At 47.2% G+C, this 576,716-nt stretch overlaps 3 protein-coding genes and 4 long non-coding RNA genes across 9 annotated transcripts; 4 read left to right on the top strand and 3 right to left on the bottom strand.

Annotated features, from left to right (window-relative positions):
* Positions 1-124,947: 124,947 nt before the first annotated feature.
* On the bottom strand, positions 124,948-570,335 carry LOC142584089 (uncharacterized). The gene is made up of 6 exons (XM_075694266.1): positions 570,246-570,335; positions 450,967-451,051; positions 281,457-281,521; positions 153,975-154,133; positions 141,192-141,278; positions 124,948-125,066 (listed from the first exon to the last, which is right to left on the bottom strand). Exons 1-6 carry the CDS (start codon positions 570,267-570,269, stop codon positions 125,016-125,018), a joined length of 471 nt encoding a protein of 156 aa, XP_075550381.1. The 5' UTR covers positions 570,270-570,335; the 3' UTR covers positions 124,948-125,015.
* On the top strand, positions 330,707-333,799 carry LOC142584638 (uncharacterized). Its single transcript, XM_075694786.1, has one exon. It carries the CDS (start codon positions 330,786-330,788, stop codon positions 333,717-333,719), a length of 2,934 nt encoding a protein of 977 aa, XP_075550901.1. The 5' UTR covers positions 330,707-330,785; the 3' UTR covers positions 333,720-333,799.
* Positions 334,412-340,044, top strand: LOC142584637 (uncharacterized). The gene is made up of 3 exons (XR_012828847.1): positions 334,412-334,884; positions 335,982-336,083; positions 339,288-340,044. It is a non-coding gene; the product is annotated as an uncharacterized LOC142584637 (long non-coding RNA).
* Positions 399,814-417,970, top strand: LOC142584636 (uncharacterized). 3 transcript variants are annotated; one of them, XR_012828845.1, is made up of 4 exons: positions 399,814-401,254; positions 401,331-401,389; positions 402,349-402,418; positions 414,889-417,970. It is a non-coding gene; the product is annotated as an uncharacterized LOC142584636 (long non-coding RNA). The 3 variants fall into 3 exon arrangements; XR_012828844.1 differs by lacking the exon at positions 414,889-417,970 and adding an exon at positions 413,255-414,687; XR_012828846.1 differs by lacking the exon at positions 414,889-417,970 and adding an exon at positions 403,359-403,499.
* On the top strand, positions 485,943-495,209 carry LOC142584635 (uncharacterized). Its single transcript, XM_075694785.1, has 5 exons — positions 485,943-486,206; positions 488,476-488,618; positions 489,584-489,652; positions 490,701-490,781; positions 493,053-495,209. The coding sequence occupies exons 2-5, from the start codon at positions 488,570-488,572 to the stop codon at positions 493,163-493,165; spliced, it is 312 nt and encodes a 103-aa protein (XP_075550900.1). The 5' UTR covers positions 485,943-486,206; positions 488,476-488,569; the 3' UTR covers positions 493,166-495,209.
* On the bottom strand, positions 498,424-501,634 carry LOC142584634 (uncharacterized). Its single transcript, XR_012828843.1, has 2 exons — positions 501,562-501,634; positions 498,424-498,520 (listed from the first exon to the last, which is right to left on the bottom strand). It is a non-coding gene; the product is annotated as an uncharacterized LOC142584634 (long non-coding RNA).
* Positions 558,248-562,066, bottom strand: LOC142584633 (uncharacterized). Its single transcript, XR_012828842.1, has 3 exons — positions 561,699-562,066; positions 561,280-561,456; positions 558,248-559,301 (listed from the first exon to the last, which is right to left on the bottom strand). It is a non-coding gene; the product is annotated as an uncharacterized LOC142584633 (long non-coding RNA).
* Positions 570,336-576,716: the final 6,381 nt, after the last annotated feature.

The following is a 576,716-nucleotide window of genomic DNA, read 5'->3' as shown; positions in this document are numbered from 1 at the left end:
GCCACCCCCGCTGCACGGCCGCACCACTCGTTTCAAGCACAGCACACCAAACACACATTCAGCGCTGAACAGTGGGCGGTCGACGCAGTTGCGTTTACATGACTTGCAGCGAGCAGCACATCCCTCGATGTCCGTTAAGCAAAGTCGGACACGGCGACGCCACATCGCGGTTCGCAGAACTTCGCTGCCGAGGCGCTAGGCCACTTCGATATTTCAATTGTCACCACCGCCGGGTTCTCAAGAAAGCACGGGTCACACAACGCACATTCTGTACTGCCAGAGCTCATCGAGGCCAAAGCCGCACTGCCGCACCGCCACTACTCACGGCTTTCCTCCAAGTAACACAGAACCTACAACCAACACACAAGTAACGCAAGCATAATCACATGTGCAATGTTGAACAACGCGCGGTCCAGAGAACGACAACGCCGAGGACGAACACGCCACGGCGTCGCTCAGCGGCAGCATCGCGCCTTCTCAAAAATCCCTAAACGATGCTGTCCCTAGGCCCCTAGGATCAGCTCACGTGAGGCATTTTTGTACGACAAATAGATGCACGCTTCCAGGATAGGGCGCGTAGAGCGCGCTCCGCAATCACGCACCGGAAGTCGCTTTTTAGCCGGTAAGTTTAAAAGAGCGCAGTGTGCTGGCTAGATCGTGCTCGAGCGCCTTAACGCGCCCAATGAAGGCGTGCCAGCACACTCTTCGCCTAGCTTCTCAACAGTTTCAATTTCACTTATCAGTCTCGTTGTTTCTTCTTTGTGCTCGCGCATATCGAAAACGTAACTTTCTCGGAAAAAAGGCGAGCAACCGCACAGGCTGCAGTTGGCCAGCCGTCAGCGCCTTTCTTTACATTGTTGCAGCAATGTGTATCGTTTAGACACCGCCTGGTATGCCCGACGCAGCGTCCACCACACAAGAGTGCGGTCTCGTGTACGACGCCTTCTTGACATGCTATGAACCACGTTCTATGGCTCCATTCATAGCTTACCCTCTTTTTAGAAAGTGGGTTGCTGCTTTTGCATAGCTTTCTCAGATTATTCGAGGCCATGAAATCTACCTAACGTTTGCCTGAGCACCCACCTTTTTTACAGCGGAGTGGTATATGGCTAGGGTACTACACAATTTTCGTGTCCACAAATAAAAACATTCATCATTAATGGCTCAAACCCCCGCAAGCACTCGTAGCAGGCCTGATTAAAGTCCTGCAACTGTTAACGTGAGGAGAACCAGCAGCCAACTTTTTTTCTGGAAATACAGTTTCTGAATTGCTTTTGCACCCATATTATCAATATTTTCTCCTTTAATGAATGAGTGAATGCAGCCCCAGATATTTTACAGCTTTGATGCTATTTAGAGAGGAACGGTAAAGCTGAGCACTGAGCTTGAACAACATCTTCAACAGCCTTCGTGTCTTGAGTGGCACTAAAACTGCTCTTGTGTTTTGCGTGTATATAAAGCAACCTATGTGTTTTCCGGATATTATAGAAATAGTGACTGAACATGAAGAAGTCCTAAGGAAGTAGCAAAAAGTGAAATGGATTTTATACAGTGTGGTGACGCAGGCATACTACAGGACACAGTAGCAGTAGGTAAAGTTTAGCGATCGTAGGTTAGTAAGAGCGAAAATTGCCCTCAACCTGAAGAGAAGAAGAACTGAACTAATCGCAAAAAATGGGATAACCTCGATCTAGTAAGGTAACAACAAGAATTTAATATTGCCCTTGAGTAGCAATATGATTCCGTAGAACACGAATAAAACGATGACATAGAAGAAATGAACGAAACTTTAACTAGACTGGTTTCCTAAGCAGCAATTAAAGTCGGTAAAGGTGAAGGTAAAAGATCAAGACAAGAAGTAAGCAAGCTCTCTTAAAGCACAATAGCGTTAATAAAGAAACGACAACTGATGAAAGTACATACTTTAAGAGATAAAGTAGAATCTGCTGAGCCATCTAAGCTGCTGAGCAAGCAGAAAGTCGTAGACATACCACGCAATTAATTATGTCCGAGAGATTGAGGCAGCAATAAAAAAAGGGAGCCAGCATAAAAGCGGCCCAAAAGAAAATGTGTACAGCTATGGCGCACGCAGTAAATAAGAAACATCATCATCATAATCATCATCAGCCTGGTTACGCCTACTTCAGGACAAAGGCCTCTCCTATACTTCTCCAACTACCCAGGTCACGTACTTATTGTGGCCATGTTGTCCCTGCAAACTTCTTAATGTCATCCGCCCACCCAACTTTCTGCCGCTCCCTGGTACGCTTCCCTTCCCTTGGAATTCAGTCCGTAGCCCTTAATGACTATCGGTTATCTTCGCTCCTCATTACATGTCCTGCGCATGCCCATTTATTTTTCTTGATTTCAACTAAGATGTTATTAACTCGCGTTTGTTCCCTCACCCAATCTGCTCGTTTCTTATCCCTTAACGTTGCACCTATCATTCTTCTTTCCATAGCTCGTTGCGTCGTCCTCAATTTATGCAGAACCCTTTTCGTAAGCCTCCAGGTTTCTGTCCCGTACGTAAGTACTGCTAAGGCACAGCAAATAACAAACAAGGCAACCTTATTACCATTTTCAGTAACATAGTGACTCACCGTGGTTGCTTAGTGGCTGTGATGTTGGGCCACTGAGTACGAGGTCGCGGGATTGAATCCCGGCCAAGGCAGCTGTATTATAATGGGGGTGAAATGCGAAAACACCCGTATACTTAGATTTAAACGCACGTTGACGAAGCTAAGGTGGCCCAAATTATTCCGGAGTCACCCACTACAGTGTGCATCATAATCAGATCGTCATTTTGGCATGTAAAACCCCATAATTTTTTTAGTAACATAGGGAAGGTGGCTGAAGACTTCTATTATGATCTGTTCAATTCGCAGATAAGCCTTCCAACTTTGTAGCCCGAAAAAGACGGTATAACAGTCGACTTGGCAAGATGGGGGAATTTTAAAGCGAAGCTTTCCTTGCCTTTTCCTTTCCCACTGCTGCTGTGGCTGCTGCTGTCTGGCGCACCGCGTCGCGGGGTGATTCAGAGCGTGCTTCGAAAGAGCGTCGTAGAGAAGAAAAGACAAGCGAGGACATTGCTTGGACTGCACCGCGTCGAATGTGCGCAATGCCCTGTGTAGCTCCCGGGTCGTCGCCACATTAGCCTCGTGACAGCTGTAATTATCCGTGACCCCCGCAAGCGCTTACCTTTCTACGGACGTGCTAGTCCAGAGGTAAGCTAGATAGAATGGAAGACAGGAGACGGAAGAGGAGGCAGAGAATGGGCAGAACTGACGCTGCGCGAAACGAGTGCATAACAGCCAAGCCATTCTTCGCTCGCAGTTACCATACAACTACAAGGGAGGGTGGATAGGAAGAAGGTGACGTGAAAATTCAAGGAAACGCAGAATAAACTTAAGTTCGAGGTACTACACGGTTCACTTCTGATATTTCTGGAAGTCGCACGTCAAATAAACACTTCTGTGCCCGCCGTGGTAGCTTTGAGGCTATGGAATTGCTCGAGGTCGCGGATAAAAAACGATCGCGCACTTTGATTTAGGGACACGTTAAAGAACACAACGGTGACAAAATTAATGAGGAGTGTGCCCCTATACGACCTGCCTCATATTCCGATTGTGGTTCTCGCACGTTTTCTAGTTTCCCTGCTGGTTGATGTACATTGACTTCGTTAAAAAATTATGGGGTTTTACGTGCCAAAACCCCCTTTCTGATTATGAGGCACGCCATAGTGGAGGACTCTGGAAATTTCGACCACCTGGGGTTCTTTAACGTGCACATAAATCTAAGCACACGGGTGTTTTTGCATTTCGCCCCCATCGAAATACGGCCACCGTGGCCGGGATTCAATCCCGCGACCTCGTGCTCAGCAGCCCACCACCATAGCCACTGAGCAACCACGGCGGGCCTCTTTTTGGCTTCGTTGCCTGTATTATTATGTATGAATGTACTACTGCTATTCTTGTATAGTCTCCAATCATTATGTGCTCTTTTTCTATATAATGTTTTAGTACCGTTCATTGATGAGTTGTGACATGTTGTTCACCCTTGTAATAATCCCTCCCCATCGAGGATTGAAAGTATTCTATAAATAAATAAATAAATAAATGAATAAGTAAATAAATAATAAATAAAAAAATAAATAAAATATTTCAATTCAAATTTAATGCTTCCGCCACGAGGCAATGTGCCATGTGAGGCAGTGACAATTCTCAAACCTCTCACAGGTTATGAAACATGGCGCACAACTACGCCTCAAGGAAACACCTCTCTCTTTGTGTTTTGTGTACAACGCAAACAAACAGCAGTGGTGCACACAAGGTAACGTTTAACGTCAACTCACCGCTCTCGTATTGGACAAAATGTTGAAGAAATTAAACATTCGCCGTCAACATCTTCACTAATTATCGTCAATCAACGCAAACAGCACAGAAAATTTCGCTTACATCGATTCCCACAATGCGGGGGATCTGAACAATTTTCATATTGAAGCATGCAGCGCGACACACAATGTCTTGAGACCTCAACTGTACTAGAGAGTTGGAAGAACGCCATTATTATTTTGTACCAGAAGAAGGGCGATGTAAAAAAAATTGAAGAATTTAGACACATCAGCTTACTTTCAGCATAACACAAAACATTCACGAAGGTAATTTCTGATAGGCTGAGAGAAGCACTTGACTGTAATCAACACCAAGAACAAGCCGGCTTCAGGAAGGGGTACTTTATGATGAATCATAGCCACGTAATCAATCAGGTAATTGGGAAATGTGCTGAGTACAACAAAACTCTTTATACAGTTTTCATAGACTGTGAAAACGCATTACATTTTGTAGAGATACCAGCAGTCTTGGGCGCATTGCAGCGTCAATGTGTACTTGAAACATATGTGAATACCGTCACCAACATATACAAATACTCCACAGCTGCCTTGCTTCTACACAAGAAAAGCAAAGATTCCGATAAAGAAAGGGGTCAGGCAAGGAGATACAATCTCTCCAATGCTCTTCACTGCCTGCTTAGAAGTATTCAAGCGACTAGGTTGGGAAGAAATGGGAATTGAGTTGAATTGAGGATTTCTCAAAAACTAAAGATTTAGAGATGACATTTGCTCTTCAGTAATGATGGCGATATATTGCCACAAATGATAGATCTCAACCAAAAGAGTATTAAAGTGGGGGCTGAAGATAAGTAAATATGCGAAAGAGGAAAATGATGCTAGGTGGCCCGGCGAGATACTGGAGATTCACGATGGGCAACCGGACCCTAGAATATGCGCAAAAGTATGCACATCTATGTCAAATAGTAACAGGGGAGCCAACTCATGTAAAGGAAATTCACCGTAGAATAAGGGTGGGCTGGTGCGCATATGGAAGGCATTCCCGACTCATGACCGGCAACTTGCCCGCTGTACAACTATTGCATTTTGCCTGTACTAACATATGGTGCAGAAACAAGGGGGATAACAAGGAAACTCGACAAGAAACCAAGAGCCATGTAGCGTGCGATGGAACGAAAAATTATAGGCGTAACATTAATAGCACGACAACAGAGCTGATCACAGGACAAACAAATGAAACAGACATTCCAGTCTACATTAGGAGACAGAAATGGACTTGGGCAGATCATGTAATGCGAAGGACGGATAACCCGTGGTCAGTTTGAGCGACAGAGTGTATACCAAGGTAAGGGAAACGCATCAAGGTATGGAAATGTCATCTGTGTACACGGAAAAATATAATAAAACATGGTGCATGCAAACTAACAAACAAACGTGGAGGGTGGTAAGTAATAATCAGGGAATCTGTTTAAATAATTCAATATCATATTGGAAGAAATGAAAGCGGTGGGAGGCCACTCCCTATATTTTGTGGCATCAGCTGTTATGGTGACTGAGCCGCTGTAGCAGTCTACAACTGAGTGCCAGGCAATGGCTTAATTTCTAACAGTAGTAACAGCATATGAATTCCTAAGGCTGGAATGCGAGAACTTCCAATTTCAGTGCACAAATAAAAAGCCCTGCCTATAAAACATGAACAGTTCTTATTAAAAATGCCAATATGAGAACTTTGAATTCATAGCTCAGTGTTTATTTCTGCAAAAGCCTGACTGTCAAGTTTTAGATCTCCCAACAATGATGAACACAGGCCTGACACAGACATGTAGAAGGTGTTGCATTATTATATAATACAAGGCCTAATGCTTTATTGAATGGCCCACAATTTCGCTGCTGTTTTTCTATTAAAATAATGAAGGATATAAAGCAAGACCTGCATAGCCTCGGCTGCGAGATCAGTAATCTGTCAATTTAAAAATATTTACATTGCTCATGCCAAGCTACTCATTTGCAACAAGATCACTTTCAGTTGCAGCATGTGTATAGCCTTCGAGTATTTCTTGCCCAGTCTGCACATGCGTGGATCAGCCCTTAGAGAATTCATTTGCATATGTGTTTGTTCCATCTACTGGTCTGGTAGTGCATGCGTTCGGGTTTAATATGCGCATCCAGTAGTAGTGGAATTCCTGTTTATTTGAGCCTAATTTGGTACCAAGCAATATTAGGTATCAAACTGACATGTAATATAAATCTGAATAAGAATGGGTTGTCAGTTTTCGTTCAGGGTATACAGCACACATGTTTTTGTTGTTAGGCAAACTTTAAGCACTAAAGTGTGGATATCAATAAAAGTGGCATTCTCATGAAAAATTCATAAGGTGGCTATCTAATAACTCATTTTTGTGTTTGTCGCAGAACCAACCGCCGTATCCTGAGTCCGGAGCCACAGTGGCTAAAACCTTCTTCTGGTTATGGGACACAGCCTTCGTCATGATGCGTCAAGGGAGGCTACAGAAAACCTGCTGAACTTACTAAATGCTTACCTTCCAGAAGGAACAGCCTTGCCAACATCAAAGTACGTGTTCTTCAGGCATTTATGCAGCGTAGACCGCAAGATCAGGCGCTTTTACTGCAGTGGCTATTGCAACTATTTAGAACTCCTAGAGAATGTCACAAATCTTGTTCCCAGCAAGTGCAACATCGAGCATCATGTAGCTAATCTTTTGAAAACATTATCATTTTTTGTATTGACTTAGAAGGTCAAATACGTAATGTGCTGAAATCAGGGCATGCTAAGCCTTTTCAACAGTCTGATGCATATGACATCAGTGACATAACATAGAGTGTTTGTTACAGGAAACTACCTTTTGGTTCTGATTACTTAGCATGAACTTTTAATACTGATGGCCTGACTTTTTTGAGAGCAGTGCATTTGGCATTTGGCCGCTCCTTGTCCAAATTAATGAGCTGCCATACAAAGAAAGCGTGCAGAAACTTCTTCCTGGTTTGTGGTTTGGCCCACATAAGCATGCCATGAACAGTTTTCTTTTGCCTTTTGCGTAAATAGCGAATGAGATGTCGGCTAGTGGTTTAACATATGGCGATACTAAAGGTAGTTGGAAGGCAACAAAAGTGTACCCGGGACCGTGTACTGTAGATAGTGTGGCTAGGTGTGAACCGATGGGCATAACCCAGTTCAATGGTAAGCATGGGTGCAGCTGGTGTGAGATGGTAGGGTAGGTTGTTGCCCATGGCAATGGGCACTGTCGTATCTATCATACACCTAAATCCTTTCCAAAGATGCGCACACAGCAATCATTCCACCAGCATGCTTTAAAGGCCCGAACACACAATAAAGGAGCAAGCTGTGAAGTAAAAGGCGCAAGTGTTCTTACATGAATTTTTTTCAGCTTCAGTTCTGGCGTTGCAATAGATTGGATGCACGCTGTTTGTTCTAGCTTTAAAAAGGCTTAATTTGGCTTAAGTCAAAGCAGAAGCATAGCTTTTACCTCTGTCATCGCCTTCAGGAAGCTGATGAAAGCTAAAACGATTGTGTCCAGTACGGGAAATTTCAAGACCGCCACGGTCACCGAAAGGGGGAAAGTACAGGAAGTTAGCAGAATGGCGCGACTGGCCATTGTTGTGTTCACCTGCTATGCTGGCTGGCTACATTCCGTCAAAGAACTTCAAGCATTGGTTGTCATTCGTTGACATGATGCATTACATGTTGGGTAAGTGCACTGCACTTGAAAAGATCCATGCTATGAAGGCACGAATGGGGAAATTCCTGAAGGAATATGAGAAGCTATATGGGATCAAGTAATATGACATTAAAGCCCCACTTGCTCTTACACATTGTAGGCATCGTGAAATACTGGGTTCCTCTGTGAGCTTATTCAGTGTTTTCTTTTGAAGCAATGAACCGCAAGCCTGTCAAAATGGTGAGGGGTAAACGCTACCCCGAAAAGCAAATAATTGAGAAGTTTGTCTGGTGCAAGCGCTCCCCAGGCACCGTGACATGTGACAAAAATAAGGGATGGTGCTGATGTTGAAAAACTGTTCAAACGTCTTGGGAAGTGCTATGCGCTGAGGAAACAGTACACTCAAAATAGTGATGCCACATTCTACGGCAAGTCAGTATACAGGAATGATGGGTTGCATTATAAGTAAGTGAGTATTGGTTCCTTCATGTTTTGCATTGCCAAGCTCGACAAGGCTCGCAGAATGAATTCCTTCATTGAGATGGATGGCCTCTTTTGCCATCTAACGGATATAATTTTGGTTTGCCCTGAGCGACGTGTCGAATGTACATGTTTGAAAAAGGCCATGCTAACTGTCAAATATACAGGGTATGCCGCAGGCTGGTGACTACATGTTGTAAAGATAGTTCCATTCAAATTTCTTCAGGCTGAGTGCACAAGAGAATATAGCACAATACTGACGACCGAATTGAACAAATGTGTCGGGCTGATTTGTGGCGGCAGCACGTATTTGTGTACATTGAATGCCCACTATGGCATCGGACCTACTTTATGACAGAAAAACAGTGCTGAGAGAAAATTTGTGTCGTCAGTACCATTATCAGCCTGGTTACGCCTACTGCAGAGCAAAGGCCTATCTCATACTTCTCCAACTACCCCGCTCATGTACCAATTGTGGCCATGTTGTCCCTGCAAACTTCTTAATCTCATCCGCCCACCTTACTTTCTGCCGCCCCCTGCTACGCTTCCCTTCCCTTGGAATGCACTCCGTAACCCTTAATGGCCATCGGTTATCTTCCCTTCTCAATACATGTCCTGCCCATGTTCATTTCTTTTTCTTGATTTCAACTAAGATGTCATTAACTCGCGTTTATTCTCTCACCCAATCTGCTCTTTTCTTGTCCCTTAACGTTACACCCACATTCTTCTTTCCATAGCTCGTTGCGTCGTCCTCAATTTAAGTAGAACCCTTTTCGTAAGCCTCCAGGTTTCTGCATCGTACGTGAGTACTGGTAAGACACAGCTGGTTATATACTTCTTTCTTGATGGATAATGGCAACCTGCTGTTCATGATCTAAGCATGCCTGCCAAACACCCTCCAGCCCTGTATTATTGTGTAATACATCTTTCATAATCCATTCTTTGTATAATACATCATAAACAATGAAATTGAGGCTTTAAAGTTCATGACAGTGTTAGGGGAGCGAATCGCCCCGGCGGCTCGACAGCTTCCCAACTACAGTCGTCTTGCCACAAAGCAATAGACGCACTCGACATTGTACAGTTTGTAGCGCAGTACGCCCACGTTGTGCTTGAGAATAGGTGTAGCCAGGGCGCAGTGTATGCTTGGCTTACAGCATCGCGAACGATTGTGTGTAGTCCTCACTGGCTGTGCGGCGCTTTTCCAGCAACGGTGTATACCGCTGAGAGAGCAAGTGATGTGACACGAAACGCTTTGCTTTCTTTGCCACTGTACAGATGGTTATACAGGCACTACTATATACTTCAAAGCAGAGGCAACCGAAATAGAATTGTGTCTAGTGGCGACCAGGATGTACCGTGCGGCTTCTACTTTGTACAAATGCCTCGTAAACGTCTGTGCTTCTATATACCAGCCCGAATGCGAGTGTTTCTCGTGTTTTTTGTGCTTGTGCAGATTTGTTTTCGCGCTACGATTTCTCTCTTGCCTAATATGGTTCACCTATGTCAGCTGTGATATACTGTCACGTAGTGGTGACGGTGAATAATGCAGCAAATCTGTGAATGATGAAACTAACTTTTCTGGGGGGAACTTGCGCCCACAAAAGCAAGTTACACTCAAAGCACAGCGATAGCAGCAAACACGGTCGGCGATAGTCGAAAACCTGATCTGGCGGTGAAGCGCGTAGGCTTTTATACACGAGTCATCGAAGGTTCCAGAGTAAGCAGTTGTGCCCGCGTGTCTTCCCGACAGTTCTACGCAATTCGCGTCACACGTGCAATCAGATTACACAAGGTTCGGTGACAACAGAACCATCGATAACATTCGAGAAACTTCCGATACGTGCGGGCGCGTCCCGCTCTAAGCGATAACATTTGTTAGGCGGGGAAAAGCGCTCACCCGTAAAAGATAACCGAGTCCACGTGTCATTGTTATTATCTTATGCACGTTCTTTAAAAGGACTGTCTACCACTTGGTTCCATAAGCATAAAAGGTGTAAGAACAGAAAATTAAGTGACAACATGGCACATTTCTTTCGGGGCATTTATATGTCTGTTTGCTGCAACTGGACCTTGTTCTGCGTTCGTCATCATCATCATCATCATCAGCCTGGTTACGCCCACTGCAGGGCAAAGGCCTCTCCCATACTTCTCCAACAACCCCGGTCATGTACTAATTGTGGCCATGTCGTCCCTGCAAACTTCTTAATCTCATCCGCCCACCTAACTTTCTGCCGCCCCCTGCTACGCTTCCCTTCCCTTGGGATCCAGTCCGTAACCCTTAATGACCATCGGTTATCTTCCCTCCTCATTACATGTCCTGCCCATGCCCATTTCTTTTTCTTGATTTCAACTAAGATGTCATTAACTCGCGTTTGTTCCCTCACCCAATCTGCTCTTTTCTTATCCCTTAACGTTACACCTATCATTCTTCTTTCCATAGCTCGTTGTGTCGTCCTCAATTTGAGTAGAACCCTTTTAGTAAGCCTCCAGGTTTCTGCCCCGTAGGTGAGTAAGAACCGATTATCGGGTTAGTTGGCGCTATGAGTGTCTATTCTTGCTTAGTCCACATCTCTTGTTCTGTAAAGTTTTTGGAGTGTATGTACTTTGTTTACCTTTCATGATGTTTTGTTTAAAATGTATCAATTTTTATGTCAGAAAGAAAACTATTTTTTAAAAGCTGTTCAAGTACTTTCTATTAGAACTGTATCGATAATTAAGAACGTTATTTTTATTGCAGAAGTCAGATAATTATAGAACTGAGGGGCATTTTAAATAAATACTGTTCATGAATACCCCCATCTGCTATATGTCACATGAAAATTTACTATAAATAGAGTCAGTGCATAAAGGAGCAGGCCACATTGGGAGTTACTAATCACAACAGGAGCAGGCCAAGTTTGAATCAACATGTTGAACTTTGCACTGTAAGCTTGTTATTCTCACTATTGAAAAGTGCGTGCAATACAAAAAAAAACGAAAACAAACCTTTTGTGGCCTTCCTAATTAACGAAATTGTTTTATAGTTTAAACGACAGAAGGGCATTACGTGTTACATGCTCCATGGTTTGTGCATGTGCCCATTGACCATGTTTATTAATGGCCAGGATTTACATGTATCAATATAGCTCACTGCAAATTTTAGGTTAAATCACACGTTGCCAAAGTGTGTCAGGTTTATGTATTATACATCATAAGGTTGATTTTTCCTACGAAAAGCTTCATTTAAGGGTGCGATGGAATGCATTATTCTAGGTTTACTAAACCAAAAAGCCGTGTTGTAATTGGAACTGGAACTCTTATCTGGATCTGGATCTGAACTGGAACTCTGATCTTAGTGTGAAAAAAAAAGCACATTTTCTGTTCAAGTTTTTGTGATGTAGTTTGACATTACGAACTACATGAATAGTCTGATGACTTCCGTCTGCAGAAATCCTCAGGTACATTGTCATTTGAGTTCCTGATGTACCCGTGATGCTAAAGGACATTGGCATTGCATCCTTAATACCTACCTAATACTTAATGCATACTTAACACCAAAGGTCGCGGTTTCGACTCCCACCAAAGGTCTTGAGTTCGAGTGGCTTAACTAACTATATCCTAATTAAATGTGCCATAATTAGTATAGCATTGACTAGTACCACATGTGGCAGGTTCGACTGCCACGAAAGGTCGTGTGTTGGAGTGCCCTAATTAACTCTATGGTAATTAACTGTGGCTTAATTAACATCACAATCCTTAACATGACATGTCACGGGTTTGGCTCCCGCCAAAGATCGTGGGTACGAGTGTCATGATTCACTCCACCTTAATTAATTGTGCATTAATTGCCGCATTCATTAACACCACAGATGACGGGTCCCACTCCCACCAAAGGTCGTGGGGTCGAGTGCCTTAATTAACTCCATCTCAATTAACTGTGCCCTCATCAACTTTGCCTTAATAACACCAAAAGTCGAAGGTTCGTAGCCTTTTGTATCATCGTGTGGTCACGCCGACAACACCGAATTATCCGACTCAGCCATTTAACACTTCCGCATTAAAAAACTTTCACGTCATACTCGAGCAGAGTGTTGGGAGGCTAGTTGGTAAGACATTTCTTTGTGAACTTAAACTGCGATAAGGAGGAGGCACCGAGGTAGAAGACAGTTGTTAATCTGCGTTTGTCTTGTCGTCTTCTACGTCGGTGTCTCCTCCCTGGAGCTGTTTAGGTTCAGAAACAAATTGGCGTCATACACATTGTGTGATCTCCTTCGACATTAGCAATAACAAAAACAAATAGGCTGTCTACGCGTCTCATCAGAAAGCTTAAGGTGCATTGTCATTTCAGTCACTGATGTACTTGTGATGATAAACAACAAGAAATGATGCATTTCTGATGCCTGTCTCATGCCCCATTAGGAATGCATAACGTCCTCATCAGAAACTCATCGTTCGTTTCCGTAAGGGCAGCTCACCCTCGCACGCTTTAACTCGTACATAAAGCATATGGCGCGCGGCGACGATTTCATCGCCGTTGGACTTTATACGCAACCTCACGGCGATGGTGACGCCGACGGTAGAAATGCGACCGGAGTGCCCATATAATTATTATCGCAATAAAACAAAAAAATAACACATAGTGGAGTGGTCTCATGAGTGGTATATCGCCATCCATCCTCGCTTATAAATGTTTCGCACAGGATTGCTGCGAGCACCAAACGGAATCGATTAGAAAACTAACCAGGGACCTCGTGGCGATCGTTTTTCTTTGGCACCAGTATTGCGTTGTACGAAGCGTGCCGCAGCGATTGGAAACGCGGCCCGACAGTTGATACGGGAATACGAGGAAATCAAGACTGGACAAAACTCAATGACTGGAAAGCGAATGAAACTTAAAAAACGCACCTCGTAAGACCGGATGTACTCACGCGGCGTGATCTTCAGCTTTGACAGGGCGCAGTAGAATGTGGATCCAGCTCTGTACGGCACCACAGCACTACACCTACCCCTAAATACCTTCACCGAGAAACTCCTCCAGCTAGGCCTACATAACACGATAGGTGAGCTTATTGAGGCCCACAGACAGACACAATACATACGTCTCGCGAGAACCACCACCGGCAGACACATACTACACACCCTCGGTATCAGGATACCAGCCACGGATCCCACACAGCTCCAGGTGCCCCACCACATTCACCGCGAACTTCTCATTAAACCTCTCCCTAAAAACATGCACCCCACCTACCATGAACCCCGCCGCAGAGCTCGCGCACGGGCGCTCCACAAACACTATGGCACGGAACCGGATGCTGTGTGGGTGGATGCCGCATGCACAGGTGAGGACGCGGTTGTTGCCATCACGAACCCCTCCCTACAACCGATTACCACCCTTCACATATCCCCAACTGCCACTTCGGAGGAGGCTGAAGAGGCTGCCATTGCCCTAGCTATTACGCGCACGGAGGCCCGGTATATATTATCAGACTCTAAAACTGCGATACTAAATTTTGCTCGCGGGAGAGTTCACGTCCCTGCATTTCGCATACTGAACTCTCTCGCTGCATACCCGCCCCGCCACATGGAGCTCATATGGGTGCCTGCCCACTCTGGGAATCCTGGAAACGAGGCTGTCAACGCTTTAGCCCGAGGTTTTCTCAACCGGGCAGCGGCGGCCTCCGATCCAGGGTTCTCACGGGAGCGCATGCATTCATTCACTGAATTGACGCAAGCCTGCAAAACTGAGCGTCGGCTCTACCCCCCACCCCATCCCTCCCTCGACAATTATCACCAGACACTGTGGAGGCGGCTCCAAACACGCACCTTACCCTCCCCTTATATACGCTTGCGCTATCACCACGTCCACACCGACCCCTCCTGTACCCTCTGCCACCACCCCAAAGCCACTCTCGATCACATTCTTTTCCTCTGCCCGGCGGATCCTCCCCCGCGGGGCCTGGAGCACCTTACTACTTGGGAGGCTTGGGAGACCCTACTGCGCTCCGAGGACCCGGCCAAGCAAGCCATCGCCACAGGCCGGGCTGCCAGCGTCATGACCCTCCGGGACATGAACGTTTGAGTGCAGTGGGGCCGTGCGGGGGCCCAAGGACCTGCGTGTCCGCAACTCCCCTGTGTGCAATAAAGTTATCACCACCACCACCACCACCTGCGTAAAAATATGTGAGCGACGCTTCAGTTCAACTGGGTTTTCGAAGTTTTCCTTGCCATGCTTTGCGGAAGTTAGCCTTCCTGAGTGAGCTAGAGAACCAAATTAGGTAAGCTTTTGGGCCTATTTGCCTACCTGTTTGCACATTTACGCTTTCAATCACCCTGTACTTGACTGCCAACTTTCTTTACTTCACACGCCAATCCGTGTTCACTCTTTTGAGATAGATGTGTGTGTTAACGTTAGGCAGTCATTTCCTTTCTTTTATGTTTATTAGTCTTTCTTTAAAACAATTCTTGCTCTGCGCTTCTTTGGCTTAAGGAAACGTCCAACCGATGCCTGCCCTGCACGGTCTTATTTGGGGTTATGTGGTGCGGCCTCCCTGGCCTACTGTCTTTCGGTGAACTTCCAACCGCGGCACAAAGTCTGATTTTAAGCAGGAAATGGCATTTACGAATGACAGCGCAGGCACCTTCACTCTTTTCCAGATTCCGCGCCTCATTTTAGATTTATTGTAGCCACAACGTGTTCTAAGTTTTAATATTGCTGCATTCTACTACGAGACAGCTGGTAAATCTCGACGGCTCATTTAACAGGTCTCGTGCTGAAGAAAATGACGCTGGCCATTATGATGAATATATACAGATGAAAAAGGTGAGAAGTAATATAATACACAATTTCCCCCGTGCGTGGAAGCGGTCAACCTGGCCGTTGGTTATGGCGGCGAACGCCGTATAAAAGGCTTTTAAACGCGAGACATGCACAATCTCTTGGCATGGCAGCGGCCTTTTAAAGGCGCAACAACGGGAGTGACACGGTAGTTACCTGGAGAAGTCCGTTCCCGAACAGTGCATGGCCCGATAAAACGGGACTGAAATTTCTCGCATAAGCCAGGAGCGTGAACTGGGGTCCACAAGAACACTTCGTCTCCAGGCCGGCAGGAAACGATAGGGTGCGATGCATCATAACGAGTTTTGCGATCTTGTTGAATAGCGTTGCTGTTGAGGCTGGCACGTTGGCGACACCGGGCAATGCGCGAAACGAACTGCACACACATTGATGTGGACGAGGGCACGGATACACCAAAGAAAGAAACGTCGAGGATAGTGATCGGTTGACGACCATATACAAGGAAAAAGGGCGAGTACCCCGTAGTGCGCTAGACGGCTGTGTTGCTTGCGAAAGTGACGAATGGCAGAATGACATCCTAATTTGTGTGGTAAGGATTGACGCACATGGATGTCATGTCGGACAGCGTGCGATGAAAGCGCTCTGTGAGGCGATTAGTTACAGAGTGGCAGCTGGAAGTCGTTTTATGGATGGCATTGGACGCATGGAGAACATCGCCGGGAAGTTTAGACGAAAAGGTCCTGCCGTGGTCACTCAAAAGGACACGTGGGGTTCCCTGCCGTAAAAAGATGGCTTCCAAGAAGAAGGCTGCAACCCCCGCTGCGGATCCCGAAGATAGAGCGGCTGTTTTGTGTATCGTGTCAAGTGGTCTACAGCTGTGACGATCCATCGTTTACCGCCAGCGGATAAAGGCAGTGGTCCATAGAGGTCGACACCAACGACTGCGAAAGGAGCTTCAGGAAACGGGGCAGGTTGGAGCAGTCCAACCGGAGGTTAGGTCAATCGTTTGAGGTGTTGCCAAAGCGAACAGGAAGCCACGTATTTCGCTACGATGGTTGCAAGTCCAGGCCTAGAGAAGCGACCGTGGATTCGTTTATAGGTTTTTGAATACCAAAGTGACCGGGAAAGTGGGATCGTCGTGAAAGGTCTCCAGTATCTGGGCCCGAAGTGATCGGGGAACGACAGGAACCCAACGATGTCCTCCGGGATGAAACACGTACCAGTATAACACCGAATTTTCTATCTTGAAGTTCAACTGCCAGTGGAGCCGAGCGTCAGGTGTGCGATAAGATCTGCGAATACGTTCCATAACGGAGTGGCAGTAGGAGTCAGTACGTTGGCAAGATGCGATCGTATGAGAATGTCTGGATGGGAGCCGGTCGAGAGCTGCGAGCGAAGGAAATGCAGAAGACGCGTCCTGTGGTTTGCTTATGGAAGGTGGTAAGCAAGCAGCGGTTGAAGACGGTGGCAGGGGACAACGAGAGAAATCATCGACATCCTAGTGTTTCTTTCCAGACTTGTAGGTGACGTCGAAGCGGTATTCTTGTAAACGAAGTATCCAACGGCCGAGACGTCGCGTTAAATTCTTTAGCGTTGCCAACCAGCACAAGGTGTGGTGATCAGTAATGACCGTAATGTGGCGGCCTTGCAGATGAGGCTGAAATTTTTGGACGGACCAAACAACGGCGCGACACTGTCGCTCGATAATCGTATAATTTTTCTCCGCGGCTGTTATTTTCGACTTGAGTATGCAACCACACTTTCCTCGGAATTTTGCTGACGTTGCAGAAGAACAGCGCCGATATTGTGGCCGCTGGCGTCAGTATGTAGAAGAGCGGGTGCGGTTTTGTCGAAATGACAAAGCACAAGTTCGGACGTGAGAGCACGCTTAAAAGCGCCAAAAGCAGTTTGGAATTCGTCCAACCATACGTAGCGAGCTCCAGAAGGAAGGAGTTAGGTTTGAAGCGCCGGAAATCCGAAGCTAGCCCAAGGAAGCTACGCAAGTCTTTTGCGCGCTGAGGCCTGGGGAAGCGGAGGACAGCGGTAATCTTATCGGGGTCAGGTCAAAGGCCCTCTTTGCTGACAAGGTGTCTGAGTACTTTAACCGTTTTGCTCTCGAAGTGGAATATTTTTGTATTCGACTGAAGGCCAGCAGCGGAGAGGCATGTCAGGGCTTGGTCGAGGCACTGCAAGTGCTGATGGAATGTCGATGAAATTATGATTATGTCTTCAAGGTAGCATAAGCAAGTCTTCCACTTTAGGCCACGTAGTACGGTGTCAATCGTCCGCTCAAATGTGACGCGAGCATTACGCAGGCCGAAAGGCAAAACGTTAAATTCGTAAAGTCCATCGCGTGTGGCAAAGACAGTTTCTTCCATGTCTGATTCGTGCATGGGGATCTGCCAGTAGCCGGAGCGTAGATCATGGCTGGAGAAATACTCCGCGCCAATGGATCTAATGCATCGTCGATTCGGTGCAGTGGAGATACATCTTTGCGGGTTATCCTGTTAAGGTAGTCTACGCAAGATCACAATGAGCCGTCTTTCGTACGCGTGAAAACGACAGGTGACGACCGAGGGCTTGAGGATGGGAGGATTATACTTCGTTTCAACATGTCAGCAAAGTAGGTACCGATGATCTGGCGTTCGGCGGAAGAAACGCGATATGGCCGCCGGCGCACGATGGAAGTTCCATCTGTGTGTATGCGATAAACCGTCGCAGAAGTCTGTCTCAGAAGAGGAGAGTGCACGCCGAAGGAGTCTTTATGCTTGGATAACAACGCCAGTAACTCATCCGTCTGCTGTGGCGTTAGTTCGGTGCTGATGGTATTAATGAGACCAGAAGCAGGGACCGCATCTGCGCAGCTGTGGGTGGTTGTGAAACAGCTGTAGTTAATGTAAGCACAGAGGCAGGCTGAGTGTCCAATTCGCACATTACAACAGCGCCTTTACGAAACATGACTGGCTCACTGGATGTGTTGATCCTGCGTCGAGCGCCGGCGGGATCGCTTGCGCATCCTGTACTAATGAACCGCATGTACCCTGCGGATTACAATATGCTCTGTCCGTAAAAATTTGTTGAATATGAATTTTCCGCTTACCTGTCTGTCGGGAAGGAACAACGTCCGCATTGAACTTGCCTTTAAATGCAAACGTGTCCAAGTGGCGTCCCTGCCCTGCAGAAGTTCCGGACCATAACGGAAGGCATTACGTGCGAAGTGCCTACCGCAAACGCCTAGCGTCTCCGTGGAAGGAAGGCCAATGCGCTGTAGCCAAGCACACCGCAAGGAGTCATCCTGAGGAAGCAAATACCGAGACTTCACGGATTTTCTGTTGCTGGCTTTGTACCCGATGACATGGGAAGATGCATCTCGCTTACTCATTGCTCCCAGAAATAGCTGTGGGCGCTTAGCGCGCTAGGTTGGCGATGCAATCTCCGGGCTAAAATTCACTTCTGTCGAATTGAGCCGAGCGGAAGAAACCGAAGCTAAAGTCAGCTCTAGAGAACCTGCAGTTACTGCGCTGCAACGTCCGGAGTTAGGTATTGCATTGCGGAGCCTCGCCAGGCTGAGCATTTAGTACTGTATGGCTGCTGGAGCTCAAAGTGGCAACCCCACTTCAAGGTCAACTAGGGAGAGAAGATCGCTCCTCTTAACCTTGGCGGGTCCCTGCCACTGGCCTTAGGAGGTCGCGTTTGGCACATTTGCCGCTGCGCGAGAACGACAGCGATCGAAGCGGCGACAGGAGAGCCGTAGTGCCAACAACCTTAACTCTGTCGGGATGGAAGGTCGTGCGCGTCTGCGTTGCGCTCGTGATATACAGACGTTTTCGTGTACTTAGAACATTACTGGAAAGAAAAGTGCGCCTAACGAGTTGACAGTCGACTTCGGGTTGTAGTTCAGACCGTACCGTTGGATCCACGAATTCACAAGCGCAACGCTGATCGAAATGTGTTATTCTAGGTTTATATAGTTTGCCAAAAAGTATGTTGCCCTAATATTCCTGTTTTATTAGGCGCGGTTCACAGGCCTTGGTCACCAATGGACTCGCTTGCATATATATATATATATATATATATATATATATATATATATATATATATATATATATATATATATATATATATATATATATTATACTCATGCACACTGACCAGCACGGGATCCGCCGCGTTGGAATTAAGCGGCAGTGCCGCATCATAAGCTTCGTATGGTTTGGCACTACTTCTGGCGTTCAAGACCACTCGAAACAAACGAGGCATAAAGGCGGCGATGCCGAAAAGGCAGTGCGGTCAAAAATTGTTCCGACGTACGCGGGCGTGCTGGCTCTGGGCACCGCTGAGCGATGGGTGAGCGTCAGAAGACGACAGTTGGTTTCGCCCCGAAGTGCGTTATCCATATGAAAATTTAAAGCGAAGTTTTCGCTTACTTCAGCTATACTTTAGCCCGTTTAGTTAGCTGTGTCAATTATTATGCACGGTAACGCAGGAACAAGTACACTGATCCAAACACCCTTCTTGATTGACGTCAGTGATCGGCCAATAGCAGCCGTCTAACGGAATGTCCTTTAAAAATTCTGAGGGTCCGCGGTTCGTGTTAACAAAGTATTCGTCTTCAAACTAACCCATTGCACTGAAATCTATTCCTTATGTTGTCCACTCTAGCGCCAGCAGTACTCCCAGTAATCTCTTACTACTATCTCTTCGCAGACTAGTTACATTTTCTTTAGCTACCCCTAAATCCCCTCGCCGCGGGCAGAATTACCGATTGACATCTAGATGCATACTCCGACACTCATTCCACATGTGGTTAACGCGCTATCTCTCCTATAACATCTTGTTCTCAGGCATCCTAATCTGGCTTCTATTAGCACTGCAGTGTTCCCTGGTCTTTGAATTATGGTAAATATTTTCTATCCTGATTTCATTCTTCACTATCTCATATATTTCTATCGCTGACTTCTTCGCCATCGCGCTTATGCAGTATACTGTTACTGCCTCTTTACATTTTGTCCCTTTTTCTTTGCCACTATCCCCGCCCTTAATTTGGTATTTACTGGTTAGTTGCTTGTTAAAAACTAACGTACAGCGCGCAGGACAAGGACTGCGAGAGACGACATACACAGCGCTGACTTCCAACAATATTTTATTGCGTTTCCACATCGTGTGTATATATATACAAGGGGGCATGCGCAGAACATGAAAGGCAGTCACAAGGGGTGTGCTTACAGCAAGCCACTGTACTGAGAACATGGTCACTTGAAAAAAACGAACATTACGATTTATATCTGTTTAGATACGTGACTTCACTAGGGGTCAGCGTGATAGAGGGGGCACTAACGCACATACTCCCCAATTTTCTGATGAAATCAGCTTCCACAGTTTCCCGGGTGAGCTGTGTCTCGCTAAAACTTCCGTATCTTCAAAGAGGGGCACGCAGCCGCAGTCCTGGCAATGGATGACCAAGTTGCCTTGAACAGTGTTATGGACGTTGTTACAATGCTCTCTTAGACGATCGTTTAAGCACCTGCCAGTCTGTCCAACTTATTTACTGCCACAAGACAGGGGAATTTGGCAAACCTCATTCGTTGTGCACGCCACAAAACGTTTTCTGTGACCTACAGAGCAACAACTCTGACGTGTTTAGGCGCGTTTACACGCTTACGAAGCCTTTCCAGCTTTTCCGGGCTGAGAAAACGACTGCAATTCTTGCAAGCTGCCCAATCTTCTTTAGCCTATGGGAGACATCATGCACATACGGTAGCACTGCAAACCAGCGTCTTTTAGCCGGCTGGTTCCTTGACTGAGCGAGCTTATCATATTTTGTGCGCCTCAGAAGCTGTTCCGCTATGGCTGACATTAAGGCTAAAGGGTAGCCAGCCCAAGAAAGGCGATCAACCTGTGCAGCAAGACTATGTTGCATCTCGTGTGGGCAAGATTTATTGAGGCTGTTAACGAGGCATAACTTTATAATACTTCGTTTAACGAGCTCTGAGTGTTTGGAGTTAAAGGGCAAGAGTGGCTTCTTACTTCTCGGTTATCAGCACCAGCACGCAAGTTTTTCAGCAAGGCACAGCCTGAAATCTAGAAAGCGCAAGGAATCATCAATGGGGACCTCATGCGTAAGTTGTAGAGGCTGCAGCTCTTTCTTAAAGATCTCCAAAACTTCCGAAACAGCAGGCTCGAATGCGTGATCAGTGCACTAAATAAATATCAGGTAGTCGTGCACAAGCCTGCCCACTTTGAAAACAGGGGACGCGGTTGGTGACCATGAATATTGCGATCATAATGATCTAGATAAATATCACTTAGTGTCAGCGCCAGGCATGATCATATACAAACACCGTTCCTTTGTATGTAATTTCGTTCATTCCATGAGGTGAAACTTGATTTCAAATAGAAGGTCACCAGTTCAAGAAAGCCGCCAACGGAAATGCCTGCAGTATTCTGAAATCCAACTGATCCAAAATCATCAATGCATTCTTCAACAACCAGTAGCAACTTGTCATGCGGAAGTGAATAGTACAGATCTTTAACGTCGATCGAGAACATCTTGTGTACCATTTTATTCTCTTTCAAAAAAACTAATAACTTCACCAGAATCTCTAACAAGGAAAGGATCGTCAACGATTAGAAGGTTTAGTTTATCTTGCTAAAACAAGCCAACAGCTTTCTGCCGAGTCGCTGCTTCAGTTACAATAACCCGCCGAGGGCAGTAAATCTTATGCGTCCTAGCTGAAAAGAAAATATCTAAGCTTATCTTTTTAGTTTTTTCTGTCACTTTTGCTAGCTTGGTCAAGGCTAAGGGATTCGCATAGATTTTTTTGCTTTTAATTTCACGTTTGCAAAGGAAACACTGTCATCACGCTTAAAAACTTAATCAATGGCAAAGGTGGCCTTCGAATTGAAGTCATCCAACGACAGGACAGCGAAACCACCTTCTTTGTCAGAGGGTAACAGTGATAACGCGTTCGCTTTCAGAAACGATGTAACATATCCGATCGGGAGTACCTTTGTGGAAGGTTTGTAACGCGTCAAAACATCCACACCTTCTGCAACACACCTTTCAGATTCGGTATCCAAGGCACGTCCTGCAACTTGCCTGACAAGGGTGAGAAGTTTGTGTGGCGACTTTCGAGGTTCCACGGCGAACTTAGGCCCAAGGGCTAACACATGCTGCGCCTTTTCTGGAAGCGTCACATCTCCAACACGGTGCACATCGTTCCTCGGCAGTGGTTGCTTCTTTGGAGTGATGGTACGTAGTTGCAGAAGCGCATGCTGCCAGAGATATTCAGCAGTTCTGTCGACGATAGCAGTCAACTCACGCCACTTTTTCTTTGCCGTAGACGGTCTCTCAGAACTGTGAAGTTGAAAAAGCGGGCCTGGCGGTGCCCTTCCGAGCGTAGAACCTTGCAGATCCTCATGCTATGCCCACAAGAGGGTTTGAACCCACCACACAAGGCTGCCACTTCTGGAAGTAGGATCTTGACTCGAATGCAGTAAGCGAATGAACGAGCTCGGCACACGGCAAGAGCAATCAAGCTGTCCAAGGCACTAGGACTTGCTGAGGAACAGGAATAAGACGAAGAGAAAGGGCCCATTGTACTAGAACTGAAGTGAACTAGGGTGGTTGCTTGGGCTAGTTGGTAATTCACGAAAAAAAAAAATAACGAACAGCGCGAAGGACAATGAGTGCGAGAGACGACATACACAGCGCTGACTTCCAACAATTTTTTATTGCGTTGCCACATCGTGCGTATATATACAAGGTGGGCATGCGTAGAAAATGAAAGGCAGTCACAAGGGCTGTTCTAACAGCAAGTCACTGTACTAAGAACATGATCACTTGGAAAAAAACAAATATTGTTGGAAGTCAGCGCTGTGTATGTCGTCTCTCGCAGTCCTTGTCCGTCGCGCTGTACGTTATTTTTTATCATGAATTACCAACTAGCCCAAGCAACCACCCTAATTTCTTGTTTTTTACTTCCAGTGTGAGTCGACATTGTTTTGATGTAGTAAGTACGTATAAACCTTAACCTCCCATTGATTTTTCTTAATATCCCTCGATCATTCTCAAAAGGAGATCTTGCTTTGGGCCTCCCATACTTCGCGCGCCCACCCCATGCCTCCTTGCAATTCCCTATTTGGAGGTTTAACAAAAATGAAACAAAACACGTGCTGTACATTTTTGTCTGACCAATCTAAGGTGTGCGCGTCTTTTAAAACTGCAAATACGAACCGAATAGCCCAGGACCACGTCCTAAATATTCCTTATTTGTTGTTTTCCCGGGCGCCGCTAAAACCAACAGATCATCAGTTAATCTCTGGTTTCGCGCAGATTACCTACCAAGCTTTAACCTGTTGCTAAACATGTGCAGTTCCCCGCGGGCATTTGTGCTCCAAGTTTTACATATTATCGTGGCAGTGAAAAGCTGGCCTGACGACGACGTTACACTTACGTCGGCGCAGCAGAAAAGGACAAAGTGGCAAGTTCATTACTGATGTCGCAGTCAAATTAAGTCATTGAGGGGCATCGTTTCCATTTATTGTCAACTGAAGCTTTTGAGGTTTATATACGCGGTGTAAATTATGTTGTGAAATATTTTCGCTGTGAACCATTTGTAACCCATGAGAGCAGGTTTTACGCAAAGGCTAGGAGAAAATAACACGAGAACTTACTGCTCACTTACCTGGGGCTCCACAACCAATTGATATGAACTAGAGCTGTTGGTGCTCTGGAACGCATCGCTTCAATGATACCATATTTCCGTAAAAAATTAGGTATAGATTAGTTCCAACAAACCTTCTTTATAAAAAGGAGCGCTCACTCTATATTCTTTAAGCAAAATAAAGAACACTGGGCGAATTTTGAGTCTGATCGTGAAAGAAGGTAAGACGTGCAGATACGGCCACAAAAGACAACACAAACGCCCTGTTGTTTTGTGTCCTTGTCTGCACGCCTTTCACGATGAATCAACATTCTGTAGTTTTGAGTCTATTTATTTTCAAACGACCACAGACCGAAACTTTCGCGTGATTACCTGTAATCTACCTACTATTAGATCTAATTATGTAGTGCAGAGCTTGAGGTATGGAATTCGTAAGCTGTTAAATGAAAACGACGAACCTTTAGACCTAAGAAAACTATGTCTTTCAATAAAACTGTATAAAAAAAATACGTATCTGAAGATAGTTCGTTGGTGGGATGTCGGTTCTCATGCTAATTCTGCTTGTTCTTGCGTTGTGAATGCTTAGTCATGCCAGTTTGAGCACAATGAATACTGTAGTGCTTTTACACGTAAGACAGTAATGACATATCTCTGCTTTCTTTCCTGACTCCTATGTTTGGTCCCGAATGTTGTAAATTGTTACTTTAAAAAATTGGAGGACGCTTAAGCTTCGCCTTCAAGAGTGGAACGCGATAGCGTTATCGCACCCCGTTCGCACCGCCCACTCATTCGCTGGGCATGCTCTTGAGTCACATAAAGACGAAACGTGCGCCTGAGCAAGCGGAACGAACCAAAGAACTTGGTGTCTCGGAGGGAGAAATGATCTACGCGAGCCAAACGTCGTGACCGGCACGGACAGCCGGGCCGCGACGTGCCATGAAGGCGGACGCGATCATGGGGCTGACGCCTCGATGGGATCGTCCTCTAGAAGCGGGCGAGTGGTGCGCCAGCTGTCGGGGCAGCGCCGTACATTGCGAGGAGGGGGCCTTCTCTGTTTGCCGCAAGATGGCTCTGCGTGCGCACCAAGTGCAGAAGAAATGTAGCGGCAACGTACTTCGCTATGCGTTTAACTGCGACTTTTGTAATTTACATGCTCATAATTACCGATATACACCGCAGTATAACTTTGTACGGCATCTTTCTAATGCAACATCGTATTCGCTAGAGACGCTTTTGTCCCGCTTTGAAGCATCGAACTCATTGCTGAGTGGCAGCGTCTCCGTCTCACACTCTGGAGACCCTGGTTCGATTCCCACCCAGCCCATCTTGCAAGTCGTTTTTATTTATAAATTGCCCTCCGCCGTTCTTCGCTCACGCTCAACGCTGCCGACGACACCGGCCTTTCTGCGACACGAGCTCCTCCACGCTATCGCGTTAGAAATGAAATGAAAGTCTTAAGCTGCTCGAGGCCGGCGAGCTTCCGCGCCCGTGGGCAGAACGAGAGCAGTCAGGCTACGGGCCCGAGCTCAACGCCCAGCTGCCTGGTCAGAACGCCGCCGCCAACTGATCGTGCCGCCAAGCCGCCTGCCTTCCCTTTCCAAGCCGGAGCTGTCGCGCTCTGGTCGCCCGATCAGTGGTCCAACACCCCGACCTTGGGTGAGACCGGCGCCACTTCTCTCGTCATCTTGTCGCCGCTTCTCCACGTCGACAGTAGAGAGCTTTAGTTTAGGGGACGCAAGCGGCTTGCGTACGCGAGAACTAGGGGCGGCGGTACTGCGCATGCGCAGACCGAGACGTAAAGGTCTGAGCATGTGCGGGTAACGTCGCCCCCGTTCTTGCGTACGCAAGCTGCTTGCGTCCCCTAAATTAAAACTCTATTAATATGCGTCCTTGCGGTTGTGGTCAGCCTGGACTCGCCTACTGTTAACATCATCCTAGCCCTTAGTGCGTTTCTTGCCGTGATGTCTATTTGAGTGTTTATCTTATGTTTTATCCTCTTTCCGGTTTTATTAAAATTTTGTGTGTGTGTTTTTGAAACAAACAGCTTTGTCTTCAATTGGGCTCAACCGTCTGAACCTTTGAATAAAAGAACCTGATTCACAAGTAGTAATCGACATGTCACGCATTTCATATACTTTTGTGCAGGTTTACAAGTTGTTGTTTTTGTTGGTATGGCTGTCACTAAAACAATCTTACCATATTATTCTATGTTTAGGTATTTTTCGTGTCATTGTTCTTGCCATTACCAGTGAATTTTCCTTTTCTTTAGCTGTCATGACTCTGTCATACGCGTCGTCCAGTTTTGTACAATATCTCAGGGAGTATAAGAAGCTCTCAGTGCGCATATCGGAAGCTGTCCTCCACTTTGGTGTTTAGGGCATTATATAAAATATCGTTTATATGTGTGTACATGAAACGGCCATCGCGTATTCTTCCGTTTTATTTATTTTTGTTTTTTCACTGTCTGTGAATTTTTGTGTCCTTTATTAGACATGTACATTTCATGTATTTTTAACTTTTGTTCATTTTCTGAGCGTGTATCATACCAAGTTATGCGAAAATATTTGTTTTCGGAAACGGAAGTCTGTAAAACAAGGCCAAACAGCTGTTGTGTTGGAAGTGGGATTTATATATGTCGTGGCATATGCTGGCATACTCAAAGTATGGACTAGACTGCGTGCGTGATGACGCATAATGAACCCATGATGCACCACGCGCCAGTTCACAAACAGTGCCTTGGGTAGCGCACCCACACTATATAAAAAAAAAAAGATACCCGCCGCGGACAGGCAAAAAGAAAGCAAAAGCGAAGTTGCGCGGGGCATGGCGAAGAGTGGAGAAGGAGCGCAGCGGTCGTCATGATTAAAACAAAGAAAAAACAAAGAGCGCTAGGGTGAGGCGCCGCACGGCTGCGGTTCCTGTTACCATGTCAACGTAAACACGCCGCCATTTTAAAAAAGTATTGCCCTCCTGTTAGGGCCGTAACTGAAGGGGACCTTGGCGCTAGCGTCGAAAGAGCGTCTGCTTAAAAACAGCCCATGGCAGCCATGCTGGGGCGCTGTCACCTTGTCGACGTCGGCGTCTGTGCGCATGCTGCTCGCTGCGGAAATGTTGGTCCACGCGCAGAGCTCTTCGACGGCAGCCGGCGACACTCGGAGGCTGGCTCCGGATGTGCGTGTTTCTATTTACGCCCAAGCCCAGCGCTCGATCGCTGCGCCGCCATGCGCTGCTCGCGTGTACCACGTTTCTAGGTACTTCTTCCCCAAAGCTTCACGGCGAGCGCCCTAGATCCTTGTAGGTTGGTGGGCCTAGGGAGATGTGCCTGGGCGCACAATCTGCTCACCCAGCTGTCGCTAAGAGCAAATAGGTGTTTCAAAAGAAGCCGCCTATAGGCTGCTTCGAAATAAGAGTTGCGTGCGGACGCTCAGTTTGGATAAGCGGATAAAGGGATGTGATAAGAAGTTGGTTGTGGTGTGCGAGGCGCTTCGATCTACAAAAGCTGGGATAATCGTGGGGCATGGAGGGTTTCTCGCACCACGAGTCACATCATCGCTGCGCTCAAGCTTCCTTATTGATATCACTATCGCTCTTCCAGCAGAAACAATAGCAGTGCGCTGGCGCCATACACGACGCATATTAAACGACCAGGAACAACAACAACAACAAAAAATCTCGCAGAAACTCCTCTGGGAGTTAGACTATGCGTAAGCATTGTGCCACTAGCTCACCTCCGCGCAGCCCGGTGTCATTACCAATGTTATGTAACTTGATTAGGCCATTACTAACGACAGCTGAGTGGCGACACGAACTAGTGCCGACGGCGGCGCAAGGAGCATTGATGACGCAAGCAATTAAAGTAGTGCAGGTGGAGGCCCGAGGTGCGCTGATGACCGTTCCGATCATTTTATAGGCCGTTATCGCTCTTCAGCGGATTATTCATCCGCGTGACACAATTTTCTCTTAGCGACAGCTGGGTGAGCAGATTGTGCGCCCAGGCACAACATCTCCCTAGGCCCACCAAGTACCTACAAGGATCTAGGGCGCTCGCCGTGAAGCTTTGGGGAAGAAGTACCTAGAAACGTGGTACACGCGAGCAGCGCATGGCGGCGCAGCGATCGAGCGCTGGGCTTGGGCGTAAATAGAAACACGCGGCCCGAACACACTGCGCGCCCTGGCACAGCCAGGGACGCAAAACCCAATACATCTAGGGCGCGTACCATGGCGCTTCGGCGAAAAAGTACCTAGAGATGTAGTACGTGCGGGCGGCGCATGGCGGCGCAGCGATCGAGCGCTGGGTAAAGCCCCTCAATCTCCCAAAGTAGCGCCATTCGCTTCCCTCCTCCTCCGCTCGGCGCGGCCTCGACGGTGGCGCCGCCGGTGGTGGGCCTGCCGTAGCAGACGACGGCTAACACGCTACGGGAGGAAATCCGCAGAAAAGTTCGTTCGAGCCCTGCGGAGCAGTTTTTTTCAATCGAGATCTTTCTTCGTCAGTCGGAAACTGGCCTTTAGAATTTCGTCTTGGAATTGCGGAAGAAATACAGAAAATTACCATTAGTCAAGGAGTATTTAAGGCGTAAAGCGCGCGACGTTGAGAGTTCGTGTTGCTGAAACACGACGCAAGCACGCGGTGCACTCAAACACGCGCGTAATTACCAAAGTATCAGGTGTTGACAGCGTGAAAGTATGTGTACGTGGTTTCGTAGGTTCATTCACGTACCTGCAGGACACTTCTGTTCGGTCGGCGCGTCAGAGATTCCGGCTGTGTGCGGTCAGCAATGCCTGGCAACAGGGCCGTTTTTTTCATTGCGGGGTGCTTTGGTAATCGTGACAATATGTTGTTTTTTTTAACAAGTACTGCTCCAGTAGGACACATGTAATGGCTAACGGAGGCCTCTGAAGAGCACGTAACATTACACTAATGCAGGCGTCGCAGGGAGTGTTCGCATACAAAATTGGCTGTCCGCGATCTTATACCCCCTTGGCATGCACAGGCTTCGGCGAGCCCCATCCAGCCCTGGTTCTAGCTTTGGTGTTCCCGTTGCCGCTTTGGTGCCCTGGAGGCGCCGTCAATAATACGAAATAATGACAAGTTGTTACAACTAGTAAATAAAATTTATTGAAGAAGTACAATCGCGCCGAGGCGCCAAGTTCTAAAGCAGCACTAGCGCGCGAGTACTATGAAACGCCAACGAGGAATTTACCGGCCCACGTACGACTCTACGATCAAAGTGCACGTTAAACATCCCCAGTCGAGCTAGATAAGTTATCCGGAGCCATCCACTACGGCCTCTTAGCTTTAGTCGCTTCGGAACGTTAAAAACGTTAATCACCACAAACCAAATCAATACATGCGGGCGTACATTCGAAGCTAAGACTGCGTCGTAAGTCATAGCGGGCCTTGCAAAAGCGTCGAGAATGTGCTAACTTCTGATGGAGCTCAAAACACACCCTGAATAAAGTCGCTTTTATGTCACAGGCCAGCTGCAGATGCGTGCATTTCACCGCAAGACGAAACTACATGAAACAAAGAGAGCAACGAAACTACATGAAACAAAGAGAGCACATTCGAAAAAAAAGTCAAACAACGCGCTAAAAACCACGTAGAGCATGAACACACACTTTTTCGAAGCGGAAGGCGTGAACTAGGCTCAAAATAAGAGGTTGTGAGTAGCCGTGGCCCTTACTTCACTAAGCCGTGCGTTCTTTGCCACTTCCTCGAAGTCATCCCGCCCGATCCTGCGACTCCACACTTATTTTTGCGTAGCGCCCGCCGAACGGCAAAGCAAAAAACTTTTTGCCCTCGCTGTGTCTGTTGCGGCAACCGAAGGCGCAGCATCATGGCATCGCAATTATGTTCTCGGCGCTGCACATTCTATTACGCTAACGCACTCCGTCAGTCCGCCTGCCGTACTTTCGTCGCGCAGGCCCAACAATGGAGGTCGGCGCGCGCTGGAAAGAAAAAAATATACAAAAGCGTGGCTCTGGCTTCCACGTGACACAGATTGGCCAATGGGGGAGCGGAGGAGTTCGGGCAGACAGGAGGCGTGGAGGAGGACGCGCCAGGGTGAGCGGGGTGTCGGAAAGATCTAAGAATGGCGCTACTTTTGAAAAATTGAGGGGCTTTAGCGCTGGGCTTGGGCGTAAATAGAAACACGCCTCCCCGGCTTCAAAGCAGTGCGTGGCGCGCTCCGCCATCTGAGCACACTGCCCCTATTCTAGTACACTGTACCATGGGGTAAGGCGGGTAGGGCACGGAGGAAGGAAACTGTTTCCGTGCGGGTAGGGCCTCTCCCACCTCAGTTTCCTTCCTCCATGGTTGCCTCCCTGTCGCCAAAGCGAACGCGGACCTATGCCTGACCCTGGACCTGGGAGAGCTGGCCAGCGTAGCTGCGCAGCATTACGCCCGAAGCCGCGACGGACACGCCGGGCAAAGTACCGTATTTACACGATTGTAAGTCGACCACTTTATTTAAAATTTGAAAATCTGAAGTGGGGAGGTCGACTTACAATGGAAACCAAAACATGGCACCGTCAAAAAAAAAGCGAAACCAACGGGAGCTACAACGTAGTTACAATATTATGGTTTCTCTATGGCCCTACCCGTAGCTTTTCGCTATCCCGCGTATTTTTTCGCTTTTTGGAAGGGTTTTTCAACATTTTGAAAATTTTACAGTGCACGCAACACTTATGTGGGGGAGGGTCGATAGTTGATGGAAGCGCCGCTATTCCCATTCGCGGCGGCGCTTGCGCCATAGAGTTAGGATTTAGATTTTGTGGCGGATGGACGTGCTTTTCAGGGCTCCGTGGCGACGACGAAATCATAAGTTTTTGTGCGTGCTTTGAGCTTGCTTCTTTTATTTGCTGTTTTTTTTTTTGCATTTAAATAGTAATTGGGGGGTTTTCCTTTTCTTTCCTTTTTTTTGTCTCTCGTATTTGGGGTGCGCGGGTGTGCTTCGTGTACATTTGTTTTGCAGGATGATCAGAGCGTCCTTTCGTGCCATGTGTCCCAGCACGCGCAGCTGAGTGGGACATTGAATGTTTGTAGTCTTTAAATAGAAGCTTGGAAGTGGCAAGACAAATTAGTGGTTTTACTGTGCGTGTTTGGTAGAAACGTTAGAGCGTGGCCGCGTGGTTGAGCGCGTGCGAGAAGTGTCATACCTTCGGTCTCCGCGACATTGATTGTTTTTGAAACAGTGGTGAGAGTTGCTTTGCGGCATTTTGAGGATTGGATTCTGTGCGTATCGGTTTTTTCTAAAAGGCACGTGCTCTGCATTGATATAGTATTATTGTATTTGCAAAAAGCCGTGCAATACATGGCGAGAAAGCCGATAAAGCAGGCAGTACGGGGGGGTCCTTCAAGGCAGATGAGGAGACGGCTGAGATTGGAGAGGGCGTCGAAAGAACCGGCACACAATGTGATGTCGATACTAGGCTGCAGAAAATGGAGGCTTTCCAGGAAGAGCTTCTCAAAGAGGTGCAAGAGCTCAAAAGTGAGCTAAACAGGGAGCGTGAGGCACGGAAGGTAGTTCAAAAGAGACTTGCAGCAGCCGAGGAAAAGCTGTACAGGGCCGCCATTGTGAACGAGAATTTGCGTGACAATGGAACGCAGACCCACGACGCGACACGCGAGGGAGGGTCAGAGAAATACGTGGAACGCAGGCAGGGTGATTAAGGGTTAGCTGGAAAGAGCAGCACCTACCTTGAGGCCGCTACGCGGAAAAAGCAGGAGCCCAGGGGACAATGCCCCTTGTCGAGTCCGAATCACGCGGAAAATGACAAAGGGAAGCAGGGAGAGGTAGGAGAAAGTGAAAGGGTGATTATCGCTGGCGATTCAAACCCTGGCTGGGTGCTCGAAAGCAATTGTGGAGAGGGTGAAAGGCGACAGAAGAGTGGTGGTAGGGACATTTCCAGGGCGCACACTGGGTGCTGTCATGGAGCGAGCAAAAGAAAAGCTCGCGGAAAATGCCCACGTGCGCAGCCTCGTCACAGTAGCAGGTGGGCTAAATGACGTCCTAAACAGGAAGGGGCCAGGACTAGCCCAGCGCTTGGCGAAGGGGGTGGACGACTTGCGCGAGCTATCCCCTCAAGTGCAGATCGTAGTGTGCTCGGTGCCGGAGGTGCCTGCGCGTGACAGTCACGTACAAAGAGCCGTAGTGGCTGCTAATGAGGAAATATGGAAAATTAGCCGAGAGAATTATAGGGTTCGAGGTTGTCGAAGTAAACAGGGAAGTCAGAAGTTGTGGTGGTTTTAAACGAGACGGGATCCACTTCAATTAGAGGTTAGCACGAGAAGTGGGCTCGCGAATTGGTGGTCGCGTTGTTGCTTCTTTAGTGGGCCCGCGGGCGCTCAGGTGGTCAGAGCAGATAGTAATGAAGAAGGTCCCCTAGGGGAACATCAGAAGAGCATCGCCGTCGATAATAGAAAAAGGAGGAAAACAAGAAAAAGAGCTCGCCATGCAATAGGCTACATAAACATGCAGGGCGGCAGAAGAAAGGAAAAATGGGCAGAGATTAAGGAGCAGTTACACAGAACAAATAGGGGTATATGCGGTTATAGAAACGCACCTCAGAGACTCAGAAGAGCCGCCAGTTATTGAGAATTGTGTTTGGGAAGGGTGCAACAGAACTAAGTCGGAAAGAAAGGGAGGGGGAGTCGGAACGCTCATCCATCAGGGAGCCAAATGGAAAAGAGTAAATTCACAATGTCAAGAGCATCTTTGTTTATTAGGTACAATGAGTGGGAAAGAAACTTGGCTGGGCGTTACGTATTTGTGGATCGGAAAAAATTGCACAGAGAAGAATAAAGAGTTAGTGGAATGCATAAGCGCTGATATTAAGGGATTCGGGAGTGGTGCTGAAATTGTACTATTAGGTGACAATGCCCACATACAGGATTTAGATGGCTATACCGACAATAACGGGAAGTCAATGCTGGACCTTTGTGAGCAACATAACCTCGTGATCGTGAATACAGGGCCTCAGTGTGAAGGACAGATCGCGTGGGAAGTGGGAAACTGGCAATCGAACATTGATTACTGTCTGATGACAGAAGGAATTCATGATAAGTTGAGAGAAATGGTCATCGATGAGGAAGGGTTTAACAGCATAGGGAGTGACCATAAACGCATCATATTGAAAATAGGATATGTAGTTGGGAACGAGAGCAAGGATATCAAAATGGCCAGTCCAAATTTGAAAGCTGAACAAATAGCAAATACAGTCACTAGAGTTGAGAAAGAACTTGGCAAATGGCCAAGTAAAAAGTGGGAATATAATGAGCTTCTATGTTTAATAACGACAGAAGTACGGAAAGAGAAAGAACATGTTCGTTGGAAAGGAAAAAAGAAACCGAAAAGCTGGTGGAACAAGGAGATACGAGAAGCGATCGCCGAACGACAGAAAGCATCTCGAGAGCACAGGCAAGCAAAGAAGGCGCAGTTGCCACAGGATGAAGTAACTAGTAAATGGGAAATATACCAGGAGAAAAAGTCTATGCTTCAAATACTGGTGCAAGCAAAATTAAAAGGTGAAAGTGAACGTTGGTTGTCAGAAATACGTGAGAAAAAGAAGGCCGCACCTAGAATATTTTGGAACCACATAAAATTATTAGGCAGGAAGTGAAGAACAATACAACAACATATCCTAGACGAAGATGAAAACAGACTGGAAGGAGAAGCGCCAAAAAATTACATCCGAAAAGTAACAGCCGAATCTTTCCAAGGCAATGACGAGGTTATACTTGATGAAAAAAAGAGCATGAAAGAGACCCAAGGGGAAAAACAGCTGGTGCTGACAAATTTAAACTGGAAGAAAGCGGAAGAGAAAATTCCTATGCGCACAGCCACAAGGTTCCCGTTAGGCTGATAAATGAACTAGGACCAAAAAGTAAGGAAGCTTTGGTGAAAGCAGTGGAAAAAACTTTAAAAGATAGACGAATACCAGACAGTTGGCGACAAAGTAGAATCAATTTAATTTATAAAGGTAAGGGGGAGAAAGACAGAATTCACTCGTATAGACCGTTGACCATTACATAGGTAATATACAGGCTAGCAATGCAGGCGATCAAATTAAAGCTTCAAGCATGGACAGAGAATAATGGCATTTTGGGAGAGCTTCAGAATGGCTTCAGAATAGGTAGGCGTTTGGATGATAACTTGTTTGTTCTTACTCAGTATATTGAAATATCAAAAGCAGAAAGCAGACCATTGTATGTGGCCTTTTTAGACATTACAGGAGCCTACGACAACGTAAACCGCTACATTTTGTGGGATATTCTGGAAGGGGAAGGCTTAGGTAACGATTGTATACAGCTTTTGAGCGAGATATACCTAGAAAATACCGTTTGCGTTGAATCGCAAGGGATGAGGAGCGCGGATAAAGTTCATATCAACAAGGGACTGAGGCAGGGGTGCCCTTTATCCCCGCTGCTGTTTATGATGTACATGGTGAGGATGGAGAGGGCGCTAGAAGGAAGTAATATCGGGTTTAATCTCTCATACAAACAGATGGGTACAGTAATAGAGCAGCAACTCCCAGGTTTATTTTATGCGCACGACATTGTGTTGCTAGCTAACAATCAAAGTGATTTGCAACGTCTGGCTGATATCTGTGGCCAGGAAGGCAACAATTTAGGTTTGAAATTTAGTGCTAGAAAATCAGGTGTTATGGTATTCAATGAAAATAGTGAATAGACAGTGGAGATACAGGGCCAAGGAATACCTCGGGTAACAGAATATAAATACCTTGGTATATGGATAAACGAAGGTAATGGATATATGGAAACACAGGAAAAAACCACAGCAGTAAAGGGGAAGAGAAATGCAGCCATAATGGAAGCACAGAGCGCTATGGGGATACAATAGGTACGAGGTCCTCCGAGGTATGTGGAAAGGTGTAAGGTTCCAGGACTTACTTTTGGAAATACGGTTGTTTGCTATAAACCAGGCGTACAATCAGGACTCGACGGGAACCAAAGGTCAGTGGGTCGCCTCGCATTGGGCGCTCACGGGAAGACTACAAATGAAGGTGTGGAGGGTGATATGGGCTGGACTAGTTTTGAAGTGAGAGAAGCTCGCAGTAAAATTGAGTATGAAGAACAGCTGAGGAATATGGAAGAAAGTAAATGGGCTGGGAGAGTGTTCAGGTATCTGTACAGGAAAAACATTGATTCACAGTGGAGGAAAAGAACTAGGAAGCTTACCAGCAAGTATGCGGCCTGTAGGGTGGACAACACAGTAACAAAGACGGTCAAGCGGAAAGTCAGAGAGGTTGAATTAATCTCATGGGTGGCGGCAATGGAAAAAAATAAACCTGCCATGAGTAACAACTTAAAGGAAAAAACGAAATCAGGAAAGAAACCATTTATGATAACTCAAAGGGAAGCTCATTACTTTTCGAAGCGAGATCGGCATGTCTTAGAACACGCACCAATAAAGCGAGATATAAGAAGGAAGAAGAAGCATGTGCTTGCTGTGGTAAAGCTAGGGAAACTACGGAGCATGTTTTATTAGAATCTGAAGACGTCTACCCAGTGGTCCATTTAGGCACCACTGGTGTCCTTGAAGGCCTTGGGTTCAGAGGGAGCAGTGGTAAAGCAAACATGCCCGCAATAGACATTAGTAAGAGGCGATCGGAGGATTGGTGGAAGAAAAGTAGGGAAACGACAAAAGACGGAGACGTACAAAAGCACAGTTCGCAATAGGGGATCAGAAAATTTGGGCGTGGTTGTTCATAGTGTTTTTTTTTTCATTGTTTAACCTAGGTAGGATATTAGGAAGTATAGTAGCAAGAGCTTGGTGGCGCAACCCACCGCCCCGTTCCAAAGGGGACGCTCATAATATCCATCCATCCATAGTATACCAACTCTAGAGGAAAAGCTTGCCCGAAAAAGTGGGAACCTCTAGGGCGCCGCCCTGTTGCTAATGCTCAATGTGGCCAGCGCAGTTACTATTAAAAAAGCTGAAAGCAAGTACAGGTCACCTTATGCTTTGTCTTTTAAAATCGCATACTTTATGGCTTTATGAAGGTGATGCGTTAATATTAAGTGTACAGAATGTGCTTGCTAAGTGCGTGACTTATGTAAACCACGATGTACGCATTCATGCAATAAAGGTTGACACGAATTTCGGTTTCAACTCTTTGTTTTTTGGATTCATGGTAGTTTCGTAGAGTTTAGGTTTGACGTGCGATCGTGCGTCAACATCGGACACCATGGTACATTCGTGCCTTTTGTGCCACCAAAGCCCCGAAGTGCTCTGGCATATACCATCACATGTAAGTAAACGAATATATCTTCTTGTTCAGAACATCAGGCGAGTAGACAGCTCTTGTGATGCATCACAATCGTTTGAGAAGCGTCAGAGTAGAGCATTTTTTTACATGCGGAGCGGTGTTTTTATTTGCATGTTTCCCTTCAGTGGGAAATTGCTGGACAGGCGGACCAGCGCACCGGAACTGTACTGGCGAGTCCACAAGCAAGTCGTAGAATCTGGTTAATGGTTGCACTTTGAACAATCATGTTTTTACAAAGGCCACAGCTGAAAAACAGCCTGATGCCGAGTATCTCTGTGCCACGAAGCAATCAAGAGGCGAGTGCTTAATACGGACGAAATCGAGTGCATGAACCCACATATTAAGAGTGTAGGCGTTTTAATAACTGTGCAATATTTTCAACACTTACTTGCATGCCATTTGATGTATCTTTTCTGGTCACAAATTCGTGCAGCAAATCTATTTGCATGATGGGCTCCGGGCCTGTGGGACCGTTCACTTGTACTTGATGCCGAGTCTTTTACATGCATCCACAAACTGCAGATATGCACATCAGATCCCTACGAGCATTTTCAAAATTCAATTATTTTAGGTAACACGCACATATATGCAATACTGACATAATCTCAAATGCCACTTAGTAGCTGGGGCACATTTTTATTGAGTATACTCGCAGGTAAAATAAGTAGATCGCGTGGACAGCTCCAGCTCAGTTTCCTTAAATCAGTGTGTACAAGGGGTATGCAAAAATAACTTTTTTCTCGCGCACCGATTATTTTGTTGTATAAGCAAGAGAACCAACCACGTTAGTGTAACATACTGACACGTGTACTTGTCTTTATCGGGCGACACGTTTCACCGCCTAACAAATGTTATGGCACAGCGCAGGACGCGCTTGCATGTGTGGGGAGTTTCTGGAATGTTATCGATAGTTCCATGCACTGTCTGTGACCGAAACTTGTGTAATCTGATTTCATGTGGGCGTGACGCGAATAATGTAGAATTTTGTGGAAGGCGCGCGGGTCCCAGCGATTAGTCTGGAACATTCGACGACTGATCTATAAAAGCCGAAGTGTTTGACCCGCTGATCAGATTTTCGACGATCGCCAACCGTGTTCGCCGCTATCGTCTTGTGGGCACAGGTTCGCCCAATAAAAGTTAGTTTTGTCGTTCACAGTATTGCTACTGTGTTCTTCTACGTCACACCACGTGACATCTGGTGGAGGTGTTTGTGCGTTCATGTACCAAACGCCCCCGCAAAGCCGCGATCCAAGCCCGAAGCCCGAGGACAAAACCAACATCGCCCAAGACCAGCGTGCTATCCGCAGACTGCAAGGACTGCCCCCAGAGCACAGATTTCTACCTGAGACGACAAAGAAGATTGTGGTAAAGACAACCCCAATGGCTGCCCCAGCGTCCCCCGTTATCCTACAACAAACTCGGGACCCACCGACCTTCCATGGAGCAGCGACTGAAGACCCGGAATCCTGGCTGGAGACGTATACGAACGAATTGCGACATTCAACAACTGGGACGCCGACGACAAGCAGCGGCATGTCTACTTCGCCTTAGAAGACGCCGTCAGAACGTGGTTTGAGAACAGGGAGTCGACCTTGATAACGTGGGACCTGTTCCGTAGCGGCTTCCTGCGCACCTTTACAAGCCTCGTGCGCAAGGAAAGGGCCGAAGCTATGCTGGACGCCCAAGTGCAGCTACCAAACGAGAACCTTGCCATCTTTACGGAAGAAATGAGCCGTCTATTTCGCCATGCCGACCCTGAAACCCCTGAGGAGAAGAAACTCCGCCTACTCATGCGTGGTGTGAAGGAGGAACTTTTTGCCGAAATGGTACGAAGCCCACCGAAAACCGTCGACGAGTTTCTTCGCGAGGCCACCAGCGTCGAGAAGACACTCGAGATGCGAAACCGGCAATTCGACCGCCGCCCGAACTCGACAAGCTACGCGGGAGTTCAGTCACTGCCCACCGACGACCTGCGCGAGGCTATCCGAGCGGTCGTGCGGGAGGAGCTACAGAAGCTATTCCCGTCATCACAGCCTCAAGTGACTTCGATTGCCGATGCCGTGCGTGAGGAGCTCCAACAACAACTCGGAGTAGCCCCTGAATCGCCGCAGCCTCAGCCGCAAGCGATGACATACGCCGCTGTAGCCCGCCGTCACGTTCCCCCTCCGCGCCCACAGCCGGGCCCAGTGACGACACAATTTCGTCGTCCACCACCACCCCCGCCGCCAGCACGCCAACCCGTCAACCCACGCGGCATTCCAAGAAAGACTGACGTTTGGCGCCCCCCCCCCCCTACCACCGCCCGCTCTGCTACCACTGCGGAGAAGCCGGCCATGTGTACAGCCTATGCCCATACCTGGAGATGGGACTGCGAGGTTTCGCTGTTAAGGCGCCGCGGCCACAGATTGGCGAACGACCTCGCGATATCGCCGACTACCTCGCCGTCACCAAATAGAGCCCTCGGCGACCTTCCCGTTCGCCGTCACCAGGCCGCTACCTGTCGCCGCAGCGCCGACCATACACTGGCCCAGTCCGGGGCCGGTCCGTCAGCTCATATCTGGAAGGCTAGGGGCGGCAGCCGATGGAGGTGCGGTTGCTGTTCGTCGAACTGACGAGGATCCTCCGCCGCCGACGAAGACGACGGGGAGACCATCAAGACGACATGATGGCGACACGCCACCGTCCCGACGGGGTCCGGAAGCCAAGACTACACCGACGGGGGACGACTTGAGGACGCGACGTTCCAACTTCAGTTCAACACGACGCAGCCGTGATCCGACGCCAAGATCTAACTGTAACGCAGGACAAAGAGCCACCGACCTCGACGTGCTTCTCGACGGCCACGCAGTCACCGCCTTAGTGGACACAGGGGCCGATTACTCCGTCATGGGTGGACCCATCGCCACCCAGTTGGGGAGAGTTGGGACTGCATGGGAAGGCCCTCAAATTCGGACCGCTGGGGGACACCTGATTACGCCGAATGGGATCTGCACGGCGGGAATTACCGTTCATGACCCGACTTGCCCTGCCACCTTCGTTGTCCTCCAGCGGTGTTCACGAGACGTCATTCTCGTTATGGACTTCCTGAACCAACACGGCGCAATCATTGACCTGAAGTCGAAGTCAATAACGCTGTCGGAAGATAAAGCGATAGCGCCGGAGAGCCCTCGTAGTCACCACGCCTTGAGTGTGCTCGAAAATCAAGTGAGCATCCCGCCTCGCTCCAGCATTGTTATTTCGGTCGGCACCAAAACATCCGATCATGTAGAAGGCGTCATCGAAGGCGACCAGTGTCTACTGCTAGACCGTGAAATTTGCGTCGCAAGAGGGATCGCTCGGCTGCATGGAGGGAAAAATGAAGTGTTGCTGACAAACTTCAGCCAGGAGTTCAAGCACATCAACAAGGGCACGACGATCGCGTACATCGAGGAAATTCTGGAAACCAGTAATGCGTTTGTCCTCTCGGATTCCACCGCATCTAGGCCGACGACCATGGTTCTCGAACCAGAATACGAAATTAATCCAAGTCTCCCCGTGATTAAGCAACAGCAGCTCAGAAGTCTGCTCCGACGATACAAAGGCTGTTTTTCGACATCATCGAGGATACGACAAACACCAGTCGCCAAGCATCGCATAATCACCGAGGAGTGCGCTCAACGACTCCGCCAGAGCCCTTACCGAGTTTCCCCGCGAGAACGTGAAGCCATTAGAGAACAAGTCGACGAAATGCTGCGCGACGACATCATCCAGCCGTCGAAAAGCCCGTGGGCATCCCCTGTTGTAATGGTAAAGAAAAAGAACGGAACCGTACGTTTCTGCGTCGATTATCGTCGACTGAACAAGATCACGAAGAAGGACGTATACCCCCTCCCACGGATAGACGACGCATTGGGTCGGCTCTGCAACGCTAAGTACTTCTCGTCGATGGACCTCAAGTCTGGCAATTGGCAAATAGAAGTCGACGAAAGAGATCGCGAGAAGACCGCCTTCATCACCTCAGACGGCCTCTACGATTTCAAGGTTATGCCATTCGGACTGTGCTCGGCTCCTGCAACGTTCCAGCGCGTGATGGACACGGTTTTAGCAGGATTGAAGTGGCAGACCTGTCTCGTTTACTTGGATGACGTCGTTGTCTCCGCCGGAAATTTCGACGATCACCTTAGGCGGCTTGCAACAGTACTCGAGGCCATCAAGTCATCAGGGCTCACTCTGAAGCCAGAAAAGTGCCGCTTCGCTTACGATGAGCTTCTGTTCCTAGGCCACTTCATCAGCAAGTCTGGAGTCCGCCCCGACCCGCAGAAGAAGTTGCCATCGCAAAGTTCCCGCAGCCCATCGACAAGAAGGCAGTGCGTAGATTTCTTGGCATGTGTGCCTACTACAGGCGATTTGTCAAGGACTTTTCAAGCATCGCTGAGCCGCTGATACAGCTAACTAAATGTGACATCGAGTTCAAGTGGGAAACGCCGCAGGCCGACGCATTTCAAGAACTCAAACGACGCATGCAGTCGCCGCCCGTACTTGCGCACTTCGACGACCACGGCGATACCGAAATCCACACTGACGCCAGTAGCCTAGGCCTCGGTGCCATCCTAGTCCAGAGAAAAGATGGACATGAAAACGTGGTAGCTTATGCTAGCCGGTCGTTGTCAAAAGCGGAAGGCAATTATTCTACAACGGAAAAGGAATGCCTCGCCACCGTTTGGGCTACAGCGATATTTCGCCCTTATCTATGTGGCAGGCCAGTCAAAGTGGTCAGCGACTATCACGCGTTGTGTTGGCTAGCTAACTTAAAGGACCCTTCAAGACGGCTGGCACGGTGGAGCCTCAGACTACAAGAATACGACATCACTGTAACATACAAGCCCGGACGAAAACACTCAGATGCCGATTGCCTATCACGCGCCCCCATTGACCCACCGCCGCAAGATGACGAGGATGACGACGCCTTCCTTGGAATAATAAGCGCGGAAGACTTCGCCGAACAACAACGAGGGGACCCGGAGGTAAAAGCTCTAGTCGAGTATTTGGAAGGGCACACCGACGTTGTCCCTAGGGCATTTAAGCGTGGATTGTCTTCGTTCACGCTTCAAAACAACCTACTCGTGAAGAAAAACTTCTCACCAGTCCGCGCCAACTACCTTCTTGTTGTTCCGTCGGCGCTGCGTCCAGAAGTACTACACGCCCTACATGACGATCCGACCGCTGGGCACCTCGGTTTCTCCCGGACGCTATCGAGGATACAAGAAAGGTATTACTGGCCGCATCTAACCGCCGATGTCACCCGTCACGTCAGGACATGCCGAGACTGTCAGCGACGCAAGACACCACCGACAAGGCCAGCGGGATTACTACAGCCGATCAAGCCTCCTTACCGACCCTTTCAGCAGATCGGGATGGACTTGCTGGGACCGTTTCCGACATTAACTTGCGGAAATAAGTGGATCGTCGTGGTGACGGAGTATCTCACCCGCTTCGCTGAAACTAAAGCTCTAGCGAAAGGCAGCGCAGCCGACGTGGCGAAATTTTTCGTCGAGAACATCCTGCTGCGACATGGTGCTCCAGAAGTCCTCATCACCGACAGAGGAACGGCTTTTACAGCTGAGCTCATGCAAGCCATTCTGTAATACAGCCAGACAAGTCACAGGAGGGCAACTGCCTACCATCCGCAGACGAATGGTCTCACGGAGCGCCTGAACCAGACCCTCGCCAACATGCTAGCAATGTGCGTCGACGTCGAGCACAAGACGTGGGATGCAGTCCTGCCGTACGTAACATACGCTTACAACACGGCGGTGCAAGAAACAACACAGATCACAACATTTAATCTGGTCTACGGCAGGAACCCGACGACGACGCTCGACGCCATGCTGCCGCACGTCACTGACGAGGACAATCTTGACGTCGCTACCTATCTCCAGCGCGCCGAAGAAGCCCGACAGCTCGCCCGCCTGCGGATCAAGAACCAGCAGAGGACCGACAGCCGACACTACAACCTCCGACGACGCTTCGTCGAGTACCAGCCCGGCGACCGGGTTTGGGTATGGACCCCGGTACGCCGACGAGGACTCAGTGAGAAACTACTCCGACGCTATTTCGGACCCTACAAGGTCATCCGACGCATTGGCGCTCTGCACTATGAAGTCGCGCCAGACGGCATTTCGCATTCACCGAGGCGCCGCGCACGATCTGAAGTGGTCCACGTGGTGCGCCTTAAAGCCTTTTACGGAAGCTGACGAACTTCCTATTTTTGTTGTTTTCTTTGCTACGAGTGCTTTTGTTTATTACTTTCGTTTGTTTGCAGCATCGGGTCGATGCTTTTTAAGACGGGTGTATTGACACGTGTACTTGTCTTTATCGGGCGACACGTTTAAGCGCCTAACAAATGTTATGGCACAGCGCAGGACGCGCTTGCATGTGTGGGAAGATTCTGGAATGTTATCGATAGTTCCATGCACTCTCTGTGACCGAAACTTGTGTAATCTGATTGCATGTGTGCGCGACGCGAATAATGTAGAACTTTGTGGAAGGCGCGCGGGTTCCAGCGATTAGTCTGGAACATTCGACGACTGATCTATAAAAGCCGACGCGCTTGACCCGCTGATCAGATTTTCGACGATTGCCGACCGTGTTCGCCGCTATCATTGTGCTATAAGTGTAGCCTGTCTTGTGGGCACAGGTTCGGCCAATAAAACTTAGTTAAAGAAGACATCTTTAGTCAGAAACAACAAGAATGGTGAATGCATAGTATCAGAAGCCCAAGGTACACAAATTATGAGAAGTGTCGAATGATTTTAAGGAAAGAATGGTATTTGAAAAAGCAAGACTTTAGTGGAGGTCAAGCAAGTCAATATAGGTGGAATACCCTGCAAAATTATGCGAGTGATGGGATGGCAAACAATGGGTCAGGAAATGCTTTGTTTTTCTGCAAAACAAAAGCTGATGATTGTCATTACATTAGTCACTTTAGCATCATGAGACTGCTGCTTGATAAATTCAGAAACAAACCAGGACACGCAAAAATAAAAAAAACAATTTAATGATGCTGTCTCCACACTGGGATAAATAAAAAGAAACGGATCACATCTAATGTGGACACATCAGACGCCTTGTGAAACACTAAAGGAAAAATTCAGTTTCGAGCTATGGCAGTTGGCACATAGATGTGGAGGGCCTTGCACCAACAGTGATAGTTACCACTGCATTTAAAAATTGAAAGCAGTAATGCAGACAAGGATGATTTTTAATAATTTTGGATACCACTTCAAATGCCTCCACCAAGTGTTACAATGCTGCACGCAGCCATACTAAGGATTTCACAGCAACACCTACAGGTAAAAAGAAAAAGAAGTCAAAGTGCTGGTGTATTATGGACGCTATGTTTGAAAACTTTTAGGCAAAAAGAGTTCAAGAAGCAGACATAAGAACTGCATTTATTTCCATAATTCTCCATTTGAATGACCCTTTCTTTTTGCTTAGACAATGCCTACGCCTAGCCACAGTAGCTCCCTCATGCAGACTCCACAAGCCAAGAGGCCATGGAGGCAAATGCAGGTAAGAGGCTAGAAGCAATAGCACCGGTATTGACATTCATCTAATTTCTTTTTTCTTACATTTAGGCAGCCAGCACTCCTCGAACAGCCACCTTGACTGCGGGTGTGTCACCCTAGTCTGCAAGGGAGCATTTGAGGGAAAGCGACAGGCAATGTGAACAGCCACTTCACCATGCAAACGATACTCTTTCTCTCGGATGACTCCTACGCCTCGCCACGTCAGCTAATCTGTGCAGACTCCCAACAAAGATGCCGCGGAGGCATGTGCAGGTCAGAGGCAAGAAGCAGTGGCACTGGTGTTGACATTCACCCAATTTCTTTCTTTTTCTTACACTGAGGCACTCAGCACACCTCGAACAGCCACCTTGACTGCGGGTGTGTCCGCAGATTCCTGTTGTACATATGCACATAATAAACTCCAGTAAACTTGAACTTGATAATAAACTTGTAGGCAAATGGAACATTGATGCACTGCTTTTTTGAACATTTATTGTACACGTACAATATGTTATACTTTGCAGCACTAAAGGGCATATTTTGAAGCTTCCCTCTATATTTTGCGCCTTTAATTACGTATGTGTTGTGTGGCCCTCAATGCAGTTCATGTTGTAGCAGCTGCTTTGTCTGTGTATTGCACACTGGATTAAGCTTGCGATACCCATATGTGCAAAAGGCCTATAGTTCTCTCACATATACAAAATAAGGTTCTAGGTAGTTCTCAGTGTTAAAATAAAAAAAATAAAAGTAAGTAATCCGATCGTGGAACTGTGTTTGTTTCAGTAATTCCTATGGGTTATTGACAAGTTGACTACTTGAACTGATCAATCCGTCATGGTAAGGAATTGTATGTATTCATATAGGGAAAAAGGGGGTATGTGTGTGTGTTTGTAGGGGGGGGGCATAGGATTAGGGCTGTACGAAAAAACGTACCTACACCGTCGTTTAGACCCATTCCTTTAAGGTACCGTAACAAAGCGTATTATGCATAAAGTTCATACATAACTCTGATATTACTACCCACGCCAGGCGACGCGAGCTACATTTGGCATGACTCGCATTCGCGACTGCACCGGATGCCCTACATATTATTCTGGTTAATCTTGCTCACTGCGCCGCGGCAAAAGGAAGATCATGGGCGCACGTGCCTTAATGTATCTCGACCTTGCGAGGCACCGCTGCGCGTGCCAGGGGAGCTGTCCGTGCGAACACTCCCTGGCACACACCTGCCTCGGCGGCCCCAACCTACGTATCGCTCTGCTTCGAGCTTTGATCCCCCCACTGTCCCTTGGGTGCCCGGGAGTTCCTGCGCCGCCTGCTTTATTATAATCTTAGGTGCTCTTCTGAGACTTCCGTCTGTCGGTTACATGCACCCTAGAGCTGGATCACTACTTGTAATAAAAAAAAACGATCTATCGTCGCGACGATAGATCGCGGCAGCAGCTTCTGCAACATACCGCGCCCGTGCGAAGAGAATTATGGAGCGCCACCGAGGAGTCTGACCACAGCTTCGAGCTCCTAACTCGTAAGCTCGTCGAGTGACACTCCTGCCAGTGGCGTAGCTAGGTCGTCTGGCACCCGGGGCCCATAGGTCTTCTGTCACCCCCCCCCCCCGGGTGTAGTCGAGGAAGGCGAGGATATAGACAATTTCCGGGTGTCTTCAGACGTATATGACACCCCCCCCCCCACTGGCCCCTTGCACCCGGGGCCCACGGCCCCCCGGCCCCCCCGGTTGCTACGCCACTGACTCCTGCAACAGGTGTGACCGCTGAAAACCGGATACCACCGGAAACTTCAACAGGATCATCCTTCACTTGCATAACTGCCACCTGCACGGCCAACATGGACCACACCCACACCATTCCGCAGCATACAATTAAAGGGACCCTGAAACGCTTTTGACAATTTTCTACAAACGTACTGAGTCGTTAGAGTAGGTCCTTCTGTTCATTAATTGACACATCTAAGTGCCGCGCGTAAAGCGTATAATTTATTATAAGGTTTTAAAAATGCACATCGCTGCCGATCGCAGCGCACTGCTCGGCGGAATTTTAAGCCGCCCCTACCCATATGACCGAAATCACCCATACGACGTCAGTGGGGCGAGCTATTCGATTGGCTGACAAGGGCGCGTGATCGATAATTTTTCCAACTTTATGGTAAACAAATGATCTTCGTAATAGTTGGAATGTTAGTTAATTTGTTTTTATGGAAAGAAAGTACATAAAGAGAATACACAAGAATAATTTTTCAGTACACTTAAGCACTTCCGGCACACAGCAAGTGTCGTCTGCTTGTGTTACAACGTACTCCATTTTGACGAGAGCTCCGCGGTCAGAGTCGGTCTCAGTCTTTTCGCGAGCACTATGATTCGACTTTGTTGCCTTGCGGATTGCAAACGTAGCGATTGGCAATATGTCAAGCTGCTACATCGTGTCCCTCTGCAAGGCAGCGTACGAGCGAACTGGCTGCTGCGCATCGGACTGCCGCGATCCGATCGGCGCCAGGATTTGCGCGTTTGTGGCCGTCACTTTACACCGGAAGATTACTAACGCAATAGCGTTTCGCGAGTCCGGTATTAGGGCAAACGCAAGCGCAAGGGGACAGAGTCTGGCCGTTTAATTGTGCCGTAACGGGATGAGCCGTGAGATGAGCAGAAGGGCAAATGTGAATGGTCTAAGGTCCCTCTATAACAAGGTAGCGACATCTGCCGCGCGCGCCACCTAGGAAGTTCCTGTAGCAGACGGCGCCCAAGCTAAACCGCGCCGCTGCGGCATTCGTGAGGTGAAAAAATATCTGCACACGCGCGGAAATAAAACGCCACTGGTGCCTGACTGTGGTGAAAAACGAAAGAAGGGCCCGAATTGCTAAACCTAGTCCTTTAATTTCAAATGAGCGCTGAAATAAAAACGCTCAAGAGAGCGGAATGAGTGCTTGATCGCCTCGCGATTCCGCATGTTTACGTTTCGTTCGTTTGCGCTCAATCACCGCGCGAGCCTTGGTGATTTTTTGCGCTTAATCCTGTTTGCTCTGTGAATTCTTTTGCTCGTAACTGTGCTGCGTACACATAGCGGTTACTTTGAAAGAAGAATTCGGGTAAGAAAAGAAGGCTGACAGTGGCTTGGACCGAAAAGATTCGACATAACATCGCTGAAACGTGCGACCCTCACGGCAACTAAACAACATCTTGTATGCGTGTGGAAACGAGTGCGCCAACAGTCTTCTCGCCGCTGAATGTGTTTCTCGTGTAGCGATTACACGGCGACTGTTTTGTTTTGTGGTTCAGTGCTACGAGCCAGTGCAACTGTCGTGACATTCTAAACCGGCGGTATGGATCATGTCAGCGAGTGTCCTCGATCGTGTTCGGGCTGCTAGCGCGATCTAAGTCGCGGCACACCAACATCGAGCGTAGTGTGTGCGCGTGTGTGAATGCGGTTGACTGTTCGCGTGAACCGTGCGACATCGCCACCTAAACTTGAATCATGACGCGCATTGTTGCGTTTATGCCTTTTCGCCTGCGTGCACGGCTAAAGCCGCGTAAGAATGGCGCCCTTATACGAAACGCACGCGGATTGGCCTAGCTATTACTGCACTGTGTTTTGCTGGCGATCCGTGTATCGCTTCTGGCGTTTTTCTTAGGCTAATTTGCAGTTGTGTGTTTTTCATCAGTAAAATGGAACCGCCGATTACTGAAACTTCTTCGAGTGTAAGGGAAACTTGTAAGGAACGAGGTCGCAGCTGTATGCAATGCGCTTTGATAAATTGTATTATACTATTACACTTGATTATTTGATGACCAGTAGCGGTGGCTATGCAGTATTTGTTTTTAAAAGCAGAGTAATGCAGGCACTTAGGAATATATTTATTCACATATGCAATGGAAAAAAAAACTATTAGTATATGCACAGTTGGAAATGACTTTTTGGACATATTGTAAAGCGCAGTTAACAACGCGCGCAAACACAGGAAACTGTGAAAGTAGAATTCGCTGCTGAAATTTATTTTTTATCGCACGTAACGCAATGCGGATATTTGTCAGCGAGTTAATGCGTTTCTGCTCCACTATTTACTTGCATGCTAGGTCATACTGCACTTGCTAAGTGAACGGGCTCATAATGCACTAAAATCAATAATCTCCACAAACTTCGGCCGTCAACATTCATGCGCGTGAATGAAATGCTATCGCAGCTCTGCACGCGCACGCGTGTATACTTTCTCTCGCACCTTCGTATCGCTCTACGTTACTTTCCTCGCATAGTCGTGCAGTTACCGACGGTTCTGTCTTTCTGGCCGATTCTATGCGACCACATTTATCTTCTGGTCAGGTTTTGTTTGCCGCGCGGAATGCAAAATAACTTCTTGCCGTCCTCCGTCTGATCTTGGCACTCACCCGCACAGCGACAAGGCATTTCGGTCCTTTACATCTTAGATCATACTGAGCTATTCAGCGGGCTTATAACGAACTAAAATAAATAATATCCACAAACTTCGGCCGTGAACATTCATGCGCGCTAGTGAAATACTATCACAGCTCGACGCATGCACGTGTATACATTCTATCGCACCTTTGTATCGTTCTGTGTTTCTTGCGTCGCATAACCGTGCAGTTACCGGCAGTCCAAAGTCTTTCCGTCCGATTCTGTGCAAGCATACTTTTCTTCTGGTTAGGTTCTGGTTGCCGCGCGGGATGCAAAATAACTTCTTGCCATCGTTCTTGCGGTTTCGGCACCCACCCGCAAAGCAACAAGGTCATTCGGCCCTCCCGGAACGAAATTATCGCAGCAATGTGCATAGCACAACAGGCGAAACGCGCGCACACGGCCGGCACGCAGGAACTTTCATGGCGGCAAAGGGGCGGAGCAAGGTCACATGTCACCGATCAGCCTATCGCTGGCGTCGTCGGCTGGATCAAAGCCTGTCTGTACATTGGAATTATTGAGGGATTTTAGAATGGTCTGCATGGTGCAGCCACCTGGTGGCACAAAGCTCAACCATACACAGTAGCAGCAACGAACTGTATTCTTCTTTGCTGCTGGTGTGTATTTTTCGCTGGAGTGTAATCATCAACACGTTGTTTTTATAAATGTTTAAAATGTTTTACACTTGGTTAGAGCAATATTAGCGCTTTGTTTGGCTGGTTAAGCGCTGCGCCAACAAGTGTATGGACCGTGCAGACCGGTCAGGCCGCTCACGTACGTCTACGCTAAAGTTCCTTCATCAGCTTGAGTTTATGCCTCCAGTCATTTTCCGAAATGACCAGCTTGCCTGTGGTTACCGGAATACAAAACACGTTCGGCGCTACGACAGAATGCTCGCAACGCACGTTGCTTCGATAGCTCTCGCTTGGGGTCGACAGCCAAGCGGCTAGCGGAGAGGTATCGCGCCGGCGGGGGCGGGCTCCAAAACAACCGGAAGTGGACGATGTGACGTCGCATCGTGACGCTGAACCAGTGAAGGCGGAGCTTAGCCCTGCTCGCTCGGCGAACGAGTTGAGGAGGAAAAGCATGGCTAGGGAGGAGGGTAACTTCTAATCGCTTGTAGCTCCATTAATACATAACGCTTCACTTAAATTGTGGTGCGAATGTTCTACTTAAGCTGTACCCTACGCGTCTACAAAATTTGTCCGAGCCGTTTCAGGGGCCCTTTAAGAACCAACTTATAAAGCCCCAAACACAAAGCTGCATGCACACCGTGGGTGCGATCGCGCAAACAGCTCACTTTTCCGTTCGTTCGGTCTGGCTGCGACGTCACAAAGTAGGCCGTCCGCAAGATTTGTGAGAACGGGAGGGAGAGCACAGCCAATAAACGAGCGAGCCCAGCCCCGGAAGTTTGCGTCACCAGTTTGAGCTTCGATCGGGGACGATACATTAAGTGCAGAATGTTTGTGATGCTTTAATAATTAAACACGTAATATAAGAAAAAAATTCTTACTGTTGCAACATATAATCTACCTCGGAAATCTCATGCGAGAGCAGAAAACTAATTTAAGCGGCATATATTTTGGTTTAGTCCGCTAGGTGGTATCGCACACGCCAAAACAAATTGGCGGGAGCGCGCAGTTCAATTGCAAAATCGCTGTTCGTCGGTTGCAAAATGTCGTCTCACAAGAACGTCAGGCTTGGCCCTCACGTGTCGCCACACCAACGTGAACTGTTGGTGGCGTTCATGGAGGGCCATCCGTACCTTGTGCGGACATCGTGCGCACTCACACAGGAGTGCACGGTGGAACGGAGGCGGCAGCTTTGGAGTGAGCTCGCCGCCCTGCTGAACACAGAGGGCCCGGCCGCCAAGACAGCCGAACAGTGGCAGGTGTTTTGGCGGAAGGAAGTATTTCTTTCCCGCCAAGATGCCGCCGCAGCTTCCGCAAGTCAACGGTGAGTGCGAGGAGCGGTTCTGTTGCTCGCGATATTTACAATGCTGTCCGTAATTGCAGCGGCACGGGTGGAGGCCGTCTGCCCGGCCTTCGTGGCCGTGTCATCGCCTTAGTGGGCACCTCCACGGTGACCGGAGTGTGCGAGCCCTTCTACCAACCGCTCGACGAGGTAAGCCATTGACAAACGCACCAAAAAACGGGAGGACGCGGCAGTAATTTACAGTAGTTGCGCCGTGTATACTGCATCGCGTAAGAAGTGTTATACCCCAGTCACGCAGGCTGCTTCATTCGCGATCGCGCCCAGTTTAGATAGAATTTCTCGACAGCCACTGGCTCCTTTCTTCATTCCGCGAAGGGAGGCAATAGAAATAGAGAAATTTTGCCCCGATCGGGATCGATTCAGATCAAAAGTGCCTGCGTGACACTGGTATAACAGATATAGTTTTTCTTCCTTTATGTGCACGTGTTTGCTGCTGGCATGCACAAGATGGTTTACTACTGGGATTTCAAGATATTTTTTTCTGCTGTCATAACTCTACGTTAGTGCATATTGGGAGGAGCAGATTACGCAAACTTGACAAAACTGCTTCTTCGCATCTTATACATAATGCAGCCCGCCATGGAGGTGACCGTGCAATCTGTGGGCACCACCGCTGGAACAAGCGGCCTTTCACGTACGTGAAGGTAAGCTTTTGCTCTTCCCTGTTGCCTTCCTGTTTGTGGAATCTGTTTCGTATATAAGGAACGCAAACTATTTCTACTCTAACCGTTGAGTGAATGTACCCTCTATAACCAATATAGGAGCACTGCAGCAGCCAGGAGTGGTCCCTGTTGAGCCACTGCCCCGAAGCCCTCCAGCCACTGCACAGCCTGCAGCTGGCCCTGGCGGAGTGAGAACCAGTAAGTGAAAAGGAAATATCCTGCAATGTCACAGCTTGAATGCACTGGACGTAACGTAGGTGTGCGTTTAGTTCATTAAAAAGTGGTACTTTTTCCAGGCTACGAACCCCGGGTGCAGCGCCGGTCTCGAGGCCCTCGTCGGGTATCCCACCGGGACGCCTTGGTTGAACGGCTCGCGGACGACTACGCCAGAACCGTCGTACAGAACGACGAGACAAACGAAGTGCGTGTGCCCTTGCCTGCTTTATATGGTGAAGCGTAATAGAATGACAGTAGACAGGTGTAACATTTTTTAGCAATTTGATGAGCTGCACAGGTCACTAACTCACATACATGGCTAACACGTGTTTCAATAGCTGAACTGAAAAAAAAAGACTAAGGGAGACGGACGAGAACATATTCATACATTACGTACATGGTCATAAACACGGTCACTTGCAATCATTAACACGATGTAACAGCTTCAAACACAGTAATCACTGCCATTAGCGTTTCTGTAACAGGCAATAACTGGATGGACTAGACAACAGGGACACTTGCAATCAATCACACAATAACAGCTTCATACATTCCTATTTCCACTAAAGCTCTTTCTTTTGAGCAGTTTCATAAACATGGCAAGTTGCCTGTAATTAAATCACTCGTTTTAAAACACTGCCTCATATGACTTACTCGTTTCAAACCTTGGCCGCCCACTTTCAAGTATTAGCTAATGAATTTTTCCGCATATGCTGTAATTGCACCACACACATCGGATTGCGCATGCTGATTGTGATAGTTCTCCCCCATCACACAAAAATATTCATGTCTGAAACATTTTTCCCAAGGTAGCGGGGTAAATTGAGTGGCATATCTAAAACACCTAAAATGCTCTGGGCCCTTCATCTTCATAATTATTTGCAAAGGCGGTAGCTAACTCACAGTTCAAATTTAGCCTGCACATCGCCGTAAAGTTTCCTTTATTTTGACGCACTTAGAAACACTATAGCTTGCATAGTTCATTGAGGACGATGGAGAACACAAACCTCAATAAACTATTGAAACATAAAAAAGGAGAACACTGTTGATTAATGAGTTACAATGGTTGTAATTAAGGCAGTAAGAGGAAAACTTTGCCACAGAATACACTCAGGACTGTGGCTATTTCCACAAAGTTTGAAGTTGCTAACTTAATTGTTCTGGAAGGCTGGGAAACATCACATATAATGGCAGTGCGACAGCTTGCAATGCTTGAATAACAATTTATATACAGGGTCCAATACGTGCTTTTGCAACAAAATGCAACATAGGGCCTAGCATTCTTTGCTACAGTGATACATGTCATGGTCGCTTGCTCATTTGCAATCCCAAACTTATTGCTATGCCATCTGTTAACTTTCCGGCGGCTCGACAGCATAAAAGTACATATGGTATTGATATTTCTTTGCACAACTACATGAAAAGCAACAACAAAAAACAGATACAATAGTGCAGACAGACAACAACATAGAAAGTGTTTGTCCTTGTCCCCATAACTAATGAACATATGGTAATCTGAATGAGCATACATGCAATTGAGCGCCTTTATACCTAAAGTGCTTGGGACCACCAAAATCATCCGTTTTACAACTCACTTTGTAAACATTGTGCACAGCACGCCTCACACTAGGAACCGACGGAACATAATTACTCTTTCGTTATGCAGGTCACTTTGCTGTAGAGGTGCTTGACCGATTGTGCGGGAATGGATGCTGATGTAATGATTTCTTTCTAGCTCCTTCGTGGTATCCGCCAGGGCGTAGACCGGTTGGCTGCAGCTACTGAGCGGGTCGTGGCTGCTGTGGAGCGGCAGGCTGACCAAGTAGCGGAGGCACTGCGGCCAGTGGGGCAGCTTTCGCAGCTCTTGGGCCAGCTAATGCAGGAGGCAGTGGCTGCAATGAGGGAATAGACAATTTGAAGTTTTATTATTTATTACTTGTATTTTTTTGTACTATTCATTATTATTTGTTCATTATAACTTTGACCTTGTTTTGTACATTTAAATATTTTTTTAGTGATCTCTAAACTTTGAGATGTTACTCGAAGGTAGCAGAAATTAAATAGTTACCTTATTTCCGTTATGTGCACAAGAAATTGCATACTATTTTTGTAACTTTATCGTTAGTATGTTTTAGTATTTTTTAGCAAGTATCATTAATATGTTTAGGGTGTTTCAGTCATATGAGTTAGGTGGCAGTCATGCTAGCGTTGCTCTCTCTGTACTCTCTGTTGTTGCACTGAGGTCCAATTATTTTTCTTGCAAGGTTCCATATCCAGTGTCTACCTGAAATCACTAGATGGCTGCTTTAGAATTGTGTTACACATTACATATAGTGAAGCTAACTCTTGATTTGGCGCCTGACGGGGATTCTCCAGCTAACAGCTGATGCCTTGTACGCGGAGAAAAACAGTATTAGTGATATTGTTTTCAACTAGGTCATGTTATTCCTGCCATTTATTTCGAAGTACAGAATGCTAGTCAGGCTTGCATGATGCTTTTTATTTGTATGCTTACCACTTTTATAATGAGAGGGTAATAAGTGTTACCCTCTCATAATATAAGCAAAAGAAAAAATATTGCCTGTAAAATGGACTGCACGTGGTGTACCGTGTACTATACATTTTTTTATACTTGGTAAATACGTGCAGATTTCTTTTTATGTCAGATATACGTGAACAAAAATAAGAAACAGATCTTTCATTAAAGTGTAACAAAAATTTTATTTATGCGTAACAACAGTCCATCGCAGGCATATAAGACAGCTCTAGATGAGATAATGCACACAAACATGAAGAAAATAGATCGCGCAGTGACGCAGTTTAAGGAGCTTCTGCCGTTGCCTTTGCGCTTCCCTCTCTTTGTTGATGCCTTTTACAAAAAAAAAACCGAAACCTCAAGAAAATAAAGAAGTTTGCAAGCGCTGTCAAAGCTGGCTTTTCATGCTCTGGGCACCCTACTTGGGGAAAGGCCAGCTGTCTGCAGCTGACCTGAAAAATCAGCTACACTCGCTACATGTAACTTGTTTCTGCTGAGAACACAGTAAAAGCATCTTCCACGGCCTTCACAGCGGTTGACAACGTCTGGCTAAGATAGACAAGCAAGGCCTCCATTGTCAAAATGGGAAGTGCAATAATGAAGCAGCGTCGTTACTAGCTTCAGCTTTACTTACGCAAAGGAAGCCTGCACAATTTGGTCAAGAATTTTGGGCAGTGATCTTTCGTGCAACATAACCTGCAGTATAGTAGATCAAAGCACTACTGCTCGTTTTTTCTTGTTTTTTTCCCCCTGGTACTCAGGAAAAGTAAGCTGAATGCTTAGCATACTCAGGGAATATCGTAGGTATAGCTAAGGGTTTCAGGCGTGGTCACGATGGAAGAATACTTCCACCGTGGGCGTGTTTTATCGCGGGGAATCTCGTGGACAACGTCATTCACGGTGATAGAGAACGCGCGCTCGACTAAGCTGTTTTCGAAATGTTTTTCACAAACCGCAGCAGTTGGTGCCAGCCTTCTGTCCATTCTCCTGATCATTCTTGCCCATTCTGCTGCCGGTTCGTATCAGATGGTAGAGTGAACAAGGACACACGCCCTTTGTTCGAGCGGTAACCGCTTCTACACAACGGCACAAAGCAGGTCCTCTCCTTGCACTGTTTCTATAGCTTCGGCATTTTTTCACCGCCGCCGCATAGTTCTCGCAATGACAGGCACACGAACATAACAGCCACGCACTCACTCTTTGACAACACCAAGAACAAGCACGCAACACTGCTATAACACTGAAAACGCAAACACAGAAACCGACGCAACAGCTGCGAAACTGATATGCGAAGCAGACGACACGCGCAGTCTGCACCCACCCGTGTGGCAGCGACCTCTGCCGGCCATAGTGGGCATTCATTGCAGGCGGCGCCACGCTCGTCCATTGAAAAGAGCTGGTGCACGGCACACTAGCCAGTATATTCTAGGCACTATAGCACTGCCGTCCTAGAATCACAGAGCACAGTCGTGCACTCGGAGTCGGCGTTGGCCAGGGCAATGGCCACCACCTCGGCTGGATGCGCCCCTCGAGTCCGCGCACTCGCCGCTGTTCTCGTTGCACCGGTCGATGCCCGGACGACTGCAGCGGCGAATGCCTTTCAGTCATGTGGATACTCTGCCGCGTCCACAAACACGGCACCCCTGTCTTTGGCATAGATATATAAGTGAAAACTTTCCCACGTGTAGAAGTCTGGACGCTTTCCGGAGCTGTAGGCTAAGCTTGCGGCGTACGTCGCTGAAATGCGTGATCGGTCCCTGCCAGTGAAGTGCGACATGGTCATGAAACAAGACCGGACCTTCGCCTTTTAAGGACCTGCTCCGCCGCGAGTACGAGTGGCTGGCGGCAGAAGACCGCGAAATTACGCCAACCGGACCTGTGAAAAGAGCCTCCGTGACGGCTGCGTGTGGTTGGGTGCGTACGGCGTGGGCTGCTGTTCCACAAGATGTCGTGGTGCAGTCCTTTGCCAAATGTGAAATATCGCTGGACGACGACGCGCTGTGGGACCGTAGCAACGATGACGATGGCAACACTAGTGAAGACGAGTAGTCCAGTGATTTCCAGTGACCATGTCAGTTACTAATAAATTTTCGTTATCGAATGCGCCCTCGGGCATGCTTTTTTATTTTTTTCCTGTCGCGCGATATGGGGTACATTCGAGTCGACTTACAGTCGTGTAAATACGGTACGCTTGGAGAGTTTCCCGGCCATTACTAACACGCTGGCCCCTGGGTCCAACTCCAGCTTAATGGGGTGCCCGCAGATTTGACGATCAGCTTGTACGGCGGCACAGACGACGGTACAAAGCCTGTGTGCCACATGTCGAAAACCGGCGGGTCCTCGGCCACGACGTGGAGCCTGGCCGCGGAAAAACTTGAGCCTGCTGCCGCACGCCGCCGCCATGGCGTACCCTTGGGACGGCTACCCTGGCCGCGGGCTTGTGTGGTACCTGGGCTTGAACCAGGCTGCTTCTGCTGTCGTCGTCCCCCTTCAGCATACCCGTGCCAGCCCAAGCAATAGAAAGTCCCCGTTACAAAATCGGCCCGACGTTTCTGGCCGACTGCAAAACGGTGGCCCGACCTCGGCGCCCGATGGAGGACCGGTATTGGGGATTGACACTGGCCTCACGTCCGCCGACCATCGGCAAGTGACTTAGGCCCGACCGCTGTAGCCGACGTGGCCGAGTGCACACTGCATGACTGCGGCCCAATATTTCGTAAGCACCGGTTTGCCGTAGGCCATCGGTCGGGCGCGGACGTTTTTTTGTTTTTTTATATTAAAAACACATCAGGTTTTTTTTCTTTTTTTGCTGTGTGTTGTGTTTTCAGGTCAAGGACATACAGTTTATTAGAGGCATTTAACTCGCACTGCCAATTAATATACGCGATGTGCGCGTAATTCACAAGTGAAACATTATTCAACGCCTCTAATTCTCTGTACTCGTTAGTGTAAATACGCAACACGCAACAAAAGAAACGCGAACGCAACGTTTTCTCTTTTTAGGTGTTTATTTTGCAATCATAACATACATTAATATTTTCGTGCGGCAGTGTTAACAATTTGCAAGTAGTCTTTGTTCCCCGAAATAGTATGATGCAGCTAAAGGACAGAGCTGGTCTGCTGTGTTCCCCATACTACAGTGTACTAGAAGAGCCCATATTCTAGTGCACTGTACCCATACTGCCCGGGAGGCTCTCTTTCAGCCGTTCCCATGTTATTGGCTCTGAACGGTATTGCATTGGGCATTTCTCTGTCACCGTCGAGAGTGAAGCTTGGATAGTTACAGTGCTCATAAAAACTGGAACAAATGAACAAACAAATAATGTAGTAACGAATAACTCTGTGAACCATGCAGATGATTTATAGTGGACTTCTTTCACAGTCGTGTGCAAGAAATCCTGACACAGCCACACACAAAATAATTATTTTGTCGTTGCACATGCATGTAATGAACATATACATAGTATGCACGTACGTCATTCAACGATACTCCGCGACTTCCGGTTTACGGCAGCGCCATCTTGGAGAACCTATAGGCCTATGCGCGCGCCTGTTTATAAGGTACCTCAAGATGGCGGAAGGTAGCGAAAGCAGACAACAGCAGCGGATGTGACGTCACGTGCATATATGTATACTGTACACTTTCAGTGAAAATTAGTGCGTTCAACTTCTGCCATGTGATTCACGCTTTAGAGCCGCCCAAGGAAACATGAGGACAGGAAGGACAGATTTACTGGCTTGGCTCAGAATATCATTACAAAAAACATCCAGGCGGCGCGATAAATGAATATATCACGAAGAAGTATGGTGAATATAACACGAAGAAATGACTGGAAAATGTAGAGAGGTCGGCCGGATAATGGAGCATCTGGCCTGCTACTCTACGTAAGGTAAGGGGAAGAGGGGAAGAAAAAGGGTCACAATGGGGGATGATAATGGGAGGAACGAGGTGAAGGACACATTACACAACTGGTATCACAGGCGTGATTCTAGGCCCGTATCACCTAGGAAACTTGAAAGAGCACGCATTGTCTCTGTCGTCTGCCAACTCTGTGGCCATGCGCCTAGCAAGAGGTCCTTCGACAGTTGTCCATTGTGTAAGTGTCTCAAGGTATCTGCCATTGTCAGCCTTTCGCGCGCATACTCAGGGCACACCACGAGCACATGGTATATAGTTTCTACAGCGCCACAAACTGAACAGTCCGGGGAGTTTGTTCGTCCAATAATGTGCAAATATTTGCGCGTGAAGGCGTCGCCTAATCGCAGTCTGTGTATCAGGCATGTATGAGGGCGTGGAATTCCACGCAGAATAGGAAATTTCATATCGGGATCCAGCCTTTTAAGGCGGACGTGACGAGCGTCTGGCTGGACCCAGTACCTTCTCGTCGCACTCCTCATTAATTCCGACAGGAGGCATGTGATGTCCGGTCTGGAGAATGGCATTACAGTTCGCAGGCCATTGCTGAGGGCGCGCCTTGCTGCAGCATCGGCCATCTCATTACCGTTGAGCCCACAGTGTTCCGGGATCCATTGGAACACTATGCGGTGGTGTTTTTCTTGAGCGCATGAAAGTAGCTCGGTGATCTGCAGTGCCAGAACCTGATATGCGGTGTGGCGCAGGAAGCATCCCAAAATTTGCAGCGCGGGTTTTGAGTCCGTGAAAATGCACCACTCTTGAGGTCTTTCCTCGCAGATGTGGCGAATCGCTTCCCGAATAGCCACAATCTCTGCTGCGGTTGATGTAGAACTATGATCTAGTATAAAACCTCGAGTCATCTGTTGGGCTGGTATCACCACAGCTGCTGTCGATGCCTTTAGTGACGCGGAGCCGTCTGTGTAAACATGAACATATGTCTGGTATTCTGACCAGATGTACGCGAGAGCAAGTTGTAGTAGTCCACTGACGGGAACCAATGATTTCTTTAGTATGCCGGGGACATGTACGCATACGGAAGGTTGAACCACCACCCACAGTGGTTTGACAGGGTGATATGGAAGGGCATAGCCTGATGTTATGTGGGGTAGATGGCAGCGGAGTGCACTTGTGAAACTGCTGTGCGCCCGCTCATGTAGAACCGACGTCAATGGATGGCAATGGTGTCGTGTCAGTAAGCGTAAATACACACTAAGTGGTTCGTGGGACAGGTATATCGATAATGGGCATACGCGGGCATCCTCAATTGTGCCTTTGTTGGAGGCACGCCGTGGCAACCCGAGGCATACTTTGAGTGCCTGCGCTTGAACGCTATCTAATGTCCGTAAGCAGGAAATGCTCAAGTTCGAGAGTATCGGAAGGCTGTATCGAATGTAGCCTACGAAAAGAGGCTGATAAAGTCTTAGTAATAAGCCTTCCGTGGGGCCCCATTTCATGCCTGCTACGAAGCGAAGAACATGGCAAAACAGATTAAGTTTTTGCTTCAACATATTAACATGCCTCGACCAAAGCAAACCACGGTCGATGATAATGCCCAAGAATCTGTGGTGGGAGACATAAGGTATGTGTGAATACAACACATTGTTGCACAAACAAAGTAGCACGCAGACTGCCACGGGACAAATGTATAGGTATACATAACGTCGAGAACGCGGTGACAAATGATTACACGTAAACTATGAAAATGCGACAACAAACCAATTGAGGAACAACTTGCATATCGGTTGTCCGCAGTGTTTCAGGTACGTGTATTTTTGTCTGATGTTCCCACATCTACTGAAGTCCATATGCGGAGAAGCGCCACTCACAATCCATTTTTACCTGCAATGCACCCGACGTATATCGTACAGTACAGGGTATTTACAGTTTTGTTTTTCATCTGTGGGAAGGAGCGAAAGCAATTTCTAATTAATTATGACTTTTCCGCAATGACAACCAGACAAGCAAGCGTCTTACCTGATTTCTTCCCGAATGGTGATAACAGTTCCGAGCGTAGCAGGTTATTCGCACACTGTGCTTCAATTTAAGCAGTGTCGTTCCAGTGTTTCCTAGAGAAAAATTAAGGAAAATACGTCACGCTTACAAGTCGAAAAAATAATATTAGAAATGTATACATGAAAGTACGTCTCGCATTTCCCTGCCCCAACTCTCGAGCGCTTGATCTGTTCTCATATAAAGCCTCTTTTCTTTTTCTTCCTGTCAGAAAAAATAAACACAAAAAACAAGGAGTTTATAATACGTTGCAAAACCATTTACGCAATACAAAGCGAGTTTTGTTTACTTGAAAAAGACGGTCATGGATCTTGAACGGCGAGATACGGCGGCTCTACTGCATGGAAAGGGCTTGCACTGTTCTTGTCCATGTCACTTTTGGGTAGTTTGCGTTTATATGCGCAGTCCACTATAACAGAAATCCACCAACTAGTCTACCAAGAGACGCGGAACGAGCTGGCATCCAGAGCTAGCATTTGGCGGCAACTCACGCCATTGACTGCGTCCCCGCGCCATTCGGCGGGAACTCACCTGCGCCCCTGCGAGCAGGCGGCGTTGCGCCTGACGAAGAAAAAATAGACAACAAAGAAAGTCCCGCTTCGCTTTCTCGCCCCGTCCTCGCTGGTGCGAGCTGATGCTGAAGGAGAGAATCGCCCGTCCCTGCTTTCCAAGAACCTCTTCATTCCTTCTGAGAGAGGGAGATGCGACCGCGTAAGACTAAAGAAAAAGCTTGGAGGACGCTTAAAGGGACACTAAAGCTTACTATTAACAGAGTCCTTCCATGTTTTTTGGAAGGACTCTGCTGTTAAGTTAACGTGGACTGTTGAAATACTATCCCAGAAACCTCGAAACGCTTGTTTCGTGCCAAGGAGAGACTTATTTTAAGAGAAAATGCGTTCTGAAGCGTCCGCGTACCTCTAGCGCAGTTCAAATCACCCGCCCTCCGATCGAGGAGTACAGACATCATGGTCTCATAGTGACGTTGCGCCGTCGGTGAGTAAAACGGCGTCCGCAGACGGCGCTACGGCTTTTCTGCGCAAAACGCAAACGCGCGGCCAGAAACAGAGCCAAGACAGAGCCGACAGCAGAGCGAACGCGGGAGTATGGTGGCTAGCGGAAGGAGAAACGTGCGACCATAAGCTGGTACTTCATTCTATGACGCAAACTTCGACGCTCGTCGCAATGGACCCTGACAACGACAGATTGGCTCGCGATGCTGGGCTCAACTTCAGCGATTTGAGCACTGACGAGCGCGACCTGCTGCTGAGGGCTCGCGCTGCCGGCGTCGTTGCGTACTACGACGGCGGCCTCGACACCGGCTCTCCGGAGCGGGAAAGCAACGAGGGCTTCCCACGACATCACATAGACGTGGCATTCTCGCTGCTTCTTCCAAATGAAAGTTTCGCGAACCAGCAGGACAACCGCAGCACGACGCGATAACGAAACTACTGAAACTCCAAAGCGTGCGCGGCGCAGAGTCGAGTGCGCATTCGAGCGGAAACGAAACCTTTCGACCACTCATATTACTGAAGGGTAACGTCAAAATGTTATTTTTTCTTAGAATCGAATAGACATAGTCAAGTAGCATTTTCTTCCGTCTTATCATGGAATGAAATATTTTTAATACGAGTAGTTGAGTATTAGTAACACAAATTATGAGGAATGCTTTCGTCATCGGGCTAGCAGGCCCCGCACACTCTCAAGTTCAACAAATGGCCACAGAGGGCGAAAAATCAATCGAGGCGCGTTTCAGCGTAAGCGCACAAGTGGAGCTACTGTAATTTGGTCGAATACTTTAATTGGTGCTTTCTCTGCTAGGGGCGCTGAACATGCTGATTTTTTTAATTTACACAAACCATTGACATGAACAATCGAGGTGTCTAAGGATGTTTTTTTACCTCAGGCAAATAGGCAGTTGATTTTTTTTAAAATTTGATTGTTGAAGCTGCTTTTTAGTCGTAGCGTCAAGGTTTTTGTACTTGATTAACCACCGACAGCCGACAGCCTATTGGTATCGATGTGTTTCCTGGCCGTTGGCGTTCGAATACTACGGCGGCAAAACATTTTCGAAAGCATGCTGGTTTCGTCTGCGAGTCATTACACAGACTTGCTGTAAAGAGGTCTACTCTTGGCAGAAAATAGTGCCTCATTTTGTTTAGGCGTTGATTATCATAATGAATGCGGCGGAGGTTGACGGAATACGCTTGAAGGTACGTTCTTATGCCGTTGATCTCCATAACACCGTAAGTACGCAAACAGATGTCACAGAAGACCCGATGCATCATTGTGTGTTCTCCGTCATCGCTTGTTTGCTGTACGCCTACTAATTCTTCACTTCTTCTTCAAGTGTTGCATCCTCCTTTTGTCCTTGTTCTCTTGTGCTTCACTTACAGTATGTCGTTCCGTCAGCTGTAATGCGCATTTGCAAAACCAATACGTTTGATCAGACGCAGTGGTTATCATAATTTCACTACACATGTATTAAGCTGGCACATGTGGTTCAGATACAGATACCTGTATGCGGACTTGCACGACGTTGATGCGGAGATTAGGATAATTATGACACCCGTAAGGAAGAGGCAGCTGACGGCCGTAAGCTGTTGCGTTCTTTCCGCCAAATTACCCGGCGTGGTAGTGCTCTAAAGATGCTGTATAAAAGTGACACGCGGTGACAGGGAAATTATTATGTTTAGCAGCCGACTGTACGTTTTGTAGCTTAGGTCTTCTTCCTTGTGCGTTTGTGCTACCCTTATTAATGAGCCATTTCTTGACTATGTTCTTGACTATGTAACCGCGTTTGTGTGGATCCGTAGACGTGTGCTTTTTGTTGTACTTGTAAAATGCAAATAAAATATTTTCAAGCTTACTCAATCTTTGGTGTGTGCGTTTATTCCAGTCGAGGCCATCGTGCCACCTGGTAACCGCACTCTGTCAGTAGCCCTACACGAAATGCAACAGCTGGAGCGCGGCGGCACAACTCGGGGTAACGGCGGCGTAATAAACGAAAAACCGCTCGGGATGCCCTTAAAAGTCAGTTCAGAGTGTGCCTTAACTCGATATGACTCAGCGCTACATATATTCTGCTGCGCCTTGATCGTGCTCCCGCCAGTTTGGTTGCTGTGTGGCAAACGTAGCGCCTACATACACATGTAGGCGCTACGTTTGCCACACAGCAACCAAACTGGCGGGAGCACGATGGCACGATCGATGCGCATCAGCCAGAACCCAGTAGGTACAGCGACCATACTGTGCAAAACCCCGTTTCCGTTTCCTGTTGTACAGCGCCACCCGTGGTCACATACTTTAGTTCACGACGCCACCGCTACGCTTATTTCCGTAGCACTGTGGAAGGTACAGTTTCCCTTCTCTAAGTTTGTATAGGTGTTCTGTGGGGCTAGTACCGGAATGTCGCTGGAGGGTCTCAAATAGTGCCATGCATTTACCTCAATTTCTCGGTTACTAAAGCTCTGTTCGCGATTATATTGACGCCTTAGACGTTCTAGAACATTGCTCTACCACTTTAACTTGACTTTCTCGTAACCTTTGGTGTCCCTTTAAGCTTCGCCTTCAAGAGTGGAACGCGCGTTATCGCACCCCGTTAGCACCGCCCGCTCATTTACTCGGCATGCTCTCGAGTCACACGCAGCGTTCGGCGCGGCAACGAAACGTGCGCCTAAGCAAGCGGAACGAACCAAAGAACTCGGTGTCTCGGAGGGAGAAACGATCTACATGAGCCAAACGTCGTGATCGGCAAGGACAGCCGGGCCTCAACGCGCCATGAAGGCGGACGCGATCATGGCGCTGACGCCCCGATGGGATCGTCCTCTGTCTCGCTTGGGAGCACCACGCAGACACATGACTCCTTGGAAGTAGCTCGGCACACATCGCAGGGGACGCTTTCCCATCAGACGCGCTACGGCGCAGCGATCACGTCATAGTCGTCCCGCATCGGACGCTGCACCTAGGAATCGCGCTGTGAGCCGAAAGAGGAGCGGCGTCACCTAAACACGAGGGTTCGAGTGACGCACGCTGGAAGTTGGAAGGGGAGAGAGCGAGAAAACTTATCATACGCAAGGGTATTGGGACATCCTCACACCGGTCTCCGCTAAGTCTCCGCACGCTTCGCACGACCCGAAGGTATGGTGGCTAGAGGGGGAGGTGTAGGCACAGAACACCTATACAAACTTAGAGAAGGGAAACTGTACCTTCCACAGTGCTACGGAAACAAGCGTAGCGGTGGCGTCGTGAACTAAAGTATGTGACCACGGGTGGCGCTGTACAACAGGAAACGGAAACGGGGTTTTGCACAGTATGGTCGCTTTACCTACTGGGTTCTGGCTGATGCGCATCGATCGTGCTCCCGCCAGTTAGGTTGGTGTGTGGCAAACGCAGCGCCTACATATGTATGTAGGCGCTACGTTTGCCACACAGCAACCAAACTGGCGGGAGCACGATCAAGGCGCAGCAGAATATATGTAGCGCTGAGTCATATCGAGTTAAAGCACACTCTGAACTGACTTTTAAGGGCATCCCGAGCGGTTTTTCGTTTATTACGCCGCCGTTACTCAGAGTTGTGCCGCCGCGCTCCAGCTGTTGCATTTCGTGTAGGGCTACTGACAGAGTGCGGTTTCCAGGTGGCACGATGGCCTCGACTGGAATAAACGCACACACCAAAGATTGAGTAAGCTTGAAAATATTTTATTTGCATTTTACAAGTACAACAAAAAGCACACGTCTACGGATCCACACAAACGCGGTTACATAGTCAAGAACATAGTCAAGAAATGGCTCATTAATAAGGGTAGCACAGACGCACAAGAAAGAAGACCTAAGCTACAAAACGTACAGTCGGCTGCTAAACATAACTTCCCTGTCACCGCGTGTCACTTTTATACAGCATCTTTAGAGCACTACCAGGCCGGGTAATTTGGCGAAAAGAATGCAACAGCTTACGGCCGTCAGCTGCCTCTTCCTTACGGGTGTCATAATTATCCTAATCTCCGCATCAACGTCGTGCAAGTCCGCATACAGGTATCTGTATCTGAACCACATGTGCCAGCTTAATACATGTGTAGTGAAATTATGATAACCACTGCGTCTTATCAAACATATTGGTTTTGCAAATGCGCATTACAGCTGACGGAACGACATACTGTAAGTGAAGCACAAGAGAACAAGGACAAAAGGAGGATGCAACACTTGAAGAAGAAGTGAAGAATTAGTAGGCGTACAGCAAACAAGCGATGACGGAGAACACACAATGATGCATCGGGTGTTCTGTGACATCGGTTTGCGTACTTACGGTGTTATGGAGATCAACGGCATAAAAACGTACCTTCAAGCGTATTCCGTCAACCTCCGCCGCATTCATTATGATAATCAACGCCTAAACAAAATGAGGCACTATTTTTTGCCAAGAGTAGACCTCTTTACAGCAAGTCTGTGTAATGACTCGCAGACGAAACCAGCATGCTTTCGAAAATGTTTTACCGCCGTAGTATTCGAACGCCAACGGCCAGGAAACACATCGATACCAATAGGCTGTCGGCTGTCGGTGGTTAATCAAGTACAAAAACCTTGACGCTATGACTAAAAAGCAGCTTCAACAATCAAATTTAAAAAAAAAATCAACTGCATATTTGCCTGATGTAAAAAAACATCCTTAGACGCCTCGATTGTTCATGTCAATGGTTTGTGTAAATTAAAAAAATCAGCATGTTCAGCGCCCCTAGCAGAGAAAGCACCAATTAAAGTATTCGACCAAATTACAGTAGCTCCACTTGCGCGCTTACGCTGAAAGGCGCCTCGATTGATTTTTCGCCCTCTGTGGCCATTTGTTGAACTTGAGAGTGTGCGGGGCCTGGTGTAGGCATCGGAGCGCCCGAGAAGCAGCATTTATTCAGGACGATGCGGCGGCGCTGCTGTCGGCTCCGAGATGCCTCCCGTACGCTGGCTAAGGTCCGCTGCGAAGTGCTTTCTCGCTCCGCGGCTTCTTGGGGCGCAATACGCGTATCAGAAAATAATTTTAAAGGCTAGGCGACTTTATCACTGCAGCTGGCCCAACGTACTACTAAATTTTGGTCATTTTATCGCCGTGCTTTAGATTCGCGCTCAGTGTAACAATTACGAAACTCATAATTGCACCAAACAGAGAAAGCTTCCGCAGTAGGCGGTCATTTGCGGTTTGCCAGTGCCGCTTTTACATTTTAAGGGACTATTATGGGGTGCCGTATGCAGTTCTGTCTGGCGTGACTTTATTAGTGCCTTGAGCTACAGGCGCTTGTCCTAATAGTCCACTGGATGGTGAGCGCCTCAGCACTTGAAACGGGCTGCTCGGGTGAACCAGGATTATTTTAATTTTATTTAATTTTGCAATGAAAGGTAGAACTGTAGGCACCAATGGTCAAAACTGAGCATAATGAGAGCGCAAAGGGAAATTCGGTTTCCAACATTAGAAACCTGCAAAGAACTAAGTGCGTGTATGTAGTACCGCTCAGATAATGCCAAGAACGCCTTAGAAAAAATGACTATTTATTGTTAATGAAATAATGCACACGACTGTATATGCATAGTTGTTAGCGCTCAAACAAACAATATGACACGAAATGGAGCGCAAATCCAATATATAATGGAGGTATATACCCAGAAACAGTGAACAAGGTGCAGTGCAAACAATAATAATTTGTTGAGCGCGAAGTTATGTTCAGATATGCAGATATTTCTGGTCATACAATGTGATGTGAACAATTCCTCTTCTATATACATATACAGGCGCTTTGTGTTGGTCTTGCTGATATAAACGTTTCAGTTATGCATTTTATATGGTGTGTGCCTCAGCTTGAGGTACTTCATTTTATCTCGCTTCCCTTGCTTCGATGCGTTCTCTCCTGCAACAAGGAAGTGCAACTTCATGATGACAAAAAGCCGTATCACTTGGTTGGTGATTTCTATGCTATGTTGCGCACAGCCAACCATATCCAGCTTATTTATTGACAGGCAAGTAATAAGGTCCATGATGCTGTCAGCCTTCAACTTGTCAAAGCTGAAACAATGCGTGAAGGCATCTTCCATTGCAGCAGCCAAAACTTTTAGTGCCTGAGATGGGTAAAGTAGGCCACCTCTATCCATGTGGTTGGTAAGGCACGACTCTTCCGGAAGCAAGCGCGAGTCTTTTGCTTGAAGCAACAGCTGAGCGCACTCTTCGCACTTTGTTCTCATTAGCATTTTCCTGGCCACATACCCACTAACGTAGTAGGTTATGAGCGAGTCGCTATTTGATCCCACCATTTCACTATGACCTGGTATCGCATCGCATACCATTACCATCTTGTTAACTTCATTTAGGTGGCCCACATCCAGGAGATCATCCAGCTTACTCTGCATATCGACCAAACTTTTGCAGTAGCGTGTGTCAAGAAGGCTATTCAGAACTTGTGACAAGCAAACAAAAGCGAGGCAGGCGAAACTAACTTCACGACGCGCGCTTAGAGCTGGAGAGATTGCTCAAACGCAACCTCGCGCTGGGCATCTCGGAGACAACGAGCGCGCCGCCTGTCGTTGTCATGAAAAAAATGCCGCACCGCCATACGCGGCGCAGCCCAGCCGATGCTGACACATCCCCTTCTAGCCACCATACCGAAGGGTAGAAGCGGTAAGGTCCCTGAGTATTCTAGCCACTGTACCCTGAGCATCCCTGAGGGACTTTAACAAGCGGGCGAGTGGCGCGCCAATGGTCGGGGCAGCGCCGCACATTGCGAGAAGAGGGTCTTCTGTGTTTGCCGCAAGATGGCTCTGCGTGTGCGCAGAGCGCAGAAGAAATGTAGCGGAAACGAACTTCGCTACTCGTGTAACTGCGACTTCTGTAATTTATATCCTCATAATTACCCATATAAACCGCAGTATAACTTTCTACGGCACGTTTCTAAGGCAACACCGCATTCACTAGAGGCGCTTTTATCGCGCTATACTCCTCGTGCGCTCAGTTGGTGGCGCCACCGCTCTCCAAGTGCGCAGCGCCAATGCGGCCACATCACGCATTTTGTCCCTGTTCCCTTCCCGGCGCGCAGCACGAAGTTGTGTCACGTTGTGTGCGGTGAACGTCGGTGCGTGAAAGTGGCAACGCAAAACGAGCCCCGCTTGCTGTTTTTTTTTTGTTGCTACAGACGAATAACAAATGTTCAGAAATACTTCAAACGAAGTAGTTTGCTTCGTGGTGTTCTTGTACGCCGCTAATCACGTTTACTTTACGTTCACGTTAGATCAATAGGCACCCTTGAATTCACTATGCCAAACACTTTCAGACTCTGTATTGCTCTTTCAACGTGTATACGCACTTGTGCGACATGATAGGTTTGCTCCAGCTCTTCGTGGGTGAACTGAACATTTTCTTTCAAAAATGGCGGTAGCACAAGAATTCCCTTCTGGCTTTCAGTGGGTGCTTTAATTCCAGGGAAACCCTTGTCCGCTAATATAACATCTCCTGGTTCTATACAATCAAGAAACCCCGACTCCAGCGTAATGTGAGTGTCTGAGGTGCGGCCACCATACGCCTGTGACACAAAGGTGACTGTACCATTTGGCAATATACCTATCAAAAACTTCAACGTGTAATGCGTTGTAATGCGAAAACAGGGCACGTTTCTGTTTTGTGGTGGGTGGTTCTTCTGTGCGAAGCTCTGTGCAATCAATTATGTAGCGGCAGCGTGGAAAGTGCAGCTTAAAACATGAGGGCCCCCATCGTGGCTTGTACTGCTCCAAGCGATGGCTCCAGTATCCTTTTCTGCATTGTATTTAACAGTTTAGTTAATACGAAGTAGAATATGCGGCTAACTGTCGTGCGATGAAGGCCAAAAAGCACTGCAATGCCGGCAAATGAAACGCCCAACTTTATCTTCATCAGGAATATGGACAACTTCTGGGAAATCGGCACGTCCACTTCTCTCACAGCAATGGGTGAAAACACAGACAATAACAGAGAAAATACGTTTGCGCTAACGCCACACAGTTCACGAAAGGCATCCTTTCTCTGGATCAGAGAATTGTAGCCAAGAAATGCACAGCTGCGTCCGTTCGGTCCAATAGCTGTCGATCTCACAGAGGCACTTGCTTGTACACCTTTCTCAACAATGTTGGTATGGCAAACTTGTGTAGATGCGGTGCCTTCTGCTGTCACAGAGAGGAACAGAGTGCAAACACCTCCGTTAAAATCAGCATTTGTCTGGGTCATCTGAAAAGTTGTAGGAGAGCATCTTGTCAAGCTTTGTTTTAAGTGCTTGGAACGAACTTGAACGCATTGAAATGTTGCGTTAATCTCAAGCAAAAGAATAATGTCTTGGTTGACAGGAACAATTGAGTAATGAGATATTAGTTAAATGAAGTCGCGATCGACTGCATGTTCCCTGCCATTAGGACCACTTATGATCATTGGTGCATGAAATGAAATGCCTCGAAAGACTGCTTGAATTCAGACATAACACAGTGCTTTCAGCAAACAACTGGGGTGTCGCCTGAGGGTGGTACATCAGGGCAAGTGTCACTCCCAAATAATTTTTTTTCTGTTTACTATGGGACACCGAGCACGAGAGGTAAACACCTGTCTACCCAGCACCTATTCCGTGTCAAGGGCGTGCCTCATTAGAAATTTCTGGCTAGGCCACTGATGCAAACGAAACACGCCTGAAGGCTAGTCTCCCATGATAATAATAAATATATAACACTTTTGCTCACCACGGATGCGGATGTGCCCGTTTCTTCTGGTGATGCAATAGATTTCGTCGGCGAAGTCAGTCGAGGAGTTCTCAAAGGAATCCGCAGTCGCCGTGATCGCGCTCTTGGATGTCGGCGCTTGAAGCACTGCGCGACGTCGCTGAACCCTATATAAAAAACAGCTGTAAGCACGCTTAATGAATACTGCAACACATTTTCAGTTTTCATGGAGGCGCAACAATTTCTTTGAACTATCGGTTCAGCCGCGCTTCAAAGTCGTAAAGAACTGTAGCATCGCAGCAATTTTTTCTCACAGCCGACTCTAACCACTTCACGGGTAACCTTTCTACTAATAACACTCACCTCTCATACCTGTCGAGCTTTTATGCCGGTAGTACTGCATCACTTCTGTAACGCGGCGGAAACACAGTTGGCACATAGGCGGGATGGCCGGCAATCGTGCTCCCTTTGTTAGCGACAAAGTGAGCACTGCAGATGACTGTCTTGCGTTGCACTGGTTGCCACAAATCTCCATTCGGGCTAAAAATAATAAAAGAAAACAAGGGAACCAACAATATGTTAATATTACCTGGAGAGAAAGCGATAGAAACCGCGCGAAGACAGGACGCGCTGGCTTACCGGGTGCGCCGAACGGCAGCGATCCAACGTTGTCGCCGATCAGCCTCGTACGATTTCCAAGGAAAATGATAAAACTGCACCTTCGGCAGTTTCCTGGCCGTGTTCTTGTAGCTGTTATGACATCCGCACACGCAACAGTAGATAGAGGTCGACTGTTTTCGCCGCGTACACACACTTGCGTTGCTTGGGGCCATCGTCCACCTGCTGCGGCTAGGCGCGGCTGTGTGGATGGCACAGGGACATTTCGCCAGCCGCCGCCGCAGTGGCGCTGCAGGTCTGACTTGAAACAGCAGCGCTCGAGGCCTATTCTGGACGCGTGCGTCTACAGACCGTTTCATCGGGCGAGGAGGATAGGGCGCGCGGAGAGCCTTTCCTCCTCTCTGGCTTGGGCGATCCGGCGTGGCGCTGCTTGAAAGTATTGCTGTCGCGTGCTGCGGAGCGATTTTGAGATGTTTTAGATGGTATTTTGTGAAATTTACGCCGTGTCCGTTCAAGGTCGTCAGGGAAGCCTTTCGGTGCATCGGTAACTACAGTAGGCGGAAATATCTTTTGGGAGCGCAGAAATGTGACGCGTTTTATAAGCCGCGGTGTACGCACATTATCAGTCGCGGTGTGTGTATGTGTTGTGAACTATTTTACTTATATCGGTTTTAATTCAACAAAGAAACCCAGTGTCTCTGTATTAGCAGCATGAAATGGTAAATCTGCTCAATATCTGATCGCTTGGCGTAGGGAGCAAAGCATAAACATAAGAGCGCATGCTCGTGCACGGCCAACCTAACTAAGGCAACCACAAAACATCTAAGCGGCAGGCGCAATCAAATATTTGTGATGCACCGGCATCGTTCTCGCGCATTTCAAGTCTAGTAGGCTTCAAATTACCATATGTCTATGCTGGCCTTCCTGCATGAGGCCGATGGCGCTGCTCAACGCAGCGATCACTGCGGTTTGCGAACCAGCACGGTACATATGTAAGCTGTGCGCTTCGGCATTGCCTTTTTTGTCTGCATACAGCCATAATATATGAAGGATCGCATAAAAAGAATGCGATGCCTATTTTTGAGGACAAAATTTCCGTAATGCGTGTGAGTGCGTCGTAGTGAACGGAACAAACACAACCGAAAAAGAAATTCGGTGATTATCCTCTCTCTCGAAAAAGCAAGAGAAAACGGGCTAACGCCGCAATAGGGCCTCGCATAGTCACGCCGCACAACGTTTATAAATATATAACCGCTGATGCCGTATGCTTGGACCATGCGGTGTATAGAACAAAGATATATGTAATCCAGCACTTACCACTGCTTAGGACGCTGGCGCAGTTCGTAAACAGTCCCTTTGCTGGACAAGCGTAATTCAGACTGTAAGGTATGCTGCTATCACTTGCCAAAACTATTTTATTCAGGTGCGGAAACCTCACCCATCGAACCAAGTAGTCACGCAATGTAACCTGCAGCGAACAGTTTGAACGCTTGCCAAAGTATAACATCACAGCTCCTATCGTAGCAGAACGGTACCCACGATGACGCTGTTATGATCGCCGCGTATGTTTCCGCAGCTTAGAAATAGAGGATAATACTGCAATAAGGTCACATTAGTGACTGGAACATTCAGAAATACACAATTCATCTCCGAGGCTGATTGCAGACTCGAATATGCGCGCACACATAGCGTTGCGTGTTCTGTTCACCTCAACGCCAAAGAAAATTCCGGCCATGATGCCTTAAACCACTTCAGCAAGTCTCACAGAACCGTTTACTACGTAGAAGACGCACGTCATACTAAACAGACCGCACGACCGCGAAAACAAACGCTAGAAACTGCCGCCAAGCGTATACCTGCCATGCAAAAGACCGCTTTCACCCAAGCCAATATGGCGCTGCTCATAGGCGGCGCCACTGCTTCGCAATATGGCGGCGCCTACGAAAAAACGGTCTACAAAAATCCCTCACGTGACATGATCCTAGGTGCCTAGGGACAGCATCGTTTAGGGCCGATTTACGCTCAAACCGCCCATCGCCGCACGCCGCACCGCATGCATGCGGTTCGTGAAAAACGGGCGGTCGTCGCGATCGGTCACAAAATTGCATTTACGCTGAAACCGCATGATGCGGTGCGGTTCGCATGCGCCCTCTGGTTGTCCAAATAGGTAACCAGCAACTGGCAACATGCATCAGCGAGTTGGCAGCCTCGTGTGCTGGCGACCAGCAATATTTCGCATCGTGCCAGGATATTGTTATTACATTTGCTGTGTTATTAGTTATTTTTTTATTAGTTAGCTCGAGCGGTTCGAATGAGCCTGCATCCGCACTTCGGTTTGGGGACGCGACGTCTGTTGAAAGCTGGCAAACATTCGGCAGTGCGCAGAGCAACACTGTTCGAAGTCGGCAACTATCGCCAACAGCAGACGACACTGTCATATTTTTGTCGATGCAGGTTGAAGCTTTCGCGTCATGGTGAAAACGCGACTCTTGCACTGTCATATTCTGTGCTGCATGTGTGGCATTGACGTGGTGACCCACCTTTGGAACACTGTGCAGTCGTCTTACCTGTGCCGCTTTTTTATTATTTATTTATTGCTACCGCGTAATGTTGCGACAACATACGTCACTATGTGCTCGGTTATGTACGGCGCGATGGCGCACTTTTTGTAGCTGTGCTAGGGAAAGCTTGTGTTGTGGAGAAGCGACGCACCATCGCTCCTCGGCTGGACGAAGCACCAGCGCGGAGAAACGGGAAGCGACTCCATCCCGAGTCGAGTTCTGAGAATCCTCCGTCGCCCTCAGCGTCTCGGCTACCGGACAGGGACCGAGAGTTTGCCTCCTCGAACACATGCAGCTCTCGCCTGCGTCTTTTGTAGAAAATAAACGCAGTCTGTTTTCTGCCACCAACCGATGCGCACTCCTTTCACGGATGGGGCCAGACCCCGTACGTAACACTGGCGATGAGGCAGGAGTTGCGAAGCGGATCTATAAGTTTTCAAAGTTAAGGCCATGGCTACAGGACGAATGCACGGCGCTGTCGAGTCTTTCTCGGCCAAATCATGGGAATCGTGGATCCAGCGCCTCGACTTTTACTTCGTGGGGAGCGACGTCAGCGAAGAAGCGGGCACTTCGCCATAGGCTTTGTGGAGCCGACACTTTCGAACACCGTGTGCGCGCTGATATACGCCGAAGATCCCGGCAGAAGTCAACTTAAATGATTTAGTGACACTTCTTAGGCGGCATTTCGACACCAGGACATCCGAGCTTTAGAGCCGGTACGTGTTTCAAAGACCCGACCAACGGCCAGACGAGTCGATCAGCAGCTAAGCTGCGGCCCTCGGAACGTTGACAGCCGACTGCAACTTCGGAGCGCTGCCTTCGGCTACAATATCGACGACGTCACCTGGCACCCAAACGACCACTTCAGCGGCGAACCCAACTATGCCGCCCCAAGATGTGATGCTGCGGGACAAGTTCGTCCGCGGCATCTGCTGGGACGAACGTCTTCCGTAGACACTGTTCGCAGAAAAAGCCTGACATTTCAATGCGCTGTGGCCTTAGCCTTGTCAGCGGAAAGTGCGTCAAGGCATCAGCGAGATATCAAGGGAGTGGCAAACTCGGAGGAAATTAACAGGACGTCGCAAATCAAGCCAGGAGGCAAGCATACGTCAGCGTGAAATTGCTATCGATGCGACGGCTTGCACGACCCTGAAACATGCAAATTCAAGACAGCCGAGTGCCGTTTCTGCTCCAAGGAAGGTCACATCGAGCATGCCTGCATCTCAAAGAAAAAGAAAAACACGGAACCACGCTCCGACAATTAACAGCTATGGGCACACAGTGTCAAACCACCACCTGTCAGCAAATCCTGCTGCAAGCTGCACACAGATAGCGTACGTACACACTGCCCCAAGTTGCTCGTGGACTTGATAGTGGAGGGAAAGCCAGCCCAGTTTGAGGTGGACACAGGTACAGCATGCTCCCTGATAAGTGAAGACACGGACTACAAAAGGTGGAAGAAAAACACTCCGTGGCTTTCATGCGAGCCGCTCGATTTGTGCACATGGTCAGGTAATCAATTACATGTCCTGGGCTCCACACAAGTTCATGTGATGTTGAGATCAAAGGACTATCTGCTGCCGTTGTTGGTTATGACGGGCACCGGGTGCAGCCTCCTAGGCAGAGATTGGTTTTTGGCACTTCAAATTCAGGTGAAAGGGATCAACCACGTTGGAGAGCCAGCACTAGAAATTACAGAGGTCGTGGAATGACACCTAGATGTCTTCAAGGAAGACATTGGAAGCTATACAGGTCCTTTAGTTCACCTGGAACTCGAAGACGGTGCGACAGCAATGTTTTGCAAGGCTCGTCCGATTTCAGTGGCGCTGCAGGCGCTTATGGAACATAAGCTTGACCATCTACAGCGCCAAGGCATTCTAAAACCAACGCAGCGTACCAAATGGGCAACCCCATTAGTACTTGTTCAGAAGACCGACGGTACACTCAATGTCTGTGGTGACTACAGGAGTACTGTTAAAACTGTTACTGTTAATGCAGCAGCGAAGAAGGCATCTTACCCGCTACCAACTATAGATGAAGTGTTTGCAAACCTGAATGGTGGAACCCTCCTCTCAATGTTGGATCTTTATCAAGCATATCAACAACTGAAAGTTGATGAAAAAACAGCAGCACTGCTCACAGTGAACACCACAAAACGACTATTCAGGGTGGAATGCCTCCCGTTCTGAATTTCCGCTGCACCAGCTATCTTCCAGTGCGTGAGGGTGACAAAGATACCTGGAATTCCAGGGGTGAGTGTTCCCCTTGACGACATCATTGTCAACAGGAAGAGTGCAAATGAGCACGCACAGCGTCTGAATCAGGTTCTGTCGAGACTGAGAAAGGCTTACGCCTCAAGAAAGAAAAGTGCAGGTTCGGAATTACGTCAGTTTAGTTTCTGAGACATCGAATTGATGGCAATGGTGTTTGCAACACCGAGAAAAAGGTTGAGGCTATACTTCAAGCACCCAAACTATCTGACATGACATCCCTAAGGGCTTTTCTGGGCCTTATTTCATTTGACGACTGCGTTTTGGAGAACAGAGCAATGGTCGTGGTGGAATTGTATAGGCTCCTAGAGAAAAACACGCACTGGAAGTGGAAGAGCAAGCATTAAGCCAATTTCGAGGCACTTAAGGAGATGATTCATGCATCTACAGTGCTCGCTCACTACGACAGGACGAATCCCCTTCTTTTGTCTGTGGACGCATCGCCGTACAGCGTTGATGCCGTCCTCGCTCGGGAAGATGCTATTTGCCGAGAGGCGCCCATTGCATTCAGTTCATGAACACTGGGAAGTGCCGAAAAGAGCTACTTCCAGCTCAACAAAGAAAGTGCAGCAGTAATCTACAGCATCAGTCATTTTCACAAGTACGTAGCTGGCCGGCATGTGACCATAACAGATCACCAGGCATTGATTGTAATCGTGAGTGAAACAAAGCAAGTCATCATCATCATCATCATCAGCCTGGTTACGCCCACTGCAGGGCAAAGGCCTCTCCCATGCTTCTCCAACAACCCCGGTCATGTACTAATTGTGGCCATGCCGTCCCTGCAAACTTCTTAATCTCATCCGCCCACCTAACTTTCTGCCGCCCCCTGCTACGCTTCCCTTCCCTTGGGATCCAGTCCGTAACCCTTAATGACCATCGGTTATCTTCCCTCCTCATTACATGTCCTGCCCATGCCCATTTCTTTTTCTTGATTTCAACTAAGATGTCATTAACTCGCGTTTGTTCCCTCACCCAATCCGCCGCGGTGGCGCCGCGGTGGCGTAGAGGTAGAACACCCGCCTCGCGTGCAAGAGGTCCGTGGTTCGAATCCCGGTGCCGGCAATTTTCCACCGGATTTAAAAAAAAAAAAGAAAAAAATCCGCGTGTTGATAAAATTGCACAAACAGGCCTGGAGTGTGGCCTGATCCCGGTGACCAGAACCGGTAACGCACTCCCTCACCAGAGCAGGATTGGCCACCCTGGTGCAGTACTTGGCCACAACCTCCTATGAACACAACAATCAAAAAGCAAGTACCCCGGGTCTTTTCATCAAAGATTATGCAATGGTGCCTTAAGCTAGCAATGTACGATTACAAGTTGCTGTACAGGCCTGGCCTACTGCACCAAAATGCAGACACTCTAAGCTGACTTCCACTACCGGCACAAGATAAACCTTATCCCCTAAGAGACGTGCTCATGTTGGCTACCATTCCCAGCTTCGAGCTTTCACCGCGTCAACTAGCACGAATGACTCGAGAAGACTCAGTTCTGTCCCAAGTGCTGGAGGCTGTTTCAAATGGTGAAGTTCATAAACTGCCAAAAGAACAGTTTTCATCGTGCCGGAAACTGAAGACTGAGCTTTCAGCGCAGGAAGGGTGCCTTGTTAGAGGCTTCCGGATGGAAACTCCAACAAAGGCAAGAAACTACCTTCTTAAACTCACACCTGCAAACCACCATATAATTGTGGTCATGAAGGCATGTGCATGAAGGTACTTTTGTTGGGCAGGCATTGACTTTTGTTGGGCAGGCAGGCATAATGGGCCATTCTTCGTTTCAGTAGAAGTTGAGAGCTTCCTAAAGAAGAATGGGGTGGTCCATGTAACAAGCACACCGTACCATCCTACAACAAATGGCCAAGCAGAAAGGATGGCTTTTGAAACAAAACGAGCATTAGCCAAAAACAAGCACGAAACATTCGCATGTAGGCTGGCCCACTTTTTCTAAAGCAACACACCACAATCTGCACATCAACGGGTGAAATGCCAGCTGCACTTGTGTTTGGGCGTGAGCTGGATACAGCTCTCACGTGCATTCAGCCCCAAGCAAACGCGAACAAAATCCATACCAACTGCAACAGGGACACAAAGTTGAGAGTACTCGCTATAGGACAAGCAGTTTTGTTTTGAAACTTCGGATGGAATCTGATCTGGACAGAGGGAACGGTTTTGGGAAAGCTAGGCCACAGATTGTGGCTCGTTAAAGGCCCCAACAGGTTAGTGCGATAACAATGTGACCACATCAAGCCTGGTATTTTGAGACACCCCACAGAAGATTCGGCGACACAGGATAAGGGCTGTACGCTAACCGCGAGCAGTGTCCCGCTCCCATTTATGCTTGGGATAAAAGCAGATAACTCCACGTCGTCAGAGGCCACTCTCAGGAATGCTGGAGCCTTCGCAATCATCGGTGACCAAACCAGAGATTGGCACTGCCCCTGAGACCGTTCCAAACACAACTGCAGAGTCATGCCCGCAGCGAGAACGACACCCTCTGGATCACTACGGCGACTCCATCTGAGAAGGGAGGCCAGTGTTTTGTACAAGCGATGCACCACCACTCCTCGGCTGGATAAGGCACCAGTGCAGACGAAACAGGAAGCCACCCCGCCCCGAGTCGAGTTCCAAGAATTCTCCATCACCCTCAGCGTCTCGGCCACTAGACAGGGACCGAGAGTTTGCCCCCTCGAACACATGCGGCTCTCTTCTGCATCCGTTGTAGAAAATAAACTCTGTCTGTTTTCTGCCACCAACCAATGCGAATTCCTTTCACGGATGGGGCCAGACCCTGTACGTAACAGCTTGGAAGAACACGCATACACGAACACACAGGTGTATCTAAGCCAATGAGCAAGGGATCTGTCACAGCAACAGCGTAGCACGCTGAAGCGCCGCAGCATTATCTATTAACATACTCCTATACAGATGTTCTATTATCACGGAATACAGCTGTGTTGATTGACAAGTCACTTCATCACCGAGCACGCATGTGAATCATCAACAGTGGCTTGTTGATTTAGTTGCACTTTGCTGCTGAGGTCTCTTTAGTAGCTGTAAAGTTAATAGTGAGCCTACAATTGCTTACATGATGTAATATGGCATTGCACTTCTGAACAATGATGTTACACCGAACGAACGCACAGGGGCGCACAGAGCTAGCATTTGTTAAATCTATGTTACATCATTATTTCAAAGTGCACTGCCATGTTAAGTCATGACTAAACAACTAGCCATCAATACGTCTTGAGCAATTGGTTACAATTATGACATACATAAAAGTGATATGTACATATCACAGTTACTTCTTCAGGCAGAGATGCTTGTCAGATATGTTTTCAAGAGAAGAACGTTTGCATGAAAACAAACATTAATTCATATTGTTGAAAAGACACCACATATAGGCGTGAATTAACCTAATGTTTACATTTCTTGTTGGTGCTAAAAATGTCCCTCCCAATAGAAGTAGTGTTATGCAATTCATGCCTTAAGAGATGACAGAGCTTTACAGCGCACACAAGGCAGCAATGCCCATGCATAGAGGCCTGGGTGGCCAATCTGCTGCCCCTTCACTATTTATCCATACTTCTATCAGCATTTAAACAATGTACAGCCTGTGGTCAAAGTGAATACAGGCATGCTTGCTCTCTCAGCAATGGCGACAATCAAGGATGATTGCCTTGAGACCGTTTGCTGCTGTCAACATCATTTATGCATGCATTCTCTTTTTATTCTTTTCCCTAGACAAAAAAGAAGCTTGCACAGTCAGTGAGCTATAGCAAAGTAATGTTACTTGATTGCGTTGGGCTTGGCCCAAACGTCATTCATGTAGTGACAACCTAGCTAGCTGATGCACAGCCACATTAAAAAGAAAGAGAAGTGCATAGGCTAACAAACAGGTGCACAGTACGTGTACTTCATCTCAAAGCAAAGCAAGATTATCAAGCGACTATATAGAGATCTAGATTAAGGGGACGCAAGCATTGAGGCCCCCTAGTACTTCGAGCCTCAACGATTGCATCCCCCTGATCTAAAACTCTCTAATAAGCATTGCAATGAGTGCAAGGATCTTGCATGCAAAATGGTTGACTTATTAAGTCATTTTATATTTGCCTTTCTGAATCAGTAACAGCTTAAACAGGTACATGACAATGAAATGAAATGCTGGCTCATATGGTGCACAAGACACAAGTAGGGGAGAACATTTGCCATGCCTGCTGTAACACCGATTCCAACATACAGTAGCTTGTGGGCAATGAATGCATGTTCATTGTGTCAGGGCAACTTGCACCTTCCCCTAATGAAAGAACAGAATGTCTGCATTGTAGACATTAGTTAATTAGCAGCATGTGCGGGGCAGCACAAGAAAGTAAGGGAATGTTTGTTGCCATTTTTTATTTTCATAACCAACAGACAGTTTCTTGGGTGGAGCTTTATGATGAATTCATATTATGTTCTGTGTAAATCTGTAATGTGGGCATGTTCTATTATGCAATCACTTCATAAGTTGTCAAATGAATGCAGATAGCCCCATAAACACTGTGAAACGGAACGAAGAAATTTCCAGTTAAGAAGCCATAGTAACTCACACTTTGTGCTGAACATAAAATAGAAAAAATGCGTAGTGGCAAATTGGGTGCACATTCTCATCTGCCATACAAATCCATATATTACAAGTAATCTTTTACTCGTTCTCGTATTACTTACAGTTGCACGAACCTTACTGCAGCATCCTCTGTGGAGTAAAATAAGCTTGCCAGTCACAGCTACTTGTTCACTCTATTAACATATATTAGCCCTCAGGCTCTCCTGTATCCCTTCATGCATGCTACAATACCATGGCTGTGCTCAATCACCTCTTTCCGTTCCACTGGAATGAAGATGGCATATATTTGTTACCGAAATATGCTGTAAAGCATAACTGTTCATCATTCTTTAAGCCTCTGAGAAGCAAGGATGGATGTTCAGCCTTGCTGTTGTGGGATTTCATAGGTTCTAACCCACCGTCGTATTTCTAAACAAGCAATGATGAAATTATATAATCAAGCCATACCATCAGTACAACTGAGGTATTGCTTCCCCAGGGAGTCTCACTGCTACCCAAATTTCGTAAATACTTAGACATGTTAACAACCTAGACATGCTGAATTTAACTTCACAGCCTGTGTTTTAACACGGCAAATAAACCAGATTAACCCAACAGCCCTTATATCATTCTCTTAATCACTTGAAATACTAACTAGCACAAGGCATTATAGTCATATTATATTCTGTTTGTATGTTTGGTGAATTGCACAAATAATTTTTGTCGCCCTTACAGCCTAGCTGATGCTGCCTTTCTTTATAACAATTAAGCAACAACCTTACTTGGTGCATTGCGGTGAGAACTATAACTAGCTTCACAGTAGCACTGCACATGTACCCTCACACCACACCGTAGACATGCTTCTATAGATGCTATAGGCTGGCCACAATCAGCATAATTTTGAAATCTAGATGAACAGGGTGCGAATTCATGTGTATCAAATAAATGTCTGTTCCATTGAGAGGCTGTGTATTTGTGTAAACATAGTTATTAATTCACTATACTTATGGTAGAAGAACAGAATACACAGAACAACAAAATCAAGTTCTCTCTGAAAAGCTGCTTTTTGCCACTATTATATGCAGCAAAGTAAGACTTCAGAAAGCGCAAATATGGCTTAGAACGACAGAAAGCTGAGCTAGTTGGTAAGGATTCATTATGCAAAAAAGAGGTGAGGTGTGCAGACAGGAAACAAGAGTAGAGAAGTCCACTTCTCTACTATTGTGTCCTGCCTGCATGCCTCATATCTTTTTTGCATCACAAATATGGCTTGGGGGCCTCTTCATGCATTGTGAGGTGGGCGAATGTTAATTTTTTTCAAACAGAAATTGAACAAAAATAGTAAGTGTTAAATATTGAATAGTGACACGACGACGTGAGTACTTGTAGTAGCAATATTTATTTCCGTATATTTAGGTACTACACCTTAACCAACTAGTGCGAAATAGAGCTAACTATTGGGGACAAAGGATAAGTTTTAAATGCAAGGCTACTAATGTTATATATAAAAAAAAAGATACTTGAATAGTGTATCAAAAACTTTAGAGCCTCGTTGCAAAGAAGCTTTCCAAGAAATAATGGCTGCTGTATGAAGAGCTTCCAAAAATGCAAAATAAGTTGTTTCCAAAAAAACATGAAAGTTGTAGAAAAAACAAACATAACGAAGGGCCAATGTTTTGCGGACACATGTAAAAGGACTTGTTGCAAGGAAAAGCAGAGACTTTTCACATAAAAGATAAATCTGCTAGATCGAGATGGGTGGTTGGCTTTAGGCAAAAAAAAGCCTATGGAAAAGTTTTGTGCCAATATGGCTAAAAGATACATTCGTTACCGTGCTTGCCTTCGGAAGGCTGCATAGGCTTGTTCACATGCAAGTACTTGTCACATATTCGTTGTTATAAAACTTCCAATTTATATATTGACACAAAAGCCTGCTCTGATCACGGAAAAAGAATAGAATTGTCATATAGTATACATAACATTTAGAACATCAGGGTACTATTTTTCACATTACACAAATACTCGTGAAAGACAAAACTGCAAGAAACAGCATAACACTGGCATAATCCATAACTGATTATGTCAATGAGTTTCCCATTTAATGTGGCAAAGTTGCATAGGGCAGATGGGATGTGACATCTGTGATTCGGAGATGCGTTATTGTATCTGAGTACAAGATTTATACAATTGATCATTCTGGGAGTAAAGAAATAACAGGCATTGATTACCAGTATGTCATCATGTCACTTCTATCTGAAAAGTGACTATCATTTCAAGTCAAAGTTGCATTGAGCACCATGTTTATGTGCCCGTATATGTGTATCGCGTGAACCGTTGCTTTAAGTTATGGCCAGTGTCATGTTATTCGTGTATGTAAATGTGGTTTTGCACTATACAACTATAAAATTTTTTATCAGCATCCTAGTACATTTCCTTGAATTTGCACCACAGGCTTCCTGTCGCAACACCCTCTTCGCACCCATGATAAATGCTGCAGTCAGTAAAATAGAGCTTTAGATTATTTCCTAAACTGCTTTCATTCCAGCAAGTAGACGCCGAGCAGACGCTGCGCCGCAAGTGAACATTTATGAGGGCGTTCATACTTCCTGTTTATTAAGGTGGCTACAAGGTAAATGGAGGGAAAGTGTACAGGTGAAGCGAAGCTCTGCTGTCGCATGCACGTAAACAAAGCTTCTGGTTATGGCATCAAAACATTTTTTCATCAATCCTCCAACAATGGAGCATGTACTGACAGGATGGAAAGCAGACACCAAGCAGACGGTGCGGTGCAATGAAGACACCTTGAGGGGCATTCAGCCTTCCTATTAACTAAGGAGCCCTGCAGCTTCCCCAGTGCGGCAAGGAACTACTGAGATGGAGTGCAGCTCACAGAACACATTGTTAGCGTGAAAGGTTGGTGTCGTGTTCCAGGGCTTCCGTGAACGAAGAGGCAGACTGAACTTGAAACATGTTTTATTGCATGGCAGCAACTTAACGTGGCAGAATGACAGCCAAGGAATATAAGGACAAAAAGTACACCACAGCTTGGCGGCCAATGATTACATACACATAGTGAGCGAGGTTGATGTGATCGTAATATGGCCCGCATGACAGAAAGGGAAACGCTATCACACACGTACACGTGTACAGATATGCAACAGTTGGGCAGTGGCAGAGAGGGTGTTTTGCTGTGTCACCACATGTGCGAAAAATTGCATAAGGAGCATTTGCATAGCTTACATTACAGCACATGACACCTAGCACAAAATGAATAATTGCAATACGTGGAGCAGTGCTATAACTTCTAAGCTGTTCCCTAGCCTCCCCTCTTCATAAAGTGTAAAATGTTCAGAGACAGCTCTGGAAACAAACATGTGCAAAGCAAGGAATCTGCTTTGATACAATACCTATATTGAGAGGCATAAGAGCATAAACGATCAGTGATGCTTCTGCAATGTTTATTACTGCAGAGCACATGCAATTGACAGAAAAAAATCACAGATGATTACGATACTCCCTAATACGAAATTTGAGTGCAGCTCTACATGTGTTGTCATTTCGTTGGCAAGGACAATCGGTCTCGTGTCGCATGTTGCAAACGGAGCGAAGTATGGCGCCACTGCCTTGCCAATCTGGAGATCGCGTGAGCCAGCGCATGGGTGACGCATGGGCATGGTTCACAGAAGCCACCGCCAACAAACCTCCCAGACATTGCGTGCTACTCTGGCACCATCTCGTTGCTACCGTCACTGCATTTCGCTTTTATTTGCACACTTTTACCATACACTCCTCTCCTTTCTGCCTCATGGTATGCTGCACCTTCCTATCCACTTTCCTCCTCATGCCTCTTCTCACTTGCTGATTTTTTAATCTCCCACTGCATGCTGCCTTCGCTCTCATCTTTTGCTGAACTCGTTCGCTCAGTTTAGCCGAGCGAACGAGTGGTCCTCACAGCACGACAAAAGCTAAAGGAAATGCGTTCAAAAGTAAATGGAATGACCAGCGAAAGGAATACCCTGAATGCATGCACTATAAACCACGTTAAAGGATTGACTCAATGCACGATAGACATGGTCTACAAGATACCTTTGACACGTGGGGCTGATTACATGGGCCAAACAGGCAGGTACGTAAACCATTGATTGTGCAACCACCTATACAACTGCAGTCTGATACAAGCACCCAGAGACCTTGCCATACACTGCGCTTCATGCCGTATCTTCCACAGGATGGGGATCTTGCTCAAATGTAGTAACCAAAGAAAAAGAAGTCATGGAAGCCTACAACATCAAGATGACCCCATGTGCCATCTATATCAGTCAGCAAAGAGATTAGCATAATGACTGACAATAGATGGCATGGTTAGACTGGGAAGAACATCCTTGAACATGCGAGTAGGCTATATGAAGGTCTCATTGTCCGAAAAATAAAACAGTTGTTAGTTTGCACTTGGGTGTCGTGCATTGTTTTTCTCTCTTAAGTCCTGTCCCTTCGTCACTTTGTGCAACAGTGTTATGCCTCAAGGATTTCCCGAGTTAGCCTATCGTCGTTCCTTTTCAGGACTTGTACTTCATGAAATTACGAGTTACGACAAGAAAAGTTTGCCAAAGTCTGGTGCCTACTGTCAGTGGCCTGTGTTCGTGTAGTGTCTGCGTTTCTCGTTGGACGGGGTGAAGCAATGGACCAAGACCATTCTCAGGAGAAATGAGAAAAGCGTGCGCGCATGAAACAAACTTACGAGCGTCTCAACAGAAAATATTTGCAACAGAAGCCTCCAACGCAAAGATTTCTCGCCATCAACTTAGCGTGAACGATCATTGTCAGCAGAGATAGCCGAGCGTCTAACGGTGGTGTTCGAGCATTGTGTAGCACCGTCGATTGATTGCTTTCCACCAGTGCTCACCACACGCGCAAGCTGTAGAATGTGTGCTGTGGCACAGTCACGCATAAGTTGTGTTGCCAGCGCTCGATATGGTTTCCCGCAACATAGCTTCACGCTGCTTTTCGATTCTTGTGATATGTTGCAATTAAAAATTCCTAAGACAGTGTTAAGAGAGCGGTTAAAAAAACATACAAGAAGTTAGGTAAAGCAGCTTGTGAACCCACTCCTATAATACCTCTACCTGCGACTGTTTGTAAATGTGTGTTTTCTTGCGTTTGTCGATTTTTTTTAATTTCCCACATTTCTTTCTATTCGAGTTTTTCTTAGTTTTCGCATTTGTGTGCGAACACGTGCCTGCTACCATGCGTATTTGCGCTTACTCTTATTTCTGTCCTTTTATTTTATATTAGCATTTGTTTTTGCTAGTTTTCTTTTAGCAAAGTCTTTACACATTTTCATTAACCAATCTCATTCAAAGCACTAATTCCTGTACACTGCAGGGCTGGCCTCTTCCATCTTATTAAAACCTGTCTCGCTGGTCTACCTCGTCTTTTCAATCTGCCTACTCGCTGTGTTTTCTGTCCTTGCTTCTTGTGTTGTTGCTGCAATGTGATTAACCAACTTGCTCAAAACAAATTTTGGTCGCCTATGAAAACAGAAAGGTTTAGAGATACATTTTCTTCAAAGCGTCATGTGGGTTGCACAGTACTTTGCCTCTTACCTCTGTTCATGCTTATGCATCAGTGCATGTGGCAGCTCGCCAAAAGTGCACATGAAAGGCTGAATATTGCAAAACAACACCTTGCTATGCTGTTGCATTTTTCATGCATTCAGTCTTAGTTAACAGACGGTTTCACTGCCCATCAGATATGATGGTAAAAATATTCAACATGAATAACATTGTGCAGTGGGGTATCATTTCCTGTCTGATGCTTTCGTCGTTGCAAAGACATTTTTCAGTGAATGGAGCCCGGCGAAGCAGTGCACTGAGAGCTTATGCAACTTTCACCAATTATTACTTCACAAATGTCATTGTCTGAACCTGGCTGTCCATCACTATGCCGATGACTTGTGAATTAAATAATTGCCTCAATAAAACGCATTCAACTTCACTCAGCACTTTTAGTACAAACAATGCTAGCAGAGCTATTCAGGTTGAATAATTGTGCTTACATTGGTGTTACTTGCCCGGTCAGATAAACAAATACAACAATGGCTGCGGCATGACTGTGATTTGAAGTGCAGACTGCAAATGGTGCCTTTCAAGCGTGCCCTCGACTACTGCTATTAATAGCTACCCGACTGAGTATTTTGGGCCTAACTAAGCTAATGATGTTTGATAATTGTTCTCTTATTCGCATTACTTGCCTGGGCCAGGTAGCCAAAATAAACAATGCCACCACATTAATGTGTGTTTGCATGCAAGCTGCCAACAGTAGCTGTCCTTTTTGCGTTGATTGCTGCCATTTCACTGACAGTGGCGACAGCTTGACTGTGCTCTGACATGCAGACTGCTAATGGTGCCTTTCAAGCGTGCCCTCCACTACTGCTATTAATAGTTACCCAAATGAGTATCTTGGTCCTCACTAAGCTAATGATGTTTGATAATTGTTCTCTTGTCCATATTACTTGCCTGAGCCATATAACCAAAATAAAGAATGCGACCACATGAATGTGCTTTTTCATGCAAACTGCTAAAGTGACGGTCAATTTCGCGTTGACTGCTGCTGCTTCACCTACAATGTCTACGACATGGTTGCGCTTTGAAGTGCAGATGCTAAAGGTGCCTTTCAAGCATGCCCTGACGACTGTTATCTCATCACAGAGCCCGTCATGCTCGTAGGTGGCTGCCCAATAGAGTATTTTGGGCCTTCTGACATTGGCATTGGTCATCTCAATGGGCTGGAAATAACAGTAGGGGCAGCACAACTGCACGCAAAGCACAATGTGCTTTGGCGTGCACATTGGTGTGGCTGTCACTTTCACGTTGACTACTGCTTTTTCGTGTGAAGCTGGATAGTGGCTGCCCGAATGAGCATTTTGGGCTGCGCATAGTTATTCAGGGTTAACAACTGTATTTGCATTCAGATTTTCCAGCATTTCAGCACGTTTCCATGCCAATACTTATATTGAGCACGATCTGTGCAGGACGTTGCTTTTTCAGAATTGGGCTTCCATTAAAAGGAATATGTCACCAAATGAACTGCTTATTTATTTGAGAGGTCACGGCAGAATGCTTGGCTGCTGCGAATCCACTGGCAATATTTTGGTCGCCCTAATAAGAGCTGTTCTTTCATTAAAAAGAAGCCGTTATGCTTCATCGAGTGGCTCAATGCCGGACAGCTCGCAGTCGGAGTCGCTTTCTTCACTGTCATTTTCACCCAGTTGGATGATGATGGATTGCATGTGGTCACTTCCAGACATACCAAGCCTGAACATTGCCTCCAGGTCCATCACATGGTGAAGTTTTTTCCTCCAGTCTTCCGCTGTTACGTGCTTGATTTTTTCCCTCAAAACGTCTCTGACCATGGACAGCTTGACGCCTCTGTTGTCCTCAGCTATGCCATTTTTTACCTTTGCCCACACGAGCTCGATAGGATTAAATTCGCAGTGGTACGGTGGGAGCCCGAGTACGATGCAACCGGCCCTTTCAGCTGCATTGTCTACGATGTAGCTAAGAAAGCGTGGCTTTACAGATGCTACCAACTCAAGCAGCTGCTTTTTAACCACCCTTTGGCTGTAGGTGGGGTTTTTGCTTTTGAGTCACTACTGTATTTTTTTCTTCTTCCAAGCTGTTGACGGCAATTTCTCTTCTTGCCGGGAATGGTAAGGTGCATTGCCCAAAATAATGACGCTACCAGCAGGCAACTTCTGCAGAACGTCATTAAACCATCCCTCGAAGTGATTGCCGTCCATTTCTTCATGGTAGTCGCTTGTTTTTTGGCCTCAGAATATAACTAAGCAGCCATCGACGAAGCCATCCTCGCTGCCAATGTGCGTCACAATCAGGCGCTGGCCTTTTCCAGAAGGTTGTTTCAGACCCGTTGACAGGCCATTTGCTCGAGCGTATAGGTGTCCGCGCTTCTGCACCACGATGTCTGTCCACACGATCGATCCAGTGTGTACTGCCGTCACCCATGTCTCGTCCAGGAAAAAGATCTTTCGGCCTTCTGCCCGTAGCGCTCCACGTCACAAAGGTAGTGATTCTGCCATTCAGCGATGTCATCCTGATCGGTCAGCAGCGAATTGTGGCTCCTCTTCTCGTGCTTGAATCAGATCTCAACAAGCAGGCAACGCACAGTACACCGCTTCAGTGATGGGAGATCCATTGTTGCATGTGTCTAGGTATGTGTGGCTGGCAGGAGGTCTGGACCCCACTTCACGCAGAGTCAGAGACGAGGAGAGCTTTCTCGGTGAAGAATTCTTTATATAATGTTTACATGTTGTCGTCGTTATCAGGAGAGAGACCAACAGAGTAGCTGCAAGCTGCTTAAATAACATCCCTCAGTCCACAGATTCGCCAGACAGTCCCTAAGGACAAAACAAGGTCGAGAGAGAGAGGGTCTGGGCAGCCTCCGTGGTCCTAACGCCGCTCTCGGTGGCCGGCACTTCCTCAAACCGCGCTGCGGCGTCGGGCCGATCTGGCGGTCGGTCAGAATGGTGCGCCGGGGAAGTTTTATGGCCTGCATAGGACAAAGGGACAACGGTAAGGCACAGGGTCGAAACACAGGCCTCCTTTGGAAACCGTCCCAAACACAGTGGGAGTCGTTCGTGGTGCGGGCACTGCTGGACAAAGGAGGGGGGGTTGCATTGCTGCCGGCACGGGGAGGGGCCGAATAGCAGTCCGTGATCCGGTGGCCGCTTCCGTCGTGGACGCCGTGCAGCCACGGGGAAACCCGAGCCGTGCACGTAGTCGTGTGCCCGAAGCAGGGACCATGCGGGGATGAATGCTGCCTCCACAGTCGACACACCATAGCACTGGCCTTCCGTCAGACAAATTCCAGGGCACAAACATAACACCATATACGCTTCGAGAACTCGTTAGTGATCTTCTCGACCGTCGATATCTCGTTGCGGCGAAAGAAATCGTGCACACGACCTCGGTGTGCACAATGTGTCATACTTGCTGCTGTGTCTTCTTTTCTCTGCATTTCGTGGGCATTTTCGCGAGTGTGTCGATAGTTTGCCACCCGAAATATTCAAAGCTTTGACCTCCCTCCTCACCTTGAACACTGTGCTTTTGCTGACACCGAGCATCTTGAGTTTGTAATGGTTGCGATAAATGCATTGTTTTATATAAGTACTTGTTCAATAGCAACTGATTCATTTGAAGCTCGGAACAGGAGTAGTAAGTGTGCCATGTACATGCAAACAAGCACAAAAGCCAGAGCTGCTCTTTCTACTTTTGTCACTTGCATGAAGCTAAAGAGCAGACGATGGGCAGCATTGTGGAAGGCAAGGGGTTATTTTTCGGTCGCGATCCGGCATGTGCTGTAGCACGAGAGCTCTACTAAACCAGTTATCAAAATACGAAAGTCTTTATTTATACCTAGAATTGCGCGTTTTAGAAGCACAATTTTTTGAGTGGAATTATTTTAGTCACGGAGGCAATCGGACATCGCGCTTTGGTCATCTGGGCGAGGCCTCCCCTTTTTTCTAAAGTTGTATCCGACTATAGTTGTTCCTTCTGTGCCCGCATTCTTTAAGTTTTTCAGCTACAATCCTCGAACCAGTTGTGTTGTCATCTTCATGCTTTGTTAAAACATGCATATAGCTTTTTATCAAAAAATGCAAATTGTCAAGAATCAAAATGAAGTATCTAGTTTTCACATTATATGCTTATCATGCTGTGCCACTGGTGTTGGCACTAACAGTGTGTACTCAGACACAAGAAACAACCAGCTGAATTTCTTGCACATGCAAGGCGCTCAAATCTCTCAGTATAAAAATGTATACTTTGCTTAATCTAGAAATACGCCTCAGGATTTCTGCTGTTTACACCAATGTCCCTATAACAAAAATGAAGAGTGCCCGAAATTTGCGTTCATGAGAACAGTGCACACGCGCGTCCACATTTCACGATAGCGCGCATGTACTTATGTAACTTTTAAGCTGTTCCTTATATTGCCCTCAGCGACTATAAACACCTTCATAGCACAGAAATAACTTCTGAAAAACCCACAAGATACGTGAACGAGACAGAAAGGGCCGGAACCAAAACTCGCCCGCAACGCTTATGCACTGTTCACTTCAGCACATATGCATATTGCATGAAACGAACACTTATACGCCTAGTACCACTGCGACACATTGCACGTGCATATCACAGTACACTTACGCTTCGTAAAAGTAAGAACCCTAGCGCTCGAACATTCTGTACGTGTTCGCGGTCACCAATGCGCATCGCAGCCGGCAAAACAGCTCACACGAAGCAAGACACAAACAGCACATTACGAATGCCTGCAATGAGACGACAATGAAGCTCATCGCTACACATCGTGCCATCACTTCTGAAACACAAGCCAGCACTGCATAAACGTGCAATCTTCATATCGATGAAGCGCGCACACACAACACCTACGAACACTACATGCTGATTTGGGCGATCGCAAATCTTTTCATTTTGGCGCGTACCGAACTAGTGTCATGCTTAGAATGCAGGTGTGTGCGATGGCCTTCACGTTTGTAATGCACATGCAAAAAACGGCCTAAAACACACGAAATCGGCGGCTTCATTCCTTCCGATCCTCGCGTAAACACAACGCACATACGTCTGTTTCCTTTGGCGATCGCACGTACTGAAGACTGTCAGGAAGAGTACAGCTGCTTGTAACGTTAGACAAATAGCTTTGCAGGTGCTGAATAGCTCTTGCAATCATCACAATAAACCACACAAAAAACAAACGGCCGCTGAAGCCTAGGGGTCTAGGGCTTGCGCCCCGCTTCGCTTCGAACCAGCGCCATGTTTGTGCGGGCGCCGCACGGATATGGCACGGAGGCAAAAGTTCACGACCGCCTCTCGTGACGTCACATCGGCCATTACTGGCGGACCGCTGGCTTGCGGTGCGGCGTGCGGCCATGGGCGGTTTGAGCGTAAATCGGCCCTTAAGGATTTTTGAGAAGGCGCGATGCTGGCGCCGAGCGACGCCGTGGCGTGTTCGTCCTCGGCGTGATCGTTCTCTGGACCGCGCATTGTTCAACATTGCTCATGTGATTGTACGTGCGTTGCTTGTGTGTTGGTTGTAGGTTCTGCGTTACTTGGCGGAAAGCCGCGAGTAGTGGTGGTGCGGCAGTGCGGCAGTGCGGCTTTCGCCTCGGTGAGCTCTGGCAGTAGAGAATCTGCGTTGTGTGACCCGTGGTTCCTTGACAACTGAAATGTCGAAGTGGCCTAGCGCCTCGGCAGCGAAGTTCTGCGAACCGCGATGTGGCGTCGCCGTGTCCGACTTTGCTTAACGGACATCGATGGATGCACTGCTCGCTACAAGTCATGTAAATGCGACTGCGTCGACCACCCACTGTTCAGTGCTGAATGTGTGTTAGGTGTGCTGTGCTTGAAACGAGTGGTTCAGCCGTGCAGCGGGGGGTGGTGGAGGAGCAGAGTGGCTTAGGATCTCCATTTCCACGTTCACAGATATGTGCTCCCGTTTTGGTCTCATTAGCGGCTGTCGCGGGATTGTGGTGTGCTCCTTGCCTAGTATGAAGTTTACGATGCTAGCACACAGCATGTTCACGTTTTTCCGTGCTATATGTCATTTGCATGACGACCGAGTTGAAAACAAGGCAGATGTCTCAGTTGTTTGCGTTTGTGTGTTGTAAATTACTTCCTATTGTGGAAGTTCTGGAAGTCTTATTACGCAAGGAGTACGAACGTAAACATATAAACATATTTCTGTGTGTGTGAAATTTTGAATTACCCATAATAGCCTTTACGACTGATAAGTGGGCTACACAGCCTGTGTGAATCAGCTACGTTTTGTTGCGACGCTCTTCCATGTGGTAGACTGATGCATGGTGCGCTTTTATTTCTGTACTGTTGTAAAAACCATTTGTTTATTCACTCAATACAAATGTACTGCTTCTTCGCCGCAGTACATTTTAGTTACCCGGTAAAGGATACTAAAAGTGGGAGGGGGCCGCTATTACCCAGCATAGTATGTCCACTCAGGCGACCTGAGGGGCGGCGGTTGCACGAGTGTATAATCATAGGGTATAATTAAAGAACTCTTTTTATGTCCAGTGACAGTGGCCTCTTTCCACTTTTAGTATGCTTCACCGCAGTACATTTCTTAGACTTCACCGGAGAACATAGGTCTATTGCAAAAAAGGTAATCTTAAAAAGCTCAATTATGCAACGTTTCTTTCATACCTTGCTACACCGCAATACAGAGGTGGAAATAAGCATCGTGCAGTAAAGCATACTAAGAGTGGAAAGGGCACATAGGTTTACACTGTGCTCATTATATTCAATTGTGATATAATTTGTAAGTGCATCTGTGCTCTTGGTAAGCTTAATTGACAATTCTTTGTACATTACAAATTCATATTGCAGGGAAGCTTACTAAGGCACATTCGCCATTTTGTAACGCATTATTCACCTTCAATGCAGGAGCACAATGCGGATTCACGCCTATGCTTCTGGCTGGACTGCACATGCTCTTTGAGAATTGATTCGTTGTTCATAAGTGCACTGGTACTTTACTCTAAACTGGAGGGCTGAACTTTATACGGAAGCACAATTTTATTAAGGGGACAAGATGTTGCCAAGATGGCTGCAGCACAGCTTTTTTTTCTTCCAGGCACCTTTGCTATTAGAAGCTTCTATTGCAGTGTTTCGAGCCTCTTTGGGCCAGGACATAGTGTATATAAAAATCGGACACTGATTGGGAACATCACCCATGCTCTCTGCAGTAAGCTGTGCACAGGATAAGTTCATGCCTATCTATAGAAAAAAAATGTAGCATGACCAGACAAAATAAAAGCGGGTGGGCTGCGGCAATACTAGGTGTTAAATGGTGCCTTTTTCTTTCCCTTCAGTTTTCTGTTTTGTGCTTTTCATTATGGATCCTCCACAGTAGCCACACGAGTGCTGAACTTGAGCTTGTTGGTTTCAGATCCGATAGTTGTTACTAACAGAACAGTGTGATAAACGAACAAGGGCTTGGAGGCATCCGGTCACCTTGCTTGTCTCATGGTGTCGCTTCGTGAGCACCATGAGCCTCCAGAGCAACTCGGAAGAGAGGTTTCTTGCAATCGCTTCTGAACTATATTGCCACCAAACCAACAGTGCTCTCAATGACAACTTTTGGACAGTAGAATGCTTGCACCCAGCAAAGTCGAAGAAGGAAGCATTCAGGATGTGCCAAGTGGGCCTTTTGAAGCTGGCAGCATTGCTGAAGGGGCTTTGCCTATCCGCCCTCTTTATGGATGCACAAGGATGATTTCTTCTTTCAGAAGGATTGTTTCAGTGGTGTCACATGGCACCAGTGTTGGGTGTTTAGTAGCAGATAAGCTTGCCTTTGGCCACTGTCAATAATCTGTTTCTTCTCCAGTGCCCCTGTGAAGTGCCTACTTTTTCGACACAATGTGCTCTCCATGCATGCCTATTACCCCTTGCCTCAAGCCGGCCCTTGCTGATGTCAACCAAGAAGGCAGTGGGGAGTATGGCGATGCATACTTACAAATCACTGCTGATACCAGTGAAACCAGATTAGTGGAACTGCCTTTTTTTTTGTCCACTCCATCTCCATCAGTTACAATGAGCAGTTCTTTGTCCAAACAGAAGGCATATGTAGTTGGTCATGCATAGCCTGCGCACTAAGATTTGTTGGCGTGTTACAAGAGACATACCTGAGCACCTTAGCAGTGTCTGTACGCAAAAACCTTCTGATGTGTTGATTACTTCCTTCTCTTTATCGCAGTTTGCCTGATGAAGCCAGCAACTTGGTCAATTAGATGTTCAACAGGCTTCCCACTAGTATTCCCAGCGTCTCCTTTACCAGTGTGCTGCTCATAGATATGTTTTCTTGGCCTTGCACTGCACTTCAACCATGGCCACACCTGCTGAACCTATAGTATGCGATCAGGAAAGTGCTATACATCACGTTGCTCCAAACTCATGACGTGCTAGAAGGCCTTGAGGAACACACTCATTAATTTCCGTCCTCATCATACTGTATGAAGCTTCGCATGACAAGTGCGACAATTAACATCTGCTGGTTTTTCAGTGCTATTCCTGTCCAGCTTGCTGAAAGCTATCCTGACTGTTTCAAAAGCAAAACTGCTGCCGGACAAAAAGTGCATAAAGCAAGGGTAGCTATAACCATATATGTCACACAAAATGAAGGCCACCGAGTGTACAGGCGGTTTAATTCATATCCAACAAGCTTTGTTGTCTCTTTGGAAGTGAGTAAACCCAACTTGCCCCAAAGACATGGCCTGTGACAAACTGTGCCAGATGCTGTGTCCTCTGCAAAGCTGAAGATGTGTACAAGATCCTGACACCCGCAGTGGCTTCTACACTGGGCAAACAGGCTACTATAAGAACGACTGCCTCCACTAATATGCTAATAACATGAAAACGGGCAGAAATTCGGCTATTCATTGGGCTCAACTGCAGGTGCAAGCCACTCTTCTGCCAGATGCGTGTTGTTCACAGGAACTGGAGCTATACAAATGCAGATAAAAACAATGATGCTTGAAAGTAGTAGAGTTTAACTATATTCTGCACAAACAGTGCTACTTGCAGTGCTGGTAACTTATAGCTACAATTCATGGCTGCCCCACCATGCAAAGGCACTATTCTTGAATAATTAACTTCTATTTATGGTGGCCATATATTGCAAGTACATATCATCCACATTGTGTGTAATATGGTTAAATGATGTCAAATGTGATAGCCATTCCTAATCTGAGATACAACAAAAGAACTAATATAGGCAACAAATTGTAATTCACAAATACAACCAGTGCACAGGATAAGTGACAGACTTCCTTTTATTCAACAAAAGTCACATGTGTGGCACATGTCAACAGCAGAGGGTAGCAAACTTGCAAGCTTGGGTGACAGAGTCAAAACTTAGCGAAATGCTACACTCATACTCAAATGTAAAACGGCCTACGACACAAAAAATGACATTATATTGTACTGAATGAAAAGGCAAGATTCCATCCAAGAATACACTATGGCACCACATAATTGACATGGTGTAAAAGATGTTAACATGCCCCCTCCATAAAAAAAGAAACACTTAAAACACGCCTTAAAAGGCAATGTGCAGAGTCTGAAAGCAATGAGAAACAACCCAAAAAAGGTTTCGCCAAGTCTTTCAATGATTAAAATTGTCAAACTGTTTTGTCACTTCTTAATGACAAAAGCGTGGCAGTTTGGGCGAGTTGGTATGTCATAACTGTTTAAGGCTATTAGCGCAGCTCAGGACGAGCTCGTCCTGAGCTGCGCTAATAGCCTTAAACTTCTTAATGAATCTGCACAGCTGAAAAGGATGAAAAGAAAGCCCAATAGCTGGGCCACAGAAAATGGCACCAAATAAGTAAAGCTTGCTTACCAAGGATACTGGTTTAGTTGTCTGACTCTGCACAATAATTATGTATGAGCTTTTCTTGTTTAGAATGGTTTTGCAGATAGCGAAAAAATGGACATGAGAGCACCAGGTGCATGCATAGTCGATGCGCAAAAAGCCACTGTTTTCTTACTTTTTTTCTCTACTACTGTTCACGAATATTTAAGTGCCTTAATAGCACTGCTAACATCCTACTGCAAAACACAAGATTGGGCAAGTTGTGGCATAACGAAAATTGGAGTTTCACTCATACTGTGAAAGTGATGCAATAAATGGTGAAATATGCGCAGGAAGCTTGCTTCATTGGGTGTTTGTTGAAGTGAACACTTGCCAGTGCAAGTCAGTAATCACCTTTAAAGAAGTAAAATAAGTAAGCGTCGTACTTATTTGTGGGAGTTGTGCCTCCTAGTGTTGAAGTGGAAAGACTAGTTTTCTTCCTCCTCTTTCACATCCAGACTTTTTCACTGGTCTCCAGAAAAACAACCCTTTAGCTTCTTACTGCTGAAATTATTTGGTTTTCTCAAATCTATATTTGAGCTACCCATTGCTAGGTCTCGCGCTCTGCCCCATCAACCAGCCCTATCGAGTAAATCTGAGAAGCCAAGCACTAGAAGATTAATAAAGCAGATGCACCCAATCACTGTCATTACATGTAAGAAGAAAAATTAACATAGGACTGCCTTCACAAGCGGGGAAAGTGATGAGTAAGAATTTGAAGGCGTGGACGCCAGCTCTATATACAGTACGCAGACATTGAACGGGTGTTAGCCAATCGTGGCACCTGTTGGCTAGATCGCACTCTCCAGGATCAGTATTCGCCACGACTGTACCTTCAGCAGAGTGGCTGAAATGTAGAATTGTGGACTGCCAATCTTTTGAACATACGTTTGAATCCACGCATCACAATGAGAACTTTATCTGCAATATTCTGCAATAAATTTGGGAATTAGAGTGACAACACCAGTAGACATCAGAACCAGGGGAGTTGGCCCATAGCAGCTATTGGAGTAAAAAAGAAGACTGGCATAAGAATTGAGATGTGCACGCTACATGCCTTTGTTCGGTAGTGTTCCACTACTTTGGTGCTACAGTTAATGATCTCAAATGAGTTCAAGGAGCAAGAATTTAGTCCATAAAAAATATTACGCTTAAGAGCTGTATCTAGTTGTATCATTTGCCTATGCCGCTTTATATAACCCTGTCCACACTGCTAGGAAGGGAAGCGTAGCAGAGGGCGGCAGAAAGTTGGGTGGGCGGATGAGACTAAGAAATTTGCAGGGACAACATGGCCACAATTAGTACATGACCGGGGTAGTTGGAGAAGTATGGGAGAGGCCTTTGCGCTGCAGTGGGCGTAACCAGACTGATGATGATGATGTCCACACTTACCTAAAGCACATGAGTGGCATCCTAAAAAAAATTGAGCTTTTGGTATTGCTTTGGAGAAAATTATTCTGTTTCAGCCTAACAGTATGTATACATACTGCGCATACCTGCATTCGGTGTACCTTATCACCAACTATTAAGTCACCTTCTTACCTCCATCAGCGAATCACTCCTGCAACCAAGTGTGCTGGTTCGGTTCCTACCTGCATTTCCGCCTGTGCAGTTGGTAAAAGTTCTTTGGCTGTTTACTGTAACTTAATATTTCAAACATTTGGTCGCATAAGAGGCTTTGGCAATACTGGCAACCCTAATGCGTGGGCATGCTTCATGAAAGGCCACCAGTACCTTCTCATTAAGACTGTGCTCAACATTATCCTTGGTTCGACTACGACTAAAAAAACCCACATATCTTTCCTCCGAAGCGGCTAGTATTGGTGATGCTTTGATGCAGAAAGAGGCTATTGTCACACGTGTCAACTTTAGGCCAGAAACCAATCTGGCACAGGTGGAAATTATTTCCTCGCGAGGAGCATTCCTTCAGTCAATATGTACACTGTCAATGTGAGTGAAAATGATCAAAGATTGTCTATGGTGTCAGGTTTCTTGCCTGGTTTCGGTAGTGGCATCATGACCAAGTGTTTCCACTCTGTGGGGAATTCCAATATTCCAGATTTCATTGATTACAAGCAACAGTGCTTGCTTCCTTGTTTCGGCAAGATTCCTCAACATCTGAAAAATGACTCCATCTTTGCCATGTGCACTTTAAGTGTTGACATGCTCGAGAGGAACAACAGGTTCTGCCATCGTATATAGAGGCTTTCCATTCCTTCCTTGGCAAGTGGTCATTAAGGTGCGTACAACTCAGGTGACGGTCAGTCACTATGAGGTGGTCGGGAAAAGCATCTGCAGCTTGTTCCTCAAATTTCTCAGATGTGCACTGAAAATCGAGCAGCGTGTTTTCAATAGTATTAGAGTATTTGGTGCATCCTGTTATAGCCGAGAATGTGTTACAGCTTACTGAGGCCTATATGTTTAAATGACGCGCCCAGTAAGCTCTAGTTAGCATGTCGCTTTGCAGTGTGTAAAAGATGCGTGTTGCTAGCGATTCTTCAACACCTCCACATTCTGCACACTCAAGTGCATCACGGAAATGGTCCCAGCCTGAAACCCCGATTTTGTGAATGTGGCACATTTTCACCCCTACATCAAGTATTATATCATATAATGGTCGCTGCCTCTTGGGGCAGAGTCGCACTGACACTCTGGATGAAGGCCCTAGTTGCCCATACTAGGTAAGTGTACTGCCCTTCTGGTTTTGAATGGAGTGTATACCAGTTGGGATAGTTGGTGTCATTTGTTAATTCGAGGTCTCTGGTGTCTGCTTCGTCAAGGTGGCATCCTCTTGGCCGTATGTCTTTGCATCCCCAATGTGGGTGATGTGCATTGAGCTCACCTCGACTGAGTATTACGTGCTTGTGAAAGCGAATTTGAAGCTGTAAAAGCCAAGTGAAGTCGCCTTGGCTGTGGTGCCTGGTTTTGGGATAGAGGTAGACCAATGCCAAAACGGCTTTTAGCCTGCAGCACACCACCGCAACTTTCTGATGAGACATACGTTTATTCAAGCCGTTTCTTCCTTGCCCTAATTCAATAATAGCCAATTTTCGCAGCTGCAAATCAAGCTGACTTCAGAAGACTGCTGATTTTTTAGCCACTTCTAGTAGATTATTGCGTGGTTAATTTTTTAGTAGGGCATGACATGCTTCGTGCTTAAAAAATGAACTGTTTAAAGAATTATTGGAGTAATATTAGGACAGGCAACTGTGACTGAATCGTCACTGCTTTTGTCGCAAAATGTGGCAATGAGCTAGGCAGATGCTGTCACGAAACCGTAGGTTGTACAAGTACAGAAGAAACGAAATTGGAGTTGTGAAATTCAAAGCCATATTTTTACAGCCTCTCTTTATACTGCTGACATTAGAGAGCTTTAGATTAGTGGACGCAAGCAGCATGTGTAAACAAGCACCATGTTTGGGTATTGCTGGCACCCATGTGGTTTGCATAACCAAGCAGCACACGAGTCGCTTGCGTCCTCTTATGCAGTACTATTATTTTCATTGTAAAACAACCAATATCAAAGTAAGTCTGATCAGCCTGCATCAATATGCTAGAAATATTTAAGCACTTAAGGTGTGTTCGTTGAATGTTTAAAGCACTTCACCACACCCTTGGCCACTAGACTTGTACTTTCCAGTATTACTTGCTAATCAACTCTTGAGGTGTTTACGTTGTTTTTCTGTGCTGTAAGATTAGTTTGACAGTCCTAATAGAATTGTTAAAGTGAAGGTGTGAGCTGTTGTATTGGCCATGTCATTCTATAACTGTTAGATCTGACACTGTCAAAGCATTTGGCAACATTAATAAGCTTCACCTAACCATATATATGTATTGCGGTAGGACCACTCAGCATGTGAAAATAAAGATACCGGCAGATAGAGAGTTCGAGAGCACCTGAGATTATAGTAAAGCGGGCGGGGCAGTATCTTCCGGGAAACAAATGAAGTTATTGCAGACGTATATACACATTCATTTGTTCCAACTTTGCACCGAACCCTGCGTCCCATTTCTAAAACTAAGAGCGCGAAAAACGGGCAGAAATGCAGCTGAACATCACAGGGCACAGTATTAAGCTCCACCTCACTGTGCTTATCGCGCCCTTAGTACGAATAACATTAAACATCTACTCTGCATTTCGTGGAATTCTGGCAGATCATGTGACGTCACTAAAGCTCCGTTATGTTCACAGCACTACGCGATAATTGTCGTAAAGCCCACGATAAAAGTAAATCGCATGAAGTCACGGATAGTGCACTAGCGCTGAACACGATTGAAAGCATGCGCTGCCCTATTTCAAGGACGCGTTAACAGTTGTGAGCAAACACCACCTTAAGCATTATATTACTTACGGAAGTCGTGGCGAAAAACACGTGCAATACCTCCGCCTACGAGTCCTGTCAAGTAAAGGTGCATGTGCGATGTGATGACGCTGCCGAAAAGGGGCGAACAAGACGAAGCTGCTGCACAGCGCCGGTTCGCAAATTGCATTGCCGAGGCGCTACGCCACTTCAATATTTCAATCGTCAGCACCACTGAATTCTTCAGAAATACGGATCTCACACCACCAGACTTCACCGAGACTTAAATCCGACAAGCCACACCACTACTACTGCACGACTTTTAGCCAACAAATACTGAACCCACTGCGGAGACAAACGACCAGCGGTCGGCGTGGGCCGGAGATTCAACGCACGCCACGGCATCGCGGTTCGCAGAACTTCGCTGCCGAGGCGCTAGGCCACTTCGACATTTCAATTGTCAAGGAAGCACGGGTCACACAACGCAGATTCTGTACTGCCAGAGCTCACCGAGGCGAAAGCACAGATGGCGAAAGTCGCACTGTCGCATCACTACTCGCGGCTTTCCCGCCAAGTACCTACAACCAACACACAAGCAACGCAAGCCCAATCACATAAGCAACGTTGAACAACGCGCGGTCCGCGCGAGCCGGTGAACGATCACGCCGAGAACGAACACGCCACGGCGTCGCTCGGCGCCACCATCATGCCTTCTCAAAAGTCCCTAAACGATCCTGTCCCTAGGCACCTAGGATCAGGTCACGTGAGGGATTTTTGCACGACAATTAGACGCACGCATTCTGGACACGCATGGCTATAGTGTACTAGAATAATGTGTACTAGAATAACATTATTCTAGTACACTATACGCATGGCAGCTGCGCGGCCGCCATTATCCGCCATGTTTACTCTCTGATTGGCTGTCGAGAGGTCACGTGCTTTGAAATTTGTGCCGTGAAGCGCAAGATCTGCGAAATGTCATTTTGCGTTTTCATCAAGGTGACGAAACGTGACGTGAAGCTGCAAATTTTATGGACTAATACATTTTTTTGGTCCTTGGCAGATATATTGTGATGTTAGTGCTTCAAAAATAATGTGAGCGGTAGCGTGCAGAAGCCAGTATAGTGCATCTGCAATTGCGCGAATATGTGGTGGCGATCCAAGATATGCACAATGCCAGCTTGCTGATTGGCTGAAGGAATATCTCGTGAGGAGCGTCACAGTAAGGGCTGTTTCGTAAACGTCATTTTGACGATGCGTGACGTTGCGCTGGGCCGCCATTGCTGAGATTTTCCGCCATAATTTTTGCTGCGACGAGCCGCGCGAATTATGCTAATGAGCAGCCATATGCAATGGCAGCCGAGAGGAATGCGTATCGCCACATTTTCCCCGTCGTTTGGCGCCTCGAAAATCTTTTGTTCATAACGCGTGCTCATAGTATTTGCATCGCTCTCAGGTGGTGTTGACATTTGTGTTTGGGGCCACCGTTTTTTAGAAGAACGCGTTTATACGAAATAATATTGGTTGAACACAGCAAACTTTCGGCAATTTCCACTTTTCACTGCTGCATTTGTATTGTAATCAAGATTAATGCCTTTTCGCACAATCAGAAGTTATGACAACGGCCTCTTTCTAATTTATAAAAAGAAATGTACGCAAGGCGGCGCCTTGAAGTTTCCTCCCGCAGTGCGAGTAACCAGCGAAATGAACAAGAGATGGCAGCGCCGGCGCTTGCGTCGCGCTAGTGGATATCGCTGGCGCGCGCAACGCTATCGGTGATATTCGGCCGTTTTTCAGCCAGCCGAGTCGGGCTGAGTCACTTGCGTTTCACGAGATAGCGATAACGTTGCCTAGAACGTGCGCGCATTACCACTGGTAGGTCGAGTATGTTGTCTCAAGCAAGAAAACAAGTGCGTTGGCGCCAACATGCGATGACTCATTCCATTTTCCGGGGACACGCATCCTAGCTATTGAAGCAGACGACGTCTTGTACGCAGCAGACGACGGAAGCGAGAAGCGTTTTCGACGGAATAATCATACGCTTTGAGATAGCTGCTTTATTTTTACTGCGGAGCAAAACTGTTTTGCTTTACCGATAACGCAACATTCCGTGCCTTCATTTCAGTTTCCTAGGCGAAACGTCAAGTTGGCGGCACGTTACTAGCGCGGCTAGAATTGGGAGGTGTGAAGACCGCGGCGCCGCCGCCATTGCCTAGGGAGGCCCCGCTACGCGTTCCTCCCACTGGGGTAACATTTGGCGCTTCCGTCGGGGGCGCAGTTAGGGTGGCTAGCGCGGGAGCGCCGTGAGCATGTCAGTCTCGTAGGCTACGGTGCAGTGCAAAGTAACTCTCGTGGTCGGTATAGTGCAGCTGTATTTTTCTCGCGTTTCCTAAATTTCGGTCGCTTCACAACACAGCGAATCTAAGTGGCACAGAATGGGATGACGTGAAGGTCAGAGTGCGTGAGTGCGTCAGGTCTTGGGGCAAGGCCGCTATAACGTAAAACTATTCCAAACTTTCCTATTCCAATTCTGCTATCAGCCCTCCGCGATTGGTCAAAAACTTTTTTTGACTACTCCCACTTCACCTGTCTGTCACGCGACGTCACGAAAACCGCAATACCTCCCCATCTGATATGATGTGTTTATGCATGATTATGCATGACACACTGATTATGCATGATTTGACAGAAAAAAAGAAAGAACAGTTATTTCTGATTCCACCCCTTTCCGCCATTAGCGCTCGGCTATTGGTAAAAAGTTTTCGGGCTGCACCCGCTTCACCTGCCTGTCGCGCGACGTCACAAAACCGCACAAACTCTCCACGTCAAAGTGACGTGTACGCGATAAAGATGCATTAATATGCCGAACAAAACTGAATTTTTTTCGGAATAGCCGCAGGCTGCCCCGTTCCGGAAGGAATAAAAGATGGCTGCCGCCGATCGCTGAGACGCTGGCTACTCGCACCTGCCGGAGAGCATGGGTGTATTTGCGTATAATAAAACTTCTTGCGTGACCATGTAACGTTTTCAAGCACTTTCGGCACGTTTACTACCTCCTTCTGCCAACTCTTCTTTGCTGAGGGTCAGTTTTAGCGTCATTCTTAAGCTTTCGTTGCATGCCGCCGCGATTTTCGACCAGCCACCACAAGCTAAGTAAGGGAATGCCGACCAATCGCAGACGCCGGCACCACCCTCTTCATCCGGTTATCAATTTTTGTGCACTGGCTCTGCCCCAGTGAATCCCTCTCTACTTGAGCGTTCTCCTCGCCTCTTGTCAGCCAATTAGACACGACAAGCCGCTCAGTGTAAGCAATGTTATTCGTTTTTCAAGCAAACAAAAGTGACCTCCTATGAACGAGGAGAGCGTTTGATTGGTCCGTTCAGACAACCCTGCGGGTGACCGCCCGGTGCTTGCGTCGGTGGTTACGCAAATTTGACGTCATGAAATTGGAATAGAAACATATTGGAATAGTTTTACGTTATAGGGCCCCAAGCTTCAAGCGCACGAGGAGCGTGGGGAGATTAAAATCGTCTCCGACGCGATCCTCCTGCTCTCGAGGCCACTGTCCGGCGGGCCTGGTGTTGCTTCGGCTCTGGCCTCACTCCGAAAGGAACTGCGGATTCTCCTGCAGCGACGCTGGGACGGCTTGAGGGCCACAGCCTGAGCAGAGCTGTGGGAAATGGAAGCGTGGTGCAGCAGAAACGACCTACGTAAGCATCTTTCAAGGAAGAACACAACTCTCTTTTCCCTAATAGATCCAAGTGATGGTAGCATAGTCGACTCACCAGATGGAATTCTTGCACTGGCGAGGCAGTTTTACATGACCTTGTGTGCCTCTCCAGTTGCCTCTCCAGCTGTCTTTCCGTTTGCTTCGCCAGCTGAGCCGCCACAAGCATGCGACTCAGCCATAGATGAGCACGAGCTATTTTCGGCCTTGAAGTCTATGAAGCGTAATCGCAGTCCAGGATCCGATGGTCTGACAGTCGAACTTTATGTTAAATTTTGGACACTGTTAGCGAAGCCGTTCATATCACTGGTGAACAGGCTACTCGGTGAAGGGACTTAGCGTCTCAACAAAGGGGCTAATCACTCTCCTTTGTAAGGACGAGTCGAGGAGCTCCGATCTGAGAGCATGGCGTCCAATCACGCTTCTGAACTGCGATTATAAGCTCATAGCAAAGTGCATGTGTACGCGACTCACAGCAGTGCTCAGCACTGTTTTGGGTCCATACCGGGCATGTAGAGTTCAGGGGCGCTCTACTGAGCTTCACGGTTTAGCAGTGAGGGACCTTCTCCTGGAGGGAAATACCAGGAAACTTCCGGTATTCTTTGCTCCTTCGATCAGGAGAAGGCTTTCGGTATCATTAGCCATACGTACCTTTTCCGTGTTCTGTAAGGGGCTGGTTTTAGTGTGGGTTTTCGGCAGATGGGGTCCAAGCTTTGTATTCTCGACCGACTTCTGCTGTTGTCATACGGGACCGCGTCTCGGGGGCTTCTGTATCCCTCAGCATGTCTATACAACCTCATTCAGGCACTCGAGGACAGGTTCACTCGTGCATTTAGCACTACGCGACTGCACGCAAAAGTTGTGAAGAATTTCTTGTTTTTAGCAGCCAATGTGCCACAGATTGGCTGCAGGAGGCATTCCGCTGATCTAACAGGATCGGTGTCTAGGTTTTATTGTATAACACGTATTCACTTTTCCTCAAAAGCTTAAATCAGTGTGTCATCCACAACAAAGCCAAGAAGGTTAAGCCCTGCGTTTTGTAAGAATGTGATGTTATGCAATAACTGTGTTATTTCCAATAAACATGTATTAAGTCGCAAGCGCTTTGTACTTTCTAGAATTTCTTCACCACAATGTTGATATATTGCATGAACTTCCTCCATTTAAAGTAATGTTGCAATGCCAAGTATGTGACTTATGTGCGGGCAACACATTCAAGGTTATTCCAATGCGCTCGCCTTGCGCGGCAATTCCTATGAACTATATTTTCGGTAAGGCATAAGCGCGCTAATCTCGGCAAGAGGTGGTCGCAAAAACCGTTGCTGTGTCGGCTGCGTAGTCTATGCTCGCTGTTCCCATGTGGAATGAGAGCAGCGAAACATCATTAAGCTCTCTCAGCATCTACAATGTAGAGAAAAAAGTCTGGTCACATTTTAACGCATTCGAACGCAAAAACTAAGCGCTACCAAATCATTTTCCCGCTCGGAGGTATGCAGACGCCCCGAGAAACTACGGCGCCCTAAACGGCGCCCCGGCCGGCAGCGCCGTCACGTGGCAGGAACGCGTTTTGGGACCAGCTTCCGGAGGCCGGTCTTAACACCTCCCCATTCTAGCCATAGAGTTTCCTACAAAATTACTAGAGGGAACTCTGGCGCTAGTGTCTACGGGAGCTGCAATGCGAGCGGTTGTCCCAGCATGGGAATTATGGGAAGTACATGGATTTGCCTAAACTTCGTCCTTTTGGCTTCAAACGGCTTTGTGACTTTGTAAACTCGTCATTTTCAGCATTATGTTGCGCAAGAAATAATTAAATAAACATCATTAAAATTACCCGACGGCAGGATTCGAACACAGGGACTCTAGCACAGTAGCCTGATATTGAAACCATGAAGCCACGGGCTCATGTATCGACAAACGAATGAGATGCCCTTATGAATTTATCGCGGGCATGCCAGTGCCTTGAGACGCTTGGCGCGTTTCGATTTGGCCACCTGGACAAGCTCAATCGTTGCAATTAATAGCAATTGTACGCGTTCCCGTCGTCTTCTGCACTTCGAAGAATATAGATTGCGCCGAAATATACGACAATAAGGTTTATATAGCGTAATATACAAAGCCACAAGAACGTTTGAATGCACAAGCACGAAGATCAGACAAATCCATGTACTTCCCATCATTCCCATGATAGGACAACGACTGCAGCGCCAGAGTTCCCTCTAGTAATTTTGTAGGAAACTCTATGATTCTAGCCACCCTAACGTTACGTAAGCAAAACGGGGCCACCAGCGCCATTTTGTTTGCGTCGCGCCTACGTCACGCATCGAAGAAAACGGCGGAATGTCCAGAATAGTGCCCCTAGTGCATAGAGAAAGGAATAGAACAAGAGCGGACACTCGGCGAAAATTGGAAACAGGAAACACGTCACGCTATCGTATTAACGCCGACGAATTGCGGCCTCGAGCATAGAAAAAAAAAGTGAAATGAGATTAACAGAAATTGTTTTATTTTTTTAAAAATTCTTTCCCGGTGCCAAGGTGGCCATCCCGAGAGAGACGAAGGGACGATTGGTAATGCGGCTCCTGCATTGCCCAGGGGACGCTGCGAAAGAAGGTGCTAAAAAGCGCCCTCTGTCCCAAAATGGGTCGTACCAAGCTCGGTCGTCTGCTTCGGAAAGCACGTTTGCAATATGGACCCGCCTCTTTCGGTTGTGTTGTATCACGGCCTGCAGCGAATATCGGGCGCCGAAGATTTTTTCAGGGGTGGCACGCTGCGTAAAAGCAAGAAATTATGGAGTGCCGAATACGTGTACGCCGTTCAAGAATTAAGCGGCGAAGTTTTAGCGCGGTGTCAATCGCAAATGAAGCAAGTCGCGTACGAAGGGAAACTTCAGGTAAGGTTTGCACGCTGCTTGATTCAGGCGTACAAACGCGAGGAAATGCTTCCTATATATGAATCCACAGCAGCGATAAGGAGACATCATGTGTACGGAACTGTTCGAGCACACGACGGTGCAAGCCGCGATGTACGAACTGCTCGAGCGCACGATCGTACGCGCCGCGACGGCAGCGGTCTTTCGACATGCCGCGAAACGGCGGGCCTCCTGCAATCTTTGTTGACTCTATGCCGCTGAACAAGTAGTTATGCCTGCGTTGTAGTAGCGGCCATCTGTCCCTTTTAGTAACTGGTAATAACTGATGCAATGCATATGAGCTCGCACGTACGTGCGAATCGTGCTGCAGCGCGAGCTCGGGCGCTGCTCGCCTGATGTAGCTTTTAATGACAGCGCTCGAACATCGATCTGCTGTAATCAATACTACCTTGCTGCGCTGCCTCAATATGCTGGCTTGAGGTCAAGTATGAGCACATTTAACTATCTAACCGGTGCGTCTCGTAGTGGGGTACTGAATTGTCACCGAATCGTCCCGGCCATTTGTGGTCATTTGCACATACCTGGTCACTTCACCACTTCGCATCGATCGAATTTTTAATTGTCGCTGTGGCCGAGTCTCGAATCGTGAATTACCAGCGATGCCTGCTGCTATGTCGGTCTGCTGTCGGGACTGTAGGTGCAAAAGACCGAAATTTTGAAGGCAGATAATCAAGCAAGCTTCAAGACAGGCGAAGCAGTCAGCATGGCGCGAAGTTTCGCTTACTCAGCGCGACGAACTGCAGCTAAGCAGCGCGCCCGACGCTCCACTTCGTGAGGCCTTGAAGGAAAACGGTAGAATCTGATGTTGGGATTCAGGCCTTCTTGTTCATGGCAGCCCACGACGCAGAAGTAATGACGGTGACGCCTTTTCGAGGCTGGGCTAGGTCTCTCCGGATCGGCGTCACAGATTCCTTCTGCTCCCAGCATTACGTCCCACGGCACACGGAGAGTCCGTTTTCGTTAAACTATAGGCTGCAGCGAGGTCGCAGCGTGGTCGGCATGGTCTGTGAGAATTGACGAGCCTTTTCGCGCTCGCAACAGGGCAGAAAAAAGTGGGAATCGACGCAAAACTCGGCCTAGAAACGCGCTTCGCCACAGCCAGGGCTCGATACGACCCAAGCTTGTACGACCCAGATGTCGTTTCCCGCGCCGCCACCAGGCGCCGCTACTATACCTCAAACTCCAGCGCAAGACACCCATACCTCCCATACCAAAGAACATGCACCCAGAACACAATAAGGACAGAAGAGAGAACAGAGCGAAGCAAATACAGAAGAAATTCGGCAGCGACAAGGACGCAGTGTTCGTAGACGCGGCTCGATACAGTCGCAGACGGGGGTTTACGGCAGCCGTAATCGATAGGGAGAAACGGTGCAAGACGTCCGCGACGATACGCACCACAAGTAACGAGATAACTGAAGAAGTAGCCATAGCGCTGGCAGTAGCTCAGACTAACGCAACCGTGATAGCGACTCTCAGACGGCAATAAGAAGCTTTGCCAACGGCCGAATCTCTCCGGAGGCACTACGCATTCTTCTTGCAGGAGGCCAAAATTACAAAAGAAAGATATACATCACCTGGACACCCGCTCACACCCTCGCGGGGGACGGCAACAACGAGGCGGCACACGACGCGGCTCGAGGGCTTACGGACCGAGCCGCAGTCGCAAGTGACGCCCCGACACCCTCCGGACGTGACGGTGCGGTAAATAAGTGGGAGTGGGAGGACGGAATGACAACATATAATGACATTACGAAACACTATAGGTCACAGAGGCGCATATTCCCGCGACCTCACGCAAAATTGACAAAAAAGCAGTCTGTCGCATGGCGCGAGTTACAGACTAGGACGTATCTGAATCCTGCGCTCTCGCATATCATGTATATCCAGATGTATATGCTACCGACAAATGCAAAACATGTGAATCCAGAGCCACTCTGGAGCATATATTATGGGAATGGCGAGGGATAAATAACAATAAAGAAAACGCGACCTCTAGCAGCAGCCTTCGCACGCGCTGGCAAGCCGCGCTGCTCAGCCCCGCCCTCGAGGATCAACTATGGGCCGTCCAGCAGGCCGAGGATGCCGCCAGGACCCACGAACTCCTGGCCGTCGCCTAGGCGGGGCCTTTGACCCTCCCCACCAACTCGCAGGGCACACGATAAAGTTCTTTCCTCCTCCTCCCGGAAAAAGTAAAAATATCTGCGTATAAATTAAATTAAACTTTGCGGCTTACTTCCGTTGCCTAGCGACAGGTGAATCGGCGAATGACGAGCCAGCTGTTTGCGTCATTCGTCAGACACACCGCCGAAGCGAGAGAGACCGGCCGCGCCTCTGATCGTTGGACTGTTCGGGCACCCGTCTGCCTGTTTTTCTATTTTGGGATTTAGCCTGGTTTGGTGGCCTCCCGGCGAATTATTGCGTTCCTTCGGAACTTCGGCATGGCACCACTGCACTACTGGACTACGGGAAGGTGAGAAACTTTGTTGGCCAGTCTGCGACGCACTTCAAGCAATTAGGCTTACTGCCCGGCACCTAGGCTAGACTTGTGACGCAGTTAACGAAAAACAGCGTGGCCGTCGTGGAGCAGTTAATTTGAATTAATGAATCGTACTGGAGATGTTTGTGACGCTTTCTATGAGCCCCAATATTATTTTAACTAATTTCGGTAGTTTTTGGGCACGCTAGTCGCACAGGGTGCTGTGACGCAGTTTTGCGTGTACTGAATTTTATTGCGACAAGTTTTGGTGCTTTCTCTGACTGCCAAGATTATTGAAACTGATTTCATTACTTTTTGGGGTACCTTTCGAGCGCAGTGAGGTACCATTACTTATGGGGTACCTGGCGCTGTAACGCATTAGCGAAAATCAGCTCAGCCGTGGTGCGCCGTTTCACGCTTTAATGCACTGACAAGTTCATGGCGCTTTCTCTGACGCCCAACATTACTGAAAATTATTTTCGGTACTTTTATCTAATGAGGCCCGCTCGCCGCGCCTGTTGTGACGCAGCGAAAAGCAGCTCGGCCGTGGTGACAAAGTTAGTTTCGCGCGTACTGAATCTTACTGCGACAAGTTTGTGGCAATTTAAAGCTTCTTTCGGTACCCACGCTTGTCGAAAACGCGACGAGCAATCGTAAAGAGTGATAACACCGGAGTGCGTTGCTTGCGCCTGCAGAACGCACACGGGATAAGCCAAGGAGCTCAAACGCCTGGAACTAGTAACGCGAAAATTCGGTCTTCTGAACGGCACCCACGCATTTGTCTTGAGTGCGAGTAGTAGGAATTCTGCGAGCGTCCAGCATGCCCTGGTTGAGAGCCTGTGTTGTCGCCACCTCTGTGTATTCGTATCGTGCTATCGCGTCGGTTGTAGCCAAGTTCGAAGGAATTCTTCGAGCGTCCAGCATGGTCTGGTTGAAAGCCTATGTTGTGGCCACCTCTGTGTGTTCGTAGCGTACTATCGCATTGGTTGTACTCAAGTTCGCGAAACGCGCTGTAGCCCGCGCATTCGTGCTATTAAAGTACAGGAAATAAGTCTTGGGAAGAGGGGAATGCTTGGAATTAGAATGTGTTTGTGGTATGTCCGGTATTGCTCGGGATGAGTCGGGTATTTTCTACGCCTTGTGTGTGAATACGAACTGCTTTTGTTTGTAATGCCGCCCTTTCACCACTTTCGCACATTTCGCCTCTACAAGCATTATTCTTACATGTTAATACCAAAATAACACTTGCTTGTCATTTTTTCAGCTCACGTCGTCTGGTGGAGCTTCCTGCGGAAACTACTGCTGCTTACCTGGTGCCACAACGTTGGATGAATGCGCAAAATGCCCGCGACGAGCATTTATAAAGAATAAAATAAACATTTCCTAATTTCACAAGGTGTCTTGCGTCTTTATGAAATTGCACGTGTCACATATTCAATGGAGGCTTGTGAAGATCGTTCGCAAGCAATTTTACTTATTAAGATGATTTGCAAATAAATATTTAATAAATAGAAAATAAATATATTACTAAATATTTGCTGCAAAACCAAAAAAAAAAAACGGAGCCGGAGTGACGCGCCCCAGCTGGTATTCAAAACGCGCGCGCACAAAACCGAAACCGGAAGTGTGCTTCAGGTATTAACGCCCACGGCTTGGTGCGCTGTAGCACGGCCGCTCGATGCAAAGCAAGGTGCGGCCAGCTACGTCGCGCTGCGGACAATAGGCGGGCGCGTCTCGGCCGAGTTTACAGTTGCGACCGCTTTTCTAAGGGCGCCACCCGTCGGGGATGCTTTCGCGACTTCGCGCCGGGGCGAAGCGGGCGTTGGTTCTCGCGTCAGAAGGTGTTTGCCTCGTGCTCTACGCACTAATCTCGTGCTTTTTGGCGTGCGTGTGTGTGAGCAAGTTGGTTCACGTCAGAACGTGTTTGCCTCGTGCGATATGCATTAATCTCGTGCTTTTTCGCGTGCGTGTGTGTGAGCAAGTCGGTTCGCGTCGGAACGTGTTTGCCTCGTGCGATATGCATTAATCTCGTGCTTTTTCGCGTGCGTGTGTGTGAGCAAGTCGGTTCGCGTCGGAACGTGTTTGCCTCGTGCGATATGCATTAATCTCGTGCTTTTTCGCGCGCGTGTGTGTGAGCAAGTTTGCCTGTGCTTGCTGTGCTTTGTCAAGGCTTTTCGTTGTGCTTGTGTGCCGTAGCCAGTCTCGTTCATGTGGCGCGATGACGCGCAACTGTTGTGTGCCACACTGCGACACAAATGCCAAAAAGGACCCGACTGTGAAACATCACGAGTTCCCATGCGACTTGGAGCGTCGAGAAGCGTGGCTAAAAATATCTCTCGCCAAGGAGTGTCGGGAAAATGAAGCAAGTGGAAACTGAGCGATAGATCTCCGGTATGTTCCCTGCACTTTACACAAAGTGACTATAAAACGAACACGGAACTTAGGCTCCTGCTTCCGAATGCGGTACCGACCGTGTTTTGCAAATATCCACAGTACCTGCAAAAAGGGAATGTGCAGCCCAAAAAACGTCATCGAGGAAACTTTACTGATCATACAGTAGTTGAGGCAAGCGATAATTGCGGCAGCTCAGGAGAAAGCCCCAACATCGAAAGTGCCTTGCAGTTTCTCAGCGACGAGGTGGAAGCTCTAGTTCCAGAGGCTGCCTTAGAATCATGCTCTGAACGTTGTTTTTCTGTTGACCAGGCCTGCCAAACTACATTAGATATTGTGGACGTCCTAGAACAGTCAAAGCAAGCAGTCAAGAGATTGAAAAAAAAAAGTTGCCCGTCAAGGAGAAGAGTTGAAAAAATTGCAGTCCGAACGGGACGAAATGAAAAACCGCCTCTTAGGTTATGAAAACAACAACGAAATTCAGTCCTTTGTTCAGGTATTACAAAGAGCGGAAAAAGGAGACAAAGCTGCTGTTTTTATCAGCAACAAAGTGGCCACTTCAGGGGAAAAAAACCTGCCTACAATGAAAGAATACTGCGGGAATGTGTTTTATGGAAAGCGTGCTCAAATAAAGGGCATGAGCATGTTCGAAGCAGAGGCCTTTTGAAGCTTCGTTAAAAGGGACGCACTCCTTAGATAACCTCTAGCATCACTAAATATGCTTCGTTTTCATGAGAAACAATCTACTGATGATTATTCGCAATGATAAGCGTTTTTATTTCATCTAAGTTAGTTTGAATTACTTGGGAAACTCGTACAAGTTCTCCCTATGTAAAGTTTTTACTTCGCGTACGTGTTCACGAGAAGTGAATAAAAGTACTGATAGATTGCTTCAAGCAGAACCTCTCGATGGAAGTGCACCAACCAGTCGTGCATCGTACGGGCAACGGTCACGGATAGTGTTCAGGCGTATTCTAGAACAGATTTTCACCCCTGTGACAATCTGTTGGCGTTTGTGGCGTAATCAGCACTTCCATCGACGACTTAAAAGATTTTGTCTGCAATTTCCAAATATAAAACGCATTATTTACGCCTTGACTGGAGTGGAGATCGCGCGTGCCGACGCAGCTGTGAAGGCGCTCTCTATCAGCAGCCATCCCCGAGCGGTGGCGCCGCAGCGGGCGCACGGAGAACTAGGCCCGAGACGCCGTTCAGGCGCGACGAAGCGGGCCGCACCTTGTGCTTTTGGATCGAGCGGCCGTGGCTGTGGTCAATTAGGCCGCTGGGCTCTATGGGAGTGTCCGCTCTTGTTGTATTCCTTTCTCTATGACTCGTGGCTCAGTCATTCCTTCGTCGGCTCTCGTGCGCGTCGGACGCTGGGATCATGTGCTCTCTCCGAGCGGCGTCAGCGGCTTCGGAACGTGGTTCTACTGTATCTGCCGAGGACTACAAGGTAATTCTGCCCCAACTGCCAACTGGAAACGTTTCCCTGAACACTGTATTTCTTCCTTGTGATGTGACTGCCAGGCCCTACCGAATCAACGATTTCGAAGAAGAAATTGAGCGCCTACAAGTAGTCAAGGATGTAGCGTCGAGCGGTGCCTACTAGATGAATCATGTCTGGGCGCTAACGACATGGCCGCAAAACAAGTGCTCGTAGATGCAAAGGAACTTCGCATCAAAGGTAAAAGATGCGTTGTCATTGATACCTACGACAGTCAGGTGAGAGTCAAACTTCACTGGCTTCCTTACCATATCAGTGGCGACGCCGTACGAAAAGCGTTGGAACCATATGGGAAAATTTAAGAACTGAGTAGAGAAACTTGGCTGACCAGAAAATTCAAGGGAGCGCGAACCTCATCTGGGTCGGTGATTTTGAGACTGAAACACGGATTTACTGTCGAATCGCTCCCGCATCAGATCCGTATTCAGGGCAGCAACACTCTTTTAATTGTGCCTGGACGACCACCGCTGTGTCTGAGATGTAAAAAATCTGGCCATATAAGAAAGGATTGTCGTATCCTGCGGTGTTCTGCATGCCGCAAATTTGGTCATGAAGCTGACGACTGCAGGAAAACTTACGCTACCATGACACGGGAAGACGGCGAGAACGACGACACAGATGCGCTCATGGACGAGGATGAAGCTGTAGAAACATTGCCGCCTCGTAATATTAATCTTTCCTCGTGGGTGCCGGAAGGCAGGAAGGAAGGAAATAAACTTTATTTCAAAAAGTAGGCGAGCGTGGTTGGGCCCTTAGTACAGGGCTCCATGGCGCGAGCGGCTCGCTGTGCTTGGTCCAGAAGAGCCACTTGGCTCTCCTTTCCCTCGTCCGCAAGCCATGCCTCCCATTGCCTATGTAACATGAGTGGATGAGTGGGCTAGTAATATGTGAAGGCCTTTCCAGGCACTCCCATGTGATATGCTGTAGTGTGGGTTTATTAGAACACCATGATCTAGTTGGGTTTATTTTACTGAGTTGATGCAGGTTGGGGAAGCTGAATTTGTTTGGATGCGTCGCCAGTCCCTACTCTGATGTCGGTGAAGGGTCTTGTGTGGATGACCGTACTCTCTGCGTTCCTCCCGCTGTTGAAGAATATCACGAGTGCTTGGAAGGAGTCCCGCGCTGGGCTCGGCCGCAGCTCGGTTGTTGAATCCTCGAGCTATACGGTCTGCCGCAACGTTGCCCTCCAAGCCCTCGTGAGCCGGACACCAAATAATGTCGTGGTGTTCTGTCAGGGTTCGTCCCATAATTATACGTACCATTTTGGGTACCGTCCCTTTGAGAAACAGGTGACACGCTGTCTGCGAGTCAGAGAGTATGACTGCCGATTCGTTTCTGTGTTCCGCGTCTGCAATGGCCCCGGCCATTGCAGCCGCTTCGGCCGCACACGTAGACCGAGTTATGACTGTGGCCTTTACGACACGTTGTTTTTGAGTGACTGCTAGCGTGTGAGTCTCTCTACTGGCTGTGCTAGGCTCCTGTTGGTCGCACCTCGTCCGCACGCCCATTCCGATTCTTCGTCCTCCGAGGAGAACCAGCGAGGTGCTGGCTTGTGTGGTTTCCTGGGTGGTTTCGCTGCCTGGTTTCGTACAGGCTTGAGGCGTTTTGGGCAACTGCGGTCTCCAGTTAGATGGTACCCAGAGCAAATTGCGCATGTCGGGGTACAATTGTGAGTTACTTCTGGGTTGCGCACTCCGCAGGTACGGCACGTGGGCATATCTGGTTGCGGGCACACGTCGGTGCGGTGGCCAACTTCCCCACACGCTCGGCAGAATTGGACAGTGTTATGAAAAGGAATGCACGCCTTCTCACCTCCTCTGTAGTAAATGTATCTCGGTAGGACGTCTCCGAGGAACGTAAGGAGAGCACTCTGAGAGTCTCCCAACATCCGAGCCTCTACCAGCTCCACGCCCTGGGTGCCAAATTGGATTCTCGCTTTGAGAGTCTCACACGGAGTGTGCGGCTCTATACCGTGGATAACACCTCTCCTGGTTCCTTCGCCTGGTGTGACGTAGACATTGACTAGGTGTGGTCTTCCGTTGATCTTCAAAGACGTGACGCCGCTCATCGCCATTGCGACGGTCGCGTCCGGAGTGGACGCTAGTGCTATGTTGGAGCCCGACCGGATGCGGAGAATGAAGTGGTCCCACTTGATTTTTCCTTGACAGGCCTCCACTATTGCGTCGGAAAGCGCTTCGGTGGTTACATTCCTCAGTGGCAGTCCCTGGTGAGGTCGAAAGACCACTTTCAGGTCGTCCTTGGGTAGCGGTGGCCGCCTGCGTCTCGTGGGCCGACCCCGGCGTTTTGGTTGGTTGTCCGCTGTACGCTTACTGTCCGCGGAGAAGTCTCCTCCTCGCCGTAAGCTCCGCTCCTTTGCCTGCTTCTTCCGTGCTCTGAGCGATTGGGATATCTGCAAACTGTTGGCCAGAGACGCCCTGAAGTCAAGCATTTATTCTGATAGCAATACGAACATAACAGACAGCAACGATTAAGTGGCTTCGCCTTATAAAGGGAGCATGGGTGCAGCCGAGGCATGCGATTGGCTAGCGATACAATAGCACATGTGAACAGTGACCGCGTGCACCAGATACGCGGCGCACAGTGACAAGAGACAATACGCTTGATAAACAGCACAGATACAACACTTCCCCTCCAACAAGATCAGAATCTGTCATACGTCAGATGATCCGGCTTCGGCTTATCACGAGCGCGTAGCACAGGTGAACCGACATCGTTCTGTTCAAACGTTGATGCACATTGACGTTGTTGCACATCATTCTGTTGACGTTGATGCACAGATATGCGCCATCTAGCTTCCGATACAAATGCACTGCTATTCCACTTTTTATGAAAAAGGTATTTTATGCGTTGAAACACAAAAGTAACTGCAGTGGCAGTTCATTTCGTCGGACACTTGCAAAAATTTGTCTCTTGAAACTGGTATAGTCCTGAGAATTCATTCCAAGTGGATGTACCTAGCAAACTCACTAGCCACAATTAGACAAGTGAAATATGTGCAGCCAGCCAGCCAGCCAGCCAGCCAGCCAGCCAGCCAGCCAGCCAGCCAGCCAGCCAGCCAGCCAGCCAGCCAGCCAGCCAGCCAGCCAGCCAGCCAGCCAGCCAGCCAGCCAGCCAGCCAGCCAGCCAGCCAGCCAGCCAGCCAGCCAGCCAGCCAGCCAGCCAGCCAGCCAGCCAGCCAGCCAGCCAGCCAGCCAGCCAGCCAGCCAGCCAGCCAGCCAGCCAGCCAGCCAGCCAGCCAGCCAGCCAGCCAGCCAGCCAGCCAGCCAGCCAGCCAGCCAGCCAGCCAGCCAGCCAGCCAGCCAGCCAGCCAGCCAGCCAGCCAGCCAGCCAGCCAGCCAGCCAGCCAGCCAGCCAGCCAGCCAGCCAGCCAGCCAGCCAGCCAGCCAGCCAGCCAGCCAGCCAGCCAGCCAGCCAGCCAGCCAGCCAGCCAGCCAGCCAGCCAGCCAGCCAGCCAGCCAGCCAGCCAGCCAGCCAGCCAGCCAGCCAGCCAGCCAGCCAGCCAGCCAGCCAGCCAGCCAGCCAGCCAGCCAGCCAGCCAGCCAGCCAGCCAGCCAGCCAGCCAGCCAGCCAGCCAGCCAGCCAGCCAGCCAGCCAGCCAGCCAGCCAGCCAGCCAGCCAGCCAGCCAGCCAGCCAGCCAGCCAGCCAGCCAGCCAGCCAGCCAGCCAGCCAGCCAGCCAGCCAGCCAGCCAGCCAGCCAGCCAGCCAGCCAGCCAGCCAGCCAGCCAGCCAGCCAGCCAGCCAGCCAGCCAGCCAGCCAGCCAGCCAGCCAGCCAGCCAGCCAGCCAGCCAGCCAGCCAGCCAGCCAGCCAGCCAGCCAGCCAGCCAGCCAGCCAGCCAGCCAGCCAGCCAGCCAGCCAGCCAGCCAGCCAGCCAGCCAGCCAGCCAGCCAGCCAGCCAGCCAGCCAGCCAGCCAGCCAGCCAGCCAGCCAGCCAGCCAGCCAGCCAGCCAGCCAGCCAGCCAGCCAGCCAGCCAGCCAGCCAGCCAGCCAGCCAGCCAGCCAGCCAGCCAGCCAGCCAGCCAGCCAGCCAGCCAGCCAGCCAGCCAGCCAGCCAGCCAGCCAGCCAGCCAGCCAGCCAGCCAGCCAGCCAGCCAGCCAGCCAGCCAGCCAGCCAGCCAGCCAGCCAGCCAGCCAGCCAGCCAGCCAGCCAGCCAGCCAGCCAGCCAGCCAGCCAGCCAGCCAGCCAGCCAGCCAGCCAGCCAGCCAGCCAGCCAGCCAGCCAGCCAGCCAGCCAGCCAGCCAGCCAGCCAGCCAGCCAGCCAGCCAGCCAGCCAGCCAGCCAGCCAGCCAGCCAGCCAGCCAGCCAGCCAGCCAGCCAGCCAGCCAGCCAGCCAGCCAGCCAGCCAGCCAGCCAGCCAGCCAGCCAGCCAGCCAGCCAGCCAGCCAGCCAGCCAGCCAGCCAGCCAGCCAGCCAGCCAGCCAGCCAGCCAGCCAGCCAGCCAGCCAGCCAGCCAGCCAGCCAGCCAGCCAGCCAGCCAGCCAGCCAGCCAGCCAGCCAGCCAGCCAGCCAGCCAGCCAGCCAGCCAGCCAGCCAGCCAGCCAGCCAGCCAGCCAGCCAGCCAGCCAGCCAGCCAGCCAGCCAGCCAGCCAGCCAGCCAGCCAGCCAGCCAGCCAGCCAGCCAGCCAGCCAGCCAGCCAGCCAGCCAGCCAGCCAGCCAGCCAGCCAGCCAGCCAGCCAGCCAGCCAGCCAGCCAGCCAGCCAGCCAGCCAGCCAGCCAGCCAGCCAGCCAGCCAGCCAGCCAGCCAGCCAGCCAGCCAGCCAGCCAGCCAGCCAGCCAGCCAGCCAGCCAGCCAGCCAGCCAGCCAGCCAGCCAGCCAGCCAGCCAGCCAGCCAGCCAGCCAGCCAGCCAGCCAGCCAGCCAGCCAGCCAGCCAGCCAGCCAGCCAGCCAGCCAGCCAGCCAGCCAGCCAGCCAGCCAGCCAGCCAGCCAGCCAGCCAGCCAGCCAGCCAGCCAGCCAGCCAGCCAGCCAGCCAGCCAGCCAGCCAGCCAGCCAGCCAGCCAGCCAGCCAGCCAGCCAGCCAGCCAGCCAGCCAGCCAGCCAGCCAGCCAGCCAGCCAGCCAGCCAGCCAGCCAGCCAGCCAGCCAGCCAGCCAGCCAGCCAGCCAGCCAGCCAGCCAGCCAGCCAGCCAGCCAGCCAGCCAGCCAGCCAGCCAGCCAGCCAGCCAGCCAGCCAGCCAGCCAGCCAGCCAGCCAGCCAGCCAGCCAGCCAGCCAGCCAGCCAGCCAGCCAGCCAGCCAGCCAGCCAGCCAGCCAGCCAGCCAGCCAGCCAGCCAGCCAGCCAGCCAGCCAGCCAGCCAGCCAGCCAGCCAGCCAGCCAGCCAGCCAGCCAGCCAGCCAGCCAGCCAGCCAGCCAGCCAGCCAGCCAGCCAGCCAGCCAGCCAGCCAGCCAGCCAGCCAGCCAGCCAGCCAGCCAGCCAGCCAGCCAGCCAGCCAGCCAGCCAGCCAGCCAGCCAGCCAGCCAGCCAGCCAGCCAGCCAGCCAGCCAGCCAGCCAGCCAGCCAGCCAGCCAGCCAGCCAGCCAGCCAGCCAGCCAGCCAGCCAGCCAGCCAGCCAGCCAGCCAGCCAGCCAGCCAGCCAGCCAGCCAGCCAGCCAGCCAGCCAGCAGCCAGCCAGCCAGCCAGCCAGCCAGCCAGCCAGCCAGCCAGCCAGCCAGCCAGCCAGCCAGCCAGCCAGCCAGCCAGCCAGCCAGCCAGCCAGCCAGCCAGCCAGCCAGCCAGCCAGCCAGCCAGCCAGCCAGCCAGCCAGCCAGCCAGCCAGCCAGCCAGCCAGCCAGCCAGCCAGCCAGCCAGCCAGCCAGCCAGCCAGCCAGCCAGCCAGCCAGCCAGCCAGCCAGCCAGCCAGCCAGCCAGCCAGCCAGCCAGCCAGCCAGCCAGCCAGCCAGCCAGCCAGCCAGCCAGCCAGCCAGCCAGCCAGCCAGCCAGCCAGCCAGCCAGCCAGCCAGCCAGCCAGCCAGCCAGCCAGCCAGCCAGCCAGCCAGCCAGCCAGCCAGCCAGCCAGAGAACTTCATTAAGGTCCTGAGGAGTTTTAAGCCGTTGGAGATCCCATGCGAGGAGCTCCTCGGGCCGAAACCGTAGGCAATGCCCAAGTCGGGACGGGAACGTGGTGACGCTTCGCCAGTTCTTGGGCCCTCACGACGGCCTTGAGCTGGAGTTTGAGGTCCGGGCTTTTGAGGGCTTCTTCCCATTCGAGCTCACTGGAGAGAAGGCCCTTTGGTGACGCGGTACATTGCCATAGCATGTACCAGAGTGAGCAATAGAGTTCTTGGCAGTCTGGGCAATTTGCCGGGATGTCTGAGATATAGTGACTCAGTAGGCCTCGTGACGGATACGAGTCCGTTTGTAGCATTCGAAACGCGCGCCCGCCTGCGCGCGTTCAAGTTTGGAGTGCGGGAGCGGGTATTTTATTCTGCCTTTTCGATAGTGTGAGGTGATTTCCTGATAAGTGAGTAGCGGGTCATTAAGCTGCATGTCCAGCCCCTCGGAGGCCGTGGGACCGTCGCGGCGGACTAGTTCTTGTGCACGGTCGTGGGCCGTTTCATTGAGGTTTGGTTTTCTCGAGTGAATGTCTTTCCCCATTGAGCGGGGAACCAGGAGAGGCGTCATTTGCTCTCCTTTGAGCTCGCTAGTATTATATGTGCTACTTCTTTACATACATTGCCACTTTCGTAGGCACTAATTGCGGCACGCGGGTCCGTGAGAACATGGGTAAATGTGGGGTCTGCCACGGCGATGGCTACGGCTGTCTGTTCTGCTTTAGGGCTGGTGGTCGTTTTAACCAGTGCGGATGATCCTAAGGTTCCGTTGCCGTCCACGACTGCTATCGCGAAAGCGGATGTGTTGCCGTACTGGGCCGCGTCCACAAATGCGGTGGCTTCACGATCTGTGTCGGTGCGGTCGAGAATCGCGCGGGCCCGCCTGCCCACGTTGTGTTGTGGGTGGACGTTTCTAGGAAACGGTGAGACTTTGTAGTTGTCTCTAATTTCGCTCGGTAGGGTAACCGCGTGCTCGAGATAGGGAGATGTGGAGACATTAGCTTTGTTTAGGATTAGTCGACCGGCTTTGGACGAGGATAGGCGGAGTATTTGCGCCATAGTCTGAGCCTCGATCACTTCGTCGATGTTGTTGTGCATGCCTAGCTGGTCAACCTTTGCTGTACTTGCTCTTTGTGGAATGCCCAAGACCTGTTTGATGCTCTTGCGCATGAGTGTGTTTAGTTTCGTCTATTTTCGTCCAGTTGTGGGCAGAGGCGACGTAATTAATGTGGCTCATAAGGAACGCGTGGTATACGCGCAAAAGGTTATCTTCGCAGAGACCCTCCTGCGCCCCGAGACTCTGTGGCTGAGTCTGATCATGCTATTGGTTTTGGCGGTTAAGTGTTTGATCGTGTGTCCGTGGCATCCGGTGGCTTCGATTAGGAGTCCAAGAATGCGTATGTGGTCGACTTGCGGAATCTGTTGTCCGTCTCTTGTGTGTAGTGTGATCGGAAGTTCGTCTAGAGGGATTAGGTAGCGGACTCCTTGGCAAGACTTACGAAATAGTAAGAGTTCAAATTTCTTGGAGGATAGTTTCATTCCTGTGTCTAGTAGGTAGTCTTCCGTGGCATCTAGGGCAGGCTGTAATGCCTGCTCCATGTCTGCCAGGGAGCCTCGCGGGCTCCAGATGGTGATGTCATCTGCGTATAAAGCGCAGTTTACGTTCGGGATGTCTCGTAGTTTGTCTGCGAGTCCCTTCATCACTATGTTAAATAGCAATGGATAGATGACTGAGCCTTGCGGTGTTCCGACGGAACCCAGTGTGTAAGGGTCCGACTTAAGTTGCGAGACTAAGGTAATCAATTACAAATATGATTTGTGTAATTATGTTATAAATTATTATTTTTATTATTATAACTCACGCGCTTGATATGCGCCTTACGGTAGTTATTTAAAAGGTTAATTAGTGCAGTTATGTTAATTATTGAATTTTGCATTTTGATTTCTCGTAGAAGTAGTGGCCGCCTCATCGTGTAACTCAGCTCAAGGGTTAGAATTGCGCTCTCCCGCAGGCATTGTTTAAAATTTTCCAGCAGCTAAAAGAACACCTGGTATAAAAATAATAAATTAATGACCCACTAAATTTCGCTAATTATCACCTGGCAAGCGTGGTCCTACCGTAACTACCCCTTGGCCAGGTCGGCCATTCACGTCGGCCAACGGGAGGCCAGTGTCAATCTCACCATGGGCCGAGTTCGCCGTTGTACCGAGCACTTTAAGTATGGCAGATGTCGTGCAGAAAAAGGCAGTACATGCTCAGCGGCCACCTTGCGCCGATGCTCGTCAGATGCTTCGTTTTGAGCAACCATAGGGGAACACACTAGCCTCCCGCATTGTGCTGAACACACGAGCGCTGGCATCGCGCGGCTCCTGCGTCCCTCGAGGGCGTAACGCGATGCTCGGCGCCTGCCGTGTGAGACACGTGGCACTGCGGTAGGGCCCCGTGACAAGTGGCGCGCGCCGCTGCGGCCTTGTTGCAATAATAATAATAATAATAATAATAATAATAATAATAATAATAATAATAATAATAATAATAATAATAATAATAGTAATAATAATAATAATAATCAGCCTGGTTACGCCCACTGCAGGGCAAAGGCCTCTCCCATACTTCTCCAACTACCCTGGTCATGTACTTATTGTGGCCATGTTATCCCTGCAAACTTCTTAATGTCACACGCCTACCTAACTTTCTGCCGTCCCCTGCTACGCTTCCCTTCCCTTGGAATCCAGTCCGTAACCCTTAATGACCATCGGTTGTCTTCCCTCCTCATTACATGTCCTGCCCATACCCATTGCTTTTTTCTTGATTTCAACTAAGATGCCATTAACCTGCGTTTGTTCTCTCACCCAATCTGCTCTTTTATTATCCCTTAACGTTACACCCATCATTCTTCTTTCCATGGCTCGTTGCGTCGGCCTCAATTTAAGTAGAACCCTTCCCGTAAGCCTCCAGGTTTCTGCCCCGTACGTGAGTACTGGTAAGACACAGCTGTTATACACTTTTCTCTTGAGGTATAGTGGCAACCTGCTGTTCATGATCTGAGAATGCCTGCCAAACGCACCCCAGCCCACTCTTATTCTTCTGGTTATTTCAGTCTCATGATCCGGATCCGCGGTCACTACCTGCCCTAAGTAGACGTATTTCCTTACCACTTCCAGTGCCTCGCTACCTATCGTAAACTGCTGTTCTCTTCCGAGACTGTTAAACATTACTTTCTGCAGATTAATTTTCAGACCCACTCTTCTGCTTTGCCTCTCCAGCTCAGCGAGCATGCATTGGTGAAAGCGATAGGTGAAGCAGAAAACCCGGCGTCGACCGTCTTTGGACGAAAAATCATTCCCAACCTAGCATACCCAACGACGCAGGCCCTCGGTGTAGCGCAATGACTTTGCTGAACTAACTGAATTTACTTTCCGAAATTGTTTCGGAAAAGTGGTGCCCCTCTGGCGAGTTTTCTTCGGCGCCAGAACACTTGCTCTGCGTCTCGAAGCTTAAAACGCCTGGTATTCTCGAACGTCACCCAACACATGACATGACAAAAATTTCTTTGAGTCCTGTGGGACTGAGATCTTGGGGAGCTAAAACCGAAGGCTCCCGAAGATCAAGTCGGTGGTGCCACCCACGATGGGACCGGGAGATGAAGTTCTGCCACAATGTCGTGGGCCCTCTGGACAGCCTGGAGTTGCATGTGGAGATTGCTGCTCTTGAGAGATTCCTGCCATTGTTCTTTCGTGATGGGTGGAGAGGCGTTAAGGGCTGGGCACAGCCAGAGCATGTGTTCAAAAGAGCATGAGTCATGACCACATTTGGGGCACGACTGTGAGTGGGCAGGATCTATCCTGTTAAGAGACCGAGGAGTGGGATACGAACGGGTTTGCAGAAGTCTGAGTGTGCTAGCCTGAGGTTTGTTCAATTTAGGGTGATGGGGTGGAAATGTCCTCCTGGCCAGTCGATAATGGGAAACAATTTCGTGGAAAGTACATAATGGATCTTTGCGGATGTTGACTTCGTTACAAGCCTGGCTACCCGCGACAGCGCGGTACGTGAAATCGTGCGCTCTCCGGTGGGCCTGCTCGTTAGGATTACATCCAAGCGGGTTAATTGAGCTATTTAAATGGGCTGGGAACCACGAGGTGTGGTATCCTCCTTCGCTTCTCTCCGTAGTCCTTTCAAGTGCTTTAAGCAAAATACTGTTCGCCTGTTCAGATACGAGAGCGGACGAGAAGGATCTAACCGCTGTGCGCGAGTCCGAGAAGACGATAGGGAGCATCTTTGAGCTGTGAAAAGCCAGATCGATCACCGCTTTCTCCGCCACATGGGCAGACTTTGTACAGACAGATGCTACATTAACAAGGTTGCCCCCCGCGTCTACAACTGAGACAGCGAACTTATCCCCACTGTCACATCTGGCAGAATCGACAAAGAGGGCATCTAGTTTCTGCTGATTGATCTTTTTAAAGGTGGACTTGGCTCTGGCGAATCTCCTACCCTCGTTAAGCACTGGGTGGATGTTTCACGGGACGGGGTCAACCATGATGCGAGTTCTGGTTTCCCGGGACAAGCTAACTTTGGTCGCCGGTTCATGTCTTGGTGGGATTCCCGCTTGATCTAAAATCTTGATCCCTGGCTTAGTGGATGAAAGCCCCTTTATTTGACCCGCTGTGTGAGCTTCTATTAGCTCATCGATGGTGTTATGGAGTCCTAGCTGCAGCAGCTTCTCAGTGCTTGTGGACTGCGGAAGGCCGAGCACGCGCTTGAGGCCGGTTCTGATTAGGGAGTCGAGCTTGGCCTTTTCCGCTTTACGCCAATTAAGGCACGGCGCTACGTAGATAACATGACTCAGGAAAAATGCTTGATAAGCTCTGAGCAAATTGTCCTATTTGAGACCGCCTCTTCGATTTGAGACGCGGGCTACCAGTCTTAGGACATTACTAGCCTGTCCGGTGAGCCTGTTGAGGGCCGTCGAGTTACAGCCCTTGGCATATATGAGGAGACCTAGAATTTTGACCGAGTCCATCCTCGGTATAGGATGCCCATTTTTAGCTCGAATTTCTATCGGCAGAGTTTCCAGAGGCGCAAGGTTTCTGACCCCCCGTCTGGACTTGCGGTATAACAATAGCTCTGATTTAGCGGGGGGAGTTCAAGGCCCGTGTTTGAAACAAAGTCTTCAGTAGCCTCCAACGCACTTTGTAACGAGTGTTCGAGCATGGCTAGCGATCCGCCCGGCGCCCAGATCGTGATATCATCCGCATAAATGGCGTGACCAACGTTTGGGATTGCAGCGAGGCGAGTGGAGAACTTGTGCATGGCTATATTAAATAAGAGTAGGGACAGGACCGAGCCCTGCGGGGTGCCGCAGGTGCCTAGTTCGTACGGTCCTCCTGTGACCATGCCTAATTGGAGGTGTGCCTTGCGATTCGCGAGGAAATATCTGGTGTAATCATGAAACCGCTGGCCCAGGTTGAGAGACGAAATCACCGTCAGTATGTGTTTATGCGCGACTCTGTCGAAGGCCTTGGAGAGGTCCAGTGCGAGGATCCCTCTCACGTCGCGAGTAGGGTTATCAACATCACCCAAAGCTCCTGAAATGTCTATGTGAATTGTAGGAGAACTATCGTGACTGTGAGCGCAGTACACCGCGCAGTGTGCGTGTTGTCAGACGATATAAATGAGCGCTTTTGAAGATTCCTCAATGCAGCACGAAACCTCGTACATTTATGCTCTCTCTAAACATAATTTAATAATTTCATTTCAGGTTTTGCTGGGAAAAGCAATTATTTTATATATGACAGGTGCATAATAAGAATAACAAGACTCAGTATTGCAGCCGACGCACGTTTTGCGACAGCCCTCGGACCACAGCGCCACTCCCTCTGCCTCGGAGAAGCAGTGAACTACGCCGGTGGGCACGCCTACGCACCTGGCCGCCGCCCATAGGCTAGGCGACGACGCAAATGCCGACTTATTGGCGGCCCCCTTTGTAACGTGGCGGTGACACATAGCCGCCTGCCCTGCTTGATGTTTGCAGCCAATGTGCATGTTTTTCATTCTCGCATTTTATTGCGATGGCAATTATAGGACACTCCAGGCGCATTTCTGCCATCGACGTAGGCGTAGCCCTCACGTTCCGCATTAAGTCTAGGGGCGATAGAATGGTCGCCGCACGGGCGAGTGAAAGAGGGCGAGCCGGCGCTCAATTTCGCGCGTGCGAGCGATTCTCCTGCGAGGCTGAGGCGAGGGAGGTTGTTCTCTGGCGGCTTAGCCTCATTTCTCCCGGGCGCATATTTTAGTGCGAGCAAAATAAATTGACGTGTTGTTAGTCAGCACTCGTCCTGTCTGGTCTTTCTTCTCCCGTGTTTTTCTGGCGCTGTATGTTTAAGCCATGGATCAATACCAGCAAGCTGAGTTTCAGGCACTTTCAAGTACGAATTCCATGTTTCAGCGCTGTAGAGATTCAGCAGAATATAGCGCTGTGTCGTACATGCTTCTCGAACACCTACGCTAGATGTCTCAACACAAAAAGCATATCAAACGGGGCGTTCTCAGTTGCGCAGCAGCACTGTGCGCAGAAAGGCGCGTGCACGCAGCGCCGCTGTCCGAGATTTGTGGAGCAAGTGGAGTAGACTTGCGACAAGCGGCGCAGTCTTCTTGCAGATGGCCAACAAAGAGATGGGCGCGTCGAAACTAGAACGCCTGGATCCATACTCACTGGATGACTTTAGCCATACGCCTTGATGCAGATAATTTTTCTTTTACGCGGCAGCTTGAGCATGCGCTTTGCAACATGACCGAGAACTCCGACGCGTTTTATTGCGCGCACACTCAGCAAAATCCTCACAGCTGCGCGGCTGCCATTTTTTTTTCAGTCTGGTCAGTCTTCGTGCTCCGGACCGACGAGATTCTTGTAGTCCTTGTGGCAATCCTGCACAGACATTTTGCATTGCAAGAAGGGAAGCATATTAGGCATTAGATTGTAGCAAGGAGTCTGATTAACTAATAAAAACAAAATGAGACATACACTCAATCGTAGCAATTGCTACAAAGGAAGCACATACTGGTTCCTCGTTAGAAAACCCTTGCAGTTGAAGGAAAGATCGTCCTGTTCTGGGACTCCAGCCCAGAACCATCGCATTTTTAGGGCTGCCATGCTCCCATCTGGGCTAACCAGGTGGTTAGCAGATGGCAGGGCCAAGTCCAACTTATCAACAACTCGAAGGCAAGAGTTTGTCGTAATCGCTCAGCGAAAACCCGAAAGGTGGAGAGAAGTAATTAATAAAGGGAAAATGAGACATCCACCCAATCGTAGCAATTGCTAAGAAGGTTTCTCGAATGAGGAACCCGTGTCGGTAGTGGTGCCGTTTCGTATCGGCTTCCTATGTAGCACTTAGCTACGATTGGGTGGATGTCTCACTTTCGCTTTATTAATTACTTCTTTCCACTTTGCGGGTTTCCGCACAGCTATCACGCCAGTCTAATTAACCATTGGGGCCAGTTTGAATAGCAGTAGCAGAAAACAGTGCTGTTTACGAGACACGCAACTGGATCAGTGGCACACGGGCCAATCACAGGCTTGGGTGAATACATTTAGAAGCTTACGCTATGCTTTCGGCAACGCACAGTAACTGCGTAAGCTCGCCACCAAAATCTGAAGCATGTGTACGTTAGCATTCTCAGTTCCGACAGTGGAATCCGAGGCTACGATTAAAGCTCGCACGTGATATGAAGAAGACCGTCATTTATATAGTGCTTTAGCGCGGAAACGTTTTTTCACACGGACGCAGGAAGGACAAACAGAAGCGCTAACTTACAACAGAATATTTATTAGAATCAGGATCACTATTTACGTGCCGTGCAACAACTCAGGCACGCGCAGACATACATCGAGATACGACATTCTTTTCCTTGCTAAACATAATGGGCGCGTTAAGTTAGCGCGCTCCGAACTCCACAGGAGCACGCCCGAGTGCGCTCGAGTGCGACGCCTTCGGAGCTTAACGGTCATTTTCGCCGACTGTTTTCGGGTGCACGAACGCCGTAACTGGCGAATGCTATGTTGCTTCCGCATCCGCTATCGCACTTCGCGCGCTTTTCGAAAATGGCGCCACCGACCGTACTCCTGCAGTTTTTATTAGACGATGAAGAGGTAGAAGAATTTGACGCGCGGCGACGGAGGCAGCAGCAGCGTCTTACGTATGCGATGCAAGCTCAACGTTCGCGCCAAGCTCAAAGCGCGCCAACACGTTTCCGATCTTGCTTGAGAGCAGCTTCAGACGCCCGGCTGCGCGGCGGCGGGAGGAACGAGTGGTCAAGAAGAACGGACTACGCAAGTGGAAAGAGTAGGAAACACGTCATCTTTCCGGAAGCCGTAGCAGGCGCGCGCTCTCGCGCACCGTTTCCAGGATGGGGCGCGTAGAGCGCGCTCCGCAATCACGCACCGGAAGTCGCTTTTTAGCCGGTAAGTTTAGAAGAGCGCACTCTGCTGGCTAGAGCGTGCTCGAGCGCCTTAACGTGCCCAATGAAGGCGTGCCAGCACACTCTTCGCCTAGCTTCTCAACAGTTTCAATTTCACTTATCAGTCTCGTTCTTTCTTCTTTGTGCTCGCGCATATCGGAAACGTAACTTTCTCGGAAAAAAGGCGAGCAACCGCACAGGCTGCAGTTGGCCAGCCGTCAGCGCCTTTCTTTACATTGTTGCAGCAATGTGTATCGTTTAGACACCGCCTGGTATGCCCGACGCAGCGTCCACCACACAAGAGTGGGGTCTCGTGTACGACGCCTTCTTGACATGCTATCAACCACGTTCTATGGCTCCATTCATAGCTTACCCTCTTTTTAGAAAGTGGGTTGCTGCTTTTGCATAGCTTTCTCAGATTATTCGAGGCCATGAAATCTACCTAACGTTTGCCAGAGCACCCACCTTTTTTACAGCGGAGTGGTATATGGCTAGGGTACTACACAATTTTCGTGTCCACAAATAAAAACATTCATCATTAATGGCTCAAACCCCCGCAAGCACTCGTAGCAGGCCTGATTAAAGTCCTGCAACTGTTAACGTGAGGAGAACCAGCAGCCAACTTTTTTTCTGGAAATACAGTTTCTGAATTGCTTTTGCACCCATATTATCAATATTTTCTCCTTTAATGAATGAGTGAATGCAGCCCCAGATATTTTACAGCTTTGATGCTATTTAGAGAGGAACGGAAAAGCTGAGCACTGAGCTTGAACAACACCTTCAACAGCCTTCGTGTCTTGAGTGGCACTAAAACTGCTCTTGTGTTTTGCGTGTATATAAAGCAACCTATGTGTTTTCCCGATATTATAGAAATAGTGACTGAACATGAAGAAGTCCTAAGGAAGTAGCAAAAAGTGAAATAGATTTTATACAGTGTGGTGACGCAGGCATACTACAGGACACAGTAGCAGTAGGTAAAGTTTAGCGATCGTAGGTTAGTAAGAGCGAAAATTGCCCTCAACCTGAAGAGAAGAAGAACTGAACTAATCGCAAAAAATGGGATAACCTCGATCTAGTAAGGTAACAACAAGAATTTAATATTGCCCTTGAGTAGCAATATGATTCCGTAGAACACGAATAAAACGATGACATAGAAGAAATGAACGAAACTTTAACTAGACTGGTTTCCTAAGCAGCAATTAAAGTCGGTAAAGGTGAAGGTAAAACATCAAGACAAGAAGTAAGCAAGCTCTCTTAAAGCACAATAGCGTTAATAAAGAAACGACAACTGATGAAAGTACATACTTTAAGAGATAAAGTAGAATCTGCTGAGCCATCTAAGCTGCTCAGCAAGGAGAAAGTCGGTGACATACCACGCAATTAATTATGTCAGAGAGATTGAGGCAGCAATAAAGAAAGGGAGCCAGCATAAAAGCGGCCCAAAAGAAAATGTGTACAGCTATGGCGCACGCAGTAAATAAGAAACATCATCATCATAATCATCATCAGCCTGGTTACGCCCACTGCAGGGCAAAGGCCTTTCCCATACTTCTCCAACTACCCAGGTCATGTACTTATTGTGGCTATGTTGTCCCTGCAAACTTCTTAATGTCATCCGCCCACCCAACTATCTGCCGCTCCCTGGTACGCTTCCCTTCCCTTGGAATCCAGTCCGTAGCCCTTAATGACTATCGGTTATCTTCCCTCCTCATTACATGTCCTGCGCATGCCCATTTCTTTTTCTCGATTTCAACTAAGATGTTATTAACTCGCGCTTGTTCCCTCACCCAATCTGCTCTTTTCTTATCCCTTAATGTTGCACCTATCATTCTTCTTTCCATAGCTCGTTGCGTCGTCCTCAATTTATGTAGAACCCTTTTTGTAAGCCTCCAGGTTTCTGTCCCGTACGTAAGTACTGCTAAGACACGGAAAATAACAAACAAGGCAACCTTATTACCATATTCAGTAACATATTGACTCACCGTGGTTGTTTAGTGACTATGGTGTTGGGCTACTAAGTACGAGGTCGCGGGATTTGATCCCGGCCACGGCAGCCGTATTACAATGGGGGCGAAATGCGAAAACACCCGTGTACTTAGATTTAAGCGCACGTTAAAGAAACTAAGGTGGTCCAAATTATTCCGGAGTCACCCACGTACTACTGTGTGCCTCATAATCACATCGTCATTTTGGCACGTAAAACCCCATAATTTTTTTAGTAGCATAGGGAAGGTGGCAGAAGACTTCTATTATGAACCGTACAATTTGCAGATAAGCCATCCAACTTTGTAGCCGAAAAAGACGGTATAACAGTCGACTTGGCAAGATGGGGAAATTTTAAAGCGAACCTTTCCTTGCCTTTTCCTTTCCCACTGCTGCTGTGGCTACTGCTGTCAGGCGCACCGCGTCGCGGGGTGATTCAGAGCGTGCTTCGAAAGAGCGTCGTAGAGAAGAAAAGAGAAGCGAGGACATTGCTTGGACTGCACCGCGTCGAATGTGCGCAATGCCCTGTGTAGCTCCCGGGTCGTCGCCACATTAGCCTCGTGACCGCTGTAATTATCCGTGACCCCCGCAAGCGCTTACCTTTCTATCGACGTGCTAGTCCAGAGGTAAGCTAGATAGAATGGAAGACAGGAGACGGAAGAGGAGGCAGAGAATGGGCAGAACTGACGCTGCGCGAAACGAGTGCATAACAGCCAAGCCATTCTTCGCTCGCAGTTACCATACAACTACAAGGGAGGGTGGATAGGAAGAAGGTGACGTGAAAATGCAAGGAAACGCAGAATAAACTTAAATTCGAGGTACTACACGGTTCACTTCTGATATTTCTGGAAGTCGCACGTCAAATAAACACTTCTGTGCCCGCCGTGGTAGCTTTGAGGCTATGGAATTGCTCGAGGTCGCGGATAAAAAACGCTCGCGCACTTTGATTTAGGGACACGTTAAAGAACACAACGGTGACAAAATTAAGGAGGAGTGCGCCCTTATACGACCTGCCTCATAATCCGATTGTGGTCCTTGCACGTTTTCGAGTTTTCCTGCTGGTTGATGTACATTGACTTCATTAAAAAATTTAAATTATGGGGTTTTACGTGCCAAAACCATTTTCTGATTATGAGGCACGCCGTAGTGGAGGACTCTGGAAATTTCGTCCACCTGGGGTTCTTTAACGTGCACATAAATCTAATCACACGGGTGTTTTCGCATTTCGCCCCCATCGAAATGCGGCCGCCGTGGCCGGGATTCGATTCCGCGACCTCGTGCTCAGCAGCCCAACACCATAGCCACTGAGCAACCACGGCGGGTCTCTTTTTGGCTTCGTTGCCTGTATTATTATGTATGAATGTACTACTGCTATTCTTGTATAGTCTCCAATCATTATGTGCTCTTTTTCTATATAACGTTTTAGTACCGTTCATTGATGAGTTGTGACATGTTGTTCACCCTTGTAATAATCCCTCCCCATCGGGGATTGACAGTATTCTATAAATAAATAAATAAATAAATAAGCAAATAAAATATTTCAATTCAAATTTAATGCTTCTGCCACGAGGCAATGTGCCATGTGAGGCAGTGAAAATTCCCAAACCTCTCATAGGTTATGAAACATAGCGCACAACTACGCCTCAAGGAAATACCTGTCTCAAGGAAATACCTCTCTGTGTGTTTTACTGCGCTGCACTTTGCCCCAACCTTTCCTTCCCATATTCAAGAATCTCCTTCTCTCTCTGTGTTTTGTGTACAACGCAAACAAACAGCAGTGGTGCACGCAAGGTAGCGTTTAATGTCAACTCACCATTCTCGTGTTGGACAAAACGTTGAAGAAATTAAACATTCGCCGTCAACATCATCACTAATTATCGTCAATCAACGCAAACAGCACAAAATTTCGCTTACATCGATTCCCACAATGCGAGGGATCTGCACAATTTTCATATTGAAGCTTGCAGCGCGAGACACAATGTCTTGAGACCTCAACTGTACCAGAGAGTTGGAAGAACGCCATTATTATTTTGTGCCAGAAGAAGGGCGATGTAAAAAAAATTGAAAAATTTAGACACATCAGCTTACTTTCAGCATAACACAAAACACTCACGAAGGTAATTTCTGATAGGCTGAGAGAAGCACTTGACTGTAATCAACACCAAGAACAAGCCGGCTTCAGGAAGGGGTACTATATGATGAATCGTTGCCATGTAATCAATCAGGTAATTGGGAAATGTGCTGAGTACAACAAAACTCTTTATACGGTTTTCATGGACTGTGAAAACGCATTACATTTTGTAGAGATACCAGCAGTCTTGGGCGCATTGCGTCGTCAATGTGTACTTGAAACATATGTGAATACCGTCACCAACATATACAAATACTCCACAGCTGCCTTGCTGCTACACAAGAAAAGCAAAGATTCCGATAAAGAAAGGGGTCAGGCAAGGATATAGAATCTCTCCAATGCTCTTCACTGCCTGCTTAGAAGTATTCAAACGACTAGGTTGGGAAGAAATGGGAATTGTGTTGAATTGAGGATATCTCAAAAACTTAAGGTTTAGAGATGACATTTGCTCTTCAGCAATGATGGCGAAATATTGCCACAAATGATAGATCTCAACCAAAAGAGTATTAAAGTGGGGGCTGAAGATGAGTAAATATGCGAAAGAGGAAAATGATGCTAGGTGGTCCGGCGAGATACTGGAGATTCACGATGGGCAACCGGACCCTAGAATATGCGCAAAAGTATGCACATCTATGTCAAATAGTAACAGGGGAGCCAACTCATGTAAAGGAAATTCACCGTAGAATAAGGGTGGGCTGGTGCGCATATGGAAGGCATTCCCGACTCATGATCGGCAACTTGCCCGCTGTACAACTATTGCATTTTGCCTGTACTAACATATGGTGCAGAAACAAGGGGGATAGCAAGGAAACTCGACAAGAAACCAAGAGCCGTGGAGCGTGCGATGGAACGAAAAATTATAGGCGTAACATTAATAGCACGACAGCAGAGCTGATCACAGGACAAACAAATGAAACAGACATTCCAGTCTACATTAGGAGACAGAAATGGACTTGGGCAGATCATGTAATGCGAAGGATGGATAACCCGTGGTCAGTTAGAGCGACAGAGTGGATACCAAGGTAAGGGAAACGCATCAAGGTATGGAAAAGTCATCTGTGTACTCGGAAAAATATAATAAAACATGTTGCATGCATACTAACAAATAAACGTGGAGGGTGTTAAGTAATAATTAGGGAATCTGTTTAAATAATTCAATATGACATTGGAAGAAATGAAAGCGGTAGGAGACTACTCCCTATATTTTGTGGCATTAGCTGTTATGGTGACTGAGCCGCTGTAGCAGTCTACAACTGAGTGCCAGGCAACGGCTTAATTTCCAAGAGTAGTGACAGCATAAGAATTCTTGTGGTTGGAATGCGAGAACTTCTAATTTCAGCGCACAAGTAAAAAGCCCTGCCTATAAAACATGAACAGTTTTTATTAAAAATGCCAATATGAGAACTTTGAATTCATAACTCAGTGTTTAATTATTTCTGCAAAAGCTTGACTGTCAAGTTTTAGACCTCCCAACAATGATGAACACAGGCCTGACACAGACATGTAGAAGGTGTTGCATCATTATATAATACAAGGCCTAATGCTTTATTGAATGGCCCATAATTTCGCTGCTGTTTTTTTATTAAAATAATGAAGGATATAAAGCAAGATCTGCATAGCCTCAGCTGCGAGTTCAGTAATCTGTCAATTTAAATATATTTACATTGCTCATGCCAAGCTACTCATTTGCAACAAGACCACTTTCAGTTGCAGCATGTGTATAGCCTTCGAGTATTTCTTGCCCAGTCTGCACATGCGTGGATCAGCCCTTAGAGAATTCATTTGCTTATGTGTTTGTTCCATCTACTGGTCTGGTAGTGCATGCGTTCCGGTTTCATATGCACATCCAGTAGTAGTGGAATTCCTGTTTATTTGAGCCTAATTTGGTACCAAGCCATATTAGGTATCAAACTGACATGTAATATAAATCTGAATAAGAATGGGTTGTCAGTTTTCGTTCAGGGTATACAGCACACATGTTTTTGTTGTTATGCAAACTTTAAGCGCTAAAGTGTGTATATCAATAAAAGTGGCATTCTCATGAAAAATGCATAAGGTGGCTATCTAATAACTCATTTTTGTGTCTGTCGCAGAACCAACCACCGTATCCTGAGTCCGGAGCCACAGTGGCTGAAAGCCTTCTTCTGGTTATGGGACACAGCCTTCATCATGATGCGTCAAGGGAGGCTACAGAAAGCCTGCTGAACTTACTAAATGCTTACCTTCCAGAAGGAACAGCCTTGCCAACATCAAAGTACGTGTTCTTCAGGCATTTATGCAGCGTAGACCGCAAGATCAGGCGCTTTTACTGCAGTGGCTATTGCAACTATCTGGAACTCCTAGAGAATGTTACAAATCTTGTTCCCAGCAAGTGCAACATCGAGCATCATGTAGCTAATCTTTTGAAAACATTATCATTTTTTGTAATTGACTTAGAAGGTCAAATACGTAATGTGCTGAAATCGGGGCATGCTAAGCCTTTTCAACAGTCTGATTCATATGACATTAGTGACATAACATACAGTGTTTGTTACAGGAAACTGCCTTTTGGTTCTGATTATTTAGCGTGAACTTTTAATACTGATGGCCTGACTCCTTTTGGGAGAAGTGCATTTGGCATTTGGCCGTTTCTTGTCCAAATTAATGAGCTGCCATACAAAGAAAGCGTGCAGAAACTCCTCCCTGCTTTGTGGTGTGACCTACATAAGCATGCCATGAACAGTTTTCTTTTGCCTTTTGCGAAAATAGCGAATGAGATGTCGGCTAGTGGTTTAACATGGCAATACTAAAGGTAGTTGGAAGGCAACAAAAGTGTACCCAGGACCGTGTACTGTAGATAGTGTGGCTAGGTGTGAACTGATGGGCATGACACAGTTCAATGGTAAGCATGGGTGCAGCTGGTGTGAGATGGTAGGGCAGGCTGTTGCCCATATGGCAATGGGCACTGCCGTATCTATCATACACCTAAATCCTTTCCAAAGATGCGCACACAGGAATAATTCCACCAGCATGCTTTAAAGGCCCGAACACACAATAAAGGAGCAAGCTGTGAAGTAAAAGGCACAAGTGTTCTTACTCACATGACTTTTTTCCAGCTTCAGTTCTGGCTTTGCAGTAGATTGGATGCACGCTGTTTGTTCTCGCTTTAAAAAGGCCTAATTTGGCTTAAGTCAAAGCAGAAGCATAGCTTTTACCTCCGTCATCGCCTTCAGGAAGCTGATGAAAGCTAAAACGATTGTGTCCAGTACGGGAAATTTCAAGACCGCCACGGTCACTGAAAGGGGGAAAGTACTGGAAGTTAGCAGAATGGCGCGACTGGCAATTATTGTATGCACCAGCTGTGCTGGCTGGCTACATTCCGTCAAAGAACTTCAAGCATTGGTTGTCATTCGTTGACGTGATCCATTACATGTTGGGTGAGTGCACTGCACTTGAAAAGTTCCATGCTATGAAGGCACGAATGGGGAAATTTTTGAAGGAATATGAGAAGCTATATGGGATCAAGTAATATGACATTAAATTCCCACTTGCTCTTACACATTGTAGACATCGTGAAATACTGGGTTCCTCTGTGAGCTTATTCAGTGTTTCCTTTTGAAGCAATGAACCGCAAGCCTGTCAAAACGGCGAGGGGTAAACGCTACCCCGAAAAGCAAATACTTGAGAAGTTTGTCTGGTGCAAGCGCTCCCCAGGCACCATGGCATCTAGTGACAAAAGTAAGGGCTGGTGCTGATGTTGACAAACTGTTCAAAAGTCTTGTGAAGTGCTATGCGCTGAGGAAACAGTTCACTCAAAATAGTGATGTCACATTCTACGCCAAGTCAGTATACAGGACTGATGGGTTGCATTATAAGTAGGTGAGTATTGGTTCATGTTTTGCATTGCCAAGCTCGACAAGGCCCGCAGAATGAATTCCTTTATTGAGATGGATGGCTTCTTTTGCCGTCTAACGGATATCATTTTGGTTTGCCTTGAGCGACGTGTTGAATGTACATAAATGAAAAAGGCCATGCTAACTGTTCAAATATACAGGGTATGCCGCAGGCTGGTGACTACATGTTGTAAAAATAGTTCCATTCAATTTCTTCAGGCTGAGTGCACAAGAGAATATACCACAATACTGACGACCCAACTGAACAAATGTGTCGGGCTGATTTGAGGCGGCAGCACGTATTTGTGTACATTGAATGCCCACTATGGTATCGGACCTACTTAATGACCATAAAACAGTGCTGAGAGAAAATTTGTGTCGTCAGCACCATTATCAGCCTGGTTACGCCCACTGCAGAGCAAAGGCCTATCCCATACTTTTCCAACTACCCCGCTCATGTACCAATTGTGGCCATGTTGTCCCTGAAAACTTCTTAATCTCATCCGCCCACCTAACTTTCTGCCGCCCCCTGCTGCGCTTCCCTTCCCTTGGAATGCACTCCGTAACCCTTAATGGCCATCGGTTATCTTCCCTTCTCAATACATGTCCTGCCAATGTTCATTTCTTTTTGTTGATTTCAACTAAGATGTCATTAACTCGCGTTTGTTCCCTCAACCAATCTGCTCTTTTCTTATCCCTTAACGTTACACCCATCATTCTTCTTTCCATAGCTCGTTGCGTCGTCCTCAATTTAAGTAGAACCCTTTTCGTAAGCCTCCAGGTTTCTGCCCCGTACGTGAGTACTGGTAAGACACAGCTGGTTACATACTTCTTTCTTGAGGGATAATGGCAACCTGCTGTCCATGATTTAAGAATGCCTGCCAAACACCCTCCAGCCCTGTATTATTGTGTAATACATCTTTCATAATCCATTCTTTGTGTAATACATCATAAACAATGAAATTGAGGCTTTAAAGTTCATGACAGTGTTAGGGGACCGAATCGCCCCGGCGGCTCGACAGCTTCCCAACTACAGTCGTCTTGCCACAAAGCAATAGACGCACTCGACATTGTACAGTTTGTAGCGCAGTACGCCACGTTGCGCTTGAGAATAGGTGTAGCCAGGGCGCAGTGTATGCTTGGCTTACAGCATCGCGAACGATTGTGTGTAGTCCTCACTGGCTGTGCGGCGCTTTTCCAGCAACGGTGTATACCGCTGAGAGAGCAAGTGGTGTGTATGTACTTTGTTTACCTTTCATGATGTTTTGTTTAAAATGTGTCATTTTTTTGTCAGAAAGAAAACTATTCATTAAAATCTGTTCAAGTACTTTCTATTAGAACTGTATCGTTCTAAACGGAACGTTCGGATCGTTCGGAACGCACGGAAGCACCTTCTCGCTTTTGCTAAAGAAAAATCTGGTCCTTTTCTTTTACGATATAAAACATTATTTATGGGCTCCAAACGCTACGTATTCGACAATGCAACCGAAACTATCGAAGAAAAATCATAGCAACCCCCTCCCCGCCCCAAATCATTAAATGGTTCCGTTTCTGGTCACAAAGCTAATCTCTCTATTTCGATTATTTTCACAAACATTCGCAGCTTTCTTTCTAAACGCCACCACGTGTCAAGCCTTGTATCTTCATCCAGTAGCAACTTACTTATTCTAACTGAAACGTGGTTGACCTCTGACGTCACCGATGGCGAAGTTTTATCCGACTTGCCCAACTTTAATCTTTTTAGAAAGGATCGTCTCGGCACACGTGGCGGTGGCGTCCTCATTGCTGCAAACAAACAGCTTTCGTGTTCTGTTATCAAAATATCCTCCGACCTTGAAATATTATGGTTAATCTGTCGTTCCGCACCACAGTCTGTGCTCTTGGGAGTTTGCTACAGGCCTCCTAGACACACTCCAGATTTTTCACGCGAACTTAATAATATTTTAACCAAACTTTCGACTAAATACCCTAATGCTCGCGTCGTTCTCTTTGGAGACTTTAACTTTCCGAATATCGACTGGATGACCCTAACCTCGTCAGCACCCAATGCGAAAGAAGCTAACGAATTTCTTGACGTTTGCCTAAACTTTAATCTTACTCAGCTAGTATCACAACCTACACGAGTCACTTCCGATACCGCCAATATTCTTGACATAATCTTAACAACAGATCCAGGGAGCCTATCTTCTATAACATTTCTAAAAGAAATAAGTGACCACAAAGTAATTCATGCTAATTTTGCCTTTGTCCCCGAAATACGCCACGCTTGCAGGAAAACAATTCGACTATATGACAAGGGGAACTATGGGGCCATCATTAGTGAACTTAATGCCTTTTTTCCCTCGTTTCAAGATGGTTTTTGGGAACGACCTATTAACGAAAACTGGTCACTCTTCAAGAACAAAATGAACCGATTAGCTGATGGCTTCATCCCTAAGGTAACTTTCCGTCCTACCCGCCAAAAACCTTGGTTTACTAAATCATTAAAATCGCTTGAAAACAAGAAGAAACGTCTTTTTCGTATCGCCAAGACTAGAAACAGTGTTTGCGCATGGGACAAGTACAACATTGCAGAAAAAGCATACTTAACAGAAGTGCGCAACGCTAAATACTCATTCTTTCACACTGAGCTATCAAAAATCCTTGCTGATTCACCCAAACGTTTCTGGCAAATTCTAAACCCACATGACACCCCTCCCGTTATCCTTACTAATCAATCTGGTCAAGAAGCAAGTTGTTCAGAAAGTGCCAATATATTTAATACAGCCTTTTCGTCTGTCTTTACAAATGAACCTAACCCTACTGAAACAGAACCGTTTTCCGCTAGTTTACCAGAAATGCCACCCATAAGCATTAGTTTCGCTGGTATCCTGTCCTTAATTGAAAAAATGAAATTGTCATCTTCTACTGGTACGGACGAAATAAATTCCAAGCTCTTGAAAAACACTAAGCACATATCTGCCGAATTTTTACTGTTACTGTTTTCCCAGTCACTTTCCTCAGGAATTCTCCCTTACGACTGGAAGTGTGGGAAGGTCATTCCAGTTCACAAAGCAGGCAACAGAGACTGTCCGTTAAATTACCGCCCCATATCTCTAACCAGTGTGTGCTGCAAACTCATGGAACATATCATATACTCTCAGGTCATGCATTTCCTTGATTCTAACAGCTTTTTTAATCCCTCTCAACACGGATTTCGAAAAGGCCTCTCATGCGAATCCCAACTAGCCCTTTTTCTTCACGACCTGAATGCTAACCTCGACACTAACCTACAAACAGATGCCATTTTTCTTGACTTCACCAAGGCTTTTGATAAAGTACCACACAAGCGTCTGCTAATGAAGCTCTCTCAACTCAATCTGCCACACGACGTTCTAAACTGGATCGCCCAATTTCTGACTAACCGCTCTCAGTTTGTTTCCCTTAACAATGTCAAGTCTGACTCGCTCCCTGTAACGTCCGGCGTGCCGCAGGGATCTGTCCTCGGCCCACTTTTATTTCTAATATATATCAACGACTTGCCTAATAATTTATCATGTAACATCCGCATGTTCGCTGACGACTGTGTTATCTACCGCAAAATAACTAACATATCTGACCAAACAGCCCTACAAAATGATCTTAATAAAGTGTTAGACTGGTGTAACCGCTGGCTAATGACCCTTAATCCTAACAAATGTAAATTAGTTTCCTTCCACCGCCGCAAAAACCCACTCCAATTTCCTTATAAAATCGCTAACATACCAGTTGGAACAAGTGAATCCTATAAATACCTTGGTGTAACATTAACCCCTGATCTTTCCTGGCGCACCCATGTCACGAATATCATTTCATCGGCTAACCGATCATTAGGATTTCTAAAACGTCATCTGCGTCACTCACCCTACCACGTAAGACTTTTGGCTTACCAATCATTAATTCGACCCAAACTTGAATACGCATCACCAATCTGGAGCCCTCACCAAGTTTATTTGATTAACGCTATCGAAGCAGTGCAAAATCGTGCTGCTCGCTTCATTCATTCTTCTTATTCATATGATATCAGTGTGTCATCCCTTAAGAATGACTCTGGTCTGCCCACTCTTTCGTCTCGCCGCAGGATCGCCACACTATCACTTTACCACAAGTTTTATCACAGTTCTTTCAGCCATCCACCTTACATCGCTCCCGCCGCTCGCACATCCCCCCGCACGGGCCATCCACTTCAAGTCACCCGACCCCGTTCTGGCACCACTACTTTTTCTGCATCATTTTTTTGCCGCGCAGCTTCAGAATGGAATGGCCTTCCCCACGACATTGTTTCAATCACCTGTCCATCACGTTTTATTCAAAGTGTATCCATATACCTGTCTTGTTAAATACCTGTGGCATTTGTAACATCTCTGTACAACCCACCCCTTATGTAACACCCCCTTGTGGGGTCTTTAAGGAAATAAAGTGAAGTGAAGTGAAGTTATTTTTATTGCAGAAGTCAGATAATTATAGAACTGAGGGGCATTTTAAATAAATACTGTTCATGAATACCCCCATCTGCTATATGTCACATGAAAAATTTACTAGAAATAGAGTCAGGCATAAAGGAGCAGGCCACATTGGGAGTTACTAATTACAACAGAGCAGGCCAAGTTTGAATCAGCATGTTGAACTTTGCATTGTATGCTTGTTATTCTCACTACTGAAAAGTGCGTGCAATACAAAAAAAAAAGACGAAAACAAACCCTTTTGTGGCCTTCCTAATTCACGAAATTGTTTTATAGTTTAAACAACAGAAGGGCATTACGTGTTACATGCTCCAGGGTTTGTGCATGTGCCCATTGACCATGTTTATCAATGGCCATGATTTACATATATCAATATAGCTCACTGCAAATTTTAGGTTAAATCACACGTTGCCAAAGTGTGTCAGGTTTATATATTATACACCATAAGGTTTATTTTTCCTACGAAAAGCATCATTTAAGGGTGCGATGGAATGCATTATTCTAGGTTTACTAAAGCAAAAAGCTGTGCTGTCGTTCTGGAACTCTGATTTTAGTGTAAAAAAAAAGCACATTTTCTGTTCAAGTTTTTGTGATGTACTTTGACATTACGAACTACATGAATAGTCTGATGACTTCCGTCAGCAGAAATCCCCAGGTACATTGTCATTTGAGTTCCTGATGTACCCGTGATGCTAAAGGACATTGGCATTGCATCCTTAATACCTAACTAATACTTAATGCATACTTAACACCAAAGGTCGCGGTTTCGACTCCCACCAAAGGTCTTGAGTTCGAGTGGCTTAACTAACTATATCCTAATTAAATGTGCCATAATTAGTATAGCATTGACTAGTACCACATGTGGCAGGTTCGACTGCCACGAAAGGTCGTGTGTTCGAGTGCCCTAATTAACTCTATGGTAATTAACTGTGGCTTAATTAACATCACAATCCTTAACATGACATGTCACGGGTTTGGCTCCCGCCAAAGATCGTGGGTACGAGTGTCATGATTCACTCCACCTTAATTAATTGTGCATTAATTGCCACATTCATTACCACCACAGATGACGGGTCCCAGTCCCACCAAAGGTCGTGGGGTCGAGTGCCTTAATTAACTCCATCTTAATTAACTGTGCCCTCATCAACTTCGCCTTAATAACACCAAAAGTCGAAGGTTCGTAGCCTTTTGTATCATCGTGTGGTCACGCCGACAACACCGAATTATCCACCTCAGCCATTTAATACTTCCGCATTAAAAAAACTTTCACGTCATACTCGAGCAGAGTGTTGGGAGGCTAGTTGGTAAGACATTTCTTTGTGAACTTAAACTGCGATAAGGAGGAGGCACCGAGGAAAAAGACAGGACGAACGCAGACTAACAACTCAGCAGTTGTTAATCTGCGTTTGTCTTGTCGTCTTCTACGTCGGTGTCTCGTCCCTGGAGCTGTTTAGGTTCAGAAAGAAATTGGCGTCATACACATTATTGTGTGATCTCCTTCGACATTAGCAATAACAAAAAAAGGCTGTCTACGCCTCTCATCAGAAAGCTTAAGGTGCATTGTCATTTCAGTCACTGATGTACTTGTGATGCTAAACAACATGAAATGATGCATTTCTGATGCCTGTCTCATGCTCCATTAGGAATGCATAACGTCCTCATCAGAAACTCATCGTTCGTTTCCGTAAGGGCAGCTCACCCTCGCACGCTTTAACTCGTACATAAAGCATACGGCGCGCGGCGACGATTTCATCGCCGTTGGACTTTATACGCAACCTCACGGCGATGGCGACGCCGACGGTAGAAATGCGACCGGAGTGCCCATATAATTATTATCGCAATAAAACAAAAAAATAACACATAGTGGAGTGGTCTCATGAGTGGTATATCGCCATCCATCCTCGCTTATAAATGTTTCGCACAGGATTGCTGCGAGCACCAAACGGAATCGATTAGAAAACTAACCAGGGACCTCGTGGCGATCGTTTCTCTTTGGCACCAGTATTGCGTTGTACGAAGCGTGCCGCAGCGATTGGAAACGCGGCCCGACAGTTGATACGGGAATACGAGGAAATCAAGACTGGACAAAACTCAATGACTGGAAAGCGAATGAAACTTAAAAAACGCACCTCGTAAGACCGGATGTACTCACGCGGCGTGATCTTCAGCTTTGACAGGGCGCAGTAGAATGTGGATCCAGCTCTGTACGGCACCACCTGCGTAAAAATATGTGAGCGACGCTTCAGTTCAACTGGGTTTTCGAAGTTTTCCTTGCCAAGCTTTGCGGAAGTTAGCCTTCCTGAGTGAGCTAGAGAACCAAATTAGGTAAGCTTTTGGGCCTATTTGCCTACCTGTTTGCACATTTACGCTTTCAATCACCCTGTACTTGACTGCCAACTTTCTTTACTTCACACGCCAATCCGTGTTCACTCTTTTGAGATAGATGTGTGTGTTAACGTTAGGCAATTTCCTTTCTTTTATGTTTATTAGTCCTTCTTTAAAACAATTCTTGCTCTGCGCTTCTTTGGCTTAAAGAAACGTCCAACCGATGCCTGCCCTGCACGGTCTTATTTCTGGTTATGTGGTGCGGCCTCCCTGGCCTACTGTCTTTCGGTGAACTTCCAACCGCGGCACAAAGTCTGATTTTAAGCAGGAAATGGCATTTACGAATGACAGCGCAGGCACCTTCACTCTTTTCCAGATTCCGCGCCTCATTTCAGATTTATTGTAGCCACGAACGTGTTCTAAGGTTTAAGATTGCTGCATTCTACTGCGAGACGTTGGTAAATCTCGACGGCACATTTAACAGGTCTCGCGCTGAAGAAAATGACGCTGGCCATTATGATGAATACATACAGATGAAAAAGGTGAAGGAGTAATATAGTACACAATTTCCCCCGTGCGTGGAAGCGGCCAACCTGGCCGTTGGTTATTGCGGCGAACGCCGTATAAAAGGCTTTTAAACGCGAGACATGCACAATCTCTGTGTCATGGCAGCGGCCATTTAAAGGCGCAACAACGGGAGTGACACGGTAGTTACCTGGCGAAGTCCGTTCCCGAACAGTATAGGGCCCGATAAAACGGGACTGAAATTTCTCGCATAAGCCAGGCGGGCGAATTGGTGTCCACAACAACTCTTCGTCTCCAGGCCGGAAGGAAACGATAGGGTGGGATGCATCATAACTAGTTTTGCGATCTTGTTGAATGGCGTCGGTGTTGAGGCTGGCAAGTTGGCGACACCGGGCAATGCGCGAAACGAACTGCTCACAGATTGATGGGGACGAGGGCACGGGGACACCAAAGAAAGAAACGTCGAGGATAGTGATCGGTTGACGACCATATACAAGGAAAAAGGGCGAGTACCCGGTAGTGCGTTAGACGGCTGTGTTGCTTGCGAAAGTGACGAATGGCAGAATGACATCCTAATTTGTGTGGTAAGGGTTGACGCACATGGATGTCGTGTCGGACAGCGTGCAATGAAAGCGCTCTGTGAGGCGACCAGTTACAGGGAGGCAGCTGCAAGTCGTTTTATGGATGGCATTGGACGCATGGAGAACATCGCCGGGAAGTTTAGACGGAAAGGTCCTGCCGTGGTCACTCAAAAGGACACGCGGGGCTCCATGCCGTAAAAATATGGCTTCCAAGATAAAGGCCGCAACCGACTCTGCGGGTCCCGAAGATAGTGCGGCTGTTTCAGCATACCGTGTCAAGTGGTCTACAGCTGTGACGATCCATCATTTACCGCCAGTGGTTAAGGGTAGCGGTCCATATAGGTCGATTCCAATGGCTGCGAAAGGAGTTTCAGGACACGGGACAGGTTGGAGCAGTACAGCTGGAGGTGAGGTCAGTCGTTAGCGGAGTTGGCAGAGTGAACAGGAAGCGACGTATTTCGCTACGATGGTTGCAAGTCCAGGCCAAGAGAAGCGGCTGCGAATTCGCTCGTAGGTTTTTGAATACCAAAGTGACCGGCAGTGGGATCGTCGTGAAAGGTCTCCAGTATCTGGGCCCGAAGTGATCGGGGAACGACAGGAACCCAACGATGTCCTTCGGGATGAAACACGTACCAGTATAGCACAGAATTTTCGATCTTGAAGTTCAACTGCCAACGGAGCCGAGCGTCAGGTGTGCGAGATCTGCGAATACGTTCCATAACGGAGTGGCAGTAGGAGTCAGTACGTTGGCAAGATGCGATCGTATGAGAATGTCTGGATGGGAGCCGGTCGAGAGCTGCGAGCGAAGGAAATGCAGAAGACGCGTGCTGTGGTTTGCTTATGGAAGGTAGTAAGCAAGCAGCGGTTGAAGACGGTGGCAGGGGACAACGAGAGAGATCATCGACATCCTAGTGTTTCTTTCCAGACTTGTAGGTGACGTCGAAGCGGTATTCTTGTAAACGAAGTATCCAACGGCCGAAACGTCGCGTTAAATTCTTTAGCGTCGCCAACCAGCACAAGGTGTGGTGATCAATAATGACCGTAAAGTGGGAGCCGTGCAGATGAGGCTGAAATTTTTGGACGGACCAAACAACGGCGAGACACTGTCGCTCGATAATCGTATAATTTTTCTCCGCGGCTGTTATTTGCGGCTTGCGTATGCAACCATACTTTCTTCGGAATTTTGCTGACGTTGCAGAAGAACAGCGCCGATATTGTGGCCGCTGGCGTCAGTATGTAGAAGAGTAGGTGCGGTTTTGTCGAAATGACAAAGCGCAAGTTCGGACGTGAGGGCATGCTTGAAAGCGCCAAAAGCAGTTTGGCATTCGTCCAACGATATGTAGCGAGGTCCAGAAGGAAGCGATGACGCGGCGCGGCAATGGTGGCAAATTTAGGTTTGAAGCGCCGGAAATCCGAAGCTAGGCCAAGGAAGCTACGCAAGTCTTTTGCGCGCTGGGGCCTGGGGAAGCGGAGGACAGCGGTAATCTTATCGGGGTCAGGTCAAAGGCCCTCTTTGCTGACAAGGTGTCTGAGTACTTTAACCGTTTTGCTCTCGAAGTGGAATATTTTTGTATTCAACTGAAGGCCAGCAGCGGAGAGGCATGTCAGGACTTGGTCGAGGCACTGCAAGTGCTGATGGAAGGTCGATGAAATTATGATTATGTCTTCAAGGTAGCATAAGCAAGTCTTCCACTTTAGGCCCCGTAGTACGGTGTCAATCGTCCGCTCAAATGTGACGCGAGCATTACGCAGGCCGAAAGGCAAAACGTTAAATTCGTAAAGTCCATCGCGTGTGGCAAAGACAGTTTCTTCCATGTCTGATTCGTGCATGGGGATCTGCCAGTAGCCGGAGCGTAGATCATGGCTGGAGAAATATTCCGCGCCAATGGATCTAATGTATCGTCGATTCGGTGCAGTGGAGATACATCTTTGCGGGTTATCCTGTTAAGGTAGTCTACGCAAGATCACAATGAGCCGTCTTTCATACGCGTGAAAACGACAGGTGACGACCAAGGGCTTGAGGATGGGAGGATTATGCTTCGTTTCAACATGTCAGCAAAGTAGGTACCGATGATCTGGCGTTCGGCGGAAGAAACGCGATATGGCCGCCGGCGCACGATGGAAGTTCCATCTGTGTGTATGCGATAAACCGTCGCAGAAGTCTGTCTCAGAAGAGGAGAGTGCACGCCGAAGGAGTCTTTATGCTTGGATAACAACGCCAGTAACTCCTCCGTCTGCTGTGGCGTTAGTTCGGTGCTGATGGTATTAATGAGACCAGAAGCAGGGACCGCATCTGCGCAGCTGCGGGTTGTTGTGAAACAGCTGTAGTCGAGGTAAGCACAGAGGCAGGCTGAGTGTCCAATTCGCACATTACAACAGCGCATTTACGAAACATGACTGGCTCAGTGGTTGTGTTGATCCTGCGTCGAGCGCAGGCGGGATCGCTTGCGCATCCTGTACTAATGAACCGCATGTACCCTGCGGATTATAATATGCTCTGTCCGTAAAAATTTGTTGAATATGAATTTTCCGCTTACCTGTCTGTCGGGAAGGAACAACGTCCGCATTGAACTTGCCTTTAAATGCAAACGTGTCCAAGTGGCGTCCGCGCCCTGCAGAAGTTCCGGACCATAACGGAAGGCATTACGTGCGAAGTGCCTACCGCAAACGCCAACGTTTTTCGCGTCTCCGTGGAAGGAAGGCCAATGCGCTGTAGCCAAGCACACCGCAAGGAGTCATCCTGAGGAAGCAAATACCGAGACTTAACGGATTTTCTGTTGCTGGCTTTGTACCCGATGACATGGGAAGATGCATCTCGCTTACTCATTGCTCCCAGAAATAGCTGTGGGCGCTTAGCGCGCTAGGTTGGCGATGCAATCTCCGGGCTAAAATTCACTTCTGTCGAATTGAGCCGAGCGGAAGAAACCGAAGATAAAGTCAGCTCTAGAGAACCTGCAGCTACTGCGCTGCAACGTCCGGAGTTAGGTATTGCATTGCGGAGCCTCGCCAGGCTGTGCATTTAGTACTGTATGGCTGCTGGAGCTCCCAGTGGCAACCCCACTTCAAGGTCAACTAGGGAGAGAAGATCGCTCCTCTTAACCTTGGCGGGTCCCTGCCACTGGCCTTAGGAGGTCGCGTTTGGCACTTTTGCCGCTGCGCGAGAACGACAGCGATCGAAGCGGCGACAGGAGAGCCGTAGTGCCAACAACCTTAACTCTGTCGGGATGGAAGGTCGTGCGCGTCTGCGTGCGCTCGTGATATACAGACGTTTTCGTGTACTTAGAACATTACTGGAAAGAAAAGTGCGCCTAACGAGTTGACAGTCGACTTCGGGTTGTAGTTCCGACCTTACCGTTGGATCCACGAATTCACAAGCGCAACGCTGACCGAAATGTGTTATTTTAGGTTTAAATAGTTTGCCAAAAAGTATGTTGCCCTAATATTCCTGTTTTATTAGGCGCCGTTCACAGGCCTTGGTCACCAACGGACTCGCTTGCATATATATATATATATATATATATATATATAATACTCATGCACACTGACCAGCACGGGATCCGCCGCGTTGGAATTAAGCGGCAGTGCCGCATCATAAGCTTCGTATGGTTAGACACTACTTCTGGCGTTCAAAACCACTCGAAACAAACGAGGCATAAAGGCGGCGATGCCGAAAAGGCAGTGCGGTCAAAAATTGTTCCGACGTACGCGGGCGTGCTGGCTCTGGGCACCGCTGAGCGTTGGGTGAGCGTCAGAAGACGACAGTTGGTTTCGCCCCGAAGTGCGTTATCCATATCAAAATCCAAAGCGACGTTCTAGGCGCATGACCACAGAGTTGGCAGACGACAAAGACAATGCGTGCATTTTCACGTTTCCTAGGTGACACGGGCCTGGACTCACGCCTGTGATACCAGTTGTGTAATGTGGCCTTCACTTCGTTCCTCCCATTATCATCCCCCATTGTGACCCTTTTTCTTCCCCTCTTCCCCTTCCGTTACGTAGAGTAGCAGGCCAGATGCTCCAATATCCGGCCGACCTCTCTACATTTTCCAATCATCAAAATACTCCTCCTAAAGCGAAGTTTTCGCTCACTTCAGCTATACTTCAGCCCATTTAGTTAAGTGTGTCAATTATTATGCACGGTAACGCAGGAACAAGTACACTGATCCAAACACCCTTCTTGATTGACGTCAGCGATCGGGCCAATAGCAGCCGTCTAAGGAAATGTCCTTTGCAAATTCTGAGGGTCCGCGGTTCGTGTTAACAAACTATTCGTCTTCAAACTAACCCATTGCACTGAAATCTTTTCCTTATGTTGTCCACTTTAGCGCCAGCAATACTCCCAGTAATCTCTTACTGTCTCTTCGCAGACTAGTTACATTTTCTTTAGCTACCCCTAAATCCCGTCGCCGCGGGCAGAATTACCGATTGACATCTAGATGCATACTCCGACACTCATTCCACATGTGGTTAACGCGCTATCTCTCCTATAACATCTTGTTCTCAGGCATCCTAATCTGGCTTCTATTAGCACTGCAGTGTTCCCTGGTCTTTGAATTATGGTAAATATTTTCTATCCTGATTTCATTCTTCACTATCTCATATATTTCTATCGCTGACTTCTTCGCCATCGCGCTTATGCAGTATACTGTTACTGCCTCTTTACATTTTGTCCTTTTTTCTTTGCCACTATCCCCGCCCTTAATTTGGTATTTACTGGTTAGTTGCTTGTTAAAAACTAACGTACAGCGCGCAGGACAAGGACTGCGAGAGACGACATACACAGCGCTGACTTGCAACAATATTTCATTGCGTTTCCACATCGTGTGTATATATATACAAGGGGGCAGGCGCAGAACATGAAAGGCAGTCACAAGGGGTGTTCTTACAGCAAGCCACTGTACTAAGAACATGGTCACTTGAAAAAAACGAACATTACGATTTCTATCTGCTTAGATACGTGACTTCACTAGGAGTCAGCGTGATAGAGGGGGCACTTACGCACATACTACCCAATTTTCTGATGAAATCAGCTTCCACAATTTCCCGGGTGAGCTGTGAGCTGTGTCTCGCTAAAACTTCCGTATCTTCAAAAAGGGGCACGCAGCCGCAGCCCTGGCAATGGATGCCCAAGTTGCCTTGAACAGTGTTATGGACGTTGTTACAGTGCTCTCTTAGACGATCGTTTAAGCACCTGCCAGTCTGTCCAACTTATTTACTGCCACAAGACAGGGGACTTTGGTAAACCTAATTCGTTGTGCACGCCACAAAACGTTTTCTGTGACCTACAGAGCAACAACTCTGACGTGTTTAGGCGCGTTTAAACGCTTACAAAGCCTTTCCAGCTTTTCCGGGGCTGAGAAAACGACTGCGATTCCTGCAAGCTGTCCAATCTTCTTTAGCCTATGGGAGACATCATGCACATACGGTAGCACTGCAAACCAGCGTCTTTCAGCCGGCTGGTTCCTTGACTGAGCGTCACCCAACGACAGGACAGCGAAACCACCTTCTTTGTCAGAGGGTAACAGTGATAACGCGTTCGCTTTCATCATGTTTTGTGCGCCTCAGAACCTGTTCCGCTATGGCTGAAATTAAGGCCAAAGGGTAGCCAGCCCAAGAAAGGCGATCAACCTGTGCAGCAAGACTATGTTGCATCTCGTGTGGGCAAGATTTATTGAGGCTGTTAACGAGGCATAACTTTATAATACCTCGTTTAACGAGCTCTGAGTGTTTGTAGTTAAAGGGCAAGAGTGGCTTTTTACTTATCTGTTATCAGCCGCAGCACACATGTTTTTTAGCAAGGCACAGCCTGAAATCTAGAAAGCTCAAGGAATCATCAATGGGGACCTCATGCGTAAGTTGTAGAGGCTGCAGCTCTTTCTTAAAGATCTCCAAAACTTCCGAAACAGCAGGCTCGAATGCGTGATCAGTGCACTAAATAAATATCAGGTAGTCGTGCACAAACCTGCCCACTTTGAAAACAGGGGACGCGGTTGGTGACCATGAATATTGCGATCATGATGATCTAGAGAAATATCACTTAGTGTCGGCGCCAGGCATGATCATATACAAACACCGTTCCTTTGTATGTAATTTCGTTCATTCCATGAGGTGAAACTTGATTTCAAATAGAAGGTGGCCAGTTCAAGAAAGCCGCCAACGGAAATACCTGCAGTATTCTGAAAGCCAACTGATCCAAAATCATCAATGCATTCTTCAACAACCAGTAGCAACTTGTCATGGGGAAGTGAATAGTACACATCTTTAACGTCGATCGAGAACATCTTGAGTACCATTTTATTCTCTTTAAAAAAAAACTAATAACTTCTCCAGAATCTCTAACAAGGAAAGGATCGTCAACGATTAGAAGGTTTAGTTTATCTTGCTAAAACAAGCCAACAGCTTTCTGCCGAGTCGCTGCTTCAGTTACGATAACCCGTCGAGGGCAGTAAATATTATGTGTCCTAGCTGAAAAGAAAATATCTAAGCTTATCTGTTTAGTTTTTTCTATCACTTTTGCTAGCTTGGTCAAGGCTAAGGGATTCGCATAGATTTTTTTGCTTTCAATTTCACGTTTGCAAAGGAAACACTGTCATCACGCTTAAAAACTGAATCAATGGCAAAGGTGGCCTTCGAATTGAAGTCACCCAATGACAGGACAGCGAAACCACCTTCTTTGTCAGAGGGTAACAGTGATAACGCGTTCGCTTTCAGAAACGATGTAACATATCCGATCGGGAGTACCTTTGTGGAAGGTTTGTAACGCGTCAAAACATCCACACCTTCTGCAACACACCTTTCAGATTCGTTATCCAAGGCACGTCTTGCAACTTGCCTGACAAGGGTGAGAAGTTTGTGTGGCGACTTTCGAGGTTCCACGGCGAACTTAGGCCCAAGGGCTAACACATGCTGCGCCTTTTCTGGAAGCGTCACATCTCCAACACGGTGCACATCGTTCCTCGGCAGTGGTTGCTTCTTTGGAGTGATGGTACGTAGTTGCAGAAGCGCATGCTGCCAGAGATATTCAGCAGTTCTGTCGACGATAGCAGTCAACTCACGCCACTTTTTCTTTGCCGTAGACGGTCTCTCAGAACTGTGAAGTTGAAAAAGCGGGCCTGGCGGTGCCCTTCCGAGCGTAGAACCTTGCAGATCCTCATGCTATGCCCACAAGAGGGTTTGAACCCACCACACAAGGCTGCCACTTCTGGAAGTAGGATCTTGACTCGAATGCAGTAAGCGAATGAACGAGCTCGGCACACGGCAAGAGCAATCAAGCTGTCCAAGGCACTAGGACTTGCTGAGGAACAGGAATAAGACGAAGAGAAAGGGCCCATTGTACTAGAACTGAAGTGAACTAGGGTGGTTGCTTGGGCTAGTTGGTAATTCACGAAAAAAAAAAAATAACGAACAGCGCGAAGGACAATGAGTGCGAGAGACGACATACACAGCGCTGACTTCCAACAATTTTTTATTGCGTTGCCACATCGTGCGTATATATACAAGGTGGGCATGCGTAGAAAATGAAAGGCAGTCACAAGGGCTGTTCTAACAGCAAGTCACTGTACTAAGAACATGATCACTTGGAAAAAAACAAATATTGTTGGAAGTCAGCGCTGTGTATGTCGTCTCTCGCAGTCCTTGTCCGTCGCGCTGTACGTTATTTTTTATCATGAATTACCAACTAGCCCAAGCAACCACCCTAATTTCTTGTTTTTTACTTCCAGTGTGAGTCGACATTGTTTTGATGTAGTAAGTACGTATAAACCTTAACCTCCCATTGATTTTTCTTAATATCCCTCGATCATTCTCAAAAGGAGATCTTGCTTTGGGCCTCCCATACTTCGCGCGCCCACCCCATGCCTCCCTGCAATTCCCTATTTGGAGGTTTAACAAAAATGAAACAAAACACGTGCTGTACATTTTTGTCTGACCAATCTAAGGTGTGCGCGTCTTTTAAAACTGCAAATACGAACCGAATAGCCCAGGACCAGGTCCTGAAAATTCCTTATTTGTTGTTTTCCCGGGCGCCGCTAAAACCAACAGATCATCAGTTAATCTCTAGTTTTGCGCAGATTACCTACCAAGCTTTAACCTGTTGCTAAACATGTGCAGTTCCCCGCGGGCATTTGTGCTCCAAGTTTTACATATTATCGTGGCAGTGAAAAGCTGGCCTGACGACGACGTTACACTTACGTCGGCGCAGCAGAAAAGGACAAAGTGGCAAGTTCATTACTGATGTCGCAGTCAAATTAAGTCATTGAGGGGCATCGTTTCCATTTATTGTCAACTGAAGCTGTTGAGGTTTATATACGCGGTGTAAATTATGTTGTGAAATATTTTCGCTGTGAACCATTTGTAACCCATGAGAGCAGGTTTTACGCAAAGGCTAGGAGAAAATAACACGAGAACTTACTGCTCACTTACCTGGGGCTCCACAACCAATTGATATGAACTAGAGCTGTTGGTGCTCTGGAACGCATCGCTTCAATGATACCATATTTCCGTAAAAAATTAGGTATAGATTAGTTCCAACAAACCTTCTTTATAAAAAGGAGCGCTCACTCTATATTCTTTAAGCAAAATAAAGAACACTGGGCGAATTTTGAGTCTGATCGTGAAAGAAGGTAAGACGTGCAGATACGGCCACAAAAGACAACACAAACGCCCTGTTGTTTTGTGTCCTTGTCTGCACGCCTTTCACGATGAATCAACATTCTGTAGTTTTGAGTCTATTTATTTTCAAACGACCACAGACCGAAACTTTCGCGTGATTACCTGTAATCTACCTACTATTAGATCTAATTATGTAGTGCAGAGCTTGAGGTATGGAATTCGTAAGCTGTTAAATGAAAACGACGAACCTTTAGACCTAAGAAAACTATGTCTTTCAATAAAACTGTATAAAAGAATATACGTATCTGAAGATAGTTCGTTGGTGGGATGTCGGTTCTCATGCTAATTCTGCTAGTTCTTGCGTTGCGAATGCTTAGTCATGCCAGTTTGAGCACAATGAATGCTGTAGTGCTTTTACACGTAAGACAGTAATGATATATCTCTGCTTTCTTTCCTGACTCCTATGTTTGGTCCCGAATGTTGTAAATTGTTACTTTAAAAAATTGGAGGACGCTTAAGCTTCGCCTTCAAGAGTGGAACGCGATAGCGTTATCGCACCCCGTTCGCACCGCCCACTCATTCGCTGGGCATGCTCTTGAGTCACATAAAGACGAAACGTGCGCCTGAGCAAGCGGAACGAACCAAAGAACTTGGTGTCTCGGAGGGAGAAATGATCTACGCGAGCCAAACGTCGTGACCGGCACGGACAGCCGGGCCGCGACGTGCCATGAAGGCGGACGCGATCATGGGGCTGACGCCTCGATGGGATCGTCCTCTAGAAGCGGGCGAGTGGTGCGGCAGCTGTCGAGGCAGCGCCGTACATTGCGAGGAGGGGGCCTTCTGTGTTTGCCGCAAGATGGCTCTGCGTGCGCACCAAGTGCAGAAGAAATGTAGCGGCAACGTACTTCGCTATGCGTTTAACTGCGACTTTTGTAATTTACATGCTCATAATTACCGATATACACCGCAGTATAACTTTGTACGGCATCTTTCTAATGCAACATCGTATTCGCTAGAGACGCTTTTGTCCCGCTTTGAAGCATCGAACTCATTGCTGAGTGGCAGCGTCTCCGTCTCACACTCTGGAGACCCTGGTTCGATTCCCACCCAGCCCATCTTGCAAGTCGTTTTTATTTATAAATTGCCCTCCGCCGTTCTTCGCTCACGCTCAACGCTGCCGACGACACCGGCCTTTCTGCGACACGAGCTCCTCCACGCTATCGCGTTAGAAATGAAAGTCTTAAGCTGCTCGAGGCCGGCGAGCTTCCGCGCCCGTGGGCAGAACGAGAGCAGTCAGGCTACGGGCCCGAGCTCAACGCCCAGCTGCCTGGTCAGAACGCCGCCGCCAACTGATCGTGCCGCCAAGCCGCCTGCCTTCCCTTTCCAAGCCGGAGCTGTCGCGCTCTGGTCGCCCGATCAGTGGTCCAACACCCCGACCTTGGGTGAGACCGGCGCCACTTCTCTCGTCATCTTGTCGCCGCTTCTCCACGTCGACAGTAGAGAGCTTTAGTTTAGGGGACGCAAGCGGCTTGCGTACGCGAGAACTAGGGGCGGCGGTACTGCGCATGCGCAGACCGAGACGTAAAGGTCTGAGCATGTGCGGGTAACGTCGCCCCCGTTCTTGCGTACGCAAGCTGCTTGCGTCCCCTAAATTAAAACTCTATTAATATGCGTCCTTGCGGTTGTGGTCAGCCTGGACTCGCCTACTGTTAACATCATCCTAGCCCTTAGTGCGTTTCTTGCCGTGATGTCTATTTGAGTGTTTATCTTATGTTTTATCCTCTTTCCGGTTTTATTAAAATTTTGTGTGTGTGTTTTTGAAACAAACAGCTTTGTCTTCAATTGGGCTCTCTCAGGCGGAGCCTGAGAGAACCGTCTGAACCTTTGAATAAAAGAACCTGATTCACAAGTAGTAATCGACATGTCACGCATTTCATATACTTTTGTGCAGGTTTACAAGTTGTTGTTTTTGTTGGTATGGCTGTCACTAAAACAATCTTACCATCTTATTCTATGTTTAGGTATTTTTCATGTCATTGTTCTTGCCATTACCAGTGAATTTTCCTTTTCTTTAGCTGTCATGACTCTGTCATACGCGTCGTCCAGTTTTGTACAATATCTCAGGGAGTATAAGAAGCTCTCAGTGCGCATACCGGAAGCTGTCCTCCACTTTGGTGTTTAGGGCATTATATAAAATATCGTTTATATGTGTGTACATGAAACGGCCATCGCGTATTCTTCAGTTTTATTTATTTTTGTTTTTTCACTGTCTGTGAATTTTTGTGTCCTTTATTAGACATGTACATTTCATGCATTTTTAACTTTTGTTCATTTTCTGAGCGTGTATCATACCAAGTTATGCGAAAATATTTGTTTTCGGAAACGGAAGTCTGTAAAACAAGGCCATACAGCTGTTGTGTTGGAAGTGGGATTTATATATGTCGTGGCATATGCTGGCATACTCAAAGTATGGACTAGACTGCGTGCGTGATGACGCATAAAGAACCCATGATGCACCACGCGCCAGTTCACAAACAATGCCTTGGGTAGCGCACCCACGCTATAAAAAAAAAAAAAGATACCCGCCGCGGACAGGCAAAAAGAAAGCAAAAGCGAAGTTGCGCGGGGCATGGCGAAGGGTGGAGAAGGAGCGCAGCGGTCGTCATGATTAAAACAAAGAAAAAACAAAGAGCGCTAGGGTGAGGCGCCACACGGCTGCGGTTGCTGTTACCATGTCAACGTAAACACGCCGCCATTTTTAAAAAGTATTGCCCTCCTGTTAGGGCCGTAACTGAAGGGGACCTTGGGGCTAGCGTCGAAAGAGCGTCTGCTTAAAAACAGCCCATGGCAGCCATGCTGGGGTGCTGTCACCTTGTCGACGTCGGCGTCTGTGCGCATGCTGCTCGCTGCGGAAATGTTGGTCCACGCGCAGAGCTCTTCGACGGCAGCCGGCGACACTCGGAGGCTGGCTCCGGGATCGTGGCCCGACACGTGTGCCAGCAGGCATTCTCGGAGCGCCACGTGCATGCCCTGCGCCAAGCGAAAGGAGGCCCAGAGGCGCAGCACGTGAACCCAGTGGATGACGCGATTTTAACCCCTGGCTAGAGCTGTCTTTCACATTCGTTTAGGCACGGCCTGTGAGCTGCAAATGAACTTAGATTTACTATATGGAGCGAAATATTGCGGAAATACTGTTTGTCCTAGAAGATAAAAATAAACGCTTTACTCTGGAGTAGACCACTTTCGTGTAGATACATGACCGGAAAGTGTAGGGCCTAGCTTGGCTGAAGATAAATATATAACCGACCAATCGACCGCATCCTTGCACACCCTTTTGCCATTATTTTGGCAATATTACAACCTTTCAGTAGGCTGCTTACATCGTTAGCACGCTTCGAGTGGCAACAAGAATGTTTGTGCTCTAGAAAGGTGTGCATTGCATACACTCGTAAAGATGTATAATAAGTGTGCGCACGAGTCTTTCACAAAGGCTGTAGATAACATAACCCTATAGCATCAGTGATAATAAAGGTACCTAATTCGGCAATGCCCTATTCGACGCAATTAACGCCAGGTGCATGTCCTGGTACTAAACTACATAGTGACACGTGTAGTTATATTTAACGGGGGACCACGCTTCGCCGCCTAACAAATGTTATCGCACAGCGCGGGACGCGCCTGCATGTATCCGAAGTTTCTTGAAAGTTATCGATGCTTCTACCCGGCTGTCTGTTGTCGCCGAAGCTTGTGTTATCTGATTTCATCGCGTGACGCGAATGGTGTAGAACTTTTTGGAAGGCACGCGGGTTCGAACGATTAGTCTGGAACGTTCGACGACTGCTGTATAAAAGCCGACGCGCTTGACCCGCTGATCAGATTTTCGACGATCGCCGACCGTGTTCGCCGCTATCGTTGTGCTATAAGTGTAGCCTGTTTTTTTTTGTTTGTGGGCACAGGTTCGCCCAATAAAAGTTTTGTCTTTCACAGTATTGCTACTGTGTTCTTTGACGTCACGACCACGTGACATCTGGTGGAGGTGCTTTGCGTTCATGTACCGGACGCCCCCACAAAGCCGTGACCCAAGCCCTCACGCGGAAGACACCAACGTCGCCAAGAACCAGCGAGGTAGCCGCAGGCTGCAAGGACTGCCCCCGGAGCACAGACTTTTGCCTGAGACGACTAGGAAGATGGCCACCAAGTCCACCCCAATGGCAGCCCCAGCGTCCCCCGTCGTGCTGCAGCAGCCCAGGGAGCCTTCGACGTTCCGCGGTTCAACTTTCGAGGACCCGGAAAGCTGGCTTGAGACGTAGGAGAGAGTCGCTACGTTTAACAACTGGGACAGCGACGACAAACTCCGATATGTCTTCTTGGCATTGGAAGACGCGGCCAGGACGTGGTTCGAGAACCGAGAAGCCACCATAACGACCTGGGAACTTTTCCATAGCGGCTTTCTGCAAACATTTACAAGCGTCGTGCGAAAAGAGCGAGCCCAAGCTCTACTGGAGACCACAGCACAGCTGCCGAATAAGACGATTGCGATCTTCACTGAGGAAATGAGCCGTCTGTTCCGCCACGCCGACTCAGAAATGTCCGAGGAGAAGAAAGTCCGCCTGCTGATGCGTGGTGTGAAGGAGGAACTTTTTGCCGGAATGGTACGAAGCCCACCGAAGACCGTCGACGAGTTTCTTCGCGAGGCCACCAGCATCGAGAAGACACTCGAGATGCGAAACCGGCAATTCGACCGCCGCACGAACTGGAGAAACTACGCCGGAGTTCAGTCACTGGCCACCGACGACCTACGCGAGACTATTCGAGCTGTCGTGCGGGAGGAGCTACGAAAGCTGTTCCCATCATCACAGCCTCAAGTGGCTTCGATTGCCGACGCCGTGCGTGAGGAGCTCCAACAACAACTTGGAGTGGCCCCTGAATCGCCGCAGCCTGAGCCGCAAGCGATGACCTACGCCGCCATCGCACGCCGTCAAGATCCCCCTCCGCGACCACGCCAGGGCCCTGCAACGACGCAATTCCGTCGTCCGCCGCCGCCAGCTTGCCCACCCGTCGCCCAGCGCACCTACGCGAGGAAGACGGATATTTCACGAGCCCCCGACCACCGCCCGCTCTGCTATCACTGCGGAGAAGCCGGCCATGTGTATCGCGGATTCCCATACCGGTAGATGGGACTGCGAGGTTTCACCGTCAACGCTCCGCGCCCGCAGCAAGGTGAACGCCCTCGTGATATCGCCGACTACCTCGCCGCTACTCAGTGGAACTCTCGACGACCGTCGCGTTCGCCATCACCAGGCCGCTACCTCTCGCCGCAGAGCCGACCATACACTGGCCCAGCCCGGGGCCGGTCAGCGAGCCCATATCAGGAAAACTAAAAGCAGCAACCGATGGAGGTGCGGTTGCTGTTCGTCGAACTGACGAAGATCTTCCGCCGCTGAGGAAGACGACAAAGAAACCATCTCGACGACCTAATGACGACACGCCGCCATCCCGACGAAGTCAGGAAGCCATGGCTACACCGACGAAAGACGGCTTGACGACGCGACGTTCCAGCTTCAGTTCAACACGACGCAGTCGTGATCCGACGCCAAGACGCAACTGCAACGCCAGACAAAGAACCACCGACCTCGACGTACTTCTCGACGGCCACGCAGTCACTGCCTTAGTCGACACAGGGGCCGATTGCTCCGTAATGAGTGGACACATCGCCGCCCAGTTGAAGAAGGTTAAGACTGCATGGGAGGGCCCCCAAATTCGGACCGCTGGAGGACACCTCATTACGCCGACTGGAATCTGCACGGCAAGAATAACCGTTCATGACCGGACTTACCCTGCCACCTTCGTTATCCTCCAACAGTGTTCACGAGACGTCATTCTCGGCATGGACTTCCTGAACCATTACGGCGCAATCATAGACCTGAAGTCAAAATCGATAACGCTGTCGGAAGATCAAGCGATACCGCCGGAGAGCTTTCGCAGTCACCACGCCTTGAGTATTCTCGAGGATCAAGTGAGCATCCCGCCTCGCTCGAGCATTGTTATTTCGGTCGGCACCGAAACACCCGCTGACGTAGAAGGCGTCGTCGAAGGCGACCAAGCTCTACTGCTAGACCGTGAAATTTGCGTCGCAAGAGGGATCGCTCGACTGCATGTAGGGAAATATGAAGTGTTGCTGACAAACTTCAGCCAAGAGTTCAAGCACATCAACAAGGGCGCGACGATTGCGTACATCTAGGAAATTCTGGAAACCAGTAACGCGTTTGTCCTTTTGGATTCCGCCGCATCTACCCGGACGACGATGGTTCCCGAACCAGACTACGACATTAATCCAAGTCTCCCCGTGAGTAAGCAACAGCAGCTCAGAAGTCTGCTCCGACGATACAAAGGCTGCTTTTCGACGTCATCGAGGATTCGACAAACACCAGTCGCCAAGCACCGCATAATCACCGAGGAGTGCGCTCGACCACTCCGTCAGAGCCCTTACCGAGTTTCGCCGCGAGAACATGCAGCTATAAGAGAACAAGTCGACGAAATGCTGCGCAACGACATCATCCAGCCGTCGAAAAGCCCGTGGGCATCCCCTGTTGTCCTTGTAAAGAAAAAGGACGGAACCCTACGTTTCTGCGTCGATTATCGCCGTCTGAACAAGATCACGAAGAAGGACGGATACCCCCTCCCACGAATAAACGACGCATTGGATCGGCTCTGCAACGCTAAATACTTCTCGTCGATGGACCTCAAGTATGGCTATTGGCAAATAGAAGTCGACGACAGAGATCGCGAAAAGACGGCCTTCATCACCCCAGACGGCCTCTACGATTTCAAGGTTATGCCATTCGGACTGTACTCGGCTCCTGCAACGTTCCAGCGCGTCATGGACACGGTGTTAGCAGCATTGAAGTGGCAGACCTGTCTCGTTTATTTGGATGACGTCGTCGTCTTCGCTGGAAATTTCGACGAACACCTCAGGCGGCTTGCGACAGTACTTGAGGCCATCAAGTCGTCAGGGCTTACTCTGAAGCCGGAAAAACGCCGCTTCGCTTACGATGAGCTTCTGTTCTTAGGGCACGTAACCAGCAAATCTGGTGTCCGTCCAGACCAGACTACTGCGACGATATCTCGGACCCTACAAGGTCATCCGACGTATTGGCGCACTGGACTATGAGGTCGTGCCAGACGGCATTTCGCATTCACAGCGACGCCGCGCACGATCTGAAGTGGTCCACGGGGTCCGTCTTAAACCCTTTTACGGACGCTGGCGAACTTCCTTATTTTGTTGTTTTCTTTGCTAGGAGTGCTTTTCTTTTATTACTTTCGTTTGTTTGCAGCATCGGGTCGATGCTTTTTAAGAGGGGGGTATTGACACGTGTAGTTATATTTAACGGGCGACCACGCTTCGCCGCCTAACAAATGTTATCGCACAGTGCGGGACGCGTCTGCATGTATCCGAAGTTTCTGGAAAGTTATCGATGCTTCTATCCGCTGTCTGTTGTCGCCGAACGTTGTGTTATCTGATTTCATCGCGTGACGCGAATGGTGTAGAACTTTGTGGAAGGCACGCGGGTCCGAACGATTAGTCTGGAACATTCGACGAGTACTGTACAAAAGCCGACACGCTTGACCCGCTGATCATATTTTCGACGATCGCCGACTGTGTTCGACGCTCTCGTTGTGCTTTAAGTGTAGCCTGTTTTGTGTGCACAGGTTCGCCCAATAAAAGCTAGTTTTGCGTTTCACCGTATTGCTACTGTGTTCTTTGACGTCACGACCACGTGAACATAGATACTAAATGGAACCAGCTAGCTTTCGTTTTTACTTAAAAGAGCATGCTGTAACTACAAGTCGGCCTGTATGAAAAGTGTACCCAATAAGTGCAAATTCGTTTAGCGGCACAACTTTTAAGTCATTTCTTCTAAAACATCGGGCATGGTATACTTCATGACCTACTATTATCTGTTTTCTAAGAAAATCTTTCTAGTGCATATACCACACATCAGGTGCATGTTAAACTAGCCGTGGTTGCTTAGGGGCTATGGTGTTGGGATGCTAAGCACGAGGTCACGGGATCGAATCTCGGCCACGGCGGCCGCATTTCGATGAGGCCGAAATACGAAAACACACGTGTGCTTAGATTTAGGTGCATGTCAATGAACCCCTGGTGGTCGAAATAGTTTCGGAGGCCAGCACTACGATATGCCTCATAATCAAATAGTGGTTTTGACACGTATAGCCACGTAATTTAATTTAATTTTTAGGTTATATTAGGGCGGAAAACTTAGATGACTCATGGGTAGGAAAATAGTATGTCCAGCGTTATCGTATCAAAATTTATAGTGCCAGCAACAACGGTCTTGGGTTGGAGTGCCTTAATTATCTCTACCTTAAGATATATTTGACCCACTGCATTTAGTGGGAGTCGAACCCATTACCTTTGGTGTCAGGGTGACGTTAATTAAGGCACACTTAATTAGGATGAAGTTAAGTAGGGCACTCGAGCCACGACCTTTGGTCGGAGTTAAACCCGCGTTGTTTGGTGTGAGCAATTGCGAAGATTATTAAGGCACAGTTAATCAAGGTAGATTAAAGGACTCGGACACACGACCCTTGGTGGGATAAAACAATAGGAAGCTACAGCACATTCGAATGAAAATGCCAGGTAATTTATTTAATGTCTCGCGAGCCTACAGACTTCTGCCTTCATCCTGTTTAGGGTATGGTAAAGTGACTGTAAAATTTTTTTTGAGGCTAGTACTGACAGCATTTCTGCCAGATGGGTGAATTCACATATTGTCCGGCTTGAATTTTGGTATAACGATATGCCTTTAAAAGACGCGAATGAAAAATAAGCAGTTTTGTGGATATTAGTAGTCCTAAAATATACCTTTCATAGCCGCGAGCATGAATACCGCAATGGCAAGAAAATGACCTCTTCGTGCGTTGTTTTCTTTTCTCTTTTCCTTAAATCTTCGGTGAAATGCCTGAATGCCTGGTATGTGACATGTACATACCACAAATAGGAGCCGAAACGAAATGGACGTGGCGCCGAGCGTCAATACAGGCCACGTGTGGAAAGGCGCGTGGCTCAGACATCGCCATCCTTGTCACTGAAACGCGTGCAAGCGACGATTACGGTGTTTGGAGAAGGTTGTTACATTCTTTGTGTTTTTCTCTCACAATAACACTAACTGTATTTCTCATTCAGCTTGCCTGTCCTTAATGGAATTCTGCAGAAACATCGCGTTTTATGTTCCGGATCATTTACTGTGACAATTTACACAGTCGACTAAAAATAGAAAGAAAACGAACTTGTCGTTGTTTATGGTGAAAGCAACGCCCTATCGATGCGGCGCTAGCATAACTTCGTTTAGCCGCCTGTTGGCCGCTGCGGAAAGCAGCCATTTTGGTAGAGTTGTCACGTGTTCTAGAGGAGTGGGAAACATGCGCAAACCCGCACGGTACTGCTTTCGCAGCTGCCATTAGGTGGCGAAATACGTCTACGCTGACACTGTCTGAGCAGCAGCTTTATCTTCAATTTTATTGCTTAAGGCCTTCGCAAGTAACTATTCCAACTTTTGCGGTGAACAATCCGGGACACCAGATTCGATCTTTCTGCAAAACTTCGGTGAGCAGGGAGCTGCGGTGACAGCAAAAACATTTTTCTGTGATTGCAAGAGAAAAACGCGTGTCCCTGTACGAGTAGGTCACAATCGGCTAACAAGCAGACGCGGGGACAAGCAGACGCGTCGGGCGGATGATGCTCTCGGTGGGCGCTGAAAGCTTCGCCCTTTTTCGTTTTTACACACAAGTGCTGTTGAAATTCAGCGAAAATATATCGTGTACTTGGGCGCGTTCGAGAGGCGTGCATACGTGAGATTGGGGAAGCAAGAAGTTGGGACCACGGAGAATTGACATTATATCGTGCAACCCGGAAAGAGCGGACATATCAGCGGATCTGTTAGGCATGTAGGGCCCTCTGGGCCGTGCTTCCTTTCAACAGCACGTGACTGGAATTGTCTCTCTGCAAACATTGTAAACTCCAGGACCCGCGAGCAGTTTTCCGCACTTGTGTCCGAATATTTTCAACAACAGGGCATATATCGCCGTATCACTGTATTGTATTGTTTCGTACGCTGCTTGCTGTATGTTCATGTATTGTTACCACTCCTGTCTTGGTCCTGATGTGTACCGGCAGTATTTGTAAATAAATAAATAAATAGGGCAGGATGTAGAAGTCATAGGTAGGGTAACGCGCTGAGATTATAGTATAGTGAGGGTTAGGATTCACCTCAATTTGAAGAGAGAAAGAGCAAAATTGGTCAAGAAGAAACAAGTCAACTTAGAGGCAGTAAGGGTAAAAGCAAACAAATTTACGCTGGTACTTGCAAACATATATGCAGCCTTAGAACAGAGAGATGAAGATGAAATAGAGGTAATGAATGAAATCGTGACTAGGCTAGTTTGAGAGGCAGCAATTAAAGTGGGAGGCAAGGCACCAAGGCCACCAGTAGGCAAGCTCTCCCAAGTAACAAAGGATCTAATAAAGAAACGACAAAGAACGGAAGTGTCCAACTCAAAAGATAAGATAGAATTCGCGGAACTGTCAAAACTGACCAACAAAGCAAAAATAAGTTACATTCCAAATTATAAAGTGAGAAACACTGAAGAAGCCGTAAAAAATGGACGCAGCCTCAGATCAGTGAGAAGGAAACATGGCATAGGACCAACCAAGATGTATGCGTTGATGGATAGCAGGCTAATATCATCAGAAATCTCGAAGCATAGAGTTTCTAAATAAATACCTAGAGGGAAATGTGGCGCTAGTGTCTACGGGGGTTCTCTTGAGCGTTGCCTCAACCTACATGGGAATGACGGGAAGTACAGGCTTAGGATTGACTTCGATCTTTACACTAGCGGCGTTTGGTTGCGGCGCAGTAAACGAAACTTTACTGAAATATTATCGCGTAAAATCTAATTTTATTTCTGCAGTATGTTACATAATGTACAACACGCTACATAAACTTTGTATGACTTTGAGATGGAAGCATGGTTTACTATGGTTTGACACCAGGACACACCAGGGTATTGTTACGTTTCGCCTACGACGCGCGGTTTAGCCGGCGCGATTGCAACAAAGCGGCAGACATTTTGGCCCGTTTGGCGTCGCCGCTACGCTCCCCGCCAGGCGTTTCCAGGCGTTTCCAGGCGTTTCCAGGCATGTTCCGATGCCACGTGTCTTCATGTGCGTGTGTGAGTGTATGTGCCATTGTGCCCGACCGGCGGCGATGCGACAGCAAGAAGTCACCTTCTCCTTCCAGTCATTGTGCCTGACCAGAGGCGCTACGAGAGCCGAGGTTACCTTCTCCTCCCAGTCATTGTGCCCGACCAGAGGCGCTACGAGAGCAGAAGTTACCTTCTCCTCCCAGTCTTTGTGCCCGACCGGCGGCGCTACGACAGTGTGCGTCACCTTAGCCCATTGTACAATCACGTGCTCGTCTATTGAGGGGTTCCTTCTTGCCCTCAACTGCGAGAGTATAAAAACAGCTGCCCCCGGACGCCAAAAGGAGGGCTCCGATTTCTTCTGTTGAGTAAAGTGCTCTCCCGTCTCTCTACTTCGGTCAACCTGACCGCCAACTCTTTGCGATGTTAAAATAAACAAGTTGTTTTGTTGTTACCAGTCGACTCATGCTTTGCCGGGACCTTCGGATGCTTCCAGTTGTACCCCAGGCCGCCAGGCCAACGCTACCCTTGGGGCTTGCGACCCAGGTGCAACCACGGGCGTCAGCGCCGAGTTCCCAACAAATCGCACCAGCGGTGCGACCACAACAACTCGTACCAGAGGTGCGATTCAAACAGTATGCATTCTTGTGCGCTTCTGTTCCTGATTTAACCCCAGAGAATAATTATTTATTTATTTTTGCAACAGCAATAAAAACCGTACATGTACTTATATATAAATACTCAACAAGTATTTATGGAAATAATAATGTTGTATTGTGAGAAAGTGTTGCGCCCTTGAGCGGAATGTTATAAGTGTCATCTGCTACGACACGTGCTCGCTGTAAACGCAAGACTTTTCTTGCAGACGACCGGCACTTGCGAACTCTCTCGCTCTTTCGATGGGCTGCGTCAGCTGTCATGATTGCTGAACGTCTTCAAGTACTTTTAAGCACATCTGCTGCAGTGCTAGCTAGGACGCTATAGTGGCCTCCTACGAGTATGATTCATCATATGTTATATTGACGTACCGCTTCCGAAGCGCTACGGCGTGGCTTTGCACGTACCCATTTTGCGACACTAGACTACAGCCAGGAAGCAGCAACCTTTCCTACCACAAGTAAGTTTGTGTTCTCAAAGACCTAAAACACCCATTTCAATGAGCACATAAACGAGCAATGCATAACGAAGCATTCAATAAAATGTGATTGTCAAGCCACTAGAAGTACAAATGTATATGTCTTGTCTCAATAGTGCCTTCTTTTTCCTATTCTGAAGTTTCATAAAGCACGTAACACTACTGTGCCAACCTAACCCACTTAACAAACCAAGGTCCAAACGCTCAAAACGTGTTCTTTCAACGTTTACGATGCCGCCGCTTTCTCGTCAGGGCTTCGACGCCACACCGCGACACAAACATCGTCCCAGTCGCTGGCCCAGCGCGCTGTCGCCACTTCGGGCAACAGTACAAAGGCAGAGAGCTTTGCGTTGCACTGTCCCACTGCAGGTTATAGCAATTGCGCTTGGAGCGAAACCAAAACTTCCAAAAAATACTTGTAGGCTAGTTCGCTAGTCAATAGAATGCCAATCCGAAGCCTGTACTTCCCATCATTCCCATGATGGTTGAACGATCGCAGCGCCAGATTTGCCTCTAGGTATACTAATATGAAACTCTATGTCTCGAAGGCATAATAAAAGCAGCGGAAGAACTCTATCCTGCCCTGAACAGTAAGTACCAAGAGGACTCAGGAGTACTGCATTCGAAAAAATAATGAACAGGATACAGAAACTCGTATAACTAGACATGAGGTCAAAAGAGCCTTGCAAGACATGAAGCGGGGAAAAGCGGCAGGAGAAGATGGAATAACATTCAATTTAATCAAAGGTGGAGGAGACGTAACGCTAGAAAAACTATACTCTATACAAACTGTGTACAAAGTGTCTGTCGATTGCAAGGGTGCCACAAAACTGGAAGAATGCAAACGTTATACTAATCCAAAAAAAAAAAAAACGCAGACGTTAAAGAACTGAAAAATTATAGGCGCATTAGCTTACTCCCAGTATTATATAAAAAATTACCAAAATAATTTCGAATAGAATAAGGGCAACACTGGACTTTAGTCAACCATGGGAACAGGCTGGCTTTGGGAAGGGATACTCTACAATCGATCACATCAATTGTATCACGATCAGGTTATCCGGAAATTCGCAGAGTACAATAAGCCTCTTTAAATGGCTTTCACAGATTACTAAAAGGCATTTGATTCAGCAGAGATACTAGCAGTCATAGATGCATTGCGTAATCAGGGAGCACACAGACCGCTTACGTAAATTCCCTGGAAGATGTCTACATAGATTCCACAGCCACCTTAATTCTACAAAGAAAAGTAGAAAGATACCGATGAAGAAAGGGGTCAGACGAGCAGAGACTATCTCTCCAATGCTGTTCACTGCGGGCTTGGAAGAAGTATTCAAGCTATCAAATTGCGAAGGTTTAGTAGTAAGGATCGACGGCGAATACCTCAGCAACGTGCGGTTTGCCGATGACATTGTTTTATTCAGGAACACGGCAGACGAGTTACAACAAATAATTGAGGACCTTAACAGAGAGAGTGTAAGAGTGGAGTTGAAGATTATTATGCAGAAGATGAAGATAATGATGAACAGCCGGGCAAAAAACCAAGAATTCAGGATCGCCAGTTAGGCTCTAGAGTCTGTAAAGGAGTACGTTTACCTAGGTCAATCACTCACAGGGAACCTTGGTCATGAGAAGGAAATTCATAGAAGAATGAAAATAGGTTAGATCACATACGACAGACATTGTAAGCTCCTTACTGGAAGCTTATCATTGTCATTGAAAAGGAAGGTGTACAATCAGTGTGCATTTTACAATTAATTGCTAACTTATGGGGCAGAGACTTGGAGAGTGACAAATCGAGAACAAGTTAAGGACCGCGCAAAGAGCGATGGAATAAAGAATGCTAGGCATAACATTAAAAGACAGAGAGAGAGCGGTTTTCATCAGACAGCAAACGGGTATAGATGATATTCTATTGACATTAAGAGAAAAAATGGCGGTGGGCTGGTCATGTATAGCGCAGATTAGACAACCGCTGGACCATTAGGGTGACAGAACGGCGACCAAGAGAAGGAAAGCGCAGTAGAGGACGACAGAATACTAGGTGGTGGCACGAAATTAGGAAATTTGCGGGTGCTAGTTGAAATCGGTTGGCGCAGGAGAGGGGTAATTGGAGATCGCAGGGAGATTCCTTCGTCCTGCAGTGGACATAAATTAGGCTGCTTCTGATGATAATGATGACACTCCACTCAAGAGTAGCATGAGAACATGTGAGTTTACTTGCGGAAACAGCCGCAGCATAGAGCGAGTGCCATAACAGAAAAGCAAGCATTGCATCATCCATGAATCTCACAACTGCAGACCCCTGGAGGACCGCCCCCCCCCCCCCCCCACCAGCATGCCCCGCTATGGCCACACTGTTGATACGTTCACTTCATTTCTTCTGCTGAGGGACGGATAAAGAGTGTCCTTAAATCTGCAGTTTTAAGCAGTACTCCCCCGTGTTACTGTCCTACATCATATTTCAACGGGCACAACAGGGGTGCACCTTCAGAACTGGGGTGGCCAAAACGTGGTTTGCGAGTGTCGCGGCGTCGTCTGCTCATGTTGCGCGTGCACTAACAAAATAGTGCTGGCAACCACTGATTGCTCGAAGGCTTAATTGAATCGAATCCTCTTTATGGGCATGACGCCGGGTATGTGCAAATTGGTAGCGAAGCTTCCGTTGAAGCCCGCATGTCAAGTAAATGGCTCGATCGATGGTTGGATTTTAGAGCGTCCCCTTTGGAACGGGGCGGTGGGTGGCGCCACCAAGCTCTTGCTATTATACTGCCTAATGCCCTACCTAAGTTTAAAAAAAGAAAAAAAAAGAACACTGTGAACTACCACAACCAACTTTTCTGAACCCCCATTGCGAACTTTGCTCTTGTACATCTCCGTTCTTTGTCGCGGCGACTCGTTGCAACCGTGCTATCTACATACCGAGGGGAGAACTAACAGCAAGCGAAAAAAACTTGACGTCAGAAACGGAATTGGCAGCAACGTCAAGATCTTATGCTACTTCGCGCGAATGTATGAATTTAGTGTCTGGCATTTCGACCACTCCGGCAGCAGTTATTTTTCATTTGAGGCTGAGGCGAGCTTGCGACTCACCTAAGCTGAAGCACCAGCGTGTCATAAAAATTTAGGAGTGGCGTATATCTCAATCTGAAAATATTTCAGCTGCTACTGATGGAAATTGCTCCTGTAGGTTCCTTAGAAAGGTGAACGATTAGGATGCAAATAAACGACAGTACCACAGAGGTTTCAAAAGCAACTTCACTTTTATTCGCCTAGAAGATTGCAGGCAATAAAGATAATCGCCCAAGCACTCCGTACATATGGTTAACCATCAAAGCTGAAAAATAGGGCCCCGGTGTTTCTTACTGGGTTAATCCAGACGGTTCATTAAACCACGTGGCAGGCTGCTGCACGAGCCTGTTCTTGTGCCTGAGCTGCAGCATCGGCATGACGTAGACGACCTCGTTACCGGTTCTGCTCGCGGCTTTGCGGAAAGCTGCCTGCTGCTCAGGAGCTTTCCGCTCCTGAGCAGTCCTTTCCGTCGCCTACCCATCGCGGAGCCGGAGAGAAACTGCAGCGCGCGCTCTCAGCTCAGTGTGGCCAGGTCGGACAAGGCGGCATAGCCCAAAGCTAGAGAAATGGTAGCGAAAACACAGCCAAAGAGAAAAAAGAGCAAGAAAAATTGTAGGCAAATCTAGCCATTTTAGTAACTCAGTGCTTAGTAACTCAGGGGACCAATAGCAATGCATGCTCACTGACCTGGAGATTCAAAGCAGAAGGGTTGGTCTAAAAATTAATCTGCAGAAAACTAAAGTAATGTTTAACAGCCTCGGAAGAGAACAACAGTTTACGATAGGTAGCGCGGCACTGGTAGTGGTAAGGGAATACACCTGCTTAGGGCAGGCAATGACCGCGGATCCGGATCATGAGACTGAAATAATCAGAAGAATAAGAATGTGCTGGGGTGCGTTTGGAAGGCATTCTCAGATCGTTAACAGCAGGTTGCCGTTATCCCTGAAGAGAAAAGTGTATAACAGCTGTGTCTTACCAGTACTCACGTACGGGGCAGAAACCTGGAGGCTTACGGGAAGGGTTCTACTTAAGTTGAGGACGACGCAACGACCCATGGAAAGAAGAATGATGGGTGTAACGTAAAGGAATAAGAAAAGAGCAGATTGGGTGAGGGAACAAACGCGAGTTAACATCTTAGTGGAAATCAAGAAAAAGAAATGGGCATGGGCAGCACATGTAATGAGGAGGGAAGATAACCGATGGTCATTAAGGGTTACGGACTGGATCCCAAGGGAAGGGAAGCGTGGCAGAGGGCGGCAGAACGTTAGGTGGGCGGATGAGATTAAGAAGTTTGCAAGGGCAACATGGCCACAATTAGTACCTGACCGGGGTAGTTGGAGAAGTATGGGAGAGGCCTTTGCCCTGCACTGGGCATAACCAGGCTGATGATGATGATAGCCATTTCTAATTTGCAGTTTTATTTTCATATACATTTTCACATTCGACTACGGCAATCCCTTTTTTGCGCAACCCGTCATAGCAAAAAGTACGTCACGGTCGACCCTTCACATCAGCAACAGCGACATTATGGTTGCACACAGAAGGCTTTTTGGATGGCAACAGAAACTGAAGTTCCAAGCAAATCGCTGCATAGGGCGAACGTATCGAGATAAATCTTGAATGGAAACACGAACAAAAACGAAAATGACAACCTTTTCAATCTGTGAAGATGGAATGGCAGCGAAAGCTCAGGACAGTCAAAGCTGTCAAACGAAAAGGAAAGTGCTTTCGCTGCCATTCTACCTTCACAGAAAGGAATGGTTGTCATTTCTTTTTGTGTTGCGAGTCTGGCATCGTTGTTCGTTCTGAGGTGCCCGGGCTCACGATTGTCGCTTTCGTTCAGCATCGCGGGAACTTTCTTCGTCGGTTGTCGTTTCGTGCCGGCGCCGTTTGTATTCTCGTTACTGTTCTCTGCGGAGCTCCTCGTACACGCATATTGTTCTTCGGGTGTATTATTTATTTATTTATTTATTTATTTATTTATTTATTTATTTATTTATTTATACAATACTGCGGGCCCAAATGGGGGCCCTAGCAGGAGGGCAGGAATACATAAATCTTTACATATGCACGTATATATATATATATATATATACATACACACAAGAAAAGGTAATACAAAAGCAAATCAACGTATGTACTTATCAGAAAAAGAAATGAGAGCGACCACTAAATAAGATTAAGAGGAAGTACACTGAAGGAAGACAACTCGACAAACAGTATCACACGCATATATGAGCACTTGCAACCACTATCGCGAGAGGGAAAGAAAAGAGGAAGTACCAGAAGTTGAACGAGCGACCATTGAAATATGCGGAAAATAATAGAATAAAGAATATATGGAAAGTATCAAACAAAATTAACGTGAAAAAAAAGAAAACAGTTACAAGGCTTGCCGACATGGCAATAACCTTAGTATTAAAGGGACACTAAAGTGAAAAATGATTTCTTCTGCGTCAGTAAATCACCATTCTACAACAGCAAAAACACCACTCTTACAACGATAAGACGTTTGGTAAGTCAGAAAAAGCGCAAGAACGAAACACGGGTGGCGACGCCTACTTAAGTTTCCGCACCTGGTAGCTGTGACGTCTTCGATTTTGATGGCATCTTTTAGGGCCTGCTAATTATATATAGCGGTACAGATTGACTACATTGTGTTCTAAAAGAACCAGATATTAAACATGGCAAGTTTCGGGAACCTTTATTCAGCCAACGCGGCCCAAATGCCGAAACATACTTTGGAATCCCTGACATCACGCTGACGTGCCGGCGCTAGGGTTTCGGCGCGAAATTCAAATACTGATACTTGGACCTTCATTTTCTCATCTAATAATCAAACTAATTTTTTGAAATGACTGCTTGCAGGGTTCTAAAACAATGATTCATTAGTCAAAACTGATTTATTGTTTCACTTTGGTGTCCCTTTAAAGACACATGCGTTCAATAGAATCGGTGTTTATCAATTGTGATAATGGCAGGCTGTTCCAATCTGTTACAGTGCGCGGGAAGAAAGAAAACTTAAATAGGTTAATTCGGGTGTTATAAGGTGTCAAAGAATCAGCGTGAAGATGCCGTGTTTGACGCGCTGTAAGTGGTTTAACGTAAGTCTGTGGGTGGAGGCACAAACAGTTGTTCTTAAGCAAGAAAAGAAATTGCAGTCATTGAATTTTTCTGCGTAGTTGTAGCGCTTGAATATTATGTCGATTCATTCGGCTAGTAGAAGAGTCACTCATTCTATATTTAGAAAAACAAATAAACCTGACAGCTTTACGTTGGACCATCTCTAAAGCGTTAATGTCAATTTTCTGATAGGGACCCCACACAATGTATGCATATTATAGTTTCGGTCGGATGAGTGAAGTGTAAGTCAGTAATCTAGTACCAGAGGGAGCGTGCTTTAGTTTGTGCCTGAGGAGACAAAGCTTTCTGAAAGACGAGTTACATAAGTTAGAAATGTGGCTATTCCAGCTGAGGTCACTGGTTATTGTGATTCCAAGTTATATATATTGGCTGACTTTGATCAGCGGTTCAGAGTCGAGGTTATAGAAAAACATTTTTGTTATGGACATGTAAACAGTTTTTTCTCTGTTCAATTCCATGCCCCACGGACTGCACCAGGAAATAATGTTTTGAAGGTGAGAGTTAAGCATTAATTGATCTTCGTGGCAAGTAACCTCGTTAAACAACACACAATCGTCAGCAAATAGTGTAACTTGAAAAGGATGAGAAATTTCGTCAGTGATGTCACTTATGTATATCAGAAATAGTAAAGGTCCCAGCACGCTACCTTGGGGTACTCCATAGGTTACTGAAAGTTCGTTAGAAGAGTAATTAGAAATTAAAACAAACTCCTTGCGATTAAACAGATAAACCGCCACCCAGTTGATAATATAGGCTGGAAGGTATATCGACTGCAGTTTTTCTATAAGTTTATTGTGAAGGACAAGGTCAAACGCTTTCTTAAAGACTAAAAATATTACTTGAATTTGGCTTGACTTGTCAAGAGCACTTGCAAAGTTGTGAATAATTGTCGTTGATTGTGTCACAGTAGAGAAACCCTTCCGGAAACCATGCTGATGAGGAGACAGTACGTTGTTGTCACTTAGGAATTTGGTTATTTCATTAGCTTTAATATGTTCGATGAACTTGCAATATGATGAAGCTATTGATATCAGACGACAACTAGTTACTAGGGCATTGTCACCTTTTATCGTTATGGGAAAGACACGTGCAGGAAGATTAGCCGAAGATAACGAGGAACAGAAGATAACAACAAGGGGCTAACGTTATATATTTCGTGTACGAAGTATACTTGTACAACCCATCGATAACGCAGGTATCTTTAGCGCCGATACCCCTGCTGTGCACATACTGCGATAACCTTGACGGCACGCCATTGTTCACAGCGACCATTCTGATCTCTTCCGTATTTTCACATCTGCGCCGCCGCACTGCACCCGTGTGGGTTTGCAAGAAATCGCTAAGTCCGTTTCTGTTGCCGGACGCCGAAAAAACTACGAAAGGTTAGTCATACAGAGCTTTCGCTGTAAAAACTAGGACACTTCGCCTTTATGAGTGGAACGCGATAGCATTCAAAGATCCCTGAGCGCTTCTCACGCTTCCTGGCAAGTGCAGCTTATAAAACCGTAATGCTTACCTAACCCTATGCACGAAGGTGGGCTTTCTTTTGTCTTTCCCCCACACGGCGGCGGCCGCGCTGCCGAGGATGCGAGCACCATTGGTGTCGCAAGGAACCGAGCTTCCCACTAGTGGCGCATTCGGCAAATCGCTACACACCGGGCTACCCCAATACGCCGTTTCATCCAATCATCGTCGCCCGATGGCAGCCCGGCGCGATTCGCCAAAGGGTTCGAAAATGGTTCGCTGAAAAGGGTTCGAGTTTCCGGGCAACAAAAATGGGTTTTCTCATCTATTGAAATTACAATCGGACGCTATCATGTGTGTACAAATTTACAAATTTTCTGATGGATTTTACTTTGAGAAATTCAGCTCGTTCGGTAACGCTCCACGCGCGAAGCCTGCATCCTTCGGCCTCATTTTTCTCGCACCGACAACGGCGCCGACACCGGGCGCGAACACCTGATTTTTTGCTGCACGGTGCCCGTAACGCTGTCGTGTTAAAATTACTCTCGCAGGCAAAGGAAAATGGCAGTAAAGCTTACCGTAAGAAACGTGGAGCAAGTCGAAAGCGGTACGCGGCGCAATACTCCACCCAGAAACGGTGGCCATGAACACACTCGAGCCTGTCATCTACCCGTGATACCTTTCTTTGGTGCCGGCGCCACGATCTCTCCCTTTCTGAGCATAACCATGTTAGTACAGTGTACTGTGAAAGATCCTCGACTTCGAGGCTCATCCGGATACCTTGTGATCGGGTGTCTGAAGAGTGAAACAGATAAGACGAAGGTGAGACGACGTTGCTGGCGCAGATGTTTGCACGGTGAAGCGCGGTTTAAATTTAAGGGCATCAAAGACCAAATCCACCGGCTCACACCACGGCGCACTGAGGGGAGTGTGGACATTTCGCACACGCACGCACGCACTGCCGGCTAAGCCATCTAAAACAGAGCCTTCGAGATTTGTATGTGCTAGAGTCACCTCTGAAGCTTGGAATAGGGCGTCCCGTAAAGCCCAAACAAAACCAAGTCGCCGCAGATTTTCAGTAGCCTAAATATAGCCACATAGCCAACTCGGCCAAGCCGATGCCACAGATTTGTTTCTGTAGCCCAATTTGGCTATATATAGCCAAACCTAGTAACACTGGCTCAGCTGCGACGGAGACCATCGACGTCACTACTGGCGCAGCCAATCGCGCACCTCTCTTCCTTTTTTCCGCATGTGCATTCCGTGGCACCGGAGGAGTTTTCGGCGTACAGGCGACAGACGGATGGACGAATTGGATGTCCATAAGCAGCTTCGCTGCAATAATGGACAAAACAAAGCGTGCTTCAGTGAATGAAAATTACTATGGCGAGCGCACTATAGTAATGTTTCGTAACACATGCCAAACATTTTCGCACAATCATTCGCAGTTCTGTGACATTTTGATACACCATGTATTCATCACAACAGTTATCAGGCAAGACAACATTGCCCCACACTATCATTTAGAAAAAAAATTACATACTAATTTTGCTGCACGTCGGACACTCATAGCCTTTGATAGAGAGTGAACGAACAAAGCGACGTTTCTTCGCGGAGCGTTCCGAATTTATCATCACCACGAGACACAGCGCATCAGATGCGGCTGCTTGAACTTGCACGATAAAAAAACCCCTTCTGGCAGTAGCAGCGGGGAGGCCTGGCACGCTGTCTAAATCTGCTGAAAACTTTTTGCAGGTTGGTTGTTTACACTTGCTGATTTATGTAGCAGACACTCATGTTAACCTACTCTGCCGCTGCCACTCTGGTTCTTCTGTATTTTTTATGTTCTAAGTGCTCCTAGCTCTTGTCAGATGCACTTCCGAGAAGTTTTTTCCTCTGTACCAGATAGCCGTGCTCTTAAATTGCAATGAGCGATCTCAGCGATACAACCTGTGCGAACTGCATGGGAGATATTTCGTCTGGTACCCGGTACATGGTGTGCTGTGAATGCTTAGGCCTTTTCCATTTGGGCTCTTGCTCCGGAATCTCAGAGAAGACTTTTAGGTCGAAAGGCGAGGACTATGAGAAATCGTGGAAATGTACACAGTGCCGAAAGTCTGAGCCAAATGTTTCCCGTCCCAAAGATGCTGAAGATACTTCTGTTGCTGCCCTGCTTCTTGAGATCAATAGAAAGCTTGACGAGCTGCTTCCCTTGAAGATGGTTCATGACCTAGAGGCATCGGTCAAGCTTATGTCTGACAAATACGATGCCATTCTTGGTGACGTAACCAGGCATGAAAGCGAGATTAAATGTCTTACCGCTAGGGTTTCAAAGTAGAACTTGTTGCTGGGCGAGTTGGTTGGGATCTAAAAAATACATTGTTGCGCCAAAAAAGGAAAACAAAGACTTGGAAAGGACGAGTACGAAACTGTCGTTTCGTACTCGTCCTTCCCAAGTCTTTATTTTCGTTTTTTTGACGCAACAATGTATTCTTTAGGCTTTCAAAGCTCGAAAAAACGGACGGCTTTGGTGCGGAACTGCAGCGCATTGCTTCTTCTGTAAATGACATTGAGTATCAGAGCAGAAAGCTGAACCTCGAAGTTCATGGTCTTAAGCACGTTCGAGACGAATGCCTGTTTACAGAAATAAACGGTATCGCATCCAAACTCAAGTTAGACATGCTGAATGATCAGTTAGTTTCGGCAATCCACAGGCTGCTAGCTGGAGCGGATAAAATTCCAGGTGTCTTGATACGTTTTGCGAATCAGTCGGTTAGAGATAAGTGGTTAGAGAAAAGAAAATCGTTCCCGGGTCTTCAATCTGGCCTACATGTGATGGAAAACTTGACAACGTATAACAGGGCTCTACTTAAGGAGGCCAAGGAATGGGCGAAAGCGAATGACTTCCGCTTTGTCTGCCACCGTGGCGGCAAGATCTTTATTAGGAAGGAAGGACATAGCGCCCATGTGGTAAAGAATGTAGCTGATCTAAACAGTCTGAAATGACGAGTCAATCTGCATATCGTCAGTTCACCGTGTCAAGTGGGGATTGGGTATCACCTACAGAATTACTCGACTTGATCGGTTCGGAACACTGGCTATCCACTAAATGTTTTCATTTAAACTGCCAGTCTGCTCGAAACAAGCATAATGAGCTAGATGTTTTTGGTAGCCCTAATTTTAAATTCGATTTCGTTATGTTATCTGAGACATGCTACAACCACAATTCTCTTGTTTGGCATCTACCTGGCTATCAATGTTTAAACCAATTTAGGACTACCTCTAATGGTGGAGATGTTAGCTTACTTGTTCGTGACAATATTAATGTCGACTACATCGAAGAATTCTCATGTGTCACAGATGGCTACGAAGTTATATCCATTCTCTGCGGCAGATGCGTTTACTCGGTGTTTTATCGTCCACCTAGAGGCAATATTCCACGTTTCTTTAGTTTTTCTCGAAAATTTCTTCGCATATGTCTGTACGCATAAGTATGACGTCATCTGGGGTGGTAACTTTAACATTGATCTCCTAGCTGACACGTGCTTATCTCGGGAATTTCATATCTTACTTCAGTCGCATGGTTGCTCAAGCGTTATCTCCGTCCCAACACGAGTAACCTATGCCGCGTCAACTTGCCTGGATTTGTTTATCACCAATGCTTCAACGGCTATCATAAAAGCCAGTGTTCTTTCGTGTAACCTGGGCGACCATATGGCCGTTTTTTCTGTCTCAAACGATGCACCGAAAAGAACGGACAGCGTCTTTTCCCCAGCCAAGTGATTACACCAAACCGTCTCGAAACGTTTCGCAGACAGATTCAGTTACTTGACTGGAGCGATGTATATGCCACACAACGTGTCCAATCAGCATATGAGGAATTTCTGCGTATTTTCAGCACGTGTTACCCGGAAAACATTCCTCTGCGAACTAGACGCAAGCGATCATCGCACATTCGCAAACCGTGGATCGCGGACGACCTCTTTCGCAAAATAAAGTTTAAAAACATACTCTATAACAAGTTTGTTAAGTCGCGTAATATAACCGATCTATACATATTTAAGCGCTACCGCAATAAGCTAACAAATGAGCTTCGCAAAGCGAAGACATCTTATGAATATGAATACTTCCTGTTTTGTCAAAATGATAGTCGCAAAACTCGGAAAAAAACTAAATGTTGTGCTGAATCGAGCATCGTTGTCGCACGCCAATATTGAGATTTTTAAAGATGACGTTATCGTCCCGAATGAAGTGCTTCCTGATTGTTTTAATAATTCTTTTTGTTAATGCAGCTGGTTTATGTGTCCATAGAAATGCCATTTGCGATGTTCAGGTCAGGTGCCCCGATAGTATATTCCTATATCCTACTACTGAATCTGAGCTAGTCCATTTATTTTCCATTTATTTTCTGAGTTACGTAATACCACGTCATGTGACATTGACGGCATACGGATTACACATATAAAGCACGTCTTTGACATTACATCGCCTGTTTTAGCATACCTTTACAACCTCTGCCTGACATCTGGGGTATTTTCTACCAACACGCAGACTGCTAAAGTACTTCCACTATTTAAAAAGCGCAATAAAATTGTGATATCTAATTACAGACCTATTTCTACACATCCAGTATATTCAAAAGGACCTGAAAAAATAATATTTCGGCGTATTTCAGATTGCCTTGAATAACATAACCTGTTCGCTGACTGTAAATATGCTTCCCGAAAGGGACGGTCAACCCAGCTCGCGTTACTAACACAAAAGGAACTAATATTGCGAAATCTTGAAAACAAGCTGCTCACGCTCGCTATTCCCGCACAAAAATGACTGTTGATTAACCGCTGATATATTGTTGGGCAATTGTTGAAACAACGGAATTCAACAAATTTTCAAGAGCAATTGAGTTCACTCAACCCTTGCACAACAATATTACCGTTGAGTATTCTCAATAAACAACTTATTGCGTGATTTGTGTTGATTGTTCTCGTTGTCTTTTGTTGTGTAGCAGTTGAGTCCAGTATACAATAATTAGGACTCGCATATGAAGATATTCCGAAAATTTATTGCTAAGCGTTCCAACCTCATTCCTCTCACTTTGCGGCAGGTAGGTTCTTCTTTCGCCTCGCTTTCACTAAAAAATAATGTGTGACCGATGGGTTGGAATCGAACGTCGGCCGTCGAGCCCGGTACTCTAACCAATAGGCCACGAGCACCCGCATACTCATCTCATTCGAAAGCCAGTAAGCTCTGAAATGCTTGGCGCGTGCGCCGCGTGCCACTTCCTCGTGCTGTCGCTACAGCGCCAGTGCCTATCTCCGGGACCGCCCCACTTTCGTAGCCGTTTTCGCTACGTAAAAACGGCAACGTTAGACTAGATTCATGACCGCCCAAGTTCATAACGATTTATTTCTTCGCCATTGTACAAATGATATCGTCGTTTTAACGTACACTAAATGACATAGCCATTGGTACGATCCCAAATGAGCACATTTCGGGGAGCATAAGAATGCGAAATTCACTTGCAAACACGGTGACTACGCGCATGTGGAGTTCCCCAAAAGTAGAAACGGCGGCAGCGCGGCCGGCGATAAGACAGGCGCCAACTCGCGGCGACGCTGCCTTCGAGCATCGAACGCGCTGTGGCAACCGTAGGATGCAAGCGCGCAATAGGCTACAAACATGCACGTGTGAGGTCTTCGAATTTCCTGCGACGTACCCTCTGTCCGTAAAGCAAATATAGTTTTTTTATCCAATGTCCGTGGTGCTGGAGATCAAAGAACGAACGCGCTTTGAGATGGCAGCGCGCAGCCGCTATAACAATTGACTTCAAAGAGCTTCGAATTCAGCAAGAGCCGCAACAGTATCACAGCTAATCGTTGTATCTGCGGCTGCTCCCGACACTCGCCTTGCGAGAAGCACGCGATTTATTTGAGCGCCGCCGAACTGGCGTGCGTCTATTTGTCGTACAAAAATCCCTCACTTGACCTGATCCTAGATGCCTAGGCACAGCATCGTTTAGGGATTTTTGAGAAGGCGCGATGCTGGCGCCGAGCGGCACCGTGGGGTGTTCGTCTATATGTGTGCGTCCTCGGCGTGATCGTTCTCTGGACCGCGCGTTGTACAACATTTCTCGTGTGATTGTTACGTGCGTTTCTTGTGTGTTGGTTGTATGTTCTGTGTTACTTGGCGGAAAGCCGTGAGTAGTGGCGGTGGGGCAGTGCGGCTTTGGCCTCGGTGAGCTCTGGCAGTGCAGAATCTGCGTTGTGTGACCCGTGCTTTCTTGAGAACAAGGCGGTGGCGACAATTGAAATATCGAAGTGACCTTGCGCCTCGGCTGCGAAGTTCTGCGAACCGCGATGTGGCGTCGCCGTGTCCGACTTTGCTTAAAGGACAAGGAGGGGTGTGCTGCTCGCTGCAAGTCATGTAAATGCAACTGCGTCGACCACCCACTGTTCAGCGCCGAATGTTTGTTTGGTGTGCTGCGCTTGAAACGAGTGGTGCAGCCGTGCAGCGGGGGTGGCGGAGGAGCAGAGTGGCTTAGGGGCTCCGTTTGCGCGTTCACAGACATGTGTTCCCGTCTCGGTCTCATTAGCGGCTGTCGCAGGATTGTGGTGTGCTAGCTCCTTGCTTAGTATAAAGTTTACGACGCTAACACACAGCATGTTCACGTTTTTCCGCGCTATATGTCATTAGCATGGCGGCCGAATTGAAAACGAGACATATGTCTGTGTTCTTTGCGTTTGTGTCTTGGAAATTACTTTCTATTGCGGAAGTTCTGGGACTCTTATTACGCAAGGAGTGCGAACGTAAACATACACATATGTGTCTGAAATATTGAATTACCCATAATACCCTTTACGACTAATAAGTGCGCTACACGGCCTGTGTGAATCAGCTACCATATGTTGCGACGCTCTTCCGTGTGGTAGACTGATTTATGGTGCGCGTTTATTTCTGTACTGTATTGAAAACCATTTGTGTATTGACTCAAAACAAATGTACGGCTTCTTCACCGCAGTTCATTAAATTTAGGCGCTGAAGCATACTAAAAGTGGGAGGGGGCCGCTATCAGCCGGCATAGTACGTCCAATTAGGCGACCTGAGAAGTGGCGGGTGCGCGAGTGTATAATTAAAGAACTCTTACTATGTCCAGTGACAATGGCCCCTTTTCACTTTTAGTATGCTTCACCGCAGTACATTGCTTAAGCTTCACAGGGAAATATTAGTGTATTGCGAGAAAGATAATTGTAAAAAGCCTGATTATGCAACGTTTCTTTTGTAGCTTGCTACACCGCAATACAGGGGTTTAAATAAGCATCGTTCAGTAAAGCATACTAAGAGCGGAAAGGGCACATAGGTTTACACTGTGCTCATTACTTTCAATTGTGACATAATTTGCAAGTGCATCTGTGCTCGAGGTAAGCTTTATTGACAATTCTTTGTACATTACAAATTCATATTGTAGGTAAGCTTATTAAAGCACATTCGCCACTATGTACGTGTTATTCACCTTCAATGCAGGAGCACAATGCGGATTCTTGCCCCTGCTGTTTGAGAATTGATTAGTTGTTCATAGTGCACTGGTATTTTATTCTAAACTGGAGGGCTCAAGTTGATGTGGAAGCACAATTTTTATTAAGGGGACAAGATGTTCCCAAGATGCAGCACAGCTTTTTTTTTTTCCAGGCAGCTTTTCTACTTGAAGCTTCCATTGCGGTGTTTCGAGCCTCTTTGAACCAGCACATAGTGTATGTAAATATTGGACACTGATTGGGAACGTCACCTAAGTTCATGCCTATCTATAGTAAAGAGATGTAGCACGACCAGACAAAATAATATTAGAGGGTGGGCTGCAGCAGTATTAAGTGTTAAATGGTGCTTTATCCTTTGAGTTTTCTGTTTTTGTGCTTTTTATGGATCCTCCGCAGTAACCACGCGAGTGCCGAACTTGAGCTTGTTGGTTTCAAGTCTCATGGTTGTTACTAACAGAACAGTGTTATAAACGAACAAGGGCTTGGAGGCATCCGTTCACCTTGCTTGCCTCATGGTGCTGCTTCATAAGCACCGTGAGTATCCTGGCCAACTAGGAAGGGAGGTTTGTTGCAATTGTTTCTGAACTGTATTGCCACCAAACCAACAGTGCTCTCAATGACAGCTTTTGGACAGTAGAATGCTTGCACCCAGCAAAGTCGTAAGAAGGAAGTATTCAGGACGTGCAAAGTGGGCTTTTGAAGCTGCAGCATTACTGAAGGGGCTTTACCCATCTGCGCTCTTTGTGGATACACAAAGATGATTTCTTCTTTAAGAGGGATTGTTTCAGAGGTCGCTACATGGAAACAGTGTTGGGTGTTTAGTAGCTTCGTTTGCCCAGTGTTAATAATCTGTTCCTTCTCCAGTGCCCCTGTGAAGTGCCTACTTTTAGGACACTATGTGCTCTCCATGCATGCATGCATTTTAGGCTTGTAAAGACTTCTATTACCCCTTGCCTCCAGCTGGTCCTTGCTGATGTCACCCAAGAAGGCACTGAGGAGTATGGCAATGTACACTTACAAAACACTGTTGATACTAGTCAAACCAAATTAATCGAGCTGGTGTTTTTGTTGTCCAGTCCATCCTTGTTAGTCACAATGGGCAGTTCTTTGTCAGAACAGAAGGCGTATGTAGTTGGTCGTGCATAGACTGCGCACTAAGACATGGCGTGTTATGACCTTAGCGCAGTGTTTATATGTGAAAACGTTCTGATATGTTCACGACTTCCTTCGCTTTATCATAGTTTGCCTGATGGAGCCAGCAAGTGGGTCAACCAGATGTTCAGCAGGCTTCCCACTAGTTTTCCCAGTCTCCTTTACCAGATTGCCGCTCATAGATATCTGTTTTCTTGACCTTGCACTGCGCTTCAACCATGGCCACACCTTCTATACCTATAGCATGCGGTCAAAAAAGTGTTATACATCATGTTGTTCGAAACTCGTGACATATGCTACAAGGCCTTGAGGAACACCCTCATTTATTTACGCCCTCATCATACTGTACGAACCTTCGCATGATAAGTGCAATGAATAACATGTGCTGGTTTTTCAGTGTTATTCCTGTCCAGTGTGTTGAAAGCTATGCCGAGTGTTTCATACGCAAAAGACTGCTGCCGAACAAGAAGTGCATAAAACAAGGGTCGCTATAACCACTTATGTAACTCAAAATGAAAGAAGGGCACTGAGTGTACAGGCGGTTTACTTCATATCCAACAAGCTTGGTTCTCCCTCTGCAAGTGGGTCAACTCAACTTGCCCAGAGACATGGCCTGTGACAAACTATGTGCCAGATGCTGTGTCCCCTGCAAAGCTGAAGATGTGTACAAGAACCTGACACCCTGCAGTAACTTCTACACTGGGCAAACAGGTCACTATAAAAACGACTGCCTTCACTAACTTGCTAATAAGATGAAAACAGGCAGAAATTTGCCTATTCATTGGCCCCAACTGCAGGTGCAAGCTACTCTTCCCCCAGGTGTGTGTTGTTCACGAGAACTGGAGCTATACAAATGCAGATAAGAACAATGATATTTGAAAGTAGTACAGTTGCACTATATTCCGCACAAGCAGTGCTACCTGCACCGCTGGTACCTTATAGCCACAATTTATGGCTGCACCACCATGCAAAGGCACTATTCTTGAATGAACTTCGATTTATTATGTTTATGGTGGTCATATATTGCAAATGTCACATGTGTCATGTCACCAGCAGTGGGTAGCAATCTTTCAAGCTTGGGTGATAGAGGAAAAACAGCAAAATGATACAATCACACTCAAATGTAAAGCAGCCTTGGACACAAAAAAAAACCGACATCATATTGTACAGGTTGAAAGGGCAAGACTCCATCTAAGAACAGTCTATGGCACCACATACTTGACATGGTGTAAAAAATGTTGACATGACCTACCCATAAAGAAAGAGCAACAAACACAGAAAACACGCCCTAAAATGCAATGTGCAGAGTCTGAAACGAAGAAAAAACAACCCGAAAAAGCTTTCGCTGAGTCTTTCAACGATTAAAATTGTCAAACTGTCTCATCATTTCTTAATAAACCTACACAGCTGGAAACGAAGGACGGAAAGCCCAATAGCAGGGCTGCAGAAAATGTCACCGAATAAATATACTTTGCTTACCCACGATACCTGTGGTTTAGTTGTGGTCTGTGTATAAACTAATTGTGTATAAACTTTTCCTGTTTAGAATGGTTTAGCGGATAGGGAAAAATGACCATAAAGCACCAGGTGTATGCACAGTCTACGCACAAGAAGCCACTGCTTTCTTACTTTAATCTTTTTCTCTCTGTTATTATTCATGAGTGTTTAAGTGCCTTAACAGCACTCCTAACATCCTACTGCAAAACACAAAATTGGGCAAGTTGTGGCATAAACAAAATTGCAGTTTCACTCATAATGTGAAACAATGATGCAGTAGCTAGTGAAATATGCGCAGGAAGCTTACTTCTTGCAGTGTTTGTTGAAGTGAACACTTGCCAATGCAAGTCGCTAATCTCCTTAAAAAAGTCAAGAATCAAGAATCAAGAAGTCTTTATTGAGTAACACAAACAAAATGTATACACAGATATTTGGACCGATAGCCAATGAGGCTAGTAAGCGGTCCAATACAAAATAACATATAGGACAGCAATCACAAACACATTGAAGAAAAACTAACTTTGTAGCCTTGCTTCCATTCCCAAAAAATGTTTCTTGCATGTCAGTTTGAAATTCCTAGCTTGCTTTACTTCAATTGGCAACGAGTTCCAAATTTTCGCTCCTGTAAATTCTATTCGTCTTTCTCCGTACGCATTATGGCAAATAGGAAGGTTAAAATTGCCATTGCTGGCTTGTCTAGTCAGTTGTAAGTAAGAGTCGTATTTATCTGTGGGAGTTGTGCGTCCCTGTGTTCTAGTGGAAGGACTCGACTTTTCTTCCTCCTCTTTCATATGCAGACTTGACCACTGGTCTACACCAAAACAACCCTTTAGCTTCTTACTGCTGAATTCGTTTTGGTTTTCTCAAATCTATATTTGGGCTACCCATTGCTAGGTCTCGCGCTTAATCAAAGAATGAATCAATTCTCAAAGAGCATGTGCAGTCTAGCCAAAAGCAACGGCAAGAATCCGCATTGTGCTCCTGCATTGAAGGTGAATAACACGTACATAGTGGCGAATGTGCTTTAATAAGCTTACCTGCAATATGAATTTGTAATGTACAAAGAATTGTCAACGAAGCTTACCACGAGCACAGATGCACTTGCAAATTATGTCACAATTGAAAATAATGAGCACAGTGTAAACCTATGTGCCCTTTCCACTCTTAGTATGCTTTACTGAACGATGCTTATTTAAACCCCTGTATTGCGGTGTAGCAAGCTACAAAAGAAACGTTGTATAATCAGGCTTTTTTACAATTATCTTTCTCGCAATACACTAATATTTCCCTGTGAAGCTTAAGCAATGTACTGCGGTGAAGCATACTAAAAGTGAAAAGGGGCCATTGTCACTGGACATAGTAAGAGTTCTTTAATTATACACTCGCGCACCCGCCACTTCTCAGGTCGCCTAATTGGACGTACTATGCTGGCTGATAGCGGCCCCCTCCCACTTTTAGTATGCTTCAGCGCCTAAATTTAATGAACTGCGGTGAAGAAGCCGTACATTTGTTTTGAGTCAATACACAAATGGTTTTCAATACAGTACAGAAATAAACGCGCACCATAAATCAGTCTACCACACGGAAGAGCGTCGCAACATATGGTAGCTGATTCACACAGGCTGTGTAGCCCACTTATTAGTCGTAAAGGGTATTATGGGTAATTCAATATTTCAGGCACATATGTGTATGTTTACGTTCGCACTCCTTGCGTAATAAGAGTCCCAGAACTTCCACAATTGAAAGTAATTTCCAGCACACAAACGCAAATAACACAGACATATGTCTCGTTTTCGATTCGGCCGCCATGCAAATGACATATAGCGCGGAAAAACGTGAACATGCTGTGTGTTAGCGTCGTAAACTTTATACTAAGCAAGGAGCTAGCACACCACAATCCTGCGACAGCCGCTAATGAGACCAAGACGGGAACACATGTCTGTGAACGCGCAAACGGAGCCCCTAAGCCACTCTGCTCCTCCGCCACCCCCGCTGCACGGCTGCACCCCTCGTTTCAAGCGCAGCACACCAAACAAACATTCGTCGCTGAACAGTGGGCGGTCGACGCAGTTGCATTTACATGACTTGCAGCGAGCAGCACATCCCTCGATGTCCGTTAAGCAAAGTCGGACACGGCGAAGCCACATCGCGGTTCGCAGAACTTCGCAGCCGAGGCGCTAGGTCACTTCGATAATTCAATTGTCACCACCACCGGGTTCTCAAGAAAGCACGGGTCACACAACGCAGATTCTGTAGTTCCAGAGCTCACCGAGGCCAAAGCCGCACTGCCCCACCGCCCCTACTCACGGCTTTCCGCCAAGTAACACAGAACATACAACCAACACAGAAGAAACGCACGTAACAATCACAGGAGAAATGTTGTACAACGCGCGGTCCAGAGAACGATCACGCCGAGGACGAACACGCCACGGCGTCGCTCGGCGCGAGCATCGCGCCTTCGCAAAAATTCCTAAACGATGCTGTCCCTAGGCACCTAGGATCAGGTCGCGTGAGGGATTTTTGTACGACAAGTAGACGCACGCGCCGAACTGTCGTCCTCTCATCTCCGAAGCCTGCAGGTCTCGTATGTTCAGTTAAATAGCAGAACGCCAAAGGGAAATGAAAGAAATACAGGTAACGGACTTTTATCATACCTTACTTGTCACATCCTCATCTGCAAAGGCTCTACAAACTATTTTGGAAGCGTTACTTTTGTCGAAATAGCAAAATTAGTAGTAATTTTTATTTCTAGGTGACGCTACAAACGTCAAGGTAGCTTTCGGGTGCGTGTGCGAGCGCGCGCACGCGGTTGCAACCGTTGTAGCTTCGTTTTGAGCACACTTTTGCAACAGTACACATGGTTACCGCTAGCTTCGTAGTCGCATTTTTTGGTCGTAGTATTTATTGTTTACGCTACAAATTAGGTTGTGCTGAAAAATTTATGAAGATTGAGTGGGGAGGAAAAAGCGACTACCGTGCGCACGCTTGACAATCTGTTGTGCTTCCTTGCTGTACAGATTCCGGTTCTTCTTGGCACGTGGCTATCTGCACCAGCCCGGGGATATGCCGACATCGCTGCAACATCACTGTGCTCTGTGGCAACAAATTGAACCAAAGATTTTAACGCTCTCCCCAACGTTATACTGCGACCAACGCCATCTTGCGGCCCCGGCACATCAATGACGTCAACCGAGCATATAAAAGTCTGCGGTTCCAATGACTTCTTCAGTGGTGTTGGGCTGCTGAGCACGAGGTCGCGGGATCGAATCCCGGCCACGGCGGCCGCATTTCGATGGGGGCAAAATGCGAAAACACCCGTGTGCTTAGATTTAGGTGCACGTTAAAGAACCCCAGGTGGTCAAAATTTCCGGAGTCCTCCACTACGGCGTGCCTCATAATCAGAAAGTGGTTTTGGCACGTAAAACCCCAAATATTATTATATTATTCTTCAGTGGGCAGGAAAGAGCGACTACCATGCGCGCGCTTGACAATCTGTTCTGCTTCCTTGCTGTACAGGTTGGTGACTGTCCTTCCTTGCACGCTAAACGTACCAGCAACATTTGTACGCTGCTCTTCCCCTGTCCGCTAGTGTTAGTTTCTACAGTATGTGATTGTATTCATGTTAAACTTTTGATGTTAGCAGGCGGCATTGAGTCAAACCCGGGACCAACTGATACTAATCCAAATGCCGATGTGCTAGCTGCTATTGCTGCCCTGTCTGAAAAATCGGATACCCGTCACAGTGAGTTGATGGATGCTTTACCACAGCTTGAGGCGAACCAAGTTGAGCTAGAGCAGAAAGTATGCGACCTTACTAACAGGCTTGCGGCTGTCAAATCCCAGGTACTGTCGCTGGACAGTGAACGTGTTCCTGCGCTCAACGATGCCATATCCGAAGCAGTTCGTGCGGAGTCAGGTGCTATAAATTCACGGCTAGACGATCTTGAGGATCGGTCCCGTCGAGATAACCTGATTTTTTTCGGTATCCCGGACACTAGCTCTGAAACACGGGCAAAGTCTGAAGAACACATTCGAAAAAGCCTTTCAGAAAAGCTGGATCTATCTTTTCCCGACGAAGGTATTCATCGTGCTCACAGACTGGGCTCGTACGTCTCGGAGAAATGTCGACCCATTATAGTTAAATTCGGTCCTTCCAAATTAAGAGACAAGATTATATCGCAACACAGAAAGTTCAAGAATTCCAAAGTATCATTCAGTGAAGACTTCTCTCGCGCCACACGCCAGTCCCGAAGAAAGTTGGCTGATTTCGGTAAGGCTTCGGGAGAGAAGTATCTCTTGCGGTTGAACCGATTGTTCATCAAGAAAAAGTGCTACGTCTATTGTTCATCCACCGATCGTGTTTGTGAAGTAGATATTGCCGAAAATCGTTCCAGCGAGAACAGAGGCATATCTGTTTCGGCTTCCACGAATACTGTCGGGAATGCCTCGCTCGCCGCTAGTACTTCATCACTGTAGCTATCTGCTCGCCCGGTGGCTAAACTAATCTCCTTCCTTTTTACCAATGTGCGCTGTGCGCGTAATAAACGTGATGACCTGTCTTCAGCCATTGACTCGTGTTCAGCTGACGTTGTTATCTTAACTGCACATTGGCTCTCGAGTGATATTGCAGACTATGTAATCTTTGAATGTGAAAGACTTTTCAAATTTTTTCGCTGTGATCGTATCTCGCGTACTGGTGGCGGAGTGTTGATCGCCGTACGTGACGGCTTGAGTTGTGTTATAGATATTGCTACTCGTTTGGAAATCGTGTGTACGCGTGTCACTCTCGGATATCGTGATTTTATTTTTTGTGTGTGCTATCGCCCGCCCAGTTCGCCCTTAACATTTAATTCAGATATACATGACGTATTACATGAGTTAATTGTCTGGTTCCCCTCATGTCCACTCTTCCTTTTTGGTGGTTTCAATTTTCCAGCAATTAACTGGCACGAATATCCTCCCTCATCTGACTGCTCATCTGAGCGCTCTCTCTTCATCAACCTCTGTACGGATTTTAATTTTAAGCAACTTGTGCTTCAACCTACACGAACTACTGACCAATCTGCTAACATTCTTGACCTCCTTCTCACTACTACACCGCAGCTTGTTTCATGTTTAAGATATTTACCTGGTTTGAGTGATCATTGCATCATTTACTTTGAACTGCGCATATCTGTTCCCGCTACGAAAACGACAAAAGTTATCCGAGACTATAAAAACGCTGACTTTGAATCTATAAACTGCGAACTAATGGATTTTGTCACTGACTTCATTCCAAGTGTCCACACGCGCAAGATTGATGAAAATTGGACCTTATTCAAAGATAAAGTCAATTTTTTAACTAATGAACTTATCCCTCAGAAACGCATTATATCCAACTCTCATGCCTCGTGGTTTAACGCGCGTCTGCGGCGCCTACTGAACAAGAAAAAAAGACTATTCCGGCGGGCCAAGGCAACTCAAACGGCCGAACGCTGGCACGCTTACGCCACCGCTAAAACGGATTATAAACAAACTTCGTATGAAGCAAAGCAATATTTCTACCAGCACACGCTCCCGCTCCTTCTTAGAGATAATCCGAGGAAATTTTGGAATGTGGTCAGCGGGAATAAGCCGAATACAATAGATCTTTGCGATGATCACAACACTCCAATACACCAGAGCGATTGCTGCAAAGTGTTAAATGATTTTTTTGCCTCGTGTTTTTCTTTTACCTTGCCGAATGTTTTCCCTCATCCTTGTACACCTGACTTTTTACCCATGGATCTAATACTCATTGATTCGGTTGGTTTGACATGTTTAATTGAAAAACAGAAGATTTCATCTTGTTCAGGCGTCGACGGCATTACAACGAAGTTCTTGAAAAGTACATCTACCTGCTCTTGATTGATTCTTTGTGCAATCTTTGAACAGTCATTACAGAGTTGTAGCATCCCTCCTGATTGGAAGGTGGTTCCACTGCATAAATCAGGCAGTAAAGTTTCAATACTAAACTATCGGCCCATTTCATTAACCAGCGTTCCCTGTAAACTTCTTGAGCACATTATTTATTCTCATCTTATTACCTTCCTTGAATCTAACAGCTTTTTCAATTCATGTCAACATGGCTTCAGAAAATTTTTTTCGCGTGAGACACAGTTCCTGTCTTTCACTAATGATTTATTTCGCGCTATGGATGCTAACGTTATTGTTGATTGCGTTTTTTTCAGACTTTGCTAAGGCGTTCGACACTGTTTCTCATGATCTATTATTAATTAAACTCGGTGCTCTTAATATTAACGATCAGGTATTAGGCTGGATTAAATGTTTTCTTTCCAACCGTAGTCAATATATCTCAGTTAATGATTATGACTCGCCTCTTGTTTCCGTAACTTCTGGAGTGCCTCAAGGTTCTCTGTTAGGTCCTCTACTGTATTTAATTTACATTAATGATCTTCCTGATAACGCTATCTCGCATATAAATCTTTTCGCAGATGACTGTGTGCTTTATCGTTCAATTACTAATCCTTCTGATGAAGCATGTTTGCAATCGGACCATGAAGCAATTTCTTCATGGTGCAGCCAATGGCTCATGACACTTAACACCACTAAGTGCAAACACCTGCGTGTCTCCAGCCGTCCTCCTGAATACACCCCTTGCTATCTTCTTAATAACACTCTGTTATCATCTGTCTCATCGTACAAATACCTGGGTATTCACTTAACACACAATCTGTCCTGGAATATGCACGTCAACTACATATGCAACCAGGCTAACCGCACGCTCGGATTCCTACGGCGCCATTTCATAGCTTCTAACAGCACCATTAAGCTTCATCTATATAGGACGTTAATCAGACCTAAACTAGAATATGCTTGCTCCATTTGGGATCCTAATCAGATAACCTTAATTAACGCTTTAGAGTCTGTTCAAAACCGCACCGCCCGTTTTATTGTTTCAAATTATTCCCTAACAGCGAGCGTATCTGCAATGAAATCTGCACTTGGTCTTCTCGTTCTTTCTCTGCGCCGTAAATATTTTCGCTTATGTCTTTTTCACAGAATTTATTATACCAAGTCTATTCTCAAAGATAAGTTACTCCTCTCTCCAGCCTATATATCTTCACGCACTGACCACAACTTCAAGGTAGGAATACCGCAATGCCGAACTAGCTTTTGTATAAATTCATTTGTTCCTCGAACTGGAACTGACTGAAACCACCTCCCTGCCTTCAGGGCTGCCATCACAGACCTCAACAAATTTAAGAAATCTGCCGCCGATTTTGTATGCCACCCCCTCTCTGTAATGCCTCTGGCCCTGAGAGTACTGAAATAAATAAAGAAATAAATCAATTAGTGGATGAAAACTTACTGATAATTAATTAGCGGTTTTTAAGTGCCGTTATTTTGTGTTTGAAAGGTTTTTATAACTCAATACGATAGTGGAGCTGTGAACGGCTTTCAGACTCAGTTATTTGGTAGCAGTTGTGCGGTGTTTCACGCCTCGTGCTTTTTGATGAAAGTATTTTTTTCTTTTCGGACATCATGACGCACATTTTAGTGAAATGCTTTAACGACGATAAGTGGGACGTTTATGCGTTGAAGTTGTTGGCTCACCCAGCTACTAATCTTCGACTGATGTGCGAGCCTGGTTGTTTTGATGAGTTGCGCTGCAGAGATCATGATGCCTGTTGGAGAGAAGGCACCCCGAAATAGTCGCAGCCGAACTTCTGCAGATAGGTAAGTAATCTCGTTTTCTTGAGCACGTAGCCTTTTTTTCTATTTTGACAATGACAAGCGTGAAATATTAAGCACACCGTTCACTTTCTTCAAGCAAACCAATTGGAACATAAGGATCGGCTTCTCTGCGCAGTGATAATTTTGTACAGTGGCCACGTCATCTTTCATAGGGGCACACGTTGGCCGTCTAAGCGCTTGTTATCGCGTTCCGATATGTGAGAGGCGCGCTGCCTTTCAAGGTATTTAGGCAGGCACTACGAGCATAGGAGAACCGCGACAAATAATTGTGCAGCAGGTGTGCAGCTGTGCTACACTTGTACCACACTCGTACCGGAAGGCAGTGTTGCACTTCACGCTTAGGCATTTCGTAACTATGGCGGCCGCCGTGGCAATTTGGGTCTCGAGGTCGTGGATACGACCCCTGCAGCGGCCGCATTCCAAAGGAGCAGAATGTAACACCGCTCGTGCATTGTGCATTGTATGCAAGTAAAAATTTGCAGGAAGTCAAAATTATTACGGAGTCCCCAACTACGACCTGCCTCATATTCAGATCGTTGGTTTGGCACGTAGGACATCAGAATTATTTTTTTTTAATCCGTAGTGGCTCATCGTGTATCATACGGTTAGTGTGATCACCTTTTGTGCCGTAGCGGTTAAGCGCGCCTCGATTTAGGTTGCGGCTAATGATGCAGCACACCGCAAAATATATTTAGCCTCTGTGGGATTTGCGGAGAACGGCCAACCGATTAGTAAAAGCTTCCGCGCGGTGACTGCACACGGATACACAGCGCAAATGAACAGAGGTGTGGCATAGAGAAAGGAATAGAACAAGAGCGGACACTCGGCGAAAACTGGAAGCAGGAAACACGTCGCGCTATAGTATTAACGCCGGCGAATCGGAGCCGCGAGCATCGAAAAAAAAATAATGTGAAATGAGAATAACAGAAATTGTTTTATTTTTTATTCTTTCCCGGAAAAAAGTAAATATCCCTGCGCATAAATTAAATTAGACTTTGCGGCTTACTTCCGTTGCCTAGCGACAGGCGAACCCGCGAATGACGAGCCAGATGTTTGCGTCATTCGTCAGACACACCGCCGAAGCGAGAAAGACCGGCCGCACATCTGATCGTCGGACTGTTCGGGCACCCGTCTGCCTGTTTTTCTATTTTGGGATTTAGCCTGGTTTGGTGGCCTCCCGGCGAATTATTGCGTTCCTTCGGAACTTCGGCATGGCACCACTGCACTACTGGACTACGGGAAGGTGAGAAACTTTGTTGGCCAGTCTGCGACGCACTTCAAGCAATTAGGATTACTGCCCGGCACCTAGGCTAGACTTGTGACGAAGTTAACGAAAAACAGCGTGGCCGTCGTGGAGCAGTTAATTTGAATTAATGAATCGTACTGGGAGATGTTTGCGAGGCTTTCTATGAGCCCCAATATTATTTTAACTAATTTCGGTAGTGTTTGGGCACGCTAGTCGCACAGGGTGCTGTGACAGTTTCGCGTGTACTGACTTTTACTGCGACAAGTTTTGGCCCTTTCTCTGACTGCCAACATTATTGACACTAATTTCATTACTTTTTGGGGTACCTTTCGAGCGCAGTGGGCGTGCCTGGCGCTGTGACGCGGTTAGCGAAAATCAGTTTAGGCGTGGTGGGCGGTTTCGCGCTTTAATGCACGGACAAGTTCATGGCGCTTTCTCTGACGCCCAACATTGCAGAAAATTATTTTAGGTACTTTTATGTTATGAGGCCCGCTCGCCGCGCCTGTTGTGACGCAGCGAAAAGCAGCTCGTCCGTGGTGACAAAGATAGTTTGGCGCGTACTGAATTTTACTGCGACAAGTTTGTGGCAATTTTTATGTCCCCGCAACAATTTAAGCCTTCTTTCGGTACAGACGCTTGTCGAAAACGCGACGAGCAATCGTCAAGAGTGATAACACGGGAGTGCGTTGCTTGCGTCTGCAGGGCCGCTATTTTGTAGCGATGCCTTATGCCTTATTCTATGCTATTCTTATCATCCACCACACACGGCCGCCTGATCCCGTTGATAATGTGGGCAGATCGTCGCTCTGACCACTGGCCAAGCGCGAAAAGCCTGAAAAGGCATAGAATCGGAAAAGGCGTCGCTACAAAATACCGGCCCAGAATGCACAAGAGATAAGCCAAGGGGCTCAAACGCAAGGAACTATTAACTCGAAAATTCTTTCTTCTGAATGGCAACCACGCATTTGTCTTTAGTGCGAGTAGAAGGAATTCTGCGAGCGTCCAGCATGCTCTGGTTGAGAGCCTGTGTTGTGGCCACCTCTGTATTCGTAGCGTACTATCGCGTCGGTCGTAGCCAAGTTCGCGAAACGCGCCGTAGCCCGCACATTCGTGGTATTAAAGCGCAGGAAACAAGTCTTGGAAAGAGGGGAATGCTTGGAATTGGAATGTGTTTGTGGTATGTACAGTCGCGATCAATTGGAAGGAGATCGCTCGAGCGGCGACCAAAAACTAGGAGCAGCGCCACGTTACGTCATCACCGTCGGTCGAGAGGGAAACATCAGATAGCTCCCCTCTCTATCTTTCGGTGCTCCCTGAAAAGCTGTCCCTCCCGTCACCGTTCACGGCATAATCTGCGAATTCATTTCGGTTGTGTTATGAGCTGTTGCACAGAGGCGTCATTGTTAGCCAAGATATGCATGAGGAAGCGACGCACACAGATCATTGCCATGAAAGGGAAACAAAAATGTGGCGAGTTGGTCTGGGGGGTGATGGTTGCAGCCTGGAATAGCATAATAGGGGAAGAAGGCAGCGCAATCTTTACCTTCGCAGTTCCGAAATCGGCCGCTATGCTGCATGGAAGGCCCGCCGGTCGATGCTCGCGCGATCACCTTCAAATTGATCGCTACTGTACGGCATTGCTTGGGATGAGTCGGGTATTTTCTACGCCGTGTGTGTAAATACGAACTGCTTTTGTTTGTAATGCCTCCCATTCACCACTCTCGGATGCTTCGCCTCTACAGGCATTATTCTTACATGTTAATAACAAAATAAATCTTGCTTGTAATTTTTCAGCTCACGTCGTCTGGTGGGAGCTTCCTGTGGAAACTATTGCTGCTTACCTGGTGCCACAACGTTGGATGAATGCACAAAAAGCCCGCGACGAGCATTTACAAAGAATAAAATAAACATTTCCTCATTTCACAAGGTGTCTTGCGTCTTTATGAAATTGCACGTGGCACATATTCAATAGAGGCTTGTGAAGATCGTTCGCAATCATTTTTACTTACTAATAAAGTGATTTGCGAATAAATATTTCCTAAATAAAAATAAATAAAATATTTGCTGCTAAAAACAAAAACAGAGCCGGCGTGACGCGCAGCAGCTAGTATTCAAAACGCGCGCGCACAAAACCGAAACCGGAAGTGTGCTTCAGGTATTAACGCCCACGGCTTGGTGCGCTGCAGTCAGTTCGGCCGCTGGGCTCTATGTGAGTTTCCGCTCTTGTATTCCTTTCTCTATGGGTGTGGTGACGATATCGGCAAAGAACACAGCCGCCGACGGGCTCGCCTATCGCCGCCAAAACTACCGCAGTAAGCATCTTTACCTAGCGCGGCGGGTTGCCGCTGAAGGCGTACTGTACTATATTAATAGGCGATAACCGAAACATGCCACCGTTCTCTGCTGCCGCTTTGAGTTGGACCGATCCGAATGTGCGTTGCTTGCAGAAGCGAAAGGAGCGCGAATCGGCGCGTTGTGTCGCACTCGAGCACCGTTTGCGCGGCGAACGCGTGCATAAAGCTAGCTCACTGCGCAGACGCTACCGCGCCAAACGCGCAAGGGCGTGTACGCGACGTTCTGCACACAAATGGCGTGGGATGATCGGAGCCACGCCGGAGCGGCTAGCTTCAAAGAAGCGGTACATGTTCTCACTCGCACAGGCACGCTCGCATCGCTCTCAGTGTATGTTTAGGTCATTCCTTCTGCTGGACTTCCAAAGATTCGATATCTGCTTGGTATCCGCTATGCACCGTCGCGTGGTCCTTCACTCTAAGGACAGTTTACACCCTTTGGCTTGCCCCTTCTGCCACACAAAAATAATCGTCATCTGCCTCGATGCGTTTCCTTTCTTTATCGCTGCAAGCCGGGAACTTTCCAGTGACGAACGGCACGCGCGTTGTCAGAAGGGGCACTCCAAAGGGTGTAAACTGTTCTATGCTGATAACGCGCGTGCCATTCGTTACTGGAAAGTTCCGGGCTCGCAGCGATAAAGAAAGGAAACGCATCAAGGCAGATGACGATTATTTTTGTGTGGCAGAAGGGGCAAGCCAAAGGGTGTAAACTGTTCTTGAGCCGGGAATATTTTTCCGCGCTGTGAAACATCGCTGTGCGTGTTTTAGCTAACATTTACCGTAACAACCCATTTCTTCCTTTTCTCGACGGCACTAGTAAAGAGTCGCAAATTTTTACTTGCCAGTATAGTGTGTACTTCTATTTCGTGCGTAGTTATGTGCAGTGTGTGGCAGATTCTTAATCTGCGTAATCTCATTTTCTGTCCGCATTCCGTTCTCACAGGTTACGCATGCAGCTAATGCCCAGGTGCTAAAGTGTTCTACGTCAAGAGCACATTGGTGTCGTGGAAGTGACAGCCGTTGATATGTGGCTGATTCACTAGCAAGCTCGCATCTCTGTTGCCACTCTCCACCAAGTGGGGTTTTCAACAATTTTTTGTGCTGCTCTGAGGTGTACTAGCTGCCGCATGGACGCTGTGAAGGCTTACTTTCGATTTGCTCTGGCGTTTAGTAGTAAAAGATGGGCTACCTTTTGAGGGGAGACATTTACTTTTGCTTGTGAGAATGTTTACCAGCCTAACCAAGTGATACGTGCGTACTGTAAACAGCAGCACGAACAGAGGCGGACGATGGACGACGAAATAGGTAGGAGCACACACGAGCTGAAGCTCAACTAAAGGTTTACTTTCGATGACAGAGGTAATAAAGACACTGGTCAACTTGACAAAGGTAAAAAGCCGTGCCTACGTGGCAGAAACAGCTACGTGTGACAAGAAAAAAAAATATGAAAAAGCCATGTCATGTAGAATAAACGTGCGTGAATAATGAGAACTATCGGACAAATTTTACGAAAAAGCGAAAGATTTGTCCGATAAGTGATACTGCCCAACGAGAAATACTCTTTTGAGAACTGCAACTTTTTCCCACTAAGGGCAACAGATAACTTGGTTATGCATTTGTTTCGTTTGTGATCAATAAATATTGCTTCTGGAACTCCTTTGGTGTAGCGGTATAGAGCAGAAAGCACGATTGTTTCATCACAAATACCGGAACACAAGAGGAATTATGGAAGCATTATTTATTGATCACGAAAAAAATTCATAAGCAAGATTTTTGTGACCCTTAATGGGAAAGATTTGCTGCAGTACTTCTCGTTAATATCACAAGACAAACCTATCAGTTTTCATGTTTTTGTTATTTTTTGACGCACATGTTTATTCTGCAGGACGTCTTCTGGGCCTTTTTTGCTGTGCCGGGCTGTTTCTGCTGCGCATCCATGGCTTTTTCTTTGTGAAGTTGGCCAGTTTGTTTAAAGTCTTTGTCTTCACGAATAAACTTCTAGTTGAGTCAGCGTTCATGTGTGTTCCCACCTTAATTCATCCTTCTCGTCTCTGTTCGGGTGGTTGTCAAATATAAATGTACACCGAACAGGCGAAGTGTCCATAGAATTGATACATGAAGTTATTTGCGCTGTTTATTTCAGGAAGAACGCTATAGAGTCTTATCGTCTCTTTGTTTTTAACACTGATGTACATTTTTCTGGTTCAACTTCAAGGAGTCCCCTGAGGAAGCCAATAAGAGTGATGGTAACTTCCTTTGTGTGTAAGGTTTATGAATTTCATCCATTCAAGGCATGACATGTCACATGCCTGTTTGTAGGTATGCAAGCATTCGTAGTTTTTAAACATACTAAGCTCTACTTTTCCGTTCTCATGACGCTGATTTGTACTGTGCTGCATTCTCTAGGCGAAGGAACCTTTTTTATGCGGTAAGTGCATGTGTTCCTTTTGTATATCTTGGAGAAAAAATTGCCGTGAGCTTAAATATGCATCTATATCACTTGTAATATTTTTCAACATGGGTGCTGTATCCCCCTCCGTCTTTGTCACTGCTTTGTCCCAATTTTTATGCAACCTTTATATATCTTATGCAATAAAATTCTGGTAACATTTTAATAACATTTTACCTGTGAAATTGAAGTCATTGGTGTTTCGTATACGTATTTATTTCCGTTTTTCACTGTCTCACCAATCTGGCTGTCCAGTCATTGGAACCTTTTCTCATCCTTTATGAGTATTTCTGGGATACTTGATACTACAAGTCCAGGTGACCATTTATTTGGCTGTTTGGAATTGTGTTAGCCGTGTGTTACTACCAATTTTCTGTGCTAATTATTTTTTCTCTTATCGTTCAAAGTATTAGCCTTGCCTTATCTCTTTATTGACTGAGGTACCACCTAGTTACTGGGAATAGCGAAAAAGGCCCCAAAAAGGGCTCTAATTAACTTTGTGCAAGTCCAGAAAGATTACCTGGAAATGAACTCACTATATTGAGGAAATGCCGCCAAAAAACTCTTCTGTACCCCAAATTAACATCCTCAAATGGTGTACTGTTTGTTCTTGACTTGTGCCAGGAAGATAAGCTGCATTAATTACACAAAAGTTTTAGAAGTTTATTTCTGAAGAAAGCAAACCTGCCTCGTCAGAAACATGATCCAGATGTTCACCATGCCCGACAACTTTCTAAATGATGTCTCTTCAATTATTAGCTAAGTTGAGTGATGTTATTTTATAAAATAATTGGGCAACCTGAAGTTATATACATCTCGAAGACAAAAAGCTCAGGGCAGTCTATTTTGGTACTTAATTAAATTTTAATCGCGGTGAAAGACGTGTTCTAAAGCGTGTATATATTTACATAAAGTCATTTATTTCAAGTGTTATTTTGCCTTCTCACAGTCAGCCGTAGCTCTTCCTGTGATGTGTTAGTGTACGAAACTTCTTAATGTAACATATTCAGATGTCTTTTGTGTATTCACACGCAAGCAGCTTCAAGTGTTCATGTGTTCAAAGTTGGTTGTTTCTTGGGTATGCTTAAGCCCTGTCTTTTGAGTCGCTTTGCCTTCTAGTCATAAACTTAAGTCGAAAGTCAAGACCACAATGATCGTTTTGATTGAATTCATATAGATATGTTTTTTTCAGATGTATTTACACTGCTATAGTGCTGTAGGTACAAGCCTATGTCTCCAGGTTCCATTTAGTGGTGGCTTACGTACTGTAATAATGTTTCATGTGCACGCATCTTTAGTGTAAATAGAGGTACTTCAAATTGATCAGTCTCCTTTGCTTTTGTTTGTGTTTGGGAAAGTTATGAGCAGGCACCGGGGCATGCAAGTGTGAACAGCAAAGCAATTTCAATATATGAATAAAAATCCACTAGCCCAACGAAACGTCAATCATATTTCAATGGCATTGCAACTGGGCCACAATGTACTTTTCAGTGCTGTGGCAATAATAACTCAAAGACATGTCAACAGAACTGCCACAACGTCAGTTCAATGCAAAAGCAATGGTAACCCAACAAGCAATCAACAAAACAAACACAACGGCCGTCTAAGCACAATAGATTTTCAATGGTAACTTAACAATTAGTCAACATTGAGGTACCCAAAGGTACCGATCTGCTCCCAGTTCAAGCAAGTAACAGTTGGTGTACCCCAAGGGAGCATATTGGACCCCTTTTTCCAATATATACATAAATGATCTTGTTCTTGTCGATAGTGAACCTAAATACATAATCTATGCAGATGATACTACAATGCTTTTTTCATCGAACAACATTGCAAGGCTGGTTTCAACTGCAAACTCGGTTCTTGAAAAAAATGCAGCGATGGTCACAGGATAATGGCTTAAAAATTAACACTGACAAAACAAAAGCTATTTTATTTCCATCAACAAATAAAGGTGTGAACTTAGAGACTGACATTATAATAGGTTTTTTCAAGAATTGAGCTTGTTCAGTCTGCGAAGACGTCAGGTGTCTTTTTTGACAGCCTCATGTTATGGACTGATCACATCGACTTCCTTGGAGGCAAACTTGCGCAAGTTGCTGGGCGCTCTTCAGTTTAAGACCGCTGCCACGCAAGGTCAAACGTATTTTGTACAACGCTCTCTTCCTGAGTCACGTACACTACTGTTGTCTCGTGTGGAGTACGACGTCTGCTGCAAACACAATACGTAGCATCTGTAATGCTCCAGTAGACGCTCACCATGCACCTCTATTCAAACAGTTGAAATTACTCACACTGCATTCTCTTGAGAAAAAAGAAAAACAATGGAAGTCATACATCACGTTGTTAGCGCAAGTAATTAGAAACAGAACAGAATGCAGTACACGGTCACCTGAACACTGGTATGTGCCGCATCCTCGCACTAACTATGCTCTTCAAATGTTGCACCATCGCTTACCACGACTGTTAAACACCCTTAAACGTAATAACATAGATGTCACTTCTTGTCCTGTATCGCATTTATATGAGCATTTCAGTGATTTTTGAACACGAATTAGTTTCTTGTTTGTGACTATTTCTGAGGTAGACTGTCGTCACACATCGCCGTTTGATACTAGCCTCTGTCAATGCATACTTTTTATTATGGTTTGTAATTTTTTTACATTGCTTTTCTGTTTGCTGGCATACTGTCTAAGGCAACTTCTCATTTCTTTTGCTTGTGTATTTTTATCGGTCCTGAATTAGTGCCTGTGCCTTCTGCTGCTGCCCTCAGACCGGGTTTAAGGCTCGTCAAGTTGCTGGAAGCAACTTTTTTGCTTAACTCTCCCATAAATTGTATGTTTATGGAAATGAAGGCATATTGTATTGTATATTGCACTCACACCTTTCCCCAATGAATGCTGAGCGCTAGGTCACGCAAAATTTTAAGTGCACACCACACTTTGAAAAAAAAAACATGCATGGAAATAAAAAAAACTCCGATGAAACCGCCGCATCGAGTGAGCAACGCCATTCCGCATTACATAACTAGTTTGCACAGGCTTGCCAAGTATTCCGTCAAAATCACGGGTTGGTAGGGGTCCCCGAGGACGAAGTAATAAATTGTGAAATAGAAATAATTAACATTTGTGTTTTAGTACAGCAAAAATATTTGAAGTGAATATTTACCCGTATGACTGTACTGTGATTAAAAAGGTTCGAACATTTTTTTCTACATCGGTTTTCCAGTTTCAGAGTTCGTCCCCCCCCTCACCTATGGCGCTTCAATCGTGCACCACTAACTGATATCCCAGGCGATTGGTGTTGGCACGCTTTTCGTTCCATGCTTCGCGACGTATTTAGGTGGACCTTGCATGATGCGCGAAATCGTGGTCACAACGCAGTGGAGCATTAGTGGAACCAAGGGCCCACGTTCGTTTGCCTCAACGAACGTACCGCTTTGTTGAGCGTTGTATGCCACCTCCACAAGTGTAGTGATATCCTCGATGCGTTGTTTAGTAACCACGCCTTACCTCAGGTTAAAGGCGCCTACAGTCGGCACGCTGGACGCAGTGAAGGCGGCATTTTTTACATGCCCCGTTACGACGACAAGGTCAACCTATCGACCTGCACACTCAAATCGAGTCCCTGCTCATGCCTTTCTGCTTGACTACCCGTCACATGTCGCAATAATACGTGATTTATAAATTGGGAAATCGTCATGGTTTGTCCGCTTAGATCGCGGTGAATCAATGCAGCCTTAATGCTAGGGCTAATGGAAACCTTCGACTCCGTAAGCTTACTCACGCCTTTACTGCTTATTTCTGACAGCGTTATATTGTTGGTGGGGTATACAGTGCTGAACAATTTTTGCGATATATATACTGAAACCGCATGACGGTCATCGGTTTGACGACACTGGAGAGCGCTGGGTGATTGCTTGGAGACCTAATTTAGCCCCAATTAGTCACAAAGGCTCTGTTTTGTTGCATGCCACAGTGTACGAGCTCGATGTTCGCTCAGCGGTGGCGCGAAAAAACGGCTGCAGCCATACGCTCCGGGTATCGCGTTTCACTCGCTGAGCGCTGCGCACACCGTGACAATATTAGTGGGTGTGTGAATAGCACTCGGCGTGTGAATCCTCTGTCAATCCAACTACGCAAGAAGATCCGCTTGACCGCGAAAAAGACGCAATTTTATGGGCCTCCCTCTACCATACTAATAAGTGCACTTGATTAACTTTTCCGGGAAACCGCTTTTTACCGTCTAACAAATGTTATCGCTCAGCGCGAGACGCGCTTGCATGTATCGACAGTTTCTCGAATGTTATCAGTGTTTCTACCCGTTGTCTGTTGTCACCTTAACTTGTGTGATCTGACTGCATGTGCGACGCGAAGTGTGTAGAATTTTCTGGAAGACACGTGGGCATCAGCAATTACCCTGAAACCTTCGATGACCATGTATAAAAGCCGACGCGCTTGACCAGCAGATCAGATTTTCGACGACCGCTGACTGCCTTCGCTGCTGTTGTTGTCCTTTGAGTGTAGCATGCTTTGGAGGGCTCAGGTCCGCCCAATAAAACGCTAGTTTCGTAAATCACATGTTTTGCAATCTTCTTCACCGCCAATACTACGTGACGTCTGGTGGAGGTGCTAGTGCGTTCATGTACCGAACGCGCCCGCAAAGCCGTGATCCAAACCCGAAGACCACCAACGTCTGCAAGACAAGCGAGCTAGCCTCAGAGTGCAAGGACTGACCCCGAAGCACGGACTTCTGCCTGGAACGACCTTGCTAGGAAGTCCGTGCCAGCTCGCCAACCACAATGGCAGCCCCAGCGTCCCCCAGCATGCTTAAAAACCCAGGGAGCCCCCTATCTTCCGTGGAGCTTCGTCCGAGGATCCAACAACCAGGCTCGATACCTTCAAAAGCGTCTCAACCATCAATAACTGCACCTCTTACGATAACCTGCGCCACGTGTACTTCCCCTTGGAAAGTGCTGCTAGGCGCTGGTACGAGAACCGGGAGTCCACTCTTGCAACGTGGAACCTGTTCTGCAGAAACTTCCTAATGACCTTCGCGAGATTTGTCCGTAAAGAAAGGCCCGAAGTTCTGCTGGAAACCCGAGGGCAACTACCCAGTGGGACCATTGCCGTCTTCACGGAAGAGATGACCAGTCTTTTCCAGCACGCGGACCCGGAAATGTCCGAGGAGAAAAAATATGCAGATCCCACGCACTGTGGGAATCGATCTAAGCGAAGCTTTCCTTGCTAAATGCTTTGATTGACGATAATTAGCGGGAATGTTGACGGCTAAAACTTATTTCTTCAACGATTAGGCTAACACGAGAGTGGTGAGTTGATGTTCATCACCTTGCGTGCACCACTGCTGTTTGTCTGCCTAGTACGCAGAACACACAGGGAGAGGTGTTTGCTTGAGGTGTTGTGTGCCATATTTTATAACCTCAGAGAGGATTGAGCGTTGTCATTTACTCACATGGCGCATCGCATAGTGGCAGAAGTACCACACTTGAATTCGATTATGGGCTGTACGTGCCAAAACCACAAACGGATTATGAGGCAGTCCGCGTAGTGGTGCACTCGGGATAAATTCTGACACCGCGATGTTCTTTAACGGGTCCCAAAATGTAAGTGCACGTGCGGTTTCTATTTCGCCCCCATCGAAATACGGCTGCCGCGACTGGGATTAAGTCCACGAACTCTAGCAATGTCATAGCCGCAAATCTTACGCGGCGGGCGCAGAAGTGTTGATTTGACGGTCGACCTCTTCCGTAGTGTCCCCTGGACCCTACGCAGCGCTTTAGTTAATGCGGCTCTGCTTCTGCACGCCCTGCGTAATTTGTCCCCTTGACATTTGCACGGCGCCTATTTTTCAGAAATAGCGGCAACGTGCTGTGCCGTACCTTGAACATAAGGTTATGCTGTTCCCCACAACAGCTGTCGTACTCTTAAGCAAATGTACAGTGCTCGCGGAATCAAACACGTCAATTTAGGCCTAACTAATGCGCATACTTTCATTTCTACCGGCTGCACTTCGTTACACATTGACGCAATTTTGGCCCGTACACTTACATCGGAGTCCGCGTCACCTTTGAAGACCAGATTCCTAGCGACATGACATGGTACTCTCGAGTATTTGCACATATGCAGGTTTCTACTAAATGCTCCCTGTCGTGTTTCATTCCGTGAGCACTGTAGACCCTTTGAGGTGTATATTGTCACGCGGTGGTGACGTTCAAGAACACAGTAGCAATACTGTGAAAGACAAAACTAACTTTTATTGGACGAACCTGTGCCCACAAAAACAGGCTACACTTATAGCACCATGATAGCGGCGAACACGGTCGGCGATCGTCGAAAATCTGATCTGCGGGTCAAGCGCGTCGGCTTTTATACAGCAGTCGTCGAATGTTCCAGACTAATTGTTCGGACCCGCCAGCCTTCCACAAAGTTCTACACCATTCGCGTCACGCGATGAAATCAGATAACACATGGTTCGGCGACAACCGACAGCCGTGTAGAAGCATGGATAACTTTCCAGAAACCTCGGATACATGCAGGCGCGTCCCGTGCTGTGCGATTACATTTGTTAGGTGGCGAAACGTGGTCGCCCGATAAAGATGAGTACACGTGTCAATACCCCCTTCTTAAAAAGCATCGACCCGATGCTGCATACAAACGAAAGAAATAAAGAAAAACACCCGTAGCAAAGAAAACAATTAAATAAGGAAGTTCGTCAGCGTCCGTAAAAGGGATTCAGACGCACCACGTTGACCACTTCAGATCGTGGGCGGCGCTGTGAATGCGAAATTCCGTCTGGCACGACCTCATAGTCCAGTGCGCTAATACGTCGAATGACCTTGTAGGGTCCGAAACAGCGGCGCAATAGTTTCTCACTCAGTCCTCGTCGGCGTATCGGGGTCCAAACCCAAACGCGGTCGCCGGGCTGGTACTCGACGAAGCGTCGTCGGAGGTTGTAGTGTCGGCTGCCGGTCCTCTGTTGGTTCTTTATCCGTAGGCGGGCGAGCTGTCGGGCTTCTTCGGCGCGCTGGAGACGTCAACATTCTCTTCGTCAGTGACGTGGTACAGCATGGCGTCGAGCGTGGTCGTCGGGTTCCTGCCGTAAACCAGCTTAAACGGCGTGATCTGTGTTGTTTCTTCCACCGCCGTGTTGTAAGCGAAGGTTACATACGGCAGGACCGCGTCTCACGTCTTGTGCTTGACGTCGACGTACATTGCTGTCATGTCGGCGAGGGTCTTGTTCAGGCGCTCCGTGAGACCATTCGTCTGCGGATGGTAGGCAGTTGTCCTCCTGTGGCTTGTCTTGCTGTACTGCAGAATGGCTTGGGTGAGCTCTGCTGTAAAAGCCGTTCCTGTGTCGGTGATGAGGACTTCTCGGGCACCATGTCGCAGCAGGATGTTCTCGACGAAAAATGTCGCCACTTCGGCTGCACTGCCTTTTGGTAGAGCTTTAGTTTCAGCAAAGCGGGTGAGATAGTCCGTCGCCACGACGATCCACTTATTTCCGTATGTTGACTTCGGAAACGGCCCCAACAGATCCATCCCAATCTGCTGGAATGGTCGGCGAGGAGGTTCGATCGGCTGTAGTAATCCTGCTGGCCTTGTCGGTGGTGTCTTGCGTCGTTGACAGCCTCGGCATGTCTTGACGTAACGGGCGACGTCGGCGGTCAGACGCGGCCAGTAATTTCTTTCCTGTATTCTCGACAGCGTCCAGGAGAATCTGAGGTGCCCAGCGGTTGGATCATCGTGTAGGGCCTGCAGTATTTCTGGACGCAACGCTGACGGAAGTTATCTGGCGCGGACTGGCGAGAAGTTCTTCTTCACGAGCAGGTTGTTTTGTAGCGTGAACGAAGACAACCCGCGCTTAAATGCCCTAGGGACAACGTCGGTGTTCCCTTCCAAATACTCGACGAGACCTTTTAGCTCCAGGTCTGCTCGTTGCTGTTTAGTGAAGTCTTCTGCGCTTATTATCCCAAGGAAGGCGTCGTCGTCCTCGTCGTCTTCGGGCGGGGGCGCGTGATAAGCAGTCGGCGTCGGAGTGTTTTCTTCCAGACTTGTATATTACCGTGACGTCATATTCTTGCAGTCTGAGGCTACACCGCGCCAGCCGTCCTGAACGGTCCTTCAAGTTAGCTAGCCAACACAACGCCTGATGGTCGCTGACGACTTTGAATGGCCTGCCATAGAGGTAAGGGCGAAATTTAGCTGCAGCCCAAATTATGGCGAGGTATTCCTGTTTAGTCGTAGAATCATTGCTTTCCGCTTTTGACAGCGACCGGGTAGCATACGATATCACCCATTCAAGTCCTTCTTTCCTCTGGACTAGGACGGCACCGAGGCCTAGGCTACTGGCGTCAGTCTGGATTTCGATATCGGCGTCCTCGTCGAAGTGTGCAAGTACTGGTGGCGACTGCATGCGTCGTTTGAGTTCTTGAAATGCGTCCGCCTGCGGCATTTACCTCTTGAACTCGACGTCACATTTATTTAGCTGTGTCAGCGGCTCAGCGATGCGTGAAAACTCGCTGACAAATCGCCTGTAGTAGGGACACATGCCAAGAAATCTACGCACTGCCTTCTTGTCGATGGGCTGTGGGAACTTTGCTATGGCAGCTGTCTTCTGCGGGTCGGGGCGGACTCCAGACTTGCTGATGACGTGGCCTAGGAAGAGAAGCTCATCGTAAGCGAAGCGGCACTTTTCCGGCTTCAGAGTAAGCCCTGATGACCTGATGGCCTTTAGTACCGTTTCAAGGCGCCTAAGGTGATCGTGGAAATTTCCGGCGAGGACAACGACGTCATCCAAGTAAACGAGACAGGTCTTCCACTTCAAGCCTGATAAAACCGTGTCCATGACGCGCTGGAACGTTGCAGGCGCCGAGCACAGTCCAAATGGCATAACCTTGAACTTGTAGAGGCGGCCTGGGGTGATGAAGGCGGTCTTTTCGCGATCTCTTTCGCCGACTTCTATTTGCCAATAGCCAAACTTGAGGTCCATCGACGAGAAGTATTTAGCGTTGCAGTGCCGATACAATGCGTCGTCTATCCGTGGGAGGGAGTATATGTCCTTCTTCGTGATCTTGTTCAGACGACGATAATCGACGCAGAAACGTAGGGTTCCGTCCTTTTTCTTTACCAGGACAACAGGGGATGCCCACGGGCTTTTCGACGGCTGGATGATGTCGTCGCGCAGCATTTCGTCGATATTTTCTCTTATAGCTTCACGTTCTCGCGGCGAAACTCGGTAAGGGCTCTGGCGGAGTGATCGAGCGCACTCTTCGGTTATTATGCGATGCTTTGCAACTGGTGTTTGTCATGACGTCAAAAAGCAGTCTTTGTATCGTCAGAGAACACTTCTGATCTGTTGCTACTTACTCATAGGAAGACTTGGATTCACGTCGAAGTCTGGTTCGGGGACTATGCTGATCGGGCGAGATGCGGCTGAATCCGAGAGGACAAAGGCATTGCTGATTTCCACAATTTCCTCGATGTATGCGATTGTCGTGCCCTTGTTGATGTGCTTGAACTCTTGGCTGAAGTTGGTTAGCATAACTTCCACTTGCTCTCCGTGGAGTCGAGCGATCCCTCTTGCGACACAAATTTCCCGATCGAGCAGTAGATGTTGGTCACCCTCGATGACGCCTTCTACGTCAGCGGGTGTTTCGGTGCCGACGGGAATAATAATGCTGAAGCGCGCCGGGATGCTCACTTGATCTTCCAGCAGGCTCAAGGCGTGGTTACTATGACAGCTCTCCGGCGGTATCGCTTGATCTTGCGATAGCGTTATCGATTTCGACTTCAGGTCGATGACTGCGCCATGTTGATTCAGGATGTCCATGCCAAGAATGACGTCTCGTGAACACTGTTGGAGGATAACGAAGGTGGCAGGGTAAGGTCGGTCAGGAACGGTAATTCTTGCCGTGCAGATCCCAGTCGGCGTAATCAGGTGTCCTCCAGCGGTCTGAATTTGCGGGCCTTCCCATGCAGTCTTAACTTTCCTCAACTGGGCGGCAATGGGTCCACTCATGACGGAGTAATCGTCTCCTGTGTCTGCTAAGGCGGTGACTGCGTGGCCGTCGAGAAGCACGTCGAGGTCGGTGTTCTTTGTCTTGCGTTACAGTTAGGCCTTGGCGTCGGATCACGGCTGCGTCGCGTTGAACTGAAGTTGGAACGTCGCGTCGTTAAGTCGTCTTTCGTCGGTATAATCTTGGCTTCCTGATTTCGTCGGGACGGTGGCGTGTCGTTATTAGGTCGTCTAGATGGTCTCTTCGTCATCTTTGTCGGCGGCGCAGGATCTTCGTCAGTTCGACGAACAGCAACCGTACCTCCATCGGTTGCTGCTTTTAGTTTCCCGGATATGGGCTGACGGACCGGCCCCGGACTGGGCCAGTGTATGATCGGCGCTGCGGCGACAGGTAGAGGCCTGGTGACGGCGAACGGGAAGGTCGTCGAGGGCTCCATTGAGTTGCGGCGAGGTAGTCGGCGATATCGCGAGGTCGTTCGCCACTCTGTGGCCGCGGCGCGTTAACGGCGAAACCTCGCAGTCCCATCTCCCGGTATAGGCATCGGCGGTACACATGGCCGGCTTCTCCGCAGTGGTAGCAGAGCGGGCGCTGGTCGGGGGCGCGCCAAACGTCAGTCTTTCTTGGAATGCCGTGCGGGTTGACGGGTTGGCGTGCTGGCGGCGGGGGTGGCGGTGGACGACGGAACTGTGTCGTCACTGGGCCCGGCTGTGGGCGCGGAGGGGGAACGTGACGGCGGGCTACAGCGGCGTGTGTCATCGCTTGCGGCTGAGGCTGCGGCGATTCAGGGGCTACTCCGAGTTGTTGTTGGAGCTCCTCACGCACGCCGTCGGCAATCGAAGTGACTTGAGGCTGTGATGACGGGAATAGCTTCTGTAACTCCTCCCGCACGACCGCTTGGATAGCCTCGCGCAGGTCGTCGGTGGGCAGTGACTGAACTCCCGCGTAGCTTGTCGAGTTTGGGCGGCGGTCGAATTGCCGGTTTCGCATCTCGACTGTCTTCTCGATGCTGGTGGCCTCGCGAAGAAACTCGTCGACGGTCTTTGGTGGGCTTCACACCATTCCGGCAAGAAGTTCCTCCTTCACACCACGCATGAGTAGGCGGAGTTTCTTCTCCTCGGGCATTTCAGGGTCGGCGTGGCGAAATAGACGGCTCATTTCTTCCGTAAAGATGGCAACGTTCTCGTTTGGTAGCAGCACTCGGGCGTCCAGCATAGCTTCGGCCCTTTCCTTGCGCACGACGCTTGTAAAGGTGCCCAGCAAGTCGCTACGGAACAGGTCCCACGTTGTCAAGGTCGACTCCCTGTTCTCAAACTACGTTCTGTCGGCGTCTTCTAAGGCGAAGTAGACATGCCACAGCTTGTCGTCGGCGTCCCATTTGTTGAATGTCGCAATTCGTTCGTAGGTCTCCAGCCAGGATTCCGGGTCTTCAGTCGCTGCTCCATGGAAGGTCGGTGGGTGCCGAGGTTGTTGTTGGATAACGGGGGACGCTGGGACAGCCATTGGGGTTGTCTTGACCACGATCTTCTTTGTCGTCTCAGGTAGAAGTCCGTGCTCGGGGGGCAGTGCTTGCAGTCTGCGGCTAGCACGCTGGTCTTAGGCGATGTTGGTTTTGTCCTCGAGCGTCGGGCTTGGATCGCGGCTTTGCGGGGGCGTTCTGTACATGAACGCACAAGCACCTCCACCAGATGCCACGTGGTGGTGACGTTCAAGAACAAAGTAGCAATACTGTGAAAGACAAAACTTTTATTGGGCGAACCTGTGCCCACAAAAAAAAAAAAACAGGCTACACTTATAGCACAACGATAGCGGCGAACACGGTCGGCGATCGTCGAAAATCTGATCAGCGGGTCAAGCGCGTCGGCTTTTATACAGCAGTCGTCGAACGTTCCAGACTAATCGTTCGAACCCGCGTGCCTTCCACAAAGTTCTACACCATTCGCGTCACGCGATGAAATCAGATAACACAAGCTTCGGCGACAACAGACAGCCGGGTAGAAGCATCGATAACTTTCCAGAAACTTCGGATACATGCAGGCGCGTCCCGCGCTGTGCGATTACATTTGTTAAGCCGCGAAACGTGGTCGCCCGATAAAGATAAGTACACGTGTCAATATTTGCCACACAACAATAATCGTTATCTGTCTTGCTTGCGTTTGCTCCCTTGAAAACGATGCGCTCGCTACTTTCCTGTCGAGAATGCTCTGTCATACTGATAACGGGCATGCCGTATATAACTTGGAAGTACCGGGTTCGCCGAGTTAAAGAAAGGACATGCGGACAAGATAGATGACGATTATTGTTGTGTGGCAGAAGGGTGTAATGTTGCATAAGAATTTATAGTAGAGGGGTTTCCTTGCCTTCTCACGTCACCTCCCCCCTCTCTTCTATGGGAACTGCCTCTTCTCCTACCTCTCGTTGTTCTTTTTACAGTTTTATGTGCGTCCTCTCTGGCCTCCGACGTTAGTAGAAAAGGAGCGCCGCAGTTTATGAAATGCTACTCACGGATAGCATGCTACTCTCGAGAGTTACGGATAATTACAGCTGTCAAGCGGCTAATGTGGCGACGTCCAGGGAGCTCCAGAGGGCATTGTGGACATTAGACGCGGTGGGGTGAAAACGAGTTTCTCCCTTCGCCTTTCTTCTCTTACTCGCAACTGTCATGTATATACGCGCTCTGAACCATCCCCCGACTAGGTGTCCGCGACTGCAGCAGTGGGAAAGCAGAGGCAGCAGAGGCAGCAGAGGCAAAGAAAGCTTGGCTTTAAAAGTCCGCTTCCTGATGCGGTCTTCGGTGAGTTGCGGACATATCCGGGACCTCCAAGAGATCTTCAGAGCCGTTGTGCGCGATGAACTGCGCAAGATGTTGCCTTCGTCGCAACCTCAGGTGTCCTCGGTCGGCGAATTTCGACAGTCACTGGGCGTGTCCGAAGTGCAGCCCGAATCGTCGCCTCCCACGCCGGAAGCGACGACCTACGCCGCCATCGCTCGCTTTCAAGGTCTCCTTCCGAGCTCACGCCAGGGCCCTTTAACGCAGTAATTCCGCCGTCCGCCGACGCCACCACCAGCTCGTCTGTCTGCTGCCATACACCCCTACCCAAAGAACACAGATGTATGGCACGCCCCTACCACTGCCCGCTGTGCTATCACTGCGGAGAAGCGGGCCACGCCTACCGCCGATGCCCATACCGCGACTTACACATACCCATACCCACCAGTACAGCACCCGTAGGAAGGTGGACGGCCTCGCGATATCGCTTACCACCTAGACGCCTATCAGTGGAGCCCACGACGACAGTCCCGTTCGCCGTCACCCGGCCGCTATCTGTCCCCGCAACGCCGACAATATACTAGCTCAGCCTGGGGCCGGTCTGCAAGCCCATACCCGGAAAACTAAAAGCAGCGACCGATGGAGGTGCGGTTGCTGTTCGTCGAACTGACGAAGATCCTCCGCCGCCAACGAGACGCCACCATCCCGTCAAAATTTGGAAACAAAGAATACGCCGATGAAAGATCACCTGACGGCGCGGCGTTCCAGATTCAGGTCAACTCTACGCAGCCGTGATCCGACGCCGATACTTAACTGCAACGCAAAACGAAGAACAACCGACCTCGACGTGCTTCTCGACTGCCACGCAATCACAGCCTTAGTAGAGACAGGAGCCGACTAGTACGTCATGAATGGACCCATGGCCACCCAGTTGAAGAATGGTAAGACTGCCTGGGAAGGCCCTCAAATTCGGACAGCTGGAGGACACCTAATAACGCCGACTCGAATGTGCACGGCAAAGAATTACTGTTCAAGACTGGACTTACCCTGCCACCGTCGTGGCACCTTCATACCAGCACGTTGCCCAGACAATCCATGGACGCAAGAGTATGCAATTGGCCGCGCAACAGATCCATCTTTATAGTCATCCGTTTGCCACACCAAGGATTCGTATCGACGAAATCTTCTGCTGCCTCTATGAAGAGTTGGCGGAACTCCGGTGCCCTTACTGGGGACGTGAAGAGCACTGCGATGCGACTTATTCATCCGCTCTGCTTCTTCTTCCAATTTAGCCCTATTACATCTATGTACGCAAGAAAATGAATTATGTTTATCTGTTGCTGTTACTATGTCCGGAAGTTTTGTTGTGAGTGTTCGTTGAGTGCTTTGACTTTGCAGCCTAATTGCTTATGCTGTCCGAGGATGTTGTGCTCAACTCTGGTACGAGCACAATATCCCAAACCCCACTGGAAGGCCCTGTGCTTGATTCCCAGTCTAAGCAATTTGATATGTTCTCAATGTTACAAACAGTAAATACGCGAACAAAAAAAAGGAAAAGGAGCAGATGGATTTATTCGATTCTATTGATGACCTCAAGAAAACACGGGAAATTTTCAGGAAAATCTAAGAGCTACTGACAAAAGATTAACGGAGGTTGACTGCAAAACTGTCGCGCTTGAGGAATTCGAGGAGAAAGAACAGCACCTTCGCCAGACGACTGATCAAATTAAAGGTGAAAACGTTCAACTGCGCTCTAAGCAAGCTTAACTTGAAGACATGCAGCAGAGAGGCAACCTTCTATTCTACGGCCTATCCGACACCCAATCAGAGTCCTGGGCTCAGTCGGAGGAAAAGCTGGTCAATGTGCTTACATTCTGGTTGAAAATGTCGCCCTCTGAAGTACTGATCGAGAGAGCGCACAGGCTCGGTGGGTATACTTCGAATAAGTGCAAACCAATTATTGTCAAATTCTCTTCTTTCAAGCTCAAACAGCAAATACTCAATAACTGCAAGCTGAACGAAGTAAACATTAGCGTTAGTGATCACCAATCCCCACCACTCGCCTTGCTAGGAAGAAATTGGTCGAATTGGGCAGAATCCAACCCTAAACTCTCAAGCTGCGCTTCAATAAACTGTACACAAGTAAAAAGCGCTACACCTACAATCGCTCTGAAGAGTGCGTGCGTGAAATTTCTCACGCCTTCGCGCCATCGGTGGAATCTTGTTATGCTTCCGTGCCACCCACCGCTGAATAGCTCTGCGCGAGGGGCAATGAATCAAAGTTACCGATCAGTAACCAGTGTTCCATTTGGCTCAGAAATACTTTCAAGACGTGACGATCTTTGCTCTGCTATTGATGCTTCTGACGCCGACATAATATGTCTCACTGAAACCTGGTTATCTGCGAAGATCGATAGTAGCGAGTTGTTCGAGTGTAAGAAACACTACAACATTTACCGGTGTGGCGGAGGCGTGCTTGTAGCTGTCTATGATGCTGTTATGTCTTTTCCCATCCATCTTACTAACGATTTGGAACTTGTTTTGGTTGAAACACAAACGTGCTTTAGGAAATTCACATTGGGCGTTTGTTATCGTCCGCCGTCCTGTTCACCCACCTTTGCTAACTGCCTTGATGATCTGAAGCATATGATTACAGTGCGGTATCCGAATAGCCCGTTCCTTTAACTAGGTGACATTAATTTCCCTAATATAGTACGGTCTAATGTGCATTCCTATTGTCATCTCTTATCCAGCGAAGGCGAAAGATTCTTGAATTTGTGCAATGATTACAACTTGTCGCAGCTTGTAATGCAGGCCACTCGAATTATATCTACTACCATAACTTCCGCGATTTAGCACTCACCACTACGCCTGACATTTTTCATCTCATATCGTACCTACCGGGGCTAAGCGATAACTTACTGCTTCATTTTTCTTGGACTTCCACTGTGCCTCACAAAAGTAAACACAAAAATATATCCGGGACTCCAAGCACGCAGATTATGATGATATTAACCATGAACTTTCCGCATTTTTACATATTTACTTGCCTAACTTGTACCATCACTCTGTGAATACTAACTGGAAATTATTCAAAGGAAAAGTTTAATTGCTCATCAAGAAATACGTTCCACAGATTGTCATTGCGTCAAACTGGCAATCACCATGGTTCAGTCAATCGTTAAACAGGCTCTTTAACAAGAAAATAGCGCATTTTTCGCTTTACAAAACTAACTGGCACTCAAGAACGTTGGACTACTTTGAGGCCGTTGCTACCGAATACTAAAAAGCTCTCAAACACTCTAAGGATTCATTTCTAAATACTACATTACCATGTATTCTAATTACTAACCAAAGACAGTTTTGGAGAGTAGTCAATAAAAAGGACAACTTAATAATAATAATAATAATAATAATAATAATAATAATAATAATAATAATAATAATAATAATAATACTTTATTGCGCCAAGTATTCCTTTAAAGACTCAAGCGATGAACTAATCCAACTTGGTTAATTGGAAGATGTTCTGAACTCTGTATTTGTTTCCGCTTTTTCCAAAAAAACGTGTGTTCTGTAACTCCTGCCTATCCCGGTAGCGACTTTTTTCCGATGGACCCTATTGTCTTTGATATTGCTGGCATAGAAACAATAATAGATAAATGTTTCGTCATAATATGTCACCGATAACATAAATTCCAAGTCTTTGATCACGACTAAAGTGTACACTGCTATAATACTTTCTAATATATTCAAGCAATTTCTTCAGACAGCCTGCATTCCGGAAGACTGGAAGGTCGGGAAGGTGATTCCCTTGCAATATTTTGGGGATAGCGTTTCGCTATATAATTATCGGACCCTTTCACTTACGTGCATGCCCTGTAAAATGATGGAACATGTCATTTACTCTCACCTTGCATCATTCCTGCTGTCAAACGCATTTTTTACAGATCAGCATGGATTTGCCATGGGATTTTCCTATGAAACTAAACTTTTATCGTTTACGCATGATCTGAATTCCATACTTGACAGGTGTTCCATTGTTGATTCTATGTTCCTAAATTATTAAAAAGCGTTCGGCAGGGTTTCTCAACTGCTTTTTTTAAGACTAAGTAAACTCAACTTTCAACCTAACGTTCTTCAATGGCTGCACTCTTTTCTCACCAATCGTTCACAATTTTTCACAGGTAATAACACTTCCTCTGTCACTTCTGCAGTGTAATCAGGTGTGTCACAAGGCTCTGGGCTGGGACCTTTGCTTTTTCACAAGTTTATTAACGATTTACCTGATAGGTTATGCTCATCAATTATTGTTTTCGCTGATGAATGTGTCGTATACCGTGGAATTAACAGCGACTCCGATATAGGTCTTTAGTCCGATATTAACCATGCTCCTGACTGGGCTAACACGTGGAACATGGAACTGCAGTTCAACAAATGAATGTACATGCGCGTTTCTCGTCGTAATACTAGACTGCCCTCATATCACCTTAATACGAGTAACCTCGAATCTGTGCCCTGTTACAAATATCTAGGCGCATTTATTTCTTCTAATTTTTCTTGCTAGATGCACGTACACCATGTAACCCGACAACGATAATCACATGCAGGGCTACATGCACTGCAATTTTTATCTTTCTTGAAGTTGTGTAAAACTACTACTTTATAAATGGTGAGTTCGTACTAAGCTTGAATATTGTCACGTAGTAGTGACGGTAAAGAACACAGTATCAATACTGTCAATGACGAAACATTTATTGGGCGAAGCTGTGCCCACAAAGATAGGCTGCGCTTAAAGCACAATGACAGCGGCGAACACAGTCGGCGATCTGCCGGTGAAGCGCGCCGGATTTTATGCATGAGCCATCGAAGGTTCCAGAGTAATTACTGGTGGCCGCGTGTCTTCCAGAATGTTATACACAAATTGCGTCACATATGCAATCAGATTACATTAAATTCGGTTACAAAACATAGTAGAAAGAACCATCGGTAACACTCGATAAACTTCCTATACATACGGGCGCGTACCGCGCTGAGCGATAACATTTACACGGGGAAAAGCGGTCATCCCTAAAAAATAAACAAGCACACGTGTCACTATGCTGCATCTGTCCGGGACCCCAGTGAAGAGACGCTCATCTATCAACTTGAATCAGTCCAGAACTGGGCGCCTCGCTTCATTCTGTCACCGTAACTCCAGCATTACTACCGTGAAAGCAAGATTATTATTACCATAGATATCAGAACGTAGAAAAATCTTCCGGCTTTGCCTATTCTATAAGATTTATTATGACAACCTCTTTCTTAAGAATAAATTTGTCACACTTCCTTCTTACGTTCCAGCTCGCATCGACCATCGTCTCCCCGCAGGGGCGTCTGCGCCAGCAGGCGTTTGGTGCGTTGCGACACCACGTACCCCAGCACACGAGGGTTGGACCCTCCCGCGTGTAGCCGTGCGCGACATCGCCGAGTGTCGGGAAAGGGCGATCCTGGAGGTTGAGCCGATGCTGGGTGTTTGGACCTTTAAGGCCCCCCGGTGGAGGCAACACACCTCTTTGGCCTCTGCTTCACATAGACGGCACCCCCGGAATGACCCACCGGGGGAAATCGGCAGTCGCCTTTTCCTGCCCCCTCTTCGATCTTTTTATCTTATATTTTATTTTATCTTTTTATCTTTCCTGTCTTCTATTTACTTCATTTCATTTCCAAGTTTCCGGGCGGCTAGGGTTAACCATGAGGGCGTGGCCTTGTTTGGTCATGGTTATATGGTTATAGTAGTTATGTATCGCTAGTGGTTTTTAAAACACTCCCGCGTTGGGCTCCATGGTGGGCGGCCAGCTTAGCTGCCGAACGTATCTGTAATTTAATGGATAGAATCCCCTCTCCAGCAAAACCTGACCGGAGGCCCAAAGGCACCGGACCGAGGTAATGAACTTGAGTGAACCTAGGGATAGCTTTACAAATTTTTTTTTGTCATCACGTGTGAAACTGAACAAAAAATTCAAGACATGTCCCCTTTCCTCATCGCCAATGCACTTAATGAGTGTATTGGTGAAACCTACAAAGCAAAGAAAATGAATTCTGGAGACCTCTTGCTCGAAGTTATGACGGCTGAGCATAGCAGGCAGATTTAGAAACTTCAGGAGATCGGCGAGGACAGTGTGTCTGTCTCGCCACATCGTACACTGAACTACGCGAAGGGTGTGATTTCAGATACAGAACTCTTAATGTGCAGAGACGAGAAAATCCAAGAAGCCTTGAGAGATCAGGGTGTTCTATCTGCAAGACGAATTAAATTTAGAAAAAAATGACAGTGAAACCCCGACTAAACACATTGTGCTGACCTTCAACTCCATAACGCTTCCAAGTGCCGTTAAGACCGCTTACCTGTACCTTAGAGTAAGACTATATTTGCCCAATTCCCGCCGGTGCTTTAGGTGTCAGAAATGTGGGCGCGGATCCCAGTCAAGTCGTGGATGAGCAGCCTGTGCTAAATCCGGTCAACCAGACCATGGTGATGAAACTTGCACAGACGAGCTTTGCTGTGCAAGCTGCGCGGGTCAGCACGCGGCGTTTTCCAGATCTTGTCCTGAGTTGAAAAAAGAAAAATAAGTGATTGGTTTGAAGGTACGGGAGAACATATCATGCATTGAACCCAAAAAGAGAGTCGCGTTTGCCGATAGAGGTACTTACGCACAGGCTGTGCATAGAGGGCGTGCGCCGCCGACGGCGTCAGTTGGAACCCAGGTGGAGCTGCTGGACAAAGCGTCAGCGCCCCGGCCCTCCTCACCTAGCGAAGAAACAGACGCTCGGCGCAACCCTCTCCCAAAAGGCCCAAAGGCTTCTGCTGGGGCTGACGTCAGTCAGCACGCGGTAGAGGCCACGAAGGTCTCAACATCGGTGCCGAAGGACCGCTTTCTTTCCAAGAAGTCGGCACCTTCACCAAGCACCATCAACGTTGAACGCCCAAAGGGCGATGATATGATGGAAGTGTGTCCACCGGACACGAATCAAACAAAATAGTAGTCAAACCAAAAACTCGGGTATTCCCCCTGGAAAAGAGAAAGGGGGTAGACTTCCGGTCATTGTCCCTGCCAAGGAGACGTGACCTAAAAGCGTTTTAACAAGCTTTTTGCTCATTTACCTATGTCATCTTTGTGACCTTTTACGTAGAATTTCTTCGTGAAGTACTTGATAATCCACATCATCAGATATGGCTACTATTGTGCAGTGGAACTGCCGTGGTTTAAGAACTAATGTTGATGACATTTACGATCTTTTGGGGGATGCTGAGGCTTCTGTTATGTGTTTGCAAGAAGCTCATTTGAAAGGTTGACATAAACAACCTCTGCGTCGATGTAGCATCTTTCGCAAAGACAGGGAACCGTTTTCAGTCGCATCCGAAGGAGTTGCTGTAGTGGTTGCTCAAGGAGTCCCAGTACGTGAAGTGAAGCTTAACACCAACTTAGAAGCTGTTGCTGTAAAGATTCAGATAGAAAAAAACAATAACAGTATGCTCCCTGTACTTACCACCAGGTAAGAATATCCCAAGAAAAGAAAGAGAAAATCTCGTGAAAGAACTTCCAGAACCCTTCCTTTTATTGGGTGATTTTAATGCTCATAACAACATCTGGGGCAGTAGCCACACTGACGCGACGGGGAAGATGGTAGAGGAATTTTTAGACAACTGCAATGTGTACCTTTTTAATGATGGAAAGCCAACATATTTTATTGCGAGATCTGAATCTACGTCAAGCATTGACCTCTCCTGTGGCACGCCGTCACTTGCTAGGTTTCTTACTTGGGACGTGAGGGAAAACCCACGTGGCAGCGACCACTGCCCTATAATACCCAAGCCAATCGACGCGCCTCCAACAATGCCAGCACGGAGACAGATGGAAGCTGGGTAAAGCAGACTGGTCACTTTTTTTGGAAAGCTCTGAAATAAGGATTGATGATGTCATCGCACTTAATATTGACGACGTATGTAATGCGATAACGAAACAAATTTTAGATGCAGCTGAAGACTCCATAGCACTTTCACAAGGGAAGCTTCCACGTAGACCAAAACCGTGGTGGAATGATGCATGTGATAAAGCTCGTAGGAAACAAAACTGCGCATGGTCTCCGCTAAACAGGTACCCAACTTTCGAAAATTTATTGTTTTTTAAACAAAAGCGCAGTGAGGCTAGAAGGGAAAGACGGATAGCAAAAAGAACATCATGGGTGAAATATGTGGGCTCGATAAACAGGCACAGAGCAAGTAAATTAGTCTGGGAGAAAGTGAGAAAGATTGACCGTGTTCACGCAGAAGACACGCTCCCTATATTTGACGAGGAAACGGATCTGAAAGAGCAAGCAAATATACTTGGCGAGTACTTTGCTGGAGTTTCGAGTGACGCTCACTACACTCCCGAGTTTCTTAACATAAAGACCACTGCAGAAAAGAAAGATCTTCGGATATCACTGAATAGCACTAAGCCATATAACTGTCTTTTTTGAAAAAACTGAACCATTCGATGCGATATATTTAGGGAAGAGCCATTCAGCAGGTCCGGACAACATACGCTACGAAATGCTGCGACACCTACACATGAGCACGTACGACACAATACTTCACCTCTTCAGCAGGTTGTGGGTGGAAGGCTATTTTCCAAAGCATGGAAGAAGGCGATAGTTCAACCACTCCTAAAACTTGGAAATGCACGCTCTGACCCTAATAGTTATCGCCCCATTGCCTTAACCAGTTGTTTAGGAAAAACATTCGAAAGAATGGTTAACAAACGGCTTGTACACCTTTTGGAAAGTAACGGGTTACTTGATCAGTACCAGGGGCTTTAGAGTCAATCGCCGTACAATCGACCAATTAGTCCGGTTAGAACCGAAAATCCGTGAATCTTTCGTCCAAAGGCAACATTGCGTCTCCGTTTTCTGTGACTTATCAAAAGCGTATGATACGACGTGGAGACATGGTATTTTAATGGACTTGCACAGATACGGAATAAAAGGGCGCGTGCTTGGTATAATCAAAAGATATCTGGAGAACCGAACTTTTCAGGTGATGTTTGGACCAACTTTCTCCAACTGTTTTATGCAGAAGAATGGAGCGCCGCAGGGTGGAGTATTGAGCGTTACACTAGCTTTAGTGAAACTGAATTCGATAACTACACTTTTTCCTTCTTCCTTAATGTACTCTTTATATGTCGATGACATTCAACTTTGTTTCTCGTCTTGTAATATGACTACTTGCGAATGCCAACTCAAGTTGGATGTAAACTCTATAGTGCGATGGGCAAACGAAAGTGATCTTAAATTTTGCGCAGAAAATACAACATGCGCACCTTTCTGTCAATACCGATGGCTCACACCGGACCCAACATTACATATTAAAGGACAGCAAATTACAGTAAAGAATGAACACAAATTTCTTGGTATAATCTTTGACAAGAAACACAACTTTAAAGCGCACATCGCTTATGCAAAACAGCAATCTCTCAAATCCATAAATTTAATAAAGCTCCTATCCCATCGACCATGGGGTTCAGATAGAATATGTCTGCTACGCATATTGCCACATCCTATATGGTCACCACGGGTATGTGCCAGGCGATGAGAACGACGCTGAAGTAGCGCGTGAGTGGAAAAACAGAGACGACAACGACGTCGCGTTGACTGCTCTGATAAAGTGCTTCCATACGTCCTCTACGCCGGCTTTCCCGTCTTCTACTAGGCTGCGACACTGGTGGAGGTGCGGGGTAGGATTGCCTCATGCTCGGCACCCCTTCGCGGAGCCATACCTCGAAAACGGAATCACCTTCGTTCGTCGAAACTCCTGTTCACCGCTATAGTCGCCGCCTGCTAGGCCTGACGCCCGAGTTCAACCCTTTGCAGGACCCTGCTGGAACGCGTCTACCTCCTTCCGCCATGGCTACTGCAACTCCATCGCAGGTGACGCTGCAGAATCCTAAGATACCAGAAAATTTCCATGGCGACGCTTTTGAAGATGTCCAAGATCGGCTTGACCAATTTGAGCGTGTCGCCAGTTATAATGACTGGGGCTCCCAGCAAAAGCTGTCTAATGTCTATTTCGCGCTTCAAGACAGTGCGCGGACGTGGTTTGTGAACCAGGAGAGAAGCTTGACCACATGGGATACCTTCCGCACCCAGCTGCTAGACACGTTCACTAGTACCGACAGAAGAGACACTGCGCAGCAGCTACTCGAATCCCGTATTCAAAAACCAAACGAGAGCGTAGCCATGTATGCAGAAGATATGACCCGCCTTTTCGCAGAGCAGACCCTGAGATGGCCGAAGAAAAGAAGTTACGCTATCTCTTGCGCAGTGTGAAGGAGGAACTGTTTGCCGGACTCGTGAGGAACCCACCGACGACAGTGGTCGAATTCACCAAGGAGGCTACCGCTATAGAACGGGCACTAAAGCAACGGTACCGCCAATATGATCGCGCGAACTCGCCGGTGAATGCTTCAATTCTACCTGAGAGCTACGGCACGTCTCTGCGTGAAGTCATCCGGGAGATTGTGCGAGAGGAGATCCGGCAGCTTGGGATTTCTCCTATGGCACCAGCGGTGGCTTCTGTCGCTGATATCGTTCGGGAGGAGGTTCGAGAGGCATTTTAGTCCCCCGACCGGCAGGCGGTGCCGCGACGACTGTCTGTCGTCCACCTCCCGCGACTTCGATGCTGCTGACACCGTCGACCACTACGACGCAGCCAGCACCGCCACCCCCGACGCCATATTTTCGCCAGTCACAGCCGCCGCCAGCTATGCCGTATCGCCGCCAGCCGATCGCTGCGCCTCGGTCTTACGGCGAGTCCCCTGTGGGCTACCCGCTTCGAAAGACCGATTTGTGGCGCACCGCTGACCGCCGGCCGCTGTGCTTTCATTGCGGCGAAGCTGGACATGTTTACCGCGCGTGCCACTACCGCGCAGCCGGGTATCCAATGTTTCCCAACTGCAATTACCCTGTGTTTGGTGCTGCACGTACCTGCGACGAAAATTCTACAAACTTTCGGCCGGGGGGTTCAGCGACGCCTCGATCACGTTCCCCTTCTCCGGCTCGTTATACCCCACCGACTCGTCGCGATTTTTCTGACGCCCCTAGGGGCAGGTCCCCTAGCCCGCGCCGGGGAAACTAGAAGTAGCGACCTCCGGGGGTGAGGTTGCAAACCGTCTAGCTGTCCAAGAGCCCCCATCACCGACGACCGACGACTCTAAAACTCCGACGTATCCAACCGCACCCCCTGTAACCGATGCCGTCAGCGTCGATCTTGTCGTTTTCATTGACGGCCACCACGTGGCCGCTCTCGTCGATACTGGTTCGCATTTTTCGATAATAAGTCAAAAGCTGGCCGACAGGTTGAGAAAAGTGAATACGCCGTGGACCGGGCCCAACATCAGAACTGCCGGCGGCCAGTTGATGACGCCGATCAGAAAATGCACAGCCAGGATAGTAATCGCCGGTGAAACCTTCGTCGCCACCGTCGTCATTCTCTTTGAGTGCTGCAAGGAACTTATAATGGGTATGGATTTCTTGAGAGAGTACGGTGCAGTGATTAATGTCCGTGACCTCGTCGTCACATTTTCTACGAGCTCAGACGACGTCAACCCCGCGGAGCACCAGCGACCCCGCTTACGTATCGCCGACGACGGCGTCACGCTTCCGCCGCGAACCTGTGCCCTCGTGCCTGTTATCTGCGACAACTTGAACGCCGGGACTGGTGTCGCTGAACACATCGACGCACTGGTACTGAGTCAAGGCGTTTCCATCGCCAGAGCCGTAATTCACGTACACGACGGACGTGCTGAACTCCTGCTGACGAACTTTACCAGGGAACGTCGACACATTGTTAGAGGCACGGCTGTTGCTTACTTCGACGAATTGACCTCAATACAAGACTGCCTCTCAGTGGAGCACGCGACGGCCACCGTGGCCATGCCTGCCCCTGTGGCTGATATCAGTCCTACCTTGTCACCCGTCGAACGTAACAGCCTTCTTGAGCTCATCGATGAGTTTAAGAGCTGCTTTTCATCTACGTCACGAGTCAGCCAGACGCCGCTCACTAAGCACCGTATTCTCACCGAAGCCGACGCCAGACCAATTCGGCAGAATCCTTATCGTGTGGCACCTAAAGAGCGCGAGGCGATACAAACGCAAGTGAAGACGATGCTTGAGGACGGGGTTATTCGGCCATGTAAGAGTCCTTGGGCATCGCCTGTCGTGTTGGTGAAAAAGAAGGACGGTAGCCTGCGCTTCTGCGTCGACTATCGAAAACTCAACCAGATAACAAAGAAAGACGTTTATCCGCTGCCGCGTATCGACGATTCACTGGACAGGCTACGAAACGCACGTTACTTTTCGTCGATGGACTTGAAAAGCGGCTACTGGCAAATAGAAGTTGATGAGAGAGACCGTGAGAAGACCGCTTTTGTGACGCCCGACGGACTTTAAGAATTTCAGGTGCTCCCCTTCGGTTTGTGTTCTGCGCCAGCAACGTTTCAGCGACTAATGGACACGGTACTCTCAGGCCTCAAATGGCAAACCTGTCTGGTGTACCTCGACGACGTAATTGTTTTCTCCGTCACGTTCGAGGAACACTTACGGAGGCTAAAGACGGTCTTTGAATCAATACGCTCAGCTGGTCTAACTTTGAAACCTGAAAAGTGCCATTTTGGCTTTGAAGAACTTCCATTTCTCGGTCACGTTGTCAGTCGTGAAGGTGTCCGACCTGACCCTGATAAAATCTCTGCCGTTGCTAATTTCCCAACGCCATCAGATAAAAAGGCAGTGCGACGTTTTCTGGGCCTTTGCGCCTACTACCGACGCTTTATTGCGGACTTTTTCGCGCATCGCATGGCCATTAACGCATCTAACCAGAGAAGATGTCCCCTTCGTATGGGGTGAAACCCAGCAACGGGCATTTCACGACCTACGGCAACGGCTGCAGACGCCTCTCATGCTCGCACACTTTGATGACGACGCCCCAACGATTCTTCATACCGACGCTAGTAATGTCGGCCTCGGCGCAGTGCTTGTACAGCGGCAGGACGGCGCCGAAAGAGTGATTGCTTACGCCAGCAGGACGCTATCAAGAACGGAGGCAAACTACTCCACGACAGAAAAAGAATGTCTCGCACTGGTGGGGGCCGTCCTGAAATTTCGATCATATTTGTATGGTCGGCGTTTCACCGTTGTCAGTGATCATCACGCACTTTGCTGGCTGACTAATTTAAAAGATCCAGCTGGTCGGCTAGCGCGCTGGAGTCTTCGTCTCCAAGAGTTCGACTTCACGGTTGTCTACAAATCAGGGAAACGACACACCGACGCCGACTGCCTTTCTCGGTCTCCTGTTCAGACTGCAGTGCACGACGATGATGACACGGCTTTTCTAGGCGTGCTAGATACTGTCGCCGTTTCACGCCACCAACGCGAGGACGCAGAACTGGTTCCTCTTTTTGATTACTTAGAGGGAAGAACAGGCAACGTGCCGCGGTTATTCGCCAGAGGGCTGCCTTCATTCTGCTTACGCCACGACGTTCTGTATAAAAAGAACTTTTCACCTAGTGGCAGCAGCTACCTACTCGTCATTCCCGCATCTCTTCGCGACGAAGTCCTACATGCCTGTCACAACGAGCCGACCGCTGGTCACTTGGGCTACACTCGGACATTAGCAAGAATTAGGCTAAAGTACTATTGGCCGAGACTTGCGTCGATCGTGAAACGTTACACACAGACATGCCTGGATTGCCAGCGCCGCAAAGCCCTACCCGGCAAGCCAGCTGGACTGCTGCATCCTGTTCAGATACCGCAAGCGCCGTTCGAACAAATTGGCATGGACCGTTTAGGTCCGTTTCCACTGTCTACTGCCGGAAATAGATGGATAATCGTCGTCACGGATTATCTTACGCGATACGCCGAAACAGGTGCTGTCGAACGTGGAACAGCAGCCGAAGCAGCACGATTTTTTGTCGAAGCCGTCGTCTTAAGGCATGGCGCTCCCGCAGTGGTCATAACAGACAGAGGATCTGCGTTCACGGCTGCGCTTCTGGATACCGCGTTGCGACTAAGTGGTACCACTCACCGAAAGACCACGGCTTACCATCCCCAAACCAATGGGCTGACAGAACGTCTGAATAAGACTCTGGCAGACATGATGAGTATGTACATCGACGTCGACCGCAAGAACTGGGACGAGATTTTGCCATATGTTACATTTGCATATAACACGGCTCGCCAAGAGACAACACGCGTGACGCCTTTCAACGTGGTTTACGGACGCGAAGTGACAACCATGTTGGACGCAATGCTGCCGCACGAGTGCGGTGACGACGAGACTGGTGCCGAGGAGTTTACGCAACGCGCAGAGGAAGCCAGGCAGCTTGCGCGTTTGCGAATCACACAACAACAGGAATACGATGCCCGACACTACAATCTTCGACACAGACGCGTCACGTACAACGTCGGTGACCAGGTGTGGGTCTGGACTCCGATTCGTCGGCGCGGGCTGTCTGAAAAGCTCCTGCGAAGATACTTCGGCCCGTACACAGTTCTGCGCCGCATCAGCGATGTTAATTATGAAGTTGTCCCCGCCAGCCATAACTGCTCCAACCGCCGGCGGCATCTGCCCGAGGTCGTGCATGTGCTTCGTATGAAGCCATACATTTCCTCATGACCTCAACTTTGCACCGTCTGTGAACAGCCTTCGGACGTTGGTGCATCGGGACGATGCCTCTTTTTTTCAAGGGGGGGGGGGGCAAATGCGACATCCTATATGGTCACCGCGGGTATGTGCCAGGCGATGAGAACGACGCTGAAGTAGCGCGTGAGTGGAAAAACAGAGACGACAACGACGTCGCGTTGACTGCTCTGATAAAGTGCTTCCATACGTCCTCTACGCCGGCTTTCCCGTCTTCTACTAGGCTGCGACAATATACAATAGCTGTCCGGTCTCAATTAGACTACAGATGTTTTGTGCACGGCTCAGCTCGAAAGTCGGCATTAGAGGTTCTTGATCCGGTGCATCATCTTGGACTACGTTTGTGTACCGGCGCGTTTCGTACGTCTTCCATACAGAGCTTGCATGCAGAAACCAACAGTTGTCTTTGGAACACAGAAGGCTATTTCTTGGAAACATGTACATTATGAGAGTACTGTCCTGTTCAACGCATCCTTGTAGACTACTATTTACAAGGCCGCGCTTTGAAATGAAATGAAATACATTTTAGCACCAAACCGGCAATCACTCCCTCTTTGTTTAACAAGTACCAAAAGCTGAATGCGGACCTATGTTACGACGTAAGAAAAAAATTCTTGCAAGATGAACCTTCTTTTGCTCCTTGGGAGATGAAACATGCGCAATGCGACTTTAGGTTAACAAAAAACATAAAACAATCTTCACCAAGAGAAGCGTTACTAAGTGAATACTTAGAAATAGAATCAGAATATAATTTCTGCATGAAATACTTTACAGATGGATCAAAAAGCAATGACAATGTAGGCGCTGTAGTCACATCAAATCAATTTGAAAAACTAATGAGACTTCCAAGTCGGGCAACTGTATTTACTGCAGAACTCCATGCCATTTCGTTAGCTCTTGAAGACATGCTGAAAAGAGCAAATAATCATCTGTTATATTTAGCGACTCCTTGAGCTCTCTTCAAGCTCTCGCATCCAGGTTATTATCTAGAAATATTCTACTCAACAAAATACAAAATCAATACACGAATTCTCACAAGAGAGATTGTCACTTTCTGCTGGATTCCTAGTCACGTAGGAATTCCCGGGAATGAAAGAGCAGATTTTATGGCAGCCTGTACAAAAGATTTGGAGCTACATGATGTTGGTCTACCTTGGCAAGATTCTAAAACCACTTTAAGAATAGCAGTTGAGAAACACTGGCAGAAAGTGTGGGATCAGCAAAAACTTAACAAGCTTCATTGCATAAAACCTACTTTTACGAGAATGGCGGAGTTGTCGCCGCAGACAAAGATTTTACGAGGTTATTTTATGTCGCCTGAGAATTGGTCACACAAGGCTGACAGATAGTTACTTAATTAATAATAAACCACAACCAACATGCCAATACTGCGGTGAAATTTTAAACGCGCTACACATTTTAATAGCATGTCCTGGCTTCGAAAAATGGAGGAAAAGATATGTTAAGATTTTTTACGAAAAAAGAATTCCTATCCATCCCATGTTCTTATTGAGCGATGAACCACTCGTCCCATATTAAGATACTTCTAACTTTTTAAAAGCCACAGGACTCCTACAAGAGCTGTAGCACATTTCATGCTTTATATTTTCACTTGGCCATTTACGCCATTTTACCGCATTTGAATAAATAAGCTGATCCGAAAAACATGTACTTGGCGCATTATAGTCTGCACGGCTGCTGCGCCATAAAAATCCCAAATCATCATCATCGACCATCGTCATAAGGTTGGTATTCCTTCATACCACAATAACCATTTTTACAATTCATTCACCCCAGTACGTCAGAAAGCCTGAATCGCCTTCCCTGGCCTGTAGTTGAAATATCTGATAATCCTAAGTTCGGAGCCGCTTTAACTAACCTCCTGTTGTCATAAACACAAGAAACTATAATTTTCATCCTTTGTTGAAAGCAACGGCGAAAAGGGTGAGCGCTCACCCTGTTCTCCCTTCATTTTCCTTACCCCTTCCACCTTCCTTATTGCTCGTTGTGAGCTGCGCTACAAGCCTAAAAAAAGTCGTACATCGGTGTTGTCTAGGGCGATTACAGTGAAGTTATTAACAGCTGCATAAAAACTAGCCTGCATAACCAATTGGCGAGGCACAAGCAGCCGGCTCCTCGAGCTCGGTCGTAGGGGCGATGTCAAAAACATTGCTCCAGAAGATGAAGAGAAAAAAGCATATGCCTAGCCCTGACCAAAAAGGATGCAAAGCCGCAGTGGTGCCATCCGTCCTCAAGCTTTCCCGCAACTTCAGGAAAGTCGCTGCCAGGTTTGGTGTTCCAATGGCTTTCTAGGCGCCACGCAAGTTGACTGGACTGTGTACGCGCATATGCCGCGTTGACAAAAAGTCAGGATGCCGGAAAAACCACACTAGACCGTACGTGAAATGTTCGACGAGCTTTATATACGAGATACTGCTGAAATGTGGGAAGTCCTAGGTGGGACCAACGGGGAGGTGTGTCAATGACCGGGCCTGGGAGCATGAATTGTATATAATTAACAAAGGTAAAGCGCAATTACCTGCGTATTGCATTGTTTGCTTGGTGCCAGACACTACTGCTCGAGAATAAAATACTTGGTAGGAGTGGTGGTAGGTTAAGAGAACTTCTTGGAGGTATATTACATAAAAGAGAGAGGCGCGAGTTGTATTAGTGATACGATTGTTTTATGCGAAGCATATTACCGTAGGTTTCGGGCCTTCGCGCGACGCCCGGCGGTGGCCACCACTGACCCTGAAGTGGGGTCACGTGACATGACGTCACGTGATGACGTCACACAGGCTGCAGATGGGGCCTCATATCGCGCCGTCGGTCGCCTCCCGGCGGTGGCCACCATTGACCTTCAAGTGACCTTCAAGTAGGTCACGTGACATGACGTCACGTGATGACGTCACACCGGCTGCAGCTGGGGCCTGATATCGCGCCGTCGGTCGCCTCCCGGCGGTGGCCACCATTGACCCTGAAGTGAGATCACATGATGTGACGTCACGTGATGACGTCACATCGGCTGCAGATGGGGCCTCATATCGCGCCGTCGGACGTCGCCCGGCGGAGGCCTCCACGCTTCAGTTCGCGCCGTCGTGCGCGACGCGGCGGCGGCGCCGCCATCGCTGCATCACGTGATATGTGACGTCACGCCAGGGATGAAGCGGCGCGCGCCCGCCGTCGCGTCAGTCTCTGTGCCCGCAACCGCGCCAGCGTCCTTGCGCCGGGCATGTATGCGGTCAAGATGCCTCCGAACGCTAAGGATACGCTAAGGTTAAGCCCAGTGGATGCGAAGCATCCTCTGGGCTTAACCTTGATAAGCCTCCAATTTTTTTATGTTTGACAACGGCATGCAGTTGTTAAAAACGTCGCTGTAATCGCTCTAGACAGCACTAATGTACGCATGCACATTATTTGATTCTCCTTGCTCTGCTGTAACAATTCAGCGCTTCCACTTATCGTTTCTTACTTCCCATCATTGGCCTTTATTTTCCTTTTGGCGCAACAACGTATTCATTAGTTATGCAACAGCTGGTCAGCCGGCCAGTGTGCTGGTAGCAAAAATACATGAGTTGAAAGAATGACTTGAGTAGCGTAAAAGCAATGCATCGAGTAATTTTGAAGGCGTTAAAGTGGCGACATGGAGTCTGGGGGCAATGAGTAGGGCAGATGGAAGAAGGCAGCCTGATCTATAAAGGAACGTTAGTCTCAATAGTTTGATGTAGCCGTCGTCGCGAAGGTGTACAGATGTGGCACGACCCGTGTGGTCGAGGCACCGAAAAAGGTATCGTGGCGCGTGGGACTATGGAATGTGTCGGTGTGGGCGTTCAAAAGAAAAAGAAAAAAGAAATACCAGAAGCAACGATAAAAAGAAGGCGATAAGAAATAGGAGGCTGAAAGAAGAACAAACGGGAGGGGGCAAGTGTACATGGGAAAAGGGCTTGTATGGTTTATACATGTTTAATACAGTGGAAGTGAATAATTTGAGTGTTAGGGGAGAGACAGGGACGAAGTGCAAATGGAGAAGTAGGTGAGATTCAGGATCGAGGTTAGCTGGAGGCATAACGTGTTTTGTGCTTTTGTTAACGATATGCGAGTTTCAGGTTCAAGTTGCAAGTTTTCTCGATTCTAAGCTGCCACGTCCGAAATTGATCACCGTTGTGTGCAGGAATTTCAACTTGTGCGTGAAGCAGGATTCTCTATATTTCCTATCGAGAGGTCAACGGAAAATTGTTTGTAGTATTAGAGCCTTGCTTAATGGAATATATGGTCACGTTCATTGAAGTGGCTGGCTAATGCTTTACATAAATTGTTTTGCGTCTGCGTGATGGCTGTTGCATTTTGTATGAATTTGTTGTTCAGTCTGACCTATGTATTGGTTTTGACAAGTAGTACATACGTTGCCTGACGTGCATGTGAAACTCGAAGTTACGTTGTGAAGGCAATCCGACGGTGCAAATTTTGCTTTAGTAGTAGATTATTGAGCATGTTTGCATGCAGAACACCTGGGGCATCCCCAGTAACCGGATATTGGCTTTGTCTTTGTCCTTAGTTTGGCATGTAAAACAGTGTCCTTGAAGTTAGTGTTGCATCTTTAGGCTACTCTGGGTGGATCGGGGAAGATTGTTGCTGGTGAGAATTAGGTAGTGCTTACCGAGGATGTTATGTACGTTTGGGAGTGCAGGAATTTTATAAAGTACGTTTGTGACGCACTATATGAAACGCTGGGCATGCAATTTCTGTTAGCCAACCTTTTGGTTTTCGCAAGTTATGCGTCGGCTAAGTTGGAATAGCTTTTTGGGAGTGGAAAACACTACAGGTACGTTGAATCGTTTGCGTGAATGACAGACTTAGGCATATGCAAAATATATAAAAAATAATGATGCCGAACGGCTAGAAGAACACTGTAGGGCTTGCACCATATTTATTCAACGGTTCCGAGATGTGAGGATCTTGGATAGACGCAGGCAACAAACGGCACGTGAAACTTTGGAAGCTTCTTTTTCATTAGAAAAGCTGGTCCGAATTGTGTCAGTGACACATCTGTTTTTCTGTACGAGGCCGAGCAGATTTTTCTTTCAAGCGCACCCAGATAAAGTGTTTTTTCCCGAATCTACTTGATTGCCTTGTACGCGTGCGCATGCGCTCGGGTCTGGCGGGCCGACATATGTCGGATGCTTTTGCGCTCAATAAACAGTTGAAGTAAGCGCCGGTGTTCTCTCTCTTCTTTTGCGCGTGGCCTTGGCGCAAAACTGGTTTATTATGTCGGATAACCACCTAGCCCAGCAGTACACTCTTTTGATGTTATGCTAGATATTATTAATCCAAGAAATTTGTAGCACGCCCTCTCGCTGTACGTTGCTGCTGGAAAATATATTTGTAGAGCCCATAGCTCTGGACCCTTCAGTTTCAAGGGCCTTGTTAAGGCAGTAGTGTTTTTCATAAATTTTCATCGCCATAATCATCATCACCATCACCAGCCTATTTCATGTCATCTCCAGGACGAAGGTCTCTCCCTCTGATCTCCAATCACCCCTGTCCTGCGCCAACCGATTCCAACTAGCACCAATTTCGTCGCACCACCTAGTCTTCTGCCGTCCTCTATTGCGCTTCCCTTCTCTTTCTATCCATTCTGCCACACTAATGGTCCAACGGTTACCTAATCTGCGCATTACATGACCTGCACAGAGCCATTTTTTCTCTTAATGTCTACAAGAATATCGTCTATACCCATTTGCTCTCTGATTCCAACAGCTCTCTTTCTGTCTCTTAAAGTTGTGCCTATCATTCTTCGTTCCATCGCTCCTTGCGCGGTCCCTTTACTTGTTCTCAAGCTTCTTTGTCAGTCTCCAAGTATCTGCCCTATATGTTAGCACCGGTAAAATGCACTGATCGTATACCTTCCTTTTCAATAATAACGGTAAGCTTTCAGTCAGGAGCTCACGATGTCTGCCATGTGCGATCCAGCCCATCTTTATTTTTCTCTGAATTTCGTTCTCATGGTCAGGGGTCCCTATGATTAGTTGACCAAGGTAAACGCACTCCTTCACAGACTCTATAGGCTGACTTGTGATCTTGAACTCTTGCTCCTTTGCCCGGTTATTTATCATTATCTTTGTCTTCTGCATAATAATCTTCAACCCCACTCTTACACTCTCCCTGTTAAGGTCCTCAATAATTTGTTGCAACTCGTCCGTAGGGTTGCTGAATAGAACAATGTCATCGGGAAACCGAAGGTTGCTGAGGTATTCGCCGTCGATCCTTACTCCTAAACATTCCCAGTTTAATAGCTTGAATACTTCTTCCAAACAAGTAGTGAACAGCAGTGGATAGATTGTGTCTCCTTGTCTGACCTCTTTTTTTTATAGGTATCTTCCTACTTGTGTAGAATTAAGGTGGCTGTGGAGTCTCTGTAGATATTTTCCAGGGTATTTACGTAAGCTCTCTGTACTTCTTGGTTACGCAATGCCTCTATGTCTGTTGGTATCTCTATTGAATCAAATGCTTTTTCGTAATCTATGAAAACCATATAGAGAAGGTTATTGTATTCTGCGGATTTCTAGATAGCCTGATTAGTGACATGGATGTTACCCATTGTAGAGTATCCCTTCCTGAAGTGTTTGTCCAGTTTTATGGCACAAGTAGATCGCCTGAAACAGGCCGGTTTCCCGCAGCACATCATCACAGCTGTGGCCGAAGGTCTCCTTAAGACGACAAAACGCGGACGACAGGATGAGGAGTCTACTTCACCGGAAAATGCGAGAGTGAAGCAGAAACGCGCAATCGTACCGTACATCCACGATATCTCGCACAGATTGAAGAAGATTGGCAGTAACGCAAACGTAAGCGTCATCTTTTCAGCGCCAATCAAGCTGTCCAACATGTGCAAGCCCAGCTACTGTGGTTCCGAGAAGCCCAGTTGCCGGACAAATCACAAGGAACGCTACGTTCATTGCGAGAACAATATCGTCTACGAACTACCCCTGTCGTGCGGCAAAAAATACATCGGCCAAACGGGAAGGTGCCTAAATGACAGGTTGCGTGAACACGCAAATAATGTGCGAAGTGGAGGAGTGGGGTATCCGGCTTTTCGCTGCAGAAAGCATGGGTGCACTCCCATTTATAAACAGTGCACGGTGATAGGAAGAAGTCCAGCGCAAACAACACGTGAGATTATTGAAGCGGCGAAGATTGCTAGTTTAGGGAGCGCTTGTGTTAGCGCGCCTTCAATAGATCTTTCAAGTAAAGAATTCGCTTTTTTAATCATGACACAGCGGGTGGCCTGATGGAGATTCCATTTTAATCTTGCAATTACAAAAAAAATTTTTTGGCTATGCATGGTCGTTCTTTCATCTTTGATAAGATCTTAACTTTCCATAACACATGTCTCGTTGCAGTCTCATTTGACTAGAAATCAGTGCATATGCGCATGCGTACGGTTGTGTGTATTACCTATATATATGTGTGTACCGCTTTGTGGAATAAAACCATTGATGGAAGTTAGCGCTGTGTCCTCGTCTCGCCACTGTCTTTCGTCCCTTCTCGTGCGCTAAAAAACCTCAGTTATGGAATACCAACACGCCCTAACCTACGCTCTTTCATGAAAGTCCAGTGTTGCCCTTATTCTATTGGAGATTATTTTGGTAAATATTTTATATAATACTGGAATAAAGCTAATAGGCCTATAATTTTTCAGTTCTTTAACGTCTCCTTTTTTGAAGATTAGTATAATGCTTGCATTCTTCCAGTTTTATGGCGCCATTACAGTCAATAGACATTTCGTATAGAGAGCCGCCAGTTTTCCTAGCATTATGTTTCCTCCATTTTTGAATTAATCGACTGGTATTCCGTCCTCTCCTGCAGCTTTCCCCCGTTTCATGCCTTTCAAGGCCCTTCCTACCTCATGTCTAGTTATAGACGAAGTTTCTGTATACTATTCATTATTGTTTCGATTAGAATGCGCCTGAGTCCTCTAGGTACTGCACAAGTCAGTAAGAATTCTTCTGCTGTTCTTCTGCTGCTTTTATTATACCTTCGAAATTGCTGATGATATTACCCAGCTATCCTTCAACCCATACATATTGGTTTGTCCTATGCCAAATTTCCTTCTCCCTGATTTCAGGCTGCGTCTATTTTTTACGGCGTCAGTCTTTCTCACGTTATAATTTAGAATATCACTTATTTTTGCTTTGTTGATCAGTTTTGAGAGTTCCGCAAATTCTATCTTATCTCTTGAGTTGGACACTCATTCTTTGTCGTTTCTTTATTAGGTCATTTGTTACTCGGGGAGAGCTTGCCTACTGGTTGCGTTGGTGCCTTGCCTCCCACTTCAATTGCTGCCTCTGTAGCTCTATGATATCATCATCTCTCTTATCTGAGGCTGCATATTTGTTTCCAACTACCAGCCTGAATTTGTCTGCTTTTACCCTTACTGCTTTTAGGTCGGCCTGTTTCTTGACCAATTTACCTCTTTTTTTTATCAAATGTATGTGAATCCTAGCCCTCACTAAGCTATGATCACTGACATATTCTAGTTTATCCTATCATCCATCACTATAGTTAATTTTGCGTTCATAGCACACTTCTTAAGTCATTGCCATACTTTTGTTGCATATACACGTACGCAATCTGGACTTTTTTTAAGGCCTCTCTACAGACACATCATGTTTACCTCGTACATAAACGCTACATTGCCAACTCATTAACACCAGCTTGGAGCTCTTTGGTCATTATTGTCCCTTGCGCCATGAAACAACAAATTCATCATTAAGACATGGGGACATGGTCAAGACAGTCTAAATAAATCTGTGACACTCTTCAACTCTTTTTACCCAACAAAAAATTCACATCGATATGTTCAACTAAGTGCTCAAACTCTCTGGATAAAGCTGTATATTGATAATGGGACACGAAAGCCAACGCTCTATAGGAAACAATTTCATAAACAGTGCCTATAATATACAAGCCAGCATCCAAAACATCGCAAACAAGTCATCTTTAAAGGTTAAGCCATGCGACCTCGTCGCATTTGCGTTAAAGACCATGGCTGACGGAAGACAAAGATAATAATAAATGACCGGACAAAGGGGTTCAGGATCGCCAGTCGGCCTCCAGAGTCTGTGAAGGAATACATTTAGCTAGCTCCATTAATCGCAGGTAAGACAGATCATAAGAAGCAAATTCACAGAAGAATAAAAATGGGTTGGCTCGCATACAGCAGACATTGCCAGCTCCTGACTCGAAGCTTACCATCATCATTGAAAAGGGAAGTGCACAATCAGTGCATTTTACCAGTGCTGACATATGGGGCAGAGACTTGGAAATTGACGAAAAAGCTCGAGAACAAGTTAAGGAGCGCGCAAAGAGTGGTAGAACGAAGACTGCTAGGCATAACGTTAAGAGATAGAAAGAGAGCGGTTTGAATCAGAGAGCTAACGGTTATAGACGATATTCTAATTGAAATCAAGAGACAAAAGTGGAGCTGGGCAGGTCTTGTGATCAGCCGTTCAGATAACCGTTCGACTATTAGGGTTACAAAATGAGTACCAAGAGAAGGGAAACGCAATCGAGGACAAGAGAAGATAGGCGGAGCGATTAAATTGAGAAATTCGCGGATGCTAGTTGGAATCGGTTGGCGCATGACAGGGGTAATTGGAGATCGCAAAAAGAGGCACTCGTCCTGCAGTGGACATCGAACAGGCTGATGATGATGATGATGATGATGATGAGCTCTATCACCTTAAAGTAACCCTATCAAACAGGAACCAGCCGAACATTGCCCTTCAATAAGCCTACGCCGATACAACCAAACTTGATCAAGTCGACGCCCACAAACCCTGCCCTAAGATCACAAGAACAACAATGCCTCTGCTTGCTACTAAATTCTCAAACGCACACCGAAACGTAAACATTTTCAGTATGCTCTGCTGAATTCTCACCAGCAACAAGAAACTTAATAAGATTTTTCCAACCTGCCAAGAGTAGCCTACAGACGCAGCACTAATTTCAAGGATGTTCTTGTGCATGCCAAACTAAGGAAAAAGACGAAGCCAACATCCGGTCACTGTGGCAGCCCCACGTGCTCTACAAGGAAACTTGTTCAAAAATCTGCTACTAAAGCAAAAAGTGCAGCGTCGGATTGCCTTCACAAAGTACCTTCGAGTTTCACATGCACGCCAGGCAACGTAGTCTACAGTCTACAATGTACTAGATGTAAGAAACACTACGCAGGTGAGACTGAACAACAAATTCATGCAAAATGCAACGGCCATCACGCAGACACAAAACAGAATTTACCTAAAGCATTAGCGAGCCACTTCAATGAACATGACCATATATTCGATGAAGGAAGTCTCTACATTTTCACGTAGCAGTGACGGGGACGAAAGCAGCAAAGCTGTGAATGATAAAAACTAGCGTTTTATTGGGCGAACCTATGCCCTCAAAACCAGGCAAGAGTCAAACAACATTGATAGTGGCGAACACGGCGATTGTATAAAATCTGATCAGCGGGTCAAGCTCGTCGGCTTTTATAAATGAGTCATCGAACGTTCCAGAATAATTGCTGATGCCCGCGTGTCTTCGGGAAACTTATACACAATTCGTGTACAAGTAATGGGATTACAGAAGGTTTAGTGACAACAGACAGTAGATAGAATCCTCGATGAAAGCTGAGAAACTTCCGATACATGCAGGCGCGTCCTGCGTTTAGTGATAATATTTCTGAAATTGTGAAACACGGTCACCCAATAAAGGTTAAATATACGTGACAACACCCCCCCCCCCCTTATAAAAAATCGACCCGATGCTGCAAAATGGAGAGCGAAAAACAAAAGCAGTTAGTAAAAAAAAAAGTCACAATGCAACAAAGAAAGTGCCATAGTTCGTTAGCGCTGGTAGAAGGCCTCAAGGCGCACAACATGGGCTATTTAGGGTCTCGAGCGCCGCCACTGTAATGGCGAAATACCGTCTGGCACGACCTCATACTCCAGTGTGCCAATGGGTCGCATAATATTGTAGGTTCCGAAATAGCGTTCCAGCAGATTATCATCGAGTCTTTGCCAGCGTGTCGGGGTACAAACCCAAACATGGTCACCGGGCTGGTATTTCATGTAGCGTCATCGAAGATTGTATTGCTGGCTGACCGTCCTTTGCTGGTTCATGCGCAGGAGGGCGAGCTGTCGGGCTTCTTTGGCGCGCTGGAGATAGGCGGCGACGTCGACATTTTCTTCGCCTGTGACATGCGTCAGCATGGCGTTGTCACCAGGTTCCTTCCGCAAGACAGTTTCAACGGCCTGATCTGTGTTGTTTATTGCACTGCCGTGTTGTAAGAAAATGTGACATACGGAACCACTGCATCCCACGTCTTGTGTTCGACGTCGACGTACGTCGATAACATGTCGGCGAGCGTCTTGTTCAGTCGTTCCGCTGGGCCATTCTTCTTCGGGTGGTAGGCAGTAATCCTCCAGTGCCTTGTCTGGCTATACTGCAGGATCGCTTGAGTAAGCTCAGCTGTAAAAGCCGTTCCTCTGTCAGTAATTAGGGCTTCTGGTGCACCCTGTCGCAGCACGATGTTCTCAACGAAGAATTTCACCACTTCCGCTGCACTAAATTTGGGCAGGATTTTCGTTTCGGCGTAGCGGGTAAGCTAGTCTGTGGCCACGACGATCCACCTGTTTCCAGATGTTGACGTCGGAAAGGGTCCCAACCAATCCATCCCGACATGCTGAAACGGTCGGCAAGTATAGCTCGATCGGCTGTAGTAATCCCGCCGGCCTTGTAAGTCGTGTCTTGCGTCACTGGCATTCTCGACATGTCCGACATGTCTTCACGTAACGGGCGACGTCAGCGGTCAGATGCAGCCAACAGTACTTGTATTGTTGCGAGTGTACAAGAAAACCAGATGTTGCCGGCTGTCTTATGATTGTGCAGGCGTTGAGGACTTCTGACCGTTGTACTGAGGGGTCAAGAAGGTAGTTTGCGCGGGCTGCCGAAAACTTCTTCGCGAGGATGTCGTTTCGCAAGAAAAACGAATACAAAGCGCGCCTAAATACCACCGGGACAAAGTCGCGCTTGCTTTGCAACTACTCACCAAGGCTTCTAAGCTCTGGGTCTACTCTTATGCTGCTCGGCAGAGTTTCCTGCGCTTATTGTTCCTAAATAGACGTTCTCGTCTTGGCCCCATAAGGGCGGTGGTTCCACGGGAGCGCGAGAGAGGCAGTCGGAACACGAGTGTTTTTGTCAGGAAATGTAGATCACAGTGATGTCCTATTCTTGCAGTCTGAGGCTCCACGGCGACAGGTGTCCTGAAGGGTCTTTTAAATTGAGTAATACTTGTTGGGGGGCTTGTTGGTGCATGTTTCCAGAAGAAGGTTGTAGCGCTGAAAAAAGGCAACACATAGCAAGCGAGATGGGACAGGCGCAACTTTCAACTGCTTATGCACCGCGTATGCGAATGAATATTGAACTTCGCTAACAAACAGAGCGCTTGATGGTCGCTGACGGCTTTCAACGGCCTGCCATATATGTAAGGGCGGAATTAAGCGATAGCCCAAATGATGGCGAGGCATTCCTTTGGGGTCTTAGAAAAATTCTCTTACGCTTTTGACAGTGGCCGGACACCAGAAACTAGCACCCGTTCAAGTCCGTCTTTCGTCTGGACTAAGACGCACTGAGGTCTGGGTACGTGCTTGCTTGGCTATCTTGTTTCTTCTTGTTCATTTCGATTTGACTGCTATGGCGTCGAAGGAGTAGTGTACACCATTCCCTGTACTGTGGAAAACAATACATAGGGCAAATAGGAAGGTGCCTTAATGATCGAACAAGAGGACACGCAACATCACTTTCAGGGACATCCGGCAGCAATCTGGCCTTGCACTGCAAACGCTGCGAAATGAAGAAGAAGGGACAAGATAGCCAAGTAAGCACGTGCACCCTCAAATTTCCTGAAGTGCAAGTCCTGAAAAGGAACAACGATGAGCTAACTCGGGAGATTCTTGAGGCATTTGAGATAAGTAAAACAGGAACGCAATGTTTGAGCACACCGTCAGTCGCCTTGACAAGAAAGGAAGTCGCCTTTTTGAGACAGCCTCAGATAAGAGATGTGGCGACGAAATAAATAAGATGTATGAATTTCAATAAGGAGATCAGCTGACAGTGGAGCTCCGTCGTCGTCTAGTCCTTCTTTCTGTGTCCGTGTTCCTTAAGTTCTGCTGCAACAATCCTCGAATAAACCAACTAGCCCATTTAAACACCCTTTTGTCAATATATGGTATTCTGTTAGCTGCTGCACCATGTAGTGCGTATGTAAGCGTCGAAACCAATACTTGAAGCTGCGGATATTGCGTGGGGATGTGCGAATATTTGCAACTTTGTAATAATGCATCAAATCGTGCCCTATTCGATTCGGTGGTCACTTCATGTAAATATGAATATTTTTTCCATATATTTCGGGTATTTCAAAAATGCCAACTGCACCCACATAAACATTAAATTGCAGGAAAGTACGGTAAATTTTCACGACAGGCATAGTTTAGCCCTAAAACATGAGAACTTGCGTAGTGGAGCAGGCTACGACAATCAGGTAGAGACACTTTACAGGCTCTACAGTGATCATTTGCATCCTTTGAAGAGCCCTGTGCATGAAATGAAGTACTTGTTCGCTCGTAATGGTCATTTTTTGTTTTTCAAGTACAATACTTCGTAAGGTACAACATAATGACAGAAACTGGCTAACTTCAAAAGTACTGGGATGTGAAAATCAGTCAATATTAATTGTGATAATGGCTATTCATTTTTAGAAAAGTATTCGATTCAATTTGCTTCTGGCACTATTCTACTCGGTCCCAAAAATCCCTATTTGCTCACCTCTAAAATTGCATCTTTTTGTGCTGTCTTTCAGATGTGCATTGCAAAGAAGACTGCAAGATAAACATGCACTCAGAGCATATTACATATATTTGAAGAAATTTCCCGGTGGGCTAGTTGATTCGACATAACACCCTTGCGCAAAGTGACGAAGGGACAGGACTTAAGAGAGAAAAACAATGGGCGATGCCTGAATGCAAATTAACAAGTCTTTTATTTTTTGGAACATGAGACCTTCATATAGCATACTCGCATGTGCAGGGATGCTTTTCCCAGTCTACCTACGCCGTCTGTTGTCAGCCATTAAGCTAATCTCTTTTCTGATTGATATAGATGGCACATGGGGTCATCTTGATCTTGTAGGTTTCCACGCCATTTCTTTTTCTTTGGTTACTGCATTTCGGCAGTATTACCGTCATGTGGAAGATATGGCATGAAGCACAATGTATGGCAAGGTCTCCGGGTGCTTGTATCAGACAGCAGTTGTATCGACGTTCGTAGAGTCAATCATTCTCGCGCCTGCCTGTTTAGCCCATGTAATCAGCCCCACGTGTCAAAGGTATCTTGTAGTCCTCGTCTATCGCGCATTCAACTAATCCTTTAACGTGGTTTATAGCGCTTCCATTCAGGGTGTTCTTTTCGATGGTCATTGCGTTTACTTTTGAGCCTTTCCCTTTAGCTTTAGTGGTGTTTTGTGGTGCTGTGAGGACCACTCGTTCGCTCAGTTTAACCGAGCCACCGAGCATAGAAAAAGAAGAGAGTGAACACTGCACGCAGTGGCAGATGAAAAGAAGCGGCAAGTGGGAACAGGCACGTGCTGGAAAGCGGAGAGAAAGGTGCTGCAGAACTACGAGGCAGAAAGCAGAGGAATGTATGGCGAGAGCGTGAGAAAAAAAAGCGAAGTGCGGTGACGATAGCTACGAGATGGTGCCAGAATAGCCCGCAACATCTGGGAGATTTGTTGTTGGCGGCTTCTGTGAATCACGCCCACACATCCCCCATGCGCTGGCTCACGCGATCCCCAGATTAGCAAGGCAGTGGCGCCACACTTCGCTCCATTTGCAACATGCAACACGGGACCAGTTCTCCAGGCCAGAGAAATGACAACGCGTATAGAGCTGCACTCAAATTTCTTATTAGGGAGTGTCGTAATCATCTGTGATTTTTTTACTGTCAATTGCATATGCTCTGAAGTCATAAACATTGCAGAAGCGTCGCTTGTCGCTCTTGCTCTAATGCACCTATATATAGGTATTGAATCAAAGCAGATTCCTTGCTTTGTGCCCGTTCCTTTCCGGAGCTGTCTCAGCACATTTTGCACTTTATGAAGAGGGGAGGCTAGGGAACGGCTTAGAAGTTATATCACTGCTCCACATATTGCGATTATTCACATTGTGCTAGGTGTCATCTGCTGTAATGTAAGCTATACAAATGCTCCTTATGCAATTTTTCGCCCATGTGATCACACAGCAAATCACCTTCACTGCCACTGCCCAACTGTCACATATCTGTACATGTGTACGTGCGATAGCGTTTCCCTTTCTGTCACGCAGGCTATATCGTGATCACATCACCCTCGCCCACTATGTGTAAATAATAATAATAATAATCATCATCATCATCAGCCTGGTTACGCCCACTGCAGGGCAAAGGCCTCTCCCATGCTTCTCCAACAACCCCGGTCATGTACTAATTGTGGCCATGCCGTCCCTGCAAACTTCTTAATCTCATCCGCCCACCTAACTTTCTGCCGCCCCCTGCTACGCTTCCCTTCCCTTGGGATCCAGTCCGTAACCCTTAATGACCATCGGTTATCTTCCCTCCTCATTACATGTCCTGCCCATGCCCATTTCTTTTTCTTGATTTCAACTAAGATGTCATTAACTCGCGTTTGTTCCCTCACCCAATCTGCTCTTTTCTTATCCCTTAACGTTACACCTATCATTCTTCTTTCCATAGCTCGTTGTGTCGTCCTCAATTTGAGTAGAACCCTTTTAGTAAGCCTCCAGGTTTCTGCCCCGTAGGTGAGTACTGGTATGACACAGCTATTATATACTTTTCTCTTGAGGGAAATATAATCACTGGCCGCCAAGCTGTGGTGTGGTTTTGTCCTTGTATTCCTTGGCTGTCATTATGCCACGTTAAGTTGTTGCCATGCAATAAAGCATGTTTCAAGTTCAGTCTGCCTCTTCGTTCACGGAAGCCCTGGAACGCGACACTAACCTTTCACACTAACAATGTGTTCTGTGAGCTGTAATCAATCTCAGTAGTTCCTTGCAGCACTGGGGAAGCTGCTGGGCTCCTTGGCTAATAGGAAGGCTGAATGCCCCTCAAAATGTGTTCATCTGCGCCGTACCGTCTGCTCGGTGTTTGCTTTACATCCTGGCAGTACATGCTCCCATGGTTGGAGGATTGACGCAAAAAAATGTTTTGACGCCACAACCATAAGCTTTGTTTTCGCGCATGCGACAGCGGAGCATCGCTTCACCTGTACACTTTCCTTCCATTTCCCCTGCAGCCTCCTTAGTAAGCATCAAGGATGAACGCCCTCATAAATGTTCACTTGCGGCACAGTGTCTGCTCGGCTTCTACTTGCTGGAATGAAAGCAGTTTAGGAAACAATCTAAAGCTGTATTTTACTGACTGCAGTATTTATCATGGGTGCGAAGTGGGTGTTGCGACAGAAAGCCTGTGTGCAAATGCAAGGAAATGTACTAGGATGCTGATCAAAATCTTTATAGGTGTATTATGTAAAACCATAATTACATACAGGAATGGCACGACACTGGTCATAACTTAAAGCAACAGTTCATTACAGATGGTACGCACACATATGGGCACATAAACTTGATGCTCAATGCAAGTGGGCCAGTTGCAAGCTTGCCTTGAAATGACAGTCACTTTTCAGATGGAAGTGGCATGATGACATACGGGTAATTGATGTCTGTTGTTTCTTTATTCCCATAATTATCAGTTGTATAATACTTGTGCAAAGATACAATAACGCATCTCTGAATCGCAGATGTCACATCCCATCTGCCCTATGCAACTTTGCCACATGAAATGGGAAACTCATTGACATATCAGTTACGGATTGTGGCAAAGTGGTATTCTGTTTCTTGTAGTTTTGTCTTTCGTGAGTATTTACGTAATGTGAAAAATAGTACCCTGATGCTTTAAATGTTATGTATGCTATATGACAATTCTATTCTTTTTCCGTGATCAGAGGAGGCTTTCATGTCAATATATAAATTAGAAGTTTTTTAACAAATATCGTGACAGGCACTTGCATGTGAAAAAGCGTATGTAGCCTCCCAAAGGCAAGCACGTTGACGAACTGCAGCAGAACTGATAGTTGGGCGAGTTGGTACGAATTTATAGTAAAATATTTAGCGCGTACAATTGACACGGACCCAGTGAAGGGGGACACACGAGCGCTTACTCACAGCTATTTTATTTTCGGAAACATACAGAACATATATACCCCAGCTATCAGCGCTGAGCATGTGCAACAAGAGTGGTCAGTAAAACAGAAACAGATTAAAAACAGATTAAGAAGGGTCATCCAGTATTTAAAAAAGCAAATTCATTTTCAGTGATTACAAACGATGCCTAGCTTATGCATCTTTTCGCGCACTTTTTGATATGAAATTCTTCTGTGATTTCACGTGTTAGTTTATTTTTATCTGAAAACAAAATATCAGTGTTAAAAAATACCGGATCACAATGACATAGGTTACAGTGGTTCGACAAGTGCGAACGGTTTTCTTTGCCGAGAGGACGTTCATGTTCCATTAGACGGGTGTTTATGCACCGATCGGTTTGTCCTATGTTTTGACAGCTGAAGGTGTTTCCCAAAAGGAAATTATTCGCCGTATGGCTGCAGTGTGTATCGGGAATGACGCACGTGCCATGCCTGGTGCGGCGATTCATCGTGCTCGCCCAGATTAGATATGCGCCTTGGTTGCCACACCCCTTGCGGCTATAAAAGCACTGTACGTTCAGCAATAAAGAGCATTTTGTCGCTGGCCACCTCGATTGATACATGGTGTCAGAAGTGGGATAGCTCACGTCGATGGAAACACGATGGAGCAACTGCTGAAGCTTCCTGAACCACTACTGTTGTCTGGGAATATCGCCAAGAACTGGGAATTGTTCCAGCAGAAATTCGAGCTTTTTCTGGAAGCAACGGAATCTCCAAAAGAGCCCTGAACCACGGCCGCCAAAACAGCACTGCTGCTCAGCACTGCCGGAGACGATGCATTGGAGGTATTTAACAACTTCCTTTTTTTCGGGGGCGAGAACAAGCAAGATTATGCTACCGTTGTTAAGAAATTCAAGGAGTACTGCCAAGAAGAACAACAGAATGAAGTCTATGAGCGGTACATATTCCGATCCAGAGTGCAAGGCGAAGGGGAGTCATTCTGGCATTTCTTGCGGGACTTTAGAAAACGAGCAAGAAGCTGCAATTTTTCGGGAATAGGTCATTCCTTAATCCGCGACCAAATAGTGTTTGGCACCAGTAGCCCACGACTGCGTGGAAAGCTCCTCAAAGAAAAAGACTTGACACTTGCCAAGGCTCAGCAGATTTGAAAAGCGGAGGAAGCAGCATCGCTGCAAAACAATGCCTGGGCGCAGCCCGATAAGCACGTGGCGCTGGTCATGAAGCGGTCTGGGCAGGTTGGCAAAGCGGAGCATGCGGTAAAAAAAGAACCGTCGGCACAGCCCGATAAGCAAGTGATGCAAGACAAGCAGCAATCTCGGAAATGCGCCAGATGCAATCGTTTACACGCCATACCCGGCAGATGCCCTGCGTTCGGCAAAACTTGTTTCATATGCCGAGGTGTTAACCATTTCGCAGCTTGCTGCAAGAAGGGCCCGCAAATCCGAGAAGTTGGCGAGGAGCAAGACAGCTTCGACATTCTCGATGTGACAGTCTCGAGCATCGACGCGAGAGCGGACTGGGTAGTACATGTGAAAGTGGCTGACCAGATGGTTAACTTCAAAGTGGACACGGGATCTCAGGCCAACTTGCTGCCCTACTCTATCTACCGACGATGCAAGACGGCAGCAAATTTGAAACCGAGCTCTTCGGTGCTTCGATCATACAGCGGTGGTGTCATTCGACATTTCGGTATGGCAAGGCTACCAGTGACCGTGAACGGCCGGTCGAAGGACGTCAACTTCTATGTCGTCAAAAAGGGCAACCAAGCTATACTGGGACTACTAGCATGCGAGTCGCTTGGTCTGGTGTCACGTGCAGTGGATGCTGTAAAAGAAGGAAGCACCACAGCGGGCGGCAGTGAGGACGTTCTAACCGAATTCCGCCAGCTTTTTCAGGGAACAGGCTGCGTGAGTCGCCAGTATAAAATGGTCCTACGCAAGGATGCGACGCCAGTTGCCCAGCCAGCTCGGCGGGTACCCTTGGCACTGAGGGAACCTCTGAGGGAGGAGCTGGAGCGCATGCAGCGAAGTGGAATCATTGAGAGGGTCCAGAAACCGACAGACTGGGTGAGCCCTTTGGTTATCGTGCGGAAGAACGACGGAAAAAGACGGGTTTGCATGGACCCTAGGAGTATCAACGAGTGGATACAGCGAGAGCATTATCAGATGCCAAGACGCGAGGACATAGAAGCTGAGCTCGCCGGCGCTAAGTACTTCACGCTCCTCGATGCAAGGGCGGGTTTTCATCAGGTACCTTTGAATGACTCCACAGCAACTATATGCACGTTCGGTACTCCGTTCGGGCGTTACCTGTTTTTGAGGCTCCCGTTCGGAATCTCATCAGCCCCGGAAGTTTTCCAGAAAATCCTGAGCGAAATATTTGACGACTGTCAACGTGTGAGAGTGTACATTGATGGCATTCTAATATGGGGCTCGTCTAAGGAAGAACACGATGCGCGCCTGCGGAAAGTGCTGCAACTGGCAGAAAAAGCAGGCTTAACTTTCAACGCTGAAAAGTGCAAGGTTGGAGTGACTGAAATTAAATTCTTGGGTGACGTCATTAGCCACGATGGAATAAAGCCTAACCCTGCGTTGGCGCAGTCGTTGAGGGAGACTCCATGCCCAACGGGTAAAGCCGCTGTCCATAGAATGCTAGGAGTAGCAAATTATTTGAGCAAGCACTTGCCTAATCTCGCAGAACGTACTACGCTTCTTCGCAGCCTCATCAAAAAGGACTGTCTTCGAGTGGACCGAAAACCACGCTAGTGAGTGGAGGATGATCAGCGACATGCTTAGCAGTGCGCCTCTCCTAGCTATTTTCAACCCAGCCAGAGAAACTAAAATCGTGGCAGATGCATCAAAGAATGGTTTGGGGGCTGCACTTTTACAGCGCCACGGTGAAAACTGGCGGCCAGTCGCTTATGCCTCGCGTATAATGGCCAACTCGGAGCAGAGGTACTCGCAGATTGAAAAGGAAACATTGGGGATAACGTTCGGCTGTGAAAAATTTCATCACTTCGTATACGGACGTAAAAATGTTATCGAGACTGACCACCGTCCACTGCTTGGTGTTGCAGCGAAAGGAATCAGTGATATGCCACCCAGGCTTCAACGTTTTTTCTTGAGGCTAATGGCTTATGATTTTGAACTGCAGTATGTACCAGGAAAGAAATTCTTTCTCGCAGACATGCTATCAAGGGCTCCAGGGACAGCGACTACGGACTACTCCGACGACACGGAAGATGTGCAGGTCCACGCGGTTGCAGTCATCTCAACCTTGGTAAGCGCTAGAACACTGGCCCGTCTGGCCAAAGCAACGGCGAATGATCAGGACTTGCAGTCAGTAATGCGCTACATTAATGGCCACGGTGACATTGTGGGAATAATGAAGCCATTCGCGTCCGAGCTCTCATTGATTAAAGGAATTGTATTTAAAGGCAGCAAAGTTGTAGTCCCGAAGTCAACGCGAAAGGAAGTTCTCGAACGTATTCATGAGGGACACATGGGCTTGAACAAGTGCCAAGCAAGAGCCAGGGGCCTAGTGTTCTGGCCGGGGCTGAACTCTAATATCAAAAACCTGTTGCAGAGTTGTGCAGTTTGCCGCAACTATACGTACAAACAGCAAAGTGAGCCTTTTATGATCAGACCTACACCGGCCCATGCATGGTACCGCGTGGGCGTTGACATTTTTCAGTACGGAGGCAGCTCGTAGCTGTCGATTTTTGATGCCCATTCGAACTTCCCGAAAGTGGAGAAGCTGACTCGTACAACATCCAGTGCCGTAATTGAGAAGTTGAGCGCCATCTTTTCAAGATACGGCATTCCAATGGAAGTCCACACGGACAATGGGCCGCAGTTTTCGTCTTATGAATTTGCTCTCTTTGCATCCAGGTACGACTTCAGCCACGTCACGTCGAGCCCCGAGTTCCCGCGATCGAATGGACTCGCTGAGAAGAGGGTTCAGATTGTGAAAAGGATCCTAAAGAAAACGGAAGAAACACAACAAGACTTCTGGCTCGGGTTGCTCAACTACAGATCCACTCCGCTCGAAGATGGCCGCTCCCCTGGTGAACTCTTGCAGGGCAGGAGGCTTCGCACTCTACTCCCAGACTTCAGGCAACAGCCAAGCATACCAGTATTCAAGCGAGCCAAGCAGACACTCGGGGGAGAACGTTACCGCCTCTCAATACCGGCGATGTCGTGAGAGTACAGGAAAAGACATGGAATCGCCGAGCTCAAGTTACCGAAGCAGTTGCACCGAGGTCTTATCGAGTAGTTACCGAGGACAACAGAGTGCTACGTCGCAACCGACAGCATCTGCTTCCAACTGGTGAGCTGTTCCAGCAAGAAGCCCTCGAATGTGACGACCGGGAGAGCGAACGAGCGTGTGAAGCACTGCAACCCACGGCACCTGCTGCAACTGGAGACTCGCCTGTGAGCTCCGAGAACATTCCGCAGGCGCCGCCGCCCGTGACAACGACTGGACCGACTGTGAGCTCAACGGCTCCGCAGGCTCTTACATTGCGCCGATCTGCCAGAGATAGGAGACCACCGCAGCGCCTGCGGTACGACCGCAATTTCAACCAAGTACTTGGCATCTATTCTCCACAGGAGGGAAGATGTATCGGGAATGACGCACGTGCCATGCCTGGTGCGGCGATTCATCGTGCTCGCCTAGATTAGATATGCGCCTTGGTTGCCACACCCCTTGCGGCTATAAGAGCACTGTACGTTCAGCAATAAAGAGCATTTGGTCGCTGGCCACCTCGACTGATACACCGTGTACGTTGAACATTGCATTTCATTGGCCACTGTGAAGCATTGGAGCAAACGGTTGAAAATGGACGTGAAAGTTGCAAAGAGGATCCAAGACCGGGCCAAAGCCATCATGCAATCACCTCCAACAAAAGTGTAAAAGTTGATGAGCTGATGAGATAAGAACGGAGGATAAACATCGATAAACTGGCAGAGCCTGTGAACACCAGTCGCGGTTCAGTTCACACCATAATTCATGAACATCTCGGTCATCGGCTGTTGTGTGCGCAAAGGATGCCCAAGATTTTGAACCACCGCCAGAAGAAGGTTCTGCGCTCCCTTGACTCATCTGATCCGGTATCACAATGAGGGTGACGACTTCTTGTCTGCAATTGTGATCGGGGACCAACCATGCTGCCACTAATACGAGCCTGAAACACGACGGCAAAGCTTACAGTGGAGACACTCGAATTCACCGCCCCCAAACAAAGCAACGGCCGTCATTTCCACCGGAATGGTGTTGGTTAGTATTTTTTTCGATCGTCAGGGGTTATTACTGATAGAATTTTCTAAAGCCGGACAAACTATCAATCGTTTTCGATATTGTGAAACGCCGGATCGGCTGCGTGTCGCAATCAAGAACAAACGACGGGGAAAATTGACGAATGGGGTCATCGTGTTCCACGACCTGGGTATGGTGTTGGGCTATTGAGCACGAGGTCGCGGAATTGAATCCCGGCCACAGCGGCCGCATTCCAATGGGGGCGAAATGCGAAAAAAAAACCCGTGTACTTAGATTTAGGTGCACGTTAATGAACCCCAGGTGGTCGAAATTTGCGCAGTCCTCCACTACGGCGTGCCTCATAATCAGAAAGTGGTTTTGACACGTAAAACCCAATAATTTAATTTTTCTACAATTCCCGTCCCCACGTCACTGATGTGGTTAATACAATACTGGCAATGTTCAAGTGGGAAACGCTGCAACATCCGCCATACAGCTACGACCTCTCGGCTTGCGACTTCCACACTTTGGGGCAAATGAAAAAAAAACAGCTTAAGGGAAACAGATTCGTGTCGGACGATGACGTGAAATAGTCAGTTGCAGATTTGTTGAAGCAGCAACCTAAGGAGTTTTATAAGACGGGAATCACCCGACTGGTTACTCATAGGATAAATGTCTAAATGCTCATGGAGACTACTTTTAAATTGAGTACCCAGTTTGTCATATATTTGCATTGGCTCACCTTTATTTGACTCACCCTCGTATATTTTGCAGAACGGCTTTATATAGGTGCTCTCTGTTGGGACAATAATTTGCGTGCAATTACTCACGATACACGACCGGACACAGCTGCTCCTGGGTAATACATTGGAATAAATGACAGCGTCATTGAGATTTTTCATTGGCCGTTGCATATGTACAGAAATGTAAACAAGGTTGTAGAATGCAAAAGTTTCATTAACATATTCGTCCTCAATTTGTTAATTTCATGGCCTTTACATTTTTCAAATGGGTAGCATGCACTTCTTTGCTGGTTTCGAACTGATATAGTTCTAAGGATCGTGTGATATCTTCTTTACTTATTAAATACACAAAACATGAAAGCATTGATATCTCTTATTTCGAGCAAAACTTATGGCTCATAGAAGTCTATCTTTTTATTAAAAACACATATATTAGTTGTTTTGACAGTGCCTAGCGTTCAAGAATTCGTTTGCAGCATCTTTGACAATGGCAATGCAGTTATTATTCATGTATTTTATCTCTCGACAAATTGTTCAAGAGGAAGCTTTAGCTCGGGCCCAACACCGATGCGGCCTATTCAAATAAATGTAATACGCAGAAACACTTTTCTCAGATAACCCCTGGATCACATTTAATGGAATTTGTTGAATTTGAGAAAGTTAACTTCTAGTATCTGTTGTATGCGTAAATTTGATTTAGGGCCTGAATATTGTTTAAAATATTTTGAAAAATTTGAAAGTGCGAGAAAAGCAGAATCACGACGTTTACAAACTAAAAGGTCTTCATAAAAAATTGATATTGTGGTTCTTCAAACGGCAGCTATTATAAGAGTCAAAGCGGACAAATTCGGTGTGTCAATTTGTATCTTACGTGAATTAGTTACGTGGTGCACAAGGGTTCTGCAAAAGCCGTATATCGATAATGCTAAATTGTGTGAGATTCATTTATAACATACTAATTTTCTCCGCTGTAGATGTACTGTTAGATGCGATTCACAGAATTGTGATATTATTTTTTATTGTTGAGTTAGAGTTTTAAACGTGATAGTTTCGTTTTCTGAAAATTTGAGATATATGCCAATTTTTAATAAAAAGGTGACAATCTAAATGAAAAATTCGAAACCAGAAGATAGTAGTACTTAAGCTTTTCCTTTAAATGCAAAAAAAAAACTCATTAAGTTTCGTGCAGTGGTTGCCGAGAAAAACTAATTTACCAGCTACTTGTATTTGGATAGGTGCATCCGAGATAAAGCTTCCTCTTAAGGAGGAGGCCAAGCTGCAACGTGAGCCCCCCCCCCCCCCCCGAACGAAATTTGTGGCTACGCCACTGGTGGATAATGATACGCGCTTGCTGAAGTAGATAGCCACTGATGATGAGTCCAGGGACACGTTTAAGGGTCTCCAGAAGTATGAGAGGCACTCTGTTGCAACTCTGTCATGAATGACCCTTGGCTGGTCATTAGAGATGCCAGAGTTTTCACAAAACTGAGGCAAACTGTGACCTAGCCTGGCATGAGGTGGGATATACTCGGCTATTGTCGCTCTTGCCATGTCTGTCAAATGATTAAACCACGAGAAGGCAAGCCACCTGGACTGATGAAACCAATTGACAGTGCGCGTCCATGGCGGGTAGTTACCTGCGCATCAATCGTCACTTACAGCGCATACATAGACGAGGGACAAAAAGGACGACGAAGACAAGCGCTGACTTCCAACTAATTTTTATTTTGAAAAACAAACGTATATATTCTGAGACACCAAGACAATAGCGCCACCTACAGAGCGTCAACCCGACATGAGTATGCATTCAAAATTCATGACCTAACATCAACGAGAGCGCATGTGCGACTTCAGAAAAACCAGTTCTTTGTCTGTTAATGCAATTGATGGCTTACTAACTGAGTCACAATCGGCAATCGCTGCTGCTTCAATGATAAGTCCGGTACATTCATTAGAATCCTTAGCCATCAATTGCATTAGGAGACAAAGAACTAGTTTTTTGAGGTCGCACATGCGCTCTCGTTCATCTTAGGTCATGAATTCTGAATGCATACTCATGTTGGGTTGACGCTTTGTAGGTGGCGCTTTTGTCTTGGTGTCTCAGTATGTATACGTTTGTTTCTCAAAATAAAAAAAATTACCGACGATTACGTTACTTCCTAATGCGAAATTTGAGCGCAGCAAATAAGCTGTTTCACCTTTTCGATAGATTGAGGCAAAGAAATCGAGCAACACATGTATGCGCTATCACAGAATTTTTTTTTTATTTTTCACACGTATTCCTTTAACAAATACTCCACTAACAGTTCTTGACAGTCATGAAGGAAGCTTTGTGGTCGGAGAAATAGACTGATATACGTTCGACTTGGTACACCAATGCTTGATTCTCAAAGACGAGATCTATACAAGTGCCTCGCGAGGTTGTCACAGCCGTGGGACGCGTTACGAGCGAGAGGAACGGGATGTTCTCCCGCATAAGTGTTAGGAAATTGCTGTTTGTGTTTATGTCAAGCCGCCACCGATCTGGCTCTCTGATTGCCACCGCACAGGGCGAACGGCAGCGGCAATTTCGGCTCGGGCGGTGCACATATACAGATCCGCCGCCACCGATCTGGCTCTCTGATTGCCACCGCACAGAGGTTGCATTGGAGGAGGAGCGAAGAAAGGAATGAAGTTCGAGCCGGCGCTGTGACAACCGGAGACTCGCAGGAAGAGGGGGGAGGGGGGCGGCGTGTACACCCAGCGGCAAACGATGGGGGCAGAAGCGCGCGCAGCAAGCGGACAACACGATAAAGGGAGGAGGGAAGAGATAGCAGCGACTGACTGATGCCGCTGACGCCGATAGTGAGTCAACCCCAGCTGCGGAGTTGGTTTCAGGGACAACGAATAACCGGCGCGTCGGCAACTGAAGAGCACCCTATCCGCCACACAAGAACAGGGGGGGGGACCCCTTCCTCCTCTTTCTGCATGGCGGCGACGGTGTTCTATGCAGTCACGTTATTTTGACTCTCTAGCGGCGTCAGCGGCATCCAGCGGTATCAGTCGGTCGCTGCTAGCGCTGGGGGGATGAAAGGGGGGCGGAGATGGTTACGAGGCCGACGACGACGACGACGCGAAACCCAGGAACGGACGCCAAAGAGCTGCGCTCTAAAATTAGTTGGAAGTCAGCGCTTGTCTTCGTCGTCCTTTTTGTCCCTCGTCTATGTATGCGCTGTAAGTGACGATTCATATCATGGAATACCCACTAGCCCGTACCCAAACCTTGCTTCAGCTACCTGCGACCTGATGAGGCTTACCCTAAGAATAAGCAGATATAAATACTAGTTGGTATTTGCTGATCGTTTTTCTAAATGAGTCGAACTGTTCCCTCCTCGGAAGGTAACAGCGCGGACGGGGCTAGAAAAGACCCTATAAGTGCTCAATCGGTTTGGCTACCCGGAAAGGCTGATCATGTACAATGTGTCCTATTTTCCGGCTTGGTTGTGTAGTGTGACGAGCCGTTCCTTTGAAATTGATGATCGCACTACTTCGGCCTACCGCCCCCAGTCCAGCTTCACAGAGAGAATGAACAGAACAGTGAGAGCCATGCTTATGCATTTGCCGAGTACCAAAACGATTGGGCTGTCGCCCTGAGGGCTGATATCTTTGGGCCCGCGCGGTAATCCGGGCGACTTCCGGTGCAGTACAGCGAAGTGGAGGCCACGAAGTGTGTGCTTGATACAATTGCATTGTGAGAAAGAGTGAGAAAAAATACAGATACCGAGAGAGAGGTATATGGACCGCTTTTTTCATACAAATGCTTGGAGAAGGGCGCTATATATGCTTTTGAGCTCTTTCCCTGTGTCTGTGTTTTTTTCGCGCTCTTCGTTTTACCAACACAGTGGGTGTCTTGACTTCAAATTACACACTAAGAAAAAAAAAAGAGTATCCCTTACTCTTTTTGAAGAGTCTGGACTCGTCACGTATACGACACACTTTGTGGGAGACACCCGAACTCTCTGTTGGCAGAGAGTCCCGAGACTATCTGTGCTCGATACAAGGTGTTTACGTGACTCCGCACACAATAGTCATGCATACTCTGTTGTAGTAGTCGCCTATACCCTCTCAAAAGGGTTGCAAGACTGAGGGAGTCCATAAAAATTCTAGAAGAGTCAGATGACTCAAGATAAAGTGTCACATGAACACTTCAAGAATGATTCAGGTAACTATTCTAGATGAGTCTGATGACTCCAGCAGTGTGTGTCAAGTTACGCTTAAGTGCGTGGTGCCTGTCTCTTGCAAATAAAGTAAAGTAACTAATCCATGTAAGTCGTTTCACTCTCGGATGGCAGTGTCGAGCCGCTTTTCAAAATGTGTCAGCAACTCTTGCTGTAAGTACACACGACTACGGCTAGTTCTCAATAAGACTACTGTGAAAAGACAACATAGTATAACAAAGGATCCACAGTAAGCTGGCCATGAAGCACATGGCAGGTTAGCAAGAAAAAGTTTATGTTTCATCAATCTTTGTTATTGCCTCCTGGAAAATTCAAATGTATCAGTCAGCACAGAATCACTATGAAGGCAGAACAGTTGTCATTACTATTATACTGGAATCAATAGCCAACCAAGCAAAACAGTCTTAAATAAATATCGAATATGTAGCCTGTGGCTGCATATGCATGACACTGCAATGCCACTCAGAAGCATAATGGGACCCCAAAATCTTATGTAACTCATGTAGCAGTTCAATTCACCACCGCACAAGTCTCTTACATTATGTCAAAAGATTTGTAAGTTCAACCTATTTCCTTGTTCTAAAATACTTAATTTACGACTTAATATTCTAAGCAAGTAAGCTACACATAACAAGAAAGGCTGCATTTGGTACAAAGGAGACCCAGATAATGAAGTGCAATAAAAACAATATTCCAACTTAGATTACGTAATCTATGCATTATACTATGCTTGCTGAACACAACTGGTTGGCAATTGATAATCCAATCAACAGTAAAAGCAGCTGTCTTACCTTATGGTACTCTTGTTGGCACTTTTCCCACACAATTTCTGCGTGTTAGCGTGAGATGACTATTGATCAGAAAACCACCACGATAAAAAGTTGTGTATCAATTTTATTCTGTCATACAACATGCAACAGTGTATAAAAACTTGATAACTGACAAAATTACAAAAATAAATGCAGCAACACTTATACTGATCATTTATTTATGTTGAGAAACATACTTTTGCAAGAATAAGTGTAATAGCTGACACAGACAATTTCACAGGTAGAAATAGCCGCTAATACAAAAATTTCCATAATGCAAACACGTTGACAAAATAAGTAGCACAGGTAGCTTGTTACGGCAAAGATAGCGCACGAATGATGAGGATAAGGGAGGAAGCAGGACACATAAACAAACTATACCCAGCTGCATGCACGCAGCTGTAACAATACACCCATAGTGCAGAAAGATCCAAAATAAACAAAGAAGAAGATGTAAAGAAGGCTTCTTTTACTCATCACAAGTCATCCTGTAAGAGTACATTATGCACTGGCTGTAATCTATCCGCAGGACATACATAAATAAGTTACATTAGGTGCCACATTTACAAATCGCTCATACAATGTTCTTGTGATTTTCCTTATTCCAATCTTTAACTTAGCAAGCATGGTTGAGTTACGTAAAGCCTCCCTACGGCTTGGCACATATAGAGAAAGAAGTATGTCTATAAACACTAGAGGTCACGGACGGATGACTGACACATACCTCTTTTAATTCTTTTGTCTTCGTCTTTATGATTATCTACCACAGTAGTATTTCGTAGAGTGAAACCATCCACTGTGGGCAACCAAGTGTGAATAACTGTTCTCGATTTGTACCTTTCTCTGGTGTCCCGCTAAGGTAACAATGGCGCAAAGGATCGTCTTCCCAATGTATGCGTTCCCACACAACAGGAGCAGATGATAAGCCACATTAATGGTGCGTGAAATAAAACATCTGTGCTTAACTTTCCACTGCCATTCCAATCTGGCGTGTTTTTCTGCTTTGTTGTGTACACTAGCACAGATGCTACGTAGTCTTCTTGGTGCCCAAAGCAACTCGCACACCACAGCAGGATGTCAATTTTTTTGCTAAGTGAAACTGGTTATGGGGGACAATTGCGAACTTATATTTTCGCTTTGTATCCTAATTATCTTGTTGACCTTTAAGTTCAGCCACTTTGATACTTTTCTGCAGGTGCAGACAGGCCATTGCACCAATGCTAGGTTTTGAAAACACCAGAGCAGGGTGGAAAGCAAGAACAGATATTTATAACTTGGTGCCCATTGTGCATTGCGTGGATATGTTACAATGAACGATAAAACTACTTGGTAGATAAACATATAACAGATAAGAGAATTAAGCTCGAAGCCTACCAAATTAGTAACTGGGAATTTTATATGTAAATTAAATTTCGTGATTCCCAGTGATGAAACAGTTTTGAGAATATGTGCGAAGGCGACCAAGTCACTCCATGCTCACAAAGGAAACAAAATAAAAACAAGCAAGATTACAAGACCTTCGAACTTACGAACCTAAAGTAAGTCACCTCACATGACTGATTTATGTATTTACGCAGCATAAATTACGCCTAGCGCATAATCTGCTTGTACAAGATGACAAACAATGAGTTACTGTTGCTTTCTCTCTGGGGCATTTGGCTCTCCTGAACACGTGCACACTGTATGGCACAGCTGCGTGGATGTAGCTGGGCATAGTTGTGAATCAGCATCAGTCTGTTTTTGTGGTCCTGCACTATTATGGTTTTAATTTATAATTAGCAAACAGCCTAACTATCGGGTTGATCAGCTGTATTTTAAACAAAACATACTGACAGATTTCCCTGTTTCTTGCTAACATAAGGAGGCAGGTACATCATTTCAGATTTCAAGCCACAGCTGTGCAACAGAACAAATGCTGAAGAAAGAGTCTACAATGACCAGTACCTTTAATATTAAATGCCATGTACTAGCTCTTTCTGTAAATGCCATGTACAGTGTGTAAAAACACACTGTACTGTTGGTGGTGAAAATAAACTTCAACTTCAACATCAATTAATACATATATTACCAAAAATTGTTGTCTGAAAAATTAATTGGAAAATAATTACAAAACTGACAGAGATAAGAACTACATCATAACTGCAAATTTCTTCTTAAACTAGTCACAATAATTGAAGTTTTATTAATTTCAGCAAAATGGCTGACATCCCATTATAGAGGCTAGTCAGTGCTGAAGGTATTGTTAGTTTGTAGGAGTCCTCAGACTGACAGCTCTGAAATATTTGTCGCCATACTTGGTGGAACGTGTTTTGTTGTTCCAGATATTACTTTGCCACAAAACATTTTGTAAGCCTTGTGGGACAATTCTGTGTGGAAGATAAACCTATTTGATCATTGCTTTTTTGGGTTGTGTATCTCAGAACTGGTGCTAGTCTGAGTTCTTACAAACTAGATGTTATTGAGTACTGTAATTAAAATGCCTGCCACTGCAATAAATTTCTGTTAGCGAAAAGTGTCGCATTGTCATGAAGCAGTTATGTCAGATTTTTAGAGGCAGTCACTGCTGAAACACTCAGCACAAAACACAAAACAAAGATATGGAGTCGAAATGTAAATGTCGAACAAAGTTATAGTCGATTCTGCATTTCACAGAACTGTTCTTTTCTTCTGTTGGTGTGCCAATACCAATTGCACATTCACAAACGATTTAGTATTGCCCTTCTGGAAAATGCAGGAAAATTTAGTGTTTAACAGCAGCCCCTGGGAAGACAGTCCAGAGTAGCGCCGACAAAAGGACTTGCCTTCAACTTTTCGTCGCTATGTTGTAGGTCACTATAGCAAGGGGCATGTTTTGCTGATTGAATATTACTCGAAAGTTTTATTATTTGTGCTAGAGGTTTGAAAAGAGAGAAAATTGTAGAGTTCTTAATGCAGATTTCATATATGTCATTAGTATTTTTTAGCTGCTTCTTGAGTTATGTCCTTCACAATGGGAAAATACAGTGATCTTTGCGGGAACTTTCTTGTGTACTAAATTTTCACAAAAAGCAGTGTGCTGTAGCTAACTCAGCTCTTTGTTGACTGCAAAGTGCCGATATCGCTTCAAACGGCATGTAAAGTTACTAGAAGTATGCAAGATTAGTAGGCAGGCATACAGGCCTGCCTACTAATCTTGCATACTTGTCATACTCTTGTGAAAAAAAAATTATTGAATATACTTCAATAATTTTTTTCTCACAATAGCATGAGAATAACCTTATGCACTTATAATTGTACTATACTAACGAAATTTGGCATACCTAATCTTGAAAATATGCAAAATGCTGATATCTAATTGAAATTGCAATCTGTAAAATTATTTATAGTGGCCTAATATTTTTTGCATAGTTCGAGTAATTGTGCAAGCCGTTTCGTTAGGTATCACCACTTTGCAGTATACAACTAGATAAATAAGATACAGCATGAAGCTTTTTCGGAAAAAATTATACACAAGAACGTGCCCACAAAAATATATTGCCACTGTGTAGGACATAACTAAAAAACAGCAGATACACAAAAATCAATGACAATTCAAATACAGTAAAACACTTTATGAATGACAGTATATTGAAATCTCTAGTAAAAATATATAAAAAAGTTGTTTCGAGGAGTGTTTCCCCTTAATAAGTGGGTGTCAGTGTATTCTACCAAAGTGGTTGAAAATGCCTTCAGGCATACCATGGGGAGTTTTATGAATATCACATGCATGCATCTGCCTAAAAAGCCCCACGCCCTGCTCGCATTCCTTAGTCATTTTTGCATTCTGTTGTATGTTACCATTTGCATCCCGTAACAGTGAGTGTGCAAAAACCAAAAACAGCCTACTACCGTATTTATTCGCATAATGATCGCACTCGCTTAATGATCGCACCCCTAAATTTTTTCGTTAAAATTCAATTTTCTTATTTCCCGTGTAATGATTGAACCCCGAACTTGCCGCAGCGATATGTCACGTGCCAAGTCTAGCTAATAATGATCGCGCTTACCATCTGTCGACTGCTAAGACAAACCAAGCGGTCTGCACGCACCAAACATTCTTAAGCAGATGCCCCATTTCATTCCTTTCATCACTTTCCTCACTTCTATGACAAAAAAAAAGCTACAACCAAACTTGTCTTTATTATGTGTAGGCTTTATAAAGGTTGTGGTCAATAAGAACAACAACAAAAAGGCGCCTTTCGATTCTTCTCGTCTGCACTCGTGGGTACGCAACAAATCGCGAGCGGTAACGATAGCAGCCACGTTTACATTGATACGTTAGAAGTGTAGCCTATTCATACGCCGACGTTTGTAACACAGCTGAGATATTCGCCCACCCTTAGCGGAAACGTGCCATATTAGGATAGTGGTGAAGACAAATGCCGCAGTTTCCGCAGCATGCCCGCCATGTGTTCCTATGACCCTGGCAGCTAAGCGCGCCCATCTGTTTCTGTCCCCTCAAAGTGGACATGGCTATTTTATTGCTGCAAACTTGCCGATATTATTCATTACTGATACGGAAGAAAGTGTTTGAATGCACGTAATGTACTCACGAGAAGAAAAAAATCGCGTTTGGCGCGTTTGGATTGCTCTGCCGGCCGCCATTTCATTTTTTTTGTGTCCCGCACTACATACAGCGGCAGCCGCCTATTTGTTGACCTGTTGTCATCCCGTAGCACATTCCAGATGAAATCTTTTTTTCTTTTTGCGGGAAATTTAACTCGCGTAATGATCGCACCCCTTAATTTGCGTCAATTTTTTTTCACAAAAAAGTGTGATCATTATGCGAGTAAATAGGGTAACACACTGAATCTTTAGTCTGTAAAGGGGTTGTATACAAATGGGGGCAGCCAACTCTAGTGTGACAAAGATTTGTTCTCGCAATAATGAAACCAGTCATAAAATATATCCTCACAAATTCGGAAATGAATGCTCAAAGAACCTTGCTGATTGTCATATTAGTGTCCTAAACAAGATCTTTTGATGCTTATATTTCCTAGTTTAACTCACTTTCTCTAGTAAATGGACTCCAACCTAGAATACTCAGTGTAGGAGACTAACCCAGACCTGGGAGCCAATATTTAAATCTGAAACAAAGACATACATCCCACGACCACGTCACTGCTATGTCATCAGAAGCGTGCATCCACGGACATACAGTCTGTAAAATAATTTTTACATGACCTGTACTGTGGAAGAAGAAGAAGAAGCTGAAGAAAGCGGACGTGCCCCGCATCGGCTCCGTCTTTTTGAATGATTCTGCCGGCACTTTTGGCAGGACCACGCATTGAAGCTCATCAGCGGATTCGTGAGGTTAACCCGAATCGGTGGACACCTTTGGACAAGGTCGGCCAGCATTTTTTGGACTTCTATAGCCTCTTTTCTGTGCATCGCAAGTGGGCGCCACGCTGGGCCTAACGCCACGTAGGTCTAGCGAGCCCGCCAAGCCGGCATGGCCGATATGCGCATGGACGACGAACTCTCCTCGGAGACGGAAGACGGCGAGGAAAGAATGGGTTGGCAGGTGGTCACCAACCGAAGATCGCGATCTGCGAAAAAGACCTGGGGAGCTGGTGGAGCCGCCAATTTGATCCAAGAATCACAAGGAAAGGAGATCGCCAACAAAGGTGCTGCCGGGGCCGACAAGCTCAAACGCCGGATTGTGAAGGCGTCAAGAATGCCGCAACTGCCGGAGGAGCACAGGAAAATCATCGTTAGGCCTCGAGGAGGCCTCAACCTGAACAAGGTCAGCACAGCTATCGGAGAAGCGGTCGTCGAGGCAGCCGGGCTTACAGCAGACCAAGCGAAGGAAGACATCGTCCGCCCCAACTTCACACAGAATATTGTGGTGGTTAGTACACCGGACTCCTCTCATGCTGAAAGGTATGTGAGAATCAAGTCCATTACGATCATGGAGGCAGAATATGAAGTGAGTGCTTATGAAACAGCCCCCCACTCTACGTGCAAGGGGGTTATTAGAAGAGTGAACCTCAATGACAGTCAGAGTGTGATCACGAAAAAGATTGTGCATGAATACAACCCAACGGCGTTGGCTGCACAACGTATCAAAGCTACGGGATCGGTTATTGTGCTTTTCGACGGATTCAGGGTGCCCAACTTCATCAAATATGGGTCAACCCTCGTGAGGTGCTATCTGTACAGGAAGCAATTTGACGTATGTTACGCATGTGGAAGAATCGGACACAGATCAGACGTTTGTCCAACACCTGATGTTGTGCAGTGCAGGGGATGTGGTATGCAAGACCCAGGTGAGGCTCATATCTGCTCTCCCAAATGCAAGTTCTGCGGTGAAGATCACCCCACAGGTGACAGGGCTTGCAAGCAGCGGTACCAAATACCATATGTAGTAAGAATAAGAAGAAGACAACGCTCCAAAGTGGAGACCGAGATGGAATCGGCCCAACCGACAAAGGCAACCCCTCCAGGCGCCGGAAGGCGCTCACGCTCCAGAAGCACATCAAGATCAAGACAGCGCTCAACATCGAGGGGACGAAACCGTTCCAGGTCTCGGGAGGCGCAGGTGCGCTTCAAGGAGCAGGAGCTGAAGACAAACAAGAAAAAGGAGCCAGGAGCGACCTGGGCCGAGAAAGTCAAAGGTACTGTGAAAGTCACAGATGCGCTAGCCTCGCAGGAACAAAGTAATGATGCCAGAGTAGAACAGCTGATCAGAGAGGTTATATCACTAAAGAAAGCAAATGAAGAACTTAAGCAGCAGATTCAGGAAATGAAAAAAGGGTTGAGGACAGAAAGCGGCAGTGTGGCAATAGCTAAGCCGGTGTGTAGAAGTAACAGCCAGGAAGAAGACACACCGGCGCCCAAAAAGAGAGCTGTAGTTCCGGAGGCAGAATCGATGTACTCGGTTCTGGCAGAGATTAGGAATGCGATTAGGGACCTAAAGGACACGGTAGACAGCGTTAACCTTAAGGTGGATAAAACATGGAAGTGGAAGTTAATAGCCGAGAAAAGGTTGAAAAGGCTAGAGGCCCAAGGAGAGGATGAAGAATATCTGCCCTTGGAAGCAGAAAGCGCTAGAATACCTCCAGGAGCGGTAGGTGGTACAGTCAAGCGAACAGTGACAGGGGGTAACAAGTCAGGGGGCAGCGACAATAATAATGGATAATAGAAATAGACTTAGTGTGTGGCAGTGGAACTGCAGAGGATTTCAGCAAAAAAGAGCGTCACTAGCACAGATAATGAAAACGGTTGAAAATAGGCCGAAATTAATAATGTTGCAGGAAACTCTAGCGGAGGAGATCGGGCTGTCCGGCTTCAACTCGGTCTGCAAAGGCAAAGAACCAGGCAGAGGAATTGCCACCCTAATTGACAAGAAAATTCCCTACATAGAGCACGATCTAAAATTAGGGGCGAGTAAAATTGAATACATATTGATAGAAATGGTCCTAAAAAGGCACAGAGGTAAAGCGCAAAGCTTGTTCTGCCTCAACATATATAGCAGTCCCAGAGAGATGAGACAGAGCTTCAGAGCAATTTTTAATAAGGCCATGAGGGTAGCCAAAACTGCGCCACTCATAATAGGAGGGGACTTCAACGCCCCACACCAATCTTGGGGTTACCGCTGGAGTAGTAAAAAAGGGGAAGGAATCTGGCATCTCGCCACAGATTTAGGCCTTTCTCTTATCACGGACCCAGCCTTTCCTACCAGGTGTGGCAGTTCCACGTGTAGGGACACTACCCCGGACTTATCCTTCACTTATAACTTACCCAGGGCAGACTAGATCAACTCTGGTACGGACCTAGGAAGCGACCATTACATACTACACATAATGGTCGAAACGACAGGGGGGGAGGTAAAGCATTTCACTTACATAGACTGGGAGCACTTTAGAAAAATCAGAAAAGACAGAGCAGACACAGATAGAAAGGGGCGCATCACACTACAAGAGTGGGTGGGTCAGCTTAGGGACGACTTGAATGCAGCAACTAAGGCTATAGAGACAGAGGAAGAGGTTGAACAAATTGATAGTAGATTGGCGCATTTGATCGAAGCCAAGCAATCGATTTTACAAAGATGGAAATCACAACGCCTAAACAGGAGACTTAGAAAACGAATTGCTCAGCTCAATAAGAGTATAGAGGAACACGCACGATATTTGCAGAAACAAAAATGGGATGAGGTGTGTAAATGTCTAGACGGAAGGATAAAACGTGGAGGCAATTGGAGTCTGCTCAGGCATCTGCTCAACGAAAAAGGCACTAAATCGAATAGACGTACGGCAGTGGCGAAACTGGTACACCAGGAGAGTCACACTGCAAGCGCAGAGAGCATAATGGAGCGATTGGCTACTAAATACTTGCCTCTCAGGAAAGAAGATCAGGATGTGAGTTATCCCGATTACTTAGGGGTAGAATGCAAATATATGGATCAGGAATTCACCGAAAGTGAGGTACGCACGGCACTGTATGATCTGAATAGTAGGTCAGCAGCTGGCCCGGATGGCATCTCTAACGGATTGCTTAAGAATTTGGACGACGATTCAATAAAATATCTGACCACATACATTAATGACCTATGGAAAAATGGGGTATATCCAGAAGAATGGAGGACGGCCAGTACTATCTTAATACCAAAGCCGGGCAAGCAACTCAACTTGGATAATCTGAGCCCAATTTCGTTAACATCATGTCTAGGGAAGACAATGGAGCATGTCATACTGAACAGCTTAACGAAATATGTGGAGGACAATGACATCCTACCGTACAATCTGATTGGTTTCAGATCAGGCTTGTCCACACAAGATGCCATGTTGTTAATCAAACATCAACTGCTATTAGCTAAACCAAAAAACACTCGAGCTCTCTTGGGGTTGGATGTCGAAAAAGCTTTTGACAGAATTAAGCATAGAGCAATACTTGAAGTGATTTCCGAACTGGGATTGGGGAGAAAACTCTACGAAGTGGTCAAAACCTTTCTTGGCAATCGTTCAGCTCACCTTAGATTCGGGGATATTAAATCAAAGAAGATGGATCTCGGTGACAGAGGGACGCCACAAGGGTCGGTCTTGTCACCTATGCTTTTCAACCTGGCCATGTCAAAAGTGGCAAAGGGACTAAAAGGGATAGAGGGCATTCACTTTACCATTTATGCAGACGATGTGACTATATGGACCGCTGAAGGAAGTATGGGACATGTGGAAAGCAGACTTCAGAAGAGCATTTATGAGGTAGAGTCTATTTTAGAAGGCATGGGACTCAAATGCTCTGCTAATAAGTCTGAACTCCTTGTACTCAAGAACAGAAGAAGGGGTAGAAAACCGAGGGGATACGTTCCCGAGGAAGAACCCAGGTTATTACTGACCACGAAGGCAGGCGAATCTATTAGGCAAGTAGAATCCATTAGAGTCTTAGGGTTATTCCTGGAGGCAAACGGGGCAAATGGAAGAACAATACGACACATCACAAGCAAGGCTGTGGAGGTAATAAGACTGCTAAGGAGAATCACTAACAGACACAGAGGGCTGGGAGAGGAGAGCGCCATGAGACTGGTCCACGCTTTCGCCTTGTGTCACTTCTCATATGTAGCTGGGATGCTCACTTGGACACAGACAGAGATAAACAAGTTGAACAGATTAATTAAAAGGCTAGTCAAAACAACAGTGGGGTTACCGATTAACACTCCGGATAACAAATTAACGAAACTCGGGCTCCACAACACCATAGCCGAGATAATTGAAGCTCAGCAAATTGCCCACAGAGAGAGGCTCTCTGGAACAAGGCCAGGTAGAGCAATACTAGAAGAGGTAGGATGGTGCCCAACCGAATCCAAAATTTCAGGTGAAGGCACAGTAGAACTAAAAGATAGCATAAGAAAGGTAATCAAGACGACTCCTTTCCCCAGAAATATGCACCCTGTGCACAACCTGGAAAGACGAAAGGCAAGGGCCAAAGCTCTCCTGCAAGAGATAGAACACGACAGAGAACATGCGGCATTTGTAGATGCTGCGTGGGTCAGAGGAAAGAAAGCATTTACGGCAGTAGTAGTAGATGCAGATGGTCTCACTCGGGATGCTATTACAATCATGACTAAAGACACGACAGTCGCGGAACAAGTAGCGATAGCATTGGCTTTAAGGAATAATAAGTGGACGAAGATTTACAGTGACTCTAAGATGGCTATTAGACACTTTACCAATGGCTTTGTAACCAAAAGGGCTGCCCAGCTGATCGGTGAGTTGGACAGCCAAGAGATCGAAATCCGCTGGTTTCCTGCGCACATGGGGTCTGTCGATCCATCTCGGAAGAATTTAAACGAGATGGCTAACGCAGCTGCACGAGGACTTACTATCCGTGCACTACGCGACCAGGACCTTAATAATATACAGGAGGAGAACAGGGACCAATTACTAACATATAATGAAATCACGAGGCATTATTACATCAACAGAAGGGAATTCCCAGTGCCACACGCTAAGCTCAATAGAGCTCAAGCGGTGACTCTGAGATTGTTGCAAACAGGAACTTATCCAAGTCCGAACTTTATTAACAAGATATATCCTGAAAGAGAGATACCAATCAATTGCGAGAAGTGTAATGGCATCATTACTCTGGATCACATGCTTTGGCAGTGTCCTGTGACTTTCACAGACTGTGACAAGGAGAGAGACTGGTGGCAGCGAGTCCTACACAGTGGAGGTCTTTTCGATCAAGTACAGGCCGTCCAGAAGGCCCATGATACGGCGGTAAGGTTAAACCTTACTGTCCCGACGTGGGAGCCGCCTGCGTCAACCTGAGGGTTGATCTTCAGGACATTAAATAAAGTTCATCATACCATACCATACCATGACCTGTACTGTTACTTTTGCACTAATAAATTAGGAAATGCATTTGCTATTTAAAGCAGTGCTGTAAATCTTTGTGTTTGAGAAATGCAAAACTCAAAGGTGTAACGCAACCAATGTGTGCATGAAACCTACGATGCCTTTGACATTCGTCAGTGTGGCAAATAGGCACTGAGAAATGCCAAGGGCATCATAGCTTTCATGTCTCAAACCTTGTATGCGAGTATTACTGGTATCTTTCCAGCGAAAGGAAGTCACATTATTATCAGACTTATGAGGAGAACTCATGCTTCTCTAGTTTAATATTTTCATTTTTGCGCTTCTATATTCTTGACTTTTCCAAAAATAATGAGTGTTTGAAATAAGTACTCTATATTGCTCAAATTTTTCCAGCACCAGAGCCCACGTTAGGTTACATTTATTGAACAAGTTGCAGTGCTGTAGATTATCAAAAGGAAGAAAAAACGCCATAAATTTGCACTTTAGCCTCCTGTATAACAAGAGTTATGAACCTATCATGAAATTACATACACAAGTACAAAGAACTACGAAAACTAGGCATAAAGACAGACATACATTATAATAGAAGGAGTCGATGGTGAGAATTCTAATAGGAAGGAAGCATTAAAAACTAGGTACTAAAGACACATATGAATTATAATACAAGTATTTGCTAAGAATTTGAAGAAAGAAATAGAATGTCTCTTCAAATCACTCCACCCCAACGTTCATCCATGGTTTGATAAGTGACCACAGCTGGTGATGCTGTTTGGATAGATGGGAGCTGAGGTACAGCTGTGAAACAGGTGGAACATGTAGAGGGGTCACCAAAGGTTCCACGCTGGCTGCACAGCAGGTTGCCTTGATCTCCGGGCTTACTCGACACTCATGCTTTGAGCCTGGCTATACGTCGTTTTCAAGAGGCCTGGCCCGAGCGTGTGGCATGGCTTGGGAAAAATTTCGAGGCAACCTGAAAAACACAGATCCATATCTATAAGCACCAAAATATTCTTCACGGCAAACCTGAAGTTTACCATCGGCACATAGCAGATAATGAAAACAGACACAAGTCACCAGGCTCGAGGTATACAAATATGCAAAGGTGTAAAAGAATGTGAAGAGCTGTTTATAGGATGGAATGTTTCATGTACTCTTTTGTAAATCAATAATAGTATCTTAACATAAAGTCAAGTGTACATGGCCCTCCCTAAACAAATTTAAATTCTGAGGTTTTACCTGCCAAAACCACTTTCTGATTAGGAAGCACGCCGTAGTGGGACTCCGGAAAGTGAGACCACCTGGGGTTCTTTAATGTGCACCTAAATCTAAGTACACGGGTGTTTTCGCTTTTCGCCCCCATCGAAATGCGGCCACCGTGGCCGGGGTTCGATCCCGCTACCTCGTGCTCAGCGCCCAGCACCATAGCCACTGAGCAATCACGGCGGGTAGGCTATTCCATGCGAGCTGTCCCAACCTGGCACACTACCACTTGAAATTTCCTTTTTTAAAAACTGGAGGCCGTTCAATATAGGACAAATGTTAATTTCAAGAAATACATAACTTAAAAAAAGTTTTTACAGGCGCAAGCACTAAGTGAGATTTTGTGTAAAGCACCAAACTATCCATCCTATTGGAATGCATCATGTAACCGCACAAAAACAAGGGACAAAGAAGGAACACAGAAGACTGTCTTGTGTGTTCCTTCTTTGTCCCTTGTTTTTGTGCGGTTACATGATGCATTCCAATAACGACCACCAACTAGCCCGCTTATCCCTGTTAAATATTAAACAATCCATCCTAAAAGGCTTAGCCGGAAAATTGGTTCCTTCATTAAGAGGGCCAAATTTTTCAGGACAATAAAGACAGGCCTTACACCAAAAATTGAACAGCTTATTTGCCACTGCTCAGTTTATCATCGGTCATTAAAAATGGACAAAATAGCTTATTAACTTTATTTTCATAGAACTCGCTTACAGCAAAAGCTGCAAATTTATGTAATCCACATGTTTAGGACTTGTGCTGTATGCAAAAACTAGTTTCAGGAAGATAAATTATGCATCAGTGCACAGAGATGAGGATGAACTTGCAAAAAAAGTCAGTTTTGGTGTAAGTTTATCGGCATACTTATCATTGAGGCTGTCCACGTAAATTTATGCCCAATACCGTGTATGAGAGTACATTGTATTGTTTTTAAATTGCTAAAGCTTTATCAAATCAGTTTTTGTGTTAAGCAGGAAAAAAATTGTACAAGTGGTCTCCTACTAGTTTCAAAATTTGCATCGCACTTCGTCTAATCCACATAGCCTCTTGGCCGCTAAGACATTGTACATGAACTTGTGCATTCCTTCACCGATAGCAGGTAGTCTAAACTGCTTTGAAGTTAATTCTTTCATTGCCGAGTGGCTACAAGCCACTTCACTCAGAAAGTTGCCACTTATATACATGTATTTACCTTAATCTTTATGTCGGCTTCCAGCCTGCTTGGCATCATCACTAAGGCTGCCAACTCCTTAGTGGCCGTAGTCAGGACACGGTGGTGGCAGGACGCAGTGGCAGAGCCGCCAAAGGCTTCCAACTCCCTAATGGACGTAGTCAGGATACGGTGGTGGTAGGATGCAGGGGCGGGAGCCCCAGAGTGCACCTGCAGCAAATTCGCACAAGTACTCTTAATCCTACCATGTCACAATTTACAAGAAAAATTCAGCTGTCTGTGTAACATGGATACCAAAACAAATAAAGGTAATCAGTTAGGTCATACAACACAACTAGAACGTCGACAAAGAAGAAATGGTACTTATGTTTATGAAAATCCAAGCAATGACAAAAAAGAATGTGCATCTGATTTGTGCACGGAAGCTCGGTAGAAACCTGAGCTTATACCGTCAAGTGATCTGCTAGTCAACTGCAAGCCTCTTAATATGCTATTGTATATTTTTTACATGCATTATGTTAAGCAGCATTAAAACAAGTTCAACATCTCTAAACATAAGTAAATCACGAAGCTGATTCAATTAATGAATTCCAGTGGTCGTTAATGCAACAAAGTGGAAGCTCTGAATGAAGCTGGACAAACTGGGTAGTGAAAAATAACAATGTGGTTCTCGACATCTTGTTTTTCTGGCTTTCTGTCTAGCATTGGAATATACAAGAATTTTGACATTCCTGATATTTCACCCTGCTAATTTTTATTTCATAGTGCATAATACTTCAGCAAAAGCAATGATGGTGTCTTTTAATCGTAAATAGTGATAGAACAATAAATTTTACTGGGGCCAATGCTTTGAAAAAAACTTATCTCCTTTTCTTTGTCGAAACATTGGCTTCTGGCTCCAACGATGCTTCTTGTTCTACGGCTCTTCATTATTTCAAGTCTCTGTCTTCCTGTGTACCTCTGTACTTTCAATGTTGTATCAATTAAATTGTAATAACGGAGAATTAGTAAATGTAGCTGATGAAGAACTTGGGCTTGTTGGTAGATAACGACAGAGTAACTGCGCAACATTGAAAGATACGGAAAAAGGAGGCTTATGTGTGTCGTCTCCTCCAGCCATGTCTCTTCTTTGGACAATTACTCTATCTCGATGTAAAAGTATTACCCAGTGCGCAATAATGCTAAAATGAATAAAGGCCAGGAAAGTACACGCAAAAATTACAACAAATAGCATCATATGCTAATGAGGTATGCGAAAGTGCCTGCTACGATCTGTCTCACCCATAACGTGCTGGATAAGATGGCGTCTTCTTTTGGATGTTGCGATTTCTTGAATACCTAAAATAACGTACATATCAAAATTACAAAAATACACAGAACAACAGCAGTAGCAGAGGAGATAACGCATTGTTTAGTAAAAGAAAGTAAACTAATCTCTGATACACCGCAGACGAAATTTCCTTTATTAAATTAGTAGAAAAATACACCACACGTGATTTCATTCAATGCTGTGAGCGTTTCTTGGTACAAGAAAAAAGGTATTTCTGCATGAAATCAGTAAAATAATCATAGCATTCTACTTTTACAAAATATGCTACAGCGACTACTCCAACTACAGCTGTATATACTTAAAATTGTTATATGCACATTACAATTGCCAAGACAGGATAAACTTGGGTTCATATGCAGCTCACCGGGCGGAACAACGTTGCAATCAACTCATTTCCGCTTGCCAAATATATGCACTAACATAAGACTACAAATAAAAAGACCCTTTTTTTCATAAAACACCGGACTCAAAATAGAAAATCCAGTAGGAATACCACAAATCCTCCACATAGCACAGCCAGGTTTTGCAAGATTAGTAGGATTTACTATATAAAGGTTGCAGAAATTCATGCTTTTAAATATTTACAACCGTGAAAATAAAGTTTACATAAAAAATAATAACATTATACATTGGCTTAGATTGTGAGCTAATGTGTTTCCGACTTGCAGCTAAATGCACATTAAATTTGTTCTGTTTCAGCGCTTTTAAAGCGTTGTGTCTGTTCGCTTGTGCATGCAGCCGCCTTACCGCTACGAAAATATCTGTGCTGCCACATCGCCTGACGCTCAACAGAGCATTGTAGCGTTTTTATTCGCCGTAACATACCTAAAGCGCTAGTAAATCTTCAGAATACACAAGCTGTCTTCAATGTTTCCGACGACCGGTCTTCGCCAGCGCAAGTCACACTGGTGCTACTATTGTATCTAGACTTCAAGCTACGCAGTACTTGATATTCTATGGATTTGTCGATGCGACAAGCCACTGGTCACTAGAGTCGTTAAGAATGGTGTTTTCCCTGGCAGTACAGCTTTGCTGTGATTTCAGATGCTCTCCTGAGGCTTCCGTCTGCCAGTAGTATTTTCGCATACATACGCACAGGCATGTCTAAGAAACGTCTGTGAACTGCCAAGAGAAACGTGGCGCAAAATATAGCCATGCCGGAAAGGCCGAGTACGCGCCGTTTGTGAACTCGGAACAAAAGCTGATATGCTCACCTGAGACGTTAAGAGAAATATGGTACAGGTCACTCCCCGCTGGTAGTCTTTTGTATGCATCTGGCCGTCTCTGTGCGTTGCGGTCTCTCGTATCACAATGAGAGACGCTGTGCAAACCGCAACACTTCAGGTGCTTGTGACGGTCCGGCGAGCTGCACTCGCTCGATGTCGACAAAGACGAAATCGGCAACACGCCACTGCTGGCGGCGGTCCTCCTCGTCGCAATCACACTGTACGGACAGAAGTTCCCACCGTAACTTGCCGCAACGCCTGGTTGCAGTCGCCCCTAACGCAGCGCTTTCAGAACCACTCCATAGAATAAAGAAGCAACGACCACTCAACGACAACGTACACGCGCGAGATGCAACGTAACCATAGAATAAAGACAAACTTTAGAGAAGGGAAACTGTACCTTTGGCAGTGGTACGAAAATAAGCAGCGGCAGCGCATGGAACTTAGCGAGGCGGACGCCAGATGGCGATGCTCAACCAGGAAGCGGAAGTTTCTTATCTTTTTTTTAGAGCAAAATCCAATATGGCCGTTTTGCGCTGGTCGCGTGCGCTGGTACGCGCCGTGGTCGCGTATGCCTCATTGCCTAGGCTGCCGCGTAGCTGGTGCGTTCTAATTGCCAGGAGACCAAAGAGCCTCTACTGAAGCCCATACACACAACCCACAAGTGAGTGAACAGGACGTGCGGCTTTATTGGCAGAAGCAGTGCACCTTCTCGTACAAGAGCAGAAATAAAATGTGCATCTCGAGATACGCTGAGAAGCTCACTTAAGCCGTCGCACATGGGGGTCTGGTAACGAGCGACAATCAGCAGCGCAAGGAAATTGGACAGTGTACTACCTGTTTGCACCGACAGTCGCAGCAACTTTCATTGCGAAGCAACCAGGTGACGCAGGAATCTGCTGCCGCAGCCAGCAAAGCGACATGGACTACCCGGCATTTTAGCGTTATCTCCTTTCCGACCTGCACGTTTATTTTTGTTCTTTCGCGTGCCGCTAATGTGTAACTCGTACTTGGTGCCTCACATTCTCAATATGGGCATGGTCGGTTTTGTGGGCATCACCATTTTGCAGCCACTTTTGCAAAGGCCTTTCCACCCATGTGGCTATCAACTTCATACACTTCGGATCATGTAATCACGTACGCTGGTTTCCGTTCATGCCACATCATGTCTGATGAAGGCCCACAAGCATAATTTGCCCACTGCTGCAGCATGAAAGGTCGAACGGGGAGCAACAATTACGGTGTGTGTAAATTGGGAGTCATTGTCGTAGTTTGGACTGCAGGGGCCGATGGTTACCTCGCGAGACTTGCCCAATGCAGCTGACCAGATCGTCACATCCAAGCAACATAACGTGGCAACCATGATCAAATGAGACTCGGCATTCAATCATTGCATAAGCTTAAGACAATACAATGTACATTGGCTAAGATCCACATCACAACAGTGAGCATTCACGCAGTATAGGTCGCTTACAGAACATTCAGCTATCCCACTTCAGGCACAGTGCTTGCCTTCGTCGCACATGGCAGTCTAGTAACGAGTGGCAACCAGCGGCGCAAGCAGATTGGACAGTGTCCCAACTGTTTGCATCAACAATCGGTGTAAGTTGCATTGCAAATCAATTGGGTGATGCACGCATCTGCTGCCATAGCCAACACAGCGACATGAGCTACCTGACATTTTAGCATTACCTCCTTTCCAACCTGCAGATATCTTTCTGTTCTTTCGGGGGCCTTTAATAGGTTGCTCACACTTGGTGCACCACCTGCTCCCAATATGGACATGGTCGGTTTTGAGGGAATCGCCATTTTTCAGGCCTTTCCACCCATGTGGATATCAACCTCGTACACTTCGGGCCATGTAATCACGTATGATAGCCCCCGTTGACAGCAAATCATGGCCGAGGAAGGTCACAAGCAAAATTTGCACACGGCTGCAGCAGGAAAGGACGGAACGGGGAGCATCAATCACGGTGCGTGTAAACAGGGAGTCTATGTCGCTGTGCAGACTGCAGGAGCAGATGCTTACCCTGAGAGGCTGTTGCCCAATGCAACTGACCAGGCCGCCACATCAGAGAAATGTAACACGGCAACCATGATCAAGTGGTACAGTATTGAAGTAAGGCTATGCAATGAAATCACTGCAGCATACATCTAACATAAGGCATTGGCACTATACACTATACATTGGCTATTATCCACATGACAACAGTGAGCATACACGCACACGGGTCGCTTACGGCACATTCAACCGTCCGACTGCAGGCATAGCGCTTGCCTTCGTCGCACATGGTGGTCTGGTAACAAGCAACAACAAGCAGCGCAAGCAGATTGAACAGTGTGTACTATCTGTTTGCACAGACAGTCGCCACTGAAGATGAGCAACTTGCATTGCAAAGCAATCGGGTGACGCAAGCATCATCTGCCGCAGCCAACATAGCGACATGAAGTACTCGCCATTTCAGCGTTACCTCCTTTCTAAGCTGCACATTTCTTTTTATTCTTTCGCGTGCTGCTAATGTGTAATTCACACTTGGTGCCCCAAATCCTCTAAATATAAGCATGGTCGGTTTTGTGGGCCTCCCCATTTTGCAGCCACTTTTGCAGGCCTTTCCACCCATGTGGATATCAACTTCATACACTTCGGACCATGTAATCACGTATGATATTCTCCGTTCGCGCCAAATCATGGCCGAGGAAGGCCATAAGCAGAATCTGCACACGGCAGCAGCAGGAAAGGACGGAATGGGGAGCACCAATCGTGGTGTGTGTTAATTCAGAGTCTATGTCGCTGCGCTGACTGCAGGAGCAGGTGCTTGCCTTCAGAGACTGTTTCCCAATGCAACTGACCAGGCTCCCACATACCAGAAACGTGACACGGTGACGAGCACCAAGTTGGACGGCAGCGAAACAAGATTTCACAATGGATCACTTCAATGTAGCTTGCGCAAAAACACAGGCTGTCGAGCAAGAATAGCAATTCTGAACGAGACTAGGAATTATAGGAATGAGAAAGCTTGCATTCAAGAAAGAAGCCACTCTACCTTGCAAGCACTGAAAGTAAAAAACATGAAGAAAAGTTTATGCTACATAGCACACAGTGCAAATGTTAGTGGAAGACACATGCCAATGACGCATCAGCTATTTCAGGAGAGGAATTGCACATGGCAACGTACACTAGAAAATACTGCTAAATATATGTTATGCTACTCGACAGTGACTGGTATTAAGTATGAGCAAAGAATTGGTTGACCTTTAAAGTTTGGATGATGAAGAGGAATCATCTTTAGCAAGAATCTGAAATGAAAAAGCTTTCATTCATTGGAAAAAAATACGGTCCATGGACTCATTGACTGGACCATGGACCATTCATTGGAAGAATACGGCCCATGGTTAAGGAACATCAATGTATAGAGTTAGAAGTAATTGCAGAACATGACAAGGATGAAAGAATTATAGACCGCATTAAAACCAGGGCAGGAACCCGAGGGCCTGCCTAAAACAGAAGAAGTTATCTGGTATTTCCTCTCCTGCATTATCATCTTTCTGTCGCCAGACTCATCTCGAATATCAGAGGAATCGAGATCTTCCACAACGACTCTTCGCGTGCTTTTGAGAGTCAAACGACCCATGCGCAAATGTGGACTCCTGTTTTGTGACTCTACTCGCCCAAAAGTGGGTCTTCGGAAGAAAAAAGAGAGTCAAGTTGCCGTGAATCACATTTTACTCTTTTTTTCTTAGAGTGTAATGCGAGGAAATAGATACTTCTGCCAAAACCAGGTTCATTCGGAGATATGAATTTCAAATGTAGCTTTCAACACAAGTGTCCATGCCTGTTTTGTTGGCAGCAATCGCGATGTAGGTGATATCGTATGCCGCCATGCGCCGATCATCATCATCAGCCTGGTTACGCCCACTGCAGGGCAAATGCCTCTCCCATACTTCTCCAAGAACCCGAGTCATGTACTTATTGTGGCCATGTCGTCCCTGCAAACTTCTTAATCTCATCCGCCCACTTAACTTTCTGCCGCCCCCTGCTACGCTTCCTTTCCTTTGGAATCCAGTCCGTAACCCTTAAGGACCGTCGGTTATCTTCCCTCCTCATTAGATGTCCTGCCCATGCCCCCATTTCTTTTTCTTGATTTCAACTAAGATGTCATTAACTCGCGTGTGTTCACTCACTGTAACACAGCAGCGGCAGCGTTGCTGCCGTCATGTAAGAAGAGAGACGTTGACGACCCAGTGGTTAGCCGAGAACAACGCACAAGAGTTTAATGCACGTAAATATAAAGCAAAAAGGGGAAAGGGAAAATGAGGAGTGAACATAGAAAAAGAACGTGGCGCCTGCGCATTGACAGCGTGCACATGATGCGGCGGTTTGATACCACATTTTACATTTCTTCCCTCTTAAAAACGCTGCACTGGCTTGCGGGATCTTGTGGAGCGTCGAACAGGTTGCATGGTTACTTGGTCTGCCCCGGATGCCACGAGTGTTGGAACAGGCACCTGGTGGTCCAAGTCCCGAAACACTTCTTGGGGTGAAGATTCTCCCGCGTCGTCGGAGCTCGCGGATGGCTCCTGGCAGAGTGAAGGTGCGCTCTGAGTACTGTCTCTGCTGGTCGAGCCTGGGTCGGTTCCTGGTGGTTCATCTGGAGAAGATTCAGTACGGGTGCGCACTTGGACGATGTGACACCACACGATTGCTTGAGGAGTCTCCACTGTGACCATCCGTCCTCCCGATGTCTCTGTTACCCGTCCTGGTATCCATTTACCATTTGAGCCGTAGTTGCGGACATGTACACTACAGTCTGTTGGAGGCAACCACACGTCATGTTCCTCTTTAGAATTAGACACAGTCGTCGCAGGGAAGCAGGTGTCCAGGCGCGATCGTATCTGGTACCCCAGCAGCATTTCCTATGGCGACTTTCCGGTTTTCTGGGGGTCCTTGTGTAATTAAGCAAAAAACGCATGAGGGTATGCTCCAGCTTTCCGCGTCGCATCTTCCGGAGACCATCCTTGATTGCCCGTACTGCCCTTTCCGCCGCTCCGTTTGATTGCGGGTGATAGGGGGCGGTTCTTAGGTGTGTACTGATATTCCTGTCAGCAAACGTTGCAAATTCCTGGCTGCTGAACTGTGTTCCATTGTCGGATACAAGGGTTCTTGGTACCCCGAAATGGCTAAATATATCCCGTAGGCAGTCAATGGTGGTTGCCGAAGTAGCCTGGTTCAGCGGCACTGCTTCTATCCACTTAGTGTGGGAATATACTACCACGAGAACCATTTTACCCTCTATTGGTCCCGCAATGTCGACATGAACCCGCGACCATCTCTCCTGCGTTTGAGGCCAATTTAACGGCGGGGCCGCTGGTGGCATAGGCAAATTGGCAATGGAATTCTCGCATTGCGCTGCCGTGAGCTCTACTTCGCGGTTTATTCCTGGCCACCAAAACAAGGACCGCGCCACTGTTTTCATTGCCGAGGACCCCTCATGCGTTTCCTGCAATAATTGTAGCTGCGAAAGGTATGACGACACGGTGTCCCCAATAGACGAGCTCGTGTGCCAGAGATAGCTCCAACTTGCGATCAGCAAAGGGGACCAAGGAAGGGTCAAGTCGTTTTGCGCCTTTCGGCCACCCGTGTAACACGTTTTGCTTTACGCGAGCTAAGGTTGAGTCATTGGCGGTCAGCTCCTTCAGCTCACGTGTTGTGACTATCCCTTCATCCAGGCTTTTCAAACAAAATACTTACTCATCAGGGTCAGGTTCCGTAACGAGATCGGAGCCCTGCAGCGGCAGTCTGCTCAGTGCATCCGCATTCAGTAGCAGTCTTCCCGGAGCATATTCGAGCTTGTAACGGTAGCCTCCCAGGTAGAGGGCCCAGCGTTGGATGCGAGCTGCAGCCATGGCAGGCGTCTGGCGGTGGGGCCTCAGCAGTCCTAGAAGTGGCTGGTGGTCGCTAACCAGGACGAACTCTCGACCTAAAAGATAATCCCGGAACTTAGTCACCACAAAAACAAGTGCCAGTGCTTCACGTTCTAATTGAGAATAATTTCTTTCGGCTTTTGTCAGGGCTCTTGAACGGAACCCGACTGGTCTGTTGGTGCTTCCAATTGTGTGAAAAAGAACCGCGCCTATACCACGAGCGGATGCGTCACATTCCAACTTCAGTTGCCTCGATGGATCAAAATGCACAAGGACCTCGGCGTCCTGAAGATGCTGTTTTGCCTTGCGAAATGCAGATTCCTGTGATAACTTCCACTGCCAGCGTGCGTTTTTCTCTAGCAACTGGTACAATGGGAACAATGTATCTGACATATTCGGCAAAAACTTTGAATAGAACGAGATCATGCCACGGAACGAACGCAGCTCACTTAGGTTTGCGGGACTAGGGGCATTCATGATAGCATCCACATTCTTCTCAGTTGGGTGACGGCCAGTACGATCAATACGATGCCCAAGATAAGCGACAGATGGCTGGCTAAATTTACACTTATCGTATCTCAGCTTCACGCCGTGCTCCCTGAACCGTTCTAAGACCATCTGCAATCGAGCTCCGCAGTCTTCAACCTTTTCCGCGACTAGAACGTCATCCAAGTAAGCCTGAACGCCAGGTAACCCAGACAGTATGGTATCAAGTTTTCTTTGGAAAATTGCGGGAGCCGAGGAAATGCCGAACGGAAGCCTATTGTAACAGAACAGGCCTTTGTGAGTGTTAATAACGCAAAGCTTCCGAGACTCCTCGTCTGAAAGCACCTGGTAATAAGCATCCCGCAAGTCGAGCGTACTGAACAACTGGCCTCCTCCTAATGACGCAAAAATATCTTGAATTACCGGAAGTGGGTACTGCTCCGTGGCGCAAGCAGGATTTAGAGTAGCTTTAAAATCACCGCAAATTCTGACCGAGCCATCTTTCTTAAGAACGGGTATAATGGGCGTCGCCCGATTCGAATGCTTGACTGGCGATATTACACCCAGCGACACTAACCGGTCAAGTTCTTGCGACACCTTGTCACGTAGAGCATATGCAATAGGTCTCGCCTTACAGAATTTGGGAACAGCGTCACCCTTCAGCAGGAGGCTGGCTGGTGGTCCCTTGATCAACCCCAAGGTTTCCGAGAAAACGTCCTGGTATGTGTCGCGGATGGCATGGATCCTGTGACAGTCCACTTGATTCGTCGTGGCCTCGCCTTCACCCGTCATTTGTAGTACCGGAACGCCCGCTTGTCTGGGCCGCATAAGCTTGGTCTGGGGCAGTCTAGCACTACAAGGGCACAGTTAACAGAAATATCACGGTATTTTACACAAAGTTAAAGCTCGCCCACCACCGGCAATCTTCCATTGTCGCAGGATAGCTTCACGTGTGAAGGTTTCAAGCTTGGCCAGCATTTGCGATGTTTATAAAAAAGCTGTCGCGATATTACGCACACCGGGGAACCGGTATCTACTTCCATGGATAAATCCACGTCTCCCCACCTAAACGTGCGTCCAATTGGTGGCTGAAGAGCATTCTTTCGTGCTGACGCCAACGTCCAGATGTGCGCACTATCGCTGTTCTCTTCTGAAACGGCGTCTTCCACCGCCAAGGCTTTCGCGTGATGGACTCGCCGATTGCTGGGAACACAGTTACCATTGCGGCTGTGGCACATTTTTGCCAAGTGACCCCTCTGACCACAAGAGTAACAGCTGTTGCTGTTGCTGTTGTTGACAGCTGTTGCTGTCGTGTCTAAAACTGCCACACCTTCCGCACTCCAGTCGCCCTGCGCTTTCCGTGCTTGATCTCGATGGTAGCTTGCGATGTGCTTCCACTTTAAGCACAGGCGGTACGTCTGCGGACATTGTCCTTGCGTCTTTTTCGGCAGTTTCAGCGGCTATTGCTATCGACTCCGCTTCCTGCAGCGTTAATTCTGTCTTTGACAGAAGTTGCTTTTGCACAGCGATTGAACGCACGCCACAGACAATTCTGTCTCGAAGTAGCCTGCTCAGCGAGTCGCCAAAAGTGCAATTGTCTGCTATGCGCCGAATTGCAACGAAAAAAATCATGAATGGATTCATTCTCCTGCTGACAGCGGTTGAAAAACTGGAAACTTTCAGCGATTTCGTTGCGCTTTGGGTCATAGTGGTCATTCAATACCCTGACTACTTCGTCATAGCTTAGGGCAGCGGGCTTTGCAGGTGCTATCCTTCCCATTAGGATTTGGATCGTCGACGTACTAAGAGCAGCCACTAGAAGTGCCCTCCTCTTAGTAGAATCCGAAATGGCATTAACTTCAAAATACGCTTCCACTTTGATGAGGTAGGGCTTCCACTTATCTGCGATGTCGTCGAAGTTCGGAAGCATGTAGGAGGCCATCGTGGTCAGCTGTACGGCTGTCTCCAGGTACTTAGCGTTGGGTTCTACCTTGACTGCGTGGGTGCCTTCCTGGCTCGTCGCCACTGTAACATAGCAGCGGCAGCGTTGCTGCCGTCATGTAAGAAGGGAGACGTTGACGACCCAGTGGTTAGCCGAGAACAACGCACAAGACTTTAATGCACGTATACATAAAGCAAAAAGTGGAAAGGGAAAATGAGGAGTGAACATAGAAAAAGAACGTGGCGCCTGCGCATTGACAGCGCGCACATGATGCGGCGGTTTGATACCACATTTTACAACACTCACCCAATCTGCTCTTTTCTTATCCCTTAACGTTACACACATCATTCTTCCTTCCATAGCTCGTTGCGTCATCCTCAATTTAAGTAGAACCCTTTTTGTAAGCCTCCAGGTTTCTGCCCCGTAGGTGAGTACTGGTAAGACACAGCTATTATACACTTTTCTCTTGAGGAATAATGGCATCCTGCTGTTCGTGGTCTGAGAATGTCTGCCAAGCGTACCCCAGCCCATTCTTATTCTTCTGATTATTTCCGTCTCATGATGAGGATCCGCCGTCACTACCTGCCTTAACAAGATGTATTCCCTGACCACTTCCAATGCCTCGCTACCTATTGTAAATTGTTGTTCTCTTCCGAGAGTGTTAAACATTACTTTAGTTTTTTGCAGATGAATTGTTAGACCCACTCTTCTGCTTTGCCTCTCCAGGTCAGTGAACATGCATTGCAATTGGTCCCCTGAGTTACCAAGCAAGGCAATATCATCAGCGAATCGCAAGTTACTAAGGTATTCTCCACTAACTTTTATCCCCAATTCTTCCCAATCCAGGTGTCTGAATACCTCCTGTAAACACGGTGTGAATAGCATTGGAGAAATCGTATCTCCCTGCCTGACGCCTTTCCTTATTGCGATTTTGTTGCTTTCTTTAAGGAGGACTACGGTGGCTGTGGAGCCGCTATAAATATCTTTCAGTATATTTACATACGTCTCGTCTACACTCTGATTCCGTGATGCCTCCATGACTGCTGACGTTTCGACTGAATCAAACGCTTTCTCGTAATCAATGAAAGCTATATATAAGGGTTGGTTATATTCCGCACATTTCTCTATCACTTGACTGATTGTGTGAATATCCTCTATTGTTGAGTAGCCTTTACGGAACCCTGCCTGGTCCTTTGCTTGACAGAAGTCTAAGGTGTTACTGATTCTTTTTGTGATTACCTTAGTAAACAGTATGTAGGCAATTGACAGTAAGCTGATCGGTCTATAATTTTTCGAGTCTTTGGCGTCCCCTTTCATATCGATTAGGATTATGTTAGCGTTCTTCCAAGATTCCGGTACGCTCGAGGTGATGAGGAATTGCCGCAGTTTCTCTAGAACAATCAGCCCTCCATCCTTCAACAAATCTGCTGTTACCTGATCCTCCCCAGCTGCCTTCCCCCTTTGCATAGCTCCCAAGGCTTTCTTTACTTCTTCCGGCGTTACCTGCGGGATTTAGAATTCCTCTAGACTATTCTCTCTTCCATTATCCTCGTGGGTGCCACTGGTACTGTATGAATCTCTATAGAACTCCTCAGCCACTTGAACTATCTCATCCATATCAGTAATGATATTGCCGGCTTTGTCTCGTAATACATACATCTGATTCTCTCAAATTCCTAGTTTCTTCTTCACTGCTTTTAGGCCTCCTTCGTTCCTGAAAGCATGTTCAATTCTATCCATATTATACTTCCTTATGTCAGCTGTCTTACGCCTGTTGATTAACTTCGAAAGTTCTGCCAGTTCTATTCTAGCTGTAGGGTTAGAGACTTTCATACATTGGCGTTTCTTGATCAGATCTTTCGCCACTTGCGATAACTTACTGGTATCCTGTCTAACGGAGTTACCACCGACTTCCATTGCACACTCCTTAATGATGCCCACAAGATTGTCGTTCATTGCTTCACCACTAAGGTCCTCTTTCTGTGTTAAAGCCGAATACCTGTTCTGTAGCTTGATCTGGAATTCCTCTATTTTCCCTCTTACCGCTAACTCATTGATAGGCATCTTATGTAACAATTTCTCCCGTTCTCTCCTCAGGTCTAGGCTAATTCGATTTCTTACCATGCTATGGTCACTGCAGCGCACCTTGCTGAGCACGTCCACATCTTGTATGATGCCAGGGTTAGCGCAGAGTATGAAGTCTATTTCATCTCTAGTCTCGCCGTTCGGGCTCCTCCATGTCCACTTTCGGCTATCCCGCTGGCGGAAGAAGGTATTCATTATCCTCATATTATTCTGTTCCGCAAACTCTACTAATAACTCTCCCTTGCTTTTTCTAGTGCCTATGCCATATTTCCCCACTGCCTTGTCTCCAGCCTGCTTCTTGCCTACCTTGGCATTGAAGTCGCCCATCAGTATAGTATAGTGTATTTTGTTTTCACTCCACCCATCGCCGATTCCCAGTAGCGTAGCCAGAAATTTCGTTCGTGGGGGGCTCACTTTGCGTAGAATAAGTCGAGGGATCAAATGTATATATATATATATATATATATATATATATATATATATATATATATATATATATATATATATATATATAATATGTCATTCAGCAACCTTGTTTACATTTTCGTACATATGCAACGACCAGAGGAGAATCTCAATGACGCTTTCCTTTGTTATAGTGTATTGCGCAGGATCAGCTGTCACCGGTTGTGTATTGCGAGTAATTGCTCCGAAATTATGGTCGCAACAGTGAGCACATATAAAAAGCAGGAGTTCTGCAAAATATACGAGGGCGAGTCAAATGAAAGTGAGTCAATGCGAATATATGACAAACGGGGTACTTTATTTAAAAATAGTCACCATGAGTATTTAGACACTTGTCCTACTAACGAGTCATGTAATTCCCGTCTCATAAAACTCATTGGGTTGCTGCCTCAAAAATCTGTAAATGACTACACGTAATCTTCCGACACGAATCTGGTTCCCTTGAGCAGTTTTTTTTTCAAATTTTATCAAATGTGGAAGACGCAAGGCAACAGGTCTGGGCTGCATGAGGGATGTTGCAGCGTTTCCCGCTTGAATTTTGCCAGTTTTGTGCCAACCACATCCGCGAGGTGGGAACGGGCAATGTCGTGAAGCAAGATGTTCTCAATGCTCAATTTTCCACGTCATTTGTTCTTGATTGAGACACGCAGCCGAACCGACCTTTGACAATATCTGAAACGATTTAGAGCCTCTCCAGGTTTAGGAAATTCGATCAATAATGGCCCCTAACGATCTAAAAAGAAGTCGACACTTTCCGGCAGAAATGACGGCCTCTGTTTTCCTTAGGAGTGGTGAATTCAAATGTTTCTACTGTAAGCTTTGCCGTAGTGTTTCAGTCTAGTAGTAGCGGCACCATGAGTCATCCCCGGGCACACTTGCAGACAAAAAGTCGTCACCCTCATCTGGGGTTCTTTGACGTGCACTTAAATCTAAGTACACGGGTGTTTTCGCATTCCGCCTCCATCGAAATGCAGCCGCCGTGACCGGGATTTGATCCCGCGACCTCGTGCTGAGCAGCCCAACACCATAGCCACTGAGCAATCACAGCCTTTTCAATTGTGTTGGGGGTGATTGCACGGTGGCTTTGGCCCGGCCATGGATCGTCTTTGTAACTTTCATATCCTTCTTTGAACAGTTTGCTACAATGCTTCACAGTGGCCAATAAAACGCAATGTTCAACGCATACTGCAGCCATACGGCGAATAATTTCTTTTTTGGAAACATCTTCATTTGTCAAAAACCCCACGACCCCAAGCTGTTCAACTTTTCGAGTGTCCATTATGTCACGCAACCATGTTCAACCCAGTCTATTAGAGCATTAAAGAACATTTAACCTCACTTCTGCATGTCACTTGTATATGAGATGCGTATGTGCTACGCGCATGCCTAGAAAATAATGAACCGAACCATTATTGCGCGGGGCGGTTTGTCTCACTTTCATTTGAATCGCCTTCGTACATTAGAAATGCGAAGATACAATGGAATATACAAATCTGAGGATACAGCTTGTGACAGGGCAAAAAGTTGTCACTGGAAACAAAGTTCACTGCGCATATACACAAAACCTCGCAGCAAGATGTTTAAATATACGTATAAGTCTCCAATAAATCTGCGTACCTAAGAAAAAGTCCTATATATAATGCGTCAAACAAGGCAAATAAACAGGTTGTGCAACAACAGATTCACAGATCACAGCACCCCTCCCCCCTCCCTCCACTCCCAAAATGTATCGCGTGCGACGGAAGGCGGCGCGCTTCCTCCCCGCTTTTCTCCCTTGCGCACACAAGACTGAGCCACCATCGTCGGCTCACCTCCTCCCCCCACGCTTTCACTCGCGCATAGAGCATGCGGCGCGCGGTCAGTATGTTATCGCCCTTGGCCTTTATTTATACGGAACATGAGGGCAACGGCAGGAATGCGCCTGGAGTCTTCATATAGCTGCTATCGCAATATTATAATAGTATCCGGCAACTGAAGCATCCCGTGGCCCATTGCTTTCCGCAAAGGAAGTAACAAAATCGAACTTTCACCATGCGACAATTCGCTGCGCCGCAACAATGTCTTCTTTTTTTCTTTTGTGGGGCGGGGGGCGGCGAAATATAATAACGCAAAGGAAGGCATGTTGGCTACAATGAATGCCTACTTTGGGCACCTAGTGTGGCTACCGAAGGAATATCGAAGAAAACGTGTGACGCTTGGTCCACAGAAAACCAGACGCATACTGCTCGATATCCTACACCGGTGAGACAAAATTTTCCGGAGAGGTTGCGCTCAAGCGAATACGTTGCAATCCGTCAATTCCCCGCAGTACTGGCGGCGAGCGACTATGCATTGTTTCTTTTTCTTGTCTGTTAGCCAGAAAGCGTTCAAAACTCTGCCAGGTGAAAATGCAGTCGGCCAGAGAAAAACGAACGTGCATCCAAGTGCGCCGCGCGTTTGTCGATGCAGCACGAGAAAAACGCATGCGCTCTGGCTGGATCGGCAGCCCGCGGGTTGCGAGAACAAAAAAAAAAAAAAAGAGAAAAAGGCTCAATGTATTCTCGCAAATAAAAGTCTAGGTAGAAAAATAAATAATAACTTAGTTACAATGATGGCTTTAGGGTCTTGACATGGATGCTTTGGCGCAGGTGAAAAAAAAATGTTCATATTCTTATCTGTGACCTGGCGGCACAAATGAGCCACCACAACGCCTTGTCTCATCGGACCTCGCTGCGTGGTTTGTCAACTTGTCTGATAGTATGTTGATTTGGCTTGTCTCGTTGTATGGCCCGATGTACGAATTTAGAAAAGTCGATGTACCTTTGGCGTCAAATGTTTACAACAGCATTAAACCCACAAAGTTCTGGAATTGAAAATCTAAAGCACGACTTTGGAAATGTCAATGCACCTTTCGCATCAGAATGTTATGAGAACTTTATACCCACAAAGTTTCAGAATTGAAATCCAAGCGCTCCGTAGACTCCGCGAGATGCCGAGACGAGCCCGCTCGCCATCAAAACGCCCTTGAAATTTTGTGCTCGGTGGGGCTCCTTGCGTTACGATATGTCACTCCCGATGCATGGGCGTTTCCGCGAAATCCAGCCCGATTTCGCAATGTTCGTGCTAAAATGTCTTTTCGAGCGCGAATTAAGGACATTCTAGACAAATCGAGCATGATTTCCGGCGCCGGGAGTTGTTTTAGTCGGCGGCGCATGACAGCTCCAAGAAATTTCGGGGGGGGGGGGGGCTGAAGCCACATAATCCCCCCCCCCTGGCTACGCCCCTGCCGATTGCACGTCTTCGTAGAAGCTTTCGACTCCCTGGTCATCATGACTGGATGTAGGGGCGTAGACCTGTACAACCTTCATTTTGTACCTCTTATGAAGTTTATTATCAAGTTTTAATTAAATTTATTATCAAGTTATCAAGTTATCAAGTCGTAGGGATTAGCCGGCGAGACGGAAACGGCCGTCGCCTTCGCCTCTAGTGAAAGACAGGGTGTAGATACGCCTGAACATTGTGCGCCCATCGTTTCCCTTCTGAATGGGATAGGTGCAGGTGCTCACGCGACTGAAAACAGTTACCAGCAGTAATTTTTCATCAAGAACTCTCAACCCATTCAAATAAACAGCATCCCGTTTGGCGAACTCCCGCCAGGCCTTTCGGATTTTGTTGTTATAGGCCGAGGTGCAGAAGGCTCAGCCGTTTCTTGGGCTTCCACAACAGGGACAGCTAAGCATTGGTGTGGGCTGTTGTTGAGGCATATTCCTTGAAGAGGAATTGCGGCGCGCTCACCTTTTCGCCGTAGACCCGGGCGGCGCAGTCCACCACTACTTCCGAAACATGGAAGTGCCGTTCACCTGTAAAATGCACATATAAGACAGCAAATATGTTGGCGGTTGCGCTAAAAGGGCAAAGCACTGACACCGCTAGCAATATTGCCCTTCGATACTTCGAACGGCGTTGTAACCACGTCCGACATTTTGGTGCGTCGCGAAGCAGCACCTGCTGGCCAGGTGAGAAGCGTCGCACCTCGATCCACGTATACCCAACAATGTCTGAGATAACGCGAGCTTATCGTTCATTATCTGTTTCGCTCGTATCACTCGGCACACCGTAGCTCAGCAGGAACGCTAGTGCGCCTGTAGAGGCGGGCGCACAACGCTCGTGCCCGCAGTGGCAAGCAGAACGCCATGGTAATTGCGATGACGGTTCTTGCAGCCACTGCGTGTCTCTGGAGACCCTTTTCGCGCGAGCCGCGCACGCGCCAACGAACGGGACGATCGCGGCGCGGACACACTGCGAAATTAAATAATAATAATAATAATAATAAAACCTGTTACACGCAGTGAAAGCTGTCAAAACAGGGAAGCTGGCGGTTGTTTTCGCAAGTTTGAAATGGTGTTTAGGGCGATTTTCATGAGCCTTGTCTCGTTGTCGTCGTCCTTCTAAATACGAGTTTCCGTTCTGGATTCCGCGCACTCTTCTGTTGCGTGAAGTTGTGATCAAACCACAGTCTATCACACACCTTACAGCTGGGGCCGCACTCACGGTCGAGGAATTCTCTCTTGAACCGTCCATCGGTACCCTACGTGGGAGGAATTTCTCTGCGTCAACGTCTCTGCTCGGCCTCCTATTCTCGAAGTCGAGGGCTAGCTTGCCTCTGTTGTCGCTTGACTTGGGTTGCCTTCTCTTGAAAGGGGGGGTGGGGGTGGCTTACCTCCACCGCCGCTTGGTTTGCTCTTCCCCTTCTTGATCCTCGGCGGTAGCGGCTTCCCTCTGTTAGCGCTTTTGTGCGCTTCCCGCTCTCGAAGCTCGGGATTTGCGCGACGTCGGTGCTGCCACTCGCCTCAGCGAAATTAATGGGGCGAAAGGGAGCGCGGCGGCGAAATACCTGCTCTTGTACCCGTGCGTCTAAATGTCATACAAAAATCCCTCACGTGACCTGATCCTAGGTGCCTAGGGACAGGATCGTTTAGGGACTTTTGAGAAGACACGATGGTGGCGCCACGTGGCGCGTTGAATCTCCGGCCGCTGGTCATGTGATGTTTCCGCAGTGAATTCGGTATTTGTTGGCGAAAAGTCGTGCAGTAGTAGTGGTGTGGCATATCGGCTTTTGGTTTCGGTGAACTCTGGTGGTGTGAAACCCGTATTTCTGAAGAATTCAGTGGTGTTGACGATCGAAATATTCAAGTGGCATAGTGCCTCGGCAACGTAATTTGCGAACTGGCGCTGTGCAGCAGCGTCACCGTGTTCGCCCTTTTCGGGCAGCGTCATCACATCGCGCATGCACCTTTACTTGACGGGCGTCGTAGGCGGAGGTATTGTACGTGTTCTTCGCCATGACGTAGGTTACGTAAGTAATATAATGCTTAAGGTGGTGTTGGCGCGCAACTGTTCAAGCGTCCTTGAAATGGGGCAGCGCATGTTTTCAATCCTGGGCCGGGCATTGTTCGATACACGTGAAGCTCAGAGTAAAATCCTATACGAAAAACGCCTGAGGAAATTGGACGATAACAGGTGGGCAGCCGCAGTATTTAAATACCTATATAGAAACAGCGTTGACTCACAATGGCGGGAAAGAACTAGGAAGCTAACCAGTAAGTATGCCAGACACGAGGACGGAGAAAGACCGAGCATTAAAGGACATGTTAAAAACGCTGAAGGTCAAAACTGGATAAATTCAATGGAAAAGAAGCATAGTGTTGAGCTATATCGTGTGGGGATCGCACGCGCATCCCGATATCTCCGGAGCGGCCACGTGGTTATCACGCGATAATCACGTGCTCGCTCGCGGAGAGTGGCTGGGAGAGGGCACGTTCGCCACTCCCGCAGCTCTTCGCGCCTGGCCACGACGCCGCAGCCCAAGGCACCCCGTTCCTTCCTTTCCCTTTCTTGGAACCGGGGAGACTCCCTCTCCGCCCCTCGGGGAGAAGCGCTATTCCCGCGATGCACCGTTGTCTTTCGGCTGAGGAGCTTGCGACAGGCCGCATCTCAATTCAACCGCTGAGACCGCCGCACGCCATCCCCCTGCTACGCTCGGCCTTTGTAAGCGACTGACCGCCCCAGGGCCCGAGCGCGGATCCACTCTGGGTGAGCTGAACTCTTATCAGCCTCTTTTGTGGTTCCCACATTGTGCGGTTTATTTCGCCCAGACGTGCGGCACGCTCCGCCGCTGTGGTTTTGTTTTGTGTTGTATTTGTATGTGTGGTTGCTGTTGTTGTCAGTTGGTACACTTGTACTCTAAGGTGAATAAACACCTTAGGTCGAGACACCCTGTCCCCCCTGGCCTGAACCCGCCGTGGTCGCAACTCACTGCGAACCGCGGGTTAGGGGTCACAGCTCTGACTGTTAGGGCTGCTGCGAAAGTGCTAGCGAGCGACTGCCGCTCCGCCGGCGCTGTGCGATCCAGAGAAGGGTCAGGCGCGCACGCGCGAACCTGAGTAATACCCCTCTAATCGGGAGTCGAAACAGCAGATCAGGAAGGAAGCGTTTTATAATAACTCAAGAGGCAGTGCCCTACTTTTTGAAGCTAGGTCAGGATGTCTTAGAACGCGGAGCTATAAAAAGAAATTTAACAAAGAAAGAAGACACATGTACTGTGTGTGCTAAATCTGCAGAAACAATAGAACACCCCATACTGAAATGTGATGGTATCCATGTCGATGTCGATGCGGGTACAGTTACGCTTTCTGAGGCCCTAGGGTTCAGAGATAACAATAGTCATGTAAATAAATATGCGGTGGAAATTAGCAAATACCGATTGGAGGTTTGGTGCCTCAAAAACAGACAGGTGACATAAGGTTAAAAGTGTAGGAAGACGTACTTAAAGAAAATGGCGAATTTTAATAACTTATAACACAGTTAAACAAAAATAAAAAGCTGAACATGGCGGCAACTGCCAACACCCCGTTTCAAAGGGGACGCTCCTACCTTCCATCCATCCATCCATCCGTGTTCAGCGCTATCCGTGACTTCATGTGACTTACTTTTATCGTGGGCTTTACGAGAATTATCGCCTAGTGCTGTGAACATAACGGAGCTTTAGTGACATCGCATGGTCCGCCAGAATTCCACGAACTAAAATGCAAAGTAGGTGTTTAATATTGTTACGGTTAATGTTAAACCGGCTTTATTCAAGGGACGAGATTGATGGGAAAGTCAAGATGGCGTCCTGAGGCTGCACCAGCTCACGTCTTCTTCCTCTTCTCCTCGCCCGTCTCATGCCGTAGCAATCCCCGGTTGCCAGACGAAGCCCGCTGGGCAAGTCCAAATCACTCCGAAAGCGTAGGGTTAAACCGCTTAAGACGGGCAACATGTACTAACTGGGTCCGGCTAGACCGACGACCAGCCGACGTCAAGCGTGCTCAAATCACTCAAGCGATCTACAGTGACGAATGGGCCCGTGTACTGAGGTTAAAACTTTTCGCATAAGCCACGTTTACGTTGCGGAGTCCACATCCACACAAAATCTCCTTTGGCGTACGAGACAGACTGGTCTCGGCTGTCATAGCGCTCTTTCGATCGGTGTTGCGATGCCACAGTACGAAGACGAGTGATACCCCTGGCTTCGTCGTCAAGACAAAGCGTCTTGGCAACAGAGTACTCGCTGTGAAAGTCATACGGTAGTATATTGTCAATGCAGCTTATCTGTGGACGTGCGTAAGGGAGATAAAAAGGAGTGTAATCGGTCGTCTCATGCTTTGCAGTATTACAAGCATAGGTGATGAAGGGGAGTACGTCATCCCAGTCCTTGTGATCGGAAGATACGTACATGGCCAGCATGTTATTTAGAGTTCTGTTCGTACGTTCTACAAGCCCATTTGTCCGAGGGTGATAAGGCGTTGAATGACGGAACTGCGAACTGCAGAGACGAAGCAGTTCTTCTACGGCGTCCGCAACGTACTGGCGACCGCGATCGCTAATGATCGCACGGGGGGGGGGGGGCATGTCGAAGAATAATGAATCGAAGCAAAAACATTGCGACAGACGCAGCTGTCGAAGATGGTACAGCCGCCGTTTCCGCGTAACGGGTCAGATGGTCGACCCATACGATCACCCATCGGTTGTCGTTAGATGATCGGGGAAATGGGCCCAGAAGATCGATACCCACTTGTTCAAATGGCAGGCGAGGCGGCGGCAGAGGTTGGAGAAGACCTGGCGGAGCGGTCGTAGGGCGCTTGTAGCGTTGACATTGTTCGCAACTGGCGACGTAGTGCTTGACTGTGTCCCGCATTCTGGGCCAGTAAAAACGCTCCTGTGTCCGGTTAAAAGTTCTGATGAATCCTAGATGGCCAGAGGTCACATCGTCGTGCATGGCTCTCAGTATGTCCGTTCGCAGACTCTGCGGCACCACCAGAAGGAAGCGTGCGCCTTTAGCCGAATAATTGGTCTTGTAAAGCAGGCCGTCACGGACACAAAATCGACCGGTGGCTCCAGGACGCGATGCGGCTACAAACAGAGGTTCCAAACTAATGTCATTTCCCTGCTCTGCTTTGAAAGTCATCATGTCTGGGAATGTAGAAGAAATTGGAGCAAAACAGTCATCAAAATTGTCTTCGTCACACTCCGTCGTCGTCAGAGGAAGGCGTGAGAGACAGTCCGCATCTGCGTGGCGACGCCCGGATTTGTAGGAAATAACGAAGTCGTACTCCTGCAGGCGAAGAGCCCAACGTGCCAGTCATCCACTCGGGTCACGGAGATTCACCAACCAGCACAACGCGCGGTGGTCAGTAACGATAGTGAACGGGCGTCCGTAGATATAGGGCCGAAATTTGTGGACAGCGAAAACAGCTGCCAAGCATTCTTGCTCGGTGACAGTGTAATTGCGTTCCGCCTTAGTCAAAGAGCGACTAGCATAAGCCACAACGTGTTCAGCTCCTTGATGGCGTTGCACAAGTACGGCACCTATGCCGATGCCACCGACATCAGCGTGCACTTCCGTAGGTGCGGATGCATCAAAGTGACGCAATATGGGCCCTGACGTTAGTAGAAATTTTAGCTGACGGAACGCGTCGTCGCAAGCCGATGTCCAGTTGAAAGGGACGGCTTTTTGGAGAAGACATGTTAGGGGGTACACCACGTCGGCGAATCTTGGAACGAAGCGACGAAAATGCGAGCACAGGCCCAAGAAACTCCTCAACTCCCGCGCTGACTTCAGTGCTTCGAAAGAGCTGACTGCCTCAATCTTCCGTGGATCTGGCCTCACACCGTTTTTGTCGACCAAATGCCCAAGTACTAACGTCTCGGTTTCTCCGAAACGACATTTCTTGGAATTTAGGATCAAGCCGGCTTGTTTGACACAATCCAGAACAAGATTGAGACGGCTGTTATGCTCACTCAATGTACTGCCGGAAATCACCACATGATCGAGGCAGCACAAACAAATTTCCCATTTAAGTCCTTGGAGTATAGTATCCATGAATCGTTCGAATGTTGCTGGCGCGTTACAGAGGCTGAACGGCATAACGTTAAATTCATAAAGACCGTCTGGTGCTACGAAGGCCGTTTTCTCCTTATCGTCTGGGTGCATGGGTATCTGCCAATACCCCGATCGCAAATCCAGTGATGAAAAGTAGGCAGCGGAATGTAGGCAATCGATGACATCATCAATTCCTCTTCTTCTCGCCCGGCTCTTGCCGTAGCAATATTATCAGTAGTAAAGGCACGATAAACACAGTGAGGTGGAGCTTAATACTGTGCCCGGCGATGTTCAGCTGCACCTCCGACCGTTTTTCGTTCTCTTAGTTTTAGCAATGGGACGCAGGGTTCTGTCCAAAGTTGCCCCGCCCGCTTTACTATAATATCAGGTGCTCTCGAACTCTCTATTTGTCGGTATTTTTATTTTCACATGCTGTATGGTCCCACCGCAATACATATATTTATTGAGGTGAAGCTTATTAAAGTTGCCAATGCTTTGACAGTGTCAGATCTAACAGTTTCAGAATGGCATGGCCATTATACCAGCCCAGACCTTCACTTTAATAATTTTATTAGGAGTGTGAAACTACTTTTACAGCACAGGAAAACAATGTAAACACTTCAAGAGTTGACTAGCAAGTAATACTGGAAAGTCAAGTCTAGTGGGCAAGGGTGCGGTGAAGTCCTTTTAACACTCAACCGACACACCTTACGTGCTTAAAAATTTCGAGCATATTGATGCAGGTTGATCAGATTTATTGCAATATTGGTTGCTTTACAATGACAATAATATTGGATAAGAGAATGCAAGCGAGCCGTGTGCTGCTTGGTTACGCAAACCACATGGGTCCCACAAAAACACAAACAAGGTTTTTGTTTATGCATGCTGCTTGCATCCACTAATCGAAAGCTCTCTAATGTCAGCAGTATAAAGAGAGGCTGTAGTAATATGGCTTTGAACTTCACAACTGCAATTTTGTTTCTTCTATACTCATACAACCTAAACACACTGTGATGTCGTAACAGCATCTGCGTAGCTCATTGCCACATTTTGCGACAACAGCAGTAATCATTCATTTAGAGTTGCCTGTCCTAATATTACTCCAATAATTCTTTAAACAGTTCATTTTTAAGCACGAAGCATGTCATGCCCAACTAGAAAATTAACCAAACAATAAGCTACTATAAGTAGCTAAAAACTCGGCAGTCTTCTGAAGTCAGCTTGATCTGCAGCTCCTAAAATTGGCTATTATTGAATTAGGGCAAGGAAAGAACAGCTTGAATAAACATATGTCTCATCGGAAATTTGTGGCAGTGTGCTGCAGGCTAAGGCAGTGAAAGAAAGCCGTTTTGTCATTGGTCCCAAAACCAGGCACCACACCTGAGGCGACTTCACTATCATTTCATTTTATTACCTTAAACACCCCTTGATAGGGGTATTACGTAAAGGGTGGGAATACATTAGTACATAATTTGCATAATATATAACTGAACACGCAAACAACAACAAAAAGCTACATGTGCTAAAGTGTTACATACGCCAGCGCAAATACATAGAGCTAAGTATTACAAACTAAAGTTGCACGAGCATAGAAGTCTGTTAACACAAGTCATGTTCATTGTGAAAAGTGCGCAGTGACACTCTCCATGAACGTACAAGGGCAAGGGATTGCGGAGATTTGGTGGGGCAGGTTCTTCCAATCTGTAGCCGCGTGGCAAAAGAATGAGGCGGAAAAGGTAACAGTGCGCATGCGAGGGCGGCCCACTTGATAAGTGTGGCGTGTACGATGAGATGTTCGGCCTGCGGGGAGGACATAGGGTGGTTGATTAAGCGAGCTGTGATAAAACTTATGGAAAAGTGAAAGGGTTCCAGTGCGCCGACGCGTACAAAGGGGAAGTAAATGAAATTCTTTCTTTAAGTAAGATATGCTTACGTCATATGAATAATTAGAATGGATAAACCTTGCGGCGCGGTTTTGAATGGCTTCGAGTGCGTTAATGAGATATGTTTGGGGTGGATTCCATATGGCGGATGCATATTCCAGTTTCGGTGGGACTATTGACTGGTAGGCCAGTAGTTTAACAGGTTTGGGGGCACGTTTTAGATGACGCTTGAGAAAACCCAGCGATTTGTTAGCAGATGAAATCATGTTACTGACGTGTGTTCGCCAGGATAAGTCGTTAGATATAGTAACACCTAGGTACTTGTAAGACTGCGTCGCACACACGGGAATGTTTTTAATTGTGTATTGGTAAGGAAATGGGTCGCACCGACGAGACAATACAATCAAGTTGCATTTCTTAGGATTAAGCTCCGTTAACCACCGGTCGAACCCTTGCTGTAAACAGTTAATGTCCTCCTGAAGTAAGTCTTGATTAGATGTGCTTGTAATTGTTCGATAAATGATGCAGTCATCTGCGAAGAAACGAACGTTGCAAGACACGTGCAGGGGTAGGTCATTAATGTATATTAGGAAGAGCAGGGGTCCAAGAACAGATCCTTGCGGTACACCGGAAGTCACTGGTAGGTGGTTAGGTGAGTGGTTGTTAACTGTAACGAACTGAGATCGGTTTGTCAAGAACGCTTCAATCCATCGCAAAATGTCGGGGTGAAGGTTCGCAAGAGAAAGTTTTAGTAGTAGACGTTCGTGTAGTGCAGCGGTGGTGTAGAGGTAGAACACCCGCCTCGGGTGCAAGAGGTCCGTGGTTCGAATCTCGGTGCCGCGAACTTTCCACCGGTATAAAAAAAATCCGTGTGTTGATTGAAGCGGTATGAGCCTTGGAATAGAAGAAGCGCAGGAGTCTGGGTTCAGGAGAAGAAGGAAGTGATAATAAAATGGTAGACAAGATGGAAGCCAGTTCCATAGCAATACTTTCCGTCTACTGTGTCCTTTAACTAGGAACGCTACATTGTTTTGGCGCAGCCGACAGCGGAATCCAACATGTGGGTGGCATTTTTCCTTGAGGAGACCTCCGCAGAGAAGATCATCTTTTCGAGATACCAAGCTGAAGATGAACCAGCGGTGGAACTACCTCTCGAACTCGGCAGAACTCCTGAGCCTGGTTTTAGAGAAGGCTTCCATGGACACTGATGAACTACGTCGGAAGGGTGCTGTGAAAGTGAACTTGCGTCTGGCGATCTTCGACGAATTAGTTCTTCAACCAATGCGTCGAAAGGACTCTGGATCACAGTCGTCGACGGAAGAGGTGAGCCTCGTTTTGAAAGCTCTTCGGCTGCAACTAGAACAGATTTCGCAACAAAACCAGCTGGTGACATCGCTTATAAGCTCTTTAAATGCTGAGAAGCAGGTGACTAAATTTGTAAAACCCGATCCGTTCGGCGGCATGTCTTCAAGTCCAGAAGGTTGGCTTGAATTCTATGAATATGCCGCTGGGAAGAACAACTGGCACTCTAATGAGGACAAGATTACTAACATGCCTAGTTACTTAAGCTGTGTGTCACGGAAGTGGTATGATTTGCACATTATTGAAGAGGCTGGCAACTCTTGGAATCAGTGAAAAGAAAAATTCTTGACGACAATCCGAAGCAACCCAGTGCGAAGGTGGGACGCCGCGCTTAATTTTAAATTCAAGCAGGGCTCCCTCGTCGAGTATTTCTTTGACAAACGCCGCCTTTTAAAACTCGCCGAGCCTATGCTTCCTCCTTCTGCCGTAGTAGCACTAATAATGCACGGACTGCATGCGCAAGTCCTGAAGCAAGTGCAAATACGGTCACCTAAAACTATGGACGGGCTCCTGGAGTACTTCACGACATACGACATACCTCCTCACGACGTACCATTTACTTCAGAAGAAAATATAAGCGCTAGCTCAAGCTGTCACTTCACACAGTCCAGCGCGGATTGGTCAAGCTGTAATCAGCGAGAACCGCGCCGCCTTGCAGGCGGCACAGAGAACTTGGGTTGGCGCGCTCCCAGAGGTCAGGTAAATAACGTCAACAGCGACCCTGTCCCCCTAGTTTCTGACGCTGAAGAGGCTCCAACGACAAAAGATGGATGAACAAAGGGTGATCAGTCCGACCCGATGACCACAACTGAGACTGTTTATTTAACTTGTTCTAGCCTACTTCACATCCCTGTCAAAGTGGGAAACAGACATATGATGGCTTTGGTTGACAGCGGTGTTCCGTGTCTATAATAAATGCCAAGCTGGTAGATGCAAGTCACCTGCCTAGTGGAAGAAAACTACGGGTGCAAGGCTACGATGGAAAAGTGACAATGCATAATCAATGGGCCTCACTAAACATCGAGTCCCAAGGTCATGAAATAGAGAGTGAAGTACTGGAGATTGAGGGTGTGACCTATGACTTTCTGCTATCCATGCCAGACATAAAGAAACTAAAAATCAACGTATACTGGGACGATGCGGTTTTAGTGGAAGAACTATCAAGGCAAGAGACACAGCCGGATAGAAAAGATAACCAGCGAGTTGTCAAGTGCGCGGAGGATATTGCAACGACCTATCCTGAACTGGTATGCATAGGAAGCTATCCACCAGCGATGACGTCAAACAAGGTGCCTTTCGAACTAACCGACAAGACCGTCATCCGAAAATCACCTTATAACATGCGAAGAGAGCGCAAGATATGGTTGAAGAAGGAATTGCCAGGAGATGCTAGACGCCAATATAATCCGGCCTTTGGTGTCACCCTTCGCCTCTCCCATAACTATTGCGCCGAAAGAAGATGGAACTTTCAGACTGTGCACAGATTACAGGGTTCTCAACCGGCAGACAGAATTTATACCATTTCCCATGCCGAAGATAGACACGATTATATATGAGACAGGTGGTCGCCGATGTTTTTCACGTATTGACTTCTGCAAAGGTTTCTGGCAGTTCCCGCTAACTGAAGAAACAAAAATGTACACTGCTTTTATCACGCCCTTCGACCTGTACGAGTATAACCGGCTTCCTTTCGGCTGGAAAAACTCACCAGCATGGTTCCAGAAGATTATGAACGAAGTCCTGAAGCCTTTCCTATGTGTCTTTTGTAACGTGTACAGAGACGATATTATCGTCTTCTCCAAAACAGAGGCGGAGCATCAGGAACACATGTCCCAGGTATTAAATGCCTTGAGCTTGGCACACCTGAAGGTTAATTTTAAGAAAAGTGCGTTCTTTCAAAGAAAAGTTGTGTTTCTTGGAAGAGTCTTCGATGGGACTACCAAAAGCACGAAACAAGAGTCCGTCGAGAGGATATCCCAACTGGTAAAACCATATGACGTCCACTCATTGCGTGTGTTTTTGGGATTAGCAGGACATTTCAGACCCTTCATAAAAGACTTTGCCATCAAAACAAGATGCCTCACGCGCCTAACGCAGAAAGAAGTTCCATTTGAGTGGGATGAGGAATGTGAGAGAGTCTACCGTGATCTGGTGCACAGAATCTCTGCTGACCATATTCTACGCATACCAGATTTCACTTTACCCTTTGAACTGAATACCGACGCCTCACACTATGGGACAGGTGCAGTCTTGTACCAGAAATGTCCAGAAGCATTCGGCCGAGAAAAGCGACGCGTAGTAGGTTACTACAGCTACACCCTCAAGCCAACTGAAGTCAACTACACCACTACTGAAAACGAAGCTCTTGCAGCCCGTAAAGCAATTCAGTACTTCCGTACGTACCTAGAAGGTGCCAAGTTTACTTTGTTCACCGATCACCAGGCCCTCACTCATCTCTTGAATATGACCCAACCTAAGGGACGTATCGCCAGATGGATGAACTATTTGCAGCAGTTCGATTTCACCTTCTCTCACCGACCTGGACCCCTTTTGACTGATGCAGATGCATTGTCTAGACTGATGATACAGGCCAACAACGAACAATCGGAAGAAATCAATGAAATTAAATTGTGGGAAGGCACTGAACAATTGATTTTTATGGAAGGTCGCTACCAAGTCCCGCCAACGCTGCTTTCCATGGTGCTTTATTTGTACCACGAAAGCGCAGAATCTGGAGGACACGACGGATTTTGGCGCACCTACAACAAGCTAGTCAAGAGATTTACGTGGCCTCAAATGAAAGAAAACGCCAATCGATACGTTCGTTCGTGCCACATTTGTCAAGTCAACAAAGTGAAATACAAGCAGCCTACGGCCGCCATGATAATACCTTGCCACTCGAACGTGCCTTTTGAAGTTATACACCTGGATTTCGCCGAGCTAAATAGGAAACGAGAAGGAGTCCGAAAAACGCGAACTTTTCTTCTGGCCATAGATGAATGCACCAGGATGGTCGCGGCACGGGCAGGAAAAGAAGATGCGAATGGTGTCATCGCCCTTCTCGAACGGGTTATGTTTAGGACAACCAGGACGATTGTATGTGACAACGGTCCAGCGTTCAAGAGTGAAAAGCTAGCAAGATGGGCTCGAGACCACAATATATCATTCCAATTCTGTGCGCCATACCATCCGGCAGCGAATAGGCTTGCAGAGCGTGCTATACGAGATGTGAAACAATACATCAGGATGTACGATAGTTTCCCTGGTGGTTGAAAATGCTCTTTAGAAGCAGCTGTAAGACATCACAATCGCTCCTACACCAGTGGCTTGGGATGCAGCCCGCAGTTCGCTTCTTCAGGAGAAACCCATATTCTTGAGGCGGACCGTGAACTGGGGCTGTTAGAAAATCTCAAGATCGTCGAGGAGAGGAAACAGAAATCGCAGGAGCAGAGGTACCGTAACCGAATGAAAAAAAATTTTGACAAGAGACATTGCTCAGATATCCCAGACATTCAAGTCACCGACCTCATTCTAGTTAGGAAAGGAGTAAGAGATTCCAGTGCCAAATTTTATGGTCCTTACTCTGTGACAAAGACAGCCACTCAGAAAGGAATATTGAAGACTTTGTGGTACATGGCGAACGTGGCTCAGTTGAATGTGCCTCGATTGGAAACGTTTTCAACTATTACCCCAGGAGGGGTTAGCAAAAGAAACCTGGAAGGGTGAAGCGGTATGAGCCTTGGAATAGAAGATGAAGAAGCGCAGGAGTCTGGGTTCAGGAGAAGAGAAGAAGGAAGTGAGAATAAAATGGTAGACAAGATAGATGCCAGTTCCATAGCAATACTTTCCGTCTATTGTGTCCTTTAACTAGGAACGCAACATTGATAAAATTGCATAAACAGGCCTGGAGTGTGGCCGGATCCCGGTGACCAGAACCCGCAACGCACTCCCTCACCAGAGCAGGATTGGCCACCCTGGTGCAGTACTTGGCCACAACCTCCTATCTGAACACAACAATCAAACCCCGGCTCTCAGTCCCCAGCAGCTGCGAAGCAGCTGACCACGGCGGTGGTCAGACCTGCGACGCAGCAGAGGGTGCCAAGAATCCCTGGCTCCGGATAGGCCGCCATTGGAATATCAATCTGGCAGCGTTTAACGCTGGAACGTTATCTAGTGAGGTGAGTCTAGCACTATTCGAGGAATTAGAGGGGAGTAAATGGGATACAATAGGGCTCAGTAAAGTTAGGAGGCCAAAAGAAGCATATACAGTGCTAAAAAGCGGGCACGTCCTGTGCTACCGGGGCTTAGCGGAGGGACGAGAACTAGGAGTCGGATTCCTGATCAATAACAATGTAGCTGGTAACACACAGGAATTCTATAGCATTAACGAGAGGGTGGCAGGTCTTGTGAAACTTAATAAGAGGTACAAAATGAAGGTTGTACAGGTCTACGCCCCTACATCCAGTCATGATGACCAGGAAGTCGAAAGCTTCTACGAAGACGTGGAATCGGCGATGGGTAGAGTGAAAACAAAATACACTATACTGATGTGCGACTTCATTGCCAAGGTAGGCAAGAAGCAGGCTGGAGACAAGCCAGTGGGGGAATATGGAATAGGCACTAAGAATAGCAGGGGAGAGTTATTAGTAGAGTTTCCCGAACAGAATAACATGCGGATAATGAATACCTTCTTCCGCAAGCGGGATAGCCGAAAGTGGACGTGGAGGAGCCCGAACGGCGAGACTAGAAATGAAATAGACCTCATACTCTGCGCTAACCCTGGCATCATACAAGATGTGGACGTGCTCAGCAAGGTGCGCTGCAGTGACCATAGCATGGTAAGAACTCGAATTAGCCTAGACCTGAGGAGGGAACGGGAGAAACTGGTACATAAGAAGCCGATCAATGAGTTAGCGGTAAGAGGGAAAATAGAGGAATTCCAGATCAAGCTACCGAACAGGTATTCGACTTTAACACATAATCCTATTCCATGAGAAAGGGGACGCCAAAGACTTGAAAAATTATCGACCGATCAGCTTAGTGTCACTTGCCTACAAACTATTTACTAAGGTAATCGCAAATAGAAGCAGGAACATCTTAGACTTCTGTCAAGCAAAGGCCCAGGCAGGATTCTGTAAAGGCTACTCAACAATAGACCATATTCAGAAAATCAATCAGGTGATAGAGAAATGTGCGGAATATAACCAACCCTTGTATATAGCTTTCATTGATTACGAGAAAGCGTTTGATTCTGTCGAAACCTCAGCAGTCATGGAGGCATTATGGAACCAGGGTGTAGACGAGCCATATGTAAAAATACTGAAAGATATCTATAGCGGCTTCACAGCCACCGTAGTCCTCCATAAAGAAAGCAGCAGAATCTCAATAAAGAAAGGCGTCAGGCAGGGAGATACGATCTCTCCAATGCTATTCACAGCGTGTTTACAGGAGGTATTCAGAGACCTGGAGTGGGAAGAATTGGGGATAAAGGTTAATGGAGAATTCCTTAGTAACTTGCCATTCGCTGATGATATTGCCTTGCTTCGTAACTCACGGGGACCAATTGCAATGCATGCTAACTGACCTGGAGAGGCAAAGCAGAAGAGCGGGTCTAAAAATTAATCTGCAGCAAACTAAAGTAATGTTTAACAGTCTCGGAAGAAAACAGCAATTTACAAAGGTAGCGAGGCACTGGAAGTGCTAAGGGAATATATCTACTGAGGGCAGGTAGTGACCGCGGATCGGGATCATGATACGGAAATAATCAGAAGAATAAGAGTGGGCTGGGGTGCGTTTGGCAAGCATGCTCAGATCATGAACAGCAGGTTGCCATTATCCCTCAAGAGAAAAGTGTATAACAGCTGTGTCTTACCAGTACTCACCTACGGGGCAGAAACCTGGAGGCTTACGAAAAAGGTTCTACTTAAATTGAGGACGACGCAACGAGCTATGGAAAGAAGAATGATGGGTGTAACTTTAAGGGATAAGAAAAGAGCAGATTGGGTGAGGGAACAAACGCGAGTTAATGACATCTTAGAAGAAATTAAGAAAAAGAAATGGGAATCGGCAAGACATATAATGAGGAGGGAAGATAACCGATGGTCATTAAGGGTTATGGACTGGACTCCAAGGGAAGGGAAGCGTAGCAGGCGGCGGCAGAAAGTTAGCTAGGCGGCATGAGATTAAGAAATTTGCAGGGACGACATGGCCACAATTAGTACATGTCTCGGGTTCTTGGAGAAGTATGGGAGAGGCCTTTGCCCTGCAGTGGGCGTAACCAGGCTGATGATGATGATGTTGGTGTGGTAGCCAGGTGATAAACCCTCAATAAAGGCACAGTGTAACACTTACCAATGAAGGAGGTGAAACGGTCGACGATGTAGAGCGCGCGAACCTTTTTAATGCAGCTTTTGTCTCTGTATTTACAGAAGAGCCTACCACGTCCCTTTTTTCTTCGCGTACTAATGAAACAAGCGAATTTCTTCGTGTTATTGATTAAAAGTTTCCGAAGGTCATCACCAAAGAATGCATCTTTCGCGTTGCGAATCGCCGATAGGTATGCGCGTTACGCAGCGTAGTATCTTTCCCATGCACACGTGTTCATCCTGCATTTTGCGGCACGATACTTGCCGTTGGCTTGGCACTTGGCTTTGACGTCTGCACATTTGCTTTCCCGAGTACAGAATACTCAAAGTGAGCTCAACGCACATCACCCACATTGGGGATGCAAAGATGTAAGGCTAAGAGGATGCCACCTTGACGAAGCAGACACCGCAAACCTCAAATTAACAAAGAACACCAACTATCCTAACGGCCGCACCTTCCATTCAAACCGGAAGGGCAGTACACTTACCTAGCATAGGCAATTGCGGCCTTCACCCAGAGTGTCAGTGCGAGTCTACCCCAAGAGGAGGCGACCATTATCCGATATAACACTTGACAAAGGAGCGAAAATGTACCACATTAAAAAAAATCAGGGTATCAGGCTGGGAGCATTTCCGTGATGCACTTGAGTCTGCAGAATGTGAAGGTGTCGAAGAATCGCCAGCAACACGCATTCTTTACGCAGTACAAAAAGCGACACGCGAACTAGAGCTTATCGAGGCAACATCCAGCCCTGACAAGCACCTGCTGCAACTTTGGGGTGAGGAAGCCAGGCTGTATACTTAAATTGTGGCCACACGCAACAAACCCTCATCAATGTTCTGCACAAGACTGAGCAGGCAAGATGTCATGTTAAGAAACTTGCGAGAGACTAGTGGTTGGACCACTGCGTGTAATTTCAACGCATAGGTATCGATAAGCTGCGACACATTCTCGGCTCAAACAGGATGAACCAAATACTGTAATACTATTGATCTTCAGTGCACATCTGAGATATTTGAGTGACAAGCTGCAGATGCTTTCCCCCACCGCCTCACAGCGACTGGCCGTCGCCAGCCTTGCACGCACCTTAATGACCACTTGCCAAGGAAGGAATGGAAAGCCTGTTCACGATGGCAAAACCTGTCATTGCTCTCCAGCATATCAACACTTAAAGCGCACGAAGCAAAGATGCAGTCACTTTGCGGATGTTGAGGAATCTTGCCGAAACAAGAAAGCAAGCACTACTGCTTGTAATAAATGAAATGTGGAATAATCGAATTCCCCATAGAGTGGAAACACTTGGTCATGATGCCACTACCGAAACCAGGCAAGAAACCTGACACCATAGCCAACCTTCGATTAGTCTCATTCACACTGAGTGTGCAGATTGACGAAGGGATTTTGCTCTCGAGGCTGAACCACCATCTGGGAAAGACAAAACTATTTCCACCTGTGCCAGATTGGTTTCTGGCCTAAGGTTGACATGTGCGACAATAACCTCTTTCTGCATCAAAGCATCGCCAATACCAGCCACTTCGGAGGAAAGATATATGGGTTGTATAGTGACAGTCAAACCAAGAGGGATGTTGACACAGTCTGCAACGAGGAGGTACTGGCGGGCATTTGTGAAGCCTGTCCAGGCATTAGGGTTGCCAGTGTTGCCAAAGCCTCTTATGCAACCAAATGTTTGAAATCTGAAGTTACAGTAAACAGCCAAAGACATTTACGATCTGCACAGGTGGAGATGCAGGTAAAAACCCGGACCAGCACACTTGGTTGCAGGAGTGATTTGCTGATTAGGTAAGGCGACATAATAGTTGGTGATAAGGTATACCGAATGCAGGTATGTGCAGTATGTGTATATACTGTTAGGCTGAAACAGATGAATTTTCTTCAAAGCAATGCCACAACCTCATTCTGTTTCAGGATGCCACTCATGTGCTGTAGGTAAGTGTGGACAGGGTTATATAAAGCTGCATAGGCAAAATGACTACTAGATACAGCTGATAAGCGTAATATTTTTTCTGGGCTAAATTCTTGCTCCTTGAACTCATTCGAGATCATTAAATGTAGCACCAAATTAGTAGACCACTGCCAGAACAAAGGTATGTAGTGTGCCCATCTCAGTTCTTGTGCTTATGCCAGTCTTCTTTTTTACAGCAATAGCTGCTATGGGCTAACTCCCCTGGTTTTTCTGGTGTCTACTGGTGTTGTCACCTGAAATCCCACATTTCTTGCTAGAATATTGCAAGTAAAGTTCTCTTTGTGTGCGAGGATTCAAACATAGTTATGATCAGAACATTGGCAGTCCACAATTCTACATTTCAGCCACTCTGCTGAAGGTACAGTCGTCGTGAACACTGATCCCGGAGAGCGTGATCTAGCCAACAGGTGCCATGATTGGCTAGCACCTGCTCAATGTCTGCGTACTGTATATAGAGCTGGCGTCCACACCTTCAAGTTCTTGCACATCCTTTTCCCACTTGTGAAGGCAGTCCGATTTTAATTTTCTTCTTACATGTAATGGCAATAATTGGGTGCATCTGCTTCATGGATCTTTTTCTAGTGCTTGGCTTCCCAGATTTACTGGATGGAGCTATCGGTGTCTTGTTTTCCTCAAGCACAGCGCGAGACCTAGCAATGGGTAGCCCAAATATAGATTTCAGAAACCCAACACGAATTCAGCTGTAAGAAGCTAAAGGGTTGTTTTGGTGGAGACCAGTGGCCAAGTCTGGATATGAAAGAGGAATAAAAGCCGGCTTTCCACTTCAACACTGGGAGGCACAACTCCCACAAATAAATAGGACTCGTACTTATTTTACTTCTTTAAAGGAGATTACTGACTTGCATTGGCAAGTGTTCACTTCAACAAACACTGCATGAAGTAAGCTTCCTGCATATGTTTCACGAGCTACTGCATCATTGTTTCACATTATGAGGGAAACTGCAATTTTCTTTATGCCACAACTTGCCAAATTTTGTGTTTTGCGGCAGCATGTTAGCAGTGCTATTAAGACACTTAAACACTCAAGAATAGTAGAGAGAAAAAAATAAAAGTAAGAAAGCAGTGGCTTTTTGTGTGTAGACTATGGATACACCTGGTGCTCTTATGGTCATTTTTCCCTATCCGCTAAACCATTCTAAACAAGAAAAGCTTATACACAATTATTGTGCGAGGACCACAACTAAACCACAGATATCCTTGTTAAGCAAAGTATATTTATTTGGTGACATTTTTTGCGGCTCTGCTATTGGGCTTTCCTTCCAACCTTTTCAACTGTGCAGGCTCATTAAGAAGTGATGAGACAGTTTGACAATTTTAATCGCTGAAAGATTTAGGGAAAACTTTTTTGGGTTGTTTCTTTCTTGGTTTAAAACTCTGCACATTGCATTTTAAGGTGTGTATCCGTGTTTGTTGCTTTTTTATTGGTAGGGCATGTTAACATTTTTACACCATGTAAAGTATGTGGTGCCATAGACTGTTCTTAGATGGAGTCTTGCCTTTTCATTCTGTACAATATGATGTCGGCTTTTTGTGTCCTAGGCCGCTTTACAGTGCGATTGTAGCATTTTGCTACGTTTTGCCTCTGTCAGCCAAGCTTGAAAGATTGCTACTTACTGCTGGTGGCATGAGACGTGACATTCTTTTTCAATAAAAGGAAGTCTGTCACTTATCCTGTTAACTGGTTGTCTATTGTCTCTTTGAATTACAATTTGATGCCTATATTTGCTCCATTGTTGCATTTCAGATTAGGAATGGTTATCATAATTGACATTTAACCATATTGCACACAATGTGGATGATATGTACTTGCAATATATGGCCACCGTAATATATTAGAAGTTAATAATAAAAGAATAGTGCCTTTGCATGGTGGTGCAGCCATGAATCGTGGCTGTAAGGTACCAGCGCAGCAGGTAGCACTGCTTGTTGACAATATAGTTCAACTCTACTACTTTCAAACAACATTGTTTTTATTTGCATTTGTATAACTCTAGTTTCTGTGAACACACATCTGGTGGAAGAGTGGCTTGCACCTGCAGCTGTGTCCAATGAATAGCCGAATTTCTGCCTGTTTTCATGTTATTAGCATATTAGTAAAGGCAGTCGTTTATATAGTAGCCTGTTTGCCCAGTGTAGAAGCCACTGCGGGGTGTCAGGATCTCATACACATCTTGAGCTTTGCAGGGTACACAGCATCTGGCACATAGTTTGTCACAGGCCATGTCTTCGGGGCAAGTTGAGTTTACTCACTTGCAGAGGGAGAACCAATCTTGTTTGATATGAAGTAAACCGCCTGTATACTCAGTGGCCTTCTTCATTTTGTGTGACATATGTGGTTATAGCGACCATTGTTTTATGCATTTCCTGTCCAGCAGTGGTTTTTGCTTTTGAAACACTGAGAATAGCTTTCAGCAAGCTGGACAGGAATAACACTGAAAAACCAGCACATTGTCAATTGTCGCACTTATCATGCGAAGCTTTACACAATATGATGAGGGCGTAAGTAACTGAGGGTGTTCCTCAAGGCCTTGTAGCACATGTTATGAGTTTGGAGCAAGATGATGTATAGCATTCTTTTGATCGCATGCTATAGGTTTAGCAAGTGTGGCCATCGCCGAAGTGCATAGCATGGTCAAGAAAACAGATATCTATGACCAGCACCCTGGTAAAGGAGACACTGGGAAAGTAGTGGAAAGCCTGTTGAAGATCTGGTTGACCCAGTTGCTGGCTTCATCGAGCAAAGTGTGATAAAGAGAAGGAAGCCATCGACACATCAGAAGGTTTCTACATATAAAAACTGTGCTAAGGTCATAACACGCCATGTCTTAGTGCGCAGTCTATGCACAACCAACTACATACGCCTTCTGTTCGGACAAAGAACTGCTCATTGTGAATGACGAAGATGGAGTGGACAACAAAAACAGCAGCTCAATAATTTGTTTTCATTGGCATCAACAGTGTTTTGTAAGTGTACATTGCCATACTCTTCAATCCCTTCTTGGGTGACATCAACAAGGACCAGCTGGAGGCAAGGGGTAATAGACGTCTTTACAAGCTAAAATTGCATGCCTGCATCGAGAGCCCATTGTATCCAAAAAGTATGCACTTCACAGGGGCACTGGAGAAGGAACATGTTATTAACAGTGGGCAAAGACAAGCTTCTCTGCTACTAAACACCCAACACTGTTGCCATGTAACGACCTCTGAAACAATCCCTCTCAAAGAGGAAGTCATCTTTATGTATCCACAAAGAGGGCAGATGGGTAAAGCCCCTTCAGTAATGCTGCCAGCTTCAAAAGCCCACTTTACACGTCCTGAATATTTCCTTCTGACGACTTTGCTGGGTGCAAGCATTCTATTGTCCAAAAGCTGTCATTGCGAGCACTGTTGGTTTGGTGACAATACAGTTCAGAAACAATTGCAACAAACCTCCCTTCCTAGTTGGCCTGGATGCTCATGGTGCTTCTAAAGCAGCACCGTGGAGCAAGCAAGGTGAACAGATGCCTCCAAGCCCTTGTTCGTTTATCACACCGTTCTGTTAGTAACAACCATGAGACTTAAAACCAACAAGCTCAAGTTCGGCACTCGCTTGGTTACTGCGGAGGATTCATAAAAAGCACAAAAACAGAAAACTCAAGGGACAGGATAAAGCACCATCTAACACTTAGTATTGCTGCAGCCCAGCCTCTTATTTTATTTTGTCTGGTCGTGCTACATCTTTTTTCTACAGATAGGCATGAACTTAGGTGATGTTCCCAATCAGTGTCCAATATTTATATACACTGTGTGCTGGTTCAAAGATGTTCGAAACACTGCAATGGAAGGTTCAAGTAGAAAAGGTGCCTGGAAAAAAAAGCTGTGCTGCAACAATCTCGGGAACATCTCGTCCCCTTCATAAAAGTTTGCTTCCATATCAACTTGAGCCCTCCAGTTTAAAGTACCAGTGCACTTATGAACAATGAATCAATTCTCAGCATGTGCAGTCCAGCCAAAGGCACGGGCAAAAATCCGCATTGTGCTCCTGCATTGAAGGTGAATAACGCGTACCATAATGGTGAATGTGCTCCAGTAAGCTTTCCTGCAAGATGAATTTGTAATGTACAAAGAATTGTCAATGAAGCTTACCACGAGCACAGATGCACTTGCAAATTATATCACAATTGAAAGTAATGAGCCCAGTGTTAACCTATGTGCCCTTTCCACTCTTAGTGTACTTTACTGCACGATGCTTATTTACACCCCTGTATTGTGATGTAGCAAGCTAATATAATAATATTTGGGGTTTTACGTGCCAAAACCACTTTCTGATTATGAGGCACGCCGTAGTGGAGGACTCCGGAAATTTTGACCACCTGGGGTTCTTTAACGTGCACCTAAATCTAAGCACACGGGTGTTTTCGCATTTCGCCCCCATCGAAATGCGGCCGCCGTGGCCGGGATTCGATCCCGCGATCTCGTGCTCAGCAGCCCAACACCATAGCCACTGAGCAACCACGGCGGTTGTAGCAAGCTACAAAAAGATCGTTGCATAATTAGGCTTTTTATGATTATCTTTCTCGCAATACACCAATATTTTGCGGTGAAGCCTAAGCAATGTACTGCGGTGAAGCATACTAAAAGTGAAAAGGGGCCACTGTCACTGGACATAATAAGAGTTCTTTAATTATGCGCACGCGCCGCCTCTCCGGTCGCCTAAGTTGAGATACTATGCTGGCTGATAGCGGTGCCCTCCCACTTTTTAGTATGCTTCACCGCGTAACTAATATGTACTGCAGCGAAGAAGCAGTACATTTGTATTGAGTGAATAAACAAATGGTTTTTACAAGAGAACAGAAAAAAACGTGCACCATGCATCAGTCTACCACACGAAAGAGCGTTGCAACATACGGTTGCTGATTCACACAGGCCGTGTAGCCCACTTGCCTGTTGTAAAGGGTATTATGGGTAATTGAAAATTTCAGACACACAAATATGTTTATATGTTACGTTCGCACTGCTTACGTAATAAGACTGCCATAGCTTCCACAATAGAAAGTAATTTACAACACACAAACGCAACGAACACAGAAATGTATCGTTTTGAACTCTGTCGTCATGCAAATGACATATAGCACGGGAAAACCTGAACATGCTGTGTGTTAGCATCGTAAACTTCATACTAGGCAAGGAGCTAGCACACCACAATACTGCGACAGCCGCTAATGAGACCAAAACGGGAGCACATGTCTGTGAACGTGCAAACGGAGCCCCTAAGCCGCTCTGCGTCTCCACCATCCCCGCTACATGGCTACACCACTCGTTTCAAACACAATACACCAAACACACGTTCAGCGCTGAACAGTGGGCGGTCGACGCAGTTGCATTTACATGACTTGTAGCGAGCAGCACATGCCTCGATGTCCGTTAAGCAAAGTCGGACACAGCGACGCCACATCGCGGTTCGCAGAACTTCGCTGCCGAGGCGCTAGGCCACTTCGATATTTGAATTGTCACCACCGCCGGGTCCTCAAGAAAGCACGGGCCACACAACGCAGATTCTGTACTGCCAGTGCTCACCGAGGCGACTGCCGCACTGCCGCACCGCCACTACTCACGGCTTTCCGCCAAGTAACACAGAAGCTACAGCCAACACACAAGCAACGTACCCATAATCACATGAGCATTGTTTAACAACGCGCGGTCCACAGAACGATCACGCCGAGGACAAACACACCACGTCGCCGCTCGGCCATTGAATAAAGAACCAACTCGTAGAATAAAGAACCAACTTTAGAGAAGGGAAACTGTACCTTCCACAGTGGTTCGAAAATAAGAAGTGGTAGCAGGCCCCGCACACTCTCAAGTTCAACAAATGGCCACAGAGGGCAAAAAATCAATCGAAGCGCGTTTCAGCGTAAGCGCGCAAGTGGAGCTACTGTAATTTGGTCGAATACGTTAATTTGTGCTTTCTCTGCTAGTGGCGCTGAACATGCTGAATTGTTTAATTTACACAAACCATTGACATGAACAATCGAGGTGTCTAAGGATGTTTTTTTACTTCAGGCAAATAGGCAGTTGATATTTTTTAATTTGATTGTTGAAGCTGCTTTTTAGTCATAGCGTCAAGGTTTTTGTGCTTGATTAACCATCGACAGCCGACAGCCTATTGGTATCGATGTGTTTCCTGGCCGTTGGCGTTCGAATACTGCCGCGGTAAAACATTTTCGAAAGCATGCTGGTTTCGTCTGCGAGTCATTACACAGATTTGCTGTAAAGAGGTCTACTCTTGGCAAAAAATAGGGCCTCATTTTGTTTAGGCGTTGATTGTCATAAAAAATGCGGCGGAGGTTGACGGAATACGCTTGAAGGTACGTTTTTATGCCGTTGATCTCTATAACACCGCAAGTACGCAAACCGATGTCACAGGACACCCGATGCATCATTGTGTGTTCTCCGTCATCGCTTGTTTGCTGTACGCCTACTAATTCTTCACTTCTTCAAGTGTTGCATCCTCCTTTTGTCGTTGTTCTCTTGTGCTTCACTTACAGTATGTCGTTCCGTCAGCTGTAATGCGCATTTGCAAAACCAATACGTTTGATAAGAAGCAGTGGTCATCATAATTTCACTGCACATGTATTAAGCTGGCACATATAGTTCAGATACAGATACCTGTATGCGGACTTGCACGACGTTGATGCGGAGATTAGGATAATTATGACACCCGTAAGGAAGAGGCAGCTGACGGCGGTAAGCTGTTGCATTCTTTCCGCCAAATTACCCGGCCTGGTAGTGCTCTAAAGATGCTGTATAAAAGTGACACGCGGTGACAGGGAAATTATTATGTTTAGCAGCCGACTGTACGTTTTGTAGCTTAGGTCTTCTTTCTTGTGCGTTTGTGCTACCCTTATTAATGAGCCATTTCTTGACTATGTTCTTGACTATGTAACCGCGTTTGTGTGGATGCGTAGACGTGTGCTTTTTGTTATACTTGTAAAATGCAAATAAAATATTTTCAGGCTTACTCAATCTTTGGTGCGTGCGTTTATTCCAGTCGAGGCCATCGTGCCACCTGGAAACCGCACTCTGTCAGTAGCCCTACACGAAATGCAACAGCTGGAACGCGGCGGCACAACTCGGGGTTACGGCGGCGTAATAAACGAAAAACCGCTCGGGATGCCCTTAAAAGTCAGTTCAGAGTGTGCCTTAACTCGATATGACTCAGCGCTACATATATTCTGCTGCGCCTTGATCGTGCTCCCGCCAGCTTGGTTGATGTGTGGCAAACGTAGCGCCTACATACATATGTAGGCGCTACGTTTGCCGCACAGCAACCTAACTGGCGGGAGCACGATCGGTGCTTAGCAGCCAGAACCCAGTAGGTAAAGCGACCATACTGTGCAAAACCCCGTTTCCGTTTCTTGTTGTACAGCGCCACCTGTGGTCACATACTTTAGTTCACGACGCCACCGCTACGCTTATTTCCGTAGCACTGTGGAAGGTACAGTTTTCCTTCTCTAAGTTTCTATAGGTGTTCTGTGGTGGTAGCGCGTGGAACTTAGCAGGGACCCGACAGATGGCGATACTTAAACAGCAAAATGAGAATGCGAAGACGTCTACCCAGCGGGTGATTTAGGCACCACTGGCCTCCTTGAAGCTTTTGGGTTCAGCGGGAGCAGTGGCAAAGTAAACATGCCCGCAGTAGGCATTAGTAAGAGGCGATTGGAGGATTGTTGGACGAAGAGTAGGGAAACGACAAAAAACGGAGACGTACAAAAGCACAGTTAGCAATAGGGGATCAACAAATTTGGGTGTGGGAGCTTATAGTGTTTATTTTTTATTTTTTTATCGTTTACCTTGGGTAGGACATTAAACGGTATAATAGCAAGAGCTGGGTGGCGCAACCCACCGCCCCGTTCCAAAGGGGACGCTCATAGTATCCATCGATCCAGTGGAAATGCTTTTTTTAGTGCAATATGCAATATGGCCGCTTTACATCGGTTGCGTACGCGCCATGCTCGCCTCACTGGCTTTGCGGCATGCTTCAGCTGCCGCGTTTTAATCGCCAGGAGACTAAAGAGTCTCTACTCACGCCCACACAAACAAGCCACAAGTGGGCGAACAGGACGTGCGACTTTACTGGCAGAAGAAAATCAGTGCACCTTCTCGTACAAGAGCAGGAATAAAATTTGCATGTCGACATGCGCTGAAACCAGTAACGCGGGCTCGCAAACTGCTCACTTTCGTCATCGCACGTGGCGATCTGGTAACGAGCGACAATCAGTAGCGCAAGCAAATTGGGCAGTGTACCACCTGCTTGCGTCGACAGTCGCCGTAAGTTGCATTGCGAAGCAATCGGGTGACGCAAGGCATCTGCTGCCGCAACCAACACAGCGACATGGACTAATCGGCATTTTAGCGTTACCTCCTTTCCAACCTGCACGTTTCTTTTTCTTCTTTCGGGGGCCGCTAATGTGTAACTCATACTTGGTGCCCCACATTCTCAATATGGGCATCACCATTTTGCAGCCACTCTTGCAGGCCTGTCCTCCCGTGTGGCTATCAACTTCGTACACTTCGGACAATGTAATCACGTGTGCTGGTCTCCGTTCACGCCACATCACGGCCGATGAAGGCCCACAAGCATAATTTGCCCGCGGCTGCAGCAGGAAAGGTCGAATGGGGAGAGCACCAATTAAGATGCATGTGAATTGGGAGTCATTGTCGCTGTGTGGACTGCAGGAGCAGCTAGTTACCTCGGGAGACTGTTGCCCATACAGCTGACCATGTCCCCACATCGAAGAAACATAACACGGCGACCATTATTAAATTAGACTCCGCATTCAATCACCGCATAAGGTTCAGACGTACATTGGCTAAGACCCACATGACAACGGTGGGCATTCACGCATTACTGGGCGCTTACAGCACATTCAGCTGGCCGACTTCAGGCACAGTGCTTGCCTACGTCGCACATAGCGGTCTAGTAACGAGTGACAACCAGCACCGCAAGCAGACTGGACAGTGCCCCACCTGTTTGCATAGACAGTCGCCGTAACTTGCACTGCGAATCAATCGGGTGACACAAGCACCTGCTGCCATAGCCAACACAGTGACATGAACTACCAGGCATTCTAGCGTTACTTCTTTTCCTACCTGCACGTTTCTTTTTGTTCTTTCGGTGGCCGCTAATGTGTTGCTCACACTTGGTGCCCCACCTGCTCTCAATATGGACATGGTGTGTTGTGTGGGAATAGCCATTTTGCAGCCACTTTTGCAGGCCTTTCCACCCATGTGGTTATCATACACTTCAAGCCATGTAATCATGTATGATAGTCTCCGTTCACGCCAAATCGCAGTCAAAGAAGGCCACAATCACACTTTACCCACGGCTGCAGCAGGAAAGGACAAACAGGGAGCACCAATCGCAGTACATGTAAACAGGGAGTTTGTGTCGCTGTGCGGACTGCAGGAGCAGGCGCTTACCTCGAGAGGCCGTTGGCCTATGCAATTGACCAGGCCACCACATCCGAGAAATGTAACCCGGCAACCATGACCAAGTGGGACAACATTGAAACCAGACTCTGCGATCAAATCGCTTCAGCATACTCTAACATAACGCTCAATCTATACATTGGCAGTATACATTCGCTACAATCCACATGACAAAAGTGAGCATACACGCACATGGGTGGCTTGCGGCACATTCAACCGTCCGTCTGTAGGCATAGTGCTTGCCTTCGCCACACATGGTAGTCTGGTAACAAGCAACAACCAGCAGCTCAAGCAGATTGGACAGTGCCCCACGTGTTTGCACCGACAGTCGCCGTCGAAGATGAGCAACTTGCATTGCGAAGCAATCGGGTGACGTAAGCATCTGCTGCCGCAGCCAATACAGTGACATGGAGTGCCCGGCATTTTAGCGTTACCGCCTTTCCAACCTGCATGTTTCTTTTTGTTCTTTCGCATGCCACTAATGTGTAACTCACACTTGGTGCCCCACGTCATCTAAATATGGGCATGGTCGGTTTTGTGGACATCAGAATTTTGCAGCCACTTTTGCAGGCCTTTCCACACATGTGGATATTGTTACGTGAAGCTGAAGCCAAATACTATTTACATTTTATTTACAGGTAAGCTCACGGAGGCCAAAATGGCGACGCTATATCAAACCGGCACACTCGTCGTCTTCGTCCTCCTCAGTGTAGCCACACTGTGGCGGCTGTTCCGTAACATCACCCCCGGCTGTAGAAGCACCGTCCCGGTGCTTAATCTACACATCCGCGGTGAAAGGTGTGTGGCAGGGTTTTAGTCTTGCCACGTGAACGATGTCACTTGCAGCTGATGATGACGCTAAGAGATCGGCGGGGATGATTTCATACGGGACATCGCTCACTTGTCGTAACACACGGTAAGGGCCAGTGTAGCGCGACAGCAGCTTTTCGGAAAAGCCCACACGGCGAACGGGTGACCAGAGAAGCACCGGAGAACCCGGAGAAAAGTGCACGTCACGATGGTGACAATCATAGGGGCATCTCTGATGCTCCTGTGAAGCCTCGAGACAGGAGCGGGCGTGCTGGCGCGCGTGGTCGGCGTGTGCGATCGCATCGCGGGCGTATTCAGTGGCGGAACGTGTGGCCGAGGGCAGCAAAGTGTCCAAGGGCAAGACGGGTTCTCGGCCATATAGGAGATATAACGGTGAATAGCCGGCGGTGTCGTGACGCGATGAATTATACGCGAACGTAATATATGGTAAGTGAAGATCCCAATCGTGGTGGTCGGTCGCAACGTACTTGGAAAGCATGTCGGTGATGGTCCGGTTGAGGCGCTCCGTGAGGCCGTTGGTCTGGGGGTGGTAGGACGTGCTGAACTTGTGCTTTGTCGAGCAGGAGCAGAAGATGTCCTCAGTGAGTGCTGACAGAAAGCTGTGGCCACGGTCAGTGAGTAGTTGGCGCGGAGCACCGTGCACTAAAATGATGTCATAGAGCAGAAAGTCAGCAACGTCAGTAGCGCAACTTGTCGGGAGGGCTCTGGTGATTGCGTACCGCGCAGCATAATCGGTAGCGACGGCGACCCAATTATTTCCGGAGCCCGAGAGAGGAAATGGTCCAAGAAGGTCAGACCAACACGGAAAAAAGGTTAGGGTGGGATGTCGATCGGCTGGAGACATCCAGCTGGACGTGTGGAGGGCTTCTTCCGGCGCTGACAGGGCTCGCAAGCGGCAACGTAGCGCCGCACGGAGCGGGCGAGACCCGGTCAAAAGAATCGACGGCGTACACGGTCGTATGTGCGCGAGACGCCCAAGTGTGGAGCCAAGGGAGCATCGTGAAGTTGCTGGAGGACAGTCGAACGCAGGTGCGATGTAATGACGAGCAGAAGGTCAAGGCCGTGTGGATCGAGATTGCGGCGATATAACGTCCCCTCCTTAAGGAGAAACATCCGGAGAGAGGCGCCGCCAGGAGTTGACTTCAGACGGTCGATGAGGGCGCGTAATGAAGGATCGCGCCGTTGCTCGTTGCCGATTTGAAGCAACTGGGACACAGAGAAAACGCAAGCGATGGCGTCAGCATCAGCCGGTTTGTCGACGGGGTAGCGGGGCAAACAATCGACATCCTGGTGCAAGCGTCACGTCTTATATACCACGGAGAAGGTATATTCTTACAGGCGTGACGCCCAGCGAGCCAGTCGTCCCGTGGGGTCCTTGAGCGAGGATAGCCAGCAGAGTGTGATGATTAGTGATGACACAGAAGGGGCGTCCGTACAAGTATGGACGAAATTTCGCAACAGCCCACACAAGAGCGAGGCTGTCATGCTCTGTGATTGAATAATTGCGCTCGGCGGGTGATAGAAGTCGGCTGGCATAGGCTATACCGCGATCATGTCCACGCTGGCGCTGTGCTAACACTGCTCCTATGCCGTGACCACTGGCATCAGTTCGAACTTCCATTGGGGCAGACGGATCAAAGTGGGCCAAAATTGCAGGCATGGTAAGGAGAGTAGTCAGCTGTGAGAAAGATGCGGCATGGTCAGGACCCCAAGAAAAAGGGGCGTCTTTCTTCAAGAGATCGGTAAGGGGACGTGCGATGGTCGCAAAATCCTTCACAAAGCGTCGGAAATAAGAGCACAGCCCTACGAAACTACGAACGTCCTTGGTAGACTTCGGAACAGGAAAATTCGTAACGGCGCGAATTTTCTCCGGATCGGGTCGCACGCCTCTGGCGTCTACGAGGTGTCCAAGGACGGCGATTTGGCGGCGAGCAAAATGACATTTTGACGAGTTCAACTGGAGACCGGCGCGGCGTAACACGTCAAGAATCGCTGAAAGGCGGTGTAGATGCGTGTCGAATGTGGGCGAATAAACGATGACAGTCGTCCAAATAGCAAAAACAGGTGGACCACTTGAACCCTTGAAGCAAAGAGTCCATCATTCGTTCGAAGGTGGCGGGCGCGTTACAGAGACCGAAAGGCATCACCGTGAACTGATAAAGGCCGTCAGGGGTAAAAAATACAGTCTTCTCTCGGTCCATGTCATCGACGGATATCTGCCAGTAGCCGGACCGCAAGTCGATAGAAGAAAAATAGGTGGCACCGTACAGGCAGTCTAGAGCGTCATCAATACGTGAAAGAGTACATGTCCTGATTTGTGATTTTGTTAAGGTGGCGATAATCTACAAAAAAGCGCCAAGTTCTATCCTTGTTTTTGATAAGTACGACGGGAGATGCCCAGGGACTACAGGAAGGCTCGATAAGGTCCTTTGCAAGCATCTTTGTGACTTCCTGTTGGATAACAGCTCGTTCCGACGCAGAAACACGGTATGGACGTCGGTGAATAGGGTTCGCATCGCCAGTATTTATGCGATGGGTCACGACGGACGTTTGACCTAAGGGTCTATTGTCAAAGTAAAAAATGTCGCGATAGCCTTCAAGAACGCGGCAAAGAGCTTCAGCTTGAGCAGGTGTAAGGTCGGAGGAGACTATCTTCTTAATGTCGACGTCAGTACCGCGCGATGACGTCACGGTATGGGCTGAGCTGTAACGATTTTCCACTGTGAATGGCTCGACCTCATCATCCTGCAAAGCGCGAATTATAGCCAAGGAGATCCCCTGAGGCAGAACTTGCGTGGTTAGCGCGAAATTGACAAGTGGAAGGCACGTGCGGTTGCCAGTAATTTTCAGTACAGTGTGCGGTACGGTAACACCATGTGTAAGCATAAAGGCCGGAATTGGTGCGGCCACGTAATTGCCGTCAGGTACAGCTGGAGAGGACAACAAGTCGACGTGTGTCACAGAGTGAAGTGGTAGGCGAATAAAATCTAAGCAGCTCAGATGGCTTGGAGGCGGGTCCACAGGGTCGGCAAGGAGAGGCAAGTCAAGGCGAAGTGAGTCGGCCGAACAGTCAATGAAGGCAGAATGATGGGCAAGAAAATCCAGACCGAGAATAAGTTCGTGAGGGCAATGCTCGATGACGGTGAAGAGAACGACGGTGTGTCTCTCAGCAATGGTGAGTCGGGCAGAACACATGCCAACAATAGCGACAGTCCCTCCGTCGGCGACTTGTACAACTCGGTTCGGGGCAGGCGTCAGAACTCATAATGGACACATGCGCAGTGGCGTAGCTAGGTCGTCTGGCACCCGGGGCCCATAGGACTTCTGCCCCCCCCCCTTATGTAGTCGAGGAAGGCGAGGATATGGACAATTTCCGGATTTCAGCAGCTGATACAGACAATGTACTTGTGACATGAAGTCACACAACAACAACAGTTTTCTGAAACTTTCGAGGGTAAGAAGGAAAGCGTGAAACATAACGGCAGGTTTCGCAGCGGCTTCCCGAAGCGAGCGGGAGAGGGGAAGTAAAAGCGAGCCGGACATCGCGGCGGGCCCGCGACTACAGCCTGTCGAGTCATGCGCCGCCAAACTCTTCGGCCGAACCGAGTCTGAAGACGATCCAGAGAATCCCATTCGCGACTTTTGACGGCCCCACTTATGCAACGTCGCTCTCAACGAACGCTTCGCCGTAAACGCGAGCGCCGGGCGCGCTGGTTGAACGCCCTCTTGCTTCTGTCTTTGTTCGTCTTCGCTGCGCGTTCTGAACGGAAGAGGGACCCAAGAGCCCCAACGCCTTACAACGCCTCACTGTATCTTAAGCGACTCCTGCTCCCAGCATGAACGCACAGCACGAGCGCACCCCACATGAAACCTTCCGCTAAGGTGAGTAATTTAGCGACCATGTCGCGAATTAAATTTTTTAGCCCGCACATTCGTGAATGATTTCGTTGGGTGTTGATAGAGCTGCAGCCGACAATTCTGAGGCGCAACGCATCGGGTGCATGAGATCGGGCTACTGGATACCGGAGCATTCTTTGCAATTTGCGCCCAGTCAAGCCGGCGGAAAGAGGGGTGTCTTCAGGCGTATATGACACCCCCTCCCCCACCACTGGCCCCTTGCACCCGGGACCCACGCCCCCCCCCCCCCTGTTGCTACGCCACTGCACATGCGCCCCGGTGTCAATCAACGCGCACACAGGAACATTGTCGACGAGAACGTCCAAAAGATTCTTGTTCGTGGGTAAGGTGAAGCGAGGATTTCGTGCCAATGTCGTCAATGCAGCTTCACCTCCAGAAGCTGCACTGTCTAGTTTGCCGGTCGGCGGTGCGGCGAGTAGGTCGGAGAAGGAGCACGGCGTGACGGGGCGAACGAGAATCACGACGGGAGGGAGAAGGCGAGCGGGAGTAGCGGCGTCGTGTCATAGGTGTCGCAGGGTCAGATGATGGAGCGGACATAGAAGGGGCGAAGGAAAAGGATGCGCTAGAGGGGCGAGGGGGGTAATCAGGATAATAGCGCGTCGGAGAAGTCCAGCGGCTGCGGCAGTGGCGAGCGACATGTCCAATGCGTTGGCAGTTAAAACAAATCGGCTTGTCGTCCACGGTTCGCCATTCGAAGGGGTAGCGCTGTCCATAAGAGGAGTAAGAAGAGCGCGGTGCGGACGGGCGTGGAGACAAAGGTTCCGAGCGTACGGAACGAATGGATTGCACGCCGACGTTGGACAACTCTTGACGGACGACGGCCTGGATCAAGGATATTGTCACCGGAGAATGATCAGGTAACGGGAATGAAGGGGTCGCCGGTTGTGCCGCTTCGACCTCACGACGAATGATACGGGTCAAGTTGTCACATCGCGACGGCTGGTGGAAGAGGTCGTCACAGAATGACGTAGCAGCTGTGTTGGGAAGTCGCGTGATGTGCTGGTATACCCGGCGGCTTTTAGCATGCTCGAGACGGCGGCACTCCTTGAGGATGGTATCGATGCTGGTGACGTTCGTAAACACCAGTAAATTGAAGGCGTCGTCAGCAATGCCTTTGAGGACGTGATTAACCTTATCGTCCGCAGTCATGTTCGGCTCAGCCTTGGCACAAAGGGCCAACACGTCTAGAATGTACGACACGTAGGACTTGGTCGACGTCTGTACACGTGTGGCAAGCGCTTTGTTGGCGTTGACTTGACGACCAAACGGATTGTCAAAAAGGTCGCGTAGCTTGTCTTTGAAGAGATCCTAGCTCGAGATCTCCTCTTCGTGAGTCTGGAACCACGCCAATGGAGCTCCGTCGAGGTGGAAAAGTACGTTGGCAAGAATAATAGTCGGATCCCACATGTGACTGGTGCTGACACGTTCGTATAAGCGGAGCCAGTCGTCAACATCAAGACTGCTGACTCCGTTGAAAACACCAGGATACCGAGGTGGGGAAACGGCGATGTAGGTCGGGGCTGCAAGTGGATACGCTTGCGTAGATGAAGTGCCGCCAGCAGGAGCCGAAGTTGCATTGTCGCCGTTGCGACCGCTGCGAAGCTCCTTGAGGGGAACAGGGAACGTCCACCTCCACCAAATTAATGTTACGTGAAGCTGAAGCCGAATACTATTCATAATGTATTTACAGGTAAGCTCACGGAGGCCAAAATGGCGAAGCGATATCAAACCGGCACACACGTCATCTTTGTCGTCCTCAGTGCAGCCACACTGTGGCGGCTGTTCCGTAGCAATATCAACTTCATACACTCAGAACCATGTAATCATGTATGAGAGTCTCCATTGACGCCAAATCATGGCCGAGGAAGGCCACAAGCAAAATTTCCATACGGCAGCAGCAGGAAAGGACGGAACGGGGAGCACCAACCACGGTGCATGTAAATTCGCAGTCTATGTCACTATGCGAACTGTAGGAGCAGGTGCTTGCCTTGAGAGACTTCTTTCCTACTGCAACTGACCAGGCTCCCACATATGAAAAACGTAACACGGTGACAAGTACCAAGTCGGACAGCAGCGAAATCAGATTCTGCAATCACTTCAATGTAGCTTGCACAAAACATAGGCTGTCGAGCAAGAATAGCAATCCTGAATGAGACTAGGAATTCAATATGGGGATGAGAAAGCTTGCATTCAAGAAAGAAACCACTCTACCTTGCAAGCACTAAAAGCCAAAAACATTAGGAAAATTTAAATGCTACATAGCACACAGTGTAAAGGTTAATGCAATAAACCGCCAAGGCCACATCAGTTATTTCAGGAGAGGAATTGCACATGGCAACATACACTAGAAAATACTGCTACAGATATGCCTCTAGACAGTGACTGGTATTAAGTATGAGCAAAGAATTCGTTGACCTTTAATGTTTAGATGAGGAAGAGGAATGATCTCTTAACAAAAATGTGGAATGAAAAAGCTTGCTTTCATTGAAACAAAATTATACTTGGCGCGAATTGGCAAGGCCAGGAAGCTCACTAAGGAAGGGCAAGCTGACAGAACACTCTTGGCCAGCGTCGTCTGAGCTTGTTCAGGAAGAAGAAAAAGTTCGCGAGACGCTGGCCGTGCGTTGCATGGGCTCCGCATTTTTCGACCAATTCGGACCGCTACCCATCAACGAGCCATCAACCACTGGTTGTGTCTGATACCGCTCAAGTTTCCGACCACCTGGATACCGGTTTCAAGCCGATAGGCCCGTTTTTTGGGTTTTCATCGGACTTTTGAGGCCTCCCGCGTGGCCGAGCGGAGTGCAGGCGCTGGGCCTGATGTTAGGTCCAGTGCTTTGACGGCGCTTGCGGGCAGCAAGACCGACACCATGGCATCGACGCAGCCTGGAATCGGTCTCCGCCACACGAATTTGCCGAATTCTGAATCAACATTGAGCGGAGTCGCCGAAAATCCGCTCGAAGCTCAAGAAATGGAAGCCGACCACCTCGAGGCCACCTCCGACCTATAGGCAGCGGAAACCGAGGACTTCGAAGGCGCCTTTATGCTTCATGAAGCAGCGGACCCAACAAATCATCCGAAGAGTGAGTACGATTGGACACTCTTCCTGACCAAGCGCCAAATTAAGGTTCAAAAACGCGGTTTACGGAACGCCGCCATTTTGAAGAGCGGAGAGCCCCAGGCAGGGGCAAACAATGGCAAGATGGCGCCGGCGAGTGCCGTCACAACGAGCGACGCAGCTGCCTGCGCGGAAATCGCGAGCGCGCCAAACTCAATCGGAGGGAGAGCAACGCAGCAGCCTAGGCAAAGGGCGCCACCACTCCCGAAAAATGACGCGAAGATTATTATTAGACCGAAGGATGGATTGCCGGTGAAGGCATTACAAGGAGCCGATGTAGCGAAAGCCATCGGTGCGGCCTGCTGAAACAAGATTAGAGGCGGCAAGGACTTTATCATCAGATTGCGACTAGGCTGCAACATCATAATATCGAGCACACCAAGCGACGAGACCGCGAAGATAATTCGAGGAATCACCAGCTTCAGTTTCGGAGGACGCTCCTTTCAAGTCAACACCTACGTAGCAACAGCTGAAGATTGCAAGCGTGCCGTGATCCACGGGATAGATGCCGGGACCACGGAAGAAGAATTGATGGCAAACCTGACACTGCGCACCCAGAGTGTAACCATACTGGGGGCCAGAATGCTGGGGAAGTCGAAGACAGCCCTCATTACCTTCGACGGACCCTTCATTCCCAGGATGGTCATCTGGTAGGGAGGCGAATACAAATGCCACCCATACGACCGACGAGGCAAGTGTGCTACAACTGCGGACAGCAAGGCCACAGATCTGACGTATGTCCGACGCCGGATGCCAAGGCCTGCAGGCAGTGCGGAGCACGGAACCCGCCGGAAGGACATCAATGCCAGCCAAAGTGCCTGGTATGTGGAGATGACCATGCCACCGGGTCCAGGGACTGCAAGGAGCGCCTGAAGCAGTTCAAGGAGCTTCGCGGGCCGGCCTATGGCGGGCGGCAAAGCCGCCAAAAGAGCCGGAGCGGGCAGCAGCAGCAGCATCGGAAGAGAAGGCTCAGCTCAGAGGGCGACCAGAGCCAGTCCCGGAACCAGAGCCAGGAGTGGAGGGGGAGTTCGCGGAGCTGTTCACGGAACAGTTCGCGAAGCCGATCACGGACCAACGCTCACCAGTCGTCCCAAGGCATCAAGGGAGGCAAGCAACAGCCGCAGCAGCAGCGGCACCAGGAGAAGCAGAAGCCCAACAACAACATTAACAACGGCAAGGTGAGCTGGGATGCAGGCCCTCCCAAATCGCTTGTTCCGCACTCGGGTAACAATAATCGATATAACATCAGTACACACGAGACTCAGTTAGAAAAAGAAAATAAGGTCCTCAGACAGAAGGTAGAGGACCAGGATAAAAAGATTGAAGAGCTAATGAGAGCAGTTAGGGACTTCCAATCGGGAGCCCCTCACAGGGCATCGCATCCACAAGAACAGGGATCAGAAGCACCCGATTACTTTGTCAAGTTCATGGCGGAGATGAGACAGAAATTCAACATAATAGAGCAACGAATAGAGATGCAAAACACAGACATACGCAACATGCGTAAACAAGAAAGAACACAAGGGGTCAAAGACAAATTTGACCAGCGACGTCCAACATTAGGCCTGTACTCAGATAACTAATCATGGCCAGACCCAATAAAGGAAAAGGCAAAAACAAAAAAACTTGAAATCTGGCCGTGGAATTGCAGAGGCTACCGAAGAAAACAAGGACAATTGCAACAGTTCATCAACAAGCAGTTAATTCCGCCCGACGTCATTGCTCTGCAAGAGACCTGGGGCTTCACGCCAAAATTACAGGGGTATACATGCCAAGCAAACGAGGTTACTGGTCGAACAGCCATTCTGATCAGCAACACCCTTGCCGCCATAGCACATGACAAGATTGCTGACACAGACATAGATCATGAGATTACCGAAATTATACCGAAAAAGAAGAACGGGGGAAGTACTTCTATTGTAAACGTATACAATTCTCCAAAGCAGAAGAAGGGCAAATTCACGCACCTCTTCCACGGTGTGAGCAGGTTGGCTAAAAACAACACGCTCGTAATCGTTGGAAAATTCAACGCCAAGGATCCTAGCTGGGGATACAAGACCACCGATAAAAAGGGTACGACAGTGAAGGAGGCGGCTGACAACATAAACTGCCAACTCTTAACGGACCCAGAGGTCCCCACCAGGATGGGAAACAGCGTCCAGGAGGACACTAGCCCTGACCTCACCTTCGTAAGAAGAGCGAGACAGGCGATCTGGGAAAATATGCCGGAAAGCCTGGGTAGTGATCATTACATCATCAAGACGCAAATCGGAATGGCTCACGTAAAGCGTCGGATAGGTACAGGAAAAATAACGGATTGGGATGCCTTTAGACAAGCCTGTGATGGACATCCGCTGGGCGCGATACTGTCAATCGAGGAATGGGGGAAAGGAAAGGCAAAGCGAGTACGCCAAGGAGGTTGACCGCACAGAGCAAATACCGGAGGTTGACTCTAAACTGCTTCGGCTATGGGAGGCAAGACCGAGCCTGACCAAGAGGTGGAGGAGACAGAAGTTTAATAGGAAGCTAAAGCTGAAGATTGCGGAAAATTACGCAAAAGACAGAAGAGTATGCGGAACAATTGGCGAGAGCAAATTGGCAGCAATTTAGCAATTGCTTAAGCGGAACCCTGAGCACCGCCCGAACGTGGAGCATACTCAAAGCACTCCTGGACCCAACTAAAACCAAGTCGGAGAACAACAAGGCCATACAGAGGCTGGTTCACCAGTTTCAGGGCTCAGAGTATGAGCTCATAGAAAGAGTAGGGCACAAGTGCTTCGGGGACGGTGACCCAGCAGTCTACACGGAGTGCTACTAGGGGAAAGAAAATTCTGATCTGGACAGGCCTATAACCAAAGAGGAAGTATACGCAGCAATAAGTAATACCACTAAGAATACGGCTGCAGGCGCAGACAAGATAAAAAAACGCGCTGATTCGCAACCTCAGTGATGAGCTGGTAGTCGAACTTACTGACTATCTCAACAAGCACTGGGCGGAGGAGACAGTACCCGAGGAATGGAAGCATTCGGAGGTAGTGATGATTCCAAAACCTGGCAAAAAACTGCAAGTAGAAAATCTTAAACCAATCTCCCTCACGTCATGCTTAGGCAAGCTGTACGAGCGGGTGGTTACAATGAGGCTACAAAATTATATGGAGGACAACGAGCTGACCCCCCCAGCATGTTTGGATTCCGCGCTAAATTATCGACGCAAGACGTGCTCGTCCAGCTCAAGGAGGAGGTGCTCAGCAACGTCCCACGAAACAGCGAACACGTCATCATGGCACTGGACATTAAAGGAGCCTTCGACAATGTCAGCCACGAAGCCATACTCACAGGAATGGATAGCCTGAACTGTGACAGAAGGATTCATGGCTACGTCAAGGCCTTCCCCTCAACCGGACAGCAACAATCGGCCTGGGAGCAGTCAGATCAGAGAAGTTTCGCACCCCAAACAAGGGAACTCCTCAAGGGTCGGTCATCTCCCCCATCCTCTTCAACGTCGCAATGATCGGGCTAGCAAGACAACTCGAACAACTTGAAGGCATACGGCACACCATTTACGTTGACGACATCACGGTGTGGTTGAACCGAGGATCGCTCAGCGAAAAAGAAGAGTGCCTGCAAAAAGCGGCCACCTGCGTAGAAACCTACGTTAGGGCCAGGGGCCTCACCTGCTCGACGGAGAAGTCCGAGCTCCTAAGGGTGTGGCGAGGCAAACAAAATCGAACGGTCCCTACAAGCGATGAGCTCAGCCTCAACGTATACCTCGCGGGACAACCCATTCCGGAGAAGACCACCATTTGGATCCTGGGGATGTGGCTTCAGTCCAATCAACGGTACAATCATACTCTGACACTGCTGAAGACTGCCACCATGCAGGTAGCCCGTATGATCAACAGAGTATCTAGCAAGAGACACGGTATGAAGGAGAGCGACACACTTAGGCTAGTCACGAGCCTTGTGGTTAGCAGAGTGGTGTATAGCCTTCCCTACCACAAATGCACCAAGCAAGAAGAACAAGCGGACGCCATACTGCGAAAGGCGTACAAAACTGCGCTTCACCTGCCGCAGCGCACATCGACCGAGAAACTGCTAGCCCTGGGACTGCACAATACCTTCAGTGAACTAAGAGAAGCACTACTATGCTCTCGGGCACGTAGGTTGATGCAGACCCCCACGGGAAGGGTGCTCCTGCGAAGATATGGCGGCGGCAACATTATCCAAGAGATCGAGCGTACCGAGGCCATTCCGGACAAGTATCGCAGTACACTGCGAGTCGCACCGATACCCAAGAATATGGACCGGAACCTGCACAAGGCGCGTAGAGAAGCAAGAGCGGAGTACGTGCAGAGAACCTTGGCGAACAAGGACAACACAAGGTATACAGACGCGGCAACGTTCGTCAAAGACGGAAGACACAACAGCAGAGCAGTGGCATCGGTGGTTAATTCGGACCTCGAGGAGATCACCAGCGCATCACTACAGGACTGCACGGTAGTCGAGGCCGAAGAGGCAGCTTTGGCTCTGCCAGCACTGGAGGGCTATCGATCTGGCAGGTCCCTAACAATAATAACAGACTCTCAAGCAGCATGCCGTAATTATACAAACGGCAGAATTTGGCGCAGAGCACGCCACATACTCTGCTCATGCGACCCTGGAAACAAAGTTCAGCATACCATAATCTGGGTACCAGGGCACACTGGCATAACAAGGAACGAAGAGGCGGATAGGATAGCTCGAGGGCATACCAACCGGGCGTCCGACACATCCAGCCTTGAGGAAGCCGAGTCAGTACCCATGGGCTACTCAGATATCCTAAATTATTATAAAGGGGTCAGACTGAAGTACCCACCCCCGGATAAGGATCTAAGCAGAGAGGATGCTGTCGCATGGCGACAACTGCAGACGGGTACTTTCCCGAATCTAAACCTTCTGAATAAAATTTTCCCTACACAATATGGTGCGGAGAGAAACCAGATCTGTACCACATATCATGGGCCTGTCAAAATATTGAGTCCCCAACTATCTAAAAAATTAAAAACCCGAGTGCGGAACAGTGGGAGAGTATGCTTTCCAGCGTAAGCTTGAACGGCCAAAAGGGCCTAGTAGAGCGAGCTCGCGGGTTGGCCATACTCAGTGGAGCCTTGGACTAGGGCACCAACCCTGTGATTTCAGACAGAAGAATCCATCAGAAGATGGAAGAGGCCGTCTGAAGCCGCGAAGATCTCTTTTCTAGAGCCCAGTAAATGTTTTCCGATCCGATCCGAGCTTGTTCAGAGTTTGCAGGTACATCTGAAGACACCTCGTGGTCTTGAGAATTTGGCTCCAGACCCTTCCTGTTGGTGTAGATGGGGGCTCCCGTGACGACCAAGATGTACTTGGCACGGACTCTGTTGGCGCAGAACAGTGGCACATGAGATACAGTAGAGATTATCCAAACTCCTGGAGTGTTTTCATTTATGTTCGAACCAATTATGTTGAACTGTGAACATGAACAAACGCACATATCATCTGCTACAAACAAATGTCATGTATCTCAAGACTAGCAAAGCAATACAGCATATATGAAGCATACTTATTTCTGAACCAGGTGTTGTTTACCTTGTAGTAGCAGGCAGCAGCTTCTGTTTAGTGCGTGGGTTGTGTTGCTTTATACTGGTGCCGTCGTCATTACTGCATATCTGGAACAGAAATTTTGACTGCATCAGAAATTGAATAAGCACAATTTTTCAATATAAATGCGAAAAGGTGCGACATATACGTTTTAATGGTTTGTGGCTACAGAACACATGCAAACGTGCACTGTTGGTTCTCAAGCAGCATGGTAAATAAATATTGTTACTCTCCGTAAAATTGATGTCTGCGTTACTACAATGCATGTCAACAGCTTAAGTATCATTAAGATCACAAATGAGAACATTTGTGCGCTCGTTTATACACTAGAAGAGATCACACTGCCGGTTTCACAATCAAATAGATGAAAGACATGAAGCTATTAGAAATGATGCATTCTTTTTGTGCATGAACGTGATGCACCGCTTCACTATTGCAAAAATGCCCTGAGGTAACCCAAACCGAACAGCAAGAACATTTGGAACCAACAGGTACGAGATATGGGTGAATTATCATGCGTGCAACTGTTTAATACATTAAATTCAGTACATTAGCTTCAGCTTACCAAAGGGTTATTCGGTTCATTGAACGAAAGAAGTTGCCGGCGGACTCGAAAAAAAGATATATTGATAAGGCTACTCAGTCACCCATGGCTACGGCTACAACGAGATGAAAAATGTGAAGCGCGTTCCGATATCGCTTTCTCTTTCGTGAATGATGGCCTCGTAACTGAAAGTTTATTTCGGAAACAGCTACGGAGGGTCCTGACTGCCCATACGTAATGCAGCATCTAGTTAGTTAACTTGCCTCCGCCTGTAAGTTAACGAGAGAAATATATTATATAGCGATTCAAACAGCAATTTTAAACTACTCACCGGTATTGCTGTCCCCAGTCGCAGAAGGACGCGGCTCCCATTTCGATGCAGACGTGTTCCACATGGCTAACGACTGAAACCTAGCTTTCGGGCTTACACACGAAGTTAAATAATGCGAGATATCGAAGCGCAATAGACTGATTTTAGCACAAAATAACCAACCGATGCACGAACCAAAGAATCTGTACCTGCCGTGCACGCGAACGTGCCGTTTAAAATTTTAAATCTTGGCCAGAGATCGCGTGGGAGGTCGATGATGCTGAACGCTATTTTGCGTTTAAAATGGCAAAAAACAACAAAGTTAGTAATAAAGAGTACAATTTAAAATTAGGAATGATAATTTTGTACTCTTCGTCATGTAATAAAAACGCTTGGTTTATTGTTAAAGAAAGTTTGTAGGTTAAAATTGCGCTTACTACGGCGCCTTTAGCGGGAGATAATGCGCTCAGTGGGAACCTTTTTAACTGGTGTACTATGCCTGTTTCTTTAGCAGCACCGCGCGGTCGATTTTTTCGCTCTCTGTGGCCATTTGTTGAACTTAAGGGTGTCGGGGGCCTGGCTCGGCGCCAGCATCGCGCCTTCTGAAAAATCCCTAAACGATAATGTTTCTAGGCACCTAGGATCAGGTCACGTGACATTTAGACGCACGCCTCTTGCGTCCCTCTCTTTTCCCAGCTCGCGCTCTGATTAGTCCACTACATCTGCCCCCCCCCCCTTCCGCCGGCGCGCCCTCTGATTGGACCGCTCACGTCCCAGTGGGACCCAGCTCCTTGCAAAGTAATTTGAAAGCAGGGACACTCTCTTCCTCCTCGCGCGCCAGCTGCGCGCGACGCACAACGAGAGGGTGGTGGCACTGCACGCTCTTCCTCCTTATCTCCCGCGGACAGGCGGGCCGCATTATTCAAGGGAGGCGCATGACGTTGGACCGCTTGCGCGCCTCAGTTGTGCAGAAAATTTTGACAAATGGTTATAATAGCAACAATAATGCTGAAGGTAACGGTTATGAGGTGGTCGGTTTCTTCTTAAAGCCGTATGAATTGGGAATACTGATTTAAAAAAAGAGTTTCGAGGCGAGTTCTATGCTCTAGACGTATTTTTCTGCCCCATACGATGCTCTATTTTATTTCATTTCATTTCCTTAAGGAACCCGTAGTAGCGGTATTACATAAGGGTGGGAATACAACATATACAGACAAGTGTTATAATGCATTCAATTCTGTAGATAAAAAGTTGCTACATCTTGAACAAATTTAGATGTTTTAGTCTCTAGATGCTCGGTAGGAAAATGAGGCTCAAGATGTATTGTGCGTGCATGTGGTTGTGCTACCTGATGGGGATGGCCAATGCGTCGTGACTGGCGCGCTGGAGGAACAATGCATGGTGGTCGATTAAGCGTCGAATAGTAGAACCTGTGGAAGAGGGAAAGGGGGGCAATGCGGCGACGAAGGGAAAGAAGCCATAAGGAAGATTCTTTTTTTAAATATGATACGCTGCCGTTGTAAGAGTAAGTGGAATGAATGTACCTGGTGGCGCGATTTGGAACTGCCTCGAGAGCATTGGCGAGATATGCTTGATGCGGATGGCATATGCGTATTCGTGTTTCGTTCTTACCAATGATCTATAGGCTAACAGTTTTACATGCAATGGAGCGAGGTGAAGGTGACGTCTTAGAAATCCCAATGTTTTGTTAGCCGATGAAATAACATTAGTAACATGCGCATTCCAGGTTAGATCATTAGTCAAGGTGATACCTAGGTATTTGTAGGATTCCAATGATTCCACGGTGACGTCACCAATCCGATAAGAAAAGTGAAGAGGGTGATGACGACGGGTAAATGAGACAAGTTTGCATTTATCAGATTTGAGTGTCATCAGCCGAACATCACACCATTCTTGTACCCGCTTAAGGTCATATTGAAGAGTTGTTTGGTCAGTGATGGTACTGAGTGCGCGGTAAATAACGCAATCATCGGCAAACATACGCATATGGCAGGACACATGCAAGGGTAAGTCGTTAATGTAAATTAAGAAAAGAAGGGGGCCAAGGACGGACCCCTGTGGTACGCCTGATGTGACGAGTGCAATGTTTGAAGCGTGGTTATTAAATGAGACATACTGTGAGCGGTTAGTTAAAAATTGCTCAAGCCATTTTAGGATATCACGATGCAAATGCAAACGAGAAAGTTTTAGTGATAGGCGTTCATGAACTATTTTGTCAAACGCTTTCGCCTAATCCAGAAATATTGCGTCTGTTTGTATGTTACGGTCAAGATTACTACGCATGAACGTCATGAAGAAATAGTGCAATCTGGGGCTCGGAAGAACGGCCCCTGCTGAACCCGTGCTGTGAAAAATGAAAAAGTTGTTAGCGTCTAGAAAGTTCATAATGTGGGAGAAGATTACATGCTCCATGTTCTTGCCGGGAGCACTTCTCAACGAGATGGGGCGGTAATTAAGGGAGAATTTTTGTTGTCCAATTTGTAGATTGGAGTAACCTTCGCCATCTTCCACTCGGCTGGCATGGTGCCTGTGGAAAGCGACTGTGAAAATAATAAATAGAGAAACTCTGCAGAAATGTTTTTCGTGTTCTTCAGTAGTTTAGAGTTACTGTCATCGATGCCAGATGATGAAGACAACTTAATATTTTCTATTACAAGTAAGAGCCCGTGTATTGTGAATATGATGCCTGGCATGCTGCATTGTATAGTTGTGGTTGGCGGGGGAGGAAGTGTGTCCATTTCATTAGTGAAGACTGAAGAAAAGACGTTGTTGAGCATACTAGCGCAGGTTAAATCTGTCACCGATTCACCCAGCTCGGTAGTAATATTGTTGATATGCGCTTTTTTGGGGTTTATCACCTGCCAGAATTTTCTTGGATTAGTTAGTAAACTGTTTGGCAGGTCATAGTGAAAAATGGTTGGCTTGGCATCGCGAATTCCGACTAAGTACGCAGCTTCAGCAGCGTAACATTTCTCCCACGCAGCTGAGCTGATCTGTGGATGTTGTGGATCTGATCTAGTATGGCTTGTGGCACATCCCTCTGCGTTTTTTTTTCTTGCCTGTGCGCGCAGTGCAGCGCAGGTGTTCAGCATGTTTTCTTGTAATGAATTAGTCACAAGTGCATCGTCCGTTCATATTGTTACACACGAGGTGTTTTAATGCAGAACCAGATGAATCTGGTTGATAGGCGCGGTTGTTGAAGAGCGGTCTCGCGGCAGCTTGGTTAACGTCGTTCTCTTCCTTCTTTCATCTGGTTGTTTGCGCGGCAGGCATGGTTCATGACAGCTTGTGACATTTCCCCTCTGGCAGACGAAGCCCGCCGGGCGAGTCAGTCATCTCGTGGGTTGTAACGCCTCAGACGCGCGACGTGTGTCACTTCAGCCTTGGCCAAGCGTCGTCCACTGCTCGTGAGACGCGCAATGCGGTAGTTTACTTCGCTGAGGCGCTCCAGAATAACGTAAGGGCCGACGTAGTGGGCGAGAAACTTCTGGCACAGGCCACGCTTCCGCAACGGCGTCCAGAGCCACACAAGGTCACCAGGGTCGAAGTAAACGTGGCGGTGACGCCCGTCATAGCGTATCTTGGACCGGTCCTGCGATCCTATGGTGCGTAGCCTAGCGAGGCGTCGCGCTTCTTCTGCTCGACATGGGATCTCATCAATTGATTCGTTGTCATGAGCGAAGTAGGGAAATATGGTGTCGAGGGTGTAGCGCGGCGGACGAGCATACAGAAGGAAAAATGGTGAGTAACCAGTGGTCTCGTGTCTCGCGGTATTGAAGGCATAGGTAATGAAAGGCAAGATACTGTCCCAATTCTTGTGTACTGAATCGACATACATGGACAGCATGTTGGCAAGCGTTCTGTTTGTGCGCTCGACCAGACCATTAGTTTGTGGATGGTAGGGCGTAGAATGGCGGAAGCTACATGAACACAGACGAAGGGTTTCTTCAACCACGTCCGCGGTAAACTGTCGCCCACGATCGCTGATTACTATGCGAGGAGGTCCATGTCGGAGTATAACGTTAGCCATCAAGAAGATAGAAACTTCTGTAGCTGTGGCCGATGGCAAAGCAGCGGTCTCACAATAGTGGGTAAGGTGATCTACGCGAGCGATAACCCAACGATTACCCTTGGAGGATCGCGGGAAAGGGCCCAGAAGATCTATACCAACTTGCTGAAAGGGGACGCTAGAAGGGGGAACTGGTTGAAGCAAGCCATGTGGCGCTTGTGGCGGACGCTTGTAGCGCTGGCATTGAGAGCAGCTGGCGACGTACCGTTCGATATCTTTCCGCATCTTAGGCCAGTAAAAACGTTCTTGAGCCCGGTAGAGTGTACGTGTGGAACCAAGATGACCGGAAGTTGGGTCATCGTGCATGGCGTGTAATACTTCGTGGCGAAGGTTCTTGGGGACAACTAAAAGGTAGCGTGCACCGGTGGTCGAGTAGCTCTTGTACACCACGCCACCATCCCGTAGGCGAAAGCGACTGCCTGCAGGTGACTCCTGTGCTGCCGCGAAGAGCGCTTGTAAGCTCTCGTCCTTGTGCTGCTCGGAAATTCCGGGGACACAAAAGCGATGTATTCATCAAAATTGTCCGCAACACATTCAGTTGTTTGAAGTAGCATCCGAGAGAGACAATAGCGTCCGCATGCCCCCTATGAAAATGACCATTGCCTTTATGTTTCCTTTATGTTTCCTTCTTGTGCCCTATGTGACCTTTATGATTCCTTGTCCTTTGTGTGACCTCCGGGATGTAAACTTTGTGTGTACCACGTGTTTACTCATCCTAACGTATACCTCGAGGAAGTGACCTTTATTAGACCTCTAGGATATGTCCTTTATGTTTACGGCAGGATGTTAACTAGATGTGCAGTGTGTGTTGCCTGAGTGTACACTTGAGTGCACATGTAGGTGACATAGAGTGCACATAACAACTGTTTGTGCATATAATACAGCCAGATCTATCTGTACTGCGTGACAGCCATTGATACACTCAGCAGAGTCATTGTAAGTACTAAATCTTGACTTATCCTTTCATTTGCCCCAAAAAAACAGCCGTTATTAAAATTCTTGTAGGATGTGTCGTTTGTGTTTACGGCGGGATGTTACCTAGGTGTGCACTTCAGGGCACACATAGGTAACATAGAGCATTCATCTTTGTGGTGCACACTATGTTACCTACATGTGCACTTGAGTGCACACGTAGGTAACAGTGTGCGCAGTGAGCGTCTTTTGCAAATTGTACAGTCAGATCTACCTGTACTGTGTGTTAGTCACTGGTGGATTCAGGGAAGAGGCACTGCTTGCCCCCTCACACTAGAGGCATGCCGACCGGCACTAATTGTGGCTATATTGTGCGGAAAATCGAACATGCCATGAAATAGGATGGTGTATTGTGCCTTATGCCATGCATTCTCGTTATATATAAAGTATTTAATAGTTTTTCAACCTGCTATTCTCCAGTAGCAAGTCAGATGCAAAAATCTGAAGTATTTAACCTAATATGCAAGAATTGCACGAAAGTTTTGTGACAGCTAGGCTATGAAATAAAGTTGATTGAATGTTTAAGACGGTTCTCGTAGCAAGCGTCCTTCATGTTCATCGCAGGAGATCGCCTGGATGCTCCGCTTCGCCTGCAGTTTGTGAAATAATCTACTTATTTTAGATATCTGGCTTCTGCAAAAGTGCAGACATCAGGGCTTTTGTCACTGGGGATGATTTCAAGTTTATGGTGTGCTTGCTGGTACAAGAGAATTATTTATTTTGCTGCTAGCACAGTGCAGTGCGACTTTTACCACACAGCTAGGCACTAGCACATCTGGCAGTGAGCGCACTGTGGCTTATGCAGTTTGTAAAATTCTTTTCCTTGTACCCTTCATGACATCACCTTTTTCAGTACAAGAAAGTGAGCATTATGGATTCTAGTTGTAATTAATATTATCACAGAAATATGAGCACTATGTTACCTGTGTTACCAGCAGGATGTTACCTGTGTGTGCACTCTATATTACCTGGCTGTGTACTCTCTCGAGTGCACATCCAGCAAGCAGAGTGCACCCAGTAAATATCTTTTAACACATGCTACAGATAGCTCATCTATCTGAAAGATGTATTAGCTACTGGCGTATCAAAATAAAAAAAAATGAGGGGGGGGGGAGGCGCCCGCCCGATCTATATTGGCCGCATTGATGGCGACGCGCCATCAACAGTACATACGCACATCAAAGCCTCATGCATCGAATTATCTATCACGACAAATAACAATTGCGCGGCGGCTGGAGACGCGGTGGCACGACGCGCAGTATTGGATGGCTTGCGCTACATGAACCGGGGCCAATCCGCCGCTTTGCTGCGAGCGTACATGAATATACAACCTACCATTTAAGTAGCTGCTGGAGGTGCATATTGGTTTCATGACAGCCTCATTACACGTAAATATCTAATGAGTACGTTACGATTGTCTCTATATTACGCTCGTAAGATTTCTTTGCAGTCGTCAGCGGGAAATGCCAGCGCTGCCACCTCCAAAGCTGAACTGTAGCTGCCGCTCACTTTCAGAACGCCTAGTTCGAAAGAATCTAGTGAAATTGAATATCTGTAGGATTTCTGATACTCTAAACTGAAAAAAAAAACTTGACCATTGGGAGACGCTGCCACGGCTCCACCTGAAAACCGTGGTCTTCGAAGCACTTTGTAACATGTTGCTTTTTCTACGCTATTTCTTTTTCGAGCCGTAGGCCTTGTCATGATGCGTTTTCTCTACTACTCACGCAAACTATACACAAAAGTTCGCTCACTAACCAATGCGGAACCTGCGGTCGATGCTAAAAGTGCCTTTCTTTTCAAACCTGCGTGCGCTTGCTGTAGAAAGATAGCAAAGTGGGCGAGTTCGTTACGATTCATCGTACTTTTAGCAACAGCGCAATAGCAACGCGGAAACAAGGAACAAGCACTCCGAAGAAGCAGCGCCGTGTTGCTGTGTTTCTTCCTTTTGTCCTTGCCGCTTTCGCGCTGACCACAAGTACGAGTCATTGCTTTGTTTTAATTAGCAGGGGTAGAAGTAGGGCAGCGCGGATCCCGTAAATGCTTGCTTGGGCGTACAACTGAATAACTTATAATTGTCACTTGGCTGAGTATGAAAGTAGTATGCGGAGTATGGCCGTATTTGTTTGATTACGCGAGCGTGCAAGAAGTACTCGACCGTCTTGAGGCGACCAGCAAGGTAACCAACGAACGCCTCACTACGCTCGCGCAAACAGTTCAGCAGATGACAACGAACATACAGAGCACGATCCAGAACATGATGGCGCAGATGCAAGCACAGCTGCAGGCGCAGATACAGGCACAAATACAAGGCATGGAAGCACAGATCATCGCCAAACTGCAGCAATCATGGACGGGACAGCACGTACAGCAGCATCCACAGCACCAGTGAGAGACCTCTTGGTCTGGCACTGGAACTGCAACGGCTTTACCGGCAAGAGAGCGGTGCTGCAGCAACACTTGCAGCAACTAACGAGGAAACCAGACGTCATAATGATTCAAGAAACACACAGCGAAAAGACGCCGAGATTACCTGGCTACCGGTCGCACGACAGCCCGCCGAGCAAAAGGGACACGTCCAAGGGCAAGGGCAGAGGGGTCTGCACCTTCGTTAGGAAAGGGATCACCTTCATGGAACACGAACTGATCGGCAAAAGCGCCATCGAACACTGCACGGTGGAATTAATCACGGGCAAGAGGAGGAAGGAGAGCACTTTCCTGGTGAACGTCTACAGCAATCCGTCCCACGGACAACAGAAATTCAGGGCACTCTTCCACAAAGCGAGTTCAGTCGCGGGGAGCAATACGCTCGTAGTGTGCGGAGACTTTAACGCTCCGAGCCAAGACTGGGGCTACCACAGAACGACGGTCAAGGGGAGAGAGCTCATGCAAGACGCCACTGACGTGGGACTGAACCTAATCACGGATCCGGCCTTTCCCACCAGGATCGGCACATCGGTTACGAGAGACACCACTCCGGACCTTACCTTCGTCAAAACCGACGGAGGATCGAGAGAAGCAAAATGGAGAAACACGGGCCAAGAGCTGGGCAGCGATCACTACATCGTGGAGGTCGTCGTACCGCTAGAACGCCAAGGCAACAGCGGCATAAGGAAGCATCGCATTACAAACTGGGACGCCTTTCGAAAGGCGCTACCCGCGGTGCAACTGGACATTACGGACATCGAGCAATGGGCGGCCAACGTCGTTGAGACGATGGAAGGAGCCACCAAAGAGCTGGAGACGGACGAACGGATAGACAAGATGGACAGTCGGCTGGCCCACCTGATAGAAGCCAAGCAGTCCATAAAGGCGAGGTGGCAGAAGCGACAAACCAACCGAAGTCTAAGGAAGAAGATCGCCGAGCTCAACAGGCAGATCGAGGTCCACTGCAGGGTGCTATGCACCCAACAGTGGAACGAGGCCTGCAACGAAGCCGACGGACAGATGCACAAGGGCAAGACGTGGAACATGCTGCGGCACCTCCTCGACGAAACCAACACCAAGGGCCACCAACACAACAACCTGGCCAGAATCCTACACAAGGCAATCTGTGAACACGGGGAGGACGAGGTCAAGGGGCGCTTGGACGCCAAGTACCTACCGACCACCCCCACGGAAAGACACCCGGATTACCAAGGCAACGAGAACGAGACGCTAGATCGAGACATCCAGACATGGGAAGTCAGAGTTGCCCTGCAGGATCTCAATGGCAGGTCCGCCGCGGGTCCCGATCGAGTGACCAACAGAGCGCTCAAGAACCTCAACGAAGCGGCCATCGAAACGCTCACGAACTTCTTCAACAAGTGCTGGCAAGAAGGAAGGCTGCCCAAGCAATGGAAAGCAGCCAAGACGATCCTCATCCCCAAGCCTGGCAAGCCGCCCAACATAGAGAACCTCAGGCCGATCTCGCTCACTTCGTGCGTGGGAAAGGTCCTCGAGCACGTTCTCATGAACAGGTGGCAGCGTTACCTGGAAGAATCGGAGCTTTACCCAAATTCCATCATCGGGTTTCGAAAGAAGCTCGGGACGCAAGACGCCATGATCTTACTGAAGAACGAGATCATTGACGATACGACGGGCACCAAGGACAACAGAGCCATACTCGGGCTGGACTTGCAGAGCGCCTTCGATAAAGTGAGGCACTCGGCTATCCTGGCCCAAGTATCCAGACTAAACATGGGCAGAAGGACATACCAGTACATCAAAGACTTCCTGACGGAACGGACCACCGAAATCTGCGCGGGAGACCTGCAGCTCGAAGAGAAGAAGTTGGGCAGCGTCGGAACTCCGCAGGGCTCGGTGATCTCCCCGCTTCTCTTCAACCTCGTGATGATCGGGGTGGCCAACCGGCTAGAAAGAGTAGCGGGAGTCCGGCACACCATCTACGCCGACGACGTTACGCTATGGGTACCGGGAGGAAGCGACGGACACATCGAGACAACGCTGCAAGAAGCGGTCAACGCCATCGAGGAGCAGCTGGGCGGGTCTGGACTCGTTTGCTCTCCGGCCAAGTCAGAACTGCTGGTGATTCCACCGACAGGAGCGGGCAGGAAAAGAAAGAACATGGAAGTCAAGTACGAGCGACCACAGATCACGGTCAAGACAGCGGGAGGACAAGTGATACCGGAGGTCGAGAAGATTAGAGTGCTCGGGCTGCTCATCCAGCGAAATCGAGTCAACGGTGAAACGGTCAACAAGCTCGCGGGCAAAGCGGCCGCGGCAATGAGACTCATCAAGAGGGTGTCCAACAGAAGAGCGGGGATGAAGGAGGAGAGCCTGACTAGGCTCGTTCAATCCTTCGCAGTTAGCCACATAACGTACGTGGCCGCCTTCCACAACTGGAGGCCGAGCGAACGTACCAAGATAGACGCCACCATACGCAAGGCGTATAAGGCGGCACTCGGCCTCCTCGGAAGCACGAGCACCGAAAAATTCATGGCGCTGGGAGTCCACAACACGCTGGACGAAATAGCCGAAGCACAGAGAACGGCGCAACTCGAGCGTCTCTCTGAAACAAGAACCGGAAGAAAGATACTGCGGGACCTTGGCCTCGAGCCGAGGGAAGGCGAGCAGCAGAAAGACGTGCTTATACCGGATAGCATCAACAGAAAGCTCAGGGTCTGCCCGATCCCGAGGAACGTGAACCCCGAGCACAACAAGGAGCGGAGGTTGGCGAGGGCCAGGGCTCTTGTGGACCTCCACGCCAGAGAAGAAGGCGCCATCTACGTGGACGCGGCGGAGTATCGAGGGAGCAGCGACGCATACGCGGTGGTGGCTGTCGGGGCATCGACGGGTGCAACGAAGACCGCGGCAAGCGTCCGGACTCGAGAGGCACACCGGGCGGAGGAGGTGGCCATCGCCTTGGCCGTCTCCGACCCCGGATGCACTACAGTGTTGTGTGACTCTAGAACGGCAGTGAAGAACTACGCCAAGGGTAGGGTATGTAGTGAGGCTGCGCGCATACTGCGCAAGGCCGAAGACATCGGACGCAAAAGCGCTGTGGTGATCAAGTGGTTTCCGGCCCACATGGGCAGTGACGTGTCGGAACGCGGGAACGTGAACCACAACGAGACGGCCAACTCGGCCGCGCGAGGACTAACCAACCGCGCGGCTGCAAGCACGGCCGACTCGGAGTGTTGGTCACGGTGCAGTGCCAAGGACAAGATGACCACCTTCAACGAAATAGTGAAGTGGTACAGACTTAACAGACAGACTATGCCGCCACCTCACCCGGGGCTTACCCGGGAGGAGGCAGTGTTATACAGGCAATTACAGACGGGGTCCCTGCTCACCCCGGTGCTAGCTAAGCACGTGTGTCCGAGCGTGTACGCGAGTGACGTGTGTAGACTGTGCGCTAAGGAGAGAGCCACCGCGGCTCACATCCTTTGGGACTGTAGCAGAAATCCACGAGAAGCCAGTGAGAAGACGACGATCCCGCCGCGGCTAGAGGCTGCAACGAGGACCTATGACCAAGATACACAACTAAAGGCCGTCCAGCAGGTCTCGGCAGCTCTAGAGAGGCAGCGACCTCGCGAAACCGAGGAGAAGGGGGGAGCACCCCCAGGAAGGGGATGGCGGCCCTCTCGGATCCGCGGAAGTAGCGAGGAACCAAGACCTCGAGGAGCACAATGCACGAGACTGACGTAGTGGCCGCGTCGCGGTAAAAGCTTGTCCTCCCTGCGTGGAGGGAGCCTAACCGACTCTGCAGGCATATTTACTAAAGTTGTTCTCTCTCTCTCTCTATTCCTTACGCTACGAGGAAATGTGGTTCCAACTATTCAAGATAAGGCCTCACATTCTCAAAAACACGCCACTGGGCGCCATAAGAAGCGTGTATATGTGTGGTGATTCGGAATTTCTGACCCGCCGTGGTTGCTCAGTGGCTATGGTGTTGGGCTGCTGAGCACGAGGTCGCGGGATCGAATCCCGGCCACGGCGGCCGCATTTCGATGGGGGCGAAATGCGTAAACACCCGTGTGCTTAGATTTAGGTGCACGTTAAAGAACCCCAGGTGGTCAAAATTTCCGGAGTCCTCCACTACGGCGTGCCTCATAATCAGAAAGTGGTTTTGGCACGTAAAACCCCAAATATTATTATCGGAATTTCTGATCGGTGGGTCTCGCAGCTATCGCGGCTTCCCGTACACCGTCCGCCATCACAAGCAGACGGAGCTGCACATGCTGCGCGCTGATTGTCTCGTGTTCGCCGGCAAAAGTTCCCACATAGTTGGTCTGATATTTCTTGTGCGCCCGCTCTCCGCGGGCGCACAAGAAAATGGCGGCCGCGCTAGCAGACAACGTGGTTGTCCTCACCCTAAACGGAGAGCGGGTGCGCGCGCATCTAGGCACCCTAGTGACGGTTATGCCCGGTAAAATTACTGGATGTTATATTGAGCTGGGCCACGTTGCGTTTGTGTGAGCGGTGAGAGTGCTCGTTGCAGTTACACGGTAATTGAATCATATTTTGGAAGTGCCTAAACAAACTGTGATCCGTATCGTGTCCATTAACCATCAGGAAACCTCTGGACTCGTGTAACGCCATTAGTTCGCCTTAAGTTTCCTGTGATACGCCGGTGTCTTACGTGTACTACAGCGCCCGTCCGAGCTGCCTTTGTTCTCGCCCGTCCGCGTTCGCTCGTGAAATACCTGGTACTGTGGCTTCGAATTATGGTGCGTGGAAGAGTTTGTTGAAAGTTGGGCTTTTGTGCGGTGGTGTTCATCGGCAATTCGACAGTGTTCGCGCTGGAAAGACGCGCTGGTGTTCGCGCTGGTGCCTGCGAGACGAAGGAGCGCTTGCTGTTCACATGTCGAAGGTAAGCAGGTCTGACGCTTGCGCGCATTCTCGCAGCTTATGGTTCATGTAGTAAACTTTGTGCAACGACAACAGAGCACTTTCGGAGCGTATGTTGCCCATGTTGTTCTGCCTATTTAGCAAACCGTTTCACGATGGGAGTTTCCGTGAAAATTATTATTTCTTACCGCTTGCTTTCTGCAGTGATGTGCTACCACCGCTGATTGTTGAAACTTAATAGGCAAACATTTACGTAAACGCTGAAAGTTCCTGTTTCCTGGGTAGTTTTCCGGCAAGAAATTCTTCTGTGGATATTATTTCTGCAAATTACGTGTGTATTGCATGTAGGTGTGTCGTGGGCATCGCGAGTTCGAACGCGACTGCGGTGTTTTGACAGTGGAGCACATATTTGCATGTGTGAAGATTATTTTATTGATACAGTTCAGTTTGAAGCCCAGCTTCGCGAAAATCTGTCTGCATTGTTTCTGTTCTTCGTCGTGCTCGCGTATTTCTCTTCTACATTGCACGGCAAATATAGACCGATATTACAACAGCGAAATTTATTTTTAATTGATGCATGTCAATAAGGCACTCCTTTTCATTAATATTTTCATCTGAAGAACAGGATGTCAGCTCCTGCGATTGTTGTCATAATATGTGGGTTGTAGAACTGCGTAATTAAGGGCTGCAATGTTGTTGCGATGCTTTCCGCTCGATGTTTGCCTGTATTGTAACCCACCGTCCACGGCCGGCTGTACTAGTCAATAACGATGGCGGAATGTCAGTCCGCGACCACTGAGGAAAAGGAGTAGCATCGGAAAAGGCATCTCTACAAAATCGCGGGCTAGGTTTTAGACCGTTCATAATCGATTCTTTTGATTCACTACATATTTAGGTTTTGGTGATAATTTCCCAGGTAGTCTGGTGTTAGCTGCTGGTTTTATTCCCGCCTGAATTTTACAATATAACAATGTAAGCACATGAGATATAACTACGAGGCATCTGTAAAACAAGCACAGATTTATGTGTGAGTCTCTTTCTTTCAATTCCACATGACACTGTAAATCACATGTTTGAAGCTTCACATCACAATAAATTAAACCTTTCTTACTGTTGAAGGTTATGCGGATTCTGGAGTCAAGCCTGCGACCTGTAGGAACCTGCTGCACTGCTACATATTGGATCGCACAACGATGCACTTGACCTGCATGCTTTTACAAGGTGCGTAAAAACTGTCGCTGCACTTAGTTGTAGGATATGCTTGTGCAATATGCAATCATTTTTTGTGTGTGCCATTTCCAGGATTTCTAGTAGCAGATCACTTGCACAATATCTTTTATTTATCCGGGGAGCCCTCAGTTGAAGCACTGTAACTAAATTTGGTTCTTCTGATACAAATATAAACAAAGCTGGAGTGACTATGCAGTATATTCTTTATACAGACTATATTATTCGAGCCAGGTTGCTTTTTTAGAAACATCATTGAGGAGCATGAGGGTGTCTATGAGCCACCCGAGAGAAACAGAAGGCTGTGGTTACCTGAATTATTATGTAGTCACTTCTCGCACTAGTACCCGCACACCTAAATTCTTCCCTTTTCTCGGTCACAATTATGTATTGCATACCATAATTCATCTCCTAAAAATACCCCCGTCATGACAATAAAGTATGCTGCTCATTAGGTAGCTGCCAAATTCCTAGTCACAGTATGAGTGCTCAATTTTTCAAGCAAACAAGCCATTAACCTTTAATGTGGCAAGTTCAATGTGTGTCCCAAGAGCTTGTCGGCTTCAGGGTGGAAGCCGGTCTCTTTTATATGTAACAGAAATTTCACTTGTTGATAATGTGGTATAGAATGCCGCTGAATCATAAAAGTCAGCGCAGTAAAGTAGTTGCAAGCCCACCATGGTAGCACAGCTGAAAGCGGAGCATTCTCTGTTGCATTGCATTTTTTTCTCCATTTCGCTGCACTTGTTCATTTGATAAGACAAAGCTGGTCCTATGCCGTCATCTATCTCAAATGTGGAGAACCTTTTTTACCTTCTCTTCTTTATTGCTTATCTGCCTAATACACAAGCTTCCACGGACATGCAAACAATGCGGAGTACTACCTAGAACTGTGGTTCTAGTTCTGTGGTTCTGATGTTTCTGATGCTTCTGAGTTCTGATGTTTCTGTGGTTCTAACCACAGAAACATCTGTGGTTTGTGGTACCATACGCTCACCACCTTAGATTTTCATTATGTTACATGGAGGCTTGCTTCACGCTCGAGCCACACTGCACTTGGTGCAATTTTGAAACAGCCACTTTTTGACATAGTGTAATTATTTGTTGCACTCTCACTGAATTGATATTTTCTACTGTGAATAATGCGCTCGCGGTGATTGTACGAAAAGGTTTTAACCACCTAAAGACACCGTTTAGGCAGAAAGTCTCCTAAGTGATAATGTCACACAAAAGTTGTATAACAATGCGCTATGTCGCAAGATCCATACATAACTAAATTTCTGGCTTTCAAGCCCTAGCTTTTCAACATAATTGTGTGTGCAGCAAACATCTTGCTTTTTAACCGCTATTATTGTAGTGACAGACTTTTGTCTGTTTAAAATAAGTGCTCCAATCAGTCTTACTATGTCTGGTTAATTCTAATGGATTCTTGACTGTTGCTGTAATGGTGGCGGCTTCAAGGCCAACTAGATCTCCCAGCCTCAGCTGAAAGCATGGACACAGTGGTTGTTTCTTTTGATGATTGTTGTACGTGTGACTTGGCAGTTTGGGTTTCAACTTGTACTGGTTTTGATTGTGTGTGGGTTAGAGATGAAATGAGAGCTCCTGGCATGTTCTGCATTGCACAATGCGATCCTTTGGCTGGCATCCTGTATCTTAGTTTGTCTTGGACTGCTGTCTGATTTGTTGAGCTGTTGGCCGGATTCTTATGGATACAAAGCTGTATACTGGGCTAGGCAATCATGCCATTGTGCTTATTAGCACCACAAGATATACACAATAATATTGTCAGGCATGCTGAGGCATGTGGGCTGGCGGTATGTAGCACACTAGGGAAAGCACACCAATGATGGCATGGCATGGTAACTCTTTTCGCTTGCACCACTGTGGTGTTATCAGGTTAAGGTAGCAACAATGACATCTAGGCTTCCAGTTCCTGCACTTGCAATGCAGATACTAGAGTATGCTATTCGCTGGTAGTGGAAATTTGCAAAGCATTGATTACATACTAAGCTAGCCCGCCTCCCTTGCGTGCCAGCATCTCGCCCGCCTGTTAAACACCACCGCTGAATCTAATAGCAGCATGCAGTTGCAGGATATCAACGCAACTGAAAACTCTTAAAGGATACAGCATTGATGGAAGGTATTGCTTAATACAAATGTCGATTGCCTCCCACATTTTGCTCTACGACGAGCACGTGATGAAGTATAATGCAGTTCGTCTTAGATTAAACAGCATGCAGTTGCAGGATATCAACGCAACTGAAAACTCTTAAAGGATACAGCATTGATGGAAGGTATTGCTTAATGCAAATGTCGATCGCCTCCCACATTTTGCTCTATGACGAGCACGTGATGAAGTATAATGCAGTTCGTCTTAAACACCAGTTAACTCATCATTTTTCTGTTTAGAAAGCATAAGATTGCAATAATGTATTCACATGAAGTTTATTGATAGTGTGTCCAATTTTGATAAAGCCTAAACAACTCGCCACGCGAATAACACCTTTTCATGCTTGTGAAGCAGATGCTGCTACCATTCAGTTTGCTGTAGGTACACATACACAGCATGTTTGCCCGCCACCTTCTGTGGCACGCTGAAGTCAGTAAAGTGTTGTGCTAAACGTTCAGTAGAATGCACACCTGCAGCCTGTAACTGACAATAAAAATGGGTAAGAACTACAATAACTGAAAATGTGAAAAATGCACACGATATTGTAATGCCTTTCAATTTGGCATTAGAATGTGTGCGCAACTAACGCTTAACCACAGCACCTTATGGCATAGACAGTAGTGTTGCTCAATGGGACGCCTGTGATATTAGCAAGCTTTCCTGGTAAATATTAGCAAGTTATTGCTCACGGCATAGGGAGGGCCTCAACTTTGGGAACCTCGATGCTTGAGGTAGCACACAAAGGTTTATTGGCCAGTTGCCCACTCCTAAAGTTCATGTAATACTTAGCAGCTGCTGCAATAATGTTTAAAATAATTTGTGAGCAGTTTTATACCTGAATGGAATGGCAGATAACAGCGCTCAAACAACAATTAGTTAAAAGCTTGTTCGTTGCCCTGATCTTTATATGTGCTATTTCTGACTGCTGCAAGTTTCTTAGCTGTGTGCATACAGGCCAAGCTGTTCTTGCTTATATGAATATTTTTGAATAAGTGAAAAATATTTCCTTTTGTTTTGTTTTTCAGGTGCCCTGTGAGCTCTCATCCAAGCACCGCATTGCAGAGGTCTGCTGTGAGCAGACGTGGCAAATTGAAGTAACATACAGATAGTCCAATAAACTGCTCGTAATTTCAGACAAACCTTTACAAAGTACAGTGAAAACTTTCTTTTAAAAGTACAAACACCAATACAGCCTGATCTTTCCATCCAAACATTACAGTATATATTAGTAAGCAAGACATAACTAGAACAGCAGCAGCACTGCAGTGAGGAACGTACAATGGTATTCCAAGTGTTACACTGAAATATTCTATGAAGTCTAATTAGTTTGTAATTTTAGAACAAGTTAGCATAAATTTCTGTGCCATAGCAGTGTTCTAATCTGTATGCTGCATCTTGTAGGGAACAGTAACCTTGCAATCTTCATCTATGCATGTCTACATAAAATACAGGATTTAACCACTGGGGCCACATAAAGGATGAATAAAGGTGGAACACACGAAGGAAACATAAAAGCAGTGGCCAAATTTCAACATGGAGGAAACATAAAGGACGGTAACATAAAGGATACACAAAGGAAAGACACATAAAGGAAACATAAAAGCAGTGGCCAAATTTCAACATGGAGGAAACATAAAGTACGGTAACATAACGGATACATAAAGGGAGGACACATGAAGGAAACATAAAAGCAGTGGCCAAATTTCAACATGGAGGAAACATAAAGGACGTTTCCTCATGTGACCTCAAGGAAACATACAGTAAACATAAAGGACATAACCATTTTCATAAGGGGCCGCCGGCCACTTTTGTAGCAAATAACGAAATCGTATTCCTGCAGAGGGAGGGCCCATGCGCTAGTCGTCCTGAGGGATCCCGCAGATTCACAAGCCAGCATAGCGAATGATGATCTGTTATCACAGTGAAGGGGTGCCCATAGAGATACGAACGAAACCGTTGCACGGCGAAGATGACCGCCAGACACTCTTGTTCGGTGACTGTGTAGTTGCGCTCGGAGCGGCTCAAGGACCGGCTAGCGTAAGAGATCACGTGCTCACTGTCGCCAACACGCTGAACTAGCACAGCACCGATGCCTACGCCGCTGGCATCGGTGTGAATCTCAGTTGGTGATGAAGGATCAAAGTGGCGAAGAATTGGTTGGGATGTCAACAGGAACTTGAGCTGGCGAAACGATGAGTCGCAATCTGCAGTCCACTCAAAGCGAACGCCTTTTTGGAGAAGGTGTGTAAGGGGATGAGCCATGTCAGCCAATTGGGGAATGAATCGGCGAAAATAGGAGCACAAGCCCAAGAAACTTCTTAACTGCTTGACAGAGTTGGGTACTCTAAATACTTCTACGGCCGCAGTCTTTTGTGTATGTGGTCGGATGCCTTCTTTAGCGACCAGATGGCCTAGTACAAGAGTTTGTCGTTCCCCAAAACGGCATTTTCTTTAATTGAGCACAAGACCCGCTTTCACCAAGCAGTTCAAGACCAAATTCAAACGTTTGTTGTGCTCACTAAACGTTCGCCCGAAGATCACAAGATCGTCTAAGTAGAACATGCAAACTTCCCATTTTAAGCCGAGTAATATCGTGTCCATGAACCATTCGAACGTTGCGGGCGCGTTACACAAACCGAAAGGCATCACGTTAAACTCGAATAGTCCGTCGGGTGTTACAAATGCTGTCTTTTCTCTGTCGTCCTTGTGTATAGGAATTTGCAAGTAACCTGACCGTAAATCGATTGAGGAAAAGTAAGATGCCGCAAAGAGACAGTCGATGGCGTCGTCAATTCGTGGGAGCGGATATACATCTTTCTTAGTAACGGCGTTTAGGCGACGGTAATCAACACAGAACCGCCACGTACCGTCTTTCTTCTTCACCAATATCACGGGGGCTGCCCAAGGACTAGATGATTCTCGAATGACGCCTTTGCATAGCATTTCTTGGACCTGATCGCTGATGATCTTGCGTTCTGACGGGGATACACGATAAGGTTTTTGTCGAATTGGCTGGGCGGCTCCTGTGTTGATGCGGCGACGAGTTCTGGACGCAGGAATTGATGGCGGCCCATCGTGCTGCGCAAAGTCGAATACCGAGGTATGTTTCGTAAGCAGGGCCATCAAAACTTGACGCTTGTTATCGCTGAGTGACTTATCAATCATGGAAAGTATCTTCGAGCTCCCGGGGCTCGAGACACTGGTTGCTCCTCCATCGGGGAGCTCTGCAAGTACTGCCACCGGTACGGGCGAGTCTTCCTGAAACGTAGCAATCTTTAGGCCTTGAGGTAGCACTGCCGCTTCAGTGGAACAGTTTAGCGCCCACAGCCCCGCGCATCCATTGGTCACTGAGACCACGCAGTGCGGAACTAACACGTTTTTCTTGAGGCACTTCCGATGTACAGGTTCCACTGCAGCATCGAACGAGATAGGAGTCGGAGATGAACAGGCGACGGCAACACGCATCGAGGATAAGGCGGGCACAACTGTATCCTCAGACACGCACAACACACTCTCCGGGCAAGCTTCACCTTCAAAGAGCACAGGTGAAACACTGGTGTCGACACTGAGTTCTCCCGTCCGGCAGTCAACATTCGCACCACACGATTGCAAAAAGTCAATCCCCAGAATCACGTCATGCGAGGAGCGAGGAAGAACAGTAAACTCTGCATTAAAAACTTTCCCACGTAAAGACACATCCACGTTACACATACCAACCAGGTATAATGCTTCACCACTGACTCCACGGAAACTTGTGCACTGGTCCCAACGAAACATAACCTTGCGTTCCAGAAGGCCTTTAAACCCCACACTCATGACCGAGACAGTTGCTCCCGTGTCGACTAAAGCCATTGTAGAGACCCCATCAATCAGTACATGAACCTTATTCTTTAGCATGAAAATAGTTGGAGGCAGTTGCGTCGGCAGCACACATTTTCCAGCGACCTCACCTCCATCGGCCGCGCTGGCTAGTTTCCCGGCGGGGGCGACACGAAACGGCGCCGAGGCGATGGTGACGTGAATCGCGGCCGAGGGGATGGTGATCGGGAGGCTCGGAAGGCTGGTGGTGGCGTCAGAGTACGGTCGGAGGCAGGGGAGCGGTAGCAGTTCCGGGTTCTTTCTTCTCCAACGTAGGTCTCCTGGGTGGTGCCTCGGTCCTCTCGAAAGCGGCTTCCTGAAGTGGAGTCCCCTGGCCACTGAGTGCGCAGTGTACGACCGCTAGACCGCATAGTCGGCGCTGACGATCCGTAGTTTGATGCTCGGCGTCGGCTACAGTACCTAGCTATATGGCCAGGCATGCCGCAGCAGTAACACACTGGCGAAGGGCGAACTTCAGAATGCGGATTGAAGTATTCTGCCGAAGACATCGGTTGAGGGTAACGAGGCTCTTCCTCTTGAAAGTCGTAGGTAGCGGCGAGTCTTCGTGGACGACAGTTGCGTGGGCGTGGATCAAAACGTTGAGGGGGCGAATCATTGCGTGGTGGTTCGGTCGTAATGTAATGCGGTTCGTCTCTGGAGCCGTTAAGATCCGCGACGTTCAACGGGTGGTCCCAAGCAGCCGGAGGGGGTTCCCAGAGAGTGTCTCGGAAAACGGAGGAGCTGCAACGTGGCGCCGCATAACGTGCCCGTTCGTCATGTCGCTGGAGCTCCTCGCGGACTATCTGGCGGATGGCGGACGAAAGGTCTGGGAGTGGAGGACTCGTGTCAACACTTGCTACAATCGTTACATTGGCCAGCCGTCCAAACATTGGTGTAATTCGGCGAGTCTTCAGCGCCTCGAACGTACGGCTTCCGCTATTCCTTTTACCACGTGCCCCACTTTATCTTCCCCTGTCATTTGAGGGTTGACGGTGCGTCACAGCTTCAAAATTTCATCGATGTAGGTAGTGCAAGTCTCGCCGGGTACTTGAGCTCTCTGGGCTAATGTGAGTTCCGCACGTTTCCTCTTTGCGTCCGAGTCACCGAAACACTTTTTGATGTCCTCAACGAAGCGTGTCCAAGTAGTTAGCATGTCTGCGTGGTTGTCATACCATACCAACGCCGTGCCGGCCAAGAAGAAAACAACGTTCCTAAGCTGACTGGCAGCGTTCCAGTTATTGTATTGGCTTACCCTTTCGTAATGGGTTAGCCACTCATCCACATCTCCTTCTGCCTTGGCCGAGAACGTGCGTGGCTCTCGGTAGTGCTGGATAGGGACTGGGCTCGCCGAGGCACTGCTGGTGAGGGTATTTTGCTCTGTGGCCATGACTGAGCGCGACGGTGAAAGTCCGACGAGGCGACGGCTTCGGCGTAGCTCTCGTGCTGGTGGCTCCGTTGTAGGTCGTGGGAGTTACCCCGCACAGCTCCACCAAATGTTACACACGAGGTGTTTTAATGCAGAACCAGATGAATCTGGTTGATAGGCGCGGTTGTTGAAGAGCGGTCTCGCGGCAGCTTGGCTAACGTCGTTCTCTTCCTTCTTTCATCTGGTTGCTTGCGCGGCAGGCGTGGTTCATGACAGCTTGTGAAAATATGATTGTCTTCTCAACCTCAGAGTAGCTTTTGCGCGATGGTCTCCAAACTGAATAGGAGGGTTGCGCAATTTCAGTGCGAACAAGCCTGAGCGATCGTGTAACACCCCCTGCTCATTGCTTATATCTGTGAGAAAATGAAATAACAATCGTGACCTACTCATGCGTGCGTGGCAGCCCAATTCAAAGCAAATCCAAGAACTGAAAAATAATGCGTAACCTCTACTAGAGCTCTCTAAGTATACGTAAACACACTATCGAAGTTCAGTTAGCCCACCTCCAAATTTCAACTTCGCTTATCCATAAATTTGGGATAACCAAAGCCAAATTTCAAGTTGGCCAACCACCAAATTTAAGTTGATCCACCCCCAGATTTCAAGTTGGCTTATCCCGTAATTTAATTTGGTCAACCACAACTTTAAGCTGGCCCACCCCATATTTTAAGTTTTCTCACGCCCAAATTTAGGTTGGACCACGTCCAAATCTCAAGTTGGCTCACCCACAAATTTCAGTGGGCCCACTCCCCAATTTCAAGTTGGCGCAGCCCCAAATTTCATTTGGCCCACCAACAAATTTCAGTTGCCTCCCCCCCCCCAACTCTAAGCATTCCCATGCCTTTCTAAGGAGCCCTATGTATCTCTATGGGTATCTCTTTTTATTTATTTTGGGGGTCTAAATTGTTTCTTATCGCTTATGAAGCTACAAATCATCCATATTGCCACTACCATAACTTTAAGTGTCTTAACTGTGCAAATTATGTATTTTTTGTGCAGATACAAAGCATTATAGTTTTCGCGTGACGTCGCCGGGGTACTCATCAAAGAATGCTTACGCGTTAAAGGTGAAATGTATACAAGCTAACGCTCATCACACGCAATGCCAAGGATATACTTGTCACTAATTTGTCCAGGGCCTGTATTCATTGTATCTAAGTGACTGACGCACATCGACGTAAGCTAATATAACAGCTCCTCTACAAGCCGCTATTTCGATTTTAGGCAAAACAGGGAACGGAACTTAACAATCGCGAAAACTGCGAACGAGAGGCTGTATCTTCGCACATAATTATTCACAGCTCAAAGCAGAACCTATAGGGCTGCATTTTCGACTGAATAACAGTTGACGATGTGCGAGATGCTGAGTCCCAGCAGAATATTCAGCCTACTGAGGGTACGCCGATTGCTATTCAACGTACAAATTTGCGCAGTAAAACATGTATGACCAGGCGAGAAGAACTAAAAAAATGCAAAATTAGGGGATGATTTGATACGAGCAATAAGAAAGGCGCCTTACCTCGCAAACAAGACTGTTCTTTGTCGTAACAAAGTTCTTTCGACCAATGTTACGCAGCCACTGCTTCTTGTGTAAGCCGTCACGCTTTCCTTGTGGAGTCATAAAAGCTGCATAACTATCTTCAAGCTTCTTGCTGCATTTATAGACCTTTTCATCGGGCGAGGAGGATAGGGCGCGAGGAGAGCCTCTGGCTTGGGCGATCCGGCGCGGCGCTGCTTGAAAGTAATGCTGTCGCGTGCTGCGGAACGATTTCGATATGTTTTAGATCTTACTTTGTGAAATTTACGCCATGTTCGTTCATATAAGGTCGTCAGGGAAGTTTTTCGGTGCATCGGTAACTACAGTATGCGGAAATATGTCTTGGAGGCGCAAAAATGTGACGCGCTTTGTCAGGCGCGGTGTACGCACATCGCGGTGTGTGTATGTGTTGTCAACTATTTTGCTTACATCGGTTTTAATTCGACAAAGAAACTCGGTGTCTCTGTATTACCAGCATTAAATGATAAATCAGCTCACAGTCTGATCGTTTGGCGTAGGGAGTAAAACATAAGAGCTTGTGTACGGCCTACCTAAGGCAACCACGAAATATCTAAGTGGCAGCCGCTATCAAATATTTGTGACACACGGCATCGTTCTCACGCATTTCAAATCTAGCAAGCCTGAAATTACTATACGTCTAGGCTAGCCTTCCTGCATGAGGCCGATGGCGCTGCTCAACACAGCGATCATTGCGGTTGGTGAACCAGCACGATACATATGTAAGCTGTGCGCTTAGACATTGCCTTTTTGGCTTGTGTACAGCAATAATATATGAGAGGGATGGCATAAAAACGATGCGATGGCTATTTTTGAGGACAAAATTTCCGTGTGAGTGCGTCGTAGAGAATGGAACGAACACAACAAAAAAAATCTATTATCATCCTCTTTCTCGAAAAACCAAGAGAAAACGGGTTAACGCCGCAATACGACTTCGTATAGACACGCCGCACGTTTATAGATACATAACCGCTGATGCCGTATGCTTGGACCATGCGGTATATAGAACAAATATATCTGTAGTGCAGCACCTACTACTACTTAGGACGTTCGCGCAGTTCGTAAACGGTCGCTTTGCTGGACAAGCTTAATTCAGAGTGTAAGGTATGCCGCTATTACTGCCAAATCTATTTTATTCATGGGTGGAAACCTCATCCATCCAACCAAGTAGCCACACAATGTAACCTGCAGCGAACAGTTTGAACGCTTGTCAAAGTATAACAGTACAGCTCCTATCGTAGCAGAACGGCACCCACGCTGTTACGATCGTCGCGTATGTTTCATGGCTCCAAAACCGCAGCTTAGAAATAGAGGATAATACTGCAATAAGGCCACATTAGTGAGTTGAACATTCAGAAATACACAACTGATCTCCGATGCTGATTCTAGGCTCAAATATGCGCGCGCACATCGCGCTGCGTGTTCGTCCACCTTAACGCCAGCAGAAACTCCGGCCATGACGCCTTAAACCACTCCAGCACGTCTCACAGACCCGTTTACCACGTAGAAGACGCACGTCACACTAAACAGACTGCGCGACCGCGAAAACAAACGCCAGAACCTACCGCCGAGCGTATACCTGCCATGCAAAACACCTCTTTCACCCAAGCCAGTATGGCGCTGCTCATAGGCGGCGCCACTGCGTTCACAATATGGCGGCGCCTACGAAAAAACGGTGTATATGGTCTACAGCATGGCGTACCGCTAGGAAAAAGAGCGTGCGACGCTCGATACGCCGACTAAGCGGAGCTAAGTAGAAAAATGGCGCCAACGAAAAAGTAAAGCACAAGCAAAACGCAAGATCCGCGCGTTTCCAGGGCCAACGGCAAGGAAACCAATCGTGCAGAAAAACGGGCGCAAAACTGGCTCCCACGTGAGGGACGAGGAGGAGGCGAGAAGGTCGCGCGGCAGCGGCAGAGTTCCGAGAGTAGCGGTATTTTCGCATTATCAAGGGACTGTACCGGACGGATGGATGTTATTGAGAGTCCCCTTTGGAACGGGGCGGTGGTTTCTGCCACTGAGCTCTTGTTCCTAATGTCCTACCTATGTTAAAACAGAAAAGAGACCCAAAACAGAAACCCACGATGAATTCTCATAACCAAAGTTCCTGAACCCCTAGCGGAAACTTTGTTGTTTGCCGCTTCCCTACTTTTCTTCCACCAATCTTCCAATCGCCCCTTACTAATCTCTATTGTGGACATGTTTTTTTATTTTTTATTTAGCTTTTGCCATAGCTTATTAGAGGGATCTTGTTGATTATGCCATCCAAACTCCTATAAAGGTTTGTGTTTGGTATACCAGCAGTGAAATACTGAATGCAGCTGCAATTCTTTGTATACTAGTGAGATTAATTCCACTGCTCATTGTTCTGTCACGTGTTGTTCTTCAGTCACACACGGTGACAGTATTTGGCGTCATGACTTCTAGGCTAATTTTCACATGGGCCTTTCGATGAAGTGAAATCTGCGTCTTCAACAGCCAGTTTAGTGGAAAGCCACCACTGAACCAATAGCTCAAAGACCAATTCCTGCATGCTTTTCGCCAATGGGTAGTGTGCTGAAGCTATGTGTGATACATCACTTCAGCTACACCAATAATGACACAGCTAAACCTGCCACATATAGTTAAGTCATTGATATAGGCAGAGGAAGATGTAGGCAGTTACTCATCCCTTGAAATGTGAATGACCCAAACCTTCGCAAGCATATCGGTCACAATCATCCAGCAGCACAAGTGGGAACACTTGTGCTATCACAAGCGAAAACAAGTAGATTAGTACCACCACCTCAGCTGGTTCGTTGTGATTACCGTGCCTGCAAGTTTTTTGTTTATATAGGATAGGCTTCCTACTTTATGAATTAACAGCTTTCACAACATTTACTGCGCTAGTGAAGGCACATCACAGATACCAGTACTGAAGGAGGTATATACAAGTAGGGCAGAGAACTTATGGGTAAGTTAAGAAATAAACAGGTAAAACTATGTCGAACAAACAACTTTCAAGTTAGAAGATATACCATCGGCAATTAATGCACATTCAGAACATGCAATAAGTGCCCTGTGTGGAAGAATGAGAGCTGTGATGCCAAAAACCTGTTAGCCTTTTAAATATTGACTTAAAGAAAAATTTCAGTCTGTACTTCTGTGTCGGAGGGTAGAATATCAAAGGAGAGGTGCAAAAAACGGTGTTTGCATGTAGTAGTCCCTTATGAATGTGATATTCAAGTTGTGCCAAGCATAGCTATCTGTGTGCAAACATTGGACAAGGTACCGTATGTATGTCTGATACATAAAAGATCTTTTCCATTGAACATTCTGAGCTCTAAATGTGAAATGCATGCTGTTTTCAGCTACAAATAGCGTGTATACATATTTGACTTGCACCACAAAGATCTGATGTTACAAAAGAATGTGTACACCTTAGTGTTATGTTGCTTTTCAATGCGTCTCAGTTTACTTATTACAGTTCTGAATTTACAGATTGCTTCACATATTTATTGCTACAAACCACAGAAAACTACTTGCATTGTGGCTGCGAGGTCACAACACGAAGATTTGTGTGGTATCCTTCCTGTCCATCGACGTGTCCTTGCACTATATATGTAAGATGTCACATCTACAAAGCTGGGTATCCACCCTTACATTTCAAACGCTTTTTTGAATGCTAAGCAGTTATGCTTATAAGCACATTCTGAGAGCAAATCTAAACCGCCATAATTCAAGCGCAATGTAGAGGGATGTTTGTGCATATCCAAGCTGTTCTAGCGTGCTTGCAGGAATACAGCATTGTCCTGTGGCACTGTATAGCCCATGCAGGCATAACAGCGAACGACTAGTAAACAAAGCGGCTGATAATACCAAGCTGACCCATATGTAGGAGCATTATATTATCTAACCCACATGAAAAGCTGCTTCCAGTGTACTGAATAACCACAGCTTTGATTTGCCAAGTTATATTACTGCACACACACAATGCTGAGACAAGGTCTGTACAATGGTGAGCAATGCATCGATGAATGAAAGATTACTTGCGTGCATTTGAATAGTATATGCGAATACATACTCAATTCACCAGTATCCATGCTTTCTTCTGGAACAATCTTACATTTGGCACAGAGGCTGAGCCACTGCGGCCTCTTGACTGCCAATTTCTGTGCTCTCACACTGCTCAAGGGGGTATCATTCATTTGGCTACCCGAATAGTGTATAGGTAATGGAGCACAACAATCTTTCAGTCTTACGCAGAACACCTTGTACATTATTCACAAAACTGAACCTAAGGAACTATTCGCTGGTTTGTTATGTAAATTGTGGGGCTTCGGGCTAACGTGCCCGGACCCGGCTAGCTAAGGTCTAAGGAGACACGTAGCTCGTCCCCACTCCGCAGCGCACGCAAAGGGGCGCCGCGGCGGGTTCGCTGACTCACTGGCAAGGCGTAGAGACGACTCCAGCCGTGGCACCAACGAATGGGGGTTTATTCCCTGCTATGTACAAAATGCGAGTACAGTACAGGAATACGGCACTGGGGTGGCAGTCGCAGACTACGGGTTAAAGCTCCCGGGAAGTCTGCTCCGCCACGCTGGCTCTTCCGAGCAGGTTCGCCACACAAAAGGGGGCCGCCTTGCTCAGAGGGGCGCGGGACCAAGAGCGTCCGCACGTCCGACAGCCAAGAGCACCGAAAGTCAATCTGTTCGGGCGAAAACGCCCGCGCACCTCGATTCTGAAGGAGAGAGAAGCCGAAGAGAGTGCGAGAGGGGCCCGCTCCTCAGGCACTGTTCTTACGCGCGGTGTGGCGTAACGTGAGCCGTGCGCGCAAGCAGCAGGCTCCGCGTCGCGCCGGCACCAGCGACCACGGGGAATGTACGCTATCCAAAATAAGGTTTGGAACTGCGTGTCCCCAGCGATCGCGCGGGCGAATGGGCCAAGTCGCGCGTGAACAGGAGACAGGGGTCTGAAAGGGGTCCCCACATCCCCCCTCCCCCCTGAAGACTGGGGCCGGCCCATGAGGAAGCCGACCGGAATCAATGGCGAAGCTGACGTCTGAACTGTTTTTATTTTCTCACGCGAAAATATCGAAGTCGAGACTCTCTCTCGCAGGGTCGATGTCTCCGGCTTCCGGCGAAAGGACGGAGTTGTGGAGGGGCGCCGGCGCCGTCGCCTGCTGCACAGCTGCCGCGATGGTCGCCGCGAACCCAGGGTCCCAGGCGAGAGCGCCGACAACGGAACGCAGCAGGGCAGGATTGACGTCCGGGTCCGTGTTCTGTAGCACCTGTGGGGCTGGATCCGTCCCGGGCTCCTCGGCAGCTGGCTCTGTCCCCCTCACGTGAAGCTTGTGCACCCCGCTGGAGTCATGGGCAGCACACAGCCGCAGCACACCGCACACGCCGCGGTACACTGCCGAAGGGTCCTGGGCCATGACGGCTCCGCCCGAGGCCTCGACCATGGCTGATACCGTGCGGCCACGAAAAATGCGTGGGATCTCTCGCCGGCTCATGCGGTTCTCCACCTTTCTTTGTTCCTTCCACCGTTTCGTCGACACGAAGCAAAGTGGTGCTTCGGAACCGGATTGGAAGGCCCAGGTAGCGACATGGCGGCGTGAAGGCAAACGGGCAGCTGGCTGTGGAGACACAGGCAACGACCGCACCTGGAAGGATGCGGAGGTGGTAACAGCGCCACCTTGGACCACGGGTCGTGCTGTGGTCTCAGGAGCGAGTGCGACCACAGTGGCTTCTCGAACGGCTTGCGACTGGAGGCGCCCGCGGCGGCGGCGACGGCTCCCGTGAGACCTGGGCGAGTCGGTCGTCGTCCTCGAGGCGTGTTGGGACGGGTTCATTGTTGGCGTCCGTGTAGCACCAGCCTGACAACCAACACTTCACACAACTAATCCGCCCTCCGATTATAATAACAACACTACAAACAAATATCACAGTCCTATGACAATGTTCACACACAGAACACGAAGCTCACACTGCATCCGTCAGCTTGCCAATCACGCATCGTTCTGGCGCATTCACCTTTGCAGGCGGCTGCCAGAGGGAAGGAGGAGGCTCACGGAAAGGGGCATATTGGGCTTATGGTAGCCTCGTGCGTCCCTCCGGCCAGCGCTGAAACGCTAACCGTGCCTTTCATGGCACTCGAGCGCCACAGGAGGATAAAGTTCCCCGGGCGCGAGCAGTAAGGCAACGGCTAGGTCCGCTTTCACAGCTCACGCCGGCGGGCTCGCGGATCACTTTGGTTTACACGGTCCTCAGCAGAAGCTGCGCACTACGAAAAAGCGTCTTATTCGGCCAATGAGTGCCTTTTTTTCGCTTTAACGCGTGCGTTCACGCTATAGTCACACCTCTCCGCTTGACAGCTCGGCGGGGAATAAGGTCCCGCTGCCTACCAGCGAGAAGCGGCGACTAATGCCCCAACCACTGGCACGCGCCGAACGCTTCGGCGCGCGCTGGCAAGCGAACGCGTCGCTTCGCTTCGGCTGGAGGGAAAGGGCGCGCAACCACTGGAGACAAGCTCCGACGCGCGCCGAAGCTCGCTCCTCGGCAGCGGCGCACTGTTGCTGGACTATTCCGTCTTCATGCGTCAAAGTCCGGCCTAAAACAGCCTGCTGTAAACTAAGCTTGAAACAATAAGTTAGTGATCTGTATGGGCTTTTAGATATAAAAAACACGTTTGAATAATGAATATACACCTGCCACAACAGTTTGTTTTTATTTTTGAAGTAACAATAGTGTACAAAATGTCGACATCAGCGCTCGCGCGTCGTCTGTCTGCAAGATCGCTTTGCAAACACCTGCACAACGATGCCATGTATCAAAAACTGTTGTACCATTTCATTTTTTTGGTAGCTTATTGCACAGCCAACTATGTAAGAATTAGGCGTGCAATGTATAACTGAAAAAATCTGTGTTGGAAATATTGCCACGTAGTAGTGACGGTAAATAATTAGTGCCGGCTCAATCGCAACGATAGCGGCGAGCAATGTCGGCAATCGTAGAAAATCTCATCTGGGGGTCAAGCGCGTCGGTTTGCATATGTCAGTCGTCGAAAGTTACAGCCTATTCGCTGGTGCCCTCGCGCCTTCCAGAAACTACAACACAATTCGTGTCGCGTATGCAATCAGATTAGCAAGATTTGTCGACAACAGACAGAACCATCGATAACATTCGCGAAACTTCCGATACGTTCAGGCGCATCCTGCACCGAGCGATAACGTTTAACATTTTTTAGCCGGTGAAATACAGTAACCGGATACAGATAAAGCATCCGTGTCAATATAATTATGCTTGTTGGTGCATGAGAGAAACGTGAAAAAGTGGGTTCTGAGAAAATCAGCACAACAGAATTGAAACACCTGCAGCACTCACAAAAAAAAACTAGAACAGCTAAAATGTATGTAATTCGTATCTTGTCTCCCCCCAATTCTTGATTCTGTCAAATCAAGCCGATGGAGCACCTCTATTATTCTAGGTTGTTTTGATGCATCAACACCGCATCCGGAGGCCTTCACATTAAGTGTATTGCTGCAAAACATTTTCACAGTGTAAGGGCCATGTTCTATTGTAACTGGTTTCCACATATCAAGTTTGCCTTTCTTTACATTAATAAAATGACATACCGTCAAGCTTGAGAATTAGAGGGTTTTAATAGGAGTCTTTCGTTGCCCTTTGCCAAGGCGTACTATTGAAGCACTTATTCGAATGTATGGGAGCAGCTCATTTGCATAGTATAAGAAATATATAAACAGGTTATTTTCACAATTTACACACTTCGTCACCACAAAAAGAAAAATTGCAGTTTATTGTTTTCAACCTGCTATGATGTTTTGACTGAGAAAGATATATTCAATTTGTTCTGCAAGGCACGCAATAATTGCTGAGGCATATTATTTTATTGCACAGCACTGCATACAGTAGCCAGCCATTATTAAAACTCAGAAGAAATTAATAGCACAATGCATATGATCAGGCACATAGCATATTATTGCACTTTCTTAATTCATGCCAGAACGATGACCACAGGCGTCCTTCTCCAACAAGGTCAGCATCCATCGTGCCTCCTTACCATCAGGCTTGACACCCTCAGCATCTTCAACCTCAGCTTTGTGGTGTTTGAAACAACCTCAAGTGCGTCTTACGGTTCCAGGGATAAGAAAGAAGACCAACCTGCCTACCTTGGCCTTGAAGCAAGCAGCTCTGGATTGTTTGCACACTTTCTACTTTGATCGAGTCCACATATATACGAATGGTTCTTCTACTCAGACCAGCTCCACCAGCGCAGTGGTTATACCATCACGATCACTAAGCATCCAATACAAGATTTCTCACTTGACAACATCGACCCGTTCGGAGCTTGTTGCCCTCCGAGGTGCCGTTGATTATATTAATAACCAACCGGCTAATCGGTGGGCAATATTCTGCGATTCAAAGGCGGCCTTACAATGTCTTCTGTCATCTCTTCGTCGCGGGGCATGTGAACAACTCCTGTCGAATATACGAGAAATGCATCATCACATGATCATGAAAGGACACAACGTCGTGCTTCAGTGGCTGCCTGGTCATTGCGGTATCTCCAGCAACGACCCCGCTGACGAAGCTGCTAGGAAAACCCACGAAGGAGCAACCCTTGTTTCTATACATTTATCGCGGACCGACGCAGCCCAACACTTAGGCAAGCTAGCGCACTCTTTTGACATTGGAAAAGTGGCACACACCTGAATTCACTCAACATTGATTGCATTACTTCGATCCCTTTATGCAACTGCGGCTGTTACCAGGTCTTCCGCGAAATGAGGAAACAGTGCTGTGCCGCTTACGTTTGGGCGTCGCATTCACCAATGCATATGCATTTTTGATTGGAATGGCTGATAGCGCCGAGTGCAATGTCTGCGGTGTCGAGGAAACCATAGAACACCTACTGTGCTACTGCCCATCTTTTGAAGATGAAAGGCAAGACCTCTGCACAGCTCTCAATCAGCTAGATGGAAAGCCGTTCACCTTGAACAAGATCTTGGGACTATGGCCTCGCATATCGCAGCTACAAAAGGCCACAAAAGCGCTGCTGCGATGTTTGAAAGATATCGGATTGAGTCAGCGTCTGTGATCCAAACTGAGTGACCGACTGATATCCCCAGTGGACTTTCTGTTCTTTTAATCTTTCCGTCCCCCTTTCCCTTTCCCCAGTGTAGGGTAGCCAACCGGGCTCAGTCCTGGTTAACCTCCCTACCTTTCATTTATCATTTTCTCTCTCTCTTCTTAATTCATGCCCTTTTTTTAATTGCACAAAAGCTACTGCACTGATATAGTATACTAGTACATACTTAAAAAGCACAATTTTATACTAGGATAATAATCAATCATTCAAATTTTTATTGTATTGCCCAGGAACAGCTAGAGAGCCTTTGTACAGGTGCACTTAACGAGCACTATGTGAGACAAAATGTACAGAAAACATGAATGTAGTAGACAAAAAAATGTAAGATAGAGAAACAAATAGGAAAGAAAGGAAACGCGGAAAAGTTAAAGGGAGTTAATCCTACATGATTATCTACAGATACACGAAACACAGGAAATGAACTCTGAAGTATGTTTTGGAGTCGAGTCTTATTAGCACAATCTTGTAACAAGCCCAGGCAACGAATGTGGAATGCTACCTGGTATACTATTGCGGCACAAACAAATGCATATGATCAAGAAGCTTTAAGGAATGTATAATGTCATGGACCACCTTATACAGGAACAAAAGGTGTGATTAATTAAGACTTGAATCTAGAGGTGCGAGTTGAAGTATATTTGAGAAGGCTCAACTGTGGTCGCCAGAATGGCAAAAGTGGTGCTTTAAGGTAGATGTCAATTTATTCTGGATGCGTTCAATGAGGTCAGAATTAGATTTGCTCATTGCACCCCCCTCCTACAGAGGCGTACTCTAGTAGTTGGAGGCACACAGCAGAATTTCAGAAACACAACAGGTGAGTGGAAATCATGCAATTCCAAGAGCGTGAAGGGCACCTTGTGTAATTATCTATATGTGAAGAAAAGCTTAGCATTTTGCCGAAGTACACACCAAGATCTTTCATTTCATCGACCCTAAGGAGTGGAGCATCACGTAGGGTGTATCAAAATTTCACATGGTGCGTTTTGTGCATATAACTTAATGCCATAGTGTTGGAAGCATTTAAGAGTACTTATTGTTTCTGCACCAGTTTGAGAGTGAAAAATGTCTTTTTGGAAGTCAATGCAGTGGTGAACACTGCTGACAGTCTGAAATAGTATTAAGTTTTTGGCACACAAAGTCATGCTGTTCATTTATTAAAATGCTCTTAGCACTAACAGAAAGCGAGGAATCAAATATCGATTCAAACACCTGACGCACTGAAGAGGATAGATATAGGTCGGCAGTTAGTAACTGCACATCTAGCACCTGATTTGTGCATGGGCAATGTTCATGCTACCTTCCGAGTGCTAGAAAAGGTACTAGACTTTAGGGAACTATTGAAGATGCTTGTGAGAACGAGGAACAAGTATGCTTCCATACGTCTTAACCCTTTCAGACACCACTTTATCCCGTTGATTGAAAGTTGCTTTCACCACATCTCTTGCATCCTCAGAATCGTAGAAAGTGTACAGCTGCAGCAAATATTAAGAATTTTCAATTGTTTAGCGAGTTTTGTCAAGGTTACAAAATTTCGACTCCATGCGAAAACTCACTACAGGAACACAAAATATGAGAACATGTACTATTTCGTGTTTTGAAAAGCTTGAAAAACACTTATCCAGCCAATTGAATATTATGCCTGGTGCACGACATTGTAAAAAACAATGAAAGAAGTGAACCCGCTACGTACAACATACTTGTGGTATCCTGTGTTAGCTTCTGGTTTTGGTTTTGGGTCGTTTACGTCAGGGCGCCACTCAGCGCCAAACGCTGCATGTTGTCTCCTGCTTCCCTTCGGAGAAATAAAACAGATTCTTTGTCTGGTCCCCTACTGAAGCAGTCCGGCTCTTTCTTGCGGCGCTGCGCGCCCCGGCCGTTTAGGCCTCATGGCGTAAACCTTCCGTCCGGCCGCCCCGTCGAAGCTACAACAATAATGACAGACTAACAACACCCAGACGTCTACCTTCCACTCATTTTGTTAAAACATTCTGCACGTTATTCAAGATTGCAGCACAGTTCCAATAATAAGTGTTTCAACATGTATGAAACACATTTTAAATACCATTACTTTCATCAGTGCTTTTGCTATTGATGCACGCTCCTGCTGTGCCCAATTGTGTAGACAGCGCCTCAAAGGGTTAAGCTCTGTGGAGGAAATACCATCAACACCACAAGAAAGGGAATGTTTAAGGCAAAGTTTTAAGGCACTTCATATACTTGGAAACAAGGTTTTGATTGACTGTTAGCATACACTGTGCCAGACTGAGAAGGAAGGTTACTTGAAGCATATTTCACACCATATAGCAAACAGAAATGTTCTGCAAAGGCATCAGCAGTGTTCAAGACAACACCACTACTTTCATGAAGAAGACGTACATCTTTGGCACTCTTTTTTAGAAGAGAGAGCCCACAAAGCTCCAGAAATATTTTGTATTATGTGTCACGCTGGCTTCAACACAATCAATGTGGTCAAAGTGATGGATCTAATAATAATAATAATAATAATAATCTTAGTGGTAACTTGGCACACTAGACTAAAACGAAGGCTGATGCCTGTATGTTAGAGCATCTGATAACCAGCCATCTAGAGCAGGAATTTGCAGGATGCAGAAGACAATTCTTTCCTCTCCATGTGCACACACACTTGCTCAATAACACAGCACAGCACACACGCACACATTTCACAGGTGCACAACACACAGGAGTGCCAATTCAGTCTGGTTCCAAGGAAGTAGAATCCAAATCGCCAGGGGGGTGGAGAGAAAGCTCTGCATGCCAGATATAATCATGGAGTTGTGGTGTCGGGCCATAGAGGCACGATGAGGGCTCAGGCTGTGCTGACCACTTGTTCAGATGAACTGAAGAAATATTAGTGCTGTCCAGAGAGTCGTCAAGCACCCTGCAGTATAGACTAGTGCAATGTTGCGCTGGTATTGCAGGGTGTGCTACTTGAGGGGTTTGAGGCAATCCTCGAAGGCTGGCATGAGCTTGTGACAACCGAAAAGACGGGAGTAAAGGGTGCGTATTGTCCGGCGCTAAACAAGCTTAAGTTTGGTAGCATCACGAGTTTGCTACGGGAACTATACTGATGAGCAGTACTCAAGTCGTGACAGAATGATAGAAGTGTAGAGTGCTCGGAAAACCTTAGGTCATCAGGGAAGGGAGACATGGGACACAAACCCAAGAATGGGCCGGTGCTTACACACAGTGCTGGTGACATATGCGGAAAAGTTGAGCGAAGAGCTAAATGTTACATCCAGAATGGGAAGGGCCCGAACAGTCTTTATAGAGGTGCCTCCAAGGAAGAAGGTTGGACGTGCAGCAGTTTCGTTGTGGCTGATACGCATGGCAGCACCTTTTACGGTGCTACTACAAAGTTTGATTTTGTAGGCCCAGTCGTTCACCTTTACAGAATGTATTTATTCTAAGCACATATGCTGTGCATTCGCATATTGTTGTTGTGGAAGTGTTAACTTGTTAATCAAACACATTCTGCGCAGATGCATTAGTAACTTGGTTTTGAGTAGACCTTTGTCCTGACTACAATTTATAGTATCGCAGCAAGAAACATTTTAGTAGAAGCTGAAGGGATTCCAGCAGTTTAAGCATACCGACTGCACAAAACACTGATGACACCTTTTCACCTTCCCCACAATGCACTCACACCATCTACACTTTCCATAAGCAAAAAGTGAGATAAAAAATCAATTACAGTTTCATTGACTCAGTACTTGCTGCTTCTGAAGCGGGAATCAAAGCAATCGTGGTATACGCTGCTACATGCATAGGTCTTGCATGATGCAGGTCCTGCTATGCACTGCACACAGGGCACATGTTGCAAACAGATAGTTTCTTTTTGCAGTGCTCAACTATAAGGACACACCGACTCAAACATGACTGCATTGTCACGTATGCTTCAGTGTTCTTGATTACTGCACGAGCGAATTATCCCCAACTAGCCCAAAAGACGGACGCACTTGAAAGAAGTGAGTGAATGAGTACAGTGAACTTGTACTGAACAGGATTCACATGCCGAATAGAACAGCGCAGTGTCAGCTGAAACAGGCGGCACGGCTGATTATGTAAGTACTTCCAATAGTTCGGCTACTAGTGTATTTCGCTTTCGGAAGTTATCTTTACCACTGGAAACAGCGCAGAGCGAGGCCTTGACACTTGAGTCAACCGACACCACACGAAACACGCCGCGGTTGACCAACCCAACTTCCACATGGTTCATTCACCACATCACACGAAGTCAGGAGTGCCATATATTAAATCAATGCAGCACCAAACGGACCTGAAAATTCACTTCCTTCGACAGAGTTTCTTAGCTGGCCTCGTTCACTCGCCAGTTACAAACTCGATGGACCCGCTAGGCCTATGCGTAACGTAAACATCGGCGATAGGCGAGTGCTGATTATCCAGACTTCGGAACTCGTAAACATGTTTCCATTCGTTTTGGGCACAACAAAATACACACACAACAAGCACAGACGTTGCGGTAATCGTGATTCGGTTGGCTGTTTTAGCAGACGATCGCACTGAGCCCGGCGGAACCCAGTGGGCAGGTTGGATTAGTCGGCGTCGTTCGAAGTCTCTTCGGATCCACGTCGCACTGCCACAACCCACGGTCGTCGGTCGGTCGGTCGTGTCGTTGTCGGCCTACTATTACAACACTGTCTTTCAGGAACACTGTCGCGCGCGTCGTGCGTCCAAAAAACTCGGACGATCGTTGGTGCCGGAGCCTCCGCTTGGGCGGCCATTACAGGCATAGCAGCCGGAGGCTGCGCAGCCTTCGATTGGTTGACGCGTGCGACTCGTCGCAGCCTCTCATTGGTGCACGCCGGCGCAGCTTCGCCGCGCGTCGGCAAACTTCTAGCATCGGCAGTAGACATAATCGCTACGCGACGTTCCGCTTCGCCGCGTTTCCGACCAACGCTTTGACGCATTTGACCCTTCGGCGCGCGCCGAAGCTTTCCGGCGCGTGCCAGTGGTTGGGGCTAAGAGCGTTTCCGCAAGTTATACCGGCGAGTGCGCGGATTGAGATCCGCCGTCTTGCTCGGTTGCGCTTGCTGTGTCTATTTCTCTTCCCAGTTGCTGCTTCTGGCCACGAAAGGTTTGAGGTCAGAAACGTTCACTGGACCGCCGGATGGTCTACCGTTTGAGTCCACCAGCTTATACACAAGAGGCGACATTTTGGTCTCCACTCGGTATGTGCCCGACCACTTGGCCGACAGAGAGGCTGAGATGCCTTTTGTTGCGTCACTCAACACATAATTGCGCCTGAGGACGAGGTCCCCTACTTGATAATGTACCTCTCTATGCGACCGGTCGTATTGTGCCTTTTGTCCAGCGCGTGCTTTCGCCAGGTTGGTGCGGGCACGAGAAAGGGCCTGGCTAATCCTAGCGCGCACTTCCACCGCGTAATTGGAGAGACCCGAAGCAGCGGTGCTTGCCCCGCTGCCGGTTCGCAGAACGCGATCCATAGGGTTTGGCAGCTCTCTCCCCAAATTGAGGAAAGCGGGCGTGTACCCAGTCGAACGGTTCACCGATGTGCTCAAAGAGAAACCTATCTCGCGGAGACAGGCGTCCCAGTCCCTGTGTTGCCGGGCAAAGGCCGCGAGCAAGGGCTTCACATTTCGGTTCATCCGCTCGGAGGGATTGGCCTGAGGGTGATAAGTCGTTGTTTCGCGGTACTTTATGCCAAAGGCTGCACAGACATCGGCGAACACCTTGGCCGTGAAATAGGACGCGTTGTCAGTGATCAACTGACAACTGGCCGTGTTGTAAGCGAATGTTACGTACGGCAGGACGGCATCCTAGGTCTTGTATTCGACGTCGACGTACATCGCTCCCCCATAATCCTCCCCCATAAAGTTTAAATTGCTCACTTACTGAGGTAGCACAGGAATCGAATTCTTCCCTATTGCAGAAAATTACGCATATTACAGAAATCAGTTGCGTTGATGATTACCCGATTTTCTGCAATAGGGAAGAATTCGATTCCTGTGCTACCTCAGTAAGTGAGCAATTTAAACTTTATGGGGGAAGATTAAAGTTTACCAAGGAATTTCCTCAGCGACGCGTAATTCAGTTTCTTGACATTTCCTTGATCTTCGAACAAAATCATGTTTGTTGGCAGTACTCCCCAAGATCTTCGAAACCGTTGCTAAACTTTCAATCCAAGCATTCCAAAGTAGTAAATAATGGAATTGCCAATACGTGCCTAAAGTCTTCCCTCACCAGATCGTGCATGCACAAAATGAGGGCCAGTTTTAATGCGCAGGTCCGGCGCCTATTAGAAGCACGTTATCCTAGTGTAGCAGTGGCCACTGTGGCTGAGCGCCTAAAGAAGTCGGTTTCGAGAGGGACGGATGTGATTACAGAGCAGTAGTAGCAAAAAAAGAGCAGTGGCTATTCCGTATATTCAGTGTCGAACAGGCTTAAAAAAGTTGCAAGTATATATGAAGTTAATGTTGCATTTACGGCTCCCAATAAGCTAGGTAGTATATGCGCTGCCCTACAGAGAAAAAAGGAGTGGGTAAAAGGCAAAAAACGAACAGATATTTGTCCTGTGAAGCACAATAAGAACAACATTTTTACTGACTGTCGTATGGGTGTGGTTTATAAGATTCTGCTTAGCTGTGGCCAGTTCTACGTAGGGCAAACGGGCCGGTGTATCAATCAGAGGCTAATGGAACATAAAAGGTCGTTAACCGGTGGATCGCCTTCTAATCTTTCGCTACATAGACGAGATTGTAACTGCACGCCAGAGTTAGATGAATGCGCGATATGGAACAGGCATAAGAATGAAGATGCGCGTCTTATGGTAGAGGCATGGCATATCTATAATGGTGGAAGTGCGTGCGTGAGTCAGCCTTCGATTACTTTGCATAAGGAAGAGATTAAGTGCCTTAACAGTTATCTCTCACGTAGATCGGCACGTGTACCCGACTGACAGGTGGCGTTACCATTCCTGAGCATGCGCAGATGAGTTTTGTGTAATCTTTCTTTTTTCGCCTCAGTGCTCCCCTCAGTTGATAGTCGGCGTTCGTGTTGTCCACTTCTCTACTCTAGTGTCCTGTCTGCACGCCTCACTTCTTTATTGCATAATGGATGTTTTTAAATTTTTTGGAAACAGATCACAAAGCGTTCCCCGATTCCAAGTTATCCATTCTTACAAACCTGTAAAGACAATGACAACGATTTCACCTTTTCTAGTGTAAAACGTCTTAGCGAAGCACTTGGTCCAGGCTAAAAGGCATCGAAGATGGCTAGTGGAGATCTCCTTTTGAAAATTCGCGATGCGAAACAACATGAAAGGCTTCCTAACCTAGTTACATTAGGAGAAATTCCAGTCACAATAACGGCACACCGAACTACGAACACCAGCCGTGGTGTTTTCTCTGATGATGACCTAATGGAGCTGACAGAAGCTGAACGGATGGAAGGCTGGACCGAGCAGAATGTTATCGATCTTAAGCGAATTATGCTAAGGCGTGATGGTAATGAGATCAAAACAAAGCATCTAACACTTACTTTTGGCTCAAGCACCCTGCCTGAGACAATCGAGGCAGGCTATGTAAAACTACGTGTCAAATCCTATATCCCAAACCCTCTTCGATGCTTGAAATGCCAGCGATTCGGCCACAGTTACCAGCACTACCGAGGCTGACAGACTATATACTTTTTTATATACTAAATGTAGTGCCAGAGATCGTGCCTCTGAAGCTTGCGAATGCGCTCCACACTGTGTCAACTGTGATGGCGAACACGCCGCTTACTCGCGGTCGTGCCCGTCATGGAAAAACGAAAAAGAAATTGGGACGATAAAAGTCACCGAGAATATTTCATTGAAAGAAGCACGCAGGCAGGTTTCTTACCTGCCTAAGAGCAGCTTGGCCGATGTGGCGCGTCAGGGGGCAGCGCCACAACGGCCTCCGTTTAGGCCTGCGGCGGCTGTCGGACCGAAACCCAGTGAGGCAGCAGTGACGCCACCCGCCCCCCCTCCCTCCCGCTCCCGGCGGCTGTAGCTAGCGCAGCTCCGCCGCCCCAGCAGAAGAGGCCATCTACCCCTTGGATGGTGGCCTCAGAAGTTTCGTCTACGGAGACAACGCCTTCACATGAAATGCAGCGCTCGCAAGAGCGCCTGTTCAGCGCCTCGGAAGAGGTGATGGAGACAACCAGCCAGACGGCACCGCTAGCGCCGAAGGAGCGGCGAAATTCTCGTAATTCTTTAAAAGTGATGGTAGCGCTCAAAGGAACGAACACACAGTGAAAAGCCGACACGACGACGAGGGACCGCTACTGAAAACTGGTTTATTTTTGAAAAAGGTTCAATATTTAAGACAATCACAACACATGCGCACACCGGAAATGTGCCAGCCTTCTCAGATAAATAATGCTATCGCAATATCGCAAGCAGTCACGGAAAGTGACATGATAAAACACGCAAGCAGCAAGAAGTGAAACACATGACTTATTGATGAAAAGCCATATGTTACGGTTTTTCAATCTCTCCTGAAGTGTGCGCTCAGCCGAGTACAAATTTATCGAAACATCGCCGATGCATCAACCCGCCTTTTATTGGATGTGGAATGCTTCCAGCAAAACTCTATCTTTCGCGCTTGCACTTCTGCCCAGAGCCTTTGCTTCTCTGAACAGTGGCACGCATTCGCAAACCATAATAATATTTGGGGTTTTACGTGCCAAAACCACTTTCTGATTATGAGGCACGCCGTAGTGGAGGACTCCGGAAATTTTGACCACCTGGGGTTCTTTAACGTGCACCTAAATCTAAGCACACGGGTGTTTTCGCATTTCGCCCCCATCGAAATGCGGCCGCCGTGGCCGGGATTCGATCCCGCGACCTCGTGCTCAGCAGCCCAACACCATAGCCACTGAGCAACCACGGCGGGTATTCGCAAACCATCAGATGCGAAGCTAAATTAGCAAGCTTGTCTTGTTAAGTTTTGAGAATGTTCCTTGGAGCGGTCATTGAGGCATTGCCCGATGTAGCACTTGCCGCAGGACAGGGGATAAAGTATACCACTCCTAGGGCGCACCTGACCAAGACATCTTCAGGCTGCTTTTTACAACCGCACTGACAATCACCGCGCAGTTCCGGGGGCACAGCTTCGCCAACTTGTTTGGCGCAGAAAAAACAAAACAAGTGGCATGTTGTGCTTGATGGCCACTTTCTTGAGGTTGTGTGAAACCTTATGAATGTAAGGCATCACCTCAGGTTTGATCTTCGCGTGTTCAGGTGCAGCCTTCATTCATCGGGGACCAAGTTTCTTGACGAGGGTTTCAGCGACTGCTGCAATGACCGAGCAAGGGAAGCCTGCGGCGAAAATCCTTCGAACCTGATTGTCAAAACTAAAAACCATATCATGTGGGCATGACTTTTGAAGGGCCGATTCCATGCAAAGCAATGCAATTGCTCTTTTTCCGGTCTTTGAATGAGACGATTCATAGGGCAAAAGTTCTTTCTTTGCACGTGGGAAATACGCCCAACAGGTGTGTCCCTCAGCCTGAGGTCTAAAAACGTATCTCGCCATTTTGCGGAAGTTCATGGGTAAAAGCCAGGCCTTTACCATGGTCGTTAAAAGTACTTAAGACCTGTCGTAAAGAATCTTCAACAGAGGTGTCATTACGAGCTTTTAAAAAGATCAAAAATCGTCGACATATCTAAAAAGCTTTAAAACCGGGCGTCCAATAAAATCTCGATCTAAAAGGCGGTCAACATGAGCTAAAAAGATGTCGCAAAAAGATAGGTACAACACAGGACCCTATACAAATGCAATTGCGCTGCAGAAAAGGCTGCCTATCAAAAACGATAAAAGCGACACTCATATAAAATTCTAAAAGCTTCAAAAAATCATCAAGAGACAGTCTTCCTGTGGACTGAAAAGAAAGTTCGCCTCAATTTTCGACAGTCTCTTTAACAGCAACCAAAAGTTCAGGTTGAGGGACGGAATAAAATAAATCCTCAACAACCACAGAGCGTAGCCGACACAGCGGTTACTCTGCAGAAAGTTTGTAACTTCTTGGGATTTTTTTGTCAGGAAGGGGTCCTTCACTTTTATCAACTTAAGCTTACATAGAAGAAAGCGGCTAACATATTGGTGCCAGGATCCGTCCTCACTTATAATGGTCCTAAAAGGAATGCCAGGTTTGCGAGTTTTAGCTGTGAAGACAGCATTCAAGGAGTTACCGCTGCAATTGGAGATATCAGTGCCTAATTTTGTGAGGCTCAACTCCTTGCAGAAGTTCATTCACCTGGTTTTTACACGCACATCGCTTTTTCTCACTCGCACAATGTTCTTCTCAACTGCTTGCAAGGCTTTTTCCTTGTACATGCCTGCGTGCATGACGACGAAGCCTCCGTCTTTGTCCGCTTGTAAAAGAGAGAGCTGGTGTTCCTTGAAATACGCGAAAATCTCGTCTAACACACGTATCGAGGCACGACTGGCCGTGTTGGGTACAAGCTTTGCGATGCTGTCTACTCCCTCAAGAAAGCACCACTTGCGGTCTTCTCCTTTGACCTGCTGGGCGATGTTTCTATTGGTGGCGAGAAGGTCGTGAGCTCGCACAAATGAATGAACGGCATATCTTGGTTCTTTTTTGCAAAACTTGCTGAACCTTCTCAGGAATCGTGACATCCCCTACAACCACACCTGCCTTCTTGGGTGCACGCTCATTCCTTGCAACATTACTGAGAAGGCGCCTAAGTAAGAAGGACCAATTTACCTCCGTGATCTGAGGAGCCTGGGACTTGAGGGTGCGATACATCGGTGCAGCGAGCCACTCTGGGTATTGGGTATTGCAGGCCAGGTGTAGCCAGTCTTGGAAGAGCCTTACTTGGCGCCAGATCTCTGCTCTGACAATCTTGCACAGTCTTTTAAAAAACATGGCCCCAGGAAGGCTTCATAGGGCCGAAGAGCGCGACAACTTCTTCCGGAATCCAGCCTTTCTCAAGGCAGGAGGCTAGGCGCGGAGCCCGGCAAGTGGCATTGATGAAGTTGACACAGAAGAAGGTTGATGAACGTGAGTGACTTGACGTGAGACGCCGAAGGAGAAAACACACAAGAAGATTGTCTTAAATATTTAACCCTTTTAAAAAATAAACCAGTTGTCAGCAGCGTTCCCTCGTCGTCGTGTCGTCTTTTCACCATGTGCTCGTCCCTTTTAGCGCTACCACCAGTTTTAAAGAATTTATCATCAACTAGCCCAACACCAAGTTTTATTGATTCTCGTAATGGCTCCAAGAAAGAAAAACACCGCATCACGGCGCCCAGAAAGGGCTCGGTGAGCTAACTCCTCCTTCTTAAGCACACAGCACAAAAAGTACATTCAACATGGATACTCAAATACGCTGGAATGTCAGAAGTCTCCGGCACAATTCTGTTCACATTAAAGAACTCCTACAAAGGTAGTCTAAAAGTGCTGTGTGTTCAAGAACCACACCTAGCTCAAACATATGCTAACAAATTTCCTTCGACAATATGCTATTTTTCGTAAAGACCGCGATGACACCCTCGTGTGGTGTTGCTATCATTGTCGACAGAGGTGTTGCTTGCCGGTAATTAAAGCTTCGTACGTCCCTACAGGCAGTTACTTTCCAAGAAGTGTTGCTTGAAAAGCTGGTCCCTATCAGCTCTGTATAGATCCCTCCAAGTTATCAACTTACTAAAGCCGAATTTCAAAACTACATACATAAACTTCCCGCGCCATATATAGTTGTCGGAGACTTAAACGCACATAACACTTTATCGGGAGACTCTCCTTGCGATGCGAGAAATCGCGAATTGAAAACTTTCTTTTTTCATCGGGAGCATGTATACTTAATAAAGAAGAGCCGACGTACCACAGCGCGGCACATAATACATTGCCATCCATTGATTTAAGCATAGTGTCGAGTGCACTAATGCCGAACCTTCAGTGCTGCGTTCTCAAGAACCACTTTGGGAGCGACCACTTCCCAGTTATGTTAAACTTAACAAAACAAGATGGATGCCTGCCACACGCTCCCCGGTGGAAGGTTGAATCAGCTATCTGGGAACTTTTCTGTGATCTAACATATATAATCCGGGATGAAATCGATTCTTTCAATATAAAGATGTTGTGGCGTATATTACAGGCTTTATAATTGAGGCTGCAACCGAATGCATTCGTCAACCTAACGGACTGTCGAATAAGCGTCACATCACATAGTGGAATGGACAACGTGAAAAATGACGGAAAAGCCAAACGAAGACTTGGGGACGGCTTCGCGAATTTCCAACCGCCGAAAACTTGATTAGATTTAACGAAATAAAGGCTCAGGGTAGAAGAACACCTCGACGTACTAAAAGGGAGAATGGGGAGAAGTACATCTGTGGTATAACGTCGTAAACGGCAGAGACGAAAGTCTGGAACAGGGTGAATGAATTAGTAGGCCGGCAGACGCATCCTCTATCCTTAGTAAGTACCCAAGGTGATAGCCTTGAAGATATTGTCTAGGCAAACACTTTCCATATGTTTCGAGCGCATGCAGCATACAGAATCTTTCGTGAGGTTAAAAGAATGTGAGGACAGACAACCCCTTAATCACGAAGACTCACTGAGTGAAGCTCACAATCGTTCATTTAGCTTATCTGAACTTAAGGCGTCTCTCGCTTGTTGCAACAGCTCGGGGCCAGGTGGCGATCGCATTATGTATGAATGTGACTAGTTAAAAGGAAAAAACGAAATCAGGAAAGAAACAACTTATGATAGCTCAAAGGGACGCTCATTACTTTTTAAAGCGAGATCAGGATGCCTAAGAACACGCACCTATAAAGCGAGATATAAGAAGGAACAAGAAGCATGTGCTTGGCTACGGTAAAGCTAGAGAAACGATGGAGCATGTTTTATTAGACTATGAAAACGTCTGCCCAGCGGTCGATTTAGCCACCGCTGGCTTCCTTGAAGGCCTTGGGTTCGGCGAGAACAGGGGAAAAGTAAACGTGCCCGCAACAGAGATTAGTAATAGGTGATTGGAAGATTGGTGGAAGAAAAGTAAGGAAACGTCAAAAAACGAAGATGTACAAAAGCAAAGTTCGCAATAGGGCGGCAGAAAATTTGGTTGTACGAGTTCATTGTTTTTTTTTTCTTAACTTAGGTAAAACTTTAGGCAGTATAATAGCAAGAGCTTGGTGGCGCAACTCACCGCCCCGTTCCAAATGGTACGTTCATATCATCCATCCATCCATCCATCCATCCATCCATCCATCCATCCATCCAAATGATTACATACCTACACCCTGAAGCACTGAAAACGCTCCTATCTCTTTTCAATGTCATGTGGGCGGCTGGGTATATTCTGTCCTCGTGGAAAGAAGCCATAGTCATCCCGATACTTAAACAAGGCAAAGACCCGTCCATAGCCAGCAGCTACAGGCCAATAGCACTAACAAGCTGTCTGTGCAAACTGAATGAAAAAATCATAAACCGGCACTTAATCTCTTTCCTGGAAGCTAACAAAATACTAGACCACTTCCAGTGTGGGCTCCGAGAAGTTAGGTCGACAACAGACCACCTTGTCTGCATCGAGGCAAACATCAGATATGCGTTTATACATAAGCAATTTTTACTTTCGGTATTTCCAGATTTAGAGAAAGCATGCGATACGACATGGCGCTTCGGGAATTTTGCGAGATCTTAATGGCGATGGGAGTCAGTGGAAATATGTTAAACACAGTGAAAGGCTATTTATCCAACCGCACGTTTCGTGTTACATTAGGCAATGCTTGATTTAGAATATTCACCCAGGAGACTGGCGTGCCGCAAGGGGGTGTGCTTAGTTCCACACTGTTTAAGGTAAAAATGAACTGACTGTATACAATCATTTCACGCACAAAGTTTTGTTGTGTGTGTGTCGATGACGTACAGGTAGATTTTAAATCGTGTTATGTTGCGATCCTCGAACGACAGGTACAGCTTACATTAAACAAATTATCTAAATGGGCGGATGCAAATGGCTTTAATATAAATTCCCACAAAAGTATGTGCATACGCTTTTTAAACAAAAGAGGCCTAACACTAGTGCCAAGATTCACCATCGATCGAGAGGAACTATCCGTGGGCAGTGAACACAAATTCCTGGGAATAATTCTAGACTCTAAGCTAATCTTCATCCCCCAACTTAGATATCTGAAGGCAAAATGTTTGAAGACGATGGATATTTTCAAAGTTCTGTCTCCCACAACATGGGGTGGGGATCGAAAATGTCTCCTGAACTTGTACATGAGACTTGTCCGCTCTCGTCTGGACTATGGGGCTATAATCGATCATTCTGCAACGCCGACCACGCTACAATCCTAGACCCTGTGCACCACCTAGTTATCCGCCTAGCGACCGGTGCTTTCAGGACAAGCACTGTAGAAAGTCTGTATGTTGAATCAAACGAGTGGTCACCCCGTCTCGCAGAGGTCCTATTCAAACTTCACATATTAGCTGAAAGTAAACGCCAATCCCGGACATCCTTGTTACACAACTGTAAGCGATGTGTACTCTGCCATGCTTTTTAATAATCGGCCTACAGCCATGGAGCCCTTCTCGCTCCGTGTAAGGAATCTTAGTGAAGAAATGTATGCCCCACTTGTAGAACACCATTTATTGCTTCCAGCGAAGCTGTCACGGCCGTGGCAGTGGCAGCTATGGGAATGGGACATGTCGTTTGTTAAAGTCAGTAAGTGTGCTCCGGAGATGCACATTCGATGAGAATAAATATAGGGGTTTGTTGGTGCGGCATGTCTTATTTTGTTGTCCTTGTTCAGCTTGCGCTGCAACAAAATAAGATATGCAAATTCGAAAGCACTTTCTTGAACTTCGGTCGAAGTACTGCTGCCCGGAGTTTTGCACCGATGCATCTAAGTCACAAGCCGGCGTTTCTTATGCAACAGTCGGTCCGTCCATTTCGGACTCTGGCATTCTGCACGCACAAACAAGCATCTTTACGGCTGAAGTCTATGCATTATTATCGGCTATGAAGCACATAAAAAATTAAAACTAACCAAGTAAATTATGTATACCGACTCTCTGAGCGTTGTTAAGACATTGGTATCGCTAAACAAGCACAAGAATCTATAATTAATAATGTTTATACACTCTGCTGCGCTGTTTATGCATGCAATTAACGTGTCATCACATGGTGGGTGTCAGGACACAGAGGCATCGAGGTTAATGCACTCGTGGACGAAATTGCGACATCCACAGCAAGGAAAGATTTCAACTCTTCTAGAGCTGTGCCCGCCACAAATTTCAGACCTTTCATTCGGAAAAAAGAAGAGACTATTGGCAATGCTCGTGGGACTCCCAAACCTCGAATAAACTTCACTTTGTCTGGCCACCCCCCATCTACAATAAGATTACAAGAAACCGATGTTGCGTTCTGTCGACTAAGAATAGGGCACACATAAAGTACACACAACCCCTTGCTGCCTGGTGATGAACCTGCTACATGTGGTAAAGGAATGATGGTCATCCACGTCCTTGAAGAGTATAGGAAAACAGAATGCGAGAGGAGAATGCACTTTCCCTTCGCATACCGACCCCATATTCCATTACGTCCAGCAGAATTTTTCGGCACGAACCCACTATTCTACACCAAATCAGTTTTAAATTATTTAACTGACCTTCTTACATTGCACATTATGCGACGAAATGTTACGTAGTACAACTTCTTACCAGAGGCTGCTGCTGCGTTTGTTACGTTTTGCATAGTACCTGTCTCCAGGCCCTTGCATTCAAGGGCCCTGTTGAGGCATCAGTGCTGCGTTCACTACACGTTCTTTTAGATCATCCATGCGAAACAAGACATTGTCATAGTTCACATCTCTGGTCACTGCCATTGTTCTAATACTTATATATTATGAGTAATCTACAGCGTCTAATTTTAGGCCCATTTGCAGCCTTGCCGCATTCACCATTCAAAGTACATTTGTCCATTTAACAAAGAATTCATTGAAAACCCATCACCATGTGTATGGCGCTCTTTCTTAACCAATAAAGCAAAAATCAGACATCCACCTCTTCGTAGCAATTGCCCTTCGTAGCAATTGCTACAAAGGAAGCCCGTACAAGTTCCTCGAAAGAAAAGCTTACAGTTGAAAAATTCGTCCTAGTCCTGCGTCCTAGTCCTGCGTTCATCAGTGCTGCGTTCACTACACGTTCTTTTAGATCATCCATGTGAAACAAGACATTGTCATAGTTCACATCTCTGGTCACTGCCATTGTTCTAATACTTATATATTATGCGTAATTTACAGCATCTAATTTTAGGCCCATTTGCAGCCTTGCCGCATCCACCATTCAAAGTACATTTGTCCATTTAACAAAGAATTCATTGAAAACCCATCACCATGTGTATGGCGCTCTTTCTTCACTAATAATGCAAAAATCAGGCATCCACCTCTTCGTAGCAATTGCCCTTCGTAGCAATTGCTACAAAGGGAGCCCGTACAAGTTCCTCGAAAGAAAAGCTTACAGTTGAAAAATTGGTCCTAGTCCGCGACCACCGCCTTTCCGGGGCAGTCGCTCCACCATCTGAGCGAACCAGGCGGCTAGCACATGGCAGGGCTAAGTCTAATTTGTCGACAACAGGAAGCAAAGGCAAGGGCAAATGCAAGGTGGAGAAAAGTAATCAATAAAGGGAAAATCAGACATCCACCCATTCGTAGCAAGTGCTACAAAGGACACCCGTATGGGTTGCTCGAAAGAAAAGCCTCACAGTTGAAGAAAACTTGTCTTTGCCCGGGACTCGAACAGGGGACCACCACCTTTCCGGGCCAGCGGCTCTACCATCTGAGCTAACAAAGCGGCTCGCAGATGGCAGGGCGAAGTCGAATTTGTCGACCACACGAAGCAAACGCTAGGATTTGACGTAATAGTTCTGCGGAAACCAGCAAGGTGGAGAAAAGTAATTAATAAAGGGAAAATCCCCTCTTGTCCCCCTCTTGTCAGCCAATCAGGTAAGAAACACCGCTCAATGTAGGCAATGTTCCTCGTTTGGAAAGCAAACAAAAGTGACCTCCTATAATCTTGGAGAGTGTTTGATGGGACTGCTCAGACAACGATGCCGGTCACCGCCATATGCTTGCGTCGGCAGTTACGTAAATTTGACATCAGGAGAACGGAATAAAAACATTTGAATAGTTTTTGGTTACAAAGCCCCAGCACAGAACAAGTCGCACACACCCAGTGCTTCAAGTCGGTGTCGGAGTTTGTTTCAACAGCGGTACCTACCTAGTCCCGCCTCTGCTGTGCGCCATGTTGGCGTGAAAGAGGTTCGCTGAAGAGCGCCACGCACGTGCACACTGGCATATGTTGAGTCACCCAAGGAGGTAGGATGGATGGTTTCGAACCTTGTTACCTCAGTACAGCAACCCTAGGCGCTTCTCGTTCGACCCGGGGACCCACGTAGTTGGGAAAATGGTTCGACAAAAACATACAGACATATTGCCACCTGCAGTAGTGGGCGCAGTGCAAGAGAAGACGCAAGAAGAACAAGAAGGAAGAAGCGCGAGTTCCATCCCCGCCCGCTCGATAGCCAGGTCCCACCGCCGTGTTTTTCGGGAGCCAGCTATCTGCATTAAACGTCGTGAGTCCACTTTGAAGACACGTGACAAAGTGGTGGAGGTGCCGGGCATTTATAACTCATGCCGTAGACCCCTCCTGGAAGCGGAACCACCAGCCCAGTACCAATCGAACTCCCGTCCATGGGACCAGCTGTAGGATCAGGGGACAGCCTCCTGAAGACAACACAGCGATTTCAACCACCTCAACTGGTATGGATAGCACGATGGCGAGCAGGTACACACTTCAGAACCCACAGGCTCCAATGCCGTCCTATGGCGACGTGTTCGAAGACGTCGAAGACTGCATGGCTGACTTTCAGCGCGTGGCCTAGTACAACGAATGGGACGACGTGACTAAACTTAGAAGCGCCTATTTTTGCCTGGAATATGGCCCGCGTAGGTGGTTTCAAAACCGTGAGGAGCATTTGACGTCGTGGCCTGAGTTCTGCCGTCAGCTCCTGGACACCTACGCCAGTGCTGATCGCCGAGAACGAGCAGAATGCCCGATATAGGCCCGCGTCCAGCTTCCCAACGAAAGTGTCACCACGTTTGTCTAAGACATGACGCGTGTTTGGATCTGACTGCTGGTACGATCTGTTGGGAACTCGGCGCTGACGCCCGTGGTTGTACCTGGGTCGCAAGCCCCAAGGGTAGCGTTGGCCTGGCGGCCTGGGGTACAACTGGAAGCATCCGAAGGTCCCGGCAAAGCATGAGTCGACTGGTAACAACGAAACAACTTGTTTATTTTAACATCGCAAAGAGTTGGTGGTCAGGTTTGACCGAAGTAGAGAGACGGGAGAGCACTTCACTCAACAGAAGAAATCGGAGCCCTCCTTTTGGCGTCCGGGGGCAGCTGTTTTTATACTCTCGCAGTTGAGGGCAAGAAGGAACCCCTCAAAAGACGAGCACGTGAATGTACAATGGGCTAATGGTGACGCACACTGTCGTAGCGATGCCGTAGCACCATGTCGAGCACGATCTCGTAGCACCCTGTCGTGGCGCTGCCGGTCGGACACAATGACTGTAATGAGAGGATGGTCCCTGCTTTGGCATCGCCTGTTTCGGGCACAATGACTGGAACGAGATCCCTGCTTTGGCATCGCCTGTTTCGGGCACAATGACTGGAATGAGATCCCTGCTTTGGCATCGCCTGTTTCGGGCACAATGACTGGAATGCGAGGATGATCCCTAGGCGGTCGCATCGCCGCAGTCGCGCCTGGAAACACCTGGCGATGAGTGTTGCGGCGACGACGATCGGGCCAAAATGTCTGCCGCCCCGCCGCAGTCGCGCCGGCAAAACCACGTGTCGCAGGCGAAACGCAACAGACCGCCCCGCCGGGGGAAGGAGATCCCGATGGACAGGGGACTGCATCCGCTGTCCGGAGGGATGTCGCTCGATGATGCTCATAACCGAAGTCGGGCGTCCCTCGACGTTTCTTGAGCGCAGCGCACAGAGAAGGCCTCGTTCTCTTGTTCAGGTTCGCACGGGACACTGCAAAGTGACTTCGGGAGAGTTCACATTTTTGTTCTCGTTCCCGGCAAGCGTTAGAACTACGCTGAAACTCAACCGCTCAGTCAGCAAGCACGGCACAACCCTCACTAAGCCCTGCCAGGCTCTTTCCCCTTTTTATACCACTGCCTAGTTCCTTACAGTAGTCTAGCATCACTCAGAACGCGTCCACAAATTGAAAAATTGCACTAGAAAGCATATCATCACTTTGAAACACTAAACAAAAGCAATATGTTAAAAAAAATCCTGCCTCAGGAAGAAAAACATCAGTAACAAACAATTTTGAGGCTGATTCCTACGTTAGGGGCTTCGACTTAAGCCATCGGCGTTACCGTTGAGACTCCCCTTTTTGTAACGCACCTCAAAGGAATATTGTTGTAAAGCGAGGCTCCAGCGCAGGAGGCGGCCATTTTTGGGAGAGATGGTCTGCAGCCATTGGAGAGGGCAGTGATCCGTCTCAATGATAAACCTCGAGCCGGCTAGATAGCATGACAATTTCTGAACGGCCCACACGAGACATGCACACTCTTTCTCGGTGGCGCTATACGCCTGCTCACGACTGGTCAGCTTACGACTAGCATACAGGACGGGGTGTTCTACTTCTCCATTTTCCCGTTGGCACAGTACAACGCCCATGCCTCGCTCACTAGCATCGCACTGAACAACGAACCCTTTTGTATAGTCTGGCGATCGTAGCACAGGCTGGCTTGTTAGGGCACTCTTTAGGGCGCTAAAAGCTCTTTCCTTTGTCTCGTCCCAGACGACTGTTTGAGGCTCTGTCTTTCTTAGAGCATCCGTCAGGGGAGCCGCGATATCAGAGTACCTAGGGATGTACCTCTGATAGTAGCCGGCGACACCCAAGAACGACCGAATATCGGTCTTGGTGCGCGGTTGCGGAAAGTCTCGCACAGCGGCCACTTTTATTTCAGAGGGGCGGCGACGACCCTGACCAATCACGTGACCGAGGTAGACAACCTCGGCCTGTGCTATCTGGCACTTAGGAGCCTTGACTGTCAAGCCCGCTTCGCGCAGGCGGGTTAGCACTGCCCGCAAGTGTGCCATATGCTCAGACCAGGATGCGGAGAATATCGCTACGTCGTCTAGATACGGTAAAGCGAATTCTTGCTGTCCCCGCAACACTTTATCCATGAGACTTGAAAAACAGTATGGCGCGTTCTTCAAACCAAAACTCAACACTTTAGGACGGAATGTTCCCATTGGTGAAATGAACGCCGCATACCTACTAGCCTCTTCTGTAAGTGGAACCTGCCAATAACCCCTGACAAGATCTAGGGTGGAAATAAACTGAGCGCTACTAACTTTCTCAAGGCGCTCCTCGATGTTAGGGATCGGATAAATTTGATCCTTAGTGATGGAATTAAGCCTGCGGTAGTCGACGCAAGGACGAGGTTCCTTGCCCGGTACCTCAACTAAAATCAAAGGGGAGGTATAATCACTCTCACCTGCCTCAATAACACCGAGCTGTAGCATTTTCTTTACCTCAGCCTCCATAATATCGCTCTGGCGGGGTGACACCCGATACGCCTTGGATCGTACTGGCTCTGTGGAGGTAAGTTCTATATCATGAGTAAGTACAGAAGTCCTACCAGGCCTCTCAGAGAACAGACCTTGAAACTCTTGTAATAGCTGGTGTAGTTCGGTTTTCTGCTCGGGCGACAGCGGTGCTTTACTGATAAGGTCACTAATGACTTGACCGGTGTCTTCCCTGTTCGTCACTGAGCCTAGTCCCGGAAGCTCGACTGGAAGCTCTTCAGGAACGTTTATCATCATGCACACCACTGCTTCCCGTTGTCTATAAGGTTTGAGCAGATTACAGTGGTAAACTTGCTGTGCTTTCCGCTTTCCTGGCAGACTTACCACGTAGTTAACGTCCGACAGTTTCTGAACAATTCGTGCTGGGCCCTCCCACTGCACGTCTAGTTTGTTGTTTAGCGATGTACGCAATATCATGACCTCATCGCCCACCTCAAAACGACGGGCCCTGGCTGTCCGATCATAATAAACCTTGGCCCTCTGCTGGGCCTTTGTCATTGCTTCACCTGACAACTCCTGTGCCCTTCTTAAGCGTTCGAGGAGCTTAAGCACGTACTCCACCACGACTGGGTCGTCGCCCCTACCTTCCCATGATTCTCGAAGCATGCGAAGCGGAGATCGAAGCGAGCGACCGTACACCAGTTCAGCTGGCGAAAACCCCGTAGCCGCATGCGGCGCGGTCCTTAAAGCAAACATCACCCCAGGCAGACACAGCTCCCAGTCAGTTTGATGTTCAAAACACAAGGCTCTCAACACGCGCTTCATGACGGAGTGGAGCTTCTCAACGGAATTCGACTGTGGGTGGTACACTGAGCTGTGTAACAGCTTTACCCCACACCTTTCGAGAAAAGTTGTCGTCAAAGCGCTAGTAAACACTGTGCCCTGATCTGATTGGATTTCCGCAGGGAAACCAACTCGCGCAAATATGGACAGTAGTGCATTAACTATCTCAACTGAGCTGAGTTCTTTAAGCGGCACTGCTTCAGGGAACTTTGTCGCTGGGCAGATCACAGTCAAAATGTGTCTGTACCCCGTGGCTGTTACCGGCAGAGGTCCCACAGTATCAATAACGAGCCGTCTAAAAGGCTCCGTAATGATAGGTACCAATTTCAACGGCGCCCTCGATTTGTCCCCTGGTTTGCCCACCCGCTGACAAGTGTCACATGTCCTCACGAAATGGTCTGCGTCCCGAAAACACCCTGGCCAATAGTACTCTTGCAAGAGACGGTCCTTAGTTTTCTTAACTCCTAGGTGTCCGGACCACGAACCCCCATGTGACAAGCGCAACAGATCCTGACGATAGCATTGAGGCACGACCAGCTGATCGAACTCCACTCCTCGGCGGTCTAGATACTTCCGGTACAGGACTCCACCTCTTTCCACAAAACGCGCAGTTTTCCTGGCGATACCTTCTTTGACATTGCAGCGCACGTTTTCCAGGCTGCCATCCTTTTTTTGCTCGGCTATCAAAGCCGTCCGGCTGACTTTTAGCAACCTATCAAGTCCGTCTGACGTAGGCGCGATGAGCAAATCAGTAGATAGCTCTTCTAACTTTCCCGCGTCGGGCGTTTCCTCTCCAGTATCTGGCGCCTTTAACGTTACAGACTCAAGTTTATTCAGTTCGGGCGTGCTCGGAATATCAGCTTGCTGCGCCTCTGACCCTTTTTCGTTGTTTGATAACGTCGGCCCCGCAACTACCGCCTTTGCAGCGAGCTCCCGAACCTTCGATCTGGTTAAGGCCTGAACACTAGCTTCACCAAACAAAAGCCCCTTCTCGCGCAGGAGGTGATCGGACCTGTTTGAAAATAGGTACGGGTACTGGGGTGGCAGCATAGATGACACTGCCGCCTCCGTCTCAAGCGCTCCGAAAGGTCCTTCAATAAGCACCTTTGCTACTGGCAGACACACGCTATGAGCTTCCACGGCTTGCTTGATCCACGCGCACTCGCCCGTGAACATATGGGGTTCTACGTAAGACGGGTGAACTACATCCATCGTAGCTGCGGAATCGCGAAGCACTCGGCACTCTTTCCCGTTCACGAGGAGGTCTCGCATGTAAGGCTCGAGAAGCTTCATGTTCTCGTCAGTGCTGCCTATTGAAAAAAACACAACTTTTGGTGTTGTTTCCGGACACTGCGCCGAAAAGTGACCCGGCTTCTGGCACGTATAACAAACGCCCGCTCGCCTCATCTCGAACCGCTTTCTGCGTTCGGCTTCGGCTGCCGCCGTCTCCTTAGGTTCGGTCGCACTGCTTCCACTCGCATCCGCACTACGCGTGTTCCCCTTTGCTCTCATGGGTGTGAACTTCGGCCTCTCAAACTTCGAGCCAAATTCACCCTTTTGACCGTCCTTAGCTCCGCGAGCCCGACGCGTCACAAACTCCTCGGCTAGCTCAGCGGCTTTAGCCACCGTACAAACGTCTGGCCTATCCAAGACCCAGTATCGCACGTTCTCAGGTAACCGACTATAAAACTGTTCTAGCCCGAAACACTGCAGAACTTTATCGTGGTCACCAAACGCTTTCTCTTCTTTGAGCCACTCCTGCATGTTCGACATAAGCCTATACGCAAACTCTGTATATGACTCACTTCTGCCTTTCTCATTTTCCCGAAACTTCCGACGGAACGCCTCCGCAGACAGCCGGTACTTTTTTAGCAGACTCGATTTTACTTTGTCGAAATCCTCTGCTTCCTCTCTATCCAAGCGAGCGACTACGTCGGCCGCCTCGCCGGGTAACAAAGTGAGCAAGCGCTGTGGCCACGTTTCCCGAGAGAACCCCTGCTTCTCGCACGTTCGCTCAAAGTTAACCAGGAACAAACCAATGTCCTCTCCAAGCTTAAACGGCCGCATCAGGTCAGTCATTTTGAACAATACGCGTTCTCCTGCACCGTGTGCCTGACTTCCATTACGAGCGCGTTCCATCTCTACCTCAAGACGCTTCATTTCCAAAGCGTGTTGACGGTCACGCTCTTGTTGCTCTCGCTCTTTCTGTTCTTTACGTTCACGCTCTTCTTTTTCTTTTTGCTCTTTAAGTTCGCGCTCCTGTCTTTTTGCAGTCTCTCTCTCTTCAATGGTCTCAAGGCATTCCGACAGCTCGTCATCCTCAGCCTCTAACTCAAGAATAGCCTTTATCAGTTCCGGTTTTCTTAGTTTGTCTGAGACATCCAGACCCAACTCTCTTGCAAGCTCCAACAATTTCGGTTTGCGCAACGACTTCAAATCCATGGCTGCTCTGAATGCTGCTTTCTCTACTGCTTACTATTGTCTTGCCGCAAACTAACCCGGCAGCAACGACAACCACAATTACCAGCTCTGTTTCTGACACTAACAAAGAGCCTGGCAAAGCTCAGAAGAAGAAAGTCCCGCACTCACCAAACCTCGCAGGCAGGAATTTCCACGCAGTCGTTCCGCTGCAGGCAACCAGTCGTCACACAGGGCTCGTTGCACTGCTCCCGGATCGTCGATGAGCTGCTCAGCATACAGTCAACTGCATCTCTTCGCTGCTGGCCTCCGTTGTCGCGATCTCTCCGCTGCCAACCAGATGTTTGGATCTGACTGCTGGTACGATCTGTTGGGAACTCGGCGCTGACGCCCGTGGTTGTACCTGGGTCGCAAGCCCCAAGGGTAGCGTTGGCCTGGCGGCCTGGGGTACAACTGGAAGCATCCGAAGGTCCCGGCAAAGCATGAGTCGACTGGTAACAACGAAACAACTTGTTTATTTTAACATCGCAAAGAGTTGGTGGTCAGGTTTGACCGAAGTAGAGAGACGGGAGAGCACTTCACTCAACAGAAGAAATCGGAGCCCTCCTTTTGGCGTCCGGGGGCAGCTGTTTTTATACTCTCGCAGTTGAGGGCAAGAAGGAACCCCTCAAAAGACGAGCACGTGAATGTACAATGGGCTAATGGTGACGCACACTGTCGTAGCGATGCCGTAGCACCATGTCGAGCACGATCTCGTAGCACCCTGTCGTGGCGCTGCCGGTCGGACACAATGACTGTAATGAGAGGATGGTCCCTGCTTTGGCATCGCCTGTTTCGGGCACAATGACTGGAACGAGATCCCTGCTTTGGCATCGCCTGTTTCGGGCACAATGACTGGAATGAGATCCCTGCTTTGGCATCGCCTGTTTCGGGCACAATGACTGGAATGCGAGGATGATCCCTAGGCGGTCGCATCGCCGCAGTCGCGCCTGGAAACACCTGGCGATGAGTGTTGCGGCGACGACGATCGGGCCAAAATGTCTGCCGCCCCGCCGCAGTCGCGCCGGCAAAACCACGTGTCGCAGGCGAAACGCAACACGCGCCTCTTCAGACGAACAGACCCAGGAATGACCGCTGACAGGAAGTTGCCACACCTGATGCGAGGAGTAAAGGAGCAGCTCTTCGCTAGTCTTGTGCGGAGCCCTCCGAAGACTGTCGTTGAATTTTTATCTGAGGAGGTCAGTATGCAGAAGATGCTTCAGAAGCGATGGGACTACTACGAGCGGCAAGTGAACGCGACTTCTCTTTCCGGTATTTTCGTGGCCACCGGAGGCAACCACGACAACCTCCGAGAACTCATCCGCACCGTTGTGCGCGAAGAAATGGAGAAGGTTTACGGCGCGCCACAGGCTATGGTGAGCGCTATTGCGGGTGTTGTAAAAGATGAACTGCACCAAGCGCTCCGGTCCACCTTTCCTCGTGTTAACACCACGCCTGCACTGACTGAACATCGGCATGCGACCTACACATGCCGATGCAGACTCCCTGCTTCATCACCCCTGTTGTTTGTTCACGCCGCTCACCTGGCTCCACTTACACAAGCCCAGCCGGCTCACTACATCGCAGAACGACGCAGTCCTCCAGCGTTTCCTCCTGGCGGCCTTTCTACTGCGCTTCAGCCGGAGCAGCCAGTGCATTACGCCGACGATGGACGCATGACCCCGCGGAAGTCGGAAGTTTGGCGCACACCGGACCGCCGTCCCCTGTGCTTCCTCTGCAGTGAGGCAGATCATTTGAACCGTCAGTGCCCATACTGCGTCTCAGGTTGCGGGGCTTTGCCGCCTATTCGCCGTCATGAAGTCCTGGCCAACGACCACGGGATATTGAAGATTATCTGGCTCAAAAGCGCACGCCACCTCCTACCTGGCGACAGTCACGGTCGCCGTCGCCAAGGCGATTTTTACCACCGCACCGCGAAAGTCGAGCTCAAGATCGCCAAGTCCCCGCCGAGAAAACTAACTACATCAAACTTTGGGGTCGAGGCTGCTGGTAGTGGACGCGCTGAAGACCTCCAATGGACGCGAACAAGGACGGGCACCAATTCGCCGTTAACTGCAGCTGAACAAAATGACCGGCTTTCGCTCGACATACCGGTGGTGATCGATGGTTACACGGTTAGCACTTTAGTGGGTACCGGTTCGGACTTTTCTATATTGAGCGGGAAGATGGCGACGCTTATGAAGAAAGTAATTACCCCTTGGCATGACTCGCAAATTCGGACAGCTGGTGGTAACGGTGTTAGTCCACTAGGAACCTGCACGGCTAGAGTTCGGATTCGAGGATCGACATTTGTGGCGAACTGCCTTGCCCTGCGCGAATGCTCCCATGACGTCATTCTCAGGGTTGACTTTCTGCAAGAATACGGCGCTGGTATTGACCTACGGGTAGGTGAAGTCACCTTCTCAGCCGACCAAGCAATCGACGGATACGACGACAACCAACGTGACGATGCCCTTCGTGTTTCCGCTGAATGCGTTACGCCTCCTCCCCGAGCCAGTGTCCCAGTGGAAGTTATGTGCGATGGAATGCGCGAAGGCGAAGTGGTCGCAGAAAGCAACTTATCTCCTCTACTGACGTGAGGTTTTCGTGCGCTTAGGAGTGTACTACAGCTTAGTCGCGGCCGTTCTCAGTTGCTTCTCACCAACTTCAGCAACGAGCATCGCCACCTTTTACGCGGTACTTCAGTTGCGTTTGCCGAAGAAATAGAGAACATGGCTGAATTTTCTGCTTCTGAAGCCGTGGGGACGCCTGGCAAGTCACTGGGCAACATCGGCATTAATTAAGAGCTATCGAAAGACAACCAGGCAGCACTGCGCGAGCTCTTCCTTGAATTCAGGGCATGCTTCGCAAGTTCATCTAAGATACGCCAGACTTCAATCACAAGGCACAGGATCATCACATGTGACGACGCGCGTCCGATACGCCAGCAGCCCTATACCGCGTGTCGGCGAAAGAACGAGAAGCGATTCGTACGCAAGTAAAAGCGATGCTTGAAGACGGCGTTATCGAACCTTCGAAGAGCTCATGGTCGTCTCCGGTCGTTCATGTCAAAAAGAAAGACGGAACGCTACGATTCTGCGTCGACTACCGGAAGCTCAACAACGTAACTAAAAAGGACGTGTACCAGCTGCCTACTACTGACGCCGAAGAATTTGCTCAGCGCGCTGAGGAAGCTCGCCGGCTTGCGCAGCTACACATCGGTCAGCAGCAGCACGCAGATGCACGGCGTTATAAGATCGGCCACAGACAAGTGTGCTATAACCCCGGCGACCAAGTGTAGGGGTGGACTCCCGTTCGCCGCCGCGGCCTTAGTTGAAAGTTGCTCAGCCGGTATTTGGCCCATACAACGTGCTTCGCCGCATTAGCGGCCCGAACTATGAAGTCGTTCCGGACAGTACGGCTCAAACATGGCGTAGACAACAACCTAGCCCTACCATCGTACACGTAGTACGCAAGAAGCCATATGTTGCGCGTTAGTGATTATTATTATTTTCTTCATTTCCTCATTTTTTATATTTGTGCTCATATTTGAAGCTAATGCGGTTACCTCTCCGGTTCTTGAGACTGCATGTCACGCTTCGCCACTGCTGTACTTGTGGCTTTCCTGTTGCTGTGACTGTGTTCATTGCGCGAGCCTTGACCATGTTTCCTTCCCTCTCTTTTTCTTACACCACTTCTTCACTATCGAGCCGATTATCTTTTCAAGGGAGGGGGAAAATGCCACCTGCAGTAGTGGGCACAGTGCAAGAGAAGAGACAAGAAGAAGAAGGGGGAAGAAGCGCGCGTGCTGCCCCTGCCCGCTCGATAGCCAGGCCCCACCGCCGTGTTTTTCGGGAGCCAGCTGTCTGCATTAAACGTCGCGAGTCCTCTTTGAAGACACGTGACAATACAGATGCATAGACAGACAGACGCCGGAAAGTGCCTGAGGTGTGCAGACAATGCTAATGCAATAAAGGAATGACGATGCCGAAGCCGGTGCGCAAGAACGGCCAAACGTGCAGGGAGCTATACGCTCTACCACCAACTCGTGCAAGACGACCAGCCCCTGTCCGAAACTGTAGGACACTGCACCCAACCCTCACGTGTCTAGCAAGGGCAAAGGTCCTGCTTCCTCTTACGCTAAAGTGACATCCAAAAGCTGCATCTCTGACACGCGACACATAGCGGAGAAGTAACAGGCCGAGCAGGAACGCCGTAAAGCCGACTTCGGTATTGTCATGGAACGGCTATAGCAGCAGCTAGAAAATCTCCCCGACCATACAGACCCGCTTGAACGCTCATCAACAGTGACAGACGTCTACTAGGAATGGTCAGTGCTCGTTGGAATTACAGTGTTGTTAGCCAGCCGCACACAATGCCCCGCCTCCAAAGACCATACCGCCTTGGAAGGATGTGCTGATTGAGAGGAGCACTTCGATGAAATAGCCGCACTTGCAGCGCGTGCAGGTCTCCTGCAGCATGCAATTTTCACAGACGCTGCATGGTGCGCGGAGACACAGAGCCACGTTTGCGTACACTGGCGGCGGAGGTCACTGCGCTCGGACTTTATTCTACGATCAAGCCTGACAGAAGCCACCTTGAAATCCATGTCATATTGTCGCCCCTAGTAGGAGACGGCATGCATGCAAAGCCGGTGTAGAGGACTTATAAAAGCACTTGATCAGAGCAGTCAACGCGACGTCGTTGTCGCCTCTGTTTTTCCACCCGCGCGCTACTTCGGCGTCGTTTTCATCGCCTGGCACTACCCGCGGCGACCATATAAGATGCGGCTTTTGCCCCTCCTTTGGAAACAAGGGCGTCGTCCCGATGCACCAACCTCCGAAGGCAGTGCGCAGATGGTGCAAAGGTGACGTAATTAGGAAAAGTATGGCTTCATACGAATCACGTGCACAAGCTCTGGCAGATGCCGCCGGCGTTTGGAGTAGTTATCACTGTCGGGGACAACTGCATAATTCACCTCGGTGATGCAGCGCAAAACTGTGTACGGCCCGAAGTATCTTCGCAGGAGCTTCTCAGATAGCTCCCGCCGACGAATAGGAGTCCAGAAGCACACCTGGTCACCGACGTTGTACGTGACGGGTCTGTGCCGAAAATTGTAGTGTCTGCATGGCATCGTAGTCCTGTTGTTCTTAGACTCGCAGACGCGCAAGCGTCTGGCTTCCTCTGCGCGTTCCGTAAACTCCTCGGCACCAGTCTCGTCGTCAGCGCACCCGTGTGGCAGCATCGCGTTCAACATTCTTGCCACTTCACGGCCGGAAACGAGACCGAAAGGTGTCACGCGTGTTGCCTCTTCGTGAGCCGTGTTATGCGGAAATGTAACGTATGCTAAAATCGCGTCCCAGTTCTTGTGGTCGAGGTCAATGTACATACTCATCACGTCTTCCACAGTCCTATGCAGATGTTCTGTCAGCCCGTTGGTTTGGGGATGATAAGCCGTGATTTTTGGGTGAGAGCCTCCACTTAGTCACAAAACGGTATCCAGAAGCGCAGCCGTGAATGCAGCAGCTCCATCTGTTATGACCACGGCAGGAGCGCCACGCAATAGGACGACGGCTTCGATGAAAAATCGCGCTCCCTCGGCTGCCGTTCCCCGTTCGATAGCACATGTTTCGGTGTATCAAGTAAGGTAATCTGTGACGACGATAATCCATCTATTTGCGGCAGTAGACAGTGAAAACGGACCTAAAAGGTCGATGCCAATTTGTTCGAACGGCTCTTGTGGTATATAAACGGGATGCAGCAGTCCAGCTGGCTTGCCGGGTAGGGCTTTGCGGCGCTGGTAATTCAGGCATGTCTGGATGCAACGTTTCACTATCCCCGCAAGTCTCGGCAAGTAATACTTTAGCCTAATTCTTGATAATGTGCGGGTGTAGCCCCAAGTTACAGGCATGTCGTTGTGACAGGCATGTCGGGCTTTGTCGCGGAGATGTAGGAATGACGAATAGGTAGCTGCTTCCACGAGGTGAAAAATTCTTCTCATTGAGAACGTTGTGGCGCAAGCAAAATGAAGGCTGCCCTCTGGCGAATAACCTCGGCATGCTCCTTGGTCGTCCCTCTAAGTAATCGAAAAGAGGAGCCAGTTCTGCGTCCTTGCATTGTTGGCGTAAAACGGCCACAGTATCTAGCATGCCTTAAAGAGCCACGTCATCGTCGTCATGCACTGCAGTCTCAACAGGAGACCGACAAAGACAGTAAGTGTAAGTGTGTCGTTTCCCCGATTTGTACACAACAGTGAAGTCGAATTCGTGCAGCCGAAGACTCCAGCGCGGAAGCCGACCACCTTGATCTTTTAAGTTAGTCAGTTAGCAAAGTGCCTGATGGTCACTGACAGCGGTGGAACACCGACCAAAGACATATGGGCGAAATTTAAAGACAGTCCATACCCTTGCGCGACATTCCTTTCTTTTTTTTTTGTAGTTGAGTAGTTAGCTGCCTTTCTTGATAGCGTTCTGCGGGCGTAACCAATCACTCTTTCGGTGCCGTCCTGCCGTTGTTCAAGCACTGCGCCATGGCCGACATTACTCGCATTGGTATGAAGAATCGTCAGAGCCTCTTCATCAAAGTGTGCGAGCACGGGAGGCGTCTGGCCCGTAGGCCATGAAATACCCGTTGCTGGTCTTCGCCCCGCACGAAGGGGACATCTTCTCTGGTGATATGTGTTCATGGCTTCGCGATGCGCGAAAATTCCGCATTAAAGCGCCGCTAGTAGGCACGAAGGCCCAGAAAACATTGCACGGCTTTTTATGTGATGGCGCTGCGACATTAACGACAGCAGAGGTTTTATCAGGGTCAGGTCGGACAGCTTTACGACTAACAACGTGACCGAGGAATTGAAGTTCTTCAAAGCCAGAATTGAACTTTTCAGGTTTCAAATTTAGACAAGTTGAGCTAATTGCTTCAAAGACTGTATTTGGTCTGTGTAATTGTTCCTCGAACGTGGCGGAGGAAGTAATCACGTCGTCGAGGTGCACCAGGGCGGTTTGCCATTTCAGGCCTGAGAATACCGAGACTACGGAGAGTACTGAGAGCTTAGCGCTGACTCTATTAGGAGAGAATTTTATTGAAATTTGCACATAGACCCGCAACAGAATTTTCACGCACTACTGAGAAGCTCTCACTCCACTAAGGAAGACACCTCGTGAGGGCACGCTTTGCCAACGAATCAGGACCTTGTGCTCGGAACTGCCGGACGTAGGCATTGAGGTGCGAGTGGACTGGGTTCCGGGACACGCTGGCAGTGCGGTAATTTGTATGCTTATGCGTTCACGATTGTGTGCGACCGCTCCTAACCGCGGACATTCGTCCCTATCGCAACACCAGAACCAGACCTTGTTGAAATGAAGGCCGCTCAAGCATACCGACACATTCTGAGAAAGCTCATACCTACGAACCCTGAAACCTTTACCGGAAGGTCAGCCTAGTGGGGTGCAGGTGTTGATACAGAATATCCGCGCTGGAGCCACACTAACAGATGACGTAATCGCAAGATGGCGAACATATAGACCGAGAATAAGACGCCTGCCCGACATACAAATGACAGAAAAGAAAAAGGAAAACGCAGTTTTGCCCGAAATGCAAAGCACAGATTGCGATAGAAAATTAGCTGAGCGCTATACGAAGTAAGGACAGTAGTTTTATCGGCCGTCTAAAGTTGTAAACATAGGCATACCAACTAAATTAATGCGCGCACAACCAAATATGAATACATCTTACTCGATGACTGCGGAAACTCGCTGTGAAAACGCTGCTGTGAGGAAGCGCGGCAGCAGCAGCGAGCGAACTGACCTTCGCCCTGTCACTCGCATAATTGGGAACTTATTCGCGACAACGCATCGCACGGTGGACTCTGTACCCGTTACAGATGGCTTTCAATATACAGCGGCCTGGGCGGGCGCACGGGGCCGCCAGCGCCTGAAGTCCCTTGGATAATATGAAAGTATCGCCACTCTTTGAACTCTGCCACCGCCGCGCGGCCTCTTAGCTTCCTCCTTGCCCCTTGCTCATCCCTTCCATGGGAACCAGTTTTGCGCCCATTTTCCTGCACGACGATTGGTCTCTTTGCCATTGGCCTTGGAAACGTGGGGATATTAAGTTTTGCTTGTGTTTTTCTTTTTTGTTGGTGCCATTTTTCTTCTCAGCTCGGCTGGCTCGGCGCAGCGAACGTTGCACACTGTGTTTCCTGCGATGTTGTGCTAGCACTATGGCTTGGTGTAGAACATATAACTGCAGCAAGAAGCCTGAATATTGTTATCCAGTTTTAACAATAACAATATTTGGGGTTTTACGTGCCAAAATCACTTTCTGTGTTATCCAATTTTGAAGACACCACAAGGAAAGCGCGACGGCTTGTACAAGAAGCAGTGGCTGCACAACATCGGCCGAAAGAACATTGTTCCGATTAAAAACAGTGTTGTTTGCTAGGTAAGGCGCCTTTCTTATTGCTCATATCAAAGCATCCCCTAATGCATCAATTTTTTTTTAAGTTCCTCCGGCCGGCTCATCAGCGTTTTTCCTGGGGCATGTACATTGCATAAAAATGGATTGGTCCTCACTACGCTAAATATTTTGCTGGGACTCATCGCCCCGCCCGTCGTCAGCTGTTATTCAGTCAGAAATGCAGCACTATACACTTTAAGAAAGATTCCGGGAAAAAACGGGGGTAACTGGACAGTTAGTCCTAAAAAGGGATCTTTCCTCCCTCAAGGGATTAACTGCAGGAATGTGCGTGCCGTGTGCAAATTTCGAAGAGCAAGCCTTTAATCCCTGGTCGGAAAGAGAGCAATGGGAGGACGAACAACACTAGTTACGCCCCACACACTCCGCAGTTTTCGTCCGTGTCGTGGAGTTCAATTCAATTCAATTCAGCTTTATTCAACATCTGTCAAATGTTTTGTCAAAATTTCAAAAGTGTTGAGGTCAAATCAGTATTGTCTATACATCGTGAATACTTGAATCGTGCATCGTGATTAGTGCACTGTCTACTCAACTACATGCAAAGCAGCAGTCTTCGAGAGAAAATTGTGTGAAATTTAAACTGTGGAACGTGAAGGGCCATGCACTTCATGTGCACGCCATAAGTGAACGATACACAATGAATGCAAAGTCCTTCATTGACTGCTAGTTATATTGGTCAATAGTACCTAAGTTCCTACCGTTCCAAGGAGATTGCCAACTTAACTCAAGTGATGTGTAATTGAAACGGGGCACGCTAAGCGTCAGAGAAGTTGACCTTCTGTGTCGCCTTGGGTGCGCCGTTCGCGCTCGATACACGTAGATCACGTAATGTCCCAGTTGAAATAGCCCTAATAATTATCGGGCGCATTAATTTTTGCATTCGTTTATGGTTGCAAGTAGACGCAACGTCATATTCCACCCGCCTATCATACACAAAATGCCGAATCTCTTTTATATTGCCGCTCCTGCGTTCGGATGCTTAACTTTGTCTCAGTCCGATCAACCGACCTACCTTGCTTTCTGAGATACCGACCCGTCAAGCTTTGATTGATGAACACCACCACGCTTCTGCGAAAGTTATCACCGAAATTGTATTCGAGCAGCGCATTCGTGACTCACAAGAGTGACACCGTGTCTCAATTTAAAAACCTCTTTCGGTGCTTTTCAGTGATGTTTCTGGAGGCAAGGATACCAAATTTCTACAGTACGTTGCGTTTGTAATAACTCCTCTAACTGATGAAGACTGTGCAGTCATCAGTGGTTAGATTACTAAACAGGAGGTAGAGGTTGCCGTTGATCAGTTACCCGTGTAAAAAACTCCCGGTCATGATGGCATTTCACGTGAAGCGTATAAATTCTTTAAGTCCATTCTTACGCCGTTTCTACTGACGATATTTTTGATGAGTGTTGAATTAGAGGTTTTAGCACGGTCTTCCAAAAAAAAAGCCACACAGTGTTAATACCTAGAAGTACTGGCAGAGAAAAATTACGTTCTCTTGAGGGTTATGGACCGATTACACTGTCAAACGTTGACTACAAAATTTTTGCTACATTTTTGTCAAATCGTTTGCACGTAGTGATTTCAATTCTGATTGGTCGTCATTAAACATGTGGTATCAAAGGCTGTTCGATACAAACTAACACACGCCTGTTCGTATAGTTCTAGAGTGCTGTTCCACTTTTTATGAGCAACTTGCTTTGCTTCAGATTGACCTTGCAAAAGCATTTGATCGGGTCTGGCATTCCTTTTATTTTCTTTCTTAGAACACACTAATATTGCATCCACAGAGCTTAATGGCGTTCGAAATTGTTATAGTCTTTGTACAACTCGCTTCGTTGCCAATGGTAACCTTTCAAATCTCGTCCACATCCTTTCTTCCGTAAAATAAAGATGTCCTATGACTCCGTTCCTTTTCGCCCTTTACATAGAATCACTCTAAGCATTTTGAACTGCATCAATGTTCACGGTTTTATTATACGTGGTAATGAGGTAAAAGTGCATATGCCCATTATATCGTGTTCTTCGATTATATCGATTATATCCCAGTTTGGTACTGTCTCTGGTGCACAGATGAATAGCTCATTACCACCATCACATTATGCCTGCACTGAATTGTCTTGTGCGCCCCTTTAATGTATGGGAGGTTCACTACATTCCTACAAGATAAGTGCACACTACTAGAGAGAGAGAGCGCGTTCCAGTCTTCCAAGTGCTACATAAATACCTTTGTCCCGCACCGTCGTTCAATATTTGGAAGAGCAGAAGCCTGAAATAGGTCTTGACAACCAAATTTTTCTATGTCTTGCAGGTTCATCACTGCGCAACGTTTTACATTCAACGTTTTCACAGGATTTTTTCAACATTTATGCGATCTTCCAGTTTTTAACCTATGAGACGCGACATTTCTCAACCAGTGAATGCTGGAGTGTTAGAGTTGGTGCATTTGTATCTGCGAAAACTAGAATTGCGCTTTCCCTTTTTCGGGATAGCTTTTATACGATATTAGGAGCCATCTTGCAGGGTAACTTGGATCATGTCCTGCCAGAATTGCTATTGTGCTCAAATTTTTTTCTAGACCTTGTTTATGGGGGTTCATGCGTGAGGTTTATTTTAGAGCGAAGCTGTATAATACGGCCAGCCAATTCCTCCGTCTGTCGGCCGCATATATGGCGAAAGCTTCTCCTGCCCAACTCCACCCGCATGCGCGAAAAGAAAAAGAGAGAAAGAGATGCGCGCGATTAGCCAACACCACCTTATATCACAAGGCCTGTTTGCTCCGATCCATTACGTCACGCTACCTGACCCGAAATTTTCGCTCACAAGCTGTCGTGATGAAAGCGATGACGTCAAGATCACTGTTTCCTACTCTGGAGCATCCCCATTAGATTCTATGGCAGTCGGGCCAGGTACCATGGCGTCATGGATCGGAGTGAAAAGGCCTTGTGCTATCTGGGAGTTGTTGGATCAGCTGGACCAGTAGTGACGTCATTGCTTTCCATCGCAGCTGAGCGGCCAAGCAGTAGTTTCTTTCCAGCTGCGAAGCGGGTAGGACACGAGTTATACGTACTCCTCAGGAGCAGATAGCTTTCGATTAGCAACGCCGCGAGCACAACCGGGAACGAGCTCGTCTACGCCGTGCCGGTGGTGCGACCCGGGCACACTAACAAGCTCTGTCTGTCTGTCTGTCTGTCTGTCTGTCCGTCTACATCGTATTACGAGGACATGATGTATTTGGAAGGGTGCGCAATATGCCAGTTTCACTTTCTACAAAACTTTTTTTTACATATTACACACTGAAACTTTGCCAGTTAGAACATGGCTTCGGAAAAAGAACATCATTTTCGTTTCCCCAATTAAATATCGCCTTTGTGACGTGCCTGAAACTATTGAACACTGCTTTATTGATTGTACAGATACCATTTATTCTGGGATGTTATACATAGAAATTTGCAAAATTATTTTCATCAAGATTATCAGAGTATCCGGTATCTTGTTCCGTGAGATGATGTACAAAATGATATGTTTTTACTGATAGACTTGCATAGGCAATGGAAAACTCGTATGCAAGACCGAAAAGCAAAAAGAACAATATCCTCAAAATTGCCTTTCGCTTAAATGATTACGCAATTAAAGGATGTTTACGATCAAGGTCAGTTGAATAGGTATCAACTTTTGATTAGGTGTTTAACTTCCCTTTTCAAGTTTTTGCTGTGATGGAAGATGTTGCTTTGGGTGACGTTTTCTTTGTATGTACTGCTCGTATATCTCCGATCGCTCATGACCACCTGGTGCTCCTAATAATGTAAATACTTCCTGTTCATACGTAATTTTATTAATTGTAATAAATATCACGTTTAAAAAAGAAGGCATGCCATGGTGAAGTAGGTAGAGTACCTAACTTGTGAGCGTGAGGGCGTGAGTTTGAATCATACTTTCGGGCACTTTTTCTTTTCTTTTCCAACTCAGTGATTTTTATAAGGGTATAAATGGGGGCTCATTTCGTTAATTCCATCTTTGAGGAGCATCGCAAAGAATGAAAGTTCCGCCCTTGAGGAGCCTCGAAAAAGTGCAGCTGTTAACCCTCAAAGGAGTAACTGCATTGGGAGTAACAGTTCACGCCTTCCTACTTAACACCGTAAGAGGAGGAATAGTTGTGGCAGATAATTTCTTTCCCTATACGAGTAACCTCAATACCCCATTTCCTCCTTTTCTTAGAGTGTAGGTTCTATTTTCCACTGTGAACAATTATGTGTGAAGATGCAGCCTCTTGATCACGCTTTTCGTTATTGTTAGGATCAGGTGCCTATTTTAATGAAAATAGAAATAGCAGCTTCAACAGACGCTTTCTTTCCAGCTAACTTCGATGTGTGTACCAGTAACTTAGAAACAACGCATCCAAGCTCTGAAAAAATTATTGGCACTGTAAGGAAGAACTGTGCCGTGCAGAGCCCCGCAGCCGGATCGCCAGTGCTAGTGAGGTGGGGCTCGGGCTAGACGCTGTTCCTGGTGTGACTGGCTAAGCCTACACTGTTGTGTCTTCCTGTCGGCGTCCTTCGTGTCGTCCACAGCCGTGTCGGACTTCCTTGGCATAATTGGTAGAAGTTTGCTGGGTCTCCTGTAATCCTGTAATTGCGCAGCCGGACTCTCCCTGCCATCATGACCACCAAAAGCGCCACAAGCTTACCACCAGCTGCTCCGCACTCCTCCGTATGCCCCGGCACTCTCCGTCAGCGGGACCCTCCCATCTTCAGCGGCACTGAGGACCACGACGTTGATGACTGGCTCTCATCATACGAACGCGTCAGTCTGAACAACAAATGGGATGACATCACGAAATTGACCACCGTCCCTTTTTACCTCACCGGAATTGCCCACTTGTGGTTTCGGAACCACGAAAGTGAAGTTCCAAGCTGGACGGTGTTCAAGACAAAGTTCAGCGAGGTCTTCGGCCGCCCTGCTGTTCAAAAGCTTCGTGCCGAACAGCGTCTGCAGTCGCACTCTCAGCAGCCTGGTGAGACCTTTACCAGCTAGATCGAAGATGTCGTCGATCTCTGTCAACGCGTCGATGCATCCACGACTGACGGCAATAAAATCAAGCATATAATGAAGGGTATCGACGAGGATGCGTTTCAGATGCTCATTTCAAATAGCCCCTCTACTGTTGCCCAAGTTATTGAACTGTGCCAAAGCTATGACGAGCTCTGCCGTCAACGCATCCTTACGCGCCGTCCTGTTCCCCGTCAGGAATCATTGTGTGGCTTGCCCTCTCCTTTTCCCGATTCCGCCTTCCTCTCGCAAATCAAGCTTTCGTCCGGGAAGAAGTTGCTCGCCAGCTCTCCCTCATCTCCAACCCGCCGGAGCCAAGTTCGTCCCTTAGTCGGACCCTATGACACGTTATAGCAGAACAAGTGTCCGAGGTCCTTCCTCTGGAACGGACGCCTCATTTCACCGCCACATTGACTTACGCCGACGCTGTCTCACAACCACGACCGCCGACCTCCCGGGCTCCGCTTCCGATGCCTAGCCCTGTTTTTACCCCCACGCCGCCACGACCTCCAGCCCATCGAGTAATTAATCCCGGGCACACAGCGGAAAATCGGCCCATATGCTATTCGTGCGGTATTCCCGGACACGTTTCACGCCTGTGCCGCCGCCGTCCACTTCATGCACGTGACGACCCACGCACAGCCGCGTACGACCATCTGTTCTCTTACCAGACCGCGATTTACCCTTTCCCCGCCCAAGCCTTCGCCCAGTTTCCGACCGCCGTCCTCCTTCCGCCGAAAGCCTTGAGCCGGTGGCTGCGTGCACCGCCAGACTTGAAATTCAAGGAGTGCTTAAGCAGTAGAGTTCGTCGTTTTGCCCCACTGTTCCCACGATGTTATTTTAGGTTGGGACTCTCTCCCGTCACCAAGCTGTGGTTGATGGCTCTCGTGCAGAAGTCGCCTTCTCTTCGCATGGCACTGCCATATCTGATGACGTTTCGCTTTCCTGCACCAAGTTGTCCCTCACTGACGACATCCAGATACCTCCGCACGCATCCGTTCTGGCACTTCCGTTCTGTTCCGTTGTTCCGCATTCTGTTCCGTTGCCTCCGACTCTACCGTACTCTTCACACCGTCACTGTCTTCCTTCATCGCCACCTCTCACACCACACCCAACTGCGCTACATGGCCTTCAAGCTGGTGCGACTCACCTTCCTGTACCCAACCACTTCCCATTCCCGATTACGTTGCTTCGCCGTGAATCTCTCGGCACTGTGGAGCCTGACACCATTACCATGTTGGATGTTCCTATTGGATCATCAGAGGTCAACACCCTCTACTGTAGTCCCGTAACTGCCACATCGCTTGAAGTCGTTTTCAGTTACGTCATCGACAACGCCTTAAACCCCACGCAACGCCATGACCTTCTCCGTCTCCTCGAGAAATTTCGCCCTGCATTTGACAGCCATAACACTTCTCGGGGCGGAACGACGACTGTATGTCACCGGATTGACACCGGTTCTCACTCACCGCTACGGCAGCGACCATACCACGTATAGTCGACAGAACGACGCGTATTTGATGAGCAAGTAGGAGACATGCTAAAGCGTGGTGTCATTGAACCGTCCGACAGCCCATGGGCATCGCCAATTGTTTTACTTAAAAAGAAGGATGGCTTGATCCGCTTTTGCGTGGATTACCGTCGCCTAAACAAAATAACCCGAAAGGATGTTTAGCCATTGCCATGGATCGACGACGCCCTAGACTGCTTACGACGGGCTTTTCTCCTTTCTTTCTTTTATATGGCCGCGCACAATCATTTCCCATTGACACGATTCTTCCTTACCTTCCCGAAGCAACTCTCCTAATAACTTCTTGAATAATATGTTTCTACCACCACCATCCGGACTTATCAGAGGGTACACCGGTTTCCGAAGCCGCAGAAGAATGCAAGAAGAATGTCGGCAACTAGCTCGCTCCCTTGCAACGCAAGAACAAGCGCTATGGAAATTTCGTCACGACGGGCGCCACCACCACGAGTTTTCGCCTGACACTCTTGTTTGGTTGTGGGTGCCTCCTACTTCGACACCGGGTGTCTCCTCCAAGTTTGTATCCAGATACCGTGGCCCCTACCGGGTTCTACAGCAAACTTCTCCGGAGAACTACGTCATCGAACCTCTGACGCCCCACGGACCTGCGTCGCCGAGGCTGCGAAACTGTGCACGTAGATCGGCTCAAGCCGTGTCACGAGCCCTTCGTCCTCACGACGCCTTGAAAAGTGGTTCTTGTGGGGAAGGAGAAAAGGCTAGCGCTGTTTTCTGCAACCCATGCGGGAGCACGGCTCAGCGCCAGCAAAGTGGAGGGGATGGGGTAGGCCTGCTGTGCGGCTCCACCTTCAGCGAGGGGGGAAGTTGTAAGGAAGAAGTGTGTTGTGCAGAGCTCCGCAGCTGGATCGCCAGTGCTACTGAAGTGGGGCTCGGGCTAGACGCTGTAGCTAGTGTGACTGGCTAAGCCTACGCTGTTGTGTCTTCCTGTCGGTGCCTTTCGTGTCGTCCACAGCCGTGTCGGACTTCCTTGCCATAGCACGTATATAACCGTGGCACTGCGGCTGATGAGCGCTAGCTAGTCTACAAGAAGTTTATAATGCGTAGCCATTCCTTGGGGATTACCCCAATCCCATCCTGCGAAAAGTGTAATGTTTTGTATCTGCATAAAAATGCGTAATTTCCAAACTTCAGACATTTATATATTACAATAATGTAAATCTATATGATTAATTGCTTTATAGGGGATAAGAACCATTTTCCGCCCCCCCAAAAAAAATAAATAACAAGAGAATTTCCCTTGAGGCACATAGGCCTCCTTCAAAAATGCATAGAGAAGCTTAAAGTAGAGATGAGACAACTGAAATTTGGGTTTGGGGCCACTTGAAGTTTAGATGTGGTTCAACTTAAATTTTACTACGGGCCAACTTGAAATTTGGGATTGAGCCAACTGAAGTTTGAGAGTGGGCCAACTTACACTTAAGGGTTAGCCGCCTTGAAATTTGGACATGGGCCAACTTAAATTTGGGCATAAGACAAGTAAAACCTGTGGCTGGTCCAACTTGAAGTTTCGATGTGGTCCAACTTCAATTTGGGTGTAGGCCGACTTAAAGTTTGGGGTGGGCAAAGTGAAAGTTGGGCGTATGCTTAGTATACTTAGACAACTCCAGTCAAGTCTGCATTATTTTCCGTTCTTGAAATTTCTTTGAATTGGGCTCGTACGAACACATTAGTAGGTGACGATTATTATTTAGTTTTCTCACGGACACAGGCAATGTGTCCGTGATACACATTGGCAACACAGGCTTCACACAGACACAGGCAACACAGGCTTCACGTGATCGCGCATGCTTGGTCCCACTGAAACGCCACAACCGCCCTATTTAGTTTCACATTGAGCTACATAACTACTTTCATATTGATGAACGAATGAAGCACTCGCCACTAATTCATTATAAGAAGGCACGCTGAATGAAACAGCTGCGGTGCACGTGCGCGCGAGAAATAAATGCCAAATGCAGTGGGATGTGCCCCAAGCAATGCTAGATCAAATGCACAAAGTAAATCATCTTATTATGTGGCAGAAAAAATGTCGCGAGTGCAGAACTCGCCTCAAATCTCCTTTTCTATCAGTGTGCTTCATTCATACGGCTTTAAAAAAATCTGCCCAATAACCTTACCTTCAGCATTCCCGATGCCACTATCACCGTTTTTCAAACTTTCTACACCACTTCGGCGCGCAACTGGCCAAAAATCCTGCGCCTCCATCGAATATTGCAGCCTGTCCGCGGAAGGCAAGCAAAAAGACCGTGCCGTGCGTAGCGCGCGCAGCTGGAAAATTTAGGATGAAAGCGCCTGTGTAGAGGAGAGTGTCGCTACTTTCAAATTATCGAGGCGATTTACCCGGGCCACCCGGAGTGCCCCCAATCCCTTGCCCACCCCAGGGGCCTTGCGCGCGAGGAAGATGGCGCGCTTCCTCCCCGTCTTCCTTCCTTTCATGCACGAGATTGAGACGCCATCGCCGGCTCCCTTTAGCATGCTTTGAATCGCACATACAGCATACGGCATGAGGGGACAATTTTATCGCCCTTGGACTTTATACGGAAACTAACGACGACGCCTTCGGCTGAATTGTGCTTGGAGTGTCCATATGATTGCTGTTGCAGTAATTAATTATTCCCGTTCCCGCATATGTAGCCGGCTATGAAATCTACGCAGCCTTAAATGACTCAACTGCACCAGATGGCGTTGGTGACACTGGACAAGGATCTTCCGTCGCGCAGCAGCACTGCTAACTTGTAAAAGTACTTGACATAGGTCGTCTTGTGTTTCCTGTCATGTGCATCATAATTACCGTAACCCATAGCTACGCTGTATACAACAGCTGTAAAAAAAACTACTTTTTCTAAGGTAACAAATCATCGGCCACTTGTTGCGCATCCATCTTAGGAACCGCTTGCCCCCGAAGCCTTGTTATTTCGACTTATGTGAAGAAGGGCACACAATAGTAAGGGACGCACAGGCGAAGTCATGATGATGCATGTAATACGGTGCAGCGCGAAAATTTCCTAAACATACTTTGTTGTGTGACGTAGTAGTTGTGCGGAAGCCCGCCAGGTGGAGAGAAGTAATTAATAAAGGGAAAATCAGACATCCACCTGTTCGTAGCAACACCCTTTGTAGCAATTGCTACGAACGGGTGGATGTCTAATTTTCCCTTTATTAAATTGTTGTCACATGAATGACAGCATTTGACGCCAACAACAAATCAAAGGAAAGAAGAAACGCTCCATAAAAAGGGCAGATCCACGATTCTTAAATATCCAGTGTGCACACTGTGATCACGCATTTCGTAAGATAACTTTTTGTTCAGTTCGATGTTTTCAATTACTTTTGTTGTTCATTTTCCTGCTTTTGAATAACGTGGTGTTTAAATGTGTGATGCGTAAATAAATACTGCCATAACCAATTTGGCCTAAACGTCTTCTGCGAGCCATACTTTCAGCTATGCCCAATAGAAACGCACGCCAGCTAGGCTAAAACTTGCACTACCCTTAAGAAAATATGAGATGGCTTTCAGATGAAATTCTCAATGAGTTTTGACATCGCAGCCATTAGACTTTCTGATCAGTTCCCTTGGAATTTTCTTATGTATTCCTAGTGCCATTCTAAATCATGTTGGCCACCGTCTTTCTGCTGAATTCTTTGATGAGTATTTTTTCTGATGACTTTCTCGTGTATTTCTAATGAACCTCAAATGAGCTTAAGTATTAGATTGCTCATGTTCATAGCACTCCTCTTACAAAAGTAGCCACCAAGATTGGTAACATTTTCTGATGTCTCCCAATGGCAGTCAGACCTTATTTAAAGATGTTACCTGTGCTTCACTGTCTTTGGTGTTTAATATATGCAGCCTCTATGTATGTATACATCCAGCGTAGATGCAGATGCTTCCTTGAATGCAGATGCAGGTTAAATGTAAGGAAAAAGTAGTATCCATATGGTTACGGACGCGATATTTTCCTTTCATTTAATCTCGCTGCTTATCACTGCGGAGAGTCTGTTCTTGAGGTGGAGGGTCGTCGTCTTAAAGTGAGTGCACGTGTGCCCTGCATGGTAGAAAGGGCAGATCGACCGCACTGTATCACTTGCTACAGAATGATTTGGATATGTCATAGCTGGTTCTGCGAAAAATTTATGTGATGTCCGGTTACACAAACTTGTTGAGGAAGCATTGTGCGGCCTTTGGGTGCAGCAGTAACTAAAGTAAGCAGAGATTTCGCTTGGCTGTACAAGTGTGCAACGTGGATCAGCTGTGGCGTGAGTGCATCTCACCATCTGTTTACTTGGTATGAAAATGAGAATACGAGTGCTTGTCTGCGGGCAACCCTAGTGCATCCCCGAGACATGCAAGTGCCAGTCGTTATAGAATATTTGCATCAGCTACCGGCATAGCTCTCGTACATTCCAAGCCTACTATGTCACGTCTGTGTTGGCCTCTGCTATAATGGCATATATCCCAATCAAGAAATACACCACACCACGTCTGGTGTTTTTCATCGTTTACATCAGAGTGCTTCTTTTAGAAGGAGGGCACAAGTTCAAAAAGAAATGTATAGAAGCATGATAAGCAATACTTGCATTAAAAATTCAATAAGTGAGCATGGTGATTACTATTCCATGTCACTAGAGAGTGTTCCTTTTTGTCATGCAATCATAATGAGCGTTCACTGACACACGTCCCATTTTTGGATATGGGATTCCTTAATATTTTGTTACATGAATCGGTTGCCATAGGTGAACAAAACAGATGATCAATCTAAATCCGGTGCACAGCTTGCCGTGTCAATGCATGGTGAAGTAGCACGAGCACACTGGTCCATTGAGTGAAATACGGTGCTCTCCTAGGCGCATGCTGAGGCACCGGCCAGTCTGTATGCCCGATGTAGATTGGACGAAATATACGCGTGATCAGAAGAATAGACTACAATACCCCTGACAGACACGAGACAAATTTTGGGTATCTTAACTAAGCAAGCCTCCAATGCTTGGGTGCCATTGTCAATTCACTTATGGACTGCAATGCACATATATTTCCAGCAAAAATAAATTAGGCAGCATATGCACAACAGTTCACAACTGAAATGAGATAGGCAAGAAGGCAAGCGAGGCTTGCTTGGTTAAAGATACCACCAAATTTGTCCAGCGTGTGTCAGACGCAGTGTACTGTATTCCTTTCACATGTGGTCAAATGTAAATAGGGCGGACTGGCCGGTGCCTAAATATGTACCCATGAGATCAACATATCTCACTCAAAAGACCGGTATGCTCGTCTGACTTGGCCCCGCATTGCCGAAATGGGGCTTCAGGCCGGATTACGATTGTTTATGCTTTCACCCATGGTTGAATATTGGCAAGCGAAATCAGCCAGGCACACCACATAAATAACAAGACATATGAGCTAGCCCCCATTATCAGTGCATGAAGAAAGGCGTCCTTTCTAGATTACAAGGAATATAAATTAATATGTGCCTATTTCATTACATTTTTTATGCCAGCACCGTTTATCGCGATATCATGTCTTTGTATTACAACGTCTGCCTTCCCTCTGAAATTGCCTCGAGCACAACACAAGCGCACATCAAGTGCTATTTTCTTTAATCCATCCATCAACTTAAACAGTCAGTTGTTAGCCGAGGTGATGTTGTATGGTCTCCCTTCCCTCCCTGTGTAAATTTTGTCCGGAAAAGTTACATGAGCTGACTGGCAAACTCAAACGGATACTACAACTTTCACCGAGTGGACACGGCTGGTTTTGAGAAATGCACAACAACTGTGATGGGTATTTGTTGGCATCCTGTAGTCTGCGCAAACTAGCTTCGAGACTGCTGCAGTAGACACACTCACAACTGCTACAATGCCTACCAGCATGAATGGGGCAGCTTGCAAAGAATATAAAGAAAGGGAGAGAAAACACAGCAAGCTTACCTGACGACGCCCCACTACTTAAGTAACTGCAACACAATGAATACTGGCCTTCCCACTTCATTTGAAGAAATTGAATCTCATCATATGTGTATTTGTCAGTGGCAATTATTCTGAGAACAAGACAGAAATAATTGTAAATATCAAAATACAATGGTATGCACGCTGCGTGCTTAGGCCTGTGGCATATATGGCACGCTACACTTGGAATTCTTACGTGGACAAAAACTGCAGATGTGCGTAGCATAAGCAGAAAGAAAAATACGGAAATATATGCTACACATAGGAAATAGCTTAAAACAAATAAAAGCAAAATAAAAATGAAATATACTGTGTAATATGCAAAAATAATATTTAACTTGCAGCAAAACGATTTTAAACACTGAACGTCAAGACATGTGAGGTCTACTTTGTGGGGATCGCACGCGCATCCCGATATCTCCGGAGCGGCCACGCGCTTATCACACGATAATCACGTGCTCGCTCGCGGAGGGTAGCGGGGAGAGGGCACCTTCGCCGCTCCCGCTGCTCTTCGCGCCTGGCCGCGACGCTGCAGCCAAGGCACCCCGTTCCCTCCTTTCCCTTTCTTGGAACCGGGGAGCGCATTTACATTCGCTCGCCTGTGCAGCCGGTCGACTGCAGCGCCGCTCCCGCGGCACCAACGGGAACTATATATCTAGGTAACTTTTCGCCCTAGGGGAGCGTAGGTCCCTAGGTGTCGTGTAAAAAACGCACCTAGCTCCTGAAACGCCCTAGTCCCCATGCGCTCGCTCGCGCGGGGCCCATAGAAATATACCATAGCGCAGATAGTATGTGGTAGTATCAGCATGTATCAGTGGTAGTATTGTTTGTGCCAACTCGCCGGAGTAGCAGAGTAGGCGGTTCATTGTGCGTGCACGCAAGCAGCACGACCACGAACGAAGCGATATAAGGTGGAACGGCGCGTTTTACGGCAATTGAAGTTTTGTGTGTGTGACGCGCTTGGTGTGTGCAAATAGCAATTTAGTTGCGCGTGTGACGAATGTGTATGCGCAAATAGCACGACCACGAACGAAGATGGAACATCGCGTTTTGGCGTGCGCAAACAGCAATCGAGTTGCGTGTGTGACGCGTTCGTTCGCGCAAACAGCACGACCACGAACGAAGCGATGCAACGTGGAACAGCGCGTTTTGCGCAATCTAGTTGTGTGTGTGTGTGTGCGTGGCGCGTTTGTGGTGTGCAAAGACCACGACGACGATCGTCTTCTAACTGCGCCAGAGCAAACCGATTGTTGGATTCTACATAGGTATTGAACGGGCGTTAAACCTAGAGAAACACGGGATTGCGACGCGACTAGCCGCGATGTATAGCACTGTACATGTACGTACGTAAGTTTACAGCACAGACTTAATTCGGAGTGAAGGGACACGCCACGAGTGATTTGTATGTGGAGGTTAACTCATACGTGCATTAATTAGCGGCGGTATAGGAAAAAAAAGGGGGGGGGGGACGGGAGCGGAGGGAGACGGGATTGCTGAGAAAGGTGCTCGAAAGCGTTTCCACGCATGTTTTGTCGGTGTACTCGATGAACTAAATGCCGCTTTAAAGAAATTGTGACGAAATGTTGGCATGTGCGTAGTGGCACAGTTTAAAATGTGTCGGAGAGTAAATCCGAAAAGAACCGAAGCATACCATGTGTAAAAAATGTGTGAAAACTACAGCTGCAAGCTTATGTTATGCAGCATTGACCGATGTCGAGATATTGTTCTCATGAACGTAGCATCCATCGCCTTTGCACGCATGTGCTGGTTTCGGCGCACTATCATCAAGGCATTGATCAAGGTTAATAAAACTGTGCCCGCAAAGAGTGCGTCGCCCTGGTTTCGGTTTCGGTTCTCAACAGTTTGTAAATTGTGCTTTTTGTTGGCGATTCTCTAGACAAGGGATGAAAACGAAAACTGGCAATTAAAATAAGCAACACGTAGCATATTTTAAACGAAAAACTGTTTCAACATTTCTTTATGTAACTCTAATTCTAAGGCTCTAAGCGCCACCTATTTCCGGTAGTCAAAATGTGCCATGGCGGCTTCCTGTCAATTGGATGTGAGCGTAGCATGGGAGCTTCAATGGTACATCTCAACTTTTTTGGTTATCCCCAGCTGTTCCTTATATTTCCTCGTAATAACTCTTTCTTGTACCCAATAGAATACCGAATATGAATCGTATAGAAGCTCAGAGGCTGCACCTGTCATTCACATAGACAGGTAAGGTAGCTTACCTGTCTATGTGACCACTTTCAACTCATCTGGGACGTACATAATTTTTTTGTTATTTATGCATGCTTAGGCATCATTTTTCACGCCGCCTGAAGTTCTCGCTAAAAGTACGCTTTAAATGCACTGCACGCCTTAAATTGACACCCATCTGTAACGTGTTTGAGCCGTTATTTATAGCCCATATTTTGCGGACTACGATTTTAACCTCATGCGCACTACCGCCCGTTTGTTCTGTTGCGCTCGCGATATCAATGTTTTTAGATCCAGAAGGCTGCTTCCGCATGAAAAAAGAGACTCGCCGTGTTAGATTGTACACATGGAAAGCGAACGCTGTGACACATTCTTTAAATTGGTCGACTTTGCAAGCGGTGGCATCATTGCCGTCGTCGAAGTGTATATACAGGCACACTATAATAGAGACATACGTATTTACAGTGCCAAATGAACAATTTGGTGTTTCGTCCCTTGGCGCTCTCCTGCTCGGCCTGACAGGCAGGTGTCACGCAGTGCGTTGCACTGAAAGCGCATGAGCATACCGCGAAATCTGCGCGAGCGTTTTTATAGACAAATGCTCGAAGATTTCTATCACCAGCTGCCACTTGAAAGTGCGTTTAGCTAGCAGGCCAGCAGTGTAGTGTCTGCGCTTTCAAGCATACACTTGATCATACGAAGATAATGAGACAAAGTGTAAACACATGAATGACAGATTCACTATTTCTTGACACTCGTAAATCCTCAAACCTGCCAATTGTTCGTTAGTGCGTGAAAAAGTGGAATTTTGTGACGTTTAAAAGCAGACATTGGTTCATCCAAACGTGGCTTTGCCTAGGCCGTCGCATTGTATGAATGAATTATCAAATGCATGGGCATTGGAGCAATGAGGTGATGTAGCTGAAAAATGCACCTTTGTTCTCTTTTCACTTTGCCTCATGGTATTCTGTCTCAAGTTTAGCCATTGTCAAAGCAGCAATTTCGACTGGCACAGCAACACTCATCTGAATGGCATCTGTCAATGTCGTAAGTTGTCATTGCTCCTTTCAGCACATATGTTACATGGTCTTTGACATCTTCAGTACGACCTAAATGTGTTTCACAGCTGTGATTGCCGCAGTGCATATAGAAGCAACGAAGTGATCCCAAATACTTTTGCAGAATAACTGAAATGTGGGCAAGTTCATTCGGATTCATGATTATGGTAGATTTGAACCCAACACTGTGTAACACTACTACACAGACTGGCGTTTCGGGTAGTTGAGACAAGAGTCTTATTAAAACCTCGTTGAGATTTGACAAACTGTTAGCTAGGTGGGATAAAGTAATTGTGATTCAGAATGGCAGCCTCAACATTGAGCACAAGGCAAGAGGTGAGTTTTTTATTGTGATCATTTTCTACAAGCATGCACATTAGCGTTACAGTAGTACAAGCATCTTTGTAGCACATCCTTCCCTGTATAAAAAGGGTCATGTTGCTTACTGCTTAGCTGGTGTTATGCACTTCTATGGTGTTGATGCCCAGGATCTCTACAAAACGGAACCTCTTCGGTACAGTCGTGTGGCTGCTTGTGTTCGTCTCCCCTAGCCAGAGGCATGAAGGGGGGTTCACGGTCACTGACCAAGTCTGATGTATAACCCGACGTTTTGGAACTACACGCGGGTTCCTTGTTCACTGAGTAGGACAGGAAATCGTCGTCACTTATGTAGCCAGCATGTGACGTAATGAACATGTGTAAATGGCAGGCATAGTCCCTGGTGTCCGGTTCATCGTAGCTGGCGTCAATTGAACGATTAGCAATTCTAGCAGCCGCCAGGATGACATGTTCTTTTCTTTGGCAACAACAGTGGCATTGTCCCAGTCAATCTTGTGACTATGTTCCTGCGCATGCTCGGCAAATAATAGTCGTGTGACTATTATTTCTTAGATCACGTTTTTTTTTTTTTCGTTTCCATGCCTGACCAGCCGAACTTTCATCGAACCCTTGATTATGCAGCCAGAGGCAGTGGCACTCGTTGTGTCCTGTTTGAGATGAATGGTCTTTTTGTCCGTGTCTATCCACTATCACCTGGGCTTATCTCCTGGCTGCTGAAGTGTGCCTGCATTTTCCAGGTCAACTACTCGGACATTAATGTCGATACAAATTGGGTAGATCTTGTATGCCATGCCCAACATCAGAGTAAGTTTTCTGTTTCTGCTTGCACTTTTGCTCATGCACTTTCATTTTCCTCGGGTCCGGGAGTTGTGGAAAGAAGCTGTTTGCAGTAGCTGGAAGTGTAGTCCTAAGCCTTTGGCTCGTAAGCATTTGCACTAGCGAGGAGCTATTTTTCAGAAGGCTCAGTCTATAATCGTGTGTCTTGTAGGCATCACCTGACGTCTCAAGGGAGTTCTTGGATAAGTTTATGGTGGCTTCTGTGAGATCATTGCGCTGTTGGTAGCATGGACTGCACGCCATTTGTTGGAATTCTTATGAATTCTGCAAACAGCGAGCTGCGCCCTTTTGGAAGCTACAGTTTGTTGCGGTTCACGACCACTACACTATTGCACGCCTTGTGAAAACAAAGAGGCATTGAGTCGCAACCACAGGTCCTGTCAAACTAGCCAGTACTAGCTCAGGATACCCTTACTAGTATTTTGTGACGATGAGCCACCACACCCCTCCAATAGAAAATATGTCCATAGTGAACTTCTGTAACAGCTTTTCTCGGAATCCCAATTGCAGGAGTGTCACCCTTCTCTTAGCCCTGTGGTGCTAGCATGTACGACATGACTTGAAGACATTTGCTGTTTGTATGTATTTATGATGCAGCACTTTGTCATCTTGATAGGCATTCTTTGATTTCAAAGTGGCCTTCAAGTGAGAAGTGCTGGGTGGGTAAGCTCCTGTAGCTTCTTGGGCGCGATGGTTTTATTGCCAAAATATCAACATGTCTTGGACTACATTGTCCTTGTAAAGCCAGAATTCTTTCAGAGTTTGCAACACCTTGTCCAGCTCTTTCGAGTGAAAATGCAAAGTTGGCAGCAGCATTAATCTAGCACTTGTTCTTTCTTCAATTGTTGTAAAGAAGGTGGGGAGAGGCAGCATGCATAGCCTTCAATCTTGGTAGGCCCTTGTGGTGCCTGTTATTCTCCTTCACATGAGAACTTCACAGTGTATCAGCTGCGGGAAAGTCTTTGCCTAAGATGTACATTATGCCTCATAATGCATCAATCATGTGCTCATTTTATAGATTGGGAAACAGATTGTTGCCCCATTTATAGAATTTATCTCGAGCTTGCAAGAAAGAAAGCACTTCTTTCTATATCTGGGCATAGCCAGGCATTCTGTCTCTGCAAAATATCTTGAGGCGTATCTAGTAACATGTTGCCCATCGTCTTGCTTTTGGCTGAGCACTGCAACTAGACCACAGCACAAAGCATCAGCTGTGATTAGCAGCTGGTCTCTCATTTTGAGGAGCACCAGCCAAGCACTGGATCTGAAGAAAGTATTTCTTTCCATTTTGAGAATTCTGGAACCTGTGTGGGTTCCAGACAAACCATGCTTTGAAAACAGCATGCTGGACAATGGGTGTAGTGTTTGCATGTTAGGAGCGAATAAACCTAGATAGGTGGTCATGCCCATTAGCAGCAGTATTTCTGGAGGATGGTCTTGGCATGTCTGTGACAGCTTTGAGCTTGTTTTCGTTCATGTGCCCCAAGTAGGATGTTATTGTGATGCCAAACTTACATTTCTCTTTGTGGATGGCAGCTCTTGCACAGTGGGTGCCCTCAAATGTACTGCAGAGTTCGTTGTGTTCATGTTTAGTTGAGCACCAACTGATAACCTCTACCATATGACAAGCAACACATATAAGTTCTGGATGAATATCATTCATATACCATTGTGTTTGATCTGGGGCACACCAGATACCAAATCGCGTGAGCAGTTAAAGCGAAACCAACGGAACGGTGCTGTGAAGGTGGTCAAGAACTTTCTGTAATGTTGAGGGATTTGCCAAAACCCTGAATTTGGGCATCAATTTTTCATACACCAAGCTGTGACTTGTAGTATCTGAAGGGTATGGTCTACTGCAGGAATTGGCTCATAGGGCTTGCTTGTTCAGTTTTTGTGTAATCCATAAAAGTGTGGAGTGCTCCTGATGGCTTCGTCACCATAAGCATGCACCAAGGAGTTGGCTCTGTCATAGCTGTCGTAAAACCAGTCTTAAACCTGGAGAAGTTTGGCTTTCGTCTTCTATAAAAGCAGCCATACAAAACAGTGAAATATTAGTGCACAGGACACAGGCTCCAGTTTCAACATTGTCATGCAAGCTGCGCAAAGTATTTGAGGATGCAGCTTTGAATCTCCACAACCATTAACATTCTCAATCTGTCTAAGCACTCGACTTCAGCTTCACAATCACCTCTGTGACCTATTTAGCAAATTTATTTGGAAATAGCAGCATTCTGCCTGATGCACGAGATGGAACTTTATGTTGTGCTAGTCGCATTACACACTGACCACAGTAACTTGGAGATCACCACCTTCTCGAAATGTCACGAACCACATTGTTTTCAGGGTGAGACAAGCAATCGTGTCTAATTATCATCTGTGACAAAAAATAACTGATGCCTGTGGCAAGGTGCCATTCAAGTGGTTGAGTTCCTCCAGGAGGTAGGGGGTGATAAGAGTGAGAACCCTCAAAAGCCAATTATGGCCTTAGCCAAGCAGCCCCAGGTGACATAGTAAAGCTTTTTGGGCACAATGTCATTAGGCACCACCCTATATAATTTATTTGCTTCCACAACATCTGCATGGCTCGCGAGTGTCCGGTGGTAAATTTCTGAAGCCACATCAACCTCGATGTAGTATCCCTAGTTCCAAATACTTCAATCTGCATGCCACTATGTATGGTGGGGGTTACTGGGAAGGAGAATAACGAACAGCTACACATAGATAAAAACTCCCTAAAGGCTGTTATTGTGGAAGGACTGCCCAACATCAAAACACGCTATATGATACAAGAATGTTGCTGCTATCAAAGATGAATTCAGTCAGTAATTGAGGATGAAGATAGTTTTACTCAATAGCCTTATAAAAAATGGTAAAAGAAAGCTAATAAATTTGTAACATGTTTTGAATCTTGTCTGAAAAAAAAATCATTAGTATGTCTTCAAATATCTCGCGCAGCCGGTAATCCTGTTCTACTTCTTCATGACCTTCAGGTACGCTAGAGAAGTCTTTCTCATCATTGGGCTAAAAAATGTAGTTGAGCAAAAGGAGTAGACCTAGGTGGCTGACAGGATGGCTCTTCTTTAAGTGCTGTGCGTAGAAGAAAAAAACATGCAAACATCTTCAACACTGTAATGGGCACTAACTGTTAGGGATGAAACATGAAAAACCCTAAGGAAAACATTTAGGTTTGGTGGATATGTAGAAAATACACAGAGACTAAAGACAGTGAAGGACAACGAAAAATGTTTGTGTAAGTTTCTTCACCAATGCGTTTGTTGCCTGTAGACAACACCAGGCAGAACTCGGAAAGCGACCTTCACCCCAAGTCGACGTCAATTCTGCGTGCAATTTGTGCATATTGACACAAAGGTGTGGGGCTCCTGCACTGCAGAACAGCGCGGGCAAAGGTCGGCGTCACGAAAGATGATAAAGTGCGTAAGCTGCACGCTCTTGTTCTGCCCCACCATTAAAGAGAAGCATACATTTTGCAAGACTCTGTCTCCAATCTACGTTACATTTTTCGGCGGAGGTGTGGGGTACGTGCTACCACTCGCAGATCGAACGCCGTCTACAAGCCCAGTACGAAGTCCGGTCAAGCTGACTCCCGTGCAGGTACGGAAAGCTGTCGACTTCAAGGACTGCCACCTGAGCACGAGCCTCTACGCAATAAAGTCAGAAGGATGAATACATTGGTTCCACCTTCTTCATCGACCGCCCCGACCGAGGTCGTCCTCAACCAGCCACGAATCCCCACGTCCTTCCATGGGGACACCTTTGAGGATGTAGAGGACTGGCTCGATCACTTTGAGCGTGTCGCAGAATTCAACGTCTGGACTACAGAGCGCAAACTACGCAACACCTACTTTGCCCTCGAGGACTACGCACGGACCTGGTTTGAGAACCGTGAGGCAGGGCCCTATCGACATGGGACGAATTCCGACGGCAGCTAATCAGCACATACGCCAGCTTCGATCGCAAGGAGCGAGCTGAATCTGCAATGCAGGTGAGAGTACAGAGGCCGAACGAAAGCGTCGCAATGTTTCTCAAAGGTATGTGCCGACTTTTCCGACACGCAGATCCGTCCATGCCAGAAGAAAAGAAGCTAAGGAATTTGATACGCAGTGTCGAGCAAGAGTTATTCGGTGCCCTAATACGCAACCCACCAAATATTGTTGCAGAGTTTCTCGCGGAAGCCGTATCGATGGAAAAGGCACTGCAGCAGCAAACAAGGCAGAACCGCGACGTGTCGACCCTATCGCGTGATTCTCTCGCTATATCCCTGGACAATATTAATCCCTTGTGGGAGCTCCTTAGGCTTATCGTTCGAGAGGAGCTTCAAAAGCTTCAGGTGGCTCCAGCATCGGTACAGCGACCTGCTCTGTCTGAGGTCGTCCGGGAGGAAATCAGGCAGGCAGTCCAAGTCCCAGAGCGAAGCGAGACACCACAGCACAAGGTACGGCAGCCACAACCTCGCATGTCGTATACAGAAGCTGCACGAAGTTTGTTGTCCCCGATTTTTCGCGATGTGAGCGACGTCCTGGACCTTCTTGGTGTGCGCGCCGTTGAACAAGACACTCGCCTCGTTGCACGCCATTCATGGCTGAAACACACCCACCCCACAAGAGCGATGTATGGCGCTCCGCAGACCGGAGGCCCTTGTGTTTTCATTGCGGTGAAGCCGATCACCTCTACAGAACGTGTCCCTACCAATGAGCTGGGCTCCGTGAATTTTCACTGAATGCGCCGTGCCCGTGCAATGGTGAATGCGCCCTGGAGATTGACGCATACCTCGTTTGCTTTGCCCCACGATTCCGTGAACCCCGGTCACCGTCACCCGCCCGAAACAGGTCTTCCAGCCCCCTATTCAAGCTGAGAGCAACGAGATGTCGCTCACTCAGCCCAGCCTCCCGGGAAAACCGAGTCCAACGACCTGCGGAGGAAGAGGTCGCTGATGTTGCGAACGCTGAAGATCCTCCACTGCAAGGACCGCGATATGACGTAATTGAGACGCAAAGAAAGCAGTGTAGTTCCGTACCAGTTACCACAGATGACCACGAGGTCATGGCGTTAATCGAAACGGGTGCGGACACGTCTGTTATGAGCCAGAATCTCGCGCGTATACTGAACAAAGTTTCGACGCAATGGACCGAAACTCAGATTCGTACTGCAGGAGGTCATCTCATAACTCCAATGGGCCGGTGCACGGCACGAGTCAACATTCGGGGCTTCACGTACATCGGCGACTTCGTCAACCTTCCTGAATGTTCAAAGGACCTTATACTCGGCATGAATTTCCTTCAGGCGAACGGTCCATCATCGACCTGCAAGAGTCTAGAGTCAGCTTCACTACTACGCAAGCCATAGCGAACAGTAATGACAACGACCGTGACATCGCGCTTCGCGTAACTGACGATCACATCACGTTGCGACCCAAGAGCAGCATGCTTACCCTTGTCCAATGCGACATGGAGGACGCCGCCGAAGGAATTGCTGAGGCAAACGTGCCCCTGCTTCTTGAGCGCCACATTTGTATAGCCAGAGGGCTTCTTCAGGTGCAAAACAAATGTTCAGTCGTTTTGCTAACAAACTTTAGCAACGATTATCGGCATGTACCGCGAGGAACAACATGGCCGAACTGAGCTCATTTCTTCACGAAATCACTAACGTTACTGACATTGCCACATTGGAAACCGCATCGTCTCAGCAGTCTGGGTTCCCCAGCCTAAAAGAACGGATTCACGTTAACGCCGCTCTGCCAGACCATCAGAAAGACCGTCTACTGAGTCTCGCGAATGAATTTGTGGACTATTTTTCAACGTCATCCAAAGTGCGGCGCAAGTGTATCACAAAACACCGCATTATTACGGACGAGTCTGCATGTCCTGTCCGTCAGCATCCTTACAGAGATGCTCCAAGACGACGTGATCCAGCCATCCACCAGCCCGTGGGCCTCCCCTGTAGTGTTAGAAAGAAAGACAACACACTATGCTTCTGTGAAGATTACAGAAAGTTGAACCGTGTCACCAAGCGTGATGTTTATTCATTGCCACGCATCGACGACGCATCGGATCGTCTACAACATGCCAAGTTTCTTTCTTTGTTGGATCTTAAATCAGGATATTGGCTAATCGAAGTTGATGAACAGGATCGTGAAAAAACAGCATTTGTGACACCTGATAGGCTGTATGAGTTCAAAATTCTCCCCTTCGGTCTCTGTTCCGCACCTGCCACCTTTCAGCGGACGATGGATACCGTGCTTGCTGAACTCAAATGGCAAACCTGCGTCGTATACTTAAACAATGTTGTTGTGTTCTCGAGCACGTTTGACGAACATCTCGCATGACTCGAGGGTGTCCTGCGATCCATACTGCCAGCCTCACCATCAAGCCTGAAAAACGCTACTTCGGGTTCCAAGAGCTCAAATTTTTTGGCCATGTCGTTGGTCCTCAAGGCGTCCGACCAGACCCCGACAAGTTAGCTGCCGTCGCTGAGTTTTCACCACTCACAGACAAGAAGGCTGTCCAACGCTTCCTTAGTTTGTGCGCATATTATGGGCGCTTCGTCAAGGGCTTCTCGAGAATTGCTGAGCCTCTAACAGGGCTTACATGCGACGATGCGCCTTTCATTTGGGCGGACGAGCAGCAGCAATCGTTCAATGAAATGCGCAAGCGTTTGCAAGAGGCCCCGATACTTGCTCATTTCAACGAAGACGCTGACACTGAAATCCATACTGATGCCAGCAATGAGAGTCTCGGTGCTTGTGCAGTGGCAAGCTGGTGCGGAACGACCCGTTGCTTATGCAAGCCGCAGTCTCACCAAGTCTGAGAAAAACTACTCAACCACTGAGAAAGAATGCTTAACGGTTGTGTGGGCAATTGGTAAATTCCGACCCTACTTGTACGGTAGACCCTTTAACGCTGTGAGCGATCAACCACGCCCTGTGCTGGCTTGCCAACCTCAAGGATCCTTCAGGCAAACTAGCCCATTGGAGCCCTCACTTACAAGAGTATGATATTACAGTTGTCTACCGATCTGGCAGGAAGCACAGTGACGCCGACTGTTTGTCACGTGCACCACTCCCTACGACTTCATTGGACCCTGACCATGACTTGCCATTTGTCGCCGTTATCGACGCCATAAAGATGGTTGAGCACCAGCACGCTGACGCTGAGCTGCTGCCGTGGATCAAACACCTCCAAGGAGTTGAAGGTGTTTTACCCTGCTTGCTCATGTGCGGCTTATCATCATACTACTTGCACAACAACGTCCTTTACAGGAAAAACTGCGGAAGCGGCCCCAATACGTACCTCCTTGTCGTGCCGTCGGCGCTACGCCACAACATTTTGCGAGCCTGCCATCATGAGCCATGCGCGGGACACCTGGGATTCGCCAAGACTTTAGGCAAGGATACGACAGAAATATTACTGGCCCCGGCCATATTCTTCTGTGCAACGGTACATGAAGACCTGCCATGATTGTCAGTGCCGCAAGAAAGCACCAGTTAAACCGACTGGCTTTCTCCATCCTGTGGACCTTCCTCAAGCACCGTTCCAACAAATAGGAATGGATCTACTTGGGCCATTCCCAGTGACCTCTTCGCGCAACAGATGGATAGTCGTCGCTACCGACTACTTAACCCGGTACGCCGAAACCGAAGCTATTTCGCAAGTAAATTTATATGAAGTGGCCAAGTTCTTTGTACGCCGCATCGTCCTACGACATGGTGCACCGTCTGTTCTCATCACTGACCGCGTTACAGCATTTACAGCGGAACTTATGAAGGATGTTCTCCAGCTGACGCATAGCTCTCACCGCAAGAACACTGCATATCACCCTCAAACCAATGGATTAATGGAACGTCTGAACAGAACACTGGCTGATATGCTCTCCACGTATGTCGACGTAGAGCACAAGAGGTGGGACGCGATCTTACCCTATGTGACTTTCGGGTATAACGCTGCTGTACAGGAGACTACATAGCTTACGCTGTTCGAACTTGTGTAGGCGCCACGTCAGGTCAACACTTGACGCCATGCTACCTATGGCTGATAATAGCCCGACCAGCGAACACGTAGAAGAGTTCGTACAAAGAGCCGAAGAGGCACGCCAGCTTGCTCGGCATCGTATCCGGAGCCAACAGCATACCGCCACCCTTCGATACAACCAGGGTCGTTGCGACATCCATTACAATACCGGCGGCTGCGTGTGGGTCTGGACGCCCGTCCGCCACCATGGACTCTCAGAAAAGTTGATCCGCTAGTATTTTGGTCCCTACAAGGTTACACGCCGCCTCAGTGACGTGACCTACGAAGTGGTCCCCTGCAGTTCTGAGCCCAGTTCACTACGTCGTCGTCCTCCCGCTGAAGTTGTTCGTGTAGTGCGCATGAAACCCTACTATACGCATACCTGAATGCTGAGATGCACCTGAGGAGCTCCATTTCTTATGTAGCTGAAAGAGCTTTTTGAACCGAGACGGTCGCTCTTCTCATGGGAGGCAATTGACACAAAGATGTGGGGCTCCCGCACCGCAGGACGGTGCACGCAAAGGTCGGTGCCACTACAGACGATGAAGTGCGTAAGCTGCACGCTCTTGTTCTGGCCCGCCATTAAAGAGAAGCGTATATCTTGCAAGACTCTTGTCTCCAATCTACGTTACAATGTAATTGTTGTCGGGTGTAAAATTAAGCTTTATATTGCATGTTTTACACATTACTCATCTGATGCCTTAGCAGCGAAGGTTTTTCCTCTGCCTTTCTTGTAAAAAAATTTTGGGAAGTGCCCACGTGCATCTACTTTTATTTATTTTTTTTTGTGCACGGCACATGTGCTGTTGGCCTGGAACTGATTCACAATGGTATTAACAGCCATAGCGTTCAGGGCCCCGTGTCGCTGAAAATCCAGCAGTGGTGTTGGCGACCTTTTCCATATGAGAAAATTTATCCCGAACCATGCATCCTGATTCGTGCAGGCCCTCCACGTGGCATATAGGCGTTACTGAACTAATTAAAATTCTCAAAGTATAATGTATCAAAATTTCATAAAGTATGGCTTGCACACAACTTTGAGACATGATAGCGTTGGATTGTAATTTGAATATGCGAGAAAACATCATTCTGTTGCGCGGAAACTCAAACACAAACCCCTTTTCCAGCTGCCATTTCAGGTATGTCTTAGGAGTGGCATGCCCCAGAAAGCTCGCCTTCGCGCATAGCGTTTGCCACCAGCATTTCAAGGGAAACATTACAGAAGCATAAGCTGCAGTTGCCCGGAAGCGTGAGAAGCAGCCAGGGATCTTTTAATGCTATCGTGTTCCACTCTTAAAGGCGCAGCTTAAGTGTCCTCCAACCTTCTTTTTTTTTTTTTTCGCTGTTTGGGGACTGCCTTCTTGAAGGTGTTGCTTCATTTCCTTTCTGCTGTAGGGTGAATGCAATATCTGCTTTGAACAACAGCAAAGCCACGTTTTGATTGCACTTGATGCTGGCCGCACTAGCGCGGCATCTCTCCTATCCAACAGTTCACTATGATGTTATCACTGAAATAGAATACACAGGACACCTTCGTGTACCACTTCATCTACCTCGAAGTAATATGCCATAGCTCTATGATCATATCCTTAACATCCACTACTTTCTTGGATTCATTTCAGATAGCTGGAATGTACAGACTAAAAAAGCTCGGAAGCGCTTGCACTCTTTGGAGAATTTTGTATGAGCATTTTCAGGCTGTTCTGGTGACAATAAAAAATACTGGCTCTCCTGTAATCGAGAATAGATGTAAGCATGAAATGGCTGCCGACAAAGCAGATTGATTGTAGATGTTACTAGCCACAATCTTAAAATGGGTGTAGCGCACATTCGCAATGGCACACCCCACCCCCCCGCATCACGCAACTGTACACTGGTCCATATTGGAAGCAAGTTCCCTGTCAAAGACAGAACCCCATTGCAAGTCTCGTCTCGGTCCACCATATGCGCCGTGGACCTCGCGGACTGCTGGCATTGAAAAGAGCACAAGCAACTGTGTCTCAGTGCCAAAAAATGACAAGTGTACAGTGCCTTGTATCTGCCTCTGAACGTTGCTATTAGAAGTGACAAATAAAACTTCAGCATACTAGAAGTTACAGCTTGAGTGATATTGTGAGCAAATATTTAGAACTCAAAAGCAATATTTTTTTAACATGTTTGGGAAGTAACTAGCATATGTATTGCAGTCTTGACTGTTTGCCCGGATGAGCTGGTTTGAGTGCCAGGATAATGGCTCTGGCTTTTGGTTCATTGAAGGTGGCTGACAACAGGAGCTAAAAGCATTTCATGCTTAAAATATCTGCAGCAGCGGCACTGTTCGGTTAGTCAAGGACCTCATTTCATGGCCCTCATTCTGACACCTTCGAACACTGTTTCTGCCTTTGTAACGCTTCCTAGAATTTGTCCTTCAAATTCTTATGTGAAAGAACCATGCATCAATTTTGGCATATTTCTCAAACTGTACGAGCAGAATTGCTGCTGATTTCATAAATACAACCTGTAAATCAATACAGCAGAATTGTTAGTTGAAATATGTAATCCAAATCAAGGAGCCATTCTCAAGACGATGTTCCCGCTGGCACTAATGCGTGTCATTCCTGGCGTTGATGAAATCTTTATTCTACATTATAAAGCATGAAACGTTCGCACATGCTCTTATTTCCTTGTTTTTTGGGCTTTGCTGTTTCAAGGAGCTTTGCCCTTTGAGTGGCAGCAGCCTGATTGACATAACTTCTGACTCACATATTTAACATTTTTGCACGGATTGGTCAAGGAGTAGCCAGATTTTGAGAAGTACATCTTTAGCAGAGTCTATAGGTGCTGGCTTTTGGTGTGGGGAGACAAGCAGCTTCATAGCTTCCCTCCTGTCTCTTGTCATTGTGTCAGCAAACTGAAATGAAAACTCTCGAAACAGTATATTTGTTAATGAGGAATCTTTGCAAGGCACATTGTGAAGCACATGCCGATGAATTGCTTCAACCTTTTACATTAAACAAATTATGCCATGTGCTGTCAAGAGGCAAATAAAGCTGTTTGCTTTAAAAATTAACAATAATCTCCACAGTTTGTGAAGTGATTGAGATATTGTTACCCAGTGCCTTCAACAAAGATGTTATGGGAAACAGTGCAAGGAACTAGCATACTTACACTAATTGCATGTATTTGGCAGAGTTGTGTGGGAGAAAAGATAGCCAACCAATTTTCCTTTAATGCATGTGAGCTTTGTCATCTTCATGGTGTAATGTAATCTTTTCAGGTAGCAGATAAAGAATGTGTGGCAACATGAAATGGCCTTTGATGACACAGGCGAGTAGTGGATGCCACACTTCAGTTCTAATTAAAGTTACATCAGCACAGAGCATGTATGCTACGACCAAGTTGGGTCCATACTTTGGATTACCGTGTACAGTGTCACTCTCTTCTGCATTGCAGAAGATGGAAGCCAGTGTTTCTTTGCTGTTGCTATTTCAATTTAGTATATTTTCATGTTTTCATGCTCTGCAATATACAGCCAGAGGTTGCACGGTCTTGAAATGAAGACTACTTTTTGTGTTTTCAAGATAAAATTTTAGCTATAATAAACGGAATTTCAAAAAAACAAATTTTATGTTTGGCCTGCCTTCTTTTGGGTGATCAGACATGGGAGCTATTGAGGCATCATGGCTCATACGTGCTGCCTTTATGCTTGAGAGGTGTGTGCACAATGCTCCTTACATGTTGAAAAAAAAAATGGAGACCATCCATAATTGGTCTTGGGTTGCTTTCTTAGCCACAAGTGCTATCTGAAAATATAGCTGCTTTTTGTTACTCTTTCTGGCGGTGCGTTTTAGATACATAAAAATTATGATGGACGTGCATGTTCAGTGTGATTGCAGGAACGAAAAACTTTACTGAAAGATCCTTTGCAAGAGATGCAAGTGCTTGCCCATTTCATGAAAAAAAAAGGCTTTGTTTTCATTGTATACAGTAATCTAATGGTCAGGCAGACTTGATCACAAAAGCAAAGAGAGAAATTCAAAGCCTGCTGACCACATCGTAACTGTCTAGTGCATAGACAACACTTGCACGTTGGCCAACAGCATGGGAAAGGAGAAAGAGATTGCCATGAAGCACATGTGGTGAAAAGGAGAATGAAGCAAAAATTGGTAGCATTCAGAAAAAGCTAGATATTCTTGATGAGAAAACTGAAACATTGGACAAATAAATAATAGCAAACTTTATCAAGTCTTACCGCCGTATTCAGCAATATATATTGAAGCTCATGCTTGACTTGATATAAATGACGCATGGTGTGAACGCGCCCAAGATGCTCATTGCGTTTCTTTTGGTGTGTTCATGACAGGCGTCATTTAAATCGAGTCAAGCATGGGCTTCAAGTTAAGATGCATTTATGAATACGGGGGTTCGTGTTGCGGCATGGTGAGGCTCTCTGGAATGAAGACTTCATGAACTAGAGAATAGATGTGCCCGTGAGAACCTACTTTTACGTGTTATCGCAGACATCTGAATCACAGGAGCAGTCTGAAGCATGTGATAGGTTTGTGAAGACTTTCCGAGAAACGTGCATGGGTTTTCTCTGCAACAGTTTGCTACAATCGGGGGTATGACTCATTTTACATTTCCTGATCACCTTGCATATTTCCGCACAATGCTTTCGTCATTACTGTTCAGTGGTTCAGTGGCACTGAAAAGGCAATACAGGCATGAATGTCAAAAGAGGCACTTGTAGGCAGGGTAAATGCAAGATTACCTTGTTTACATGTCCATAGTTTGTGCTTACAAAGAAGGCAGAAGAAGGATGCCAGGAAAAAAAAGCATTTCGTCTGAGGTTCCTCTCATTATGAAGCTGTTTACAATGATGAGAGCTAAAGACAAAAAGTGTGGTCCTAATGAATGGACACATTCTCCCAGTTGCAATTCATAGTTTAAGATATTGAGGGACTTCAATCGCACTTCAAAAAGAAGTCCATGATCAATAAACAGTGCAGGAAGCCAGTATAACAGTTTTCATTGACAGTGAATTGGCCCTAGGATATGATCCAGTTTGCATCTTCAATAAAATGGCTATTGATTGGCTACTATTGATCTGTACAATAAGTGCAGCACGCAGTACCATTTATGCCTTGGGCCTCACTTATGCCATGTCAAAATTGTGGAAATACAACAGATTCATAAAACCAGCTCTCTTTATCACCTTATCTTAGGGAGGTACTTGTCAATGTTACAGTGCAGAGCACGAACATTTCCTTAGGAGAAACCTTCCAGTTATTTATGAATTATATGGGAGAGGTTCATTACCTCTTGAAAACTGTTCTGCATAACACTCTTGCTTCTTCACATATCTATCATGATCCGTCAAATACGGGATAAGTTGGGTGCTGCAGATAAATGGTTCCTGCAGAGCCTAAAGCTACAGCATCAATAGGTAGCTAAATTTTCATTCTTCAAGTTTGGTCCAGTTCTCTGAAACATAGACATAGAACTGAAACTGTTCAATCTGAGTACCAATATTAAATGTGTTATTTTGGGGCTTCAATGATTTGCTGAAGTTGATGGAAAGTGAAGGACTGTATAAAAAACATGGCTGTAAGGTCAGCTATCATCTTCTGCGCATAAACTTTCAGATACTGCACTAAATATAATCTAAAACACATGAAAAGTTTTTATACATTAAAGTACAGCCACACTGGATCACGCTAGCATCATTATCATATGTCACTGGTGTGGCACTTCAACACAATGTGGGAACTACCATGGCTCGTACAATGCTCCGAAGGATACATTGCAATAGCGCAACTATGCTCAATGGCATTTGAACTGTTTCTTGCGATTTATAACTTCTAGCCATGCACTTATTCATTTATGACTTGGATGGTCGTGAAGCCTAAGTGCTTTTCTACCTAGCAATACTGCAAGCTTGTCTGCTGACACTAGCTGCACAAAAGAGCAACAGTAGCTTGTGCTCCAGCAGAACTTGAGGGCGGATTACAAGTTCTTGCCACACTATAGATGAGAAATATGAACATACTCCCAAGCTTCAATATCTTAGCCGGTGTAAAGCTGCAATACAGGTACTGCACTCCCTTAATTGCACTGCTTACAGCTGTCAAACTATACCTCTGGTGCTATGCACATTTTGGGGATGGCAAGAAGTTCCACTAGACAAGGTATCAACCACACAGGCATTTAAAACATTGAGTTAAGGGTGTTTAAGACTGACTAAACACAATTTGCCACTTGGCTTGGATCTCGATTCCTTTCCCCTCTAGTGTCATTGACTGAAGAGCCACAACAGGAGTAGAGTAGCAATGCTTTGTTGTCTTGCCTGTTTACTAATAGCAAGAAACCACGCTCTAGCACTGTAGCATAATCAAAGAACAAAAGGTTAAGTGCAAGCTTGATCAACCAGCTCTCCAGTAGTCTGGGCCCCACGTCAGAGGGTATCGTCGTATGGTGTCAGGACTACAAAAGTGCATGAAGACTACTGGAGGCTGCAGTTTCAGTAGAAGGTAGGAGATAACCCCTAATTTAAGGGTAAGCCTTTGCTTTTGACAATGATCGGCCAAATTTAATCACGATTTCCCACTTCTCCGCCGGTGCAGAAATGCCATCGTCCTTTTAAGATTGACCACATTACAAAAACGTACGTACGTACGTACAGTCCTATACACTGCGGCTGGTCGCGTCGCAATCCCGCGTTTCTCTAGTTTTAACGCCCGCGCAGTACGTATGTAGTACTCAACAATCGGTTTGCTCTGGCGCAGTTTTAGAAGACGATCGTCGTCGTGCTCTTTGCGCATCACAAACGCGTCACACACACGCACGCACACACACAACTCGATTGTGCAACACGCGCTGTTCCACCTTGCATCGCTTCGTTCGTGGTCGTGCTGTTTGCGCGAACAAACGCGTCACACACGCAACTCGACTGCTCTGCGCACACCAAACGCCAAAACGCGATATTCCACCTTCGTTCGTGGTCGTGCTATTTTGAGCATACACATTCGTCACACACGCAACTTAATTGCTCTTTGCACACACCAAGCGCGTCTTAAACACACCACCCACCCACACACACACACACACAGCTTCGATTGCCGTAAAATCCGCTGTTCCACCTTGGTATCGCTTCGTTCGTGGTCGCGCTGCTTGCGTGCACGCGCAATGAAACTCCCACCCTGGCGCTCCGGCGAGTTGGCACAAACCCTCAGCTAGCGCATATTTCTATGGGCCCCGTAACGCGCGCATGGGGACTAGGGCGTTTCAGGAGCTAGGCGCGTTTTTTACACAACAACTAGGGACCTAGACTCCCCTAGGGCGAAAACTTACCTAGATATATAGTTCCCTTTGGTGCCGCGGGGGCGGCGCTGCAGTCGACCGGCTGCACAGGCGAGCGAATGTAAATGCGCAACCGGGGAGACTCCCTCTCCGCCGCTCGGGGAGAAGCGTTATTCCCCCGATGCACCGTTCTCTTTCGGCTGAGGAGCTTGCGACAGGCCGCATCTCAATTCAACCGCTGAGACCGCCGCACGCCGTCCCCCTGCTACGCTCGGCCTTTGTGAGCGACTGACCGCCCCAGGGCCCGAGCGCGGATCCACTCTGGGTGAGCTTAACTCTTATCAGCCTCTTTTGTGGTCCCCACACTGTGCGGTTTATTTCACCCCAGACGTGCGGAACGCTCCGCCGCTGTGGTTTTGTGTTGTATTTGTATGTGTGGTTGCTGTTGTTGTCAGATGGTATATTTGTACTCTAAGGTGAATAAACACCTTAGGTCGAGACTCACCCTGTCCCCACTGGCCTGAACCCGCCGTGGTCGCAACTCACTGCGAACCGCGGGTTAGGGGTCACGGCTCTGACTGTTAGGGCTGCTGCGAAAGTGCTAGTGAGCGACTGCCGCTCCACCGGCGCTGTGCGATCCAGAGAAGGGTCAGGTGCGCACGCGCGAACCTGAGTAATACCCCTATATTTGGCGCCCAACGTGGGGCCAGAGGTGTGACAGGTTGAGTCTGTGTGAGTGAATGCCACTACACGAACGAACCATGGCAGCGTACGGGGCTGACTTACAGCCGTTGTATACACTGTCGCAGGTTGCTACGAACAGGCAACAATTCGAAGCGGCGGTAACTGCAACCGCTCAGTCATGCCCTGCGGCGAACATTAGACCTGGGAATTTGATAAGCTTCGAAGAGCTACACATGAGGCGCTCTCTCCGGCAGGACGCACCCTTGAATGCGTGAGGCAGATTACACCGAACCCTTCGCCAGTGTTTGCGGAGAGCATGGAGCCACAGCAGCACACTTGCTGAAGGCGTCCCGCTCCTGTGCCACGCATTACTGGCCAGAGCGAGCCTCAGCAGGCACTGTTGCACGATGCGATGCGCTTGATTGAGAGGTTGACAGGTGCCGTGCAGAACACTCTGCTGACATCTGCCGCCGCAGCTGCTAGACCGAGAGTGAGGGTGGACTTACCCACCTACAGCGGGTATCATGATTCAGTTAGCGTCAACGAATACCTCGATCGGGTGCTGGCTTACCAGCGCGCAACGGGGCTGTCCGATGGCGAGATACTGGAGCGCGTCGTACCAGTGTCGTTGACTGATCACGCTGCCCGCTGGTTCCGGCTTACTGGCTACCGGTCTAGCACGCTGGCCGAGTTCCGAGCGACCTTACGCGAGGAATTCCTGCCCGCAGATTACGAGCGTCGTCTGCGGCGCGAGCTGGAGCTGCGTACTCAGCATCCGGACGAATCCTTGCTCGAGTACGTAAGGCGATGGACGAACTTTATCGTACCGCTGACCCTTCTGCTCCGAACTGCGATAAAGTGGAGAGTCACGCGACAAGCTCATCCCACCTTCGCAGCGTAGCTAAGAGGCAGCAAGTTCAGGGATTTGGATGAGCTGGCCTCCAAGGCAAAGCGCATACAAGCGGACATACTCGCCTCGCGCTCATACCGACCTCCACCCCCAGCGTCGAGGGCACTTGAGCCGCGATGCGCGTGGAACGGGGACACTTTTCGCACTCGTTCCGGTGGAGATGGTGCGGTTGCTTTCAGTGACGGACAACTGAGAAACGGTTGGGACTTATCTGACCGGGCTCTCGACCCGTACACTTATGGCATGCGTGCAGCACGCGCTGCCGAAGGCCGAGGTATGCAGAATCGTGGTCGACATGCCGGCCCGAGGATGCCAGAGCAGAGCGTGCCTGCAAGGGAGTAGTCGATGGAGAGGAACAACGGTCAAACGGCGCGAGGCACTGGACGCCAAGCCCGACAAAGGCCGGCTCTCTTCTGTTATCGGTGCAACCAGCCGGGACACTTCGCCCGGGATTGCAGACAGTCTGCGAACCGAGAGCACGCGCTTTCGGGAAACGAGCGGGGCCGCCGGTGAGCAACGCTGCATGGCCGGCGGCGGTTACAGCGGGGCGAAGTGAGACACATGAACTCCTTGCCCCGCTGGCTTGTCGTTTCGGACCACCCAACGACACGCCAGTGCCACTCATAGAGGTTACAGTTGCCCGGCGCCGGTTTTATGCGCTGTTAGACACCGGAGCAAGCGCTTCACTATTTGGCGACGAAGTGTGTGAACATCTCCGTCGGAACGCTATCCGCGATAATCACGTGCTAGCTCGCGGAGGGTAGCGGGGAGAGGGCACCTTCGCCGCTTTCGCTTCTCTTCGCGCCTGGCCGCGACGCTGCAGCCAAGGCACCCCGTTCCCTCCTTTCCCTTTTTTGGAGCCGGGGAGACTCCCTCTCCGCCCCTCGGGGAGAAGCGCTATTCCCCCGATGCACCGTTGTCTTTCGGCTGAGGAGCTTGCGACAGGCAGCATCTCAATTCAACCGCTGAGACCACCGCACGCCGTCCCCCTGCTACGCTCGGCCTTTGTGAGCGACTGACCGCCCCAGGGCCCGAGCGCCGATCCACTCTGGGTGAGCTGAACTCTTATCAGCCTCTTTTGTCGTTCCCACACTGTGCGGTTTATTTCACCCCAGACGTGCGGAATGCTCCGCCGCTGTGGTTTTGTGTTGTGTTTGTATGTGTGGTTCCTGTTGTTGTCAGTTGGTATATTTGTACTCTAAGGTGAATAAACACCTTAGGTCGAGACTCACCCTGTCCCCACTGGCCTGAACCCGCCGTGGTCGCAACTCACTGCGAACCGCGGGTTAGGGGTCACGGCTCTGACTGTTAGGGCTGCTGCGAAAGTGCTAGTGAGCGACTGCCGCTCTGCCGGCGCTGTGCGATCCAGAGAAGGGTCAGGTGCGCACGCGCGAACTTGAGTAATACCCCTATAACTTTTATATAGAACACGATAAAGTGTGCATGATGTCTACGAACACAAGTAAGCAGCAAGTAAATAAGCAGAATAAAGTTGCATAAATACTTAGCCTATTTCGTTAGCTGCGTTAAGGAATACGTCAATAATGTTATCCACTAACGATACCGAGTTAGTACTTTTGGAATACGTACACTTCATGCGTACCTGACATGTCCATCCACATTACACGCAATGCTGCTGCAGCCATGGCCATGAGTTATTACGTGGAAACTGTTGTGGGTCACGGCTTCACCACTACAATAAGAATTCAGTGTTAACTTATAGCTTTGGCACAATAACACTGTCACATCGTGAACACATGCAAGGAGCATGTAAAAACAGTCACGAAGACAATGCCTGCACTGGTGCAGGGTGGCAACAGAGCACAAAATCGAAGTCACTGATGAATGTCATGATAACAGGGACGACTTCTACATAGCAAAATTTTGAACACGCTTCAGCAGCAGCAGCAGACTGCAAGAAATGTTTGTTTACATAACAATTATAGAGTTCCTTTCAAGACTTTAAGCAACTTTCCCCTGTCATTTTTACTCACGGGAAAGTAGTGTCAACACCACTTGTATTGAAAAGAAACGTAGCAGTAGCAAGCTGTGATTCCTTACATTTTTTTCCTAATGCTGCTCGTAAACCAAAAACCTTGTAAGCAGAGATCATTTACAACTTCGAATCATTTATAAGCGAGGAAACGTGATTGCAGTAAGAATCAGTCAAGAGGCAGATGGGTGGTTATCATGCGACTTCAGCAGAAATGCGGGGGCTCAGGCACAGGTGCGCATGAACACGATTATTTCGGAACGTAATCTTTCTTAACGAAAGAAGACGCTTATCAAAATTTCGCATTATGGAAATACATTTGCCTAAGAAAATTCTGACACCCAGCGCTCAGTAAGCATTGGCATAGGTTTCACTGTCGGCGTGGGAGTTCTCTTTCCCACGTTCGCAAGCCCACACGCGAAGCACGCACAACACGTGTGTAGTTAGCAAGGACGGTTACTCACCTTTTGAATGGTACGACGAGGTCGAAAGGCGCCCTCCAAGTTCCCAGTGATGCGATGTTACTCGCAACATGCCGTTGCGTAGTGAACGAGCTGTGGCCCGCTAATAATACGCATCATTTCTTTGTGACATCCACCCAACTTTTTTACCACAACCCGAGACAAAGGCAGCGCACTCCACGGCAGAACATCGCTGTTCCACATTTAGCTAGCCCCACGCATGCGGTGAGTTTGCAGTGAGACAAGTATATCTTCGGGGCACTTATGCGCACGCGAACTAAGTCAGATTTCATTAAAGCAAACACAAAAACACACCATCAAACAAGCACATCGTTGAAGCTCGCACACCCGACCGACTCGTAAACAGAAAGAACAGGCTAAACGCATGAATGCCCTTATCATAGAGTTAATATAAAGAACTCTAGAGGAAAAGCTGGCCCGGAAAAGTGGGAACCGATAGGGCGCCGCCCTGCTGCTACTGGTCAATGTGGCCAGCTAGCGCAGATACTATTGAAAGAGCTGAACCTTATGCTTTGTCATTTAAAATCGCATATCCGATGGGTTTATGAAGGTGATGCGTTAATATCTGGTTTACAGAAAGCGCTCGCTAAGTGCGTGACTAATGTAAATTACGATTTACGAATTCATCCAATAAAGGATGACGCGAATTTCGGTTTCGAAGCTCTGTTTTTGGATGCGTAGTAGTTCCGTACAGATTACGTTTGGCATGTTATCGCGCGATGACATCGGACGCTATGGCACATTCGTGCCTTCTGTGCCATCCAAGCCCCGAAGGGCTCTGCCGTATACCTTCACATGTAAGTAAACGAATGTATCTTCTTGTTCAGAACATCACGCGAGTAGACAGCTCTTGCAATGCATCACAATAGTTTGAGAAGCATCACAGTAGAACATTATTTTACATGCGGAGTGGTGCTTTTATTTGCAGGTTTCCCTTCAGTAGGGATTTGCTGGACAGGTGGACCAGCGCACCGGAATCGTACTGGCGAATCTACAAGGAAGTCATAAAATCTGTTTAACGGTTGCACTTTGAACAATCATGTTTCTACAAAGACCACAGCTGAAAAACAGCCTGATGCCGAGTATTTCTGTGTCAGGAAGCAATCAAGAAGTGAGTGCCCCATACGGAGGAAATAGAGCGCATGAACCCACATATTAAGAGCATAAGCGTTTTATTAACCGCGCAATATTTTCAGCACTTCCTTGCATGCCATTTCATGCGTCATATCTTTTCTGGTCACAAATGTGTGCAGCGAATCTATTTGCATGATCGAATCCGTGCCTGTGGGATTGTTCACTTCCAATTGATGCTGATTCTTTTACATGTATCCATAAACTGCAGATATGCACATGAGATCCCTACGACCATTTGCAAAATTCAATTATTTTAGACAACACGCATATATGTAATGCTGACATAATCTTAAATGCCGCTAAGCAGCTGGGACACATTTTTGTTGAGCATACTCGCAGGTAAAAAAGTAGATCAATTGTACAGCTCCAGCTCATTTTCCTCAAATCAGTGTGTACAAGGGGTATGCAAAAATAACTTTTTATCACGCACCGATTATTTTGCTATATAAGCAAGAGAACCCACCACATTAGTGTATTATATGTTGTACATCACACTAATATGCTATTTAATTAATTACCAAGTGAGATGAGTTACTCTTATGGCTCATTCAGTCAAATCAGACTGCAAGCTGCACTCATCAATCTTCTATTGGATTTTGCAAATGTTTAATGAAACATGTTTTCCTGTTATGCAGATATGCAATGGCAAGCCCTTCGGTGTGTTCCAAAGGTAAAATTCAAGCTCTAAATTAAAGAAGACATTTCTAGTCAGAAACAACAAGCAAAAATGGTGAATGCGTAGTATCAGAAGCCCAAGGTACAGAAATTATGAGAAGTGTCGAATGATTTTATGGAAAGAATGGTATTTGAAAATGCAAGACTCTTTAGTGGAGGTCAGGTAAGTCAATATACGTAGAATACTCTGCAAAATTATGCAAGTATTGGGATAGCAATCAGTAGGTCACGAAATGCGTTCTTTTTCTGCAAAACAAAAGCTGATGATTGTCATTACATGAGTCACTTTAGCATCATGAGACTGCTGCTTGATAAATTAAGCAACAAACCAAAACACAAGCCATGCAAAAATAAAAAAAGAATTTATCGATGCTCCCTCCACACTGGGATAAATGGAAAGAAACGGATCACATCTAATGTGGACATATCAGACGCCTTGTGAAACACTAAAGGAAAAATTCAATTTCGAGCTATGGCACTTGCGGCATAGATATAGGGGGCCTTGCGCCAATAGTGATAGTTACCACTGCATTTAGAAATTGAAAGCATTCATGGAGACAAGGATTATTCTTTATATCTGGGGCTACCACTTCAAATGCCTCCATCAAGTGTTACAATGCTGCCGGCAGCCACACTAAAGATCTCACAGCAACACCTGAAGTTAAAAAGCAAGAGGGGTTAAAATGCTGGTGTATTCTGGACACTATCTTTGAAAACGTTTAGGCAAGAACAGTGCAAGAAGCAGACATAAGAACTGCGTTTATTTCCATAATTCCTGATTTGGAATGGCCTTTTTTTTTTGCTTAGACAACACCCCCGCCTAGCCACAGCAGCTCCCTCATGTAGACTCCGCAAGCCAAGAGGTCGTGGAGGCAAATGCAGGTAAGAGGCAAGAAGCAGTAGCACCGGTATTGACATTCATCTAATTTATTTCTTTTTCTTGCGTCTAGGCAGCCAGCACACCTCGAACAGCCACCTTGACTGCAGGTGCGTCACTCTAGTTGCCAAGGAAGCATTTGAGGGAAAGCGACAGGCAATGTCAACAGCCACTTCTCCGTGTAAACGATACTCTTTCTGTCGGATTACTCCTACGCCTCGCCACACGAGCTCACCTCCGCAGGATCCACCAACAAATATGCCGTGGAGGCGCGTGCAGGTCGGAGGCAAGAAGCAGTGGCACGGGTGTTGACATTCACCCAATTTCTTTCTTTTTCTTTCGCTGAGGTAGCCTGCACACCTCGCACAGCCACCTTGACTGCAGATGTATCAGCAGATTCCTGTTGTACATAAGCTCACAATAAACTTCAGTAAACTTTAACTTGATAATAAACTAGAAGGCAAATGGGACGTTGATGCATTGCTTTTTTGAACATTTAGTGTACACATACAATATATGTCGAACGTTGCAGTGCTACAGATCGTATTTTGAAGCGTCTGTCTATCTTTTCACATTTAATTACGTATGTCTTGTGTAGCCCTCAATGCAGTTCATGATGTAACAGCTGCTTTTCCTGTGTTTTGCAAACTGGATTAAGCTTGTGATATCCACATGTGCAAAAGGCCTATACTTCTCTCACACATACAAAATAAGGTTCTATGTAGTTTTCAGTGTTACAATAAAAAATAAATGTAAACAATCCCATCGTGGAATTGTGTTTATTACAGCGATTCCTATGACAGTTATTCTCAAGTTGACAACTTGAACTGGTCAGTCCGTCATGGGAAGGAATTGTATGTATACTTATCGAGAAAAGGGATATATGTGTGTGTGTGTTTGCAGAGGAGGGGGCATAAGATTAGGGCGGTACGAAAAAACGTAGCAACACCGTCCTCTAGACCCGTTCCTTGAAGGAACCGCAACAAAGCGTATTATGCATAATGTTTATACAACTAACTCTGATATCATTACATACGCCGCGCGACGGTTTCTTCCGGTGCTGACAAAATTCGCAAGTTGCGACATAACGACACACAGAGCGGTAGAGACCCGGCAAGAAGAACCAGCGTCGTATTCGGTCCTATATACGCAAAACTCCAAGGTGTCCCGTCATCGCTGCAACATGAATTTGTTCGAGAATGATGGATCGCAGATGACGAGGTATGACAAGGCCGTCAGGGTTGATATTGCGACAGTCGAAGATGCCGTCGTGCAGCACGAACATGTGGCCCCTGCCGTTGGTGCTGGCAGATTGCACCCCGGCAATGGTGGACTATAAGGATGGGTCGCGTTATTGATTGCGCATGTCAGTCATGTCAGTCAATGGTATCACGCAAGTCACCGGATCCTGCGCAGCAGGATCGGGAGGACCCACGGAGTGACGTGTGAGGCAGTCAGCGTGCTTGTACAGATGTCCAGACCTATACTAGACAACAAACAAAATTCCTCGAGCAGCGAAGCCGAGCGACCAAGCCGCCCTTTTGGGTCCCGGACGTGCGGCCGTACAAATACGGCCGGAACTTGGCGGCAGCCGAAACTAAAGCCAAGCACGCCCGCTCGGTGTGGTACTAATTTTCTCGTGAGGTAATAGCAGGCGCCTGGCGTACGCTATCACGCACTCGGTACCATTCTGCTGTTGGGAGAGAACAGCGCCGATACCGTGGCCGCTTTCGCCAGTGTGGACTTCGGTCGGTGCAGATGGATCAAAGTGGGCAGATATGGGAGCGGTGGTCGGAAAACCAATGACAGCGGCGAACGCATGAGCTTGCCCAGGGCCCCATGAGAACAGCGTGCTTTTATTAAGAAGATCTGTCAAAGGGCGAGAAACTTCGGTGATGTTTTTGACGAAAGGGCGAAAGTAAGAACACAGGCCGACGAAGCAGCGCAGGTCAGAAGCAGAACGTGGCACCGGGAAACTGCGCATGGTGCGAAGTTTTTCCGGATCAGGTTGTATAACGGATGCGTCAACGAGGTGTCGCAACACGGTAAACTGACGGCGCCCGAATTGACATTTCCTGGAGTTCAGTTGGAGGCCGGCTTTTGGGAAGACCGCAATAACTGCAGCAAGTCGGGATAACGTCGTCAAGATAACAAAGACAGGTGGTCCACTTGTAGCCTCGCAAATAAGAGTCCATAATACATTCAAATGTCCCAGGAGCATTGCATAGGCCAAAGGACATGACTTTGAACTGATATAAACCATCAGATGTGATGAAGGCCGTCTTCACGCGGTCCATTTCAACAACTGCTATCTGCTGGTAGCCGGACCGAAGATGAACGGACGAGAAGTATTTAGCTCCGTGCAAGCAGTCCAAGGCGTCATCGATGCGAGGAAGTGGGCGGACGTCTTTTTTTGTGATCTGGTTTAAATGGCTACAATCTACGCAAAAACACCGGGTACCATTTTTTTTCACAAGGACGACAGGCGAAGGCCCAGGACTGGCTGGTCATTCGATGGCCCCTTTACCGAGCATTTTGCCCACTTCTGATTGAATGACTCTCCGTTAATCATGTGATACACAATAGAGAGGCCGACGAATAGGATTCGTGTCTCCAGTGTTGATACGGTGGTGAACAACAACCGCTTGTGCTAAAGCCCTATCGCCGAAATCAAAGATGTCATGGTACGATTCGAGGGAAAAACGTATGTCCGTGGCCTGTGCAGAGGTGAGGTCATGTGCAATCTACTTCACGAATTCATCCGTTAGGGAACCAGAGCTGTGAACTGCTGCGCCGTGAGGTTTCAAATCACCACTGGGCATGACAGCGCTGCCTGCCTTTGTTTCTGTCGCTTGCTGGCCACCATGGTCACCTTCGGACGAAAGACTACTAAAGAAGCCGCCGCAGCCGACCATTTCGGGATCTGGCGCCGCCATGGCTGCCATGCACTTATGCTTCGTGTTTCTACAGGATGGTTATTCTATCGGTGTGCAAATGGCTAACCTTTTAGAAAATTGGCGTCAGATACTACCCAATGCCTCTACATGCTTGCATGTCGCGTGTTCTGTTTAAGATTGTGCTGCTCTATTGCCATTTTTTGTCTGTTTTCAAAGTTGCTCTTACTGCTTGCCGGGGATGTCGAACTGAATCCTGATCCTCTTACTGAAGAACAAGAACAGGGAATGTTTAAGGCTATTATGCAGATACCATCAATCTTGGAAAAACAATCCGACATTCTTGACGAAATTCGTTGGCCCCAAAGTAATCAGCAGACAACTGAACAAAAGGTCGAGGAGCTCGCAGCCAAGGTTGCGTGCGCTGAAGACCGCGTATCATGTGTTCCACAGTTAAAAGAATCAATAGAAATGATCTCGTCTCGTGTCGAATCGGTTGCTTCCTCGTTTGCGACACTGCACAAAGGCCCAGACGATCTAGATAACAGAGCGCGAAGGAACTGTGTGAGGAACGGATTCTGACTGTTTGCGCTGAGAAACTAAGCTAAGCTCGAGCTTAGCTCGATGGCTATGCAAAGAATGCACAGACTTGGGCGTTACTCACCAGAAAAGAGAAACGGCCGATTCTAGTAAAATTCTTATCTTTCAAAGATAAGCAACGCTTACTTGCAGCTGTCTCAAAACTAAAAGATACCGGTTTTGCTATCAGTGAAGACTACTCGAATAATGTAAGGCATGAGCGCAAAAAGCTGATACAGTTTGCCAAGGAACGTGACGGTGACTTCAAACTTCATGTCAATAAACTAAAGTTGGCAAAACAAGTTTACATGTCTGAAAGCGTTACTGATACCGTGAAAAGCATAAACCAATAGCCACCAAGGAATCCTGCATCGCACAAAAGAGCAGATCAGAAATTCGACTTGATAATTATTGCTGTCAACTGCCGCAGCCTCAAGAATCCAAAAGAAGAGTTTGATACACTCTTGGAATTGGTCAAACCACAAGTGGTCATTGGCACCGAGTCATGGCTGAACAAAACAACAGGCACCATCGTGATATTTCCGCCTCATTACAATGTACGCTGGAAGGACCGTAACAAGCATGGCGATGGTGTCTCTGTAATTGTGGATAATGGACTGAACAGCATACATCTTAACACAGAAAGCAAGACATGCGAAACGGTTTGGTGCAAGGTCATACTGGCTGACGGTTCCTCAATGGCTATTGGTTCATTTTACCGATATCCAGCCCCTAAAACACCGCAACCCTTATTTGAATTGAGCAACATCGTACTAACCCTGGATGCATCTTCTTTATTTTAGGTGGTGATATTAATTTACCGAATGTAGAATGGGTCGCCCATAAGCCGAATATAAAGACAACATCGCTTCTTCATATTATTTTTCTTAAAATGATTAACACTCATTCCCTATTTCAGTTTGTAGAATGCCCAACTAGAATAGGCTGGAGTACTGCAAATGTACCCGATTTGATTTTTTGCAACGATCGCACCCTCGTTTCTTCCAGCACCACAATTCCCGGTTTAAGTGACCATGAAGTGGTAATCGCAACATTATCCTGTTTTGCCGAGCACCGCAGAAAGTCGCCACCACGTACGGTATTTCATTACGACAGAGGAGAATATGTATCGCTCTCGCATGAACTCAATGCCTTTGTCCCAGAATTTCGACATCGCAGTTCCAGACTTGATATACATTCCACGTGGCACCTATTGAAGGCAAAACTCCTGGTCTTAGTGCAGACGTATGTTCCATCACGCACCATTTCGTCGAAGTGTCGGACAGATAACCTTTGGATGAACGCCGCCATTCGAACCTTGATAAATAATAGGCACCGTTTATATCCATGGTACTGTCAATCACCAGAGCATTGTGCATTGTGAATTGAAAGAGCTGTACAAAATTATAACGCGGGAGATGCGCAGGGCTGAACGTGCGTATCTGGGTGTTCCTGGCGGGCAAATAAAGAATAATCCAAAGCAAGTAGAGAAGTATGCAAAAAGTAATGTACTTCGCTAGAATAGCAGCTTGGGCTTGTTGGTTTTCCATACTGTTAACAACTAAAAATGTAGACGAGAGACGAGACAAGAAGACACCACAACAACCTTTCTTGGAACGACCACGTAAACCATATTGCTGCGAAAGCTAGCCGTGTGTTAAACTTTCTAAAGCGCAATTTCAAGCAGGCACTTGCTGATTTGAAGACGACACGCTACTTGAAAAACGTGCGTCCCATCTTACAAAATGGTTGTGCGACTTGGGACCCTGAAACAAAAACTCTTATCAGCGAACTTGAACGAATTCAAAAACGAGCAGCAAGGTTTGTGTTCGCAAACTATGATTTCACCAAAAGCAGCTCTCACATGTGGAAAAATTTGGGGGGCCTGTATTGCAAGACAGACGCAAATACCTTAGACTTAAGCTATTTTACAACATCTTTATAGGAGCAACAGGTTTGTCTAAAGATTCATACATGAAAGGTCCCAGCTATATATCCTCCCATTTAGATCATTCTTTAAAGGTTCAAGAATACCAGTGCCGTATAAATGTCCTTAAAAACTCATTTTTTCGCAAAACAGTGCATGCCTGGAATAAATTGCCAGAAGAAGTTGTCTTAGCCTCGCAATATTATTTTGAAAATGCTCTGTCACGCCTTTTCTTGAATTAACTTGTGTTGAATTATTTTTTTTGTGCTGTTTTGCTGTGCGTTTTCGAATTTTTTATATGCTTGTTCATATGATAATATTTACGTCTTTCTTGCTTTCGTGATTCTTTTGTTATCAGTTTGCTCAGTATTTGAATGTGTTGTATTTTTATTGTTGGTTGTTTGTTATTTACACAGTGTCATCTGCATGACGATGTATGTTTTGCAGCTGTATCTCCCCTACAATAACGCTCTCAACGGGCGCTGTAGGTACCTGAATATATAAATGAACAAATATATTGGCGCTAAGAAACCACTTTCGGAATTCAGACATTCAATGTCAAATTCGAAAGTATTAGAAACGCTGGCCAAGAACATGCCGGTAAGGAGCACTTCAGAGCACAAGCTGAAATTCAGAAGCGGAAGAACAACGCCGTTATTAGTAATCGTCACCAGTGTATGCGGAAGAGCAACGTTCCGGCTCAAAAGCACGTCGATGATAGGGCGAAGAACATATTCACCGTCAGGGATCTGTGGCTGTGCGGTCAAAGCGACGTAAGTGACTGCTTCAGGTGAAATACGCACATCTTGGAGCGAACACAAGTGCGGCGGAGCGGTGCTTGGACCATCGGCGACTTGAGTCAGTTCCAACTGAAGAAGGCCGGTTGCGCAGTCGACGAGAGCGCAATGATGGGATAAAAAGTCCAATCCAAGGTTAACGTCGTGAGGACCGTTGTCGACCACAGCAAAGAGAACAGAAGTAGGGCGGCAGGCTATACTTAAATGCGTAGCACAGACTCCAAGAACAACACGCACACCGCCGTCGGCCACACAAAGCACTCGGGCAGCTGCTGGGTTGAGGACCTGCTTTAAACGTCTACGTATGCTAGCACTCATCACAGATACGTGGGCGCCAGTGTCGACGAGTACTTGGACAAGTAGGCCGTCTATTTTAACTTCAATTACACTTCTCTTTGTGGGCGCAGACAGAAGATTTGCTGCAGTAGTAGGCAATGCAGCACCATCTTCGCGGGCTGCATTTCTTAGTTTTCCGTAAGGGTGCGCCCAAAAGCCACAGGGGACGAAAAGCCACGTGGCTACGGCGAACGGGAAGATGGGCGACGCGCTTGCGGTGAACGAGACTGGTGTCCGCGCAGCAATGGTGAGTGACTCTACCACGTGTTCCTAGCACAGTTGTCGGCGCTGTTAGACTCGGAGCTGGGTGAAACATTGCGGGTATTTCCATTAAAAGGGCTCAGGTTGTTCGGCGTTTGAGGTGTTGAGGGCAGCGAGTTGCGACTGTATGGGGCGACATGACCAATGCGGCGCCAGGTGAAACTTATGGGCTGGTCGACCGCAGTTCTCCACTCAGTTGGGTTGTGATAACGCGGAGAGAAGCGTCGGGGTGGAGAGAAAATAGCAGTTGGGCGTTCGTTGGCTCTGGGGTTGGCGACAGCACAGACAGAGTATAGGCCAATGTTTTCAAGTTCCTGGCTAACGATGGCTCGTTCAAGGGATCCCCATTAGAAGAAAGATGTTATGCAACTCGAAATGGTCCAAAGAAAGGCAATAAGATTTATTCGTGGTACATACAGAAGGCACGATTCGCCATCCTTATTGATGCAGAAGTACGATGCACCGACTCTCGAGGCTCGCAGGAAAATTTGTCCTCTTGCGTTTCTTCACAATATTGTCTTGCAGGGAAAACTCAATTAATACTTCATTGCATAAAACCTTCAACTACAAGGACAACTAGACATAGCCATGAATGCTCTTTATCGTCAATTTTCGCTAGAACCGACGCACATAAGTCCACTATCTTCTTCCGAACAATGTCTAAGTGGAATTCTTAACCCTGAAAGATTTTTGAATCCGCCGACTTTGTGAAGGTACCCAAGTCTCACATCGTAAACTTCGATGTTTGAACATTGCTACGGTCTTCGTGTTCTCTTGATCTTTGTTGTTGTTGATCGTTGTTACATCGTATGTATTCTTCGAAGAATTTGGACCCTCCTCCTAGAGCCAAATTACTGGCCTGGAGCATTGTGTAAATCGATAGAAAAATGAATCAATAAATAAAAACTAAGAAAAGGGGTAGCATCAGGGCTACGCAAATAGAAAGCTGTGGGCGCCATCGCGTCCAGTTCACGTCGAACGATTCGCACCCCGTCCTCTGATGGCGACGCATGCTGCTGTGCGGGCTGATCTTCACACGTCGACGTTGCGGCAGTATTGGAATGCCTGGCGAATGGCTGCGGGACGCGTCGGCTGTTGGCCTGCTCGAATTGTCGGCCGTCTTTGATGATAGCATAAATTGCTGAGCAGCTTTTGCACACGAGCAGATTAGAGGCGTCGTGAGCAATTCCCTTGAGCACATGCCCTACTTTCTCAGCTTCTGTCATGTCGTGATCAGCTTTACGACTAAGCGCAACCACGCCTTTGATGTACGAAACATAGGACTGCGTGGGGGATTGGGCACGACAGGCCAGTTCCTGGCTTTGCGGAAATTTGCGGCCGGCAGGTTTGCCAAACAACTCTGTTAACTTCTCTTTGCATTGGTTCCAGCTGGTCAGCTCTTCTTCATGGTTTTTGAACCACACCTTCGCCATCCGTCTCAGGTAGAACAACAGCTTAGCTAGCATAAGCGTAGGGTCACCATCTGTTGATTCCACCCACTCTTCAACGTCGGCGCCATCGGTCCCGCAGAAAGTTCTGAGATCCTTAGGTTGCACAACCACAACCGAACGGGACAGCGATGTAACTGCGAATGGTGACGTTGGAGGTGGAAACGACATTGCATGATCTCGGATGCTCACCATCATTCATGGTGGGGACGGTGATGCTAGGTCCACTGCGGAGCTCCGTTTCCAGCCATGGCACCCCTCTTCTCCCTCCAATATGTTGCGGGGATGTTGGGAGCGTAGACAGACTGTATTTACAATGTATATACAAGAAGAGTCAATGGGGTTAAGTTGGCGGATTAGCGACAACACGCAGCAGCCAGCGTCTCGCGATCTTCTTCTTCCTCTCTCTTTTTTATCCCTCCTAACAATATTAACCAGTACGCTTATCTTCTGTGCTGTATTGCTCGCAACTACGTTTAGATGTTTCGAGACAAAAGGAACCACGGTTAAGTCTATATTGTAAGCTGTAGTTTAGCATAGAAAGAAATTCTATGGCGCAGTTTCAATTCTGAATTGCTCCTGCTGTCTTCAGCCAGCAAAAGCATGGCGTTCGATATCGGGAAATGTTATCCCCATAAAAAGCCGTCGCTTTGGCGGTATTCCAACGATTTGCATTTTGGTCACCTATCTTAATGCGAGGGAATTACGTCTTTCGCACCTCCCCGTGCTACCTGCGCCGTCACATCATTTAAATAAGATCGTGCTGTCGTTAACATCAACTGTATAGCCTCAAACATTGTTGACGCGATCTCCGTGGCACAGGATGTGCAGTGTGCAATATTCGAGTGCGCGCTGCAACATTGTCAGTCGGAAAGCATCAAATCTGCTCGTGTGGCGTAGGTTACACCCGTTTCGTCCGTATTTTTCTTTCGTGTCAGCGTGTTTAAAGTGCGCGGGTTGCACTACTGTCGTCCGTGCCTTCTGCGTTGATCGTACGACCCCTGAACATTCCTCGAAGAAACCCATAGGTCTCTTCAGCGTGCATTTGTCTTGTGTGGTATGTGCCAGAAATGTGCGCTGGCTTGCGATGTGCTTGCAACCAAGTACTACAGTGCATTCAAGCAAATAGACGCTGCCGCTTACGTGCAGTTTTCTTTGTTATGACCTTGTCAATCTGCACAATTGTCGGTTGCCACTTACAGACAAGTAACACAGCCTAGAAACCAAGCTACGCAGAACCAGGCATACGATACAGGCTTGCTCTGTTTACCAAAAGTGATAACGGGGCAGCACGAACTCAGAGTTGTCCTTAAAAATAAAGGACGCCGGTGTTTTGTGCCTCCCCCGGATAAATCGAAATCCCTTCCAGACCATGCATAACATCCTTTCTTTATTTAAGCAGTAGATTCATGGTAACGTAGTACCACACTGTGTAATATCGTTTTCTTCAGTTTTGTCTCTTAGACTGCCCCCAACGACGAATGTAAACCACTCCCACCAAAGGCAGAGGGTTAGGTGCGAACCCAAGGTCATGGGTCCGATGCCTTAACTATACCTTGATCAACGGGAGCCTAATTAACATCGCCTTCATAACACTAAAGGTCCTGGGTTCGACTGCCACCAATAGTGATAGGTCCGGATGCCTTAATTAGCCATATCTCAAATAACTGTACCTTAATTAACATTGTATTAATTAACACCAAAGGCCGTGGCTTCCACTCCCACTCAAAGTCATGGGATCGAGTGCTTTAATTAACCATATAATTAAATGTGCATTGATTAACATCACATTCATTAATAATAAAGGTAGTGGGTTCGAGTGTTTTAATCTTAATTAAAAATACCTTTATTCACATAGCCTTCATTAACACCAAAGGCAGTGGGTTCGATTACCACCCAAGGTCGTGGGTTGCAGAGCCTTGATTACCTATGTTTTAATTACCTGTGTCTTATTTAGCATCGCCTTCATTAACAAAAAAGGTCATGGGTTCGAGTGCCTTAAGTGTACCTTAATTGGCTGTGCCTTAGTTAACATCACCTTCACTAACAGCAAAGGTCGGGAATTCGACTCCAACCCAAGGTCGTGGGTTTCGAGTGCCTTAATTAAGTATATAATAATTAACTGCGCCTTAATTAACACCGTCTCCATTAACCCCAAAGGTCAAGGGTTTGTCTTCCGTCAAGGGTCGTGGGTTCGAGTGAAACAATATCTAAATTAACTGTGTCCTAATTAACATCGCCTTAATTAAACGAAACTTCGTGGCCTCGACTCCCAGCGAAGGTCATGGGTTCCAGTGTCTTTATTAACTTTATTTTATTTACCTGTGCCTTAATCAACACCAAAGGTCGGGGGTTCGTAGCCTTAATTAACAGCATAGGTAGTCGGTTCGACTCCCATGAACGGTCGAGCGTTTGTAACCTTTTTGTACATCGTGTGCTCACGCCAAACATGCCAGATTTTCCGCCTCCTGAGCCATTTAATACTATAGCATTAGCAATACTTTTTCACGACTTGGAATCGTACACATAATTATATGATGTACTTTGACATTATCAATAACACAAAAAGCTGTCTACTCCTCTCATCAGAAATCTTAAGGTGCACTGCTGTTTGAGTCTCTGATGTACTTGTAATGCCAAACAACATTAGACGATGTATTTCTTATCAATGTGGATGTCACATTAGGAATACATAACATTCTCTGCAGAAACTGACTGTTCATTTTCTTCAGGGTATCCGTGCTCGTAAGTCTCCACTCCCTCATTTAAGCCCTAATCCTGAGCACGCCCTCGGCAGCGCTGGATAAAGGGGGGGGGGGCTAAGGGGGATGCAGCCCAGGGCCTCACCTCGGGTAGTAGGAGAAGGGGCCCCATTTATTCTAACCTGCTTAGTATATGGAACCATGGGCACCGGAACTTCGAGCGACATATATGAAGCGAGGAAACCAGAACGAACTGACGGGGCCCCTCGCTTCATGTAATAGCATGCGTTCAGCCTGATCATTTGGGAAGAGCTTGTCGACCTGCAAAAACAGGAATCCCCCGCCACCCCGGCGAGACCCTCTTTCTTAGGAAGCGAGGTGCGTTTGCTTGGAAGAGTTTTCGCGGTTTCCTATGAGTCCGTCTGTCCAGTGCTGCCTGGAGAGGAGGGGCAAGGGGGAAAGAACTAAAACATGTGGGATGAGGACCTAAATCTCCCTTGCCCCTCGTCACCACCGCGCCACCATCCACCTCTCAAATAGTTCCGCCGCTGCCCTTCTCATAGAAAGGATGTGCTGCAGTACCCAACAGTGCCTCCCATTCGACTTTTCTTTAGCGTGATGGTAATTTGGGCGGGGGAGGATGAGTCCGATAGCAGATGATGATGAGTCTGATGGCAGAGTCTAGGCAGGAAAGGAAAGAAGATGTCACACGGTGCTTTTGTCCGCGTGCCGTGGGGCATGGAACGTTCACTGTTCGGGCTAGGGTTGTGGAAGAGTGAAGGGGGAAGTTGCAGAGCTGGACACAAAGGCCTGTCTCCAGGGTCCATTCCTGCTTAGTGGCTGCGCACGCTCTCGCGCGCTCGACGGGAAAAGCAGGCCAGACTGGCGGCCAAACTTTTCAGACAGAAGCAGGAAAGGGTGACTCAGATGCTACGGAGTGTGGGTAACTTCGCCCGTGTTAGTAGTCGCCCTCTCTCCTTCGTTCTCGCGGTCGGCGTCGAGGGGCGAAAGAAAAATCGAGAACCTCTCAAAACAGACTATTGCTCCTAGCCAGTAGGAAGACGAGAGCGGAACGGGAGAAGTGAGTTTGTACGGAGAAGGAGGGAATTTGTACAAGGAACTGTATGCGTACGTGAACGCCTGCTTTGGGGCTAGTAGTAGACAGAAGCGGCGCGCGTCTATAAAAGGAAGTTGATCGCGGGCTGCGATTCAGCCCTGAGCCGCCGGTTAAGCTTGCATAAGCCCGCCCGCTGAAGATCTCGCGGGGGACGCACCACTCTCGACCAGCCACGCACCATCCAGGCAGCGTGCGCCAGTCATCGGGACGGCCACCGTTGGACACCTGCGGTCGCGTCGGACTGAGGAAGTACCCGGTGAACCATTAGCATCCATTCATGCGAAAATTAGCCTCCGATGAGCCTTTTTCTACTGACGAACGCCAGATAATAACACTCCAAGAACGGACTCATTGTTTCCTGTTAGTTTGGCTTCAAATAATGATGTTCCCACCCACAAAGTGTGCCTCGAAAGAACGAATGAGACGGATTCTCGTTGCGGCAACAGAGAAGTACACACACCCCCACAGCAAGAGATACGTTGCGAGATTCTCCGAAGTGACCCTGCTAAGTGACCGGAAATTATTACTGACAGCTTTCGAAGTGTATGCCTCGAGAAAGGGCCATTGTATATTCAAAATAGGGGAGAAAATTTTCCATCTTCCGAAAGGCTATACAAAACTCAGAAACGCTATATGTCACCTCATCTTTTCGCGCGAAAGGCTGTAAATGGGGATGCGTACGAGCAACACTGGTTAATGTAGTCGGAGTCCAAAGGTTCCGTTTACTGTTTCATGTGCAAACCTTTTTCGATTTCAAGCAACCCCAGTGCTTTCACCACGCACGGCTTTTCTGATAGGAAAAGAGCAAAAGAAAAGGTTTGCGCACATGAAAATAGCGTCGAGCACCGGAACTACGTGGCAGCATGGCTTACCCGCTCTAACTCGAGCAGCACAATTGAGAAGGAGCTGGTTAAGCATCTTGTCACTGAGACCGCTTACTGGACAGAGGTGTTGAAGCGTGTAGTCGTTGTAGTTAAGCTTCTAGCTGAGCGCAGCCTAGCGTTTTGGGGCAGTGAGGAGATTTTTGGTTCACCGAGAAATGGCAATTATATGGGAGTGCTTGAGGTCATTTCCAAGTTTGATCCCTTTTTAGAGGAGTACATCAAACGCTACGGGGACAAAGGAAAAGGTCACCCATCGTATCTGTCAAAAACCATTTGTGATGCATTTATCGAGCATATGGCAAAGACTGTCAAGGAACGTCTCGTTGACGAAGTGAAACGCGCAAAATATTTCTCTTTATTTGTTGATTCGACTCCAGACCTTACTCACGTTGATCAGCTGTCAGTTGTTTAGGATACTGCCTCACCGAAGCGATGGAGCTATCTTTTGGACAGCATGGGCGTAACTGGCCAGTGGCTTGCTTTGAAAAGTCTCTCTGATACCAGGTGGTCAAGACACGCTGAATCATGTAAGGCAATTCTGAAAACTTTCAATGCAGTCTTGTGTTGCCTTGAAGCTATATCAAAGAACGAGGAAGAAAACGGTGACACTAGGAACGAAGCGCACTCTCTCTTCAATAAAATGAGAAAACTAGAGACTGCATTAGTGGCGATTTTCTATGGTGATATCTTGGAGCGCTTTGACAAAACGAGCGTAGCACTTCAGAAACCAGGTCTAGATATTTCAACTGCTGTAGACCTGCTGAGCTCTTTAGAAGGCTTTGTTAATTCTTCGAGACCTCTCTAATACCTTCGAAGAGAGAGCACGCACGCTAAGTACCACTCAATGTTATCAGGATGAGGGCAAACGCATCGTTTTGAATAAGCACCCGGACTGAATAAGCGATAGTGCGCTACAAGGTAGAAAAAAGTTTATCGTAGAAACCTAAAATGTTGTACTTGACAGTCTAGGCTCTGCTTTGCGAGTGTGAAAGACTGCCTACACTGAACTCTGCGAAAGGTTCGGATTCTTAAAATTGCTGACAGAAGTTGGGAGCGAGGACTCTCTGGCACAGCAGACTGAGAAGTTGGTGAAAACCTACAAAAATCATTTGCAGCCAGAATTTCCCGCTGAATTCGTTCAATTTGCGAACTTCCTGGACAACTCTGTGTGCCAGGACACGAGTCCCTTTCGAATAATGAAGTTGCTGCACGAAAGAAAGCTTATTGATGTGTTTCCGAACCTTTCTACTGCTTTGTGAATGTACTTAAGCATACCGGTTCAAACTGTGAGACCGAACGATCGTTTTCCAAGTTGTCGATAATAAAAAATCGCCTTCGTTCGAGCCTCCTTGACGACAAGGTGAACTCGCTTGCTATCATGTCCATTGAAAATGCGAACTATCCTCCGCAATCTATCCTTCGAACAGACTACATCTGATTTCGCCAAAGCGAAGGCGCGAAAGATGCCATTTTAAAGGAGGTCTGTTTGCGCTATAGATGAATAGCTTTGATAAGTTCGTTGTGTCGCCTCGCAGGCTCCACGTTGCCAATGAAACGATGAGCAGTGTAAATCAAGATATGCAAATCTTCGTTGTTTGTCTCTTGTTTGTTCTTATTTTGATATTTGGCGTTCTTATAAAGAACTGTATTTTGTTGTTTTTGATAGTACCACGTTTATTTGGTGTCGTCCTTGCTTGCCTTACCTTTAACGAAAATATCTTCAAATAACTTTTTGTAAATACAGTTGGTAATTTTCATCTGTATTCTAGTGCGTTTTTATGGTGTTTGTATTGCTTTAAGTATTGTATACATCTATTGTGTATTTATAGGGTAACGTGTATAATGATTAGTGCAGTTTGATGCTTGAATTCTAAAAAGAATGTTTTGGATACAATCATGCGTCTCCTCACGGGATTAAACTTATTGATGCAAACAAAGCCTAGCTTCAGAAGGATCGACATCCCAGCTGTGTTGTATTTTCTACGTTCTTGTTCGTCTTGAGTGCGCTAAACTTTTTCTTAAAGCCTAGCTTTTGCTGAAAACAAATGTAGATTAATCACAAAGTGAACATATGTGCTGGTGTTTACAACAGCACGCGTTTCAAGCAAGGTTTGTTGTTTTCTTTATAATAATAACAATAACAATAATCCCGCTGATGACAGTTCGTTCTTTTTTATTTGGTGGAAATAAAATGAAACATGGCTTCTGACCAGTAGCGTAGCAGGCGACACTGGGGGGTCAGTATAGGGAAAGGGGGCCTGCATGTGCATTAGCCCAGGGCCCCCTATTTTTCTTAATCCGGCCCTGGTCCTCGGCCACACTTGTCAGGCGTCACTCGCTAAGCGTTGATGCCGTGTCGTTCTATGTGGCGAGGGACACAAAACTTGAATTTCAGAGGACAAGCAAATTTTGCACAGGTGTCCGTGCCAGCTTCGCATACAGCTTGTCCAAATGCTGTGAGCACGCCACACGTACCGTGCACGAGAACGCAAGGTAGAAATTGCTTTCACGTACTTTCAGCCGCTGTATTAAATCGTAATTACTGTCAGTTGCTCGTCATTTCTAGTTACTTCCTTTTATTGTGAAGCCGCAGGCTGTAATGGGCTTGTGTCAGTAACATTTTTTTTTGTGCGATGCATTGCGTTACCTAGCCCACCCAATCGCGCATGAATGTGGCAATTGCTGTAGATTCGCTTATGCTGCACTTCGAGCTTAGGAAATCTATGTTTCGGAGCTTTGTAGCAGCTTATAGAGAAGAGATCATATCGTTTGTTACTCATTAAGTTGTGGCTCGGGAAGATACCTTCGGCTTCGAACATTCTTACGTAGCATAAGTAAATCGCTCATTGGCCGGCATATTCGCTCATCAATTCTACAAGTTCTAAGACGCGGGTCTCAGCGAGCCTCGTTGAATGGGTCTGCCTTAGAGAAGAGAAGGAGAAAAATAATATTTACCAGTACCGGAAGGCGTCTACTATAAATTCGCAGGTCTATCGGGCGTCATATTTTTAGGGGACCATTGTTTTTGATAGAAAATAACCCCCAAAATCGTTCGGCTACAACCAAATTCTGGTTTGAGATAGATGATGGATGGATGCTTCATTCCGAGGCTGTGAGGCAAAGAAACAAACACGAATAAAACCTAATAGGACAAAAGCTGCACCAGAGAAGTCTTAGGAAAACATCATACCCAGTCATGCACCATTTTCTGAGTAGGACTTGTTGCTGGGCGAGTTGGTTGGGATCTAATGAATACATCAGATCCCAAACAACGAGTTGCAACTGTTAAAAACGCCACTGTAATTGCTCTAGGCAACTCTCACGTACGCATGTACATGTTCATTCTCCCTGCCCTGCTGTAAGAATAAAATCAGTTGAAGTTCAGCGCTCAATCTGTCGTTTCGTACTCTCCCTCCCAAGTCCTTATTTTCCTTTTTTGGCGCAACAATGTATTCATCAGACACCATTTTTTTAGATGACCCACGGTGGTTGCGCAGAGGCTTTGGTGTTGCAGTGCTAAGCCCGAACTTGTGTGATCGAATCGCGGTCGCGGCGGCCGCATTTCGATGGGGACGGAATGCAAAAGCGTCCATGTACCGTGCATTACGTGCACGTTAAAGGACCCGAGGCCCTTATAAAAATTTCTAGCAACATTTTTTAGACACTCTTTAGACTTTTGTTACTAGAACCTACCAACAGTCAATTGAAATCCTACCAGCTGCCTTTATACATCCTAACAACGCTCTAGTAACATGCTAGAAACAATTGGCCACCAACTTCCAATAGAAACATGTTCATAGGATGTCTTTAAACTTCCTACCAATTTCCTATGAACATTTGTCTTTATACACCCTAGTAACATACTTTCAAAAGAGAAATGTTCATATATATTCTGTTAACTTCCTACCAATCCCCTATTAACAAGCTTTCTTTATACACCATATTAACATTCTTTCAAAAGAAAAATTTTCATATATTTTCTGTTGACTTCCTACCAATCCCTATTAACAAGCTTTCTTTATACACCGTATTAACATTCTTCCAATTGAACAATGTTTGTAAACGTTCTGCCAACTTCCTACCAATCACCTATTAACATTTGTCTTTAAACACCCCAGTAACATCCTATCAAGAATTGGATGCCATCAAGAATTGGCTACCGTACTTCAATTGAAGCATGTTCATAGATGGTCTGTAAACATTCTACTAACCACCAACCAACACAAGTCCTTAGGCTCTTTAGTAACACTCTGGCAATATTTTACTTCCATGTACTTGTGTACTTGCTACTGACGTCTTATTATCCCCCTAGTAACATTTGTCCCACATACGACCTAGTAGCATGGCGTAAAAATTTGTCAGTATGCGTGAACATGTTGGTAAAAGGCAGTATGAAACCTAGAACATGGAAACATGAAACGTGAACATGGAGAAAAAATGCAAGTTTGCACTGAAAGAATTTTATTCACACAAAAATATTTACACAGAATTGTGAGAGAAGTAGTAGAGAAATTAATAAAAATAATAAATGAATAATGACTTAGTTGATTGCGGCATGGCAGCTGTCGCATAGTCTCTAGCAAGCATCGATTATAATGTATTTTTTAGATTCAGAACTGATGTCTGAGAATGTTTGCAGAATGAACCAACCCTGCACAGAAACAAGATGGTCAGTGTTAACATCATGTTCAGGTTAGCATATCACATACACAGAACAGCTTTTTAATGGGGTTCACATGAATCCTAAAATTGTAACAGTCATCCCTGCTTACTTGCAGAGGAGATGTCAAGGATGAGGAACATTTCGAATGCATATCCTTTGCTGCGTTGTATTTACTACGTGTTATTAAAATTAGGAAAGTGTCCAAAATGTTTTCTCTACCAATTATCTGCATAATGAGTTACTCACTCAAAAAGTTAATTGCATGGTTTATTCGTGGTGAAATTTGTAGCGCGCACATCAGACACGGACGCAGAGACGGTGGACACGCGAGCGCTTACTCACAGCTGGTTATTTTTGAAGGGACTGAACGTAACAGCACCAGCTAGCTGCACCGAGCATGTGCAAAACGTGTCATCCATATTTATATAAGGAGATTACAGAGCCTGAAGCAGTATTCAAGAATACAAATGCTTTGTCAGTGATAGCAACCAATGGCTGACTGACGCATATTTAAGCACGCCTTATTATATGGAACGCTCCTGTAATTTGACGTGATCGTTTATTTTTACTCTAAAACAAAATATCAGTGTCAAAAAATACCGGTTCACAATGACATTGGTTGCAATGGTTAAACAAGTGCGAATGATTTTCTTTCACATTCGCACTTGTCTAACCAGTGCAACCTATGGCATTGTGAACCGGTTCGCTGAAACATGTAATTGTGAACCGTGAAACTATACGCTCAATATTTTACTATCTCTCACTAAGTGCAGCCAGAGTAGGAAAGAGCAAAGAATGATTTTATTATCAGACAATATTTAACACATTAAATCATTGCGAACGCTGTGAAAACGAAGTATTCGCACGCTTCTTGTTTATAGCAACTTCAAGCGAACCGCATGACGCGGGGCAGCTGGAAAATGTAAGACAATCGTTCTTAAAACATTTCACGTCGTTACAGTTCGCGCTATAATAACCTGCCAAAATGCGGCGTAAGAAACAGAAATAAAATAACATCAAAATAATATGCTTATGAAAAATGATGGAAAAGAACATACCTTTTATTAGAGTTTGGAGATAGAGAAAACTTCGGCGCATAGCAGTCTTGAGGAACAGCTGTTCGCTATTTGCGCAGCTTAAAGCACGGACAGTGCCAATATTAAATCACTTCACACGACACTGCATCGCAGCTGGCAGAGAAGTTCCAGAAACGCTCACATCACGGAACGAAGAAAGCACCGTGGGCTTCGCAAACACCTTGCTGGTTGGCTTGCATCGATCAATTAGCCACAACACAGCATAAGAATAAATAGAAGCAAAAACAGCTAGATTGCTGCTACAATACGCCACGAAACACCTACATCGCTCGACCGTACCATGCCGGCGTCGCAAAGAAACTGATGGCGATTGCGATGGTCTCCCTCATTGCCTCGACTCGGCCAACTGTCAAATTTCTGCGCATGCGCGGGAGACATTCTTTCCATCCACCTGCTTCGCCTTGACCACCGCGGAACTAAAGCCCCTCTTTAAGCCGAAACATGCCCCCCCCCTCCCCCACTACCTTGCGATGGTTGACTCACACCTAGACATTCTTCGCCTCTCGGTGAAAGCTGTGGCCGGCCTTTTTGTACGCACCCCTTTCTGGGAACTGCACCTAGAGGGAGGAATGTCCCTCGTGGCCGAGGTTGAAAAAAAAAAAGAAAAAACTGACCGGACAGCCGGCTCGATTTTGTTGGGCATTTAGGGGCTGCATAGTTTTATCTTTCGAGACAATTATTGTTCTGAAAACCAACTTTTTTCTCGAAATGTAATAAACATAGTAAAATAAAATCATATTGGGTATATTATGTGTTTATTCTATTTTGCGCAAGAGCATCCTTTAGCACTTGCTGCTTTCGAATACAAAACGTTGCTCTCTGGCGCCCAACGGTGAAGCACATTGTAGTACTATTTTTATAGTCAAATACATGTCCAAAGCGTGGCGGCTATGACGTTAGCAGTTTTCAGACGCCCGAAGCACGGCAAAAGCATGGCCTTTAATATCCTGGCTCTTGGCATAAGGAATGCCATTATTACAGATGTCATGATGAGCCCTTGTCGGAGCTCAAAATTTTGTCGCCGTGTTGTGAAGCAAGATCACTGATTAAGAGTGCATAATTATTTCTTTTCAATCTGTTTTCACACACAGCAAGCTACTATCGCCATAAAGCACATCAACTGACATAGTTACTTTGCCTTCACTTTGATCCAATGCCCTATTTCCTTTAATGTGCAGAGGCCGTCGGCAGGAGGCAGGGACGAAAGCGTGCGAATGGGAACGCGTAGAAAGCTACATTTTTTTTATACAGTAAGGGTAATTTAATTATTTTTTTCACAGAAAGGTGTTACTTGCACAAAGTTCAGCATTTCTTTCTATTCGACCTGTGCGCTTCTCAGGTCAATACTCGCTCTCACTCAGCAGCAGCTGTATTTTGCAGCCTTTTGGACATTTGAGCGGCAACGTTCCAGCGCCTTGTTACCCTGAGTTTCGGCTCTTTTTCTTCTTTTTAACAAATATCGTGACGCTACTATGCTGACACGTTCCAGCTTAGGGCGTACTATTTATATCGCAGAATGCACTGACCTGATTATTTCGTTGCAAAGCTAATTGGTGGCATTGCAATAGCAGTGCGTGGTAAGGGCAAATTTACGCTCGAGCCCCACGCCACATCACCCGCCTGCCCGCACGCATGTGGTCGGGTGAAAATTTGCACATTTCGTAGACTGGTACACACAATTCGGTTTACACTGCATGTGCGAGCCCAGTGAATGCCAAAATTTGTGAACCAGTGGGCGAAATGTACAGTTTTTGGCACGGCCGCGCGCGTCACGGCTCAAGCATAAATCGGCCTTTAATTAACCAGCCCCAAGGTCGGGATAAAGCTCTGCAACTGGTGCGCGGCCTGCATAGTAGTCCGCTATCACACCGGTCAGGTGGTGTAGCGCAAGCATTTTTTCTCGGAGTGTGCTGACGTCACCGCACGCTCACGTAGTCCAGTAGAACCTTTAAAAATATTAGTTCTAACAGTTTACGAACATATTTCTTTAAACATTTTAGTAGCACTCCGTCAACAATTGGCTACCGACTTGGATTGGGACTATTATTTAAAACGAAGAGCTTGACTCCTGAGTATATCATATATCGGCATTAATGTGTGTTAGAAAAATTTATCAAAAACTTTCAAGTTACTTCCCATTCTAAATATTTTTCGGCAAACAGTACGAGTTGTGGACGTTCTGGATACATGTCCTTCAAACAAAAAAAAATATAGTTCGGTGATGTATAGTAAAACATTCTTTACACAAAAGTAACGAGCCTTTTTTCGCAGTACTAAAGTGGTTATAGAGACAAAAGCTAGAAAAATACGAGTTGATGGGGACCTTAAAATATTCTGCCACTAAAGTAACAATGAAGTCTTTTACGGTGTATTAAAAATATTCTTTATACAAAAGTAAGAAGGAAGTCTATTAACGTGTATTTAAAACATTCTTTATACAAAAGTAAGAAGGAAGTCTGTTAACTGTGTATTGCAAATATTCTTTATACAAAAGTAAGAAGGAAGTCTTTTAACGGTGTATTTAAAACATTATTTATACAAAAGTAAGAAGAAAGTCTGTTAACAGTGTATTGAATATATTCTTTATACAAAAGTAAGAAGGAAGTCTTTTAACGGTGTATTTAAAATATTCTTTATACAAAAGTCAGAAGAAAGTCTTTTAACGGTGTATTTAAAACATTCTTTATACAAAAGTCAGAAGAAAGTCTTTTAACGGTGTATTGAAAATATTCTTTATACTAAAGTAAGAAGGAAGTCTTTTGACTGTGTATGAACAAAGGTTACTAGAATGTAAATGTAAATAGACTGTCAATAAAGTAAATAGAAAGTTGGTAGGAGTTCTAAAGAATGTTAACGTTCATTTTTATAAGGGGAGGTCGCCAAAATTAATCCGGAGTCCCCCGCTATGGCGAGCCCCACAAACAGATCGTGGTTTTCGCACGTAAAACCACAGGATTTATTATTTTTTTTCGAAGCTCCTTCATCGTCGCCACAGCCACTGAGGGTTGTCTAGTTACACTTTCAATTGCCCTGTACTTGGCTGCCAACTTACTTGTCCTCTTCCTCCATTCAGTCCGCACGCATTTGAGGTACATGTATTTTTGTACTCTATATAGCCGCACATTCCTTTTCATCCGTACTCCTGTTTTTTCCTTCAAAACTAATTTTCCCGCCCCAAATGACCCCCACCGCCCCATTTCTTTGGCACTCAATGAAATGGGCCAACGGAAAGATTTGACGACGCTACATTGGTTGCTGCTGTGTTGTCCGAACTGTGTTGTCTCGGCCTTGGTGCACTTCTTTGCTTAAGCGATGACTGTTGGCGAAGGACGATGCTGACTGCTATCAAACACTGGAGCTTCGCTCCAGCTAGTGGTTGATAGCAGTCATCGAGTCACAACCACTGGAGTCGTCACCTTACCACTGGAGAGTCAACCACTGGAGTCATCGACTCGCAACCACTGGAGATAGCAGTCATCGAGTCGGAACCGGTGGATATAGCAGACATCGAGCCGTAAGCACTGGAGCTTCGTTGGTTGCGACGGCGTCTTAAGCTGTGCACTACGAAGCACCTTCGCTACATTGTTACACGCGAGAGGCACACAAGCAAAAGGAGACGAGCAGTGAAATCCGAACCCGCGATCGAACGTCATTCTTCGTAGCACGCCAAGTCGCCGTATTGTTGAGTTGAATTCTGAGGTTTGACGTGCCAAAATTACAATTTGATCATGAGGCAAGCCGCAGTGGGGGACTATGGATTAATTTCGACCACCAATGCAAAGAAGGACAAGGGCGTTTTTGCGTTTCGCCCCGATCGAAATGCGCCCGCCGTGGCCCGGGATTTGATAACGCGACCTCCTGCATAGCATAGCCGTGCCCATAGCCGTGCCCTATACCATACGATAGCAAGCCATACCATACCTAATACCACAGCCGTGCCCTATAGCTATCTCTTAGCCTGAACAGGCTTTGTTGCCACTGATGAACTAAAGTTAATTTTTTACAGCAGATTATTATCATACTGCTCGTCCAGTTGAATTTACCAGCGCTTTCTTGACTGTCATTGCCGACCGCCTCTATATCCAGGCTAGGGAGGGCATCTTTCCTTGGCCAACACGCTTCTCGGTGTGTTCGTTTCTATGTATGTCATGGTGCCTTGGTATCAAGCATAGCACACAAGAGAGTTGGTCACAACCGTGGCTACGAGCGCACGAAGTGACGAGCCACGAAGACTGGGCACGCATAAAGAAAAAGTAATTGTTATGTTAATTCAGGCGCAGAAATAGTCAAATAATCATCATCATCATCATCAGCCTGGTTACGCCCACTGCAGGGCAAAGGCCTCTCCCATACTTCTCCAACAACCCCGGTCATGTACTAATTGTGGCCATGCCGTCCCTGCAAACTTCTTAATCTCATCCGCCCACCTAACTTTCTGCCGCCCCCTGCTACGCTTCCCTTCCCTTGGGATCCAGTCCGTAACCCTTAATGACCATCGGTTATCTTCCCTCCTCATTACATGTCCTGCCCATGCCCATTTCTTTTTCTTGATTTCAACTAAGATGTCATTAACTCGCGTTTGTTCCCTCACCCAATCTGCTCTTTTCTTATCCCTTAACGTTACACCTATCATTCTTCTTTCCATAGCTCGTTGTGTCGTCCTCAATTTGAGTAGAACCCTTTTAGTAAGCCTCCAGGTTTCTGCCCCGTAGGTGAGTACTGGTAAGACACAGCTATTATATACTTTTCTCTTGAGGGATAATGGCAACCTGCTGTTCATGATTTGGGAATGCCTGCCAAACGCACCCCAGCACATTCTTATTCTTCTGATTATTTCCGTCTCATGATCCGGATCCGCCGTCACTACCTGCCCTAAGTAGATGTATTCCCTTACGACTTCCAGTGCTTCGCTGTCTATTGTAAATTGCTGTTCTCTCCCGAGACTGTTAAGCATTACTTTAGTTTTCTGCATATTAATTTTGAGACCCACTCTTCTGCTTTGCCTCTCCAGGTCAGTGAGCATGCATTGCAATTGGTCCCCTGAGTTACTAAGCAAGGCAATATCATCAGCGAATCGCAAGTTACTAAGGTATTCTCCATTAACTTTTATCCCCAATACTTCCCAATCCAGGTCTCTGATAATACAGATAATACAGGATATGAAAGTGGACGTAAAGGAAACTTGCCGCAGGTGGGCGCCTTACGCGCCCTGATTTACCCATAATGTCCCCGCGGGGACCATCCTGACGCCCACTCTGATCAGTGATTGGTAACCGGGGCGTATTAGCCAGTACCGTTCACGGTGAAAGCGACCGACATAAAGCGTACTTTTTAACCGCAGGCGTGATGGCTTAGTTCACCTTAGGATCTGCAAACACGCCAATAAGACGTCGCATGTCAACCGTGGATCAACAATGGCCTGCTTTGTTAGGAAACGAAAAAACTACCATATTTCTTTTGCACGTTCCGAATGCCGGCGGAATTGGCATTGGGCAAACGGGAACGTATGAAATGTGATGTACCTCACATTGCCCTTGAGCTAATTCATCTTGCTAGCAAGCACTCGTGGTGGGTCATTAAAATGTATTATTCGTGTTATCATATGCCGTAATCATGACTCAGGCATCTCGTTTCGCCAGGACGCCTGCATGATTCATGCAATGAGTGAGAAAGGCGGAGTTCCTATTAAGAAAATACGAAACTGACCAGACGCCTAGAAAAGCAGAGGCATCACGAACAAATTAAATGTATTAAACGGTTTGGTTCACCAACTGCACGACGGGTTTGCTGAATGGCTTTCTTCATCTTCAATAATTCCATTATATGCAAATACGCCGTGTGCCTTTTGTAAAAAGATAGGATAGCACGCATATGTATTCGAAGTCCGAAGACACTGGCACACTTTGCCGATAACCCTTAGGTTAAGTTTAAGTAAGTGTAGAAAAAATAATGCAATGGGAAATGAAATTGGACAAAAAGATAACGTGCCGAGACTTGATAAATGTACTTAGTGTTGTTTGGTGCTCACTGAGAAATGTTGGCGATTTGCATGAGCTGGTTCTAAAAGCTTTCTGGTGATTTACAAAATCATATTTTCTGATACACTAACTGAAGATTAATTTACAAGGATAAGCTTCGCCTGTTGTCATAATAGTAGTAATTTCAAACATAAAGTCTGTGCAATTAACCTGCAACAAACAAAAACCGAGAAAGGGGAGCAGAGGGCGCCCGATTGTTGTTACTCCCAAATATATCAGGAATGAATGCAGCAAACGAATGCAATTGGAAATACTTCATTGTTTTAATTTGAAGTGTAGAAATTTCACAGTCAAGGAAACTTAATGTAGACAAAGAAAATTACCTACCGCCGGTAGAATCCGAACTCCTACCCTCCGCATGATAAAAGATGGTGAAATAAACGAGACATGAGAATGCGTGCGTCAGATATCTAAAAAAATTAACAATCAGAAATTTATAACTCGTTCTTGGCTACTGCGAGCAAGAACGCTGCGTTGGTTCGTTGACGTGTAATGAAGAGTCGCAATCAAAAATCTTGCAAAGTAAACAAAGCAAATCAGGCAAGCGAAGAGTCTTACCACAAATTTTGATGACAATCTCCTGTAGCTGATTGCCTTGTCCACAGACGCCAACAGCGACGGAGGCTATGGTTGCAATAAGCAACTTTTTCAACAGCAGCAGAAGCAGCACATGCGTAGAATGTCGGAAGAATAATGCAGCTGTCAGAGGACCTCTATCGGTTGCTAAAACAAAGCAGGTTAACTTGAAACTTAAATTGCACGGTTCGGCATCCACGCCACAATTAAGCAAAAGTACATTGATCCAGTGAGTTTTAACACGGACGGCAACAAGACAGGCCTATATATATATATATATATATATATATATGCGTGTCTTGTTGTTGCAGACCATGTTAAAATTCCATGAATAAATATATATATATATATTTATATATATATATATATATATATATATATATAAACGAGAAGAAAGGGGGTTAACCGAGGGTCCCGATTTTATTAGTCATGTCATAAGAAGCCAACAAACATTGACACCAAGGACAACATAGGGGAAATTACTTGTGCTTAATAAATGAAATAAAGAAGCGAAGAATTAATGGAAAATAAAGTGGATGAAAAAACAACTTGCCGCAGGTGGGAACCGAACCCACAACCTTCGCATTTCGCGTGCGATGCTCTACCAATTGAGCTACCGCGGCGCTGTTTTCCCATCCACTTTCTTGGGTATTTATGTGTCCTAGTAGAACCCTGGGAGTGTTAGCCAGCGCCACCACACACAGACCTTGGCGGCGGACGTGGGACGTCCTTTTTGCCGCAGGCGTCACGAGAACGTGATCTTTTTGGGTGAAGGCAACTGGTCAATAAACCCACATATGCTACCTGAAGGCATCAATGTAGCCGGATTCGAGACCCTCGTTATGTAATAAACGAGAAGAAAGGGGGTTAACCGAGGGTCCCGATTTTATTAGTCATGTCATAAGAAGCCAACAAACATTGACACCAAGGACAACATAGGGGAAATTACTTGTGCTTAATAAATGAAATAAAGAAGCGAAGAATTAATGGAAAATAAAGTGGATGAAAAAACAACTTGCCGCAGGTGGGAACCGAACCCACAACCTTCGCATTTCGCGTGCGATGCTCTACCAATTGAGCTACCGCGGCGCTGTTTTCCCATCCACTTTCTTGGGTATTTATGTGTCCTAGTAGAACCCTGGGAGTGTTAGCCAGCGCCACCACACACAGACCTTGGCGGCGGACGTGGGACGTCCTTTTTTATATATATATATATATATATATATATATATATATATATATATATATATATATATATATATGTATATATATATATATATATATATATATATATATTGATTACTGAGAAGAAATGGTTCATTAACGCTTTAATCCCAAAGCACGAGCGAGCGCGCTGAAGATGAGGACGCGGTGTGATGGTGATGGTTATGTACAGATGAGGAAGATGTAATATATAATTATATATAACGGACACATAGCGCATAATATATAATTGCCCCCGTGGACAGATGCAGCCTGCCTGGTCGCCAATTAAGCTAGCATGGGGCACCAATAGAATGGCTTGATGTGGGAAACCTGCAGGATTTCTCTGACGTCGCAGCGTCGGTGAGTCGGTGTATCACCAGATGTAACGCGGTAGCTCACTCGGGAGGTCTGCTCTTTGAATTTGTAGGAGCCGATGTACCTAGATTATGCATCTCGTGCAACCTTGTACATTGCCCATGTGCACCGAGTTTTTCTGTGTCCTCGTCATTTCGTGGGCAAAAAACTTCACCATGTAATACTAACACACCCAAAACGCTACGGTGTCGAGGTTGAAGCTTTTCGCATAAACCGGGCATTCGCACAGGGATCCAAAGTAGTACATCGTCGCCAAGGCGGTAGAAAACGACATGGTTAGTGGCATCATAACGACTCTCGCGGTTTCTTGGCTCGCCTCGGTGTTTATGGGAGGACGGTAGCGACATTGGGCAAGACGAGCCAGAAACTAGCCGCAAATGAATGGTGAAGTGTTGGCAGGACCAAAAAAAGAAGAAACATCAAGCGCAGAGGTCGGATGTCAGCCGTAGACCAGGAAAAGGGGAGTTTAAGACCAGGAAAAGGGGAGATTAACTGGACAGTGGTGTTGTAGGCAAATATTACCAATGCGAGAAGGGCATCCGGTTTACAATAGTCCGCTTGGATATGAGCACTCCAATACATTATTTTTAATGCATCTCTTAAACAGAGCTCTGTACCGAAAGACTGGCTCACGGCCAAAGTAATACCAGTGTTTAAATCTGGTGATAAACTTACTCCTAACAGTTATAGATCTATTTCCCTTATAAGCAGATCTTGTAAGCTCTTGGAGCATATTATCGCTAATCACATATCTAACCACTTGGAAGCGAATAAATTTTTTGTTGATTTTCAGCATGGTTTTCGTAGAAAGTTTTCAACCTCAACTCAATTGTTATCCATTGTTCATGACTTTGCCAGTGCCATTGATGACCGCGTGCAGATCGACGCTATATTCCTAGACTTGTCAAAGGCATTTGACCGTGTGCCACATGCAAATCTAATTGAAATTCTTAAATCACTTGGGTTACCAGAAAATATAGTACACTGGACTCAAGCTTATTTGCCGAATCGTGTTCAATTTGTGGAAATCGATGGTGTGAAATCTAATAGCCTGCCTCTTTTATCCGGTGTACCACAGGGGTCAGTGTTGGGACCCCTGCTGTTCCTTATCTATCTAAATGATGTTGCTAAAAATTTGGATCCTAATGTCAAGGTGAAATTGTTTGCTGATGATTGTGTCATTTATTCCACTGTAAGGAGTTCCTCATGCCAGGATACACTTAACAACAGTCCTAGTAAACTCGCAGGCTGGTGCGACGATGGAGGAATGCAAATAAATTTTTCCAAAACAGTGTCAATGACAATAACATTGAAACGAAAACCACTACTTTATACTTACCACATTGGCAATCGGAACCTTGAATCAATTACTTCTGTTAAATATTTAGGCATAACAATTAACAGCAACCTCAAATTGGACACCCATATTAACAACATATGCAAGAAATGTTTCAAAAAACTTTGCTTTCTACGTAGAAAGCTAAAAAAGTCCCCTTCATCTGTCAAGCTACAGGCTTATCGTTCCCTCGTACGCCCAGTCCTAGAGTATGCTTCCATAGTGTGGGACCCGTTAATTAAAAAGGAAATTGACAAACTTGAACGAATTCAGCGCCTGGCTGCACGGTTTATTTGCTCTGATTACAAAACATCTTCATCAGTTTCTGGCATGTTAGGCCAACTTGGACTGGATCCGCTCCACGTGCGCCGCAACATCGCCAGGTTGGAATTTTTTTACTCGTTGTATCATAATGAAACTGGTTTAGCAAATGCCACATATATTACTCATGCTCCACAAAGGTCGTCGCGTATTTTTCATTCTGAAGTAGTTCAGTCATGCTTTGCTCGAACTAAAATCTTTCAGAAATCATTTTTTCCACTTACGAGCGAAGAATGGAATCATTTACCGGAATGTGTTGTTGCATGCACTTCTCATGTTTCATTTGAAAATATGTTGACAAAGCATCTTTTGTAAACCCTCTCCTGCTTGGGCAGCATTGCTGCCTGCAGTATTGTGTAAATAAAATAAATAAATAATACATGGACAACATATCACTGAACGTTCGATGAAATCGCTCTGTAAGGCAAATGATTTGGGGATGGTAACGGGAGTTTGTCCTGCGTACGCTGTTACAACCTCGGAGAACTTCAAGCGCGTTTCCGAGAAATGCCTTGCCGCGGTCGCTGAAAAGGACGCGACTGGCTCTATGGCGTAAGTAGATAGCTTGAAGCAAGAAGGCAGCTACTTCCGAAGGAGTCCCTGAGCGGACAGACGCTGTCTGCGCGTACCGATTCAAGGGATCCTCAGCAGTAACTATCCACTGGCTGCCGTCTTCAGTGGTCGGGATCGGGCCGTAAAAGTCAATGCCAACGACAGCGAATGGTTCTGCTTGACAAGGTAGCGGCTGTAACGTCCTGGCGGGTGCAGTCGTAGATTGCTAGCAGCGTTGGCAAAGAGTGCACGACGCGACATATCGAGCTACGCCGTTTGAAAGACCTGGCCAGGAGAATGGGCTGCACATCAGCTGACGGGTATTGCGCTGGCGCAAGCGGCCAGACGTCGGGTAGTCAGTAAGAAGCCTGGAGGACTTCAGCACAGAGAAAGTGCGGAACGACAGAAAGCCATCGATGGCCCTCCGGGAGAAAATGTGGCGGTAGAGAACACCGTCCTCTAACCTGAAGAGCTTGAGCTGTCTTCAAAGCCTGGTGTTAGGCTGCATTGAAAGACTACCTAGGGGATTGATGATGATGTGGCTCAGTACGCTGGTTAGTGGGAAACGCAGAAGGGCGGCTGGATGTCGACTGGGTCAGGAAAGCAATCGGTAAAATTCGAGGCGCGATGTCCGCGCGGCCGAGTTGGCAAGGTGACGTAACGTGATTGAAATATGACGGTAGTGGGCAGCGGGAAGGCGCTTCGGCGTCATGGTGCTTCCTTCAGGACTTATAAACGACATCGAAATCATATACATATACTCTGAGGATCCAGCGGCCAAAGCGTCCTGACAAGCTTTTGATGGTTGAAAATTCACGTAAGGCGTTATTTATTTATTTATTTATTTATTTATTTATTTATTTATTCATTTATTAAAAATACTTTCACGGCCGAAAGGTGCTACAGAAAGGAGTGGGGAGGAATGGCAAGACATGCAGCTAACAAGAAAATATTACGAGGCATCTTCTAAAGCGATCTTGAAATCGTGGTGATCAGGTATGATCGGTAAGAACAGTGAATGCTGACCGTTGAGGTATGGGCGAAATTTCTGCACGTACCATACAACAGCCAGGTATTCCTGTTCGGTGACAGTGTACGTCTTTTCCGCGGAAGTCACAACCCGGCTTGCACATGCGACGACTTTCTCGCGAGAAGCGCAGTCGCGGTGCAGCAGCGGGCGCCACTTCCTTGGCCCCTAGCTTCAGCGGGCAGTAGAGAGAGTGCCTTACTATCAAAATACCAAACGACAAGTGGTGATGCCAAGGCGCGCTTAAGTTCCTGAAAAGCGGCTTCGCACTGATCGCACCACTAAAAGGAACTGACACTGGCAAGAAGTCCACGTAGGGGAGCGGCATTTGTGCCGAAGTCCCGGATGAAGTGTCGAAAGTATGAGGTGAAACCGAGGAAGCTGTGCAGTTCTCTTGCGATAATTGGGCGTCGAAAGTTTAGCAATGCAGAATTCTTATCCGAATCAGGTTGAACGCCACATACGCTCATGTCGTTCAGAAGATATCCCAGAACTTTAATCTTTGTGCATGCGAAGCCCCACTTTTTAGGGCTAACTGAACACAATTCCTTGCAGGGCACGTGAGCACTTCGTCGAGACAACGCAAATGCTCATGGAAAGTCGCAGAATGTGATCGGCATAACGTAGGCAATTTTCCACTTGAAGTGACGAAGAGCAGTGTCAATCATTCTTTCACTCTGTGGTGGGAGCATTGCATAATCCGAAAGGCGTTATGTTGAACTCGTAAACGCCACCAGGAGTCGAAAAGGCGGTATTTTTTTTTCAGCTTCGTGCATTGAAAGCGGCCAATAGGCTGAACGAAGATCTAGAGTGGAAAGGTATTGCGCCCTTGCAAAGAGCTAAGGGCGTCATCGATACGCGGCATGGGATAGACGTTCTTGCGGTTGACCTTATTTAGCGTGCGGTAATGAACACTTTTCCGTACCGATCCGACTTTCTTTTGTACTAAAACGACGGGTGATCACAAGGAATTTGCAGAGGAGCGTATGCTGTTCTTTTCGAGCATGTCGGCGACGCCCTTGATGATTTGGTATTCGTCATAAGAGGGATGATGGCGCACAATTGTTTCACCATCGGTGTCCATGTGATAGTATGTCACGGAAGTCTGAGTAAAAACGAATTGACGTCAAAGGGTGCCTGGTGCTTGATGAGCAAATGCAGCCATGGCCGAGTCTTCGAAGTACACTCTAAAAACTAGGAAGGGTATCGCAGGAGTGAAGCGGCCGGTTCACTCTTCAAAGCGTCGTTTTACTCTCGCAAAATGTCGAGGAGAGTGAAATTCATTGTTCACTTTGTCACCAAGGAGAGAGTGAAATGTGCTTTTCACTCTCCCCTTCAGAGAGAGAGTAGAATGCCCGTTCTACTCTTGCGGCAACAGAGAACAAAACGTAGCGCAATCTTCTGCTTCAACTGTAGGCGGCTGGCCCCGAACATGGCAATGTATCATTCATGCACGATGAGCAAAGAACACATCGTTTTGCTTCTAAGAGAACAGGCCGCCGCAGTTCAAAGGAACGCGTAGTGAGCGCTCTACTTTTTCACTCGGAGTTGCTCCACCGCGCGCGCGCGCTCAAGATCGCGGAACAACACAGCACCGGAGAAAGGTGATCCGTACAGCGAGCAGCACAGCAGCCGCGAAAGCCAGCCAAGGGAGATCATATGTCAGACATCTCGCGTCGCCACGGAAACACGACAGTCGTTCGTTATGCCTTGGATATAACAGCAAATCCTCCACGGTAAGTGAATTCTAACTTAGGTGCACATTCTCCTTATATGTGATGCTATCGCCAGGAAGTCGTCGCTGCGCTTAGCCGACGCGATTGACAAAGGACTAGCCACACGCGCTGTCTCTCGATGTCAATCGAAAAAGCCAGTCGTCGCGATAACTGCATGTGATTTTATCGCTTTGCCGTTGTCCGTAAGAGCTTTAAAGATCGCGAACGCTGCCAGAACTATGGTATGTTCAATAAGACGCCAGGCGAGAGGACGCTTAATATGGTTCGTTCACCAGCCCGTGATTCCGAGCCTATGCGGAGCGTGATTAGCGTGCGTTTTGTGTGTTTGAATTTATTCAGTTTGGCAGCCTACTGTGTACGGAACGCTGTTGAACTAAGGAATCACATAACAGAAGGCGTCATTTTGCTGGCAGCATGCTTTTTTTATAAATAAACCGCGTGCTTGACGGTGTCTCGCGCAGGGGGAATCTGCGACCACTGAAGTTACGTGCAGCACCAGTGCTAGTTAGAAACTTTGCCGCAGGCATTCAGCTGCATGCTGCAAGATGTCAGTTGGGCGCGTTATCTTGAACTTAGTGAAAACGCATGAGGAATCCATGCTTTATACTGAAAAAAGTATAAACCCCATATAAGCGATCTTGCGCGCGGCAGCTACAAGCGACGCGATGGAGATGGCTGTCGCGTTCGCTCGTCGCCTACAAGTCGTACTCCGTGCGAGCGACGATATTGAGCGACGCCTCCCCGGTGTTGCCGGCATGAGGGCTGCAATCACGCGTGACGCGTGCTTTAGTAATTTACGTTGATGTATTTTACTAAAAAAGTAGCATAAAATATTTCCGGGGGTCTTGCCGTAGGTTCTTATCCTTGCACGTATAAAAATTGAATCATTTGCTCGTTCCGCGCTACAATCGGTAGTATTTGAGCGATGTACATCCAGTTCCGGCTTCGCGCTATTGGCTAGTCGCTCATAGCACTTTCGGGCGACGAGCGACGATTTCTAGATTTCCAGAACCGAGCCATCTGTTCAAGCGACGGCCCATTTTGTCGCTCGTCGCCGTCGCTCGCAGTGTTTATCCCTAAGACTGAACTGTTTTTGCTCATGTATTGAAATGGTGTGGTTATAGGTAGGTCTGGTTTTGTCTCCTGTTGCGGTTTTCGTGCACGGTGAGAAACTGAAAGGATGCTTATGTCTACGAACTCAGCGAATTGTCGAGCAGCTAGTTATGCATCGGCATCGAATATAGACATAAAATATCAAAATAAAATGTTGCTTTAATTCCGTGTTACCAGTCTGTCGTACACAGAACAATAGGTTGGTGTAATAAACTAATAACCGCGGTTTAACTGCAACTTTTACATGCCTTCAAGAATCTGAAATGCTAGATTTCAAACTGCAGCAGTAGTCGGGTCTGTCAAAAATGAACTCCATTGTGCAACTCATACATGAAAATAAGTTCATGCCTTTTAGTAAGCTTAGATGCAGGCCGCAGTGAACTTTCTTGTTAGTATTGAAATGTGGGTAAGCTTGCCATAACAAGCCTTGTTGCCCTTTTTTATAGGCACATCCATATATCCATTGAACTGAAGGACAATATTTTCATCCCTACTGAGCATCATGTTTGCAGCTATAATCCTCAAATTATGGCTTCAGCAGTGGCACAACCAGGGATGGTGCGGGGGGCACACTGGGCACGTGCTTAGGATGTGTCACAAGTGGTGTTTGCGATACACCAGACTCATGACAGACCTATGATGTCTGAAAATGACCAATATTCTATTCATTAGCAGGAGTATTCTAACATTCGCACCGAACGAGGATGAACTGTCCGTTATTTTTTTGTGTAAATCTAAAATTGAAGTTAATTTAGTAGTTTACTGTTGCAGTCATTTGGATGTTTTGCATGCATTTCACTAAGAAGACTAAGAGCTAAGACTTTCTTTTATTACCATGGCCTTGACTGTCTTGATGTTCTTTTGCACCATGCCCTTGTGTTGACTTTTGCATATGATATTCTTCAGGCACCCGCTTTATATAACTCAAGACGGCAGCTGCAAGGACACGAGGATGTGAAAGAGCCAGTGCAGCGCGACTTCACGTAGTGCAGAGGAGCCAATGCCAAAAAATCAAAATACATTGGCATGCAATTTGGACAAGAAAACTAGTATGTGGGTATATTGGGTGTACCATTTGACCAAATCTAAACAAAATCAAGATACAGTATGTTACACCAAGATGAAAATTCTCACGTGCTCCAGGCAGTCATCTTAACATGGTATCTTTATGTAATGTCTCCAATTGGAAAGTCAAATCAAGTATGCTCTCTGGAGACAAACACATAGCAGCAAGTGTCATTGAAAAGTTAGAAATGTGTTTTAAAAAAGCTGATTAGTTCCGAGAAGTGACTGCTTTTTGTCTTGCCTCTCAACAGATACATCCATGTGATAAAAAAATAGTGGTACAATGAAATTGCATATTTGCTCAGTGACATGATACATACTTGCAATGAGCACGGTGCCTGTGTTTACTATAAAAAGCAACAGCCCATGCTTGGTTAGGTTAGGCCCACTACAACATGCAGGCATGGGTGATTGGCGCTTTTTTTATTTCTGTGTCGTGAGGTTATGGACGTGCGTATAGGTGCAATGGCACGCAGTATGGCTAGTACAAAAAGGGGGGGGGGGCAGATATATGTAGCTCACTGTACACGACACAGGGCAAAAGAAATCCATGTTCAGCAACTATGTTAAATACCATGTACGCAAATTTTACAACGTTACTCATTCGAAGCGCACACAGGTGCATATTGAAGAAAACTTTTCCAGGGTACATTATTTAGTGCATAATTTACGCCAATTTTGCTCTGACCACAAGACATAATAATTTGAATATACTGCACGGAAAAACCTAGAGCGAATTAAATTGTGTGTCAGCTTCGTCTGTATACATATAGTCTTTCCTATGCATTAGATTTTTCGCGTAATGCATTACCAGTTGACAGCCTATCTTATCATGTGTACTCTGTTACATTACAGTTGTTTATTAGTTTACTCATTTGTTTTGCAACTTATGAAATGCCGGTGTATATATATTTTCAACATGTGACATAACCCTGTATGTTTTGTAGGGACAACCCAGGACGTGCATTTCTCAGCACCCAGTCAACTGCCAGAAGTGACTCGAACAAAGGCCACCAGTAAGTGGACATCAGTTGCAATTTCACATTACGCAGTTGGCTGCTGCCTTGTACTGAGGCTTTTTTAATGAGATGGTGGTGTCGTTCTAATGTACATTTTGACCACAAAGGTGCGATCAAGACTCACAGAGGCATATATGGTTGCTATTCTCTGCGAGGAACGTGTTCTCGTGTTCGTGAAGCATTTGTGTTTGGCAGTATTGTCGCCCAATGAGTCAGAGATAAACACTAACTCGCCACTGCCGGGAAGTAGTTGCGAGAAACACAATATATTGTGACGCTGTAAAGTTATTTCATTAATTCGAAGGAAAATTTTGCAGCAGGAAAAAAGGTTGCTATTCCAGGTAAACATGTCTTTTTCTCACAAGGTATTTAACCAAACTGTGGATGCGTGAAATTCATGACTTATGAATAGATTTTAATTCATCCTTTAGTAATGCTTCTAAAAGAGACTAGAAATAGCATGTGACTACCTCTCCAATCAGCAGATCATACACTTACAGTCATAAGTGGTAGTTCCATGCAGTCTCGCACTCTATATAACCTTTCCTTTCAGCAGCATTGGAACTGGCGGCTGCGTTTTCAGAAGGAGGAGTGCACTTGGCACTGTATATGTATGTGTGAATTCGGTTTTCTTTGTATGTGTTGGCTCACTGACACAAACAGTGCAAAAATCAGTTGTACCATGAGGCTGATGACGCCTTCTGCTGCTAGAAATGCGGCACTTCATGTTTTATAGTACTGCATGACATTTAAATCAAAGCTAGCACATAAAATGATCAAGAAAACTAACCGCTGTTATAGCTGTTTTCCTCAAAGAAAGCTTGTCCTTTATGGACTGTGTTAATCTGAGCTCTCCGCCAAAGTTTCAGTAGTATTATCCCTTAGTGAGTGAGAGATTGGGGGCAATTAATCGTGTTAGTCTTTAAATGGTGTCCTAATTATGTGTATGTGTTCCAAGAACTTTGTCTAGATTACTTTATTGTGTAGGGTAAAGCTTATGAAATCATCAGCAACTAGTGAGTTCCTAACATTCATATGCATTTGTCACTATACAGGTGGCACTCGGCTGTTCCACTGCAGTGCTGCGGAAATTGCCAGCACCAGCGGCTTTGTAACAGCTGTTTCACAGCATGTCGGTATGTGCTAATTTATAGTTATGTTGGGATGGGTTAGTATTATGCACCACTGCTACTCTGTACGGTGACAGATCCATATGATAAGTGATGTAATGGGCACAGCGAAAACCTGTGAATGTTTTACTATGGTACATAAAAAGGCTCTCCTTTTCGTCACTGGAGCAGGGGAGAAGAGCATGCAGGCACTCCTGAATGTGCATATACTTCAAAACATGAGACATATATATATATATACACACAAAAAATTAAACTAAAATCAGGGACATTCCATCTTTCATCTTGAATTGACTTGTACAGCACAAAAATACAGCACAGACCACAGAGAAGCCCGGATGTTAACAGGTTTGATACACACAATAATTCAACAGTTTTGATACTTCAGGTGTGCTATTTTATGCAAGGGGGAAGGGAAAGGGGATAAAACCAGTAAAATGAGTGGAGTGGAAAAGAAAAGAATCGTGCCAAAAAGCATGAGAAACATTGTGCAGCCAGGATCGCCAGCAGGACATCTAAAAAGCACTCTGATAAAATTACATACAGGGCAACCTTACGTATTGTTTGTTTCAATCAACTCAGATCACATGCAGCCATTACAGCAATCAAGTTGTTTCCTTATGTCATGAGGGAATGATGCGGGCCCGAAAAACTGTTTAGAGCTGAAGGATTATGTTCCATGCTAGCCTCATTACCTGCTTTTTATCATATTGTTATCAGCTGCTTATGTTAGGGACAAAAAGTAAGAGTACGAGCTTTTTCCTGATTCGCCATTCCACACAACATGTCTTTGTGACTATATGTACGTGCAGATGATCCATAGATGAAAAATATTCAGTACAGTAGAATCTCATTACAAGATACACTTGGTTGTAAGAGACATCTGAAAATGGTTTGGTTGGTTTTCCGATGTTTGCCACGTTAACAACACTGTACACAAGAGTCACCTTTGTTACTAACGACTTTTTAAGTATTCACTACTTCGAAGGGACACAACCCAGACACATTCACTTCATGCACCTTGTGTGCTCCGAAGGGCGTAAAGATCACGCAATCCTCACACAGGTCAATTGCGCATGTCTCTTTAGCATGAACTAGAAAAGGAGGGCAACGAGGACAGTGCAGGGCAGAAATTGTCGACAGTTGAAGCTGATGAGTGTCTAAGAGCACCTCAAAGGCACTGCGAGCAACAAGGCTTGCAAAGTGAAGTGTTTAACTTCCAGAAGTTAGGAAGGAAGCTAACAGAATCTACAGTCACTAAAAAGCTGTGAATGTCTTCTTTAAAGGGCCCCTAAACCACCGAGGTTGAAATTTAGTTGCGGTGTTGCAGTTGTACGCGTTAAGGCAACGAACACGTAGCCACGAGAATTTTTCGAAACGGTGCAGTAATAGTGGAGCTACGTGTTTGATTATAGAAAAGTACTCCCCGCTCATTTTACTCTTTCATCTGGTACACGCCATCTGGACAGTGTCGTCTTTCCTCGCCTAGTACACCTCCAAATGTTACGGGACAGACCATCACCAACGAGCTCTGTTGCTGCCGCGCAGGCCCGTCGTCCTGCGAGGGGTGGCGCTAATGACCTCGCCAATACAATGGAACTGTATGGTGACTCTTGTTGAAGAGCCTCATAGGGAGACCCTTCTGTTGGCGTTTCTGTTCTTTGCCCCCATTAGCTGCCCACAATGGCATCACGAGCAACGCGACGAGGAAGGAGTGTGTATTTGCTTGCAGGCCTTGGCGGCAGTCGTACACTTTCGTTCGACCAATCGACAGCACCGGAAACTGGTGACATCATCAGAGACAGCCTGGTGATGTCAGGACAAACTGGGGGGTGCAGGATAGGTCCAGAGAGTCGCACGGGGTCATTTTCTTCATATTGTGGTGCTCCCACAGTGCTACGCACTGTGGCGTTTGGCATCGTCAATTGTGACGGCATTCTGATTTTGATGCGCGTGTTTACTTGAAATGCTCAAAAACTGTCAAGAAGTGGTTTAGGGGCCCTTTCAGCCACTCTGAGCAATTATTCCTTCAGATATATCTGAACATACTTTAGTGATGATGCATAATAAAGTGATCTAGTCTGGCTCCTCAGTGTTTTAAAATTTTTCGTTTCGAGAGACATGTTTCCCGTGCCTCTTGAGTATCTCTTCTAATGAGGCTTAACTGTAATGTGCACACACAATTGTGTAACTCCTCCTGCGAGTATTATTCATTAAGCCTGGTCACTGATGTGCAAAGCTTGTGGTTAAGTTTTGATATCCGTACTTTTTAGAGCTATGTTTAATAATTCAGGCTGTTCTTATTGGTTCTTCGATGCAGGAGACAATGCCTAAGAAATTATTGGCCCTGATGACGAGAGCCCTCAAGGGGCAAACGACATCTCTGTTGCAGAAGTGAGCCCGATACCACCTGAAGTTACCATGACAGGTGGCATGGCAGCAATAGATACAGAGACGGCCATGTCTACTGCAGCTACAACAGTGTACGAGGCAAGCATCAGTGTGTCAGCATCAGCAGCAGTGTCAGAAGGAACCACACCAGGCCTGGTAGAGCAACATGTGTGCTATCACTGTGACTTTTTTGTAGTGCATACAACTCATTTGCTCAACATACAAAAGCTTTTCATCACGACTGTGAGCCAGTGTTCTTGTGCAGCAAGTGCAAGACTAAGTTAGGTGTTATAACACAGTACAAGCATCACTTTAAGATATGCAAACATATTACAGTTGTTGCCTCCCCAGCCAGCCCACATAGCGACAACAATGTGGAACAGATGATGGGACACACCTCTTCCCCACTAGAAGATAGTAGAGACTGTCAGTGTTGTTGCTAGATTAACTGGTCTTTGTAGGGAACTAGAAGGACAACACAGGTGTCATAAGATTGTTGTTTATGTTGTTGTTGAAGAGGTAAAAAAGAAGTTTGATGCAGCTAAAGTGCCAACTGATATTGAGCAAATCAAAAACAACCACCTGAGAAAGCAACACTATCGAAATTTGGGTATCTACGTGCCGCCAACTCTGGTAAGGATGGCATAGGACGGAAGTGTGATGAAAATCACACATACCCTGCTGTTCCATCACTTGTCACAGTGAGCAGCGACTTGTAGGGCAAGGGAGTCAACTGAAACGAACATTATGCCATAGTGTCATGCTCCCATGTGACCACTTTCCATGTTATTTTGCATGATACAGTTCAACCTCCAGAAACGAGACTGCAACTTGTCTAAAAAGCTTTCACAAAAAATTATTCACAACACTATTAACACAGCAGTATCTTCTTTTTTGGGGGGTTCGAGGTTCCCGGGTGTCAATTAATGCAAAAATTGCGGAAAAAAAGAACATGTGTCGTAGTTACACCTTTTTAACAAGTACGAGGGGGACAGAACTTTTCTAGTCATGCATCTTCATCATACTATCAAGTTTTTAAATGCCTTTTATAATTATTATTACCAGTTAAATCTGAGTGCATTGTATGCATTTAGCAGGTGTAAAATCAGGTCAGTTGGATCAGATGCCTTATCTGCAAGAGAGCACTATATTCAAGAAATTTGAATTAAAATAGGTACGTTAGAGACGCAGTCTTTCAGCACTTTACTGCGTGTGGTTTAAGCATTGCTCAATACTTTTGTGGATGGCAGTTTCAACCGGCACAGCACTGCGCTTTGTCACGGTCACGTGTCTTCAAAGCGGTGTTTACCATTTGTGTTGATCTGTTGGTGTACTCGTAGAGCAAGTTTTAATTTATTTTTTTCCGCATTCTTTTGCTTGCACTAAGCTTGTATAAGGCAGTTACAAAATGGGCGTCACTATAACGAACTGTTCTGTTGAGCTTACACTTGCAAATAATAGTGTTCAGATGGCCGCACTTCTATGTAGGTGCACCGATAGCTTTGGGTATGTTCTCATGTTTGTGTAAAGCTTATATAAGCTAGTTACAAAATGTATGTCACTAAGCATTGTGATATTCTTTAAAGAACTGCTTGGTTGGTTTTACACTTGTGAATTAGTATTGAGGCGGTGGTATTTCCATGTAGGCACACTGCTAGCTTTCTGTGTGCTCACGTGTTTGTATTAAGCTTTTACAAGGGAGTTACAGCAAGTACGTCACTAAGCGCTGTGATATTTTTAAAGAACTGCTTTGTTGGTTTTACACCTGTGAGTAATAGTACTCGGGTGGCACTAGTCGTGTGTAGGTACACAGGGACCATTTGTATACATTATGCTCATGTACAGCAGTTACAAAGTGTATGTCACTAATCACTGTGATATTTGTTGAAGAATTGCTGTGATGGTTTTACACATGTGAATAATAGTGGTCAGGACACAGTACTTGCGATGTATAGTTGAATTTATACAGTGCCAAGACATGGGCTGTATACGTACCAAAAGAAATGTATGTCATTATATAGTTGTGATTATTACTGTTTGGATTTTATTAAACTCTAATAACATTTTTTCTTGTATCTATTGAGGTATGGCAATTTGTCATGCAACCAAACTGAGGACCTGAACTTGTGCATACAAATAAACAGCTAATTTAAGAGTATACTGCTCATATTCTGCGAAACCAGTTTAACAAATCTTGTACCACAATGCTGGAAAAATGACAGAGCTGACAGGGATGTACAGAAAAGGTTCTGCACTGGCTGAAGGACTGCCCCACACTGGAGTTGGTAATGTTGCGCTTATTGGAGTAGAACAGTAAGTGCACTTCTATTAAAAATGTGACAGTCAATGCAGAAACATAAGGTAGACGAGCAGATGTGGCACATTTTTTTCAGGGCCCTCCATGCCTACTACTGCATTTCTAGTCTTCCTGTGCTCTTCGTATTAGCCCCTGTTCAGCCAAGGTTTTTACTCCATGACAGTTCTACTGCGTTCATAGCAATATTGAATAAAAAAATGCAATGGTATTCAAGAACTTTCGAGGCCCCGACACAGTAACTTCAAGGACCTCGTGCGATATTTTTAGTAGTTTAGACAGGCGATAACTTGTTCAACAACATCGTTAACTCTAATGCAAACAAAAGAATACAAAACAAATCGCATTTCACTGAATTCAAACATTTGAAAGACTGCTAATTTGCCTTTCACCGCCCATCACTAAACGCACACAAGGAAGCATTTTAAGAAAGCGCTCAAAGTTTTTCTGCAACAGCACAATTAACTACTTGGACCTGCAACATTTGCAGTTTTTGAATACTGTTTGGTTTCACAGTGTATGTGATGTCATCTGTTGCCTCAGCTTTTCACCACCAAATAAGCAAGTCATTTGTAATTTCCTTTTATTGTGTCTGTAGCTCTCGATTTACTCATCACGGCTTTTCTTTGAATGCCTCAACTGTTGAGCTTCCTGCTTCTGCTCCTCCAAGTACATTTGTCGCCGGTTCCATGTGCCTAAAACGTATCTGCAGCTCCTTTGTAATTTCAACTTTAAGGATGTCGCTTTCCTTCTATTACCTCCACAGACAATTCTCTCTGACATGCGAAGAGTGTCACAGAAAGGAAAAAAAAACGTTTGGCAATGTCTGCTAAGTCTAGCCAAGTGTACAAATTTAAGGACTTTCCAGTACTTCTAAAAATTCTAGGGTTTTCAATGCCTTGAAAATCGCATTTTAGAAATAAAGGGTTTTCAAGGATCGCTGCAAACCCTGGATTCTAGCACCTAAATAATTTTACAAGCTTATTTTGGCATGGAGTTCGGAAATTCATGCTTTTTAGCTAACGCTGCACAATCTCTGCACATTGAAGCCACGAGAGCGCAACCATTTTGGAGTAAAGCAAAATACTGAAAGCTTTTAATACCACTCTTTTTCTATGGAGCTTCGTATTGCCTAGTTAAGTTTACGAATGTGCCTGGTTTTGGTGGGCGTTTCTTCGACATTTTCTGTGAGAAGTAGATGACTAACCCCCGTATTCAGTAACGTATCTTAATACAAAGCTCATGCTTAACTTTATATAAACGACGCCTGGTGCGAACGTCCCCTAGACGCTCGCTGCCTTTCTTTTGGTGCGTTCACGACTTGCGTCATTTAGATCAAGTCAAGCATGGGCTTCAAGTTATGATGCATCTCTGAATATGGGGGTAAGCGTGCGCAATTCCGGGCAACGCATTGTGCCATTGACACTGAGAGGAAACGGGGAAAACAAAGTTAACGCCCTATGCTCCTAAACTTTCGCGTACCTGTGGTGTGCGTGTATCGTGGAAGAAGAAACAGCGCAAACACCAGGACGAAAAAAAGCATTAACCACACCAGCGCTTCGTGGTGTGGTCCATGTTTTTGCATTGTCCTTGCGTTGCGCTGTTTCTTCTAAAATGCTCAACCAACTAGCCGGCAAGTCCATCCTGTGCATATATATTGAACAGACGTATGAATGTAGATGGTCTTCGAAGCTTTTAGAACGAGCATTGCCACAGGATACGAGCAGTGCACGCGTAACAAGTGGACACATTAGTCATTTAAACATGCGTGCCAATGCATGTGACGCGGCTATCGGCATAAGCAGTCTCCAAATGCTGGAATGCATGCTCTTCAAAACGCTAACGATCCGCTGCTAATGCAGGACAACAGCTCACAGCGGACTGAACCGAACTCTAAACTAATGCACTTGAAAAGAACGCCTACACGGCAGCGTGAGGCACGTCGAAATGCCTGGTACTGGCGTCGCAGTTGACCACATACGAATGGAACTGGCGGAAAAAATAAACAGAAATGCTCATCAGTATACGCGCGACTTAAATTCACATACGTGGATGGTTGGCACGATACTTTGTATCCGCGTATTTTTGGAGAACATATAATGCATGGACTGGAAAAGCACTCGATCGTGAGCTGAACGGCACATTTGTTATTTTCCTGGGGTGACGACAAGCCGTGAATAGTTCTCACGTCGTCATCTACGTTGTATTCCTTCGTTAGTCGTAGCAAGGAATGGAAATGATGCAAACGCAAACGTATTCCAGTACACAACAGCACAGCACACTCCAGAGAAACTCCACCCACCGCAGCAGATTCCTCAAATACATTTGTTGTATATATAACCTCTAAAAGAACACTACTGAGTGTGGTGGCTCTGTGGTGTAATGGTTAGGATGTGTGCTTTGAATTGTATAAATGCGAGTGTACGCGGGTTCGAATCCACGTGATGTATAGAGCAATGTGGTTCACGATAAGTGTGTGATTCCCTCGACTATTGTGTTCTAATTAGACTATGTGTCTCCTGATTGTGACATGTGCGAAGATAATTGCGGATTAAATGTTAATTGGCTTTTTTTTCTCCGCAGTGGCCGTTCGGGATGCATACGCATAGGCCGATTCCGAGCAGTCACGCCTCATGGTAGGCAGCAAATAGCCAGGAACAATGACTTTAAAATCCTGCATAACTTTGCTCACGCCTATTCTGAAGGCCGCTTGGAATTGGGCCACTGACTCTGAGGAGCCGTCTAGGGAACGGTATTTAAGCGACACTAATTTGATCTGATTTCCTGCCTGCATGCGTGGCCAGGACTTCGCTAAGGGGGTATTGGGAAGAGTACTAGCACTGTTTGGGGGAGGAGAAGTACTCGGTCTGGTGGAATGCCATTACCCGTGCGGTGAGAGTATTAGCACTCTGCGGAAGAGTACTAGCACTCCCTGTGGGAAGAGTATTATCACTCTGCGGAAGAGTACTAGCAATCCCTTGCGGTGGAGTAACAAAACTCTGTCAACGGGAGTTGACCTACTCTCTCTCAAAGAGGGTCGATATACTCTCGAAAAGAGAGTGAAATATGGGACAAGCCGCTACTCCCTCAAAGAGAGCGCCCGGCACTCTCTTTGTTTTTAGAGTGTAGTAAGTTGAGGACTCATTATGGAAGCAAGTGCGGATGTAGTAGCAGATTGGTCCGGTGGAGGGAGAGCTTGAGAAGCATCAAGAGGAACAATGAAACTGATTGAGTGTCCACATTCAATCAGTTGACAGTAGTGCCTTGTAGTGCCTTGAGGTAGAACAATGCTCAGTTGGGTTGTATTCACAGTTGTTACATTTCAATGCGGCCAAGGGCATTAATTAGACGTTTACCAGGAGCGAAACCCATCCATGCATCAGCGCCTATCCAGGAATCCACGCAGCGTGGGCGCAAACTGTTGACGGGCAAACAACAACGAAAAAGAGGGACACTGAATAGATGAATGCGCACGGGCGAGAACACTGAAGATATAAGGAATCACGCTTAATCTAAATATAAAACTTATCTAAAAACATGCTTTCATTCGTGTATATATTCAAAGACGGGGTACTGACACAGTTGTCCCCTCTTTTCTTAATCTCGTTGGCCTCCAATAATTCACGGGCAACAGAATCTTTACTTTTATACATGATTGTCATATCATGAAGCCTCGCTTCACATACCCGTTCATCCTCATTTCCGCAGGCCTTGCAATGAAGCGGCAAGTTAGAACCATATCCATTTTTCAATGAAAGCTTATGCTCCCGCAGGAGTTCATTAATACATCGGCCAGTTTGGCCGATATACTCTTTTCCACACTTCAGTGTAATGTGGTATACTACCCCTTGTTCACACTTAACAAAAGGGTTCGTATGTTTAATAGAACACCCTACTTCTTTAGAGTCATCCGGACCAATCAAGCTGCACAAAGTAGCAAGCTTTCGCGGCGCGGAAAAAACCACAGGAATTTTGTATTTCACGGCGACGTGTTTCAGATTATGCGCCACTTTATGAGAATATGGAATCACCACCGCTTTGGCTTTCTTTTCGACTGTTTGACCTTCTTCACTTCTTTTTCTTTCTTTTTTCAGTGTCTTCAATAACGCCTCCGAAACTGCGCTTAAAACCAAGCAAGGAAAGCCAGCCTTTCTCAACTTCAAAATCTGGTCGTCAAAGCTTGCTTGTGCCTTATGACAGCAAGATTTTTTCAGCGCGGATTCGAGGCACATAGTAGCAATTGCTCGTTTAACAGTCTTGGAGTGTGTAGACTCATACGGCAACACCTCCTTGCGGGCACGGGGTCGGTACATCCAGCAGGAGCCTTCGTCAGTAAGGGTTATGTCAATATCTAAAAACTGCAAGCTGTTATCCTTGGCTAGTTCGAAAGTAAAATCTAAGCCTTTTCCTTGCTGTTTCAAATCAGTTAAAATGCCCTGCACAGTATGCGAGTAAGTCATGGAAGATCGTTCCGTCAGTAAAATTAGAAAATCGTCAACATACCTAAAAACCTCTTTTTCGTTCTCCTCTCCCCATGGCTATATAATCAGCCACTTGTCATTTCAATAAACAGTTGCAAGTAGCGCCTTGTCCTGTCTGTATTCTTTCCTGTGTGTCGTCAATTTTGGCGCTTATTCTATTGTAAGGTAAACGTACGCCTTCACGGGTTCTAAAGGCTGATTGGCGATGCCGATATCTTGTTCCCTCGCCAGGCTTATTGAGCATTATCTTGGTCTTCTGAGTAATAACCTTCAAACCCACTCTCACGCTTCCTTTGCTAAAGTCCTCAACCATTTGTTGCAATTTGTCCGCAGTGTTGCTAGACAATGTCATCTGCGAACAGAAGGTTGCCGAGATATTCACCGTTTATCCTAACTCTTGCGCCTTCCCAGTTTAATAGCTTGAACATTTCTTCCAGTATTAGGTTATGTATTTGCGAACACAAAAACACGTACGACCGTACAAATCGGCCCGTTTCGGCTTCCAAATGTCACCGCTGCGTGGAGCAGGGCGGCCCTGCTAGATCGTAACTCGTGACATCGAAGACTACAACCAATCGCGTAAAAAATGGAAAGTAATATATTCAATAAATTCAGAAAGGATCAGCCCCAATATTTTATAAACCCGGCACATTAATGGATCCCCACAGCCAAGAAAAAACAATTTGAATACATTTACCCAAGGAACGGAATACGGTTAAAAAACAATATGGCAACAGTACGATCGACCGCAAGCCTATGATAAGCCAATGAAAATCGGCATAATAAGCGCATAAAATAACATGTTAAATGATATTGTTAGCACACACAAACGTAAGAATTCTTCTTATTGAAGAAAAGATAGTTAAATTACTGATTAAGCAACGCGACTGGCAAGAAGACACTAAATTTGTTGAAGCGTGCGATTTTGTAATTGTAATTAAACTTCAAGCTCCAGCAGTTAAAAAGCACTGCAACTTTGCATGTGAAAATTGACAATATATTTGCCCCATTGATAAAAGGTACGGCAGGTATTTGTCAGATTTCTTTCAATTACACTGTTCATAAAGAAACAAATTGCGGCACAAGTCCCAGTCATCAGACCAAATAGACGCTACGCATGTTAGACAGATCGGTTTACCATAAGACGAAGGAAAATAAGCTTCGCATTTGTCGCACTAGCGCAGTACATGTTTGATTTAGCCCCACTTTCTTCACAGCGGCACAGCTGACAAAACATTACAACTGACATCCTGAGGCCACGAATAAGCAAGCATGTTTTGGCCTGACAAAACATCAACGCACAAATAACCGTTCCCTCTCCTATTAGAGATGTAAACACGCGTTTGCATCTAGTTGATTGTTTGCCAATGCCACGATAAAAACAAAACGCATAGGAAACTACGAGTCACCTGCAAATGCACATACGTATACGTACACCAATTTATACGCGCGCATGCCGTACAACACACCTCAACAAACAACCTCACACTCCACAGTAAACGCAAAGGTGGCCGCAGAAGCACAGGCAAATCTCTGAAATGCAACATCAGTACGTATTCTTTGCTTCGACGCGCAACCATTCCGAAACAATAGGTTTTACCGCGTGCTCGCTCCAGATGCTCGCCGCAGCCAATCCCGCGAAGAAAATGCAAGTAAGGTCACCTCTGCAGACACGAAAGACGCACATGCAGCGAAAGCATTCGTTGTTTCACTGATTTATCAAAAAAGAAGTGTAAAATACGAAAAATTGAGAGCGAAGCAGGACCTGTCAGGGGGTGCTAAACAGAGCCGCGACTGCCAGAAAGGAGGGAGGATAAGATTGAAGGAGGATTAAAAGGAAGGAATGAAAGGTAGGAAGCAAACCAGACGCACATCTGGTTTCTTATCCTACACAGGGAAAGGGGTTTAAGGGAAGAAAGGAAAGGAGAGGGAGGGAAGAAGGCAGTATCGGTGTGAGTACATGTGGGTGTCCATAACTTCACGCCTATATTCGGTCAATGAGGCCATTTGCTTTCATGAGGATAAGATTAGAATTTTCTACTTTCCCCCAAGACCAACCCGCTGGCTGCATCTCGACGCCTCGAACTATCACGTGACCAAAATCCTTGAGAAAGGGCGTTGCGTAAGCTCGTCTTCGCTCTGCCTATAAATTTTCTCTCCCAACCTGGCCTTACAATCTTTCGCATTTTCACATCTTTCCGGCGGGAAGGAGCGCCGGTTGCTCGGTAGAGTCGGTTGGCCCAGGTTGGCGCCTGTGTAGACAGACGCCTTTGTTTCAAGTTAGAACACTCGCAGAGCAAGCTCTCCATATTGTAGTTTGAATGCGTTAACCAACGACCCTTGTTGACCCTTGGAGTACGCGGCGTCGCTTTTTTTACTCGGAAAGCGGATTCACCCTCGTCGATGCCGGCGTTCCTCCGACAAAGGAAAAAAGAGTACCGCATGAAAGCGCCTTATTTCTGATAATTGTTACCCCGAGAGGGGGGGGGGGGGGGAGTCCTTTGCACGGGCTCGTCATGTTTGCGCGACGCACTCGAAAGGCATACTGTGAGCTGGCAGGGGTGCACATTTAACGTTAAGACATATAATTTCGCGGATAAATGAATGACTTTTTTCAACATTGTGAGTGACCACTTCTCGCCTTTTCGTGTTTTTTTCCGTGATCGTGACATGCGTGTAACATGTGGTGCTACACAGGCAAACCTTTGTTCCTAATTATGTTGCCGTCATCCACGGTTCGTGGAATGTTTTCTGGATAGTTAGTGTCCCTGTATATGCAGCTTAAAGAGAAAGAGAACCGCGACTTCAGATGGGACGTAAGACGAAGAAGTGGACAAGACGGGTGGTACCTAGCAATCGAGGTTTATTGCCATCAAACAGATAGCAACGAAAGGTCGCGTCTGCGCGTAGCGTGCCTCGGCATGCTGAAGAAATAGATGAAACACACGTGGCAAAGGCACCCTAGATAACTATGGAAAGTGTCAAGAGGCAAAAAACAACTATCACTGGTTAGTCAAAGACCTGGTTTCTTTATCGTGAATAGCCACCAAAGGCTCACTTACACACGTCTCTAGGCCAAGTCTGCGCTTGTATGCCGCTTCCCTAATTTCTCGCTAAAGTCTAATCTCCCCGTCTAACAATAATGGCTTGATTGAATTGGGGGCAGCAACCTTTGCATTCCCTTGTGTGTCTGGGGAGATTGGCGCCGCTATCACCCTTCGATGAGCGGAAATGCTGCCGCAGTCTATCATTAATACATTGGCCAGTTTGGCCAAAGTCAACACTGCCGCATCGCCGCGGAAACTGGTACACCAAATTGGCCGCACAGTGCACAGTACACGCGCCTACATAGTCGGTATAACTTGCAGGGGTCTGAGAACACTAGTCGAATGCCCTGTTTAGCCGCCACCTTCTTCAGGTGGTATGCCATTTTGTGCACATAGGGCATGATTCTAGGGGGCCTCTGTCAACGGGGGTCGCCTGCGCCTACCCACGCGCCTTGTGCCGCAGCTTCCACAACAGTGATTCACCAAATGTCTCAAGAAGTGCTAAAGCTAAGCCTGCCTGATTCAACTTATTTACTTGGGTCTGAAAACTTTCAGCTGTCTTGTGCTGGCATGACTTCAAAAGTGCTGACCTCAAACAGGTGATAGCTATGCATCTCTTAATTAGTTTCAAGTGTGAAGATGAGAACGGTAAAACGGCCACTTTCATCGAACGGGGCATATAGGCCCAGCACCCATGATCAAGCATCTCAAAGGAAATTTGTAAGTCTAAAAACTGAATACTGTGCTCTTGCTGCTGTTCAAGGGTAAATTATACGATTGGGAACAATGTTTGAAAACGTCTATTCTTCCCCAGCGACACTGCTACGACTCGCTTTGCGGTTAACGTTTATCAGGACTAGGAAATCGTCTACATATATAAACACTATTTTAACACCTAGGTTGGTGGCGTCAAGCTGAGCTTGAAGCAGGCGGTCAAACCTAGTCGGATAGATTACGCACAGGATAGGCGCTACACACGAACCTATGCAGATGCCCCGTTTCTGGGTTTACAAGTTCCCTTCAAATTTTACAAGAGTTGCGCATAGGTAGAACCCTAAATGTTCCAAAAAGCCTTCTCTGCGACGCCCCAGTTGTTTTGAAAAGACTACACCATACATGTCGATAAGTTCGCTGGCCGCGAAAAAAATTTCATGCGGAACAGATTAGAAGAGCTCAATATATATCTAAATGCTGAAATGAACACCTAAGTCACTTTGTTCAAGCACCACTGTCACATTTGCCGAGCACTTAACCTTGTACGGGTCTTCGGGCGTGAGGCTATTGAGATGCTTCATGAGGTATCTCCTTAGTATGGCCCGCCAGCTGCCTTTTTCTATGACTATTGTTCGCACAAAGCCCAAATCCTTATTCGCCTTAGCGGAAAAGAAGATAGTCAAGCCATCAGCCTTACCTTCCATGTGTCTGTGCAGGGTTATAAGGTCCATCTCTTCGAGCAGGTTCAAAGCAGCCCGTTTCACCTTAGCTGGTTTAGAGCTGGTCTTGTTGAAGTTCTTCGCAACCGCCTCCTCAGCCTTTCCACGAAACACTTTATTTGGGAGAACGGGAAACCCGCCTTCCTTGTCCAAAAGGAGACGCGTAAATTCGCTTTTACGCAAGTCATCAGCAACGCAACTGTTTCCCTCGTAACGCAATTTGCGAGGCAAACACCTCATTACCACATCGACACCGTCAAAGTGGCAGCGTTGTTGGTCTTCTTTGGCTGCCTTGTCCGCTATACGTCGGAATAGCGCGAGCATGCCATGCTTGCTGACTGGCGCATCCAAGCAAAATTTTGGCCCCCGTTCGAGTAATCCCCGCGCCTCTTGTGTGAGCGAAGCTCCACATAAGCAGAAAAAATGTACATTCTCAGCGTTCGTTGGTCGATGTTTCTTTGGGAAGCTCAGCCACTGGTGATTCCAAAGGAAGTCCACAGACGAATGGACTGCCGTTTGATAGCCAGACAAAGTCCTCTGTCCCTGGTTGTTAAAACCGTGCCATTCGAAGCAAAGTTTCCTCAGCCACTTGTACAGAAGTCGCACCTGGCGCCAGCATTCCGTTTTGAAGATTTTAGCTATTCTCTTCCAGTGCCCCGTTGAAGGGGCGAAAGCCCCGAAGTTCTTTGCGATGTCCGGTGGGCAAACGCCAACACGGATAAAATAGCCATAAGTTCTCGCTCGGCACGCAGTTGAAGTGATGAGGCTAGCGCAGAAGCAGCATTTGCTGCTTGATGGGTAGTATTGTAAAAAAAAAAAAGAGCCCATTGTAGGGGAAATCAGGTCCAAGGGGAGGGGGGACTTTGGTCCACTTGGTCCGACATGCTTAAAGAGGGAAATAACCGTGGCTTCAGACGAGGCGTAAGACGGAGAAGTGGACGAGTGATAACTAACAACTGAGGTTTATTACCGTGAAACACATAGCAGCAAAAAGTCGCACCTGCACGCAGAGTGCATTGACACATTGAAGACGAAACACGTGGCAGAGAGCAGCCTAGATGACTATGGAAAGTGCCAAGGGGCAAAAGCTGGTTAATCACTGGTTAATCAAAAACCGGGTTTCTTTATCTAAGGGAGAGTACGAGTACGTGCAGCATGAGACCAAAGTGGTGCACCAGTTTCCGCTGCGATGCGGGAGTGTTTACGTTGGCCAAAATATCCAATGTATTGTCACGTGGTAGTGACGGTGAAGAAAAAACACAGTAGCAGTACTGTGAAAGAGAAAACTAGCTTTTATTGGGCGAACTTGTGCCCACAAAACAGGCTACACTTAAAGCACAGCGATAGCGGCGAACACAGTCGGCGATCGTCGAAAATCTGATCAGCGGGTCAAGCGCGTCGGCTTTTATACAGATCCGTCGAATGTTCCAGACTAATCGTTGGGACCCGCGTGCCTTCCACAAAGTTCTACACCATTCGCGTCACGCGAATAAATCAGATAACACAAGGTTCGGCGACAACAGACTGCGGATAGAAGCATCGATAACTTTCCAGAAACTTCGGATACATGCAAGCGCGTCCCGCACTGTGCGATAAGATTTGTTAGGCGGCGAAACGTGGTCGCCCAATAAATATAAGTACACGTGTCAATACCCCCCTCTTAAAAAAGCATCGACCCGATGCTGCAAACAAACGAAGGTAATAAAGAAAAGCACTCGTAGCAAAGAAAAGAACAAAAATGACGAAGTTCGTCAGCGTCCGTAAAAGGGTTTAAGGCGCACCACGTGGACCACTTCAGATCGTGCGCGGCGCCGCTGTGAATGCGAAATGCCGTCTGGCACGACCTCATAGTCCAGAGCGCCAATACGTCGGTTGACCTTGTAGGGTCCGAAATAGCGTCGGAGTAGTTTCTCACTGAGTCCTCGTCGGCGTATCGGGGTCCAAACCCAAACACGGTCGCCGGGCTGGTACTCAACAAAGCGTCGTCGGAGGTTGTAGTGTCGGCTGTCGGTCCTCTGTTGGTTCTTGATCCGTAGGTGGGCGAGCTGTCGGGCTTCTTCGGCGCGCTGGAGATAGCTAGCGACGTCAACATTCTCTTCGTCAGTGACGTGGGGCAGCATGGCGTCGAGGGTCGTCGTCGGGTTCCTGCCGCAAACCAGCTTAAACGGCGTGATCTGTGTTGTTTCTTGCACCGCCGTGTTGTAAGCGAATGTTACGTACGGCAGGATGGCATCCCAGGTCTTGTGTTCGACGTCGACGTACATCGCTAGCATGTCGGCGATGGTCTTATTCAGCCGCTCCGCAAGACCATTCGTCTGCGGGTGGTAGGCCGTGGTCCTCCTGTGCCTTGTCTGACTGTATTTCAGAATGGCTTGGGTCAGCTCCACTGTAAAGGCCGTTCCTCGGTCGGTGATGAGGACTTCTGGGGCGCCATGACGCAGCAAGATGTTTTCGACAAAGAATTTCGCCACTTCGGCTGCGCTACCTTTCGGCAGTGCTTTAGTTTCAGCGAAGCGGGTGAGGTAGTCTGTCGCCACGACGATCCACTTATTTCCGGTTGTTGACGTCGGAAAGGGTCCCAGCAACTCCATCCCGATCTGCTGGAATGGTCGGCAAGGAGGCTCGATTGGCTGTAGTAATCCGGCTGGCCTTGTCGGCGGTGTCTTGCGTCGCTGACAGTCTCGGCATGTTCTGACATAACGGGCGACGTCGGCGGTCAGGCGCAGCCAATAATACTTTTCTTGTATCCTCGATAGTGTCCGGGAAAAACCGAGGTGTCCAGCGGTCGGATCGTCATGTAGTGCGTGCAATACTTCTGGACGAAGTCCTGACGGGACAACAAGAAGGTAGTTGGCGCGGACTGGTGAAAAGTTCTTCTTCACGAGGAGATTGTTTTGAAGCGTGAAGGAAGATAATCCGCGCTTAAATGCCCTGGGCACAACGTCGGTGTGCCCTTCCAAATATTCCACCAGGCTTTTTAGCTCCGGGTCTGCCCGTTGCTGTTCAGCGAAGTCTTCCGCGCTTATCATGCCAAGGAAGGCGTCGTCATCTTCGTCATCTTGCGGCGGCGGGTCAATGGGGGCGCGTGATAGGCAATCGGCATCGGAGTGTTTTCGTCCGGACTTGTAGGTTACAGTGATGTCGTATTCTTGTAGTCCGAGGCTCCACCGTGCCAGTCGTCCTGAAGGATCCTTTATACTCGCTAGCCAACATAACGCGTGATGGTCACTGACGACTTTGAGTGGCTTGCCATAAAGATAAGGGCGAAATTTAGCTGTAGCCCAAACGATGGCGAGGCATTCCTTTTCGGTCGTAGAATAGTTGCCTTCCGCTTTTGACAGCGACCGGCTAGCGTAAGATATCACTGTTCGACTCCGTTTTTCCTCTGGACTAGAACGGCACCGAGGCCTAGGCTACTGGCGTCAGTATGGATTTCTGTTTCGGCGTACTCGTCGAAGTGCGCAAGTACCGGCGGCGACTGCATGCGTCGTTTGAGTTCTTCAAATGCGTCGGCCTGCGGCGTTTCCCACCTGAACTCAACATCACATTTAGTTAGATGTGTCAACGGCTCAGCGAGGCGTGAAAAGTCCTTGACAAAGCGCCTGTAGTTGGCACACATGCCAAGGAATCTACGCACTGCCTTCTTGTCGGTGGGCTGCGGGAACTTTGCGATGGCAGCTGTTTTCTGGGGGTCGGGGCGTACTCCGGATTTACTGATGACGTGGCCTAGGAACAGAAGCTCGTCGTAAGCGAAGCGGCATTTTTCTGGCTTCAGAGTGAGCCCAGATGACTTGATGGCCTCTAGTACTGTGGCAAGCCGCCTAAGGTGATCGTCGAAATTTCCGGCGAATACAACGACGTCATCCAAGTAAACGAGACAGGTCTGCCATTTCAATCCCGCTAAAACCGTGTCCATCACGCGCTGGAACGTTGCAGGCGCCGAGCACAGACCAAATGGCATAACCTTGAACTCGTAGAGGCCGTCTGGGGTGATGAAGGCGGTCTTTTCGCGATCTCTTTCGTCGACTTCTATTTGCCAATAGCCAGACTTGAGGTCCATCGAGAAGTACTTAGCGTTGCAGAGCCGATCCAATGCGTCGTCTATCCGTGGAAGGGGGTATACGTCCTTCTTCGTGATCTTGTTCAGACGACGATAATCGACGCAGAAACGTAGGGTTCCGTCCTTTTTCTTCACCAGGACAACAGGGGATGCCCACGGGCTTTTCGACGGCTGGATGATGTCGTCGCGCAGCATTTCGTCAACTTGTTCTCTTATAGCTTCGCGTTCTCGCGGCGAAACTCGGTAAGGGCTTTGGCGGAGTGGTCGAGCGTACTCCTCGGTGATTATGCGATGCTTGGCGACTGGTGTTTGTCGAATCCTCGATGTCGTCGAAAAGCAGCTTTTGTATCGTCGGAGCAGACTTCTGAGCTGCTGTTGCTTAATCACTGGGAGACTTGGATTAATGTCGTAGTCTGGTTCGGGAACCATGGTCGTCGGCGTAGATGCGGCGGAATCCGAGAGGACAAACGCATTACTGGTTTCCACAATTTCCTCGATGTACGCGATCGTCGTGCCCTTGTTGATGTGCTTGAACTCCTGGCTGAAGTTTGTCAGCAACACTTCAGTTTTCCCTCCATGCAGTCGAGCGATCCCTCTTGCGACGCAAATTTCACGGTCTAGCAGGAGACGTTGGTCGCCTTCGATGACACCTTCTACGTCAGCGGGTATTTCGGTGCCGACCGAAATAACAATGCTGGAGCGGGGCGGGATGCTCACTTGGTCTTCGAGCACATTCAAGGCGTGGTGACTACGAGGGCTCTCCGGCGGTATCGCTTTATCTTCCGACAGCGTTATTGACTTCGACTTCAGGTTGATGATTGCGCGGTGTTGGTCCAGGAAGTCCATACCGAGAATGACGTCTCGTGAACACTGTTGGAGGATAACGAAGGTGACAGGGTAAGTCCGGTCGTGAATGGTAATTCTTGCCGTGCACATTCCTGTCGGCGTAATCAGGTGTCCTCCAGCGGTCCGAATTTGAGGGCCTTCCCATGCAGTCTTAACCTTCTTCATCTGGACGGCGATGTGTCCACTCATGACTGAGTAATCGGCGCCTGTGTCGATTAAGGCGGTGACTGCGTGGCCGTCTAGAAGCACGTCGAGGTCGGTGGATCTTTGTCTTGCGTTGCAGTTGGGTCTTGGCGTCGGATCACGGCTGCGTCGTGTTGAATTGAAGCTGGTACGTCGCGGCGTCAAGTCGTCTTTCGTCGGTGTAGTCTTGGCTTCCTGACTTCCTCGGGACGGCGGCGCGTCGCCATTATGTCGTCGAGATGGTTTCTTCGGCGCTTTGGTCGGCGGCGGAGGATCTTCGTCAGTTCGACGAACAGCAACCGCACCTCCATCGGTTGCTGCTTTTAGTTTTCCGGATATGGGCTCGCTGACCGGCCCCGGGCTGGGCCAGTGTATGGTCGGCGCTGCGGCGACAGGTAGCGGCCTGGTGATGGCGAACGCGACGGTCGTCGAGAGCTCCATTGAGTAGCGGCGAGGTAGTCGGCGATGTCACGTGGGCGCTCTCCAAGCTGTGGACGCGGCGCGTTGACGGCGAAACCTCGCAGTCCCATCTCTCGGTATGGGCATCGTCGGTAGACGTGACCTGCTTCTCCGCAGTGGTAGCAGAGCGGGCGGTGGTCAGGAGCGCGCCAAACGTCTGTCTTCCTCGGGTAGCTGCGCTGGGCAACGGGTGGGCGTGCTGGCGGCGGCGGTGGTGGTCGACGGAATTGCGGCGTTACGGGGCCCTGGCGCGGTCGTGGAAAGGGACCTTGACGGCGGGCGACGGCGGCGTAGCTCATCGCTTGCGGCTGAGGCTGCGGTGGTTCTGGTTGCACCTCAGGAACTCCAAGCGATCGGTGCACCTCTTCTTTAACGATGTCGGCGATCGAAGCCACTTGAGGCTGCGACGAAGGCAAGACCTTGCGCAGTTCTTCGCGCACAATGGCCCTGATGGTCTCGCGCAGATCGTCCGTGGCCAGTGATTGAATTCCTGCGTAGGGGGTAGAGCTTGTACGGCGGTTGAATTGCCGGTTCCGCATTTCGAGTGTCTTCTCGATGTTCATCGCCTCACGAAGAAACTCTTCGACGGTCTTCGGTGGGCTTCTTACCATCCCGGCGAAACGTTCCTCCTTCACACCGCGCATGAGTAGGCTAACTTTCTTTTCCTCGGCCATATCCGGGTCGGCGTGGCGGAACAGACGGGTCATTTCTTCCGTAAAGATGGCAACGTTCTCGTTTGGTAGCTGCACTCGGGCGTCCAGCATAGCTTCGGCCCTTTCCTTGCGCACGACGCTTGTAAAGGTGCGTAGGAAGCCGCTACGGAACAGGTCCCACGTAGTCAAGGTCGACTCCCTGTTCTCAAACCACGTTCTGGCGGCGTCTTCTAAGGCGAAGTAGACATGCCGCAGCTTGTCGTCGGAGTCCCAGTTGTTGAATGTGGCGATTCGCTCGTAGGTCTCCAGCCAGGATTCCGGGTCTTCAGTCGCTGCTCCATGGAAGGTCAGTGGGTCCCGGGGTTGTTGTAGGATAACGGGGGACGCTGGGGCAGCCATTGAGGTTGTCTTGACCACGATCTTCTTTGTCGCCTCAGGTAGAAGTCCGTGCTCTGGGGGCAGTCCTTGCAGTCTGCGGCTAGCACGCTGGTCTTGGGCGGTGTCGGTTTTGTCCTCGGGCTTCGGGCTTGGATCGCGGCTTTGCGGGGGCGTTCGGTACATGAACGCACTAGCACCTCCACCAGATGTCACGTGGTAGTGACGGTGAAGAAAGAACACAGTAGCAGTACTGTGAAAGAGAAAACTAGCTTTTATTGGGCGAACTTGTGCCCACAAAACAGGCTACACTTAAAGCACAGCGATAGCGGCGAACACAGTCGGCGATCGTCGAAAATCTGATCAGCGGGTCAAGCGCGTCGGCTGTTATACAGAATCGTCGAATGTTCCAGACTAATCGTTGGGACCCGCGTGCCTTCCACAAAGTTCTACACCATTCGCGTCAGGCGAATAAATCAGATAACACAAGGTTCGGCGACAACAGACTGCGGATAGAAGCATCGATAACTTTCCAGAAACTTCGGATACATGCAAGCGCGTCCCGCACTGTGCGATAAGATTTGTTAGGCGGCGAAACGTGGTCGCCCGATAAATATAAGTACACGTGTCAGTATTAATGATGGAATGCGGCAGCATTTCAGCTCATCGAAGGGTGATAGTGGCGCCAATATCCCTAGACATGCTAGGGAATGCAAAGGTACGTTGCTCACCCAAATTCAATCAAGCCATTATCGTAGGATGGGGAGACTAGACTTGAGCGAGAAATTATGGAAGCGGCACATATGCGCAGACTTGGCCTAGACGCGTGTGTAAGTGAGCTTGCGCTGGCTCTCCTAGAGAAAGGAAGACGGTTTTTGATTAACCAGGGATAGATTTCTTTTGTCCCTTGGCACTTTCCATAGTCATCTAGGGTGCTTTCTGCCACGTGTGTTTCATCTTGTTTGGCATCTTGTTCTGCGCGCAGATGCGACCTTTTGCTGCTATGTGTTTCGTGGTAATAAACCTCAGTTGCTATTTACCGCTAGTCCTGTCAACTGCTTCGTCTTACGTGCCGTCTGAAGTCGTAGTTCTTTTCTCCTTTAAACATGTCGGACAAACTGGGCCAAAGTTCCCCCCCCCTCTTGAACCTGTATATACAGAGACGTTAGGGAGAGTTAATTATTCATGATAGACTTATCACAGCGGGTTCTGTTCCCATCCCGAAACTTTAAGCATTCAACAAGTGTCGCTCGTTTGGCGACATAGAACTGCGTTGCTTGCGCTTCCACTCGCCCGCCATTCGCGCATTTAGTACCACATACGCGATCAGGCAAAATCGCGTAACCGAAATAGTTTGTTTGGCACGTTTATTATTCATCAATATCTGGGTGGCGCGGTAGTGCCGTTCAAGAATATTCCAGCCTCTGATGTAATTGGCCTTCGTGTTCGCGCTAATTCGCGCGCTTTCTGTTATGGCAACGTGTTTCGTTTCCACATTCATTGTGCGGTTTGCGTCTGACACACCTATTTTATTTTGACCGTGTACTGAGGATTGTGCTGAGCTACAGTCACGCTTGGAATCGGTTGACTGCTAGTCGGAATTACTAAAATATTGCGAACTTCGTGGCAGACCACTGATTCACGGGATCACGATGGGAGCACACTACTATGCCCATTATTTTCTTTGGCGCTACCCATTTGACCAACTAATTGTACTTGGCCTACGTTACTTCGCATCTGCGTTCGTACAGCAAGTCATGAATCAAAATTGGCTAAATCTCTCGGGCTCCAAATAACGAAACTTTTGGTGAACTCATAATTCAAGTTCATGAAAATCTGGGGTATTGCGCGCCAGAAACATAATATAAGTATAAGGTAAGCACTAGTGGGGGTCTTTTTGACCACTTGGGGCTCTCCAAGGTGCACCCAAAGCACATCACAAGGACTTTTTTGCATTTTGCCCTCATGGAAAAGCGGTCGCCGTGGCTGAGATTTGATCCTGTGTCTTATGGGCAATCTCATAGTAAGGTCAGTTGCACGGCTGCTATCTGCGCAGCAGCTACTTTCGACGAAATGCATGTTAAAAATTGGCAGTGGCTTAGCTCGGCTATGCCAGAATATTAGCAGCAAAAGCTAAGGTATAGCATGGTTAGCCATAGTTAATCTTGATTGCAAGTCCAGGTTAGTCTGGTTGTCCAGCTATGTTGCGGCGTTCGGCGCGCTGTTCGTCTGTTGCCTGGGCGATTCGTTTCCTCTTCATCTCGTTCCGATGTTGATTCCAGGCCTCCTCCTGCTTATCAAAATTGTCGCCGTCCATACTGCCGCCTCAACTGTGGCTGCGGCGCACGCGAGCTCTCGTTTTCAATCCTCAGGCATGTTATAAGGCATGCCACGCAGCTGACGAAGCGAGCGCAGGCGAACGCAGCGACGAAGAACGCGGTGTGACGAGAAACGTGGTGTGTCGTCATGTGCCTCCTCGGAGCACCGCCACGGCGAAATCGCAAGTTCGCGGCCTGTAAAGCTTTCGCTTTAATAGTGCCGAGCCGACATGCGAGCTCTCGTACCTAATATACAGCGTGCTTTCTTTTTAAAAACATTACCAGAGTTTTTAAAACTCAATTGTGGCATCATAGCACAATTCTACTTCTTCAGCTCAATTTCTATGTGGTGGAAAGTATTTGTGCGAAAAATCAAAACAGAAATATGACTAAATAACAATTTTTCGTTACCATTTAAAGGAATCACATTACCGCAGACGTTCAATTTACAAGTTGTAGGCGGTGACTGATGCCACCCGCCGTGGTTGCTTAGTGGCTACGATGCTGGCCTGCTAAGCACGAAGTCACGGAATCGAATCCTAACCAGGGCACCCGAATTTTGATATGGCCGAAAACAACCGTGTACTTAGATATGGTGTACGTTAAGGAATCCCAAGTGGTAAAAATTTACGATGCACCCCACTACTGCGTGCCTCATAATCAGGTCTTGTTGTCGCTGCTTGATTCCCATGATTCTTTCTTAAATTTGAATGTCACATCTGCCTTAAACGAGTTCTGAGGATGACACAATTTAGAGAAATGCGTTCCCAATGTTTGCGACAAAATGCGTTGGTCTTCCGGCAATTTTTTTCTTCAATATAAAATGTTTTCTTAAAATTGTAAGCCGTACAATACTGAATTTTTCAATTCAATTCAATTCAGCTTTAATGAACATCTACCAGATGTTTGAAGCACGGACCAAAAAGAATTATTGGGTTTTACGTGCCAAAACCACTTTCTGATTATGAGGCACGACGTAGTGGAAGACTCCGGAAATTTCGACCACCTGGGGTTCTTTAACGTGAACCTAAATCTAAGTACACGGGTGTTTTCGCCACCATCGAAATGCGGCCGCCGTAGCCGGGACTCGATCCCGCGACCTCGTGCTCAGCAGCCTAACACCATAGCCACTGAGCAACCATGGCGGGTGAACCACGGACAAGAAGCCTGAAAAGGTTTGACTGGGTGCATATAGTGGCATCAATTCCATACAAAATGTGTACACTCTAAAAACTAGGAAGGGTATCGCAGGAGTGAAGCTGCCGGTTCACTCTTCAAAGCGTCGTTTTACTCTCGCAAAATGTCGAGGAGAGTGAAATGCATTGTTCACTCTGTCAGCAAGGAGAGAGTGAAATGTGCTTTTCACTCTCCCCTTCAGAGAGAGAGAGTGAAAAGACTCTTGCAACAATAAAAAAGACAGACTCTTGCGGCAATAGAAAACAAAACGTAGCGTAATCTTCTGCTTCAACTGTAGGTGGCTGGCCCCGAACATCGCAATGTATCATTCATGCACGCTGAGCAAAGAACACATCGTTTTGCTTCTAAGAGAACAGGCCGCCGCAGTTCAAAGGAACGCGTAGCGAGCGCTCTACTTTTTCACTCGGAGTGGCTCCACCGCGCGCGCGCGCGCTCAAGATCGCGGAACAACACAGCACCGGAGAAAGGTGAACCGTCCAGCGAGCAAAGGCCAGCCGAGGGAGATCGTGTTTCAGCCATCACGCGTCGCCCCGAAAACACGACAGTCGTTCGTCATGCCTTGGATATAACAACAAATCCTCCACGGTAAGTGAATTCTAACTTAGGTGCACATTCTCCGTATATGTCATGCTATCGCCAGGAAGTCGTCGCTGCGCTTAGCCGACGCGATTGACAAAGGACTAGGCGTACGCGCTGTCTCTCGATGTCAATCGAAAAAGCCAGTCGTCGCGATAACTGCATGTGATTTTATCACTTTGCCGTTGTCCGTAAGAGCTTTAAAAATCGCAAACGCTGCCAGAACTATGGTATGTTCAATAAGACGCCAGGCGAGAGGATGCTTAAAATGGTTAGTTCACCAGCCCGTGATTCCGAGCCTATGCGGAGCGTGATTAGCGTGCGTTTTGTGTGTTTGAATTTATTCAGTTTGGCAGTCTACTGTGTACGGAACGCTGTTGAACTAAGGAATCACATAACAGAAGGCGTCATTTTGCTGGCAGCATGCTTTTTTTTTTTTATAAATAAACCGCGCGCTTGACGGTGTCTCGCGCAGGGGGAATCTGCGACCACTGAAGTTACGTGCAGCACCAGTGCTAGTTAGAAACTTTGCCGCAGGCATTCAGCTGCATGCTGCAAGAGGTCAGTTGGGCGCGTTATCTTGAACTTGCTGAAAACGCATGAGGAATCCATGTTTTATGCTGAAAAAAGTATAAACCCCATATAAGCGATCTTGCGCGCGGCAGCTACAAGCGACGCGAAGGAGATGGCTGTCGCGTTCGCTCGTCGCCTACAAGTCGTACTCCGTGCGAGCGACGATTTTGAGCGACGCCTCCCCGGTGTTGCCGGCATGAGGGCTGCAGTCACGCGTGACGCGTGCTTTAGTAATTTACGTTGATGGATTTTACTATAAAAAGTAGCATAAAATATTTCCGGAGGTCTTGCAGTACGTCCTTATCCTTGCACGTATAAAAATTGAATCATTTGCTCGTTCCGCGCGACAATCGGTAGTATTTGAGCGATGTATGTATACATCTAGTTCCGGCTTTGCGCTATTGGCTAGTCGCTCATAGCACTTCTGGGCGACGAGCGACGATTTCTAGATTTCCAGAACCGAGCCATCTGTTCAAGCGACGGCCCGTTTTGTCGCTCGCAGCCGTCGCTCGTCGCCGTCGCGCACTAAATCGCTCTCACAGTGTTTATCCCTAAGACTGAACTGTTTTTGCTCATGTTGAAATGGTGTGATTATAGGTCTGGTTTTGTCTCCTGTTGCGGTTTTCGTGCACGGTGCGAAACTGAATGGATGCTTATGTCTACGAACTCGGTGAATTGTCGAGCAGCTAGTTACGCATCGGCATCGAATATGACGGCTGCTGTGTGGAATTACAATTGCAGGGGCGCTTTGCATACGCTTATTGTTTTAGACATGCCTGTGCATTTGCTAATATGAGTTGGCGTGTCAGAGTTATGTCATATGAACAGCTAAATCTGCCTTCCTCTGGGGGTTACAAACGTAATGTGTGCATTTTACTATAGCATGGCAGATCAAGATGTGTTTATCGCTTGAATATTTTTAGTAGAGAAATAAAATATGAAAATAAAATGTTGCTTTAATTCCGTGTTACCAGTCTGTCGTACACAGAACAATAGGTTGGTGTAATAAACTAATAACTGCTGTTTAACTGCAACTTTTACATGCCTACAAGAATCTAAAATGCTAGATTTCAAACTGCAGCAGTAGTCGGGTCTGTCAAAAATGAACTCCACTGCGCACCTCATGCATGAAAATAAGTTCATGCCTTTTAGTAAGCTTAGATGCAGGCCGCAGTGAACTTGTTAGTATTGAAATGTGGGTAAGCTTGCCATAACAAGCCTTGTTGCCCTTTTTTATAGGCACATCCATATATCCATTGAGCTGAAGGGCAATATTTTCATCCCTACTGAGCATCATGTTTGCAGCTATAATCCTCAAATTATGGCTTCAGCAGTGGCACAACCAAGGATGGTGCGGGGGGGGGGCACACTGGGCACGTGCTTAGGATGTGTCACAAGTGGTGTTTGCGATACAGCAGACTCATGACAGACCTATGACGTCTGAAAATGACCAATATTCTATTCATTAGCAGGAGTATTCTAACATTCATGAAAAACAAGGATGAACTGTGGTTTATTTGTTTTATGCTTAAATCTAAAAATTGAAGTTAGTTTAGCAGTTGACTGTTGCAGTCATTTGGATGCTTTGCATGCATTTCACTAGGAAGACTAAGAGCTAAGACTTTTTTATTGCCATGGCGTTGACCGTCTTGATGTTGTTTTGCACCATGCCCTTGTGTTGACTTTTACAGACGATATTTTTCAGGCACCCGCTTTATATAACGCAAGAAGGCAGCTGCAAGGACACGAGGATGTGAAAGAGCCAGTGCAGCGCGACTTCACGTAGTGCAGAGGAGCCAATGCCAAAAAATCAAAATACATTGGCATGTTATTTGGACAAGAAAACTAGTATGTGGGTATATTGGGTGTACCATTTGACCAAATGTCAACAAAATCAAGATACAGTATGTTACACGAAGATGAAAATTCTCACGTGCTCCAGGCAGTCATCTTAACATGGTATACTTATGTAATGTCTCTGATTGGAAAGTCAAATCAAGTATGCTCTCTGGAGACAAACACATAGCAGCAAGTGTCATTGAAAAGTTAAAAATGTGTTTTAAGAAAGCTGATTAGTTCTGAGAAGTGACTGCTTTTTGTCTTGCCTCTCAACAGATATATCCATGTGATAAAAAAATAGTGGTACAATGAAATTGCATATTTGCTTAGCGACATGATACATACTTGCAATGAGCACGGTGCCTGTGTTTACTATAAAAAGCAACAGCCCATGCTTGGTTAGGGTAGGCCCACTACAACATGCAGGCATGGGTGATTGGTGCTTTTTTTATTTCTGTGTCGTGAGGTTTATTGAAGTGCGTATAGGTGCAATGGCACGCAGTATGGCTAGTACAAAAAAAGGGGGGGGGGCAGATATATGTAGCTCACTGTACACGACACAGGGCAAAGGAAATCCGTGTTCAGCAACTATGTTAAATGCCATGTACGTAAATTTTACAACGCTACTCGTTCGAAGCGCGCACAGCTGCATATTGAAGAAAAGTTTCCAGGGTTGATAATTTAGTTCGTAATTTACACTAATTTTGCTCTAAGCACGAGACATAATAATTTGAATATACTGCACGGAAAAACCTAGAGCGAATTAAATTGTGTGTCAGCTTCGTGTGTATACATATAGTCTTTCCTATGCATTAGGTTTTTTGCGTAATGCATTAACAGTTGAGAGCCTATCTTATGATGTGTACTCTGTTTACATTACAGTTGTTTATTAGTTTACTCGTTTGTTTTGCGACTGATGAAATGCCGGCATTTATATATTTTCAACATTTGACATAACCCTGTATGTTTTGCAGGGACAACCCAGGACGTGCATTTCTCAGCACCCAGTCAACTGCCGAAAGTGACTCAAACACAGGCCACCAGTAAGTGGACATCAGTTGCAATTTCACATTATGCAGTTGGCGGCTGCGTTGTACGGAGGCTTTTTTTTAATGAGATGGTGATGTCGTTCTAATGTACATTTTGACCACAAAGGTGCGATCATGTCTCACAGAGGCATATATGGTTGCTATTCTCTGCGAGGGACGTGTTCTCGTGTTCGGGAAGCATTTGTGTTTGGCAGTATTTTCGCCCAATGAGTCGGATATAAACACTAACTCGCCACTGCCGGCAAGTAGTTGCGAGAAACGCATTATGACACTGTAAAGTTATTTCATTAATTCGAAGGAAAGTTTTGCAGCAGGAAAAAAGGTTGCTATTCCAGGTAAACATGTCTTTTTCTCACAAGTTATTTAGCCAAACTGGATGCATGAAATTCGTGACTTATGAATAGATTTTAATTTATTCTTTAGTAATGCTTCTCAAAGAGACTAGAAATAGCATGTGACTACCTCTGCAATCAGCAGACCATACATTTACAGTCATAAGTGGCAGTTCCATGCAGTCTCGCACTTTATATTACCTTTCCTTTCAGCAACATTGGAACTGGTGGCTGCGTTTTCAGAAGAAGTGCACTTGACACTGTATATGTATGTGTGAATTCGGTTTTCTTTGTATGTGTCGGCTCACTGACAAACAGTGCAAAAATCTGTTGTACCATGAGCCTGACGACGCTTTCTGCTGCTAGAAATGCGGCACTTCGTATTTTATAGTACTGCATGACATTTAAATCAAAGCTACCACATAAAATGATCAAGAAAACTAACCGCTGTTATAGCTCTTTTCCTCAAAGAACGCTTGTCCTTTATGGGCTGTGTTAATCTGAGCTCTCCACCGATGTTTCCGTAGTATTATCCCTTAGTGAGTGAGAGATTGGGGGCAATTAATCGTGTTAGTGTTTAAGTGGTGTCCTAATTATGTGCATTTGTTCCAACAAAGTTGTCTAGATTACTTTATTGTGTAGTGTAAAGCTTATGAAACCATCAGCAACTACTGAGTTGCTAACACACATATGGATTTGTCACTATACAGGTGAAACTCGGCTGTACCACTGCAGTGCTGCGGAAATTGCCTTCACCAGCGGCTTTGCAACAGCTGTTTCGCAGCATGTCGGTATGTGTTAATTTATAATTATGTTGGGATGGGCTAGTATTATGGACCACTGCTACTCTGTATTGTGACAGATCCATATGATAAGGGATGTAATAGGCACAGCGAAAACCTTTGAATTTTTTACTATGGTACATACACAGGCTCTCCTTTTCGTCACTGGAGCAGGAGAGGAGGGCATGCAGGCACTCCTGAATACATATCTTTCAAAACATGAGACACACACACACACACACACACACAATTAAACTAAAGGCAGGGATGTTCCATCTTTCATCTTGAATTGAATTGTGCAGCGCAAAAATACAACACAGACCACAGAGAAGCACACATGTTAACAGGTTTGATACACACGTTAGTTCAACAGATTTGATACTTCAAGTGTGCTATTTTACACAAGGGGGAAGGGAAAGGGGAGAAAATCTGAAAAAAAGGTGGAGTGGAAAAAAAGGAACCGTGCCAAAAAGCATGAGAAGCATCGCGCAGCCAGGATCACCAGCAGGACAACCTTACGTATAGTTTGTTTCAATCAACTCAGATCACATACAGCCATTACTGCAATCAAGTTGTTTCCTTATGTCATATGAGGGAATGATGCGGGCCCAAAAAACTGTTTAGAGCTGAAGGATTATGTTCCATTCTAGCCTCATTGCCTGCTTTTTTATCGTATTGTTATCAGCTGCTTATGTTAGGGACAAAAAGTAAGAGTACGAACTGTTTCCCGATTCGCCATTCCACACAACATGTCTTTGTGACTATATGTACATGCAGATGATCCATAGTTGAAAAATATTCAGTACAGTAGAATCTCATTACAAGATGCACTTGGTTGTAAGAGACATCTAAAAATGGTTTGGTTGGTTTTCCGATGTTTGCCACGTTAACAATACTGTATACAAGAGACACCTTTGTTACTAAGGATGACTTTTTAAGTATTCACTACTTCGAAGGCACACAACCCAGACACATTCACTTTGTGCACCTTGTGTGCTCCGAAGGGCGTAAAGATCACGCAATCCTTACACAAGTCAATCACGCATGTCTCTTTTAGCATGAACCAGAAAAGGAGGGCAACGAGGACAGTGCAGGGCAGAAAGTGTCGGCAGTTGAAGCTGACGAGCGTCTAAGAGCACCTCAAAGGTACTGCGAGCAACAAGGCTTGCAAAGTGAAGTGTTCAAATTCCAGAAGTTGGGAAGGAAGCTAACACAATCTACAGTCACTAAAAAGCTGTGAATGTCTTCTTTAAAGGGCCTCTAAACCACCGAGGTTGAAATTTAGTTGCGATGTTGCAGTTCTACACAATAAGGCAATGAACAGGTAGCCACGAGAATTTTTCGAAACGGTGCAGTAATAGTGGAGCTACGTGTGTTTGATTATCGAAAAGTAGTCCCCACTCATTTTACTCTTTCATCTGGTACACGCCATCTGGACAGTGTCGTCTTTTCCTTGCCTAGTACACCTCCAAATGTTACGGGACAGGCCAACACCAACGAGCTCTGTTGCTGCCGCGCTGGCCCGTCGTCCTGCGAGGAGTGGCGCTAATACAACGGAACTGTATGGTGACTCGTGTTGAAGAGCCTCATAGGGAGACCCTTCTGTTGGCGTTTCTGTTCTTTGCCCCCATTGGCTGCCCACAATGGCATCGCGCGCAACGCGATGAGGAAGAAGGAGTGTGTGTATTTGCTTGCAGGCCTTGCCGGCAGTCGTACACTTTCGTTCGACCAATCGACAGCACCGGAAACTGGTGACATCATCAGAGACAGCCTGGTGACGTCAGGACAAACTGGGGGGTGCAGAATAGGTCCAGAGAGGCGCATGGGGTCATTTTCTTCATATTGTGGTGCTCCGGCAGTGCTACGCACTCTGGCATTTGGCTTCGTCGATCGTGACGGCATTCTGATTTCGATACGCGTGTTTACTTGAAATGTTCAAAAAATGTCGAGAAGTGGTTTAGGGGCCCTTTAAGCCACCCTGAGCATTTATTCCTTCAGATATATCAAAACATACTTTAGTGATGATGCATAATAAAGTGATCTAGTCTGGCTCCTCAGTGTCTTAAAATTTTTGGTTTCGAGAGACATGTTTCCCGTGCCTCTTGAATATCTTCTGATGAGGCTTTACTGTAATATACACAAACAATTGTGTAACTCCTCCTGCAAGTATTCATTAAGCCCGGTATCTTATGTGCAAAGCTTGTGGTTAAGTCTTGATGTCCGTACTTTTTAGAGCTATGTTTATTAATTCATGCTGTTCTTATTGGTTCTTCAATGCAGGAGACAATGCCTACGAAATTATTGGCCCTGATCATGAGAGCCCTCAAGGGGCAAACAACATCTCTGTTGCAGAAGTGAGCCCGATACCACTTGGAAGTTACCATGACAGATGACACGGCAGCAATAGATACAGAGACTGCCATGTCTACTGCAGCTGCAACAGTGTACGAGGCAAGCAGCAGCGCGTCAGCATCAGCAGCAGTGTCAGAAGGAACCACACCAGGCCTGGTAGAGCAACATGTGTGCTATCACTGACTTTTTTGTAGTGGATACAACTCATTTGCTCAACATACAAAAGCTTTTCACCACGACTTTGAGCCAGTGTTATTGTGCAGCAAGTGCAAGACTAAGTTAGGTGTTATAACACAGTACAAGCATCACTTTAATATATGCAAATGCAAACATATTACAGTTGTTGCCTCCCCAGCCAGCCCACATAGTGACAACAATGTGGAACACATGGTGGGACACACCTCTCTCCCATTACAAGATAGTAGAGACTGTCAGTGTTGTTGCTAGATTGACTGGTCTTTGTAGGCAACTAGAAGGACAACAGAGGTGTCATAAGATTGTTGTTGATGTTGTTGAAGAGGTAAAAAAGAAGTTTGATGCAGCTGAAGTGCCAACTGATATTGAGCAAATCAAAAGCAACCACCTGAGAAAGCAACACTATCGAAATTTGGGTATCTATGTGCCGCCAACTCTGGTAAGAATGGCATAGGACGGAAGTGTGATGAAAATCACACAGACACTGCTGTTGCATCACTGGCCACAGTGAGCAGCGACTTGTAGGGCAAGAGAGTCAACTGAAACTAACATTATGATATAGTGTCATGCTCCCATGTGACCACTTTTCAAGTTATTTTGCAAGATACAGCTCAACGTCCAGAAATGAGACTGCAACTTGTCTGTAAAAAAGCTTTCGCAAAAAATTATTCATAACACTATTAACATAGCAGTATCTTTTTTTTTGTGTTGGTTCGAGGTTCCCGGCTGTCCATTAATGCAAAAATTGAGGAAAAAAAGAACATGTGTCGTACTTACACCTTTTTAACAAGTACGAGGGGGACAGAACTTTTCTAGTCATGCATCTTCATCATACTATCAAGTTTTTAAATGCCTTTTATAATTATTATTACCAGTTATATCTGAGTGCATTGTATGCATGTAGCAGGTGTAAAATCAGGTCAGTTGGATCAGATGCCTTATCTGCAAGCGAGCCCTACATTCAAGAAATTTGAATTAAAATAGTTACGTTAGAGACGCAGTCTTTCAGCACTTTATTGCCTGTGGTTGAAGCATTGCTCAATACTTTTGTGGGTGGCAATTTCAACCGGCACAGCACTGCGCTTTGCCACAGTCACATTTGTCTTCAAAGCGGTGTTTACCATTTGTGTTGATCTGTTTGTGTATGCATAGAGCAAGTTTTTAATTTATATTTTTCTGCATTCTTGTGCTTGCACTAAGCTTGTATAAGGCAGTTACAAAATGTGCGTCACTATAACGAACTGTTCTGTTGAGCTTACACTTGCAAATAATCGTGTTCAGATGGCCGCACTTCTATGCGGGTGCACCGCTAGCTTTGTGTATGTTCTCATGTTTGTATAAAGCTTATATAAGCTAGTTAGAAAATGTATGTCACTAAGCATTGTGATATTCTTTAAAGAACTGCTTGGTTGGTTTTACACTTGTGAATTAGTATTGAGGCGGTGGTATTCCCATGTATGCCCAGTGCTAGCTTTCTGTGTCCTCACGTGTTTGTATTAAGTTTCTACAAGGGAGTTACAGCATGTACGTCACTAAGCGCTGTGATATTTTTTAAAGAACTGCTTTGTTGGTTTTACACCTGTGAGTAATAGTACTCGGGTGGCACTAGTCATGTGTAGGTACACAGGGACCATTTGTATACATTATGCTCATGTAAAGCAGTTACAAAGTGTATGTCACTAATTACTGTGATATTTGTTGAATTGCTGTGATGGTTTTACACATGTGAATAATAGTGGTCAGGACACAGTACTTGCGGTGTATAGTTTAATTTATACACTGCCAGGACATGGGCTGTATACGTACCAAAAGAAATGTATGTCATTATATTGTTGTGATTATTACTGTTTGGATTGTATTAAACTGTAATAAAATTGTTTCTTGTATCTATTGAGGTATGGCAATTTGTCATGCAACCAAACTGAGGACCTGAACTTGAGCATACAAATAAACAGCTAATTTAAGAGTATACTTCTCATATTCTGCTAAACCAGTTTAACAAATCTTGTACTACAATGCTGGCAAAATGACAGAGCTAACTCGGATGTACAGAAAAAGTTCTGCACTGGCTGAAGGACTGCCCCACACTGGAGTTCGTAATGTTGCGTTTATTGGAGTAGAACAGAAAGTGCACTTCTATTAAAAATGCGACAGTCGGTGCAGAAACATAACGCAGACGAGCGGATGTGGCACATTTTTTTCAGGGCCCTCCATGCCTACTACTGCATTTCTAGTCTTCCTGTGCTCTGCGTATAAGCCCCTGTTCAGCCAAGGTTTTTACTCCATGACAGTTGTTCTACTGGGTTCGTAGCAATATTGAAGAAAAAAATTCAATGGTTTTCAAGGACTTTCGAGGCCCCGACACAGTAACTTCAAGGACCTCGTGCAATGTGTGTAGTAGTTTGGACAGGCAATAACTTGTTCAAGAACACCGTTAACTTTAATGCAAACAAAAGAAAACAAATCGCATTTCAGTGATTTCAAACATTTGAAAGACTGCTAATTTGCCTTTCACCGCCCACCACTAAACGCACACAAGGAAGCATTTCAAGAAAGCGCTCAAAGTTTTTCTGCAATAGCACAATTAACTACTTGGACCTGCAACATTTGCAGTTTTTGAATACTGTTTGGTTTCACAGTGTATGTGATGTCATCTGTTGCCTCAGCTTTTTTCACGATCAAATAAGCAATAGTCATTTCTTATTTCTTTTTATTGTGTCTGTCGCTCTCGGACTAGAGCGGTCAGCTCAGGATGGGCTCCCATCTCTTTCCGCCTTTTGAGAGTGATCTTTCGCTGTGACCTGAACTTCGAGGACTTCACGAGGTTCGGCAAGCTGTGAGGACACTGTGGACATCAAACTTTCCGGTGAGCACCTCGCCAAACCTTTGTGACGGGCCAAAACGTGTGTGAAGTGTGAACGCTAACGGCGGCGGTGAGGCGGCGGCCGCTGGTACGCGGAACGCGTCGGCGACGCGGCCGCGATAGATAGCGACGCTTACGCCGATTCCAGCTACGGAAGCGCCGAGAACGCCGACGACAACGCTTAATGAGGCAGCAGGCCACGAGAAAACACCCAACGCGCAACTGACCTCCTCGGACGTGGACCGAGATGAGATGGAATACCAAGAAACCGTTAATGAGGATTGCATCGTCCTCCAGAGTACCGAAGAAACTGGCGGACCCCATGGATGCCAAGACGACGACGGAGATTGGCAAACGGTTTTGACCGTGCGCCAAAAGAAGGCGCTCGCACGAGCGGGCAAAAAGGCCACTTTTTCCGAGGGTGGCTACGAATCATCGGGCCCATCGTTCAAGCCCCCGGTACAACCAGCGAATAAAAAGAAATTCAAGACAAGGCGGCTTCCACCACTGGCTAAGGACGACTTTAAAGTGATCGTGCGCCCTCACCAAGGTCTCCCTATCAGGGAACTCACGGCGCCACAGATCGCAGAAGCAGTCATAAACGCCTGCCAAGGAAAAGTGAATGGAAACCAGTTCCTGCTGAGATTGAAACCAGGATCAAACATTTTTATTATCTCAACCCCTACAGAAGAGGTGGCGGATATTGCAAGAAGAATTACAGGCCTCACCTTAAACGGTCGACTGCACGCAGTGAGTGCGTACGCAGCAGTAGGCGAAGACACAAAGAAAGGAGTGATACATGGCATCGCTCCTCACACAAGCCCTGAAACGCTGCTAGCCAACCTACGTCTTCGTACGCAAGGCGTCGATATACTAAGAGCTAGGATGTTGGGTGAAACGAAAACAGCGGTAATTACCTTCTTTGGCCCCATCATACCGCGATACGTCTATTATATGGGAGGGGAGCTTCCCTGCTTCCCATACAAGAATACCATACAATTCTGCAAGACTTGCAAGCAAACGGGTCACAGAACGGACGTCTGCCCGAACCCCCACCTGCCGGTATGTCACAACTGCGGCACTCGGGAGCCACAACCAGACCACGACTGCAACCCTGTTTGCGCCACCTGCGGAGAAAAGCATCTCACGGGATCCAAGGAGTGTAAACGTCGTTTCAAGCTGCCACCACAGCGACCGCAGCCAAAATCACCAAACCGGATGGCCATCAAAACGCCGGGCAAGACGATCAAGTCATCGTCGCCAAAACGGAGATGGTCTGACACAGACGATACGGACAATGACGATTGGCCTCCACTGCGGACTCAAGGGGACATTCCAACGTCGCAACCCCAAATTCGAAAATCAAGATCACAAGAACGACACAACAATCGAGACCAAGGGCTATCTGACCACTCCGCCTCCAGACACCACCGAATGTCCTCCAGATCCCCTACCCCATCCAGGACTTCAGTGGCAGTGGGAGACTCGACCCAACATAAGGTGAGCTGGGCGGGGATGGCACGTAAAGGGGCTCCAATAACCGCAAACCCTGAGTACCAAAGAATCCTTTCTGAAAATCGTCAGCTTAAAAAAACAGTAGAACTTAAAATAGAGATGGCAGCGCTGAAGGCACAGTTTCAGACTACCAAAATTGGGCAAGCTAAACCAGCACAAGGGGATAAACCTGCCGCCCAACAGACAACAATTAGCAACATTGAAAGAATGATGAATCAGGTAGTAGAACAAATTCAGGCTCTGCAAACGTTTCAACAGCAGTTATTTGCTGAGGTGCAGAACCACAAAGTTTATGTAGACGAACAAATGTCTAAACTGCAGCAAACATCACGCAAAAGAGCCAGCAGTAACCCCGGAACACCGACGGCGAGAAAGGTAAAAAACGGGGCTGTTTCCGATTCGACGGATACCGAAATCGTAGCTAACCATGGCCAGTAAAAAAACCCGAACCACGGACACCGCTGAGATATGGCAATGGAACTGCCGCTCTTTTCAGAAAAGAGCGGCAGCGTTACAAGCTTATTTAGACGCCGCCATTATTCAACCGGACGTCATCTGTCTTCAGGAAGTTGGAAAGGGAGTAGTTAAGCTTAGAGACTACTACACCTTTCAGAATCTCATGTATCCTAGAGTGGCGACGCTGGTGCACAAGAATATCGCGGCCAGTGAACACTACTATCCCCAATGCTCAACGGAGCACCAATTGATCGAATTACACACTACAAAAAGGAGTAAAACCAAAACGTTTATTGGCAACGTGTACAGCCCACCGAAAGAACGGCAGACTGCGTTTCCCGAGATGCTTGAATGGGCGCTTGGACATCTGGAAAAAAAAGACAGGTTGATTTTAGTCGGGGATTTTAATGCTCCCCACACCAATTGGTGTTATAGGACAAATACAAAAAAGGGCAGAAACCTAGTAGAAGCAGTAGAGAAATATAACATGCAACTAGAGACCTTACCCCTCGCCCCCACGAGACTTGGAAATAGCGTCTGTGGAGACACGTACCCAGACCTCACCTTTACATTTAACGTAAAAGAGGGACAGTGGAGGAACCTGGATGAAAATCTGGGAAGTGACCATTATATTATTAGTTACTCCACTACGACTCCCAAATTAAAGAAGCCTTTCAGAAACGCGAAACTTACAGACTGGACTGCATATAGACATTACCCGATCCCTCAGCATCCAATAAATACAATAGAAGAATGGGTAGACGAAATGATGCAGGCATATCAAACTAACACAAAGCACGTCGCACTAAGCGAGAAAACACCGGTAGTGGATCCCCACCTCGTCCATATGTGGGAAGGCAGGCGAAGTCTTACTAAACGATGGAAGAGACAGCGCTTAAACAGAAAGCTCAGAGCTAGAATAGAGCAACTGACAGAACAAGCAAATGAGTATGCTAGGCAACTACAAGCGAACAACTGGATACAATTTTGTGACTCGTTACGAGGAACGCTCTCAACAACCAAGACATGGGCAATTTTACGGAGCATGCTTGATCCATACAATACAAAAACAGTCACTACTAGAGCATTACGCACATTGGTAGGAGAATTTAAGGGGGATGACGCATCCTTGATCCAAACCCTGGCAGATAGATATATCGGGACAGCAGGAGATAACATCGATAAGAGAGAGTACAAAGGCATGGACAATCCCAAGCTTGATGCACCCATAACGAAACAAGAAGTATATGCCGCCGCTCTAGCATTAAAACGTAACTCAGCCCCAGGTGAGGACGGCATCACGAATGCTATGTTAAGAAATATGAGTGATCAGCAACTGGAACGCCTAACCCGGTACTTCAATGAGAAAATCTGGGAAATGGGAGAGCTTCCTAATCAATGGAAAGAAGCGACCATCATATTAATACCTAAACCGGGGAAAGCAAGAACATTGCAGAATCTCAGGCCAGTATCTCTAACCTCCTGCTTGGGCAAACTTTTCGAAAAGGTCCTTCATATCAGGCTTACCAGCTATATCGAAGGGCACGAACTTCTCTCGCACAACATGTACGGCTTCAGACAACATCTTTCCACACAAGACATATTCGTGAGGCTACGAGATGACGTGCTGCAAAATGTCCCTTCAGGGGGAGAGAACATCATAGCAGCGCTTGACTTAAAAAGCGCTTTTGATACGATCTCCCATACCCTCATACTTGAAGAGCTCGAAAGAATGGGCTGTGGAATTAAGATCCACAATTACATCCGCTCTTTCCTTACTGAACGTAAAGCCACAATAGGTATGGAAAATATTCGATCTTCTAAACTCCCAATGCCTAACAGAGGCACACCACAGGGGGCCATCCTCTCACCACTTCTATTTAATGTCGCAATGAATCGCTTGGCACGACAACTAGAGAAAATTAACGACCTCAACTTCGCGTTTTACGCAGACGACATCACGTTATGGGCCTGCAAAGGCTCGTTAGGGCAAAAAGAACAAACTATCCAGGAGGCTATCGACTCGGTGAAGGACTTCGCAGAACAAAACGGTATGCAATGCGCTCCGGAAAAATCTGAGTTTATCCGGATCCACGGGCGTAACTACAGAAACAAACCGAGCATCCACCTAACTATGGGTGACCAGACGTTACAAGAAAGAAATATGGTCAGAATACTAGGACTATGGTTACAAAGCAACAAAAAAGCCACTCACACCATTGCGACTCTAAAATCAAGCACGAGGAGCATCGCTAGACTAATCAGCAGAATTACAAAGAAAGGTAAAGGGCTCCACGAAAACGAAACCGTAACACTAGTCCAGGCTTTTATTCTTAGCAAAATAACATACGGACTACCATATCAAGAGCTAACCCCTTCGGAAATCAAAGAAATCGACCTACTAATACGTGGCGCGTATAAGGCAGCGCTTGGGCTTCCTAAGAATGCGGCAAACGAGAGGGTGCAAGCTCTAGGCATATACAACACATTTGAAGAGTTAAGAGCAGCCGTTCTCATGACACAAAGAGAACGACTATGCCTCACAAGCACAGGTAGAAACGTTCTGTCGCGTTTAGGCTACCCATTGCGACCGCAGTACTCTAAGGAACAAACGACCGCAATGCCGGATCCAATACGCGAGCGCATAGTGGTCTCCCCAATCCCACGCAACATGAACAAAACTTATCACACAGCGAGAAGACAAGCGAGAGCTAAACATCTTCAGAAAACCTTCGGCAGTAATCAAGACGTAATGTATACTGATGCAGCTAGATTTAGCAAAGGACATGTAATAGTGGCAGTTCAACCCACACGCCACGGAACGCTTCACACATCAGCCTCGATACGCACTAGGTGCACTGCAACAGCGGAAGCAGCGGCGATTGCTCTCGCTATCGCATACAAGGAAAAACAAAACAGCTCAGCTTTAATAATGTCCGACTCACAAGTGGCATGCAGAATGTATCTACAAGGCAACATACCACAAGTCGCCCTTAAGATCATAGGCGACACATTGAAAGAAGATCATGCAATTTTATGGTGTCCTGGCCACGAGGGTATCTCGGGAAACGAACAGGCACACACTCTAGCTCGAGGCTTTACTAACCGAGCTGGAGATACGCACAACGATGAAAAAGACGATCACCTACTGGTCCGCGATATACTGGAGCACCAGCGAAGAACCCGGCAACAGTACGCCCCACCACACAGGCTACTCAATGTAGAGGAGGCGCAAAAATATAGAAGAATACAGACGGATACCTACCCACATTTGGGTAGATACCATAAAATAAACCCAACCTTGTACACTAACTCTTGCCCGTGGTGCGGGTCATGGCCTTCATTGCCTCACGTAACATGGGAGTGCGCCAAAAGACCTCATGCCATTAATTCACCTTTGGTACTCACCTTGCTAAGGGAGCCCTGGGAGGCCATCCTCGCTCTTGCTGACCTCGAGGCCCAGAAGGGCCTATTGGACCAAGCTTGGCGGGTCGCGATGGCCACTGGAGTCTTGGAATAGGGACCCACCCTGCACCGCTCCCTTCCGCCATTTTTTTTTATTTTTTTTCCTCATCAATAAATGTTTATTCCTCCTCCTGTCGCTCTCAATTTACTCTTCACGGCTTCTCTTTGAATGCCTCAACTGTTGAGCTTCCTGCTTCTGCTCCTCCAAGCACATTTGTCGCCGGTTCCATGTGCATAAAACTGGTATCTGCAGCTCCTTTGTAATTTCAACTTTAAGGATGTCGCTTTCCTTCTATTACCTCCAGAGACAATTTTCTGTGACATGCGAAAGAGTGTCACAGAAGGGAAAAAAAGCGCTTGGCAATGTCTGCTAAGTCTAGCCAAGTGTACAAGTTTAAGGACTTTCCAGTACTTCTAAAAATTCAAGGGTTTTCAATGCCTTGAAAATGGCATTTTAGAAATAAAGGATTTTCAAGGCTCGCTACAAACCCTGGATTCTAGCACCTAAATAATTTTACAAGCTTATTTTGGCATGGAGTTAGGAAATTCATGCTTTCTAGCTAACGCTGCACTATCTCTGTACAGTGAAGCCACGAGAGCGCAACTATTTTGGAGTAAAGAAAAATACTGAAAGCTTTTAATACCACTCTTCTTTTTTTCTATGGAGCTTCGTATTGCCTAGTTAAGTTTACGAATGTGCCTGGTTTTGGCGGGCGTTTCTTCGACATTTTCTGGAAGAAGCAGATGTCTAGCCCCCGTATTCAGAAATGTATCTTAATACAAAGCTCATGCTTGACTTGATATAAACGACGCCTGGTGCGAACGTCCCCCAAGACGCTCACTGCCTTTCTTTTGGTGCGTTCCCGACTTGCGTCGTTTAGATCAAGTCAAGCATGGGCTTCAAGTTATCATGCATTTCTGCATATGGGGGTAAGCGTGCACAATTCCGGGCAACGCACTGTGCCATTGACACTGAGAGAAAACGGGGAAAACAGAGTTAACCACTTATGCTCCTAAACTTTCGCGTACCTGTGGTGTGCGTGTATCGTGGAAGAAGGAACAGCGCAAACACAAGGACGAAAAAAAGCATCAACCACACCAGCGCTTCGTGGTGTGGCATGTTTTTGCGTCGTCCTTGTGTTGCGCTGTTTCTTCCAAAATGCTCAACCAACTAGCCGGCAAGTCCATCCTGTGCATATATAAATTGAACACACGCATGAGTGTAGATGGTCTTCGAAGCTTTTAGAACGAGCACTGCCACAGGATACGAGCAGTGCACACGTAACAAGTAGACACATTAGTCATTTAAACATGCGTGCCAATGCATTTGACGCGGCTATCGGCATAAGCAGTCTCCAAATGCTGGAATGCATGCGCTTCAAAACGCTAACGATCCGCTGCTAATGCAGGACAACAGCTCACAGTGGACTGAACCAAACTCTTAACTAATGCACTTGAAAAGAACGCCTACACGGCAGCGTGAGGCACGTCGAAATGCCTGGTACTGGCGTCGCAGTTGCTCACCAGTATACGCGCGAATTAAATTCAGATACGTGGATGGTTGGCGCAATACTTTGTATCCGCGTATTTTGGAGAACATATAATGCATGGACTGGAAAAGCACTCGATCATGAGCTGAACGGCACATTTGTTATTTTCCTGCGGTGACGACAAGCCGTGAATAGTTCTCACGTTGTCGTCTACGTTGTTTCCTTCGTTAGTCGTAGCAAGGAATGGAAATGATGCAAACGCACACGTATTCCAGTACACAACAGCACAGCACACTGCAGAGAAACCCCACCCACCACAGCCGATTCATCAAATACGTTTGGTATATATATAACCTCTAAAAGAATACGACTGGGCGTGGCGGCGCTGTGGTGTAATGGTTATGATGTGTGTTTTGAATTGTACAAATGTGAGTGTACGCGGGTTCGAATTCACATGATGTATATAGAGCATTGTGATTCTTGATAAGTATGTGATTCCCTTGACAATTGTATTCTAATTAGATTGTGTGACTCCTGATTGTGAAATTTGCGAAGATATTTGCACATTAAGTGTTATTTCGCTTTTTTTCTCCTCAGTGGCGTTCGTGACGCATACGCATCGGCCGCTTCAGAGCAGTCACGCCTCACGGTAGGCAGCAAATAGCCAGGAAAAAATGACTTTAAAATCCTGCATAACTTTGCTCACGCCTATTCTGAAGGCCGCTTGGAATCGGGCCAGTGTCTCTGAGGAGCCGCCTAGGGAACAGTATATCAGCGGCCCTAATTTGATCTGATTTCCTGCCTGCATGCGTGACCAGGATTTGGCTAAGAGGGTATTGGGAAGAGTACTAGCACTCTGTTCTGAAGGAGTACAAGCACTCTGTTTGGGGGAGTAAAAGTACTCGGTCTGGCGGTGTACTATTAACCCTGCGGGGAGAGTATTAGCACTCTGCGGAAGAGTACTAGCACTCCCTGTGGGAAGAGTATTATCACTCTGCGGAAGAGTACTAGCAATCCCTTGCGGTGGAGTAACAAAACTCTGTCAGGAGGAGTTGACCTACTCTCTCTCAAAGAGGGTCGGTCTACTCTCGGAAAGAGAGTGAAATATGGGACAAGCAGCTACTCCCTCAAAGAGAGTGCCCGGCACTCCCTTAGTTTTTAGAGTGTAGGAGAAAATTAATTTCCAGGAAATGCAAAAACTTCAGAAAATACTGCAAGTTTGACAGCCCATGTCTCAAAACTGGTGCTACCTTCAAAATTTGTTCCATGTGAATGTACCTTGTGAAATCACTCAATCTTCGTGTGGTGCAATATATGAACGAAAGTAATTACTTCGAAAGGTGATTATGAAACTTTTGTTAATTAGTCAATGATCGATTTTGATTTTTATTGTAAGTACTATCCGCTTCTTCGGCTAATCCAGCAGAATAACAAAATCAGTGCCATAAGCCATAGACGATTTACATTATCATAAGACATCCGGTAATTTTGTGGGTGATTACCAGGTTTGACATGTACCTAAGTCGAGCTTTTTTTCGCGAAGGATACGGCGCGAAAGGTACGTATAACGCGCCCCATCGTAACATGTGGCTGCCCCAAACTGACAATCGGTTCTTTGCATCTCTGAATTAGCATCGCTTCCGTCTGAGAAGACTTCTCCTTTTTTTTTAATGCGTGCGCATTCCCAAGCTTACCCAACGAGAAAAGAATAAAGCCAGTTCCACGCAGTGAAATCTGTCTAAACAGCGAAGATGGTGGTCGTTTTCTCGAGTTTGAATTCATGTTTAGGGCAATTTTCATAAAAGTCTTTTTTCTCGTTTTCATCGTTCTACTAGAATCGAGCTTCTGTTCCGGATTGCGCACACTCTTCAGTTGCGTGAGGTTGCAATGAAACCACAGTCCATCGCATAACTTGCCGCTGTGGCCGATCTCACGGTCGAGGAATTCTCTCTTAAACCGTGCATCCCCGCCGTCCGCGGGAGGAATTTCTCTGCGTCGAAGGCTCTGCTCAGCCTCCCGCTCTCGATGTTGAGGGTTAGCTTGCATCTGCTGGCGCTTGGCTTGGGTTGTCTTCACTTGAAAGTGGGGGCTGGCTTGCTTGCACCGGCGCTTGGCTTGCGCTTCCCGTTCTCGATCCCCGGTGGTGGCAGCTTCCCTGCGCTGGCGCTTTCCTTGCGCTTCTTGCTCTCGAACGTTGGGATTTGTGCGACGTCGGCGCTGCCACTCTCGCCGAGCTCCCGCTTCCGCTCGCACCGAACGGAAACCGTGGGGCGAAAGGGATGATAGTGATGATAGTGATCTAAAGAAGGGAAAGACGCTTGATTCTGCAACCCGTGAGGGAGCACGGCGAAGCGTCTTCAGGGCAGAGGGAGAGGGAAGTGAAAGATGATAGAGAAAGAGGGATAATGTGGCCTAATAGACTCCACTGTGCGCGACAGGTGGCAGTCCTCAGTAAAGCGGCCAGCGTTGTAGTGGGCGCTTACAGGGTTTCTATTCCAGTGGAATTGATAAACTCCAGCAGGCTTCGCAGTGCAGGGAGCTGGGACACACCCGGAACAGCAGGTCAGTCTCTGTGGCCGTTGGAAGGCCGTGGCGTCGGTAAATGTTGATCACTATGAAGCATTCCTGCGCCAAGCATGGGCAGGCACAGAGAAGGTGATCCAGAGCCTAGGGGTCATCGCACCTCTTGCAGGCAGGTGACGTGGCGCGGTCCTTGGCGTATAGGCGGACCGCAGCCCAAGTGCAGCCAGTTCGCAAGCGCAGGAGTGTGGAGCAGTCTATTCTAGAGAGGCCGTTCTCTGGAAACGACTTGGGGCCCTGCCACTAGCAAGTCGGGGGTCCGGGTGAATGGAAGTGAGCAGGCACGCAGCCGATATCTCGTGTATTCCGAAGCCACTACCGCTCTGGTAACCGGGACTACAGCATGAGAGGCAGCTTTGGCGTATGTATCCGCCTCCTCGTTACCGGCTACCCCGACATGTGAAGGCAGCCAGTGAAAGGATAGTGTCATTCGGGCGGTGGCTAGAGCCGTGAACTTGGCAAGCAGCAGCACCCCTGTAAGTACTGCCCGCCGTGGATTGACGAAGGCCTGGAGCGCTGGCTTAGAGTCGCACACCACCGCCACCGACTGCTGGGCAGGATTCTCAGCAAGGAGGTCGGCAGCCAGGTGCAGCCCCGCGAGCTCAGCTGCAGTAAAACTTGCTGTAAACGGGAGCCTACACTGCCTGTGACAAGCGAGAGCTGGAACTGTTCACGTCGCTGCTGCCGACCCGCTGGGGAGGACTGAACCTTCCGTAAACACCAGCAGGTGTCCTTCCAACTCATCCTGGATCTTGCAGGCTGCCGCCTGCTACAGGGATGCGGCTGGAGCTCTCCGCTTGGCTTTCCCCTTGAGGAAGAGGTGCACGTCCGGAGGTCCGTGATGAGGAGGAGGAAGAGCCACTGCCACAGGTAGGTGGGGAACTGTCTCCTCATACAGGCGGCACAGGCTGCCGAACTCACTCGTGAAGCCGGCAGGCTCCGGAGCCGGTTTAGGAGAGCTTGGCCGTCTGGCGCCCGATGTAGCCTGTCAATATGCCCCAGTCACCGTTGCAACATGAGCAGTGACAGTGACTTTCCGCCGGCCTTCAGCCAGTGCTGTGGGCGATCTTGGAGTGCCTTGGAAATCGGAGAACATTTCTTATGGCCGTCCTGTGCAGGACCTCTAGCTGTCCTTTCCTGGCGTGCGTTCAAGAAACCAGCGGCTGGGCGTACAACAAGGGCGAAGTTTTTGCAACCTTGTGCCGGCGCAGGGCCACTTGGTGGAGCATCGTCGGCCTCGTTGCAGGAGTCAGCCCACGGCTACATGTACTCGACGCACCTTCGCGCTGAGGGCCTCAGTAGCCGGAAGCGAAGTCAGCCGGTGGTCTATGGTAAGGCCAAGCTACTGTCTGCTTCCACGGAAGGGGTTCGGTGCCGATTCTCAACTGGTGGACGCTGAAGCGGGAGGCAGCCCTCAAGTGTATCAGTAGGGCCTCCGTCTTTGCGGGAGAAACGGTTAAGCCGATTCTGCTGAGGAATACTGTCACCGCGTCCAGGGCCCCCTGCAGTGATCTCCGGATGGCTGGAAGGCACTGCTTTGGTTCCCGGACCCAGAGTGTCACGTCATCAGCGTAGATGGAGCACCGTGTGTGATACCGGGTGTCTGCGGTAGTGCAGCTGGCAGACCTGCCAGGGACGCAGTGACAGAAACGGGCTCAGCACTGTAAGGGTTGGGGCCGGGCATGAAATAGATGTTAGCTGGCCCACGCCGTCGTCCAACTCATCCACGCTGAGGACGTCATTGAAGAGAGAGACTTGTTCTCCTCCAGAACGAGGAATATGGGATTTATTTACAGTATCTACATGAGAACGTTGCAGTTCATCAGCCTAGCATGACTGAAAGAGGATGTACACGAAAGAGCCCACAATGGCTGCTTACAAACTCTGTCCTCCCTAGATCCCTAGGTGAGGGAAAACGGCCGTTCAACCTTCGACCAATTCGTAGCGTCCAAAGTCATCGTAGCCTTTGAGGGGGAGGGTTTACACACTGACTTCCGCACAGGCTTCACTGACCACACATAAGGGAGAGGGTATTCACAGACACGGGTCTTGCCCTGAGCAGGCGCTTCTTGATCCCAGAGTTGGCTCCGCCGACAGTGGCCACCGCGTCTGTCCATTGACTGACGACTACTAAGACCCGTGAGACGGCGCCACAAAACATTTTCTTCCAGGAGTTCCCCCGCTCCAAACACACCGTGACGGTGACGGCGAATCCATTAACAATACTTGGTCCGCCGACCGCGCCTAGACATATCGGCGCCAACGGGTTGGGGACGCGGCGCATTGTCGCAGCGGGCGGGGCAGGTTTCTGGGGTCGCTTCCCCGAAGATCGCCAGCCCCCGCAAGTCGAACATAACAGCTCCTTCATGGCTTGGAAAATCTCGATTAGCCAGTGCTGATAACCGCTGGGCAGGATGAGAATGGCTGGTGGCAAAGGGGGGATGCCTTGGCTTGTAGCGATCAGCTGTGAAATGATGACGACGCCCCTAAATATCCAACAAGGACAGGCAACTGCAAAGCGCACCCCACAACACGGCTTTGCGTCGAGATGACGTGTCTTGGATCTCACTTTAGACCCGCTAGGCTTCAAAGAAAACATAAGTGCAGAAACAACAAATGCTGCATTTCGCTACGCTAATTTGAAAGGAATTTCGTGCTGACAAACTGAGCAATCATGGACGTGGTCCTGCCAAATGAGAGGGGATCTTCTTGGCTTAACAAAATTAAAAATAACAACCCCAAAATTTAGGTGGGATCCCTAAACGCAGAATTCAAATTAGCCTGCTCAAACCATCCACATTTCTATGCATGTTTCTCTTCTTATACCTAACTGAGAAGTTCTACTGTTAGAGAGAGAGCCTCCACCAGAGCAAGCGGCCATTATTGTGTGACGTTTGATTGAGCCGCGTCACAAAACAGTGGTTGGTCTCGAAGATGTACCTCGTTCCGTACAAGTAACACGAGAACTTCTGCGCAGACCCAAACCAAACAAGAACATTCCTTATCTGGAGCGCTGTAGGCTTCCTCTCTTACAGTTAGTTTACGGCTGGCATAAAGGCATGTTCCTCATTATCGTCGCCGACCTGACTAAGTACCACGCCCATACTCCTGTCCCTTGCGTCGCACTGAACTATGAATTCCTTTGCGTAGTTTGGCGCGCGAAGCACAGGACGAGAAACCAATAGCGTTTTCAAACTTTGGAAAGCGTTCTCGTTTTCTTATCCCAGTGCACGCTATTCGGTGCTCCCTTCCGGAGGGCGTCCGTTAAAGGACTTGCTATTTGCAAGTAATTGGGAATGTAATGTTGATAGTACCGCACAAGTCCCAAAAGTGGACGAGTGTCTGTTTTCGTGCTCGGCTGTGAAAAATCTTCAATCGCAGCTATTTTCGACTCGGGCGGCCGTCTCGTGCCCTGGCCGACAACATGGCCCAGATAAGTATGCTGCGCTCAGCCAAACCTGCACGTCTCCGCCTTCATCGTTGAGCCTGCTTCCCTCAACCGTGAGAACACGTTTGAGATGTGATACGTGCTGTCCCCAGCTCTCCGAAAAAATTGCTACATCATCAAGATATGGCAAGCCGAACTCCTGCAAGTTTTCAGGACAATATCCATTAACTTATAGAAGTTAAACGGCGCGTTCATCATTTCATTTCACTTATTTCATTTCATTTATTTACTCTCAAGGCCGTACAGGCATTACAGAGAGGAATGGCAATAGAAAAAGAAAGAAAGATGGCTAATGAGGCAGCACATGGCCACAGATAGCCGACTTGAACACATCATGATCTGTGGTAGTGGCGATGGATACGGGAAGGCGATTCCAGTTTTGGCATGTTTTCAGCCCGAAGCTGAGGGAAGAGGGGGAAAAGTGCCCACAGGTGAGATAAAACGGCATAGCGGCTCGCACTTTCTGAAAGAGGAACTTGCTAGTATCCGCGCACGAGATCTATAGTTTAAATGTATTTAGCATGGCGAACTACTTCGATTCGTTCCTCAATGTTGGGTATCGGGTACAGCTGATCCCTAGTGATGGCATTTAACTTCCTGTAATCAACACACGGACGAGGCTCTTTATTAGGGGTCTACAAGTATTAGTGTTGACGTGTAGTCACTCTCAGCTGGCTCAATAACTCCCAACTCAAGCATGCGCTGTATCTCTGCCGCCATAATTTCTCTATGTCGTGGTCACACCCTGTAAGGCTTTGATCTTACGGCTTCCGTTGATGTCACCTCTATTTCATCCGCTATTAGTTCGGTTCTACATCGCCTATCGCTGAATCTGTCGAGATATTCTCCTAACAACCCTTTTAGCTCATCCAGCTGCTCGGGTGTAAGAGCGTGTGAGCTTCCCGAATGTTTTACTACTCCTTCTAGGCTGATTTCAGAATTGGAGGTCGCCCTATACTCCTTAAACTTAGTACTAGTGCCATCCTGCTCTTTGATAGTATAGTTAACGACTCCGCTCCACTCTATGTACGGCTTCATCAAATTGCAGTGATATACCCTCACCTCCTTCCTGCGACCGGGCATTTTCAGAGCATAGTTAGTATCTGAAAGTTTGTGTAACACATTAACGGGCCCGTCCCAGTGAACTTGAAGCTTGTTCTTTCTTGAAGGTTTCAGGATCATTACCTGGTCTCTGGCGTTAAACGTACGAAGCCTCGCATTCTTATCGTAATAGAATTTGGGTGTTCTTTTGAGCTACTCCCACGTTCGTTTCGACTAGTTCTTGGGTTGCGCTTAGCCGTTTCAGCAGATTTAGCACGTATTCAACAACTGTTGGACTCTCCCCTCTTTCCTCCCACATCTCTCTTAACATTCTCAGTGGAGAACATTACGTCCTCCCATACACTAGTTCTGCTGGCGAGAACCCTGTAGCCTCATGAGGGACACTTCGCAAAGCAAACAAAGTGGCCGGAAGACAATTCTCCCAGTCCTCTTTGCGCTCATTACAGAGCGCCCACAAAACTCGCTTAAGCACTGAATGCCACCTCTCTACACTATTTGACTGAGGGCGATAGACGGAACTGTATACCAGCTTTACCCCGCACGTTTGTAAGAATGTGGAAGTCAGTGCGCTTGGGAATACTGGCCCTTGATCCGCCTGAATTGCGGCTGGAAACCCAACTCATGCGAATACTGTCAAAAGCGCGTCCACTACTGCGGTAGAGCTGAGCCCTTTCAGAGGGATTGCTTCTGGAAACTTTGTAGCCGGACACAGCATGGTAAGCAAGTACCTGTAACCCGATTTGTCTTTGATAGAGGCCCTACCGTGTCCACCACAAGCCGTCTGAAAGGTTCTGTTATTAAGGGCCCTACTTTTAATGGAGCTTTCCGTGTTTCTCCTGGTTTACCCGAGCGCTGGCAGGCGTCGAATGATCTTAAAAAGTTTTCTACGTGTTTGAAACAGCCAGGCCAGTAGTATTCCATAAGCAATCTTTCCTTCGATTTGTTTATGTCTAGGTGGCCAGATCACCCGTTTCCATGACCGATACTCAAAAGGTCCTCCCTGTACTTAGTAGGTACGACTTACTGATCTAGAATGCTGCCCTTTCGGCCTCTGTACTGCCGATACAACAATCCTTCTCTCTCTTGTATCGTAACGTTGCGCCTAGCAATGCCTTCTTTAGCTGTGTGATGCAATTTAGCTAAGCTGTCATCATTATTTTGCTCGGCTGCCAGTGGCTCTCTGCTCACACGTAAGAGCTGATTAAAGTTCTTTGAGGCTGGTGAGAGTAACGACCCTGTCTCACTTGCGAGTGCGTCAGCTGGCTCTTCTTGTAGGCGTGAACTTTGACACCCTAGTGATCCGCTCTCATTGAGCTGGTCAGCTGGCAGGCTTTCCTCAAACGTTTTTTCGTCCCTCGAGCATAGCTCGGATTCGTTTACTGAAGTTACATCTTTTGCTGCTTCCATGATTGCTGCGTTACTGTCTTGGTCCTGCTCGCTAAACATGCCTAGGTAAACACAATCTAGCTAACAATGAGCATTCCAGCTTGCCTACTGTTCTAAACAGAACAACCATAAAATGAAACCTAGAGAGTCAAAGCAAGAACCAAGCACTCACCACAGACACAGCACCACGTCGCAAAGTCCGTCCCACCGCTGTCAGCCAGCTGCAATGTTTGGGGTCGGGCATGAAATACATAAGGGCAGTGGATTGGGCGAGTTGATGTTGCATGGTAACAATAAAATTCAAACAGCGCTAAACGACAGGACCAGAATGAGGAGGAGACAAACACGGCGCTGAACTTACAGCTGATTTATTTAAAGTAAGAAGTCAACCTTCTGAGAACCGTTGAAAAGTTGGCCTTCGCCCGTAATGTGTCATCTAAGGCTCAGCCCGAGGACAGAACCAGGTGTGTATCAGAGTGTGCTGACGCTGTGGCTAGTAGTAGCAGCCCTAAAGTGCGGAGCAATAGATTTCGATTGCTGGTGGATTATTGGTTGATAGCTGTTTGCGCGTCGTACAATCTGACAAAGAAGGTTACCTTGTTGTACTTTCTGAGGAACAGTTTTCAAACAAGGCGCTTGAGGCAATAGGCAAACATATTAAAGTGACTAGTAAGGAACCGGTAAAGAATAAGAAGGAAGCCGTTTCATTATTGAAAGGCATGGGGCTTCTAAGTTTGGCAAATAAAGTTAAGGAATCAGAGCGCTCGTTGCTTGAAATTTTCTTCTCGGCAAAAACGCATAAGCCCAGCATTCCTTTTCGAGCAATAGTCTCTGAACGCCAAACTTGGCAATTGGTGGTACCACCTTACCTCAATAAGCATTTAATAAATAATAATAATAATAAATAATAATCTTTATTTCACTCATGAAGTGAGGGAGTGCGGGAAAAAAAGCTGACAAGTCAGCTTGACTAGTTCCCAGCTCCCCGGAGAACAAAATAGAAGAAACAGAAACACTTTTTCGCATGGCAACATAAAAATCACAAACAAATAAATACTAATGCAGCAATAACTTGTCGATAACATTGACAATAAGGTACTATAGAAATAAAAAGTTTGTTAACTGCGTGATAGACCAATGTTAAACAAAAACGTACAAACATAAAAACTGCAAGTAAAAAGCGCTACATAATGAAGGAAAAAACAAAAAATAAAACGGCACACATTGGTGTAGTATGAAACAGTACATTGCAATGCGTGTAGCGTACATGCGCAGAGATGAAAGAACCACATGAAATTCTGTCATGGGAAAGGAGCTTTGTCACAGAAGAACAATTTCAGTTTCTGGTTCGATGCTGTTTCGGGAGTGAAACCGTTTTTATGGCAGAAATTTAGCAAATGCGGTAGGGTTCTGTTTACCATTTGTTGTCCGTATCCGGTTCTGCACGTTTTGATTAGCCATGGCTGTGTATTTCGATTCTCATAAGGTGTGGTCCTTTTAGAAAGCGATGCCAACCGTAGTAGGGAATAGCTGTTATTTTTTACTTCAAGCTTATAACGTGAACACAGGCAATGCGGATATAGCTCGTCTATTTTCATTACACAGTACTTCAAGAACAGAGGGTGGGAAGGGTGACTCATGGGGACGTTTTCAATATTTCGTAACATTTTTTTCTGTAATATCATGATTCTTTGCAAATTACCTTTTGTTGTGTTCCCCCAAACTAATTGGCAATATTTCATATGTGAGTGGAATAACGCATTGTACAGCAGAAGCTTAACCTTTGACGGTAGAATGTATCTGTTGGCGTATGTCAATCCAACGATGCGAGACAGTTTTGACACAACGTGGTCGATATGAGTGTCCCAGGTCATATTTTCGCTGAAATACACTCCAAGTATTTTAAATGCGCTTACTAGTTCTACTTTTGAGTTTCGCAGCTTAATGTCTGAGGTAATGTTAATTTTCTTGTTTTTCGCACGGTATATGACAGCCTTCGTTTTACTAACGTTTATTTTCAATTTGTTAAGTTGCGCCCATGTGTCTAATTTCACAAGCGTTCTGTTTGCTCTCAGAATCAACTCATCCGTACTTTCTGCAGAGAATAACAGTGTCACATCATCAGCATATATAACAAATTTCACCATAGGATCGACGTTAACAATGTCATTCAAATATAAGTTAAACAAAAATGGGCCCAGAATACTCCCTTGAGGTACGCCGGCAGAAATTGGTAATATATTAGAAGAGCAGCCATTTAAATACACGTACTGCTTGCGCTCACTAAGGTAGGACGTCAGTAGTGTCAGCACTTTCCGTGACTGACCCGTTTGTTGTGCCTAACTCGGAGGTAGTTGTAAAGTTTCTCTTGCAGGAGAATCTGGCTTCGTGCCTTGGTTTTAGCATAGACGTGGTCGATTTATTCTATTCTGTGCCCCATAATCAACTTCTGCAATGTGTTCATAATTTCATCTCAGACCAATACGCTGAGTGCGCATTCCAAAATAATTGTGGCATTTCGAGTGGGTCTTTCATGGAACTTTAATCCTTTTATTTAGAGAATACCTATGTAATGTGGGAAGATAAGGTATTCAAGCAAAAGTCGGGGGTGTGTATTGGTGCCAAAATTGCCCCAATACTTAGTAACATTTTTCTAAGTTATGTTGAAAGGAAAGTAGAGAATGACTTAAATGGAAGGTTTATTCAAATTTTTCAATACGTGGACGACTTCCTAATTATATTTACGTCTAAGGGTGCTGAATGTGTGCCTGACTTACTCGATGTTTTTTCTAAGCATGGGTCTGGACTGAGCTTCACACATGAGATGATCCCACAGAGCAACGTCCTGCAGTTCTTGGATCTGAGTTTGACCTTTTTGTCTAACCATGTATGCTGGCGATACGCTCCCAGGACTGAAAAACCTCTTGTAAACTACGCGCCTTGTCACTTTAAGCTTGCTAAATTCGGAATTGTAACAGGATGTATTGGTATGGCTGTCAAAAAATCGTGTACTCATCAAATGTCCAGTAGCCTGATGGTCCAAGCCCAGAGATGCAGAGAGACCGGTTTTCCAGATTCTGTAATTGTGGCTGGTGCTAATAAGATTATAAAAACGCTGAAATGTTCGGAACAGCCCAAAGAAAATGTCGCGGGGAAAAAAGTTGTTGTCATGCCTTATGAGCACGCGTTGTCACATCGTTTTAAGAGAGTAGGGGCCAAGTATGGTGTGAGGGTCGTTTTTTCTGCTCCGATGAAGCTGGGTAAATTAGAGGCAGCAGTTCAGAGAAAGCAGGAAGGCGTTAAACGGAATGCTGCATGCAAGGTAAATCATGTCAATAAGTACATCAGTTGCAAGAAAGGCGCTGTCTACCAAATTCCTTTCTCTTGTGGCCAAACTTACATAGGCCAGACAGGCCGTTGCGTCAATATTAGACTAATGGAGCATGCCAATTCATTAGACAGAAAAGACACTAACCTGGCAAAGCATTGCAGTATTTGTAAATGCGTACGTTTCTTTGACTACACAAAATTGTTATTTTTTCATAGTGACAAGACTACCAGAGGAGTCGCTGAAGCATTTCATGTCATCAGAAAATCTAATAGTTGCGTTAGAAAAACATCTTTAATCTTCTCAGCGAAAGAAATGGCATTGCTGCATAAAGGGTAGATTGCAAGGCAGGTACAACGCGTGCGAATGTTGGCTGTCCGGAGTTTGTATGACCGTGCGCATGCGTGCCCAGTTTTGTACGTATAAGTGTTGACTTCTTACTTCAAATAAATCAGTTGTAAGTTCAGCGCCGTGTTTGTCTCCTCCTCATTCTGGTCCTGTCGTTTAGCGCTGTTTGAATTTTATTGTTACCATGAAATACATGATAGCTGGCCCATGTCGTCGTCCAACTTATCCACGCTGAGGACCTTGTTAAAGCGAGAGACTTGTTTTCATCGAGAACGAGGAATAGAGGATTTACTTACAGTGTCTACATGAGAGCGTTACAGTTCATCAGTATAGCATGACTGAACGAGAATGCACACTGAGGAGCCGCTAACGGCTGCTTATAAACACTGTCCTCCCTAGATCCCTAAGTGAGGGAAAATGGCCGTTCGACCAAACGGAGCGTCCAAAGTCATCGCCGCCGACCCGCCTTTGAGGGGGATGGTTTACGCACTCTATTCCGCACACGTTGCACTGACCACACCAAGGTGAGTGGGTTCTCACAGACAGGGTGCTGCCCCGAACAGGTGCTTCTTTATCCCGGAGTCCACTCCGCAGACAGTAGCCGCCACGTCTGTCCATTGACTGACGACTTCTAAGCTGCGTGAGACGACACCGCAGAATATCTTCCAGGAGCTTCCCTGCTCCAAACAGACCGTGCCGGGGTCGGCGTGCACACTAACAATACGCGCTCCGCCGCCGCAGCCATGGTGGCGCTTTCGGGCTGAGGATTGACGTATTGTTGTCCTTTCAAAACGAGTCGCCGCCGCAGCCATGGTGGCGCCTTTCCGATGGTCGCTCCTCCGAATCGTCGCTTCTCCCAGTTTGTCTTATTTAATCAGGCGCACTCATCTTCAGTCGGTATTTCTTCCGGCGTCCCACAGGGCTCCGTATTGGGACCACTTTTATTCATTATTTACGTTAATGAATGCCGAGAGCGTTGTTACTAACAGTGCTGTTAAGCTCCGCTTGCATGCAGACGACTGTGTCTTGTACTCAAAATTAAATAATGGGGTTTAACGTGCCAAAACCACTTTCTTATTATGAGGCACGCCGTAGTGGAGGACTCGGGATATTTCGACCGCCTGGGGACCTTTAACGTGCACCTAAATCTAAGTACACGGGCGTTTTCGCATTTTGCCCCCATCGAAATGCGGCCGCCGTGGCCGGGTTTCGATCCCGCGACCTCGTGCTCAGCAGCCCAACAACATATCCACTGAGCAACTACGGCGGGTGTGTCTTGTACTATAACATCGGTAGCGTCAATGCCCAGGAGATGCTGAATAACACGTTCAATACCTTCTGCAACTGGAGCAAGACCTGGAAAATGCAAATCAACTTGGATAAAACTGTATCAATGACCATTTCGAACAAAAAGGAACCCCTGAAATTCGCCGACAGTAATGATGAGAAGATTTAGACTTGTGTCACCGAGTTCAAATATCATGGTATAAATTTTCTTCCAACTTAATATGGCACAAACACGTCGACTTCATTTGTTCCAGGGCTCTAAAACGACATGGATAATTAAAAAGATCAATAATACCAGCAACCAAGGAATCCAAACTGGCAGCTTGCAAATCCCTCGTGAGGCCCACTCTAGAATATGCATCTGTTGTCTGGTCACCTCACTGCGTATCTGATGTATCAAAGCTTGAGGCTGTGCAGAAGAAAGCTATTAGGTTTATTTATAATCGATAGGATCGCAATTTCTCTCCTTCTCTGCATGCTGGCCTGCTATCGCTTGAGCCGTTGGCCCACAGGCGCACGTGTGAAAGGATTATAATGTTGCACAAAATGCTACATGCTTCTGTCATTGTCGACGTACCTGTGACATTTGTTGGCCCCTCGGCACATGTAACGCGAAGAGCCAATCCCTTGAATATTGTTCCCTTTCGAGCTCACTTAGATAGCTTCAAATTTTCTTTCTTGCCATTTACCACTGAATTGTGGAACACGCTACATACTAATCTCCGAGAATTGCCACATGAATGTTTTGTAGACGAAGTTCGTTTACATGTGACATGTTGATTGTATGTTATCTTGATGTACTTACCCACTCCTGCTATGTCTCAAATTTGAGACAGCAGTATTTGTAAATAAATTGTAAATAAATAAATATGATGTGTTCATGTTTGTCTGTACGCGCTAACACTATGCTTGTTAATTAGTAAGGGAATATTTCCATGTTTATACGGCCTACAAAAGTAGTATCCTTCGTATAGCTGTCTACTAATTTGCTTTCGAAAAGAATGTTTCGACTTTCGGGCGAGACTGCGACTGCGAAACTACCTGATCTGAAGCACGAATTAGACGATATTAACAGCACGTTCTCGGCGATTAAGGAGAGCATCCGCTCCCTAGGCGAGAGCAGGGCCCTCGCGTAGTCCACACTCGCGGCCTCGGTAATCGGCTGGGCCAAGTAGAACGTCGTCACTACCATCAACAACACGGGTAAGCCAGTCTCGCAACGCACGCCCAGTCCACCCCCTCACGCGGCTCCCTTCCACCCGCGGATGCCCGACCCGACCTCCTCATGATTCAAGATGTCCAGGCCAAACGACGCGTTTCGCATCTGGCAGTGAAACTGCAGGAGCTTCGCCTTGAAGAAAGCCTCCCTGCCACAATACCTCCGCAACCACGAAGCCAAACCCCATGTCATCCTGTTACTAGATACCATAATACCCACTGCCACGTTCTCCAGATACCAGTGGTTACCTGGACACTCGGAAGGACGTGGTACCGCCACGCTGGTCTCCAAAAAGATCTCCTTCCTAGCGCACGACCTCGACAGGCCCGAACTCGAATACGTCATGGCAGAGCTTCTCCCTGGCAACGTGTCTCGACGAAGCGTGTACATCCTCAACGTGTACAGTATCCCCCGCAACCACAGACAATGGTTCAAACGGCTGTTCCACAAAGCCATCCGCCTCACCGGCTCCAACCCACTAGTGATCGCAGGTGACTTTAAGGCCGCGCATCGCACCTGGGGCTACGCATACGACACCCCAAAAGTAACGAGCTCTGGCAGAATGCGAACATGGACCTTGCCCTCATTACGGACAAGGCTTTTCCCACCTGCACCGGCCCGGCCACACGAAAATACACGGCCCCAGATCTCTGCTTCATCAAGAGCATCACTGACGCCCGCTAGTCCAACCTTGCGGTAGATCTCGTTAGCGACCACTTCCCACTGGCCGTACTCTTCCCAAGCGTCGGCAAGAAGACCAAGTTATAGAAGTGGGTCGATTAGGACCTCTTCTGTAAGACTCGCGCAGAACGACTCCCTCCCGACGACGCCCCGAACCTCGAGACATGGACGGCTCAGCTCGAAACCGACGTCGCTAAGGCCGGCAAAACCACCAGTAAGGGTCTGCCCACGGAGAAAATGGACAGTCGCCTCGGCCACCTGCTCGAGGCCGAAGAGTCCATCCAGCCCCGCTGGAAAGACCAGCGCCTCAATCGCAATCTCCCCAAACGCATGTCCGAGTTAAACAAGAGCATAACGGATCACTGCCACACTCTTTCGAAACAGCAGTGGGACATCTGCAACTCGATCGATGGGCAGGTCCGTAACGGTAAGACGTGGAACTTCCTTAAGCACCTGCTCGATGACACCATCATCCGTACTAACCAGCGCCATTCGCTCGCGATGACACTCCAGCAAGCCAAACGGATCGCACCACCGGAAGACGTCACCAAGACCGTCGTACAGAAATATCTCCCGATTCCCACGGGTACGTTGACTTCTCACCCCGAATACATTGGTCGCGACAACGCCCTTCTCGACGCCGACTTTTCCACCGAACTACACGGGCCTCTCCACGAATTCAACGGCCGCTCCACCCCCGGTCCTCATGGCATCATCAACAAGCTCCTTCACAACCTGGATGCCCCCCCCCCGTCATTTACCTCACCGACACCATCAACAAAGTGTGAAAGAAAGGCGAGCTACCGGACGCCTGGAAACACCCCCCGTGATCTTCATTCCCAAACCGGGCAAGGCACCTAGCCTAGATCACGTCTGCCCTATCTCGCTCACGTCGTGGGAGGGTACGGCGGCCGAATACATCGTCCTCAACAGGATCGGTCCATACCTAGAGGACCACGAAGGCCTCCCAAAACACATAATCGGCTTCCGATCCGAGTTTTCTGCACAAGACGCCATGTTACTCCTAAGGCATCAGATTCTTGACGGAGAAAACACTCGGCACACCGGTGCCATACTCGGCCTCGATTTGGAAAAGGCGTTTGATAACATCGCGCACTCGTCCATCCTGAAGGCAATCACAGACTTTGGGCTCGGACGTCGGTTCTATGACTGTCCGCTCCTTCCTTACACGGCACAAGGCCATCCTACGCGCAGGGGACCTTGTGTCGTAAGCACTCGAGCTCGGACAGCGGCGCACCCCCTAGGGGTGTACACAAAGTATAAAACAGACAACTGTACAGGGAGGGCGTCATGATTAGTGACAGGAAATGCAGCGCACAGTAGAAGTAAAAAAACGGTAGACAGCTATCTATTATCCTAGCCAACTTACGCAGCACACTCTCAAAACTGATATGGTAAACACAATAATAAACACGTGTTCTGTATATATCATCATGGGAACATAAATGTGGCTTTCGGCAGACGTTGAAAACATCGAGCTATCTCTGCCTAACCGCTTCGCAATATTTCGTAAAAATAGGAACGAAGATAGCGGAGGTGGTGTGATGGTTGCCATTAGAAGTGACTATCAGCCATCTTTGGTTTCACCTGACACCCCGCTGGAGCCGATCTGGGTGATGGTGCGACTTAAAGGCATCACATAGGTCCTGGGTGCATTATATCGCCCTCCGAGAAGCTATTCTGATTTTATTGATTATTTACAACATTCACTTGACGGAATATTCAAAACATATCCAAAATGCATCATCATCTTGAGTGGTGACTTTAACTACTCCGGCATTGACTGGGCTACACGATCGGTCACTTCCTCAGAAAATAGCTCCGAGTATTCCAAATTTCTACATATCATCATCATCATCAGCAGCAGCAGCAGCAGCCTGTCTTATGTCAACTGCGGGACGAAGGCCTCTCTCTGCGATCTCCAATTACCCCTGTCCTGCGCCAACCGATTCCAACTGGCGCCCGCGAATTTCCTAATTTCATCGTTCGACTTAGTCTGCCGTCCTCGACTGTGTTTCCCTTCTCTAGGTACCCATTCTGTGACCCTAATGCTCCAACGGTTATCTAACCAGCACATTACATCACCTGCCCAGCTCCACTTTTTTCTCCATGTCAATTAGAATATCGTCTATATCCGTTTGCTCTCTGATCCAAACCGCTCTTTTTCTGTCTCTTAGCGTTATGCCCAGCAATCTTCGTTCCATCGCCCTTTGAGTTGTCCTTAACTTGTTCTCAAGCTTCTTTGTCCGTGTCCAAGTCTCTGCCCCATATGTCAGCGCTGGTAAAATGCACTGATTGTACACCTTCCTTTTCAATGACAATGGTAAGCTTCCAGTCAGGAGCTGATAATGTCTGTCGCATGCGATCCAGCCCATTTTTATTCTTCTATGAATTTCCTTCTCATGATCATGATATATTATCATGATCATGAGACCTCAATCACCTGTGAAAAATGCGACACGAGGCTGTAATATATTGCGCCTGTTGCTGGAAAATATCTCTGATAATTCTGAAACTCACGTGTCTGTGGAACTAAGCGACCATAAAGCATTGCATAGCGTTCTTCGAGCTCCGATTCCTGATAAATCAACTACTACAAAAACGATCTTGAATTACTCCAGAGCGGACTGCGCTAAACTGAATAGAATGATGCAGGAATTCGGCCTGATGTTAGAGGTTACTAATAATAATATTTGGGGTTTTACGTGCCAAAACCACTTTCTGCTTATGAGGCACGCCGCAGTGGAGGACTCCGGAAATTTTGACCACCTGGGGTTCTTTAACGTGCACCTAAATCTAAGCACACGGGTGTTTTCGCATTTCGCCCCCATCGAAATGCGGCCGCCGTGGCCGGGATTCGATCCCGCGACCTCGTGCTCAGCAGCCCAACACCATAGCCACTGAGCAACCACGGCGGGTTGTTAGAGGTTACTACCTCACCGCAAAGTCAATGAAAACCGGCCGCTCCTTCGTGACAAACTAAAGGAAATTGAGCGTATCTGCATACCGAAATTAACAATAAACCAAGCGACTATGCTGCTTGGTTCACGAAAGAGGTAAAAAAGCCTCTAAATATACCGCAGGGCCAAGCAAGAAAATGCTCATCGGGACTGGGTAAACTATAAGGAGGCTTCGGATAAGGTTGAGGAGTCAAATGTAGCAGCTAAAGATCAGTATTTTAACCAAACTTTGCCCAGTTTGCAGAAACCAAAACCAACAAAATTTGGGGAATACATTAATCCCAAGCCGGAATTTAACACACCTGCGCTGTAGAATGAAAATGGTGATGTGCTGTCCACTGAATCTAGAAGCGAGATATTTAACAAACATTTTGCACTAGTATTTACAAATGAGGCCCCGCTACGCGAATTACCCATGACGTTGACCCAATAATACTTCACCAATGCAAATCGATTTTAGTAAGTGAAAATGGTGTAGCACACGCCATCGAGAAACTGCCGTAAAATAGTAGCCTGGTGCCTGACGGTATCAGCAATAAGCTACTCAAACTAACATGCGACATGTCAGCTACTTCGTTAGCACTTATATTCCAGCAGTCTTTGTAATCAGCACGTCTTCGTGGCGATTGGAAAATAGCGCACGTCATTCCAGCAGGCGACAGCACGTGCCCCAACAATTATAGACCAACCTCGCTGACCTGAGTTTGCTGCAAAGTGTTGGAGCATATTTACACGCACGTAATGTTCCACCTAAACGACAACAATCTGCTGCGTGATCAACAATACGAATTTAGACACAAAAGGTACTCTCAAACATTTCAACTTGTAACCGACCTTCATGACTCCTTACATGCTTTGCACTATGTTGATGCCATATTTGTAGATTTCTAGGAAGCGTTTGTTCGGCTGCCCTAAAGAAGAATAAATAACACGGTTCGCAAGCTGCAGCTTGACGATAATACCACGTATTGGATCGACGTTTCGTTGCTCCAGTCACTGCATGAATTCCTTCAAATAAACACCAAACGCTACAACAAGATTATAATGTGCGGCGATTTCAATCTGCCCACAATAAACTGGGAACAACTGAGCTCACTACCGCCTTGCGCACAGTCTGAAATGATGCTTGAAACTGTGTACTGCTTTAATCTCACACAGCTTGTGCAGATACCGACACGTGTCACTTCCAGTTCCAGCACCACACTTGACCTTGCTTTTGTTTCTCAAGGCATTCTTGAAAAGGGCCCTTCCGTGGAAGTTTTACCCGGAATATCCGATCACAAGATTATTCTCTTAAAATGTAACTTTGCGTTAGCACGATCGCGCGAACCTATGAAAGAATTCTTAGATTTCATTAACACCGAAGACGAAAGCATTCTCGACTACTTAGAACAAGATTTTGACACCTTTTCCCAAAAACAAAGACAAGGTTTCCTAGGCGTCAATGAGCTGTGGCTGCACTTTAAGAGCGCCGTGCACGAATGCATCAAAAAGTACGTTCCTAAAAAGCGGAAGAAGGTCAACCGAAAAAACCCGTGGATTACTCGTAATATCCTGCACTTAAAGCGTCGATTAAAACGTTTATCATGCTATCGGTCAAGCCACTCTGTTCTGGCGTCCCTCCGAGCAGATCTTAGATCCGAATTAAAATTAAGTAAATACCATTTCTTTAATGTCAGAATGCACAACTTTTTAAAAAACAACCCAAGGAAGTTTTGGATGCATATATCGAAGCGGAACAGTCGTGTAGACAAGATAAAACTGAATGATGTCGAAGTTACCGACACTCAGCGCATTGCGGAAGCTTTTCACACGTTTTTTTCGTCAGTATTTTTACGTGAACCCACCCAGAAAGATGATACTCATGGCGTTGGTCTCAAGCTTCCAGATCTTGTCATATCTGAGGAAGGCATATTTTCGTCACTGCTAAACTTAGATACAAAAAAATCTGCAGGTCCTGACGACATACCTAACGCTTTTCTTAATCGGTACGCTGAATGGTCCGCGAAATGCCTGTTCATAATATTTAACGTAAGTTTAAACGAAGGGGATCTGCCTAACGACTGGAAAGTCGCCAAAGTAGTCCCAGTCCACAAAAAGGGAGACAAGCTTAATGTAGAAAATTACAGACCTATCTCCCTACTCTGCACCGCTTCTAAAGTTATGGAACACTTTATTTCTAAGCATTTAAGTTACTTTTTAGAAAATAATGACTTCTTTAGTGAGAGTCAGCATAGATTCAGGCGTGGGTTTTCTACCACTACGCAGTTACTTCATATGACCAACGAAATACTGGCAATCTTGGATCAAGGTGGGCAGGTAGGCATTCTTTGTTTAGGTTTCGAGAAAGCCTTCGATCGGGTTTCACACAAAAAAATGATGATACAGCTAAACAGCATCATACGCAAGGAACAAATTTTGCGTTGGCTTGATTCGTACTTGACGCATCGAAAACAATTTGTCAGCATAGGTACTTCGAATTCACCGCTCGCCTCTGTACTTTCGGGCGTTCCACAGGGCTCGGTTTTAGGGCCACTTCTTTTTCTTATCTACCTAAATGACCTGGCTTGCAAATTTTCCGTGCGGTGCCGCTTTTTTGCGGACGATTGTATTGTTTACTCGAGCATACAATCTGTGGATGACCAATCTAGCTTAACTGACTATCTAATAGCAATACACGACTGGTGTATCCAGTGGCATATGACCCTAAACATCTCGAAATGCGCGCACATGGTTATTACACGTAAAAAAAAATCCGCTAATTTGCACTTACACGGTAAATAATATGGACATTAAACAGGTAGAGGAATTCACATATCTTGGAATTACAATTGATTCCAAGATGAGCTATACCGCTCACGTTAGGTATGTTTCTGCGGCAGCAATGAAAAAGTTATGGTTATTAAAGCACCGTTTAAAAAACTGCACTAGCGCTACCAAATTAACCGCATATAAGGCAATTCTTAGGCCAACACTCGAGTATGCCGATATAATCTGGGACCCTCACACAAAGGCTGGTAAAGACATTATCGAAAGAGTACAAAAAAAGCTCTTCGATTTATCTACAATGCTTACAATTGGCGCATTTCAGTCACCTCTTTAAGTTTGCGATCTGGGCTCCAGACACTAGAAACTCGTCGCAAAATGCACCGTCTATAAGCAATGTATAACATAGTTAACAACCACACTAAAATGAGATTTGACAACTACATGCAATTTAACAAATCGCGACTGACCAGAGGTAAGCACAATCAAACAATATTATTGCCGCGCGCTAGAACAAACGCATATCTTTATTCCTTCCTGCCCAAGACAATTCGCGAATGGAACGCTCTTCCGCAAAGCGTGGTCAACTCAGCCACCCCAGATTCCTTTTTATCGGCAGTACAGACGTGCTTGTAATGTCATGCATTCACTGTACCCTTGCTTGTTACATATTCTGATGACTCATTTATTACGCCTTTCCTATTGGCAGCAATGTGACGGCATCATCGTATTTCTTTTGTGTATTTGCATGTGTTTACTTTGCCTATTAGGCTGTTTTCTTACTTTTCTTTATTTTTTTATCCCCTTCAGGAAAAAGTTTGAAATCACGTGATGTTTGTACCACTCCTGCCTGGGCTCCCAAATGGAAGCCGGCAGTATTCTGAAATAAAAATAAATAAATAAAAAAAAGAATTCTTGCGCAGTCGGTTTCAATACGTCAAGATTATAGAGCACATTTCTAGCTGTATTGCGATGGCATCGGTCGTGCCACATGGGTGAGTATTACGGCCGCTTCTCCGTTTAAATTATATTATTGACACAGCTAACAACAGAACTTCTAGTATTTGCCTTTTCGCCGACGACTGCGTGATATACAAATAACTAACCCGCTTGACGTAATGCTCCTACAGGCTGACATAACCTCCTTATATGAGTGCTGCATATTGCGGCAAATGTAGATCAACATTCACAACACAAAGCAGATAACGTTTTCTATGCTCACTAATACTCCTGCGAATACCTATCCAAATAACCACAGCATAATTACAAAAACTCAGTCATTTAAGTATCAGAGTGTGCACTTCTCGTCTAATATAACCTGGAAAGTTCACATAGAGCATATAACAAATAAACCTTTTAAAAAATTAGGTCTTTTAAAACGTCGTTTGTCTGCTGCCAATGTCGAAAGTAAGCTACATGCCTACTCAACACTAATTAGGTCAGCTTTATAATACGCTTTTATAGTATGGCATCCAAATAGCACTGATCTTTCAAGTAAGCTTCAATCTGTGCAGAACAGGGGAGCCAGGTTTATTCTATAAACATATTCATCTTATTAAGGCGTAACGGTTTTGAAGCGAAGACTTAATTTCCACAATCTTGACAGAAGACGCAGGATATCTCGTTTGTCCTTTTTTCACTCGATGTACGACAGCAAACAGATTTTGCAACTACGAATATTCTCCCAACGTATCATATCTTTTCACGTAGAGATCATCGTTTGAAAGTACAACCAATTTTCCCGAGAACATTGAAATATCAGAACTCAGCATTTGTGTTTTCGGTAAAAGAATGGAATGACCTGCCGGAACAAATAGTCACTTTTACAGATGTGTCATCATTTAAGACAGAATTGCTGATTTATCTGGATCGAGTCGACATTCAGTATCCCTAATCCCGTCAGTATGCATGAAATCGATATTTTATATGGTATACCTCTTGATTTTGAGACATCTGTAGTGCTCTTCTGCTTTGATTTGTAAATGCTGCATTTCTATTTTACTTCCTATAATTTATATTTTCCTTCGTGTCTGTAGCGTTGTTGTACCTTACGATTGTAATATAATCCTCCCCCTACATAATGCCCTCAGCGCCTTTAGGTTATCAAAATAAATTAAAGATCAGTCCTCTCGCCGGCGCTTTTCAATCTCGTGGTTATCAGGCTCTCCGAACGACACTCAAAGATCGACGGGCTAAACCACACCATTTACGTACGCGGATGCCATAACCGCTCCGCAGAGTCGGGTGGCTTCACCGAATTCGCCCTGCAGGAAGCCGGCGAAACCGCCGAGTCCTACCTCGAGCACGTGCTCCCCGTCGTATTTGGTCAGATTTGGTCAAGTTGTACCGTCACGTGGTATTTTTCTCGCCCTTTTCTCTATTTTTTCTTCTTTTTCGCGTCTCGGCGCACTCGCCGCCATGACAGTTGGCCGTTGAGTTTCCGCGGCGAGGCTTTCGCAGGAGATTTCGGATCGTTTGGCTCAGTTTCCTGGTGGACCGGGTCATTGAAGAACTCAGTTTTTTGTTGTGGATTGATTTTAGGGTACTAGAGGAGCAAACGTGCACGAACGCACTTTCTTTCTTTGTTGACGAAGTACACAGCTCAGGCGTGGGTGTACGCTTATGCATGGGTGCTATTCTCGGTGCTCGTTCAGATTTATTTTTCTGATCGCGCTATCGTCAACAGGTGTATGAAGTTATGGAATGCTGTATTCTGTGATACATCGTGCTAGAAACGCCACACGAGTTGTTCTTGTAGTACTGAGAGTGCGTAGCCGAGTCCACGCTTTTGTTAGGAGCTGCAAGTATACCTTGCGAGGACAAGCTGTTCACTGTCAGTGCAAATGATTTGGCTATTGCGGGTAGGCTTTCTCCGCTTCTCCGTCTCGGCAGGATAAAGTGGTGCACGAGTCTGTTGGCTCATATTCACTTGGAATGCGTCAAGCGGGAAGTGATCATTGATGGAAACCATTCCTATGTGTAACTTTCGTCCTTCTATAAACTTTGTTCAGAAATGAAGTACAGGTTCCACGGTGATGCTTGCGCTTGAGAGCCAACGGCACCAGTTTGTTATAAAAGTGTAGGACCAATTTCACTGCATAAAGACATGGCAGCGTCTTGACGAAACACCATGATAGCAACATTAGTGATGCTTATTACATTCGGTTGTACCACAGTGATGAAACTGTCAGGCGGACCACCTAATATTATCCATATGAAGTATTGATTGTAGCATTTATAAAAGGGATATGTGAGCAATAAATGTTAACAAGAAAGCTAGGGGAAACGCAATTGTACAAAGGAGGAAACTAATGTAAACATTACATATAATTTTATGACAATATACAATAATTAGTCTAAGCTGGAGAACATATGCAACAGAAAAATAGCGCAGACTACGAAATTATTTAAATTAATGGATTCAAAAACCGAAGAACAAAATCACTGCACAAAGCGGCGCAGCAATTAGTGAAAGCAAAATTGATGCTTCCACGAACAATAGAAACACATTTTACACGATTTACACATTTATACGGAAGAAGCAAGTAATAGAAAGAAAACAATAATGTCCGAATTAAGAAATAGTGTAATGCTTCGTGTAACTTGTTTAATAGATATTTCTTGTGGAGGTATAGAAACATATGTACCGACGATGATGATTTAATTTCGTATGGTATAGAATTCCAAAATGATGTCCCATAGAAGAAAGCAGTTAATTTTCCGTAGTTTATTCGAACGCGAGGAAGTACCAAATTATTGTTTGCAAAAAACCTCGTAATGTTATTAGTTCTGAGGAAATAATTTGGAAACGCCGAGGTTAAAGTGGTCATAAAGTGTAAGGTTGAAGATGAATAGTGATAGCCTTTGTTTTAACAATTCTGTTAGTGACAAAATATTGAGGCTTTGGTACAGAGGTTTAGAGCGCGTAAAAAAATATTATTAAAAGTCATTAGTCGGAGCATTTGATTTTGAAGGCGTTGAAGGACGTCTAGGTGACAGTAATAAGTGTCACCCCAAGACGATATAGAATAAGAGAGATGGCTATGAATGTAGGAGTAATAAAATGAAAGAATAATGTCTCTCTGGAGATAGATACGGGATTTAATGATTACATGAATGCCAAAAGAAACTTTCTGTATTAGTGAATGAACGTGAAGATTATGTTTTAAATCCTTGTCTAGAGTAACACCTAAAAAAATTGGAGGACGCTTAAGCTTCGCCTTCAAGAGTGGAACGCAATAGCGTTCCCGTCGACCCGCCAAGGGGTGTAAGACAATGGGCTACGGCGCAGCGACTACGCGTCCCGCATCGGGCGCGGTGAGCGTCGAGCAACGCAGCGTTCGGCGCGACAACGAAATGTGCGCCTGAGCAAGCGACGCACGCCTGAGCCTTAGAAACAGCTCGTTGCTAAGGCAACACCGCGTTCACTAGAGACGCTTTTGTACCGCTTTGAAGCATCGAAGAAAAAAAAAAAACTCGTGGCTCAGTGGTAACGTCTCCGTCTCACACTTCGGAGACCCTGGTTCGATTCCCACCCAGCCCATCTTGGAAGTTGCTTTTTATTTATGAAGCGCCTGCCGTGATTTATCGCTCACGGCCAACGCCGCGGACACCGACACCGACGCCGACGACACCGGCTTTTCTGCGACACGAGCTCCTTAACGCTATCGCGTTAAAACTTGGTACTGTTACTAGCGGGTATTACTTCTTGTCCTATCGTGAACACTAATAACCTGTGTCGGCTTCCAGTTTCGGTTTCGAATCGGTTACATCAGGGCGCCAATCAGCGCCAAACGCTGTACGTACACCTGCTGCGTTTGCCCTTGCTGGAACAAAGGTTATTCGTCTGGTCCCCGACTCGAGCAGTCCTGCGCGCCCCGGCCGTGTAGGCCTCGTGCCGTAGGTCCTCCGTCCGGCCGCCCCGTCGAAGCTACTACAAACACCACGGGAGCCACTTTTGTTAATTGTGAATGAAATATTACAAATGTAGTTTTTGATGTGTTATTGCGCAGGTAGCTGCTCTTGCACAAAACGCTGACATTATTTAAATCAGCATTGAGCTTTTCTTGCAATACTGTGATCTTATTGTGAGATGAGTGTGTAGTTGTATCATCAGCATATAGTGAGCAGTCAGTGTGGCGAAGTGTTAGCGGCAAGTCATTGATAAATAGTGGAAAAAGCAAATGGGCAGAGTAGATCCCTGAGGCACTCCTTGGTTATTAATCTTGGCACTGGAAATGCTACCATCGACAGCGACAACCTGCGACCTGTCTCTTAAGTAACTCTACAATATTCAAAGCTGGCCAGTAATTCCCTAAGTCTTGAGTTTATTAATGAGAATGGTGTGGTTAATAGCGTCAAAAGCTTTAGTAAGTTCAACAAAAACTGTACCAAATGGTAATCCATCATCAATAGCAAGTTTAATTTGGTCCGTGAAATTAATGAGTGCCAGTTCAGTTGACAACCCTGGACGGAAGCTCAACTGATGGGGAAAGAGCAAGTCGAACTTTTTAAAGTAAAATATTAGGTGCTGGTACGAAGCTTTTCGATTACTGTGCCAAAAGAAGTGAAAGAATGCAGATTGGACGGCAGTTATCTATACATTCGCGGTCACCTTTCTCGAAAAGGGAGTTGCCTGCCCGTTCTTTAGGGAGGTTGTAAACGTACCGTTCCTAAACATTTTATTGATGACGTTAGCAAGAACGACAAAAATGGCTCAGATTATCCGTGTTGATCGCGCACGTTTCTACATAACGCTCGCGTTATTCAGGCGAATATGTCACGTACCTTGCGTTTGGTCATCATGATACTAAGGTGGTCAAATTATGAAGCTGCACACACGGCAGTCGATTGTGTACACGCACGTACACACGAACGCACTTCAAGCAGTGCAAACGCATTCGAGTTGAATCGGCAGCTAAATAGTGCTGCACACACGCGAACACATCGTATCGCCTTTGGCGTGCACCGGCGAAACGTTCATCGCAGCCCTTTCGCCACGGGAAAGTGTCCTTAAAAAGCCAAATGAAGAATTTGATCAATGCAATACAAATAACTTGTGAAGCGGCTTAATCTGTGCCAGCCACGACAGTGTCCTTGCCTACGAGTTCAATGCATGGCAGTGGATGACATAACACTTAAATAAAGCTCTGGCATGTATATGAACATCGTCTACATTACGTATACATTATTGGCGTAACAAAGAATTCTGATTTTCGTGCTAATACTCTACACTAAAAGGAATTTGTCCACCAAACTAGTCTTTCTTCTAATTGGAAGCAGGCAGCCAACCCGAAGTCACAAACCAAGCGCGCAGTTACGCGCTTAAAAACCACAATAGACATGTGTCTCCGCCCATTGCATAGCGTTCTGTCATAGCTGCTAGCACAGCTTACAATAATCAAACGTTCACTGCGGGAAAAATTTCGACGGAAACACCCAACAACAATTTCTAATGTCTCTCCCCATGTAACTCTAAGGGCTGGCTCCGAGCAAACGGCCAAACAGCGAGGGCGAGCTACGACAGAAAGAGCGAGCTGGGAGAAGGCCAGGAGAATTAGGAGAGACAGGGCGCGGAGGAATGTTGCTACCCTGAAGTTTCAGTCAGGGACCTTACATCGGGGCGTCTGCTTTGAGAGTGCACTGCGTGACGCCAATCTTCGCCCTCACTCTTGTGTGGTTACGCGCTCGATAAACTTCAAGCACGGCGTTCGGCCAGGCCCCGCACACTCTCAAGTTCAACAAATGGCCACAGAGGGCGAAAAATCAATCGAGGCGCGTTTCCGCGTAAGCGCGCCAGTGGAGCCACTGTAATTTGGTCGAATACTTTAATTGGTGCTTTCTCTGCTAGGGGCGCTGAACATGCTGATTTTTTTAATTTACACAAACCATTGACATGAACAATCGAGGTGTCTAAGGATGTTTTTTTTTACCTCAGGCAAATAGGCAGTTGATTTTTTAGAGCGCAGCTCTTTGGCGTCCGTTCCTGGGTTTCGCGTCGTCGTCGGCGTTGTCGTCGGCCTCGTAACCAGCTCCGCCCCCCTTTCATCCCCCCAGCGCTAGCAGCGACCGACTGATACCGCTGGATGCCGCTGACGCCGCTAGAGAGTCAAGATAACGTGACTGCATAGAACACCGTCGCCGCCATGCAGAAAGAGGACGAAAGGGTCCCCCCCCCCTGTTCTTGTGTGGCGGATAGGGTGCTCTTCAGTTGCCGACGCGCCGGTTATTTCACGTAGGCCCCGGCACGTCGACGAATACGTGACCACCTTCCCACGGCTAGACCTGGTTCTTAGCGCTGCGGAAGCGAGGGTATCATATTGTTTGTGTCGGCATCGGCGGCGTTGTCCCTGAAACCAACTCCGCAGCTGGGGTTGACTCACTATCGGCGTCAGCGGCATCAGTCAGTCGCTGCTATCTCTTCCCTCCTCCCTTTATCGTGTTGTCCGCTTGCTGCGCGCGCTTCTGCCCCCATCGTTTGCCGCTGGGTGTACACGCCGCCCCCCTCCCCCCTCTTCCTGCGAGTCTCCGGTTGTCAAAGCGCCGGCTCGAACTTAATTCCTTTCTTCGCTCCTCCTCCAATGCAACCCCTGTGCGGTGGCAATCAGAGAGCCAGATCGGTGGCGGCGGATCTGTATATGTGCACCGCCCGAGCCGAAATTGCCGCTGCCGTTCGCCCTGTGCGGTGGCAATCAGAGAGCCAGATCGGTGGCGGCGGATCTGTATATGTGCACCGCCCGAGCCGAAATTGCCGCTGCCGTTCGTCACTGCGAAATTATCTGCCAGAACTTTCTGAGCCATGAGCGAGACGACCGATGGAAGTCCTCCGTCTGCTGCTGCTGCTGCTGCTGCTAAACGAGCTGCCAGAGCAGAGGCCCAGCGCCGTCGCCGTCAGAATCCAGAGGTGCGTGCCGCCGAAGCAGAAGCTTACCGTCGCCGCCGTCGAGATGATCCAGGAGTACGGGAAATATAAAAAAAAATTCTGTGATAGCGCATACATGTGTTGCTCGATTTCTTTGCCTCAATCTATCGAAAAGGTGAAACAGCTTATTTGCTGCGCTCAAATTTCGCATTAGGAAGTAACGTAATCGTCGGTAATTTTTTTTAATTTGATTGTTGAAGCTGCTTTTTAGTCATAGTGTCAAGGTTTTTGTACTTGATTAACCACCGACGGCCGACAGCCTATTGGTATCGATGTGTTTCCTGGCCGTTGGCGTTCGAATACTACGGCGGTAAAACATTTTCGAAAGCATGCTGGTTTCGTCTGCGAGTCATTACACAGACTTGCTGTAAAGAGGTCTACTCTTGGCAAAAAATAGTGCCTCATTTTGTTTAGGCGTTGATTATCATAATGAATGCGGCGGAGGTTGACGGAATACGCTTGAAGGTACGTTTTTATGCCGTTGATCTCCATAACATCGTAAGTACGCAAACCGATGTCACAGAACACCCGATGCATCATTGTGTGTTCTCCGTCATCGCTTGTTTGCTGTACGCCTACTGATTCTTCACTTCTTCTTCAAGTGTTGCATCCTCCTTTTGTCCTTGTTCTCTTGTGCTTCACTTACAGTATGTCGTTCCGTCAGCTGTAATGCGCATTTGCAAAACCAATACGTTTGATAAGACGCAGTGGTTATCATAATTTCACTACACATGTATTAAGCTGGCACATGTGGTTCAGATGCAGATACCTGTATGCGGACTTGCACGACGTTGATGCGGAGATTAGGATAATTATGACACCCGTAAGGAAGAGGCAGCTGACGGCCGTAAGCTGTCGCGTTCTTTTCGCCAAATTACCCGGCCTGGTAGTGCTCTAAAGATGCTGTATAAAAGTGACACGCGGTGACAGGGAAGTTATGTTTAGCAGCCGACTGTACGTTTTGTAGCTTAGGTCTTCTTTCTTGCGCGTCTGTGCTACCCTTATTAATGAGCCATTTCTTGACTATGTTCTTGACTATGTAACCGCGTTTGTGTGGATCCGTAGACGTGTGCTTTTTGTTGTACTTGTAAAATGCAAATAAAATATTTTCAAGCTTACTCAATCTTTGGTGTGTGCGTTTATTCCAGTCGAGGCCATCGTGCCACCTGGAAACCGCACTCTGTCAGTAGCCCTACACGATATGCAACAGCTGGAGCGCGGCGGCACAACTCGGGGTAACGGCGGCGTAATAAACGAAAAACCGCTCGGGATGCCCTTAAAAGTCAGTTCAGAGTGTGCCTTAACTCGATATGACTCAGCGCTACATATATTCTGCTGCGCCTTGATCGTGCTCCCGCCAGTTTGGTTGCTGTGTGGCAAACGTAGCGCCTACATACATATGTAGGCGCTACGTTTGCCACACAGCAACCTAACTGGCGGGAGCACGATCGATGCCCATCAGCCAGAACCCAGTATGTAAAGCGACCATACTGTGCAAAACCCCGTTTCCGTTTCCTGTTGTACAGCGCCACCCGTGGTCACATACTTTAGTTCACGACGCCACCGCTACGCTTATTTCCGTAGCACTGTGGAAGGTACAGTTTCCCTTCTCTAAGTTCGTATAGGTGTTCTGTGGTTCGGCCGTTTCACAGTCGGCTGGAAAGAGGGTTCGTCGATGCGCGCTTGCCTTCCTCCCCGCGCCAGCTCGTGTTCGGTCGTTCGGCTAAGCGGCTATGCCTGGCAGTGTCCGATTTGGTTTCGCGTTTCATGCTTACGTGAGCCCGTGTGTGCCGCGCTTCCGTGGTTGGCGTTTGAACGGACAGCGCACGTGCATGCAGGCTCTCAACGAAAGAGGGCAAGGCATTGGTGCGCAGGAGTAGCAAGCAAAGAGCCATCCCTTTGTCGGTATCAACGCCTGCCTTGACTAATGTTCCATTCGTTACTAGGCTCACATTGCAGAAACCGTCCGAACATGCGAGCTGTACCCGCCGCCGCGCCAAGAACTACGGCAGCGCGGCAAACGAAGCAAAATGGAAGCCGCCTCTTGTGCACTGACCATCATCTGCGAAACAGCCGAACGCCGCACTTGAAATTTATCAAGCGCGTGACTTCGCCGCACGAGAATGAGGGCGTCACTCGGTGCACCCTCAAAGCAGGGGCCCGATATAGCCCGATCAAAATAGCAGCGCCGCGGCGTGGCCCCGTAGCCGCTTCTGCGCCCGGAGCCGTGTGCCGCGTATTTCTGTTTGTGACTGTACATGCTGACCACAACAGAGGCAGGCGCCTTGTGTTAGGCTTGGCGTCTGACACCACGTGGCGAGAGGTCATTCACCCTACCCCCTGAGCCGGAACCCACGAGTGACCTCATCCCCGTCGCCTCTCATGGTCGTGGCATCGTGTGTGCTGACCTCATCCCCGTCACCTCTCATGGTCGTGGCATCGCGTGTGCTGACCTCATCTCCGTCGCCTCTCATGAGCCGGAGCCCACGGGGGCCCTCTCTCCGTTCCTGTGACGTGTCATTCGACGGAAGCAAGATCCCACCCACAACTTGTAGAGAGCCTATTGAAGGGGCTCCGAAATGTACTTTTGAGAGACTTCATACTTGATACTTCATGCTCTTCTTAGTTTCTTTCAACTACCTTTGAATAAACAGTGCAAGTTTCGCACTAGCAAATCGTTTCGCCCCTGCTTGGTTGCCATGATCTACCGGATGCCTGCAGCCCGCCGACAACGCCACGCTACCCAATAAGTAATGTCGGTCGAGCTTCGATAGGCAGGCGTCGCTACTTCTCGGCAGCAGTACGGTACGCTACCCTGGAGCACGCAACAAACTGGCTGGCAGCGATTGGGATACGGAATCCTGGAGACCCCAACTTGGACGACAACTACGAGATCGTAGCCTCTTCGTCCTGGCGACAACGTTCGGAAGGAAGGTGTCCGGATCATGACTGCATATGGTGAGTGCACGGCTTTTCTTCACTGAGATATCACTTGGCTTTTACGTATTTTTTGGAAAGTACATAGCAGTGATTTTTCTTTAATCCGCTGACGGAAGTTTGAGTACGTCAAAGTTGTATAGAGTGAAGGTTTAGCAGTACTAAGGGCAGCCATGAACTTTAAGGCACTAAAGAAGCCGGAATTGTTGAGCTTGGCAAAAGAGTTGGGCCTCCAAATTGCCGAATCAAAGAGAAAGCCGGAGATCATTGATGCAATCGAAGCGACCGGGGCAGACGACGAGGAACTGACGGAATGCCTAGAGGGCATTAAAGAAAGAGAGAAAAAAGAAGAGCGTAAGCGCTTAGAGGAAAAAGAGGAGCGCGAACGGGTAGCACGTGAGGCCAAAGAAGAGCGTAAGCGCCTAGAGGAAAAAGAAGAGCGCGACCGTGTTGCACGCGACGCACTCGATATGAAGCGCCTGGAGATTGAGCTTTTGAAAGCACAAAATAGCGAAAGACCTAGCACAGAGGCACGTGAAAGCGAGCGCAGAATGACAGACTTGATGGCACCCTACGCCGTAGGAGGGGACATAGGTCTTTTTCTGGTACAGTTTGAGCGCACGTGTGAGAAGGCAAAATTCGCGAGAAACACGTGGCCGCAACGCTTGCTTACGTTACTGCCACGTGAGATTGCTGATATTATCGCCCGCATGGGGAGAGAAGAAGCAGAGGACTTCGATGAAGTCAAAGCAAATCTGCTTAAAAAGTATAGATTATCAGCTGAAGCATTCAGGCGAAAGTTCAGGGAAGTCGAGAATACCAAGAGTGAGTCATATTCAGATTTTGCGTACACCTTGGAGGTAAACCTGAAGGAATGGCTCAGAGAAGAGGGTGCACTCGGCGACGCCGAAAAGACAATGCGGTGCGTTGCCTTAGAACAGTTCTACCGCCGGCTGCCAGTAAACATCAAGTATTGGGTTCAGGATAGGCCAGGCGTAGACACTGTTTCGAGAGCGGCCGATCTCGCTGAGGAGTACGTAACTCGCCGTGCGGACGAAGGCAGCGAAGCTCCTAAGGAGGAGATGAATAAATGCAGACCCGACAAGCCAAAACGATGGTCAAAGTCGAGTCAGTATAAAACAAAGGAAAGATCAGATTCAGGGAAAAGTAGTGACGAGGACAGCGAAGGAGAAAAGGAGACACCCGAACAGAGGGCAGAAAAGCAAAAGAAAAAGGCTTTCGAGGCGAAGAAACCAGTAGTTTGCTACAACTGCCGGAAAACGGGGCATATCTCCGTGGGATGCAGAAATCCCAAACTAGTGTTGATGTCACTAAGTAGTAACGCAGAGAATCTGAACTTGCTCGAACCGTACATCCGAGACCTCGTGGTAAACGGCAAACCGTGTAGAGTGCTTCGCGACTCGGCAGCCACAATGGACGTAGTGCATCCGTCGTACGTAGATGCAGGCCAGTTCACAGGGGAATGTGCTTCGTTAAGGCAAGCCGTAGAGGCCTCCAGTGTTTGTCTCCCGGTGGCCAAAATTCGTATTGAAGGCCCTTTCGGAGTACTGGACACTGAAGCCGCTGTCTCGGCACATCTTCCACCGCAGTATCCGTATTTGTTTTCTAACAAATCAGAGGTGTTAGGGTTGGCGTCTGACACCACGTGGCGAGAGGTCATTCACCCTACCCCTGAGCCGGAGCCCACGAGTGACCTCATCTCCGTCGCCTCTCATGGTCGTGGCATCGCGTGTGCTGACCTCATCCCCGTCGCCTCTCATGGTCATGGTATCGCGTGTGCTGACCTCATCCCCGTCGCCTCTCATGGTCGTGGCATCGCGTGTGCTGACCTCATCCCCGTCGCCTCTCATGAGCCGGAGCCCACGGGGGCCCTCTCTCCGTATCTGTCACGTGTCATTCGACGGAAGCAAGATCCCGCCCACAACTTGTAGAGAGCCTATTGAAGGGGCTCCGAAATGTACTTTTGAGAGACTTCATACTTGATACTTCATACTTCATGCTCTACTTAGTTTCTTTCAACTACCTTGGAATAAACACTGCAAGTTTCGCACTAGCAAATCGTCTCGCCCCTGCTTGGTCGCCATGATCTACCGGATGCCTGCAGCCCACCAACAACGCCACGCTACCCAATAAGTAATGTCGGTCGAGCGTCGATAGGCAGGCGTCGCTACTTCTCGGCAGCAGTACGGTACGCTACCCTGGAGCACGCAACACTTGCCTGGGTGGCCGCCGTTCTCCAGCGCATAGACATGAAAGCGGACGACGTCATGGACGCCACCGCCTACCGCAAAAACCGAGCCTTCGCCACGGTCGCGGTCTCATCCACGCAGCGGACTCTCAGCTCCGCTACGGTCCTCATCCGAGACCCCTACGTAGCGGAGCAAGTAGCCATAGCCCTTGCGTTGCTCGACGGCAAACGGGAAGTAATGTACAGTGACTCCAAACCGGCCAACAATGCCTTCGAACGTGGCGTCGTCTCCAACCAGGCGTTACGCATCCTCCGTAGTGCGGATCTGAGCACCCTCAAGCACCACACTGCCATCTGGTCCCCCGCCCATCTTGGTCGGGTGTAGGGCGCCGAACATCAACCCAACACAGACGAGATCGCCCACGACGCAGCGTGCGCGCTTGCCGACCGCGCCGTCGCCGGGCAAATCTATCTTGCCGAGCTAGAGGACAGTCGGGACGCGCTCATTACGTGAAGCAAAATTACGCAACACTTCTATTTGGGTCGCCGCATCTTTCCGCCCCCACACCCCAAACTTAGGCTAGAGGTGCTAATACTACGCTTACTACAGACGCGCATGCACCCAAACCCAGCGAAATTACACGTTTTCTATCCCGACGCACGCCCCAGCGACACGTGCCTCTCAAGCGGAGACGCGGCGAAACTCGCACACATGCACTGGGAGTGTAGAAACGCTCTTCCCGACTCTACCTCGGACACGTGGGAGAAGTCCCTCAGAAGCTCAGTACTCGCTGATTAGCAATAGGCCGTCCAGCAGGCCCGCGAAGCGGCCGCCAAGTACTCCCTGTCGGTCCCTACGTGGGAGATGCCCGCTACGCGCTAAGCGCGTCCTGCAGGACCACAATAATGTTTTCCAGTCCAGTCCATGGATACTCACCGTCGCGAAAAGAGAGAAGCATATAACTAGCCTGCACAGAAAAAGGGCAGCGCCTGCGTCAATGTCCCACTTGACTTTCTTCTTGGTTTCGCGAAATGTGTAGGTTCTTGAACTGCTATAATTGTGCATGGGACTCGCACTCAGCTACACGAGAAGCATGTTTGTACGTTCCTAACAGCGCTAGTGCCACCTTCAGTGATGTACAATGATACGCAAATCATTGTGTGTTCTCTATTGACTGCACGGGAGAAAATTATAAAGCGCCTGAAACCGGCAGCACACACGATACAAAGTGTAATACATGGACACTTCACTCGGACTCACTTCAGTGGCACTATAATTGGTTATGTTGCTGAGTGTATTCGTTGTATGTGTGAAATACAGCTCACACTTCCTTCGTGTCAAAGCCTTACGTAAACACATAGAGCGTTCTCTGCGACAGCGTGCGAACATAGAAAATAACCTTATTGTACTCGTAACGATCGTGGTATGCTAAAAGCACACGGCAATCGAGATGTCAAAGCAGGGCAAAATTGCAGCACGATCCATGGTGTTAGAGCGCGGTACAAATATGGCACTCCTCTTTAAAAAAAAAAGCATGTAAGGACACCTAAGCACTTCTTATGAGCTGTAAATGCGATAGCATCGATGTCCGATGGAAGGGCACTGCGTGTCCTCCGAGTTTTGCGTGGCCAGTAATCTCAAATAGCGGTCCGTGCTGCACGAGACAGCGAATGCAGCGCCGCATTCCACCGAACCTACGATGCCGATCGGACGACGCGTCGCGGTGATTCCCTCTATCCCCTCGCGCAAGGACGCGACCGTATGTGTAACCTTTCGCCCTAAAACCGCTCAATTTTCCAAGAGAAGTGCCATAGATCTTTCCGCCACCCCGCTGTCCCCGGTGTTTCCTCCTCCACCAAGCCTCCTCCGCTCCCCCATTGGCCAATCTGTGTCGCGCGGGAGCACGCGTCGCGCTTTTGCATATATATATTTTTTTCATTCGAGCGCGCGCCGACCGCCATTGCCGGCCCAGTGCGACAAAAGTACGCGCAGGCGGATGGATCGCGGAAGGTCGCGGGATCAAATAGCGGCCGCGCCGGCCGCATTTCGATGGGTGCACTATGCAGAGACGCCAGTGTCCCGTCATTGGGGGAACGTTAAAGAACCCCAGATGGTCAAAATTATTTCGGAGTCCCCCATTACGGCGAGCCTGTGGGCATGGGAGCAGCGATACGGTGTTGTTCACCAACGTCTTTCGTTTTTTCATCCTTCAGTGTCCGGTCTTCTTCACTGGCAGCGTCGCTTCAGATACAGTTCTTTGCTACGACGGAATCCCACCGGCGCTTTTCGACGGGAGTGCGCCGGCGTCAAGTGACAAATTCTCCGGTGGCCCATCGAATGCTTTCCTGACGCAGCTGGTGACCGCTTCGCAAGATTTTTACCCCGGATCGGCATCGACGTCAACCATCGCACAAGATATAAATGGGCTGCACCAGCGCCGCCCCTTCAGTGGGCATGGGAGCAGCGATACGATGTTCTTCACCAACGTCTTTCGTTTTTTCATCCTTCAGGTTAGTCCAGTCTCATCCAAGCGTTCAAATGATATATTCCTCGTTATGCTCCCTTGCCCACAAGAGCTGTTAGAAAATGTATGCCAGTGTTATTGTGTGCTCAAATTGTTTTGTCCGGAGATGTCGAATTAAACCCTGGCCCTGGCCATAGCAGTCGTACCAACCCTCAAAACCCGACGTCCGAATCTGACAGTGGCGCCATACGCGCCCTTCTAGAGGATCTAAGAACCCGCTCAACAAACATTGAACAAGGGCAGGTCGAAATATTGAACTCGGTTAAGTCTATTACATGCAGTCAAGAGGAACTAGACGTGAAGGTTACTGATATTTCAAACCGGCTTATAAATGTTGAGGGCAAACTTGCGGGTCTTGAATCCGTCCGTCAGGACCTTAATGCTCTCAAGTCAACTGCTGAACGACTAGCCAAAGAAAATTATTCATTATGGGCCCGAATGAACGACCTGGAAGATAGATCCCGTAGAGATAACATCTTATTTTTCGGTATACCACCGAAAGCACCGAAACATGATTGCAGTCAGAGGAAAAAATTGTGAATACAGCAAAATATGTCAATTACCCTTTCTAGTACCGATATCGCCCGGGCCCACCGAATCGGCATTGCAGAGCCTACGAAAACGCGGCCAATAATGGTGAAATTTTCCAACTACAAAACAAAGGAAATGCTATTAAATGCTCAGTCTAAACTCAAAGATTCAGATGTTTCTATGTCTGAAGATTTTAGTCCATCTACAAGACATGCTAGAAGAGAAACTGGTGGATTTTGCGAAGGCAACGGCGCCTAACACGCGCTTCAAACTGAGGCACGTAAGGTTATTCTTAAACAAAAAATGCTACACCTATTATGCTGAAAGTGATAGCGTTTGTGAACAAACTAGCGTGTATGCTACTACTTCACGTGTTGATCCCAGTGCCGCAGGTGGTTCTGATGATTCTATATAGCTGGCTGGGCGCCTCCGTCAGCGTGCGCAGCCGATCCCTGGAATTTCAGTGCTGTTCACAAATATACGCAGTGTTGTTCGCAATCGTGATGACCTTTGTTGTGCCGCCTATACCACATCGGCCGACATTATTGTCCTAACGGAAACATGGCTGAATGATTCTGTTAGAAGCACGGAAATCCTCGCTACCCAAAAGCGGTACTCCATATTTCGCTGTGATCGTGATCTCGCACGCTGTGGCGGTGTTCTGGTCGCTGTCTCTGATCATCTCGATAGCCTTCACATTGATATTCCTACGACGCTAGAGTTATTATGTGCGCAGATCACGACTGAATATCAAAATCTTATATTATGTGCATGCTACCGTTCGCCCTCTACTGGGATTGGTTTTTGCAGCGACCTTCATGACGCGCTGATCGCTGTGTGTGCCAAATTTCCGAATATTCCTGTTTTTTTTTTATTTGGTGATTTTAATTTCCCTAATATTAAATGGTCTAGCACTTCGTATACCACTATCAACTCTTCGACAGAATCGTGTAATTTTGTAAATCTCTGTTCCGACTTTTGTTTAACTCAAGTAATAACGCAGCCTACGAGGGTCACATCTTCAACATCCAATGTATTAGACTTGTTGCTAACAACGGCCCCTGATGTTTTTTCCAATATTTCCTATTTATCAGGTATAAGCGATCATTCTTTATTACATGTCATGTTGAACTTCCCTGCTCGAACGTCGCATAACATAAAAGTAATATATGATTATGCTAAAGGAAATTACACTGCAATTAATAAAACACTTGAAAACTTCCTTGACGAATTTCTGGCTAACTTCAACGAAAGATCCGTAAATACCAATTGGCAACTTTTCAGAAACAAGCTTTGTGAATTGGTCGACTTGTATATTCCTCGAAAAAAGCTTTTAACTAACTGCCACTATCCATGGTACAACCACTCATTAAAACGTCTGGCAAAAAAAAAAAGGAGGCTTTTCCGCAAAGCTAAGTCTTCTGGAAAGTGTGAGCACTGGTCAGCACTGAAAAAAACTGCTACCAGCTACAAGCAGTCTTTGAAGGAATCGAAGCACTACTACTTCAATGTGACGTTGCCAATGTTTTAACAAGTAATCCAAAAAAAATTTTGGAGTAGTGTTAATAAACGAGAGCAGTCACTTATATCTCTCGTTGACCCTCAGTCAAACCCTATTTCATGCACCGATGCCACCGAGATCCTTAACGAGACCTTTAGTGCAGCTTTTTCAAGTACCGTAACTGACATTACTAATGTTAGAGACTATGCATGTAACATCAGCTTTCCAATGGACCTTGTCAGGTTTAGTTATGACGGAATTATCAACATAATTAACAATTTGAAAATCTCCTCTTCTTGCGGGCCTGATAAAATTAACACCAAAGTCCTGAAAGATACTAAAGTGTACTCCGCAATTTTTTTACTAAAGATATGTGAGCAATCGCTTGAAACAGGAGATACACCGCACGAATGGAAAGTGGCTAAAGTGATTCCACTCCATAAATCTGGCGAAAGGCATTCACCCTTCAATTATCGTCCCATATCATTAACTTCCATTTCATGTAAAATCATGGAGCATATAATCTTTTCTCAATTATCTGGTTTTCTTGAATCATTTTCGTTTTTTACGCCTACTCAACATGGTTTCAAGAAGCAGTTTTCCTGTGAAACACAGTTATTATCTTTCAGCAACGAGATTTATTCCATTCTTGATGAAGGTTCAGAGGTCGACGTCATCTTCTTAGATTTTTTCAGGGCTTTCGATAAGGTATCCCATAGTCTGCTGTTGTATAAGCTTGCTCATCTTCACAGCGACCCGAATGTTCTAGCATGGATTCGTTGTTTTTTATCTAACCGCACGCAGTTTGTCCACGTTAATGGTTTTCAATCATCTTCAATGCCGGTTAGGTCTGGGGTACCACAAGGATCGGTACTTGGACCCTTGTTATTCCTTGTGTACATTAACGATCTGCCTAACAATATAAAATCTTCCATCAAGCTCTTTGCAGATGATTGTATACTATACCGGGAAATTAAAAACACTAATGATGTCCACTTATTGCAAGCAGATCTTGACTGCGTTACTGACTGGTGTACTAAATGGAAAATGGTTTTAAACACATCAAAATGCAAATCCATGCGCTTTTCACGTCAAGGCGTCTCGCCACCAGCCTCTCACAGCATCAACAATGCTTCGTTAGCCCCGGTTACCTCGTATAAATACCTCGATGTACATCTGACATCAAATTTATCCTGGAATCAGCATATCACCTACATTACTGGAAACGCGCACCGCATGCTCGGTTACATAAAAAGAAACTTTTCTAATGCGCCTATTTCCGTCAAACTCCTTCTTTATAAAACACTGGTTCGTTCAAAGCTTGAATACGCCGCGTCGATATGGGACCCTCAAGCTAAGTTACTTATATCTGTGTTAGAAGCTGTTCAGAACCGTGCCGCTCGTTTTATCCTCCACAACTATGACCGCACATCAAGTGTCACACTAATGAAAAACACTTTGTCACTACCATGAAAATTAGCAGGAAAATTTCACGACTCCGTCTTTTTTTTAAGATCTACAATCTGAATCCTGTTTTCAAAAACGCTTTGCTCCTTTCACCCGCCTATGTTTCATCGCGCATTGGCCATCCACGCAAAGTGGGCGTTCCAATTTGTCACACTACCGCTCGCTTAACTTCTTTCATTCCAACTACGTCATCCGAGTGGAATCACTTGCCAGCAGATGTGGCACTCGCCGACGATCTCGAGCATTTTAAGAATAAGTTAAGTGTCTACATTTCTTCTTCATGACATGCGTGCCTTTCGTTTCGTGGTCCCTCACTAACTCTGCGTTGCTGATTTTCTAGTTTGCGTTGTTAGTTTTCTTTTCTCGTTTTTTTAGCCTTCCGTAAATGTGCACAATTGCTGAAATCTGTGAAATCTGTAAAACTCGGTGCAGTGGGCTATGTAATGTTATGTATGCAATGCTATGCTATAATGCAATGATATGTAATACTGTGACCCATGAATGTATTTACATTTCTTGTTATCTGTACAATTGTATGTCTTGTTCCACTCCCCTCAATAATCCCCGCAGGGCCATGAGGGTACTTGAAAGAAAATAAATAAATAAATAAATAAATAAATAAATACATAATGAGATCGTGGTTTTGGCACGTAAAACCCAAGAATCAATGTCTTTCTCTCTTGTGTGCCTTCAGCGTTCCAGTTATAGCGACACTGCTTCCCTGCAAGAACTTCCAGCGCAAATGAATACAGACGGACGTAGTATACAGATACAAAATGAGCTGTTCAACGAGTGTTACTAGTGCTAATGAGGAGGGGGATAATTATTTTCCGAACCTCTGTACAGTCGTCCCAACAAGTTCGTTCTTGCTATGAAATTCCAACCACTTGCAATGTAATAAATAAATAAATAAATAAATAAATAACGATTTCATGTGCTGGTGCGTTGTCCAAATTATCAGTACTGCCTACTTGTGAAGACGTTGTTCGTGGCCACCAGAACCCGTGCATGACCTACACACATCTTAAAAGGCGCAGAACATAAGCGGTCCTGTTGCAAGGCGCTGCTGGCCCCAGACATAAATTGCTTAGGAGCAAAATGAAAAATGTAAAGGAAATGTGCTCCGGGCTGCTGGAATCTCTCATGCGCCGGCCGAACAAAAGTATCCAGCAGGTGCGTAAGTGAACCTACGAAACCACGTACTTTCACGCAGTTAAAACCAGAAACTGAGGTAATTACGCGCGTGTTGGAGCACACCGTGTCCATGCGTCGTGTTTCAGCAACACGAACTCTCAAAGTGCGGGCGCTTTACGTCCTAAATAATACTTCTTTTCTCTAGTTATTTTGTGCATTTCCAACACGACATTATTAAGGCCAGTTACCAAGTGAGGAAGCAAAATCACGCCTCAAAAGCTGCTCCGCTGGGCTCGAAGGAACTTTTCCGCGGATTTCCTCCGGCAGCGCTTTGGCCGTCGTCTGCTACAGCAGCGCCAGCATAGGCTGCGCCCCTGTCGAGGCCGCGCCAACAGTGGGAGTGGAGCGAGGAGGAGGGAAGTGGTTGGCGCTACTTTTGGTGGTTGAGGGGTTTTATTTCGCCCGTTTCGCCAACACCTCCTACATAGCACAAGACAGGTGTACTTCCATTCATGACGTCATGCTACCTTGCACAACTGCCATCTGTTCCGTTTCGCCCACGACGCGCGGTATAGCCGGCGCGGATGCAACGGACGCTGGGGCTCCATTCAAAGCGGCAGACATTTTCGCCCGTTCAGCGCTGCCGTAACGCTTCCTGCCAAGCGCGTCCAGGCATGTTTCAATGCCACGTGTCTTCGTGTGTGTGTGTGTGTGAGTGTGTGTGCATGTTGGTGCCCACGCTAGCGCGGCAGCCGGGGAGAGGAGCTCCCCAACTGTGAAGCGAGGAGGTCTGACCGGCGCCGGCCCGGCGGATGCATCACTTCTTGTCTCAACGTGTCTCTCAACGTGTCCGTGCCCCGCCGTCACGGGCGCCTTCGCAAACCGTTCCTTCTTGCCCTCGACTCCGAGAGTATAAAAGCAGCTGCCCCGGACGCCGAGAGAGGCTCCGATTTCTTCCGTTGAGTAACGTGCTCTCCCGTGTCCCCACTTCGGTCGACCTGACCGGCCGCTCTTTTGCGATGCTAGAATAAACAAGTTGTTCTGTTAGCAGTCGACTTATGCTTTGCCAGGACCTTCGGATGCTTCCAGCTGTGCCCCAGGCCGCCAGGCCAACGCTACCCTTGGGGCTTGCGACCCATCTGCAACAACTGTTTGCCAGCGGTGAGATCGCGACAATGGAGGCAAGCAGCGAAGATATGCGGTCGACTGTATGCTGAGCGGCACAACGACCATCCGGGAGCAGTGCAACGAGCCCTGTGTGATGACTGGTTGCCTGCAGCGGAACGACTGCGCTGAATTCTTGGCTGCGAGGTTTGGTGAGTGCGGGACTTTCTTCTTCTGAGTTTTGCCAGGCCTTTGTTAGTGTCAGAAACAGAGCTGGTAATTGTGGTTGTCGTTGCTGCCCGGTTAGTTTGCGGCAAGACAATAGTAGGCAGTAGAGAAAGCAGCATTCAGAGCAGCCATGGATTTGAAGTCGTTGCGCAAACCGAAATTGCTGGAGCTTGCAAGAGAGTTGGGTCTGGAAGTCTCAGACAAACTCAGAAAACCAGAACTGCTAAGGGCTATTCTTGCGTTAGAAGCTGAGGATGACGAGCTGTCGGAATGCCTTGAGACCATTGAGGAGAGGGAGACGGCAAAAAGAGAAAGACAGGAGCGCGAACGTAAAGAACAGAAAGAGAAAGATGAGCGTGAACGTAAAGAACAGAAAGAGAAAGATGAGCGCGAACTTAAAGAACAGAAAGAGAAAGAGCGAGAGCAACAAGAGAAAGAAAAAGGAGGAGCGCGACTGTCAACACGCTTTGGAAATGAAGCGTCTCGAGGTAGAGATGGAACGCGCTCGTAATGGAAGTCAGGCACACGGTGCAGGAGAACGAGTGTCGTTCAAAATGACTGACCTGATGCGGCCGTTTAAGCTTGGAGAGGACATTGGTTTGTTCCTGGTTAACTTTGAGCGAACGTGCGAGAAGCAGGGGTTTTCTCGGGAAACGTGGCCACAGCGCTTGCTCACTTTGTTACCCGGCGAGGCGGCCGACGTAGTCGCTCGCTTGAAGAGAGAGGAGGCAGAGGATTTCGACCAAGTGAACTCGAGTTTGCTAAAAAAGTACAGGCTGTCAGCGGAGGCGTTCCGTCGGAAGTTTCGGGAAAATGAGAAAGGCAGAAGTCAGTCATATACAGAGTTTGCCTACAGGCTTATGTCAAACATGCAGGAGTGGCTCAAAGAAGAGAAAGCGTTTGGTGACCACGAGAAAGTTCTGCAGTGTTTCTGGCTGGAACAGTTCTATAGTCGGTTACCTGAGAACGTGCGGTACTGGGTCTTGGATAGGCCAGTCGTTAGTACGGTGGCTAAAGCCGCCGAGCTAGCCGATGAGATTGCGACGCGTCGGGCTCGCGGAGCTAAGGATGGTCAAAAGGGTGAACTTGGCTCCAAGTTTGAGAGGCCGAAGTTCACGCCCATGAGAGCAAGGGGGAACACACGTAGTGCGGATGCGAGTGAAAGCAGTCCGACCGAACGTAAGGAGACGGCGGCAGCCGAAGCCGAACGCAGAAAGCGGTTCGAGACGAGGCAAGCGCGCGTGTGTTATACGTACCAGGGGTCACTTTTCGGCGCAGTGTCCAGAAACAAAAGCAAAAGTCGTGTTTTTGTCATTATGCCGCACTGACGAGAACATGACGCTTCTCGAGCCTTACATGCGAGACCTCCTCGTGAACGGGAAAGAGTGCCGAGTGCTTCGTGATTCCGCAGCTACAATGGATGTAGTTCACCCCTCGTACGTAGAACCCGATATGTTCACGGGCGAGTGCGCATGGATCAAGCAAGCCGTGGAAGCTCATAGCGTGTGTCTGCCCGTAGCAAAAGTGCTTATTGAAGGACCTTTCGGAGCACTTGAGACGGAGGCCGCAGTGTCATCTATGCTGCCCCCCCCCCCAGTACCCGTACCTATTTTCGAACAGGTTCGATCACCTCCTGCGCGAGAAGGGGCTTTTGTTTGGTGAGGCTAGCGTTCAGGCCTTAACCAGATCGAGAGTTCGGGAGCTCGCTGCAAAGGCGGTAGTTGCGGCGCCGACGTTGTCCAACAATGAGAAAGGGTCGGAGGCGCAGCAAGCTGATATTCAGAGCACGTCCGAACTGATTAAAATTGAGCCTCTAGTGTTGAAGGCACCAGATACTGGAGAGGAAATGCCCGACACGGGAAAGTAAGAAGAGCTATCTGCAGATTTGCTCATCGCGCCTACGTCAGATGTACTTAATAGGTTGCTAAATATCAGCCGGTCGGCTTTGATAGCCAAGCAAAAAAAGGATGGCAGCCTAGAAAGCATGCGCTGCAATGTCAAGGAAGGTATCGCCAAGAAAAATGCTCGTTTTGTGGAAAGAGGTGGGGTCCTGTACCGGAAGTATCTAGACGGCAGGGGAGTGGAGTTCGATCAGCTGATCGTGCCTCAGTGCTACCGTCAGGATCTGTTGCGCTTGTCGCATGGGGGTTCGTGGTCCGGACACCTAGGAGTTAAGAAGACTAAGGACCGTCTCTTGCAAGAGTACTATTGGCCAGGGTGTTTTCGTGACGCAGAACACTTTGTGAGGACATGTGACACCTGTCAGCGGGTGGGCAAACCAGGGGACAAATCGAGGGCGCCGTTGAAATTGGTACCTATAATTACGGAGCCTTTTAGACGGCTTGTTATTGATACAGTGGGACCTCTGCCGGTAACAGCCACGGGGTACAGACACATTTTGACTGTGATCTGCCCAGCGACGAAGTTCCCTGAAGCAGTGCCGCTTAAAGAACTCAGCTCAGTTGAGATAGTCAATGCACTACTGTCCATATTTGCGCGAGTTAGTTTTCCTGCGGAAATCCAGTCAGATCAGGGCACAGTGTTTACTAGCGCTTTGACGACAGCCTTTCTCGAAAGGTGCGGCGTAAAGCTGTTACACAGCTCAGTGTACCACCCACAGTCGAATTCCGTTGAGAAGCTCCACTCCGTCATAAAGCGCGTGTTGAGAGCATTGTGTTTTGAACAACAAACTGACTGGGAGCTGTGTCTGCCTGGGGCGATGTTTGCATTAAGGACCGCGCCGCATGCGGCTACGGGGTTTTCGCCAGCTGAGCTGGTGTACGGTCGCTCGCTGCGGTCCAATGGCTGCAGACTATCTCTTCCATAAATGGCCGCCTCCTGCGCTGAAGCCTCGCTTTGCAACAATATTCCTTTACAAAAAGGGGAGTCTCAACGGTAATGCCGATGGCCTAAGTCTAGACCCCTAACGTAGGAATCAGCCTCAAGTTGTTTGTTACTGATGTTTTCTTGCTGAGGCAGGATTTTTAACATATTGCTTGTGTTTAGTGTTTCAAAGTGATGACGTGCTTTCTAGTGCAATTTTCCAATTTGTGGACGCGTTCTGAGTGCTGCTACACTGTAAGGAACTAGGCAGTAGTATAAAAGGGGAAAGAGCCTGGCAGGGCTTGGGGAGGGTTGTGTCATGCTTGCTGACTGAGCGGTTGAGTGTCGGCGTAGTTCTAACGCTTGCTGGGAACGAGAACAAAAATGGCAACTCTCCCGAAGTCACTTTGCAGTGTCCTGTGTGAACCTCAACGTAAGAACGAGGCCTTCTCTGTGCGCTGCGCTCAAGAAACGCCGAAGGACGACCCACTTCGGTTATGAGCATCATCGAGCGACATCCCTCCGGACAGCGGATGCAGTCCCCTGACTATCGGGATCTCCTTCTCCCGGCGGGGTGGTCTGTTACGTTTCGCCTACGATGCGCGGTGTAGCCGGCGCGGATGCAACGGACGCCGGGGCTTCATTCAAAATGGCGGACATTTTGGCCCGTTCAGCGCTGCCGTAACGCTTCCTGCCAAGCTCGTCCAGGCATGTTTCAATGCCACGTGTCTTCGTGTGTGTGTGTGTGTGAGTGTGTGTGCATGTTGGTGCCCCCGCTTGTCAAAGCGCGGCAGCCGGGGAGAGGAGCTCCCCAACTGTGAAGCGAGGAGGTCTGACCGGCGCCAGCCCGGCGGATGCGTCACTTCTTGTCTCAACGTGTCTCTCAACGTGTCCGTGCCCCGCCGTCACGGGCGCCTCTCGCAAGCCGTTCCTTCTTGCCCTCGATCCGAGAGTATAAAAGCAGCTGCCCCGGACGCCGAGAGAGGCTCCGATTTCTTCCGTCGAGTAACGTGCTCTCCCGTCTCTCCACTTCGGTCGACCTGACCGGCTGCTCTTTTGCGATACTAGAATAAACAAGTTGTTCTGTTAGCAGTCGACTCATGCATTGCCAGGACCTTCGGATGCTTCCAGCTGTGCCCCAGGCCGCCAGGCCAACGCTACCCTTGGGGCTTGCGACCCATCTGCAACACATCGAATCTAGTGGTGGTGCTCCCGAATAAGCCGAGGTGATTTTGACGTCACCGCTTTCGTCACAACGGAGGTGATCACGTAGCACATTGAAGAGGCAACCAAGACGCTTAAAGGGGACGATGCCCCGGAAATAGTCAATAGCAAATTGCTTCACATGTGGAAGGCAAAACGTTGTATGGAGCGAAGACTAAAGAAGCAAAAATGGAACCGTAATCTTACAAGGCGAATTGCTAGACATAACAAAGAAATTGAAAATTATGCGAACAGAATTGGTGCAGCAGATGCGATGAGATGGAGGGGGGCATGAGCCTTTCCAAAACATGGGGTCTGCTGAGACACCTATTAGATCTGACCAATTCGAAAACCCTGTCGGGAATTAGATTAGAGAAAAGCCAGGCACGCGTATGAGGGTACAGACGCAGAATTTTTGGACAAACTAATCACCATATACATTGGTGATACTCGTAGCACCCCCCTCCCGGAGTACTACGAAGCTCCCCATGAGGTGCTCGACGAACCCATCACGGTGGCGGAGGTCAGGGCAGTAATATTAAGACTAAGAAGAGCCCTGGGCTCTGACGGGAAAACTAACAAAATTCTAAGAAATCTGGACGATGCCTCCATCAGCGCTCTGACGGAGTACATGCAAGACATTTGGACTAAAGGCCACCTGCCACGCCAGTGTAAGATGGCAAACGTGATCCTAATCGTAAAGCCACGCAAACCCCCACAACTACAAAATCTAAGACCCATTTCCTTAACCTCCGTATGGGGAAATTGATGGAGCGCGTAGTCCAGACCAGACTGACGCCTTTATGGAGCAGAATGACCTGTGGCCGCACGAGATCATCGGCTTCCGACAGGGCTTGTGCACGCAAGACGTGATGCTCCGACTAAAGCATGACATAATCAACTCACGTCCTAGAGACGCCAAGGTAATACTTGGACTAGACTTGACAAAAGCTTTTGATAATGTTAAACACGAAGAGATACTCCACGGACTCCAAGAAATCGGCGTAGGCGCGCGAACATTCGGCTATGTCAAGGACTTTTTGTCAGACAGAACTGCGTGCATGAAGTTCCAAGATATTGAATCTCCACTGAAATTAGGAAGCAGGGGCACGCCGCAGGGCTCGGTTCTCTCCCCGTTCCTCTTCAACGTGGCGATGAGGGGCCTCCCCGAAGCACTGAGAAGCATACAGGGGCTAAATTTCAGAATGTATGCGGATGACATGACCGTCTGGACCAACCAGGGGAGCGATGCGAGCATCGAGGAGCGCCGGCAGGCGGACACTGTCGTCATCATCATTTAGTGACCCTTAAAGGCCCCTGTTGGGGCATTACATAAGGGGGGAGCATACACAAGAAAAAGAAACGTACAAACAGTCATGACTGAAGTAAGAGACAATAATAATGAACATTCAGAAGGGCAAAGAAGGTGCAATAAAATGAATGTCAAACACAAAAAGTAATAGCCAATGGCCTCAAAAAAGTGGGTTGTAGTAGAAAGTAAAATCCATTAAGCATCAATACTCAGAAAGTTCGTTAGTATGTTTCAAAACTTGGTAAGGTTACGTTCGATTGCTACGCGGTCCGGTAAACTGTTCCATTCTGCAATAGCTACCGGCAAGAAAGAGCTGTTGAAGGATTTAGTAGAGCCGTGAAGACGTTGAATACTGAGGTTGTTTGAGAGACGGCTTGAAGTACGGTTGGGTGGCAAGAGAAGCGTCTCGCGTAAATGTGGGAAATTATAATAGAGCTTTTGAAAGAGGCATAAGCGTGAAATTTTTCGCCGATGTGCTAATGATTGGATGTGGAGGGATGATTTGATGTTTCTAACACTTAGCCGATAGTTGTACTGGGATGTAATAAACCGGGCTGCGCGATTTTGGACGGCTTCCAGTAGTTCAACAAGGTACGCTCGATGGGGATTCCATATTGCCGACGCGAATTCTAGTTTAGTACGGATAAATGTTTCATATGCTAGTTGACGGATCACAGGGGGTGATGATGATAGTGACCGTCTTATGAATCCCAGGGATCGATTAGTGGCCGTAACCAGATTTTGGATATGTTCTGACCATGTAAGCTTGCTAGTGAAGGTGATACCAATGTACCTGTATGATTGAACCAGCTCAATAAGAAGGGAATGCAAAGAGTAAGAGTATAACATGAGAGAGTGTTTCCGCGATGCGCGCATCAACTTACATTTTTTGACGTTTAGTTGCGTGAGCCACTCTGTGCGCCATTATTCAATTGTAGTGAGGTCACGCTGTAAAAGCAACTGATCATTGTATGAGTTTATACGGCAGTACAGCACGCATTAATCGGCAAAGAGCCGGATGGATGACGAAATACCAGAGGGGAGGTCATTAATGAAAATTAAAAAACAAAAGGGGTCCAAGGACAACCTTGCGGTACTCGAGATAATACTTTGGTGACTGTAGAGTGACGATGTCCAATTACTGTAAACTGCGATCGGCCAGTTAGGAAGCACCCGATACAGGACGGGATTAGAGGATGGAGACACAAGCTGTTCACTTTGATCATTAGTCGTTCGTGAGGTACACGGTTAAAGGCTTTCGAAAAGTCTAGATAAATTACGTCTGTTTGGAAGAGAGAATCAAGGTTTAAATGGAGGTCAGTAGTGAAATCAAAGAGTTGAGTTTCACAAGAGTGACCTGGTCGGAAGCCATGCTGGTTACAGAAAAGGAAAGAGTTACCTTCAAGATGAGAGGCAACATGAGAATAGATTATGTGTTCAAGAAGTTTGCAGGAAATACAGGTGAGTGATATCGGGCGATAATTCGCGGGATCAGTTCTGTCACAGCTTTTGAAAACCGGGACAACCTTGTTTAACTTCCTGTCGTTAGGAATGGTACTGGTAGTTATGGACTGCGTAAAGATGATTTGCAGAACTTTACTAGTAAGCACCTTAGTGCTTTTGACGACTTTAGCGGGAATGTTATCCCGGCCGGGAGCACTGGAGATATTGATATTATCGATGAGGGCCAAAATGCCTTCAAATGTGACCTCAATTGAAGGCATGCAGGAAAAGTTGCAGTCAGGAAGGGTACTGTTACCCAAGGCGGGTTCTTGAGTGCAAACGGAAGAGAAGAATTCATGACATCGGATCGATGATCAGTAGAGACAGGTTATATTGTGAGAAGCACTGCGGTTTGTAGGTAAAGATTTCCAAAATTTCTGTGGGTTTTCACGAAGGATACTAAAAAGTTCGATATGAAAAAATTTCTTTTTTGTTGCCGTAACAAATTATTCTATTGGCGGAGGCATGTGAAATACTTTTCCCATTTGGAATCGCAGTCCGAGAGTTTAGCTGCCCGAAAAAGGCACTTCTTTTTGTTTGCGAGCTTCCTAAGGGAGTTGGTGAACCATGGTTTATAGACATCGCCCCGAATGCGGACAAGCGGCAGATATTTCTCGACAAGAGACAATATCTGCTGTTTATAAAGTAGCCAATTGCTCTGTAAACTTCGCGAGCAAGCGATCTGCTCAAAAGACAAAAAAAAGCATCTAATACCTGATTTATTTTGAGAAGTCTGCTTTGTTGTAATCGCGGATATATTTTGTTGAAGGCTGACTGGTTGGTACCTGAAAGGTCAGGTCAAGTAAGACCATCTTGTGATCACTTAGGCCGTCAATACACATTAATGATTCAACAGCATCGGGGTTGGAAACCAAAACTAAATCAATAATATTGGCACCACTAGTCGGCGTAGACACCATTTGTGTGAAGTTAAATGTTAGAACCAGATCAAGAAATTCTTTAAATAGCTGAGAAGATGCTGTCATTTTATCCCAGTTATTGTCAGGAAGGTTAAAATCACCGAAGAAGATGCAGTTACTTTTGGGAAATGTAGCAAATAAATGCAAAAGGAAGTTGGGTAAGTCTTTCGTAAAAGATTTATCGCAGTCGGGCGCACGGTAGTACGCGATAATAATATTTGTGCGAAAACAAAAAGACACTTTAACGCAAAGAATTTGTTGTTCGTTGTTGATTGGTATTGCGGAGGAAGACAGATCAGATTTAATCAGTAAGAGGGCACCACCCCCCCCTGCGACCAACCCTATCAATGCTGAAGGCGTTGAACACGTCACTGGACAACAGTTTTTGCGTGTTTATATCAGTAGTAAGCCATGACTCTGTAAATATTGCAATGTCCGCAGAACTGTCAGGAATAACGGCTTCTATTAGGTCTTTTTCAGGTAGATAGCTTCGTACGTTTCCCAGAAGGAATGAAATACTGTCGTATAATTGAACTTTAGGCTTGTGTGAATGTGGCCATGTAGTGTGGCAGGATAACAGCGAGCGAGTTTGCGGTGAACGCAACAACTTTAGTTCTCTAACGGAATCAGTCCGGGAGTCGTAAATGAATAATTTGTTGTTCATTGCTAACTTGTCAAAACGAATCTTAAAGGAAGTAGACCGAGCATTTTGCGCATGTGCAAAAAATTTTTGGAGGGCTATTCTCACACGTGCCGAGTAATCTTCGCGAACTGCGAATGGTGTATCCTTCAGCCTTGACGTTGCAGAAAGAATTGAACTTTTATCCTTAAATCTTGCAAACTTTGCAATTATCGGACGGTTCTTTCCACCATGGTAACGGCCTAGTCTATGCGCCCTTTCGATATCAAAGCTGTTAATCGTAATAGCTAGCTTATTAACACAAAATGAGACAACATGCGACTCTGATCGCGTCCAGCTCTCCCCCATTCTCATCCGGAATTCCAAAAAATAGCAGATTTGAATGGTACTGACGGTTTTCTGAGTCGTCGCACTTTCCGGCTAAAGGCCCAACCACACGCAGCCAGGGATACGCGTCTCGCTACGCGTACAAGTAAGCGTACGCGTCTGCGTGCGCGTACGTGGGTGATGAAGGGAAGGGTGTCCAGCCACACGATACGCGCACACGTGCGCGTTTCGCTGCGCGTAGCACAGGGCTGACAGACCAGCAGCCCAGCGATGGCGGAAACGGTCGTCTTTGGCTTTGAGAAAAGTTTATCTTTAATTTCATTATGGCTAGCCATTTTTATTTAATTTATCAATGTTAGAGCTAGTACATTGTTTTTAAGTTGAGAAATGCACGCTGTTCATATCTATACATCCTTATGGCAAGAAAAGCTACATCAATTATCAACATCACGCGCGATAGCGTCTGCTTGCTCACAACTGCAGCTGACATCTGCGCGCGACCACGCACGATGTTGCTGCCGAGCTCTTGCTAAGCCGCTTGCTTCGCCGGCATCAGCGTTCTCTCCCCGCAATGTACCACATGAGAAAGAAACTTTTGCTGCTGCTGCTCTTGCAAAGGCGGCGGGAGCGCAGAAAGCGTCTGCGGCCTCTGCGGCGACGTTGGTGGGTCCGGCGAGTCTTTCAACTGAGAAGAAGGACTTTACGGCTGTGAGTAACTTCTTTCCTTTCGATGATCTACAGTGGTAGGACTAGGAGCCAGTGTTTGGACATGAGGACTTATCTTCGTTAGGACAGCAATGACTTATCAGCGTTTTTAAGTGCGCGCATAAGTGAAAGGGTTAAAATAGTAATGCGGGGATCGTACTCGCAGCGCGCGAACGCCCAATTCGCAGAACAGCATCGCGTCGTCGGTGCAAGGTTCGTCCAGGTTGACAGCACCGATCGAAACGATAACGTGACGTACGCGAACAGGGGGAACGACAAGAGCAGGGTGTAGTTCGGAAAGCGCGAAAGCATAGGCGAAGATCGGGCTGATTAGCCGCCGGAAGCATACAGATAGTATGTTGGATACGTGGTGACGAGGCCTCACGACGTTTCAACCGCCGTCTGTCTAACCCGTGTATGGCGTACGACATACGGTCATTAACTGTTCAGCTTGAGAGGGGAAGAAGCGCTTTATTCTATTTAACAGACAATCTGTAATACTCATTTGGAGCTCCCTTCATTATTAACAGTAGACCATACTGTTTACACAGAGCTTGTGTAGCACGCTCTTGCACGAAATTTGTAAGGATTAGGTTTTGTAATAGATTTTCTGCTATTCGATATTTTATTTGATATCCAGATTATTTTTTCTTCATTTGATTGGATTCCAAATCCACTTTTCGGTATTAGCACACCCCTACAAAAAGCTAAGGACTGCTAGTTATATTTGTGCCATTAGTATAGCACATAGATTCAAGAACACCTTTTTACACGTGTTGGTTGTCTTACATGAAGCTTGTGGACGAGATATGATTTCCTATATTTTTTGTCTCTCAGAAGTGTGACTGTAGAATATGAAGTGTAATGTAATTAAATTGTGACCTGGGGGGCAGGTTAAAATTCTGTGCGACTAATTTCGGAAGTTGCTTGGCAGTGGTCGCACGATTTTAATATACCGTTGACTGGCACTCCTGTTTTGCCGAACCACTGTTTGTATTCAAACACATAAACAAAGCAGGGGGTAAAATTAATGATGGCTAGTGGCTATACGTGTGTGTCAGTGAAAAGTGTACAGCTCCGGATACCTGCGCGTGTATGTGGGCAGGGCATGGTCTTGCTGCCAGGCAATAATGCACCATTTTTTACAGATGCAACGGACACGTCAGGATGACCACTGATTTTTCTACAAGTTCTTTCGCAAGGCGCCGCAGCTCTTGGACAAGCTATTGAGCTTTTTAGCAGAGGACCTCACACGGCAGCACCACATTCAAGAAACCCCTGGAGCCTGGAGAACGACTTGCTGTAGCATTGAGGTTGGTAAAAGACAGTTGCCCCTAGAGTAATAATGTGCGATTGGAGGAATACAGCACACCGTTTCTTTGTCATTTAATGTATCATTTATTTTATTTTATTTACATATTACTGCCCGCCGCCTTTTGGAAGCCAAATCAGGAAGGAGTCACAAAACATTGAAGCAAAACAAAAGAAAGAAGGAAACGACTGACAATGAGCGTGCATAAAGAATACTAATACATAATAATAATAATAATATATTAATAATCATCTTTATTTCTCTCTTTCCACAGAATACAGAATTATGCACAACTAACTATTTATTAACTCATAAACAAGTAAGAAAAATGGGACACGAAATGCTGATACAAAACGAGAAATAGTAATGATGTTACTGACAATGTGCGTGAAAAGAAATACAAGAAGAAAATGATCGCATGATCACAGAGACTGAAAGTTTCCACTTACTGCATCACCAGTGTAACAGTTACGGCTAACTCTAAAGAAAACTGCCATCGACTGGCATCGCACAAAAGCTACCTCAGTGCTTTTGACCTTGCGCAACCTGTAAAACATGCACTGAGGTATGCTTGCACATGTAGTATTAAACAAAGGTGGTAGCTAACCTACACAAATGAATTTTGATCGTATGTCACCCGAGAAGGGCCCCCACAGCCATGTAGATCATTGTGAAGAAAAATCATGTCATCATAATTAGTATTGAGAATTAGTATTAGTATAATTACAATTCAGACATGCGTACTAATTTTTTTTCGACTTGCATTCAAGCTACTTGGCATCCCGGTAAGACATAAAAGACGTTGCCTTGACTTACTGTGTGGGGATTGAGGCGGCTAGACTCTGCAGTGGTGTGTAAGTCATATAGTGGCGATCGTGCCTGCAAAGTATTAAACAACTGCAGAACAGCACGACAGCCGCAGAAATTTCTTACATTTTTTTTCAGTTTAAGAAATTTTTTAAAGCTCACATGCTGTTCACGGCTCCCGTCAGGTAGCCCTGCTTCCTGCCGGTGAAGCAGGGTCATACGTATAAATGTCTCATTTACACACTGCCTTCAATGTCACTGATTACGTACAAAGACTTTGGCCAAACATCCAATGCAGAACATGCAAAACCAACTCTGGAACTGAGCCACGGAACACAAAGAAAAAAAATGCAAGGAATGTGGCTTGTGGATGATAGTTGTGGGAGAGGTAGAGGTTGTCTATTTTGGCAGTGAACCTCGCCTCCTGGCTATGTGGTGGCAAGACTTTTCCCTTTCTGCTACCTCTTCTAATAATAATAAAACAATTTGAAAAATGCTTGCGCTGCTAGAACGCCCCGACAGGCTTTACAACTTGCAGCATATAACCGAACTTTTCAATGGGGTCTGGTTGAAGGTTCATTACATTTCTTTTTATTTACAGGCATGTACAGGCATCTCTACATGCATGCGCAAACTCTACATGCACAGGTGGTGAACTCAAAAAGGTTCATTGCTGCAAGACAGGCTGAATGAGTAAACACAGATGAAAGCGATAAACATCTGTCTTACAACAACAAACCTTTAGTTGCAAGTCAGTGCTTCTTTTTTCGTAGGTGTGTTGCTAAAACATGTTCACACATCTCTACAGCAGCAATGGCCAGTCAACCAGGCCCACAGATATCAACTTTATTAAATTCTTGAATACCGCAAAAAATACGGATACAGCACAATGTAAAATGAACAAAAAAGAAGAGCTGAGGGGCTTTGACATGACAACAACAGACAAAGGAACGTATATAAAGCATAAAGGAAAATAATTCATTTTATTTGTAATGTCAACATCACAAGGAGAACGGAAATGAAAGTGGACAAAATATAACTTGCCACTGCTGGGAGCTAAAACCAAAACCAATTGAGCTGGAGGCTATTCCACCATCAATTTCATAGAATGTTTATGTGTACTAGATTGGGCTCTTGGAGTGTTCTTGCACGAGTAGCATTGGCTAACACTACCAGGGCTACCAGGGCTAACACTATCTAGTACATGCACATTCAGGCCCAAGAAAGTTTGCAGAGGGATAGCCATTGCTGCAGCTCTACTGGTAAAGCAATGCAAGCATAATTCAATGGTTGTGGGTTCGTCTCCCATTAGTGGGAAGCTACCTTTTTATATACTTTCATTTCCCTCCTTATTTTTCCATTTCGATATAAAGTAAATAAATTCATCAATAATTTCCTTTTGTTTCATTGTCTCTTAGCTTTATTATACAAAAAGTATACAATAAAAAATCTTTGAATTACTCTCCTACTTGCATCAATTTAATTTTCAAGTCGAAATGCGTATCCTCACTGACCTCTCTAATGTGTTTGAGCAGAGAGACGGCAAAAGTTCGAGGTCGTCCTGTGGTTTGCATCTTTTGATTGCACTTGAAACATTGCCTAATTCCTCCAATATTAACTGACTCTAATCTTTCTTTTTCCTTTTCCTCCCCCTTGACTTTGCTTCAGAAGCAATGCTTCCTAACGTATCCAGCCTACGACTGCCTGCTGAAGCCAGCGATGCTTCTGACTGCGGACTGCTGTGGTGTGCCTCAGAATCCTCAGGAACCAGAACTTCTTGAAACATCGGTGATTCAAGAGATTCCAAAATGTCCTGATACTCCGCAGACTCATGCGACGCCGAAGACAGAGTCGATGCTGGCGCTTGTGACTCTTCACTTGACGGTGATGGCACTTCAAGTGTTGCCAGATCGGAAAACTGGCACATTTTTTGTTACGATGTCTGCAGCACTTCCCTCCTCACTCGATGGGGGCACTGGTGGAAGGTTGGCGGACATCCTGCATGTGAGCGTAATAAGGGTTGCACATACTGTCAATGTCTAAATAATGTGCCAGTCTTGATGCTAAAATATATGAAGGCTCAAATCCGTCCACATTTGTTTTAGTGTGCGATTTTATTAGAGTACACTGAAGCTCTGAATCAGTTTTGTAGGGACAAAAGTGGCTTGCCTACACAACCAGAATGAACAGTTTCTGCACGCGCGTAAGTGTAGCTTTTGTATCTTTTTTTGTTTTTGCTTGTGATGCATTTAAGCAGTTCTTACGAGATCTGCATGCCTAAAGCCTAGTGATTACTTCTACTCAAAACAGTGCATGATATTTGGAATGTTTCAGTTTTGAAATAATTAGCAGGAAGCATTCCACTACATTTACTCAGTAAAACCACTTAATAAATTTCATGTTGAAAGACCTATGCTTGCACTCTCTAAACATAGAGTAGTAGTACTGTTAGGTCTTGCTTTAGTATAAGGCTCTCTCCTGTTCTAGTTTTTCTACTTGAAACGTTCTTGGCTGGTAACTTTGTTTTCCTTTCACTTGTTTGTAAACTTCATCTCATTCTAAACTGTTTTTCTTAACTGAATGTACGTCTAAATAAAGTGTGAAGCTGTGTACGTAGTAGTCAGTACATTTGTTGTTTGTATTTAGGAAGTTACGTCTAATAATGTTTGTCTTCTTGCCATCTGCCTTGTAAAGGGTGTTTTGGCCCAGCAAAGCTGACCTTAGCGAGCAAACCCTTCCAGAAGGTTTCTTACAGCCAAGCTTTTTTTGCCTCTTCTCTGGACTTTCCTACCGCTGCTCCTACTGTCTTGCCAAATAGCTCGCCTCATACTGATATTAATGTAGTCGTTGAACCATTGTCATCCCAGCTGACTACTGGCTACTGTGTTGCACGAGTGACCAGTACTGGACGTAATGCAAATACCAATTAAAATAATGTAACTAGATCGTGGTTTTAGCATGTAAAATTTCAATAATCATTTTTTGCACAGTGCGAATGTGTTAAACTGGATCATCTAGTCCTTCCTTGAAAATTTTGCTAAGCAGGAAGCGTTCTCCACAAACATCGTGAAAGCTTTGCTTAAACCAGTAACCACAGCACCTGCGATCTGCAGAATAACCGCAGGCTGATAATTAGGTAAGGACACTGCTGAGCAGACACAAAAAGAATTATCAATTACACAGCTGACAATGTCGTCAGTACTATGCCGCATTTATTCCTACAGCATGATGACACTGAATGAATCCCTAAGCAAGCTAGGTAATATTTGAGGGTCTGTGATGAAGCACCGATTTGCACACTGCTGGCAAGCTACAAAATGCAAAATTAAAACTGTGTATTGAAGTGCCCAAGGTACACATGAATATAGCAACATTCAATACTCAGTTAAATACTGGCCATTGACTTGCACGCTGCCTTCTAGGATCAGTGCACAGTATAAAAAAAAACTACTTGCATGATTTGTGTTTTGTTTTTGTGTGTGCATCATGCAAGCCCTTTTCTTTTTATTCATCCTGCTAATTTGTATGTGATATTCTCTGTACTTCTGTCTTATGCTTTATTGTTAGGTTTTTAAGTGCTATTTTACTTGTTATTTTGTACCTGTATTTCTGCTTTCTCTGCTCCCCACTGCAAAGCCAAACTGGCTTTGTGGGTACCTAAATAAATATACAAGGCTATTCTTGTACTGCTTGTATGTCCCCTTACCGGATCACATTTAACGAAATATGCGATAATCGGAGCGGCGATGCAGCACAAATATTTTATCGCCAATTAGACAAAGCTGAATATAATGCATACTGTGCGTCGACTTGCTTGTGTACGCACAATTTTGAGTCAATTTCCATAAGTGCGGTGCATTGCCAGCTATAATACAAACATACGGCATCGCCGGTCAACGTGGTAAAGGGAAAGCACTAAAATCCCGTGTTTCATTTTTAACACGTCGGCTAAGGTGGAAACTTCAAGATCACTTACGGTCTACACTCCATTGTGTAGCGCAGAAACATCATCTGGTCGAAAAACAGCCAGATGACGTCGTCGTGAGCGTCGACTGGCACGGCGCGGCTCTTTTCTTTCTGAAACGTCTTCCCAGGCGCCGAAATTTATTCCCCAGGGACTTCCATCACTTCTGCAGCGCTGTGATAACGTCATCTGCACAGATGAAACGCGTTTTCGACATCTGCGAGTCGGCTGATGAGAGAGGCAGCTTATACCAGTGCCACACAGCAAGGCTTTCGATGGCGATCGAGCGCGATCAAATTTCTCGATCACGATCGGTTCTACGCAGATTGCGCGGTACAGACAATCGTGATCACAAAATCAGACCCCGATCGGGCTCGATCGCGATTGAAACTGCTCCGCTATGACGCCCGTATGAAATTCCGAGCACTCACCTGTTCGGCAGCGTTGGGCATGATGATCCACGACCACCTCGTCAAGTGCTTGTTCTAGTGGCGCTTGTGTTTCGCCTGCTACCAAAGCGCAGGTCGAGCCTCAACGCAGGCGATCAGCGCTTCGTTGTTGATCGCCTCCATAGCCTCTGTGCTCTATCGACACGAAACCAGCAGCGACTCCCGGCGTCTCCGCACGATTCTGAAACTTCAACAACCTTTCCGAACCGCCGGAAGTCTACATGCGGCCCACGTGACGTCGGTGCACAAGCTGCCACTTCCGTCGCGTACGCTCAAAAAGACGCCCAAGATCAAGACCTCCTTGACGCGCGCGTTTCCTGCGCGTCTGCCCCCTCTAGACGCGTAGGACAGGCGCGTACGGCCTCGCAGACGCGTGACGCGCAGCCAGGCGCGCACGATTCACCGCGTGTGGTTGGGCCTTAAGGCATGTACTTCAGCAGTAAGTTTGGCAATTTCAGCATTTGGGGAGGAGACTGACTCTGAAGTGGCGTAACGGTTATTTTCAGCAAGTTTTTATAAGGCATCAACACGACTTGAAAGACTGTTGATCAGGTGCTCAATATTGCTTTGGGCAACCCGGACCATTGTTACCTCAGATAACAATGTAGTTTGTGACGCTTCCAGTCGCGACAAGGTATTAGAAATGGATTCTAGGGACGGTGCGGTGTTATGATCAGGACCGGGATTAAGTTCGACGTCCCCAGACAAAATGAGCGTAAAAGGCACGACAACAGCACTTGCATACAAATAAACCAGTTTCAGCAAACGTCGACAAAAGTCACGCATTACAGGGGGGCACGATACCGCAAGCAAGAATGGGTTGCTGCTGCGAAATGAAGCAGCATAAGGTAAGTAACTAACCTGCGTCAAGAAAGGGACAGTTATGACAGGTGCCTGCGCGGTAGCGTGCCCCGACTGGCAGCGGAAGGGAGGCGGATTAAATAGACCAGCGGCGTTGACCGCGCACAAGGTGGCTCCAGGTTGCCAGATGAGAGCATCAGTAATGGTGGGAATCAGCGGCCACGTAGCAGCTCCTGTCCTCGTTCCGTTGCAAAGTTGGCCAGAAACTGTGAAGCGGCGGTACGCTGTGCCCTCGGTGCTTGCAAGGTAGGCAGGAAGGCTTTGAAAGACAAACACAAGGTAGGCCTGCGTCAAGAAAGGGACAGTTATGACAGGTGCCTGCGCGGTAGCGTGCCCCGACTGGCGGCGGAAGGGAGGCGGGTTAAATAGACCAGCGGCGTTGACCGCGCACAAGGTGGCTCCAGGTTGCCAGATGAGAGCATCAGTAATGGTGGGAATCAGCGGCCACGTAGCAGCACCTGTCCTCGTTCCGTTGCAAAGTTGGCCAGAAACTGTGAAGCGGCGGTACGCTGTGCCCTCGGTGCTTGCAAGGTAGGCGGGAAGGCTTCGAAAGACCAACACAAGGTAGGCCTGCGTCAAGAAAGCGACAGTCATGACAGGTGCCTGCGCGGTAGCGTGCCCCGACTGGCAGCGGAAGGGAGGCGGGTTAAATAGACCAGCGGCGTTGACCGCGCACAAGGTGGCTCCAGGTTGCCAGATGAGAGCATCAGTAATGGTGGGAATCAGCGGCCACGTAGCAGCTCCTGTCCTCGTTCCGTTGCAAAGTTGGCCAGAAACTGTGAAGCGGCGGTACGCTGTGCCCTCGGTGCTTGCAAGGTAGGCAGGAAGGCTTTGAAAGACAAACACAAGGTAGGCCTGCGTCAAGAAAGGGACAGTCATGACAGGTGCCTGCGCGGTAGCGTGCCCCGACTGGCAGCGGAAGGGAGGCGGGTTAAATAGACCAGCGGCGTTGACCGCGCACAAGGTGGCTCCAGGTTGCCAGATGAGAGCATCAGTAATGGTGGGAATCAGCGGCCACGTAGCAGCACCTGTCCTCGTTCCGTTGCAAAGTTGGCCAGAAACTGTGAAGCGGCGGTACGCTGTGCCCTCGGTGCTTGCAAGGTAGGCGGGAAGGCTTCGAAAGACCAACACAAGGTAGGCCTGCGTCAAGAAAGGGACAGTCATGACAGGTGCCTGCGCGGTAGCGTGCCCCGACTGGCAGCGGAAGGGAGGCGGGTTAAATAGACCAGCGGCGTTGACCGCGCACAAGGTGGCTCCAGGTTGCCAGATGAGAGCATCAGTAATGGTGGGAATCAGCGGCCACGTAGCAGCTCCTGTCCTCGTTCCGTTGCAAAGTTGGCCAGAAACTGTGAAGCGGCGGTACGCTGTGCCCTCGGTGCTTGCAAGGTAGGCGGGAAGGCTTCGAAAGACCAACACAAGGTAGGCCTGCGTCAAGAAAGGGACAGTCATGACAGATGCCTGCGCGGTAGCGTGCCCCGACTGGCAGCGGAAGGGAGGCGGGTTAAATAGACCAGCGGCGTTGACCGCGCACAAGGTGGCTCCAGGTTGCCAGATGAGAGCATCAGTAATGGTGGGAATCAGCGGCCACGTAGCAGCTCCTGTCCTCGTTCCGTTGCAAAGTTGGCCAGAAACTGTGAAGCGGCGGTACGCTGTGCCCTCGGTGCTTGCAAGGTAGGCAGGAAGGCTTTGAAAGACAAACACAAGGTAGGCCTGCGTCAAGAAAGGGACAGTCATGACAGGTGCCTGCGCGGTAGCGTGCCCCGACTGGCAGCGGAAGGGAGGCGGGTTAAATAGACCAGCGGCGTTGACCGCGCACAAGGTGGCTCCAGGTTGCCAGATGAGAGCATCAGTAATGGTGTGAATCAGCGGCCACGTAGCAGCTCCTGTCCTTGTTCCGTTGAAAAGCTGGCCAGAAACTGTGAAGCGGTGGTACGCTGTGCCCTCGATGCTTACAGGGTAGGCGGGAAGGCTTCGAAAGACCAACACAAGGTAGGCCTGCGTCAAGAAAGGGACAGTCATGACTGGTGCCTGCGCGGTAGCGTGCCCCGGTAGCGTGGACAATGCTTCCAGTTGGGGTCTCTTATGCTCTCCGCAAAAAATCGGAATTATTCGTGTACAACCCAAAGGCGCTCCGGTGCCAGCGTACCTGGGAATTTCACATTAAAGTAGAGGGGAAACCAGTTCCAAAGGTAAACCAAATCAGAATATTTGGACTTTTCATACAGGAAAATGGACATAATGATGGGACAATAAAAAAACCTAGAGGAATTTGCCACGTAAGCCCTTACCATATTTAGAAGTGTCGCGCTGAAAGGACGCGGCCTGAAGGAAAGAAGCTTGCTTAAGCTAACCCAACCATACGTAATAAGCCGCGTGTTCTTAAACATCAGGTCAGAGGAGAGGAGGAAACTCGACTCGCTCAGTCGACGGTGCATAAAGAGGGCCTTAGGCTTACCAATTAGCACCTCCACAGAGAAACTCCTCTCTATAGGAGTGCACAATACCGGGGACGAAATAGCGGAGGCTGTCAGAATTTTGCAGCTCGAAAGATTAGGCCGAACCACCACGGGCAGAGCTATCCTCGGAATGGTACGCCTGCAAAGAGATAGGGGACTACGAGGCAAGACAAACATCCCGCTGGACTGCCGAGCAAATCTAATCATTCCCCCCTCCCTCGTAACATGCATCCCATATTCAACACGAAAAGGAGGGGAAAAGGGAGCAGAACGCTAATCAAACGCTTCGATTCGATGGACAGCAAGTCCGTGACGTACGTGGACGCGGCAAGTGGTAATCGGGTGCGGCGGACGCCTCGGTGGTCGACGCCTGAGGTGCCCCCGTATCGGCCGCCACCATGAGAAGCCGCAACTCGGAAAGCCATTTCCTTAACCTCCGCATGGGGAAATTGATGGAGCGCGTAGTCCAGACCAGACTGACGCGGTAGTGGGGCTGTGGAACCGCCCGACTACCGGAACATGGACGAGCGTCTGCAAAATTATGCGGAAATTGTCGAAAATTATCGGCTACGCAGGATACTGGTGCCACCACCGGATAAAAGTCTAAACAATATAGAGGCAGTCGCATGGCGGCGCCTGCAAGCTGGGAACTTCGTTATACCATGTTACACATGATAGAGAAAACGATAAGAGCAAACACTGTGGGGCGAGAGGGACCCTCGACCACATAATCTGGGAATGCGCTAGCTCCCCAGGGGCTAAAGCAAACAAATTATAGAGAGGCCTGGGAAGTTCTGCTGTGGAGCGAGGGCTCTTACTCCACAGCAACACGCCATCCGCCTGGCGGAAGAAGCACGAAGAGTCAAGACCTCTTTGCTTGCTTGTAATCGCGGTGGTCCCAGCCCCCGTGCCCACGGCGGGGAGTAGGGGGCCTCCTTATCCGGCTTATCATAAACAGCTTGCAAAGCCTGCTATCAGGAGTCGTTGGCTCTGCTCAGTCGGGGAGCCCTCGTACCGAGAGTGAGGGTGACCTGGCACCGTGGTCCTTTCCTCCCACGTAACACCTGGCGCGAGCGGCAACGGGTCTTCCCTTTCGTCCGCTGTGCTCCGTGGAGGCACAGCTGGTGAAGTGGCCTCGCAGCCTGTGGGAACGTCGTCGACGCGCGCTCGTGACATGGCGTCACAGGCAATGGCAATCCGCGTTTTGATGCCGTTTCGCTGCTAGAGGCGACAGACGCCGGCTTTCTTGTTAATGGGCCATTTGAAGATTTCGCATTTCGAAGATTTGGAAGAACAACGTATAGCATATTACATATCTAGTAACTTTCATACAGTGCCTACATACCTAAAAAGCGTGCATATTTATCCATATCTCGCAGGAAAAAGTTTTTCCAACTGTACGATGTTGTAACTGTGGTGCAGCAGACAAAGCTGCAGCTCCGTTGAAGCCAACAGGGACATGGGGTGCTCTCGCTAAATTGTCCAAGTGCTATCTGTCTGTAGTATGAAATGTGATCGCATTAAATAAGACACTCTTACCAGCACTCACAGGGGACAAGACGGCTGCAGCGCTTTCCGAGCCAGGCGCCGCAGGCGATGGACAACCGCAAACGCGCTGTGGCCCGGTGTCGGCTGCGCCGCTCCCTTCGTGGCCGTTCCCGGATTCTCCTCACCGTGATAATAAAAAATTGGAGGACGCTTAAGCTTCGCCTTCAAGAGTGGAACGCGACAGCGTTCCCGTCGACCCGCCCAGGGGTGTAAGACAATGGGCTACGGCGCAGCGACTACTCGCCCCGCATCGGACGCGGTGAGCGTCGAGCAACGCAGCGTTCGGCGCGACAACGAAATGTGCGCCTGAGCAAGCGACGCACGCCTGAGCCTTAGAAACAGCTCGTTTCTAAGGCAACACCGCGTTCACTAGAGGCGCTTTTGTACCGCTTCGAAGCATCGAACTCGTGGCTCAGTCATAAAGAAAAAAAAAAACTCGTGGCTCAGTGGTAACGTCTCCGTCTCACACTCCGGAGACCCTGGTTCAATTCCCACCCAGCCCATTTTGGAAGTTGCTTTTTATTTATGAAGTGCCTGCCGTGATTTATCGCTCACGGCCAACGCCGCGGACGCCGATGCCGACGACACCGGCTTTTCTGCGACACGAGCTCCTTAACGCTATCGCGTTAAAACAACGCGTCCACCTATACAGCCGCTGGAAATTTTTGTCTACAGCTGCTCTCTGAAAAGCCGTGTCTGCCAAGGCGTCTAGTTATAACATGCCAAGGCTGACCGCCCACTGGCGAACATACCCAAGGCTAAACCAGGTAGTGTGTGCGTGACAACTTTATCGAATATCCTGCAAATTGATGGCCTGGGTCTACGCCGAGGGCGCAGTCTCTCGGTATCTTCCAGGGCTTGCTGGAGGGCCCAAAATTGATTCTGGAGACTTGAGCTAGTCAGTTAGTACATCCGCGGGGACGGCAATTCCCCTCTGAATTATTTCGTAATCCTGTAGTATAAGATTTAAGGTGGCTCTCTTGATCATCAGATAACTTACATTTGTCATCAGGGTATAATTCTGGAAATATGCGTTTAAACTGTACTGGGTTCGTGTCTGGTTTGAAGACGCCTCCAGTCAAACACCTGAGATCTCTCCAATTTTGCTCTTGGAAGTGGATATATACACATCGACTTTCTATAGAATTGGGTAATGTCACTACATGAGAAAATTCTATCCCTATCCTTCCGGTTCAAGTCCTCTTCGGTGAGAGTCGCCCCTAATCGGGCGCGGTTAATGATTCCCCGTGCAACACGATGGGCACCCTTTAAGATTGGAGGTGGATTCACACTCTGTATGGGCTGTGAACCAGATGATTTCCTTGTAAAATTCCTCAGATGATATGAGTTTGGCTTTACTGCTTAGAATTCTTGCAGCTTCAGCCGTCCTGAGATCCGTCCTTTGGCGGAATTTCGCATAGCGATAGCTAAACCGATGGCAACGTCCTCCGCAGCCTCAGATAACCTGGTTTTTATTTAGCACGTGTGTACATTTTCTTGCTTTGTATTAATTGCTAATGCTGTAAACGCTAGGTGATTTGAATACTTCGCGGCGTCCACGAATAGTGCTTCCTCGTCATTGGCGTTTGAGTAGAGCTTTAGCTCTGCTTGTTCCCCTGCCCTGATTGAATTTCGGGTGCATTTTTTAGGTGAATTTGGGATTTGAATCCTGCTCCTGATCTCTCTGGTCAACGCAACCTTGGGTGCTTGCTGGTTATGGTAATTTATGCGGATTTAATAGAGTATACGGAGCACGTTGTAAGTAACACGTTTTTGCTGCTAGCACTGCACGGCTTGCCTGGAAGGGGCGCAGATAATGTAGCCACGGCGCGTGCCCGACGGCAGCGATAGGTGGTACCGGCACAACTTCGAAGACTCTAAACCGTCGCTGTGTGCGGAAAGGTCGAAATTATTGAGCCGCGCGCGAAAGTAGGATCACGGGCCGAGAGAAAAACGCGCCCACGTTGGCAGTCTGTCATTGCATTCGGATTCCCCGCGAAGCGCCGCTTGCTGCACAACGGGAAAAGAAGCTTTTCTGTCTTGAAGTTAAGTTGTCTCGTCGAAAGATACAGGGTGTTTATATGAACCCGGCAGAAGCGGGTTGAGAGGTCTTGTGAAGCTGTAATTGGCCTGACCAGTTCATGTAAACTCTAGCCAGTCGGGCTTAACGAGCATCGAGTTGGGCTAGGTCAGACCGACTGATCCAGCGGGATCCACCGCGGACACTTGTGCGCAACCACTGTGACTTGGCACTTTCTGCGCCGGCATCGGGGAGTGTAGAACATGGCAAAGACAAGTACTGTGCAGTGCAACCTAATCGTAACGATAAGACTAATGAAGCAGAGCTGTTGCAAACGTCTGCAGAAAACGGAAGCTCAGTTCGAGCTCGTTGATGTCGTCCCGACGGTACACGCCGCCGTTGTCCATACTCGTCAGAAGCGAGTTAACTTAAACGCGGTTACGCGGGGCACGGTCAGCCTGATTTTTGACTCGACGCTCTTGTGTTGGGATCATGTAAACGTAGCCATAGTGATTGCTGCCAAAGGACGGAGGGGCGCACGCCGTTAGTACTTTATCTGGCGGTCGATCGCACCTCACGAGTGACCTCACTTGAAGGATCTTTCACCTTTGTCTGACTTAAGTAGTGCGCGTTTAAAAGCTAGTGGACTGTTCAAAGCCAATTAAAATTAGCGAGACCAGGCAGCTGCGACACGGATAAGCATTGTGGCTAAAGTTCTTCCAACGTAGGCGAGCACGGCCGTGTGTGAGCAGGCGATAGTGGGCTTCAAGAAGTGTGCAATTCTTATCGAAATTCAAAACGTAGATTTTCGCTTAGTTCAGCTTCTCTAGTATATTGCATAGTTATTTATTTATTCAAAATACCTTACAGGCCCGAATAATTGGCGTTGGGTAAGGGAAGCTCCAAAAAGTTTTACATTGTATAGCGTACAGAACATAAAGCGCTTTGTTAGTGATATTAGTGATATCATGTTAGTGATACAAGGAAAGATGAAGTTTGCACGAACTCTAAAATCCTCAGGTCAAAAAAGAGAAAAAAAAGATGCATACAAGAAACAACCCAGGCAAGAAGTTATTTAAGGTACGAAATGAATGTTTATGTCGTCACGGAATCTTTCTTTGTCAGCTTCAGCTACCAGGATATATCGGGAAGGTCGTTCCACAAGCGCATGACACGTGGAAACGCAAATGAGTTAAAAGCGTCAGTTTTACCACAGATGCACGTGAAAGAAAGATGATATATACCCAGTAACAGTATGAAGAGGCGTGGAGATACAAAAACCTTTCTTGATTGATGTCAGCTATCGGCCAGCAGTAACCGTCTATAGTAATCTTGCATATGACGACATATGCAAGACGCTGGCAGCTTCGAAACGGTCGAGAAGAAGGCCTCTCTTTGAAAAGAGAGTTTATGAGCGTGACTTTCAACGCCTCCTTTAAGCGCCTACTTTCAGCGCTTACCTATGACGCCATGTAGCAAACCATGCTCCTCTGTTCCACGGCCGGAACGCAACTTGGCTCTCTTGCGCGTCTGATCCTGTGGAGCTCATAACTCGAGCAACCGGGGTTAATTAAGTGGGATCAGGCACTAGAGGAGGCTTCGTCGAAGCAGCTGTCGTAACGATTGAAACGCAATGGCGCTCACCAGCCCGCGCGCTGCAGCCGTCATCGGTGGTCGGTCGCCGGGCCGTCCGAGAGCGAGGGCACAGCGGCGGTGCGGAAGCCGCCGCGTTCAACCTGCCGCTCCCCTGCCACGTTACGATACTTGTCGCGTGCACTATAGCTCTTTGGGAACGCCAAATCTGAAGCCATGAATGTCTTCAAAAAGAGACAGTAGTTGTTCTAATTGAGCGAATATACCGATCCTTGTGCCACCTATCCCCGCACTGTTGAACGAAAACAAGAATAACTTCCTACAGTCAAGTTTAAAAAATATATCGTGCGTCGCTGCTTACAAGAGGTGCGCGTCTCGGCGAGCTACCAAGATTTCTTAGACATATGGCAGGTTTGTGCAGCACAGTTTGACGCCTGCTGTCATTCGAAGCTCGTGTTTTCTTTTTTCTTTTCGCGCATCTTTCACGCGATCCAAAGCTCGCGCTTACCTCGCATGCAAGCACATTCGACAAGGAATTCAATTCTGTTCCATTTGTTAGTCGCTGCGTAAAGGACGTGAATACAAGAAAATTGCCACCATCAACGAGTACGGTTTGTCTTGCGTCGTGTGGGATCCCTATCAGAGCTTTCCAAGATGGCAATGGGGGAAGCTTGCCACAGAGTCGTTTAGAGAAGCGCCGACACTCAGGCGCTGAGTGTCGGCGTGCTTCGGCGTCGTACCCGAGCGAACGAGCACAGCGAGGGGTGAAAGAGCGGACGCGGGGCGCAGCCGGAGGTGAAGCACCGATTGCTACACCAAATTAGTAGATGGCTATACGAAGCAAGGATAGCAGTTTTATCGGCCGTATGAAGTTGTAAACATTCGCTTACTAACTAAATAACAATGATATAATGTGTATAAGCGCGATTGAACGAGGACGTAGAAAGAAACAGAGACAGCGTTGTCTCTGTTTCTTTCTACGCTTTCATACAGTCGCGCTTACGCATTCTATCGTGGATTAAGACTAACTAGCTCGCCAACGCGTCTTAAGTAAACACTACGGTGTCACGCGCGCACACGTAAACATGAACTCATCACACTCGATGAGCTCGGAAACTCACAGTCAGAATGCTGCATGGAGTAAGGAATCGCGGCAGGAGGAGCGATGGGATTGACCTTCCTGAATATCTCGCTTGGACGCGAACGAAACGTCGAAAGTGCAGCGCGCACGAAGCTACCGGCACTACATGCACTCTGCAAGCATTGCTGATCGTTTCGAAGATGAGGCCCGCGCGTGTGCGCGTTTGGCCACGTAACAGATCGCTTTCGAGATACGGCGCCAGCAGAAGTCGCCGGAAAAGAACCCCCCCCCCCCTCTCTCTCTCCTCACCTCACCCCCGTGGCTGGCGGCGTTTTTAGATTTCTAGTAGGTAGAGCGGGGCGTGACACTTTTTACGGAGCTCGACGTTTTTGCGCAGGCGCGAGTAAGAGCGGGCGCGAGAGAGAAAATCTGCGGGCTTTTGCTCCTTGAATATATGACTCAGCCTAGGCACTACGGAGGAGGTTTCTTAGAGCGCGTTGTATTCGTTTTCCCCCTAGACATGCCGGCAGTGTGGAGTGCGATCGAGTTGGTTTATACGCTCCGCCGCTGGCTGCTGGCGCGGTGAAGCAGTGGGCGCGGACGCCGCTTGGTGATCGCTTTGTCTGAAGGGACAATGTTCTGCCTGGTGTTGTGCAAGTCGCGGGTCGCTTTTTCCGTCGCGACGATAGATCGGATTTTTTACAAGCACTGCTCCAGGAGGGCACATGTAACCGGTAAACGGAGGCCTCAGGAGAGCACCTGAGGTTATATTAAAGCAGGCGGCGCAGGATCTCCGGGGGGGGGGGGGGGGGGGGGGGCACCCAAGCTGTAGCGGGGGGATCAAAGCTCAAAGCAGGGCGGCCCGTGGGTTGAGCCGCAGAGGCCGAAGCGTGCCAGGGGGTGTTCGCATGGAAAATTGGCTGTCCGCGATAGCGGACTGCCGATCTTATACTCCCCTGGCACGCGCAGGCCTCTGCGAGCCCCAACCAACGGACCAGTCCGGCTTCTAGCTTTGATGTCCCCGTTGCCGCCTTGGTGTCCTGGACGCGCCGCCAATAATGCGAAATAATGACACGTTGTTTTCATTAGTAAAAACATGATCGAATGAATATGATTGCGTCGAGCCGCCAAGTTGCGATGCTAAGTTCAGCACTACCGCGCCCCGCGACTTCTCGCCTAGAGACAAGCGCATACAACGCGCGCCAAGAAACTGCTCCATAGTACCTAGGCAGAGTCGTATGTTCAAGGAGCGAAACTCCCCACATTTCCTCTCTCGCACCCGCTCTTACTCGCGCATGCGCGCAAACGTCCGTTGTCTCCGCAAGTGCCACGGCCCGCTGTACCTACAAGCAGTTGGAAATACGCCGTTCACATAACTGCTATCCGAATAAAAGAGAGCGCGAGGGGGAAAGTGGAGGAAGAGTGGAGGGGAAACAGCCTGCGCATGCGCAGAGTGGGGTCGGCCATGGCGTCCGCAGCCGCGTGGGCGATCTCATTTGTGTTTCCGAAGAGGGTGGCGTGAGGTTTGGACCGTTACTCTCGTCGGCGGCGTCAGCTGCTGAGGTCAATCCGAGGAACTACTGTCGGATACAACTTTAGAAAAAAGGGGGCGTTTACTCCTCCGAGGCGGATGCACACGCGCATCCACCAATGGGCGCGCACTCTGGACAGACGTCATGAGCCGGACGGCCATGACGCCGTCGGAGAAGATGGCTGCCCGGGCTTCGAACTGGGCCAAGTCGCGTCAGCTGTGCGCGTCAACGCCTCGTCAGAGTGAATTCCGAAACTGTTTGTGATTGTCTATCATGCCGGAAATATTACTGCGAGCTTACGATGCCGCATTAGTGCCGCGTGCGTTTATTCTAAGTCGTAATCCGGCGAAGAAACACTGCAGCGAGCATCGCTGGCGCTGCGCTACGCTTTGTCTGAAAACAGGATCCAGCGGCAACTGCTGCAAACACACATCATGCGAGTTTGTTCCACGTTTTTTTTTTATTTCGCCCCCGAGTGAAGTTACGACGAGAAATGTTTGCCCAAGTCCGGTGCCTACTGTCAGCGGTGAGTGTGTTCGTGTACTGCGTCGCTGCGTTTCTCGTCGGACGGGATGAAGTGATGGAGCAAAGCCATTCTCAGGAGAAATTAGAAAAATAAGAAACAGAAAATATTTGCAAATGAAGTCTCCAACGCAAAGATTTGTCGCCGTCAACTTAGCGTGAACGATCGTTGTCATCAGTGAGATAGCCGAGCGTCTAACAGCGGTGTTCGAGCGTTGTGTAGCACCATCGATTGATTGCTTTCCACCAGTGCTTACCGCGCACGCAAGCTGTAGAATGCGCGCTTTGGCACACTCACGCATAAGTTGTGTTGCCAGCGTTCGATATGGTTTCCCACAACACAGCTCCGCGCTGCTTTTTGATCCTTGTGATATGTTGCAATTAAATATTCCCATGACAGTGTTAAGAGAACGGTAAAAAAAAGCATACAAGAAGCTAGGCACAGCAGCTTGTGAACCCGCTCCTATAATACCTCTACCCGCGTCTGTTTGTAAATGTGTGTATGTTTTCTTGCGTTTCTTTAATATTTTTATTTCCCAGATATCTTTATATTTGAGATTTTCTTCGTTTTCGCGTTTGTGGGTGAATACGTGCCTGCTTCCATGCGTGTTTGCGCTTACTTTTATATTTGTCCTTTTATTTGATATCAGCATTTGTTTTTGCTAGTTTTCTTTCAGCAAGGTGTTTTTACAAATTTTCATTAACCAATCTCGTTCAAAGCACTAACTCCTGTAGACTGCAGGGCTGTCCTTTTCCATCTCATTAAAACCTTTCGCACTAATCTACCTCGTCTTCTCAATCTACCTACTCGCTGTGTTTTCTGTCCTCGCTTCTTGTGTCGTTGCCACAATGTGATTAACCAACTTGCTCAAAACAGATTTTGATCGCCTATGAAAACAGAAAGGTTTAGAGATAGATTTTCTGACTTTCTTAAAAGCGTCATGTGGGTTGTACAGCAACTTTGCCCCTTACCTCTGTTCTGGTTTTTGCATGAGTGCATGTGGCAGCTCGCCAGAAGTGCACAGGAAAGGCTGCATATTGCGAAACAACACCTTGCTATGCTGTTGCATTTTTCATGCTTTCAGTCTTAGTAAAACAGACGGTTTCGCTGCCAATCACATATGAAGGTAAAAATTTTCAACATGAATAACATTGTGCAGTGGCGTATCATTTCCTGTCTGAGGCTTTCATCGTTACAAAGACATTTTTCAGTGAATGTAGCCCAGCAAAGCAGTGCCCTGGGAGCTTTTGCAACTTTCACCACTTATTACATCACCAAAGTCATTGTCTGAACCTGGCCATCGATCGCTATGCCGATAGCTTGTGAATTAAACGATTGCCTCAATAAAACACATTCAACTTTACTCAGAATTCTTTAGTACAAACAATGCTAGCAGAGCTATTCAGTGTGAAAAATTGTGCTTACATTCGTGTCATTTGCCCGGTCAGATAAACAAATAGAACAATGGCTGCGGCATGACTGTGATTTGATGTGCAGACTGCAAACGGTGCCTTTCAAGCGTGCCCTCGACTACTGCTATTAATAGCTATGCCGAATGAGTTTTCTGCGCCTCACTAAGCATATGATGTTTGATAATTGTTCTCTTATTCGCATTACTTGCCTGAGCCAGATAACCAAGATAAACAATGCCACCAAGCGAATGTGCTTTTGCATGCAAGCTGCCAACAGTGTCTTTCATTTTCGCGTTGATTGCTACCGTTTCACCAACAGTGGCGACGGCATGACTGCTAATGGTGCCTTTCAAGCGTGCCCTCGACTACTGCTATGAATAGCTACCCGAATGAGTATATTGGGCCTCACTAAGCTAATGATGCTTGATATTCGTTCTCTTATTCGCATTACTTGCCTGAGCCAGATAACCAAGATAAACAATGCCACCAAGCGAATGTGCTTTTGCATGCAAGCTGCCAACAGTGTCTTTCATTTTCGCGTTGATTGCTACCGTTTCACCAACAGTGGCGACGGCATGACTGCTAATGGTGCCTTTCAAGCGTGCCCTCGACTACTGCTATGAATAGCTACCCGAATGAGTATATTGGGCCTCACTAAGCTAATGATGCTTGATATTCGTTCTCTTATTCGCATTACTTGCCTCAGCCAGATAACCAAGATAAACAATGCCACCAAGTGAATGTGCTTTTGCATGCAAGCTGCCAACAGTGTCTTTCATTTTCGCGTTGATTGCTACCGTTTCACCAACAGTGGCGACGGCATGACTGCTAATGGTGCCTTTCAAGCGTGCCCTCGACTACTGCTATGAATAGCTACCCGAATGAGTATATTGGGCCTCACTGAGCTAATGATGCTTGATATTTGTTCTCTTATTCGCATTACTTGCCTCAGCCAGATAACCAAGATAAACAATGCCACCAAGTGAATGTGCTTTTGCATGCAAGCTGCCAACAGTGTCTTTCATTTTCGCGTTGATTGCTACCGTTTCACCAACAGTGGCGACGGCATGACTGCTAATGGTGCCTTTCAAGCGTGCCCTCGACTACTGCTATGAATAGCTACCCGAATGAGTATATTGGGCCTCACTAAGCTAATGATGCTTGATATTTGTTCTCTTATTCGCATTACTTGCCTGAGCCAGATAACCAAGATAAACAATGCCACCAAGTGAATGTGCTTTTGCATGCAAGCTGCCAACAGTGTCTTTCATTTTCGCGTTGATTGCTACCGTTTCACCAACAGTGGCGACGGCATGACTGCTAATGGTGCCTTTCAAGCGTGCCCTCGACTACTGCTATGAATAGCTACCCGAATGAGTATATTGGGCCTCACTAAGCTAATGATGCTTGATATTTGTTCTCTTATTCGCATTACTTGCCTGAGCCAGATAACCAAGATAAACAATGCCACCAAGCGAATGTGCTTTTGCATGCAAGCTGCCAACAGTGTCTTTCATTTTCGCGTTGATTGCTACCGTTTCACCAACAGTGGCGACGGCATGACTGCTAATGGTGCCTTTCAAGCGTGCCCTCGACTACTGCTATGAATAGCTACCCGAATGAGTATATTGGGCCTCACTAAGCTAATGATGCTTGATATTCGTTCTCTTATTCGCATTACTTGCCTCAGCCAGATAACCAAGATAAACAATGCCACCAAGTGAATGTGCTTTTGCATGCAAGCTGCCAACAGTGTCTTTCATTTTCGCGTTGATTGCTACCGTTTCACCAACAGTGGCGACGGCATGACTGCTAATGGTGCCTTTCAAGCGTGCCCTCGACTACTGCTATGAATAGCTACCCGAATGAGTATATTGGGCCTCACTGAGCTAATGATGCTTGATATTTGTTCTCTTATTCGCATTACTTGCCTCAGCCAGATAACCAAGATAAACAATGCCACCAAGTGAATGT

Source organism: Dermacentor variabilis, chromosome 6 (genome assembly GCF_050947875.1).
Source record: "Dermacentor variabilis isolate Ectoservices chromosome 6, ASM5094787v1, whole genome shotgun sequence".
In the NCBI taxonomy this organism is placed as follows: Eukaryota; Metazoa; Arthropoda; class Arachnida; order Ixodida; family Ixodidae; genus Dermacentor; species Dermacentor variabilis.
The sequence above is the reverse complement of the archived record's forward strand: the minus strand, read 5'-3'. Positions and strand labels throughout refer to the sequence as shown.

What these genes read in the sequence shown, in the direction of transcription:
- LOC142584638 (XM_075694786.1), top strand. Translation starts at nt 330,786, where the DNA reads ATGGAAGGAGCCACCAAAGAGCTGGAGACGGACGAACGGATAGACAAG.
- LOC142584635 (XM_075694785.1), top strand. Translation starts at nt 488,570, where the DNA reads ATGCCAAAAAATCAAAATACATTGGCATGTTATTTGGACAAGAAAACT. An exon ending in TTATTTGGACAAGAAAACTA is followed by an intron (nt 488,619 to 489,583) that starts GTATGTGGGTAT and finishes TATGTTTTGCAG; the next exon opens with GGACAACCCAGGACGTGCAT. An exon ending in GACTCAAACACAGGCCACCA is followed by an intron (nt 489,653 to 490,700) that starts GTAAGTGGACAT and finishes GTCACTATACAG; the next exon opens with GTGAAACTCGGCTGTACCAC.
- LOC142584089 (XM_075694266.1), bottom strand. Translation starts at nt 570,269, where the DNA reads ATGACGGCTGCAGCGCGCGGGCTG. An exon ending in CGGCTGCAGCGCGCGGGCTG is followed by an intron (nt 451,052 to 570,245) that starts GTGAGCGCCATT and finishes CTGTTGAAAAAG; the next exon opens with TTGCTTATTGCAACCATAGC. An exon ending in CCCGGGTCTACGGCGAAAAG is followed by an intron (nt 154,134 to 281,456) that starts GTGAGCGCGCCG and finishes CGCTTGGCGCAG; the next exon opens with GGCATGCACGTGGCGCTCCG.